Here is a 568,711-nt window from a genome sequence, read left to right as displayed (position 1 = left end):
TTTCATTATAATATCAAGTTCTGCTCTATAAGCAATAATTCATTTTTACCAAGGAAGTAATTGAATATGTTTAGTTCTCGCTTAATTATACTATTAAATATAAACAAACAAAAAATCTAAATCGAATACATTATTGCAAATGCTATAAATCTTAATGATAATTAAACTGTTGAAATTAGAAATATCTTGATTTTCTGACACAACATTCTAACAATAATAAAAAGTCTTTAAAAGTCAATTGAATTTTTAATTAATTTGGAATAATGTTTAAAAATGAATTCATGATGATTTTCACTATAATATCAAGTTCTGCAATGATTATAAATCTATCTATCTATGACTATAAATCTTACAAGATAATTAAACTGTTAGAATCAGAAATATCTTGATTTTCTGACACAGACAAAGAAAAATTTGAATAACCAAAGATTTTAAGACTGGGAGGGGGTTACATCCTGCAGGATACTAAAGCCTAAGACTTTTAAATAATGCAAGCCAAATAAAAGACAAGAAAAGACGATCGTAATACCTATTTGTATGAAAAAAGCCTGCGGGGCTATATTTTGAAGAATTCCAGTTAAAACAGCATTCCTGAAGCATTTGTTTTTAACTTTTTTTCAAATGTGGTCAAAATGTTATGAAAGCCATGCAAATTTCGGCTTTAAAGATGCTCACAGACATTGATGCCTAAATAAAAAACTGGACATACTACATATGGGTTCGGTTAAATAGGGCTAATACTAGGGATTAATTAAACGGGTCATTGGATCAATTATTTATGGGTGTAACGTAATTAGTGCGGACAATTTTCCCTCACAGAAGCTGAATGTTCGAATTTTGTGGAACAGCAGCGTTGCCGCCCACGTTACCACCTACGCAGAAAAGGAAAATCCTTTTCCGAGCACACACACAATGTCCTGCTCTTCCTGCCCTTTGTGGCAGCTCCAAAAGGAATTTAATTTAATTTCTTTTTTTTTAGGATATGACGTGCAGATCCTGACTAACCTAATTGTTACACTTTCCTCCATCCAGGCACAATGGCTAATTGTAAGATTTTTGCCGCCATTTGCTATTAAATACCTTTTTTTTTCTCCTTCATTCTTTGACAGTTACTTAAAATCTCTGCAACGCCCGACAATTTGTGTGTGTGTGTGTGTGCTTGCAGGATATGAAATGTGCACCCAAATGAAGTATGAAGGCAATGGTGAAGGAAAGAAGAAACCGTGGGAAACCTGCCTGTCTGGTGTGTGTGGCAGTCAGGAACCAGATCGACTACAACAACAACAACAACAAGTAGAATGACGCTAAAGGCACTCAAGCAATGCAGCAACAAGGTGCAGAACAAAGGCCAAACGGAAAACCGATCGAACAAATCGATCGCTCGTCGTCGAGCCATCGTTCTGCCTCTTCTCGGTTGGCTCGGTCAGGATTATGGCAGCCAGGCGCGCGAGTGGCGGGCAGGCGATCTAATTTAGCGTCGAAACGAAGCGCAGCCAAGCGAAGCGTGCAAGCATAAAAACATATACACATACCTACATACATACATATATACATATATACAATACTATACATAATGACATGTTCATATACATATGTATGTATAAGTAGTAGAGGGAAACCAAAGTGCACTTAAGGGATGAAAAGTTACAGAGCCACAAGTGTTGGCAGGTTACTTGCGCAGGCGCGCCTTCATTCCACCATCTATGTACACTGTTAAAAAAAAGTGCATAGTACAGAACGAATATTTTCATAGTCAATTGAATGTTCTACTATTTCTTATCTAAATCAAATATAAAATATGTTTACAAAACAAACTGTGTTTGTTATTTAAGTGTGTCATGTTCAATTTAATGTTGGACCACATTTAATTTTAATTTTCTTTTTACTTAATTTATTTATTTTTCATCGACAAACAATGCAGTCGACGTATATAAAAAAAAATCAATACAATGGAGAACTTGAATAAAACTATTTCTTTAAAAGCCTATAAAAATTACAAAAATATCTAATAACGAATCCGACACGGTGGGGGGGAATTTTATTTGCCAAACGGCCAGCTATGTCCCGATTCACAGCAGAGAGTAGTCAGGTACGTTATTAGACCTATCAAAAAAGAAGTGAAGATGAAAATATATAGCAATAATATGCGTTCTCTTCAAATAACAAATAGTTAAATTTATTTCTAAAATTTCCATATTTTTCTCAACTTTAATTTGAAGTTATTTTGTAGTCGATTTAAATATTCTAAATAAATATATAATATAATATAATAAATATATATTTTAATGACTAGAATTCTCAAGTCGGTTTTCAGCTTTCAGTTGTGTGGTATAAATACAAAGTGTAATCCCTTGAAATACATACTTGTATATAGTCGTTAGGTATGTGTGAAGTAAGTGTATTCAAGCAGTTTTTCTTCACTTTTTAATATTAATATTGATCTAAGCTGTATAATAAGCATAAAAAAAGTCCAAATTAATTATTTGATAAGAATTAATAATCAAAAGAATTTGAAAATTACTTAAAACCGATAAAATGTGTGTTGGCGCCCATAAGCGCATTTAATTAATTAATTTGAATTTAAACAAATAACAAACTGCCAATTATTGTAACTCTAGTATTAATACCATTGTGAATTATACATTTTCCATACTGAATTAATCAATGAATGAATTGTTATCTGTTATCGACTAGAAATTAGATATAAGAAGAAGCTTCAGAATGTACATTCTAATTTGGGCGTGCAACGCGGTACAGTCAAATAAATGGAGAATCAAAATAGGATCCAAATACAGCGGAGCAGCTTTCAAAAATTCTAATAATAATTTAACAGCTAGCTGAAGATTTGGGCCGAAAGAGTTGTATATAAAATATGCATTATGAAAATGTCGTCGTTATTGAAATCTACTGTACTAGACAAAAAAAATAGAAGAAATATTTTATAAAAAATAAACCTTTCGCGTGAATCAAACCCACGTCCACATAATCATTTTTGATTTAATATCATCACACTTTAAATTTAATATTTTAATATTCAACTTCAAATTGAAGTGTAAAAATAGTTAGATCTACGTGTAAATATTTAAATTTACTTCTGTTTTTCTTTGAGTGTAGGTATGTGTTTATGTGTGTGTGTGTGTGTGTGTGTGTGTGTGTGTCGAGCACCTTACCACAAGAGCTGAAGAGCAGCCTCATCCTCTTTGGAAATATAGTGAAAGGTTTCGTATTTCATGGAACGCAACAGAATGCTCAGATTCGAGTGCATTGTGCAACTGAGATTCGATACGAGACCGAATCGAGTCGAGACGAGCCGATCCGATCCTTTTGTCAGGATAAGCAGAGTGCGTCCCTTGGCTGTTCAGCTACTCGTATCTTTGCATTGTTGTTGCTATTGTTGTTGCTGCCATCGGGAATGCGTGTAAAACTGAAATTTTATCAATTAAATATCGTTACACACGCACACACATCCGTATCGATCGAGTTCAGAGCCGCAGGCGGATAGATTAGGAGACTCTCTTCAATCGTACAGTACAAATTCTTTGTGTAAATAGAGCATGTAGTAATCGCAGAAATTAGAAAGAATTTTCATGGACCTTACATTTGGATAAATATTGAGGAATAGTCAGTTATTAAACCAGACAAGATATGGAACGTTTTAAAAAGATTATCAAATAATTCTTAAAATATGGAAAGCTGCTCCAAAGGGGGGAAAACAGGCTCCAAAGTTTGTTGTATATATTTTAATGATATGGTGAACCAATTTTGCGTTTTGAAAAGTATAGCACAAAAGTTTAGCGTTGTTGAAAAAAATATAAATAAAATAATAATTTCGCTTTCTTCTTGAAACTTCATCCTTATAATTAAGATTACGAGCATATTAGTTAGGTCAGTTGTGTTGAGCGCAACAAGTGATTCGATACTGTGATACAAATGATGTTAAAAAAATATTAAAATTGGTTAAAATAAAATGACTAAAAAATCTCTAGCTAAGCTTCAGAGTCAGATTTAAGATTTGTTTTTATAATAAGCCCAGAGAAACGATAAAGCTAACTTTTACTTTATTCGCCTAATACTTATAGGCATTCGCGTTATTTTATATAATTTGTTATATTAATTTTATATTAATTTGTTGCGAAAGATAAACACACTGCTATTAAACTGCTATTAATTTATTTGTTAATTATTTTACTATGCATCTAGCAGTAAATATATATTTAACAGATATATTAAAAATCGGCTAACCGGATGGATACATAAAATTCTAAAGAAATAACTACAAATTTTCATTAAAAATATATTAAATTTAATTAAAGATACACATTCGGTTAGTGGTTATAAAAATCTCTTAACGACGAAGAAACTTATTTGGGAAAGTAAATTTGAAACTCACAGAATTTTGAATATTAATTTGTTGCGAAAGATAAACACGAAACCTTTGCTGTTAATTTAGTTATTAATTCTAGCAGTAAATATATATTTAACAGATATATTAAAAATCGGCTAACCGGTTGGATGCATAAAATTCTAAAAATAACTGGAAATTTTCATTAAAAATTCCTTACCCATTCGACACCGGACATAAAACCCTTAACCTTAGACGCTTAACAAGTTAAGGGCAGGAATTTCTCTTGTGCATTGTTTGTTCTAAAGGATTTCCACTGTGTTTTTTCCATTATGCTCTTAAGTAGATGCCTGGAGCGAGCAAACGAGGCACACACGCACACGCACATTCAGTTTTGTTAGCGCAGCTTGGAAAATGTGCGCCACATCCGCTTGCAACGGCGCGGCAACTTCAACTTCAACAACGCATCGGCATCTCTACAGAGTGCGGAGCGCGTTTCTTGGAAATCGTTAAAAAAAAGAGGCACCACAACAACAACAACAACAAAAAAAGCAATTTTCATGCTGCAACGGCAACTGCAACTGCGACTGAGCCTGTGTCTGAGGTTGAAGATTGAAGCATTTGGAAGCGTGGAAATAGCGCTAGAATGTTTAAGATATAAAGATGGCCAGTCTGAATGACAGAGCACGGAAGCGGGAGAGCATGTGCCTATGCCTCATCAAATAGCTACGCACTCGCACTTAAAAGAAAATGCTGTGTAATTAATTACAGCTGTGTGCTGGCATTGGAGCCACGGGCACGCCAAATGGCAGGTTGTACAACAGCCTGAGTCTGAATCTGAGTCTGGGACTGGCTCTGGCCCTGGCCCTGAGCCTGAGCCTGGGAACTTGGAACGGCTGCAACTCTGTGCGAATGGGAAGGTAATAAGAATCGCTCGACAAAAGGAAGTGATCCTTCGAGCCTCGCAGAGTGTGCACACACATGCTTGACTTACTGCCGAGCGGACGAAGTGACAAAGGCATGCCACTCCTTTGATGTAAAATGATCGTAAAAAGTATTTCACAGGCTTTGCGTAACATTTATCTCACATCTCGGAATATCTTTGTTGGGTGAAAGAAACTATGCTCTGTTGAGTGTTTTTTTTTTTTTTTTTTTTTTTTTTGTATCATAAAAGACAATTCACACTTGATTGAAATCTGAAGTAAATTCCAATTTGTACAGTTCACACTAAACTCCTATATACATATATACCTATATATGCTATAATAAATGGCAGTAAAAAGTAGTAAAGATGAAAAAAATGCATTTATTAAACAAACATTTTTGAAGTTCAATTTATTCACTTACCTTTAAACATTATGAATTTAAAGGTAAAGATTCTTAATGTTAAGAGGACAGGTAGCTTATTTATTTATACAAAATGGATAAATATAAAAACTTAAACAACAATTCATGACTTTTTATTTATTTATTCATATCAACAAACATTGACTGTCGACATAATTATAAAATGCGTCTTATAAGCTATAAAAGCATAAGGGGAAGAAATCGAATCATATTAAAATAATATTAAACCTAAATTAGATTTTATTTATATGCAGGTACTAATGTTTCCGCAACTATTTACAATTTCTTACTTGATTTTATATTATAATGTCTTATCATTTATTGTAAGTAGTTTGCAATTTCAGACAAATTCTTCACAGGTTAAATAAATAAATAAATAATAGGTGTGAACAATTTTTTAATGTCAATATGTATATACATATATATTTTATATATATGTATATCTATTTTCATATTTCCATATTTTAATTTTATTTTATTTTATATTTTAATTTCATATTTTATTACATATATATTTAAAAAAATCAAAAAATCAGCTCGTTCTCAACATAAACAAACTTCAGCGTCAAAACAAATACTAAAAGGTTTGACAAACTATAAAAAAAACTTAGCATTTAGTTAATTCAAAAATATTAATGGCTGTGTTAAACTAAAATAATAATGCATACTTAAATTTTCTTATCTATGGTGTGTTATTGATTAGATTAGAGCGCACTTAATACCCTGATTATCCGTCATTATTCTTAATGAGCTTTTTGATTCCTGCAGATATAAAGGATAACAACTTCTGACAAATCTTTACAGGAACGTTATATTAAACTTTTTGAATATTTGTATATCAACAAAACGAAAATTGTTAAATAGGTAGAATTTTCCGTTTGATAAGAGATTTAGCCAAACGTTTAAAGAACTGCCTTTATACGTAATTATAAATTTTAATGAATAGAGAATTTTTTTTTCGAAAAACTAAGAAGCCATCACACCTTCTAAAAGAAACACCTGCTACTAACATAAAAACTGTATATAAATATCTTCAATTTTGTAATTTAATTGATCAAATCTAGGACTCATAGATATACAAGAATTTTTGTACATAGTATTACCATAGAGTCGTAGGCCTCAGTAGCTAGTACTCTTACCCCTTCAGTATATTATTGAATAATATACTATATTTAACCTAAATAAAAATTTAAAAAAAGATTTAAATGCTTATTAAAAATAAGTAATAATCTGTAGTATCTGCATTTATTGCTTACGATAGCTGAATTGGGTTTTCGGAACTTACAATCATTTTTGAAAACATATCAATTATTTCATGCTCTCCTGATAAATGGCTTCTAGTTTTTAAGTCTTAAGCTGCCATTCAAGTAAGCTTAGCCTGCAAATATACTTATGTACATATGTATGTTCGCTATCCATTATCCAAACTGAAATGAGGAAGCATTCAAACTAAATACGCGTATTATTACAATATTGGCAAGACGTCTTGACGCAGTCAAACGGATCAGTTACATGCTCGTCTGTTTGCCCAACAACTCTGCCCGGAATCCCCCGCCCACAACCGCCTCTGCCGCACATTAGCTATTAACTTTCCAGCTCGGCTCATAACTGTTAAATTGATTGAGGCATATATTGCCAGTACTCACTTATAAAGCATATACATACTTGTAGTATGTATGTGTATGTACAAACAATATAGGCATGTATATCTTGCAGATTATATAACTTCCTAAAGCAACAAACAGTGCAAACATCAAGTTGAGCTTAGCTGGGGCCCAAAGAAAAAGTGTTACCAGCACGCTACCGACGATGCCTAGACAACGACTAACGATGCGGCACCCAGACAACAACAACAACTGCAGCAGCAGCAGCAACAACAACAATCACCACCAGCACCGCCAGCACCTCGATGATGCCGACACCGACACCCACTGCCTTACATTCATAATCTATTTTGCCACAGCCAAATACATTTAAGCCGTCGATGTTGCTGCCGCAAACGCCACCAACAGCAACAACAACAACAGGCACAGCAACAACCACAGTCACAACAACAACAAAGTCGATCACATTGCAGGAGAAAAAGAGAGAGAGAGAGAAAAAGGGGGAGAGAGACAGTATCCGGAATCGTTATGCCAAAAACGGCTCGCAAAATGTGAACAGGCACAAAATTGGCAAGCGGGACAGCCAACAGATAAATACTGCCAGCCAAGAAAGAAGGCAAGAATCAGGTTTGCAATGCGGTAATGGTAATGCACGCGCGCGCGCGCTCTTCTCCTTCAACCACTGCACCACTCCACCATTCCGCCACTCGACCACACCACGAACCGCCACCGAAACCTGCAGCCAACCTGCCGCTTTAAGCCACGGCGATGGGTTGAGGAAAGCAGCGATTTTGAAATCACACTCAAAACCGTGATGATGATTTACGAATTAGTTTCAAACTTAAAGCAGTCCGCTTCTTGAAGCGATCGTAAGAGGAATATTTTTTATTATTATAACATATACATGTATTGTACATATGTACATTGGAATTTGCAAAAATATTAGATTATTTAAATCTGTGCGAGTGGTTCAAAAGTTAGAGATCTAGTGAATTTATTGCCAGTGAATGTTCATGTCCATATAGTCTATTTAAGTATGTACTATCTTCGAAAAGCTGTGCTAACTTCTTCTCTAAAAAAAAATACACTCTTCTCCTTCAACCACTGCACCACTCCACCATTCCGCCACTCGACCACACCACGAACCGCCACCGAAACCTGCAGCCAACCTGTCGCTTTAAGCCACGGCGATGGGTTGAGGAAAACAGCGATTTTGAAATCACACTCAAAACCGTGATGGTGATTTACCAATCAGTGTCTTTTTTTACACGGTTGTTTCTGGAAGGGTAGATTGTTTAAAATCAGATAAGAATTTGCAAAAATATTAGATTATTTAAATCTGTGCGAGTGGTTCAAAAGTAAGAGATCTAGTGAATTCATTGCCAGCAAATGTTCATATCCAGATAATCTATTTAAGTATACATACATATATCTTCAAAAAGCTGTTCTAACTTCTCTAAAAAAGAGTACAATTAAGTTTCTGTGAATATCAAAGTAGGTAACAATCCAAATAGCACCTGCAATATTTCCGAGATTCATAGATTGCTATTTTTGGATGATCTCTGTTCCCCACTACTTTGTCAAACCCCGCATTTGGTTCTCGAGATTGAGTTTTGAACGTGAACCTAAAACCCAATACATACATATATCATTTTAGTTTTTAATTGGAGCTGCTTCCGTTTCTCTTTTTTATGAATGTTCCAATTAAGCATTCACAACCCACATACTGATATAATAGAGCCATTTAAGGATACGGAGTAACAATTTCTCCGTCTTAATAAAAACGTTATCAGTGCAGACTTCTGTGTGTAAACTTATATCCTCCATTTTTTAAATTATTTATCGATATTTATGGTTATACTTGTTGCAATAAAAATGATGTATCGGCAATAATAACTTGAAAAATTTTGATATAAAACGGAGCCCAGTATGCTCCCTAGAAGAACTCCACTAATAAAATACAGAATTAAGGATTAATCTTCTTCATGGACGTGGAACTGGTCATGGCTAAGACATAATCTAATTTTTGGAATTTTTAGAGTACAGCTGCTTGTTTGATACCTAAAAAGGCAGCTACGTAGTACTCTTTGTATTCAAAAGCTCTCATATGGTTTTAAAAATACGGTGGCATTGCTCAGGCGTTACATGTCCCCACACAATTAAAACTGATGTTTTGATATAATGTTATGGTCCTGCAAGATTGTAAACAAGTTAAAAGGAATATATCGAACGATTCCACATTTGAGACGTTTTGAATAAACATTTGTATATAAGCAACAACAGTTGCCAGAATGCCGCTATTGATGTTTTTTTAAGTTGATCAGTAATTTGGCGGATTCCTAAAAAGATTGATTCTATTTATTTGATCAACTTAATAAAAATAATCGAAATAAACCGATAATAAGTACACTTACCTTTTACCATAATTTGAGTAAAAACTGTAGAAACTAAAAATTTAAAATTTCCCACAGTGCAGATAGCCCCACATGCGGTTTATCATTAATGTAAATGAACTAGTTCCGGATGCAACGGCAAACGCGCTGCTATCGGCAATAGTACCATATCGTCTAGTACTCACTGCTAAGTGGTGCAAAATAGAATTTGGGATTTTGTCGAATTAGTTACTCATAAGCAAATTGCTTTTACGGTTTAGCAAAGCACGCTGAAAAACTCCTTCTTGAGGTTGCAAAATGGCGGACAATCGGGTGTGTAAATTTTTTATACCGTACCGGTCGGCAGATTTATTGAAAGCACGCGGCAAACAATATTGCGTGCGAAAGCTTTATAAGCAAAATGAAATTCCGGAGCGTCTTCTCGGTAGGTTTTGCTTCTTTTTTTTTTTTTTTTGCACCCTGTACAATTAGTTTGTTCTATTCTCAGTATGTCGAAAGAAAATGCTCGCGGGTGATATTTTCTACATATTCGAGCATTTCGACACCTACTACTCGGTGATTGAGTCAAAAGATGCTGATGCCGTCACCGTACAGAACCTCATGCGCTCGTTTGATTTGCTGTACCTAACGGTAAATAAATTGACGGCTCAACTGGCGCCGTTGCTGGCCCCAAATGCTCAGCCGTTGTCGGTGCCGAACCGCACGCGTTACTGGAATCTAACCAAAATGTCGCTATATCTGCTGATCAATGCGGTGAAGCGCATCAATGCGTTAAGTGTGGATAAAACTAGTAATTTTAATGTGATGCTAAAGCAGAATCCCGATTGGATTCCAAGACTAAGCAAATTCTTTCTGCAGCTCTACATTATCATAAAGTATCCACTGGAGAAGCTCTGGACTCCGTCCGTAGTCGATGCGAATTTTGTTAAGTAAGTTGTGTAATTATTATTTATATTACATTATTATAAATGATTTATTGATTGCAGCATGATCTGTGACATCTGCTATTGCACGCTGGAGGTTAACCCTGCGAGCACTCAAAATCTCCATATTTTCGACTCAATATTTAAAATACTTGGCGCTGCTATCAGAAAATTCAACCATGCCTTGATCTTTTGCGCACGCATTCTGCCAATCCTACGCACCAACAGGTCCACTTCAATCGTAGTGGCCAAAGGAATGCAACTGATTCATGAGGACTACGATCTCTCCCCCGTTGTGACCACACTTATGGATCACATTATGCAGACCAAATCGCGGGAATCAGCTCATTCGGCAATCATGCATAACTATGCCGCTTTCATAACAGAATTGGTCGGAAATTCTCCCGGTCTAATGATAATGTACTTCTCACAGTTGAGCGATGAACTGCTCCAAAGTCTCGGGTATCGCAACAAGTACGAGCAGATCTTTAGTGGCGAGTTCAGTGAAGTTTTCACCGATTCTGAGCTTAAATTGTCGAATCTGAAGTCCACTATTCGGGATCGAATACAGAAATGTGAGTGGCAAGTGGAAAATAATGTTTAATACCATGTAATAATCATTTATTTGTAGTGTCTAACTTGAAGCACGTCAACGAGGATAAGTACGAAACTTTGGTGCAAAAGGTGCTGCTCAAGCAGGTGAGCAATACCTGTGTTGATCCAAAATTCGTGCTGCCCAGAGTTGACTTTGTAGTTTCTGCCGAGATTATCAGGTATGTACATCTGAGTCTGTTATGTATTTGTTATTGGCTGTGAAAAGTAATTGCCTATGTAGAATTTGTCCGTCTCTCTGTTCCTGGGAATTATTCCAGTAAGTATACTAGATACCAGAACGAACTACTCTCCATTAGGGTGTAATTAGGTTTGTAGAATAGGTGGGCATGGCCCGTGTTTTTGTTTTATAATCTGAATTCGTGAGTGGTCGTGACAAAACACGAAAAGAAATTTAATTTCGAAAAAACTGCCAAGACTAGAGACAACATTTTATGCGATTTATGCAACACGAAACGTGTTGGTATTAACAGATAATTAGTCTGGGATATGCAATATTTTTAGGTCCTGGAAATTAAATGTGCAACTGTATTTATAGGAAATCAGACTTTCTGAATTCAAACAACTAAGGCGGAATCCACAGTGGAATGTGATTTCCAAAAACGATCGAGTTATTCGATTATAAACGTTTAGATAGTGTCCAACGTTTGTGCAATCATTAATTGATTGATTAAACAGTTTTGATTGTCTAATTTGTCATTTAGATGGTATTTAAAATTTGGAAACTCCTTTAACTTATAACTTTAATTCTCTTTCTGTTTTTAGTAAACTATTAAAACTCGAAGACCAATACCTTTACATTCTCATACTCTTTAAAAACTTAATTCATCTCACTCGTACCTGCGGTAATGTTGTAAGTAGAGTTAAGTTTGATATTGTTTTGTTCGACTATTGCTAGCTGTCTGATCTTTTAGCCCAAACCAGAGCCAAAGCAACTGAACATCATTCAGTTCCTCATAGAAAGCATCGACTTCAAGTTTGTGGTCTCCAACGCGATGCCAAAATTGCTCCAAACGTTGGCAGCTGAGGACAAGGAGGACATCTACGAGGAATTGGATCTATTCAGCAGCGGCTATAATTACGGGATGCGCGGTCTTGAGTTGGCAATGACGAGCTTATTGCCCTTGGTCGGGTCTTCCAGCGAATTGAAGCGCCGTGTCATTTGTCACGCCTATCGGAGGGTGTTCTTCAATTCAGAGCCAGCTGGGCGAGAACGTGCCATTAAAGTGGTGCGGATCTTGTGCAAATTGTTAGCGGAAGTGGAATTCGGACACTACAGAACCATGGAATTGCTTATGGCAGAGTGGATACGCACTGGGTCCATTGATGCGTACATTGTGCAAATCCTCTTCGAGCGATGGGCATTGCTAATCAAGGGTACGACGCCCAACGAATCACGTTTGGCGTTGCAACTGATCATTATGGCCTCGAGGGCCGAACGTCGCATTGCCACATATAATCGGGGCTTTATTGAGAACATAGCGATCAAAGAGCGTACGCTTGAAGATCCGTTCTTGATCTACCAATGCATCCAGCTGCTCGTAATGGGCAGCGATTGTACTAATGGAAAACTTCAGAAATCCTACACAGTCCAAGATAAGTTTGTGGAGTACATAACCACCTCTTTTCTGAGCAACTTTTCGTATCAAGAGATGCGGGATTTCGACTATCTTGCAGTGGGTGTGATAGAGTTTTACAAACTGGTATGTATAAAATCAGAATCATTGGCGGCGCAGGTATTTCTGGAGGTGATCAATTGCATCAATGAGAGCTGGTTGGAGCAATCCCTGGAGGACCCGGAGGCGTCCATTTATCAGCTCTCTCGTTTCATGTTCTGCGTGGGCTATATGGCCACCAAGGAGCTGATCTTTCTCGAGCTGGAGGAGCCAGAGGATACCCAAAAAAAGAAACCTGTGTTTGTAACCTCAAAGCGCAAAAAGCGAATTGATAATAACATCGCTGCAGAAATTTTGGCCATATGTGAGAGTGTCATTCTGACCGAGCACAGTACGCTTATGTCCAAAATTCAACCTATTATGCAGGAGCTAACCAAGCGTCGCCCCGAGCAAAGGAATCAGAAATTGGAGAAGGCGGCATTGAAGGCCCTCGCACGTCTAATGTCGCTCTCGTCGATATACTGCGTGGCGAACGTATGCTTTCTCAACAACCTGCTGCTAATGTCCAAGAACATTATTATCAGGATTTATACGCCCTGGCTCCCTAATCAGAGTCTTACATTCCGTTTTTCGGCCCTTACCGAACGCTGGACGCCTTACATATATTTATATTATTATTACGATAGCGTCTCGAAACATTTTAACAGTCTCAGGTTGACTGAGGCGACGCATCACGTTGTAAGCGCGTTGGTTCTCGAGAATTGTCAGATTGCCGATTTGGCATTATGCATCGCCCATGAGGACGAGCAGATCAAAAATAGAACAGTGCGATTCTTCAATGAGATTGCCACCAAGACAGATATTTTGTACAATTTACTGCCAGACATTATTATCAAGTTGTGCGACGCCAACCTGTATATGGAGCGGGAAAACTTTCGGACTATTCTGCGTTTCATGATCGGCCTCATCGATAACCATGTCGACATCGAGCTACTGGTGGAGACATTGTGTCTGCGTTTCTCGTTCTCGAGTGAAGAGAACCAATGGTGCAACATTTCCTACTGCCTTAGTCTGCTCAGATATAGTGAGGTCTCAATAAAGCTGCTCATCGACAACGAACAGCACTTCGATGACAAGCTGATCGTGGATGAGGTCTATCTTCACTTCACGTCGATCATCAGAAACACCGGCAGGTACGCCAGACCCAAGCTAAAGGCTTTGCTCGCCAAGTTCGAGACGGATCTGGCCAAGTCCTGGAAACTGAGCAAGTCGTGGAAAGTAGCGGAGATTCAGCACAGCAAGGCAGCGGCAAACACGGAAGTTTTGCAGACCAAAGCGAAGGCAAGCACGGAAGTTCCGCAGAAGTCCCAAAAAAATGGATCATCCAAATCCAAGAAGTTAAAGCGTAACAAAAGCAAAATGAAATCAGCCAACGCGCAAAGAAAAAACAAATCGAACGGGCGCAACTAATACTAATACAAGTTTTAAACGTTATTTTTAAAATCTCGTTAAACTTTCCGTTTAAGTTTTGGAATTGATTTTTAATTTTGAAACATTTATTTTTAAAATATTATATGTATTAGTATTAAAGTCACTGCAATTAGAATCCTTTCCCTAATGCATGAGTTCTTTAAATAGTACACCGATATGTCCATATCGCTTAAATGACCAAGGATTTGTCAAATGAAACTTTTATTTTTTTTAAATAATAAAGAAGTATATACAAGTAAATATTGTCGGAGGGATCGCCATTTAAAAATTCTATTGACTATTATGGATCCAAAAGGACAAACGACTTTCAACGTCAGTTTTGTGGGGAATGTTCTCCGATCAGTCCACTATACTATTTAAGTTATTGCTGGAGGATCACTCCTTAAGTTTAATTACAAAAATTATATAATGTAATACCCTGTAGGCAGGCAGAAGGAAGCATCTTCCACCCCATAAAGTGTATATATTCTTAATCAACATGACAAGACGAATCGATAAACCCTGCTCACCTGTTCGTACGTTCGTCTCGATGACTCTTATAATATTCAGGACATGAGCTTATTATATTTATTTGATTCTTCTACCATGGGTACTGTGGATTTTGATAATGTTCTAACCAACTTTCCGAGGTTTAACCGATTTGGAGACCAGACCAGATTGATTTCTGGCATCATATACAAATCAAAATGATCAAATTCTTAACAATCTAATATATAAAATACACCTAATTCTGTTTTTAAACGGTTTTGATTTAACACGGTTTGAAAATTGAAAATTTTATATATGGTTACACGACTTTATTTCATTTAGTACGATTTATTTTGCATATGATCAATGTCTGTTTTTTACACGACTTTTTGAGGAACCAATCTACCGTGCAAAAACAGAATTAGGTGTACATGTTTCAATAAAAACAAATAATTAAAATACAATATTACCTTCTCCGGTAGACCAGACAAGAAACTGTGCCCGTCCAACAAAACATGAAAAATATCGATGGATCGACGATGCATCGCAAGCAAAAGAATTTCGCAAACTTGGATGCATCGTGCTAAAAACATCGTCGATGCTCGATACATCGATGTTTACTACATAGTGATGTAAATCTGAAATGAACATCGATGTTTTACATCGGAAACGAAAATCGCCATAACAAACATCGCGATGTATCGAAAAACTTAACATCGATACGTCGAATTTCCATAAAAATTTGTAATATAAAGCAAGAGATGAAAGCCAATAACGGGCGGAGTCAACTTTCCTGTGCATATTACATATATACGCACGAAACTATAATGCCCTTTGGTTAGGGGGTATAAAAAGAAGCTAGGAGCTATCTTTCCTGGGTTGGACAGTTATTAAATTTTACGATAACTTTGAAATTTCAATCAGTCTTCGTGCGTGAGAAAAACATTGTGGGATTCCTGCTAGCTCGTTAAGGATATGCCAGGCCCTGAATTTACGATTGAAATGAGAATAATAACTCGCTTTGGTTTGGTTTCTTAGCAGTTCTTTAGCACTTTTTTACAAGCTATATCACAGTTTTATTAATTTTGTGTATTTGCCGGGATTTCCCTGTTTAGGAATGTTCGTAACATCGATATTTTTATAAAAATCGATCAAAACATCGACAGTGACATCGAGTTAAAATCGAAAACAATCGCTTACGTAAAAATCGATACATCGCGATGTATCGATGCATATTTACATCACTGCTACTAACAGCCACACTGGTTGAATAACAAACTGCGATTTCGGGGACATCACAGCCACACTGATTGAATCACAAGCTGTGATTTTGTGCGCATCACTGCTGGACCACCATCACACAGAGCCAGTCAGCAAGTCGATGCGTCGAAGAAGAGCGAGCCAATGCAGTCCACAATCGGCGCATGCGCGACCGCAGCAACGCCATAAATAGTCAGAAGGTGGTTTCAAGCACGCAAACCTCCATTGGAGCTACAACTGTGACTGGGACTGAGACTGAGACTACTGTGCCACTGGTCCACATTCGCATACGGAAATGTGCTGAATTGACGACGTGCCAAAGCCAAACCATCAGATACGCGCCGGTCCCGCTCACACGCGCTCAACTTGGCGACAGGTGGGTTCAGGTTCAGTCAGCCAGATATTGGACAGACAGACGGACATACTTACATACATTCAATTTATTTCTCACCGTTTGTCGGTATCAGCGTCCAGTACCCGACCTGCCGCTTCCTTGCCTTATTATTTTTCTGTGTTTTTTTTTTCGATTTTTTTCTTCGCATATACTCGTATTTTGCGGTTCTCGGGCGCGCTTACAACTTTCACCTTTCACGTAATCATTTGGCGCACTACCAGAGATGCAAGAGTCTCGGCTCGACCTGCGCAACAATCTTGCCAATTGGTTTATTGTTGCGCTATTCCATTGCATTTCCAGTTAGGAACTCAATTTTTGTATCCCAGTCTGTTTATGGTCGCATCTAGCGGTACATTGACCGAACATTTTCCTATGCTTCTTCTTCGGTCGGCAATTACACGTTAGTTGCTGCTCAATTGTCTGATGTCTGCTGTGTGTCACAAAGAAAAAAACTGTGCATTCTATTGGGAATCAAATATTAATAATAGCCCTGTTTCTGTTTCCGCTAATGCGAAATTTTTAAATTTTAAAAATAATGTGGGTGCAGTTTTGAAGGTTTTTCAAAAGTTACTTAAACGCATAATCAGAATAAACTTAATTCTGTTTTTACACAGTAGATTGGTTCCAGAAACAACCGTGTAAAGAAGACATGATTGGTTACTTAGCTCTAAATATATGTATATGAAATTTTTAATTTTCAAACTGTGTTAATCAATATCCGTCTCTTTTTTTTTAGACGGCTCTGATTTAAAACGGTTTGAAAATTTTAAATGTTATATATTCAAAACAACATATGATATACATATACATATATTTTTTTACACGACTTTTTCTGGAACCAATCTACCGTGTAAAAACAGAATTAGGTGTATATAATTCAATTCAAGGTATGTTATGAGTTCTTATGTTTAACATAACTGGCGAAATAATACATCGTAATAGAAGCTTAATCATAATCCATATAAATATAAATAAAATATATAAATATCGTAGATAATACCTGTGCAAAAATCACCTAAAACTCTCAAAATACTCGCAAAAACTTGCACAATAATGTGAGGTGTAGATTAGACTTTGAGTTTATTCAAGTTTCGTTAGCTTTTTCAAACATAAGTTTTAAGTATTTTGGGGTTAAGTAAGTAGGTCGGGTGGAGGGGGTGTCGATCCCGTATAATAGAACATTACCTCCAAAATATCGGAATCATTAGCATTCTTATAGACAAATTGTCTAAGGTCGCTTAAATAGGTGCAACACCATTGCTTATTCTTAACACTAAATAGAGTGTCGTACGTGAATTGAAGCATCGACAATAAGTTCCCGAATGTCAAAACAAAATAATCCAAAGCGAACTCTCGCGTACAAATCACATCAGCATTGAATATAAAGCTGGATAGGGAGAGTTGGGGCAACATGAGGATGAGAAATTCAAGCTGTTAAAATATACTTGATATTACTATTTGAGATATATATATATGTATGAGTAAGAGTGGAAACTTACGTCCTGAGAGATAAGCTTCAATTTGGTGTCACGCAGGAGTGGATCGAAATGTAGATACTGCGAGAGAATGACAAAGGCTCTAGCTTTCAGAGATTTCTTCTGCCGATTTATATGGTCGTTAATAATGCCAATCAGATACATATTCACCACGGGCTCACACACAATGCCGATTTGCTTTTGCATTATAAGCTCAAACTTATAATAGATGGGGACTTTCGTATAAATTATGCACAGGAACATGTAACTTCCTTCCATAACAGCAACAAATATTCCAAAATATAGCAAATTAGAGGCCCTCAGCCAAATGGGTACAATTTGGTCGTGCAGAGCTTTCCAACGCGTTGGAAATGTCAGGATCTGTACCAATCGCTTGACATTTCGTCCACTTCTCCGCTTGTGTTCCGAAAGCTCTGTATACTCCGTAAAGTATGTGTTGACCATTCTAATCCAGGTTATAAGCAGCAGTTGATAGATTAAGTAGCTGAAGTAAAGAAGTTCCATGGTCAAAGGCCCTATAAGGAGTGACGGATTTCGAATAATTGTAAAAAACTCCATTATTAGGTTACGAAAATTGTACCAGGTCAGACATATTTTGGTCATGAATGTGAGCAATATGTACGTATCGATCCTGTAGTCTATCAAACGTCCCAAAGTCTCCGACAAATCTCTCAGAATGTCAAGCACTTCGTTTACAATCCCTATAATGTGGTGGGAGAATTCATTAGACAGGAACATCCGGTGTATCTGATAGGCATTGTAGCAGTGAAGGACATCACTGATCCACAGTATAATGCCAAAAATATCGTCTTTGAACAATACAAGATTTGTCATCACACACCACACTACTGGATTGTTGAGCACATTATCCATGAAGAATACGAATAACTTAATAAAATTGATGGGTAAACGCCACAAAATGTTCGGGCGGTAGAATTCCAGTCTTCGAGTTTTCCAATTGAACGTAAAATGTCCAAAAATGCAAATTCGACAGATGACATAAATTAGTAACGCACTGGAAACAAAGAAAACTTTAAATACTAGCCGTTGGAGGGATATTTTTCCCATGTCGAGTGCTCTGAGTGGCAACAACAACTGAACTATTATTGGCCCAACACTTATGCCTACATTACTGGGGTATTACGGGCTTAATGGCAGCTAATCATAACAACAGAACTATAATGGATACGGAATAGGCTTTCTCAATAGAGAATATACATAACAATTATAATTAATCTGTTTATTAATTTTATAAAGCGTCGAATACAAAAATATTATGATATAAATAGCAGAAAATTTGTCATAAAATTGCATCATAAATAAGAAAATTACGCAAATCAATTATATGACCTAACTCGATCGTTTTTTATACCCAAAAGGGATAAGAGTATATTAGGTTTGTAGAAGGGACTATAAAGGTTTTCCTGGCATGTTGTACAAATTCTTGTGATAAATACACAAATATTAATTATGTGAAATCAATTAGTGAAATCATTAATAAAAGTTACGCATTTTAGTGAATTTCATCCGTAAAGTCAAGCCTTTTATTTGGTTTCATAATTTTACTTATATATTTTCCGAATTAGTATAAAGATTTCAAATAAGTTGACCATAACGGACTTATAGTATTTTAAATGACATTTCGAAGGACCCTGCTTAAACTTTGTTTATTCGGTAAATTTATAATATGTATTTATATTATTATACAAATGAAATTTTAGATACTTGGTGAATTTGGATAACTTGGTGCTTTGCCGAAACACTGAAAAATAAATCGGATCGATATAAAAGCTGTAATCTTGTATGGAGTATAAGAGAGAGGCAAAAGCTCTGGGTATTGTGGATTTCTATTATAGCAGCCACTTCCACAAAGGCAACAGTTTTTGGGGTTTACTATTTAAAACAAAAATTTTAGTTCTCCCACAACCATAAGATGCGTATCTATCGTCAAGTGCCATCGATTAAACTTCGATAAGTCGCGACAAAACATCGATGCATCGACTTATTTATTTTTCGGTATTTATGTGAAATTTATATTTAGTTTTAGCCCTTAAATCTCCAACAAGATTCCGTTTAGCTTTTACATTCCTTTTAAAATTAATGTTTCGATATTTTTGCCTACACATCGATGATCGTCGATGCATCGCGTTCAAAAAGTCATCGGAAATAATCGATTATTATCAAAACATAGACGATGTCAAAAAAATCGATTTTTTTACAACTACTGCGTATGGATAGAACTAGACTAGACTAGACCCTAGCCGTTCAAAAGTTGTCGATGTGCATACTGATCATATTTTGGAGAATTCCTAAGAATATAAAATTATGTAGTATTCACACACATAAGCAGAAAGCTAACTTAAAACTGATATAAGACTAACCATATTTTTTGGATAGTTTCTAAGAATATAATATTATGTAGTATCCCCACTTGGTTGACCAATATTTAAAATAAATTGCAGGCAATAGATATTGTTGCAAAAAAGTTTATAGAATTGATTATTATAGTATTTTTTAAGTAACTAAAATTTAGGGAACTATTTAACATCTTTCTCTGGTCATGTAGGTCAGCTACTATGCTGAAGTTTCTGATATGAGAATTCCCTTGGCCAGCAGTCTAACGTTTTTGTACAGTATCGGCCAAAACTTCGAAAATCCCTAACGCAGTTTCTGAATATAAAAAAAATGCATTTGTGTATGTTTTGAAACATTGGCTGACAACCTTATCTATCCCATTATGCAGTCATCAAAAAACTTGTCCTCACATCCTTTCTCACATTCCGTTGATTTAGAAGCTTTGCTCACATCGCTGCCTTACGAGTATGCTCGTACAATAAATTTTCTGAAATGTCTTTCATGCGGATATAGTGCAAGGAGGCAAGAGGAGGAGGGGCCTGGGTGGCGAAAATTAACTTTGCATGGAATTTAATTTACGTCCATGACGATGAGAACCAAGGGGCGAAGGACGACAACAACAACAACGACGACGACGACGACGATGATTTCCTGTCAAAGGAGCGCTCTGTTACTTCCGTCATTTCCGCCATCTAAAGGCTTTTCGTATTCCGTTTCAGCGGCGACTGACGGTGCCGCATAGAAGCCAGCTACGTTGCTAAGCCGTTCTAGCATTCTCCGCCCCTTCCCGGCCCCTGCGCCATCGATAACAGTTACTAGCCGAGGCAACGTCTTTTGTGCCATGTAGCTTGCCGCTGGCTCTGACGCTCCAAAGTCGTCTCCGCCTGTCTGCCCGCCACGCTTCCTGCAGGATGCGACATCGTCATCTGCCTTGGACCGGTAACCGACACTGACTGCTGCTGATGCTCCACTTGTGTGTACATTTCGTCGTTGTCGGTGCCTCCTACGGTTGTTTACCTACTCGTACTGTATCGAGCCAGCGAGCAAAGGCTCAATGGCACTACATCCTTACAACACATCAGTGTCAGTAGTCCCGAGTCCTGCGTCCGAGCGAGGCATCTGCCGTGCTCACGTTTGTGAATTGCAAATGCCAGGAGCCAGCAGCCAGCAGTCAGGTTGCCAAGCTGCTCAGCTGCCAAAGAGCTCTGCCCGACTGGCACATTCAGCTCAGCCTTTTCTACTCCCACTGGAAATGCTGCAGCTTCCGTTTCCGGGATATAATGTTCATATTTCGAGGACATTTGCAGGAAATAAAGTACGTCGCCCTCAAATTTTCCTGTGTGCCATCACAACCCCATAGCACCACACTCTGTCACAGCACAGTGGTTTCCCAGCGAATCACACCAAAACTAATGCAAAAATGCAAATTCTGAGAGTGTGTTTATACATATATATGCTCTCATATATATACTTATACATATATATCTGTATATATTGAATTAGAAACCAAAACAACTTGTTGATAACGTTAGCGGAACTTCCAAGAAAGCATTTCATTGCTACAGTCGTTTTATTTTAATCTTACATTCATGCCGTTGCCAAGTCCCAGCTCTTTATTTCTTGTTTCAGCTCATTTTATTCTGATATTTAAGAAATTTCTTTCAAACGAAGATTGATGATCAGTTTATTCCAATTCGCAATTATTTTGCAGATAAACTTTGCGCTTCTCTATGGAATTAAATTCATTTTCCATAAATTATGCAGAATACTTGTTCGATTCTAGACAACTTGTAATTCATTTAGATCTATACAGATAAACATAAAATATTAATATTTTATTTATCTTTTGAAAATAAACAATGAAGTGGGCAGGAAACTGGCAGGAAAACACAGAATAGAAAAGCTTTATAAACATAAAAAGCCAGATCAAAAAACTTAAAACAACTTTCCTAATTTTTTTTAACATTTTACAATCTACTTTTTAGTTTTTTTTCTGTTCACCTTTATTTGAAATCTGCCCTAGGTTGGCAATTTTATGATAACTATGACAATTTTTAATGATGCTTCTGTCATGATGATTGCGACGCGAAACACTTTATAAATAAATAGCTATATCAAAAAACTTAAAACAACTGTCTAAATTTTTTTAAACTATTTTACAATGTACTCACTTTTTAGAGAGTTCAATTTTATATAGTCTGTAAATACATAGTTTTCGTATATGTAGAAATTTATGAGTAATGGCATAATTGAAAAAAATTACATAATTAAGAAATAGATGAAAATAAAAATACTGTGCGGACATCCGATTGTTATTTAAACTTAATAAAAACAGAACCAAAAAATATAATTTATTATAAACAATAATATAAGAATTATATAAAACATTTCAAGTGTTTTTTAAATGCTCTTAAGTTGGTTGTTATTGTTAATTTAAATTAAACCGAACGCAAGCTAAAATTATTTTCCGCACTCTCTACAATAAAGTTCAAGTTTTGCTCTAATCTGGAAAGGCAATAAGGAATTTCTTGTTATGTCGTATCTTTAGCTGTTATTTATTTTCATGATATCGGCCTCTTTCTAGAGACGTGCAAAAAAAACAAAATACGATCATCCCGACCTGCACCATCTGATCATCTGTTTTAACATTATATATGTTAATGATAAGTCCATCTTTTTGGTAAAAGTAGAGGGAATGAATTGATGTCTTTGGAAGTGGTTTATCATTATATTATAATAATAAATATATGTACTTAGTGTTACGTTATTCGAGTTCAGTTTGGAGAGCATCTTATTCGTCAGCATCCGGAATTTGATTTGGAAATGCTCGCCGCAGAGAATTTTGCCACCTTCTTAAGTGGCACAAGTCTATTTGTTTTGAATGTTAAACAGTGCTAAAGAAGGTGTTCCAAAGTTTCAATCAGTTCTGGTTCCTTGAATACTCTTTATCTGTCATCTGTTAAAATATATAGTGAAATAGTTGGGGTTTTTTTCACTCATGTTTCGGATGATCTTGCACGGCTAGATTTCGAACAGGCATTATGATTCCAGCTACTTAAAAACGCTTTTAAAAAGATCGTTACCCTTAATATTAGAGATGTGCACGATTTTCTCGACGAGATTTTAAAGCTTTCCAACTGGGCAGAAAAAGATTAATGGACTCTATTACAGTTGGTAGCTTGAGAGCATCTTCGCCTGACTTTCTTAAGACAAATATTTCCGCTTATCAATCATTTGTATTTGTTTCATAATTTTTGTTGATAGTTTTCTGCGAAAATTGCGAATTGTTTTTAAAAATAAGTAAGTCTATTAGATGTAACACAAATTTTATAAAATAGGTTAAGTAGGTTAATCAAACCGTCTTAAATTTGTTTAAAGCAAATTGTATGTTTCTTGTGACTCGTGCATTAATTTATAAGAATTTTTTTCTTGTCGCACTAGGAAATAATAATAATAAATAAATAAGCCGTAAGTATACAATTACATAATCGTCTAAATGGAGTGACGCAATTATTGAAAATGTAAATTAATTCAATTTGCAGACGTCTAAAAAAAATGAGTTAAGATTCCCACTTATCTGCTCCCTAGGCTTCGTAGCAGTTAGAAAGGGTTTGATTCCAATCGTGAACCACTGTGGCTGGCTGGCGCTCTGAATATATATTGTGATTTGCGTCTAAGCGCGTGGGATAACATGGCAGGTATGTCGACCCACTGGCAATACGGCCGCCCCTTCATCCCCTCCCATGGCTAAAGAGCTTCTGCCATGCACTCACTTCCTCTTTGGAAGCAACTTTGGTCGCTGGGTGCGCTGCCTTGCTATTTATGACGCTGCTGGCTGTCAGTCAGAGTTCCTGCCAACGCTCCTGCCCTCCGCCCCTCGGCCGTGTTGCTCTTCCGTTCTTCCGCAGCAGCCTGGCAGGCTGGCAGGCAAGCAGGCAGGCAGGATGCCTGACTGCAGTACGTTTGAATTTTGTCGCACTTCCTGTGAGGAAGAGAGCAGGGCGTTGGATGTTCCATTTTGTGTTTGCCTGCCAGGCTTTACACACCCACACACACACACACCCGCACACATACATACACCCACACGAACTCACACAAACACCCACATAGTGAGCACGTTTCGTGGCTCTTCCGCTTTACTCTGTCATCAGCAACGTAATTTCCGCAATAGTCTTTGTGTCTGGGTGGTGCGACTAGCGCAGGACCTGCTGCTGGGCAAAGGATTAAAAGGGCCAGCAGCTGAATTGAGCAGTGCCTTAAACGCCTCTCTTTATAAATAAGTATGTATACATCCTTCATTTAGTTATTTTAATTTCAAAAGGTAAAACAAAAAGCAATCTATCTAATCACAAATTCGACTCATTTGGGGAACATTAAAAACGAATAAAAACAAATATCGAAAATTTCAGCTGCTTATATTTATTCTCCTTCTCTTTCAGTGAAGTTAGTTGGACTGTTCAGTTACATAGCAAATAATTTGCATACACATTGGTCGTATTTTGTACGTTTTAAAAAGTAAAAAAAGTAATTATTTTTGGAAAAGAAAATTTTACTTGAATATAAAATTCTTAGTAGTTTTAATTGAAATAATACAATTATGACATATGTATGTATTTGTAAAAGATTCGACTGATTATCGTGCAAATTCTTTTCCTGTCTGACCGTAGCTTAACTGTTTTCATAGTTGAGTTGCAGCTGAACTTTGTTTAAGGTTAGATGATCTTTTTTAATATGAACTTTTTAAACTCCTTCTATAAATAAAGGAACACAAGTTCATTAAAAAACTTAATAATTTTTAAATAAACAATATAATGAAAACACTTTTATATTATGAAAAGGGAGAAAGATAACAAATAAATGAATTTCTAAAAAAATGCAAAATTATAATTCTACACATTTTAAATATTTTAAAATAAAAAGAATCAAAATGAATATAAATAATCCATTTCCAAGAATAAACAAAATACAAAAAAATACAAAGAATACATTTTTTTTCTTTTTTGCATGAAAATACTTTTATATTATTTAGTAAATAAAAAAGGGGAAAGATAACAAATAAAAGAATTTCTAAAAATGCAATTCTACACATTCAAAATATTTTAAAATAAAAAGAATCAAAATGAATATAAATAATCCATTTACGAGAAAAAAAAGAAACTTTAATATTATTCAGCTTAAAAGTTATTCCTCAACCTTTGTATATACCCCAACTTTTCTTTGACTAGAATACATTTTTTTCCTTTTTTGCATGAAAATAATTTTATATTATTTAGTAAATGAAAAAGGAGAAAAATAACAAAAATAAACATTTCTAAAATAATTTAAAAATACAATTCTACACATTCAAAGTATTTTTAAATAAAAAGAATGAATATAAATAATCCTCAATATCATTCAGCTTAAAAGATATTCCTCAATCTTCCTTTTTTTCATTAGAATGCATTTTTTACATTTACATTTATATATATATATATTTTTTTTTTACATCCATGGTTAAAATTTGTGATTAACGACTGATGAAAAACCATAAATTTTAACCAGTAGAACATTCTTAATATGCATTTGATTCCCATATCTTTAGAAATACACTCTAGTTATTATTTTAACCACCGATTTACTTGTATTACGATTTTGCCGCCTATTGCTGACAGACTTATTATTTAAGTTCAATTTCAATCTTAATGATTATTAAATAAGTTCTTCGAGACCTTAAAAGAATATATATGCTCTCTCTGAATAATTCGGTTGCCGAACAAAGTTCACAGAGCTAGTAAAGCAATGGTAGTGAGAATATCAAATTGCTTGAAGAAATGGAAGCCAAAGCCAGAAGAGCTGTAACTTGTTGAAACAAGTGCCCGGAGGTATCAACGATCGGCGCTGACTTTGTTGACCAAACGACCGAACTGACCGACCGGCTGCAGTTCTGGCAGTTCATCAAATTCTCATGTGACCAAAAGGTTCAATTCGTTTCAATTCGAAACTTGATATGCGGGTCACATATTAATGACTTCTTTCTTTTACATAACACACTCGATTCGATGAACTGGCAACGGCGACGCCGTCAGTGCCAGTGGCAGTGGCAGTGCCTTTGCCACAACTGCCCCCCTTCCCCTTCCCCTTCGCCGCTCTCCACAGCTTACTGCGAAGACATAAGGTTTCATCAGAGTGGTGCACCCACTCCACGAAATGACACTTGTTGTTGTTATCGTATTCTAGGGTTTGGCGCGTCGCGGATATTCCCATTCCAAAGTGCTTGATTCCTGCCTCTTGGCCGACCCTTTTCAATGCGCAGGCGCATGGACAGGCAGCCAGGGCGACGGTCGGCACGGCTGCGCACGTGATGGAACGTCAGTCGTCGTCGTCTTCGTTTGCCGGACAATGGAAGTGAGCGCGCGTTGGCGGTAGCGTTCTGGAAGCTAAGACTGCAGTTGCCAGCAATTGCCAGCAGCTGCCTCGCCCCTGATTTTGTCAGTGCCTTCTTCATTTCTATAACCTCCTCCGCCCCCCCCCCCCCCCCCCCCACCCCCTTCCCATTTTGTGTAATCTTCTTGGTATGCATTTGTATGCAGAGTGGCGGATGCGCCGAGCAGAGTGTTTATTTCTTCATTTGACGCAAATGATGTTCAACATAAGCGAGGAATGCACTAAACCGCTAACCAAGCAGCGCTTCTGACCGCAACCGAAGCTGAAAAGAGAGCCACCACCACCACCACAGCAAAAGCAACAACAACAAAACCAACAAGTGCTCACACTGCAACAAAAAAAGTTGACTAAATCAATCAGCAACTTAAATGAAAACTTACAATATCCGTCAATGTCATAGTTTTTGTTTATAAAGCCCACTCATTAAATATTAACTTAAAGCTATGCGAAATATATATAAATATATTAATTATAAATAAATGAAAAAAAAACAACAAATTTTAGGTTCTTTTTTAATACTTATATCTCTTCTAGTTCATCTGTACATGTTTTCAATAAGTTAAATGTGATTAAGAAATTTAATATTAATTTAATAAATTGAGGTTAGAAATTATTGGTATTAAATTATTTAATTGACATTTTTCGTTTTAATTTTCTATTTTAACAGCTATAAAATACAATAGATGTATTTACCACAGTTCCTCTGCCGCGCACCTAATTCAAAATCAAAATTCGTATTATAATCCACTGAAATAGATTTCTATCGAATCATAAATTAATAAAGGATTAATTTAGACCTTAAATTTTCAATTTATTTGTTTGTAAATTGTGATTATTATTAATTTTTATTGAAGGATTTCGAATGGCCAATATTTTTATACATCTGATAAAAACCGATTGTCCCTAAAAAGGAAGTTTTAAAAATGCAATTAATTTATAAATTACTATAAATTACTGTCATTTTCTCAGCATTATTAAAAAGAAAATGGACAGATTTGTATTCAGCAAGGTGGTGAAATTTCCATACGTGGTTTCTGGATTTTTATCAGCAACTTTTTGCAGCCAATGACCTTTAAAACCCCGATATTTAAGAAAGCAGTCCAGCCCTAATTTTTGCATCCCTAAAAAAATTGATTTAAAGTATAACTTATTAAAAAATTAATAACAAAAGCATTTTGAGTCCAAATTGAATTTTGTTGCAGATCATTGTGAAGATTTAGAAAACATCCACCTTAGAAGTAATTAAATGAATAATATATGCAAAAAGTATGTTTGTTATTTAATTGTTAAAACTGAAGGGCCTTTAAAAAATAATCTATCGTGAAATTTTAAATCATAAGTCGCTGTACCCTATTTTTATTAAAGAAATTATGATTATGAAAAAATTTGAATACAAAGTGATGTAAAATCTATATTCTTTGATAAAACTATTAATAGTACAGTAGCTACATTGCTGGAGTTACAAATTTAAATTCGATTTCTCCAATCAATTGACTAATTTGTGTCGAACTCATCACCTGTTCGGTTAGAAAGCATTTCTTCAGTGACATTTTTGTCAGTGCATGTTTTTGTAGCTCGGCGTTATTTGAAACCCGGATTTAAAGAAACATTAAAAAGAAACAACACAAAAAACTTTTCCCGATCACAATAACGAGAAGAGCTAAGCTACAAAAAATATAAAACAACAACTACAACAACAAATGGAGTGGCGACAGCAGCGACGACAGGCCAAGTGGAGGACACATTCTGAATACAAATTCATAAATTAAACCACAAACGAATTCCCTATGTACGAATGCACTTGTCCAAAGGTTGGGTTCACCTTATACTTAGTATATCGAGGCTCATCATCATCATCATCCCCAACGTCATCATCGTGTATGCAAAACAGAATTCTTGATGGGCCCAGGAATTTTTTGAAAGGCCGCGCCAACTTATTATTTATGGATATTGAGGTCCGGAATAATTAGAAATGCACAACAACGGAACTGATATAACGATAATAAATTGGAATTAACAAGAAGACATATTTTTAATGTTCTTAGTGCTTAAGTGTTTTAAAAAAATGCTTCAAGTCTTAGAAAAGTGAATAAATTTTAATGCACTTTTGAGAATGATGTGTGGAAAGGAATGGGAGCTGTCTTTTGGAAATAGGGATTGTTTAGATTATTAATTATAAAATAAATAAACTATTTAGCAGCTGCAAAAATTTGGGCACAACAAACTTTAAGTTCATCGAAGTTAATGAGACGTGTGTTCAATCCTTTTGATTTAGATTCCCTTTATACAATTGTATATTTTAAGAGCAGAACCTCTTGGTTGGTTACAATAAAGCCGAGCCGATAGATGTGTCACCCTGTTTCTGTATTTCTGAGTAATTCCCGACAATTTTCCTTAGTTGGAGTTATTTCTTTGATTTCTCATATAAACAAAGCAACTAAACTTAAATTGGTTCAATTGTGATTTCTACTATTGGGCTCCGATTTTATTGGAACATAAGAATAAGGCGAGCGAATAAAACAAAAACTAACCCTTTTCAATGTACTAGATTTTGACTTCAGATAAGGCGAACCCCAAAGTTCTTGAGAAATCAGTTCCTAATCTAATCCTATTTGTAGATTTTTATGTAAATAAAAAGAATATCAAAAGTACAAGTAAATTTGGAAGATACATTTTCAATGTAGTTAGGTTTATCATTGGCTTGGATTTACAAACACAAACAACTAAACTTTAACTAACAGACGATTTCGTAAGAAGCAGAAAAGCGTTAATTTTTTAAAGAAGTCGATTCGCCATGACATCTCCCTCTCTTTGCGTCTTTTATACACTTTGGAGCTTTCTAGTCGCACTTTTTATACCCTATACATTAAGGGTATACCCCTTTACTTACAGTGTATGTATTTTTTATCTGGATGACAAGTCGAGTTTTAGCCATGTACGTCCGTCCGTTCGATTCTGTGTATGAACGCAAGGATCTCAGAAATTCGAAGACCTAGAATAACCAAACTTCAAATTCTCCTAAGTCCGAGACACAAATAGACAGAGTTGAGCTCCTAGCATTTCTTTCTTGTTCTTCATTAATAAGTAGTATGTTCTTAACAAAGTTGAACAGTTTGAATTCTTGCCATGGCTGCATTAGTTCTCATTGTCATTTCCGACTCAATTACAACTTGCATAACTAGTTCAACTATCTAACCAGCCTACCAGTTCCACATAGCTTCTTCGATTGGCCTATGTTATATGTCAAGGATTGATTTTGGTTACAGCTTGGTTGCTGCCATTAATTTTATAAACACGGTTTTTCAAATTGGCAGCATTTTAAGTCAATAACTTTTCATAAATCCAATTTCTCAATATTTTATCCTTCAAATGTGGAGTTCTATATAAAATCGTATTTTTTCAAGGCTTCAATACATTTTTCAACATTTTTTATTTTATAAATGATAATTTTTAATGAATTTATATTGCAAATAACTATAACAAACAATATTTAGTTAAACATCCTATAAATGTCTAATGCTGCAAAAGTTTTACATACATATAGTGTTCAGTTTTGTTGTGTTTTTTAACATCTCTAACTTAACTGAGCACGTGGTCTATTACTCTAAAATGTTATACAATCACTTCGAGTTGGCTAAATAATGTTGTTTTTGTCATGTTATAAGAAGCTTATAAAATACTACTACATATATGTACTTATTAACACATAACTTAATAAATATTTACACAAGTTCTACATAAAACTCATTTTAAAATCCTCATACAAATTAAAAACTCTCGTGTAAAAGTAGCCTAACCAAGAAGCACGCATATCACCATTCCGTCAGTGTCAATAACTGAAATGTGTTGCCCAGTTAGTTCTTGCACATGGCTTTATATGTCATATCAGAGCAGCAGCAGACGATCGCAGAGCGTTGCTGCGTGCAGGAACCCCAAATCTCAGAGACCCGTATGGCTGGTTTGCAGCTGTTCAATGGAGATGGATAGTTGCTCCAGACGTTGCATCAGCTGAAGCATGTTTTCCTGTGCTTTGGTGGCGTTTAACTCAGTGCCATGCTCCTCCTCATCGGCAGCGGCTAGTTCGAAATGCAATTTGGCAAGGCTTTCCTGTTGCTCGCGTATTTTCGTCATTTGATCCATCGTACAGCCAGAACCTGCAGCCCAAGTGTGGAAATAGTTAAGCTACTAATCTGCAGTGTAAGTTGCGGATACGTACCGAAAGCCTTCAGCTTGCCCGAATGAAAATCATCGAGTAATCCTAACAGTGCGCGTTCCATGTGCTTCACGTCGGGCACTTCAGAGACAAAGGAATGATGTTTAATCGGACGATCGTCGAATTTGTCGCTGTGGATGCTGGCGTTTTGCATGGGCGGCTTGCGTGGGGTGTTATTGTTCGTGTTTGTGTTGTTGTTGTTGTTAGTTTTTGTGCTGTTGTTGTTATTGTTGTTGTTGTGGTGGCTGTCTTGCTCGTCCTTGCTGGGATGAGGGGCCAGCCATTCACTGCTCACAAGTGTTATGCTATTTAAACTGTGCTCACTGTTTTGATCATCTAATTTGTTTTAAATCAGAATGACAACGTGAAAATCAAAAACATGAAAATAAAAGTAAACAAATAAATTAAACAAATCATAAAATAATTAATTAATATAAATGATAAGGACATCTAATTATAAATATGCGAATGAATGTATAGCGCACGTGGCGTGTTCAGTTCTAAGGATTCTCACAAGTAAATGAAACACACACAGACAATCGCCCATATCGTCACCGCCTTGTCGGTCGAATGACATATCATTTCCATTATTGAAATTATAACAGCCTATTTGTGTATGTGCAAGTGTGCGTTGACTGAGAAAAACGTAATGTGCTGGCCATATGGCTAAATGACTAAAAGTGCGTCAGACGGCGTGCTCGAAGGACATGGGGTGGCGCGAAGTCTTACAATTAGTGCATATGATATGGACATTAAAATAGGTGACAAACAATACACACATAACCACAATAACCAAACAATTAATTTAGCAAAAAGTGCGTATGTATTCGAACTTGCATTTTCTTTTACTTTTTTTTTTTTTTTTTGCAGCCAACACCAAAAGCGCCCACAGCGACTGCAATAAAAGCGACAACTATTTTTTAACTATTGAGCATATATATGCTTACCTTTGAGAAGCTTTCGCGGTCTTGTTTTGAACTCGAAACGCTCATCCCCGGCGCCGCTGCCACTAACGCCACCCGCTTGTGGGCGCGGTCGTCGTTCATTTACATACGTCACTTTGGCTGCATTTGGCGGCTGTCCCTTTTCTGATATGGTGCGCTCAATAGAGCAGGAAGCTGAATTACGGCTTCGTGTAGTTTCTCCGCTGGATACGCCCTTTATCTGCAAGAAAATGGTAAGCTTCGAATAACTATCGCATGGCATTGGATAAATATTTACATTGATCTTTGGCACCGCAACTGGAGATGGTGAGGCAGAGGCGGGGGTTTGAGCTGATTTGGGCGCACTTTGTGCTTCTTCCTCGGTTTCCACATCGTTTGGCACTAGTTTCTGGCGTTCTACCACTTCATCATTGGGCTCCATGCTGTATTATTTATAGCAAGTTGACTAACCAAATAGTTTTAAGCAATTTTACTATGCTTTGTTTTTATTTTCACTGATTTGGATTAGTGTTGATAAACGATAGTCGGAACAAGAAGAAGCAAAGACTCAAACGAACTGAACGACAGCTGAAGAACTAGTTGCTTCTGCAAATAAGAGTGTGACCCTATCCGCTGCTCAAATTTTTGTGAACGGCGGCAAATTCAAATCAAAAGCACTGTTATCAAATGTCAACGGCATTGCCCTATTGGCTATTGTTTAATGCAATCATGTTTGTCGAATAAATAAAACGTAAGCCTTTATTTATTTGTGCTTTATAGTGTGTACATTATAGCACATGGAACTAAATCTAGATTACAAACAATTTGCTTATGCCTTCTTTTTAGCGAAACCCATTGTGTAGATCATGTGCACAATGCTGACTAGGCCAATTCCGCAAAGGCCAACAGTTATGCCAAATAGAGCCTTGTCCACTGGACCACCTTTGAGAAAAACGGGCAGATCATTCGCAGCCTGTAATTACATTTTCATTACCGAATGAAATCTTACTATATTAAATTGTAAATCTACTCAACCTGAAACGTTTTCATATTTTTTGCCAGTCCTTCGGGTAGTGCCATTGTACTTAATGGTTGTTATGTAATTCGCTAAAATTGAAAAATCTCATCATATTATGGTTTATATTGCTTAAGCAAATAATAATAAGCTAAAATACTTTACTACTTTTCAAAATGAAATATTATTTTTTGTTCGTGACTTCTAAACGCACCTTTAAACTTTTCAAGTTACAAAATCAACTGCACCCTTTTCAGATTTGTTGCAATTGAAATCAGTTAAAAATAGTTTGTTACATATGTTTTTGACAAAGGCTTTTGCCACTTTTGAGAATTGCAGCTGTGCAGCATTCGTAAGAGTTGCCATTTAATGCAACGACAAACAGCAGATCAATTCACTTTCGACTACAAACATTTTAGTTAACTAAATTGCCATAAAATAAATTGTTTGTTTTTCCATTACATTTTCCATTCCAGCACAGACCGCCGGAATAATTCCTATCGAACAAGGGTTGAACGAACGAACACGTCATGTGGGAGCGAACAGTTCGACAAGCGTTTTGTTTTCGCGTACCCGATTTATACGTTCCGTTGTTCGCACGATTTTGTCGTTTTGTAAATTTTTTAGCAGGCGCCCAACAAAATTAGGCAGTTGCAAAAGTTTCCCGCGCTTTTTATTCTACCAGCTTTGGTTTTGCGCCCGTTGTGACTCCACTGTCAAATAACAAGGGTTGTCAACATGCTGGCATGCACAATTTAGCATGTTTATTGCAATTAAAAATTCTATAAATGAAACACACTGTGTGTCTATCCAAGTTGTCTTCCGTAAATAACCGTTGCTTCCGTTTTGGTATCAAATATTCATTATTTTTTATAATTTACGATTACTTAAAGATGTGATGGCAGCTCTGCCGCCACCGGTTTTCGTGTGTGTGCACACTCGCAACAGCTATATTGCTCCTATCGTTATCTCGCTTCCACACTAGTGCTCGTGCCTTGTCCTCGAAAGCGTGTTCGAGTTTCGCCAACTTTCTGCTGCATTTTGTGCGCCTGCTCGTGATTACAATAATTCTACAATTCGGTGAGTTGTGCAATTTGCCGTTGGGTGTACAAACTTATTTAACAACGAACGAATCGCATTGCCCACTGCTCAGTGTGAACGCACGAAAGTGATTTCGGGCAAGAGCGCGGTACTTTGAGATTTTGCCTCGCTTTTTATTTTACAAATTCCCCGTAGGCAATATTGTGTTTTTTTGTGTTTGTGGGTCTTTAGAATATGACACAGCGCATTGTTTTATACATTTTGAAGAAAAAGCTGTCTTAAGCTCTCGCCAAAACAACAAAATATCCGCAAATGGCTCGAATTTGGATCGTTCATCCCTCCACGCGGCCGTCTCCATCGGCGACTTGTTTTTTGAAAATACAAAATCGCCCTGCTAAAGCCTTCGACATTTTCGGCGCCCAGCACAAGAGCTTCAATTAACTTTTGGTTTTACGAAACTTGAACAAAGTTAAATCTGTCAAGTTCACCTCTGAGTGCTTTTATATTTCTCGTGGAAGCATTCGAAAAGTTCAAGCTACATAAATAGTTTTTTACTTGTAAGTTCTAAACGTGTTGTTGGCCCTATTAAGCACAACGCGTTCCACAATTACAATTTAAACATAATATGAGATCTTAAAAAAGGAGTCACTCCTACAGTGAATAGGAAATTTCATTAATACTTAATTATAATTAATTGTTATTAAGATTCTGCGGCGATCTTGTTGCTAAGATACTCTCAGTCTAAAAATGAGACACGCCTTTATAAAATACATCACTGTTTCCGATTTCCCGCAACAACGTTGTAGTCTCTTAATCATTTCAGAGGAGCTTGTTAGCATCTATATGTGTATGAAAAAATTTCATTGCGCTATTCAAAAGCACCTCATTGCACAATTATGCAAGTATGTACTATGTACCTACAAAGATATTTACTTGTACGAGTATACACATACATACATTCATCATCTTTGTGCGTGTGTGCGTCTTAAAAGCGCTCTCAATGCTTTCGTGCTTCGCAGATGGAAACTTTTACCAGAATCATGTACTTATGGATTTGTTAACCTTTTCCAAATGTTTGGAAGCACACAGATAGAAGATGGTATAGGATTGCCTAAAAAATTCGTAATTTGAAGACAAATTTGAATTTAAAGACTTTAAATTAAAATTAAGTTTCCAAGTTCGTAATATTTTAAATTTTTAATTCTTAAAAAAAATGGTAACCAGAACCTTTCACATAGGAATCAAACTTCTTCCGAATATTTTTCAAAATTTTTCAAATCAATTATCGAGTTTCATAAAGATCACTCCAATAATCAGTCATTGACACCAATTAAGACACAGATATTTAAAAAAAATACTATTATGCATTTAAGTTAGGCGTTTCCCATGAGAGGGGCAGATGAGGGGTATGTTTTTTTATGAAATCATTAACAATTTGTTTTTAAAATTAAATTCTATTGGTTCTAAAAGTAGCTTCCATTAAACGTTTCGTTTGACAAGCTTGAAAAAGCACAACGTTTTTAGTTTAATCGTAAATATTGGTGCTGTAAATGGGTCCGGTTCATTGTTTCATATAAAAAACGGAGTAGCACTGTTTTTTGAATTTAAATTGCAAACTTTTATTTATTAAATTAATATTAAACCAGATATTGCTATGATCCGTAAGAAGGGTAGAGGTAGGATATAGCTTCTAATTAATTGTTTATTTCTTCATATATGTATGATGATGCCCCGCCCCATTTCAACACCAGCTTTTCCTGCTTGAAGCAGCTTTCAGCATGAGAAGCGCAGAGGAGGCCTTCAACCTAAAGTAAAATATTTAATATAGAGTGTGTTGTTTTTAAGTCCAAGAGATGGCGCAGTTTATATATTAATTTTAGTACCTATTGCAGGCGTGGCATCTATGTATAATAAATTTATTAAAACACGTATGTACATATTATGTTGTGTTAAAATTGTGAACCAATTTCTAAAGAATTTCCTGATATTTACGGCTAAAAAAAAGAAACGAATATTTCTTCTTTTAAATGTACACTTATCTTTAAATTAATGATATTTTCGCTATTTAAAAGACAACACGAAGCTAAAACAATTGATTTTGAAAAAGTCCAATAGCTTTGGCAAACTATGCGATGAAAAAAGTGCGATTCATTTCAGCCTATTCTCCCCCTATACATGAATTCTTACCCGAGTTCCAAGCTTTAAATGCGCTTATTTGAACTGTTCTTATTAGCTTTTGTGGGCGACAACAAAGTCTTTATGCGCTTAAAGCTTAACAAAACTCTAATATGTATTTAAATGCCAAAAACAAACACAATTTCTTCTTTTCTGGCTACTAAATTTATATATATTTGTTAAATTAATATAGTGCTCGATTCAATAAAAATTCCATTTCACTACTAAAATGTGGAATGAAATCTGCTCCTTTTTTCGCTATCCTATTTTTCGTAGTGGAACAGAAAAAGATGGCACAGCTTTGACTGACTGACTGCCTTTTTTGTGGCCATGGAGACACACAGAATGGCGACGTTGGCTACTCCTTTTCGCAAAACAAAATGGATTGCTCTTTAACTAAAACAGTTAACAGGCGGGCAGCAATTAGAGCAGCGCGCTGTTAAAGTATTGCCTGGCATGTACACTAAAGCTATTGCCTACAATAGTAAGATGGTTATCTCGCTTGCACACGCTGGTACTGCTTAGACACACGAATACAAATATAAGGCACAGGCACTTTTACGGTCACAGTCGGCTGCCAGACAGCAACAACAATGGTGGCTATGGTGAACCGACAATCTGAGTGCACAAAGTCGTCGAAATACTGCCTCAATGTTATGGGCTCCTATTCAAAAATTCACAAACCGCTTATAACGCATTCACACTATTCACTCACTCACTCGCACGTTCGCTCATACGGTGAATTTTGTTTGTTCACAAAAGACGTTTTCGCTCACTCGCAATCACAATAGCAACCAAAATACAACCAAGTGGTGGTTCACAATTCTGGTTGTTTGAGTATGACGGATAATATTCACAGTATTCACTCACATTATTCATTACTTTGTTGCTGGCGTCGACTTGAGTTTTAAGATTTGAGTTTTAAAGGCTTTTTTAATTCGACTTTTTGCTTCTCAGCTGAAAACAATATACAAGAAAGTTTCGGAAATACATGTTACACGACTTTCTAATAACAATTAAAGAATCAAGGTCGTTTAATAATTGTTTCTTTTGAAACAAATTTATTCAAATTTGATTGTGCCTAACCTATTCAAACTAGAAAGGGTTCACTCTATGTACATATGTATGTATGCCCATATTAAATGATAAAAAGCTTCGTTGGCCAAGTCTGTGGCAATATATTAAATACCGTTCAGATGTTTGCAACAAGTATAGGAATCTGAACATTTAATAAAACTTTATAAAAACGGAGTGCTGTTTGCAGTAAAAACACGCTTGGCAGAAAATTGCGAATTCGTTGACGCATTCAACTGTTGATAATAAATCGGAGTTCAACATGAATTTATTTTAAACCAATTTTAATTGGTTGTCTGTATTGAAGAGTTAGAGTGTTGAAAGGCTTTATCCACTTGCTCAATAATAGTAATAGCAATTAGGACATTTTAAAATTTTGTATGGAAGAACTGATTTATTTTACATAACGTTAGAAAATGCAACTTAATGGAACAATTCCGATACAGTTTTTATAATATCAGTTAATACTTAGTAACTATTTATATTCGAAGGGAAAGAGACCAGTAAGTCTTCTCAACTGGTCTCCGTTGCTTAATAGTTGTGGTTTGACTTCCAATAGTTTCTATTCCATCTATTTTTCAGGACCTTTTAATTTATTCTGCTGTGGATTTACTTTTTTTTGCAATTATATTTCTTCTTTTGCAACATTTGTACCTAATTTTTGCTGCGAATCGGGATATAGATATGTATGTATGTACGAGTATAGGTAGCCGGAGAGCACAAATAAGATGGATAGATAAGATGTAGATATATATACATACAAGTATATGTGATCTGTTTTCTCTCTTTGCCCTATAAGTTTTCTTTCCTGTTTTTCTTTACATCAGTCATGTTTGTCGATACGAATTCATAAATAAATAAGTAAAAATTAACAAAATAAACGTTATAAGAATGGGTCGATATTTCCTAGTAGTAATCATTGCAAAATCATATCGTACGTGCGTATGGAAGGTATTACATATTGATCTGTAGTTTTTGGCAATCTGAACTTGTTCTGCCTCCTTGATTCAATTAGTTTTGTAAACAAAAAAGTGTTTGTTGAACTGTTCCGCGAATTTTTTTTACGGTAACAGTGACGCAGCAATGGCCAGCAGGTGACTCGAGATTCGAGCGCTCACTAGCGGCGGCCGAGCGAAGTGTCAGTTTGTTTGTGTGTGCGTTTTACCTTGGCAATGAAATATGTATGTACACATGCAAACAAGCAAACAAATATATATATGTATGTACACACATATATACTTATGCACACATATGTATGTATATGTTTTGTATGCTTGTAAAAAGCTTGGGGCAGCGGCCAAAAGTTCAATTACCTTTTGTCAGCGTGTGTGCGCGAGTGTGTGTGTTTGTGAGAGAGACTGAAGAGCGAAGACCTTTGCTTCTATACCAGAAATGCTAATTAATCCTATTGGAGACTCAAATGTTTGGCCGCGTTTACAGAACCTGTTGTTGCTCCTGCTGTTACGGCTATTGTTGTTGTCATACTCAAACTGCTTTAGAGGCGGACACGAAATAAATTATGGAATATGGTTAAAAAATAATATTTTTCAAAACCACCACGTAAAAGAGAGATCTAAAATTGAATACAATTTTATTAAAACGATTTTTATATGCATCCGCCATTTTACGGAATGTTTAAAGAGTTGTGCACAGAATTTTATGGTATAATTTGCTCGCCTTATTATTGTGTTTGTTGTGCTTTCACGTGTTTTTTCGTGACATTTTGCAGCAACACGAGTTTTGATGCCGCGGCTAAGCCCCATCTTCAGGCTGCTGTCGCTGCTGCTGCTCGTTCCGCCATCATGATCACGAGCTTTGCTCACTGTTGCTCATCTTGCTGAAACGTGCTCTCGCATGTTTGTTCGCGCTGTCAAATGTGTTTCAAAGTCAATGCTAAACGTGTGTGTAAACATGTGTGCGAGCGAACAAATTGTGCCCTTATGTATTGGCGTTCTGTACATACATACATATATAGCAATTTACATACCTACGAGTATATGTATGTACTTATGTATGTATTTATGTCTATTTGTGTTTGTGCGTTTCAATTCAATTGTGGTCATGTGTTTTATCATCTAAGTATGTAGCGGCCGGGCGCTGTTGCTCCCGTCATCGTCGTCATTTAGAAGCGTTCTCGGCCAGCGCGTATATGAGCAAACAGTAAATGGGGCGGGCGCTTCAGCCAAAGCAGCGACGTCGTCGTTGTCGTCGTCATCGTCATCGTTGTCGGTATCATCATCGGCCTTAAGCAGCGGAACCAACAGGCAGCGTATGCCCTACCAATTTGCTGTTCGCCTATTCGAAAATTTCACTAAAAATTGTTTGCACTCTCTCGTCTGTTGCGAAATGAAAGTATCCTGGTGGCCATTAGATGCGTACGAAGCCAGCGAAGCCGCTCCACTTACTGACAGAGAGCTTTAACCGACAGAGAATGATGTAGAGCATTCTTTTGGTTTGCTCACGTATTATAAACATTGGGTTTTTTTGCAAAAGGGCTTGGACATTTAATACCCCATGTATGTACAAGTATGTGTGCAGAATCTCTGACTTTACAAAAAAAGATTTGGCAATGAACTTTTTGCAGCGAAACTTGACAGAGCACAGGGTGTAGCTAAGGGAAGCACATTTTTCAAATATTTATATACATCTGTATATATAATGTAAGTTTATAATTAAACGCGTTATACATGGCGTATGTGTTATATGCTATATACACGGCGAATGAGTAATGTGGCCGCAAATTCTATAAGATGTGTTGTACACATAATCTATTCATACAAGTTCAATCTTATGATCATGAGCTACTAATTATAAACGTGGGTATAAACCTTTTTATTATATGTACTGTAAATGGTGTGTATGTAAGAGTATGTATGGATGTTTGGAAGTTATAACATTTTTGGTGATAATAACGATACAATTTCTGTTTATTTAAATGTTTGCTAAATTTAAAAGACACTATAGTATGGAGGTTTTAAAATTATTCTATGTTGAATAACTATAAATATAATATCTTCATAAAATTATTACATAGTACTTATAAGTTACAACATCATCGATTCAGCCCCTTAATATGTTTAATAAGTCATGGTTTAAAGGTAACAAATTAATTTTAAAGTACTTATGTGTCTTAAATTTAAATGCTCGCATTTATTATGGTAAGAAGTTAAATACATACATATGTAGGTAGTGGATATAAAACCTAAGATCAATGTCCTTAAATGAGCCCCGTTTTGATTGCACTTCAGAGCATTCAAAATTTAATCAATAGACTTGTCTCAAAATCAATGGACTATGGTCGTGTTAAGTGCCAAATCCCACAAATCGGCAGCCCATCCCCAAGTTGTGGCTCGTCGCTGTTGGTGCTGCTGGTGCTGGTGCTGCTGCTGCTGATACGAGCAATTCCCCCATACAATATAATGGTATGAGAGTACAAGCAGTCAATTGGGCGCGCACAGCAAAGCGTTTGGAATAGCAGCGCCAAAATCTGCGTGCCGGGTAATCTAGTCAAGACTTCCCCATGTCGGCGTGTGTGCGCGCGCCGGTCTTGTGACTAAACCGCGCGCGTGGCCCCAACTTGTGGGCAGCCTTGAGAAGGTCTTTACACGTTTGCCCCTCAAATGTTTATGCTTCGATATACGTTTGTGTGTGTGTGACTGTGCATTGAAGGGCCCCCTGAAAATGTTCCCCATTTGCGTCAGCATTTAAATAGCCTAAGTTCGTGTTCCCCATGAAGTATTCAGATAGTGGTATATATTGTTGTTGAGTGTGTGTCTGTGAAGTGCACTCTGTTGCTGCTATAATTTCTGTTAGCCCGCGCCGCTAGTAGCCATCTTTTTCGATTTTTTGCTCAATCACAACAACAAATCCGCACTCACACACCTTGGTTGGCAAACAAACAAACAAATAAACACCATTTTCAATAATTTTGAAAGAGCGGGAGAGGGAGTGGGATAGTCTGCATAGCCATGTCTGTTGATATCGCTGTCTCTGTCGCTTTGGCAAACTCGACTTCTGTTTTCCTGGTGTAATTAAGCAAACGAAATATAATAATAATAAATTATAATTTTAGAAGGCGTCACCATTGGTAAGGGCACAAAAAAAAAAACTACCGAATGAGACTCTTCAACTCCAACATCTCGTTCGCTATTATTACTTTCATTATTTTATTTATGACAACCCAGACAGACAGACAGACATACGAGTACTGCAGACTCTTGCAAATTTGTGGCCAACAGAAGAGTGTTTCTCTCTCTTACATGGCGTACTATTATGCCATTATTTCGTTTGTATGTTTAAAATATAAACGAACAGGCTTCAAGAAATGCAATTGCCATAATTTTTGTGCGATTAAAAATGTAGCATGTTAATGTTACAGTTAACAGTTATTTGTGTATGTGTGTATGTTGCTGTTATTGTTCAGCATCTAAGCGGGCCCAAATGCCGCTCTAATAGCGAGCAAGCGAGCAGGTAGGGGGTTTGCCAAACTGTGGCTTCACTTTCAAGCATGTGCTTGTCAAACGTTTTGCTATTTCTATGAAAACTTGGTAGCTGCTGCCTCGATTCTAATGATTTTCTATGAGAGCCTGCCGTTGCCGCATCCACCGCAACTGTTGCTGTTAGAGTGGTTGGGGGTACACCTTGAGTGTTTATACCCTGTACTCAAAGGGTAAAAGAGTATATTAGGTTTGTGTAAATGTACGTAACACACAGAAAAAGGAGGTGACAGGAACTTTTAAACAAAACAGCTAGAGATATAAAACTTGATGTAAATGTAAAGTTGTGTCCAATTAGCTTTTTTGTTGTCTTTTTATTACAATCAATTGACCATATTATATAGCCGAAAAGTTAATTTAGCTGAACGACTGAACTAGAGAGAATTGCAGGAATTGCATATGCATGGTTATTCAGTTAGACTGCAGACTCTTCTCAATTGTAGAAGAGTGTTAAACTCTTTAACACCGAGAGCTTTTAAATCAGCTAGGGATGCCAAACTTGGACAAAATTTTGACACAAATTAAAGGTCTGCACCACAGAATTGGGCACAGAGTATGCAAGAGTCGAGCTTGTATGACTTTAAGCTACCACTCGTGTTCTTTTCGAAAAGCTGCGCGCATGTTTTCGTCTCTGCTGATAAAATGTTCTTCGAATGCAACTTTTGTCGTCTGCGCACGTTTAAAATGAATACGAACGTTTTCCGCGGAGTTTGCGTCATGCGATGTTAATTCAACAGGCGAGCAGCAACAATAGCGGCGGCTCTGACGTCACGTAACGGCCATACTGTGAGTGATTTTGTACAAAAGTCTCTCTGCATATGTAGGTGTGTGCGAGTGAGTGAGCGGGACCTGCTTGCAATAGCAGTAGAGATGGACATGGACCGTGCTTTTGTTCGCTGTCCATTCTGATCGTGTTTATTTGAAAAGGCAAGAAAAAGCACAAACGAGAATACATAAAAACGCTTGAATATACACGTAATATGAACAAAAAATTTTTGAAATTCTCTGAAAAAATCTTCCAATTCTCTGCATACGTATGTATGTATATCTCTCATCAAGGATAGAAATTATCTACTTGTATCTATTTTTTATTTTTTACTTTTTAAAAAAAAACCCTGAATGAATTGTAAAGGTGCAATTAAAATTCTCGCATTAATCATAGTAATAGGAACCTATATATTTGTATTTATAATATTGCACTATATATGTATGGGTCGAAATAGCTGCCCATGCCCATCTCTAAATAGCTGCTAAAAGGTCGTCAAACTGGGGAACGCGTTCGTTTGCCTCTGTGCCGTTTACACTTTATGTGAATCTGTGTGTGTATGTGTGGGTGCATTTGTTTGGTGGTGTGTCGAGTGAGCTCGCTTGACTTCATGTTTCTTTTTGTTGTGAGAGGCCAATGCACTCAAGCGAAAGTACGTTGGCCTCCCACGGCCTGATTTGCGGTTCTCTTTCTTGGTTGCTGGCGCCATGTTGTTATTTGTACCAGATTGAGAGCGGAATTAATATGCAATTGTTCGAAACGCTTAAATTGTCAACAAATATCTATACACTGAAATATCAAATATCATGACTGAATAACATACATACATATGTACAACATGCACGGGTAGTGATTTTAATTTTTAAAAGAAATATCTACCCCCAATGTGTCAATATTTATTGCATGTAAACCGTGCAACACTATACAACCAACTTCAAACCGAGATACATCATCAGATAAAAAACGGTAAAAAGTAAATAAACACCTCTAACGTGCAAATATTTTCCGAAATATAAACATAATGCTAAAACAGGCAAATAGAGCATTAAAACAAAATAAATAGGAAAATGTCCAATCAAACACATTACTGATATACTTAATATGTAAAGTGCCAAATTTTGGCCAATCAAATAAATGAAAAATATTTTCCTATCCGTAACAGTAATACCGCCCACTAATTTATAAATAAAGAAAAAGAACTAGTTTGAAATTTTATATACATACATACATATGTACTCGTATATCCCTTTTGAAAAAGTTCTACCTATTTCAAAGCTCCGTTTCATGAACATAGCAAAAGTTGTTCAATGCCCATAATACCTATTTATTTACATATATTTATTATATTTTATCTGTCACCGTGTTAATTATTATTAAATCAACCACTTAGCTTTAGGCATACATTTTTAAAAATATTTTTTAGCACGCTAATTATAATTTTAAATAATACTCATAAAAGGCAAAGTAAATCTTGTTTGTACATACTTATATCTATTTTTCGCTAGTGGTGAATTATATAAACCAAAATAAAAAGAAAACAAGAATGGGGTTTGGAAATAAAGATACACTTTTAGGCATACTTGATACAATTTAGTTACCAAAAGCTCAACAAAGTTTCCCATTGCGCTTGTTTTGTTGCCTAGTGTTAACAGCTGATTGGCTGTTTATATTCTTGCCATTTCGTTCTCTCCTCGATAGTGCATTAACTACAAATAGACTTATACAGCTATGCCCTTGTCTGCTTCGGCCCACAGTGCCAGCGCCCGTCTTAACACCTTCCCCCTTCACCAACACGATGGTCCCAGCCACAGATTGTGTTGCTCTCTTCCGCTTGACTTACATTACAAGCGCTTTAGCCGCGCAATTATAGTTGCAATTTCTTCTATGTGCTTGTACTAGCAGCCTGCAATAAACTGCATAATGCATATGTATGTAATTACATTTGTAGATGTATGTATGTATGTACATATATCCGTATGTATGAGTGTAATTGCGCCTAGACACTGACATATGTATGTGTGTATGTATGTACGTACACACATAAGAGCACGGTGCTCCTCCATCGAGTTTATTTGGAAAATTGCAGCACTAGCTGCTGCACACATTTGAAAAGTGCATCTCCATTGAGTGGGGCCTGCACATCACTGCACTCCCCCCTACCAACACCATTCATACATATGTATGTAGTTAGGCCCACCAGCCTGCTCTATGCAGGCGCCCATTGAATGCAGTCGAGCCTAGTTTGACGGCTTGGAAAACTCTTGTGCTGCTGATAATGTTAGATGATGGCAGAGACGTCGACGTCTACACTAACGTCACCTACGGTGCGCCGCCTTCATAGAGAAATACAGCTGTGCAGACATTGTGAAAATCCTGTATAGACTACAGTTTTCCCCAAAATAGAAAAACCAACAGCAATAGATGATGAAGTAGGGGCAGAGGTCTAGGCCCCACTATTATTACCAGCTGTGTGTGTTGATTGCACAGGTAAGCGCTCTACCAACAACAAAGCTTCGCTTATGCAACTCAGCTCCAATCTCAGCGTTCACACACACACACACACACAAGCGCATGCATTGAGATATACACATACACACACGCACACGTTCCCATGAAAAATGGTTGAAAAAAGTTTTAAAAAAACGTTGTATGATTTTTCTTCGTCAATATTTTGTAACAGAGCCGCAGCATTTGCCAGCAGCTCGAGTTTTGTAACACACACTCACACCAATGCAAACACACCGGCAACGACAATGTCGTTTCTTTTTGCATTGGCTTCCCCAACAGCCCCCCTTTCCGGTGCATCCACATATTACGCTGTTGCTGCACTCGTCGTTGTTCATCGTTGTTTTTTGTTTCAGTTGCTCCAACGCCTAGCAATTGGGGAACGAGTGCATTCGATGTTGTGCGTTTGTGTGTGTATGTGCACTGCTGCTTTTTTTATTTAGTTGTTGTCCGACGAGAGAGAGAGAGAGCAGATTGCATACAGTGCAATTGATCTTGTGGGCCGTTAACAGTGAGGCAAGTACATGTGCACAGTTAATAAATAATAGATACCACGGTAGAGATTTGTATTAGGAATGCAACTTACCTTTTCTCTCATCAAAGAGGCTTTGTTTATATAAATAAAATAAACATTTATAAAATTTGTAATTTATATTTTGCAATGGACATTTAAAACAACCTAATAACGTTGACTTTTTATTCTAGCAAAAAACGTTGTATAAAATAAATTTAATAAAATTCTTTATGTTAATATAATTTTTTAAAAATTAACTTTTAAGTAATTCTTAGCTTCTTCTCTGTTAAGTTTTTCTTTTTTTATATCGGTAGATCTATTGACGCCTCTGACCACACTTGGCTGTAAGACGGGGCACAGCTACCCGAAAGGCAAATAATATTCGCCCACCGGGTTGGAGGCGTTAATTAGATATTATTGTAATTTGATTAGAATTATCCTTCTTAGGCTTTTCTAGCTTATAAGATGCTTTTTATAATTTTTATATATTTTCCTCCTATGTCGACAGTCATATGTTTGTTGACATAAATATATAAATATATTCAATACATGTACAAGGTGTGCTAAAAATATATTCAATCATTCATAATATTCAATTTATCATTTGCTACAATATAAATTGAATAAAACTTTATCATAAATTATACTTCAAGTTTATGTCATTTTTGGTTCACTGTACGTTTGGTAAAACTTGTGCGCTGCAGTTAAAAAGAGATAGAGCTATATTAAGAATGCACTTCATTCTAACAAGTGCATTTGACCCCGCATGATGAGCATGTGCTCCCCTCCAAAGCTACACCGCAATATATGTGTATGTACATTAGCTGGTATTGGTTGAAACGCACAAAAACACACACACACAAACACACAGAGACGCTAGCCTATAGAGATTTATTAAGGCATTGACTGCAAATCTCAGCCACTGCGGGAGCAACAACCCCAAATCGCCTGGAGCACCTGCTCTACCCCTCCAATCCAGGCACCGCGAACCAACGCACACAGATACAAGCCTGAGCTTGTATCATACAATCATAAGCTAACTTGCGTATACCCTGTACCCGAAGGCTATAAAGAGTATTTAAGGTTTATTCAAATGTATGTAATAGACAGAAGTAATAATTTTCGACTCCATAAAGTACATATTCTCAATCGGCATGACATATCCAACGGTTAGCCTGTACGTCCGTCAACAATGATAATCGCATGGATTTTTGAAACTTTATATTTCCCCACTGTTTTATAATCCCTAAAAAAAGGACTTACACATAAATTGCCATAAATTGTACTTCTGCTATGCTAAATCAATGTATCTTACTTAGCAATGGAAGTGCTTTTTGGATAAAGAGTATTTCACTGTCGGCCTTACTCGGCCGCATCATTCTCTCTTGTTGTTGTTGAATGTTTCAGGGTTTCACATTTTGTTTTCGCAAAATGCAACGCTGTCTACCAAATCTGCGCTCCTTTTCCCAATGTAACACAATTTCAAATTGTGCAATTGCATCAAGCAATCTCCAATTGCCCCCGGGGCTTGCGGCATTACGTTGCCGGGCCCGTGCACCATTTACAACACTAAGGGCACCAGATAAGTAAAATTGCGTCAAATGTTCCAAGTGTTCCGTAGATATTGATGAGAAAATGTGGGTGGAGAAGAATCTGTAATTTGGCGGGGGGCGGCGTGGGCGCAGAGTGTATATTACATCGAAAAAAAAAACCCTGTAAGACCAAAAACAATTCCCGGTCCATGCTCAGTTGGGGGGTGTACAAAGCTTTTTTTCGGTGGTGGTGGTGGTGGTGGTGGTGGCATCTGTAATTTGGCAAGGGCGGAGTGGAGTATGTTACAGTAAAAAACACTGAAAGTCAAGCTGTAACCCCGGAAACAAATTCCGGTCCATGCCAAGTTGGGTGGGTGTACAAAGCATTTTTTCTCTCGTTTTTTACGCCAGGCGGAGGGGCTGACTCTGATTGCTTTTTTTACGGCCACACCACAGTTGCCCGTTTTGTCGAACTGCGTGCACAAAAGTAACAACATGTACTGAATGCGTCCAGGGTCTCAGAATTTAACAGAGCGACGAATTTACATTACACACTCATTACTTACTTGCCTCTTTCTGTCGTCAGTGAGTATGACTGTTTGCGCGTCTGTGTCTGTGTGCGCGCGCGAGTGCTGTGGTAGATGTGTGTGTGTGTGTTTGTTTTTGTATTGCGTTACTTATTCCCCCACTCCCCAACCTCTACCAGACTAACAGATAATAATGGCTCCATTTGCCGCCGCTGACAGACATATTCTCTTTTTTTTCTTTCTTTCCTTACTGTATTGTTGTTGTTGTTTTTTGCCTGGGTTGTGCTCTCATCGGCATTATCATTTAGGCCCCCCGATGCCATCGGCCAGATGCGCTTTCTCAATGTGAGCTTTGCCGGCCTCCCCAAACACACATACACACACACACAAAGAAACAAACACAAGCACACATACTGCAAAAATTGCAAATGCATTTTTGTATCGCCAGAGTCAGTTGTTCGCCAGCTCTCGACGACAGTGGATGCCATGTCGAGGGGACTTAGGCGTTTGTAATCACGAAATGCCAAAACGCTTCGAGAATTTGTTTGATGGCTAATTCGAATAAAAAATATTCCATTAAAGCTAACATTTTATTAATTAAAAAAAAAAATGTTAAATGTCAACCAAAGCGAGTTTAAATGGAATATAACAAACAGTAAACAAATAAAAAATATTCTGGGCCATTAAGTTATTAATACATACAGCTGTCGATAGCTTAACAACAAGTATTTATTTTTTGTGTTTGTTGCTTTTATCATAACCACCAGTTTACTTTCAGATAATGGCAATACCCTTTCATATACATACAAATCTGCAATTTCATTTATTGCATATATTTTTTTTCGTATTTGTATAAATTTTGTTGTTTTTATCCTTTTCGATTTGCGCGGTGTTTCCGAAGTTTCAACTTAATTTTTGCAACAAATATCATTTTAACACATATTGAAGAATTGACAATTTAAAAAAAAACATACATATGTAACATTCAAAATATTATCAGAGCCCCTCCACGTTTTCGATTTTGATCAAATTTGTCGAAATCACATGGACTTACTTTTCCGACTCGCACAAAATAAAAGATTTCCTCGCTTTAATTTCCGTACCACTGCTGAAGGACTTTTTTGTTGCACATGAGAGCTGAAATTAAATTTGGGAAATGCGAACAGTTGTGTACATCATTTCCATGCCCCTCTTTCTTTCAACTCTTCAAACAATTTTCTTTTACATTTTGGGCACATTTATTCAAATTTCAATAAATCTGGAATACTTTGTTATTAACAAACGCAAATAAGATATGCATAAACGTTAGGTATTTGCACGGATTTGTGCTGATATGTACTATATGTTATATGATCGCTGCGAGTTCCGCAAGGGATCTCGTTCGTAACTTAAGCTAAGTGTGGGGATGCATTGGTAGCATTCCCCGATATGTATCGTTTTCGTCTCAGGCCTAGGATAGACGAATTTAATTACACTAGATTTCTGCTATAGATATATTAAATTTTTAAGTTTGTAAATTGAGGCACAGGCATACATTTCTTATATATGTATACTATACTCGTATGTGTGTGCCCTGTGTGCGATTTCAAGTCGCTTTGATATGTTTGGTTAGTTGATATTACGTTACCTATTTAGGCAACCGTTGACTTAACTACATTTTATCACAGTTTGCAGAAAAAGAAAACAAAGCAAGATAGTGAACTGGGTTAGAACTCATTCGCTTTTGGCGTGCCTGTGGCGCAGGCATCCTTAAAATTGGTGGCATTGACGGGCGCAAAGTAGTCCTCGTGCAGAAATCTGATGATGTTCTCGATGGGACAGAGATCGGCTTTATTGCCACGACTATCGCGTGTGACGCGTAAACTTTTCCCTCCCTCACAAAAATCAATCTGTTGTGTGACATCCTTGCCGTTGTAGACAACTCGAAAATAGTAATCCGTATGCGCCTCACTCTCACTGCTATAGACTTCAAAGGCCAATCGGGAGGCATATGGTATGGTATAGCCCGCATGAATACCCAAGGCAGCCGTCAAGTATTGCATAGTGGTATCATGTCCAGAATAAAGGACAAATTTGGTGCGATCCCCGGAGATCATTTTCAGAATATAGCTGACAATGTGACGAATCAATCCATATGCCTTGAGGAGTCCAGTTCGCTTGTAGAACGCATGATCTGCCGTACGCTGCGACAGCACATCCACAAAGGACATGAGGGTCTCCACATGCGGAGCCTCTACGCAGCCCTCAATGGGTCCTGGATGCTCAGAGGCCGCATTTCCATCTCCCTCACTGGAATCTGCGACGTCAGCCACTGCGCCTGCTCCAGCCCCACCTCCAACATCCATCAAATTAGCCACCGTATCGTCCTGATCGATATTGATGACATCGACCAGTTCCTGAGCCTTGTGTGTGCTTGCTGCCTGAGCATCATTACCGCGTATCTTCTGCTTTCGACAGGGCAGGGCGGCATCATGGCAGATAACCGTCAGCATGGCATCCAGCACCTCAAACGGATTCGTAATACCGTTGGGTGTATGCTGCAGCAAAGTACCACCGATCCACTGCATGACACCCAGCACATCCGGACGCTTCTTCAGCTCCCGATCACCCATGTCCGCCAAGCCCTTTCGCAGCAGCATCGACTGAGCACAACTGCAGTCGCTAAAGCAGAAGGCCATGCTGTGCGACTCACGCACATTCACAGACAGCCATTTGTCGGGGGGCAAGAAGGAGAACAGCAGGGCCAGTGCCGATTGGAAGGTGCGCCGATATCGGGTCGTATATACCACTACCTCGTCCGAATTGAGGAGTGTGTGCGGTGTGGATTCCTGCGCGCTGCCCCCCAGCTTATTGGGATTGGATTTCAACAGCAAACCCAATGGGTGGGCATAGATTTGATGCATTATATCGCCCACATGCAGAAGCTGAGAGATGCCCCTTAAAGGCGAGCGTAGGTGAATGAATCTGCAGTTGGAGAAAATTGAATAGAACTCACTTGTAAGTCAATTGCCCCAATAGACAAGCGCGCTCCGTAGCTGGCAGCAATGGAAAGCCATGAAATGGACCCACTTTGTTCCAATACATATGATTCGAGCCCGAAGCCGAGCTGCTCGAGTTGTAAAGAAAACTGCGATATCTGCAAAAGTAAGCCAGAGTTAAGGTAAGGACATGGACATGGACAATATTCAGCCAATAGTAAGATCTTTAAGTTTCTTAAAGTGATTTTAAATTTAAGCTTCGTTACTGAAAGTTAAGGGAACAAGGGAGACGTAGACACAACCGTTCGAGATCGGTTTTTATGGGAAGGGAAAAACAGATCGATGGTTCTTTTCTAATCATATTGTGTAAAATACGAAAAGAATTGAACACTTTTTGTATATTTTAATGAAAAAATCCACCCTTAACAGACCAGAACCCGGAGGTTACTACCCTCTCCTTAGGATCCACTCTAGCCAGCTCATTTGAAAAAATTAGAGAAAATTAAGAGTTAATTTTAAAATAGAATATTTACATGGCATAGCAAAAAACTTCAACTCCAATTGGGTACCAACTAGATAGCAAGATATTTTCTGCTAAAATTCAGTCCAGATTAGTCTTAACTCTCCAGTATTAAAACTAACGATTATTTTAATGAAACGCGCGGTAAACTCCCTGGGATGTTACATAGCTACGCTTCGGCGCTCACCTGTTGACCAGATTATCGCTAGCCACGCCACAGTGTACACCATTTGTGCGGACATGAGACATTGGTCCACGATCTCCGTGCCGAATAACCAGCAGGACGCCCTGAAGCTTCCAACCCTCTAGTATGCCACCATCTTCGATGCGCGTCAGCAGCGGCCCGCAACGCTCCCGATATTTCATGAAGCGGTGTGCTGCTTCAGAGCTTGCACCTCCAGAGCTGCCGCTGCCGGAGCTGATAGTGCCTGAGTGCCCATAGCCGCTGCCCAAGGAGCCGCTATTCTCACTATTGCCCATATAGCGGTACATGCCTGCAATAAGGACGTAATTTTAGATAATACCATTCTAATTTCCTTCATAAGCGTTTGTTGCTTACCAGCTATGAGCAGAAATATCCATATGCTGAGAAACATATAGCAGTAGAAGGTTCGGTGCTGCGTTGTTAAACGCGTCAGCTCCTTGAGCAGCAGCATGCTCACCACTTTCTGTGACGTAGTGGTGGCCGTGGCCTGACATATGTGGCTGATAGTCAGAGGTTTCTATTTATATTTGGGGCGCACTCAACGCTCCACGCGCCGGCACACTAGAGGGTCTGTTTTCTAATTGGTGAGCCTTTAGATAAACAATTGCTGTGGTCCGCACTGGTTACTGGTTACATCTATGGCGATGACAATGATGACGACGCTCCACTTTGGTTGGCGTCAGTTGTGTACATGACAGCTGCTGAAAACGCCACCCCCACTCCCTCCATATATGTATGCCCAACGTGTACGTGGAGCATGTCGAATTGCCGAGCATGCGCAGATCGAGCAGCGGAAGCTCCAATAGTCAGCTGTTGCCAGGGGTGGTGCCCAAAAAGGGGGACTTATAGACCTAAGCTTGGGAGGGCTGCCCATTTACATTATTATCCTCCATTAGCCACCTCTACGACTGCCAATTTACTTTTGCAACGTTTTTAGATAGTCGAATATCTTTAAGAACCTTCTAATTCAATGAAATTCAAGCTTAATACATCTGTTATGATAAACAAGGCGAAAGGATTAAACGCAGTTCCAAAGAATTGAATACTTTAGCTTTCAATTCTGTCCTGCCTTTGAATACTGCTTAACTGTTTGAAATAATTTGTTTTTTGTGGCTAAAACTAGAGTTACAACCGCTGTTGCTTCCCAATCTAAGCAGGCTTTTGCTCATAAATCCTCCTTCATTAATCATCATTAAATTTCTAGTTATGGTTTGTCCAATCTTCCCAAATGTATAGCAATTTTCCATTTTTATTTTGAAAGTGAATTACCAATCTATTAATTAATATTAAGTTTACTTTTTTTAGGTTTCCTAATTTGGTTCTTAAATCGACTAATAGGCATTTATTTATTTAGGTCAACAAACATTGACTCTCGACATAGAATGTTTTTTGAAAATCATAGCACTAGAAATTACTTCGAAGTGCAATTAAGGCTTTTGTTTTTCAAGTTCCCAAAGCTACAAAAAAGTCTATAAACCACGTATTTTAAATAATATTCAAACATCAATTTAGTTGCACAGCAAAGCATTTTAGTCTTTAATAACAAATCTGAATATTCCCAATACATGTGTTTAATTTATGCATTATGTTATGAGGATATTTAAAAGCGGGGCTTCAAGCGCTTTTAAATTAATATATATTGTGTAGTACTCGTATATGACAGATCAGAGATCATTGTTTAGATCGGTGGGACTCTGACCGTTCGTTCTAATCCTGAGCGGCCGCCAGCACCATGATGGTAAAACGCATATCATTAGGATCACGGGCCATAAATTCCTTGCAAACTTTGGCAGCATCGTGTATAAAAGTCTCTTCAGAGGTTTTGCCATGTTGGATGGGGAACGACTTGCGCCCATCCAATTCGTAAAGTAGGCCGTCTTTGTTGACGAACGCGATGAAATGATGAATAGTCTTCATGTGATCGTCGGCATTAGTTTGACCCTCCTGAGCCAGTTCCTGATGTCCGGCCGTAAAGTCTTCATCCTTCTCCAATGCTTCGCCACGTTCCTCGGGCGACAGGGTTTGGGCTTTCTTTAGAAAATTCTTAAGCACGCCGTTGGCTATATCAACACTGTGAATTAGTAAAGTAGATATTATAGTTTACAAAAATTCAGATGATGCTAGCCACCCACTCTTTGTTATTAGCCACGCTATGTATGAGGGCCACAGTTCCACAAGCATTGTGGGTTATTTGACGCATATAGAAAAGATCGGCCGGGTGCTTCTCCGTCTCAGCCGTCATTTTGATGCGCTCATGCTCCTCCAAGCGGTGTTTCTCGTACTACAAAAGTTAGACTTGCTTAAATAGCAGCAATATAAAGTATGTATAATAATAACGCACGGTATCGGTGATTGGGAAGAGTAAAATCAAAGCCTTCGCGGGTCGCGGAATCCATTCGAGCATTTCGTCATCTAGTCCTATGACGTCACTCAGAGACCAGGCAGGCGACACGCCTAGCTTATGTATATACTTGGTTAATACCTGGAATGAGAAAAAAATGGCGACCTTTATTAAATTCCAACGGGACAGAGGAAATTCGCCTAGCAAAAAAATATTGAAAAATGGCGAAAGCTTTTTCATGTAAAATTTGTTGTCCAACAAATTATACTTACCTCGGGGTTTGATTCCAACGGTATCCAGGTCGACATTTTGGGTAAATAGTAGTTAATAAATTTATACGAAAATTGTTTGCTCCTTTGTCTGGCTTTCCGCTATGAAATGAACCGGCACTTTTTTGACAGGCAAATATGCTTTTTAAGTGTTGAATAATTTTTGAATCCACGGCCACCTGAGATTTTTGCCAATGCTTATGTGCACACACTATTCAGATAGCACGTTTGTTTTGATGTTAAATTATGAAAAAAACACCACAGAAGTCGGGAAGTCTAAACTTAAATACTTCCTTGACGCCAGTTTACTGTAAGTAATTAAAAATTATATGCACAACAAAAAATCGATATTCAATATTCGTTTTAGTTCGGGACAGTCAGTCACCCAGAGCTCAATCAAATGATGACTCCAACTTGGCCGTTTGCAGAACACGACTAGAAACCCTTGTCAAAAATCTGCAGGATAATTATGCCAAGTGGCAGCTTGCCCAGCAACGTGGCTCAACACTTTGCTATGCCATAGAAGCAAAGAAGACACGTTGCTTGGAAGCAACTGCCAGTGATACGAGTTCTTACCCAGATGAGTTGAAAATGCCTTGCGATAAATTAGCTGTAATAGCGTCCATTTTTGTGGATATTGCCAATAATACCAGAGAGACATTGCGACAACTGCGCGCGCTGCAAAAGTTACCCGGAACCTCCGCAGAAGTCATATTTTATCGATCTTGGCGGCTGCGACAGTTTGTGGCATTTGCCCAGGAGCTGTTGCAACGCTACGATTTGGAGACGGCCGTCAAACAGCAAGTGATGGGTTAGTATTAGAATAACTGATTGAAACTGATTAAGAACATGGCTCACTATTATCCTAGAAAACATACCCCATTGCACTCAAAGAAGCGAACTAATTGCATTCACAACTGCTTGGGAATTCCCTGAACATGTTAATGACTACGTAAAGCTTGGTTTTCTGCTACTTGCAGAGGAGGTAAAGACTAAGTAATAGACTGACTAAATATATAATTCAATAACCCATTTATTTAAGAATGCATTTGTTTTATTTTTCCAAGTATAATATAGATAACATATTCAACTACATGTATTCAACTTTTTGTTAATTCATTTGAGTGTGCATTTATTTTAAATGCTTGGCGTAAAAAATACGTGTACCTTTCAGCTTATACTTGGCGTAAAAAATACGTGCACCTTTCAGCTTATGCTTCTAATTCTAATTATATTAAATATACAAAATGGAATGGGAACCCAATAATTAATTAGGTATGGTAAAACTACATAAGAAGTTTAGTAGATATAAGCGAATATCTTAAGTGGTAAGTGAGATTCTCCGGATGCCTGTGCGAGGTTTTGAATATAACAACCAGGCGACTGTACCGATAACAATGGCCGTACAGTAAAATACTGTCCATATCAAACTATTCTTTTTCTGAAATTCATATCCAATTAGAAACGGAAAGATGTAAGCCAGAAACCATTTACCTTCTCTGAGGCACCGCTCGCTGTAATATCCTCTAGCTTACGCAAGTCCTTGGACAGCTCGTCGGTTATTAATTGCACACTGTTAATTGCCTCCAGAGCGAAGCGACTGGCATAGCGCTTATCGCCCACAAGCACATCTTCTGGCGGCATCACTTCCAATTTGTAATTGGTAGCTGCTAGTGAAGAGCGCATGGACATAAGGTGATTGGCTGCTTTTCGTATAATTTCATTATTATAGGTAGCTGCGTCGGGCAATTTGCAAATGTATTCATAGCTTGGGTCTTGGTTGGGCATTTTATTGAACTTTGTGATCAGATCCTGACGCTGCTTATGATGCTTAAAACCAAAAATCTCAAGGTCTGCTTCCGTAAGAGAGGCCAAATCTCGAAAGCTGATGTCCTCGGCCACCAGTTTCTCAACACAATCGATTGAATCATTCTGGTTGGATGTGGATAGCAAGGCTGTGAGCATTTGACGCTCCCTGCGGCTGTCCCGTTTCATCTTCTCCTGTATCCAAGGACGCCGCCCGCAGCCCAAAAAAGCCCTGTCAAGCTCCTGTTGCTGCGTGTGGGTTTGAAACTCATTCTTGGCATTAAACTTTACCGCTGAGGGCACACTCATGCTAGTGATAAGTGCCACATTATCAGACGACATTTTGGAGATTCTTAGCTTTATTCCTTTCCTTAATGGTGTAATTGGCAATTTTTAAACACAATACAAGTACAACTTTCGCTCGCTAAGAATGGCTCCTGTACAACACTGCAGCCAGTGTGTGCATATTAGCGAATAAGAGAAAAACATTTGACCAACGCTTAAAGCATTACCAACGAATGCAGCTTTTTAACAAGCCGTGTTTTATTATAGATTGTGTGACATTATTTTTAAACAAACATGTAGGTATATAAAGCATGACCCTAATCATCTTTTTTATTGGGCGCTTGCCTGTAAATTGGTGTACTGGTTGTGGCCGCCTCCTGCAGCTTTTTCATAAATAACGCCTTCTTCTCTTGGTCAGCAGTGAGAGATGCACCCGGTACTGATGCTTTGATGCGTTCTATTTTCTCCTGACTAGGCTCTGTCAGCAGCATGAGGCCATAGCCAGCGCCACCCAACGAGAGTAGCCAGAGAACTGATTTTATGTACGGATTGGCAAACATTTAGATTAGGGCGGGGGCGGCGAAATGCCAAAGATCTATTCGCTTCTCTTAACTGCAGTGCTGCTCCAATAGTTGGCGTCTGCCTGACGTGCTTTGCTATCGCCAACTAGCTCGCCGATCTTGTAGTAGTAATCGAGCACAAACGGATAGTTCTCGTTGATGTACTGACGAAACTCTGCCACAGAAAATAAGAGAAAAACTACTGTAGACAAACTGATGGCTTCAACTTATATAAATGGAAGTGCCCATGTGTTCGTTATTTTGTTGCTATTGTTGTTCGCTTACCTCTATTTGTGTTCATGCGATAATAAACACCGTATGATGCTGCAAATCCAATAGCCTCCAATACAAATAGTGTTTTGGCGCTTCCTTTAACGAATCTCCAAATACTAGGTGCTTTCGGCGTTTTCGGCAACATTACAACTTAAATAAAAACAGACGCAACTAAACTATTTTGCCTACGCAGTGCAAATTCAGGTGCTGCCACTTCACAAAATCAAAATAGAGTGGCTACACTATCAAAACAGCTGGTTGCCGGTGCACTTGTAATGTTGGTGTGTGTGTGTGCTCATTGTTTGCAGTGCACTGATAAGAAGCGACGCAATTAGCAAAAAGGCGCATTACAAATATTTGTGAAAATTTCAATTAAATTAATAACTGCCTATGCATAGCCTAAAACTAGCTCAACATGAGCGGCAATATACATGGCCTTAGTTGGTTTCCAAATGTCCCCGATAAATTTGTGTCTTGGGGCCAGGAGATAAATCTGTACGAGATTCGCACAAAAGACGATGGGCTGCAAAAAAGTAAGCTTACTCTACATATACTATATAAATATCAATATTATTCACTGACTATCCTTGTAGGTCGCTTGCCCTACATACCGGCTAACTATCTGTCCAATGAGTCGCGCTATCAATATGCTCGCGTTGTCGCCGCCTCCTATCACAGCGACCAAGCGATTATAGCCGTGGGCTTGGCAGATGGGAAAATAGGCATTTGCAATTTTCGTGATACCTATGATTGCAGCTGGGAGTACAGTGAGTTCAGTCACAATCTATAGTTTGGATAGATATGTATATATCCCTTTTTTTTAGCCCCCCGGCAACAACGTTTGTGCACCTGCCTGGCCTGGAATGAGCTGGACGCGAATATATTGGCCATAGGTCATGACCGTCATCGTACCGATTCATGTATTACCATCTGGGATATTGATCGTGGCGTTCCCAAAGATACGGCAAATTTCTTTGGACTGACAGAGTCTGCAAACTCGTTGTGCTGGGACAAAAATCATCGCACGCTAATAGCGGGCATGAGTCAAAAGATGATAAAGCTTTTCGACTTGAGGCGTAAGTGAAACTGAATTAGTTATGTGCTAAAAATTAAATATTTCGTATAATTTTAACCGTAGAAAGTACAGCCACTTGCCAATCCATACAAACTAAGACGGTGCAAGGCTTGTCTGTGGCACCCAATGGCAATTATTTGTGCAGCTATGTAGACTCTACGATAATTGTGTGGGATTTGCGCGCCATCGATCGTCCGCTTCGGCAAATACAATCGTCACGAAACCATTTGCAGATCAGTTGGTGTCCCACACGTACTAGTTTGCTCTCCTCACTGCAAAGGGAGTTGCAGTATATAACTCTGTATGACATACGTAGTGTTGACATGGATACAAGTCGGGAGGTGTATCATGTGAAGAAACAGATTAGTCCATTTCCTGCAAAATACCAGACCGCCGCAAAGTGTTCATCTGTTAATTGGCTCTCGTGGCATTCACGAGATTTCGAGCGTGCCCTAATTGTGGCCGATGCTGTCAATATTCTTGACTTCCGCCTGCCCGCCACTTTGCACACGGCAAAGAATAATCGTCGCAAGCTGCCACTGCTAATGCAGCGACCCCTTTATGCTCCGGCCTCCCCATCATCCACACAACCAACGAGCAGTTGTAGCACAAATAGCTCGCTAGACTTTAGTTCGGTGGGTTCGGCACTCTCTTTTGACTTTATACAGCCGGAGCTGTTCGAGGAAGATTTGGTAAATGAAACGCGGGAGCGTGCCCTGCAGGATTATGGTATGAAACCAGACTGTAAGCGTTTTGGCGAGCTTCACCTAACTCCCTACTTGCGCAACGTGTGGAGCACTTTGTGCAATGTTTACCATGAAGATCGTCTCACTGGTTTGAAGACGACTCTTGGGATTAATATTGCTCAGACCTCGGAGGCGCTGATGGCCAGTCCACGAATTGAGTCTCAGGTGCTGCAATGGCCAGATGGTATCAACAATTCAAATAAACTCATTTGCTATCGGTAGGTCGTAGGCACAATCGCTATTTGCTTAACTAATTGCTGACTTTGCAGGAGTGAACAACGCGATTTGGCGCTACAATTATGTGGATGGTCAACTGAGCCCGAGCTAGAACGATTTGTTGATGAATTATACGGGCACAAGGAGTTTAGTCGCGCGGCTATGATATGTGTGTTCCATTTAAAGATATTCTATGCCTGTAATATTCTCTCTACGGCTGCGGATAGCATGCGGGATCCCAGCATGTATCGTATCACGGCCATTGCTTTATCTAGCTTTAATGCGGATCGCTGCAGTTCCACTTGGCGAAATCAACGCTCAAGTGCTAACATGCAGATAAAGGATCCACATTTACGTGCCATATTCTCCTTCCTAACAATGGAGAAGGACAATTTTGAGGCAGTTCTGGTATGATATTACGACATTAAATAAATAAGTAATTCTTTCCAATTTAATTGCTTATTGCAGAACGAGGAAGCCGTTTCGTTGGCAGATCGGATGGCCTTTGCTTGCAAATATCTCTCAGAAACTAAACTGGAAGAATATGTCAAACTACAGATACATAAAGCCATTGAAACTGGCGATCTTAATGGGATACTGTTAACAGGTGAATCATTGGGAGGCATTAAAATACTGCAGGCATATATGGATGCTAGTTTTGATGTGCAAACCGTCGCACTGGTGGCCATTAATTTCTTCACACACGACCATTTTATGGATCATCGCATACAATACTGGATATCAAGGTATAGCTTTGCACTATAATTTTTTAAGCCATACATTATATCATTATTTTTTGATCGGCAGTTACTTGGATTGCCTTAACAGCTGGGGGCTGTGGGAGAAGCGTGCCGAGCTGGACATTAAAATTGAAAATATACGCACATCAGCGCGCAGTTCTCGGTCCGTTTATCTCGCCTGCAATTTTTGCGGTAAATCCGTATCCAATGCGCTGCTGGATGAGCCCCGCCCACGCAGTACATCAACGAGTACTAACAAGCTGTCGTCTTGCCCCAGCTGTCGCAAACCCCTGCCACGTTGTTCCCTTTGCCTTATGCACATGGGCACAATGGTAAATATCAACACCGGCGAAAACCCAGCAGAAGTTCAAGCTTGGCCATCAAAGCCGTTTTCTAAGTGGTTCGCCTGGTGCCAGACGTGCAGGCACGGCGGTCATACGGAGCATATTATGCAGTGGTTTAAGTAATGCTGCAGTCTTTTGTTCAATTTCGTTTTACTTATCGCTTTGATTTTACAGACAGAACACAGAATGTCCTGTATCATCGTGCAGCTGTCGGTGCTTTGATGTGGATGGAATCAAGCCAAACACAGTACGCGACATTTCCTAGTTTCTTCACCATGCTATACACCTTAAGCTAAATCCTCCATTTAGTTTTAGGTGCGCCTTCAAACTGAAAGTGTTCATTGTACTTAGATTTGCGCATGACCGTAGCGCTCACTTTTATGGCATGCAGTTACTTGCTGTTTAATTGCATTTTATATTTACTTAGAACAAAAATATAGCAGAAGTCGCTGAATTTTGGCTTATATAGGAGTAAGTTTGTTTAAATTTGAAAATAACGCATTAATATGTCAAGAAAGCTATAATGCGCGTTGCTCTACACTGGCAATACATTATGAATGTCAAATAAGAAGAAGACGGTTTTCGATTGTTAACTTTACCTACGCTTCGCACGTTTTTAATTAGTCCCCGCAACATAAGCAACAAATTAGACATGACGGGAATTTATTGTTAAAACAGTGCTTCCAAACATAAGACACTTAAGTACACTATATAAAAAATAACTTCACAAATTAGACATTAGTTTGCAATCGGGTAAGTTCCGCAACGGCGTCGCTTTTACTTATCAAATGTCATTGTAACTCAAGTGTGCGTGTGAAGGCATTTAGTAAAAGATTTGCTTAGTTGGGGTAAAACAAACGCCTCCTTTATGGACTTTTCATCTTACTGCCACTGCCTGACCTTTTTACCTTTCATAAATACCTTCTATTCTCTCCCATTCCGCTCTGTTCTTTTTTAGCTTTGCTATTTTTCTGTTATAAAACTGGTTTAGAAGCTGATAACGTGCCTTGCAGCATTAATTAACAATGCAAATGTTGTTGTTTGTTCTCTTAAATGTGCGGACCTTGTTCAGAGCTTTGCCAAAAATACTCTACTGTTAATTTGTATTTGTAAGTGATATATCGCTTTTGATGTACATTTGAATGCTTATGAGATTTATCCAAATATTCTAGTGGACTTAAATACTTTGGCATGACGTAGTATTTGTTGTTGATTTGTTTTTTATTTAGCAACAGGCAACGGTGATACGCTTCTATGTATGTATGTACATTCACACATACATACATCTATGCGAATTTTGAAACATTGCCAAAAATTCGTTTCATTTTAGACATTTTCACCGCGTGACCCTTTTGCGAACGTACAAATGGCAGGGTATATAAATGTTTATTTGTAGGGCACTATTTTCATTGTTACTCCATAAATGAATCTATCAATAGAAACTCATCTGTAAATCAATTAAAAGGGCGCCCTTTACCCTCCATCTGGTTTTGCCTGTAAGGCCCACCGAGACGCTTCTGGAAAATAATGAATGATCCCCAAATGTGCCTCAAGTGGCGTACAGTGAGCCAATACAGTTTGCTTACTAATTTGCTTACATTCTACAATAGAAACAAAAGTTCAAAGCTTCATTACGGAATAAAACATTTACGGAAGAAAAATAAAAGCATAATCTCCTTTCGTCAATGAAGTTTCAAAACAATTCGGTAATCTTCAATTAGATCTGTGTTCCAATGAATTCAATTAGCAATAAAATGTCACTATGGATCTTTGGTGTCGAAAACCACTATCTGTTGTATTTCGAACCCGAATTTAGAAAAATTTTTCCTAATAAAATAAACATGGAGTTGATTTAAAATAATATAGTGTATGTAAACTTGATAGGTTAACTGTAGTTATGTACGTATGTATGTACATATGCGCAGAGAGTAAAAGTTACACGAATGCAATAATAGTAATAAGATGTAAAACATACATATGTACGTATGTATGTTGTGTATATATGTATGTATGCACATATATAAATATACATATATACATATTGGTTTCTGATTTCTAAAGCACAACTGCATATGTTTGCATCCTTTTCAAGCTCAAGCACAACTTTAACATCAACCGAACAGTTATTATGTCATTTAACTAAATTTAGCGTTTGTCACACACACACATAAATACATACGCTTTGTTGCTCGGCAGGCGCTCTCTATATTGTGTCGTTTCGTCATCACATTTAGCTTGCATGCTGCGTAAAACGCTGAGCTTTCAATTATATTTATGTTTCATTGTATGTTTATGCCAATTGATAATGAATTATTCGCTTATGCCATTAGCTGTCCAATTGAGCTCGAAGTGACTGCAAACGTTTTTTCGAAAAAAGCCGGCAAAGTAAACAACATTAAAACACAACGGTTTTTTGTATTGTACGTGTGTGTATATGAGTTTGCATGGGAATAAAAGAGAGAGAAAGAGAGCTCCAAACAGCTGACGGCGCTCAATTATATGGCAGCGAACGAATATTTAAATTTCTAAGCAGTTAACGTTGAAATGTAGACGCGACGGCAACGCGAAAATCGAGTTTCCGCTAATTGTTTATTTTTTGCTTGCCAGCTACGAAATGTTTCGAACGAATTTGCAGTGTCAATGATTGCTCAAATAAAGCGTTTCATTGAGTATAAGCGTTTATGTTTATGTTCAAAAAAAAACAATACTAGACATACGAAACTTTTCATAAAAGTTGAACTTAATCGTCTAATACGCGAAATATTAAATAAGAAGCAATACAATTAAAACCGTTCATGATCAAGGTCAGGCACGTAGTCCACTTCGTAAACAACGATCAAAGGCTCAAAATTAATTAGTGGAGCTATTTTTGAAACGTTTGCAAATATCTGCATATACACACACATGCATACATACTATATTCATAGGTATATTATCATTTTTAAACAAAAATTTGCGATAAGACGTACATAAATATTTCGCATGTGCCAGCGAGTGAACTTAAAATCAAACTTGCAGTTTAGGAAGCGTTCAAATAATGCGAAACCGGTCCATTTCCAGAATCGAAGCGCATAAACTTGTTTAACTTGTCTAAGATTTCATTGTCATCAAAACAAAAAAAAATACTTGGACGATTTGTGATTTATTACTATTATTATCATAAGCCAACTTAAATTTTCTACTCCAGTACGTTCTTTGAATAATTAACGAAGTTAGTGTTAATTGATTTTCACTGTTTTCGGCTAGTTACATACATCCATATATTTATACATACATGTGTAATATAAACAGGTACATAAATTTATACATACATGCATACATACTTATATGTATGATGCACTTTTCCATTTGCATTACGTGATCCGTGGGACTGCAGCTAATTTAGCTTTTTATTGCCTTTGTGTTTTTAGATGTTTCCATAACACTGTGCAACACATTGCGACAACATGTTACAATATTTCTTTATTGGCATACAAAAAAAGGCGAATAACAAATTGAAAATAGCGTAGAGGTTAATCTTGTTGGGATGAACCAGTATGGGGGCTAGCCAGTTGGGAGTCATAAAGGCTTACCGCTAGACTCCTTACGGGTATGCCTGGGTCCTCGCTAGAGCTAAGCGCGTGACAGTAAAAGCCGTCACGTTCACGCACGTCAAATTTTTAGGCACACTCACGAAGCAACACCCACAAATTGTTGTAAATGTTTTATTATTACAATTATAATCATTGTAGATTCTAAATTTATATAAAGTTTTCTTTGTCTTGTCAGTAAAAGTGACATTTAATTAAATTATTTTTAACCTTTTTTGTATGTATAGTTTGTAATCAGTACATATTTGAATGTGATTTTTGAGATGATATTTATGTAATTGTAGTCGAGGGGTATTAAAAATAATTTGCCATACTAAAGGATGTAGTAACTTAACATTTTTGGGGTTTTGTGAGTTCTGGTTCTGAATGTATTTTTTGGAGGCCTTTTTTCATATCAGTTTTCCGTCTTTGTCTTCAGATTTGGTAAAATTTTGTGTATTCGTGAATTTTCATGAGTTGAACATCACGGAAATCTTTGTAGTCGTCACAGAAATCACGCACGGAAAAATCAAAGCTCAGCTCTAGTCTCCACTACCACAGTTTGAAACGATTAGAAACAAAAGTACTCAGTAATATATTTGTATGTATATACAAAAGTAGCTGGAAATTTGTATTAAAATCTGGTAGTTGGACCCGCAGCTATGGTAAACCACTGAAATAGTACACCAGTTTAAGGATTGCTCGACTTACAGAGTAAGAGATAAATATTCTTATTCTATTCTTCATTAAAGCTATTCATGGAACTTTAAACTTGATATTCCGTTGAGCGAAGTATTCTTGGAAAAATCAGCTGAATAAACAAAACACTGGGCATAGGTTGCGAGATCAGTCCCTGAAAAATATGTCATTCGTTGAGCTTCTCAAAATCTAAAGTAAAAGTTGAAAACTTTAGAACATTTCCATTGTGTGTTTCCAAATTTCAAGTTTATATGTCGTTTTTATTTTGCCCATAAATTTCAAAATAGAGTTGTGTTTGTTCAGGTAATTGATTGAATGTGCTTGGCAATTTGTTGCCCGGTGTTGGCGTAACGTCACATGTCTATTTTCTGCAATTCTTACCTATTTCTGTTGACGCTGCCCAAACATGAAGTCATTCATTATACATTTTTGTGCCAGTCTGCCAAGTTTCTTTTTTTCTGGCTGCTATTTTCTTAACACATTCTCATAATAATTTGTGTAAAAACAAATAAACAATGTGTGTATGAATGTACTTCAATATTATAGAGAGAGAGAGAGAAGATGCACAGAGCTATTTGAAATTTGAATTTACTGCTGATAAGAGATTATATAACATTGTAAGCCCCCATTCAAGCTTTAACACTGCACGCTTGAATAGGCGATTCACTGATGACTGAGTGACTGAAAACTTGGTTTGGTATTAGCGATAGGAGGGGCTGTAAATATATAATGCATATATAGGGCTACAATGAGCAATCGAGCATATACACGTACCTGACCCGCGTTTTCTATTGATCCAGTTTGTGAAATAAACAATGACATGAAATAGGCGCAGGCTTACATAATTAGGGTAGGGGGCAACGGATGGAGCGGGTCTAGAAGAATGCCCAAAAGTGCTTCAATTTTTTATAGTAGTTGTGGGTTTATTTCTGTGACTCACGCACATTGCAAGCGACCTTTAAATGTACAGACATATGGATTAGTGCTAAACATGTTTTATTTTCTTGCAGTTGTTGACCTAAAGCCGCAGCACTAAATTTAACAAAACCTAAAGCTATACACACAACAACAACCAGCCACGTCAACAAAATAAATCTAACAACAGAACAACAACAATATGTTGCGCAACACAGCTTTTGGTTCGACACCCACCTATAAATTATTGCTCGGATTGGGTCTCTGCTCTCTGGGCGGCGCGATGTTATTTGCCTATTTTAAGCAGCGCAACGATGAGGATAACGAGGGCTCAAAGAAACAACAAAAACAGAACACAACAGCCGCACAACAACAGCAGCAGCAGGAACAACAACAACCACAGAAGGAGATTTGTCTCAAAATTGTTGTAGAGAACGACCATGTGCCCCTAATAATTGGACGAGGAGGGGCTAATATCAAACTTATTGAAGAAAAGACCGGAGCCAAGATAAGATTACGGTAAACGTTTTGGCATTAAATGCTAAATCATCTTGATAACACAAATATTTATACACATTTTTATACATATATAGCGATAAAGACAGCGGTCACAAATTCTGTGACATTAACGGTGTGCCGGATGCGGTTAAGGCGGCACGAGTGCTGCTCATCAAAGAAATCGAACGCGCACCTGTGGTCAAGGTGGAGCTGCAAGTGCCTCATCGTTTGGCCCATAAGTTAAATGGACGTGGCGCTGAAATTATACAGGATATATGCCGAAATTCCCTGGCCAAGGTCAGCATCGATCTGAATGGACGCAATAACAAGGCCAAGATCACAATTGTCGGCAATCAGAAGCAGGTGAGTGGTTAAAAATTAAAAGTAAACATATGTACGAGTAAGTTTTGTGGACCATATTTTAATGTTTACTTTAAACAGTGAAAATATTTTGTGTCGACTGCATCCCAAAATATTTTTTGTTTAAAATAAAAGAAAACAATTTTTTATAATAAATCAAAGTTAAGCAGCCATCTATTATCAACACTAATCCCAATTAATATTATATATATTTTCAGGTAAACATTGCGCGAAAATTGCTGGATGATCAAATAGAAGAAGATGAAGATTTGCGTCGAGCCGTCGAGGAAGTGGAACAGAAACGAGAGCCACGCCGCTCGCCCACCAACTCGAGCATGTATTCATCGCAGAATTCGCTGAGTTCGCTGCAGCCACGGGATAAAATGCTGGCCGCACGCGTCGATGATAAACCAATGGAGGTTTATGTGTCAGCGGTGGCATCGCCCACCAAATTCTGGGTACAACTGGTGGGACCACAGTCGAAGAAACTGGACGATATGGTGCAGGAGATGACGAACTACTATAGCAGTGCCGAGAATCGTGCCAAGCATGTGCTCACAGCGCCCTATGTAGGTCAGATTGTTGCCGCCGTTTTCAAGTTCGATGAGAAATGGTATCGTGCTGAGGTTGTCGATATAATGCCCAATCAGTTCAACCCCCAGGAGCAGGTTATTGATTTATATTTCGTGGATTATGGAGATAGCGAGTACATTGCGCCAGCAGATATCTGCGAGCTACGCACAGATTTTCTAACACTTAGGTGAGTGGATCCCCAGTTTTGGATAATTAAGCTTCTTTATTGATACTGTTTCTATATAGATTCCAGGCTGTTGAATGCTTTTTGGCTAATGTGAAGTCGCCACTGATAGATGACCCTCTGAGATGGCCAAAGAATTCGATAACCAAGTTTGAGGAGTTAACAGAGGGTATGTAGAAAATGGAGAATGGATATAAAAGATGTCAGGGTAGTAGTTTTTCTGAATTTTAAATCAGCCCTGTTCCCCCATTTCCAAATTCAACCATTTATTTAGAATTAAAAATTAAATTATTAATTTTCTACTCTTCCCATAGTGGCGCATTGGCGCAAGTTAATATCGCGCGTGGTGACTTATAAGGAACGTCCGAGATTAAACCCTGAACAAGCAGCGAGCTCAGCTGCACGTGACGGTACACCCATACCTGGTGTTGAGCTGTTCGATCCCACTGATGGCGGAGAAGTTAATTTGGGACATTTGATGATTACACAGGGCTTGGCCTTACCTTTGGATGATTCGTACCCGGTGCGTTCTCGTTCCAATACACCATCGAATCAAAGTGATTCGACCATTGAGGAGTTGAGCGTAACCACGCCCACAACACCGATTTCGCCAATGTCGGTGTCTATTATAAATGATATGGACAGTGTTTCGGCTGCCGAGGATGCGCACTTTGAACAGCAATTGCAGCATTTACAGAAGAAACTCCAACTTAATGGCAATGACATAAACACAAACACAGCGAACACAATCAATCCGGTCAAGCTAAGTACCGATGACTATCAGAACAGCAATCTGGACAATATAGCAGCGGCTGCCTCCACCACAAATGGAGATGTGGGTCGTTAGATACGCGCTGTGATCATCTCCAGATTGCCCTTTGTTATAATATAACATATTTGTTAATTTTCCTTCAAAATGCACGCAACATTTGCGCTTTGACTGAGCGGACTGTGCGGCAGCTATCACTGGACGTGTAAATAAAGCGTAGGGAATAAGGATTTATTATTAGACATTCAATTCAAAAAATTGAATCATTTATAGCTGCTCGTGACTGTTTTCACATATCCTGACATTGAACGTGAACAAACGCAGATTTAAGCACAACTCTTAGCTTTTGCTATAAGATATATTATGCCATGTTACTTATTGTTAGTAATAGATTGACATATGAATGTATAAATCATGCAAAATACAAAAACATCAAATTTCAAATGTTTTTCAATGTTATCTTAAAGGCAAACAATTCTTGGGTAAAAGGCAATACAAATAGACACCAAAGAGAGAGGACAATTAGTGAAAACTTAAATCTACGATCAAGATTCAGTCTTAAGATTATAATCGGATTCATATCAATATGTCGTTTGTTGTGTTTATTGATATCGGTGGTAGGTAAATCGCTCTTAGTTGACTGCGCAGGCGCGCAATATCCATATCGTCACGCTCCATTTCGCGTACAAGCTGGGAAAATTGCACTAAGCCCTCGCGATTGCCTGGAAATCCATGACTCTTGATTACCTCCAACTGCAGTTGCATGACCAACGGGAAGACGTGCTGCATCATCAGTATCATTTCCTTGCCGGCCGACGCCTTGGCCTCGGACAATCTTTTACAATTCTCCGGCTGATTCACCGTTCGTATTATGTCCATTAGTATTTGTTTGGCGCTCTCATTGTTGAAATTGGCAAGATACGACATTTTTAACAAAAATTGTTTACTACACCGCCCAGAACTATTCACTACGAAACGCAGACAGTTTACCTCAATGACAGTTGTTACGACACTTTCCCACACTATTTTTAACAGCTGACAGGTATTAAAAAACATTGCATTTACTTTTCCAAAAATTGTTCAAACTAATTAGTTATCACATTTTCTCGAAATTTTGACACTCTAATTGCTTTTACAAATTAGCCAATTTAAATAAAAATTAATGACTCGTTAATGTGACAAAAGATTACACGACGCTTACCAGCACTGGCAGTAATGTCACGTCGGAGAAACATCAGCGAAATCGACGACAAAGCCACAAATACTAAAAGATAGCTTATTTTGCGCAAACTTTTACATAGAACAAGTGCATAATATGCGATTGCATATATTTATTGTGTATTTTTAATAAATCCGACAAAATTGTCAATGTAAATTCTAGAGTTTTAACAAGAAGATAAACAAAACCGTCGCTGTCGCAGTGTAGCCCCGATGTGCAGAAAGAAGAAGTGAAAAAGTGCGTGTAAAAGGCAACGAAAAAGTCAAAATACAAAAGAAAGAAGCGGAACAAGCAGAATAACAACACACATACACAACAACAATACCTATCTAACACACACATAAACTTCGTAAAGGCAAGAGGAGCACCCGCAGAAGTAACAGCAGCAACAGCGCAGTCCGCAATTGTGCCACACACACAAAAAATCATCAAGAACATTGTCGTCGAAAAGAGCAAGAAAGCAGAACCAACCAGTAATTACGCATTTGTGCCGTACTTTCCTAGGAATATCACAATCATCACCATAGTCGAGTGCCGCCATCATTCATAATGAATCGCACCGACGGTCTGGTGAGGCGTGCTGTGAAGACTCGCGAGAATGGAGCTGAGGGCGCATCAGGCTTGAACGCTAACACATTGGATGACAATCAGGACTCACTCGATAACAAGGATCAGGAGGACAACCTAGACGATGGAGACTCAAAAGAGACACGACTTACGCTCATGGAGGAGGTGTTGCTGTTGGGCCTAAAGGACAAAGAGGTTCGTCACAAACACACATCTACATCTGATAAATATTGTCTGATAAATGCGGTGCTATCTATGCTAGAACTGTTTTCTAATTGGAATTGGAACGCCTTTTAGCTCTAATTGCCATCATCACCTTTTCGCCTTAGTTTTTTTTCTTGCCAACTACAACTCTCCTCGACATTTTCGATGACGACAAGCCACACTTGAAGCCATCTGTCTACTTTCTTATTGTTGTTGTGCTGTTGTGCAAATGTATGTGTGTGTGTAAAATTTAAAATGTTAATGGGCAGCGCAGCCTCCGCCGGCGCCGCTGTCAACGTTTTTGTTTTTACCATCTCTCTTCTTCATCTTCGCTTTAGGCCCATAACCAGCCATGAAGTTGTATTAACTTATTGCATTGTGGTTGTTGGTGATTGCCTAGAAGTGCATTGACGCTTGCTGCGCCCTAAAAACGCCACTTGGCTGCCAACAACAATAAAATAAAATGCACATTTTTGTATTGTGTAATAAGTTTTAATATCTTTTCGCTGCTCCCTCTCTGTTGTTTTATTCGAATTTACAACTTTGTTTTTGTCTACATAAACAAAGTCTTTATAAAACATTGACCATTTGTATTTGTATGGTAGTAGATCCATTTTACATTTCAATAGCTGTCATAAAATAAAGAAAAAAGTATTTCTTCAACATTTATTGCACTTTAGATGTCACACAATTGTTGATTTTGCTTTGGAACAAATTTGACTTAAAACGTGACAATTTGTTTTAAGCTAAGAAAGTGGGCCGTGATGCGGAATTTCAACACTTTGTAAAGAAAATGGCACAAAGACAAATTCAGACATGTACTTATATATAAATATATGATATTTTTTATATATTGTTCAGCATATTCGCGTAATTTAAACCTAAACTTCTAATATATTTAGAAAAAAATTGAAACAGTTAAATACTTTGAAAACTATTGAACAGCTATATATAATTTGCAGATCTTCCGAGTTGTCTTGAATGTTACAACATTCCACATTTTAATTCGAAATTGATAAAGATATTAAGACCGATTTATGTAAAGACATGCAAATGCCTAAGATGTTTTGGTCAGTTTCTGTTTGAGCATATATGAGAAAACACCCTAATTCCGATTTGTCTTTTCAATAACTAGACTAACATACGAGTACTTTGGAGCTATTTATTAATTACAACTCTGCACCAAGTCAACACTTATTGTTCTAAGCAATCTAAGCATTAACCATCTAATAGAATATGAAGTTCATTGGCACTGAGCAGGCATAGGACTTGAGCTTGGACATATCCATTTTTTCTTATTAGCAATTTCGTTTATTCGTCAAACAAAACAAGTTTCCGGCACTATATACATAAGTGCCTCTTCATTGCTCAGTTGGTCGTTCGACTGTAGAGCTGATTTGCATATTTTTGTAATATTATCGTACATTTTCGCATCGAAGCTCAGATCGTTTTACGGCGACTAGATTCGTTTCTGCACACTCGTATGTTTCAGTAACGATATTTCATTTTGCTCTGTGCTTTATCTTTCTTTCTCATTGTGATGTTCACAAAATGTTTAACTACAATACCATTTGTTTTCATGGTCTCTGTATAAATACATATTATCAGCTCGTGATGTACTTACGAAAATGTTACGAACTGTTAAGTAGCAGGTCTATTTGTTTTTAGTTTGTCTCGCTCTCTTCTGAAACGTGTCGTAGCATTGGTTCACTTTTTGCATCATACACTTGGCGACGGGTCTTATCGCAAACATTTTAATTAAGTAAATTATTTGAGGAAGTTGTAGAAGCTCGTCGGGCCCTCCTCTCTTTGCCCCGATCGTCATTGTTGAGGTCCGGCGTACTCTTATCAGACAAAACGTCATTAATTTTATTTTCGTATGCGTACTCAGTATATAGAAAAGAAATTCAACAATGGTAGCCATACACTATTATACATTTGAGTACCTGATAAGTACTTTTCCCAAATACAGACAAAATGGTCAGCGATTATAAGTACTTCCAGTTTGTGATTCACTTGTGGACACTTTTAATGGAAGTGTATAAAATACGACCTATAAACACGCTTCCAATTGATAAGCTTATGCGTCTGTAATCGGCTAGGTTTTTTTTTATTGGGTTGGCTTACAAGCCAACATACTTATAATTTTTTCTTAAACAAATGCATCTGTTTAATGTTTGAACAATTGGCGTGGATTAAAAAAGACTGAGCCTTGCATTCAACGCAAGCTGCAATAAGTTCATTCTGCAGGGCGAACATGTGCAAGTTTCATTTCTCGAAACGGGGTCAAAAAAAAAAAACAATTCAGGCTAAAATAATAAACATGGCGATTAAGCTGATGTTTATGTTTATTGGCATTCTTGAGACTGCTTTTTTAGATCAAAGGCTAGTAACTGCTTTTTTAGATCAAAGGCTAGTAACTGATATTAAGCGTACAAACCAAAAGATAAATGCGAAAATTTTCCAAGGTGAAGATCAAAACAGATACATACAGAGATAATAAAACAGTTCTCGCACTTCTAACGAAAGCTTGAGCCAAAAAAATTTGTTGTTTGTCTAATCATCTGTATCTCTTTCATCTTAAATAATCTACAAGCATATTTCTGAGAACATTTAATCGCTGGGCTGTCAACTATTGTATATAGTACTTACATACATATGTATGTATGTACATACGAATGAAGAATGACAATTTTTTATCTTTCTTTCTAACTTTTTAAGTCTTCCCATTTATTATGCATTTTACCCCAACCAAAAAATCATGCTTCTTGTAAGTGATTAGGACTTGATATGAATAAATTGCGCATCGACCATTTTTAAAAATTGATTTAATAGTGTTTTGTTAAATACTCCGGATAATATATTTCCCCTTTACATATGCTGTCATCGTACTTTCCAAACGCTGTGTGGTAACACCGCAGAAATTCTGTGGATAGCAATCAGCTGTTTGCAAAATATGTTACAAATCTAAATCTTTGTATGTAAATTTATGAACAGTTGTTTGGTGTTGCCACCCCCAACTGGAAAAAGAAGTATGTACATATATTTGAACTACCGCCAAGTCTCCGTCTATAAAATTACAAAATTAGCGCAAATATCTATATAATTATTACCCTCAATGTATTTTAAGTATAGACCATTGTCGCATTAACTTTCAACGTTTTGGTTTAATAAATAAACTTTAATTTAACAACATGCTCTATAACTTCTCTCAATATGTATATTCCTAAACATCTTTAAAGGAGAAACACTTTTTATTTTAAATACATCAAATTTTGTTAGCCTTTAATTGTTTCTTCTATATACTAACCACTTTTAAGACCTGTAGTACATTTTTGAAGTCGCGGAGATGCAAGACCAACCTTATTTTGTTAGCCACGAAGCAAATATTATTAATAAATTTTTGTATATTGAAACAAGCCAGCGGTCTCCTTCAATAAACCTAGCCCCGGGCCGGCGAGGATTACGCGGCACACAACACAAGAGTTGAAAGATTTCAGTTTGTTTTTTGTTCATCTGTTTCCCACAAAGCCAATTTTGTACATCTTTTGTATCTGTAACTTATTATTATTATGTTTACTTTTTAGGGTTACACATCGTTCTGGAATGATTGCATATCAAGCGGCTTGCGTGGTTGCATACTTATCGAGCTGGGCATACGTGGGCGCGTCATGATTGAGAAAACGGGCATGCGACGACGTGGTTTGTGTACAAGGTGAGTTGAAATTGCATACATTGCCTTTATCTAGAGTATCCAGAAATGATTTATTTGTTGAAACGTATTCTGGCAGGAAACTTATTTTAAAATCAGACCAGCAAACCGGCGATGTTTTGCTTGATGAGGCACTGAAACACATTAAGGAAACCGATCCGCCAGAGACGGTCCAAAGTTGGATTGAGTATTTGAGTGGTAGGCTACAAATTGGATATTGTAGTGCATATGCTTGAATGGTGATTTTTGCAGGCGAGACTTGGAATCCACTGAAGCTGCGCTACCAGCTGAAGAATGTGCGTGAGCGACTGGCCAAGAACTTGGTGGAGAAGGGTGTGCTGACAACAGAAAAACAAAACTTTCTGCTATTCGACATGACGACACATCCGCTGAGCGATAATGTTGTCAAGTGCCGTTTGGTCAAGAAGGTAAGTGTCGACAAATCCTACAGAATGAGTTCCTTCCAATCAAGCCCGTTTGTTCATTTTGCAGATACAAGATGCCGTTTTGTCAAAATGGGTGAACGATCCACAACGTATGGATAAACGTATGCTGGCATTGATCTTCCTGGCGCACGCAAGCGATGTCATTGAGAATGCATTTGCGCCGCTCAACGATGATGACTACGAGGTGGCCATGAAACGTGTTCGAGAACTGCTCGATCTGGACTTTGAAACAGAGGCGGCTAAGCCGAATGCGAATGAAATTCTTTGGGCCGTGTTTATGGCGTTCACGAAATAAGCAAAACTTACGCCCACACAAATAAACATATACACAAAAACACACACACAGACACACACACATAGAACACATACCTACAAACATTGCTGCTTGTTTTTCAAATGTGTAAGCAATTTGTGAGCAACCAATGAACGAGAGAGTGAAAAAAATGAAAATATCGGCAACCATTGCCGTGAAACTTTAGAAGCGCAAAATGATTTCCTTCAGTTTAAATTGAAATGCAAATGCGGCAAGTGTTTAAAGAATAAGTTGAAGAAACAAAAAAAAAAGCAAATTGTTTATAGAACTTTTTAAATGCTGCCTGCAATGCCAGCAGCAGTGTTTTCATGTGGAAACCTTTCGCGTTATTATATTTTTCTTTTGCAATTCCTTTTTAAATAAAAACAAACTCTAGTTAATAGTCTAAATGTACACAAACAATTGCCGTGTTATTCCATAAGTTGGATGTTCTAACCGTATTTAAAAGTTATGAAAGAGTATTTTCAGCAATTCAACAAATTCGGCAAGCGAATTCGTCTTTGGGAATTAAATCAAAAATTCCACAAATACACAAACAATGAAAAAGCAAAAAAGAAAACCTGTATAGTTAATTTGTAAACAACAATTCTTGCAATTTGCCGAAGCGGTTGTTTTTTACATAATTATAAAACTAAAACTAAATGTAATAAGCAAACCAACTTCGATGTATGTAAGCCTCCTGCCCACAAAAGATTGTAACACAATAATAATGGGCGGATGGGCTCTCGTCAGGCTGATTCTGTACTGCGTGCAATGTCAATGTCGTTATCTCTATATAATTTCGATGAAATGAAAGTAAAAAGAAAACAAATTGAATTAACACAACCGGCAATTAACATAATTAAATATTCCAAGTGTTCCTTTGTGATCTAAATATATACATATATTCAAAATTGTCTATCAGAGCCATTATTTATTTCTAATTTGTTTTACAAAAAGCATGCACCAACACACACACACACACACATACAGAGAGAGACATCTAAAGTAAAATAATTTTCTATTGTTATACATATTTCGGGAACATTGACAAATTTTTCTATTATACAATTTTGTGTATGTAAATGTAAATTGTGCACGTCATATAACTCTAGATATTTAATGGCATAATAATATATATAAATAAATATATATATATATATATATACCGATAAATCTGTATGAAAATAAAAGATTGCAAAAAATGTTGGAAAAAAATGTTTGCAATTAAAACATACGTTAATATTAATTGTCACGATTATCTGATTAAATATAAATAAAAAAATATTCAAACGTGTAAGCAAGTGAGTTGTTTTAGATTTTTTCAAAAGTTAAACCTCCGAGATTTCGAATCGAAATAGGAACGGAACCTCTATATTTAGGGAATATAAAACAAAATTCAGTGAATTGAATATCATATCGGGCGGATCTAGTATCTCAAAGGATTGATACTTAGATATGCTTTTGTTAATTTTAATCAAGTAGCAGAATATATTTCTTTTAATTGTGCCCTTCTGTTTGTTTTAAATATGAACTTCCCAGAGTTCCTAGAGTATATAACTATAGTTGCAGAGATATATAAACTGTAGGCCCCCGCTCTTAATTTTATTATTTTTCGATTCATATTCGAAAATTGGTGAACATTGGAATGCAATGTTGAATGAAGTTTTTCCGTGTTTCTTAGATTTTATTAGATATGATTCTATGATGGTATCTTACCAGAAGTTGAACTTTATTGGAAAAATTGTCAAATGTAAAGGCTGTAAAAATTTTTATTTTTGATAACCTATATTTGTTATTTTCGTGAGTAAGTTTTTACAAATTTATTTCATCCGTTCTTGAAGTCTGCAAATTAAGTGAAGAAAAAAGCGATCATGATGCACATTTATCTGACAAATATAAAGATTTGTAATCTTTCCGTCGTCACATCTTTCCCAATACGTCCTTCGCTTTTTACGGCTTCGATTACGTCCTTGATTGAGAGCCCACTGTCGTCCACCTTTGGTCGCCTGTACAAAGGATGTCCATCGCCCACTGTTGGTGTTTCTTGGATCAGATGTGGATGCGCTTTCGCGCATTTGCCACGACTTCCGTTCTTGTTTCGTTTTGATGGCTCTAGACGTATATGCCGTTTCGCAAAGATCTTGCAAACGTTATTCGCGTTCATTGGCATTTTTTTGAATTCGATTTTTGTCGAATGAAACACTGACAGAGTAAAAAGTGACTATCAAACATATTAAAGTAGCAGAAATAAGCCAGAAAACGATGGTTGATTGCGTCAACGAATAGTCATGAAACTTCACAAGCTTACCCACGGGACTATTTTGAATATTGCCACAAAATTTTATCAACATCGGTTGAGCAGTTTCGGAGTTTATATGGAAGTTATACTTCCATTTTTATATATATAGATATTCATTTAAATTTGTAATATTTCGTTTTATTTTTAATAAATGTTGCACACAATTAAGACATACATATACGATTGAAGTAATTCTCACACAAGAAACAAATATGCGTATTAGTGTAGATAAACAATAATCTTTTGAATTAAACAAATAAAGTAATGGGGGAAATCTGAACACAGTGTAAATAATCGACATATGCTCATATCCTTTAATTAAGGAAGTATCCCAAAAACAAATGGTAAATACAAATGTGTTACTCAGTATTGCCCGATTTATTACATCCTTCTTATTTTTCGACTATAGGCCAATAAATCAGATATCGTAAGCCTTATGTAATTACAGTAAAGAATTAATCCTATGCTGCTTCTCCTGCTACGGTTGCTGTAATCATCCAATGGCTTGCTTTCTCAACAAAGTGTAAGTGGGGAGTTTTCAACTAAAGGAATTGCGCGTCAGATGATTCTATTTTTAATTAGATTAAAAATATCTATTCACGGAATTCAATTCTCTAATAAGTGTGCCATTGGCAATAATCGATTTCAAGCACGAATCAAACATATACGATAAATATAATTTTCTAAATGGGCTGACAAAAATATTGAAAGAAAAGACATGCAAAAATTGTTTAAACTTTAGTTAAAAATAATGGAAGATTGATGCGCGTGAAATGATGTCAGCACTCCTATCGTTTTACACACATAATTGAATATTGTTTGTTGATTTTTTTTGTCTGTTGTATGCTATAAATATATGTGTATTGTTGGTTTTTAATTTTGTTTTCCAAGCACCAGCGTTTGCTCATTTAACCATGCGATGCCGCATACTTGACAGACGACGCATGCGCGCTCGGTTCTGTGAATAGCTGCTGGCCCAAATGTCCGGTGATCGCTGCTGTTGAGCTGCGCTTGAGGACGCTGGAAGCTTATATGTATAGCCTACGTGCTAACTTAACAGATCTTTAATTTCCTTGTGCATGTGACACAGGAAATCAACATAGCTGGCCGAGCCGTCTGTGCCGCGATCCTCAATAAGGAAGTGACGGTATACGCTCTCCAGTTTATCATTTTGACGCACGCAGGTAATCTGTAATTAATTTGAATAGTATAATCAAGCATTTAAAGCATACAAAATGTCCATTCACTTACCCTCATGTAGCGCGTACGTTCCGCCATTATAGTGTTGATGATGCCGTTGATGCGGCGAGCCAGCGGAGTGTCTGCAGTTATGGCGAATCGCTCCGCATTCACCTGCTGCGTGCACTGCACACCAAAGAGTGGTTGAACAAAGGATGATGACAATGACTGTCCCAGCCAGATGAACAGATATACGCCGTTCTCCAATATGTATGCGCCATCCTCCATCATCTTTTCGTGCGTGCAGCGCACTGGTGTTGGCAATTCGGTCTCATCCGGTTCCACAGTGTGTATTGGAATGAAGCGTGGATATAGATAGTTGACCGACATATTTAGATCCATCGAGAGTACAAACTGAATGACATATGAGCGATCGTCTAAGGTCATATCAGAGCCACCGGAAACAGCATCGTTCTTCAGCAAACAGGATGAATAGAGCGGCAGCAGTTTCAGACACTCCGGCAGAATGAGTTGACCCGCAGATGTGGGGGATGTGCAATGCTTGCGATAACAGGCTAATATCTGTGCCGCGCGATGTATCAGATTGTCCTTCACCTGCTTGGGCGTGAGCTCCATCAGCTTGAAGCAGGCTTGTTTGGCAAAGAAGAGCATCATGGCGTCCAGATCGCAGCTCTTGAAGACATCCGCAATAGTAACAGTCACACGTAGAGCCAAATTTAGAATGCGCAGACGTCGCTGACCGCTGCAGGATGTGTAGAGCAATGCAACCTGTAAGTAGACGTTCTCCTCAGGCGGCAGCTTGTCATCGTGTTTGATTTCAATGCAGATAGACTTGGTGGCATCTTTACAGAAAAAAAACAGAGTGAGTGAGATTTTCAAATGAAGGAACCGTTGTGTCGCTTACCAACACTGGCCAGCTCCACATCGGTGGTATTGGACATGTAGAAGTGGCCAAAGAACTCAGTGGGGCGTATGCCTGCCGAGGTGCGAACACGCATGACGGCATCGAAGGCAATGGGACGTGAAACGTTCTTAATGATGTCCTCAATCAAGCGCTTGCCATCAATGTCGGCCTGCAAAAGAAAGTGAATTTCGGTTAGGGGTGCTCTCCTGTTTACGCTTTTTGAGCTTACCTGGAAATAAGTATATTTGTAGACTTCGCCGCCAGTTAGGCGTGGCACCTGACCAATAGTCGCAATATCTATGTAGGCATTGTTGAAGACAAACAAATCCACAGAGCAGCCTTGCTGCACACACTCCTGGCCCAGCTGATTGTACGCCGTGGTCTGAGGAGTCAGTACCGTTTTCTCCTTATCCGTGCCCAGTAGTTTGCGATCGTCGCGATTCTTTAGCTTGCCCGGTGCCTCTGCAATGGGCAGCGTAGAGTTGAATACCAACAGCTTGCCAGCTGCATTGGAGGCTTTCAGAGCTTCCAGACCCGCCTGTATGGCCGGATACAATATGGTCTCCGTCTCCTTAGTATCAACAAACATGCGTGGTATTTCCTCCATCAGAGCATCAATAACAGCAGCCGATTCTTCAGGATGACAAAGGAAACCATCGAGCAGTGGCATAAACATTTCTTGCACATCCCCAACAACCATCATCTGAGGCTGTGCCAGACTGCTCTTAATATTGTAGAAGTGGACGGTGCTGTTATAGGTGATGAAACCGACGCGTACGCTCGACTTATCCTGACCCTGATCCACCGGCAGATGCTTGAGTATGTGCTTGATTTGCGAACACAGAAGATGTACGAGCCCAGACTTTACGGTGTTATACGATACGTCTATGATAAATATGAAAGCAGGCACCTCGGGTGGTGTGTTGTTCTGAGGGTAAGAGAATCGAAAAGTTAGGGCACATTTTCAAGATATAACGCTAAAAACGAATGGGGAGAAGAATATGGAATATTTTAAATTCAATACTTTTTGTAAAGCTCCTTATTTTGAGGCTAAGTGTGCCATTAAATATAATGACCCTTATTATCAATGAAAAGTAAATAAATATTTTGCTACAATAGCTGTTTTTGGACCGATTATATCAAACCAGAATCTTTTCCACCCATTTTGTTACTACTCTAAAAGAAATGACAATCTTGAATTGGCATTACTTACGCGACAATAATCCTTGGTGGCCAGAAATTCGTATGTGCCCAGCAGCAATTCAGGCCTCTCATGTTTATCCACACGCTGTCCGGTGTGATCCAAATGCTGATAATAGTCGGGATGTACTGTGGACAGAAGTAGATTCATTAGTGGCCTAATGAAAGTGTAGAGCACACTTTAAACTTACCATCTGAGGTCACCTTGCACATGAGACACTGGAAGCGACGGCCGGCGTCCACAAATTGCATATTGGGCGACATGTAGGCTTTGCAGCGATTGCAACGAATGGGTCCGATATCGCCAAAATTGACAATAGGCGGATCCATTTCACCCTCGCCAATGCGTGCGAGCGGCGAAATATTGAGCGTGAATGGAAGCGCTGTGGTTTTCAGTAGGTCGCCTGTGTTGGGGATGCAGTAGAGCGAAGACCGCATGAAACGCGGCGACGAGTTGCCCTGATCGTGCACCACAAACTTGGTGGTGACCAGCGGTGGCAACAGACCAGGTTGATTTGTCACAAACGGACCACCGGCCACACGTTGATTTTCTATCATAACCTGAATGGGGTTGGGCATTTGGTCCGGATCGAGACGAGGACGCTGCTGTGGTGCCTGTTGGTATCCGGGCATAGGTGGTTGCTGCAAGATAGCGCTATTAGAGAGGATAGGCTAGAAAATCTAGAGCTACGTGTACTTACACCGTATCCTGGTTGTGGTGGTCCCATTTGGCCGGGATACCCACCTGTTGGTTGTGGCGGATAGCCCTGCGCCGGTGGCTGTCCTGGCTGCGGTGGATAGCCGCTTGCTGCTGCTGGCGGTTGTCCAGGTATTGGAGGTGGTCCCGCGCCGAATTGGGAAGGTGGCCCCGGGGGCTGCTGTCCTGGTAGTGGTGGCTGGCCAGGCAATGGCGGTTGTCCGACCAGTGGTGGCACACCGGAGAATTGTCCTGGAAAACCACCTGCATAACTAGGGGGCTGCGCGCCATACGGCTGTAGTCCTGGTTGTGGCATTGGCGGCATGCCACCTTGCGGATATTGTGGACGTTGTCCGAACTGCGGTGGTCCTGCTGCTGCTGGAGCTACTGTTGGTGGTGCACTAGATTGTGGTGGCAAAGCTTGAGCTGGACGCGCAACCGGAGTTTGTGGCGCCTGTGAGCCGTAAGGAGCTGGTGCCGCTCCCTGTGGTACTCCTGCCGATACTGGAATTTGTCCGGGCATAAAAACTGCTGGCGGTGGTGCAGCTGCAGCTGGCGGTATTGGCGCACCGGGCTTCGGAGGCATGTGTGGCAATCCCGAAACATTGGCGCTGTTTAGGGTCATTTGATTCGGACCACCCTGCACGCTTTGTGGGGTGGCGGTTCGCGACGGCGCCTGCTGCATGTTGGCTGCCGAAGTGGGTGGGTACAGCTGTGGCGGCGGTGCACCGGTTGCATTAGCCAATCCATTTGTGGGTCCTGCACCATAGGGAATGTTGTTGTTTATGGGCAGCGTGCTTGGCAAACTTGTTGGCACTGCACCCGCTGGTGGTCCATTGAGCTGTGCCGCTGCTGGTGGTGGAGCATTTGCATTAAATTGATTGTACGGAGTGGCGGCAGGGGCCAGCGGCGACTTCAAAGGATTCGCGCCCATGCTCAAGCCACCCATCGACGTGGCCAACTGCAATGCAGATAGATAGATGTGTTTAATTGAAACACCATTCAATTATGTTCTTATCATTAAATGAGAGGGGAAACAAACTACTGTTGGGAAACTGTTGACCTCGTTCGAGCATCTTGAATAGAAAGGCTTATCAGAACATCGCTGACCTTAGACAAGGCAGCGAAGTCTAAGACGTGGTGGGTGCAACACAATGAATTGTGTTTATGGAAAATAACTGACATTTATTTAACACGATTCACTCCGAGTTTAGAGAAAACATGCAGCTGCTTACCTGCTGTTGATAATTGCCGTTTAGGTAGGCTTGCGAAGTGGGGGGAGCCGAAGCTAAAGAATTCGGAGGCGCTGCTGACGATGGCACACCATATTGTTGTTGTTGTTGTTGTGGCTGTTGCTGCGGCGGCAACTGCTGCGCTGGCGCTGTTTGCTGCTGCTGTTGTTGTTGCAGCGGCGGCGGCGGCTGCTGTTGGGGCCAGCCCGTTACTCCCCCGCTCACACCAGTAGGCGGAGGTGGAGCATATTGCTGCTGTTGTTGTTGCGGCGGCAGTGGTGGCTGCTGAAATTGCGCTGGTGGCGCTCCATACATGTTTGGATTCATTACTTTACGTATTGGCTTGCGGTAGTTTCAGAAATGAGCACATAAAAGCCACACAGACTTGGCTTGGCACTGCACACGACAACTTTCACACTCAAATTGTTGAAGCTCAAAGTTCGTTTTGGACGCGTTTTGTGTCGAACAGCGAAGTTATTCGGCCGTGTTTGAGGCGCACGGAGTATTGAATGGCTTTTAAAGTGCAATTGGATGCAACTTTCGGTGCCTGGCGCACGGAATTCACGTAATTTTCGAAGAAATTTAAGCAAACAAACTTCCACGTCAGCCCCCCAAATTCGATTTTTTTGCTTCTCATTTGCCAACTCGCTGGTGAGTTGCCAGCTGGTTTCACAAAGTTGCCACATGTCGAAAAGAGCGCTAGTACTCGATACAAGTGGGGCGATACCGCATGCAGTGCTACCACTAATCACAGAAATTTAAAACAACCGATCGTTTAATTACAAAATGCATTTACTTTCACATTTTTGTACTTATTTTTTGTGTTTCTGTTGTGGTTTGTTTACATGAATTCTTCAGGAGTTACGTGCCGAAATTTCGCCACTCTTTCAGATAGTTCTTCAAGGGTGGGCCGTTTAGAGGGATCATGCGGCGGAAAGTCGTTGCCATCGATGAGGACATGGTGTCGCAAACAATTGGCAAAATTCAGACCCGTATAACGTTCGATCTCTTCGACGTCGCTTAGGAATTCATGCAGCTGTGAGCCGGCAAGACTTCTTCTATTCGGTATAATGAAGCCCTCCATGTAAGGAGAGCAATCAGGCGCAGGCGGATCCATTACTAGCACCTTGAAGTAGTGCGAAGGCACTGGCACAGGAATCCAATCAATAATCTCGTAATCCAGCGACCAGTCCTTTTGATTGCTGCAGTTGGGCAAATAAAGCGGTCCAGTGTACGCATATACCGAATGGTTCTTTATAGCCATATGGATTATGTACATTTCCAGCTCGTACCAGATGTTACTTGTAAATACTCTACCCATGTTTGCTTTGTTGCTTGAAAGTACACGGATGTCGGTGAAACGGTGAAGAAAATCTTCACCGGATGTTGGTCTTACGAGCTTCTGCACATTATTACGATGAAGGTGCTCGCACATCCAAATTGTCGCCTTAGTACCTAATTGCTGTGACATTACATATTCCTTGTGAGCGCTGACGTTCTCAGTGCCCGGCAACCCGAACTTAATCAGTTCCAGCATATTCGGTGGCTTTGGAGGTCGTTCCTCCTTCATTAAAAATATACAGCTAAATATGTCGTAAAGGGGTGCAACTAGAACTTCACGAAGCTTGTCCTTTAGGCGGGACTGGCGATTCCACAGTCGCGATTCGTGATCGGTTTTGAATGTCGAGAGCTACGGAGGAGTAGATAATAAACTGTATGCAAAATGAAACTTCGGTTAAACTTACAACGGGGTAAAGTTTGTGGCGGTGGTGATACACATTGGGATCGGTTTGAATGAGGTAAAATAGATTACGTATTGAGCATTCGTGTTGAAAGTAGGCGCCACAGACAAACCCCGTAACACCTGCCAAGACATAGAGCGCGTAATGGTGAGCTTGGGAGTCATTGGGGTGCATTGTGGCATGGATACTTTATACTCTATTACTTTTAATTTTGATAAATACCTTCCACAGCACTGGCGGTTTTATAGTGAACAAAATCATACGATATTCCCAAATTAAGCTTAAAAAATATACAATTTTAGATAGCCTACTCGATAATTGAAACCTAACTACTGAGCGTTTATGCTAAAACTTCTACGAGTATAAACCCTTCCGTTTTTTGTGCGAATTGGCGCTATACTATATTTTCTTTCGAGCTTGTATAATTCTTATATTATTATATACATATATATTTTATATTATTATTATATTATTCTTATACATTAGGGCTACAGCTAAAAGAAAATTTGTATCACACCTTAAGCAAATTTTACTCCACGAAAATGTTTGAATTCGTAAACAAATTCTAATTTTTTAATATTAATATTACGTTATTATTATGTTTTAACATACATATCGTACTGACATATAAGAAAGAAGTTCAGCTTGATCGGATCTTTTAATTTGAAAGTAAAGCAACTACAAGCATACTTTAGTTTATTTATTAAGACATCAATTTAAAAATCTATCCAAAATTTTGAAATACTTGCGAGGATCGTGGAAAGTTACTACCAAAAATTCGGCTTCTTCGGAGTCCATTAAAAAATTGCAGACCCGCGTAGTGCTCGATTTCGCGTATGTCGCATAGGTAATCTCGCAAATTAATGTTGTCCGGAATGCGCGCATTGGGCAGTACATATGCCTCCATATAGGGTTTTCCCTGTGGGAGCTTTGACTCAACTATGAGCACCTTAAAGAAATGTGTCGGCACAGCCACCATATTCGAGCCGATCATTTCGTACTCAATGCTCCAATTGCCATTAGATCGTGCCTTTGGCTTATAAATGGGTCCTGTAAAAACGTATACTGAGCCATAACGTAATGTTAGATTTCGTACATATATCTCCAGTTTATTCCAGGCAGCTCTATTAAAACCTCTGCCTATTTGCGGCGCTATGTTTGTCAAGTAGAAGGTCTCATCGCAATGGGTGCGATGATTGCCTGCCGCAGCCAGATGGCCACGATCAAAGCCAGAGTTTCGATAGTCAGCAAGGGCAGCGCGAAAGTTCGACGGCACACTCAAATCGGGTCGGTAGCTAATACGAGATCGACTCCGAACACGACCCCGGCCTCTATCAGTTATGGCTGCCGAACCTAATGCGTCGGCTCGCAAATGTTCGCAAACCCAGTGTGCCACACGATTGCGCCGATCGTAGGAGAGCACAAAGTCGCTGTACAGGTGTATGTCGTCCAGCCCTGGATAGCCATATTTCATTATATCTTCCAAGCGTACTCTTTGAGCGCTTAAAGCTTTATCTTGTGGTATCTTAAAGAACTGAAACTACACGAGCAGGTAAAATATTAAAGCAAACGCAATGGAACTTTCCGAAGACCGTCTTACCACCTTAAAGATCTTTGAGCTCACATAGTAGGCATAGGGATCGTGTTGGACCAGCTTTTGCAGCTGCCTGGTTGCATGATCATGCTGGAAGTATGCACCTGCCAAAAAGCAGGTGACGGCGGTACCCAGCACTACGATAAGTGCCTGCCAGCGACTGTTCATTGGGGTGTGCTCACATGGTTACTCAAGGACCTCTAGTAGGGCTTGCCCAAAGAAATTATAAGAAATAACTAACAATTTCTAGGTCTTGTTTTGTAGTGGTTTATCTTGTCAAGGCCTACATTGTTTTAAAAATTTATGGTTCCTACAACAGGTCTTAGAAGTGCTTGACTAATTGATTTAATCTGTATTTAAATGGTGCTGTAACAAGAGTTTACTTTTTTAGAAGAAATATATAACTGGTGGAATAAATCTGATATATTTTAATTGTCCCATTTAAAAGACACATGGGAGTTGTGTATAGTAAGCGATATCTCCCAGATAGCCGTCACGAATCTTCTTGCAGCCCTTCACACTATATTTTCGATATTTTCAACAATTGTTTCCCATAATTGGACATCTATTTGGCCGATTATGTTGGCTTTAAGAGTTTTAATTTTTTCCTAGTGGCTATAATACCCCTTGCTCACACCTTGACACATACCCCCATAGAAATACAAACCCATTGTGTTAATTCGCAAAAACGTGACGGCATATCTTTTTGGAAGCTCCCCAAAAAGAGGAAATTACACGACCGTCCAACTTTGTGAGCAATAGCTCTATTGTTTCGTGACTTTTGAGTATTGTAGCTGAATATGAATTATGCAATTAAATTAAACGATTTCTGTTTATACCCTGTACCCGTAGGGTAAAAAGGGTATATTAGGTTTGTGCAAAGTATGTAACATGCAAAAGGAAGCATCTCAGACCCCATAAAGTATATATATTCTTGATCAGCATGCCGAGAGAAATCGACCTAGACATGTCTGTCCGTCCGTCCGTCTGTCCGTCTGGATGAACGTCTGGATGTCGGAAACCGCTGAGCGCACATTAACTAAACTTGGTACATAGACACTCCTAGTCCCTAGGCTACACGAGTTTATTTTATTTTTTTGGGTTTCCCTCCCCAACCCCCTACAGAATTTTGCCAATTTTGCCTATCGAGATTTGTAAGCCTACAGAAACCAAACTTTGCACACGTAATCTATTCATATATTTACTTTCGTTTTGAATTTCATCCAAATCGGTTAATTCTAAGAAAAGTTATTAGCGAAACAATTTCACTCCGCTACTACACCCACAAGCTGCAGCATTAAGTTCGCTCTTCTTCTTCCTCTTTTTGCTTCTGCTAGAGGAATTTAGCTCCGTGTTTACCTGGGTTCAGGGTATTTCACTGTCGCGCATGCTCGACTTTATCGTTGTCTCGGCGGTGGGGCGTTCAAACAATCATCATCGATCACAGACCTCGATATCTGACAGTTTTCAACAAACTAGCCTTCAAAAAGAGTTCTTTTCAACCTTACACATCTACTATCTACAAGTATGATCTATAGTATACAAAAGTAGAAAGAATTGCTAATTTCAAATAATATTAACATGTTACTGAAAATTTTTAAAATGCAATTACAATGGGCAACTACAAATTCCTTCCCAGGTGATCGCTTTGTGTGCTCACAAAGTTGCGTGCAAGGCCGTCGAAAAACTGCAGTCCGGTTGCGTTCTCGATATCGCGTATATCACTGAGGAATACGCTAAGATCGGGTATATTTGGCATGGGAGAGTTCGGTACTACATAGGCCTCGGCGTATGGTGCACTGGTTCCCTCTTTTGGATCGATTATGATGATCTTAAAGAAGTGCGTAGGCACTGCTACCATTGTAGCATTTGTAGCCTGAAACTTCAAATACCAGCTATTGGTGCCCAATTCTGTGGGCATATATATAGATCCGGTGTAGACATAAGCTGTGCGATGGCATTTTGCCAGCTCATTCACATAGCCCAGTAGATTTTCCCAGATTCTCAGATTTAAGCCCTCATTTTTAAAGGGTTTTATGTTCAAGAGGAAGAAAACCCGAGATGCTTCGGATTGATCAACATTTCCTTTGGCTGTTTGTCTAAGACTTGCATGAGCAATTTCACAAACTATTGGCGCTGATACGCTTTCTGCGATGCTTGGTCTGGCCACTACTAGCTCCTCCTCGGATGCTATTGAATCCTTGCTGCTATCCACACGCTCGCATATCCAGTTTATGGCAGAGTTTCGACGATCGAAAGACATGACATAGTCTCGATGAACCCGTATGTCGTTCATGCTTGGAAACCCATATTTTAAAATGTTGCTCAATATATTGGATTCTTCGCTTTCGTTTTCTTCTTCAGGACTGTCACGCGTATGAGCACCGAAGATGCCTAACTGTAAAAGGTGGCATGTGTTAGATCGTTTCTTATATTATCTCTTGAGCTGTCTTACCAGTCCATAAAGTTTCCTTCGTATATAGTAGGCGTGTGCATTTTTGCGCTCTAATTTTTTGATATTACGCACCACATCGTGGTGCTGGTAATAGGCACCCAAAGCAAAGAAACACCCGGCTGTAGCTATGAAGACAGCCACTATACCTGGAAGGGACATTTTGCCATAATTATTCAATTCCCAGGACCCCAGAAGCTTTTATGTTTAGGTGTAAATGAACTATATTGTTGAAGTTTGTGTGTATTTTGACATTAAAATGGTTGCTAACATAAAGTCTTACTAATTTGGACAGTAATTTTAAAAAAGACACAAAGGAGCGAAATTGTTTCGCTAATAACTTTTCTTAGCATTACCCAATTTAGATAAAACATTAGAGAATAAAATAAAAAATTTGTGTGCAAATTTTGGTTAATGGAGCTTCTCAAATGTGGACGGTATTGACGAAATTGTGTAGCGTGGGAAGGGGGGGGGGAGGGGGGGGGAATTCCAAAAAATAAAACAAACTCGTCCTTTCTCGGACCTAGGAGAATCTGGACCCCAAGTTTGGTTATTCTAGCTTTTGTAGTTTCTGAGATCCTTGCGTTCATCCAGACAGACGGACGGACAGACGGATCGATTTCTCTCGTCACGCTGATTCAGAATATATATAATATACAATAATAATAATAATACGAATATATTGTATTGAATAAATTGTATTTGCAGATTTAATGCTTTCCATTCTAAATTCTGCAATATGCAGTTTTGCTTTCGCCTCGACTATTTTTACCCCGTCGAATAGTTAGATTAAATAATTAATATATAACAATAGATATTGCTTGAGTCATGATTTTTCAATCGGAATACTGATTTTAATATTTAGATAAATATTTAAAAACAGGGAGAATTGGTAAATGCGTGATAAGAGTAGAATGGTTGAGTGTTCTATGTCCTAGCGCAGGTAAAATACACAGAAAGTGAAGGATGGTCTCAGCTTACCATAAATGTATACAAGGGCTTACACAGGGGGGGGGGGGGGGGGGGGGGGGCTGGCCCTACCAAAAATTTTGCCATATAAAGTCGAGCACACGTTCATTATTATGACGCACTACTATATTTCGCCTTAAAATGGAACTGAGTTGGATTTGTTGAAGTTTTTTCATTGATTTCATTGATTTTTAAATGCATCGTGCATTATTTAATCAAAATTTCAATTTTTTGGCCCCCCCTTTGGTAAAAGCTGCGTACGCACTTGAATGTACATATATTTTATTGTATCCTAGCACTACACTATCATTTATTACTGCATCGCACTTTAATGAAAAGCTTGACTGAAAGTTTTAAATGGTAACAACCCATCAATAGACAAAATCATGAACAATTCATATTTGAAGAGTTTGTATTTGTTATTTAAGCCAACTCCAAACCGATTGTTAACACTAAAAGTTTTGTGGTAGCGTCTTTATCGTTCAATTGCGACTTTTTAAACACTCAAAGTCCAGTACAGGCAAGGGTTAAATCTACGACCAACACTTCAGTGCACTTCCCAGCTGCATTAAGTCAATAAAAAGTTCTAGTCATCGTGTTGGAACGTCGATGCTGCGAATGGGAGCAAGTTAACCATGTTATAAGCGTCACTGCCACGGCTGACTAAACTGAAAACGGCGTTAAGATTTATTCGTTAAATCCCGTCGCACTTTGTTATGCTTAAAAATGTTAGTTGCAGATTTACAGTTTTCGGTTTTGCTCAAAAGTTTTGTTTTCAACCATTAAGTGCGGTTACCTCCTAATGTTGGTATTAGGAGGGATGGGGTCTCGTGTAAAGCTGGCTGATGGTTGAGAATGCGCTTCGTATGGATGCTGTGGGCTTGCTGCTCGCAAGTTAAGTAAGGTAGAGTCCATAAATAAGGAGATTTGGTATCAGATTAATGTTTTTTTTTTTTTGGTAGATCCAAGCTATTGATGTAGAGGGTTTTAAAATAACTGATTTAATTCTTAGACAAGAGAGAGTGCTAGAGTTGAGCCAGCGCGACAGTGAAACACAGAAGAAGAAACAGAAGCCCAAGAAAATCGGTTCTGTTTAGTTCATAATACAATATGAAATACCATAATACGGACAACAACTCTTGACATTTTGTAATAACTTCCTAACGATCTCAAAAGTGCAGCAACATAAAATCACTAAAAAAGGTGCTTAAATTTCCATAGGAAATCAAAACTGATTAGCGAAAATGAAAATTCCTGACATTTTAATTAAATATTTCTTTTATAGCAAGCAACGTTTCAGCATTATATTTCACAACTTATTGCATCTCCTTTATTTAATTATCCAATAATAGCGGATTCTGATTGTGGACGATTTTTCACTTAAGTAAAGATTTATCGAGAACTTTTACCTCTAATTTCTCTCTTAATGGTTAGCTCTATGGTAGTTAAAATATAGAAAGTTTTATTAGAAAGTGATAGTAGTGTATTGAAGACTCGATCCAAAAAATAGATCGTTCCTAATTTAAACCTAGACTTGCAGTCAAGTAGCAAGCATTCTTATACTTTATTCCCAACTGTTTGTAAAATTGCAGAAGCAAATGAAAATTTTGGTTAAAATAAAAGCCTACAAAATTTACGGTTGTTGTTGAACGCTTTGGTTTGCAATAACTTTTGAGAAAAATTAATATGGACATAAGAGTCCACACGGTTAAAAAAATAGTATTCTTGTTCTTCAAAAATCTGCAGAGCTTTAGTAATAATTTTTAATTTGTACAAAACAATTTTACTACATCTTTAATCGAGATTTTCTAGCAAAATAGTGATGTATGAGTTGGATATTCTGAAATGCATTTAAATAAAAAAATAGTTTTCTGTCATACCTGCAGATTTTAAATGAATTGTAATTCCGATGACAGATGTTCCCTTAACAACCCCGGGACTTGTTAATCCCTAGTTCACAAAAGCTATATGAAGACTGAATTTGGAATTTCAATTCATTTTCTTCTTCATATCTTCAACGACCATAAGATACGAACTAAAATCAGAGCATCAAGCATATTTCATTGCCTGCCAAACAAAACTTCAGAGCTGCAAACCTTTTTGTTTGAAATATAATTTATGGCCAAGTGCGCTTTAAGGACAAACGACTTTGGACCGCCTGCTGCTGCTCCAGTTCGAACCAACCAGGGGGAACACTGCCTTTAGCCATCGTCCTGCTCCCAACCCGCCAAGTAGTTGGCGTTACACAAAAACGCAGAGAAAAAAGTTTGCGACACTCGAGCTGACGGCAAAAGTTAAAATGTGCAAGAGTGCAGTAAATTTTTGGAAGAAACAAATATTTTAATTTGGAGGCTAAAAGCTGACACTGGAAATCGGTCTTAAATGCCAAAATACAGAGCTCGAAATTCATTGGAAAAAGAGCCTTGGGGTCTGCCAATTAATTTGTGCTGCCTAATTGGTGGTCTCACTTCATTAGGACGTATGTGTGTGTGTGTGTGTGTGTGAATTGATTAAGGCCTGCTTGTCGCTGGCAGGCATCAAACGTGGCTAAAATCCCACCAACCGAGTGCCTATTGTGGTGGTCGGCGCTGCCTTACGTTGCTCAAGGGTTTTTGCGGATTTTCTAATCAACGTTAAATGCCGAAGCTCACAAATTTGCATAATTGAGACGTCACCGTGTGGCCAGGATTCAGGTAGCAAGCCCGTGACTTGAGTGTTCTTCAAAGTTCGGCAAAGTGAGGCGCCCTCAGCAACGAAGTTATCCTTTTTTTGGGACGCCATCGCAAGACCGTTTTGTTGGTTGAGCGATTGACTTGCCAAGTGGCTGAAATTTGTCGCTTCATTTGGTATCTCATAAATAAATAATTTATGTAGTTGAATAATTAAATGAGCTTCAAATCGGATTAGAACCAAGCTATTAGTTGCTGTAATATTGAGTAGGTGGTGGTGGGTTCGCTCCATTCATACAACGTCTATTTAAAATTGGTCTCCCACCTACTTATCTTAAATTGTTTTGTGTTATGCCAACAACTGCAAAGCACAAATCAACTTTAAGCTTTTCGCTCTTTCCGCTTCTGATAAATTTCTTATGAAACTTTTTGGCACATCTAAATTATTTATACCAACGAGTAGTTGTTGTTGTAAACGAAACTTACCAAGTTCAACTAAAGAAGCAAGGCTTTGTCGTCACTTCTGGTGTTTGTCGTAGCTATGGCAGTATCAGCGATAGTATGGGCTAAAACGACGAGAAGAAAACTCGTCGGAGTGCTTGCTTTTGTTTTATGGATTTGTTTGCTCAAAGTAAAGTTCTTATTTATTTGTATATTGTTGGAAATTCATCTGAAAATGTCCCTTTTCATTTGAAAGGTAAATGTTCAGAAAAGAATATGAATATTTCGTTTTAATTGAAATCCATTTCCGTTTTGTTCGTTTATAATAACAATGACGTTTTAAATGCAACTTGTTCATTATATATGTACAAATAACCTTATTTAAAAGTAAATCTAGAAAATAAATATATTTTAAAAATGGTTACAACTTTTAAGTTATTGGAAATGTATCTCGAGAGTGTAAGTAAACATGAAAGTGAAATTTTTACAAAAACATCATGATTTTGCTTTAACGAAAAACCATTTAAGTTGTGATTAATTTTATGTACTTAGTATGTTTTAAAATAAGGTTAAAACTAACCACGTTCAGTAAACAATTAAATATTAATCACTCATCACTCACACTTGCATACAGGCAGATTCACAACAATTGTAGTGTTCGTTTTGCCTTGATAATTGCTTTTAACCAATTAGCGCCTTTGCATTGAGTGCTACCACCACCGCATCATTTGGCGATTTCCCGTTCTTTATCGCTGCGAGTGAGAGCGCAAGAGAACTAGAAAGAGAGAGTGTAGACGTAACGGCGCCAGTAACACCGCTATCTGCAGCGCTTCACACAGCACAGTTCAGCTCAGCTCAGCTGATGTGGGTTCGCCGTCTTTTTTGCTAATTGCGATCGCAGCTCGTTCGTCAGTTGTGCACGTACCATCGAGCGGTTCGGATTCCATATTCGAATTGGCGTATACGAGTATACGAGTCGTAGAGTTGTAGAGTTGTACGCGCGTTTCTATTCGAACAGAGACAGGTTTGGGGCAACGGACGCGCTTACGCATTTAATGTTTCGAGTGTTTGGCTGAAAATCATCATCATCTAGTATGCGCTCACAGCTGGCCCGGGTCATCGTTAGAGTTGTTGGTGTCGTCGCCGTAGTTGTTATTGTTTCTCTCTGCGCCAATGTTGTGGGTATGTCAGATACAAATAGGCATGCCTGACCGGCACTATATAATTTCACACATCATCTCACTCTGTAGGGGCGGAGGCTGCTGCTGCTTCTACTGCGCCGCCTGCTGTGGAGGAGGAAGTTCAGACTCCACGCGATCAATGCGGTCACACATTGACGCGCTCCAAGGGGCTTGATGTGTCTTTTTGGAAGAAGTTCTTCAAACATTGGATACCCTTTACGGGCAGTGCACGCGTGAAAATGCAATTCTTTCTCTTCAAACGCGATTTCCCCGATTGTGGTCGCGAGCTGGTCACGGACGATGATGAAAAGTTGGAGCAGTCCGGTTTCGATGCACGTCATCCCACTAGGTAAGCGAGTGTTGTGATTTCCTTGATTGGAACCCCCAAGCTAATTACTTGAGATAAGAGCTATTTGTGTTGCAAAAAATGCATTGGCAAGCGAGTTGATAGTGGGAAATTTTCAAAACTAATTACATATGCAAACAGTATTATGAGAATTCGTAATCGGTGAAAGCTGAATTAGTATGTCTATTAACTAGTTAGAAGTATTGTAAAAAAGATTTATTTGCCTAGATCGCGAGAAGCAATTCTGATTTACAATTTCTAGTTAAGTTTAAAAGCTACAAAAATATACCAAAAAATAAGAGAAACTACAATTTATTCGAAACTATTAGTTGTTGTTTTCTTAAAAGATTTATGTTTTTATAGATTTTTGGAACAAAACATCTTGAAATAGATTATTTGTTTTTTTGAGAAATTAAAACTTCTACCAGTTTTGCTTAAAATTTTTAATGCGAAATGGAAGTTAAAGTTATAGTCGTGCAGGCCAGATATATTTGTTGAGTAAAAAGACTTTAATGTTACATCAATGAAGTAGGAATTAAGAATATGTACTATAATTAATATAGTTTTATGCTTAAATCAAAAGGGCGGGGCAAACTTGGAAACTTTAAAAGGTTACTCAGAGAAAATGTATTTAGTTTCATCAATTATGCATTACCCAAGCGATTGACGATCGGTACCTATTCTACATTCTCCTTCAGTTAAAACTAGGCCTTATGTTAGGAAAATCGCTAATATCATATTTAGTTTAAAAACGTAAGCAGCTTTTCCTTTCATTTATTGCGCTTGTTTCGTTTTTTTGTAAATACATATGTTATTTAAACCATTATATTTAGGATTTGTTGTGACTTTCTTTCTTTTAATTATAAAGATTTCTAATAAGCATCATTGCTTAAAAAAGTTTATTTCTGTTTCTAAAATATATGAAACCTCTTGCTCAATAAATTCCACTTTAATTTTGCAAATATTAGCATGCATGTGTCATTCTTCTTCATATAGATCATACAGTTATCGCCCAATAAATAAATATATACACAAATTTTGTAATTACAAAACTGAGGGAGCAAAGACAACCAGCATTACATAAGGTCTTAAAAGTTGTAAGTCTGTTTTTGCATTTCTTTATCAGCTTACTTGAAGTTGCAAAAAGATGAATGGAACTGTGCGAGAACTGGTTTCAGTTTAATTTTATTCATGTATTTCGCATCTTATTGGCAGTTCATCAATGACTCACAGTCTCCGAAACAAAGCTGGCCAAGCAAAAGTAAAAGAAATCGTGTGCGGATTCAATGTCGATCCAAAAATTGCGCATAAATGAATTAAAGCCAAAGATAAGATAATGAGCATAAGTCGTAGGCAATGGAAGAAAATAGAGCTTAAGCCAGATATAGTAAACAAGCACGATTCATTCATTGTTGTTAACAACAAACAGCTGTGCGGTCTGCAAATCGACGTATCGTTTACCTCACGAAAGTTGTTTGCATTTTTCTTTTGCAGAATAATCATACATGGCTGGATGAGTCAGAGCAAGGGGTCGCTCAATCGAGACGTTAAGAATGCATATCTTAGCCTAACCAGACCACAGAATCGAAGCACGGAAGCAGCACAAGAAGCCCCCAACACAGAAAGCCCCCCAACTGTTGAGTACAGCGACTTCAATGTGATCGTCTGTGATTGGAGCATGATATCATCGAATGTCAACTACTTCGGAGTGGCAGATATGGTGGAGGATCTGGGTTTTTTGCTTTCCGAGTTCGTGCGTCATTTGCACATGCGTGCGGGTCTGCATTACGACGACGTCTACTTGATTGGCCACTCGTTGGGGGCGCAGATCGCGGGTAGCGCGGGCAAACAGATTTATCCCTATCGTTTTAATACGATCTATGCACTGGACCCGGCGGGACCCAAGTTTCGTGAGCAGAGAGATGATTTTCGCTTGGATGCAAGCGATGCCCACTATGTGGAGTCCATACAGACCAGCACGAACTTGGGCTTTGAAGAGCCCGTCGGTCACGCCACCTTCTATCCAAACTATGGCAAAGATCAGAAGAAGTGCTACATGTATGGTTGCTCCCATAAGCGCGCCCACGATTACTTCGCAGAGACCATAACCAGCTCGAAGGGTTTCTGGGGCACACGTTGTGAGCGGCAATCGGAGCATGTGTGGATCTTGCTCGAGAACGAGGGAGAGTTTCGCATGGGCGGCGAACCGTCAGTGCCCAAGAATGGCACGTTCTATGTGAAGACGCATGCGAAACCTCCATATGCCATGGGAAGAAGGAGGCGTGTGCAGAAGGAGCCACCAAATGGGCAGTACGAAGAGCAAACCACCGAGGCGTAGCCAAGAAGGAAGGAAGCTTACTGTAGAATTGTAAATTAGTAGAATAAAGTGGGAAGTAACAAGACAAGGCCTTTATTGAAGTATGCTTGCAAAACATTCTATGCATATTTTAAATTCAAAACATCTGAAAACCGCAAGTGCTGGACATTAAAATCTGCTATTTGTTAATATGATCTGAGCAATAGTGTGGATAATACTTTTTAAATAATGCTATAAAGTTGGGAGCAATGATGTCCATATTAGTGGCTGATTAAAAAGTGGCTGATTATTAAAGCATTATTACTGCTACCACTGCATCTTTTATTTAAAATACTGTAATACTCTAGTACGGCCAATAAAATATTTCAGTTTCATAAAAGTCTTTTCTAAATTCAAATACAGCTGCTACTACGATCGTAATAATGGCTCGTAAGGAACCCAGTGTTGTAGAAACTTTAATCGTTCAATCGTTTTCAGTTTTATGAGCTTGTTAGTTCTTTTGATGTCCAGAGATCAAGAGGGATGTGTGCTGCAATTCTCTACCTTGCCAGCTTAAGTTGTTCTTTTTTATAATCAAGAGCCTTAAGCGTAGCTTCGCTTACCCATTTTGTGTAAATCGACCAGCAGGTAGCACTACAATGTTTTGGACTGGAATCCTAAGATGCAATAACAGCTACTACTCTAACTTCTTTTAATTTTTAATATATTACTTTTACTTCTAGTATTATTTATACCAAAACATTTTGTATAATTGCTTTTTTATTTATATATAAATATTTTTTTCGTATTTTTTTTTTAGAATTTCAATATTTTAAAAATTAGTTCCGCACAAATCTACATATCTACATAAAGCTTTAGCCCACAGATAAAGTGAATAGAATTTAATATTTTTTGTCTTTAACTTTTAACTTATTTTCACTTCTTCAGACTCTGACCTTACAGAAACTAAACTAAATCCAAGTTATTATCTACAACATTTTGAAAAGTTTTGCAATCGTTTTTATTCTCATTACTGTAATAATAAGACTTTCAGTTCGAGAGCTGCTTGAGTGAGGATCCGATGATACCAAATAAGCTCATTTTTTAGGCAGAGCAAGGAAAATCTGTAAGAAAACTTGGTGGGAAAATGTCAAAAATTTAGTAAGTAATGCAAATGGATGAAATAGCCAGAAACCGATACGGAAATTGGATAGTCTTCATTAATTTGCTAATCAAATTGAAGAGAGTATTGTAGTAAAAGTATTTTTCCAAATTTTAGTGATAATTTTTAAATTCCCCACTAACATCTCCTTCTTTATTTAAGAAACGAACGAATTGTACATTTGAAAATCGAAGTAATTAAATTAAATATATGCCTATCCATCAAATTGGCTTTGCTTTAGTTGTAATTTTACTTCAACAACAGTGATAGTTCCAAAATTCAGAAGCAGTTGAACCATTCGCAATAAAACACAGAAATATTAAAATTTTTAAAAGTCTGACAAAATGGAACAATTTTGGCGCGCTTTCTGCTGTACCATTGTTGAGTGGGCTCAGCTCTTTAATACTCTGTCCACATAATATAGTTGTAGTGTTATACATATATTTTTGATTTTATTAATTTTATTTAATAAAATTAATTTAAATAGATTAGTTTTTCTTGTTGTTTTGTTTTTTTTTGTGATTCTCTCATGCTGAGAGTTATATTATTTCAGCTAAGAATTGTTTTCTAAAACTAAGGCAATACTTTTGGGGCTGCCTCAACCATTTGCAGCGTAATACAAAGCCAATGGAGAAATGTTTTCTGTGGACAGCCGAATTGGCTAAATTATATGAGGAACTGTCAATATTATTGCCAAAATTAAAGTAGTTCTGGAAAGTTCCCCGTCTCAGATTGTCAATTCAAAACCGTTGAGCATATATATATAACTCTGTAAGTAAAAAGCTCACTCATGTAAGAAATTCTATTCCAACTTGTAGCGTTAAAAAAAAAATTAAAGCTGCACAACGTTGTAAATTTTAGAGGAAACTTTCAGAGTGGAAGCTTAAGGCTCACAGTTTAAATCCAATATTACTAACTGATTTGTGCTGCTGTAAAGAAATAATCCAAGCCACACACTTGAGCTTAGCAGCCAATCTATTAGTGAGCTTATGTCAGCTACTTTATATCCTCAGATTTGATAAAACCGACAAAATAGACAAGCACGAGTGTGTCAGTTGGCAAATTAAATGAGCTTCAAACCAATTCGATTCTATGCCGAGTACTGGCAATTTTCCAATGTCTGCTCAAGCGGTTAAAGTAAAACACATTTGTATTTTCTCATTGACTGCCATTCTGTTCACTAATTGGAAAATTATCTCAACTTGACAGTCGAGAAATGCCGAAACGAAATTAAATTTAAGCAAACCACATATGAGGAATGTGCAGGCTCTAGATTTTGGCGACGCTTTAAACTTGAAAATTGCCCACAAAATCTCAGGTGAAAATGCTTAGCAGTTCTCGCTGGAAAATTTATGCAAAATGTTTACCTTTTTGATTTATGCATGCGACGGCGACCCTTTTCAACTTCAAAATAGTTTCGACTATTCGATTATGTAAACGGCAATTCAGCAGTCGAGTGAATGGCGCAAATCGTTGGCAGCCTAAAAGTGTGCTACATGTCAATTGAACACACACACACAGCTAAACACACAATACCCATCCATACATACATACATATGTACATATATGCAGACGTACGAGTATGTATATGAAAATGGGGCGCAGAGCATTTGATTATTTAAATTTTATGCTCATTGCAAATAAATAATTTATAAGATGTGAGACGCAACACCAGCAGACTGTGAGTAACTGCATGGGTGTGTGAGCGTGTGTGTGTGTGTGTGTGTGTGTGAGTGTGTGGCATTTTAATTAAAGTTTACACATAATCAATTCTGTAAATGTATCCCAAGTGGTAGTTGCAAACATGCAAGCAAACACTGCTTATTTAATGACCATTATTACAGAAACCACAAGCCATTGCAACAAGCCCCATCTACTAAACACCACCTACCACCTACCGCCTACCACCCCCCCTAGCCTCTAACCTCACCCCTTCGGCCATACCGTGCCGGCCAACTACTGAATTGTAACACTTCACATCACTTGACTTCACTTGAGTTGCTTCTAAATGCAATTTACACTTGCCACACACTTTCAACACACACTTTCGAACAACGCCATTGCGTTAAAACTTGAAGACCAATTTGTCGCACAAAATGTTGGTGTAAAAACCTTGGAGAACCATAACTCACTTTATGTTCAGATTGCTCGCAGCCAACTGGAAAGCCATACAGCTGCCCTCTCCCCTCTCCTCCCCTCCTAGCCAGTCACCCTCTGTGACCGCTTCTGTTCTCAGTTCAGTGAGAAAAGGGCCAAAAATTAAAATAAAATCAAGTTCTTGAAGGAAAAAGGTTGCACCACACACACATACATAGTACACACTAACATATCTCCTATATATATATATATATAGCCTCTATATGCATGAGTGCTTGTCTGTGTTGTCGCAAATGAGTCTCCATAGCTACGTTTGGCAGCATCTATACGATCTGCCAGTGGAATATTTTAAGACAACGACAATGACTTACATCAGAGAGCTACGACAAAGGATGCCTTCCTTCGTCTCTTTGGCACAATGAAACTAGAGAAACGGACATTTGTAAAAATGCTCAAAGCACTTGCCGGGCATAGCATAAAAAGCTCACATGTACATAAGTACACTGAGAGAAAATGCGCTGCTTTGAATTTACTTCACATCTTTCGCCGTCAATGGCAAGAAAATCAGGCGAATGACCAAAAAATGTGCAATTACTTATAAAAACATGCTCGTGCATGCCAGCCAACAGAGAACTGGAAGAACAGCAGTCCTTCCTGAAGCAACCCTGAGTTCTTAGCACCACCGGAACCTTAATATAATTAAGCTTATTCGAAATCTTTTAAATGAGAAAGATGTTGTTAAATTGAAACTTAGTAACAAACTTCCCTCTTTCCTTGGTTCGACTAAAAGCAGTCTATTGATTTTATAATATATATAAATATTTATATAGACTTCTGCTTATTAATCTTCCTTCGTTAGCCAATCGGAGGACTGTCCTTGGAGTTGTATTTCTCCAAAAACTGATTGCCGGTAGTGTTGATTCTCCTTTCCTATTAGGTCGTCTTAATTTCTAAGTTCTTTCCAGAATGACAAGAAATTGTCTTCCTTTTTTCCTTAGTAGGTGTACAACTGATTATGCATCGCACAATCCTTTTCGGGTTTTATGCTCATCCTTTAAGTATTTTCACCTTTTTTCAACTGAACTGTCTTTTCCTTTAATAAGACCCTCTCTTGTCAGCCATTTGCGGACCAGGATCGGCTGTGAGACGGGGCATAGCTTGCCGGACTGGCTAAAAAATCTTCCCCCACCGGGTCTGAGATTCCAATTTTTTCTAAGATTTCCAATTTTCAATTAGCTTCAATATAGAGGAAGAGAAAAATTCCATTGTGCGCCACTGAAAATCTTCTCTTTTACATTGAATACTTCAGGACGCTTCTCGTTTCTCAAAACATCCTTGGTTTATCGGTTTTGCATCTATATATTTATAATTCTAGTTTATTAGACAAGTGCTTGCTTTTCGGGTATGCTTTAATAGATGCTCTTACTGGTCTATTGCTTCGCCGTAAGCTTTTATGAATCTCTTTCTGCCCATCTCTTATCATTCATTGTCAAAAATAAGAAAAACGACAGAAAGTTATAAAAATTTTGGAAAGTAATACCAGAAACATACTAATACGTATGATTTGTTGAATGGCACATCTCAATTACGAAGCGCTCAAGCAAAAATTCCACGATCATGATGAATTAAAGTTATATAGTCCGATTGAAAGTGGATGCGACTGCAGAAGACTCGACTGCTTTTCCACAGTTGATCGTTTTCTGACCGTCGCGGCTTTGTTACTAATATTATGATAATGCCGGGATCAAATTGTACGAATCTGTTCAAAATTTAAGCTTAATCGGTGGAGTACTTTTCAAATTTCCCAGTGACAAATATATAGCATATAAGTATAACGAACATTACTTAAATAAATATTGCTAAATTCAACAGGCATTAAGGTTTGTTATTTTTTACAGTGTATGCTCACCGCACTTTAGTATTGCAGATATTTGTTAGCTGCTCGTATTTCTACGTACGTACATACATACTTATGTATATATATATATATATATATCCTATCTATCCTATTTGTAAAATTTTATAGCATTTTTATGGCACACAAGTTTTGTGCTGAGCTGCTTTCGCTTTTGTTGGGCTAACGTATCCTGTTTTTCTTCCTTTTTTGAGTGTCAAATGCGTCCCATCCGTTGCTTTAAAATATTTAAATATAATATGCTGTGTGCGAGTGTGTGCGTATGTGTGTGTTGAACTGTGTAATGTGGCGCTTTGAAGCACCCTTTGGGGCAGCTTTTAGGGCAGCGAGTGGCTAGGAAAAAGCATTGTGGTCAGATTTGGTATTACGGGTAGCAAAATACTCTCTTTGAAATCAAAAGGTAACATATTTGAAAATGTTTTCGACAACCTTATCCGTTTTTCTTTTTCAGCTATCACCTTTCAATTTTGCTCTTCACTTTAATATTTGATGTTGGAAAATATTTAAACAAAAGGGGAGAGCAGCGGAATGTGACAATATTTAATGTATATTCCCCATTTACTTACTTGTGTCAGTCTTTTGACGAGGGTGAGATTTTATGAGCGCAATCAAAAGATTCTTTTACGTCGACGGAATTCAGGCTGATAGATAAAATCTCAAAAATGTTATATTCTCGTTGCAATTTTTTCCAGTTGAAACAAATTCTTTTCACAATTATTTTTATTTATATAATGTTCCTTAAATTTGACTACCGTTTTGTATACCTTACCTATGTTTCGATGTCACTTTGCTTACAAGGACAGCCTCAAGCAGAAATTTAAATTAATACAAAAATATTAGTTCAATTTTTTCCAGTTGAAACAAATTCTATTGACAATTATTTTTGTTTATATAATGTTCCTTAAATTTGAATACCGTTTACTTACTATTTTTACCTATTTTTCGATGTGACTTTGCTTACAAGGACAGCCTCAAGTAGAAATTTTGATACATTTTTTAATTTAATACTCACATGTTAATTCAATTTTGTCCAGTTGAAACAAATTCTTTTGACAATTATTTTTATTTATGTAATATTCCTTAAATTTGAATACATTTTCATAATTTTATTACCTAACCTATTTTTCGATGTCACTTTGCTTACAAAGACAGTCTCAAGCAGAAATTGCGATAAATTTTTGAATTTAATACTCAAATATTAATTTAGAAAAAATATCTATGCCTAAGACATAAAGAAATTCCTAGGGCTGTGCATAAGTATAACTATGTACTTACCTACATATTGCCTCCTCATATACAAGTATGCATACCCATATGTCTCAAGTGTTCCGCTTTCAGAGCTTTATGGTGTGATTTTATGTGCAAACTTAAATTATACAATTCAAGAATCATGAATATTTTTAAGGATGATGTTTTTGTTGCTGCTGTTTCTGCTTGCGTCGAAAGGGACAATGAGTTGCTAAATGCTTTGAATATTCTTCTGGCCATTTGCTTGCACTGCATGCATAATGTAGAATGCGAGTGTGGTTGTTTCATATACTTTTCTTGGATTGTGGCTTCACATGCAAGCATACATATGAGCTGTGAGTGTAGTATATACACTTGAGTGTGTGCTGACAGGTTGAGTATGTCATGTGGTAAGCTCGAGAGACTTGAAAAATTTGTTTCGGCCTGTCACATAAGCCGGAAGATTTTGGTTTTGTGTGCAAATGGATGGGGTGGGTGGATGATGCATGTTAAATTTATTGTATCGGTAGAGTCTGAAACATTTGACTGTGGAATGTAATACTTGGACAAATTAAAAGTCATGTGTAAACGCATGTAGACTTATATGAGTGAATGAATGAATATTCTACGTTTTATTAAGTGTCTGTCAACATCAAATATTATTGCCTACTTTTCAGGGCTTAAAACTAATGAACTGTGTGCGAGGAAACATTTTAAAGTCTAAGTGCTAATATGTAAGTCCTATTTGTCAGTTTAATTAATAGATAAGAAGACTTTGTTATCTGAATTCAATACCGTTAAGTAATAGCTACTCATTGACTAATAAAAATAAAATAAAATTTGAATAGATTTTATTTTTAGGGACGGTAATCATTATAAGTGTTACAAACTAATGAATATTTTTATTTTTTTAATTGAACTACCCAGAAAATAATGATTAATTTTGAGTTATAATTCACAACTCAATGGATTTACAAGTAAAAAAAATAGAAGACATAAAATCATGAGTTTTATTTTTTGCTTAAAAATAAACTCATGTTGTAATTTTACCTTTTTCGTGTGGAATAAGCGGAAAATTGATAAATTCTTAGTCATTAAGCCAAGATAAACATACATTATTTGCAGTCCGTGATTATTTTCTTGTTTATTTATTTACTAAAACAAATAAACATATTTATTTATAAAATAAGCTTCCAGCTCACACAATTGACAAGTGCAATGCCTTTTTAACTATTCACATTCATTTTGGTTGAAAAACAGGCAAATCATAGAACAAACAAACAATAAGCTTAAAGCAGCCAAATGCAGTCGATGGCCTTAATCTGACTTTATAGGTTGAAATTGAAATCCTCTTGGGGCATTTAAGCGCCCAGCAGCACAATAATAATGAGTTTGCTTTGGTTGAAGGGGTTGCTTGCGGGTGTTTCATGTGAGTGCATTAGAAGAAGATTTGTGGTTTTATCTCGATTAATTGCCTGCAGAGACAATTTAACATGAAATATGTACGAGTATGTATGAAAATATCAAGTTTCAGGCAAGAGAATAATAAGTAATTACAATGATTGGTATTGGATTTCAAAATTACTCAGGAATAAATCGATTTAGATATTAAATTTTCTGAATTAATGAAGCTGTACACGATTGCGTTGGATTAATACTAAAATTAATAAAAAATTCTTTCAATGATTGCTTTTTATTTTGGAGCTTTAGATATTTGTTAGCTGAATTAATTTATCAATATAAAAATAGCATTATATAGCAACAGGTAATTAAGAAGAACATGGAATATACAAATAAATTTAAAAAGCAGTTAATTTTCCAGCAAAATAAATAACTTAACAAAAAAATCCTTCTGAACTATTCATTTAAAGTAGTATAAGCCACATTTAAAGATGATCTTCAACAACAAATATATTTGTAATGATATATTGGATTGCATGCTATTGAAATAACTTTCGTGTTTAGTTAATAAAATGAGAAATCTCCGGAATTTAGCCAGATTTGAAACAGAGTACCTGTTTTTAATTGTTGAAAATGGTTAACATATTATGTATTTATTATATATATATATATATATATATATATATATATATATATATATATATATATATATATATATATATATATATATATATATATATATATATATATATATATATATATATATATATATATATATATAATTCAAATGCCCGAATTACAGTCCAATGGTTAAGTTTTACTTCCATTTATTTTTTAAGTACAAAGCAAATTAAATAAAGAAAAACACTTTGTTAAAATAAAGTCAACCATAAAGCGGCAACTGCTGCTGTTGCACACAAATGGCTTTGGTGCCCCGGAGACCCCAAAGTTTTTTCCCACCATTTTTATGCTTTTAAATGTGCATACATATGTGGCGATGGTGCACTTAAAATGGCGTAGACTAAAAGCTGAGGGCGCCAGCGGACGCAGGGAAGGACGATAGTTACAAACAAACAAACGAACGAGCGAAGAACGAACTCAAATATAAACGCACATGAACGCACACAGACAAACAAAGGGATAGTGGCAGTGAAGGTGCAAAGGCAAGCGGGTGGCGAGGAAATATAGTAGAGTATGGAGTAATGGGAGTCAGCTGCCTTAATTCAATTATGTGTGGCACAGAATGCTGAGCACAGGACAGAGCATGCAGGAACGAGCTATTAGTGCAACCGACCAGTCGGAGTAATGCATAGACGCACATGTGTGTGTAAGTGTGGGTGAGTCAGTGTGTGCGTGGGCCAGACAGTCTGTGTGCGGGTGCTAACGAAACAAACAACAATATAACATCTATTGTTGCTATAGCATGCCATCTGATTTTACTCTCTAGTTATTTTTTTCTCGCGTGCGCTTTTGAACAAATTAAAAGGGAGGCTGCCGCTGCTGCCGTGCCCCTTCCTTGCACCATTATCATCATTATCATCATCATTATCATCATTATCATTATCATTGTCGCCACTCTCTGCTTTGCCTTATGGAGCCGCAAATGCTGTGGGCATGACCTGCCACAGCAACTAGTAAAGCTAGCTATGTGTCTGTGTGTATTTATGTAAATGTGTGTGTGTGTGTGTGTGCTTCTGTGAAAACTATTTGCAAATGCAAGCGTTGCAAAGTTCTGCTTCTTCTTTTTGTCCTGTTGCTGTTGTTTGGAGCCGTGCAGAAATTACAAGCAAGGCCCAAAGCAAACAAGAGTGTTGAAAACAAACACATGCGACCCCTACGATGGACAGCACTCGGGGTATAGAGATGAGGGCGTGAACGTATGTATATGCTAAAATGCGAATCCTAAATACAAAAACAGCACGAATGTAAAGAAAAATGAATATAATAAAGAAAATCATAGCAATTAATGAGCTATCAGCTTGCAAGGAGTGCCAGAAAAAGAAAGAAATAAGTAAAGAAAGCATAAATTAGTAATCTTTCGTATAGCAGATAGAAGCTTTGGTCACACTAGCGAATCAGAGTTGGATTTGCAAAAGTTTTTCTTGTGATTATATGCATTAATTATTTAAATTATTTATAAATTTTCATTTTTGAAACTGCTATATTACTTATTGTTGCAGCCTAGTTGCCTTTCCCATGCCATGATCTCTCACTGTTGTAACGGAAAATACTCTCTCGTATGCAATGCAATGCGGGTTGCTAAAGACGCAGACGCGACGGATTAGTCTTAAGTGTAAGATCGAGTGAAAAAGACGTTTAAAACAACAACGCAACCCTCATTCGTATTTTATTTGTGACACCCTTTTCTTTCAATATTATTAATACCAATAAGAGTTGCGTAAAATGTTATTTTTTCCTACAAGAAACTTTTTTGGAATTAGGTTTTTTTATGTTTTCTCTTAATAACAAAACAATGTGTGCATTTTGTTGAACAAATCTTACTTAATACTTATTTCTTAATTGACGAGTATATATTTTTTGAGATTAGCTTATTTAGTTTTGGATTTTGGTAACAATGACCAAAAACCAACCAAAAAAAAAACAAGAGTTGATGATGATCACAGTTTAAATTTTGTAAAATCTGATCAAAATGAAAAACATAATGCTGTTCTTACAGTTCTGCAAAAATGCATCTGTTCAAATGATATTGACCATAAGCAGCATATGCATATATAATATATTTATATTGTTATTTTAACAGTTAAAGCCATGTTAATAAAAACAGCCTATTTTAAGTAATTTTTTAGTATACTGTTTGAAGAACTTCGTTTTTATGTTTTTGTTTACACAAATCTTTTTTAAATACTAACAAAAATAAAACCTAATGTGTCTTTATTATTGCTATAATATAAAAATTGTAATTAAAATAAAAATAATGTGATTCTAGTTACAACAACTATCGGTAATAACAAGAAAATGAGACTCTCCAGTCCTTTGAATGTCGTTATGGCTGTAAATACCCTTTTGATGAAAGCGAAAAACACACTTTATTTGTATTTCAACTAAGCAGACGGTCAACTGGGCATGACTCTTACTCCTCGGACCACTTAGTTGACCAACAAAATGATTTCCGCAACGCCCTTATTGCGTGACTATTTGCCCATCACCAGGCAGGTCAAACAGATTTTAAAAAAAATGTGCAACTTAAGCAGAAGATGCAGCCAAAGGCGAGACTGGGCACGTTCAGGAGCTTCTGGCAGGAGCAGCGGCAAGAACAACAACACTAGTAACAACAAAAGCAGTAACTGATGTGGCGGAATGTAAAACCTGCTGCAAACATTTGCACGACCACTGCCAAGGATCCCTGAACAGGCATGTTGTGGGTCCGGCAGTGAGGCAGAAAGAAAAAAAGGAAAACAAATCACAAATTGAAAAAGCAGATAAGTAGCAGCTGCTCTGCAGCGACACCCTGGACAACCCGGCCAACAGGAGCAGGAGCAGGAGCAGGAGCATGAGTCTAGGCTTGTGGATGGAGCCACCGAAACACAAACACGCGCAAAAGTCAAAGGCAACGAGCAGAACGTGAGGAAATTAAAAGGAAAGGAAAGGAAAGGAAAGGGGAAGAAAAATGCAGAGGAAAAAAAGTTGCAGCCATGATGGTTAATAAAAAATAAAAAAAAATCAAAGTAGTTAGTTGCCTAGGAAAAGCATTTCCATGCCAGTGAAATTGTCTGTTGCTCGCCGCACATCCTGCTCCCCCCCAACAACGATGTTAAGCCTGCAAGTTATGCATTCTTAATTTAATCGCTAAAATTGACTCTGGTATATACCCGAGAACTTGTGAGGCTTAGCGAACTCAACGGTCTGCAGCAATTTCTCCATTTTCCCCCATCTGCTCCCCCTCCTGCATTCCAGTACCCCAGCATTTCCATACGGACTGGGCTGGGCTGAGAGCACTTTGGCGAAACTTTCGAACAGAGATTAGGCATATATCATACGATTATATGGCATAGTTTGCATTATCCAATGGCTTGGAAATTTTTTATACAAACAGCCATTAAGTTGCAAACAATTGGCTAGAAGAGGCTGCATTGCTTTGTTGTACATACGCACAAGCAGATGTATATATATGGAAGTATATATATACACGGCTATATACAGTATGCCTATTATGCAGTAGCTGGCAAAAGTTTAGTGCCTCTGTGGTGCAGCAGAGTTAGTGAATGGATTATTAGCCTGCATTCAATATTGGTTATTGCGAATCCAAAAGTGAATGATGCATTAAAAGTTTCAAAATGAAAAGAAAGTTGCTGCTCTGGGAACTCAACCTTGTTTGTTACCTTACTGCTTTGGGCTATAAATCGTCCATCTGTGGCCAAGCACTTCTTTAGAAGTTGATAATAACGTCTTTACTCTTCTGTTACAACTAGGAGGACTCTACCATTACGATGGTCTGGATGAATTGCTGACTACGTTTTGCAAATCCCTTTTTAGATTACGATGATCTTACCCTTACTAGCAACACATCTTTCCTTCTTGTTAAAAAGGCTTTACTTTTCCTTGAACGAAAATGATTAAAGTATTGTTTATATAGGACATATTTATATAAATATTGTAAGCATTTTTCATCTCTTCAATATTCAATTATTACTGAATAGAAGAGAATAGATAATAGAAGAATAAGCATGCTGTCTTTTGTAATACAATTTGGTGACCCCGTGCTAATTGGTCTTCTCTTAGCAGAAGACTAATTAAGTTGTCGATTTTTTTAATTCGAAAAGAGTGCAGTTAAGCCATTAAATATTTAATTAATATCTATTAAATGTGGTAACGCTGTAGCTTAGTAGCTTGTTTTATTTAATCAGTATCTAGTTTATTTTTATCCGATTTTCATCACGCGTCTAAATCCTTGCCAAAGTTTTAATTAATTTCTTGCCTATTTAGACTTATATTACACACTTCCCTTCGGGTGTGATTTGTGCGTTTGTCTGCTTGTGCATAACTTTGCAGAAGTCCTCAAACACTTGGTCGCAGCTGTTGATTTTGCTCGTTGACAAGTTTTAATTTATAATGCAACCACGGAGCCACTTTTGGGCACCGCCAGTGGAAGCATGTTCCGTAAAACGTCACGCGTGTTGTGTCACTGACTGCTCATGGCATTTGGTGTGTGTCCTTTGATGCCTGTGTTTGCTCTCACGAGATTTACAACGTGACGGCGCAAAAGAAAAAGGTGCAAGCTGACCCGCACACACATACACATACGCATTCATATCTGAACACCTGCCCGGAGGGGTAGAAGTCGCTGTGGAGAAGCTACTGTGTCTTGGGATTGCGCGCGCCTTCACTTTTGTCGGCAGCCACGTGCCAAGGGCACTGATTTATATGTTTTCCATTTGTGTTTTATTAGCGGCAGTATCTGGGGTGCGGCTCCAGCAGCCAAGGCAACCACGTGCATGGAATTAATGAGGCACACACACACACTCACACACACATATAAGCCTACGCATACTGGCAGTCAATCCAGCACAGCAGCCAATCTTCCAGCCCCGAGTCGAAACTATTCATTTTAAAACGCGCGGAGCTGACTGCACAAATTAAAATGGCATGAAATAATCATAAATTGTGCATTGGCGCATAAAAATTTCAGAGCTTTAAACCGCAAAGTAAAGGCAACCAGAGGCGGAAGTGTCGATGGTGGAGGGTTACAGAGGAGGAGAAGTGGAGTTGGTGTCAGGAAACTCTATTTGAAAGCAAGCGGCTAGACTGGTAAACAGTCAGAGCAGCTGAGGCCGCAAATTTAGCCGGAAGTTGCAGCTACACTGCGAAAAAAAAATGTTAAGCTTTTACTCAGATAAAATGGTAACAAGAGAATATGAGAGATTAATTTGGGGTAAAATAATTGGATATTTGTGCCCATAAAAAAAGTCCTATCTAAATTAAGCAAAATAAATTTGTGTACAGATTTGTTATTAGATCTATTAGATTTTTAAAATATACATAAAACGCATAATAAATCAATGAATTAGTGTGTATATATGTGACAGCCTGGCCACAGATTTGTACATATTTCAACTGCCAACTCTTTAATAAGATATTGAAGGAGTCAATTAAATGGATATTTCAAATTAGTCAAATTAATTGTGCCTTTAAACAAATGCTTATCTAAATTAAGCAAAACAAATTTGTGTACAGATTTGTTATTAGATCTATTAGATTTGTGAGAGTATATGTGACAGTCTGGCCACAGATTTTTACGCATTTCAACTGCCAACTCTTTAATTAGATATTGAAAGACGAATGGAATAAATCCTTACTATTTACTGAATAAGCGGCAAACAAAATCAAAGGCAATTTGTGCTCTTTAAAACAAAGAAAAACTTTGATAAGATTATAAGAAAATTGACTTAAAGATTATAAATTGATTTTAAAACTATTTAGTGTAAATCTTTGGTCAATTACAGCACGAAATTGCCGTTTTTGTCAGTGTATGTGGACGGAAATGGCCGCGCATTGGATTCATCGTTGACTGCCATAGCTCTGCGGTGTTTTGATACTGCATCTGAAACCGGGTTTCATTTGCGTTTCCTATATGTACGTTCATATATATGCATGTTGTGGCTATATGTCTTTATCAGCATCCAAACAGCCAAGCGCAGTCAACAAATGGCGCCCTCTTTTCATTTGAAATTGCTGCCGGTTTTAACGTTGAGCAGCTGCTGTTATCATTCAATTGCTGATGCTGATGCGGGCGGCCATTTCAATGTAAAGTGCACGCGGACTGCTCCCAAAGCGTCGCCGGCCAAGTGTTTTCGGGGTGTTCTTGGTTAGATTTAATTGCTCGGGTGCCAAGTTGGTTTCAACTAGACACTTGAGACTGGGCATGATGTTTGCTGCAGGCTAACTTTTCAGCGTTGTGGTGAGTCCACATTCGACATTGATATGGGCATATGTATAGTATATGAATTAATTTAGTGTAGTGAAAGGTTTACTTTCTTAATATGTAAAAGGTGTATTATCTTAATAAACGTGTTTTGGTAGCATCTACAAAAAAGTTAAAAGTTTATGAAATATTTTGCAACTTCGAAACACTACTTTCATATAAATAATTAAGAAGAGCATATGTATATGAACAATAATTTCTGATTTGCATGCTTGATAGACATGCTATTAACAATTTTAACGTTTAATAATAATAATGTGACATACGATTTAAATGAGAATGTTAAACTTATTTTCTGCGTATTATCTACAATTTAAAAATTATTTTGCAACCGAATGGACAATCTATTTTATATTCATAATTAAATATTAAAACAACTATTAAAATCCAAAATATTTTTTTTATTACTTTTATAATGTTTTCAAAGAAATGTTTGCTGTGTTTTAATTAATGTAAAATTATCTAGAAAATTCATAAGATTAGCCCCTCTTCATTGTTTTTGAGAAATCAATATAACCTTTATATTATTTCCTATTATTTTTGTAAAAAAATGTATCTATGATATATCTTATACACAATTCTTAAGGTTCCTTTTCTTACAAATCGACTATTGTATTTGAAAAATACTTCTCATGTACACAATAATACTGTAAATAATAATATTTAGAAGCAAGACCGCTTCATTTAATTCATTTTCTTTTCTGATTTGATTTTATAAAGTCTGATGAAAGGCTTAGTATTAAGTAACAAAACGAGAAAATTTATCAAGAATTTTCAATTGGGGAAGTTCCCAGAAAATAAAATTTCATTTTCAGAAAAGTACTAATATATTTAAAAGCATTAAAATAAAAAGGCAATTTAAAACATATATAGACCACTGCACACAGGACAACACACATACGCCGTGTAGTACAGTACCGAGAAGTGAACACGTCTCGACCTGCGCACATTGTCACCTAGCCGCTGGGCGTGATGCCGCCAACTGGAGTTGGCCATATCAAAGCTAGTGCCTGCAATTTGTGTGCATATCCCCATCCAGACATGGCCCGAACAACACCCACAGGCATTTGTTCAAATGTAGGCGGTAGGCAGCAGACGGGAGGCAGCACGCAGGCGTTTGTGGTTCGGCCGCAGTGCATGGTATCTGATTGCATTGTGTGTGGATTGAAAAGCGTTTAAAACGTTTTTGAACCCAACTACGTGATTTGAATTTGTCGTGAGCCACAGTTGTTGGCCACCGAACTGGTCCGAGGGCTATGTCCATTCTTCCAAACAGCTTCACATACACCATGCATACAAAATTGGTTTAATTCAATAAAATTTTCAACAAAGTTGTTTAGTCAGAGGGCGCGACTGTGTGTGTATGTGCACTGGTTTGTTATGGCTGTTCAAGTTATGAGTCAGCAGCATTTGGATTTTGCGTTTTTTCCGCATTTTTCCTTCCCCCAGCAGTTTAATTTGTTTTCCACTTGCCCGGAGGGCCTTTCAGTTTGTTGTTCAAAAGTCTGGAAAGTAATTCTATTAAAAATTGTGTTGGTCGAAGAAGAAAAAAAAACACCCGGTTGATAACATTTGAAGCAAATTTCTGAATTGAAAACAAATCAAATATGATATTCCATTAAACTGATGGATGTGTGCAGAGTTTTATGCATGCATGCGATGCGATGCGATGCAAGACAGGACGAATGATTAATGTGAATTGCTCTAAGAGAGCTTCGAAGTATTCGCAATTTCCATTTTACTCAATTTAATTAAGAGATTCTGAGGACTTGGACTGAGGAGGTTTTTTCTCTCGTCAATTTCTCGTTTAGTCAATATAAGAAAATATTTGAGAAAAAGTATGAGAAAACTGTAGTGCTTTGGCCATTAGTGTAGACAGATTCTCTGTTTCAACTAGAATTAAATTGCTCGTTTTAGCGGAAAATTAATTTTCAAAAATAGTACAAAATAATTAAATAAAGAGTAGACTAAGTGGACTTATTAGTGTAGTAACTAATTACGATAATTATTTATGATTTTAGGAATATTTAAGAGTTTTTGTAAGTCTAAATAATTTAACCTTGGCCAAGAAGATTTAAAATTTAAAGAATTGAGTACATTTTCCTGCCAGAGCAGCTTTTTTCTGATGACATATATATTGCCACTGTCAACATTTTTGTATTTGATAACATGGCTGTTATTGTGGCTGTAATTAAACAGAAATGTTAATTACGACGAAAGCTGTTATATCCATTGTGAATGGTATTGCGAATGAACAGCTGTTCGACGACTGGAAGCGTAATTCAAAGTGCACGCCTATTTGAATGCCTATCAGTTTAACATTTAGGTGCATTTTAAGGAATTTTCACAATTTTTGTCCCGGTTTATCGGTCAATGGTGTTGCAAATAGACAAACAAACACTCATGCACATGCAATTTTACGAGCCAGCTAGCCAGAAAATGACACAACACATTGTCTTTTAATTCGAATCCCAAATTGGGTACCCCAGTGGAGCTGAATACAAAAGTTTGTCCCAAATGTTTCACATTTTACCAAATCGCAACGAAATGCCAAATTAAAGAGAACCTTTGTGTGCACCTGCCTTCATGTTGTTCTTAATAAGAGAAAAACAAACACAGTTGAAATGGAAGAGCTTACAAAGCGCATCAAAAAACGTACATATGTACTTATAAACAAACAAACATACATATAAACTTGCATTGGAACAGTTGTACAGCAGGATGTTATGTTGTATGTAGTCTTTGTAAGAAGCAACTGAGCTATTTTGGTAAGAGCGTGTGTGTGTGTGTGTGTGTGTGTGTGTGTGTGCTTGTACAGCCATGTGCATTTAATTGCATCCCAATAGAGTGTAATGCCGAAGAGTAGCAAGAAAAGAAAATGAAAAGATTGCCTTTGTCCTTGTTTCTCCTTCCTCGGTAGTTGATGAAGAGCAAGTCAAGGCATGGCTATAAACGAGTACGTATATGTATGTAGGTTTGTAAATATGTAAGCAAGTATTTACCTTGCCTTTTTAAAAACTATTCGCCATGCAATAATAAATATTTACATATGATTTTTGCTTTGATGATTTTATTTTCAATTTGTTCTGCAACTAGTAAACTTCTTCGATGAGTTTTCTGAGAATAAATATTTGCATCAATTATAACTTTGTGAAAACTAAATAGTCAATGAATGAGATTGCTTCCTTTGAATGGTAGTTTGCGTTGCTCAACACAAGGTATTCCAAGGTATTGAAGTAGGTTAAATAATACAATAATTATGCACATACTATGATTTAATACAACGTTTTGCTTTTATCAACCAACTTGGGCTTAGCTTAGGCACTAAAATTCGATTTCAATATTTTAAAAATTTGTTTTGAATATTTGAATAGACATAATACTTTTTGCCATTGATTAACTGTAAAAAAAAAACTTTAGACATCACAGAAATAGCTCGTTGCTAAATGGTTATTTCAATTAGTTAATGAGTTCATGAGTTCATTTATCGTCGATGTATCGCGCTCAGAAACATCGGAAAAAATCGAGCTCTCTTTATCCAAACATCGATAGACATTGCTATATCGATTCACCTATCCATACTGATTAAGAATGTATGTAAGTATAGTATATAGTTTATGGGGGTCGGAGATGCTTCCTTCTTCCTGTTACATACCTAATATACCCTTTTTGTCCTTCGGATACAGGGTATAAAAAGTGGTACGCGCTCACTTCATCTTTGTGAAAATTCCATAATAAATAAGTCCATTGCCAACTTAAATAATTCACTTAAGAGCGCGAGTCAAGAACTTGATGCATGCCAAGCGCATCCATACAACGCATAAAACTATCAACAAATTTCAGTAGAATTAAAATATTTATGCAACGTACGTGAGTCTCATGTTTATGTTCCATCAGTTGCACGTTTTTCGCTTTGCAGTATATGTGTGTGTGAGTGTGTGTGTGTGTGGCATTCATTTTTGCAGCATTTGCGTGCATGAGAAATTATGGCAGTCAGCTTAGGGTCAGGACAATACGCACACTAACAAACACACACTTAAGGAGGAGACAGCTGCAGATGCAAGAACACGTTTCATAAATGTGTTATAATTGTGCAAATCTCGTTTATTATTTTAATAAATGTCAACATTTTCTCAACCGACGCAAAGCGCAATTTAAGAAGCATTTACCATGTGGCGTACAGTGCGTATGATTAATGCAAAAAGTCTGCTCTCTTTCAAATGGAAATGAAAATGCTTAAAATGTCGACATGGCAGAAACTTTCCCTCAATTCGAAAATATTTCTGTGGTATCCCACTCAAATTTTTCGACACTAGTGCCTGACTGCCAAATGCAATGACATGATTTATGGTTTTTTAAGAAATGGATATGGGCTGGCGCGTGTAGTGGAAAATGAGTGAGTGTGGAGGGCTAAACGCAGAAAGAATGTTTATGGGCTATCATTTATTTAACTTATGCAGTTTAAGCAGCCCCAAGCGATTTATATGACTGCCAATATTGAATTATATGGTTTTGATGAAGTGTTAGCTTCAAAAATAATAACAAAATGACACTAGAGTGAACAGATTTGTGATGGTACTGGCTTTAAGCCTGTTCTGAACTGAAAAGTTATTAGCAAGCACTAGTATCGATTCATTTTATTATTATCTGTATTATAATTATCATATTTTCTGGCAGTTAAGACCTAACGTTGCTTAGATTCTTGATTTTAAGAAATATAACAAGCAATGAAATGCAAGTCAATTTGTAATGAAAAAGTCTATGGGATAGCAAATTCCGAGCGGAAAATGAATTGCATTTGAGCTTGAAAATGGCAAACTCTATTCAATCGTGTTAATTTTTCAAAAAGTAATAGAAACCGCAACATGCAAGCATATACTGAAATGTGAAAAAAACTTGGATTCACCACAAGCAATACACTATTGCTCGGAAATCAACATTAAAATAATGAACATTATGGTGAACGATTCGTTTGAATGAGAAATAGTTGCACAGATATACTAAATATTCGCGTTCAGCAGGACAAAAAATCCGTCCTTACTCACCCTATGTTTAGTATTTTTATTTTATTTATTTATATTCATTGACTGAAAAATTATATGAATAATATAAAAAAAAGCCTCATAACCTAGGAAAGCCTAAGTAGGAGAAATCTAATCGAATTCCAATAACATCTAATAAACGCCACCGCCCCGGTGGGGGAATATTATTAGCCTTTCGGCTTGCTTTGCTCCGACAGAGAGAAGCTTAAGAATTAATTAAAAGTTTATTATAAAAAAAAAAAAAGAAAATATGGGCAATACCCCAAATTAGACTTCTACCTTTAAAAAAGTATTAGATTTAGTTTTTTTACGAAAGATTTTTTCATTTACTAGCTAGAAAAACACTTTACTACAAAATTTCTTGCATACCATTGTCAGAACGATGATTCGCCTTGAAGACGTTGTAATGCCTCAAAACTCATCCAAAAGACTAAAAACCAAGGTCCACAACGCAGCCAATAGGGTACAAACCCTTTATACATGGCCAATACACCTTCATCTCTGACTAGTTGCTGAAAGCAGATCAAACTGTTCTTGTAGCGTTGTCCACGGCCATGTTCATCAATCGGCTGATTCATCATGCGCGACTTAACCACATCGGCCGGTGAACTAAGGGCAGAGCAAGCAAAGCCTGCAATCATCGATCCCAGAAACTGGATGAGCAAATTGTCCTCACTTTGCAGTAGTTTCATCATTTGTTGTTTGCTGATATCATAGCAAGCAATGCCCCCTAATTGAGTTAATCGTAAGTTTGTGCTTTATTAATGCTGTGGAGTGCTCACCTGCAGAGTAGAGACTGACGCGTATAACGTTTGGCGTAAAGCCTCGCCACAAGCTGCGAATGCCACCCGTGGAGTGAATGAACTTAGCCGACTGAATGATATTGATGGCGCGCGGTGGCAGGCCCAGTAAACGTCTTCTGCTCTCCATTTGCATCTGGAGCTTTATTAGGTCGAGGGGATTACTGCCGACCGTGGAGATAGCGCCGCTGATTAGGCCTGCGACCATGCCACGCATAAATGACAATTCATGTTTGCCTTCTGCATTGACGGTGGAGAATTTCATGCGCAGGTAATCATAGGAGCACAGCTTTACGCCCGCAATGAAAAAATGCCTCACAACAACGGCCGAGAATCCGCCGTAGAGCTTCAGGAAACCCTCCTCTCTAATTACTCCCATTGCCGTGCCGAAGAGACCGCGATATTTACCCACTTTGGCTAGAGGGTTGCTGTGCTCCCCCTGAATCTGTAGACGTGTCTTAGTCACATCCAGTGGATAGACGAAACAATCTGCGCATACGGAGGCTGCAAACGACGTAAACCACATATTTAGGAGTCGTTCCTTGGTGTATACCAATGGGTATGCAGCCCCTTTGAGGCGGCGAAGCTTAGGCCGCTTATCCATTTAAGAAATCCTTGAATATTGGCAGAAAAACATCAAATTTTGGCAAATATCAATCGATTGCTAAAAGGACTCATATAATATAAAATATTGTGTCAGTGATGAAAATAATTTGAGTTCACATGCAAAGTTAAAACAAATGATACTCTTAAAATTTTAAAAAATATTCTTTTATTGTCCAAATAAATAGCTATTGATAGACTTGCTTAACTAGAAAAAGAAGAGCATTAAGTGTGACTTTCCTATACTCAACATTTGTTCTTTAAGATAAGGTGATCGAGCTGTCTTATCTATATCTTAATTGCCGAAATATGTTTTAGTGGAACAGTCATTTAGAAATTGTTTGGAACTTGCTTAACTAGAAAAAGAAGAGCATTAAGTGTGAGTTTCTTATACTCAACATTTGCAATATGCAGTTCTTTAAGATAAGGTGATCGAGCTGTTTAATCTGTATCTATATTGCTGAAATTTGTTTCAGTGGAACAAACATTTAGAAATTGTTTGGAACTTGCTTAACTAGAAAAAGAAGTGTGAGTATACTCAACATTTGTTCTTGAAGATAAGGTGATCGAGCTGTCTTATCTGTATCTTAATTGCCGAAATATGTTTCAGTGGAACAAACATTTAGATATTGTTTGGAATTTTGCAAAATTCCTTGGCAAAACCGTCTATTTTTAAGTTCTTTATGTTTTGTTAATTTTTCATTTATTTATTTGTTTTTGTGCTTGGTTTGAAGAAATGGCATAAATAAAAATTATTTAAAAAAAATGGATTAAGAATAAGAATAAATTTAAAATTGGAACAAATACTATATAGAACATATTTGCTGTTCTTTTATTTGTTAAGCTTTAAGTTTATCTTGTTCATAAACTTTTTTTAAAATAAGATTTCTGGGCTTGCAAAGTTAATTTTGATTTGTGTAGTTAACTTACTAACAGAGATTTTACTCATGAAGATCTTGTTTGTGGTCCTAAATCTGTACATTTTAAATCAACTGCAAATTTTAAATCAACTATGACAATTTAAAGGTGACAAAATGCAACCAAAGCTTATTATTATTCCTACTATTTGCCAAAACTTGCTTTTAGCTTTGCATATTTGCTTGCGCTAATAAAAGCATATTTTTTCTACACCTTTACACAGACACACACACTTACACACAATGACACCAATACCGACACCGACATAGGAACGTTTGGCGTCACAATTTGAATTGAAAAGCTCAGCGATTGACGGGAAAGCGAACTTTTCGGTAACTTTATTGCATCAGTTCGCAGAGCCAATAAAACCAGCAAGTCATTTGCCCTCAGACGCTGCCTAGCCACCATATGCATATCCGCTTCGACTTTGAACTCGCTTACTCGATTGAGCAGACAAAGAACCACTCAGCCAGCAGTGCGTTTCGGCCCCGCAATCCCCTTTCTACCAACCTAATAGCCACTTGCACGGTCTCAGGCAGTCGGCACACCTTTGGCGGTGGCTCTTCGCCCTGTTATACAATTACGGCTATGGCGAAAAAAAAAAGAAAAAGCAGAGAAAGAGTAGTCGGCTATGAGATGCAGTTCCATCAGTAGTTAGCGCCGGCAATTTCGGATGGAGAGGGCGTTACAGGGAGCGGCTGGAGTGTAAAGCTAGGTTGCTGCTCCTAATCCACTTTGGTGGCGTCCTTCGCTTCTTCGTGCGTTCGTTTGAACCGTAAACATTTTAGCTTTTATGACCAAAGGGGCCAAAATATGGCAACTTACACATATGCACACACACACACACACACACACCCCATATACGCACACACGGTGAAAATGCAATTTTCAAAAAGTCGACTCTGCGAACATGAAAATTTGTTGTAGTTTTTAGGCTCTGTCGTTTTAAGCCTGCGCCGTAGTTGGCGCTCAAAAACCGCTTCAAATATTTTCTATACGCAAATGCATATACATACTATATACATATGTATGTATATGTGTGTGTGTGTAAGTGTATGTTTGCATGTATACACATACATACATATTTGTGTATGTTGTTGTGAATGTGTGTCTGTTTTCACATGCCATCGGCAGCCTTTTTGAGAGTTTTTTGAAAACATGTGCAGTATTTTGCAAACCCTTTTAAGCTAGCGATAAAAACCTTTACTTGTCCAAAACGATTTTCGAATTTTATGCCACAAATGTTTTTTCCGTTTGCTCAGCAACTGCAAAAGTGCAGCCTTTTGTATTTTACTAGGAAGCTATATGTGTGTGTAGATTTGTGGTTATTGGTTCGTTTCACTACGTAGGAGCTACAGCATTTTTGTGTTACAGAGAAAGAAGACTTGAATTGGAGCCATTTATATTTCTGAATTCTCAACATCACTTATTTGTAGTGGCTGTCTGAACAATTCAGAAGATTACCACTTATAAATTTAGAATATGAGATATTGTGCAAGGATAAAAATTAAATTCGTAAAAAATATAAAATAGAGGAACTTATTAGTTAGTAGCTTGCCTAATATAAAAGAAATTAACGACAGATCATAGGAAAATTTCATTATGGCCACAAACTACAAGTAAACTGCCGATGTAATTGTTTTATATTATGGAAATTTATATTATCAGAAATTTCACAATTTAAATCCACAAGTTTATTATTTCATTTTTTAGAAATGCCACAATTTAATTCTAGATTTGCCAGCGCTTAGGTGCAGAAATTTGACCATTTTTATTCCGGAATATTTTTATTTAATTTTTCAGAAATTGCACAATTTATTTTTACAATATTATTATTTAATTTTTCGGAAATTGCACAATTTAATTCTCGATTTGCCAGCGCCTAGGTACTAGGTATAAGAATCGCAGATGAAGGCGGCCACTATATTTGAATTTAATTTATCAGAAATTTGACTATTTAATTCCAGAATATCATTATTTATTTTTTTAGAAATTTAACAATTTAATTTTTGATGTGCCAGCGTTTAGGTATGAAAATCGCATAGGATGGCGTCCACATTATTTTAGTTTAATTTATCAGAAATTTCACAACTTAAATCCACAAATTAATTTTTTAATTTTTCAGAAATTTCACAATTTAATTTTTGATTTGCCAGCGCTTAGGTACTTGGTATGAGAACTTATTTATTTATTTTAATTTATCAGAAATTTCACAATTTAAATTCTATAAATTTGTCAGAGATGTTTTCATATCTAACTAAAAATTCAAAAAATAATCTTAAGGGAATTGAAAACTGAATATAGAATGTTGAGTACAATGTATTCTTAGCTAAGGAGAGAACTAGTGAGTATTGATAAAAATTAAAACGTGCATGTACAACCAATTTCAGCAATTGGAAAATATAAATTTAAAATAATAAAGTCCGGAAAGCTAGGCCCAAACTCCTACATAGCTTTGCTGAGATATTTAACTGGAAATGGCTGAAAAGTGCAAAATCACTGGCCTTGTGTCCGGCAGCTACTCACCTACATCTATATTAATCATGATTAATATTATATTTGCTTCGCTTGTCAGCTTTTATGTCACTTTAGGTATAGTACGGTTTGACAAGCACTCTTGCTGTTGCTGTCTATTAATTTTTATTGACATCTCTGTGATGTCAAAGTCGAATTAGCGTTGAAATTGAATTGAAATCAGTATCAATAGCAGCTAATTGAGTTTAAAAGCATGCCTTTCAAGTTGCAATGCATGGACACAATTTAATTTGTAAATTCCTCCTAAAGTAATAAAAATTGTCTGGGCTCATTAGACTTATGACAGAGGCCATTACTGCGTTATTTGAGGTAACGAAGCAAAAAATGCAATGATTCAATTGCTGCGAATTTTTAATCAGAGCTCATGCGTGAACCTGTGCAATCAGGCATACGTAGCAGCAGATGCTGTGGTCAGACATTGAAAAAAAGAGATGCAACAGAATATGCCACTGGCAAAGGCATATAGTATATGTAAGTATATATAGCATGTATGTAGATGTGTGTATGTATATACTATAAAGCAAACCAAACCAATTTTGCGAAATTAATTAAATGGGCATCAAGCAGAACACACAGCATTAATCAAATATGTGGGCATTGGTTTTACGAATTGAGCAGCTAGTCGAAAATGTAAAATACTTTAAAGCTTAAAGCAATCGCCTGCAAATAAACTGCTAGCCGATAATCAGGACAGCGTGTATAAATCAGTTGTGTGAGCACAAAACAGCAGCCATACCGTCCACCCACTTTGATATTTCGTCCTCGACCTCATATACATATAGTACATGTACATACTGGCTAGAGTAATGGCTGAGTGTCTATCTGTATAATCTCTGCATATGGCATGCAACATCAGGCTCGTTCGTCGATTTACATTTGCAGAGCTGATTAAGGATTCACACTTGCCGCACAGTCACTCACACTTATCGACATTCATGTGACATGCTCATAAATAATTTATGCTTCAATGTCCCGTCATCAAAATTTGCAAGTTTATCGACTGAGTGCTTGGTTTGCCAACTTACATATAATTTGTGAAATGATTTTCCTCGCCTCCGCCTCCGCCTCCGCCACCCCAACTCCCAGCCGAAAGTCTAGTTTCGCATCAATTGGCAATTAATGCCTCAATCAGACTGTAACCTTGCACCTAAGTGAGCAAAAAGTGCCCTCTGCGAGCTCATTAATAACCGCAGCACACCCCACAAACACGACCTCATACATCACTCATACGTCAAGTTGGCTAATCTATCCATCACAGGCCTTTCGGCGCCGTAAGTACGTGTACATACGTACAGGCCCACTAAGGTTGAGTCCCCAGCACGTCTTGTGTTTGACAACGTATCACTTTTGAGGGTGTAAAATGTCTAATCTACGTCTGTTTGTTGGGTGCAACCGACAGCACCCCGTGTCAGGGGGGTTGTGTGATGATATCAATCATCATATTAAGTTGGTATTTAAAAGGGCCTAGTATTTTTATGCTGGAGCATGCGATTAAGCTTAATGGCCCTAAATGTATATAAAGGGTGTGTGAAAGGAGTCAACATTAAAGAAAATGTCTGCGCTGGCTTCACAAACTCTGTCTTTAGTCTTCAGCCAGGCATTGTAAAGAGTTGGCTTATCTATATACTCATATAGACTCAAGCTATCTATGCTTGGAATAGAGAACATAAATGCTGCCTCATTTCATGTCTGCGCTGGCTTCACAAACACTGTCTTTAGTCTTCAGCCAGGCATTGTAAAGTGTATGTGGGCTTATCTATATACTCGTATAGACTCAAGCTATCTGTGTTTGGAATGGAGAACATTAGTTATTTTATTTTATTTATTTTGTTTCAAATTAGTTCATTAATTACAATTAAATACTACAGTCCTAGCTTGGCACGAAAAAAAAACCAAATGTATTCCTACACTTATTGTATTATTTTGTAAAATACAGTTTTGCTAAATACATTTTGAAAACAATAGAAATTGCTGAATAGGAATACTGTTTCAATTTTCGTAAACGGAAACGGCAAAAAATGTTAGTTTCTATTCTATTCAACAATCAATTAATCACATCAAAGCACTGTTGAAAACCGAGCATTATTAGCCTTTTGTTTTAATTATCTTTTGTATGAAATGCGCTCATTATTCTGTATTTAGTTCAGTGATTTTCAAATATAACCCTCATACTATACAAATTACTTGTGTTTGCTGTTTTATTTAAGGCATTTAATTTTAGCCAAAGGTATATTTTATTTATGGCTATCAACTTGTAACTTTCTGCACTAATTTGATTAAAAAGCATTTAAAGTGTGAAACGAGTTGAAGTTTCAAGCGAAGGGAGATTTTTTGTACCTGAGCATAAAAATTCAAAATACATGGCAGCTGGCCACTTTGCCGGCTTCAAAGTTTGTTGGCATAAAGTTTTTTGCTTCGCCCTTATTGCGACGAAGAGACACTTATTATCTGTGTGTTGTGCGCTACAATTGGGAGCACTATTGATATGTACTTGCAAATGGAAAGATATCCAAAGGAAAGCAGCAATCAAACTTATTAGAATGTACTTCATCCAAAATCGAAATTTGTTCATTCTAAATGGTAGCGCGAGTTTGAAAGATATGTATATATTTTTTTGCTGCTTAATTATGACATTGATTGAGTAATTTTCTGCATTAAGGGATCCTTTTTCTATAAGTTGCTCCGATCCCTATTCGCAATAACTTAGCCAGATGTTTTACGGCTTCAAAAAATATACTTAACAGTTTCACTGTTCAATTTTTTAATTGATAAAGAATTCTGCATATTTCGAGTTACACTAATCTTCGTTTTTTATTAAATATTAGCAACTTATGATCATGAATTAACCTAAGCTATATATTTATTGTTGTGTATCAGGCCGCGTATATTTCCAGAATGTGTTACAATTCAAAATGTGTAGCTAAAGGGCACAAGATCAATGTGACCAGGTGACACTTTTACAATAATACTTAACAAGGTATCGAATACCTAACATGCCTCTCCTTAGCTTTGTCATAACACTCAATAAAATATATACATTTGCATTGATACATGTTTAACATTATGAGATATTTAACAATTAACAAAACAATTATTCATGGAGTTCAATAGAGATTTCATCATAAATTCAGGTCTAAATTCAACTTAATACATTTCATTTTGTTTTCTTAATTGCAAATATTTGATTCATAAGTTTCATTTTCTATTTTTAATTTTTAAGTGGAAGGCTTAACAACCTTTCCCTCTATACGTGGTCTTAGCTGTCTTCTGGTTGGTGTTGGTTCAGAAGGAATTACAGTGTCATTTTGACTTTTAGATTCACTTGAACAATCACTTTCGATTTGATTATCTCGTTTTTCTGTTGCAATGTGTTTGCTTTCTTGATTTCTAATTTGATTTAAATGTCGTTTTATTTCACGATTGTTATGAGTTAAGATACAACAATAAGATCGAGGTCCCAATTGTTGGCTAACTGTTGCTTGAGTCCAACTTGCCTTGTTAGGATTTTTATAGTCCCTGACCATAACCTTTTGACCTTCTTTAAATCTTATGTCGCGATTACCTCTGTAACTCATGACACTATCCTCCTGCTTTTTGCTTATTTGATCATGTACAATTGGAGGTTTTAAAAACGAAAATCTGGTCTTTAGTTGTCTACCAAAGAAAAGTTTGGCTGGCGATTCGCCGGTCGTGCAATGAATCGTGTTTCTGTAATCTATTAAAAATCTATTCAGGATTATGTCAAAACTAGAATTGCTGTTAACTTTAATGCTTGCATTTATTGATTTTTTTACAGTCTTTACAAAGTTTTCAGCTTGGCCATTTGTCGCTGGATGACCAGGAGCTGTCAAAACATGCTTTATGCCATTGTTGGCCATGAAAATGCGAAATTCCTCTGAAGTAAATTGTCTACCATTATCAGACACTAATACATCAACTAGACCATATCTACAAAATAATTCTCTTAAGGTTTTTATTGTAAACGATGACGTAATTTCCTTTGTTTTAAAAACTTCTACCCATTTAGAGAAAGAATCTACACATATCAATAAATAAAAATTATTTATTGGTCCTGCAAAATCTACGTGTATTCTACTCCATACCTGACCATTTGATTTCCACGGTATCAAAGTAGACTTTTCTGGACTTGGTTGTGATTCCTGACATGCGATACATTCTCTTATTAAATTTTCAATTTCTAAATCCATATTTGGCCACCATACGTATGAGCGTGCTAACATTTTTGTTTTCACCATTCCTAAATGAGATTTGTGGAACTCTTGTAAAACTTGATTCCTAAGTTTTGTTGGAACTATTACACGATGACCCCATAAGATACAATCGTACTCAACTGTTAGCTCATTTGCTTTATTTATGAAATTTGAGAATTCAGCCTTGTTTAATTTTTGTAGCGATCCAATTTTAATGGCTTCGCACACCTTTGAAAGGATTGAATCATGCCTTGTTTCACGAGCAATACTCTTGAAATTCAATTTAAACGGTATATCAGATTGAATGAAGTTAATATAATTGTATTCCTCATCTTCGTTTGATTTGTATAACTGAGGCATCCTTGAAAGTCCGTCAGCCTCGTTTAATGAACCCTTTATGTGTTCAACTGTGTACTGAAATCCTGACAATATTAAAGCCCACCTCTGCAAACGTGCAGACGCCATAAGTGGCAATCCTTTTTTATCTCCAAATATTCCCAAGAGGGGCTTATGATCAGTTCTCAAGATGAACTTGATCCCTAGAAGGTATTGTTTCAACTTCATTACACTATATACAATCGCGAGAGCTTCCTTATCCAGTGTGCTATAATTAATTTCACTTTTTGATAAGGCTCTGGAAACAAATGCTATCGGTTTAAGACCATCAGCAAATCTATGTGCTAGTACGCCAGATACGGCATTACTACTGGCATCAGTCGTTAAGACAATAGGCAAGTTTGCGTCATAATGCACTAAGACTTGTTCTGAAGTTATCTCACTTTTAATTCTCTCATATGCTTTGTTACATTCAACTGTCCAAACAAATTTTGAATCTTTCTGCAAAAGTACATATAATGGACTCATTATCTGTGCGAAGTTTTTAACAAACTTTGAATAATAATTCACCATTCCAATGAATGCTCGTAATTCAGATACATTTTTAGGTGTGGGTGCTAGTAAAACGCTGGAAACTCTATCAACATTTTTGCTTAATCCGTACCTGTCTATTGAGAACCCTAAGTAACGAATTTTAGATTTGAAAAATTCACATTTGTTTGCATTTAAAGTTAGTCCGGCTGATTTCAGCTTGCTAAGAACTGTTTTTAAATTTGAAATGTGTTCTTGAAGATTGCTTCCTGTTACTGTAATGTCGTCCTGATAAACTACGACTCCTTTTATTCCTTGGAATAAACATTCCATTGTCTTTTGGAATATTGCTGCTGCTGTTTTTATACCAAAAGGTAATCGTTTGACTTTTAAAAGTCCAATATGTGTGCTCCATGTGCACAACAACTGAGATTGCTCATCTAGGTGCAACTGGTTATAAGCATTGCTTAAATCAAGTTTAGTGTATAATACGCCTCCTTGAAGTGCTGCAAAAATATCATCAATTCGTGGTAACGGATATCGTACATCGACTAATGATCTATTTACGGAAACTTTGTAGTCTCCACAAATTCTTATATCACCATCTGGCTTAAGAATCGGAACCAATGGGGTTCCCCAATCAGAACTATCAACTTGTTCTAAAACTCCTAACTCAATCAAAGCGCGTAATTTTTGTTCAACGCGGTCTTTCCATGCTAATGGTAGCGGCCTAGGCTTGAAAAATATTGGCTTGGTGTTTTCCGCTATTTGTAACATAATTTTGCTCCCATTAAAAGAACCTAATTCGGGTCTAAACACATCTGCAAATTCACTTTTTATTTGTTTTGTAAGTACAGAGAGTTGTTCACTTTCGCTAACATTGTTAACTTGAACTAATTCAAAATTAAACGATCTCAAAAATGTTCTACCAAGTAAAGCTGGACTCATTGTTTTCGCAACTACTATAACCATTTCTTTTCTTATGCCTCGATATTCAATTGTTGCATCGTACTCACCGACAATTTCAATAAGACGACCATTGTAGTCCATGTACGGAACATTACATTCTCTGAGCGGCTTCTTCATCACTGCCTTCTCATAAACTGAATATGGAATAATTGTACAAGATGCTCCAGTATCGCAAGTGACGTTCATGTTACAACCATCAATTGTAACCGGTAACACGTAAACCTCACCAGAAGAAGTTGGTGCCACGCTAAATACAGAAAAATTAAATTCATTTAGCTTAGTATCTAACATAGGATCTTCAGATTGTAAATTCGATACGCAATTTATTCGTTTTGAATTACATACGCTCGCCAAATGACCCTTCTTCCCACAAGTGTGACAATTTAGATGTTTGTACTTGCACTCTTCAGATCGATGATTTTTCCAACCACAGTGCACACAGAATTTCTGCTGCTTTTTGCCTCTGCCTGCGTCGCCGTCACTACCGTCGCTGCTACTGCTTTTGAAGTTCATCCCATGTGATCTTCCGTTGCCCTTGAAACTTCCAGTGTCATAACTGCCGTTGTTTCTATTGTTGCAGTTTCGCTTTTTTCTTTGATTTGCGCTGCTTCTGTTCACGTAACTGATGTTCTCTCCTGTCCTCTTTGCAAAATCTTTGGTCTCCATTATCATTGCCTTTCTTAGTGCGTCAGAAAGAGATAGACGTTCATCTTCTTCGCACATGCGTTCAAATATTGCATTAGGAAGACTCATCACAAATTGGTTAAGTACGAATGCTTCCAAATAGACACCAAATTTACAGCTACATGCCAACTGTTTTAAACGGGCATACCATTCTGCAATTGTCTCATTTTCGCCTTTGACTGCCATATGAAACTTTTTTCGTTCTCGAAAAACAAGTGTAGGTGGTGTGTAGTGCGTTGAAAGTATTTCGCAAATTTCCTTGTATGACTTTGATACAGGTGAATCTGGACTGCATAAACTGTGTAATACACCATACGGGCCTGTTCCAATTGATTTCAACAACGTTGATTTTTTTGCATTTTCTTCACTCACACTTTGCTCGCACATGTGTATTTCAAATTTTTCTTTCCAAATTGCAAACGTTTCACTGTTTGGCACAAACTCGGGTATGCTTATCATGTGATAAAATTGTGGAGTTATAGGTGCTGCTGTAGTCATGCTGGTCATTTATTTGTTCTTCTTTAACTTTTATTTTCTTAACCTTTATTTTCCTAACTTTTATTTTCCTCGTCGCCAATTCTGTTGTGTATCAGGCCGCGTATATTTCCAGAATGTGTTACAATTCAAAATGTGTAGCTAAAGGGCACAAGATCAATGTGACCAGGTGACACTTTTACAATAATACTTAACAAGGTATCGAATACCTAACATTTATAATAAAATAATAGATTAAAAAGGAGACTCGTTTAGTCTTGTGTCAGGCAGATTACTACTAAGTACTCGTATTTTAATTTCTGAGTGCAGTTTTCCAATTTTAAAGATACTGGCGTTAACCTCTATTTCAGAATTTTTAATATTGTACAAAAGATTCTTAAGATTAAGGCAAGTTTTGTTTATGGATAGCTTTAAACTATTACCACACTACAAAAATAATTTCAAATGCTTTAAAAATGTCTCCCATCCAAAATGTTTAGGAATTTAAATACATTTTTGTTTGGGACACTGTTAATAAAAGGAATTTTCTTCTTATTTATTGTTGTAGTCGTACAATATATTAAAAGTAACAAAATGAGAGCAGCTTATGCATGGGATTAGACCAACAAAAAATGTTTTTCTGCTCTAAAATGGAAATTTAAATTTGTTTAATTATGTTTAAAAACTCTAAATTTGTGTAGCAACTTGTTTGTATCCGGAAACATTAAGATAAAAAGCATTTTAAATTGTATTTGTATTATAAGCCACTTATATTAAACAGATGCAAATAATGAGCCCTTGCTGAGCAAGATTCGTTTTTGAATATATAGACACTGATAGCAAAACGGTTTCTGAATATAAAAGGTGAATTTTGTATATAGTATATCTAAAATAGCAAAAGGAATTGTACAGCATATTCAAAAGGGTGCACACTCCCAGCAAAGGGCGCAACCTGTTCAATTGCTGAGAAAAAAAAAAACTTGCGAAAAGTTACAAAGAAAGTTGCCGCCAACACAATTTGCAAGTGCCCGGCAAAGTTTTTAATATGATACATAATTTCAAGCAGTTGGCTATCTGCATAACTTCTTTTCTTTGCAAACACCTCGTCCTTTAACTAAACATGAGAGTTTATATAAAAATAGATGGCTGTGTTCTCACAAAAATGTCAGGCTTACATTGTTTGTTGTTTTTACAAAAAAGTTGTTGATTTCATTTCTGGACCTGGGGTGCCTCAAAATTCCCAGTAAGTGCCTTGCCCATGGCCAAAAAACCGGCGCCCATACCTCACACTCAACCGCGTAAACCCGGTCCCATTGGCCGTGACACGCAGGCCAATAATGACAAGTTTCTAAAGGATGTTTTTGCAGCCACCAACAAGTTCCGTGCCATGCACGGCTGTCCAGCACTAAAGATCAATGAGGGCCTCAACAAATACGCTCAAGAGTGGGCAAATGTATGGACATAATATTCCTATAATACCATTACGATTCACTATTAATCTTCTTCACAGAACCTACGCGATAGGAACGCCATGGAGCATCGTCCAAATCCCAAGTATGGGGAAAACATTTTTCTTTCGGGTGGCATGGATGTGACGGGGGATTTGCCGGTGGAAATGTGGTATCGAGAAATTCATAGCTACAACTTTGAAAAGGGCGAGTTCTCGCCAACTTCAGGACATTTCACACAACTGATTTGGAAGTCATGCAAGGAAATGGGTTCGGGAGTGGCGCGCAAGTTCGTAGCTATGCTTCATATATGTAGAAATGATTTCGACTCTTAATTCTTACAGAGACGACAGAACATGGGTGGTTTGCAATTATGATCCTCCCGGCAACGTTGTGGGACTTTTCAAACAGAATGTGCCCAAAAAGTTGAAATGAAACTGCCGCCCATAATACAAGTAAACTAACTTTTAAGCAGTTTATTCAATAATTAAAGAAGCATTAGATAGCCGGTCCAGAAATCATAATAAACATTGTATTACTTTTGGGGGAAAACTATGGCCATCTTTTGAATTCACGCGGCTCCTATGAAGGAGCGTCTACGTTGGCAAGGCGCCTTCATGTATTCATAGCAGCGTGCTCTCGGCAGCTTGGCCTCCAGTTCCACCAACTTCTTGTATAGTGACTTGGCGTGTCGATGTCGTTTCTTTTCATCTTCAGATTCCGAATCCGATAGCATTAGCTTACGAGGCAATACATTATTCTTATAGAGGCCGCGTACGTTGCCGGGTGGATTGAAGTAACAAACAATCCATATACGCTTCTCACTGTGTAGGAATAGGGTTATAATTACTGGCGATGGAAAATCGGTCACTTACTTGGAGGCAACGCCAACGCCCAGGTATTGTGTTGCCCACCAAACCAGTTGGGTGAAATGACCGGTGTATAGATCGAAGCCGGGCTTCAGGAAGTTGTATTCATATTTTTCTTGATACCATAACTTGATCATGCGCGGCACACAAAACATGGCCTTGTGTGCGCACATAATGTTCTGGCCATAAATGGGTTTAGGACTTGTCTCCAACAAGTTTTTCTGAGCCAGATACTAAGGAATATTTTATATTGAAGTGGTACATAGATACATAGATTTGTTGAAATAAATTAATAACTTATTACATTCAATTTAAACTTTTCTGTATATATTTTAGTAATTTAGTGAGTCGTTTCGTTACGTCCTGATCACAATAAATTCAACTGAACGTAAAATAAAAAGCTATAATTGGTGTAGTTGTTGAAATAAAATTTAAATTGAAAGCTTTAAACAATTGATCATGGAAAATATGTGAACCTAAAACTATGGTAGTAGTGTGGAGGAATTAAAAACGAATAAATCATACATACTTGTATATAGAGAAGTATTAGGCATTGGGATATACTTCACTTCGGAGGTGAGGTAATAATAAACTTAATGCAAAAAATGTGCGTGGTGAATGTAATTCCTTCCCACAAATAAGTTGCATTCACTAAAGTATTCATTTCACTTAATATGCTACCATTTCACTGACTACTCACATCGGCCCAAGCCTGCGCCTGCTCCATCAGCTTTTCCTGCAGCTGCAAAGGACACGCGCAATGCATGCGCCGATATTTGTTGATCTCTTGGAGTACGGTGCTTTTTATAATATCGGGTGAAAATTGATCCGGTTCTGGCGGGCGCTTCTTTTTTAATTCTGACTGCGAGGGAATACATTTAATGCAGCTGACCAGCGATTTTTTTTCGCTTGCCATTTGCACAATAATTGCTTGTGATTTATTTAAATTTATTTATTATTTGGGAACGACGTCGACAAAATTTGGATGGCATGCTCGAAAAAATATAAGAATTATGCCAGCCATATGGCATATGGCTGGCTATGCTTAAAGCTGAAATCGTTGGCCGGTCCTTAACGTCCACCACATCCTGGTGCCGTCGACACAAATTTAATTTGACACATTTTTGCGACAATTCCCCGTCACACGTCATTAATTTTGAATTTTCGCCATAAATATAAAGTGCGGCTGCAGCCGATGCCGTAGGCGTGTCGCACATTTTGACTGACATGTGGCACAGGGTCAGGAGTGTTGCCCCCGAAGTCTCGACGGGCTGTGCGGCCAAAAGGTGTTGCAAAATATGGCCACTGGCGGTTGCCTCTCATTCTCTCGCGTCTGGCTTGTTGCGTTATTCTTGCTTTTATTTTTATTTATTTTTATTCTCGTGCGCGTTGAAATTAAAAACAGCAAATTTGCCATGAAAATTCATAGTCTACTTTTGAGCGTTGCGGGAAAAAATGGGAAATATGTGCGCCTACGGTGATTGTCGTTTCTGGTTATGATCACAATTGCTGCTGTTGCCGTTGTTATTGCTGTTATTGTTGATGTTGTTGCTGCTGGTTCTCTTCCTCTTCTAAAAAAAAAGGTAAAGCTTTATCGTTTCGCATGTTGACTTACTTTCTGGTGAGGCCTGCAGCTTTTTCGTGGCAGGTTGCCAACTTTGACGTGCTGCCAACGCAACGACACCTCCTACATATACATATCTATGAAATACATATAGATGTATGTGTTACTTGGTGGTTTGTTGGTGTGAAGCCAACAGCAACAATCACCGGTTTCGTGCAAACCAAATTTTATTGGATTAAAGACATTTTCCTGTTGCGTTTTAAAGATTTGTTTGCGGCAATTTTTTATTGCTTACCTATACGTTTATAATTTAAGTGATGTTAGAAACTTTAGAAAGACGTTCGCATCGAATTGTCATATGTAGAACAAACCTCAATCTTTAATGTTTATTTAAGGTTTAACTTGACTTTAGCATTTTATTAAATTTTTTACAAGCCATTTCTTTCTATTTCTCACACAAAAAATGCAACAATGTGTGCAACAGATATCTGTAATAAGAATGGGATGGATTTTAATATAATAGTATTATAGTACAAATATTCAAACTCTTAAAGCAGCACCTCCTCTTCCTTGGTTTAAATTCTTGCAAACGTAAGAAGAAGTTCAGGACAGAGCTCAAGAAAAAAAATATGATTGCTTATTCTTAACACGATATTTGTTTTTCTAAGTTAGTAAATATTAGTGATGTTTCCTTGGCTTGCTTATGAGAAACAAGTAGCAAAGCTCTAAGTTCAGGTTACGAATGTAAAATAAATGATAGTACTTCTATAATTAAAGGTACTCTTACTTCATAAAAAGCATTTGAAAACCAAAGACCACAAAGGGGGTTTACATACTTATAAGGGTATATAAATGACAACTTTTTATGAAATCGTTTGAGCGACATATAAGCGCTCTATTTAATTTGGAAAATTGTTACTTTAGATAGCATTTCGAAATAATTATTTTATCCAAAGAGAACTTTAAATAAATAAAAGATGAACTGCAATTAATGCAGATTTTCATAAAAAAATAGCTACGAGCTTTATATTTAATTTTGGTAGCTGTTACGAGTATTTGAACAATTTAAGTGTGTCCTTGCCTTTTGCCTTTGGCAGGCATATTGACACTGATTACCCAATGCTATGGAGACGGTTGCCATTTCTTTGTGCCACACTACACCTTGTTTAACAGTTTATTTCATCGGAGCTCCAAAAGCCAAATTGGGAGTTCAATTTAAATAACATTAACGAGACACGCTCGTCAAAGCATCTGCCCATCAGTCTGTCTGACTGCTAGCCGGCATGCATCTGTATCCTGTTTCAACGAGTTTTACAAAGTAATTAAGCGCCTTGCCTCGGCTGAGCAGGGGCAACATCAGAATCAGCAGCAGCAGCATCATCAAAGGCAGGAGCATCAACAAAATCAGCTGAATCGGCAACAGCCGTCAACGAGGTCACAACGCTAGATTGCAATGCCGACGGGCAAGGTAGGATTTACGGAATGACAGACGATGCTGCACCTGCACCTGCACTTGCAACTTGCAATGCAAATGCGTAAAAATGTGCTGCAAAGTCAGCCAACAGCAACAGCAACAACAAGGCAACAAACCGACTGACAACAACTGAGCTCTGGTGGTGCTTTCGATTGCGTGTGAATGGCGAACGTCGTTATGCATTGTAATTTACGCTTAATTTATCTGAAAACGTGAAAATGTGTGTTGCATTTTATTTCGTTTTTTTTTTCTTGCATCACCAACAATAACAGCAGCAGCTAAAACAACAACAGCACAAAAGGGGAAAACAGCTACTTACGGTAAAGTCTCATTTATTTTAATGCGTTGCTGCTGACGAAGTGCGAATGGCAACGCGGATTGTGAACACACACGTGGGGCTATACGGAAAGTTTAAACAATCGACCATAAAGTTGAAGGATTTAAGGACATTTTACGCACATTTATCGAAAATCGTTTAAATTATGCTGGATTGAGAGCAATGTTTTTGAAAACATATTCCTTGAAAAGATAGCTTAGAATAATAATGTGGGGTCTCGCATAAGGTTGGAATTGCTCAAAGAATGCAAATTAAACAGGCAGTTCTGCTTGTGTTCTCTATATCCCAATATTGTTTGCTTTATTTGAGTAAAATTTAACATAAATGGAGCTTTCTTTTATTTAAAAACAAAGCGAAATCAAGCTCACTTGTTCTTGAATTGCAACCTGAAAGACATGCTCTTTTCCAAATATCAGGAACTTACGCACTTGAACTTTTTAATCGTTTTTTTAGACACATAAGACGTTGCTGGTATTCTCACACTATTTTAAAAAATAATAAAGGTGTTGATAATTGATTGAGTTAATTTGTTTTTTCATAAAAATAATAGAACAATTGAATATGAAGAGTACGCAAAAACCCTTATAACTATTTTCAATTTGGAATCAACGATAGAAATCTACTAAATTATCCGTTTGTGTTTGCATTGTCAAATATTTGATAGCATTTATAGAATAATAGAAGGAACACTTCTCGTCGAATAAATTTCTGTTTATTTCATTTTCTACTTAATATTTTTTAGTATTTTGCGTATTTCATTTCTTGAATCGGGTATAAATTAATCTAAAATTGTTAATGGCGTCGAAAATTTACTAAAATTCCTATTTTTTTTTTGGGACTTTTGCTGTAAAATTGAGAGAAAAGTGTGAGAGCAAATTATATATTTGCTAGTTAGTATAATATATCAATTACGTGTCAAATTATTTACAAAATGGTTTTACAAATTTATTTTCTATATACATATGTAGAGAGAGAGAGAAATAAGATCGTCACTCAGAAACATCAACATCTTGATAGCAAAAACCTTTCTTGAAATAACAAGTTTCGAGTTAAATAATAACGAACTTCACAAAAAATTAAAACTATATATTACGACAACTTATCCAATAACAGAATTTCAGGATAAATGCTATTGTTTTTTCTCTGTCTACAAATAAATAGCTTATAACGAATCAGGGACATTTATGACAAAGCAGTAATCTTCCTAATATTACGAAAACTTATGCAACAAGAGACTAATTTAAGGATCAAGGCTATTGCTTTTTCTCTGTCTACAAATAAGTAGCTTATTACGAATCAGGGCCATCTATGACAAAGCAGTAATCTTCGTAATATGTATGTAATATGTACAGGAACATATTGAACATAAGCATTGTTTTTCAAAATAAGTTTCAGAAATATAGGCGCTTGTGAATATTGAAACTTTTTGAATTACCCGCGCACTGCGCATGTGTACTCGCATGTACGTTTTTATATGGACTTGTGCTATAATTTAAGGTGACGTGTACAGCAGCTGCACTTTCAACTGCAGGTCGAGCCGTTGAATGTCGAAAACAAAACCAAAAACACCGTAAAACATCGGCAATAACAATGCCAATTTTAACGCACGCTTACAACGCAGCTGACAATATGAATGCAATACAAAAAACAATGAAAGGAGAACAACAAAAAAGAACATGTATGGAGGGCCCAGCAGGACAACAGCACAACAAGAACAATGGCAACAGCAGTAGCAGCAACAACGTACATCGAAAATTACGTGTATTTATTGGGCTTACGGGGCGTATTAATAATATTCGCTCGTGGCCCCAATTGTGAACTCGTGGGCGTGCTGCGCAAATAAATTAAATTTCAATTCCAACATTTGCTTTAAAAAATTCGAGTTTTCCAGCGAAACTGATACAACGATTTCGTAATACAATGTTTTACCTTGTTTCCACCTCCATTCGCTCTATTTTTGTCTATTTTCTGTAATCGTGTGACATTTTTTCCTGTTCTCACGATAAGTGCGTTATTTGTTTCATGCTGCCCATCTGTAAACATGCAAATGTGCTGGAATGTTTTTATCGCGCCTGCATTCCGCCCATTTTCCAATATTCATATCTGTGTGCGTGTGTGTAAATTTTTGGCAATGCAGCGATATGTTTTGTGGACTATGGCCAAATTGCATTAAACTTGGTTATGCAACTGTTATGTCCAAATTATCTGATTGAAATGTTGTGATAGTTTCTTTATTGGCATGTGGGCCAAATGGGTCAAAGAGTGGTACGAAAAGGGAACTAAACGAGCTTACATATTCATCGAGTTTAAATAGAACGAATTCGTATTCGTGTGGTACGAAAAGGGAACTAACTACTTTATCGAGTTTAAATAAAAAGAGTTCGTATGGCCCATTCAAAGAGTTTGAGTAGCACGATTGGTTTATGCTTCCCGTTTTTCGAATCTATTTATTTATTTAATTTTTCATTCATAGGAAAGTCTATTGGCCGCCTGTTCAATCCAATTGCGCAGTACAGCAACATCGGCGAAAACTACATGAGTTGAGCAAAGTTCGCGACCCCAAGAGACGACACCAACAAGCTGACCATTATGTACCAGCGGGCCTCCAGAGTCGCCACTGCATGCGGTTGCTCCTTCCTCGCCAGCGCAAATCATATTATCTGTGATTAAATCGCTAAACTTTTGCTGGCAGCGCTGCTTGTTAACGATCTGTAGATCAACGCTTTGTAAAATTGCTGGTGAAATCCCAGCGGCATTCTTACCCCAACCAGTAACGCGAACATTGGCATTATCTGGCGGAGTTACTGTAGCGAGTTGAATCGGTCTGGCTGTAGCACTGAATGTTAAGTGGTTCAATAGGCGTATTACCGCAATATCATATGAATAATTTGATTTATCATATAGCTCGTGCTTTATAACGCTATGAATGCCGTACATCCTTCCACCAATTCTGTTATTTGAGGAACCAACGCGCACTTTGAAGAACATTGGAGTTATATTCAAGTATTCTACACAATGGGCCGCGGTCACAATGATGTTGCTTCTGTAGATGGAGCCACCGCAAAAGTGAATTCCTATGATTCCTAGAAGAGAGAGCTGTAGAGAGACCTGCCAGGGTGCTTCCTCAATCGTCGAATCAATGCCGCCTATAATGCGGCTTATATTCGTGTTTTTTGGCAAATGATGAGCGTCCGATAGGATAACAGCCAGGAGCAGTAGAAAGCCCTTTGAGACCAACATGTCGCTATTTTTAGGAGCACTTTAAAGACCTCTAGTAGTAGGCTCTGCTGCTTTTATAAGAAAAGTTTCCGCTTCGCCACGGTTAGCTTTCTTATCTTTGAAAAGAATGTGCATGGTACATAACATTAATAACTTGTTGTTGTCTTTCAATAATTATAAGTATGATAAAACTTTTTGCTTAAGTGGGTGTTGCAAAGTATATTTACAAAGTTTTGTTTGCACATTTTTGAGTTAATTTTGCTACTGATTCGCAAGCTATGTATATAATTTCAACACCTATATACTACTAGCAGCTTACTGTTACTGTTTCCACATTGTAACACAATTTGGAATGGATTGGAAAATGTTGCACTACTTACGTCACAAATGAAGCCATAAGACAAACCATTCAAGTGGTTTTCTTAGCTTATGATGCCGAGTTTGACAAGAAATGGTAAAAAAAAAAGAATTAAAATAAGCTTTATTTCCAAATATTGTGTTTTTGAGTTTCTAAATACATATGTTTTTGCAATAAAATATATCTTTATGATATCTAATTAAATAATTTTAATTTTCATTTTAAGAAACAATAAGATCTTCTTTAAACTTATTTGTAAACTATTTTTAATTTTAAAAAGCATGGACGGATTGGAAAATCAATAAACTATTACATTACTTTCTACTGCTATATTAGTAGAATATTAATATTTATTAGAAACTTTCATTGCCAAGAACATTTAATATTCATTTCATTTCATTTATTCACTAAAATTGGCATCATAAATTGGTGAGTAGCTATAATTAGTTAATAATAAAGAGTACAGGTTATAAAACCTTATCAACTTAAATATATATAAAGTGTGTTTTTACGGTTTAACAGTTTAATATTTAAAAAAAGCGGGGAAAAAATTAAATCAAAAACTCATGAGTAGTTTACTTATGGAACATTTAATTTATAGTATTATGTTCTGGCAAACTGAGAGCAGCAACAGCCTCTTCAATCCATGGCCTCAGAGCAACGACATTGGTATAGACACTTACGGATGAGCAGAACTTTAGTCCGAAGGAGACGACTCCAACAAGCTCACCATTAACCACCAATGGGCCACCAGAGTCGCCTTGACATGAGGTTTCTCCCTCCCGACCAGCACAGATCATATTATCTGTGATTAAATAGCCGAACTTCTCTCTGCAAACGTCATTGCTCACGATGCGGACGTCCACGTTTTGCAAAGTTATTGGCAAGGAATCATTTTCGGTGATACCCCAACCCGTTACGTTTGCAAGTTCATCGCTTTCTGGTTCTTCCTCAGCGATTTGAATCGGCCTGACTTTGTCGTTGAATGTTATGTGATCGACTAAGCTCAATACTGCTATATCGTTGGAGTATGCTGGACTATTGAATTGTTCGTGTGCAATAATTTCTTGGACACTGTATACTCGTCCACCCCTCTCTTTATTTGCGGAACCAACTCGCACTCTTACCGAATCTGCACTCACTTTGGCAACACAATGGGCTGCGGTCAGAATGATGTTGCTGTTGTAGATGACACCCCCGCAAAAATGTTGGCCTCTGTACTGCAGGGAGACTTGCCAGGGGGCCTTCTTAATCGATGTATTACTGCCACCTATGATGCGATGTGGCAAGTGGTAAGCCACCAACACGGTGGCAGTTGAGAGCAGAAAAATGCAATTGTGGAGAAACATGTCGCTCTGGAGTCCAACTGAACTAAGCAATTGACTCTAGTTTCGCTGTTTTTAAACAAAATTACTAAGCTTTTCTTTACTATCTCTAAAATTTGTAAAACCAATATACACTTTACTTATTCCAAGCTAATTATAAACGAGCACTACGATAAGAAAAATACGTCAATGGTTGTCTATTATTTTGCAGGAGTTTATGGTTTAGGATTTATGTTTCCGATAAGTATAATTTTTTTCTTAACTTTTTACTTTTGAAATTCTTAAACTAATTGAATAGCAGATATGAATATGTAAACTGAACATCTAAATGACTTGATTTATTAATAATTACATAAATTATTTGAATTTAATTGAATAGTCTAACTGAAAAGGTTATTATTTTTACTCACAAATTGTTATTACTTTAATTACCGATTAGACTAAGCTAAAATGTTTCGATTAAGGCTACATAATATACCATTAGCAATAGAAAATATAATTAAAGCACATAATCAGTCCTTGATGTTATCAAGATCATCCAAAAATAATACTGAATCTATGAATATTTTAAAGAAGCATAAACTTGTTTATGTACAATAAAAAAAAAAATAAAAATGTGTATTTAAGTAAAAACTAAGTTACACATTTTTATTTTGAAGAATAAAGAAAATGGTATCTCTTTCGAATAAACCAATAATAGTTTTATTGATTTTCGTTCTTCTTTGAAATTATTAAAATAATCTACCTATAGACATTGCACGCCGATATCGACGAACAAAAATAAATACATTGAATATATGACCATGTATCAGTATTTAAGCATCACTTGTAAATTTACATATTTACGCGTTTCGCAATTAAAAACTGATCATTATGTATCTACCAAGTAAGAGTACATAAGTTCAAGTTTGAAACTTTCCACAATTTATGATTAGTTCATTCTATATTATATACTTGTATATAGAAGTCAGTTTTATTAGCATAACTGCTTCAAGTTTAAGACAAATGAAATGTTATTAATGGGAAGTTTAAGTTGAACTATTTCATTAGCAATAACAATTATATGTTCTTGATTAAATTTGAGAAATTCTATCAAAATAATACAACGAACTTATTTAATGAACTCTCTTGGTACATATAAAGAAACCGAGGTTGGGGTGTCTGTACTTTTCATTAGCTTTGCAGAATTGACAACCCGCCTGTAATAGCTTAGGTTGTATGGCCGACGTTTTAGTTTAAAATATCAGCTCATAAATCCACCTCTCACTAAATACAAAAATATTTCCTTAGCTCAGCGCATTTAAAATGATTGAAACACAAACCAAAAGCTTAATTGCTTTTGAGTGATAACTGTGGAGAATTTTCCTATAAAAGCAGCGGAACTTAGCTAAGAACTTCAGAGTGTTACTCAAAATATTGACATGTTTACCATTAAGGGCTTTCTACTGCTCTCGGCTGTTGTCCTGTTGGACGCTCATCATTTGCCGACTAACTTGCATGTAGATAATCGCATAATAGGCGGCAATGATACGACGATTGAGGCGGCACCGTGGCAGATCTCCCTGCAGAAACAAGGCTGGCATATCTGCGGTGGTTCCATCTACAGCAAGAACATCATTGTGACCGCGGCTCATTGTGTTCAAGGAGAAAGTCCAGATGTGTTGACAGTGCGCGTTGGTGCCACAAACAACAAAAACGATGGAAAGGTTATCAGGGTTCGAAACTATATTGAACACGAGCAGCATAATCAACCAAAATTTGCAAACGATATTGCGGTAATACGCCTAGTGGACGATATAATCTTCAGTGCCTCAGCTCAACCCATTGAACTGGCCAGAAAAGCGCCGGCAGATGATGCCAGTGCTCGCGTTACTGGTTGGGGATTTACTAATGGCGGCATACTGCCAGACATTTTGCAGAGCGTGGATGTGAGGATCGTGAGCAAGCAGAGCTGCCAGCAAATTTTTGGTGGTCAAGTCACAGGTACTATGATTTGTGCTGGAAGGCCAGGAGAAACCGTGTGCAGTGGCGACTCTGGTGGCCCACTGGTGGTGAACGGTGAGCTTGTTGGCGTCGTCTCTTGGGCTGCCGGGGATTGTTCAACTGTGGGTGTTTTCGCCGATGTTGCTGACCTGCGGAATTGGATTGAAGAGAAGGCTAACAGTCTAAGCTAACTTGGAATTGGATATTGAATGAATCTATGACTTAACCAAACACTTAACAAACAAAAAAAAAAAAACAAAGCAGAAAAAAGAAAAAAAAAACGATGTACCCACACTTTTTACAGCAACTTTCAATTAAATAAACTTTCAAACAAATAATTCCAATCAATCATTTTATTTATGGCACCTTTAATTAGTGATGTAAATATGCGTCGATACATCCATGTATCGATTTTTACGTTAGCGATTATTTTCGATTTTAGCTCGATGTTTCTAGATGCGATGTTATAAAAACATCGATTTTAAAGTCGAAATATACTGATGTTTACGATTCTTAAAAATGCTTGCACAACGTATGCCCTTTGCAGACTTCGAATTAACTGAAAACTACTTTTTACCAAGCAGTATCTTTTTATACCCTGTACCCGTAGGGTAAACAGGGTATATTAGGTTTGTGCAAAGTATGTAACATACAGAAGGAAGCATCTCCGACCCCATAAAGTAAGTAAGAGAAATCGATCTATACATGTCCGTCCGTCTGTCCGTCCGTCTGGATGAACGCGAGGATCTCAGAAACTATAAAAGCTAGAATAACCAAAGTTGGCATCCAGATTCTCCTAGGTCCGAGTAAGGACGAGTTTATTTTTTTTTTTTTTAATTTTCCCCCCCTTCCCCCGCTACAGAATTTCGTCAATAGCGTCCACATTTCAAATGCTACCTAAAATTTTATTCAATTCGGTCAATTCTAAGAAAAGTTATTAGCGAAACAAATTCCCGCCAGTACAACCCCACCAAACTGCAGCAACAAGTTCGCTCTTCTTCTTCCTCTTTTTGTTGCTGCTATGGGCGCATATAACTCAGTGACGGAAGTTTACCTGGGTCCAGGGTATTACACTGTCGGGCTTGCTCGACTGTAGCGTTCTCCCTTGTTGTACTTGGGACTTCTGTGCCAGCCGAATGACTTCTTTCAGCGGCATGATGCATTTTAAATGAACGGCGTAACCGCATATTGCCAGAGCAGCTATCCAAATTGATATTCTTAAACAATTTTAATACCGATGAATGGTATGTTAACATTTAAGAACACTTTGTTATTATTCAACTTATTAAATATATGACATGTTTTTATACTCTGTACATGAAATGTACAAGAGTATATTAGGTTTGCGGGAGCTGAAAAATGTAACAGGCAGAAGGAGGCGTGGCAGACCCCACAAAGTATATATATTCTTGATCAGCATGACGAGACGAGTCGATCTAGCCCTGTCTGTCTGTCTGTCCGTCTGTCCGTCCGTATGAACACCTGGATCTCAGAGACTATAAGAGATAGAGACACCAAATTTTGCACGAAGATGCGTTATGTGTGTATTCTATACGAGTTTGTTTTATTTTTTTGATTTTCCCCCCCACTTCCCCCCTATGGGGGTTTTCCCGATTTTCCATTCGTATAATCGCCTATATCTCGGAGACTATAAGACCTAGGAACACCAAATGCCTTATGTGAATACGCAGAAAATGTATATTTTGGAATTCCCCTCCCTCCCCCCTCTACCAAGCAAATCGTAACTCCCGTAATTCTTGGAATTTCGAACTAAAATTTTGGAAATACCCCCAGTTAGTTATTATGTGTCCGTATGCCAAATTTCATTATGATAGACCGATTTAACAAGAAGTTATAGCCATAAATAAATTTGCTGATGCAGCGCTGCTGCAGCGCTGCTCAAGCGCTGCCCGCGGCTGTTGTTGATGTTGCTGTTTGGTTGACTGCGAAAATGCTTACACAGACACGAATTGATGCGCATAGGCATACATACACTCACACAGACGCAATTGCTATGTAAATGTGCAATTATACACCCTTTACGTGAGTTCGAATACCGAGAGAGGTAAAATCGATCAAATTTTTTTTTTATTTTCTTAATTTTTTTTATTTTCTATAATTATTGTAAACATATGTACAGAGTATTTCAAAGTCGGGACACCCGACTTTAGCTTTTTTACTTGTTGAATTAAAATGTTATGATTAATGTTAATTACATTACATAGGCAACTAGTTTCTTTTTATTCCCAGGTGTAGGTATAGGGTATTTGAGACTCGTAAATTAAAAGTTCAGCCCGATTGACATTACCCTTTTCTCCCTTGTTTTAAATTGAAGATTTTTAGTAAAAATCGATGCATAGTTGTAAGTTTTTTGATACATCTCTGCATCGATGTTTGTCATGGTGATTTTCGTTTCCGATGTATAACATCGATGTTCACTTCGGACTTACATCACTACCTTTAATGCATCGATTTGATGAAAGCTCAGTTTATGGTTGCTTTTACTTTGTCGCTACCTTAGCACCTGAAGAAGTTATATAATTACGATGTATCTCTCACTTGCTGTGAAATTGTTGGCCACTTAGCCTAATTATGTTGCCAATGCTGTGACTCTTTTGTCAGACAAGTAGGCCATAAATATTGTCAATTGACCTCACGTTTAGTTGCGAAACGAAAGCCGTTACGTACACAGTGCCGTGCATAATCATTGCATAAATCTTCATCTGCACAAAATTGAGGAGAGGACGAAGGCGGAAGGAGGAAATGACAGCAACCAAAGGAATAGAAGGACGAAAGCGGAAGAGAAGTGTGTGTGTGCGATCGCATTACGCCCACAAAAGCGACGGCATTATTTAAAATCACAAAACCCTTCAAATTGCATTTTAATAGAATTTATTGCAGCGAACGATTCGTTTGTGCGAAAATAAATTTCCACAACAGATCAGCGAGCGACAAGAGCGGCGCTGCTGGAAAGGATAACAGGCGTAGCAGTGGCAGTCGGGGGCCGGGGGTCGGGGCAAATAATTGCGCGCGACTGCAACACTTGACTTTCATGTTGAAGCAATATAATGCCATTCTGAAGGAGTTATGTTGATATGCAAAAGAGGATGCCCCGCGTACTGCCAAACAGCGGGCGGTCGCTCGGTGGATGGGGCAGCAACTGTTGGTCGACACAAGCAAGCAGAAGATAACAATGCTTGGGTTGCTTGGCTGGCTCAGTGCAGCGAAGCGTATCAATTCCGCTATTTCACAATTCAAAGTACAAATCCGTTGCCAGAACGAGCAACAGCCAAGCTGGATATGAAGGAAAAGCCATGTAGAAAAGCAAAGCTGGAGCAGAGAGCAGAGAAAGCAGCAGCAGCAGTTCAACTGCCAGCTCTAACTGGCTATGGAAACGTTGGCCATGAAGATGCTGCAGTTCTCGCAAAAATTATTACTTGGCTACGGTCCAAAATGTTTAAATTACAATTTGCAAAATATATTTACCGCTGCCTCTTGCCGCCGCCTGTCCCTTCCCCAACTGGGAAACATTCCCAAAGCCCAGGAAGCCATTTAGCGGCGTTACTTCTTCCAGGACGTAATAATTTGCATCAGAATCAACACTGAAAGGGTTGTAGGAGGTCTAATAAGCTTGGCTCTCCCTATTTTGTTTGCATGGTTGGCGGGCTAATGTGGCGTACGCGTTATAATTACAGCACTTTCCCTGAGGCGAAAGCGTTTAGTAAAAATCCTTAAGGGTTTGTTTTTATTTGTTGGCATACACAATCAAATAAAAGTGAAATATATTGAAAATTTAAATCAAGTAGTAAGCCTTTAACCTATGCGAACCAAGACTAAGACTTCTTACTAATACTTAGGCGAATCAAGACTAAGACTTCTTCTACTACTACTAATACTTAGATGTATGCTATTTCAAATGCCTAAAAGTAGCAGCTGAATTCTGGACTCATTATTTCAATTTCAATTTATTAACATTTCTTAAAAACATTATGAATTTACAAGTGAGGTAAATATATTTTAATGTTGAGAGTATAGACAGCTAAGCCTTTTATTTTCTACTTAATTAAACAAAATGGAGAAATAAAAAATGTTAACAACAATCGGCAGTGTAAAGCGGAAAAAATATACAAAAAAACCCCATAAACTACTCATTATTAAGATTCAGAAATTTCTCTTTTAGTAATGGAAAAAAAATTCAAGAAAATTCGAATTAAAACTCCTTTAATCTACTACAAATTTTGTTTCATAAATATGTTTTGTGGTCTCTTTGGGTAATTTTGTTGGCTTTTGCATGCGTGGATTATCTTTTAATAGCATTTCAATTCATTTTTTCCAAAAATTATCTACGAATTTGAATAATTCTGCAGAAAACTTTACAAAATAGCTAATGTAAGCAGGAAACTTCTTAAAGCATTTTGAATAAAATATAATTTTAAAAATGTTAAGAATTATTACATTCGATATGGAAAGTATTTTACATGTCTCTTAAAATTATGTAGTTATTAAGTTATAAACTTTAAGGATTTTTAACTGATTAATTACATTTTTTTGATTTTAATTATAATGAAAACGTTTTTATAATGCAAGTTCAAACAAGATACTTATTTTCCAGCATATTTCCTAACTATTTAGCTATGGCCGCATTGAAAAGAATTATTATGTAAGTACTATATGTATTATGTAAGCAATTTGTAAAATTTGATAAATTTGTGTTTAAAATCAACGCAGACTTAACTGTACTGAGCAGATATATTTTTAAATAAAAACTTTCCTACAGCTTTTTAGCTTATTTTTCGTTGAATGACGTGCAGCTAAACAACTCATTTCTTTTGGGGCTGGCGCTAAAAGAAAATTACATTTTAAATTTTACGAGTTAAAGTTTGTTTTACCCTCGACATTTTTTTCGAACTTTGCAAATTCAATTTATGTAAATTATGTGTTTCTCTCTAACTTGATGTTTTAAAGGCAAGTTTTTTAAGCCGATAGCTCTAATTGGCTCATCAACTTTTTTACACCAAATGTGTTAGAGAACGTAACTTTAAATAGGTTAGAACTAAGCGTCGAATAAATATTTAACAAATAAAATCAACGGTTTGTTTTCTGGTCAAATTTTGCACAGCGTGTAAAACAATTTTCGTGCCACAAAACTACCATAACGTACTGCACTTGTTTTTTTTGTTGTTTTATAACAATTAAACAATTGAATACCGTCATGTGCAACCAAAACACAGAAACCGCAAAGTTATTCTCCAACCAAAGCGCGAAATTGCATATAATTAATGCCAAATTAAATTCTGTGTTAAATGTAGAAACAAAATAGTGGAAGACCCATCAGCAGCAATGAACGGAGCGTGTAAGTGGGGAAGTGGAGCGACAACCTGCAGTTAGTGGATACAAAAAAGGACCAGGAAGGAACCGCGCACAATTTAGCACAATTGTGTGGTCACTCGCTTGCCTTTTTTTTCTTTTGCTATACCGGTGTACTCGTAGGATGAAAGGGTAGACTAGAACGCTCTGAATGTATGTTAAAGGAGAAATATAGTAGAAAGAGAATTGGTAGAGCTTATACTAATATGTCGGGACAATTCGATATACATAGTCACCAAGAAATTTCGAACCAAAGCAAGAAATTCTCTCTACTCTTCTCATATACTCGTAGTAAATGTATGTATAATCTTACATCTTGCTTAGAATAATAATTTCTCTATTGGTTAGAGCTCTAACCATCGTTTGTTGATTTTTCCAAGTTCAAAAATGTGGTTTCTGTAAAGTTATAAAGTAAATAGTATAAGTTACTTTGAAGGTTCATTGAATAAATAACTGTAAATGATATTATCAATTTAGGAAAACAATTTCTGAATTTAATAAAGGATTTAATATATGAGATATGTTTTACAGATTATACTATATACGGGTATGTAGAAAAAAGACGTCAGCTTCTTAAAACATATTTCTTATGTGTTTGTCTTATGTTGAATTTCTTCGCTACTTAGTTCATAATATGTAATGCTTCTATATAAGTGCGGGTATACATATGTAACACCATGTCAGAGTCCACAAAATATATTGCTTTATTAGCAGTCCTTTTATAATTTTTGAATTATTGCTAATTTGATCTCAAGCTCGGATTCTTTTAGAAACTATTTACCTATGTGCCATATCTTATTATACTTGCTCAATTGTTATATCGTTTAATCTAAGTCAGTTGCTTATTGAGAGAGTATAGTATTATTGAAGGACTGAATTCAGGATATATGGGTATATAGTTTGTATTAGGCCTAAGCATTTAAAAAAAAATTTTGTGTGCGTTTGTTTTATGTGGTATTTCTTTGCTGCTCAGTCCATAATCTGTGGTGCTCTAACGATGGAGGCTAACGATGTTTGCTGTGGCTGAGTACGGGGTCTGGGCCATGGTGGGCCATTCTGCTGATGCTGTTTTGGCCGCTAACATTTTCGCTGACCCAACAGGCTGCAATGTGCCAACAGATGCTGAGGAGCGGGAGGAGGAGGAGAAAGTTGAATGCACGCGCATATTTTAATTAATGCAATCGGTTTACTTGGCGAGTTTTTGTGTTTGTGATTTAAAGAGACAGCGTCACCGACACCCATTTAAAAATTCATTAAGAGTTTTAATTAAAAATTTCGTGTACCCACAAAGTGCCAAGAATGCAGGCGATAGTGTGCGCGTTCCTTTCTCTTACAAAAGACGCGGCTGACAACAAATCGTTGGTGGGCAGATCTCCTATCTCCCCCGTCTACTGACTAGAGAAATTACTGCAGCAACAGGAAAATATCCTTTTAGTATGGCAGAGGCCAAAGTTTATTCAGCTGACATTGCTTTTAAAAGAGGGGGCAAGGGTTCATAACTCGCCAAAAATAAAAAAAGAGAGAGAAAAAATACGACAACGACGACAGCTTCCATATGGTTCGTGTGTGCCGGCACTTTACATGCATGACTACGTGTCCTTTTAATATCCTGTACGCCGCTTCAAAACTTCCGCTGGCACATAAATAAAATAAAAATAAGCAAAATGTGTGTGTGTATGTGGTTGGCACAACTAACATGTCTGGGGCTTTTTGTTTTTTGTTTTGTTTTTGTTTTGCTGACCAAAGCTTTCTTTTATTTAGAGAAGCCTAAGCCTAAATAGTGGAAGCAGATTCGGAATTTAATGCTTTCTGCCGAGGGCAACATTTCGGGCGTGTAACATGCTAGAGGCCTAAGCGGAACTTGACGGCAAGTACATTTTCATGTTGAATCAATAAAGAATAGAATAAAAGGCAAAAGTTATACTGCCCACCGCACATTAAATATTGAACAAAAAATTAGAAGTTTTGGAAAATGTGAATAAAAATGAAACTATTAACAATATTCTTAGTTATTTTATTGTTTCACATACTACTTTTTTAGGGCTATTCCCTAAAAAATAATACATTAATAGGTATATTCTAGATAAGCACCGCTAGTCTGTTTGTTCCAAGATGCTTTTTATTTATCGTCTCTGGTTTTATTTTAAAAGTTTTAAAAGTAGTTTTTCGCTATGAAATGTGGTTACGAGTTCTTAGCTGGAGCTGGAATTGGAATTTGGACTCAGAATCAAATGTGGGCTTTTGTAAATATATAACTTTGTATGTAGGGGAATGGTAATGAGTTTATGCGACTAATGTATTCTTCCGCTCACAATAATAATAGGTTTTAACAATTTGGCCAAATTTATTCATACTATATTTTCACAAATTTGACCGTTTTTGCAACGTTTTTTTCTTCAAGGTCGAAACTTTTATGTTACTTCAGCTTTCCAGGCCACTTTTCTCATTATGTACATTGGTTACATAGAATTTGAAGCTCTATAAAATAGTCATCTGTTCCCTTAAGGTTTCTTTTTTTTAACAAATTAATCACATTTTGCCTGTACTTCTCAAAAGATGCACATCACCTGTTTAGAGCACAACCTCCTTTATTCCTCATTATAAGCACCTATTTTCAGCCACCTCAAAAAAATCTTATTGGCACAAATTTATAAACTTTTACCGGGTCGAAAATACTCCATTTTGCCTTTGCTTTATGTAAATTATTGTTTTGTTTCAGCTTACATTTTCTTTTAAATTTGTTAACTTTTAATTGTATTTGATGTTTAGCATCTTACCCTATTTGGATTAAAAGATTTTACACCCTGCATGCTACAGTCTAGTAAGACCGATAGTTAAATACTCTATACTCAATCAAATTTCCGCTGTCGAATTAAGGGCGCCCATAGAAGAAGAGCGAACTTGATGCTACAGTTTCTGGGGGGTAGCCCTTTAAAATGGAAATAGTTTCGATAATAACTTAAATTGAAGTATTCTATCCAAATTTCGAAAGCTACCTAACCTAACCTACATAACAAACCTAAATGCGTGTATATAATTGTCTATTTTTGTTTCAAATTTCATCCAAATCGGTCAATTCTACGAGATGTTGATGTATGTGAAACATTTATGTAGCGGCAACTTTTGGGAGGTGCCTATAATGGAGTACAAATTCTGCGAACCAAGAGAAGCATCTGCTTAATTATAATGTACAAATTGGTATCGCTTACTAAGCACAAATATTGTTTTTTTTTTTTTTTTGTGGCTAACAAGTGCGATATGTTTGGCCAACTAGTCGCCCGCATAATTCAATTACAACGCCATATGCATGTATGTATGCGCCAACACTCGAGTGTTTGCCAAAATTAATTTGTTTGTGTAACACTATAAACTTTCACACACACACACACAAACACACACGCACACATACTCGGCTACAGGTGCATGAGCATGCACAAGGGGTTATGGGTGAGGAGCAGGAAGGTGTTCAAACAAATTGCGTACGTGTACAGTGAAGTCCTCGGGTAATTGTAATGCGAACAAATGAACAAATAAACGAACAAGCAGCAACACGAATACTCGCATCCAAACAGCAACAAAAACAACAGCAGCAATTACAGCAACAACAATGGCAGCATCCAATACCAGTACTACAGGTTATGGTGGCAGAAGTCGAGCAAACTTCTATGGCTGCAAAGCAAATGGTAAAAGGACATATTGTCGAAAGCTGACGCGAGCACCTTTATACCAACATATGTACATTTGTATACGAGCACTCGTACAAGTATATGTAAAGGGCATGTCCCAATGGTATTACGTGGGTGCCATGCTGCCAGTTAGAATTGGACAGTCCGGCATTGCTGGTCACAAGGAGCGCAAATTTTTCATTTTAATTTTAAGCACAAACAGGAAAAGTTTCCAACAATTTGAATTTATGCGACGACAACACCTGCTAAGCGGCCAACCAATGTGCGAATGGGTGGCGGGGGATATGCCAGGAATTGGTGGTTAGATAGCTGCTTAGGTTATTGAAATGCTGGTATTACGAACAATTAATTTACAATGAGCTTAGTAGTTGGTTCCACTTCTTTGCTTAAAATATAGATTGTTGTCCCTTCATAAAATGTTCTGAGAAATTTTATTTTTTCTCTTTCAAAATAAAGAAGCGATAGTTAAGAGTTGTAGTAAGTAGTATAAAATCTTGTCACTATTTGGAATAATAAATAGTAAATAAATAGTAATAAGTGTAATATACATATATCACATTTGTTTTATTTTATTTCTATGAGAACAGCCTGTATTCCAAAAACCTTACATTAGAAAGATCCAAGCAAATAACATTGATGAAGAAGAGCAAATAATTTCTTGCTGGTCTGTATAGCTGACGAGATATCGATGATATTGGCTATATTGAAAACATTGATGGTTTATTTGAATCCTACGCTTCTCGCCCTTTATTGCAGATACCAAAATCAGGAGCTGTATTAAAGTACGAGAACATGCTGTATAAAAGAAAATTATAGTGAATAGATCATTTGCTTAATTTCTGTTTGAGGTTCTACAGTCTTTCCTATTCATTAGATGCAAAAAGTGAAATCGTCTCCCTATCTATGCAGTTGTACTTATGTATTTATAAGATATATTGCGAGAGCATTTCAAGATATAAAAAAAACTTTATTTGCAAAACAGTTTGGATTTCTCCCTCATAGGTCTTTAAACATTAAAGTCTTTAATTTTTTTTAAATATTTGTATTGTATTTTATGATGATCCTTCCTAAGAAATTTGTCGATCACATGTAAAATGCCCAACTCGGTGAATTTATTTGAGAACTCTAAAATCTTGCTTACTCCTTAATAAGATCCTGGTGCATTAACACAAACGATTGTTTTTCCACAGCAGCATTTCTAATAAAATGGCTCCAAGAGATATGAAAGTATTGAGAAGCATAAGCCAACTTTTGCTTAAACTTGATTATCTTTTTATTTTTTTTAAAGCAAATATGAAATTTATTTGCACTAAATCCCTTGCCTAGTCAGCTGCCAGTCCTAGGAATTTAGTATTTTGACCCAAATTTCAGTGTTTCGCAATTGAATGTGCATTTTTAATGAACAATTAATTCGTGCATAGCAATGCATGCTGTATCTAATACTTGTATATGTATCTCTAGGGGCAACAACAGCTAATTCGTATTAAAGGGTATTATTTTTGTTGTTGCTACTCCTACAGCTGCTGTTGATGTTGTGGCCATGCCTTTCAACTGCCAATACAATACAACAATACATATTTCGAAGCATTTTTCATTAGTGCAATTTTCGTTAATTACAGCCAGCGTATGCTGTCCATAAAGTGTCCATTTCAATTTCACAAACATTGCCCGAAATTGAAAACCGTTTGAACAAGGGTGCTGGTGCTGGTGCCGGATGAGGATGATAGAGGAGGATATGTGTAGGGTATAGAGTGGGGCAGTTGGTCAGTTACCATAGCACGCGCCACGCCTGTCAATCGATGCAGCTGTTGTACGATTCGCTTTTTTTTTGCTGCTTTTTTTGTTGGTCCGGTTTGCCGGCTTTGGGTGAGGAGGAGACATTGCCAATGGTTGACCTATAAATCATCTAATGGCGAACATTTGGTTTGGTTTGGTTTGGTTTTGTTGTCTGCTCGTACACCCGTACATGTGTCAATATTTGTGCGGAATGCGGCCGCAGTCTCAACGACACAAACACTCTGCAATATCACACATACACATTCAAATACAAATACAGATACATTTGCAGTCATGATTCCATTTTCATTTTCACTTTTCTGATATGTGATTTAACTAATATTAGTGCAATATCTGTTGTGCGTTATCAGAAATACATTAAAATCGATAGAAACATTATTTAAATGCTTTACTACAGCTTACATAAATATAAAACAAAATAAAATACTTACTTAATATTTAACGGAGCATTAGTTTTTATGGTCTTTAACCCCCAAAACGTAGAGTTTAATGAGTATAATATTAAGAACATAATCAGGAACATAATTATTAAATTGTATATATTTGTAAAAAGTAAATAAAATTAAAAAATAATAAAAAAATAACAATACAAAATTATATATTATGTAGCATTATTTGGGGTAAAGAAATCTTTACATGGTCGGTACCTCTTTGACGATTTACATATGTAATTCCTTGCCTTTCAATACAAATTTAATAATAATATTAGAATATTATGGAAAAATTGAAGATATTTATGTCGATGTCAATTTCTCGGATACAACTGTTGAATACAACTGCTAATGCTGCAGATGATTGTCGTTGTCTTCATCCCCTTTCTCTACTCTGTTGTCAGGTTTCTGCTTATTGTTTAGCAACGTTTTGTCGATAAATAAATAACTGAATAGAAAATAGTGGAGAGTAGTATTCCAAAACGCTTTGTATTTAGTTTGTTTGGGCTTTTTACAATAAATGTTGGTAATTATGCTTGGTAGAGGGAATAAATGACGCATTGCAATCCATGCGAATGAAATATCATATCAGTTGCCATTGCAAAAATATATTATACCAACAAAAAAAACTAGATATGACTGTGTATAAGAGAATTACCTTGCTAGTGCTTAGTGGCAGGCCACTGTTTAGAAGTCTTCAAACTGCTTTCCATGCATAGCATTGCTACTTTTTCGCAATGGGTTTCTATTTAGATCCTCTTAAAACGATCATATTGGTTCTCCTGGATATCGAATAAAAGTATGTGAAGGAAGTAAAATGTTCCAGCAATTTTGTAATTCTTCTAAATCTATTCTAAAGTTCTCATTCAAAGTTTCCATATCTCTTAGTACACCTATCAAAATTTCACCCACATAACACTTTTGCTTTCAGCTAGTACACCCGAGATTCGAATGGATTACAAATTGTTTGGCTATTGCGAAAACGTGAGCACGTCTGATGGGGAATATTGGTTAGTGGATTGGTTCTATTATTGTAGTTGTTGTTGTTGTCTTTTCGCTGTGTGTTGGCTGCAGAAATTGCAGAGCTGGCATTGTATGCGAACGTGAAAGACAAGCTTTTAGTTGTTTAAATTTAAGTCCAGTGCTCAAATAGAGCAAAAGGGAGCAAAAGAATGGAGAGGAAAACAATTTTAGGTGCAGCTCAAAGCGTAGAATGGCAAGCGTTTAGACAAAAAGCTGTCCAATCTGCTGACGCTGACGCTAACGTCGACGGCGATGTTGACGCTTTCGCTGCTCGACTTTAGTTTTGTGTATCGCATTTTCTAGAATTCTTTGTCGAATTTCCTATTGAATATTCGAGCTATTTCCGTTTGGTAAACTCTTCAGTGCTTTACTTAATTTCCGTTTTCCGTTGCCTGCAACATACATTTTATATAAGTGTCTGTATAGTACTATACTTGTATGTGTGTAATATTTTCAATTTTCAGTTCTAGGCAACTGGACATCTACTTTTTGCCACTTCATTTGCCATGAAATTGAATTTCATTTCTTAGGGCTTTGACATTTGACTTCTTTTCTATTCTGCCACTCTCTGACAACGTTACAAATATATAGTACGAGTAGTATGTAACAGTCTCCCAACTTACATATTTGTCATGTGTCTGTGACGTGTGAGGAAAAATTGGAAAGTGCAGTCAATTGAAAAATTGTTGTGAAAAATAATTTGTTTGTGCAAATTGCCACTGACAGGCATAGAAAGTTCAATTAAATGTGGCCTTAGCACCAAAACAATTATTTAAAGTAAAACGGAATGTAATTTAAGTTTGTGCAACAAAAACAAAAACGAAAACAAAAGCAACAACAAATATGACCAACGGCTAACCTGTGTGGCAAAATAAATTCGCTGAGCAAAATAAAGAAGAAAACCGCATGAGGCGTAGAAAATAAGGCAAAATCTAAGGGCGCTTAAACCACAAACGGCTGCGCCGAGGCAAGTCCCAAAATAGCCATAAATTTCAGCGTTTTTAACAAGAAACAGGCCAAACGAAAGCAAAATAAAAAATAACAAAAAACAACAACGTAAAAAGAAATGAAAACCAAACGAAAGAGCAGCTGCAAAAAAAAAACGAGACAACGCCAAAGAGGCTGCAAAACAACTTAGCCAAGTTACGCCTGAGGAATTGTGCTTAATTTACTTTTTCCTTCCTGCTCCTATACTCAATGCTACCGTTGTCGTTGGTCTCGCTGTGGTTGTTGGGGTTTTTTTTGCTGCTGCTGAATCGTATCTTGCCATCCTTCGTACTAATGACACTTTAAGAATTCATTTAACCTGAATGTACAAATAGGAATCATGCATAAAGAAAATTTTATGCAATTAATTTGATAAATTTCCTGCAACAAAAACATTGCGCATACGCACCGTGTGCGTATGGCTTAGCAATAAACAGTTTATAAAGGATAAGCAGCTAATGTTATAGAATAGAGATGCTAAACACTTTGAAGCTGTTAGGCCTGGAATTTGGAAAATAGCAAAAATTCTTATCAATTAAATAAAAGTAAATATAAGATGGAAGTAAAATTTTTATTAAAGAACTATGTCTAATAAGTTGCCTGAACTACTGTAGTAGCTTACAGGCGGCAGTATACGCTATAAAGAAGTCAAAGGCAGAAAACCAAAAGCTACCAACTATGAGAGACCGTATTGACATACACAACTCCAATGAAAGAAATGCAGATTAACAACCGGACTACTCACTAGGCAGTCGCTCAAGCCTAGTAACTGGACATTACAACAGACAGCTGCAGTAAATGAAAGGAACCTCAGTTAGTGCTGCTCAGAGCTCATAACAAACAGGCTGGAAGGGGTCCCCAAAATTCCAAATGTGCTGTTTTCAAAGCACAGCTAGATATTGAGCTCCAAAATGATTTCCACTAGGATCAGCTTGAGTCTATGTAGTAAAAAGTATGCTATATAAGCTCTTACCCAAAGGGTAGAAGGAACTCAAAGTTCCTTTTGAGCACTTATTATAAGTTTTTTTTACCGAATGCCTTTGAATTTATTTTGTCAAATATTGTATATATGTATCTATTTAGCGCTCAGTGTCAATTGGATGGATATCATTATTCAATTTCTTTAAAATATCAGAAGTAAGTCCTAAAAACTATAAGCTCTCCAGAGTGCTGAAAATGAAAGGTGTTGTTAAAAAAAATTCCTAAAAGTCCAGCTTGTCAGTTGAAGTAAAAACAGTTTTCTTTTCCAATTAAAAATTAGTTTCAATTTTGTATTTCTTTCGCGTCTGTTCGTTTCGCCAATTACACAGACAATGACAAACTTAAATTCTAGCCGGTCATATTTTAACTTCAATTTAACAAATTAATAATGGCAAACAAAAGAAAGATTAATTTTAAATTTTCATCAAATTCTTACAAGGCTTGATTTGATACATTTTTATAAATCAAATAGTTATTTACTTTTCAGAAATTAATTGACTATGAAAAGTATAAAAATACGTAAAATAAAAGTATTATTGTTTGACACTTTTTTTATTGAGCTTTATGCGACCATTCTGTTGTTTTTTTTTCGCAGAGATAATAAACCTTGGTTTTGTGTCCTCTAACACATTCAGCTTTCCTCGACCATAAAGCGAAAATATATTGTTTTTAATATGTGTGAGCAGTGCAGCGTGGCTCTTGTGGGTTGGGAGTGCGGACGAGTGCCTGCATTTTGCACATTAAACTAATGTGGCTAAAGCGCGTACATTAAGTGGCAGCATCAGTGTTGCCTTCTGGGAACGTTGCAACGTAACGCCATCCAGGAGCCCTGCAACGGCATTGCCTTTGTGTTTTGCGGGCACATTAAAACAAATTCAGACACAGACACAGCCACAACCACAGCCAAAGGCGAAAACACACATACATAGGAAGCAAGTAAGCTACTCGTCATAAACACGCACGTAGCAGCCAGACAGACACACATACATACTCACAAACTGGGAGCAAGCGAGTGCTTGGTAGGAGTGTCAGGACGCGGAAGATGGAGGGGAGGAGGTGAGAGCGCTAGCATTAAGCACGTCGGCAACATAAATATTTTAATTTTGCTAAAAATTTTGCTGAAAAGTCGCCTTTTTGCATTATCAAGACATACATACACCCACACACACACACCCACACACACACTGCTCGTACTTAAAATGTACAAGCGGAAATTGCACGCACACTCGCACACACATACACACTCACGTTCATGTTGATGCGCAGCATAAACTAAACAAAATGGCGTCGACGAAAGGATGCGAAATGCTGCCAGCGGCACGAGCTTGTAACCATTGTTGTTGTTGTTGTTGTTGGCGATGCTTGTAATGATAAGCGCAGTTACTGTTTTACTTTAATAGGCAAAATTATGTGCGCTTACCACACGCACCCATTCACATACATAACCGACACCCCAGTGGCGTGCTGAACTAGCGCTGAAGTCCTTCAGTAGTTCCAACTAGGGTAGTATTGTTGTCAGGGTTTAGCTCGTCAATGCGATGCATGCTACTACTATGTTCTAGATAGAGACAAGGCTATGGAAAAAGCGCTATGTTCTTTAAGGCTCTATTATATTCTAACATATTTCTGTGACAAGAATTCTGTCAGTCAGATTCGGAAAAAGAGAAATCGACAGAAAAGCTTTCGCATAAAACTTGTTATTCAGAAAGAGCAACGTAGGAAACTGCATAAATAAATAAAATAAATTAATAAATATTCAAAAACTGACCTTGATAGAGGTTTTTAAAATACCATTTCCGGCTTTCTGACGTTCCTTAACGGCTGAGAATTTCATAACTTCACAATCTCTTATTAACTTGTTAACTTGTTACATTATGATTGAATAAAAAACTTCATTTGTTTTTAACGTTGAATTAGTTGACCTTAAAATATAAATCGTTTTGAGAAACAAAATATTCTCCTTCATATATTTTCTGTATGTTTATATATGTAAATATATAATAAACAAATATATTAAATAAAGAACGTTGCATTTGTGGAAGGTACGTAAGAACATTTTCCCTATAACTTATGATTCAAATATAGTATCCACTATCGTTAATATCGAATAATCTCAATAGCTATCGTTTTGAAGCTAAATTAAAATAACCAGAGAAGTGCACAGTGTTTGCCTCTTTGGTAATCATTTCATTTAATTTCGAAAACTACTAGATTATTTGGGTCGTTCAAGACAACAAGATTTCTTTTAGACAAATGCCCACTAAAAGGACCTCAGCTATTCATACGTATATAAGAGTTTAGTCTTCCGTTTATTATATTACTATTGCTATAGAAAATAGAAAAGTGAATTAATCTTAAATAAACTTCCATGGTAACTACATGAAATGCATGGGGTTCGAATGAGATGGCTTCGTAGAATCAGGAGAGGTCTGCTCCACAGTATCCGTAGCTGTCTCTATGAGCAAGAATGCAACGATTGCTGAAACATGCTAGCGAACTAACCAGTTCAAGGATGTCATTTACTTATTTCTGCACTGCAGGGACAATACTTGTAGAGCGGAGGGGGTGCATGCAAAGACTTTGACTGAAACACGGCTCAAAAGCATAAATTATTGCGGTTAACATCCACAGTCAGTGGTTGCCATGTTGGCGGCCACGCGTTGTCGACGTTGGTGCTGATGTTGGTCACCCCCCTTACCACTTGCCACTTGCCACTTACCCCTTGCCCTGCAGAGTGTCTGACAAGCGAAATTAAGGCGAAATTAAAATAGTGCCGGCCTAATGTGTCAGTGTATATTATTGTTGTTGGCATTGCTGTTGTTGCTGCTGTTGTTTCTACAACATAATAAGACAAATAAATATGAGCAGGAAAGGCAGACATTTACAATTTGTGTTGTGCACTCTGGCTATATGGGGAACTACTGAAAAAGTGGAACATTGCGAAGATTTATGTTGCAGAGTTTCTAAACTTTCGAGTCATAAATTATGGCGTTTTATAAGCATTTTATGTGTGTTACATGCCTATGTTAGGACTACATATTAATAATATGCCGATTAAAAGTTAAATTAGTTCAATTAGTTGAGTTAGATAGCCAGTATACTCTGTTTAAAAAGTTTCTATACTTCAAGCGATATTGGTTTAATAATAGATAATAATAGATTAATAGTAATAAGTGGATAAAGATTTCCCTGGAGATAATTATAAAGAACAGATTTTATACTGTTGAAAGAAAGTTCTGTTGAAAATAATTGAGAAAGATCGTTATAATTTCACCACATAAGCAAGTTGAATGGAAAATAAAGCCTTGTTGGTCTACAAGGAACTGACAAAATTCAATCGACCTAAGAGGGCAGAGGCGTCTAAATCACTAAAATCCAGCTTGTGGAGAAAAACTACTTCAAGAATATATAATACAAGTGAATGGTAACAGTCAGTTATGGGATGCAATAAATGTTATAATATTTTATACTAAATTGCATTATTTTTAAGCAGGGCCGACATCTAAAATAAAATCTATATTTATTTTATGAAATGCAGCAGCACACTATGCCATTATATGATAAATATATGTGTGCTGAGGCATACACACACATACACGCAAACAGACACACACAGACACACACGAACATTTGCACACACACACTTAGAAACGAATTATCCCTCGAGGCGGACCACTAAATGACGTGGTCGGAATTGTTGGCTATTTGTAAAATGCTTGCTTGGCTTATTTAGAGCGCTTGCGTGTTGTTCTTGTTGTTGAACTTGCCGCTCATCTAGCTGTTGTTGTTGTTGTTATGCTTGGGGTGCAATTTGGTAAATAAACAAAAGGAAAAGCAAACAAATGCACGTTTGTACATTCGTAAAGAAGCAAACATGGGCAATAAATGAGCGGATAAATGTGTTACTAATTACATAATTGCAGGCAATCAGTCAACGCAATAGGTTGTGTGTGTGTGTGTGTCTGTGTGGGTATGAGAGTGTGTCTGTGTGTGTGTGTGTGTGGGTTTTAACATTTCATATTCAAAATTGTAGCAAGTCCAAAATAAATATGCCACACCAAATGTGCAATTAAAATATATGTATATAGTATGACGGCACTCGAAAATTAAATGTATACCTTCTACCCCATGGCGTATACTTAATACAATGTTCGCCCATTCTGAGCTCAGTGAATTTTTGTTAGGAGTAAGAAAGTTAATATGCCGGCCAGAATTGTTTGCTCTTGCAAATCTTAGCAACTAAATTATTCGGTATTTATGTTAGAAATGTGAAGAAAATAAATACAAATGCCTATGTATACAGTGTTAAACAAATTTGGTAAGCAATTTATTAAAAAAATTGTGAAATCTTCTGTCTGTAAATAAAATAGTTGAGGCTTAATACTAGACAATTAAAAGTATAATCTTTTTTAAAGCTGAACATCGCGAACAAAAACTGATCTAATTGCTTTATTTTCCTTTTGTTTCTATTTTTCAAATAGTTTAAAAATATGACGAATAACATAAGCTCTGGGGTCGAAGGCTTCAAGAGAAGCGTAGAAGAATATTTGAGTCAATTTTATAAACATAGTACACCTAATTCTGTTTTTAAATGATATTTTTTACACGGTTTTGATTTAACACGGGTTGAAAAATTTTAATATATGGTTGCACGACTTTATTATTATTAAAACATATAATCAATGTATTTTTTTACACGATTTTTTTACATGACTTTTTCTGGAACCAATCTACCATAGAAATATAGAATTAGGTGTATATATATTTTTTGAACATAGAGCTCTTAACATTTGAATTATTCAAACCATTTGTTTTCCCTGTATGTACTTACTTTTATATCATCAGTAAAATAAATAATTATAGGACTTTAATACAAAAGGAACACATACTCATTCAATTTTTTATTAAGTACTGTAATTGGGAAAATATGACATGCGAAAATTTGACTCTGTCTAGTTTATAGACTTCTCCTTTATCTGCTTTTCGCTTGCATGCTCATTTGGTGGTCCTGAAAATATTGACATGTGTGTTTGTAAATATGTTATAAATGCAATAAATTCGTTGGTTATTTAATGGACACAATTTAATGTTCTAATATGCTAATTTATGGCGGCATTTGGGCCATTAGGCGTCTTTTATTATAACATTATTTTTATGCGGATAACTTTTTTGCGTTTGGCCTTAGAAAGTGGGTCAATTGTTTAATTTGTTTGCAATATAAAATGATATATTTGTTTGCATACATGAAATATGTATTGCTTTAAAGCCAATTATCAAGTGTAATGCACTTATTATCAGTTATTTTTGATATGAGTAGTTCAATATATTCCGAATTTTTTTTACAAACGATGCAAAAATAATAAATTAGATTGAAAATGGAAGTAAATAGAATTTTAAAATAATGAAAAGAATAAATGCATATAAGCAAGAAAGTTATAAGTTGTTATCCATCCTGCTTGCCAACTAATCTTTGAAAGGCAAGAATTTGAATCTTATAATCATTACCTTAGCTTTTTATTATTATTAAAATTCACATTCGCGAGAAATTGTGTTAAATTCTGTAGTCTTTTAAGTCATGCTATTATGATTATAACTAAGTTGAGAGCATAATGCTGGCAACTTAGTAAATGAATAGCTACAATATGATTATTTTAAAGCGACATATTTACTTAAATTATTTTCAATTAATTTTTCAAATTACTAAATCTTGGCTGAATACTCTCTCCCCATTACATTAAGTGTAGTTTAATTTAGTTTGATTCACATTCGCAATAGTTTTATTCCAAATGGTGTTTTGCTTTCAAGTTCATTAGTTTGCGCATAAATTTGCAAATTTGGGCGAACATGTGTAAAGTGAATTTTATTATTTACGCTGCAATAAAAACTAATTACGCTGCGAATTAAATAATGAATGGAAATGTGTAATACCGTTTTGCATTATGCATGGCTAACATTTTAATGGTCCATTAGAAATACATACATACATATATGGAGGAACAAATGCACAAACGATGTCGCAATCAAAACAATGCAAAATAATTGCATTTAACAAAATGTGGAATAAAAGCGAACAAATTGTTGAAAATATAGGTTGTATTTGTAGGATTTATTACGATTTCAATGAAAGAGCGAGTAAACGATTGATGGCGAAGGGGTACGGGGAAAAGGAAGGAGTGTGGGGGAAATAAAATCAATTTTCAATTTGCCATCACTTGCCGAGAGTCTTGTCGAGACGTCTAGCAGCATTGAAAAATGTTTAGATTGAATACAAAATATTTTTATATATATGTTACATATGTATGTACATACTTATGTACTTGTATATATGTACATGTATAGGTATGCATATGGAACAGAGAGTGGCAAAAGGCAAGGGGTGCGTGCCACTTGAAGTGTGTGTCATGTGTGATAGCTGAAAGGCGTTCTGGTTGCTGGGCAGGATGCAGGATGCAGGACGAGGCAGTGCATGGTTAGGGGCAACAGCCCGAGCAGACAGGCTGTCAATCTAGTCGAGTGTTTGGTGTTTGTAATGCTGTCAATACAGCCATGTCATGTGCCAGAAGTGTCAATAAACCTGCAAGTCAAGTGTGACAAAATAACATACATATTCCACGACATGGCAGCCGAAAACAAAAAAATTATAGTCTCTGGAGGGTTAAAAGTCCTTTGACTCCCACACACACACACACACACACGCACAGCCATACAGCAATTAGGCGCCCAAATGCGCTAATTAGCAACGCATAATTCATTTGAAAAAGCAAACAAATCTCAGCTTTCAAAAAAACAACAAAACACAAAGGAAAGGTTGAGTATAACCCCCGGGGGACTGACCCCAGCACCAGCTGACCCCGTTTTGTGTTTGTTTGAAATAAATGCCACACTGTGTATCGCTTGTTACTTTGCTTACATTTGATATATTTTTTCTGACATTGGCCAGCGGCTAAATTGTTTTAATATGCCACGTTTAATGGCATTTCTGCTGTTTCTACTGTTTTTTAACATCTGATCTTTTTCATCCTTGGTTTCCGTATTGCTTGGGTTATTTACCTGCCACAGGCATCGTTGCATATTTATGATAGAGCCAATGTTAATTTAATGAAGCATAATTCACGTGCTTGCCAAAGCGGCAACATAAATAATGGGTGCTTCAAAAAAAGTCACAAACTTTCAACGCCTACCAGCAAATGAAGAAAACTGTTGCATAACGCGAAAATATTTAAATGGCTTCTGGCTGAATTCATTTGAACTTGATTTTTTAATTGCTAAAATAACTTGAAAGCTTGTTGTTGTTTAATTGCTGGTCATCACACATTTTTAGAAATAAAATATAATATATTAATAATGCTTTAACGCACCCAAAAGCTTTAACTTTAGAACGTACTTTACACACGCATGTAAGAGATTATTATTAGAGTTTTTTGTCAACAATTGCGAATAATTAAGGGAATATAATACCATCAACATAAGCAGCTGCACTTTAAGAAGATAAAAGAAAGAATAAAGCGAGGATGTAATATTATCATAAAACGACACAAAAGAGTTTTATCAGGTGGGATTGACTGATTTTTTTACCCAAAACATTAGTTCATTTAAATAGGACAATATACTTTAAAGTTCATTTAGAAACACCCTATATGAAGTATTTGATTACCTTTTAAATGCAAATTATAATTAAGAGTGGCATAATTTGTGTCTTTATTCACATTTATGCCGCTGAGTGACTGTAAAAATTCAATTAATTAGAGCTGTTGGCGGTCCAAACCGCAGCCAATGTGACACAAAGTGTTCTCTATACACACACTCATATATTTGTTTATAAACATGTGTGTGTGTGAGTGTGCAGCATACAATTATTTGGTACAAATAAATTGTAAATGTAGCAAGCGTGATGTCACAGCAAATGGTGTGACATGGCGTATGCGTAATGCGTACTGCGGTTGTAAATAATCAAACAAACCTTGAATCGCACTTAAAATTCTTGACACTTGTGACACGATTTTTGTTCTCAGCAATTGCGTTTTGTAATGCGTGTCTAATTTGTTGCTGTTGTTTCAGTTGTAATGTGGAAATTGGCACATTTGCTGCATTTGCCTTCTGCGGCTTTCTAAATAAGTTGCCATCACTTTGCCAGACTGCAGTTGCCGCATTCGGGGCGTGGGCTGGGTTCGTGGTTGGTGGTTCGCGGTTGGTGGTTGGCTCTACACCTTGTTGGCCACTTTGTGCCATTTCTATGGCTGCCTGCAACTGGCACACGCGACTTTTTTTTTCTCTGAGCTGGAAAACTTTTGATTATTTCTCTGGCAATTTTTGCCTTTTACTTTTGCAGCTACCCATTATACAAGTATGCGCAATATTTATATACAAGTACGAGTATGTGTGTGCACTTGTTTGTATCTATTAACGCTGCGCTACTTTATCTGGGTAATGAGGTTAAAACAATATGACACGTTCAGGCTCAGTTCCATACCACTCTATCCCTCTAGCCCACTCTACTGAATGTAGTTTGCGGGCTGCGCATAAATTAAATTATGACTGGTACGTGCAGTTGGCGCAAATGTTTAATGAAAATACGCAGACCCGATCGTAAATCATTGTCAGCGTGCAACTCGTAGTTGCCATCTATGAGATACTTTTTAAAGCAAATTTTCGCATGAAATGCTAGCATAAATATTTAAATAAATCCATTGAGCAAATAAAATCGCTTGTAAATATTTATTGTCTGCAATCACGCACACACAAACACACGCAGACAATCGACACATGCACACACACGCAGGCGCTCACATTTGTTTTTCTTGTGTAATAAATGCCGGCAAGAAGCGCATAAAAAAGTCAAAATGCTTCAAATATAAGATAAACAAACCGGCAAAAAGGCATAAGCTGAGCCGCACATATACATATATGCATGCACATACACGCAGCCACCAACACACTCACATTTCTTCTCATAAGCCATGAGCTGTGGATGCTGGTTTATCCCAAACTCACCAAATTTCCCAAAACATTTGCGAGAGCGCAGTGTTGAGTTTGTTGTAATGCTGCGAGAGAAAACTTCCTGTTTAGTCCTTGAGAAGAGCAATTTATGGGATTACGGGATTTATGCCAATTCTGAAGCCAAGTCTATGTCAAGCAAGCATCATATTTTATGTTCAATGGCTTGTTTCATTGACTAACTTTTTCGTTAACAAAATAAATGCTATTTAAAGAAACTAAGTAATTAAAAACATTAATTAGAAAAATGATCTGATAAGTTCAAATTCCAGATCGAAATACTAATTAAGCAACCATTATTCATTTATGTATTTGTGTTTTATTTTTTTATTTCTTGTGTCAGTATTTATTTATTTCGTGTTCACTATTTGAATAGAAAGAATCCAATAAAAAGTAAAAACATATAAATTGTGGGTTAAATAATTGCCATACATTTGTTTGCAACATTAGCTTGTAATAGATTATTGGGTTATAAAATGCGTGGCTTTGCTAAGTTTTTTTTTTATCGAATGGGGGGATTTGGTTTCAGCTGTGAATGCCATGAAAAAATGTAAATGTAAATATATTAAAATTATTTAATTATAAATCAAGTAGGTTCCTTTGTGTGTATTATTGTGTGGATGAAGATTATTGTCATAAAGCTCATTTCGTTATTCGCTGAATGCGATTTGGGTTGAACTATTAGAAGGTGAGTCCAATAGATATTTTTTTGAAGTGATTTGCAGTGTGATTAAAATCGGGCTAGTACATTTTTTTTAAATACCCAAAATATTATCACACTTCAGCAGCTTAGAGTATTGTTGTGTATATTATACATGCGGTTGTTGTTGTTGCATTGTCGTTATATTAATAATTAGTGTTAGTTACAGGTGTTTGATGAAACCATTTATTTAAATTATTTTGTGTTTTAAACTTGGAAGGTAAATTTGTGAACTATCTACTATCTATTTTAATTCAATATTTTGGTTAATTTGAGGGTCAAATATTTGGATTTTATTGTAATTAGTTTTAAATTGTATTGTGAACACAATTCATATTTAATATTTGAAAACTGAAAACTACTTAGATATAACAATAAATGACATAATTTTACGCTGAGTGGCTCGCTATATATCGCCTTATCATGTATTAAGGTAAGCGAATATCTCAACTATTGTATAATTACACATTTTTCTGGAAAGCTGGAGCTAAATAAAGTGTTGTTTGTCAATTTTAAAAGAACTGTGTACTTTTATACTAAGTTGTTGTAGCTTTGGTCGACTCGAACACTGTTTCATGTCTAGGTCTGTTTTGTACCTTACTCACTAAGTATTTGAACGCCGGCAGAATAAAGTTTCAAACAGCTGAAAACATAAATTTTCTATTTGACAGGCTCGGGAAGGTAAACTTTTTCAAAATTATAGCATTTAAGAATCACAAGTTATTTATCATTCAAAAGATATGCGGAGCTCTTGGGAAAACCAGTTGACTACTTAACATTCCATTTCTTTGACATTTTCCGACAAACGTGAGCATTCAGCCAACTTAGTGGTAAATAAGTGACAAATAATTGGATTACAATTGCGCAAGGGCTGCGCCAACTAGACGAACAATTATGAGCTATGCCACTTAATGTTATAATTTGCTTCCTGTCTGTGCCGCTTACTCCTTTCCGTGCACGGCATAAACTTAATCTATTTTAAGAGCCATCTACAATTTACGAGTCTTTGCAACCTGAAGGCATTTGCTGTCGATTTGCGACATTCCTTCACTTTGCGAAGACAGATTTAAGAAGTAAGCTGCTTAAAGTTATGGAGCCAAAGAACACAAAATGCCTTCGAGTCAAAATGCGAGACGTGAAATTTATGAGAAATCGTTAAAACAAAAGATTAAAAGTGCGCATGGCAACATCGATTATACAATAGTAAGAAAAGGGAGCACACGCACAACAAACTCTCTCTGTATGTGTGTGTGTGTGTGTGTGTGTGTGTGTGTGTGTGTGTGTGTGTGTGTGTGTGTGTGTTTGGTGCAAATGTGCTTGCTTGTGTGTGTTTCGGTTTTCAGTACGTATACGCACCGTTGCACGTGAGCGTAAAAACAAACTGCATTAAAATGTTGCATACCATTGGGGGCCCAAATTGCTGCTGCTGCTGCTGCTGAGGAATAACAGCAACAACAACTGAACAACAATAACAACAAAATGCTGACTATAACAGAAATTTGCACCAAAAAATAAATGAAAATAAATTGTGTTTTCTTGCTGTCGGTGCGACTGCTGCACTTAATAATTATAATTTATGCAAGAGTCAACAATTGTTGTGGCAGAGTCAACAAGGAGGGGGCCCTAAAGAGGGGCGTATGGGTTCGGGCCTACGCAACAATTCAAAAGTGCTGGCAAAATTGTGCCACACAAAAGGTGAGTAGAATTTACTGCTTCCAGACGCTGATGCTGATGCTGACGCGTTGCAGGTGAAGATGGAAGGAAGGGAGGGCGGATGAAGGCTGAGTATGGAATCAGGATGGATGATGGTGAATGGTGGGCGAACATTTGGGGTGACATAAAGTTTTGTCGAAGTAATTTGCATAGTTTGTTTTTTTAATTACACCAAAGTAGTTGAAAGTACAAAGTGTGTGGCAGCTGCCGCATGCACTTGGCTTCAATTGCCAACCAAAAATGTTGAAGGCAGACCACGTTACAAGGTGTGGGTCGGTGGGACGTGGGACACAGGGCGTGGCAATAGCATCTCACTGATGTGCTTTTGCGTCGCTGTGCGCTGCGACGATGTTGCTGTTGTTGATTGGCCTTGCTTAGTGATTAATTTGCATGGGCACAGTAAAGCTTCTTTACAAATCTGCTATTTACAATATTCTATTTTATTAAGCTGATTTACATTTTTCTGTGCACAAAATCTGCTGAATCTGAAATTGTTTAGGAAATCTAAATTTTGATTTGATTTTTTTTCTTTTTAAATCGTACCAATTGTCTTTTTATTGATTTGGTAGCCCATCGAATTGATCTAAAAATCAAATTTCCACTTAGAAATATATATATTTAGGTATTAAAAAAATTGTGTTATTGGGTTGGCCTCCACTGCAGATGTAGTATTTGCTGCAGTCGCTAGGATCAGGCAGCACCACAGGATGATTGGGATCATCGTATATGGGACAATGATTAAGTCCAAAGGATACATCGGTATATGCTGGCTAGTTAAGAAGAATAGCAATATGATGATGCTTACTATTCCCAACTGTGCCTGGACATAGTTAGTAGCCACCAGGAATAGGCAGATGTACATCAGAGAACGCATCTCAACTGTTTTTACGAATTGCTTGGTATCTGAACTCTATGTGAAGAGCACACTGAATACTTCCTAGTATTGCAAACGCCTTTTATATAATACCTTATCTGCTTAAAGGTGTATTGACATATCCATACTTTTTTATTTTTTTTGCTTAACGCATAGCTTTGGCCCTTAATGAAAACAATCAATAATGCTATATTAATGGTGTGGATGGTGGTTGGCATATTAAAGCCTTGCGTATGGAATCATTGTTGCGAATCAGCTTTTATGTACACTTTTGTGTAGATAATTAATTACAAGTTTGAATAAATAAATAAAGCACAATTTATGAAATCACGGCTTGTTTCTTTTAAATAAATTTTTTTAAACAGCACAATTATAAATAATATAGTTTGGACTAAAGTCTTTATTGCGAGTTCCAAGAAGAAATTGTAATTCTTATATGGAAGGATATAATAATAATAATAAGAATAAATAATATATTCTGATTGGATTAGACAGTCCTAGGGAGTTCGAAGAATGCTAAAGCAAGTTCTTATTTTCGAGACAAATTTGACAAAGCTGCTAATGCTTTTTTTTTGGCGTAAAAGAAAATGCTTTCAAATGAACAAAATTTAAATACCTTTTTATACCGATTTTCTTTAGAAATGTGCAGACTTTTTGTGCAAATGTTGTTGTCTGTCTGAGCCCAAGTTTCTAAGCCAACCCCTCGTTTAGTGAAATGCCATTTTATTCCCGCGCAATCGGAATGCGAATCTATCGTTATAGAGTGCCGCACCTGTTTGTATAGTATATCACCAGAGTCTGCGAACACATCACACGCTAGTCATTATCTGCAAGAGTAGAGACATCGTCATCATCGTCACAATCATTATCATTATCAGCATCGTCAACATGTTGATATGTGGTTGCCAAGATGGCAGAATCGCGACCCAAGCGTATTAACATGTTGTAGTTGCTGCTGCTGCTGCTGCTGTTGTTGTTGTTGTTGTTGCAGTTCATTTTGGCGGGCAAATGTGTGGCAGTGGGGCTTTCAATCAAACCCCAAAACAAGCCACCAAACACACACACATACACGCAGAACAAGGTGTGTATATGTGGGGCGGGCATCAAATTGATGTGCTTCAATAAATTGGCAACGCAGTCAACGATATGTGCGTGGCTCTGTATGTGTGTTTGTGTGTGTCTGTCAATCCTTTGGATTACAATGCCTGCCAACTGCCATTAGAAAGCAAAGCCACAGGTCAGAGGTTGGAGGTTGGAGGTCGGAGGTTGGAGGCGTTGGTGGTTACGGGGAATGTTTTGATGGCATCGCGCTGGAAGCTCAAAGCCAATTGACACATGTTGCAGTTAATGCTTTGTTGGCAGTGCCTGTGAAATGACTGCCACCACCGTTGTCACAGCTGCCACTTAACCTCCTCCTCTTGCCCCTCCCCCTTCGGCTCTGTTACAGCCACTGCCATGACCTGTGGTGGTGCGCAGTTCTCGAAGACTGCTGTTTGCAGTACAAAGTGATTTGCCATTTTGAGTCGGTCCTTGTCTTTGATCGTTTGCCACCGCCTGTTTACATTTTAATTAACTTATATTAGCCTAATGAAATTTCAGTTCCTTCCCAAACTTCTACTGTATCGCTCGCTACGCTTATTAGCCATGCCCCAAATGGAGGGTGTGGGTGGAGATGAAAGTCTCTTAAGCCTCACCATTACCTCTTACTTACTTACACACACACACACACACCCATGCCGCCATGTGTGTAAGTTTCTGTTAAGTTCTGCTTAAGTACTTGATTATTGTTTTTCGCTTGAGTGGGGCGAGCTTACACCTAATTCTCGGGTTTTAGACATTTCTAAGACAATTCTCCAACGTTGTCCATAAAGAGAGGTGCTTTGATAAGTCTGTATGTGTGTGAGGTGTACGTGCGATAAGCTTCTTAGCATTGAGCCGCTTTCAAAATGAAGTCAATAGAGGTATTAACACCTGACAAATAGTGGCGACGCATGTAATAGAAAATGAAGCTGACAATTTGTGATGTGGTGTCAAGTAATTATTGCACGTTGGAGTTTAAATTATTTAATGTTCCTGGCAAAGTTAAACCAAGTTGTTCTGCTTCGAGTTTTTATCTTCTTGTCAACCTAATCTTAATCACAAAGTTTGCAGCTTATTTTTATCAGAGCTTGTGGGTCCAGCGCAGCTAATAAATTATTGATTTTTCACAAGAAAGGAAAACGAATCGGGTGAAAAAAATGACTCAAAAAACCAACATTGATTATTAACTACTATTATGGACTATTATGAAAAATGCAGCCATTGAGCACAAAACAAAAAGACAATTGAAAGTAGTAGATTGTCATTAAATAGCAAGCCTCAAAGTTTGATAAAAACTTCTATCAATAGACACTTATCTTACATTTTATTAATCACATTACTATGCAATGTTATGCAATTTAATTAAGGTTTTTCCCGCAATTTGCAATAAATTTTTATAAAACTCAAACAACAAATTGTTCAACTTACCCAAAAACATTTACAATATCATTATTTTAACATAATATATATGTGCTGTGCTTTTAGGTTTAGTGAGCACCTAAATTTCTCAACTCTACGTTGTCAAACCGTGCTGTATAATTAATTAAAATGTCATCAAGTGCTGCCACAATTTTGTTCTTCGCATCTCACTCTCAACGGCTTCATCCTTGCTGAAGCAGTCGCTTGGAATTGTTTCGCTCAGCTAGAACAAAATGTGGCAACTCATTTTTATAATTTGGGCAAAAGTGCTGCTACATAAAACCCATTAACAAGACTGCTGCAGAACTTTTGTTGAGCACACTCTACCAAATTTGTTGTTGGCAAATTTGTTTTGACATTAAAAATAGAGAGCTAAACAAATTCTTAACAACTTATTTAAATCAGAAGCAGCAAACATGCACAAAACAGAAAGAAAAACTGCAGTAATTCAATTTTAAATTTTGCGTTTGTGGGATATACTTACTTTTAGAAGCCATGTGACTACAACAGAAACAGAAACCACAACAATAATAGTGCCAGCATAAATGAAGAGCTAGAAGCATGCTGGTGAGTGAGATTAATGATTCGTCATTTTTAAATAAATAATTAAATTAAATTTTAACGACCGCAAAAGAAAACCTAATGGACTCCAGCACGCATTCACACATACACTCCTACACCCACACACACAAGCACACACAAACACACAATATTGTCCAGCATATAGCCGGATAAAGTTGTCTGTCATTCACGTAATTTTCAGCGTTTTCTCTGTTCCGGCCGCTTCTCCTTCTCCTGCTTTTACTGCGGCTGTCAAATATTTGATTTGCTGCGCAGGACTCAAGGGCAGTGGGGTTTCCGGTTCTTCTTCATTCAGCTGTCTAAGATGCAGACAGACGGCTTCTTCCTTGAAGGTCGTTTGCCACTTGATGCCCATTTTTCATGCTTCGTTCGCATCCCTCAAACCTCTTGTCTCTTGTTCTCTTCTAGTTATTAGCTTTTTGTGAAAATTTCGCCGCTTGATTTACGATTTAAGAATATCACTTGACATTTCGTATTGCAGCACTTCAATTTGGTTTGGCAGCTGAGTGCCGAACAGGCTGCATTATGGGTCGATAGCTTCAAGTGTTTGCGCCTAATTTGGCAATTATTTTTTATCATTTAAGCCAAGCACATTAAAGTGCTAGGACTGTTGTGCTCATGCTCTTTTGTATGAAGGCCAGGGAATTGGAATGCAGTAATTAATCATGTTTGAGTCCTCAGTTTCTATATGTCATCAAGTTTTACTTCAAAATAATGTTTATTTTTTAATAGACATTCCAATATTAAATTACTATTCTGATAAAGTTGCATCTTCAAACTGAAAAAAACCGAAGTATATTTTAAGGTAAATTGATAATATGTTTCAGGTCGCTTAGTCTCTTTGGTTTAAACTTTAAAGAGAGGCCTGTCGTGATTTCATATAACTCTTTTGAAATTTTGATGGGTTCGCTTTCCATCATTTCAATGGTTGGCCAAGTCAGCATTAGTGTTGTGTTCTTCGAGAATTTGGACCGTCTTCTTTTGCCCTTTCAAATTGTTTTTCTTTGCTCCGCTCTGTTGCTTGTGACTAACTAGAAACGAACCAACCAGACCAACTACTTTATTCCTCTCTTAAATATATACACAACTAATTATGCATTGAGAAATCCTTTTCGGATTCCATGCTGTCTTTTTCACCTGTTCTCAACCGAACTCTCTCTTTAAAGGAATTTATATTTATTAGTTAGGCTTTTTTTTTTTAATCTGGTAATTGAGCTTCATCGTATAACCTACGTCGACAATATATTAAATGAAATGAGAAACCATATTGTTGTATATAGTTAACTGTGCCTTAAAGGCTATATATGTGCATAACATAATAATCAGTCGGTAACTATCCACTTTACACTCTTTCGTTGTTATCTCAGTTAGCTTCAATACGATATTACTTCATCTTTTATGGCAAGTTTCCTGAAATAATTGAATCACATAGCTGAACCAATTTTGTGCTCTTTTTCATCGTTTTTTTGTTGCTGGCAAGTTAAAGTGATTGGTATTTAAAATTAGCATGTGTGCCATGTGAGCTATTTGCTTGTTAATTTGCCGCTGTGGTCGCTAAGGAATTTTTTCAATCCAATCAACTTGGCTTAATAAAATGGGTCACACTTGTGTGTGTGTGTTTTTTTTTCTTTCTATCATGTCGTGTCCATCCTTTGATAGTTACACACAATTGCAATGCGGTTTCAGCAAAAGGTAAAAAAAAGCAAAAAAACGACTGGCTTTTGACGACACAATTTGTATTCATTGCCACTTTAATATTTAGCGATGCGTAAGTTGCCCGCACTTCATGTGAGTGCCCGTGGCTATATATTTTCGTTGCTGCTGTGGTTTTGCTTTGAAGAGCAGATTTTTTGCCCAGCTGTTTCCCAGATTTTTTACCATTGCAACGTAAAGTGCAAAAATTTGCATTGGTTATGCCATAACATTATTTTCAAGTGGACAAAACCACAGTATATGTATTTTTGCAGCTAGCATTTTAAAAATTCAATTACACATGCATGGGAAAATCGGCTACGTACTTACTCTTATTATTGAAAAATTGTACACCAAATAAAAATTATTCGGAGCCTTAATTATATACTCTACTATATCTTAGGCTTTATTGAATTTATTGGAGATTTGTATGCAATGTAAATACTTAGTATTATTAATTATATACTCTACTATATCTTAAGCTTTGTTGAGTTTATTGGAGATTTGTATGCAATGTAAATACTTAGTATTATTAATTATATACTCTACTATATCTTAAGCTTTGTTGAGTTTATTGGAGATTTGTATGCAATGTAAATACTTAGTATTATTAATTATATACTCTACTATATCTTAAGCTTTGTTGAGTTTATTGGAGATTTGTATGCAATGTAAATACTTAGTATTATTAATTATATACTCTACTATATCTTAGGCTTTATTGAATTTATTGGAGATTTGTATGCAATGTAAATACTTAGTATTATTAATTATATACTCTACTATATCTTAAGCTTTGTTGAGTTTATTGTAGATTTGTATGCAAAGTAAATACTTAGTATTATTAATTATATACTCTACTATATCTTAGGCTTTGTTGAATTTATTGGAGATTTGTATGCAAAGTAAATACTTAGTACTATTAATTATATATAGTCTACTATGTTTTAGGCTTTATTGAATTTATTGGAGATTTGTATGCAATGTAAATACTTAGTATTATTAATTATATACTCTACTATATCTTAAGCTTTGTTGAGTTTATTGGAGATTTGTATGCAATGTAAATACTTAGTATTATTAATTATATACTCTACTATATCTTAAGCTTTGTTGAGTTTATTGTAGATTTGTATGCAAAGTAAATACTTAGTATTATTATTATTAATTATATACTCTACTATATCTTAGGCTTTGTTGAATTTATTGGAGATTTGTATGCAAAGTAAATACTTAGTATTATTAATTATATATAGTCTACTATGTTTTAGGCTTTATTGAATTTATTGGAGATTTGTATGCAAAGTAAATACTAAGTAACGGCGTGCTTGGCTTATTATTATTATTATTTCCCGTGACGTAGCGACGAGCTTTTTATGGCAATCATTGAATTGGGTAATAACGTACTTACGGTTCATGCTCTCACACAGCCAAGACCTGAACTGATAGCTGAGCGGAGTGAGCGGAACAAAAGAGCACTGAACGAAGGCACGTACACGTACATAGGTGCGTTCCTCGAAAGCTCTCCTCAGCAGTTAAGCTCTGCTGTTCGATCAAGCATGCTTGCTTTTTTGCAGCGCGCTGAGCTGCTGATTAATGGGCAGCAATAGAAAATCCTGCGCTGCGAGGGACTTTTAAATGAAATTGCGCTAAAACCAATTTAGTGGAATAACAAAAAAATGAATATTACAATTCGAACAAAGCAAATAAAATTTAGGAGGGGAAAAATTGAAAACCAATAAAAGAAAAGCGAAGAGTGAATGCTAAAATGTAACCTTTGGTAACACACTGCCTGTCATTTATGGTAACACTAATGGATGTTGTGCCAAATATTCGATACAACTTAACGATACGGTTCCCTCTCTACATAAACCGACTTTACAGTGGTCGCAGCTTGGATTAAAATATCAAAAGATAAAGCTGTGAAGTAATGTACGAGTATGCTTAAATTATTAAACAACTCGAACAACAAATACAAGAAACAATATAAAATAGATCCAATTATAGAATTATGGGTCATGCCAGCCACTGTACTGATAATGCCCAAGAAAAGTATCTGTCATGCTCACAGCGAGTCTTTCCCACTGCAGCTATGTATTTGCTTTAAAAATTTAATTAATAATTTTTACTTGCCTGTATGCATAAATAAAGAGCTGATACAAACAGTTTCGCAAAAATAAAGTTTACTGTGCTATACAGTAACAGTAAGCTAAAAAGTCAGTTTGTATTAAGTTCACTCTCATGGCTTAATCACTTTAAAGTACATGGTTGAAGGGCTTTTGTTGATATCACAGCATAATTACGCCATAAAGCTTTGACGAAACAAAAGTTCACTTTTTACCTTTTTGTTTGCGCTTCCACTTTGCGCTGTCCTTTGACGCCCACAGCTTTCCGTCCCTATGTGCAACTCATTAAAAATGTTAAAAAGCAAGCCAAAAGCGAACGGGTAGGTGGAACAGTAAAAGAGTCATTGCAGTAACAAGCAACAACAACAACTGCGAATACGAATCCCCCAAAGCGAGTCAAGGTGAGTGCGAAGCACATCCCGAAATGTCCAAAGTTCCTTTCTCTTGCTTTCTTTGAGGCGAGTGGAGAGGGGCACGTCCCCCTTCTGTACCGTTCCGTCCCTTTGCCAATAAGTGTCAGTAGAAGCCAAAAGCCTAGGCCAGAGAAGACCATTGAGTTGAATGCATTTTCTTTTTCCATTGTTTATTTGCACAACGCGCTTTCATTTCATTGTGTGAGTGTGCTGACGTGTGTGCGTGTGTGAGTGTGTTAGTGTGGGAAGCGAAGGGTACAAGAAAATGCAATAAGTCATAAGTATTGGTGACAGGGTGAAATGTGGGCTAGTGTTAAAAAGTTGCGTATAAATGGGTTACGAGTGCAAGGCTACGTGGCTCTCCATTCCACGACTGTTGCCGCAAATGTAATGGAAAGTCATAAAAACGATTTATGTACGAGTATGAAGTACTTAAGTCACACGAAAGTGGCTGGTTGTGAGCCTTAAAGGTTCTCAATGTTGCGCTGGGTTAAGTAAAGTTTAATGAACGGCAGTTGTTGGCTTTTGCCATTGCCATTGCCTTTGACATAACGTATACGCCACATACAACAACTAATTGGCATTGTCCTGGCATTCCTTGTATGCCTTTCCTACTATCGATTTAATTGATTGAGAGACCTGAATTAGTTACACAGCCATTCAAGTGGCCGGTCTCATATGCTCATAGCACGCTGTCTGCCAATTTCTGAGGGCATCAAGACTGATTAGCCATTTATTTTCACACACACATATGGACACCCACATACTCGTATACTCCCATGCGCTATGTAGGCTTCAATTATTCGTTAAAAGGATTACAGATATGCCTATCCTTGTGTGTAACTCAATGCTGCTACTTACTTATGACCCCGTAGCTTTGTACTCCGAGCTTAAGAGCAGGAATTTTGCTTCCACATTGCCGTAAGTTATTTCAGACTTGGCTTTACCATGGGAATTTGGCTAAAGTTTTAAGCACTGATTAGTTAGCTTTGTTGCCTTTTGCTCCTTTCTGTCTGTATTACGTTAGCTCATCTACTTGTTGGCACTTTTAATTTCAACTCCGAAAACTTTCACGTCATGCGACTTAATGTGCTGAGCTGCAAGTAATTGTTTTCTCAGGTTCTCGTTTGCTTGTTGTACATTTATTAGACTACTTGTAACTAAAGTTAGACAAATGGTATAACAATAAATCAGCAGTCCTCGCTGAGAGTTTGTCAATTTGCTACTTTGAAGTAAGCAGCGAACCTACGCAAGATTTAATGAAAACAATATACTTGTACAACGTTGACTTCCTGCTCAGCTCTTATGGAATTTAAAAGACAACTTGCTGGGTTTTAAAAAGATATTTCTTGCAGATCGATTTTGATGCTGTTGTACCCATAGTATTTTTAGCTTAGAAAACATTATCATATGTAGAAATCAAAAGCATTTATCTAACGATGTCGGTGATTAGTATGTGGGAAAAATATTATGAGTTCGTGACCCTTGAAGAATCATTGAATCTTTGGAATAAGTGTCAAAATGAATTCTTTGAATAAAGCGCAAAATAACAGAACAATTTTGTGTCTTTATGTCTCATTTAATTGATGCATTTACAATACTTCTTATATTAGTCTATAAAGATTGCAGAAAATTAATAAAAGTAATAAAAGAAACGATGAATAGCTAAAAGCACAATTTCAGAACAGACCTACTTATCACAGAGCCCAATTAATGTCTTTATTGTCTGTCATCCAATGGCTACTCACCGTGTCTTTTTATGAATGCTGTTCAAATATGGATTAATCAGTCAGTACAGTTACATATAAGTGAGAAGTCAGTTGTATAAGAATTGTAAATAAGTTGAATGAACTGCCTTCAAACTGGTGGCGAAGCACTTGAAATTTTATATATTGAAATGAATGACGATTGAATTTATAAAATGCCTCCCCGGAGGCTGAAATTTTATGCTATTGTGGCTATCAATATTTATCCAAACATGAATTATTTAATTAATATTATCTTTTGCTCTCTTTCTAGCACACACGGCTTATAATCCCGTGAAGTAAAGCGGAATGTTATGAAAGTACTGAGGGCTGTGCGTATATCAAGAGAGAATGTTGCAGTCGATATAGGCCGACATACAATAGTACTTTCATTTGGTTCATTTACTTTAATTCAACAACTAATTGAAAAAAATTGCTGCATTTATAGGTTGAGCCTTTTGGAAATAAATATTGAATACAACATTTAATTACTCTGTGTTGTTTGTAATTCGAAAAGCCACGATTTGCAACGGTAATCAAATAAACAAACGTGCAACTAACATTTCGTTTGTTGTTACTGATGTTGTTATTATTGTCTGTGACACTAAATTCCCATCACATACCACCACACTCCCATCTAATCAGACCTCGACAGGCCTCTCTAATGAAGTGCAGCCGCCAATTAGGCAGTGTATTGTGTGCCGCAATCGCTGACCACCCCTTGGGCGTTGATTAAGAGCCAAATTAGAGGCGACAGTATAATGCAACCTTATGCTTAACAAGCCCCAAACAAACAACGCTAGCCACAGAAGCCACTAACAAGCAAACACGATTCCGATTTTATGTTATTGTCCTGCCGTCAAACTTTAAAGCCACACCCACAGTTTGAGTGCACTCCGTGCATTTATTGATGAAGCGCTCAAAAATAAAAATATCAATTAAAAGTGCATAAAAAGAACCATTTGCACACAACGTAAAAAATTTATTGATAAATTGAAAGGAATTAAGTTGAAATGTTGAAAATAATGTGCAAATAGCGACGGCAGCAGACAGAAACCGAATGTCTGACAGTTTGGCAGCTGTTCGCGTTTCTGGCATGAGAGGCGCAGCTCAACTCCAATTGACGGCCTGGACTCATAGCAGTGCTTACCATAGGTAGGGTAGGCAGGTAAGGTAAACCCATTACGGGGCCGGACTCCACAAATGATGACATCAACGTCGACATCAACGCCAACTGCCTATGGCATTGCTCCATGTCAAATTAATTGAAATGCATTGGAAGTAATGCAATCAACACACTCGACCGCAATGGGTGGCCCTCAAAATGTACAAATTGCCGGTGGATGGGATGGACTCGCACAGTAAAGCCGCCTGTATGCCTAGAACTCAACATCCGTCGGCTCCAGATCCATTTTCAACAGGCTATGAATTTGTTCGCGTTGAAAGTACGCTGCAAGAGAGGCCCAAATTTAGCGAACATGTGCAGAATTGGGAAAAGGCGTTTCCAATACTCATAAGCATTGACTTTAGTGGTTAGCTATCCTTACAACTTTATGACGTCAGCATTCAGTGACGATTCTGAATTGACTGTAGAAATGTGTTTACGCGGCAGCGATGTTAGCTGCGACTGTTAACTGTGAGCCATGGCTGTTAGCCGCGACTGACGCTTACAGCTGTTAGCTAACAGAGCGCTGCCCGCGTCGGCAGTGTCTCTCTCCTTAGTAAATTAGCCATAAGTATCACTCAAAAGTGTAATTAAGTTCTAAGAACAAAGGGAATAATAGCAGACGAATGGCAAGAGAACGAAAAGTGAATTTGCGTGATTACTTGGCCGCCATTTTAAGAAACTTCCACAACACAAAGCAATCTATGGATCAATTTTACTTTGTAACAGTGTTGCTTTAGAGGCGATGCAAGTATTTTTACATTAAAACTAAGAAGTTCAATGGCTATATCAAATATTCATCTGGCTAACAGCTAAGTATATTTGATTAATCCCATTTCTGTATGCTTAAACTATGTTTTACCAAAATATACTGCAAATAATAGAAGAATAGAGTAATTAGAAGTTCAATGGCTATATCAAATGTTTATCTGACTAATGGCTATATGTCTGCTTCAACGTTTACTACCAAAATATATTTCCATTTCGCAATCTAGTGAGTCTCCGACTCACCACATATTAGTTGACTATCAATAAAGTTCGAACTACAGTGAAAACTCTCTTGGTCGGCCAATTTTTGTCCGCCCAAGGGGAGTGTCCGCTTAAGGGGATACTTAAATACTATATACACCGATCGAAAAAGTGTCCGCCAAAGAGAGTAAAAGAGGTGTCCATTAAGGGCGTTTTCACTGTAATGCAATGGCTATATTGAATGTTGGGCTAACATATATGTATGCACATGATTAGTTTACGTAAAATATCTACTTGTAGATTATGAGTTTTCTAGTACCTTAGTCGTAAAAGACATTGAATACGCAAATATACTTAAATGTAGTATATCTGTTACTAAAAAAAAGCCATTATTCAGCTGTTTTCAAATCAGGGAAGCTGCTTTAGCTATTGAAGAATATTACAACTCATGGTTAAGCCATCTAGCTTATAACAGTAAATAAATTATCCTCGTTAATGATTTTAGAGTAAATGTCATTTAACTCCGATTACTATTGGTGTATCCATGGTGGATCCGGGTCACCTCATGTTTAAGTTAGTTCTCTTAATATTTTTAACTCATTTATGCTTTAAAAACCACCCTCTGAGCATAAATCAATCAACGTTAGACAACCATCATTGGAGCAGCCATTAAGTGCCATCAAGTGAGAATAAAGATTGCTATTACTGCCATAGTGTGCTCAGCTTCGAGTACTTACCCATGACTATGCCACCGATTAACACTAGTAATGCAATCAATTTTCTGCCCAAATTGCAGCCTGTCTTTTCGGTTCGAGTCCTTTCCATATGCTGCGCACAATTCGGACACAATGGGCGGAACTTTTGTCGCAAGGCATCCACTGGAAAGTCTGGTCTATCGAACTGCATATTAGTAAACTGATGGTCCGACACATCCACGCACTTGGCATTGAGCTGAACAGGAACACGCACATTGTTCAGCTCTGAGCGTTCCACCTCATTAAAGGCGTCAAGGAGATCGTGGGGCAGGTTGGCGGGGGCACGCACGCATTGAACGCAGAATCGATGCTTATATCTACGAGTCGGATGGAAGTCGAAATAGTTGAGACTTATGCACACTTCGGTGGTCGTGTACGGCTCGATAACGCCACAATTTGGTGTGACATTGTAGTGCCGTTGCTGGTTGGCTTTGACCTTGAATACCAGCCTGAACTCGGTGGGATTCAGCATGGTGAGCAGACGTCTTTGGCTGCGATCGTATGGCATATAGAACTTCAGGATTTTGGGACTAACAATAAGCAGGTTGTCTTTGCTTTGCTCCATTTCACAAAACAAGTTTATTTTTTTTGACAGTTTTTAATTTGGGTTTATTTTTTTAAGTGCTTAATTTTGAATTTTTGAAAACTATCCAAACAAACAAACAATGTATGTCCGAATTTTTAGTATTCCTGACAACATTTGCATATGTTGCCAAAATTTTCGGGCCAAACTAACAACACATGTGCCATCAAAGTTGAATTGAAGGCATGAAGGCATTCTATTCATTGTCCTAGTTGCCCAACTCTAGTGCATTTCCATGTTCCATTGCCCATGTTGCACGTCCGCATTCATGTCCATGCATGTCCATGTTTCTGTCGATGTTGCTGCTATTGTTGCTTTTGCTTTTGGTTCTGTTGCTTCCGTTTCTATTGCTGCGTGACTTGCCATCAAACCGCCGACCAAAGCTGGCATCGAGCGGTATTACGCCGGAAACTAGAGCGACACTGCAAATGTTGTTCCAATTTTGAAGAATGGCAATAGTTCGCAGCATATTGCATACGAGCACTTGGCGGCCAGGAATGACTGGCCTCCGCACTAAATGCATCTACTTTCCGAAATATGCCATTGCCATAGCCGCAGCTGTCAAATGTTGCGTGCTTTCGAATTGAATGCATGACTGAATGACTGAATGACAGGGGAATGCGGCCAGACCTTGGAAATGGTCTATAAATAATAGAGATACACGTGTATTGCGATGTGTATAGTGTGTGTATGGGGATTTTTCTGTGCAATTATAGCTCCGAACATGAAATATATGTTTGGTTTCCGCAGATATTTGACCATAATTCTAGTTTTATAACCAATATGCTGTGGGAAAGTGCTGCAGCTTGCGTAGACCGAGCGCGTAATAATAGCAGAATTTCAGATACCAGAATGAAACCAGAAACGCGGACTAACACGGCAGGAGCAAAATTGGTGGGTGTAGGCGCACAACAAATTCAATACTCATTTGCTCCTTAATATTGTTTAAATGTTTCCAGATTTGGATATATGTATATATGATATCTAGCTGATTAAAATATTTCTAGCTGATTACAATATTTCTGATTTGGAGAGTGGAATAAAGTGGCAGTATTGGATCTTAAGAACAATTCTCGGGACATAATTGTGCACAGGAGTTAAGAATTTTAAGGTGAGAAATATTTGTGTTATTTGCAATAACATATAATTGTCTCTTAAATAAAAACTATATTGCAGATTCCATAAATTATAGAGTGTTAAGGTTGGAGCTTCCAGTCGCGGAAGTCGCCATCATGTTGTTTTATTCCAGTGCTTCATCTTTATATTAATTTTCTTGAGATGGCAACTCTGTTTGCCAATTGCCTACTGCGTTCAACACAAATGCTGTCAAAATAAAAAACGCATTTCTATAAAATAATAATAAACGAAATGGATCGATGCATCGATGTTTTAAAAAATTAACTTTCCATAGAAAAAAATGCGATTATTAGGGGGAGAAAATCAACAGCGATGTTTGAAATAAATGTTTATATATTAAGAGAGACTGTCATAGTATTATACTTAATGTTGTTTATCAAAAAAGTACTCTTAATATTGAGTTTTGATGACTTGTATGGCTTACTTAAAAAAACTGATTATATACATACAGTTTTAAAAACAACGACGCTTGCAGCTGCACCTTTTAAGCATATTAAGTGTAACATAATATGTATACGAAAAAAAGAAGATCAAATACAAACTAAAACGTATATTACAAAATACACATTTTAATGAAAACATCAAATAATTTATAATACAAATATACCTTCTTCGGTTAACTATATACAAATAAAGAAATGTGACCGCCCAACAAAACATGAATAATGTTGATGTTTGGATAAACATCGATGGATCAACGATGTATCGTTAACAAAAAACTATCGGAAAACATCGATGCATCGTAGTAACAACATCGTCGAGGCTCGATATATCGATGCTTTTTTACATCCCTAGTTTGTTTCTCTTATTTCTTAATTCTTTTTATCTTCATCGCAATTAAAACGAACAAAACTGTTCTTAGAGTGAAGAAAAATTAGAGTGTTTCTTCTTTTATTTCTCATATCTATTATGTGTATTTGTATTATATTGTGTAACAACCATGAACCAAATATAAGTATACCAAAGAGAAGGGAGCAATGTGACCAATGCTTATCAAAATAATTGCCACCTTTGCTTTGGCACTAATGTTATTGCAACCATTAGGCCCCCTCGTTAATGCGAATTTTCAGCCACATTTGAAATAGGAAGTTCTTGTGTGGGTATCTGATGTCATATTATGTTCTCATGCCAGTGTAAAGCTTGATATAAGCAAATAATTAATGGTTGCAGACTTGTATACTATTTACAACATGGTGAGCATTTTAAAAGATTGTAGCGGAAATAGAAGCGAAATCTAAAGACTGCTGATGTTACAGTCTTAGAACTTGTGGCCAATTCTGCATTTAAATCAGGGCGTTTGTGCTTCATCTTCGTGGCTAGCAAACTTTATAATAACAGTTTGTGAAAACAATCCACGCAACATCAGTTTTTACGCATTATTTTCCATATTCGTAACTTTTTAATGAGCTCACAGACAACGACAGCACGTCAACTCTGATTTGTAAATAAAAACTGTTATTTGCGATGCAACTTTTTTCACACGTGCCAGTGAATGGCTTTCGCTTTAATTATGTAATGCGGTTTTTAAGAGAAAGGGAGGAGAGCAGCTTGAAAATCTATAACATCAAACCAGAAATATTATTCTTGAGCTCATTGTGTAGGTGATTTCGCACTCTGTACAAAGTTATAATGTCTTGTAATGACCGAAGAAAATATGTTCTAAATAAGTTCAGTTTTGACGAATAGATATTCTAAAATATCAGGCTACATCAAATGTTTCATTTCAATAGCCATAAAATTACAAGATATACAAAATCTGGTCAGGTGGAAAGTGTTGGGGCTTTGCAGACATGATTATCGATAGTTTGGTATGAATCATGAACTTAACACCAATTTAATAGATTTGAGACAGATGTATAAAAACAGATAAGCTCATTTATTTGTTTTAGGGATCAGTTGCATTAAAAGGAATTATGGTTCCGATGGGGAAAGACAAGGAGGTGGCAGTAGAATTATATATTTTTGAAGTGGTTAATAAGAAAAATCTAACCAGTTAGTATTAGATTTTATATAAAAGCTGTTGTTTATTCTTATATTGAACCGTAAACCTTTGATCTATTTATTTTTGTAAATATATGTTCATTTATGTGTTGTGAACTATTGGATAGTTTAATGGATGTATTGCCGCACGTTCTCTCTCCCTTCTTATCATCAACCATTCATGATCATATGAACAAACTCGACATAGTTTATTTGACCTTTGGCATCTACGCGTTGTGACAGCAATTCATCCAGTTCCTTGAAACTCAGCTGTTCCCCACCACAGGTTGTTAGCAAGCGACGCAGATGAGCTGCCGACATCTTTCCATTGCCAGCATCATCGAAGAGTCGCAAGCTTGCAATCAAATCCTCGGCAGCATGGGTGCAAGGCATTCGCAGGATGTCCTCGTAGATGTCCAGAAACTTGTCAAAAGTTATGCGTCCTGTTGGACCCAGCTGCTCGATATATTTGCGCACCACTGCCTCACTGGGATTTGTGCCGAGCACTCGCAGACAATTCCCCACCTGGGTCACGGCTATTTTGTTGTCGCCGTAGTTGTCGTGGAGTCGGAAGATGCTCCGTATTTCCTTGAGCTTTTTTGCTGTGTAGTTGGCCATGTTGCTGATTGATATATTGCTTGGCTGATTGATGGATTATTGCATGTAGTGGCAGCTCTATGTGTGGAAAATGCGTGGCTCAATGGAAACACATTTCGCATGCAGTTTGTGGGGCACACGAAACCGGATCCAATTGTGCTAGGTATATTGGATGGATACAAATATTGTTAATTTTGACATGTTGACAACTAAAACTTGTCTGTGAGTTAAGTAGAATCTCTGCTTTATAATAAAATAAGCTTGGCCAGCTGCGACTGCCAATTGTATTTGAAATCAGCCATAACAGAATTTGTCACCTATCGGAAAGTGGACATCGAATACGTAAAGTTCTTAAGCCTTTAAAAGCAATGGAAGCGGGAAATGAAAAACGTGAATAGTTGCTGAAACTGTTTACCGTGCAATAACAGCCACAAGCTTATAAGTTTATTGTGCTTATGATTGCAGTTGCTTTAAGGTGGGGTCACTATAAGATTACCCAACACCATTGGTACGTACGCGGAATTCATTCACAGCTATTTGTATTATGGAACAAATCTATTAAGACAACATTGTCATCAACTAATTAATCTGGCTAACATCGATGCCAAAAAGTGGAAGACTTGTGTGAAATTAAAGTTTTGCTCAGAACTCAATTAATAGAACTGTGCAGACAGCGTTTAAAGAAACGTGCTTGTATTTAAAGTCCGGATCAAAAAAGCTGTATCTGTTTAAACACTTTTATTCAACATCCATTTTGTATTTCTGTCAGTCATTTAGTCGGCTTTGCAGGCATTTGCTGAATATCCTCATAGATGGCTAGGAATTTATCGAATGGTACGCGCGGACCCAGATCATCTGTGTGCTGACGTATTACGGCATCATTGGGCGGCACTCCAAGCACCTTTAGGCAATTGTACACTTGGGCCACGGCAATTTTTCCATCGCCCTGATAGTCGTGCAGCCTGAAGACGTGCCGTATATCCCTGGCCTTTTCCGACTTGTAGGTGGACATGTTGTAGTTCGCATCTACTGGCAGCGAGGACAGTGCGGAGCTCAGTGAAAAATCATATCGCATTTAGTAATTTTTAAATAAATTACAAAAACGTAATTCTATTAATTTGGATAAGTTGATAACTGAAGGTTTTCCGCACTCTATGCTTACTACGATTTGATGTGGTAGTAGAAAATCATCATCATCAGATTCTTAGATAATTTAATCCTGCATGAAGGGATGCCAAAGCTTATCGCAAGGTAAGCTCCTTTTCTTGTGTTGCTCACAGCTTCGGAAGAATCCACTTTAATGTAAATGTGTAGGTGTTCCTGGGTTAGCAAAGAAGCTTTCAAGGTATTATTATATATCTGGTTGGGTAGGTTGGAGCGAGCAATGGGTTATCGATCTAGACGTTAAAGTTTAGAAATTCCATAGTGCTGCTTAATAGTCTATAAACAGTTCCTAAGCTAATGAGTTCTCAAGGCGTCTTTGAAAGCAAAGGACTCTTAGGGAATACTATTTAGTCATTTGGTCAGTGGTTATTAGTTTAGAAATCTGTTCTAAACTTAACCATCATGCAGCTTGCTTTAAGTATGGAGTATTTTGATTCATTTATTCATTCATTATTTTGTTATTTTATTGTTGATTTCCTTGATTTGTTCACTGTTCAGTTTGTAAATCAGCTTACAAGTTGCTTCAAACTAACTTTAATCAGTACTATTTTAGCAGTTCAACTATCGGCATTTTCACACTCACAGCCACAGATGGAGTCGTCCTTCCTACGTTGCTTAAAACTACTGCCAATCAATGAAGTTTGCTTGTGCTTTCTCCCACTCTCCCCCACAATTCTCCTAAAACTTCAAATGTCTAGTGGAGCGCTGACGTGCTCGTTGATGCTGATGCCTGCAAGTCTTCTGTGCCACATGATGCGTTCCTCATAGGTGTGTTCTCTGGCATATTCAACAGCATTTGCTTCAATTTTCTACTGCGCTTCCGTGCGCTTTTCATGCAATTTCCAGTTTATGGAATCATCACGAACGGATGGCTTTGGTCGAACACCTAGACTACTCGTTGTTTGCAGTTGGTCATCAAGTCAACTTATTAAGCGCATATGCTTCCTGAAGCTTACTTAGTTATCGATGCTTTAATGCTCAAATTCAATTTATGTCGCACACACACACACATGCAATCACACACACACACACACACACGCTGTGCGCATACGAATAAATAATGTGCATTCGTTAAATTTATGAAATATGTATTTAATTGAATGACAAATAGCTTTTCATTTGTTGCCTTTGCAGCTGAAAATTTATAAGTATGCACATTGAATTTTCCAGTTGCTGGCAACAGGAAGCCAAAAAACTCATTTGTTTCGCGACTGTTTTCAATGCTCGCAATCAATATGCGCCAGTCAGTCTTCATTTATTGTAAATGGATTTCAGCTCTATATGTATTGATTCCCATTGCAGATAATTTGCAGCCAAGCCACGTTAATGAAAGCCCAAATACATGTCTCTGAACAAAAAGCAAAGCACTTTGGGGTAGATTAATGCTTTTTATTATTTTTCCAGCTTTTTGTTTAAATGTTCATTTAATTGAGGCTGAGATTTGGTCGAAAGGTTCTTTTTGTACATTTCACTTAACAGATAGCCCTGCAGCATCCCATATGTGTGGGAATCGGTTGTCTTTAAATTGTATTACATTGCTTGCAGCTAAGTTGTAATTTTTTAATAATTTAGCCAGTAAGTATACTTTTTTAACGAATGACCCCCATTTAATAGTAATTACCAGATGTTGATATTGATATTAAAAATGGGGCAAAACATTTCTTTTTACAGCTGTCTATTACAAAACTCTGCTTCTTTTTGTTCCTCTTAACTGTCTTTAAATTGCCTGTAACTAAATCTAAACTTTCCAACAATTTGCTTCGCATACTCGTCTATTGGTGCGGCTATTTCTTTTCTTAGTCGCACGGATCTTGAATGACTACAATAAAGTAATCATCCGAGGGCGCGACTATGATCTCGCTCTTGAGCGTACGCATGCGTATCAATACAAATTCATTGGCCGCATCCAAGTCCAACACCACCTGACGTGCTTTCTCCGCCAGGGTCTGCATGAGGGCCGCATAATGTACAGTTGTGGTATACTCCATGGTTGTCTTAATGGGTATGCCATCATTGTCGACCACAATGATGCCCTGCACGTTCTTGAAGGCTGAAAAGCGCTTCAACATTTCCTCCACCTCGGCAGACATCCTCAATCCGTTTGCTTCTTGTTATTGTTAGATGTATGTCTGTCTATATGTACTATGTTTCGTGTATTTGTGTGTTAATGTGTATTTATTTTGTATCCTATGCTCCCACTTGTGTTCTGTAGCTCGACTGGTGTTAGAATGTAGGAAAATGTTCACATTTTTGACATTTGCTTCAATGCTTTCCACACCCCACAATAAAATGGTTCTCAAAAATTGGGATGATGATGGACTGTTATTAATTAATTATGAAAAATAATAATCAATTATTATTAATTGATTACTTAGCATCTAAAGAAATGGGCAACATTGAATTAATCTAGTCCACTAGATGCAAAAATATTGTAGGGCCTTTTTCAAAAATTCTTTGAGAAACAATGCAGTCGATGTAAAAGAAAAAAGAAAACAAAAAAATCAATAGAGAACTTAAGCTAAATAAAATTAAAGAAATAAAAAAGCCTATGGCAAAAATATCTAACAACCAATCCAAACTCCCATGAGAATTTAATTAAAAAATATATTTGCCTAAAGAAGTACATAATGCAAAATAATCTCACGTGTCCTCGTAGAACACAGCAGCTTTTTAAATAGATTCTTCGTACAACATCTATTGTCTATAATGACCTGATTGGTTTGCACTTAAATATGTTTTAAAATACAGTATTAAAATTAATTGAGATCGGTTGTAAAAACATGAAAGCTTAACTTAAATCATGTATCTATAAATTATGGCAATGCATTGGGTATTCTGTTCGCTTTCTAACTACATTTTATCTAATTTTTGTGAGAACAATAATAGCCAGTTACTACCAAAGGGTAACTATCTGATTAAAGTATATTTTTTAAGTGTTGCTTTGAATATACAAGTATTTCGTTGGTAAACTTTTCAAACACCGAGGCAAGCAATTCATAAATATGTTTTGAAAGTCGCGTGTCGATTTAGCATTTTTGCACAGCCTTGACCAATTCCTCGCATTTGCTGGCCGTTGCGCAACGTAAGATTATAAATCATAGCATACTTTTTGGCAGTTCTGTAAAACTTTATTTTGGCTGTCAGAGAAGTCCGCCAACAAATGCTGATTGCTATAGAAATCGAATATTCTTAGACATTTTGCAGCTAAATTAAAATATTGCGATTGCGGCAATCATTATTTTTGGTTATTTTTTTTAAAAGCCCTTAAAATTTTATGTAATTTCGAGTTGATAAACTGATAAAAGTTTTATGACATTACCAAGCCACAAAATGAGTTGCGTTTGCTTCTGTTGTTCTTGTTGTTGTAGTTGCAAGTCGTAAATAAGCATAAAGTTTATAACAAAGCCGGATGCATGCTTGGCTGGCTGCCTGACTGGCTGGCTGGCTTGGACGATGCTGGAAAGTTGCTTTTGTGCGAAAAGTACGGAAAATTAATTGAATGTTGTTGACGCTTGTTCCAGCTGCAATTCTTAACGGACAATCGGGCAACTAGACAGCCAGACATTTGGGCAGTCATTTACTCGTTTCTGGTTTTATTCGAATTGCAGATGAAATGTTTGCATCAAGTTTGCAGCGGAAATTATGGCATTCTTCCGGTCGAATTGCTGACTGGCTGGCTAGCGGACTGGCTGGCCGAAACCCAAAACCCACAGCCATCAGTCTGTTGTTAAAAAGTGTAAAATTGTGCACTTTTGAAATTAATTAAAAGTCATAAAACTCATAATGAAATTACCAGCAGACGGGAGCTAAAGGACAGATGGCAGCTGACAGGACACGGACATGCCACACATATGCAAATTGCAGCTTGGAGAACACTCGCAATGCTGCAGCAGCCACAAAGGACTTTCGGGTAAATTAAATTGGACAGGTCGCCAGACCATGAAAGCGACTTAAGGTGGCTCATGCTCCTGTCATTTATATACAAGTATGTGGCGTAATTAAATCAATGCCCATTTTTAACGTCTCGGTATTGAATTTATGTTGCTGCCAAATGGGGCACGAAAATCGCATCTAACACTCCTCGATTTGTGCAAGCGCACATTTTCATGAAGATAAATGGCAGAGGCAACACAACTGGGCGTATTTTTATTGCATATTTGTTGTACAAATATTTAGTTTTGCTCGCTTGCCATCTATATGCGATATTCGCACTGTTGTTTGAGTTTGATAAATGTTTCGGTGGCCGAGAGTGGAAAAAAATATATTCGGTTTGGTAAATGGGTTGAGTTTTTCGTGTATTTCTGCGAGTTTTGTTTTCATACAAATATGAAAATATTTACAAATGTATTTTACAATTCATGCAACATGTAAACATCTGTTTCTTCTGCAGTGCAAGTAAAAAATAATAGTTTACAAATATGCGTTTACTGTGTATCTTATAAGCGCATAAGCGTACAATATCGACCATAACATTTTATCTTGCTTTCCTTTTGCAATTTTGAGTTAAAACTTGCAATGCAAATATTTGTTAGCTTACCAATTAATTTTTGAGCAAGCAAAAGTTGCTTTTCTACAAAAAATCCGAAAAATATTATATATAAATTATAAATATTATATCCCACTTTATCATGAACCGGTACGAAAACCGAACACCTAATTGTCCTAAAATGTCATTGAACATTTCAAACAATTAGGACATCGTTGCACAGATCTACCTGAATTGGTCTAATGTAAATAAAAACGAGTAGAATATTAATGTTTAAAAAAGTTCCCACGCTTTTCCCCGCTACAACCATTCAATTAAACAAAACTTTGTTGTATCGATCATTCATAGAGCAGATGATGTAGTTTATCAATTTTGATGAATCCTCAGATTATGAAGAGGCATAAGTTATCGTAATGAATCAAAAATATTTTCATACTCAGAGTAATTTTCGATCGATCGATTCTAAAAATAATGATTTAATATAAATATAAATAATTTCCATCACCTCCACAAATGTGAATGAATAATATGAATAAAGTAAATTTCTGCCTATTTCACAATAGTTGGTGAGATGTTTTGAATCATAAATGAATTAATAATAAATGTATAATTTGTTTATAAATCAACCTATTACTTCTCCCTTATGCAAAAAGATAGTGCTAGAAGGCATTTTACTAAATCTGAAAATAATTATGAATGAATATGAGTTTCGCTTCTCTTTCTATATTTCCTATGCTGCTCATGACTCTGCTCTAAATTCATTTATAGATTCGAAGTGCACTGATAAAATATTAATATAAATTCTTTCCAAATATATTCGTTGCAATTTTTTATTTGAAAACGATAATTTATCATAACAATAATTACCGCACATTCCATGCTTTGCCAAATAACTTTAATAGCAACATATATTTGATAAAATGCTACAAAAACAATTAGTTTGCAAATAAAATATTACACACATATTATGCTACACAGAATGTTAATTTTTTATTCATTAATCATTTGTTGGCATTTATTTCAACTTTAAAGAATTTATTGATTTTTTCTATTCCCCAGCTTTTGGTCGAAAAGAAACTTCTGATGAATTAAAAATAAGTTATAATTATGCCGCTGGTCAATTTCTGATATCAAATTAACCATTAAACTATGTATATTTGTTGAAATCATGCGTTGCAAAATATTTGCTGCTAATTGCAATTCAATTGATTTTTCCGTTGTTGCTGTTACTTTGCGAATTAATTAATAAATCATTTAATCAATGCCCACACTATTATTGCCTTTATTATTCTCTTCCGGCCATTGCATGCAGATATTTATCAATTTTGCATTGAGCTGAAGGTGTTAATTTAATGAATCATTTGATGCAGAAAATTTGTTGATAAGTCCTTCATGTTGCTAATTTTAATTTAAGTTTAAATTTAAGACGAATAGCCAGCATTTGAGCTGATTAGAAGACACATTTGCAAGCCACGTGCACGAACATAAAACATAAATGAATTATCGAGCTTGCAACTGAAATGTTAATGAAAATCTGATTTCGTACGCAATTAGCGCCTACACACATACAAGCATGTGTGCACGCGCACACACACACACACACATGCAGACGTGCTATTCCCCTATGTGTTGTGTTGTTTGTGTGTGTGTGTGCGTGTTACAAATTACAAACCGAATGCGTGCTATAAACTCATTTGTTTATGCATGTGGCAGCTTTGATAATTTAATTCGGCCACAATTTAAATTATGATTGAGCAGCTCTATGCAAATTCGTGCTACATTTTTAATTGAATTATAATGAACAGCCACATTACTTAAGTGGAGCTGAAGTCTTTGAATTTAAAATTAATCTAGTTAACACACTCGGGGTAGTTAGCAGCCTATACACAGAGAAGAAATGCCTAACAACTAACATGGGAAAGGCAATAAAAATAATGTAGAAATTCAAATTATGCATGATAAAAACAAACAATATATAAAAGGCAGGAAGAGTTCAAGTAATAGAGCAAAAATAAATAATAATAATAAACTGATGATCAGAGTAGTATATCAATACAGTCATGTGAAAAATAATAAGGATGCATCAATCTCAAATGGATATATACAAGAAAGCCTGTCACCCCGCTGCAAGGGTCTCGTACTGCCAGAGACCCACTCAACACTATCGAGCAAAACCTTAAAGAAGTGCAATTTTTGAGCATATTCAATGAGGTGACTGGCGATCCAGATTTAATCTATTAATGTGGATGGATTGGACAATCTCAAAGAAGTTTTCCAGCATGCATCACAACAAGCAGCAGGAGGATTACAAATCTTATTATGAAACAATAGACTTTGCTCACATGCACGCGCATAGACACAATCTTGATGTAAACGTATGATTTTGGAGAATTGTAATGAATTCCCAAATATCCACTAAGGTTGTGGATACCAAACAGCCGATGACTGACCTTTTTCTTTAGATAATACACACTCGAATTACATCATATGCCTATACTAAGTAGAAACTATCTTATAAGCATTTAAAGTTTGACAATCATTCGTATTTAAATTTAATTTCACATTCATTTAACACAATCTCTCTCTTCAATAGCTGAGTGTTCCGCTATTCTTATTCCTGCATTCCTACATGTATGTACTATGTGTTGAATATATTTTATTTCATTTAAATCATTTAATTTACTTATTTTTTTAAATTAGTTTAAAAAAGTACCCTTTTTTTGGTAGGAGTGGTTGCAGGCCAGCGGAATGTTTTAATTAAATCTAGACAGATAGTTTTCAAACACTCATTACCTTGAACTATTTAAAAACTACGGAACGAGAAGGCGAACGGATGGAACCTGAGGTGCTGGCAGTTTTCTAAAAGTTTCTGGCCAAGGAACGTTAGCTTTTCAATACCCAAGTTCCTGTGAATGATGCAAAATCTCTATATTACAGCGCCTGGCTGTCTCCACAGTTGGATGCCACATATCCAGGCTGATTTCAGTATCGCTTTTCAAACTTGGTGTTGAGGGAAGGATTAATTTTCAGAACTTGTAACAAATAATCTGCAATAATTTGTGTCAGTGTAGTTTTAAATGCAACACGAAAGTGTCAAGTTGCCAAAATTTGACTTAAAGGCGCTTGAATTGTCTGTGTGCTATGTTCAAAAAGTAATTTGTCAAGTCAATATATAGTATATACATACTCGCACATATATGTACTTTACGATGAAACGCTCTTGGGCGACATGTTCATATTTGAATGTCTGCTGTCAGTTTATATTTGTACTTTCACATTTTTGTTGGTGCGGTACGTTTGAATTTTCGCAGAATTCCAATTCATAACAAAATTGCCTACGGAGCCGATTTTAAATTAAATTTTCTAACGAAGGCGTTTTGCTAAGCAGCCGCAAGGCTTGATAAATATCTGCGATATATATTGTGTATGCGTGCTTGAGTCTCGGCTTTCGCACACACACATCACCTTTTGTTGTTGTGCCGACATCTTAAGGTTGATAAGCCAGGGAATATATGTATGCATATTTATTTAGCTAAAAGGGAAATTGAACCAGCCAAGTGGGTGTAATTAATTAGGCTTGAGGCATCAGTTGTTGTAATTTTAAAAATGCTGCTTCTCTAAGGAAACGAGCTAAGTCATTTTCATTGATATACTTGTTATGATATTTGGGGTAAGTTTGTTTGTTGAAAGGTTAAAGTGTAATCTATGCCACCTGTTATACTTTTCTAGGACATTAGGGATAATGGACATTTTTATCAACCACTCCATATCAGGCTGTCACGCCTACGGAATCAATTGTCACACTCAGGCAAAGCAATGCTTTATATATTCTGCAAAGTATTGTAAAACATAAGCAAATAAAAACTGAAACTGCCATCATATTTAACTCGAAAGTATACACAAATAACAATCAAATAAAGAGCAAGAAATAAATATTGAGATATAAATAAAGGAAGTGGGGCAAAAAGTGGCTCGAATCACCTTTTTCAATCAACTAAAAAGTGTTTGCCTCCATCTATCTCTCTCTCTCTCTCACTCCTCCCGACTCTCAACCGACTCAATAAGCCGACATTTTATTTGCATTTTTCGTCACTTACTCGCTTTTTCTGCTCCTGTCTGTTGTCCTTTCTTCTGCTGCTTCCCCGCTGACTGGCTGCCCAAATCCCACAGCAACCTCTCCCCCCACCCTCCACGTCATTTCTTTCATCATACTGCGAGTTTTTCGCATTACGGTCTCAACGGCTGGAGCCGAGCTTCGCCGGCACCGGCAAATTCATCATCATCTCAGCACGCGTCTGTCAACCGCTCTAAGGATACAATAAATGTCTTTCGCGGTCGCCATGCACAGCCTGTCGAGTGCTGTGTCCTGTACACTGTACACTGTACACTGCCATACTTCATAGACCCGACGAGAGTCGTCGTTGATGGCGAAGAGTCGCAAAGACACCCTGTAGCTGCGGCAGTTTGAGTGAAATACTCTGTCGGATTAATATGCAGTAACGTTTTTCAATTCGTTTTCAGTTATTTTTGTTTTGTCGCTTCTGTCGCCATTTGTGTTGGCTTTTTTTTTGCCCTCTCTGCTTTGCTTTTGGTTTATTCATTTGCCTTCAGTCGCTGGCTGCGGAGGTTCAGGTGCACTTTGCGATAACAAATTAAACAACTTTATGCGCGCATCGTTGAATAAAATTCGCTGAATTTGTTTATACAGCGCCTAGCGTTGGGTGGGGCTAGGAGTATGAAAATATGATTGCTTTTCCTTGCGCTCCATCACGGAGCACCAGACTCACTTGTAAATTCAGATGCAAGCAATCAGTTGCATTTATGTGGATGGTCTTTAAGCTACCAAACAACTAACGATTTAGTCATGGTTGCATAAAAGGCCTCTTTCCGGTTTCCAATTCAATCGCATTGGTCGGAATCGATTGCGACAAACTTTCCAATTTCAATAAATTTAATCGGGTGATTCGAAAATGAAGGATTTGTTTATGCTTTTAGGTGGGATTTGCTTATAAATACTGTTTACTCTATTGATATTATAAGCATCTCTGTGTTTGTTATTGAATATAGAAGACTATTTTAAGGTAACTTGTAACTTACTTTGAATTCGAACTGAGAGCCGTCGCTGACACCATGTTTTCGTATTTGGTCGGCACTTAACTTTCTTTTGACCTATCATCTGACCATCATTGCTAGACGTATTCCAACATCCAACTTGTAACCTACCTTTAACAATTTATTCCTCAAACAGCATTGTTCAAGACTGTTAAAATGTGATCTAAAAGTTTGAAGAACTAAGTGCATCTGCTTGGGTGAAAAATGATAGGTAATAATTAAATAAATATTTAAAATACTTAAATATTTGTTAGATAGTCGTGGCACCCATCAATCAATATTGAACTTCTATAGTGCTTTATTTTGCATACGCTGTGTTTATTGAAGTATTCCCTAAGTAAAGCAGATCTTCTTTCAATTAAGCTAAGATTTGTTCTTAGCAGATAGCCAAGATACTCAGCTTCAAACTCGTTTCACAATCAAGTATACTGAGCAATCGACGTTATTTTCCCTCATACTTAAATTTTGAAAACATTCGTTTCAGGATCGTGAAACTTTTTACACTATAAATTTCACAAAAACCTAAAAAAAAAAATTGAAAAAATTGAGTGAACACTCTTATGCGGTACTTAAAAGAAAGTCCGTTACCATCCGATCATACATACATTCTTCTGACCTAAAATTAGCCTTCAATTAGTATTTTTTTTTTTTTTAATAAATTTCAGTCGTTATATCCACAAAATGGAAGCCAGCCTCGTGTTAGCCATGGTCATAGTGGTTTTCTGCCATTGGATAGGACTGACATACTTATCGAGCAACGATGCCAGTCTGGCCTCCACTATCTTCATAATAATTGCCATGATGGGAATGCACAAAATAATGCTGAAACGTGGCGGTTCCGATACCTTTAGGAACAAGGTGTTTGAGGCTACAGGCTATTGTGTCGTCATGGATGTAGTTCTTTCATTCGTGTGGGAGGTTGGCGTGAAAACCATGCAGTTCTTGGTGGGGGTACTCTTCGATATGTTACGTGCAACACTGAGTGCGAAATTCCATTGGCTTCCAGACATGGTGCAGCCCACGGTAACCCCATTGGCGTTATTGGCAATTGAAGTTTTTGCGTTCCTTAAGTGTTTCGAAATCAATGATATGCAACAATTCTTTGGCTGCGAGGATGATCGTCTCTCGGAGAGTATGCTGTCCCTACTGGCCGAGCAGGAACGACGTTTCTGGCGCCGCGAGCATCGCCGTATGATGACCAAAAGATAAATCCTCAAATAGTCTTATTCAAAATGGGTAAACCAATTCTACAAGAGTTATCAATTTAAAGTGCTGAACGAACAAGTCTCCTTGCAGTTTTTACTTTAGGGAGGCTTTCCTGGGGCGAATTGTTTCAAAAAGAAGAAATTTATGTTGAAATTTAATGAGCAAATAAATGCAATTTCTTTCTCTGGACAGTATTTGTTTACCTGTTAAGTCAGTGACTAATAAATTGAGTAATTATTTCTGGGCCACACAACTTTTGGGCTCAGATCGAAGGAGAAATGCTTCGAAAATACATGTTCCACAATAATCTGCTAAATGTTTGGCCAAAGAGATAGATATTTATTAAAGTAGCAAATCTTAGTCAATGTTATAGATTCCCATTGCTAAAGCCCCATTTAGACGATCACTTCTTAAACATTTGCTAAATCTTTTCTACCTCTAGTATTGATTGTTAAGCCGTAGTAGCTAACAGAAATTTCTACAAATTGTGCAAATTTCTTGCAGCTTTAAATGACACATGCTGCTCGATTGCTTGCGATAAACTCTGCAATAATTTATTACAATCCCTCAACTCAACGGTGGCGGTGATGGCGACAAAAAAAAAACAGAAAAGAAAAGAAACGTAGAACATAAAATATACATGCGAGTTTGTTGGAAAAACACACATATGTATATTTAAGTATATACCATGTATAGACGATACAATATTTTAAAATTGCATCCCAAAGGATAAAACATTGCAATAAAAAGTGCGCTGCAAATAGGAGTGCGAGGACGCAGGCAGACATTGACACATGAAGCGAGCGAGTGTGCAACAAAAATTCAAATAAATAAGATATAAAAGTGAAACAAATATACAAATGCCATTCAGCGAATGCCTTGGTCTGAGCCCGAGTTGGAATCGAAGTCGGAGTCGCCGTCACAGTCGCAGTCTGGATCTGGGTCTGTTCCAGCCGGCTGGCAACAATTTATGCATGGCGATATTTACGAGTGCTTTCCAACTCGATAAGTGTATTTATTTGAGTGTTGCGCTGCAATATTTATAGGGCAGCGGCGCCAATTGCCGATACATCTTGGTCGCCATTTCACAAACATATATAAATATATGTCTGTATATATACATAGCGCGATGCAGCGAAAAGGTCGCCACCGACGTCCTCACGGCGTATGTTGAATATTTGTGGCAACTTCTGTTTGTGTGCTGGATTGTTGCTTTGTTTGCTTTTCATACAAAACACGCTGACTTGGCCTCTTATACTACGTATGCTCTCGACGAGCTGGCGACACGCCTCTCCTTCTTGCAATTAAACCAACAGCGACAGCAACAATAATAGCAACAACAACAGCAACAGGAAAAGCAATAACAGGGTGAACTAATCTCGAGCTGGTGCCTCGTAAATTCCGGCGGGCATTCCTGTGGGGCATTGCAGCGGGTTGGCGCTCGAATTGAAACTATTCACGAAATCTCCAACGTTTGCGGAATGACAAAGCTGGCTTTCTAATTTCTATTCTGTTTGTTCGTTTTGCGGTACTCGCTCTCAGCCACGAAAGTGTTGGCATGGAGCGGGGAGACGAAAAGCGTTAGTTGGCTTATCGCATTGCTGGCGCTCAAGTACCGGCGGAGATGTTGAGATGTTAAGCTTAATTTGCATATTAATTGAATGTCAAAGGACATGAAGCACATTGCTGCTCCGTGCCATGTCATACAAATTGACTTTCCACTAGAGCCCAGAAACGAAGTGCTGAGCAATAAATGAAGATGGCGAGTATTGATGTCGAAGGACACTTGCAAGCCAATGCTCACGTATGCATAATTCTTTACTAATTTTTTCTTTAATCGCTTCTTTCTACTATTTTCTGTATCAAAATAATTGCGTGAATCTTATATCGTGTCCTCAATCTAATAGCAGAAAGCTGTTATACTTTTGTTATGTTTAATCCTAAACGTATATATGGATGTCTGTAAATTAATTCCCTATATATTTGTCTCTTCAGCAAAAAAAAGAACATTACAACAGCTTCATTAGATTTTAATCTAATCTAGACGTACGAAAGCGGTAGACTCAAAAAGCCATTTTCTGGTTGGCAATGCGATTAAAAATCTTGTATGATTATTTTCTGCTTATTGCTTACTTCTAATCCGTCCCCATAAAGTACTTATATTCTTAATCAGCATTAAAGAGAAATTTTAGAGCATTAGACAGAAATCGATTTAGACTTGTTTCTTGGTATATAGTTCCTAGTCTATATTATTTTACTTTTTTGATTTAATTTCTCTTTATTAAAACAGTTTTGCTCAACATGTAAGCATTTTATTTAGTTTCTCAACTCAGACTAATAATATTTCTTCAGCCCTAAGCCTAGCTGTTTTATGTTTTTTAATGTTTATAAAATGTGTTTTTTTTTTTTTGTTGTCCCCAATCATAATTGTGGATATTAATTTGAAATACTATTCTCAAGCAACCGAGATATCTACCGTTAGGGCTCAGAATTGTTAAAATAAATTCTTTAAAATAGCATTGCATACTTTCAGGCTTTCTCATTATTGCATGTCTTGTTTTTGCAAAATTAAATGGCCGTCTTCTTCGTCGTGAGAAATTGCATTCTACATTCTTGTAGTGGGTGAGTCTATTTTTGTATTTAAATGACTTTTGAAGGCTGAAATCGGTGCTGACATGTCAATAAAAATAAATGGTTTCACAGAATCTCATATGCTGAATAGTTTCCTTTCAGCTTGAGTACTGATTTCAAAAATAAATGATCAAATCTTTTAAAGAAAACTATCCTCTTTGGAAAATTGTTTGCCAAATAATTATGCATGTATATATATAACTGATTTTTTGTTAAACAAACAACTATAAGAGTCAAATTAACAACCAAAATATCATAAAAATGAGTCAATTATACCAGTTGGGTTTCACTTGTGTTTCAGTGTAAAATTTCTTAATCTGACTTCTTTGTTCATGTTTCACGTGTGTATTGTGAACTCACAAATCCAATTTTGTTAGCTTCGAAAATACAGTGCATTGAATTCGATTATTGTCTGCTTCATTATACCTTTGATCCTGCTGCAATGAATTCAGTATACCTGCCTCGTTGGGACCCGAGTCTATTGCCTTGATAGCCATAAATCAACATGAGCTGCTTTGCTCCGCTCTTGATGTCTGGTAAACATTTTCTAGTTTTCAAAAAGGCAAAAACCAAAATGTCGTAACCCGCTTATTGCCCACTTCAAAGCCACACGGCAACCACAAAACTTTACTAGACACACCACTCACACACATCCTGCAGTCACACACACACACACACACACACAAACAAGTATAGACAGTTGCCATGACGAGCACTGACATTTTGCGTCAATTACAGTTGCGTTTCACTTTTGTTTCAGCATCACACACACACACGCACACATATTCGATCGACTTACCTGAACATAAGCAGCCTACTGTTCGCATACATATGTATACGGGTATACGTATATGTTCTTTCGTACTCAAGTACACACACACACACACACACGGAAACATCATGTCCAGCAGCAGCGGCATGATGCAACGGAAATAATCAGAAGATAGCGCATATGCAGTTGTTCAGCTCGTTTCTTTCTAGTCCTGCCTTGCCTTCGACATATGCGGCTGCCATTTTCCACTTTCTCGCTTTGTAAGCTAAGCTGGAGGTAAAATAAAAGTGTTATGTCTACGTGCGTCGCATGTCCTGTCCGGCAAATTGTTCATTCGTTTTGTTCTTTCATGTGCGTGTCCATTAGAGAAGGAATAGTGACACAAGTGCGGCGATTAAGCCAAAGAATACAAATTCTCTCATTTATGTTTTTGTTTTTCTCTGAATATTGTCATCGAAAGAAAGATTCGGTTTCTATCGTTTGGATGCAAGAAAAAAAAAATCTAGAGCCTTTTTGGTGAGTACGATGCTGAGATGAAAGCATCTCTAAAAATGTTCAAGGCTATTCTTAAGTTTGAAGAATACTTGTATAATATGTAAATTAGAGTTACCAATATTGTGCTTAACAATAGCAGCTTTACGATATAATTGTCCAATTTCTATAAATATTATAAGGGCATAGTAAGATGTTTAATAGTTTAAAAAAAAAAGAATTTGCAACTAATAGTTATAATTATAATAAATGGTCATCTTTTCGATATAAAAATATAAGTTTAAGTTTTCCAACTAAAACGATATTATCTCTTCGGGTTTCTCATAGATTTTTTTCAATAAATGTCTCTTTCTTTTACTTTTGTCTTTACATTTTGTTGCACAAGAGAGACAACCGGCGGTTCTTACTGGCTAAGATATTAAATGTTTGCTTTAACTCTATATCTAAAGCGCGGTGTATTTGTAAAACTTAAACTAATGGCCATAAATAATAAATGGCAAATCATTTTTAAAAATTTACAGACTACTTTGACATTTGTTTATTTGTGAAGTACAGTGAGAACTCTCTTGCCGGACACTCACCGTCGACCAAGGGGAGTATCCGGTTAAGAGGAAACATTGAATTTTACCATTATTTGCTTACTCTATTTGTTGTTCTAGTTAGGCGATTAAAATAAATTGACTTTACAAGAAATTAAAAATCTTCAATTCACGGAATACTTTTGTCATTTGTTTATTTGCGATTAGCCCGACTAACAGAATAAGTTCAACTCACGATCTTACGCACATCTCCCGTTTTTTAGCTCACACTATCTTTCTGAGCAACTTTTGCCGCTTGGGCTGGCTTTGCATATTTGAACAATTTGCAATTTCGGACTTGGCTACTTATCCGTGCTCCAAAGCAGACACATATTCACACACACACACGCACACACTCGAGTGTTGGGCTGATTTATGTGCGTGTGTGTGTCTGTTTATACGTTCATCAGTCAGTTGGTTAGTCGTTGTCGTTCATGAAAGTTGCACATAACCATTTGCCTTTGGGCAATATACACACTTGGTTACATACAACTACAAAGCTCCAGTATTGTATTGTTAAATGCTATTTGTAGTATGTATCGTAGCTTTCTAGCGAATTCTCTTTATGCTAGCACTTGCAAAGCTCTCGCTCTCTGATTGCATAATGCAGGACACACATTGTGCAATCAAAATTTGTTTGGCCGGCACAATAACTAAGAACTTTTCTCATTTTGAATTTACATACGAGTCAGGGAATATGCTTTCAAGATACAAGTACTAGTAGTAGTTGTAGTTGGAACATAGTTTTCACAAATTGCCAAAGAAGGGCTCAAATGCTCAGCAAAGCTTCTGTGCATGTTTCTGAATGTAATTTATGTGTAAATTTGAACGACATGACCTCCATGGGCTGATGCTAGCTAATCAAACAAGAGAAAGTAATTATGGTGCACTTTACAGCCATTATTTGGTTGGCTACGCGACACAAATGTCGATGCTGGCATTCAATTTTCCAGCCAGAATACAAAATACTCGTACAGGGCAGATCCAATACTCGTAGCCTGTCTGAAATTCTTAATGCGCTTGCTAATTTTCACGCCTGCGGTTGCAAATGCCAAGCTGCCTGACTTCCCAACGTAATATGCGTCTCTGAAATCTTAAGTCAAAATGTCAAAGTTGGGAACGCATTTGAATGCCAGCAGCTGCTACAAAACTTTTGGCTAACACACACACACACACACAAACACACACACACAGTTGCACACATGCCCGTATATAATCCAAAAGCCCAGCCAGACATCTCTGAGCCGTTTTGCAATTTCGGGCATATGCATTGCAACTTGAAGGCTGTAGTATGTCGAGCGTACACGGCAGCGGTGGCTGGAAGATGAGACAGCAGCTGTGGCTTCTAAGGCAGCAGCTTGCATTTCACTTAACAGCCTCAAAAGATATGTAAATTTGTTTGTAGGTTGCTCCGTCCGACTGTCTGTCCGTCTGCCCGTCTGTCTGTCTGTCTGTCTCTTCGTGTTGACGGAATGTCTTGCCTTGTTTGCTCAGTTCGCTTAGTTTGTTGCAGGAAATTAGCACACAAATTACAATATTTACAGTAACAACAAGAGCGTCAAATGAGCTTCACACCCCCTTGCCACCTTAAAACAAACCCAATATGAAAATGTGTGAAAGTTAATTTTCTGCAATGCACACAAATGATTATTAAAGCAATTAAACAACTAATTGTAGCTGCAAGTTGTACTCATACCCGTATGTCTATCTAAAAATTATCTACATTTGTGATGGACTCTCTCTTTATATGATGTTTAGAAAAATGAGATTTGAATAATGATCAGCTTAAATCAGAGAAAATGCTCTCAATGGTATTTATGTATATTCATGAACTCTTAATACCCTAATATCTAGCAAAAAAAACGATGCAGTTCAGTGAGCAAAATACAGATTCTAACATAGCCATGTTCTATCAATAGTAGCCCCATTTCTCACTATTGCTATTAATTTACATTTGTAAAAAAAATGAACAAATATGTACATAAGGTATTATTAACAATAACTTTTCTAATAAGCTGAATTATTTAGACTTATGTTACAGCCTCATTACATAAATTGGAATTAAGATCTAATAAGTACAATCTACAATCTCAGGCGATAGTTTAAAAAACGTATTTAAATATTAGCAAGAGTATAAATTCCCATAAAGTCTACTGGGTCTGGCACAGCTCAACGAGCTAGCAGGAATTCCATAATGTGAGATTCTTCCAGAGTAGGCTCTGATTCGAATTACGGCGCTACCATCATCGCAGATGAATAATAAAAGGTTAGACTACAAATAATATCAGTCTTTAATTCTGTAAGTGTGGTGACTTTTATTAAATGTATAAAAAAAAAATGTATAAAAGCAACACAATAATTAAAATACATACATTTAAAAAAAAAATTAAAAATGTAGCTCAGTCGGCTTACACAGATATAGTGTCTTTTCTAAATTAAAATCCCTCTTCCCTCAATCATAAATTCATATTCAAAGGTTACAGCTATTACGTTCAAATCTGATTTTACTATAAATATAAAAATATTTTGGTATCGCTTCGTTGCCAATTTCAAACAAATTTCGAATAAATTCATTTTCATTTGCTGAGCTGCACATGAGGCTTCACTGATATGTATAAATTTATATTTTGAATGATTTGTATCCAATCAATATCAAAGCCGAGCAAGATTCCACTCTAAAAGAGTCTGATCCTTTATTTACAACAGTAAAATATTGGGTGGCAGAGTTTAAACAAGGCCGGACAACCATTAAAGAAACATGAAAAACGAAAGACCAAGAAAAACAATTAGCTGAAAGGGGGCAGTCGACTGCAGAGGCGAAGACAGTTCCGTCAGCAGGCAAGGCCATGACGTCAGTGTTATTGGATGCATGTGGAATAATTTTGATTGATTATCTTGAAAAAGGAAAAACAAACAAAAGTATTATGCGAAATAATTGCAGCTTTCTGCGAACAACATAGCACCGTTTCATCAATATACTTGTATGCTGTTAAAAAATATTTATTTGACATAATTTCAATCAAGACCTTAGACTTTTTAATCCCTTAAGTGCATATATAATCTCTTTAAAATTTGAACAAAACAACTCAGTCAAAATCAAAGCTCTAATAATTAACAAAAGACACACTAATAAAGTGAATAGGGCGATTGCAGCATTTACTAAAAGTAAGCAATTAAAACATTTATAACTTCTTATAAACTGTGAAATCTACAAGCACAATTTGTGCCACTTAGTTGCAACTAAATGTTATGCTAAGAAAACTTGCATTCTTACAAACAAATAGCTTTTACAGGTATTTTACGCTCAAACGCCTTGCCAGTTGCTGCTTTTCCCCAGTTTTCCGATTTTCCGCATGCAGTCGAGCGCACATAAGTCACAGCCAAGTGACCTTTTACTGAACTTAAATATGCAGCGATTTGTGAAAATAAATTAAATAAATGAAACCTTCGTCGAAATGTGCTTATTGTGCAGTTCATGGTTTTTATACTAATAGGGTTACTTTTACATCAAAAAAAAGGGGGAAAACAAATTTTGCATTGCATGCTAAAATTTCAACAACTGTTTTCGTTTCTATTTTCATTTTTACGGGTATTTTATTTTAATTCAAGCCAACAAAGCGTCAAATTTGCGGTTTTTGTTATCAACAGGAAAACCAAATTACCGTCATTTGTTTAAAGCCCAGACAATGGAAATCCGAAAGTACTTTATACACACAATTAGAAATTAGATGGAAAGCCATTGAAACGAAATAAAATAAATGATCATTTTTTGGGCGTTGTTCTATTTTTCAGTCCAAAGTTTTGTTTTCCAACAACTCCAACCACAAATTCCAACGAGTTATTGACAACATTAAATGACAACAGGCAATTAAATCAAATGTATCCGTAATTGGGGCTTTGTGTGCTTAAAAAAGTGCCCCAAACTTTCATCTGTCAACACGAATTGTTTTTTATAACCTGAGCCATAGTTAAGGTTTGGGTTGTAAAACAATTACTTTAACATGTTATGATTGATTTGCCTTATTTGTGTGCAATTTATATAAGAGTTCGTAATAAACAAAAAATTGAGAAAAATACAAGTAAGCGCAATATCCAACTATAAAATATTCTAAGTATATAACGAAGTATATTCTCTCTATACAAACGTTCGGATGACTATATTCTACTTGTATGTACCAAAGTTCCTCTAATTGCTTATCCCACTTTTTATTTGTCTTCTCTAAAAAACTATGAATTTTAAAAATCATCCAAATAATGTATGTATTTTATGAACTTTTTTTTCACACACCTATATATACTATATTAAGCCGCAATTGCTTGGAACTTGTATCAGTTCAGGATTTTGCTTAACTCCATCAAACAGAAAATTTTAAACGATGTTAAAAAACTATGTCTTCTAATTATTCCTCAATATGTGACAATTTGTCGACAGAGTCGAAATAATACCTTTTTGGAATTGAACTGACAATAAGGCAAATCCACTTTCAAGCTCAATCGACGCTTTGCTTTTAATATCGCAGAATCTGCACACCAACCAGAAATGTTATTTATATATAAGTATGTTTATTTAAAGTTTAAAATGAGCACAAGAAACCCAAAAATATATATAAATAAAATTTACATGATAAAATTATATGTAAAATTGAAAGACATAGAATAAATAAATGTAACATTAAATTATAAATATATTGGGAATTCTTCATCTCAATATATCAAGTATACGTTAGTTTTGCATTATTTTCCAAGCCTTTTCGTGATTTTTTAAAGCTGATTTTCAGCCAAAAAGCAAGTAAAATATCTAAAGCATTTGAACGCAGCATTGTCACTGAGGTGCCACTCTAAAAAGGATATCACTCTAAAAAGGATATCACTCTAAAAAGGATGTCACTCTGCAGTGACCTGTGCTGCTCCTATTCTCGAAAACAAACCATTTAGAGTGTTTGATGATAACTTTTTAGTTGTATTGAATTAGCAGTTTTCTTATGCTTTCATTTAATCGAGCATATTTTCTTTGTGTATTTCTTTGCAAGTCAAACAACATTTGGGAAAGTTAAATTGAAAAATCAATTTATTGTGCAAACGCCTCGCTTATCACCGACTTTTTGGTTTATTCTAATAGCAATCAAATGTGCACATATGTACACACACACATACTTACATATATATGTATATACATACTTGTAAACATGACTGACTGAATTTTCATGCCAGCGGCCAGCTGAACATATTTAATTTAGTACAAAAGCCATGCTTTGCTTGTATCCTTGCAACTTTAGGAGCCAAACACATGCCTTCATTCGCATATGCAATCCCTACTCTTCAAAAACTTACACATTGTACCGGGCATGCATACGTATATGAGAGACAAAGGGCAGACTTTATGTTCCGACATTTCTGGCTTGTTGTTTGCTTTTGCCTCGACATGAAGCCATCCAGGCTACTTGCCTCCCAGTGAGCTGATGAACTGTAAATGAACTTCTTTGTGTTTGAATTCAATTTAGTTATATTGCAAATATTCGCTTGGGGTACATTCCCAATAAAGTTCCAAAGCCAGAGCTTTATTAATGTTTCTTTGCATGTACCAGAGTTTGTAGTTTTTAGTGCTGTGATTGCACTTTTTAAATAACAATGGCCACTGCAACTGTGGCTCAATAATCACTAAGCTATAGGAGAACCACAATGACTGTATGATAGCGTTCAAATCATTCAAAATAACTAGCAAAGGAAAGGAAATTTGTGGTACTAACATGACCTAAACATAATTAATACAACTATACAATTGTGTTTGAGGCTTTATATACACCATCCAAACCAATAATAATTCTACATTTAAAATGCATGTTAAAATATTGACTGAAAAAATGAAAAACTAGTTATCTGGTACGGGCGAGAATACGCTTCAATTTCTTGCATAAGCTTTAACAATTATACCGAGTCGATTTATGAATCATTTCTCCTCATACAATAACTAATTAATAATATTTTAATGGTTTTCTTCAATCAAGCTCTGCGATTAATTTCTATTTAAAAGTATATAAGATATGCCACTCCTAATATTAGCGGAATATCAACTTCAAGAACTTCTCAGCAGTTTTAGCCATTTTTTAAAGTTTTAAAAAAGAAAATAAGTCCTAGGGCGCTGAAATTGTCAAATATAATGTAAGTATATAATTTGAAAGAGCAATTGGATGAATAAAGAAGTAAAATATAATGAAAAAGCTTTGAAATTTATTCCACTCCGAAGTATTTTCCTAACATAAGAAAGTGTATCTGTCAGTTACTAATAGCAAGTAATTCATACTATATATAGATACAACTTAATCTTAATTTGACACAGTATAATGGAGATTATTAATATTTCCACACTATGTCAAAAGTCGAAACAGCTACAAGCTTTTGTTTGTCTTCAACATAGATATCTCGTTAAATACTTGTATTTGCAAATAAACCCCTATATTCCTACTTAAGTTCGAGGGCTTTTCTGTACTTCTTGTGCCAAATGAAGTGTCTACATTTCTGTTGTAGTTAAGGAATTTAACCCCTCGCTTGTCTCTACTTAAAGGTTATTTTCCTTTTTTTAAAACGATTACAGTATCAAGCCCATATGTTTATTCACTTGACTATCTAGAACTCGACCTAACATTAATTTGAACCCTTTTAAGGTAGATAGTGCATATACTTTAATACCTGTTCTTATTCAGAAACACACAATGGGGCGGAATATCTTGTTCCAACCACACCTATTCAACTGTGAATAAAAAGTTAAACAATAGGCTGCAAGTACATTTGTTTGCTTATTAAGACCCTCACTCTTCAAAGACAATACGAAGTGCCTTAGCCTCAACAATGAACGCAAAAGTACAAGTTTTCACTTTTCAATCGAGGCACCCAACCTAATTGAGTGGCATGCTTATCATTAAAATTCTATTGGGTACATGCCCGAAACTCAATGGCAAATGACACATACATTATATACTTGTATGTAGTATATGCTTATACTTAATTATGTACATACTCGTATTTGACAAGCATGATAATAAATGAATCGGCGAACTAAGCTGTCAAGTGAGCGTCAAATGAGGCTCAATTAATTGACTGACTTTATTAGGCCTATTATGGGTTAGTTAATAGTGAAAACTGATTGGGCGAAATGTGTGCAAATTCAAATTCCGGCCAAGCAGTGCGTTTGCGATAAAGAACTGGGCAGCAGTATCATCTGCACCAACATCAGCGTTAACTTCGCTCCTTATTTACATTTCCATTAAGTCAACAAAGGCAGTGAGCGCAAACAAAAGACGAAGTGCCACCACAAAAAACCACAAAAAAAAAAAAAAACAAAAAAAAAGCAAAGAACTGTGACAAAGTAAACACGAATTTGCAATTTGGTTTAACTTTCAACACTCGACCAACACCAGCCCCAAGCACCAACACCAATGCGCTGCACAAATTGCTAATTCGGTAAAAAAAAAAACTTCAAGTTGACATAAGAAATTTGTGTGAATACATTTTTTATGCGAGAGTCGGAACACGGCGCACGGAACAGATAGAATCTGAATCCGGAGCAGGGGGACACGCGCCGCTTACAAGTGCAATATAAACAGAAAAGCGCCACTCAAGTGGGTCAATTTCAGCTGGCTTTTCATGAAAGCCGCTCCAAATCTTTGTCAACACCTCACTCAACGTTCGCATCATGCCCTATAGTAAGGCGTATCGGTTAATATCTTATTGCGATCAACTTTTCATTCATTACATAAACCGTTTACTTCTGCTTGACTAAACGTCTGTTTTTTTTTAGTAATTATTGAAGCTGTAGTCGAAATATCCAAAATATAGTAGCTATAGAAATTTTACAAAATATAAATAATAACATTTCTTTTTGTTATTATTATTATACTCTGTACATAAAAATGTACAAGAGTATATTAGGTTTGCGGGAGCTGAAAATGTAACAGGCAGAAGGAGGCATGGCAGACCCCACAAAGTATATATATTCTTGATCAGCATGACGAGACGAGTCGATCTAGCCCTGTCTGTCTGTCCGTCTGTCCGTATGAACACCTGGATCTCAGAAACTATAAGAGGTAGAGACACCAAACTTTGCACAAAGATGCGTTATGTGTGTATTCTATACGAGTTTGTTTTATTTTTTTTTGATTTTCTTCCCCACTTCCCCCTATGGGGGCTTTCCCGATTTTCCATTCGTAGAATCGCTTATATCTCGGAGACTATAAGACCTAGGAACACCAAATTTTAGTCCAATATGCCTTATGGGAATACGCAGAAAATGTGTATTTTGGAATTTCCCTCCTTTCCCCCTCTGCCATGCAAATAGCAAATCTAACTCCCGTAATTCTTGGAATTTCGAACTAAAATTTAGCAAATACCCCCAATTAGTAATTATATGTCCGTATGCCAAGTTTCACTATGATAGACCGACTTAACAAGAAGTTATAGCCATAAATATATTTGCTGCTGCAGCGCTGCTCAAGCGCTGCCCGCAGCTGTTGTTGATGCTGGTGCTTTAGTTGACTGCAAACATGCTTACACAGACACGAATAGACGCGCATAAACATACATACACTCACATAGACGCAATTGCTATGTAAATGTGTAATTATACACCCTTTACGTGAGTTCGAATACCAAGAGAAGTAAAATCGATCTAATTTAATTTTTTATTCTCTTAATTTTTTAATTTCTATAATTATTCTAAACATATGTACAGAGTATTTCAAAGTCGGGTCACCCGGCCGTAGCTTTTTTACTTGTTATCTAATTAATTCGTTTTTTTAATTAATTTTACTCATAATTTTGGCGAATTTTTAATAAATTCATGCATTTATATCTTAGCTACATATTCCCAAGTATTATAGTAAAAACATTTTTAAATATCAATAAAAAAAACTCAACACAAAACAAAATTAGTCTTGCATCTCAGTACTCTCTAAATATTTCTGCGAATATTCATCTTTAGCTCACGAGTAGTAAGTATATATAGGACCTTTTGGAAATTTTACTCATCCAAACGCCTATATTTCTACCACAATTAAAGGTAGCTTCTTAACTGTTTAACTAGGTTTTTGAACTTTTGGAAATCAATAAAGTTACTGAGGGTATTTACCCGTCGACCGAACATTCACGATTTACTGCAGTGAATCAAAGCGTTTATTATCTCCGTTTCTTATCAGTCGCCACAGTCTGTAAATATTTATAAGACACTTGTATCAAGTGGCGGTAAATAAAAATTAAAGGTTGACAGCAACATCGCCTATCGGCTGTTAAATTCCTTATCATCGCCATTGCGAAGCAATTACACTTTACTATGTATGTTCTGTTGAGTAATTAATATTATTAGTCATTAGTCTGTAGTTTGCTTTATGTTCCAAAGAATGTGCAGCGATTTGTCTGGCTTCTGTTTTGGAGCTGTGCATTTTTGGCTTATCAATCAAAGTCTCTCACTGAATGTACTTGTATTTTGTAAATTCATAATGCCCGATACCACAAGCAAGCGTTATTTGAGCAACATTGCAGATGCAAGAAAAATATGAAAGCACTAAATTAGAGCTGTCAGTGCAAGCTTAAGTGCACTCGGAGAAAATACTGTATTTTCTTTTTTCTTATTAATTTATGCATGGTCTTTATTTAATTTAAGAAATATTGGAACTCTACAAGTAGTTTTGCCAATGTCCAGCCTAGTAACATCTTATCAATGCGCATAGGCTTGTCTCACTGAAGAATGCAGAAAAATGCTTTCAATATCGAATATCAAATCATTCCCCAAGCTGATCTACAATACCCGCCAACATTAGAGACTAGTGTCTATGTGGGGCTGGCATTTAACTGATAAGATATATTTTTTATTGCAAAAGTATTTAGATTTATTCATGGACTAATCATCTGATAAAATATTAAATTGAAATAAAATATTTTAGAAAAGTATGCTGCTATAGATTTTCCCATATCTTTTCCTCTCTTTATCTTTATCATTCTTATAGACACAAAGTTTCTATTCATGCTTACAAAGTATAGCATTTTTTTGAAAAAGAAAAAGATTCATTTTAAATAATTTTCATTTTTTTTTTAAATAGTTTCAATCTTGTGCTGTTTTCTTCCAGCGAATGCTTGGTTGTCAGCATACAAAGCGTTTGACATTAGTTAAGATTCAATGCTTGCTTGACCGTTTTCTTTTAGCTTTTGTTTTAGTTTTGGTTTGGTTTTGTTGGTGCCGCTAAAAACGTGTCAAACGGCCAATATAGTATAGAGGAGAATAGTTAGAGCTCTTTTGGCCAGCACAATGTCCAAGTGCAGCCATACAAGAGCTGTGCCGTCGTCATCATCCACATCATTAACAATGGGTGCTAAATAGCTTGAATAGCTTGGCGCTTGTTGGCGCCAGCACTGGATACAAAGTTCACAATGTGGACTGAAAATGAATGTTTAGAAGAGCCGAAGGAAATGAAAGAAATACAAAAAATAAAGAGAAACGTTTTAAATGCCGTGCAAGGTCTTGTTGTCTTTTTGGTTCAAATGCTGATTTGATTTTTGCCACGTACTCGCCTGCTCAACAAAATTGAATTCTATATTGCACATTACTCGTGTTGGGGGAGTCTTACATAAGCCGTTGCGTACCTGGTTTTTTTGTATATATATATAAGTGGGAAACAACCAAGAATATATCACGCCACCACGTAGTACCACTCAGGTTTCATGATTCACTCCAGTTTCTTTGGGGAGCACTGATAAAGCGACGACCAAACGGCGTCTGTATCATTATTATTGCTACTTAGTTATGTATGACATAGCCCTCCACACCACGAGCATTTTTTATTTTTAAGATATGGCAAATTGTAGACTGACCTGGTTGTGTCTACGTGATCGACTCCACACCCAGTCGATCGTCCAATTGTTGACCACACTACTAATTATGTTATGCGTCAATATTAATTAGATTTCGGTTTTTGTGGCACTTATACCAAAGGCACTGGCAAAAAGGAAGTGATTAATTCTCACTAAATATCTAATGTTTGCAATTTATTTATAACATTATCTTATATGACGAACATTGACGAATAAAAATCGGTGCATGTGAAACGTGAAAAAATTTGAACACTGAAAGTTGGCAAATGCATTTAGTATAAAAAATATAGCGGCAGAACTATATTGTTATTATTGTTGTTATCGATACGAAGTAGTTATTTTTGAAAAACCAATGGCTCATAGATAAGTTGCTTTTATTTCACAACTGTTTGTGCAATATTTTATAGAAACGGGAATCCCAGTAAATGTATAAATTGCATAGAAGAAAAAAACACATATTGCTAATTCCTTTAGTTATAAACGATATAAATATTCAACTCACACTTAAGGTGTTCAAAAGTCCTTTTAGAAGCGGCTGTTTGCAATCGAAAGCGTTAACTAAAAGAAGTACAAGCGTGAAATTAGTTGTACAAGTCACAGTAGAGATAGATATCTTCGATCATTTTAAAAACTAGGACACCGTAATATTAATTTAAAATATTTAATATTTCTTGTGGCATTTACAAGGCGTATCTTAAAGTAAATAGTACATTTTTAAAATAAAAGAACACCATTTATATTGATTGATTTTTTTTTTTTAAATTATGTCCTTCTGACCTTTTTACATGAGTAAGAAGTATTTCGAAAATGTGCCAAATGTGCCAAATCAAGCACACAGGTACATCAACATAAAACATAGATTAACCGTTAGGCCAGGTGTAACAAATTAGAATCGTAGAAACAATTTTGTGTTTACTTTTACTTTGAAAAATCCTCACTACTTTACATCCTGATTAGATTCCCTTTCCTTTTTTTTCCAAATTACAAAATTGATAAAATTTAATCTTAAATATTACTATTATTAAACTTGAGACTTAAATTGTCTTTTTAAACAGCAACCAGTATTTAAAAAAAATATATAATTTTTTTTTTAGTTCAAGATTGACGTTAAATATCAAAAAAGTATTATCAGCTGCAATTGCTATTTTATTTTATTTTATTTTTTCAAGCTAAAATATTATATTTCAATTTAAATTTATTCACTTTACATTTGAGGTAAAGATATCTCAATTTTAAGAGTAGAGGCAACTTAACCTTTTCTACTTATTGAACAAAATGGAGAAATAAAACAATTCCATGAAAGTATTGTGACTTAATCCGAACTTAAACACAAAATATATATTTTTGATTTCCAATTCATTTATTTATTCGTTTCCATGAGCGCAAAGGTTCAAAACTGACCTGACATTTTCGTATTATTATGTGTTTTAAATTTTTAGAGACCCTAGCGATATGGCAAAACATATTTTAGTTGTATTTATTACAAAAATGTGAAACAAAAGAATGAAAAAATCCGAAAACGCTCTTTCTAAATTCAATAACATTTTCTATTTCTCTTTTAACTAAAGCGATTCGGCTTTGTTGCTCCCGTGGAAGCTCTTGGGCAAAAGTTTGCGCACAAACTGAGACGAGCAAACTTATTTACTTCTAAATTACGTGTCCTCAAAGTTTGCAGCAACATTATAAATTGTAGATGCACGTATTGCTTTCTATCTTAGATGAAATGTCGTCTGCCGACATCGACATCAACATCTACGCTAACACCTACACTAATACCAATACCAATACCAACACCAACACCAACTAGGACCAGCAACGACTGCGCCATAAACAGGCGCATATCCTTGCTCGCTCATCAGCGAGAACGTAATTACATTTTCCCGACTCATGACAGTTTTGCATACCAAAGGTGATGGCGTCGCTGACGCCTGTGCTACACCTATTATGATTATTAACGAGGCACTGTTGGCAAGTCAACGAGCGGCATTGTCAGCGCCTTCTGCCTGAGATACAAACGCACGTGCAACGCTTGTTGCCACAACAATACTACGGGTATGCTTTGCTATGCCGTGGACGGCTGATGTCATTTCCTGCGTAGTGCGATTATCACTATAGTAGTATTAGTACTGTGTACTCCGGAATAAGAGGTATTTATGGCTCATTATTCTGATATTGTGCAAAACCATACCATTTATAACTTTTGCTTCATGTTTTCAAATATTTTTCCTTTATATATATATTTACAAGCAAATATATATATATACAAGAAGGAGGAGTGGTGAGGACGTAGTTGGCCCTCCAGGCATTAAAAAACATGCCACTTTACGAAGATTCTAGGACTTGCATCCTTTTCAATCAGAGTGTTTTTATCTTAGAATATTGGGAGAAGTACAACTGATAGAGTTGTTTGTGATCATATTTTTATTTTTATCAGCAATCGGAACCATTAAAATGATGTGTCAATTGCAAAGATGATAAGGAATTTTGTAGGGAATTTGTTTCAACTTGGGTTGCATTATTGGAATTTTAGTAATTTTAGTTTTTTTCTGCAAATATAATACGTAGCCTATATCACTCGGGGATAGTGTAGCTTCCCAACAGTGAAAGAATTCTTTAAATCGGTCCAGTAGTTTCGCAGCTTATTCAATCCAAGCAAACAAATAATCAAATCTTTCCTCTCTATAACACTTATTAGTATAAATGACTCCAATACTTTGTGGTTATGACGTGCTGTTCTAAGACTCAAAACTAAATTCAAAAGCCTTCGCATTATAGAAACTATTTTAAGTATTTCCTCTAGCTCTTAGGGTACATTTGACCTGATTATATTCCAAAAAAAAAAGTCGTACATAGCCCTCGACTCTCTCTGTATTACTATTGAAGTAAAAATTTGATCTTTATCGTACAAAAGCGTTTCTTGTCGTCTCATTATGTTTTTCAGCTGAGAGCACTATGAACACGGCACGTGACGAAGTCAACAATGCCAAGCCCTACGGATTACTGATAAAACAAATTAGTCAGCTTCAGTGAAAAACAATGATATAGAAATGTGGGCTTTTGCTTATCAGTATCGGGGTGATCGCATAAATATGCGAGCGGCCGACTGCTGTGCAGTTCAGTCTTTAAACTATATCCAGTGAATAACAAGTGTTCGTCGGGTGTTACAAATTTTAAAAAAAAAATGAGTGATGTAAGAAAGAAAATAATTAAAAAATTTAATTCGTATTGTGCACATTCTTTGTTTCTCACTAACAAGAGTATTGCTCGCGGCAATTGCTCGTAAAATAACTCACAGCCAAGAATTTTTCAAAACTACAAGTATTTAATAGAAAGTGTGTGCTGAAAAGAAAAAATGCAACGAATATTACTTTGCAGAAACGATTGCTCTTTAGTCGACGTTAAAACTGTTTAATGCCTAATTGGCAATGTTTTAGTGGCATTTTTATTAAGCACACAAGCACAAAGCGTAACAAATAATTAAGCATTGAATTTTGCTTTTTTTTATAATTTTTATTTTTTTTTATTTTAACAAATTAAATCTAGTATCTGATACTAAACTTAATATTAGAATAACGAGTACTAGCTACTCGGACCTTCGACTCTTTTAATAATTTAAAATCAATGTCTTTTTTGTAAGACTTCAATTTCCAGAGACAAGTTCGCACGGGAGGTGCTTGACGCTCACAATGCATATCGCAAGGATCACGGCGCTCCTCCATTACGATTGAATCAGGAAGTATCAAAAATCGCCACCCAATGGGCAGAGGTAAGTCAGAAATCGTCACATTACAGCCCCATTTAAGTAGTAACCACTATTACTATTAAATTCTAGCATTTGTTGAGTAACAACACAATGCAACATCGACCAAACAACCGTTATGGTGAAAACATTTATTGGGCCTCGGGTGGTAACCTCACCGGTACCGATGCTGTTCGATCCTGGTACAACGAAATCAATCAGTATAGCTGGCGTCGTCCTTCGTTTCAAACGAAGACGGGCCATTTCACTCAAGTGGTTTGGAAGGCTTCCAGAGAACTAGGCGTTGGTTTTGCCAGGCGGTGAGTAACACTTTAAATGCGCCCAAAGGAGTTCTAAACGTATCTTTTGTTGCAGTGGAAACACCATTTATGTGGTTTGCAACTATGACCCACCGGGCAACTATGCAAATATGTTTCAACAAAATGTGGCACCCAGAGCTGGTTAGGAAGTAACTCCCGCCTATGTAGATTTAAGTTCCAGTGCTAAGACCAAAAATGACAAACACCACCCAAAGAAGCCAACACACATGTGATATTCCATTCCATTTACATTTAATATTTTAATGTTGTTAATTGAAAACTAAATGTTGTCGCTACAACCGACAAACATATTGAGACCATTTAGTTTATGAATGAGAGAAAACATGTTTTATTTATACAGATATTCATTATATTAATGGAAGAAATTTTTCTGTTATAAAAGATCCGTTTAAAAAATTGTTAAATATGAAGGAAACGCTTCGTGTATTTCTAATGCACATCTTTATAAATATTATCCTTGACCATACCAGAAATTTTGCGGGTCGGCCTTGTCTATCATAAACGAATAGGGTCAATTTTAAATTTGTTAAATAAACCAAATATATGCACGCAAACGAATATTATATACCGTTTTTTTACAATAATAATTTAAAGTAATATTAATCCTATTAATTTAAGAATGTTGCTTTATAGATATTCATGTTTGAATTACAACTTAGATACATGCTTCTTCGATGAGCGACTTCTGATTCTTTTAATGGCTTTATCCTTTATCCCTGCTTCAAGGATGGACTCTTGACTCCTGACCACCAACTTCTGCTTCGGCTTACGACTTGCTAACGATTTCTAACTGACTATTTACTACAGCTAAGTACATTTACCAATGAATACTTTACACAATTAAGTACTGAGTGTTGCCTTTCTGTCCAGCCTACTTTAAAAGGTGTTTTAGATAGTTTTCCCTATTTATGAACATTTCTTTGTCTCCTCCATACAATATATGCGCTTGATCTAATAACGAATGCAAGAAAGCTGGGAATAGAGCCACTATTCTACATAACAAAATTAAATCTGTTAAAATTTCCCCAATTTAAGACCTTTAAGGTATTTTCAATACATTTTTTGTCATTTTATTTTGTGTACGGCCAACCAATATATTTCGACTTTTAAATACGCCTTTCTAACTAATTAGAGCTTAGATTTTATCAGCACCTTAAAAACTGTTATTATGTGTATACAACACGAAAATGAAAGAGTTGAGAGCAGTGGCAACTACAAGATATGACTAAACTGATATCAATTAAGTTAATGCTACTGCTAAAAGACGATATATATAGTATATATAAAGCACATGCGATTATGATTATGTGTGTCTGATAACGTTAGACAAGCTGTATTGCGTGACACATTCATTATTCACTTTTCACAACCATTCATCAGGTTGTTAGTCAAATGTAGAGAGTGTGGAACACCGTTCATTCAATGGCCTGTAGAGTGAAGATATATCTGTTTATCCTGTTAGGCGCCCTGCCTTTGGTGAGTAGGTCTTTAGAGTATTTCAAAAGTTATACCATTGAGTGGTTAAATGTTTTAGGTGTCTCCACAAATACATACCCTGTCCGATTTCAAGCCAGAAACTCTAAAAATGCATAACAAATATCGAGAAATACACCATGTGCCACCGCTAACAACTTCTCATTATCTGACAAAGATTGCGCAAGCCTGGGCCCGAGTAAGTATTTGGACAAATATACTTAAATAGTTAAAAAGAAATCAGCGCTTCCTTTAGGTAATTGGCACAAAAAATACTCTCCTACATCCGGTTTACAAACGCTCCTATAGATTTAATCTGGCCAAAACGGCACTACCATTGAACCCGCTGGCCACAATAGAGGCATGGTATAGGGAACGCTCACTCTACAACTATGCCAAGGGAGTCTTTTCGTACAGATATCATCATTTCACGAAAATGGTTTGGCGCTCTTCCAAATATATTGGAATAGGCCTGACACGCAAGTCAGTATTCTCGATTGAATTACCAATTTAGTTGTGGCTTAGAAGCTTTCATCTTTATTGCAGAGGTGACCTTATTTTTATTGTTGTTGCATATGAGCCGGGCGGCAATATCGATGGTGAGTACCGAAAGAATGTGTTTAGTCCACACGAAACGTATGTCGTAAAAGATGTGAGAGCTAGTCCCCATAATGAAACCATATTGGAAAAGGAGCATCAACTTAATATGAATGAGACGTTGGCTTTATTAAAGGATTTTGCGGACGTGCGTCAATTACTTTATGCTTAAAGTAGAATTAAAATACGTCTGATATGACATCTAAAATATTTTGTATTCTAAACACTAGTTGTGCAATTTTTTACTTCAGCTGCGACAATATGCGAAATAAATAGCTTGCACTAAAAATCCTGAGATCCTAAAAAAAAGCTTAACATTATGCATTTGTAATATTAAGTGAACTCATTACTTAAACAAATATGCTGTTGGCTTAAAATTAATAGTTTTTAGATAGTTATAGATAGTTATTTTGGAAATTTTCATACAGGATCTGCAAGGGCTAAGTTCTACTTACTAGAGATGAGCGCGATTAATTCAAACTTACCTGTAAGTAGGGGTGTTCGATAAATTAGAAGATGCACGATAAAAGTGCAGCCATTTATTGAACTCCTGCTTGCGCTCACGCCCATCCCTAATTCCATAATCCTTGCTTTTTGATTCCCATTACCATTTTCATTAATTCGAATCTAGCTGGGATAAATCAGGTTTTAAGTCTAGTTGCTCTTGAAAAGTGCTTGAGATTATTGTTTAGGAATAGAATAGTTTAATAAGTAGTTCTCTCTGGCGTGAGTCATTCCTCGATGGTGCAAAGTGTGTGTCGCGTGCGTGAGCGTGACCGAATACTGTGATTTGTGCAGCTCTCCATATTAGCCTTCACCTGCACCTGCACATGTCCCGCTGATCCATTCTCTTGGCGCACCTTGGCCTGTCGATGCTTCGGTGGATGCACATAGACATTGGCCACGCGCAGCTTACGATATAGCGATATATATTTGCCAGCCGTTGTCGTTCTAGGAACTATATACTGCTCACAGAAGCTGGTCTTGCTGCGGGCCGCCTCGCTGAGCTGTGCGTGGCCCAGCGCCTGCAGAAAGGCCAGCACAAAGGTGTAACAATTGTGACTGACCTCCTCGTATCGGGCAATGGACCAATGCGTTGTCTGGGCGCAAATCTATTTGTGCAAAATGGGGTCTTAGCGCTTTGCATGCATTTCGGAGCGAGAGCTTTATTGGAGGTGGCACTTACCTGCTGCAATACCTCGTCCCAGTAGTCGTGCCAGGGCTCGGGCACATCGCCGACCAGCAGCGATTGCCACCACTCGGCCGGATTATCTTCACGTCGATGGCGCTGGAGTCCGTCCCGATCGAATTCAACGATGTCGCCTGCGGATGTGGTCACAGCGATATGCAAATCGGTGGCGTTGTTGTAATCGCTGCGGAAATACACGCCATGAAAAAATAAAACACAACAGAAGCTGCACTCTCTCTCTGCATATATAGAAACAGGCGCTTCACAATTGGGGGCGGATTTGTTAATATTTGACCAGAATTTGTCGAGTCTGCTTTAAAGCGCAGTGAGCGGTCAAAAAATGCAAAATGTATTCCCACCAATCCAACCCAACCCAAACCATTACTCACTTGAGAAAGTCGCCGGTCGAGGGTCGTAGAACAATCGCGCACGGATACTGTGTGGCTCGTACGAAAGGGTAAGGCAGTCGAAATGGCAGCAGCCTTGTGTCCACTCTGGCGGTTGTTTTGGTTCTTGTTGCTGTTGTTGTTTCTGTTGTAGCTTTGTCTGGACCGGTACTGCTACTGGTACCGGTGCCGGTGCCGGGGCCGGTGTCGGTGCCCGTCCCTGTGTCTGTGTCGGCATCAAGTTGCGCATTGCATTGGGGACAAGTGTGCGGCAAAGTGAAGCAGAAAACTTTTACGTTGCAGTGATGAAAGCACAGGATGCCCGGATCTGAGGTAATTGTGGCTGTGAGCCCGGTCGCCAACATGGCTGCCACTTGCACTGGCCACAGGTCGGTTGGGTCGTTAGCCTTCCACCCGTATTATAATTGATACACTTTGTTTATTGTACACGTCCTCCTCGTTCTCGGACTGCTTGAGGCTTAGGCTGTCTGGAATGAAACGTGGAATTCTGGTAAATAAGCCCGCAAGCATATGGGTAAGACTCCTTAAATGGCTAGCTGTACACTGTCAAATTTCTGTGGTCGCCATTGTGATGGGATTCAAGTACGTTCGAGCTTTGACTTTAAAAAGTCCAACTGTCGTCGACATATTGGGGCTTAACAATTGGTAGAGCCAATTAGGAGAGTCCATTGCTTAATGCAGGCTAGATGGTACTTTTAATTACAGATTTAATGAACAACTAAGAAGTTCAGCTAAACTTCTCACATTGTAACAATATAACGCTGGAGGGTAAAGAGGTGCAAAGAGGTTTGTGAAGAGTATACCAGTCGGAAGCATCTCTAACCCCATAAGGTATATAAGTATTTTTAATTATTATGACGAGAGAAATAGATCTAAACTAAGATCTACTACTCCCGCAAACTGCAAGAGTGGGTTCGCCCTTCTTCTTCTTTTTTTTTTTGTCTGCGGCGGAAGTTTGTTTAAGTACAGGGTTGGCCTTGTTCAACTGTAGCCTTATCTCTTGTTTATATATACTTGTGTGTGGGAATTAGCAGTTCCAATCTCCTATAAAAGAGACGTTAAAGACAATTCTGATTCATTTAAATCATGTCTCCATGCCGCTACCAAGAGACTGCAGATAATCCATTTATAACTACTTACTATCTAGCTATCCTCTGAAAATTCCTCCTCCCGAAAAATTGCTGGCCTTTTTTAAAACGAAGACTGGGTAAGAATCAAAATCAACTACCTGACTATTCACTTTTCTGTGTATTTTAATTACGCCTAAAATCAATTTCTGCAATATCCTGACGATCTCATCTTTTAAAACTATTAATTTTTGATGTTAACGAATGAATACTTTAAAAATGTCACTCAGTTTCGAATTAGGAACAGGTTCTAAATCAGAAAGAGATTAAAACCTCAGTCTGTTTCGAATTACAAATTAGATTAGATTAGATTAGTACATATGTATAAGTATATCGGATTTGATGAATTGTTAAAAGCCTTTTCTTAGCATTTTGTTTATTGTCTTAAAATGAGACGGTGACATGAACTAAGAGTACATTGAAAACCAGTAATCAAAAATTAAGGGAAAGTTCATCAGTAGATGCTGAAAATACTGGCAGAACAAGAAAATAATTTCGATCCACAATAATTTTAGATTTCCATAGCATGGTATGTAAGGCATAGATTATGTCAAAATTTTACATTTTCAAAATTCGTTTTGTTCAACAGCCTTAAAATAATAAACAAGTGTACCAATCACTAAAATATTTACGTCTAATATAATACATCAAGTTGCAAATTAATCACTAAATAGCATTAATTTAAATATTTTCATTTGGCAATCGATTCCCCCGACACATTAACATGTCAATCTGTTGCCCGAGTGGCAATTGAAAAATGGAATGCCTTAATCAAATAAAAGCAAACCAAATCCATTAAAAATAAGCCGAATCCCCAGAGAGATAGAAGGAGAGAGAGAGAGAGGGACAGAGAAGGCGCGAAAGAGTGCGTGGCATGGGCAGCAGAAAATCATATGATTTAAGCTCGTCAGCAAAAAAGAAAAAACGAAAAACGGAAAGACAAAAATGTGGAAAGCCGGTAAACCAAAGCAGGCCAACACAAAACGTAAACAAACCGGCAAAATGAAAATGCCAAACAGGCTGATGGAAGGCGCATGCTCACCAGAGCGACAAAAACGACACCGTCGGCACTTTTTGGCCATTTTCAGGCGAATTGCCCAAAACAAAAGTGCAGACGAGCAGAGGAAAAGCGAGAGCGCCAGAGAGAGCGGAAAACTCTGTTGCAATGGCGTGTTGAAAATGTGTCTTTGAATTTCCCTCGTGTGGGGAAAACTAACGCGTTAATAATGCCTTCGGCTGCGCTCGTCGGCCAGTTGCAGCAGTTGATGGCGAGCTGTGCGAGCAGACGGTCGTGTTGAATTGAACAGCTGGCCGAACACTGAACATAAGTTGTCCATTATCCTGGCCAAGTGCATTGAGCAGCTAAAGAAGCCAGTTAGTTGCTATCAGTGTTTCAGAAACGCAGTCGTGTGAACATAATTCAAGTGCAATGCAGCTTAAAAAATTAAAGCTAAACATACAAAAATAGTTCATATCCGAGATTTTTTCAAAACACACACTCGGTCGCTTAGTGACGTGAACAGTTTCTATTTGGTGTGCTTGCGGTTGTGTTGTCCTTTCAACGCCTTGTGTTTTAGTTTGTGCGGTTTTGGCCACTTCAAGTGGTAAGTGGCAAGTGTTTGGTGCGCGCGCTGCCACACACACACACATAACATACGTTATACAAATACTCGAATATATTCACACCCCTAGCTTAAATAACTCGACGGGTTTTTTCTTGTTTGCCTTGGTTTGTTTTCGTTTGGCTGCCCTGTGGCTTTCCACAATCAACAGTGAGGACGTTGCGTGGCAACGCCACTTGCCGTTGGCATTCTGCTAATCGATGACGTTGAAAAGGATAACACAAGGATAATGACCTAAACTATTCGGTATGTCTACACACACTCATATAGTCTAAGCAAATATTTACACTCTGACAACCGATAAAACTCAACTTAATTTAACACCATATGTGAGCCTTGAATACCACATTGAATATCCTGGCAGCACAGCACACCCTACACCCACATTTTGTCTGTGTCTGACAAAATGTGCTTAGCTGATAAGTGTGGTTAACGACATTCATTTCAAAAAACCAAAACAAACAGACCAGCAAACAGACCCTTGAACCAACATTTTAAGATATTTTGGTGGTCCCCCTTCCCTCTACTACTTCAGGCCAGCTTTTGGTTTTTGAAACCGTTGTCAGAACTTGTTTGTGACATGTTGTTGTGCATTTTTGAAGCCAAAGATTTCAAAAGTTACCAGCCACAAAAAGCAGCGGCAACAACAACAAGGACACAAGTCAACAAACCAAATTGAAGAAATTGCCAAAAATTAGTTGGCCAACTGCCGGGATGACTGGCATTTTAAGGCGGGTGTGGCAATGCGACAATTAGTGGGTGTGGTTGTCTCGGACTATACTCTAACTCTCCTCGTTATTTCGCCACTTATGCAAAATTAAAATATTCCTCTGTCTCGCACAAAAACACATAAATTTATGCTGAATATTGTTGACTTGTTTTTGTCGAAGGTAGAAACTTAAGTGGAATTATTGTTTACCGTGCTCTTAAGAACTTTAAATGAAGTCTGCATAACAATTATGAAATTAATTAAAGTGCAGTGTGCTATAAAGTGTTTGGGAAAAGAAGGTTCATAAGCATGTCAGAGTTGGACGTTTGTTAATCATTTTAGTCAACTGTCGAAAAAACTTAGAGTAATGCTATACCTTTTCGCTAGACTGTGCTTAAAGAATAAATAATAGTGTGCGGAAAGGGTTTGAATATTGCTAAGAGTACAAGTACTGGGTATTAGTAGAATAAAAATTCTAGGCGGATTACACTTTTTTGTACTTCATAATATCTAGGACATATCATACTTGGAATTTTGTATGAATCTTTATGAAAAAGAAGATCTGCCAAGCACTTTTGCAGCAGTTTTGTGGTTATCGATATACTCGGCTATTTCAATGTATCCAGATCTCTTATCAATAATAAAAAGTAACAATATTTATTATAATAACAAAAATGCTTGGGGAATGGTTTTCAAGTGAAGATATACAGATAAAAAATAAGTATGTGCAACATATTATCAATTTAAATTAATTAATATGGAGCTGAAGCAAAAGGGTGGCAAAAATAGTATATTTTAAAATAAAAGAAATGAAAGCTTTGGAGTGAATTGAACCTACTTCAGCTCTATTACATATAATCGCCATTTACAACAAGTTCTTAATACAAATCGATCTATCAACTATTTGAATACCTCCAAAAATGAACTTCAATTTATGATTTTATATTTGATTCAAGTTCATTCTAACTTAGCTACCTATTGACTCAGTTTTTCCTTAGTTTTGAAACAAAATGACTTCTTTTTTCGAGTGTACATAATCTTACGTATAATACCTAAAAGTACATATGAATGTAGTCGTAATAGAACCCTTCGATATTAATCCCGTAGAATAATGCCTCTAGAAACAAGTTAGTCTACGAAAGCATGAACACTGAAAGGCACCAATAATGTTTGCTTTAGTCTATAAATTCGTAACAATACTTCATTAAATAATGAATGAAACACTAAAACATTGTGATATATTGAGCCATTTAGCACTAATTTGTTCAATTTTAAATGATTTTATATTTTGATCAAAGGAATTCTTTAAGAAATAAACTGTATGTTGCAGAACGTAGTTATATTCAAAGACTTATGTCAAGTCAGCAGAAATAATAATAAATATCTAATAGAAGCAATACTGCAACTTTTAAATTAATTATTAAGGGACATTTAATTTAACTCACGATTTATGTATATATATATAAATAGTTTTACTTTGCCGTTGAATGATTAAATTGGAATATTCCATTTGGAATATTATGTATAGATTAAAGCTTCAAACCTTATTACAATTCTGGTAGTCAATAAGGAAACTGGTTACCCCAGATGAGATCCCTAATTGGCAACCTTAATATTAGCAAATATTTCTAATTTGCAGTCAAATTATTCTACTATTCAAAAGAATAGCAAATGATGAATTACTCTGATTAAATTGTGTTCAAAATTGTCACGAAAACAGTGCCAAATGCTTTATAATAGCCGTCATAGAAATTATAAAAAATGCACACGGCATTAAGAAGACGAAAAGGATACCCTTGTTCTCAATGTCGCCCATCAAGCAGCACTCAGATATGAGAGGATTTGAGTGTCCTTAGAATAACAAATGTTCACCATTTACTTGACTTTTTGCCATGACAATGACTTATTGGCAGTTTAGATCAGACTGTTGGAAAATGAAATGACAGCAACATCATTTGTTAAAAATATTTGTCTTTCACTTTGCGATGACTTTTGGAAATCAGGTAACGACCACTAAACAATAAAACGACGCAATCCACTATCTATTAAGAAAAAGGTAGCTGATGCTCATATGAGAAAAAGCAGCAGTCATTGTATTTAATTTATTTAACAAATTGCATTTTCAAAAAACTTGTTTATTTGTTTTTCGTATTTAGTTTCTTGTACTAACAATATTTACATAAAACTGCATAGAAAAGCAAAAAGTTCAATTTATTTTCTTTTCCTTTGGTTTTTTTTTGGGTTTTTTTTGGTTAAATTCAAACCGAGCAGAAGAGAAATAAACAACAAGAGAATAATACTGAAAAATGAATTTGTGAAATTTCATTTAAAGTATCACTTGACTTTTTTTGTCGAGTGCTCGTCAACGATTGCGACAGCAAGGAGTAAACAACTGGAGGAAGACAAACGAAATAAAGGATATGACAGCGGCAGAAGAAAAGGCAAAAGTAAAGGAAAAGGCAAAGGAAGGCCCCAACAGCCTTCAAAGATGGAACTGCAGACGTAGTGTGCAAAAAAAGTACGTTATAACAAATACAACTGCGAGCACAGAATCCAAACAAACTTTATCTCTATCTCGTTTGTGAGTTAAATCAAACACATGCACAGATACACACACACGCACACACAAACACACATTCACCCGCACACCCACACACACATTTCGAAAACATGTGCTCGCATACCAATGGGCTATGGGTAAGGCAGGTCCAGGGAAGGGCAGAGCGATAAAGAAACGGAATTACAACTTGCGTCTCGTGTTGCTGCCAAGGACGTTGGTCCTGCCAAAGGAATTGTTTGCGAATGTAAACAGCAGGAAGTTCGTGTTCTTGCTGCTGTTGTTGTTCACTACGCGAAAAGGACAACACGTCGAGCATTTAAAATGCAAATAAAAATAAAAATTGAGTGCAGCGCTGAGTTTTCAAGCACTTGAATTTGATGTTAATGAGCGAAGGTGGCGAAGGACACGCGCCATAAGTGACACAGTAAAAAAAATTGTGTGCTCTTTCCTTTTTTATGAACAACTTATAAATAAATTATTTGCATGCACACACATGCAAAAAATACGCTTGAGTAAAAGGACAAATGAAACATTCAGACTGTACAAATAATAAAGAAAAAGTAAAAAATAATTGTGATAGGGCGCTCACATGACTACGAAATGCCCTTTCTATGACTAAAAGGACATACATTTCTCTATTTTAAGCTAAAGAACACTTTTTGAGAATACTATAAACTATGAATTAAGCTTTAAAGGCAGACTTACTATATATTCGAGCGCACAAGAAAATTGTCAGAAATATAAATATTACAATTTTAAAAAATAATTTTTGACTGTAAGAACAAAAAACAGAAAACGAAACTCTGCAGCGTTTGGTGAATTCTCATCCTTTAAAACATTAAAAATATTATAAGCTTTCAACCAAGCTAGATTATATCGGACATAATGGCCACTTGCTAGATCAGTCCTAAATATTGTTGAGAAATTGTGCTTCTTATGTAATAAGAAAAGGCTTTTCTTTAGATACGCTTTCACGCAACTTTCTCCGTTAGTAAAAAAAAACATGCCAGATAAAAACCTAATCGCTAAATTTTTTAATTTAAATTTTTGTCTAAATCTGTAGAAAGGATAATGTTCTTGAACCAATTTGTTCTCAAACATCCATTTTTATGCACTTAACAAAATCCTCAAACCAACGACGAAATAGATTAAAAATTCTTTTTAGCAAATTCTTGATAAAATACATCCCTTTTAAGTTAAAGACATTCATAATGACGGAGGGACAGTCATACAAACAGGCGGTCAAAGAGCTTAACACAATTATCTGAACACTCATAGCTTAGTTAAGGAATACAATACGAGTGTTACATACATCTGCGCTATTCCTCAACACCCGTTTTCGCATTATGTATGGCGTCAAAAAAAAAGGTGAAGCAACACATGACGTAAATCTGGCACGCCCATTGACACATTACACATTCGCAAACACACATCCACACTTTCAAAAAAATGAAATTGCAATTGAAGCAGCAAAAGCTGATGGGAAACAGGAAAAGGAGCCGCATCAGCGACAGGAGTCAGTGTCGACCATTTTGGCGCTTATTTAATGGCATCAGAATGCAAACAAAAATTGCTCAAATTTTATTATCTTCCGCTTTACCAGCTGCAGGTGTGGTATTGTTATTATATATATGTGTGTGTCTGCGTTGTCTGTTTGTTGAAGCCCACGCAGGACGCATAAATTACAAGGAAAAAGAAAATATGAAGAAAACTGCGCACAGTGAATTAATAACAAGAGGCAGCGGCAACATTCAAAATGAAATGAGCCAGGCTGACACCAACAACAACAACAATGAGCAACAGCCCCAAAGCTAAGCTCAATTCAGAAGTGTCGCATACACTAGTCGTCAAAAGTATGCTGATAAATATGCCAGAAAACAGATAAATATTGCTTCACACCTCATTTATATATTAACTAAAACAAGTGTTTTCCGAAAGGGAGTCATTAAGTGAAAAAATTCTACATAAGTCGAAGGTGAAGAGTGAAAAAAGCCTTGAGATGAGAGCGACTGCTAAAGATATGAGTAGCTTCAAAAAACCTTGCACAGTTTCCTGCTGAACTTTCGGCGTGAAGAAATGGCTCACTTTTCTCTTGAATAATATCATAGCGATACACTAGAAAATATAGGAATGGCTTTGCAGTTATGCTGAAAAGGATAAAAAGGATATAAATCAAGGCCTTAACTAAACGCTCACCTCTTCCACAGAAGCCCACCCTAGTCCTAAAAGCCCGATTAAGTTCAGTCCATTGAATTTATCAATAGTTTGCTCTAAGTTATCACTCGAAAATGAGAAAAAAAAAAAGTTCTCGATTAACTTTAATAACTTTAATAACAAAACTTCTAACAAGCATCTTATAAAAAAGTTCATGTTCGTTGTTTTTTGCAAATATTTTGTTACATATGCAGTAAAGAACCTTCTGGATGTGACATATAGGAGCCCCATTGAGTTGTCAGAAAACATATGCAAAGTGGTGTTTGTTGAGTGGCTCTCTTGCCATGGCTATGACCCGACTCTGCACGCCTGTAGGTATACTACAGATTCTGCAGTCGCCGGCATCGTCGTCACGCAGACAATGGGAAGCCGCCGACCCGGCGACAGCTTCATAAAGCCAAGTGTGTGCGCTTTGAAGTTTCCGCTTCCTTCGTCAACGACAAGCCGCTCCTGTTTTATTGTTGTTGGTGGTGCCGCCGCCACCATTGCGCCACAACATAAAACATTCGCATTTCAACTTTGTCGCGCATTTACGCACACACAAACACACACACACACACAGGCCTACCCTCAGACAGTTTCAAACGCGGCGCAAAATTCTTTAACACAATACCCAGATACCCGTACGTATATGCGACCATCCCCGTCGCCATACAGCCTTATTTATTGTTGACATTCACGCTGTTGTCCCGACTGTTGCCTAATTCACATGAATTCAAATTTAAGGCGCATACCTCAGTGCCCTCCACTGCCCCAAATAACTAATTTAGTTTGGGTTTCGTTGACATTTACGCATAAAACGAAAAAGGTGGGCTTCTGGCAGTTGGAGACAGATATTAGACATACTTTGTTGGTCACTCAAATTGCTACAAAAAACGCAATAAAATGTGCTTTAAGGCATGGATGGAAGAGAAAATAATACGCTGTATACGTAAAAGCATTCATACTACTGCTATATATAGCACTACAAAAATGAGGTCATTAGTCATGCATAATTATAAAAAGCTATACATAGAACAAATCTTAATCATTAAAATTAATTAAAAATGCCTACGCGTGGCAAATTTATTTTTGTTCAATTTATGATGCTGATTTATGATATGATTATTTAAAAACCATATTAATTGAAGGCTAAATAATCTGTTTTATCAACATGAAACCAAGTAATTTTCTAATTCCACCTCCAATCTGGCTATTAGACTACCAAATTGATATAAAAAAAATGACAAATTTTACAAGCTCGTTCGATTATCTAATGGCATAAAACAAATACAAATTTAGCTTTGAACTTGGCGCGAAATCAAAGAAAACTCAAAACTTAGATAAGATAGTCATGGACTGTTCGTTATACAATTAACCATATTTTATTACGAGCTCTTCTGATTTATCACACCATTAATAAATGTTACCTGCAGTCTATTTGCAATTATATAAACTTTACTTTGAGCATTGCGCGCGAACAAACGAAACGCAATCTTTAGATAAGATACGAGTAGTTGTGAGAGGTTCCGTGCCTCAAAATGTCATAAATTAATCATATAATTAATACAGGAAGTGGCCATAACTGAGAATTTATTGTTTAAATACATTGAATACGGACCTTATGGCTTACGTTGTTCTGCACAAAACTAATTAATTAAAATTAATTATTTTAAGCTTTCTTGATGAGTAACAAAAGTTGATCGCAAACATATTATAGCAATTATATTTTTATTTATATTATATAAATTATAGAAAGAAATGATAACAACCTTTCAATACTTTTGAAGTGGCGTGGGAGTTGATCAACTAAATAATACCTACCTACCTACTTAAGGTTAGGCACTTGATGCTTGACTTGAGCAAATAAAATATATGATTTATTTTTTATAACATGGCTACCAATTACACAGTAAATACCAGCCTGTTATCAGTAATGTAATGGCTTAAGTACTTGCCGCTACTTTTAATTGAAAGTGCTTTGATAATCGCGCCTATTAATAGCTTAACAGGCGGAACAGCTCATTAAAAAGCCAAAGTTAAGTTCATATTCATAAGCTTTTGTAATAAGTAAAAAAACAGTTGTAACAAGACAGAAAGAATGAAAGATAAGATAATACATTGGGAACCCAACACACTTTCTAAGTGGAACAAGACTTTATAAAATAATTAATTTGATTTATTTGATAATACCTTTCTGCTATTGATTGATATGATTTATTACCAAGCACTAGCTGTTTGACTTGACAAATAAAATGTATGATTTATATGCAGCTATTGGGCTGTTATCAGCAATTTGTTTGCTCAAGTACCGGCTCCCTTTTTTAATATAAAGTCTTTTGATAAGCGCGTCCATTACGAACCTTATCAGTTGAACACATTAAGATGCCTAGTTATGGGATTTCATGCAGAGAATATCGTTCGCCTCTCAACCACGCCGCCACCTCCACATTATGTTGAAAAATCTCAACACGGGTGAGCAAATTTCCTTGACGCTTGGCTTGACTAAGCTCGTGGTGTGGCTCGAGCGCTTTATTCTCTTTGCACATGCTACACACCAACACCCACAGATATACAAATACAAGCTGTCTAATATGCAAATACCAGCAGCTCACCTGCGTTCAACTTTCTACAAACCCGAGTAAGACGAGACCCAATGCAGAGCCAACAAGGGTAATGCTGTAGCAGGGCTTCTTGGCATACACACACACACACACACACACATACACACACACACTCGTATACAAACAAGTACATACCACACACAGTCTATGCCAAGCGCGTCATCCCTAGTGTAACTTTTCTCTCATTTCGCTGAGTTCTTAATTAAATTATGAATTATGCACAGTTAGTTAAATGTACGGGCACTTTTTTCACTGTTTTTTTTTCTTTTTCAACACCAAGATACATAGGTATGCAGGCCTTTGACGACCATCGTCGCAAGCTTACATTGGAGACGGATTTGTTCCACACACACACATGAAAACACACACAAACTCACACACAGTCGCACACTCAAACATGCCCCCACTAACCAACAAAGACAATGTTTTTTCTCTAGATTTTTTTGACTTATTTTTTATGTCGCTGTCGTAAATGGCATTACTAACCCAAATACTTATTATTGACAAGTATGTATGTGTACACATACGCACACACATTCTAATGTATGTAGCGGGTGGAATGTGTGTGTGTGTGTGTGCGTGTAGGGGCATAAATAAGTCGCTTATTTATTGTTGTCGCTTTCACGACCTTAAATGGGCACAAAGTGAAAGTGTTGTGCCTTTTCTTTCTCCAACAACATATCGAATTTCCCGCATTAAAGTAAAATAAAATAAGCTTCAAATATTTGCACATAAAATGACAGTCATAAAAATGCATGAAGCTGCTCGCTGCTTATTTATGGCGAGCACTGTAGACAGCCAATATAGTCGTAAAAACAAAAGTAGATTTGGGCATTTAGTTATATTATATACATACATACATACATACATATATTACATAAGTATGTGGCTATGCATGTAAGCCCCTGCGGAATATTGTAATGAAAAAAGAAGCAGCAAAATGCTGTGTGATTCATTATTTTAATTAAAAGTTCAAGAAAAATTACAGCAAAAGTTTTTATTATTTCTCATTCTTTAAAATATATATGGGATTTAGTTAAAGTTGGTTAGTTAAAGAACTGTTGAGTAAGAAAAAAATGCAAGAAAAAGTGGCAATAAATTTGAATTTAATACGTTTATACCCATTTATTTATACCCGTTTATTTTTAAACATACATAATTGCAGAGTATGTTGAAAAGGTGTACTCGTTTATAATGTATTTACAATTGAACTAATTTTGTATAAAATAATATTTTAACTACGTACTTTGGTGCAGGTATTTTTAATTCAGGAGCGCGGCAATGTTGCGTATGAGTAATATTATAGTACAATGTATCAATTATAATCTTTAAGGTACTGATATCTCTTCTTAAAAAAGATGATAAATTTCAGGGAGAATTACAATATAATTAATGAATACAATGGACTTCTACATCAAAACTTTATAAATACAATGCACTAATACTACATACATAATACATTAAATTGTAAAAGTTTATTTGAAATGATTTTTAACAAATGGAAAATGTGTAATTTTTAAAAACACAAGCACCTATTGTATATCAAACTTACATTTGTTCCTATTTGAATGAGAATTAAATAACGTTGTAATATATACTTATCTGGAATAATAGCTCTCAAGCGAAAACTGACTACCGAATCGAATTAACAAATAATCTTATATAACCCTTTCTTTCTCTCAGCTTCAAACAATCACAATTATCTTGGGCAACTGTCAGCAGTGTTTGACGATCCAGTCATTGTGTGATGTCGAAGTCAAATTAAATATGTATAACAATTCTGAAGCCAGGCTCTGCGCACTTTAACCGCAATGTTCGCCATAGAGGCATAGACTGCCAACTGCGGTCAACGGTGCCTATCAAGTTTTCACGTTTCTCTGGCCATGTGGCTGGTTGCGAGTGGGGTTGCACGAAGCTCCAGCTGCTGTTGTCACAGGTCTGGCCACATGTCAAAGCCAAGCAGAGCTTCTCTTTGGCTAACAGTTGACAACACTGTTGGCGGTTTTATGGTGTTCTCTTTGGGCTCTGCACTTGCTGCTGCAGTTTAAACCACTTTTGTTGTTGCTGGCAATGTCTGGCGTTTAATTAACTTGCCACGGCTCGTAACTTTTGCTGCCATGCAACTGCTTGAAACATGTAACAAATTTTATTTTTATGCGCACATAGTCTCGCAACTGCAACATAGTTTAAACGCTTGAGTGTGCCGAACGTTTTTATCTGCAATTTTTACGCTAATTTAATTGGCTTCACGTGCGGCTGTTACTGTTGCCGCTGCCACGGAGTCGCTGCTGCCACCGAACAATTTTTGCCGCCTCGCGAATGTTTAATGAGGCAAAATATTGTCATTAGGGCGGGGCCAGAAGCCAACGGACCGAGCTAATTGACATCAATTTCGAATATTGATTTTATTCGTGTGGCCGACGTGTGTAAATTGGGTGTCTCTTTAGTTTTTAATTAAAATCGTTATGAGCTAATATTGTTGACAAGCTAAACATGCAAATTAATTAATCGAATTACCTAAATACATACAATTATTCAAATATAAGTATTTTACATTTGAATGAAGCATTAGTAGCTTTAAGCCGCTGCACATAATCTCATTTGCATTCAGCTGCACTTAAATTAACTTAATTTAATAGTCATGTATACTCGCACTTCCACCTCCACAAACACATAAACCTACAACTTTGGAGCCTGAGCGGTTGCTTAACTTTAACAATTTTAATTACAATTGTAGCTAAAAAACAGTGGCACAGGCATACACATATTGTTATATACGAGAATCGCCCATGTACCAAACGCCCACAAACAGACAAACTGGCAGAGAACACAGTCACACTCATAGACAGACAGACACAAGTGCAATAATAAACAGAGCTGCACAAACAACAATAACAAGAAAACGGAAAAAATAAGACAAAAACCCACATTGCGGAAGCACAAAATTTCATTTAAAGCGATAAAAACTTTTATTGCCACTAAAACGACAGAAAAAACGTAAATGGCAGCGCCTTCGAGTATGCAACAAAATTTTTAGCTGCAGTTCAGCTGCCTGTGCCCACAGATAGATGCCTAGCATAGAGCTGACTACGCTTTGTTGTGAGTGTGTGTGTGTGTGTGTGAGTGTGTAAAGTCCAAGTGCTGCACTTAACCCTAGAAGTGCATCGTTTTGCCAACGCTGAATGGGTGAGCTTTATTCCTTCAATTGACTAGCAAAGGCATTACACAAATATATATCTCTAAAGTTGGCTGAACCCATAACTATGTGCGTTTCGAATTGCTTAAAACGTGCTACTATGCTGGTTGAATTTGTTGTAACTATTTAAATAAAATGGCACTTTAATTGATGTGTGCAAAGTATGCCTATAAAATGTTAATGTTTCACTGATGAATGGGGGGTTAAATGATGGGCAGCATTGATGCGAATTAAATATTTCACTAATTAAAAATGTAAACTAAACAAAATCACGACATCATAAAAACAAAATGAAATTGATTGCATTTTGTTGTATTTGTAATACCACAATAACATGTAGTTTTTAGAGAAAATTTGTTGCATTCAAAATATAATTTCCTTTAAACTAACATCATTAGCAAATCTAATTAAAAAACTAAACATAATACAACTTTGTTAAATTCTTTTATTATATTTTAGCCTTTATCAGACATACTACTGCATTAATTTATAATATACATTTCAAGTCAGCAATACTATTATATTAAACAACACAAAGTTAGGAACCTTCATTTAATAAATAAAAAGCAATAGGTTCAATATTATTTTCTATTAGTTTCAAAATCTTGAGTATTTCCTCATTAGTTTTTATGAAATATTTTGTGACATGAGCAGCCATAGCTAAAAATGTAATCGCATTATGGCAATTTGTTTAAATAATGATGGTGCCATACACTGCAAAGGCAAACATTGCCTTCAGCAAGCAATAACCAAAAATGTAATCGAAACGACAAGCTACAGCAACGAGTTAAAGGAAATAATGAAAAATATGAATGCTGTTAGTCGCATCGACTAACGCTGCACAATCAGGGTTAAGCGATTTTGTGTGTCATGCACACACAAACATACACACGCACACACACACACATACTTGTATAAACTTCGACCCCATAATCGTAACAGCAGAAGCAGCAGCAGCAACAGCAGGCAAAATATTGCCGCCTTCTCCAAACATTTTTGTGGCTTTTGTATAATCAATGTATCCATGCCAATGTTGTTCTTGTGCCTATCGCATATTCCTAGAGTCAAACCTCCCCCCGCTTAGCTGGCCCTTTCACCCCAAACTGTAGCCCTGGCTTGGTGTTCTGCTCTGTTTCACTTTTTATGTTGTTTATGTTACAATTCTGTTGCTTTTATTGCGTCTGCGGCGTGATTTTGTTTGCTCACATTCCACTTAGCTACTTACCAAGCAACCAGCAAAGTAGTCAGGCTATGGCCTTCTCATATTTTACGAATGGTATGTGCGAGTGTTCGGCTTGGTGCATGCAATAATACTATATAGCATACATTTCGAGGCTGCACCCTTTCCATTATGGCCATGCCTATTGATTTTTGTTAAGTAAAAGTCGACTCAATTTTTCTTATTTTGGTTTTTGCTTTTGGGGAGCAAGTCAAAAAGAAATCGTTATGCTATGTCAATGATAAACGAGTAAACTCATGCTACCAACTGTAAGTATTTTGCTTATCTTGCAATGTAGTTTCTGACTAGTTGATAAGTACTTAGTTGATGATGATGCTATGACTTCGCTAAACCTTCGTTAAATATAAGATGGCAGTCATGTATTATTTTATCTTTCTGGCATCATTTGTTGCAAAAACATTTGCGCTTGCGATTACCATGAATTGTGATACTATTGGTTCACAACAAAATATAATGGATATAGAAAGTGTACTTTAACAATTCTGTAATATACTATACATTGCTTATGATGGAAACAGAATCAGTTCTTATTGCTTGAAGCAGATAACATTTTCATTCTTTGCAAGTTGGAACCAGTTTCGGCGGCCAAAGTATTGTACCCACAATATTAAAGGGCAAAATATTCAATTAATATACTTCAAGGCTCATTTGAGCAAAAGAAGTAAAGTGGATAGAAAACCAAGACAATAAAGTTAATACTTGTCTTCTTGTTATAAAAAAAAATAAGTTCAGTATCAAATCAATGCTTAGCTTTAAGTAAAAACCTTATACAATCTTAAATAATAAATTATAAAGTTAAAATGGGGAAAATATATAATATCGTAAACAAGAAGTTTTATTAAAGTCCTAGCATTCATTATTTTTATGCATCCACAAATGCAGACTAAGCACGTAATTTATTAAGTGAGCTAAAGCAAACTATAAATATCGAGAAACACACGTATTTGTTTTATCCGTGATCAACGTTGAGTATAAATTGCAAAATAAATATTGTTAAATAACTCTTGCGCATAGAGTGCATTAATAACTACATATTTGATTGCCGAACGATATGAAATTGTTTACACAGCTGAAAGCCAAAGCCAACTCGACAGAATGAAATACACGGGTGAACAGGAAATAATAATGCCAACTAATCAATGGCAATTTTCGAAACACTTTCAAAACACATTTAAAATACAGCAAAATGAAAGCAGAAAGAAAAGAAAGTCCAATGTCGAAAAGGAAACGGAAAAAACACACACACACACACGCGTGGCCAGCGAGGTCAGCAACTAAACCCGAGTCATAGACGCATTGAGGCACAGGCTAAAGCTCCGTCTTAAGGGCGACAACGTGGCGTATACGAAATCTTGTTTCGTGCCGAGTAACTGAACGATGCGCGCGTGGAAACACTTAATCTTCGTGCCACAGATGCAACGGCAACTCAGGATATGACGGCAATATATCTCCAACCCACTCTCCTCCGTTTGTGTGTGTTTGTGCAACGGATATGCTGCCTTGTAGTCACCGAGCTATGCCCCCAGTATATAGAAGGTACAAGCTGCAACAGACGCTGTCTGGAATTTTAGGCAACAGCAACAGCAGCGACGGCAGCATCGAAACAAACAAAATGCTACGAAGACTGTAGTTGAAGTCGGCAGTAAATTGCAAACTTGCTCCCAGGCCAAAATAAATATATCAACGCTCCTTGCCTAACGTTTGTGCAACACCAAAATGCGGGTGAATTAAATTATGCATGAAATATTTTAATAAGACATATTTTTGTAGCACACACACCCACGAGGTCGCAAAGCAACGATTATGTCGACAACGTAAAAAGCTGTGGTAATAAAATATAAACAAAGTGAAAATCGCTGTAAGTTTCTTTTGCTGAATTCCGTATACACTTTAGAAAAGTTCAGCTGAAATGTTCTCTGTTGTTGAAGGAACGGTGTTTTATGGTCTGTTCTTATGTACGTGGGTTTTGAAAAAGTAAAAGTAAATTCACATATTGATATTGTTGTCTAGGCTATGTTATAGATCATTTTATTTTACCATTTTAATGGAAACTTAACAGCATTTAAAGAATTTAATTAAAAGCATAAATCATTAATAATCCAAAGCAAAAATCAATCAAACATGGGGCTTTTTTAAGCTGATATTTTAAAAAATGTAATCAACTTCACCGCAAATAAAAACTTCTAATTAATAGCTAATTTTTATTTTATCTGGACACTAACAAATAAAGTTAAATAATAAATAATAATATAAAGAGTACAAGTATGTACATTTTAGCAAAGAAGCAACGAAGTCTGGTACATTGGTTTTTAAAATTTGTAGTACACAATCCATTATAACAATTTTCAATGCACTCATAAATGGGAAAACTAATAAATTAGTTATATACTTTCATTCAAGACAAAAAGAAAATTAGTATGGACTACTATGAATGGTTTTTCATGTAATACAAAACAATTACATAGAGCGCCTTTTTTAGGCAGATAATTTAAAAACTTCTACGATAATCGAAATTTATAATCAATGTAAAGAATATTTTGGTTACACAAGTAAAATATAAAATTATACTCTGACTTATTTGTGTACGACTTATTTTTTTCTTACGAGTACAGATCACAAAAAATTCTACAAAATTGTTTTAAAAATCAAGTTCTAGCTAAATAAGATAATAAATAAATAATAAATAAAATGCTCCATCATCGAACAATTGGAAATATTTTTCTCATTAACCGGTTTTTCAAACTGCATGTTTGATAAGTTTTCTTTGTAGAAACACAACTAAAGATAAGCACACATTCCTATAGACCTGAATACACAAATACCTTTAAGCGAAAGGTATCTACAATTCGGAAATGTAACAATTTGCGTGCAATGCCAGGGCAGATGAAATAAGTACAAAATTGCCAGCACATTGCTTTTACATACAACATTGGGAGGCCAATAAAAATGGACGACGCACATCAAAAGGAAAAAGTTGTAGAAGAGGGAGCCAATGTGGATGGCAGTCAATCCAATGTGGCGTATTAGTTATGAAAACCATTTCGTAAACGGGCAGTCGAAATCGCAGTCGAGCAACGAGCAATGGAAGCCGGCAAATGTGCACAATACGTCAAAGTCAGAAATTGATTTAAGTCAATTAATTTTAACGAGCTATAACAATAACAGAGAAATAGCAACAACATCCAATGGTGTGCCATTGACAGACATTTCCCAATACAACCCAAGCGGGCAACCATACGCCCGACCGCCTCCCACCCATCAGTCTTGGCCAAATGGCCTTAGTCGTCACGCGCCCGTGCCAGCAACTGAGCTGTTTGCGTAGTCTACTTTTTTGGGGTGTAGGGGCATTAAGCGAAACCGGAAGTGCTTGCTAGTTGTCTTGCTTGGCTGCACGTGTGCATTGGGAGGGGGCAGCGGTAAGACGCCATAGTAGCTTTCCTTATCTTTAATTGTATTTGTGTATTGTGGATATGGCATGTTCTGCATTTGACGCACACTAGTGTGTTTACTCAAATGTCTATGGGAGACAAGTTAATTATTTTTAGTAGTTTTGTGTGTTCGTGTGTGTCTCTCCCTTCTTCTCTGTGTCTGTGTGCGTTGTAATTTGGAGCGCGTGAAAATCGATTTCTAAAAATACAAAGCTCACACACACACACAGACACACACATGCCCGCGTAGGAGGCACGTACATGCCACGTTTCATTATGTGTGCGCACGCATATTTTTGCTTGCATACTTCAAGGCGTCATTTCAACTTGGCTCACAAAAGACCAAACACACAGGCGCACACGCGCACACATAATTACACGGCTGCAGCCTTTTCCGTTTTTAGAATTTGTTAAATATTTACACAATGTTTGTCAGAATTAATTAACAACACTTAAAGTGCTTTGCTAACCAGGCTAAGCGGCGGTGTATGCCGAAAAAGGGGAGGAAAAGGCGTTGGCAAGGTAATGCAATTTGCATGCGACCCACTTAGTTGGCTTAGCAAATTTGGTTAGTCAGTTTTGTGAACGCTTCACATAAATTCTGAAAATATTGCTAAAAGCTCTGCCCAAGAAAATGTGGAAAATAAAAACAAAAAGGCACATTTCATTCAACTTTCATGAACACCCATAAGTTGGTCGCATTAAAAATTTAATTGATGATGAAAATAGCACAAAAACCATTCGCTCCAAAAGAGCACCAATTTTATATCAAAAATGTACTCGCAAATAGCCAGCAAATTTTATTGAATCAAGGTAGAATTTATGTGTAGTATTTACCTAAATGAATGCAACAATTTTGCAATACATTTTGATGTCGGACAAGCTCGGACAGCATGACAAATGTTGATTAAATCACGAAATGAAATGAAAACAATTCAAATATTAGTGCGTATATGATTTCATCCCATTGTATTGGCCACAAATCTATTTAATCTAATAATGCACACTCTCTATTATTGTGCTTTCCAAAGTCATAAAGTCGGCACAAAAGCAAGTCAACTAATTACGATATAACAAATATTATTTGTTTATTATGCGCATTGAATATTAAGTCATATTTTGTGCTGCTTTTCAAATCATGGCAAACAGCAATGCTGCCATAATATGCTTAGATTTTAAGACTTCCACTCCTGTTTCTGATGCAATATGCCACAAAACTTCACCAGAAATGTCATTTAAATCCTGTAGCCTGTTATGGCCGGCACAGTCATAGCATGTTAATGATACTTCTAGCTGATCATCACAAAGTGGCAACAACAGCGAATGACAACAATACCAAGAACAAGGAGACCCTCGTATATATATAGACATATAGTACGTACATATGTGCAAACGCTTTTATGGCGCTTTGTGCAAAACTCGGAATTTGGCCATTTCCCTGCAGGTGCAAGCAATTTGACGGCCGCGACGAAATGTGTAGAAAACTCAAGAGAGTACAGGAAAGGAAAGGGGAGCGAAAAAGATTTTTTGGCATGGCCCTTATACTGCTGCATTTTGCGGTTGCTGCTGAAATTTTCGGCTGCATTGGCCGTTAAGCAGGCACTACACAAACAGCACTCGACAATGTCACACACACACACATACAATTTCAACAAGATGAGATGACGACGAGGATGACGACGATGACGACGCCATCGTTACAAAATGGCGTAGCCAGGCACCATGCCCTGCAAATGCCGCTTGAGTTGTTCGTGCGCTTTTTATGCTTCTTGTTTACAAGCTAAATTCATTCCTGTTCGCACAGTCAGCCTCAGTCGTCATCAAACCTGATGATGATATCTCAGGATCCCAGCAGTCGAGAGCTTCCCAGCTCGACCCGCTCATTTCACAATTCAGCTGGTTGTGTCTTGTGTTTTGCCTTGGCTTGCCTTGGCTTGCTCGTTATTGTTATTGCTGCTCTTGTTGTTGTTGTTGTTGCTATTGTTGTTGCCATGAAGGGGCCACAATGCAGTTGCGGATGTACATGGAGAGGATGATGATGTATTGCTTTACATTGGCTGCCAGCTCATTCAAGTTGACGTTGACGACACTGTCATTCCTATTTTGAGTTCCTCCAGCTAATATTCTCTTCTTGCATGTTTTGTGGCCATATCGTTAACACATCACTATATCATGGCTCCCGTTACTGCTAATACCCATACTGCTGTTGAGGCACGTGCCAAAATATCTTTCAATTGATACTAGCGTGCGAGTTCGCGTCCTCAAAATTCTGCAATGCCCAATGCACTGAACGCGCTTTTCACACATAAATTGCTCTGTCGCACGTGATTTGCGCAATGACGCCGTTGAGAATGCAAGAAGTACCTCAATTTCCAATGCCATATATCTCTTACAGCTCACACACACATCCACAGTTGAAGTTCTTTAAGAGCAATTTGCAATAATAATTATCAATCAGTTTTCATTCATTTACAACTATAGCAACTATATGTACAGAGCTTTGATTGATCAATGCAATGAAAGGAAAAAGTCAGCCATTTCAATCTCTTGTCATGGTCATTATGATTTTTCCTTTTTCTATAAATGAAGCTCATTTTCGAATACTTAACATTACTTATAAGCTACTACTTCAAGCTATAACATTCTATGTATACAATTTTTAGATAAGTTCAAGAAAAAAAGACCAAGCCTTAGCTAGTCTTCATATTCTTAAAAAAGTCCAGCAACAAACATATTTCACGAAACATTTTAATGAATTGACAATTGAATAATCAACGAATTAATGTAAAGGAAAACGTATCTGATATAACGTATAACGTATCTATAAGTTAACTGCACACTTAAGAACCGCAAAGAAATTGAAAACTCTCAACCTTCTTCATTCTGCAAAAGTTAAGAACGACCATGTCCGGTCGTTAGTTATTGGTTCTTCTTCTTTTGAAGATTCTCCGATTCTGTGCCGTAAGTCATCAAAAATTCCTTCCAAACATTGCTGAAAACTTGTAAAATAATATAAAACTTGTCCAACTTATTACATATGTATATTGATTGACTGTGATCACTAACTAAATCTCTTGAATACCAAGTCAACAGTATATTTTTTTCTTGTAAATTTTCTAAAGGGATGCTCAACTGTATCCTTGAGGCAGCAGCAGCAGCGGCAACTGACAAGTTATAGCTGGATAGCAACAATAACAATTCCAACATTATGACTGGCACTGTCCATATTGTTGCAGTCATTTCGGCATTACACATACGTTCCGTTGTCCAACTTATATTGCAACATTTGCCATTGTTTGTGTCTCGTTTGATGTTCATCTCTACACCATTCAGTCTGTCCCCTTTCTCATTTCTCTCTCTCAGACAACAACGAGACAAATGTTTCTAGTTTAACCACGTGCTGTTGTAGTTGCTATTGCTGTTGTTCTTCGCAGGAAAAGTTAATTCGGATTTATGTTGATGATGCTCTGACTTGTCCACCACCACGCATTTGTTCCATCTGAAAGCTAGTCGAGCTTCCACACTCTAGTTCTCCTTCTTAATGCGCCCTTGCCAGCCGGCTTAACGCTTGGTTTGTTGGTTGTCATGGACTTTTGCTTTTGCTTTTGGCTTTAATTGACGTGCAATTCCGCGATGGTTTCAATTTTGAAGTTGACATTGCGCGTTATTTTTGGCTCTGCGCTCAGAGCTCGCCCCAGTCCTGCAGCAGTTAGTTTTAAATGTTCGTTGACAAATATTAAACATTTCCTCACACACTCTATGCCCATTCATTCAAACAAAGTTGATAACTTTCTGTAGCTTATGGCATGTGTCTGGGACTGGGATTTCTAAGTTTTGCGGGGCTGTCACACGTTTTAGTGGTCAAACATACATGTATGTACGTTCTTATGTCCATATGTGGAAAAGTTAGCGCTTTTACTGACACATGTGAGGCGAAATAAAATAAGTAATGACCGACTATGGCGCAGTTTTGAAAAGTTGGTGATTAACTTGGAAAAATTTAAGTATTTTATTTTATGTTTCATGTAATATATGTGAATCGAATTAAACAGACGCCCAATTTAAGAACATTTAAAGCTACATTTTTGTAACGAACGACCCATAAAGTTTGCTCACTCAAGTGGCAGAAAAAGTTGCGAATAACTTTGTTGAGCAAAATTCCGAGTATTTTGTTGGGTCGAGCTAGTCTGGGAGTAGAGCTCGCTGTCAAAGTAAAACAAATATTAGATTTGTAACAACAGAACGAATCGAATGGTTGAACATCTCTAAGACAAATCTAATGACAGTTCACTAGAAAAGCAACCACAACGGCTATCCGATATGCCTGAGGGTCAATGTCGAGACTGTGTCTGAATGCGTGTGATTGGTAAAGAAATATGCTCACACTAAGGACAATTTATGTTTTTCTAAGATAGCTGCACACAATCAGAAAAGAAGGGCACTCAGCGAACGAGATACTTGGTATAATTACACAAATCGATTTTGAGAGATGAGTATAGAAATGATTTTCTCTGGAAATGCGTTTTATATAGGAATCACAAAAGTGTAAGAAAAACAATATGGGAACGCAAAAAAATTAAATAAACGTGAAAGGGACAAATAAATCAACTCGATGTGTTGTGCAACACTTCCGAATTTTCTGGAAAAACAGAAAGCGTGAAATTTTCTCAGAAGTCATTAAGTATATTCGTTGAGAGATCTATTTTTATACTCCAATCCCCAAACAATGAAAGCATTTCAGATAAACAAAATGTGGCTTAATATGCCTTTTATATTTTTCTGCATATTCGAAGTACTTTGTGTGATGTTTAAGTAAACAAAGAGGAACCTTAAACTCACGTAGTTATGGTCCAACGATCCGTTTTGGCTGACTACTGTCACCTAAAAAAAACTGTACCTTTTCAATAAGGTCCCAATTAAAAATCTTGTATGAGTCCAAGATGAAAATATGCACCGGAAGTGTATGCCATTGCTGCAAAATCGCTTTTAAATTAGTGTTAAAAATCAGCAATGCGTACTAGGGACATCAAAAAAGATCTAAGAATGCCAAAAGTTTGCGATGTAATGTTTTCACAAACGCCAAAATACTTGAAGCGTCTTGACTATCACACAAATGAGCTAGCGAGGCGGCTAGTCCTGCGAGCAAGGAAGAGTAGATTGAAAAGGAGGATCCAGAGAATCTGCCCACAAGAGTCCTGCAATATACTTATTTGTATGTACTCTTTTGATTTGTTTTTGTTTTCTCATATAGAAAATATATATAAAGCTGCCAGATAGGCAGTAGGATACGAATTTGATAATAATAAAATCTTATATTTATTAGAGAAACTTATAAATAGTCCAAATTCTGCCACAAATGGGCATTAGTTACTTCGTTCGATATTCAAATAAAGAACAGCATACTTTTAGCTGTCGCTTTATATTTGTTTCTTCCACTGCATTCAAATGCGATGCAGTAATTTCGCATTTCTCTTTTGATAGAAAAAACAAAATACACAAACATTTTAGGTTGTAAGCTGTTTTCTCATTTAAATTGCTAAACGAACTAAAAAATTATTACACTATAAGTATCTACTTTACCATTTCTGCGTACGACTGAGCTGCACAGTCTGTCACAAATGTTTGCCTTTATTAAAAACTTACGGCAGCTTGCCCAATAGCCTGGCATTGTCAGAAGACAAAAAAAAAAAAAAAAACTCTAGGAAATAACTGAAGAATTTTATCTTTTACATTATTCATATTCCTCTTATTAAAAACAAAAGACAAAAGACTGCAAATGTTATTTGTAATTTCTCGTTGTCTTCTTTTATTGCAGTACATCGAAAAGGTCTAACAAAATTGCAGCAGCAGCATCAGAAGAGGAATATCGGGCACTCGGAGAGCAGGAAGTGAGACACAAATAACAAAACGAAGTGGAAAAACTAATAATATGTCCAGAGTCTGTGTCCAGGAGGAGGACAGTACGCGGCAGTGAAATGCAATGCGGCAGCATTGCTCAAGTGGGGAGCAAATAGCCAAGACAATGCAGCAGACTAAGACGGGAAGGGCAGGGAAGTAAGCAATTCCGCGCTAACAATGAAAACTAATAAAGCACTTAAGCGGATTTTTTTACAAGAGCAACAATTGCAACGGCGTTACGCAGAGAAGCAGCCACTAAACGTGCAGATAAAACTATCGAGCGGCAGCACCAGAAGCAACAGCAGCAACAGCATCAGCAGCGAAGCATGCAACGATGACGCTGCTGTGTTCATAATGCGAAAAGGACATTGCAATTGTTCGAAAGGATAAACAAGCATCATCAATCAAAAGCGCCAACAGCAGCCAAGTCCAGTGAATAAACAAGGCGTGCGAAAAGAGAAGCAACATAGTATACACAAGGGCTGCAGTAGATAACGTGGCGTGGTCAGTGCGGCCATACAGGGCGTATGATTAACACTTGTGCCACTTGAAGACCCCGTAATTTGCTAGAGCAAAAGAGCAAGTCAAGCAACATGGCCACCAGAAGGCGCACTGAAAGGCTGGGCGAGCTGTCAGCCATTGCCAACGCATGTGCAATTGATGAATATATCAACACAGCAACTGCGACGTCGCAACTGTTGGCAACAGCGTCGCTGCTAACGGGCACAACAACAGCAACAGCTACAACAACTACAACAACTACAGAAACTGCAACAACGACCACGAAGCCATTAACGAATATGCAACGAAACCACCTGCAAAAAATGCAACTGTTGCCAATAATGGCACCAGCAACAACAACAACAACAAAAACAACTACTACAAAAATCCACAACAGTAACAGCAACAACACAACAGCAGCAGAAAAACCATCGATAAGAGCAACAGCAAATTGTGCAAAGTCAGCAGCAGCAACTAACACAAAAACTAAAATGACGATCACAGAAAAAACAAAAATTGCGGCATGCAACACACCTGCCAGGACATTAAGAACAAGGGTTGGGTCGGTTGCCTGGCAGTTGATCCCTCAACTAAAACTTCTGTTGCCCGCACTTTGTCTTTGTGTGCTTTTTGGCAGCGGTCAGGCGGGCTTTGCTTGCCTCAGCAATCCCTGTGTTTTTGGCGTTTGCATCGATGGCTTAAATAGGTGAGTCAAAGACACACGTATAGTATGTGTTAAAAAAAAAGGCTGCTAGTCTTACCACATATGTGTATATGTGTGCGGGTGCTTTTTTCTTCTGCATTTATTATCGCCAATAAACCCGTCCACAGCATTCGAGTGGCAATAAACTTGCTCACTTCAACGCCAACACCATCGTTGCCGCAGGATTGCAGCATTGCAGCACTCTAGGCAGCTGCAATGGCGATGGACGCAGCTCCTGCCAATGGCAGACATGCAAAGCGACACACACGCACACACACACACACACACACACACATACACATGTGCATTAAGCTGCACTTCAGTGCATACTATTGGCCACACTTTGGATTGCAAATTAATTCTCTGGTCCGCTCATGCATGCATAAAGATTCCCAATGAGGCTAAGTTGCGGTTGCATTCAATTGCACACTTGAAACCATTTTCATTAGCACACATCGGACCTGCGATAAGTCGTTGCTTTGAAAGTGTAGTATATAGCTTTTTTTTTCCAAATGGTAACAATTGCATTCACTTTTGGTTTCTTTTTGCAGCAATATTCAACATTTGGTAGAGAAAATGTCGCAGTTTTTAGCAGATTTGTGCAATGGATTTGAGCATTTTATTTATTCACTTTTCTAATTTAAAAATCAGGAGCTGTTTAAACAATGTGTTGTGTTGTTTTTAACTAAAATTAATTAAATGAATCGAACGAACAAATACTGAAGACTAATAATGGATGAAGAATCTTTGAAATGCAACTCATATAACACAAAATATGAATTCTGCTAATAACTAAAAAATCTTTTAAGTCAACTAAGAGCATTCTAAGAGACTTCTAAGATTATAGTCTTATACTCAGTTCATAATTATAATAAGAAAATATACTAGTATGTGTTTTATTTAATTATATTAAAATATTTTTCAAGTCAATATAAGCACACACATATGCGTATATTTATTTGTTCATTCAATTGATATAATTTATTTTTATGAACACTGCTGGCTTCATTAATTGTTAATATCAAGTGCTGAAGAAGGAAGAAAGCGTGCATTATGTTCACATTGTAAAATAATTATGGTTGCTGAAATGGTAACGAAAACTTTGCATAACCATTACTGCATATTCCAGAAGGGTATACAGATATTCAAAAATGTATTCTCTTACTTTTTTAAATAGCGAATAGAAGGCATAATAGATAGCAAGACTTCCCTTGTCCCAAGACCTGTCACTTAAACTCTTTTTTACCAAAATAAAAAGATGTTCATTTTGAATCTAAAATTATCATAAAGAAAATTATAACAAGAACTTAAAAAAGAAAAGAAAATCTGCTAAAGGGTGAATTTGACCCAAAAAAAAACTTCACAAATAAGTGGAAAATTCCCGGATTTACTCAAAATCGTGAAATTCCTTTTTCAGACTAAAAAGTTAATATTTCGTTCAATTCCATTGACATGCTTTTGCATTTTAATATTATCCAGCTTAGGCATATTAGAGAACAATAAGAATGTCAATTTATACAAATTATCAACTTTTATCCCCACTAGGTTGTCAAATTACTTGTGGTCATAAAACTACTTGCATTCGCAGATATGTGGGTCGTAAAATAGTTTAAGCCAACATTAAAAAGACCGACCAATAAAATATCAATAGAAGTGCTGCAGTTATCAAGTCTCCCCTCCTCTTCAATAAGCTGTTCGGGCGAACGACGCAAAACTATTCAGTTAATCCTTTTCAATCTCATATAATCGTGTTAAATTTAATTGCAGCTATAAATTTTTCTAGGAAACGCATAAAGTTCTTTCCGGCCACAGCCAACTTGAGATGTGGCTGCCAACAGCCAGCGAGCTCCGACCCTCTCCATCATCCGCCATCTCGCCATACAAGTACATACGCGTACAGACACCAAAAGCGCTTTAGAGCGCGCAAAGAAACATTTCAACCTTCTGCTCCGCTCGCATTTGACTTAAGCTTTGCGTGGAGTTATCGTAAAAAATATCGTAACCACTTTTTATTCGGGATAAAAAACGAGAGGAAAAGGGCGGCAAATGGTCTCAGGCGTTGTGGGAACCGCGTATAGAAATAAAATGGCAGTTACTTAGTTATATAAATGGCGTCAAGTAGAAAGATGGGATAGGATGTGGCTGCTACTTTCTGGTTCCTGCCATGATCTCGGTGTCGTCCTGACTTGTTTGTGCAATTGGTCTCGAGGATGAAATATATATTTATCTTTCATTTAAGCCACAAATTTAACATTCGCTCCATGGACTTATGCGACTGCAACTGCAATTGCTTTGAGTCCATGTGTGTTGGTGCCTTTTCTAACAGCAACTTATAGTGTGTGCTGAGCAGTGCTTTCAGCAAAAGCGCTTACCAAGGGGCTTGTCGGGTGGCAGCATGCTAGAGCTGCCTCTTAAGTTGCTGGAAGCTTTTGGTGGCAACTGACACACTCTGAACACCAATGGGGCATTAAATAAAATAGGAAAAAACATATTGGACACACAATTGAGTGTGGGATTATTTAAGTTCTTTTGTGGTCAACTGATGACAAAATGAATTTAATAAACTAGCTCATTCAAATTAGACATTTTACATTTTAAATAAATAAAATACCTTTAATAATATTTAGTTCATAAAAAAGGCGAAGTGGCATTAACTGTACTCGTGCACCGATTTTAAGATATCTTTATAGGCAAACATGATTTTAAAATCTGTACCGGTGGAGTAAGCTGGATAGAAATTGTATATTAGCTTGTTCAAAGTAAAAGCAAAGGGAAACATCTCCGTCCCCACAAAGGAAAATATTACGAAACGAATCGATGTAGCGATGTCCGTCTGTACGTCTGTCTGTCTGTATGAACGCCTCGATTTCGGATGCGGTTGAGCCCACATTGACCAAACTTGGTACGCAAATTCTTTTAAGAAAAAGGCAACTTCATAACTCAACTATATAATTGTCTATTTTGATTTAAAATTTTATACAAATTGGTGAATTCTAAGAAAAGTATTTAGGGAAACATTTTTACTCCAGTACTATGTAACATTGGGTTCGCTTTTCCTATTGTTTGTTTGATTACAAGGCATTTCACTGTCGTGCCTTTTCAACAGTATTTAAAGTTCTAGAATACAAGTTTCCTGAGCAAAGCTACATTTTAGATTATCATAAGTACCAAAGAGTTTTATTGTTTTGATTACCTTAATTTAAAGATTTAAAATCAGTTGTTCTTGCCGGCAACTGATACGCGCGCCAAATTCGAATACATTTTCTGCTCAGCTCATGACTACATTTATTTTGGTTTTAATGCCAACCGACTGCTCCTGACATGCACACAAATCAAGAGACCTTTGAGATTTGCATAAGCAAACTGTCTCTTCCCCACTCTACCCCGCTGGATCGCATGAATCCGCTGGGCTTTAATAACAATGGCTGCCATGCCCAAAATCCACTCGTTAGTCATTCCATTCTGGCATTTGTTGCCACTTTAGATATTCGATACAGTACAGAACATAAAAATGGCAACAGCAACTGCATTCGCAACGTCATTCACATCTAATCCAATCCATTAGAACACACAGAGCACTCCACACTGCAAAAGTTCTTTAATTAAGCCATGTACCTATCAACTACCTTGTGAACTTATCCAACAAGTTTCGCGTCTATTCCTATTGCCAGGGACGAGTAGCCAGGTAGCCGTGTTGAGCCACAGCCGGATAGACTGAGCTGAGTCAGCCTGCCAGCTAGCCAGGCAGGCAGCAGAAAAGCAGACAGCTACGGAAGATTCCCCTGACACTTTTGCATTTTTCGTTTCAATTTCAATTCGCTTTAATATAAAAACCAATCCCAAATGGCTACCAAATATTTATTTCCACTAGTCAAGTGTAATGTTACGTTAGCCAAGTTTATGGGGCTCACAATGCACTTGAATACAATGTACGTGTACATGTGTTTGTCTGGATGGGTCGGTGTGTGTGTGTGTGTTTGTGTGTGTGTGCGTGTTTGTGTGCCACACTTCAATTACTACAAACTACTCTGGCTGCGAGTACATGCACTACAGTTGTTGTACTATTTTCCAAACTATTTTTATCTAAAGCATTTTTATTTTTATTCTTCTCTTCTCTTTGCTGGCGTTGTTCAACGTTTGATGCATCATTGACACAATGGTGGGCATAACTAAACGATACGAAACCAAAAACCCATCCATGGTCTACGCCCACGTGTCACGCTGTGCCCGCGATAACAACAACAACAACAACAACAAACAAACAAACAACAACAAATAGCTCGTACTCGTGCTACTGCATTGACGGCTATACAGGGATACAGTGCCAAACGAATTGGGACGAATGCTGGTCGAGCCCGTGTCAAAATGGTGGCACATGTGTGGATGGTGTGGCCTACTACAATTGTACGTGTCCGGAAGGATTTGCCGGTAAGTTTTCATGCCCAGTAGAATGTGGCGGAATGCCAGCTGAACACCTTTTCTCAAACTAGCTTACTGACTTACAATAACTTGGAACTGAAACTTTGTATTTGTTTATGAAAACATTGACTTTGTCAGCAATATTTGAAAGCCCCAATGTTCTTAAAAGCCTATCAGCAGAGTGTTTTTATTTAAAACTGTCAATCGGAAACAATAATTAAATTTGTTAAGTAAACTTGACGATTGATTATTTCATTTATGAATAGGTTGTACCTGGGGATAAACTTAAATGTCAGCTTCTCAGAGTGAAATTAGTTTTACCCTTTAAATGTAGTTTCTTTTATTAAAAATATAAATGAGCAGTGCTTGTTTGCTGTATCAGCTGTTATATTTAGAATCAAATAACAGGGCTAGGGCCTGACACACACAATCGGTATGCTGGTACACTGCCAATTCAGAATCGCCCAGACAGAACCTAAACTCACTCTATTCCTCCTAAGGTGTGGAGACTCACAATAATAGAATGTCTAATAGGCCACATAAAGTAGTTTCCCAAGCTGGGCATTACAACCGAAAATAGATGCAGGAAATGCAAGGACCTGGAAACGATAGAAACACTAGAACACATTTTCTGTCACTTTCTCAAACAGCAGCAAATCTTCCTCCAATACACTGCGGGCGTTTTCCAAAAACACAGAAAGATGATAATGGATTTGATCTTCAATTGTACAGTGGCACTAGGATATCTAAAGCAGAATTCTTCAATCTAATTATCTGGTGCGCTTTTTTTAATCTTTATTCTTTATTTAAGATCTGTCCTAAGGAGGACAATTATTAAATTATATGGTAGCATTGGATTTGTTTAATCATGCGAACTGAAGCACAAAATGAAACCCAAACCATTTTCGAATTGTTCTTCGTTTTATAAACATTTTTCGTTTTCATAAGAAATCAGTTATGAAATATTCCACAAAAGCATCGTTTCTGCTCAAAATGCGTTTCAACAATTTAAAAATAGTTATCTTTTTAAAGTTCTCTTATCCTTGATTCGTACGGACACAAGTCAGTGTGGATTTGAAACTGTTGCTCTTCTGTTGCAAGCTTCCTTAATGGTTGTCGGGATTTTAAAAGGCACGATCGCATTTTACTTCTTTTTTTTGAGGCTAGATTTTTGTATGCCAAGACAGCTCAAGAATTTCAAAAGCTTAGTTCACTTTTGATAGGAACAGGATGAGTACGAGAAGTATATTTCGCATATATAATAAAATCCTACTAGGTATTCCTGCACATGTCTGGCTATTTTTAGACAAACACTCACTCACACAAACACACAAATACACACACACACACACACATGCAGCTCAGACAAAATGACAAAAACGAGTTGCACACCTCGCTGAACATTGGCGTGTTGCCCCACGAGTCGAGTGCTACGTGCAAAATGTGTTTTTATTAAGCCAAAAAACTCAAGCCACTCCACATGGTTGGCCAACAACAACAAAAGTAGCAGAGGATGTGGATGTGGAAGTTGAAGTGGAAGCAGCACAAGAAGAAGTGCAAACAAATAGACGTGGCGCAATATACGAGAAGATTGTGGCTCAGCAGCGCGGCAAATGTATTTGTAAAATTTGTGGCAAGCCAAGGAAAAAAATAATGTACAATGCTCTTTTATTCCACACTTTTTCTCGCATTTCTATTCTTCTTGTTAACGCATCAGAAGAAATATATACACGAGTATACTATGTACATATGTATGTATGTATGTAGAAAAAAGGAAAGATTTGCAGGTGGCAGCAGCAGGCGCGTGCAAAATGTCTGGGCGTTAGAGGCACATTGAAACAGGACCCGTCTAATGAAAAACAAAACTATTTTGCAAATTGCAATTCAAATCATAACATAATTTATAAATTATTTTGAATCGATTTCATCATCTCGAAAAATATGGTTTTTAAAAATTCAAATCGACATTCGGTGTGCAATTTCTAAGTAAATTTGTAATACGCTGACAATTGTTTTATTCTTATGGAACTGATTTTATCGTTATGGAAACTTATTTGTTCCCAGTATTTGGAAATACGCTTACCTTAAAATATCTGATATTTGCTTTAAAAATTGTTCAGATAGTACCAAGACTTTTACTTTCCGTTTTTAATAATTGATTTATGGAAACTTCTAATTTAAATTGTAATGCCAATACATCGAGATATTGGTTAAGATCTAACTTATACAAACAAACTGCCATGATTACGAAATTAAGTTGACTCTTTAATTTAAAAATTCTAGAATAGAATTAAGCTACTTTTAAACTACCTAAAAGATTATCACAGTATTCTATGGGAAATATTATGTTATTCATAATATTAAAAAAAACTTCCTGTTTAGAGGATATTCTTCACAATTAATTCACATAGAATTTATATTCTTGCCATACGCCGCTAACCTTTTTTTGCGCATTTACGTCAATTTCAATGCCTAAGCTACCTATTACTTTCATAAATTCATAATTCGCATGAAACCACTGTGGGTTGAGGTGCACTGTGCCAGAAAACCAACTTTAATGTTGTCTATTGTGGTAGTCAATGTTTGTGCTTAACTTTCTAGTCGCTACGTGTGTCTCAGCTGTGCGCTGTATGTGTGCAAAGTCCGGAAGTCTAACCATGAATGTATCTAATGTTCATCCTTTTGCTCGTGTAACGGACGCAAAGCGTTACGTACACATAAACACATTTACTTAGTACGTGTGAAGCACTTAGTGTCTTCAGCTTTCTTTTTATTCTCTCTGCTCTTACAACACTTTGGGTGTAAGTGTGTCCTGGCATGTGTGTGTGTGTTTGTTTGCTGCCTGTTGTTTGTTGCACAGCTGACTTTATAAAACTTACTGAAATTTATAGCATTTGTATAGGTGCTACTACATACATATATGGCATGAACAGCAGACTACAAGCAAATACAAATTTGCAACAATTTCGCCAACACTTGTTGTGGGAAAGTCTGGTGAGGAGGGCGAGCGCAGAGAAAACTATGTGACCTATTCAGACTGAAAAGTGAGCTAAAGAGATTGTGAAATGAGCTAAAACCGCTTCGATTATTTATATAAAAAACATTTGATTTAGTGAATAGTGCAAGGGAGAATTATTTTTAGAAAATAGTTCAGCTTATCAGATATATTAGATTTTATAGAAAATGCATAAGAAAATGAATTGGTGTGTGTTAAATGGAGAAAGTATCATTAATCAATCACTTTGCAGCTCAACTTGCTATATGAAAAGGTTTTCTCTCTAAGTGATTTGCGTATTAAGTGTATCAATAAAAATACTTCTGTTAACAACAATTAAGCAATTAAGATGCAAATATTCGATTTGTTCTTTAAAGCTGTTTCTTAAATCAAGAAAAGAAATCATATCAGGAGATTTAATTGTAATTAAATTAATTAATTAATAATTAAACAATTCATATATTTGAATTGAAACCGCGTAATAGCATAATTTAGCTGTACCGGTGCCAGTGCCAGTTTATTGGTAGCAGTAGTATGTTTTATTCATGTCTCCGTTTTAAAATGAAAATCGAGTTCGCAAAGGGGCAGTTACTCAGACCACTCTTTAAAAATATAGTCAATACTAAGCTAATAAAGTCCAATAAAGTATAGTCCGCTTATCGACTAACTAAGTGTTCAGAATATCACTAAAACAGCGAGGAAACCAAACATATTTCCAAGTCAAAAAATCGATCTTGCCCTTAAAATGCTATTCGATGTTTTACGCTATCATTAAGTCTTTTAAGTTATTCTGGCCCTTCCGTGTAAGCTTCAAGTAATCTTTCAATTACAAAAAGTCTTAGGGCAAAAAGAAAGAGGCACTATGCTACCAATTTCTATAGAAAAATGTTCTCTTTTCCGTGTAAATATGGACATTATATTACTTCAACATAACATATGCATTGTAATTCCCAGCAATTACATTTCATTTCATCCTCTAAAATTCATCATAAATCTCCTGCACGCCACATCACGCATACGCCACGTGTGTCGCTGTTGTCATTATTTTGCATATTCCAAATAAAGAACAATTGAATTTATTTAGTATAAATGAAACGCGGAATACAAATCATAAACAATACAAATGAAATCAAGCCGAAAATAGAATAAAATACAAAAAAATTATGCACACTGTTCACGGCGACGATGCCGAGATTTTTTGCATTGTATTTAAAAAATGCCCGGCAGGCCTCTTTTGCCATGCAAATGAATTTGAATGAAATGCATTGCAAAAATATTTGCACAACAAAAATATGTTTTTCGCCACAAAAGCATTAAACCAAAAAAATATTTATATAAAAAATATAAATATTTATTTTTTTCTTGTATTTGCCAAAAGCGCGTAACGGAAACGGCGGAAATGATGCAATAAACTATGCAGAAGTTTGCGCTAACAAAAAATGAAAGAACTAAAATGAAAATCAAAATAAAATGCTGTTTGTGAATGGCCCTCGAAGAGCGAGGTGAAATGCAAAAACAAAGCGAAAGTAACGGATGCCACGTGATAGGAACGCAAAGCGAGCCGGACGGTCAGAAATGGCGGGAAGGGAGGGATCTACACTAGCATTTAACCGCTCATTGAGTTTTGGAGCGTTTTCACCTTGTAACCTGAAAAGAATATTTTCACATTCTGCCAGCTCCGCTGCTGCCATATAAAAGAAATTGGAAATGAAAATGGCAGCGCCGGAAGAAGCCGGCAACATTCTAATTAATTTTATGAGCCGGCATGTCGGTTTTGTTTTTTGTGCTTGCCCAAAATTGTTTGCGGCCCTTTTTCCCCTTTTTTTGTACACTACATATATACGAGTATATGAGTTGGCGATGCCAAAAAGTAGACTATGATTTTGTGCTACTTACCAAGTTATTTGTTTTTATCACATCAAAGGTGGCCAGCCAGCTAGGCAGCCCACATTTATGGGTGAGGTTTTTAGTGTCTGCGCTTTTTCCCTTTTTTAATAGAAGCTCCGCAATTGGTGCTTTTCACTGTTTGCTGTTAATCAGGCTAATTAATGCGGCGCGTTTGTTGGCGTGTCGTTTCGCAGCTGTTTTGAAACTGAAAGGAGAAAATAGATCGGGTTAACTACTAAGCACGTTAAGATATAAAGATCTACCGAGGGTTTTCAATGGTTATGCCACAAAGAGAACAATAACTAAAACGGGGTCATCAAGCTAAGGGACCTACTTAAAATTTCTTTCAAGAATGACAAGATTTACAGATTCAGCGTGGTTTTTCAATCGGTATGTCACAATGAGGGCAAAAACTATAAAGGGGTCATCAATTGTTAAAGCGTTACTTTAAAGATGGCACACTAAGGAACTCAAACGAGATCCCAATCTGGAGCTAAGGGATCTTCCTAAAATTTCTTTCAAGAACGGCAAGAAATACAGATCCAGCGAGGTTTTTCAATGGTTACAAAGATGTCGAAAACTAAACTCAAAAAAACTTTAAGCCAATATGTACAAATAAGCAAAAGCAAACGTTGAGTTTCAAAATAAACTGGAAGAACATAAAAAAAACTTTGAAATTTTGTTTATGGTGCAAGCAATGCAGTATCGCCTTTACTCTCTTCTTAAATAGTTTCTATAGAATGGTTATTTTTTAAGCACACTGACTAGATGCTTACTCTAAAATTATGCTTGTGGCTTCAGTTATATTTTTAACAAACCTACCATACTGATTATTTTCTAAGCAGACTGACTAGAAACGTAATCCCTGTTTTCTTTATAATTCATTACTTGACTACTAAATAAATTAAAAGTGTTGTACTTGTATAAAAGGAATTGCATGTGCATGCACAAGTCTATTTCTAATTGCTCGACACTAACTAACATAATCTACATCAACATTGGGCTTAACCTTGCTCCCATTGACACACAAATACGGGCAAAGAAAGGCAGAACAATAAAATTGTTCCACACACGCACATGAGAGAGCGAGTCACACAGAACCAGCACAAAATGAGGTAAAAATCACATGCAGTGTGCTTCCATTTCTCAGTGTCACTCCGAGAATCTGTGAGTGGATGGGTGTACGAGTACGTTTTAGATTCCTTTATGCAATCATTTTAGCTGCAACCGGCACAACATTGCTGCCAGCGAAATGGGGAAAGTGAGGAGGCCAGGCTGGGTATAAAAACAATGCGCCATTGCCGTTGCCGCTGCCGTTGCTGCCGCTGCTTCTGCTGCAAATTGCGACCAACACCGACAACGGTCTATTCACCAACGCAAATGCTGCAAATCAACAATAAAATGGAAATGCATTCAAATTGCAGCAATGCAGTTTTTCAACACCTTTTCTTCTGCTCCTTTCACGAATATGCGCTTAACTTTGTTGCGCATAATATATATTTTATCGTAATTTTTCTAGCACCTTATTCAGCACGTGAGAAGGTTACGTACATAGGTACATGTGGATGGGATGATAAGTGAGCGGCTATATATCTCAACGACAACTGCCAAATAAAATCTAGTCTACCTACTGAACAACGTTTCGGAAATAATCAGCAAATGCATAATATTTAACGATTAGAAATGTTAGACAACTACAATAATTTAAGCAATATCTTACATTAAAGACTTAAAAAATTGTATGTGTACTCCTTTCAAAACTAATTTCTATAGTTGCATTAAATGTGCCTCAATCGAACTACAAATAGAAGGTCCCTTTAGCAAACAACAGTCGTAAAAAAAGAGCCAGAAAATGTACGATTTTAAGTATTTTAACCAGCACAGCTGTTAGATTGATGTTTGATGGTCAATATATTTATTAAATTGTTATTTTTTGGGATCTTTAAACTACCGTGTGAGTGGAAATAAAAGCAGATTATGTTGGCAAGTAAAATACGTTCTATTTTCGAAACGATTACTTTTTAATCCACCCATGCACACACCGATTTTGGTAGCTGTGGGTGAGCTGCTCATATTTACCTTCATCAGCATGCAACTGGAGTGTTCTAGTAGATATATATACATATATGTTAAGCATATATATAAGTGTGTGCGTGGATGTGCATAAATTTCCTTTCCCTAGAAAATTGTGCGCGCATTTTCACGAATTCATGCACATTCTCATTCAATCAAACACACATTTTTTCTGCAGCTGTTCTTTCATTCATGCCTTCATTTACGTTTTGCTTTTGCTTTCTCGCCTTGATTTTTATTCTGTATTTGTTGTTTTTTGCTTTTTTCCTGTGCTTCTTTTATTTTAATTCTGGCGCAGATTTTTGTCTTTATAGCATGTTTGGCAATCGCCGCCTTTGTGCAATTTCGCGCCACTACTTTCACAAACATCCGCCCAAACTATTTCCACCATTCCTTTTTTAATCATAATCATAGTAAGCATTCAGGCGTCCTTCACGGGCTTTTGTGTTTGCCAATGCACGTGCACCTAGAGAGAGGAAGCCCTAAAATAGTAAAAAGGAAATACCCGCCAGTTCTAAATGGCGTCGCTGGCATTTCTATGCCAACCGTGTGAACGATTTTTAAAATCATTCAATAGCCACCATGCCTTGATTTATTCGATTGCGCATACTCGTTCATATGCCTTTCATGAATAGAAAAATCGAAATTCATGCAACTCTTTGTGGCCTGTGCTGATTTACATAAATTATTTATTTCAATTACTCGATTGCCATGACATTTGCGTGTGAGCAATATTAAAATACTATGCTATTGACCATTGTACACCAACATGTTCGTGTCGGTGGGCCTTCGTAGCTAATCAATTGCATTTTGGATTTCTCGTTTAGTTCACTTGTTACTGTTTTGTATTGCCACTCGATAAATTATAGATGGGCGTATTGATTTTTATTGTGAAATGGTAGGTTTGTTCATCCTTTCATTGCTGCATGGAGAATAAATTTCAATTTATGGCAGATGCGTGTGTTGGCATTTGGAATAGAAAATCCAATGGATTGCAATAAAATTTGATTGTAAGATAGACATGTCTACTTATTTAGCAACTTTTCAGTTGATTACTCCGAGTTAAGTTGTCCCAAAGTAATCCCCAAAGCAATTAAATCTTTAAGTATGTTTCCGCATCTTACATGAAAACTTGAAGGTAAATGGAGAAAACAATTTTTATGCACATCTCAGTCAACTAAAGCTCAAGCCAATTTAATGATTTTGGCTACGGAGTTCAATTACGTTGGCAGTCAGGCTGTGCCAATATTATAGCGACATATTCGTCTTAAAATTGCCGTTTCATAGATGATCAGATCAAATTTCAAGAAATAAATCTACTGTCACAAAAAGCGCGATCATTTATGGAATATTATTTACAGAAGGTTAGGTACATTGTTCAGTTTTATTTATACTTTCAATAATTTAATTATTTAAATTAAGAAATTAACGTAATAAAGATCATGAAGGGTTTTTGTTTAAGTTCAGAAAATTTGGTAAATTAAAAAACTGCTTCAAATCTATTAACATTGCCAAATTTCATAAATCCTTATCAATTTGTATATAGAATTAAAACACATCAAGACAGAAGACTTATGAATTTGATAATTTTCAATATTTTACACATTAGAAAGAACTAGTAGGAAGTCAACTATAGTGCAAATTTAAAGCCCAATGCCAAAATGGTTATAAACACGTCATTAATATTACAGACAATAATGAGAATGGAAAATAAAAGAACTAGGTTTGTTGATACAACTTTTGGAATAATACATATTAATGAATCTGGCTTGCTCGACCCAATGACCTAATGTGTTTTTTCTACTTAACTACTATATTTTTGATTCCATATCATAAATGAATTACATCATGTGCTTTACATTTATGTTGTTTACTTTTTACTTTGCTTGAATTTAAAAACAATACAATGCATACACTATTCTGTAAAGAGCAGAATTGTGAAAAATTATGCCAGACCCATTTAAATTTTCTTTTCATCATATTTGCTTTCAGTTTGTAATTTTCCTTTGGTTTTGTTATGTAAAGTTTTTATTATTATTAAATTAAGATGAAATGAAGACTGTTTAAATTTCTTCTATTTAAATATATTGTGCTTTTTTAACGTTAAATTGTAAAAGATAAAGAATTTTTTTTTAATGATAATTATTTATTGTTTTTGTATATTTAGGACTTTTTACGATTACGGGTATGGCAGGTCTGGTTAGTAATATTTACTGAAATTCAGTTACGCTAATCAGAAATTACTCTACTGTCTGTTTGCCTAATTCTGACCCTGACTCTATATTCTGAAAAGATTACTACATAGGCAAGAATATATATATTAAAGAATATAATCAAGACATATTTAAAAACTAAATATAACTAGCTTCTGGGTTCGCGGTTCCCTGAAAACCTCATCAGCCCATGGCAAAGCATTCTCCGCTGCATGTCATGCCGGATTCCAAGCCTAGCGTTTTCAACAAATTTGCTTTGGCATATTTTGTAATTAAGCTAAATACCTTTATGTGCAGGTAACTTTGTGCATACCAGTGCAGCATTCCATTTAACAGTCGAACAAAAGTGCCTCAACTTCATTAATTAATTACCCGCTATGCCCAAACCCAAACTACACACAAAGCCGTGCAGCAGCGTCCTTGCAGCTCTCCAATTACAGACCAATGAGAGAGGTAGGAGAGGGGGGAAGGGCACCGCCCTGTGTGTGTGCACACACAGCACTAGCACTCGAATGCGATTTTCGCACTCATAAATTTGCCCATTGAACTTCTACACAATACTTTCTAATTTAACGCAACGTTGCAAGCTTAGCTAAAAATTTTCCACGGCATGCAATGAAAATGAAGAAAAAAATCGAAAATTGGATTGAGGCTGACTTTGAATGGCGTGATGGGGCAGAAAATGCAATAGGAAATGCCTAGGAAATGCAGTACCAAATGCAATTAATTAAAAGTGCTAATACGTACTACATGTCTGGGTGGCTCGACTTACCGAAGTTCGATAGCGAAATCAACAGCCAACAACCACCAGCAATGGTTTAAATTGTGAATTAAACCGACAACGATTGCGCAGCTCATATAGCCGAAAAGGACACATTTAGCATTTTAGTACGCTAATAGCTTTCATACACTATTCGTTTTTGGAGCCTAAATATTGGTCTATGTGCATCTTTATGATCACAAACTTTTAACATAATCGTGGTCATGTCGATCTTTCAAGATAGATATTCCAATTCAATGCTTATTCCATTTAAATACATACTCCCACAACTGACAGCAATATCGATTTTGAATATCTTATTGCTCTTTAATAAAATTTCTCAAAGTAAGACCTGATGTTAAGAAAACAAAACTGAACTATTCCAATCGTTAAAAACAATGTTGAGTAGAAGATGCAGACGAATTAAGATAATTAACGAAGTGCATCAAAAAAAAAAAAAATTTACCTTTCACAGGCTGCTAGATGCCAGTTTATTTAATCTAGTTCTTATACTTTCTGAGATCCTACCATTCATATGGACAGAAAGACAAACAGTCTTGTCATCTGATCACGAATATATAAACTTTGGGGGTTCTGTTACGCCTTCTTCTGCACAAAACTAGTAAAACCTTAATACTCTTTGATTACAATGTATAAAAAATCATATCAAAAATCAAAATCATTGTCAAGACAGTGCTGTACCAAAAAGTTTTTAAAATGGCGTTCTATCATTATACAAAAAAAAAACATTCACTAAAGATTAACTTTGTATTAAAAATACGCAATGAAAATCAAATTAAATACTTAATAATTTGAGAAAAAAAAATACGTGCATTTTTCATTGCAATAAATAAATCAAGTTTTAGCAACAGGATGCCAGGATGTCAGTTGAACAAAAACGCCTTGCATATGAGTTTGCTGACGTCAGCTACTTGCTCACACAAGCAAAACTAAAATTGACAAAAATTTGCCAATCCTTTCACCTTTTCGGATGCTTTGCTCTTAACCACTCTCAGATATTAGATATCTGTGTACACAGCAAAACACATTCAAGTGGCAGATCACAACTAAGATATGTCCAGACTCAACTAGATTGACTTTTCTGAGTATTTGGAGCAGCAGATTTAAAATGAGCAGTTGAAAGTATTCAGAGAGAGAAAGCATTTATTGTAGTTATAGAATAATCACACTGATAATTGAAACATATTTCAATTTTCGGCAACACAAAATTAGCCAAGAACTTTTCATTTTTTCTGACCGAAAACGTAACTTAAGCAAATTATTTTTTAATTGAAATGCCTATAAATTGCATTTCTTAGAGTGAAATGAAATTTCCGGCACAAAAGCAAAGACTCACATTCAATATAATGCAGTTGCGCACTTATTCTCTTATTCATTCGCTCATTCATTCATTCGTGCATGTGCTCCTTTCAGAAGTTTATGCATTTATGTGCACATGCCATTGCTCACATCGCAGCATGCCGAGAGCGAACTTAAAATGTAAACGAAATGTGGAATATTTTCACCTCATGCACTTTTATAAACGATGGCATCTCCCTCTGTCTCCTGGTCGTAGCCTTTCATTATTTTCCCCCGCTCCTGTGTAGCGTAGCAACGCTCGGCGTTGTAACAACTTGAAAAGCAGAAGCCAGCACAATGAGCTTGCAACATGAGCTCAAGGGAATGCAACATGAAAATAAAAATCACAAAACATAGTGCAGATAAAATTCAAATTTTCAATTTCTGCATCGAGTACTACCATGGCCAGGTTTATTGTGACCGGAGAAGCCAAAACAAATGTTCGTACCTTGTTGTACAAATGTTTACAGTTGAGTGGCGACACAAGCAACAACAAAAACAACAAAAACACGTACAAAAGCAAAACTTATAACATGCATGGCAATTTGAATTTATGTACAAGTGTAAACAAGCTTAAAAACCTAAAATTAAAGTTGCGACATTCCGGTTCTTGCATACCCTGTACTCTCCTCTCTCTCCCAACCAGTCCTTCAACTACAATTTGTTGTATAAATGTTTTTTATGGCAGCTTAATAATATGATATTATGGTAGACTGATCTAGCACCGATTATTCCTATGACTGCTATATGAGACACTGAGTCAAATGCTATTTAGCTACACAATATTCTGAGCCATCATACAAAACTCATAAATACTTAACTTTCTTAAGATATTTTCCTAAGCCAAGCGATTATCAGAGATTTATCTAAGAGTGATTTTTGCACCAATCTGTGGTAGCTATATAAAAAATTGAGGCTATATACGATTTGTAATAAGCATGATCTGTGTATTATTCAGATGCTTTTTTATCATTTAATGGTCAATTTTCCTGAGGAGCTATGAATATATTTCGTTATAGATTTGTAATTTATTTGTAATTAAAATAACAATTAAAGATTGTGGGAACACCCCTTCTACCTCGCCAAACTTGCAATTCAGAACTTCATTTAACAAATATCCCATTTTTTAAATACCTGATGGAAATTGTTATATGTATTTGAGAATAACATTTAAAGTTAATTATAATTTCATTTCATTAAATTCCATGCTTATCTGCATGTAGCAAGCACAGTCTCTCATAGCGAGTGTTCACCGTATTGATGTGAATAGAATTATTTAATGGTCAACCTTCTTAAAGAATTTCATTAAAGGTGAGTGCTCATCTACTTATGTGTGTGTGTGTGTGTGTCTACATATTTTACGCATGTTATGGTATGTTAAGCATACGACACGTTGCACGACCGCCTTAAGTCTAACCACAATATACGAATTGTAGACACGCACACAGTGGAAGAGGGGAGGGAAGGGGAGGAAGAGAGACACACCACAGGCAGTACAAGAAATTTACCAAAGGTACATAAAATGTCATATTACGCTCCAGTTCATGCGCAAATACAGGAAGTGGTCAAGCAGTAATTCTCAAACACATGCACACACACACACACATTCACACATAGACACAATTGCTAACCCACATTCAATGCAGACCGATGGAGGCCCCATTTGCGGCTAGCCCTCAATGACTGCCCGACCAACCAACCTCCTCATACTTATTGACCACTGGACGGTCTCGCACATAGAAAAGCCCCCTTCCCTGGCCAGGCATGCATTGCGTTGGCGGCGCTGGCGATGGCGAGTTCTTCATTGTTTTGTTCTGTTTGTGGTTGCGAGCGGTATGTGCCCGCTTTTGAACATTTTACCATGAGGCTTTTTTTTCCAATATTCCCCCCCCCACTCCTCCCCCTCCTCGCTCCTCTGAACGACGCGCACAATCACGCACACCCTTCCGCACCTTTTTGTTATGTGTGAAGTCGTTAAAGTGAAAATCGATTTTCATTTTATTGCCGCATGTATGCGTGTATGTGGCTGGCCAAAGCTGTGCGGCCCGATGTGCTATGTAGAGTGGTAGAGGAGGGTAAGGGAGGGGAGGGGAGGGGAGCATGGAAAATGGTCAATTCGTGCACAACGTATTCTTTTTTCTCTGCCACCGTTCGTTCGTCAACGAATTTCCACTCTCTCTGATATGATGCGTGCACTGCAATCTACGCCATGTTTTATGAATGAATTTTTCCGAATTGGACGCACATTTTCATTTTTTCCCCTTCCCCTTCCTCTATCCCTCTCTCCATCTCTCACTCCCTAACTCTGTCTTTTTATGCTTAATGGACGGCAGGCATTGCTTGGTTGCGGGATTTTGCTATTTTTTTAGCTTTTGTGGCTATTGTTTTTGGACACCCAGGTTTGATTTGCAGCTGAATTTACAGCGCAATTTTCGCTTTTCTGTCCTTTGTTTAATTGTACGACTGCATCGTTCTCTTATTTACCGACTGTCTATATTTCAAATGTATCATTAATCAAAATTATAAAAAGCGCCGCTATCTGTGTTCATTTAAAAAATTGATAAGCAACGCGCAATGTTTTGAACAGACATGCAAAAATATTGATAAATGTTCATGTTATGATGGGGAATGGCGAGTGAAGAGCCACTGACGTGATTATATATTGTGTCACTGTGCAGAACCATGTCAGCTTTTGAAAAGATTAAACCGACTGGACATAATGTCATTTGAGTATTCAATATTTTTACAATGAAAATTGTTACAAAATATTGTTAGTGTGGGAAATGTCATGTACTAAGTATTTAAATATATGCAAGTATAAGGATGGCACTTATGTTGAAGACTCAAGACGTGTTTAAATCAAATGAAGAGTGAAAAAGTGTGGCCCACATTTGAGATACATCGTTTTAAATTTAATGTTTAAGTTAGTTCTTTCCTGTGAAATGTAAATGCTAAATTGTATCTTCGTTCCTTGCATTCTAATTCACAAATGCTCGTCTTGCTCTAAAGTCGATAGCTTTTCGGACTAGGGCTCTTACAAGATATTTACGATTTATTCTTTCCTTCTTTTCTTAAGAAAATTCCATAATTTATCATCGGAAGTTATGCTTCATAAATGAATATATTTGAACAAAAAATTCACACTTTTGTGCCATTTCTTAAAACCAAAAGTTTACTGATTTCAATGATTATTGATACTGTTTTAGATACTTGCTGGTTAGGTCTTTCACAATATCTTTAAAATAAAGCATGCAACTTATTTCTTATGCCGACAGCTTTATATATGTTTAATGGCTTAATGATAAAGAGAAAACTTTTTAAAATATTTTGAATTATAAAAAAAATATACAAATGGAGCTTTTGGAAAATGTTGATACCAACTGTCTTCAACCAAAAATTTAAATTTGTCAATTTTTGATTCCAGTTACGAAGTAATTTAGTGATTTCATTTGTGTGACAGGTTTCTTATAGTTTAAATAAATATATGTAGCATACATAGATTTAAAGATTTAAAGAATAAATCGAACTAGGGCAGAATTTACTGTACCGACTTTTCAATATAAATGAAGCACAATTCACAACTCACAAAAATGCGATGCTGTATTAGCTTAGCATCGCTTTAATGTTTCTCTGGATAGCTCATTGCAATGACAAATTATCTGTCACTTTTTGTTCCATATAGGGCAATGAATTGAAATAAGCCATTACCACCACCTCCCAGAAACGAATATCCATTAACTTTAATAGCAAACGCGTATATGCCTGCAAAATAAAATCGAATAGCTGGCTGGCACTTTCTACTGACTAACAGAAAACCATCAAGCAACCAAGAACAACCCATCAAATAAGGACTGCACATAAACAAATTGAAATGCAACGCACTGTGGTCATATTGATTGTTGCCGATGGCGTTGCCTCAACAAAATAATGAAAATCCATTACTCAAAGCATATACAGACAGCCAGACATGCATACACGTTTTTATCTGAGCTGTGGCAATGAATAATACACACATTCATTCATATATGTACATATGTACATATATGTGTACATCAGCCGCAAAGTATGCAACGACATTTACACGCACCTTTTGATGACTCTTGCGTGTAAGAGAAAGACTTTATCGGAAATCGTATAACCAGTTTTATTTGTGGTCATACATGCCCTACACACACACACACACACACACACACACACATACACACACACACAAAGGGACAGTATAAATGTGTATGCCTGTCATAAAAGCAAACAAATGACGTCAGCTGACTGCGCCATGCCGCTCTGTTTACGCTCGTCATTTCGGCTTTGTATCATTTTTGGATGCCTCCTCTGAACCGCTCTGCATTGCCACTAGGCTCTGCAGCAGCCACTGCTGTTCTTTGTGTTGATTTAGTGCTTATGCAAATTTAATATATGTTCGTCTCTCCTCTATAAATATGCAAAAAGAGGCTGCCATGCACTCACAACCAGTAGTGCCCAGCAATTTCTGAACCACACACACACACACTCACACACATACATACATACACACCTTCATTTGCATAGACACACATTATTGTTGCATTAAAAACAACAACAGCGACAGGAGCAAAATTGTTGCTGTTTTTTTGCTTTGCTCATATTCATCTTGTACCAACATTTATGACCCGCTGGCTGTATCTATTTTTATGTTTAGCACTGTATTTTTGCGTTATTTATGACTACAAGTGATAAATTGTTTATTTCACTCAACATGGTACAGTTACCTATACTATATACAGCTTATACGATATATGTGATATGATACTTGGCACCTGAACCCGTTATGGCCTTTTAGCAGCATGTTTTTGGCAGGCAAACAAATATCAATTTAAGATTTTATGCACTGTCGCAGAAGCATTTTTTATTATGTATATACCAAGGTAATGTGAATACATAGTTTTTTTTAAAACAATTTTCTTACTCTTCTTTTAAATTTTTTTGAAGTTTTAAATTTTGTATAATTATTTTACAAAGTCGGGTGCCCCGATACATCTACGGATTGGCAATTGATAAACGAATTTAAAATGATGGGTATAAATTCTTAAATTAGGAATATCTTAACAAACTTTCACTAAGAGTCTTTGCAGTAGTTATTGATTCATTTGCATACCTAATAAATCAAGGCATCATACAAACGTATTGATGCATTGAAATATGAATCAGAGCTCAAGTACTACACAAATATCTAGTCAACATATTGAAAATAATAATCTCTAAACAACAAAAATATTCTCAGCTTGAAAAAATAAATAAATATTTAACTTATTTTTAAATTGTTTCTGCATAGAAGCCGAATAACTTTTGGCAATAAACGATAATAAATAAACAATAGAAATAGTCGTACCAAAGCATGTACAAGTTTTTCCTATTAATTTGCCAAGTGAAAGAATTTCACATAGAGCATTGGTTACTCTGCCCCTTCCACCGCATCCTAAAATGAATTGGAGCAGCTTTTTGACACTTTTGTTTCGACACTTTGAAGTGCTTTCAACTTTGTTTGTTTTGTTTTGTTGTGCCAAGTTTTGCGTTGCCAACAGGCACCCCAAGACAGACATACAGACAGACAGAGAGCAAGGCGGACACATCAGAGAGATATGCCAGAGAAAGTAAAACATTGTCTAAAAACAAAAAACAACAGTAGCGGCACTAGCAACTTTAGGCAACAATTTTCGTTAACTTATTTCTAAAGAAAACTAAAACATGTATGCAGGAAATAAATTTAAAAGTTCAACTTGCGTGCCATACAAAATATTTCGCTGGCAATAAATTCAGCGGGTATGCAACACAACCAAGACCCACCAAAGTAAAGACTACAAAAATCACTCATACGCACCATGGAAAACGAAAAATATAGCATACAGTGCAGCGCCTGCAGCACTACGACGCCGCCCGGGCTTAGAGATGAGCGATAATCGTTTGTGATCGTGAGAAGCAATAAAATGGGCGCCAATTTTAAAACAAAATACGATATGAAGAAAAAAACGTAGATATTCTTATATAAAATGTAATCCTATAAATATGACACGATTGCTTGGCACCTTTTCTGTGCCCATGATAGTTGAATATCGGAAATTCCTTCTGAAATCAGCCCATAAGGTCATCATATTGTTAATCCAGACAACTTTAATTTTTACTTTTCTTTTAAGGCAGTACAAGTACTCGTTTGCAAAAGCTTCTTGCATTTCTACATCTTCGTTTAAGCACATTTTATTCGATGGCTTAATATATGTCTCCTTCACCAGAGTTTCTTCGACAGCTTGTTTATTCACTAGAACTTGAACATCTTCGTCCCTCCCCATATAAATACCAGCTGCTATAAAACAGCCTTTCGTTTTTCAAAGGGATGACGCCGAAGAGAAGACATCCCATTATGTAAATGAAGAAGAAAAAAACAATTGAGTACATGAAAATAAGAACATTGAAAATTGCAGTTTGCAGTTGTTTATACTCTGTACATGAAATGTACAAGAGTATATTAGGTTTGCGGGAGCTGAAAAATGTAACAGGCAGAAGGAGGCGTGGCAGACCCCACAAAGTATATATATTATTGATCAGCGTGACAAGACGAGTCGATCTAGCCCTGTCTGTCTGTCTGTCCGTCTGTCCGTCTGTCCGTCCGTATGAACACCTGGATCTCAGAGACTATAAGAGATAGAGACACCAAATTTTCCACAAAGATGCGTTATGTGTGTATTCTATACGAGTTTGTTTTATTTTTTTGATTTTCCCCCCCACTTCCCCCCTATGGGGGTTTTCCCGATTTTCCATTCGTATAATCGCCTATATCTCGGAGACTATAAGACCTAGGTACACCAAATTTTAGTCCAAGATGCCTTGTGTGAATACGCAGAAAATGTATATTTTGGAATTTCCCTCCCTCCCCCCTCTCCACCGCAAATGCGATTTTCTCTAACTCCCGTAATTCTTGGAATTTCGAACTAAAATTTTGCAAATACCCCCAGTTAGTTATTATGTGTCCGTATGCCAAATTTCATTATGATAGACCGATTTACCAAGAAGTTATAGCCATAAATATATTTGCTGCAGCAGCGCTGCTGCAGCGCTGCTCAAACGCTGCCCGCGGCTGTTGTTGATGTTGCTGTTTGGTTGACTGCGAAAATGCTTACACAGACACGAATTGATGCGCATAGGCATACATACACTCACACAGACGCAATTGCTATGTAAATGTGCAATTATACACCCTTTACGTGAGTTCGAATACCGAGAGAGGTAAAATCGATCCAATTTTTTTTTATTTATTTTTTTTTTATTTTCTATAATTATTGTAAACATATGTACAGAGTATTTCAAAGTCGGGACACCCGACTTTAGCTTTTTTACTTGTTTTTTTTTTACCAATAAACATACGAGTGTGTCTAAAACTATTTTCGCACGTAATAGAAATGTTTTTTAAAATAAAATTAAAATTGAATGTCTCATGATTATAAAACACAACTTATTTGTATACAAGTATTGTGCTCACTCAAATGAATTTTTAAAGAACTTTTAGATCATTTATATAAGAAATAATTTTTAGTTAAATGTTTGGGGAAATATTAAAATAAAATTTATAAGTGAATGTCTGTGAATGATTATAAAGCACAACTTAAATGATTTTCTAAAGAACTTTGAGATCATTTATTTGAAAAATAATTTTTATAAAAAGTGTCTTCCAACCTACACGTGCGTCTAACTTCAAATATCTTGCATTTTGGAAATGTTTCGAAATCATTTAGATCGATATAGTCTTACTCGAAAATGGGAGCGGAATGTGATCCGTTTTACTTTGCAAATTAAAATCAAAGAGATATTAATGTACTCATACTATAGCTATTGAAATTACCATTACCAGAGAGAGCAACGTAATTAAATTGTTAATATATTTTGAATGTGTTTCGAGCACGATGGCACAAATGGTATTTGAAGCATGGGAAACAACAATTTACTTTCCTTTTTTTTAATCACGCACATACCTTAGCCAGAGAGACGACAGACAGTAGTCACGCCAGTCAATGTGGCAAGCAGGCGCTGCCTGTGGCAACCACTGGCAGGCAGGCAGGCAGGCAGGCAGGCACTAGTGTCAACAACAACAACAACAAGGATGACGCTGGTACCATCGTCAGCAGTAATGTCTGTAGTTCGGCCGCTGGCAAGTCGCTGCAGTTGTTGAGCAGAAAATTGAAAAGTATTTTCAGTCGATGCTGCTGTTTTTGTTGCTTTTGTTACTGTTGTGGCCCGCACACATACACACATACGAGTACACACACTTACTTCACTTACTTCACTTGTCGTTTCTCACAACAGATTTCAGTTGGCAGCAATTGTTGCTGCTGATTTCCTTTTGACTTTCTACCCGCTCTTCCTCCTTTACACTTTTCATTGCCGCATCAACAATTTGGCATGTGTTTGTTTTACATTGTAAGTACATACACATATGTAAGTGTGTGTGTGTGTGTTTGCGTGTCTCTTCCTTCTGTGCATATTCATTGAATTGTTTATATTGCCTGCACCCAAATCAGCACTTGTACGTAGGTCCTGTCTACCAACTTCTGGTCTGTTTTGTTTTGTTTTGTTCATTTTTGTCTTGTTTTGTTTGTCATCGATGCGCCTCCATTGAAAAAGTTGAGTGCTCTTTTCTGTCTTTCTTTTGTTTTTGCTTTATATAATGAAAAGTCATTCAATTGCACTTAAATTGTGTGCATTTGTTTTGTGTGTGTTACTGTATAGGAAGGGGGCGAGAGCTGAGAAGGACAAAGATGTTTGCCAAGTAGAAAAATTTATTGCAATACTTGTAAGTAAGAATCTTCGAGTAAAACTAAATAAATCCCTCACCTGCTCGGATTGAGCAATAATGGATATATATTGGAATATACACATGCATACATGTAGGAAAAAAAATGATTGTGTGCTACTTATAATAGTAGAGGCTTCATGTGAAACCTTTTAGTATTATTAACAAAATTATATGAACCGTAACTATTTCTTTCTGAATGGGGAAGATGTAGGAACTACTTGATTAAATGTTAGTTAAAATGGATAGTCAATGCGTCTTAAGCTCAGTTTTAGGATGCGATGCTTAACACAAACCTTGCAATGTTCATAAAATAACTAACTTTTTGACTTATGTATCACTTGCTGTTATATAGTATTGTATGTCTCTTAGAGTGGAACAATCGTCCTTAAGTTTTAATTAATGCCGCTTGATTGTCACTAAAGCGGTTGTTGCCTGCATAATTTTGGCTGTTGGGTGAGCTTCAGGTAACGCGTCCTTTCGTTGGTTGCATCGGCCAATGCAAGCATTAACAGTAAACAAAATTTACATATTCTGCTCTATTGCCTATCATACTGGAAGATTCCATAACATATATTAGACTAATTACAAATTACAAAAATGTACAATTCAAGTATAGCGTACTTAGTTGTCGCCTTTGCTCAACTGTAAATTTCTATCTTGTTTATAAATGGGATTACATGGGTGAATTAACTCGCATTGCATATAATCACAAAAACAAACAACATTTAAAATAAGTACATCAACATAAAATAACACAATAGCACAATAGTACTTATCTTTATGCATTAATAAGCATTTACTTACCGATTATATATTTTTTTTCAATTCAGCGTCTCTTTAAAGCGAATGCTTGTTGCTGGAAAATGAAACAAATCAAATCGAAATGTTCAATTATAAAACCACAAACTGAACCGCAAATAGCAAAATGTCATAAATATTACAAATTACAAAGTCAAATGTAAATAAATAGAAACAAAATAGGCAACTTTAAGCTGAAAGTGTGGCAATTAAGAAGAGCATAAATAAAAAGTTTTATTTATGTCCAATTTACACGCCACACAAAAACAGAACAAAACAAGAGAAAACGCTACAGTCGAGCGAGCCCGACAGTGAAATACCCTGTACCCAGATAAACTTCCGACACTGAGGTATATGTGCCTCTAGTAGAAGCAGAGGAAAGAAGAAGAGCGAACTTGATGCTGCAGCTTGTGGGCGTAGTACCGGTTTGAAATTGTTTCGCTAGTAACTTTTCGTAGAATTAACCGATTTTGATTTGATTTGAAACAAAAGTAGAGTATTGTGTATGAATTATGTGTGTAAAGTTTGGTTAAGGTAGCTTTCGAAATGTGGAGGGTTTTGAAGAAATTCTGTAGCGGGGGAAAATTAAAAAAAATAAAATAAACTCGTCCTTTCTCGGACTGGGAGAATCTGGATGCCAACTTTGGTTATTCCAGCTTTTATAGTTTCTGAGATCCTTGCGTTCATCCAGACGGACGGACGGACAGACGGACGGACGGACATGTCTAAATCGATTTCTCTCGTTATTCTGTTTCAGAATATATATACTTTATGAGGTCGGAGATGCTTCCTTCTGCATGTTACATACTTTGCACAAACCTAATATACCCTTTTTACCCTACGGGTACAGGGTATAAAAAAAGGCCACAATGAAGGGGGAGGGGGAGAAAATGCTATAACCTTAACCTGAAACATGAATTTTTAATTAAAAGGCATACACACCCTTAGTCCGTTGGTCACCCACACACACACACACAGGCACACACACAGGCACACACACATGCATACAGACAGGGTCAGAGAATTGTGCATATTGCAACGAACACAATGTCACTGGAAGGACGACAATGACGAGCGACTGACTATGAAACTTTAGCTTTGGCGATGCTATCAATTAACGTCACTTTCCATATTCTTCTTGCCATTTCATGCAAATATCAACACATCCCTCCTCCCGCTCCTGCTGTTCAGGATCGAATTGCGAGCAGAATGTCGACGAATGCATGTCAAATCCATGTCAAAATGGCGGACTGTGCCGGGACCGAAACAATGGCTACACATGCACCTGCCAGGCAGGCTATCTGGGGGATCATTGCGAGGTCGATGTTGCTGTCTGTGACACGGGTAAGTTTCCGCTACAGCGCTACAGAGCAGCAATAAAGTGTAAATGGATAAAAACTTGTGCGTACTCGTACTTTTTAATGAAAACTTTTCTCAACTTTTATGCTCTCCTCCCCTCCCCACCCCACCCCACCTCTCCGCAACTGTTGGACTACTTTTTGGCTTATCGCAGGCACCGGTGCACGTTGCCAGCATGGCGGCGAATGCATTGAGGGTCCGGGACTAGAATTCACCTGCGAGTGTCCGGCCGGGTGGCATGGTCGCATCTGTCAGGAGGAGATTAACGAATGCGCTTCGTCGCCTTGCCAAAATGGGGGCGTGTGCGTTGACAAATTGGCCGCGTACGCGTGTGCTTGTCCCATGGGCTATACGGGCACCAATTGTGAGGAGGAGATACTCATCTGTTCGGATAATCCCTGCCAGAACAATGCACTCTGTCTCATGGAGGAGACTGTGCCCACTTGCTATTGTGTTCCCGACTATCATGGCGAGAAATGTGAATATCAGTACGATGAGTGCCAGTTGGGGCCGCGCTGCATGAACGGGGGCGTGTGTATCGATGGCGTTGACACCTTTTCGTGTTCATGTCCTCCCCTGCTAACGGGCATGTTGTGCGAGTGTCTGATGGTAGGCGAGGAATCGCTGGACTGCAATTATACAGCCCCTTCGACGCTGAGTCCGCCTACAGTGCGGCCTGTGACACCACCAGAGACAACGCCATTACCCACTCCCGCCCCAGCGCCTCCAATTACAACAACTGCGACAGCTGATGTATCTGTTGTTTCCTCCTCGTCGTCCTCCTCGTCGTCATCGGCCTCAGACGAATCAGTGGAGGTCAAGCCAACGCCTGCACCACCAGAGAGCGAAAGTCACAGTCTTTCTGACGAGCACACTACCGTGGTGCCACAACCAGCGCCCTTGACCACCACCACAGCACCTCTGCCTGAGAGCAGCGCGTCAGGCTCGGTGGAGGAAAGTGCAAGTCACGCCTCTGGAACTACCGAGCCCCCAGTTATATATCCCATTGATGGCGGCGCCTCAACGTCCTCCGCCGAAAGTTCCGTGGAAGTTGTCACATCCGACGAATACACGCCTGTGCCGCGCTTTGAAGTGAGTGCCAGTGGCAGTGGCAGCGGCAGCGGCAGCGATGAAGCAACTACAACCGCTCGGCCCTTGCCACCACCGCCACCACCCAGCATAACCATCTCGGTCGACTATACGCCTACTTCTAGTTCATCGAGCGCTGAATCCGGCGAACCGCCCGCAGCAGTCTTCACCACACCATCTCCCACGTTCATACATCGCGTAACCACCATCGAGACCAGCATCACCTTAGATTTTTCGACGCCTACACTCGCACCGCCAATTGCGATGACTACAATGAAGACGGCGCTGCCCATACCCACGTTTGCAGTACCGCCAGCTACTGAGCCACCGTTAGATATTGATGAAACCACCACCACCACAAAGCATCTGTGGACCGAAGTGCCCACCACAGCGGCTCCCTTCTTCACAGAGTTCCCATCGGAAGTGCTTATCACTACACATCGAACCAGCGCTGGTCGCTTTACTACGCTACAACCACCGGTAACTACCACATCGCCACTAGACTACGAACCGCCTCTGGTCGAGCTGAGCACCGCACGTACGCCACTTGTGGTTGTCACTATACTGGATGCCAACGACACCATGCCCTCTCTCATGACAACCACAACTGTCCCTGGAACGATGCATCCATATCATCATCACCACCATCATCATCACCACGAGACGACACACTTGCCCATTCCTGTTGAGGGTGAAGCAACAACAGTAACGCCCCCAGTTGACGCAACCGAACTGCCGCACCACCATCACCATCATCATCATGTGCCCAGCAGCATTGCACCGCCCGAAACCACTCCCATGCCCATTGAGATGACAACCCCGCAGCCTCTGTTGACAGAAGACTTAATTGGCGTCCAACAGCCAGTGCCTGTAACCACAGTGGAGCCATTGGCTGCGGAAACCACTACCGTGCCGCCATATCAGCCCGCTGCAACACTAGTGCCAACGCAAGCGCCCACGGAGCTGTCCGCCACAGCTCCAACACCGGCAATAACTTCGGCGCCCAGCCTTCCACCTACTCTGCCGCCCACAATAACGCCGGCCACAGCACCACCAACACTACCACCCACTGTGCCGCCCACGCCACCCTCAACGCAGTCAGCACAAACTCTGCCACCGCCCACAGTCCCTGTATATAAGCCACCTGCGCCGCCGGCAACAAAGGCGCCAACTACAGAAAGCAGTGAGGAAACCGAGGGCGCCAACACTGTGGCCACTGGCGTTGGTGCCGGTGCGGGCTCTGGCGGCGGAGTCGAGGAGAAAACTGCCGATGTTGATTGCATAAAACTGGGCTGCTACAATGGCGGTACATGTGTGACTACTTCAGAGGGATCAAGGGTAAGTAACCAATCCATTTCTAAATTTCTAAAAATTTGAAAACCATTTCTAAGTCCACATTAAATTGGACAAATATTTTGGCACAAATTATTTTCAAGAATTTAAATTATTTATCATTAAATGCTCCTATGCGATGTGAAATTGACATACGAACAGTATGTTTTTAATATTATTGGATCACATTTTAATAAAGCGGGAAAGGAAATCACTCTGTAAATACATTTTTGAAAGAAGTACATATATGTTATTTCGCCGAACCTTCAAATCATCACTGTTGGATACAGGATTACAGTTGCTCGATAGTAATTTTGCAGTGTGACTAGTCAGTAACTAATCCTAAGTGTTTTAGGGATGACTACTATTGATGAGTAGTATTAGACTTTGGTCAGAGGATGAAAAAAGTTATATTGAATATACCTTTATTATATATTGATATATTTCCCCCTAAACTGAATGCTCTTTTGGCACACATTTAATTTAATACTTTTAAAAAATATTTAAATTACGAAAGTATGTTCAGACAGCTATTAAGGGAATTAATTAATTAATTTAATTCAAACCCTCTTCTGCAACAAGCAGTTTTATGTTTATAAGCTACGCCATAAAATGTTAAATGGTTCAGTGTAGTTAAATACCGAAATTTGACAAAAGTTGACTTTAGAAAACTATGTTTCTTTACAATTAAATTTTATTTCAACATAAAGCTTATATATGAACTTTCCTAAGCAATTGGATACACATTAAAGCAATTATTTAAGTTGCATTTTATAGAATTTATTAAAGTTTAATTGCCTTGCGGAAGTTGCAAACAGAGTCATAGTTTCCACATTTTGGGGCAATTTTAAAATTGCTTTAGCAATAGTAACCAATATCCTTTCCCCTCTCCCACTCCATGAGGAGCACCATTTCGAACAGTAGGTCAAACCCCTTGTGCACAATCGATAAAATCAACACCTGCTCCCATTCATTTTGTTTGTTCGATGCAATAACGTCCAGAAAGTTCAGGACGATAGCGGTAACTTCACAATTTTCAACCCCATTGAGTTCCTAATTGGTCATAACTCCCACAGCGCAATAACGGCCTCAGTCCGCCCGTTCTTTCGTCCGTTAATAACTGATTAAATGTGCCAGAAAACGTCAATTGCCTTGGCAATGTGCTAGCTATAACACCAACAGAAAAACTATAACAATTATAAATTGCCAAGCAACGCAAACCACAAGTACTTGTATAGCAGCAATGATAAAAACCACAGGAATTCACAAGATTTTCGGTAGAAAAATGTTCACATTATAACACAATACGAATATCAGAATGTTTTAAATATAAATGTGAAATAAGCTAAAGTAAACTCTAATTATGAAATAGTTTTCAATATTAAATGCAAAGGAATTTACAATAATAATACTAAGAACAAAGGGACAGTCGAGTCACACACATATAGATACAAATAAAAGTGGCAGTGTGTGTGGCAACCTCATATGCGCATTCATATTTGACTATAAAAGCAGAGCCTGAATAGCACTCCAAAATCCCACGCAAGGTACAATAATGCCAGCACGCACAGACACACACACACACACACACACACACATGCATTTATGCACTATATGCCTTTATCAGTTTCTCTGTCTGTGGGCTTGTGTGTTTTCTGTTTGTGTGTATCGGTGTAGTGCAGGCTAAAGTTGTAAGCTCCTTTGTAGGCAAAACCCACAGATGCGCCACAACCACATAGACACACAAATCGAGACTGAAACTTACTGTAAAATGCGAAATGCAAATTTAAAGCAAACTACAATGCTGGCCAAAATGTTTGTTACACTTGGCTGAATTTGTGCCAGCAATATTTTACGAAAAACAAGCAGAAACTTTAACTTTAAATAACTACAAATAAAACACAATACACAACATAACACAACACGGTCATTTGCTACAGAAAATTAAATAAATAAAATATTCTTTCTCTTCTTTCTTAGTTAAATAGGTTTGCAATAAAGTTTTTATTTATTTGTGATTTAATTATAGAGTGTTATGTTTTTGGGAATATTAAACAAGTAAAAAAGCTAAAGTCGGGTGTCCCGACTTTGAAATACTCTGTACATATGCTTACAATAATTATAGAAATTAAAAAAGTAAGAATTCCAAGAATTAAAGGAGTTACGATTTGCTGGGGAGAGGGGGGAGGAAGGGAAATTCCAAAATATACATTTTCTGCGTATTCACATAAGGCATCTGGGACTAAAATTTGGTGTTCCTAGGTCTCATAGTCTCCGAGATATAGGCGATTATACGAATGGAAAATCGGGAAAACCCCCGGGGGGGGGGGGATAATCAAAAAAAATAAAACAAACTCGTATAGCGTACATACATAAGGCATCTTTGTGGAAAATTTGTTGTCTCTATCTGATGTAGTCTCTGAAATCCAGGTGTTCATACGGACGGACAGGCGGACAGACAGACAGACAGGGCTAGATCGACTCGTCTTGGCACGCTCATCAATACTTTGTGGGGTCTGCCACGCCTCCTTCTGCCTGTTACATTTTTCAGCTCCCGCAAACCTAATATACTTCTGTACATTTCATCTACAGAGTATAAAAATGTACGGGTTCCGCACAAGTTGAATTAAATGGTGGCAAGCAAAGTCTTGTGGTTTTATTTACTTCATACTTTCACAAACAAAATATATATGTATATATAGGTAGCAAAAATAATTGCACTAATAAGGTTAACAATTTACTATATTTAGAGCATTAAATATATATTTTCAGAACTAAATAAAACAAGCTTACTACAAGATTTTTATTTATTTGTGACTTAATTATAGGATGTTATGTTTTTGGGAATATTAAAAAATTTACGGGTTCCCACAAGTTGAATTAAATGGTGGCAAGCAAAGTCTTGTGGTTTTAATTAGTTCATACATTGGCAAACAAAATATGTATGTATATATAGGTAGCAAAAATAATTGCACTAATAAGATTAAAAATTTACTATATTTCGAGCATTAAATATATATCGTCGGAACTTTTCAAGTACGTTAATATCTTTCCAGCGCTTTTTCAATGCCTTCATTAGAAATCGAAATCATACATCTCTTGCCATTTAATAAACACAAAATTAATTTACGACGCCAACTTTGTCCGAAAACTGTCGCACAGCAGTGTGAATGACCCAAGTCAGCAATTAGTGACCTAAGTACGTTTGTATGCCCTTCCATTAGCAGCCACAGGGCTCAATCTTTGCAATTTACCCAATGATTGCACAACAGCTCCAATCTAATCAAAACTTGTTGCGAAAGCAGACTACAGACATAAATCTTTGCAAAAATTACCTAATGGCTTACTCTGTCCTTTTTAATAGTAAAGCTTAGCATCTTCTGAGTTATGAGTGCAACGAAATCATGTTGTTGCTTTTGCCAAAAGTCGTTTATTACGTAACAACCAATCATCAGTTTTACAAACTACCGCTTGCAGCTTTGTATGCCAGCCAACTCCATTCGTTCAACTATGTATTTATTCATGGAAATACTTGCGGTAATTTCACAAAAGTTTTTCACATTCGAGTTTTAGGCTGAATTTTGTGCCAAATGCGCACACACAATGGCGTGGCTGCCACGAAATGGCAAACTAAGTACCATTATGGCTAACACATACAAGCTCGTACACACACACAGCCACATAAAAGCGAAGCTTGTGCGCGCACACAATTTAAAATGATTATTAACTGGAAAATCAGCAATTACAAGCAAACTTTTACGTGGCGCATAGCATTGTGAGCATATTCATACAAGTAAAGGACCGGGTTGGATTGGATAGAGATGGGGATGGTGATGGGTTGGGTCTGTTTGTTTTCCAGTCAGCTTGGTTGTTATTGTTGTTGTTGAAAACTTTGATGTGTGCTGATATTTGGGTGTACTGCCTTAATGAGCTGAAACATTCGGCATTTAAATTTCATTTCACAGCATATTTTCCACGAAGCCTACATAATTGATGATTGGGAGCGAATCATTTATAAAATTTAAATTTAATTTAGTTGAGCAAACAGAACTGTATTTTTGACAAGCACTGCCTTTCTAAGAAATGTGCTCTGATTACAAAATTCATTTAAATTCAAATGGCGACAAAGCGTTTCTTTAATACTACAAACAATTACAGGTTTTTATTAGAAATCAATTATGCTTGCCTAACTAAAATGTTAGATGCCAGACAAGTACCATGTTCCATGTTCGTTTAAACTTTTCTAATACATTTAAAGCTTCTAGTTTCTTCTTTTATTTTGTCCTTTACATCATTATCTATTCCTGTTGATCTGGAAGATTATGTAATTGCATTTCCAGCAAAGCTTTGGAAGATCTTGAAAGAAAATTTAAATCAAATACTTGTTAGCCGAACACATTGTTGTTCTTTTCCCTTTTTTGTCTCGTTTTATTTGCCATAGTTGTAAAGTTTTTAGTCTAAAGCTGTTTCGAACAGAAATAAAAACAATTATCATTTTTTTAAGACAGGACTATTAGATGTATTTTTTAATGGTGTTACCTCTAACTCAAAGGACCCTACAATCATTTCATTCATTTCCATAATTAGTCTGTATTATGTTATTTTTAGATCATATCTTCTTTATCGACTAATTCTTATAACAATTATATATAACATTAGTTGCGTTTCAGCTAATAACCGCCACTAAACTTTTAATAAATAAAGTTCGCTAATAAGAGTTATTTTCCTTTCAAAAACGTAACTATTTTGGCTTTAAGTATATTTTACTGACAATTTTCTAAAATATTTTTTGCAAATTGATTGAGCTGTTAAATATTTTTAGAAGCACGCTAAATTCTTAAGTGTTTAGCTGTAAAGTAAAGTTGAATACCATTCCAAATTAGCAGCATCTAGTGCAATCGAAGTTTTTTACAGCTAAGACGTGTAAACAGCTTAGATGTTCGTGACTCGGCCAACGAAGCCATTTCACAAATGCTGAACACTCCCTCGGGTCAGTATGTGGAACAGGGAACTGTTGCTTATATATTGATGGCCATTAAGCAATTTCCGTTTGGAAGTTCACACAAAGAAATTGAGAATGATAGCTACAATTATATCTACTAACTAATCTGAAGTGTCAAGTGTTTTAAGAAAAGTTACTGAGCAAAGATGAATTCTTCATGCAATTCATGCACTTTTAATAGTGTGACTCGATTATTATCTCTGGGAAATTCTTGAGTACTCTGAATGAAATATGCATTAAAAATTGATTTCATGTGTGGGACTTATGCTTAAAATAATGTTTACTTCATTTTGTAATCATTTGTAATAATTTTTCTTTCTGTAAGCCACTTTGTCACTTTCCATTATTTTTTATTAGCTAGTTATCTTATCACCAATCTCAGACATGCAAGTATTTTGTCATTTGTATTACATATATACAAATATGTCATGAATGTAATGTTTCATCAAAAACTATTAAAAACTATCATGAATTCTATGCCAAAATTGAATGTTCTGCCACAAAAAGCACCTTGGCGAATTCAATTTCACAGCTAATTTGCAATATAAATCAAATTTTTAAGGCAAATTGTTTGCACAAGCGGCCGTAACTTTCCCGGAATAAACTTTCTGTTCATAAAAATAACTATAGTTAAATGGGTACAGTAAATTATTTAGCTACAATAAGAACGAGTGGCTCAACAAAGATGTGAGTTGTTGAACGCCTGTGTCAGGGATTATATTAAGAGATATATTAAACAATAAATATTATCGTGATATAATTAGCTTTAACTCTAAACCAGAAATTGGATTTTGTAATCTTTTAAAAACTTTTTATATCTTATATGCATTATTAAAATGTGTATATATATACTTTATAAATGCTTTCCTCTTTGCAATATCGACTAAAATCATTAATTTATAATGTTCTCTTTTAGCTATTATAACTTTCATCTATTTTACCATGCATACTAATCAGTTAATAAGGCAAGAAGCCGCCCTGAAGCAACATTTACATCAAGTTAGCAAAGCAAGAATAGCAATTTTTTTACGGTAGAGTAAAGCTGCAGCATTCGGAGTGCGCATCAACGACACACAAAGTGCACATATGGGCACACAAAATGGCGTCTGTGGCGCTAAAAGCAGTAGTAGCAATGGTGCTTAAGCACACACACCCACACACATACACACCCACATATATGAGCAATCGCAGCTGTGTGTGTGTGTTGTGTGTGTGTGTGAGCATGATGCCAACAACGTTAACAAGAAAAAATTAAATTTTCATAACAAATTTACCGCTCGAGTGACACATCACCGCAGGATGACTTTGTTAGTGACAACCACACACACACACACACACACACTCTTACACGCACACAAATATGTACGCCCACTAACTGAACCACTCACACACTTACATACAAACCGCTTTGTGGGTCTCTGTGCAAAGCTGCAGACGCCTGCATCACATTTTCGTATGCGTGTCTATGTGTAAAAATGAAGACAGGTGCGTGGGCGTGGACGTGGGCGAGGTGTGGGCTTTGGAGGTGTGCGTGTAAGCTGGTTATGTGTTTGTGAAGAGAAATTATTGCACAGAGGATATGCCACTTTATTGTTGACAAGTAATTTAACTAACAGTGTGCAGCAAGAAACACAAATGCATACATCCAAGTAACAGTATGCGTGTATATAGAAGAGCATTGCAGGAATGCAAACAAGGTTAAGGAAAAGAACTGCTTAATTGTCAGACAGGGTATATATCCGGACACACTGGCCTGATTCCAGTTTAAGTTTGACAGATCAAAATGTAACAAACCTAATTCTTCTATAAAATTTTATATACTCACAATATTTCCAATGTGAGCAATTCAAAAGCGCAAGCATGCGTATATTAAAAAAAATATATATTGAAAAATTGGGCAATACAATAATTTGTATTTGTGATAAATATTTTAATGTAAAAATGAAACTTTAGCAACATCGATGTAACTATCGAAGAACTTTTATTCTAATTAACTTTAATTTCGATGTGAATACTAATAACTAAGATGAACAACAAAGATGAACAGACGCTCTACAAATTACTCTTTTGCGAATCTACAAAAATACTTACGAACTTTCAAGTATTTTTTTAATAATTTTAATTTCCTTTAATATTTATAAACAAGCTACGAAATTATGTCATGATTGCAATAATTTGAATTGTGTATTGCCTAGAGATACATATAAAATGGTCTAAATTCTATTAGCATTTATAAATTTGTCCTATCTAAGTTAATAAATGGAGCTTTAAATACATATTTGAAAAAAAAGAATACCTACTTGTATATGAACAAATTTTAAAGATGCTTCTTCTTCTCATTTCAAATCATTTAATCATTTTCAAAGATCTAGTAATGATAATAATCATTCTCTAAGATCTAGTAATGATAATCCTAGTACTGATAATGGTTAATAGTTCCATGAGCTATATATTCATAAGAGTAGGTTTTCTTTTCTCAAGTACTACATTTCTAATTCTTCAGTCTTCATTGATTTGAATGAGTAAACTTTCAATATCTTTAAAATTTTTGATAAATAAACCCCTTTTGAAATGTTGTCTTTTAAGCTAAATAGAGACCGATGTAGATTTGAGCCATTAAGTCATTTAAAATGCCATGCAGTGCTTTAATATATAAAATCTGTTTTCATATGCCAGCCGTTTTTTTTTTTTTTTTTTTTTTTTTGTTAATTTTGACCTTTCATTTTGTACGCTGCGCTCTATTCATTTCTGCGGCATTCTGTTGAATAAACTCACGCAGTTATGGCGGAAAAGTGAACGAGAAGAAGAAAATGGCAGGGAGGTATGGAGGAAGAGAAAGTGAGACTGGCACAAACACTTACATATGTCAGCTGTCATTTTAGTTGCTGCTATCCTCGCCCATGCTGCACAGAGGCGCAACAATGTCAACGTGGGAATGAAGCCCAGACCACGTTTCGTGGATTTATACGTACTATGAGAAAGGCTGCCGGTTGGGCAAAATGTCTAGTTGCCGCCACAGAGAGCTGTTGCTGCTCTTCCTGCTGCTACGCTCCTGCTGCCACTGCCTCAACGCAAAGTGGCACTCGCACTCGGCGAAAGTCACTCGTAAAGTGGCATTTAGCACAATTCAAGAGCTCCACTGAGTTGAAGCTCAAAATGTTTGCCACCAATGCAGACGCTTCGCTTCGCTTTTCCTAGCATCACATTCATCGCCACCACTGACGACGCCACTAATGAAAACTTTGTTGAGCCCTTTTAGGCGCCCACATGTCTGCCGTAATATGTCCTGAGTGTACATGTATATACTACATATGTATGTGAATTTTTGTACATATGTATGTTTGTGTGTATGTGTGTGTGTGTGTGTGTGTGTGCGACACTCCCGTGCTCAGCTGAGCTCAACCGCTGTGAGTGCCGCTCGTATTTTAGCAGAAGCGCACTTCAGCTTTTCAACAATTTCCCTGTTGACATTAAAGGCGCGTTACAATTAATTTTTGGGCAAACGTTTGGGCAACCCACACACACACACACACACACACACACACGCACGTATGTATTGCCGAAAAGCGCCAAAGAAATCTTGTCTAATGTCAGCAAGCAGATGAGCACTACAAATGGATAACATTTGAGTAGGGATTTGGTCATGGCACTTTTGCAAATGCGAGTAATGATAAAGTGGTTTTGAAGCAGGGTATTAAAATAGATGTTTAGCTAGTTTGTTAAGCTTATGAAAGCAAATTGAAAATATCGCATATGGTATGTAATGGATAGAGGAATATGTTTAGGATAATAAAGGTACAAGCAATTTATTTTACATAATTTATTCATTCATCATATAAACGCTGTAAGAAAATTGTACAGCTTATAATTAATTTATGTTATCTTTTGAACCTCATTGTATTTATAAGCTTTGTCCACCCCCCAAGCACTGAAGCACTGACCAATAATCTGTCATTTTGCTTTTATATTTTAGTAGATAACCGTTTCAATAGAATTTCCATTTTAATTTTAGCTCATGACTGTTAATAAATGGTGTTGACTTCCACACTGATGGCAATTTTCAAACCACAATTGAGCCCTTTTCACTAATTTTTGGATCATTTACGGCTTAGACCTGTCAGCAAACCAGTCAGTCAGTCAGCACTGCTTTGAGTATTGCCCCTTTATAATCCTTTTGTTGTCGTATATTTAACGATATATAAGAATTGCCTACCCTTGTTTGATTCATGTTGATTCTAATGTATCGACATTGTAATAAATCGCAATTAACATGTCGTTATTATCGCACTTACAAGTATGACACATTTATCGTCACACTCTTATCATCGAAATCAATCTTTAGCCTTTTTCCAATCAATCTTTATTCCCAAAGTACACAAAAACTGCTTCTATTATATTCTATTCTATTCTATTTTAGTTCGTATCGTATGTGTAATTATATGCTTGACAGCATGTGTCTGTCCCCTAATTGCTGCCTGCCTTGTTCTGTTGTATGCCGGTGCTTACGTAAATCCTGCTGCCGCAAAATATTCCACCTCCATTACGAAGCGTGTAGCATTTAATAAAAAATGCACATTCCCAGTACTCATTTTTTACATGTAGCATCAACCTATCAACTTTTAAGACCTATCCATGTGGAGCCCGCACCTCGCCACACCTTCAAATAACTAAAAAATTAATGGGCTGGCTGCCAGAGCGGGGGCACAGCGGAAATGTTGGAAGTAAAACACAGCTAAAGGATTGAGCTGAGCAGAGCAGAACAAAGGAGTATTGAGTTGGGGGCAGGGAAAGTGTAACTTGTAATGCGAAAGCAACAACAACCGGCAACAACGACGAGCAACAATTTCCGCCGTTGTTGGCTTAAGCTAAGAAAAACAAGAAAATCAGTGCGTGTAGAAGAACAAGGGACGCAGGAGTAGAGACTGAGGCATCTTCATTATCTGCATCTAGGTTGTTGAGACACGCGCTGCTTACAACGAGCGGGCAGGAACAGCTTGTTCCACACACACACACACACACATTAAAAGTGCATGCTGTCAGCATTTGATGCGCAACGATATTCTGCTATTTTTTCAGCTTTTTTGATACGCTGCATAAATAAAAACTTTTCCATAGCATACTTTTTGGCAGCGAGGGCGGCAAACACAGCGCATGCATAAAAACATATCAAGTGCGTTATGCGAAAACTTTTCATATATATGTCTGTATGCATAACTTTCGCCTTAAAACGAAAAGAAATCCACGCGTTTTCATAACAATTATTTGAAGTGCAACATTTTTTGCGCATGTGCTTGTTAGCTAAATGAAGAGTTTCTACTTATTTTTTCCGCTGCAGCCATAAAAATATGTAGCATTGCATACACGTATGCATGTACGCACATGTGTGTATTTGTGTGTGTGTGTGTGTGTAAGTGTGTGGGGGTGCTTAATTTAGTTGTCTGCGTCGAGGGCTCTGGTGGGTTTAGTGGCAAAGTTTCCACATTTTTTACTCGTTGCTTAGCAGGAAACATTTTAATTAACGCTTTTGACCTTCCGGCATTTAAGTTGCGCATAAAGATTACAAGTATGAGTGCAACAAAATCATTTATTAAAAATGGTTTAAACAGGAAATACACTAATAAAGCGAACAAACTTTAGCCAGATTTAAAGTTAAGAACCCAACTGATACACAATATAAAGCTGAAGAATTGCAAATTAGCTAAAAAGAGTATTTACCTTGAGGAAAGACTTTTCGCAGAGATGGTTCCAATTTAAGATACGCTGACCACATATTGAAACAAATAAAAATATATGTGTCTTTTTTTCGCAGACTTTTTTTTTTGAATGAGACATCACCTCTCATTATGTTTTCAAACACAATTATCACCAAGTTTTGCAGGAACTTTTCAAATAGAAGAAACTTTCTTTAATTCGGCCAAATTCTCATTTGAGTTTGATTTTTCAATACGTTTATTTTGCGCTTCAGGACTTCTAAGCAGTCTTTCCAAATATAGTAGAGCTATCTGCTTTACGTTACTAATATCCGACTTATATGCAGAGCTTTTATACTTCATTTAATCTATTTCCAAATATTGATTTATCCATTTATTAAATCGTTCAAATCCATACCTTCGCATATGAATGAAGAAGTACTTATTTATACTATATATTATGCACATCGACAAACACACGCATTTTCTTGGGTTGTAAATATTGGAAACAATTTTAATTTCTTTTTGGCCCATACTTTGCGCAAAAGCCAAAGACAGGACGTACTTCCTGCGCACTCTACACAACCTGTTCCGCCTGCAGCTTCTCTCGCCAAATTCCAATAAATTGAAAAGCAATATGAATTAACTTTTTGGCTCGCTCTGTTGCCACTGACTGCAATTTGCCCGCACGTCTTCAGCGTCGTACGCTTCTCGTTTTAATAATTTATGCCCTGCCAAGGGACATTTAAAGTGCAACAGTGGCAGCTACAAAGGCGACAGCGAAAAATGAAAGTGCAACAAGCGACGGGTCAAGAACTTCAAGCAATAGAAACGCGAATGCTAGCCAATGTAGAACAATGTGAAAAGTTTTATTGCCAGCTTGCAGCAGCAATTGAAAAAAAAAAAGTATGTGCTGTTGCCCCAACGAGAGAATAGAGGGTGTGTATATAGTGCTAATCGAAAAAATAAAAAAAACTTAATGATTATGGCAAATATTTGACTTTTACTTTACTTTTAATCATAATTTGGCAATGTTTGAATAAAAAAAAATTACAATAGGGTGGGTTTATTTAAAGTATTACGTGGCTATCTGGGAAGTGTTTTAAAGTACAGCTTAAAGGAAAAATTATAATAACTTTTTATTAGAACTATATAACAATTAAACTACAGCTGTCCAACTAATGTCCACTGATAACTTTAATTGCCATGCAGTCTTCAAATGTAAATCATTATAGCCCTTTTTTAAAACACCTTTGATAACACATCTTTTGGTGACCCCGAAGTAAGCTTGTTACTAAAAAATTCATTTTGTTGTACTGCAATAATCCTACTGACCCTCAAAGATGGCATTCATAAAACTAAAAATTCTGGGACTGTGCACTTATTTCTGTTCGTCCTCTATCGTTATCTCGGGGAAAATCTCTGACCACTTATAGCTTTAAGTCCGGGTATAGTTTGCCGAACTTGCAATTACATTTTCCCCTCCGTGTTAAAGATTTTGCTCTCTATCGGTTTGCTCCTTAAGTAATCTAATTAGTACTTAATAAGAGTTACGTTTTCTCCTCTACTTACTATTTTGTTTAGTTTTTAAGATCTATAACGTTTCTGACCACATTTGGCGGTGGATCGGACCAAATAGCAAATAAAATTCGGAGGTGTTAATTGACATTATTGTACCATTCTTTTTGAGTGCGTCTTGTCTTTTAAGTTGATTCAATAAAATAAAATTAAAATAAATAAAAATATATTTTATTATGCATTAAAGTCTTGGAAGTCCCGCCAACTTGCCATATTTTGGGGTAAACTTAGAGAGCTTACTATGCAAAACTTGTGCGCACTCTTCAAGTGCTTCTTGGTGCACAAAATTGCAATTATAATATGCAAAATAAATGTGCATAATTATTTTAAAGAGTTGGCTCTTTTGGCCCGAAAAGTTTTCTTTTACTAATGATTAATAACATTTTTTGCAACACCTCTTTTGCATTTTTGCAGTGCGTTTGCCGCTTTGATCGTCAGGGTGCACTTTGTGAGCTGCCCATAGTCATCAAGAATGCAGCCTTCTCCGGCGATTCGTATGTATCGCACCGCATTTACAAGGACATACCGCAGCATGAGGCATTGGACGCAGTGCTGCCCATGCACATACAGCTGAAGGTTCGAACACGTGCCACCAATGGCTTAATTATGTTAGCTGCCGCCCAGGGAACCAAGGGTGGTCACTACATGGCGTTGTTCCTGCAGAAAGGACTCATGCAGTTCCAGTTTTCGTGCGGTTTGCAAACCATGTTACTGAGTGAATTGGAAACGCCCGTCAATACGGGCCACGAAATCACAATTCGTGCTGAGTAAGTGCAAATCAAATAATATCAAAATATCTAAAAATAAGCAATATATTCCATTTCTGTGTGACAGATTTTGAACCAAAAAACATGTCAATATTTTCTCTTATCAAATAATTGCGTAAAAGTCTTTCTTTGAAAGCAATGCAGTTTTTTTAAGTATTATTGAATTGCTTGCTCCTATAGCAGTTATGGAATATGTAAGTCAGCTCTGGAGTATAAATATAAATAAACCAAAAAACTTGGACAGGTTATAAGGAGAATTCATCTATCATCTAGCCTTCTAGCAATTCATTTTTCTTATCTTTAATTAACGCAATGTTTCAATAAACTTGAGCTATCAAGTAATATAATAATTCCTTACATAAAATTTGATGTTTGGAACATCTGGAGTTTACGAATTCAAGACATTCATACAGAGACAGAGACAGAGAAACAAACTGACTATTTAAGCTCATATCTGTGTGTACATTGTGAGAAAACTAATACTCGCACACCCATTTGGACACAGGAACCTGAAAATGGCAAAGGGCGGGGCAATAATGTGAGCTCATGATAGCTTGGCCATGGGTCGTGCCATCGTCCAGCATTTAATGGACTAATTAACTTTTCAAACTGTGCCTGGCATACAGTGGTTTACCATTCCAGGCATATTGGTCACTAGGTTAATGCGGCGGCGAATGCGACCAGCAACCACTAAAAGTTGCCTGCCGTTTGCATGCCGCAAATTATAATGCTTCAAGTGTAGAATAAATTGTGTTGCGTTCTCTTTTTCCACATTTCCTTGTCGCGCATCGCACATCCTGCGCTGCTTCCATTTCCTGCGCCAATGGCATCGCCAGCAACGTGCCCGGCATTCTTGCTCGCCTTGGCTTTCATGCGTAATTAGTTGCTGTAGTTGGTTTTTGGTTGAAATTTAATTTGCCGCATTCGCCGTACCCTGAAACCGGAAGCGTGCAGCGAACGCCATGCCAAGCAACTATGGACGCAGCTGGCACAGAAGCTCTTAGTATCCAGTTTTTGTTTTATTACAGGCCACAATGAAAATGCTGTTCGCAGAGCTCATTCGTAATTAATCGTTTAGCTAACAATTAAATTTTATCGCTTGGGCCACAGCAAAAACAACTTCGGCAACACAATGGGAATCAGTCAAGATGGAGAACTGTTTAAAAGTTGTTCGACTTGGAAACCGTGTTTGGGCAGAGCTTGCCAAATGCGATAATAACTAAAACATATAAAATCGTTAGATCCTTCATAAGTAGTTTTAACCATTAATACATCGCTATTGCAATTATAATCTTAAACAATTGTGCTTTTACGAATACTTTCTGTACCTAAATGATAAGAACTTTTGCAAATATTTTCCATACTTTTATGATTAATAGCATTGGTGAAATAGTTTGCAGAGATAGTGAATACATCATTATATAGCGATATGTTTAAAATATAGTTTTCAGCTTCGAGTCCAAATAAATAATTCACAGACGTTGCCTTTTTTACCACAAATAGCCAACGGCTTCAGTGCCTCCCACTTTCCGATAAATAGTCTTAACAATTATCGGATAACCTTAGCCGGGTCTACTGTGTGATTTGCCGAAATTCTCTCAAAAAAATCAACGCCCTTTGATATTTGTCTGTTGAAAGAAGATGACGAGTCCTCCATCTGACAATAGAATTATTAATTTTGGTGTTGATCTAATATTTGATTATGTTAATATGTGTATAGGTATGAAAGTATCAATAGAGTGCTTTAAGTTATTTGACCGAAGAACTTCTACTGAAATATACAAAGCACACTAAGCTTATATCAGTACATCCTTATTTACATCTTTAAGAGATATGTAACCACATTTTTACCATCTCTAATCCAACATATAACATTAATAGTCACTTTACAGCACTTTGAAAGCTATTGCTAATAATTTCCCACGGGTACACTTATTTAGACTGGGTGTTAATTCATGATATATTCAAACATATCATAATTTATTAAATTTTGCACAAGCACATTTACAGATAAGGTATTATCCACACCAAATAGATGTTATCATCCATCCGTGTTTTGCCTTTAGCTACGTGGACTAGTTAGTTAAAAGTCAGTGACAGTAGCGTTTTTTCTGAAATAATTTAATTCTGGTTTATTATTTACTAATTCGTTTCCGTTTGTTTAAATTTGTTCTTCAAAATGTCAAAAATACTAACAAAACACTTGCTTACGTAAATTTGCAATACTTGATTAAAACCAGGTCCTGCATCTTTGTAACTCGATATTATAACAGTTCCCATCTTAAATCAGTTAACTATCTAATCAGTTTTTTTTTTGGGCAATTTATCGTTAAATATTAAAATCTAATAAAATGCAACATGTACATTATATTTCTATATCTATTTACCACGTTTAGTGGCACTTGCATCAATACTTTCCAAAATAGAAGCGTTCATACAGTCAAACAGACAACTCAGTAATAACGTTTCCTATCAATATTTTGCATCCGAATTATTTTTAAGGAATTTATCGTTAAACATTAAAATCCAATAAGCTACAATATGCATATTATATTTCTATTTCTAAATACCACGTTTGGGAAGGCTCTAGCATCAATACTTTCCAAAATATAAGCATTCATACAATCAAACAGACAACTCAGTAATAACGTTTTCCTATCAATATTTTGCATCCGAATTACTTTTAATGAATAACGTATGGGGATTTTGTGTCTTATATAAGATAATTCCAATATTTGCAATGCATAATATTTTAAAATGAAATTCCGATATTTTAACAAAGAAAAGCCCACATAACTTTTTTGAGCATCCATTAACGTTTATGTTGAAAGCTATGCTAGCCGCAACAGTCCCAATTCATGTCTCAGCTACAAGTGGCAACCATTTTATTTATTTACAAATTCTCACTTTACAATTCATGCGAGTGCAATTACTTAAAACTTGCCATGAATTTTGATGAAGAGCGCATATGGAAAATGACCAAATAATCATTTCATAAAATAAATAAGCAAAGGAATTCCCACAAGCGAGACGGAACACGACTTCCACATAAGCGGTGCATTAAGAAATAAATATATCAACGATATTATTTGGGTTCCGGCTGCAAGCGACGCCTTCCAGCACTCACACACATACACACTTATTCGAAATGGGACAAACAAGAACAAAAATCAGGAACTAGAACACAAATTCTCTGGGAAAAATGTTGCCAGACTGCTGAGCAAATACTCCATACATAGCATATAGGCTACCTATATAAATAATTTAGAATGTTTGGATGTGTGAGTGTGTGAGAGGGCGGTGGAAATAAAATTTCTCGTTTTTACGACTATCGAATCGACCACAAATTTACTTTTTAGCACATCGTAGTTGGTAGGCCAGTGGCCGGCAAAAGGCGGCCGGCATCTCTGAACAGCCTAAAGCCGGCGGCAGCCTGGAACTGGATTTACGAGCAACAAATTTATGGTCCTTTGCTATTTTTATTTGCGTTTCGTGTTTAATGGTCGTGCCCAGGCACCAAATGCCCTTGGGTCATTGGGCCTCAAATGCTGCTGTTGGCCTGGCCCTGACAATGAGGGTGTCAGTTAGTCGATGGGTCGGTTGGTTGGCGGGTCAGTTTGTCGCCGAACTAGTTCCAGCAGCAATTATGAATGTCCTGCGGCTTTAGCACGCACACATGGTAAGCGGAAATGACGCCAGCTTGACCACAACGTGGTTTTTGTTTTGCTAACACCCGATTGCCAACAACTTGGCTCCCTAATGAGCCTAATGCCCAACACAATTGACATTTTACTTAAGGATTTACGTCGAAGCCTGCACTTGGCCTACTCGGCCAGCCGCGTCGAATGGTGTTTCAGACAATTAGTGTAATTAGAAAGCAATAACAATTACCGTTAGTCGCGCGTAATTGCGGCTTTTGGTCAAAGCTTTTTCTCGACTTGTGTCCTCCAATTGTGCGCTATTCCCCATTCGCCGTTCGCCATTCGAACCAAAGAAGCAGCCAACAACGCCTTTGTTTAATGTTTGCCTTCTTCTCATTCTCGTCACAGCGCGTCCGTTGAGCGCGTAAATTGGGGTTTTTGCTTTTAATTATTTTGAATTTGAGTAATGGAAAATCAAATTGAATGCTTTAATCGCGAAGTCATTAAAGTGGCTTCTGTCTTCTTCTGAACGATCGGGTGGCCAGGCTTAGCCAACTTTGCGGCCGCATAATCAATTAAGCGTATCGTAACTAATAGAAACGGCTCTTTTATGACTTTTAACTAAGAGTTAACCAAAAACGAAATTGCCTGTTTAATTAGCTTAAGCATTTGTAAGCCAAGTTGTTAGTAATAGGCGTATGCTCCCGCTTGGAAGTGAAGACTTTTCAGAAAGAATACAGTTTAATAAAATATAAAATATGAGAACAAAAAGCTTCTACCTTCAAACTCTTTCTGTACATTTTAACCCAAAGATGAGGGAAACTGTTAACTGACTAAGCAACTTATGTAAACTCGCATTAGCATTCAAAGCTCATACAAATATTAAGAATTTTTTGTTAAAACCGACACTAAAAAGTGCCAATAGAGCGGCGAACTTGAAAATTAAAAAAACGTGATAAAAAATGGTTTTAGTTTTTATTCACACCACAAGACTTTATATTATTTGATTACTTTTTATACTACCCTGTACCTGAAGCGTGAAAAGTATGTAATAGGGAAAAGAAAGCATGACTAGACTAATCGATATAGCCATGTTCGTCTGTCCAAATTTGTGAAGTGGACTCTTCTATTATCCAGGCTACACGAGTTTTTCTTAACATAGCATCTATTGCTTTCTACATTTTAATGTTATGCTAACAACTCTTCTTCCATTATTTAAAAAAAAAACAATCTTTTTGAGTAAATCAAACTATATTCCAGTTTTTGTATACCCTGGAATATGTATACATTTGGTTTAGAAATATTTTGTTTATTGGAATTGGGATAAAAACTTATATTGATTCATTTTCATGTCATTTGTTCTTCGTTGCACCAATAATGGCACAATCCTCTCGCACACTTGGGCATCAAGTGCCCCTGAAAAAATGTCCGTTTTCTTTTTCAAATTGTAGCCCGCACATTGCTGATGCATAATCTGAAAACATCAGTAACACTGAAGCATAAAATCAGGGTAATAAAAGGCTGGAGATAAACAAGCAGACCTCACAATTTAACAACTTGAACTAAGCCCAAAACTTTTATCATTTCCCGTTCAACCTTTTATGCCAAGTATCAAGGGCTCTCTGTTAACATGCAGCACATGGTGGCTGCCACAACAAGATGACCACTTGGCGCATTAGCCAAAATCTATAAAATAACAATAAAAACATTTGTGTTCAATGCCCGCATTTATTGCATTTCCCTTTCCGTTCGATGTGGAGCTGTATTAAAATATACGCACATTTAAATGTAATCAATGCGTTGAATATGAAAGCAAATCCCTCCCCTTAGCCCGACCCCGACCACTTAGCCACTCCGACAAAGACATCTTGAATATCGAAAACTGACAAGCAAAAACAAATCAGTTTGGGCTAAGCCAGAGGAAAAAGAGAAGAGAACAAAAGGGTCTTAACAAAAAGCAGTCAGGTGACATTTACCCTGCGTAGCAATAAAATTCAATGCTGACAATGGAAATGCCTTGCAGGGAGTGGAAATTACGGGCACGCGCTGAAAAGCAGGCAACAAAAAATGTCAGGCCCGAAAAATTTGACAGTCGATTGACATTAAAGCCAATTGTTGGGGCATGGGCGGCAGATTTTCTCTAAAAGGTCAGCGGGCAGCAGGGGGGCAAAATCGAAAAGAAAGACTTTCAATGCGAATCTGTTCACTTTCGCAAAGGACACGGACACGGGCACGGCCAGAGCCGAACCCAAGCACGGACACGCATCCTGTGTGCTTTTGTGCGGGTGTCATAAATATTTGCACGCCGGCATGTCGAATATTTTTAAAAGCCATCGCAATGCTGAGGAAATGTTTTACGTAAGGTCGCCGCTGCGTGCATCATATTAAATATTTTATGTGACACAGAATTACAATTACAACAACTACCATAACGATAACAACACACAATAAGAACAACAACCTCTTTAAACCACTTCAATTCTCGCACATCTTTTTTCCTGTACTTCCCAGATTGGACTTCAGCCGCAATTACACACACTGCAATGCCTCGCTGCTAGTCAACGACACATTGGCCATGTCCGGAGATCAGCCCACATGGCTGAAACTACTGCCGACCCGCCTCCACACACCGGAGGTCATACTGAACACATGGCTGCATTTGGGAGGAGCGCCCCAGGCACCGATTGGCCTGATTATCGAGCTGCCGCCCGCACAGAGTGGCACAGGATTCACGGGCTGTCTGCATTCGCTGCGCATTAATGGACAGGCGCGCGAAATATTCGGGTGAGTGTCTCGCTCTTTTTTTTTTATTCCAATTTTGTTGGTTGCTTTCATTTTTTATTCATCGCTGTGGCAATGCTTTGATAGTTAGTCGTACTAGCCTTTGCGTACACTTTGGGCGCTGTGGTCTACTTCATCACAAGTTTGCTGTCGAGCATTATGGACTAATGAAGAGCCCTGAGCACCAAAGTTGTGCGGTAGAAGGGGGAGGGGCTGGGGGCACCTGAAGCAACGCTTCTTAAGAAACCTCTTCAGTGTTTCTACAGCGTATGAGCGTCTAGCTTGAAGTAGATGAAAAAATTCTCGAATAATGACAAAACAAAGTCGCAGGTAGAGACAAAAAGTTGTTGGAAACAACGCGACCGCCGAGGCTCAGCAAAAAAAATACAAAAGATATTAAAGTTTTCTACAAACTTTTGATAAACTCTCACCCACGCAGACTCAAGAAACTTTGTGTGCAAATCAGATAAAATTTTATATACGCGTATAGAACAATATTGTCGGATTGTTCTACACTTAATTCAGTTATGAATATATTCGTTTACAACAACAGAAATAACGTTATCAGAGCATTTGATAAAACTATTTAAAAATATTTGCTGCCAAGACGTTTTAGGATAGATTTTGTATTGCTTTTAAAACAGTTATCGGTACTATTGAGAGGAAATATAGATTTATATATTAACGACTAATCAGCAAACAAAAGTTTTCCTTTAATTTATTTGTGAAACTAAGAAGGTTGGAAAAGGACAACAAACTTGCATTTAAGGTTTATTGGACTTGTAAATATTAAATTTTAAAAGATAAAAAAAAATTAATTTAAAAAAAAACATGTATATAAGTACTTTTCTGTCTCAAACTATTAGCGCAGTCTGAAATTGCGTACAGCCAGTAATTCCATTAGAATGTCGGTACTAGCAATCTAAATGGTTTCCCGAAACGATTTTTCTTTTGAGTAAAAGCTCCAATAATTAAGAAAATTATTTCCTCTAAACGTTTTCAAACCCAGGTTAAAAAATCACCATCATTAAGTCAAGCTCAGCAATGAAAAAATTTAGGTTGATTTATTACCAAGCTAGTACTGATAAAATGAGGAAACTACTTATAACGTAAGACTAGAGCTGTTAATAGTGGCATGTTTTAATATTTTGAGGGAATTAATTGAATTACATGTCAAAAGGTCAATTTAATTTAGTAACATAAACATACATGTCTTTAAATTAGTTTATTTGAGATGATTTGAAGATACAGCGGAATCATTGGAAGTGGCTGAAGAACAAAGAAATCGCATTCGAAATGCACTAAAGTCTTAAACTTTGGGTTTCATATGTAATGTTCAGTAATATTAGATATCACATATAAACAACTAAATTCAACAAAAGTCCAAAGCTTTTAATCTTTGAAAAGGCATTGCTGTGGTGGTAAAAAAAATAATAACCTATACTATCGAGAATGGCAAACTAACAATAAAAATAGCGGTAAGGCTCTACTTCGAAACCAATTTTTACGATTTTCGTGCAGCTATTTGCAATTCAAGAACTGAATATAAGAAGAAATTAAGTTTTTATCCAGCCAAATCTTATCGCATATATTGTAATGTTCAGTAATATTCGAAATCACATATAAACATCTAAATTCAACACAAGTCCAAAGCATTTACTTTAATCTTTGAAAAGGCATTGCTGTGCTAGTCACAAATAATTTCCTATGCTATCGAGAACGGCAAACTAACAACAAAAATAGCTGTAAGGCTCTACTTTGGACCCAATTATTATGCTTTTAGTGGAGCCATTCCTAATTCCAGAACTGTGTATAAAAAGAAGTGAAGTTTGTTTCAAGTCAAATCTTAAACGCTTATATTTATAGTTCTAATTGGAGTCCCAAATTTTGTTGGAAAATCTTAGCTGCTGCTCAAAAGATTACATTATTTAAGGAATAACAGCACTTTTAGTTTTTATTTAATTTTTAAATGTTAATTTTATACTTTAGCAGCACTCTAATAGAAGTCGCATAACACTTTTATCTAAGATTATGTGACAGTAGATCTAAAACCACTGGCCCATCACATGTCTAAAAACCACTTGCTGGTGTTGGCGTCCACATCTTTGGGTGCCGCAATAACAATAAAATTTTATTAAAAGCCCTGCAACTGACAAAATGGGCAACGTTAAAAGGACATTATGTGTTTTAAAAATTTGACCAAGTTTGCACTAAAAACGAGCGTCCAGGGAGCCACTGACAGAGTTCCGCAAAATGCAGCAAGCTTAATGAAAAGGGCGGGCGCTTTTAGCGCAACGGGCACGACTCGGTGAGTGGGAGTGGAGAGGAGTGAAGTGGAGTGGGGGACAGCAGCTGGGGAATGCGGAAGCCATTCGTCAACACATAAAAGCGAGAGCAGCCAAACAGATGGGCGAACAGGAACAGACGTACAAGCGAACCGACGTCCAAACGTACGGAGGACGGATGTAAGGAAGAAAATGGCGCGCTGACAGCTGTGGGCTGTTTGACAAATGTCGACGTGCCAAGTGGGACCGGGCCAGGGAGGGAGGCCAGGAGGCCAGGGTTTCATATACAAGCTATTTATGCGCGGCGCCCATAATATTGACATACGAATTAGCAGCAAACAGTTTCGGCGACTGAACTGCAGTTGACTGAATAAATTGGCGCGGTCATCAGCAACACACCAAGCGGTCACTAAAATGACAACACATTGCACATGTGTGGCCCTTCATCTCTCATCTCTCACTCACCCTCACTCTCTCTCTCTCTCTGTCTTTTTTACACTCTCTCAGGGATGCACTGGACGGCTTTGGCATTACAGAATGCGGTTCGCTGGCCTGCCTGTCCAGTCCGTGTCGCAATGGCGCAGCTTGCATCAAAATCGAAACGAACGAGGTGGACGAGAACGGGGAGAAGGCGGAGAAATGGAAATGCAAATGCCCGACAGGCTACATGGGACCCACCTGCGAGATATCTGTGTGCGAGGACAATCCCTGCCAGTATGGCGGCACTTGTGTACAGTTCCCCGGCAGCGGATATCTCTGCCTTTGTCCATTGGGCAAGCATGGCCACTACTGTGAGCACAGTAAGTACAAAAGGTTTATTGTTTATTTGAAAAAAAAAAAAAAACACTACACCTCCCGCGATAGCAGGGTGCTCAAAAATTTCAGTAAAAGAATGAAAATGCAAATAAAACAAAATATTCGTAATGGAATTTTCAAATTAATTCACATCCGCATGGAAAAATATTGAAAAGTACGCGATAGGAGGCGGTCTAAAATTGCAGTATAAAAATGAAAATGCAAATGAAACCAAATATTTATAATCGAACTAATAAATCCAAATAAATAAAATTAAAAAAACCCTGAATGGAAAAATATAGAAAATTGAAAGTTTGAAATAATGCACGGCTACCTTATTAGATGTATTTTTTGGAACCAAATTAAATGAGGATTTAAATATTTTTCGTACATAATTCGTACCTATGGAAAAGTGTGTTGATATCTTTATTTAAAAGTTATTCAGAATTTATTGCATCGAAAAACAACACTCTTTTAGGCATACCTCACCTTTTAACTACCTCACCAAACAGAAATAGATTTAAACATAAAGCAGACTACAAATTAACTAGATCTTGATATATATAAATGTTTTTAATATACTTGTAGTTTCAAATGTTCTCTAAATCGTAGATCGAGAAATTACAGTAATCATAAATATGATTTTATAAATTATTATAGACTTATTCATAATAAAGAATATTTTTTATTATAATAATGAACTGAACTTAAAAATGAACATAAATACATAGGTTTAAAGATGGAGAAGACTACAAATTAACTAGATCTTGTTTTAAATTATAGTTTCAACTGCTCCCTAAATCGTATATTGAGAAATTATAGTAGTCATGAATATAGATTTATAAATGTCTAAATATTCATTAAAAAGAATAAACTGTGTTACAATAAGGGCAATATTATTTTAAATCAAATTTGATAAACTTAGAAAAGTCGCATAAATATTTTTTTCAAATTAATTAATTAAACTAAAGACTTTTTAATAAGATAAAAAAGATATATGCCACGTGTAATAAGAGAAAACACTTCATGTTAAAATTGCGTAGGCTGAAAAGGGATACATGTATTTGGTTTCTTATGTTATTTATTCCATAGAAGCGAAGTGTATCTCTTTCACATATAAATTGAAGTCTATTTATGCGGTTGTTTATTTGTTTGCTTATCTCTGTGTTTGTCGGTTTATTTATCTCTTTGTCTGTCTGTTTGTTGGTCTGGTTTTTTTGTTTGTCTATTTGTTTCATTGGTTTGTTGTGTAGTTTGTCTGTCTGTTTATCGTTTATAGACTACTGAGCGGGGATTAAATTTTGATATTTAAAGTTAAAATTTGGATTTGCAAGAGTGAACAAATTGTGGCCAACATTTGTAACAACTTTTGTAGATGTTAGTTGTTGCCAAATACAAAGATATTATCACATTTACCCAAAGTTTAATTACATAAAATTTAAATAGATTTAAGTGCAAATTTTGGACACATTGTGGGGCAAAAATACTGAGTATTGATGACCAAACGTTAAAAAGTGTTTTTGCTTTGTGAAAGCAGATTTGGCCATGCCAAATTTTTAGGGTCCAACTATTAGCAGAGCGGGGCTCTTACCATTAAGGACATGTCTACAAACAAACTATAAAACATAGCAAAAAAGCAGCAGCAGCAGTTTTCTCTTGTATTAAAGATTTGAACACAGATTAAGCCATCTTCTATTAGGCGGTATCCATAAAAAGTGGATCTGAAAAACTTGCCAATGAAACAGAAGGGCAAACAAATATGCAAAGAGCTGGACTAAAAGACAAACCGACTAATTAAAAAACACTCTTGAACTATTGTGACTTTTTTCCAATATTAATTTCGTCAGTGAATCAATCGAACTGCAACTAACATTTCCATTCTAATAGATCTCGAGGTTGCCTTGCCCTCCTTCTCGGGCAGCGTGAATGGCCTGTCCTCGTTTGTGTCCTATACGGTGCCCATTCCCTTGGAGTACTCGTTGGAGCTAAGCTTTAAGATACTGCCACAGACTATGTCGCAGATTTCGCTGCTTGCCTTCCTCGGTCAGTCTGGTTTCCATGATGAGAAGAGCGATCATTTGGCGGTTAGCTTCATACAGGGCTACATCATGCTGACGTGGAACTTGGGCGCTGGACCTCGACGAATTTTCACACAGAAACCCATCGATTTCCGATTGGATGCACCTCGTGTACCCTACGAGATCAAAGTGGGTCGCATCGGACGTCAGGCATGGCTCTCTGTGGATGGTAAATTCAATATAACGGGTCGCTCGCCGGGCAGCGTCAGTCGCATGGATGTGCTGCCCATTCTCTATCTGGGTGGCCATGAGATTGCCAACTTCAACACTCTTCCGCACGACTTGCCGTTACATTCGGGCTTCCAGGGTTGCATCTACGATGTACACCTGAAGGCGGGCCAGGTAACGGTGCCGCTGCAGGAGACGCGCGGCGTTCGAGGTCGTGGTGTTGGTCAGTGTGGAACACGTGAGTGTCACCGACATGCCTGCCAACATGAAGGTGCCTGTCTGCAACATGGCGCCACCTTTACGTAAGTAGAGTAGAGTGGAGTAGAGATACTCTCTGTTGTGCTAATCCATCTAAATAATCCCCGGAACAACAGTTGCATTTGCCAAGAGGGCTGGTACGGACCATTGTGTGCACAGCCAACAAATCCCTGCGACTCATTCAACAACAAATGCTCCGAGGACTCGACTTGCGTGCCCTTGGTTAATGGCTACGAATGTGACTGTCCTGTGGGACGTACTGGCAAGAATTGTGAGGAAGGTAAGTCTGCAGTGCTTTTATTAATCTTCCATGAATCCACCTCTTAATAATTTATTTATGTAGAAATACGCTCACTCAGTGATGTCTCACTGACGGGTCGACGTTCGTATCTGGCCGTACGCTGGCCTTATCTGTACGATGCCTCGGACAAGCTGGGAGCCAAGCGCTCTCAAATGGTCAGCTATCGCAACTTCACCAAGAAACTAATGCCACCGAAGCCCATTTCCACGCCAAGCACACACTTCGTGATGAAGCTGCTCAACGAGGTGGAGAAACAGCGTAGCTTCTCGCCCGTGCCTCTCATGGGCTCCAAGTCCTTCGAGGAGCATCATCGTGTGCAATTCTTCTTTATTGAGTTTCAGCTACGTCCGCTCTCAGAGCGCGGCCTGTTGCTCTACTTTGGCACACTGAACAACAATCAGGACAAGAAGATTGGTTTTGTGTCCTTGTCGCTGCAGGGCGGTGTCGTGGAGTTCCGCATCTCTGGGCCGAGTAATCATGTGACGGTGGTGAGAAGTGTCCGCATGCTCGCCATCGGGGAGTGGCACAAGATCAAGATGGCACAGCGTGGTCGCTGGTTGACGCTGTGGGTGGAGGGCAGCGCCTCTTCGGCTTTGGCACCATCCGCTGAGGTGCTTGTCGAGCCGGATTCGTTGCTCTACATTGGCGGCCTCAAGGATCTGTCCAAGCTGCCGCACAATGCCATCTCTGGTTTTCCCATACCATTCCGCGGTTGTGTGCGCGGCCTAGTGGTTAGCGGCACGCGCATTGTACTCAACGAAACTAACATCGTGGGTAAGTAATCTGGAGTACTTCCAAGTCTACAAGTCCTTCACCTCTCCATAAACCTAGAAGGGATTGATATTCGCTAGCTTGTGTAGTAAACACAATATCATTTGGTGAATCTATTTAAACGAGGTGGAATCTGTTCTCTTTCAAATGCCACTCTGGTTTGCTTAGTTCAAGAATTAGTTCTAATTCTCAAAGCATTACACATAAATATTTCCATTACTGGTTGTTAGCCTTCATCGATTTCCATAAACTACATGCATAGAAGCAATATTGTTTGCAATATTCCACCTCTAATATGTATCTAGCAGTGCCTTTCTAATTGCAGCAATCTACAAAAAGTTATAAACCTTCCAAAACTACCAAACCTATTGTGTGGGGTATACAAAAAATTAGTCACTGATATATAGTCATCTTCTCTTTGACTTTGTATTTAAAATGTAATGCTCTCCCTTTTTATTACCCCCTCAGAGTCTCGTAACATACGCGACTGTGATGGTACAGCCTGTGGAGGCGACTCCTGTGAATCGGGCGGCCATTGCTGGCTGGATGAGAAGCTGCAGCCACACTGCATCTGTCCGGAGTATGCCAAAGGCGATCGCTGCGAATATTCGGAGACTTGCAAGCTAATACCGTGCAAAAATAATGGACGCTGTCTGCGCAGTGGACGCTGCTCTTGTCCCAATGGCTGGGGTGGCTTCTACTGTGAAATTGGTGAGTAAATATTTTTGGGATGGGTCGCTGACCCAGAGCGGCTTTCAATGGCGATTTCCAGATATGCTGGAGTCGCGCTTGATACGTTAATTGAATGTATAGAGCAAGAGCTCTTAATTATGAGTTATGAGTGTTTTGACTGCTGCTTTCGTTCCGTGACTCCAACTGACAGACACTTGCTGACTCAACTAATGGCAGGCCACAATTTTGAGCAATTCGTCAGTGAATTAGTCAAGCCGCAAATCACTTTAGTTACGGTTCAATAAGCGTAACACAAACAATAATAATAATAACAACAACAACAACAGATCATAAAAAACAGAACATTTCACTTGAATACCTTTAAAACAAGTTTTAGAAGCCACATGCTTCCCCCCAGCTTAAAACCCAAAGTTAATTGTGTCAAAAAAAAAAAAAAAAACGAACTTGAGTAAAAGTTATTTTTATACAGAAGCTACTAGATTCACAAAAACATACGTACAAAATCCGATATGAGATTGTGTTTTAGGTAGAAATTGCTTTTTATAGTTTTTTTTCGTTTCATATTTTTTGTGACCCGCAAACAAGTTTTCAATTTCACAGGCAAACAACGCCATACATCTGGCAGAGCAACAAAATATACAGAGAGCACATAATTATTATTATAATTAGAGAAATACATGCACATACATACACAAAAGCTAAAAGCAAACCATTAACAACATCAAGCGTATGGTTCAGTGCACAGCGGGGTCAGGAAGTTGAATTGGCAAAAAAAAAAAATTAACAAACTCATCAGAAAATTGTTGTTTTATTGCGATTTTTTTGAGCATTGGTCTATATGAGTTGTGGAAGTCACTAGAAAGTAGGGAAACTAATTTTTCGGCAATTTTATATTTGAAAACTACTGAATCAGAAGGTGTGAAAAGCTAATCTAGAAATGTGCAAAACAGTTCTTTCCAGAAATATCCAGTACGAACATATTACATACAAATGCATTATAAATAAGTAAAAAATAGTTCATATTAGTTTAACAAACCGTAGTTTTATGCAGTTTATATAACTAGTTTAATTCCTAAGTCTGAACAATTTTAAACGTTATAATATTATGCTTTCAATACGTTTGAAGCTCAAATTATTTACTAAATTGTCAGTCAAACTACTATATTAAAAGCATTGTTTCTACTTTCATACTTTCTTAAAAGATGAAACCGATAAAGTTCAATATATGTATGTATATTCTGTATATGTCTAATTATATTCTGTATCTAACAGTTCAACATTACATAAATTAATCAAAAACGTTTTTAGGGTCATATTTTAAATTTATTGATAAATACCTTTACGGTATAACCTTTTAAGAAACCCAATTGTTTTGACATTTCTTGAAGAATTTTAAAATTGCATTAACCCTATCAATGAATAAATTCATATGCCTAGATATTCATATGTTTAGATATCTATTCCGCCAATTTTGTGGCCTCTGATTTTTTAAGTCCTTCAGATACCCTCGTTCTGAAATGTTAAACGTTAAATGTTACCTTAAGAGCTCACATTTCTTTCATTCTGTTAATATTATTATATTATTATACTATAGTATAGTACTATATAAAAAATATTCAAATATAAACGACTTAAGGTCAATACGACTAGAATAAACTTTTTTATACCCATTATTTCTATGGAAGTTAATTTAGCTTTTCAGTCTTCACGAAAATGGTTTACAAGCTACGTAGAAAAGAACATTATATTTATAAAGTATACTTATAAAGATCGCGATCTACATTATATTTAAAAAGTTTGCTCAAACATAATACGCTTGATTTATTGATTATTCTTCAAAGAATTTGAAAATTTAGCCTGTCATTGGACAGACAGACAGAAATCTCCAGTTACCTGTTAGCGAAGAAAATTAACATGAAAATCATAAACAGAGAACAAGTTAGAGAAAACAAACAAGAAAAATTGTGGCATATAGGAGTTAAAACAATTAAGCTGAAGTGAGCCGAACAGAAAGAAACTGAAAACCCAGGAAAAAACAAGAGAGAACGCTACAGTCGAGCAAGCCCGACAGTGTAATACCCTGTACCCAGGTAAACTTCCGTCACTGAGTTATATGCGCCCATAGCAGCAGCAAAAAGAGGAAGAAGAAGAGCGAACTCGTTGCTGCAGTTTGTGGGGGTTGTACTGTAGAGAATTTGTTTCGCTAATAACTTTTCACAGAACTGACCGAATTCGATTAAATTTTAAACAACAATAGACAATTATATATAAATTATGTGTGCAAAGTTTGGTTGAGGTAGCATTTGAAATGTGGACGCTATTGACGAAATTCTGTAGCGGGGGAAGGGGGGGAAAATTAAAAAAAAAAAAATAAACTCGTCCTTACTCGGACCTAGGAGAATCTGGATGCCAACTTTGGTTATTCTAGCTTTTACAGTTTCTGAGATCCTCGCGTTCATCCAGACGGACAGACGGACAGACGGACGGACAGACGGACGGACATGTCTAGATCGATTTCTCTCGTCATGCTGATTCAGAATATATATACTTTATGGGGGCGGAGATGCTTCCTTCTGTATGTTACATACTTTGCACAAACCTAATATACCCTTTTTACCCTACGGGTACAGGGTATAAAAAAACACAAACACCGGCATAGAGCCAGAAGCAAGATAAAGAAGACAGATTAGGCGAACTGAGAGACAAACGAGCTCATGGCTGAAATCGTTTGGTAGTTGGTAGTCAGACATGAAACAAATGGCTTTAATGAGAGTGCGCTCGCACCTAACGCGATCATCACGATCATAATTGCGAAGATGATGATCACGATGATGATGATAATGGTGGTGCAGACACATCGATGATTACAATTATGAACAATGCATGCAAACGATGCCGTAATATAATAATTACACATGTCTTACATACGAGTACAATATGTTTAATGCACGCAACACTTTGCTCCACTCTCTTTCAAAACTATAGCGCTGAGCAAGCCCACAACGCCCAGCTTCCGTGGCAATAGTTATTTGATCTTGCCACCACCGCGCATACCAATGAAAGACAAGAGACGTGGCCCATCGCTTTATATGCGACCACGCGAAGCCATTCAAATCTCATTGAATTTCTCGACAATTGAGCCGGACGGACTGCTGCTTTGGAGCGAGCACGATCGTGTGAAATTCTTGGGGCTCGGCCTGGAGAATGGCCATCTGAAGCTGGCCAGCAATCTGTTGGGCAGTATTAACGATACGGTCCAAGCCCCGGCCAGTGGTTTCATTGCGGATGGGGCCTGGCATTGGACCAAGGTATTGCTCGATCGCACGCGCTTGGAACTGCAGCTGGATGGCGAGGTTATATTCACGGAGAAGTTGCCGGAGGGTGCAACAACAATAACAACAACAAGCACATCATCATTAGCGGCATCAAGGCGTGCGAGCAAAGAACCAACAATTAGCTATGAGGATATATTCTATTTAGGTAAGTTAAGACCAGCGGTTAAAAACATTTACATTTACATACTTGTATTATATAGGTTATGTATAGCGTTCACTTACCGAGAAATATTGCTGCTTGTTGCACCAACTTTTAATTATGCATGTGTGTGTGCCTGCTTGGAGCCACTTTTTGCATCTTGCTGGGCTTAATTTTTGCACTCGATGCCGGTTGTGTCACAAATTGAACGCAATTTTAATTTTAATTCAACAAAACGAGACTTAATTGCGACTAAAATATTTCACCAACACCTTTGCACTTTTGTTGTTGCTACTTGCTGGCTTTGTTTGCTTGCCCTTTTCGTGCTGCAACAAACAACACACACATGAGCTTACACACACGACTTGCCAAATTTTTATTAATTTGGCAACACAGACACACAAAAACCCAAGTTAAAACTTGTTTCAAACTCGCCAGACGAACAAACACTGTTGGCCGCCGCGATTGTTGTTTTTTTTTTCCTTTCGTTGCCCACAAAAGCTAGAACAGCTGTTTCTGCACACCTGTTGCACAGCCAAGCGCCCGAGTTGGCAGTGCCAGTTGCCGGCATGGTGTGTGCATCCGCTAAACTAACGTTACAAAAATATTGAAACTCTGCTAATAGGAATATTTCTTTTCTAAATACAGGCGGCTTTCCCAATCTGGATTCGGTTAGCAGACGCACGCAGGGCCGCTTCTATGAGCCGTTCAAGGGTTGTCTGCAGGACATACAGTTTGGCGCGGAGCCCAAGGCCATTATAAGCGATTTCTCTCCGTATCAGGGCGAAAATATAGGCTCGTGTGATCTGCACGGAGATGAGCCAATTGTTGTATAAATCGATCGATGTTGAAGAATCTAAAACAAATAAATAAAAATGTAACCTATTATAGAATATTGCAGAGAAACATGTGAATTGAATTGCATATTGTGAATGGAGTCTTTGAGTTAATCTAAATACTACAAATTAAAAAAATAAAACGTAAAATAAAACTGAGCAAATTGAAAATAAAAGCGGCATACCTAGTCTAAGTTAAATGTTAAGCAAGTTTATATAAAAACCCAAAATTCATACAGTTTGAGACAAGGCCATGAAACAAAAGGAACGTAATTTTGTAAATTTTATAAAAATAACAAAACTGAAACCAAAAAAAGAAAACAAAGTTTAGATTACAAGTTTGAAAGGGGCAAGTGGAAGAAAAGTGGCAAGAAATACTAAACTTTTGAACAAAATATTAGTATAGGTACTAAATTTAGCAAATATTTCTCTTACGTAAGTGATATTTAAAACAAAAGACGAAGAATGATTAAGCGAATGATCCCAAAGGATATGATATACTATGATTACAACTAAAATGCATAACAAATCTAGCTATGCGTGCCATGACAAGAGTAATTCTTTATTTCTGAATATATTATATTTATTTTCACGTTACTTAATGCTTTTGTTATGTAATTGTTTTAAAACATAAGTCTTTTGAATAGATACACTACTTTTGCTTCAGATTGACCGAAACATGAACGAAGTTCCATCTGAAACGGAATAGAACGCTTCATTTGGAGTCTACAAGTGGAAATGGAACAGAAAACCTTCCTTAGCCAATAAAGAGAAGAATTAATAATAAGGTTATGTTACTTTTCCAGATTTAAATGTTTCAAGTTTATCGAAAGCAAAAGTCTTCTGTCCATTCCATTGTTGTCCATTTTGTTGAAACTATTAAGTATATTATGCTATAAGCCTACATATACTCAGATATATATGTATCTATTTATCTTAAAATCCATTTATGTGTTCTGAACTATCTTCAAAACTGCCCTGCAACGATTTCTGCCATTTTGATTTGTTCAACTCGATACTCAAATTTAGTTATAGACACTTTTTTCGTATCTCTATAGCTTTTAGTCTAATCCGCTCTTCTGATTAAAGCCATTTAGTTGCCTTGTAGAAAGTTAGTTAACGAGCTAAAATGAAACAATTCGAAATTCTAAAACATTTTCTTATCTTTTCACAAAAATTACTTCGCCTTTTCCAACCAAATTATCTGCACATGCCAGCTTAACTTCAAAACATAATATGAAAATAATATTGTAATTCAACAACAATTATTCTTATATACAACCGTAGCAAAGAAAAAATATATGTATCTATAATAAATATATATATATATATAGTGTACTTTATGATACAATAAAAAAGTAATAAAATAAAAACAAAACCATCAAGTGTACGCAAACATTGGAAAAATGACAAACATTTTATTATTACCAAAATACAAATGTAATCCAGTAAGAGTTAAGAATTTATTTAATGATTAACCAGGTATTATTTCAATAAAAAACTAGAAAAAGTTAAATAAACAACACATGGCCTGAAACATTATTCCTTGCGCTATTATTCTTATTCAATCATCTTTGAAGACTTTGAAATCAGTCTTCGTGCTCTTAATTTGCTTCAGGGTTCAATAACTCTTGGACTGTGTTCAGAAAGAGACTGAATTTTATATAGATCTTTAGTAGTTTGTAACTATCTCTTCACTTACCAATAGAATCGAAAACCTTATGAACATTCTGGCACGTTTTGGCAGATGTTTCCATAAAAACAATCCCCTTCTCATCGGCATATTGCTTGGCTTCATGGTAAGTTATAAAGCAATTTCCTGGTATGTCGGCATTATTTCCAACAAGTCGAATTACCATTTCTGGCATCTTTTACGGAAAGTATAAAGTAAATATAATTATTGCGGCATCTGTGAAGTCAATATCTTCGAAATAAATAGGCAACGTCTTTAACTTTTGCTTTATATTAACTAAAAAGTATTAACATTTCTGACATGTTTGTATTTCGATTTTATTAATACATTTTTTAAATAAAAAGATACAGAATATATATACAAGTAGGCCTGGTAACTCTCATTTGCTTTAATTATTGGAAATTGGAATTCAATTGTTTTTAAATATTGAAGCAGACTATGAAAAGTTCTTTGATATCGAAATCAGCACAGCAGATCCAAAAATGATGGAGTCGTGGAACCACAATGGAGCAACTAAGCTTGTCACAGGATCAAGGTCAAGGAACCATCTTAATCAAGTCACATTAAAAAGAATTTGTATTTGCAGATGTATGGTTGGTAATTAAATTAAATAAATATGTATTTTCAGTGATTATGGCAGAAATACAAATAGCACTTTTGAATCAAATGCACGCGATTGGAAACAGAAAGATAATGGCTAATTGAAGGAATATTGTTTAATTCAAGGATTGGAATGATTCTAAAATAGCGCAGAGTTAAAAATCGCGTTAAAGTATATTGCTATAGCTGTGAGCATTGCGAGTATAGTTTAACATAAACTATAAAAAAGAAATACTATTGACTGACTTATTTTTATTTCATAAAATTATCATAATTAAATTCTACAAATACTATCAGAAATTTCAAAACTATACAAGTATAAACGAAATTACTGAAATAACTCTTTTAATAACGCTTTCATATTTTGTTCCCACTCGCACTTTAAAGTCCCTTTACCAGAAGCTAGTCCAGTTTCTAGTCTATTATTCAGTAATGTATTATAGATCTATGTATACACTTGGATAAATTCTTTTTAGTAGCTACCACTAAGCTTTGTAAATTGTCCTTCTAAAATTCTTTAGGAAATTATTTTTAAAAAATTCTGTAAACAATTATCTGAATTACCTCTAATTTGAGTTTCTCTACCCAAGCCATTGCACAGATTGAGCTTTTCGATAATACATATCCAGCAGGTACTGATATCTATGTAGTTAGATATTTATGAAGAATCCTTTATTTAACATAATTTTATTATCTTACCGCTCCTGTCCAGCTGTATCCCATATTCGAATTTTAACTACAGCATCATCCAAGTTTAATGTTTTCGACTGGAATGACACACCCATAGTACTCTCTGCGTAATCGGGAAATATGCCAATACAATATTGTGATATCAATGCTGACTTTACTACGCCGGTCGCACCCAACACCACTATATTAAAGGTTAATGCTGGCTTCAAAGAGCTATCCTCTTGAATAGAACTGGAACGATATCGACTCATTTTGTTTACTGGTAACTGTACTTCTCAGTAGAGACATTCTCTAGGAAATGAAGCAAGTCAAAAAACTGAGTAATACTTGTATTATAAGTTGCCCATTAAATATGATTAATATGATTTAAATATGAATGGAGATATCTACACTCAAAACAATGACTGGAAGGCTTAAATATAGAGCTGGATTGTAATCATAATAGTTTCAGAAAGAGCTCCTACCAAATTCGTTGCATATTTTTAGAAACAATTATAACTATAGGGAGTTCTAGATACTTTCTTCACACGCACATTTGTGTAATGTCTAATTTATAGACAACTTCATTTTTAGAAAGAAGTAAGAATTACTACGGAAATATTTAAAACCAGATAGCACTTTTACTTTTCTACTTCTACGTAATGTTACACTTTTACCTTTTACCCCATTTTGCATAAGTGTTTTCTTCTATAGTACTTTAATTCATACAAGCATATTAATATATCTAGAAATACCTTATTCTAAGTGTATTTATAAGTACTTTTGAAGTATGAATCAAATGCAAACATTGCCCTTCACTATTCATAATTATATAGGGGTGCTTAAACCAAGAAGTGATGAAATACTATATAAAATGACTAAATCTGTTTTAAATTAAAAAACTTACAGATATCCTTTATCCTGAGTTTAAAGCGTGCTCGATTTTCTTCTTCTTTGTTTTGCTGCTACTATCCTAACTATAACTTTAAATATTAAGCCAATATATAATATGAAAACATAATATCCATTTTATATATACTTATAATAAGGGTAAAAAGCCAGACAAATAAAAAATAAAGTGCAATATAAAAAACACAACAAACAAAAAAACCAAAACTTGGGGTCAGTGTCGCACACAAGACAAATAGTTTCTAAGCTCTTCTAATCTACAAATTCTAATCAAAACTTATATTCAGCGCTACTAATGAATGCGTGTAAGTGGGTATAAATAAATGGAATTACTACATCTAATGTTATAATCATGTTCAAACAAGACGAATTAAATTTGAACCATATGTGTACATCATTATCATGATGGTGTTGATAGAAAGTTTGACACATTTATGAAAATTTGTTAGCTGTGCTGGAAAAATAAATATGGATTTTTATTGATTAGCTAGGATGATGAATTCGACAATGGAAGATATAGATTTGGCTTTGATACACTTATTAAAATTTAATAAAGTAGCTGCATTTTTTTTTACAAAACATCAATGCATAATTCTATTTTCTTTCAGTATTAATAAGCTTTTAATATGTCAACAACCATATAAAGGGAAAATATATTCCTCCTATCATACTTCCGACAGATTATGAATATGCTCTAACAGACTTTCACATCTATAATTCAATTCCGAATATTAATGAGAATAATAGTTTATTTCACATCAGTGCACATATAATTGAAATACCAAGAGATCCAAGAAATTTCTGACTATATATTAGATCTATGTAGACAACTTAATTATATATCCAGCTTTATTGAGGTTACGATTTAGAGCAAAACCAACATCTCTAAGAAAATAAAAAGCCCTTCCAAATTATCAAAATAATCTTTTGTCGCAAAATAATATTAATAATTAAATTTGTCATAGTGTTCGAAAATAATAACACTTGGGGAAATTATTAAAGCTTTGACGTACCCGATTATTCTTCACAAAACCAATATAAGTTCATTCTTATACATAGTTCCTTTACACTGTGGTTTTAGATCAAATACAAATACAATTCACTTTCTCTAAAAAAACATTTTTTTTTAAATTAAAAAAACAAAGAAGAATGAACTATACTCGTATGTAACTCAATAAGTTTTCAAAGTCTTCAGAGCAACTGTATTGTATATTCGATTAGGCAACTACCAACGAATGACCTGTGAGTTGTCCGGTTGTACGACGGCATTGCTTTTTTGTTTCTTCTTTGTAGAGCGCTCTTCGAAAGACTACTATGTCGTAGCTTTCTTCACCCTCTCCACCCATAAGGTATCTAAGTCAGAAGAAGTTTATTATTATTTAGGTTATAGTAATTGTTGTTGACTATACTAGCTCAAGATTTATAGAGCTTATCGGTTATATTGAAATTAGATCCGTTCACTTAATCTAGGAGATTTAGGAATTCATCAACCTACTATTTGGGATTCAATTAAAATATTTACAAAACACAAACTTTGTTCTTTTCATTTTTATCTTTATTAGTAAATCATATTTATTTATTTTATAAGTATCAGTATTACACAGAAATTGGTATCTAAAATTAATTTAATAGTTTTTTGTTTGCAGCAAAAACCAAAAATTAAAAAGAGTAAATAATAAAATAAAGTATTTATTTCTTCTATAATAAAACGCAACAGTCACAGTTTTCTTTTCCTTTGGCACACATTTCATCGAATGGAAGTACATCGTCTAAGTCCACGTCAAATGTGGGTATGTTATTTCCCAATTTTGACGCTGACATTAATTTAATGGAAGTTTGATTGTAAATATAATTCATGAATGTCACCAATTAATGCTTACTAACCGATATTAATGAAAACTTCCGAGACATTTATGTTCTTCATGGCAGATGTCTCACTAAATAGTAAATTGTGTTTCGCAGCATACTCTTGGGCTACTTTGGAATCGACTTCTCGACTAATTAAATCCAACTTATTACCCACAAGCGCAATGACCAGTTCCTGGAATACCTATATAAGAGAACGGGTTCTTCAAACGGCATTACGAAAATCAAAAGATATATCTTTACGCACACATCTACGCAATTCCTTGACCCAATTCTTTGCCCGCTCAAAGGACTCTGAATCGGTTATATCGTAAACAAGCACAGCTGCCGCGGCGTCCTTATAATACATAGATTGCAAACTTTGGAAGCTATTGTGTTTGGATATTAATATTAAGCTGATCTTGAATATATCTACTTACCGCTCATCGCCAGCTAAATCCCATATATCAAGCTTTATAAGCTTCCCATTCGTTAAAATGCTTTGTTTGAGAAATGCAGCACCAATAGTGCTTTCTAGATTCTCTTTGAATGTTCCCCGAACGTAGCGCAACAAAAGCGATGTTTTCCCCACAGAGATGGATCCAAGGATCACTATTTTAAAATGTGCAATCATTTTTTTCTGCGATACGTGTTCGTGGGAGGATACTCGCACATATTTGGCGTCCATCCTATAGCAAATGGCGCTACTTACTGAATCAAATACTTAATAAAGCTCCCTTCGAATTGCGGTTTTACAGATTGCTGATTTAAACAAAGACCCTATATTTTAAAAACATGAAACTAGAACGAAATGGATTTGGTTTAACAAGGAACAGTCGACGATTATTCTCACTGTTCCAGTTCCATCATTTATGTTAAGTGTAAGAGAAATGAAGGAATATGCAATGAAACAGGGAGAATGAAACATCTCCGATCCCATTAAAAATATATATTTTTAATCAGCATGGCGAGACCTTTGTGAGAACAAAGAAATGTACCCCCAATTTTGTTTTTACACGGTCTTTTTTCACACGGTTTAAAAAATTAAAAACTTTATATATGGTTAAAATAATATATGATCTATGTCCTCTCTTACACAACTTTTTCTGGAACCAATATACCGTATAAAAACAGATTCAAAGTTCTCCCTCCTCAACCCCCCCTTGGGAATTTTCAATCAAAACCTTTACGGATTGACAGATACATCTAAATCGAGTGCTGATCAAGTATACAAATGCTTTGTGGGGTCTACCACACCTCCTTCTACTTATTATAATCTTGTAGCTTTCAGGTACAGATTATAAAAAAGCGTACAAAAAACGTCTTTTCCCCCAATAGTCCAACCTTATCCCCACAAATTTCGAGCTTTAAGAAAAAGACTGTTAAGATAGCATACCATTTTAGCCTTTCGGTACAGTATATAAAAATTAAGACTGACACTTCATTACCTTTAAACAAATAGTTATTATTCAAACAAACGAAATGCTTTTCACGCAGTAATAGGTAAGCCGACAAGTTACGAAAATATGGATATTTCAGGGTACACAACATCAATTCTAAAATATTTCAAAACAATAAAAAATAATATTTCCAGCATCAAATAAAAACATGATAAAGACTAACCGTTTGAAAACATAATTAAAGCATTCAAGAATCCACCAGTTATTGAAAAAATAACTTGTTTAGACACCAGATTTTGAACAATCTCATGATATTCGTTTTATATATATATATATAGATGTATATATACGATTTTATTATAAATTTTAGATTTAAATACATACATACAACATAAAAGATTGGAAAAAATACACTCACAGCTGTAGGGTGCTGAACTCCTCAAAATTAAATTTATGTGTGAATTTATGAATTCATTTAAACAAATTGGTTGTTTGTTTTTGTTGTTGCTGTTGCAATATGTAAAGTATTTCAAGGTTTATTGTGTTTACGGCTTCACGTCTTAATTGCATACTTTTTTAAGGTTACAATCATTTTATTAATTTTTTTTCCTTTTTTTCTTGTTTCTTTTAAGATAGTAGCATTAAATCTTTGATTGCTGCTAAATTGTGAAAAATAGGTGTAAATTTAGAACAAACTAAAAATTGAAAATCAGGAGTGATTTCATTTGTTGTTTACATATATATATATAATTTATATAATTTGCAACTATCACACGTGTCCATCTTGACTTTAGAATGGTCGCGACGAGCCCAGCCAGCCAGCCAGTCAGACAGACAGACACACACATTGCCATAGACCGACAACGATGACGAGTGGATCTCCAGATGCTGATCGAGGGAGTTGGCGTGCAATTGCTGAGAACAACTGCAACTGGAATTTCTTTGTTATTTGTTTATGTTTTTTTGTTTTCATGCTTCATTGAAATTTGCATAAAATGTAAATTTTATCAACTTTCTTTCTTTGTTTTCTTATTTTTACAATTTCAAACATTTCTACGACACGATGAGCTTTGAAAACAATCTGCGCTACCTTCTTACGTTTTATTTAACTTTATTGTTGTTGTTGTTTGTTATAATTATCAAAAATTCTTAAAGTTTGCGTTCCTTTTGTTAGTTGAATCTGCAACAGTACGTGTCTGCACGTAGCTTGAGTTTTGGAATTGCAAACAGAGGCAAATTGGAAAGGGAAGAGATAGAGAGTGTGGGTGTGGAGAGTGATATTTTCCAATTGATTTCATAGAACTATTTATAGGGGGTTATGTGTTTCTGGTTTATTTAACTAACTTTCTTTTGCCTTTTACGGTTTGTTGTTCTTTTTAACTTTAATTTATAATTAATATTATGTTTATGTTCTGGTTTCTCATCATCACCAAAATTAAATTGCTTGCTCGCATGAGCCGGCGCTTTAGTTTTTTTTTTTAATTTTAAATAATTTTTTTATTTATAATTATCAGCAGAAACTTTTCAAATCTCTCGTTGGAAATTTCATTTTCTGCAAGAAATAAAAGGGCGATTAAAACGCATCTATGTTGAAAACTATATATATATATACCCTCACCTACAAAGGGACATCACTTGCAGCAGTTGTTCGTCTGTCGGTTTGTTTCGTTCTCATTCAGCCTTCTGCCAGCGCCTGCTCCTTGATTGTTAGCGCCATCGTTCTTAGGTAGTTTCTTAGCTGCAAGTTTCAAAATAATAAATATACTTTAGTTGCCATTAATAGTTTGAATGTTAGTTAGACTCACCGATTGCCAAGAATATATCATTTACATTCATGCCCGTCTTCGCGGACGTTTCCATGAAGAGCAAACCATTCTCCTCGGCATATTGCTTCGCTTCATCGAACTCCACAACTCGAATGTTCGACAGATCCGCCTTATTGCCAGCGAGCGCAATGACAATGTTCGGTGAGGCCTGAAAATTATAAATAATACAATATTTAAAACATGATCAATGGGATAGTTTATGTACTAAAGCATTACTATACATTGGGAAATGTCATAATCATAATAATTCAGAAAAAATAAATAAAACAAGGTAGGTGCCAAAGAAACTTATAGAAAGTTCCTTTAGGAGGCTTGAATAAAATAATAAGATGATACAAATGCCAAGACTGAATGCATCAACAAAATAAAACAAACTCGTAATGCGTACACACATGGGACATATGTGTACAAAATTTTGTGTCCCTATCTCTAATAGTCTCTGAGATCTAGGTGTTCATACGGACAGACAGGCATGCTGATCAAGAATATAAATACTTTGTGGGGTCTGGCAAGCCTCCTTCTGCCTCGATCCATATAATTAGGTAGTGATATGCTTCACTAGAGTGCCGGAAGCAAAGAATGAGAGCAATGCACGCGAATTATTGAATATTCAATGTGTATACGTATTAAAAAACATACATATATGTTTATACATACAAGTATATATACATACATAAGTTTTTGCTTATAAGTCAGCAATAATTGTGTAAATTGTTTAATGAATACGTATACATATATATTCTGCACGCTTTTGCGATTACATTGACCTTGGGCATGGCACGCACACTCACAAACACAATCGCACACATACATCAGAGTGTCTTTGTCTCCGCACACACACCCAAAGACTCAGAAATACAAAAATGAATGCACTCAGTGATGCAGTTAAGAGATGATATGGGAATCCATTCCGCAGACCGCATACTCACTTGTTTATGCAGTTCCTTGACCCAAGTTTTTGCACGCTGAAAACTGTCTTGATTTTGTATGTCATAGACAACGATAGCGGCCTGCGCACCTCTATAATACATGGGGGCTAAGCTGTGATACCTGCAAGGCCAAAAAGAATGTAAAGTTAATAAAAATTGCATTTCTTCGACAATGTTTGGAGAACTTACCGCTCTTGACCGGCTGTATCCCAGATCTCAAACTTGACCACCGTATCCTCTATGCAAATGGTTTGTGTTAGAAAGGCTGCACCTATCGTACTCTCCTGATACTCATGGAATTGTCCCTTAACGAAGCGCAACACCAACGACGATTTTCCCACCGCCGACTCCCCAAGCAGCACCAATTTGAATTGGCAACTTTTATTCTGGGACGTACCATTCGGGCGTTGTGCAGCCCCCGATGCGCCACCGCTGCGTGGTGTTGTTGCCATATTGTTTATTTGTTTTGTTGTTGGTCGTGTTGTTGTTGTTGTTGCTGTTGCTGTTGCTGCTGTGTCGTCGCTCTGTCGTTGTACTTAAAGTTTACGAGAATTTATGAGAATATTCCTGGGGTGTTGTCCAACACTTTGTAATATTTGTGATTCTATATGTGTGTGTTTGTGTTTATGATATTGCGGACGGTCGTTATAAGAAAGATTTCTCTGTGTAATCTGTAAGGGAGAATGAAATAAAAACATTGAATGAGTTACTTATTGATACAATTTTGCTTGCGATTATCGTTCAGTGGCCTTATCCATTTATATAGTACAACTTTATTGACTTTATATCGCACCCAACAAAATAAAGTTGTTGAATTTTATTGCCACACAATCATTCAGTAAAGGCCTTTTGCGCATCGACAAACAAATAGGGGAGTAATACGTATGGGGTAGGGCGCCACTTCTCTCGGAATGCATAGCTAAAGATAAACTGAAAGTGAATTTGCTACGCCCCACAATTAACATTTGCATTGAATTCGAAAAGGTTGATAAGCTAAAAAGCGTCAACAAAGCTACCGGGTACACAGAAAAATAAATATTAATAGATGAGATAAATAACCGGCAAAAAAGACAATTCTCCCAATCCTTTCATATTATAGAACATACATACACAGGCGAGCTCTTGTAAGAGCTCCACTCCAAATTATCTGAATTCATTATTTGATTACGTACTGTTAATAAAATAATTTAAATATCAGATATATTTACACAAGCCGTTGGGAGTGTGGAAAATATCCGCTAAACATTATAGATTAAATCTGAATCAAGCTACGTAATCAGTCCGCAAGCTCTTCGGATATTGTTTTCAACATGGACAATTGAGGGTAAATTCTGAATACATTTAATTCAAACGTCGCTTTCAATTTGTACAATTCAGCTGCTTCCTTTTCTGCTCATCGACCTTCTGCTATCAGTAGATGTCCAATGCTTATCTTATACTGATAAGAACACAGATCTTAATCTAATCGCTCAAATATAACAAAAAGTGCACACAATGAGAGACCAGTTTCCAGCAAATCTTTTCAATTAGGCCATACAAAAGTTCAATGTCAAGTTTTTTTTTTTTGTCTCGGAACTCTCTCATGTCGGCGACAAACATTTTCATACACACATTCATGTAAACAGACTCACGCACACATTTATGGTTAATTGCGAAAGCAAATGTCACAAAGTGCAATAACAAAAACAAAACTAGTGAACAACTATAAATATTTCTAGCACGCGCAACAGGGGACGAAACCTTAGCAATGTTTAGGCGCAATTATTGTGGAAAGGTTTGTGAATGGATTTGGCGGACCACAAACAAAATGCTTAGACACACATACATATAACTAAACAAGACGAGGGCAGAAGTACGCGCTGATAGAATAATGATGATAATTGAAAATGAAGTTATGAAAACATTTTGTTATACTAGATATATGTACAGTGAAAACTCCTTTAATGGACACTCTCTTCGGGGGAAACTTTTTCTAAAACATGCGATCGGTGTATAAAGTATTTAAGTATCCCCTTGGGCGGACAAAAATTTGCCCACCGTGAGTGTACAGCGAAGTGAGTTTTCACTGTATATACAAATTGGAAATTCATTCAAAGATCTCAAACAAATCGATCCGGTATCAAAACATTGCAATCATAACATTTCTGACTTCCTAATATTTGTATAGATTATTATCATAATATATAGCTCTAGCCTCTAAAATAGTTTCTAGAATTTTTTGCAAACCTAATATTTCCAAAACTTGAAATAACGAAAATGGAATCTAAATTGCCTGGGAAATTAATCGCGTTGAAGAATGATAAAATAGAGTGCGAGCGGCCGATTTATACTTCGAATAATTGATAATTACTATGTTTAAAAGAAGTAATTCGTAGGCAATTCTTTGTACTTTCGCATTACATCCAAGAACGATAAACATATATTAACTTTTCTGCTATTTCATGAAAGACAATAAGACCTTTTTTATAATATGTACACCATCTTTACATTTGCAAGCACAAGATCTCAAGATAAAATCATCCTTTGTCATCATGTTGCCTAGTGTTATCGGTCTATCTTATCTTAAATTAAATATACACATGTACATGCTTATTGTGTGATGTCTGACTATAAGTATTTTTTATAGATAATAATATTGTAGATAAATTATTTGGAGGTGGGCAATTTAGTGCCCGAAATCAACTACTGAATATCAAGGGTACATACATATATACCCGGGTGGATACCCGCTATCGAGCATAGCAATTTCTATATATGTATATATACTCGTACATATGTATATGTATGAATATTAAATTTGTAGATAGACCGGCTGGGTGTCCACACGCATGACGCCTCATATATTCACGAAAGATAACGCCAACTAGTCATATCAAAAAGCTGTAGCATGATTCATAAAAGACATTGGCATAGTATTGCTGAGAGATTGTCTAGAACTGCAGTATTGCAGGAATGATTATTATTAGACAAATTTCAAATCACAAATTGGAAATGATTAAAAAAAAACACGCGAACGTTATTTTTTAAGATTGCTCGTAGAATTCCAAAAGGGAACAATTAATTAACGAAACAATGCTAATTGTTAGATAGAGAGAGAGAGAGAGAGAGAGGGATAGCGCAATTGAGAGCCAGTGAGAAACACATAGAAGCTACGTCAACATACTATTAAAACGAGTTTAAGCGGATCTTCAACGAGCTATACAAAGGTTGTAATAAAAATCAATGGAAAATGAATCGTGCACACGTCCAGAGATATTGATGCTGGAATAGGAAATGTGGAGAAAGTTAGAGATAATAACAAACTGTGGCGCTGCACGTTTTTTCTCGTATGTTTGTATGATTGTCATTATTAAATTAAGCGCCCGCTTAATGGTTGCTGCACTTGCCTTCCCATACAAAAATGTAAAACTATGCAGGCGACGTCGTGCCCAGCACAAAGAGAGACTAAAAATCTCGAACTCATCAAAAATGAAACATGTACATATAATGAAACGAGTAGAAGGTTAAAGTAACGCCAACTCGACTCTTGCATACCCTGTAACCGCCTCTATATCTGCCTCAGTCCTTCCAACTAAAATAAACTTATCAAACTAGGACAGCTCACCGATTTTTATTTATATTACGGCGAAGCATTATCAAAAGTTCTTCAATACTAAATTTTCTTTTATATGATTTTTACAAATCCTCTCCTTAAAAGTTCTCGTCTCGTCCTTCTGCCTGCTACATACATTTGCCATTAACATTTTAAAGTACATAAACGCTTTCACCCATTAAAAATTATTAAAAATATTGAAATTATGTCGTCGCGTCGCCGCTTGGAACACAAACAAATATTTGCGTTTCTATTGTTTTTTCGCAGACCCGTTTGGCGCTTTGGAACAAAGTGCAGCAGTGAGCGGGTAAGTTAGTGAGAGTGAGTAAATGAGTTGTCAAGCACGGAGACAAACAGCGACACACAGACAAACACACTGGAGCACACACACCCACAGCACGTCTGGCTTATTTCGTCTCTCTTTGCAGTTGCTCTAGTGCGATAAAAATTTCACTTCAATTGTTTTTGTTATTCGCAATTGTGATGTGACGTAGTTGCAGTATATCGCTTTTTTCGTATTGTAACAGCCGAAGGCAGACATTTTGCAAACATTTATTTAACCAGACATTTTCGCAGGCCCTTAACGCATATACACAGCGCACATCCAAATTAAATTAATACAAAAATCACATGATTTCAAATGACGTCGCTTTTTTTGGAGTACAAGTTTTCTTTTCTCGATTTTAAGCACATTTCGTTAACTGCACAATTCATAATCGTCATGGCGAGTAACAACACAATTATATTTGTAAACCCGTTATTTGACAGCTGGCAAAACGGCAAGGAACACACGCGGTTAGGTCCAACAACAAAGACGAAACGCAAATTGAATAACTTGACTGCGCTTTCAATTGTCTGACACACACACATACGCACACAAATCCATACACATATGTATGCTTAATGTAGGTGAGCAATTAAATAAAAATTATACCTACAAACGTATAAAACTATGACGGCGGGTCCGATCCGTGCACGGAAAATTCAATAAAATATAAAACAACGTTCGCCTAGGCAGGAAATTACCGTACTAGAATGTTGAACAGCTGACGATGCGTCATTCAAACAGCGAGTGGGCAGACGGCGGGACATACGAACAAGTGTTAAAAACTGGAGAGTAAAACAAAGCAGAGCGCAATGGACAACATGGGCCATATGTATAGATATGAGAGTTATTTCTCAACTCAAGTTAATAAGTAAAAACAACAAAGACTTGATTTCTTGTTTTTAACTACAACACACATACATACATAAAGGTGCCTTCTCTAGGTGCCAGCCCCACTATCAATGAGTTACTTGAGTTCGTTAACAATTAAACTAGATTAGATGGAGCTATTTTTACTACCGCGACTGTGCTTATTTTCCACTCAACTTCAGCGTTAAGTCAACAAGTGCAATAGCGAGCACTTCTGCGTGTTATTCTCATAAAAATGGCGTACGTACTAATGAATTGGCAAAACAATCAATGATTTGGAATGCGACATTTTAAAAAATTTGAGGCTTAGCCATTCTTTCAACACGTCGACAGATCTTGTCGATATAAAATAGGAGAGACAATAAAATGAGTAATAACAGAGATGTTTACCCATTCAGAAAAGGAGACTTGCTGATGACGATGCTTTTTGTTTACTTTTGTGGCGAATTCCAAGATTTGCGCTCGTATTCTCGCTAAAAGGAAGTAACCCGCGCTTTATTAAAGATAAGGGTGCCGCTCTACGGCAAGTAGTGGTACGAAGTGGTACGATAAGAAAGGAATATGCATATGTATGTAGATAGATATATGAATAAATATGTACGTATGTCAATACAAATACAAAGCTATAAGGTTTGCATATGCCAGCCAGATATTTAATAGCGGCGCAAAAACAATTCTCAAGCTACGACGCAAAATGGCTCGAAGAACAAAGAATTGTTTATATGCATTTAAGACAATCATATCCAAAACAGAATGACATGCAGCAAATATGCGAATGGATTATTTATCAAAATGCTGCAAATGCTGTATTATTTTTGGTTATCACAATAAAAAAAAGTGTGTACATTTTAACGCTAGGTTAGCGCAATACCAGACCACTGTGCGATGGAGTAAAACACTGATAGACAGTATTGCTGATTCGCTTTAACACACGAGCACATTTCAAACGCACCCAAATTCCTCACTATCTATCGCACTCGTTCATACTACTTGCTATTTGTGCCTGTGTGTGTGTGTATGTTGGAGTAAATTGGCTCTCTTGGACGACTGCGACGCTGCTGCTGCGCTATGGATGACGATAGTAGTATGGAGGGCAGAAAAATTTTACACAACTTTCTTAATTAATGCAATAGCAACGCAAATTTCCCAAACACCCCGTACACATTACGCACTTTGAATGGGCTGCAACGATCTGAGCACCTTATCAGCCAAACTGTTGCCACTTTGTTGTTGTTTGCCGTAAAAACACTGATTTTCGACTTTTTTCGCGTTGCCAGCAAACGCACGCAGAGAGAGACAGACAACGAATGATGACTCTGCCTCCGCCTCCGAGAGTCAACAGCGCTGCAGTCTTGTTTTTATAAATTGCACGGAAACGCAATATTGCGTTTGTCTTTAATGGCAAAATCTAAGACGTTTTTCTTTAAATATCCCTTTTCGCAGCGTAAATCGAATTTTGCACTTGTTTTACAGCCTTGCTCTGCAGGACCCACTTACACTTTTTTATTCACGCAAACACAGATTAGGGATGTACAAAATATACATAAATGTTATCGATTCTCGATAACACAGTCACCGTATTGACAAATGCACTGCCAGACTTTAAGAAAAAAAACGAAAAAATGCCACTCGAAATTTCATTTTAAATTTGAATTCAAATCAATTTCCCATTCATAAATCTATCTGAAATAATATCTCATTTATTTAAAGAAATTTTAAGTCACTACTCACACACATACAAAATATTGAGTCATAATGGCGAATACTGGCCATTATATAGATCGGAATCCGACTTTGCGCGCTGCTGGCGTCTCAACAAACTTGGATGACTTTAAAACCCAAGATTGCCTCACAATCAGCCACATTGAAGAAAAGGCAGAGCATCTGATCCAAGCAGAATGCAGGCGCAAAAGAAGAGAGAACGCTCCGCTGCTAATGAAGCTTTCACCAATAATGCCAAACAACAATATGGAGGAAATATTTTCAGGTTCACTGACTAAATCGCGTTTTCTCGCGTTCAAGGAGAAGTTTACAGAGGACATGTACTTAAAAAAGTCCAAGGTGGGCCGTGTTAAGCCAGCCTTTTCGAAGCCTAACGACGTGAATAATGTTAACTACACATTTGGGCATCCACCGGGCCCATCAGAGCCGTTATATACCACAATTTTGCCCCAAAAATCGGCTGAACAGGTAAACCGCGAGTACGGCGAATTCCATGAACAGCATTTAATCAGTCACAACCATTATTGGCCAGCAGAGCAGATCAATCGCAAGTAAAAACTTTGATCTCTTATATTGGTTCCCTCTACATTGTAAAGTCTGTTCTTTTTTAGATACACAAAGCCTTTCAATCGTATGGGTACATTCGGAAAACTGGGTTGCACTGGAGACAACGGTCTAAAGACAAAGCGATGCATGCAACAATGTGACCATTGGATAATTGTGAGCAAACCTCAAATGGACTACATAGATCGCTCGCATAGTCGCATGGGCAAGAAACTCAAAAGCTATCCGTACGATATTCCACCTGGTATCACCCACGGCACTGCCAGTGTTCCTTCCGTCTGCGATTGCAAAATGCTGATTGAAAATATCGATCCTTGCGTTAACAATAAGAAACTTATCGATGCTCTGGGTCATTTAAATAAGTGGCGCCACAAGTTGCAGGAGTGCCCTGATTTTGAAATGTTCGATTTGATTTCGGTGCTCGAGCGGGACGACAAGGACCGTACCGGATATCTTCCGCTGAAAAGAATTTTCAATATTATGCGCAAAATGCATCTGCGGATTGACGATGAGAAGATGCGCATCGCTATGTCAAATTTCAAGCTAATATTGGACGAGGGCTGTGCCACAGAGCGGATCAACTATCGAGAGTTTTGTCGCCTCTTGTCGCTCCAGGAACCGCTGCCAACACTTGGCAATATTTACACAATTCCCATTAATTTTTACAACAAGGATACTACCTATCGTTTGCTCTGCTCCGATCTCAAAAGGAAGCCCAACGAGAGCCCCCGGAAGCTAAAACCGGTTAAGGATGAGAAGCATGACGATGACCATACACGAGCCAAACACCTTATAGCGCCAAACATCGCTACCTTATTGGGCCTCGGGCTGAGTGATTTCGAAAAGTTGCGGGAGAGAGAGCAATTAGAACGTATTTTTAAGGAAATTGTTGACAAAGACGGCTTTGAAACTATCTGGGAGGATCTAAAGAGGCAGCATTATGATCAGAATGAACTTTTTTCTGTTCAGCAATTTCGCGAAACCATGAAAACCAAACAGCTTTTCGCTTCGCCGACTTTGCCAAAATAGAAAATTCATATTTTTTTGTTTACACAGTTACGTTTATGTTTAATTAAAGATGTTAAAAGTAAATGTACAGAAATAGATAAATTTTAGATGGGTGGGTTATTTTCTGACGGGCTGACAAAGAAGAGGGTGTAAATGAAAGAACTAAAGAATATTGAGAGTGAGTTGAAAAGTTATTTGAGGATTGATGGCGATTGCTTTAAACGTTTAGGAACTTCACATAGATTTCTCCCACTAATGATAGACTGATACATACGACTTTAATAATTATAATCTACCCGTTTCCCAAATGTATGGATCTTTAATACTAGATGAATCATTTCTGTCTTTCAAAAAGCCAGATATAGTCGGCTCTCTTGGAAGAGCTTATAGCTTATCTTCAAAACATGAACTTAATTTGTATTCTTAGATAGAGTCTCGTATTGGCGACAGGTTGAATGATCAACGATATTCATAACATGTCTGATTGGATTCATTCACGAACTACATTATTAATTGTTTTTTCAAAGCACAATATAACTGAACTTGGAGCTCGACAAAAGCTTTTCGTATTCAGATATTTAAGCTTTTAAACAAAAAATAATTACACACGACTGACCTCAGCTAATCTGAAGCATCACCTTTAAGTGGTTCGTCGTTATCATGTATGTATATGATTAGATAATTTTAAAATACTATATATAGCAATAAACATTAATTGCTGACGTTTCTTGTAGTTTTTTTTCGCATAGTAATACTATTGAGGTCTGCACTCTAAAAATAGATGAGCATTTCTTGATCCATTTTTGTTTACCAATATAGAAGCTAGATTTAAGCTCTTAGATTTTCATTTCATTTTCATTTTATTGAAATTAAATTCAGACAATAGAAGGAATATGCTTCTTAACTGAAAACCATCAACTCATATAGCTATAGACAAAGAAACGTTTGTTTTACCACCATATATATTATATTTTATTTAACAAATTCATACAGCTATTCCATAAACTCAACATGGACTACTCCAATGCACCTCTATTCTGGAGCCAAGGCACTATGGCCTCCATGTGCCGGCGATATCTTTGATTAGTAAATACAGATTTCTTGAAGCTGTTTTCCTCACCTTCTTCAAAGAAACTATCGAACGAAGCGTTCTCATTAGGATCGAGCAGCACCACGCCCATAATGTTGACCACTGAAAAGAATCCTGTGGGCAATACGGTTCAATTAAGTCCTTATACTGGCTAGTCTTAAAATGTCTACTAACCCCAACTGCCGTATTTAACGAGCGCTTGATGTATGCCTTTGAGCGTTGGTAGGTTCCGCTTGTAGTTCAACAATTTCAGATGCTCTATCAACGCAGCGTGATAGAACTGAATGAAATACTCGAATTTCGATAGCTTAATATCCAAATTCGTTGATGTAAGCAAAAAGTAGAAAAGATCCTGGGCAACGGTGCCATATTTTGGTATTTGCAAGTCCACGAAGTAAGTCTCCTGTATGTCACCGCTCTCATTGTATTGAAACATGATGTTATTGGACCAACAATCGCCATGGTTCAAGGTATTGAACTCATTCGGATCCGGCTCGCTCATTTTACTTATTACATCCACCATTTTCTGGGATATTTGTTGCTATGGAACGATCAAAAGTTTTATAAATGTGTGTGTATGTAATATCTTTAAGCGGTGCTTACGAAATCTTCAACATAGCTCTCGAGTCCCTTATATTCCTTAATGTGTTTCAAAAACGACTTCATATTATTGCCATTCATATCGACCAATACTTCACGATTGTCGTCATTGAAGAATCCTTTCCTGTACTTCTCTTCATAGGGTCCTTTTGCATCCACACGTACTGCCGCGGCTGCATGCCATTGGGCCAACTTTCGTAGCACACATTTCGTATGCACAGTATCCAGACCATCAAGCCTATTGGCGTTCTTAAAACCCTTGGGCCGCAAGTCCTCCAATAAAACGTAGTCCTCTCCCGCGGGAATTTCATAGGTGCTGGCCCCAAACTTCACAGATAGTCCCACATCTTTATATAATTGCTCCAACTCGGGCACTACATGCGTATACATCCCTTGCTCTATATCAAAAATGTTTGTCTTCTTCATCATTTCCCGATACCGTTCCGATTGATGTGGGATTTTCAGCATATAAGCTTTGATAAGATTTGATTTATCTGTGATATATAAAAATGCAATGGTAGATATCACATAGGGCTTTGAAAATTCGCTATTAACCTTCAGTTTCCACATCCAGTTCGACACGCAACATTATTGTGGCATAGTTATCGCCGGGAGGGACGCCTGCACTGGCCCGTAATGCTTTGGTGCTCGTATAACCCTTCACCTGCTGCTTCAGTAAGTCCTCAAATATTTCTGCCCTCAACCAGGTTGGTAATTTTGTATCCTGATCTGCCATTTTAGCGCAACTGTCTAAACTGTTTGGCCCTCAGAATCTAACTAAATCAAACGGCCACTGATTGTACCGACAACAGCCCCAACCAATGCCTCTTAATGATGATATGCAAGTAGGAGAGTACAGAGATCTAGTATATAGTATTTGTATATGTTTATATTCGACTGATAAATGCTAGTCGGTTTGTCGCGTGCGCTTCCATCTTTGCTTAGACAAGAAAGCTTTATTCAGCCTATCACAGTTGTTAATTTAAGTCCCATTATAGATAGCAATGGGTGTATACGTAATAGATTTATAAAATGAGTCGGCACTATTTTTACACAGTAAAAACTTTGAAGAGTGTATAGTCTAGAATAAATTATCATTTAAATATGCACATCAATCAAACAGACTGTTGTGAGTCCAGACAGTGCTCCTACATCTACTTGTATATTTGAAAGTACATACGAGTATATAATAAATAGGTATATTTTCCTGTACTTTCAGAAAATACAAAAATTTTATATTATTTATTTATTTATTATTTTCTCAATTGAATGTGGTTATACAACTAAAATACATATACTTCGAGATTTGTAAATCGCATATATTTTTCTATTTGAAGTCTTTTCAAAAATAGTGTTGATTCTAAAACTTAAAATTCATTAAAACCTAAACCCAAACATTAAAACGACCCACACATTATTTAGGCATTTGACGAATTCCAATGAAAACTTCTTCGTTTGTCACATTTACAGAAAATACTGTTTCATCAGTTGAATTTCCTTAAAAAATTATTAAATCAATATGGTTGGAAATTTAACAATTCGAAAATGAAATGAATCCAAGTAGCATATAACTGAAGAATATTAATACAAAATCCAATGCAATTATTTTAAATGCTAACTGCCAGAGTAGCACTTACTGTAAATATGAGTGTGTACACACTTGCAAGTTTGAGATTATATAGCGCATTTCCTTCGGTATGCTCGAAATGAGAAACACTGTAATTTCTAGTGCGTTACTAGCGAGCGCAGTTGGACACACTCTATTGCAAGTCGAATAAATATTAAAAAAAAATTATTAACAAAATATGGTATAAAAATAGAGCTGCCATTGTGTATGTGTGTTAAACATTTTATTAAACAAATACAAAATATTTTTTCCAATTTTATTGGGAAGAGCTTAGCCAGCTAAAGTGACAGTGTAGTGGATGAGACGTGAAACGTCACAGTGAAAATTCAATTAGAATTTGAAAGCTCTAACTATGATTAAATAATGCAAACGAAATTCTTGATGAATTCGAAATCTAGTTGCCAAGTGTAACAAAATAGTCAACAATAAACAATTAGCGCGTCCTGTTACGGATCGCACACACACACACATACACACAAACATAATCGTACACATACAACCATACCGCCGTCGCTGTCAAAGCCGCTGCCACCCTGCGTCTGCTCTACTCGCACACACACGTCCGCACAGGCTCTCGAAGCGACTTCGCAGCGGCTGCGGTGCGCCTTTCGTCATCCAGTCAGCCGTTTTGTTGGTTGATTGTGTCGTCGTTTTTGCAGCTGCAACGCAAAAACTAAAAAGGAGCACAAATTTAGAAATCAGCTTCTGGTTAACTGGAGTGTGCCGCTCGCGCAGAGGTAAGTAATTCATAAAGATCAATAATTATGACAATTGCATTGTTGGTTTTATTATTTTATTTTTATTTTTGAATACATAGCTATTCTTTTTTCGGTTTTAGTCTTTGAAGCTGAGATTTCTTTTTTCGCAAGCCCGAAGTCTTTGATTATGAGGTAATTTTTTGTTATTATTATTTTTTTAATTACACACGTTACACACATAACAAGGCGGGTCCTTGCCAGTATTGTCCTTGCAAGCAGGTGGCATAAGAGGCGCGCCCTGCAGTTTAGATGCACAAGCAGATGTGTATATAATATGTACATACATATATGTATATGTATGTGCATATGTATATAAATTGTGTGCGTGTGTGTTTGCGGCTATATGTTTGTGAATGCTAAGAATCTAATTTATTTCATCGCCTTACAGATGGACCAAGTAAAGCTGAGGCAGCACATATTATCGTCAAGTCAATGCAGCTTTAAATCTCTGGGCCCTAATCGACGAAGCAGGAGCAGTAGCGGGCGGAACAACTAGTTGGTAGCATGTTTAATCCATTAAAAAAGATACTCACGTACATACAGAAGAATGCCAGCAGAGACAACATGTTTCGCAACACATCAAGCACCAATAACAGCATTTTGGCCAACGACGAAGGCGTAGGTGGGAAGACGAACCGAGGCAGCGATGTCGAAGAGCAAGAGGAGAACGAGAGTGGTGTCACATACCAGGCTGGTGCCAACGACCTGCCCGGAACTGCTGGGCAAATCGATCAAAATGCTCAAGACAATGATGCTGACGCCGAAGATCCAGAAGAATTCATAGCGGAGGATGAGGAATTTCAATACGATATTGAGAGTCAAATCAAAACCTCCATTATCGATGCGACCAAAGTGAAGCCCCAAACGTCGCCAAACGCGCAGCTCGATGACGAGCTCGCCGACTTTGCCGAAGCACCCCACGAACTCAATGGCGTTGGCGACGATGAGGAGGATGAAGACGACGAGGGTGCGGCCGATGGTGACGGCGATGATGATGACGAAGAAGTGGAAGTGGACGAGCAATATCTCGAGCTAGATAATTTTCCGAATAATGAGATCATTGTACTTGCTGATACGGATCTCAATTCATCGCTTGCGTCAGACAATGTGTCCGAAGATCCCCTGGCCATAGATGATTTCACACAGCCGCTGGTTCGTGATTCTGACAATGTGTTGGACTCATCGTCGGTGACAACTAACGAAGAGGTGGATACCAGCGGCGACCTAACGTGGTTGAAACTGCCGCCCGATGGCGATGAGCAGGAGACCTCCACCAGCTTACAGGCAACGGCGCATCATTCGCATGGCCCTGAATTAAGCGTCACACCCACACATGTTAAGACCAAAGAGGATGAGTTGCGCAGCGATGGTGGTTCCGATTCTGGCTTGGGCAGCGAAACCTCAACACTGCAAATGACGCTTACAAGCCGAAGCGACAGCGCGAAAGCCGCGCCCACACATGAAGGAGTCCCTACAGGGACGTCGTTGGGGACAATCCCAAACAGCAGCGATGCCACAGACTTACCAGTGGCTTCCACCTCCCAGGCCAGCAGCGACCCAAAGCGGCCGTTGCGCTCCAATCTAAAGCGACGACTCGAGGATGCCGATGGCATGGATCTGGTACCAGATATGAGCACCACCTCAGCCGCATCCACGACGAAGCGTCAGAAGCGATCCATCAATTTTGACTCTGTCCAAGTGTACTATTTCCCACGCCAGCAGGGATTTGGTTGTGTGCCCACAGTCGGCGGCTGCACGCTGGGCATGGGCGCCAGACATATTGCCTTTAAGACCATGACGCTGGCGGAGCATGCGGCGGAACTGAGGCGAGCGCACCGCAATCAAAATCCAGACATGCAGCCACGTGGCTCCTCCAGCGACGACACCGAGGAGTCTGAAGAGGATTACTTGAGTGAGGGAAGTGGCTCGGATGCGGATGGTGACTCCAATGGCTTCCTACAGCCGGTGACGCCCAAACAGCGGCGAGCGTTGCTCAAGGCAGCGGGAGTCCGCAAAATCGATGCAAGCGAAAAGATCGAATGCCGCGACATTCGCAATTCCCGCGAAGTGTGTGGCTGTTCGTGTCGCGAGTTCTGTGATCCCGAGACATGTGCCTGCAGTCAGGCGGGCATCAAGTGCCAGGTGGATCGAGCCATGTTTCCGTGCGGTTGCACGCGTGAGGCATGCGGCAACACTGTCGGACGCGTCGAATTCAATCCGACGCGTGTCCGCACCCATTATATACACACGGTCATGCGTCTGGATATGGAACAGCGTCAGGGACAAAATCCAAGCAACACCCTAAACTACAGCAGCAGTGGGAACAGCGGCGTATCAGCTGCCGTTTCCCATTGCTACTTTATGCAAACTCAGTCGAACTATAGTTCCGGCTATGCCTCTCCAGCCTACACGCCCGATGGCAGCGTCAGTTACTATCAGCAGCAAACACCAACATCAGCGTCGGCGGCGCAGCAGCAGCAGGAACAACAATCCAGCTATAGCTCGCATCCGGATCTGCACACTCCTCAGTATGCAATAGATAGTCTGGATCCGAATCTGTTTGCCAGCGGCACTAATGCCACGCCCTCATACGGCGAACTACTGGCGCCCACGTATCACAGCCTAAGCTATGGTGGAGCTACAAGTACTAATGCCTCGCAGGTGAGTGATCCAAAGAGCGCTGCACTTGATTAGCCACATTTGCGAATAGTTTTGCTCAGGAACTCGTCAAATATATTGCAATCAATATTTTCAATAATCTGGAAGTTGGATATTGCGCCTCCCGAAGTCAAGGAATTATGTAATTATCCAAATCTTCATTGAAATCTTTTCTTTCCCACTAGCAAAATGAGAATCATTAAGCCACTAGGTTTAGCTTTGTTTTTAAACAAGACAAAACAGTCTTATATAAGAGTCCCTGCATCAGAAAAAAAAAACACACAAACTCGTCCTTTCTCGGACATAGGATAATCTGGATACAAAGTTTGGTTATTTTAGCTCTTGTACTTTCTGAGATCCTTGCGTTCATATAGACGGACATGGCTATATAGACTCGTCTTGTCACCCTGATCAAAAATATATATTCTTTGTGGACTCTGCCACGCCTTCTTCTGTGTGTTACATACTTTCGCACAAAACTAGTATACCCTTTCACCCTTTGGGTACAGGGCATAAATGTTGTGGTCGCCCTCCTCTGCTATTCTCATACCAAGTACCTAAGCGCTGGAAAATCGAGAATTAAATTGTGAAATTTCTAAAAAATTAAATAATAATATTGTGGATTTAAATTGTGAAATTTCTGATAAATTAAATAAAAATATTGTGGTTGCCCTCCTCTGCTATTCTCATACCAAGTACCTAAGCGCTGGAAAATCGAGAATTAAATTGTTAAATTTCTAAAAAATTTAAGCGTACCTCGTGAATTAAATTGTGAATTTTCTGATGAATTAAATTATAATATTATGGATTTAAATTGTGAAATTTCTGATAAATTAAATAAAATTATTGTGGTCGCCCTCCTCTGCTTACCTAAGCGCTGGCAAATCGAGAATTAAATGGTGAATTGTCTGATGAATTGAAACAGGCCCTGGCTTTTACATATTTAAATAAACTTGTCGTTTTCCCGTTTTAGTCTTATTAATACTAGTACCCTTTAACAAATACTTTACGATCGATCCAATAGATTAGACTTTGTGTTGAAAAATCAATAAGCCCAACAAGTGCTGAGGAACGAGTAGCATGCAGAAGGCAACGCACACCTGCCATGAATAAAAAATGTATGAATATCATTAAAGAAATAGGTGTTTCACCTCGCGCTCTAAATGATTATTTGTTTAGCTTTCCAGAAAGCAGTAGTTTGAGAGTGGCAAACACATTTACAAACAGATTCTCTCAACCAAACTAAAGCCTTTACATCTTTTACAGCTGTCGCCCTACAATGCCTATCACCAACATCAGACCAGCAGCAGCGCCAGCGTGAGCGGCTCATATTCGCCTTCAGGAGTGAGAGCAGCTGGAACCGCTTTACCACCCAGTACGTACAGCTCCTGTGCAGTGCCATCGGCGCCACCATTTGGTATTGCCACAACCACTGCGTCCGCCATTCAATATCACCATGCGATCGTACTCGAAACCACCGCCTCAATGACCTCGACCACAACGTTCCTTGCGGCTGCGCCCACTGGCACGGCAACATGTGCCTTCAGTGGCGCTCGCCAAGCGGCTGGAGGCGGCAACGGCAGTGCCTCTGAATTTATCAGCCTAAGCTCACCTATTGCCAGTTCCTCGCGCCTCTCACAAATCAACGATCTGCTGCAGCACAATCGCAACACCACCGCCGCACTCGTGGCCGTCTCCGAATCCCCCGGCAGCTCGCTGGGTTATGCCGCCGGCGGACGCAACGCAGGAAGCGCTGTTACCGATCAGAGACAGCATAGCGGGGCGGGCAATACGAACACGGTCATGGACTCAATAGACACGCCCCCCATCGAGGATGCACAACGCAGTTGTATGGCCTTTGACGAACTACCGCCCCCCATGCTGAATCCCACGCCCATTGTGGCCGTGCTGGAGCCCAATGCTGGCAAACTGCCAGAGTCTGCAACTGGGATGGGCGCGAAATCGACCGCTCAGATGCCACTCCAGCAGCCACCGTCAACGCCACAGCCGCGACAACCATTAGACGTCAGTCTCAATGGGGGTTGCGCCACCGATTAGGCCCAAAAGGAACCGAAACGAAATTCCTTGGTTTTTTCACACAACAAGACTTACTTATGCATAAGTGGCGTCGAGGTGCGCGTTGGCGTTGTAATCAAAAAAAAAAAAAAAAAACAAAAACAAAACAAATCTAGGAATGTCTGTTTGACAACAGAAAGCAGCAGCTACTTTGTGTTAATTCTCCCCCCAATCCTGTACTCCTATCAAGAATTCAATATTCTTGTTTTGTAAAAATCATTTTTATTGTTAAATTATAATTAGTTTTAGAGAAGAAAAAAGATGTAATTTAGCTAATGATTCACTGTTTTTCTATTATATACAACGTGGATCATCCATATGTTTTCGCTCTTATGTAATCTCTAATGCTCTATTGATTTGTAAAGAGAAAACACTTTGAATACTTCCAATGCACAAGCATATATGTACAAGTGGTCCATAAACATCACGTTCTACAATGTTTTAAATGAAAAGCAAATAGTCTATTCTAAATTGAATTTGGAAAGTTTTCACAAACCCGCTAATATTAAAAATTGGTCGAACTTTATGAACTTCTCAATAACTAGATAGTCTCACCGAAATCTTTGTGTGTAATTCCAAAATTGTTTCCATTTCTGCGCTATCTAACGAATTTACGCCTTCGCACTCTATTTGTTTTCCCATTCAAAAAAGTTGAACTGTTAAGACGAAAACCTTAATGTTATTTATCTTTTAATTGCCTTACTTTTTGTTAAAATGTTTTAAATACACTATTTAGTTAAGATATATAATTTTATTAGCAATGTTACTTTCCACTTTTTTTTACATTTAATTTCTTGTATTTAGTTAACATGCTTTATTTAAAACTTATCCGCCTAACTTCTACTTTAACTCGATAAGTATTTCTAGACTTTGTTGTTAGGCTGTTGCGGAGCTAAATTTCGGGCCGCACCAGCATTTGTGAGTATTCATTTGATTAAGTTTAAAAATTGACTTGAAACATACATGCACTATGCATATGTATGTATTCATTTGTAGCCTTAATGGAACAACAACAGCAACAAAAACAGTAACAGAATCAACAACATAAAGTAGGACATGAATTAGTAATATGTGTAATGCAACAGAGCAATTGCAATTATTTAAATAAACATTGAATACAAAATATAAAGCAACTCGGTGTTCAATTGATTTGTCATTCAGGCTAAGTCGGTTCGGGAAAGCGTAATGGAAAGAGTCTGTGAATGTCGTTAATAAGGTAAGTCATTTTATTTAACATTAATTCATTTTCATATTTTTTAATCATATTAACTATTGTAGATTAAAAATCAAACAAAAATGCCACGAAACAGCATTTTTTAAAACTTGAAACTGAATCCTAATTCTTTTAAAAGGTACTTTATGAAGACTTGCCATCAATCAGTCCGTCCAATCACACAAATTCAGATTCTAGAATTTAAAGAATTTCATGTGACGAATAGAGAGAAATCCTCTGAAATCTCACTAATATTCGTAGAGAAATAAGAACCAATCTTTCAGCATGTGCGGAATTTCGTTAGATTTGGAAATAATAGCAGCATTCGAAAAAAGCTACATATAGCTTAGAAGATTTTTAATAACGCTTTCGTGATTTAATTCGGGCATTGATTGAGAGTCCGGAAACTCCACTGTTTTCTAAATTCGAATAACAACTTTTGTGGATTAGAATAACAACATGGTTTTATTTGAAAGTGATTTGTTTATTTGTTGAACCCAATGACGTCATCGAAAGTAACACCAATTTGTCGCCGTATCTCATCCTCAATTCCAATCAATTCCAGACTGGCCGCATGCGTATATTTTGGACTCTCCAGCATCCGCTTCTCAATGCATTGGCGCACCTCCTCAGCCTCGTAGCGCAGCCCACAAGAGTTTGTATGATGAAAATCAAATTTAGAAGTTGTAGGTAAGGGCCACGACTCGGTCGATCCATTTGGCCTCGTCAACTGCGTACAGCACCAGTAATTGGAAAGCTAATGGGGAAGTGAAATTGTAATACACACTCAATAGAGTTCAGTGAACTGCTGATAAGCAATGAACAAATCGATAGGTTGCAACGATAGATAAGCAAGGGCTCACCTTAATTTCCCCTTTACTACCCACAATTCTCGCATCGTTCTCCAAGCTCTCAAGGCCCGATACACGCGCGATTAGGCGCCTATTATTGCCATAATCTAGAGTGAACTCAGATTGTACATCGACGCCATCGCCATTTAATGTGCCGCTGGCCTTGATTTTAATCGGCGCAGTGCCATAGATGAACTGACCCAATTGCAGGGCATACAGCCCTATGTCGAGGGTTATGGAGCCGCCCAAAGCGCGACTGCTTATGCGTTCCACACCAGTGGCACGAAATCCATGCTGCACCTTTATCAGAGCCACCTCGCCAATGCTGTCGCTCAGCAGCAGCTCACGCAATCGCTCGTAGCTGGGAAAGAAACGGGACCACATACCTGATCCACAACAGTATTTTTTATAACCGATCTTAAACTCAATTTATAATTTAACATAATATATACTATATAGAAAAAAAACTTGTACAAAGTTTAAAGTCTGCAGCTATTCTATTCCTCCAGAAATAGACTTACACACAGAATAGATCTACAACTTGCATAAAACTTACGGCGATATGAAACTATTTTATACATCCGTTCAGACCTCTATAGTTGTATTTGATTTCAAAATTATGGGGCATCCACAGGAAAATATTTTTTAACCAACTATACTCAGACTGAATTCAGAGAATCTTCCTTTAAATACTTCTGAAAGCAAGCATTGTATGAAGTATGCCTTAAATTTCTCCTGAAAATTAGGGAAATATTTCTTGTCATTACATCTATAACCCTGAGGTGGTCTTATTTACGCCACACAGTGGGGCCTTAGGCCGAAACAGCTTGCGAAAATCAAAATTTTCATGAACGCTTTGGGAGTAATGAATAAACGTGTCTAATAGTTTTTTTTCCAAAGATTACGAAAATCTTACTCTCAAAAAAATCGGAATTATAGTTTAGGACATATGTGCACTCAAAGTCGACCCTTTTTTAAGCTCGCAACAATTAATTCAATTTGATGCAAATACTTCATCTTTCAGGTATAATATTAGCTAAGTTATGAAACGAATCATTGATGTTTTGATTTGTATTGCTAGATGAATTAATTTTATGCATTATTTAATAAAAACTATGTCTTTCGTATTTGTAGTTATCTAGAAAACGTTATTTTTTAAACTACCTATTTTTAGGGTGTTTTTCAACTTTGATGGAAAATAAAAAAAAAGTACCCAAAAGTACCTCGCCCATATTTTCAAAATATGTTCCCTAAATATTCTTTTACCTAACGCAATAAAACTTTCATCCGCCCGGATCCGCCGGTGTGCACCAGAGCAAAAAGAGTGCCGCAACTTCGGAAAAAAATCAGCGAAAAAGGCGCTGCCGCGGGTATAAGAAGAAGAATGCATTGCAGGTAGATTCGCAGTAACGGCTATTAGGAACATTGTATTTAGCATTATGGATACAAAAATATACCTAAGCGGTCCTATTTGATCCACATTTAATATTGTGCAACCAAAATTATGCATAACATTTATTACAGGTAGTGTAATTTACAATATCAGGTGAAGGTCTTGCAATCTTTTTGACCCTTTCATGAATTGTAATTTCTTTGCTTTAAAGCATTTGAACAGGCAAAAAGAGGTTTTAGTTTATTATCTTAGGTATGCGTTTAGAAATGGTATATATTGCCAATATTTTTGGTGCAGCGTAATAGTCGAATTTTGACTTAAAAAGCAATCAGTTGTGTCTAACTAGCAGTGAATAGTATTTTTCAATATAATTTACGTTTAAATACCTTAAAAGTGATTTTTCTTTAACATGGCTGTGCAAAATGCAACATTATTTGATCTATTTAGGAATTCCAATGATGAGAAGGAATTTGAAGAAGCTGTTCTGGAAGAGCTGTATGATGCTCTGGAAAGTGCAGATCAGCAAAAAATGTTGAGAAATAAGCTTAAATTAATTTATTCTAAAATCAAACAGAAATGGATAAGCGTAGGATATAGCAAGCAGAAATTTGATTTAAAATATGAAATCTGGCTATCAACGACTACGTACTTGGATACATCAATGGACGATGTACCCTCTACATCAACTGGACGAGCCAGAGGAAGACCAACGAAATCCATTGAAGAATGCTCGGATTTTACAAGAAAAAGAAAGCTTGTCGATGTCACAGAAGCCATAGCTACGGATCACTTGTCGGAGGCGCTGTCCATGAAATACACCAAGGATCAGGAAAAAATAAAATCGCAAGTCACAAAAGCGGTTGCTGACGCAAGCCCAGTGCGACTTAAAAGGATCAAGGAAAGCATTCCTACTCCGCCAAACTTACTGCCAAAGCAGTTCAGTGCCGATGAGGCTTTGGCATTGTTTATGGATTTGGGATTGTCAAAGGAAAAATATTTAATATTGCGACATTCCCTAATTCGGCATAATGTTGATGTTCTTCCTGGGTACAAACAAATAGGATCGGCTAAGAAAGAGGCAGTACCTCAGCCCACAATAGTGACGGAACAGTCAGTGCAAGTAACACTTCATGACCAATTGGAGAAATGTCAGAGGAAGCCCAAGAGTCGAGGAACAAGGACTATAAAAAATTCAGATATTTGAACACATGCAAGACGTCACGAATAAGGCAAAACGAGGATCTCTTCAATATGTTGTCAGCCTCTTCAGATCCACTGGTTTCATCCCTTAGACATGTGAGGTCTCACAAAGAATTAGTTAGTAATTATTCTTCGGACATGGTGAAATTATTAGATATTCCTTCGAATGTAGACGACTATTTTAAAGAAAACATATTAATGTAAATAATTGCAGCTGTCAGTACTTTATAATAAAAATTAATGTAATCATAAAATATTAACAAAATATTTTATTTTAATTTTTTTTTATGTAAAAAAAATTTTCAATATTTTTAAATTAATTTCAATTTTTAATTTGTTAAAAACTAAAAATATAACATAACTGAAAATAATTGTATCATTAAATGTTTTTTATTAGTTTGATTAGGCAAATATTGCACTGGCAACAAAATCCAACTTTGAGCACACATTGCGCAGCTCCTACAAATCACAGCACAATGCGCTATGACTTGTTTAGAAGCTTAAGAATTTTTCTTTCAAACAAAATTTGAATGACGAAAATTGCTTCAGCCGTTCAGAAGATATGATTTTTGCAACGAAAAAAGTCCGAAGGCCCCACTGTGCGCCATAACGCATGCATATAAAAAGCACGGATGAATACTCCGTCTCCAGTGTAAAGTCCCGGATTTTTTATTCAAGAAACTAAAACATCCGTTTCTTAAGCAAATTTCATATCAATTTTATGTCCCAAGTCTCAAAAAGAACAAGGTTTTTCTTTTCTGATTCGCCCTCTTCTTAGTGTTATAATGATATATTAGCTAAGTTAAAGGAAAAAAAATATACCCATAAATGTAATTTCTACTCAAAACTGTACTAAGCTGGTTTTGTGGTGAAATTCACAAATTTGATAAATTATGACAACTTTTCTAAAGAGTTAAAAATCGAAAAATATTTAATACAAAATATAGAAAAATATTTCTACAAATAGGAAATCCGCTTAAAGTGCTTGACTTAAAAAAGTCTAGTTCAAAAATAATGAAACACTAGCTTTTTGAGGGAAACTTTTAAAAACGCATGAATTTTTTGTTGGTTTTTGAAATTAAGATTATTTATCAATTTCGATTCCGCAAGAATTGATAGAATTCGCAAACGAAACCGGAGTAATAACTAAGGAAAAAGTGATTTTAAATAACATACAAATGCAAGGTCGACCTCCGGGCCAAAGTACACTTTTTAAAAAACAGATATACGGAACTATTTCAGATCAAGCTCAATTCGTTTAGCTCACCTTCCATGAGAAACACTCCCTTGCGCTCGGCCAGCGCATAAAGTTCCTGAGCCTGCTTGAGACTCAGGCAGAGTGGCTTCTCACACAGCACATGTTTGCCGCGTTCCAGCATCAGACGCACCACAGTATGGTGATAGGGATTGAGGGTCCCCACATATACCACATCCACTGTCCGATCGAGGGAGAGCGCATCGAAGCCATCGTAGTGACGCGGAATCTGATGGCGCTGCGCAAACTCCCGGGCCCTCTGGCCATCCACATCGGCCACAGCCACCACCGAATGCTTGGAATTCTCAATGGTGTCCAATGCCGAGACGAAATCGTGTGTTATCCGTCCGGCTGCGGCGATTCCCCAGCTTAAATTCATCTTGACAGTTTCGGTTTGAAGTCGCGAATGAAACTATTTTTTTTTTAATATGAAACTAAGGCTCGACAGATTCGCTATCAACTAATAACATCTGCAATTATTGCAGTTTTTATTATTATTTTCTAATTCGCTGAACTGCAATCAGTAATTTAGCTCGCTGATTAGCAACAACACCTTGTCAAGCTCAAATCAAAGGCTTTCAGAGTGAGGAAATGAAAGTGCAAAATCGAACTTCCTGAGAGTATGCAACAAAATTCTGAGAATCTTAACCCGGAAATGTTCTGACGAATATTTAAAATTGAACTATTCAGTATGTAAAGCTGAGTTCAAATGTGTCTGTTTTCGGAAACTGTTTAAGAGCTATCGCGTTAAAACCTTATAGCGAAGCTTCCTTTTCACAAAACGGATATTATTAACAGATATATATGTATATGATTTTAATAGAGTTTTTATACTCAAATATGCCCTTTGGGTTTATCACTAAATCGGCATAATTAAGGATTGTTTAGTTCTGGTTCAGTTACGAGATCTTTTACGAATTGAAATCGAAGCACTACCTTTCGATTAATGTGTTCTTCCATTTTGTGACAGCTCATAAGTCGTTTAGTATTTCCAAGAACCGCACATGTTCCCAGAAATTCAGGCTCTGTCGGAAAGCGAAGAAATTACAGACCATCTCTTTTGCAACTATGTATACTGGAGACTGGAGTAAGAGGATTCGCGTTCGCCAAGAGATTCAAGATGAAGGAAGTGGAGCACTCAAAAATTGAGGCACAAAGAAAATATACAGTTGTTGATGTTGTTGATGTGCGTTTTCCTTTCTTTCTGATGAGTGTATCTTAATACCAGCTATTAAAAGTTATTCTATTGATATAGGCATATCCGTAAACTTCTATATTTAAAATTGTACTCAATTATTGTTCTTTTTAACGCTTACATTTATACATAGCTATTTACAAACATTTTTAGTGTGACATTTGTGTACGAACTATAGATTTAAAACACAATTTGAAGGAATATGAGCCAATTGTTAGAGCTATGATATATTAATTTTCTAGATCTAGCCTGCTATCAACATTATCCTCATGTCGCTTTAAACCATCAAAGAATTGCCGCGTATTTGTAGCAGCAAGAGGATTGCAATTGAAGGGATCATCGGGATCATCGTACTTCTCAACCTTGGCATCGGCATTGCTGACAATGCGTGTCCACTCTTGCAGATCATTTGTAGGATTACTGGGATTAGCTTCGCGATGCAGCGGTTTAAGCATGAAATGCGAATCTTGCAGATGCCTCAGGAAACGCACTAAAAGCGAAAATAAAGCACTTCGTAAGAGTGAAATATACTAAAATGAAATTCAACTCACCGTGTATTTCCTGAAAACCTAGCAGTTCTAAATGTTCACTCCACCAGTTGCATATGAGCGATAAATAATGCTTGGTGGTTTCTTCGGAGTCACGAAAGAGGCAGGTTAGATAGTACTCGCGGAAGATGAGCGTCAGCAGGTGTACGGCTATTTGTGAGATCTCACTCACTTGTGATGTGTCTGCGGGCATTGAACATAATTATTTAGAGCTAAAGTTATGGGCCATACATGTACATACTGTGTTCCCTATCGCAGAGCATCCACTGATGTAGCATTTGAAAGACGAGTGTGACAACGCTGAGGCAAAGCTTCACATAACATTCACAACGACGTTCCGGATTGGAACCGCCATCCGTAGGCATTTTGTTGATAAGCGTGGTTGTTCCGTTGCTTGAATTGCTCAGCGTTGTGGCCGACTGCATGCTGGTGCCATTTGTTAAGGTGTTTTCCTCCACATCGTTCTCTTCGTCGTCATCATCAGCAACGGACGGCAGCATTTCCAGAATAAATGCTGGTGGATTTGTGAAGCACTGGTAAACGAAACGTACATGATACTGGCATATAACCAGTAGCAGATTAAAATGTGCCAACTCCAGTTTAACTTCACTGAAGAAAGCAAGCTCCAGCAGACCCGCATAGACCTGAAGCAGACAAGAGTCTGGCCCAAAGCGATAGAGCGAGCGCACGCGATCCGATAGGAAACATTCCTTCGGACTATTCACACACATTCGGCTCATGAGTTGAGACTGGCGTGTGCAGGCCAACAAGCTGGCACTGAGCTCACGAAAGATCCACGGAGTGGGGCGTGTAAAGGCCAGCTGTTTGAGCAGATCAAAAAGCAGCTCCAGTTGTGGAATTTCTGTTGGAACTTCCTCTTCATTAACATAAACAAGCAGACTATGCAGGAGTGCGCCTGCAGCCTCCAACAAGCCAAAATGCTCGCACAATTCATCCGAATAGCCCAACTTGGCAATGGCATCGTTAGCTATTTGCAGCAGCCAATATTCCCCATGTTTATGATGAAGGAGCGCGTGTGCCAGTTTACGCTGTTGCTGACAAATCAAAGCCAAGGTGGCTATGTACCGTCGCAGACTGATGGCGCGTTCCTGGCTAAACAGCGCACTGGGCTGTGCCAATGATTGTCGCTGGGGCGCACTCTCATCCGACTGCAGGGCGTAGTTGTGGTAAGGATAGACCACACAGTTGTGCGGAAACTCCAAACTATGCACATGAGACCAGAATTCCAGAAACACTTTGCAAACCGACTGAATTATGCGCGAGGTGATGTCTTCAATATCGCCACACTGCGATTGTAATTGCGCATAGCTTAAAAGCAGGTGCTCCAGCTCCAATTGAAAGAGCTGTTTCTTGCCCTTAGCGTCGTCTTTAGTGAGTTCAAAAACGCTGCCATTTGCAGACGATGTGATGTTTTTGTTGTTACTGAAACAACCGATGCTGAGGTTTCGCATTCGCATTAAATTGCGCCGGGAAATGGCATCAATGATCAGCACAGATGTGTTCTCCTCCACACACATACTCATCTCAAACTGTTTCGTTTGTGTGGTGTGCCGCAGCTTCAACTTGGAGTACTCCACATCTCTGAGCTTAAGTTCTGTTTCCTTGGCTGTTATCTGCTTGAAGACCTCCGCTACCTTCGTTTTGCACTCAGCCTTCGCACTTTCGGCTATCTTGAGCTTCTCCATTTTGCTTGCCTCGAGCTGATGTCGCAAATGTCGCAGTTCATCGCGCAGCAAACTGGCCTAAATGTTGAATTATTAAATATACATTTTTTGTTATAAACATTTTTACGCTCACCTCGCCATCCTTGCTCTCAATGCGGTCCTTGGTGTCGAACAAGTCTTTCTGAAGCTTTACATTCTCCTGCTTGAGCGCCTCCACACGCTCCATGAGGAATTTCATTTGTCGCTCCTGCGCTAATTGACGGCGCGCTACTGTGGACTGGCTGGGAGCTGCTGTAGACTGCGTTAGCACTTGCATACTCATTACACTGATGGACTGCGCAGGTTCTGCTTTGTTGGTACTTGGAATCGCCACAGGCGGAGGAGGCGGCTCCTCGGGCAGTTTAACTTCAACTTTCTTTTCCACCACAGCAAGCAACTCAAAGTCATCATCGTCATCGAACATGATGTCCATGTCATTCTTGAGGGGTTTACTTGCCGGCACCGCAAACATTTGCTGTGTGCTCGTCGTGCCTTGGCCTTTAGGCGCGAAATCGCTGAAAGTCATGTCGATCTCCGAAAAAATGCCATCTGCCTGATTCGGGCGTCCTGCACCCGCTCCGGCAGCTGCCTCGGCTTTTTGTGTGGCCAGCAAGATGACATCATCGTCGTCATCGTCCCAGAAGTTAAAGTCATCGCCATTTGCATGGACAGGACTCGCGTGTTGTTTGGACGCACACTTGTTGCTGCTGCCATGGTTGTTGTTATTGCTGCTGCTGCTCGCATGCGTTGGCTCCGGGCGACCACGACTTATACTTAGATCTAGTTTTGGTTTCTTGGCGCGCGCAAAGTCCTTCATGGGCTGAAAACGTTTAGCCATGATTTATTCTAACGTACTTCCAGCAACATACCCAACTTTTTCAACAGGCGGGCGATTGAAACCGGCAACATATTTAATAGAGCCGGAAATGATTCGATTAATAGTCGATTAGGTTTTGTCTTTTCTTGGAGGCCAACAATCGATATATCTATTTAGTAAATTGTTTTATTTCAAATCTAAATGAATGAAGTGGAATAAAGTGAGACTATAATTTATTTCTTATATAAATCGGAAAAATTCGTGCATTTGGTAATTTATTTAGTGTGATTGTGTATTTTACTAAATGATATTCGACTTGATGTGCAAAATGGCGAAGACACTCGACTTTATTGAAATACATATTTAACTTCTTTTTCGATCACAAAAGTTTAAGAAGAAGAAATGTAGAAAAATTGCAATAAAAATGTGTCTTCACCTGTTGGAAAACAAGTCTAATTTATTTTTATTTAGCTTCTAAAATATATACATGTATTCAAGTTTAAAATAATTATAATTTGGTTTAAAACAAAATACTTTTTTTTCGGATTTAATACATTATTGTTTGTAAAGACTGCATAGATCAGCCCTAAACCAAAAACAGACTTGAATATGGCTCTCTCAGAATAACATTTGGAAATTTATGAAGGCCTAATTCCATAGCAATGCATTGGCAGCACTGCACAACCGCCGATAACGATGACGTAAACAGTAAACAGCAATATTCATTGTAGGAGCGCTGCTGGCAGATCGAATGAGTGGCAACACAAGTTTAGTTGAAAAAAGAATGTCGGTATGAACGCGTCGTGTTGCATGGGGAGCGCTGAAATTTAAACATTTCCCAAACGCGTGAAAATTAGTACAGAACGCCATAATCACAGGCCTGTTGCGATATTCTGTTGTTTATGGTAATTACATGTATTTTGGCTTTTAATCGCATCTACGTCACAAACACTGCATCCAACAAGTGTGTCGTCGGTGTGTTTGTGCGGCTAAAACAACGAAAACAAGCGGCGTTACCACCCAAAAAGCCGCAGCCGTTCATTCTTTGCTTGTGTTAGTGTGCAAACGACAACTACAAACAAACGAAAAAAAAAAAACAAATCATATGTATGGCAAAAAGTGTTTAAAGATTTATTCAAAATTGTGATATTAATTAAATAAATTACGAATGGTGACTCAGTCAGTCGGGCAGTGAACGCAACGCTATCCATTAATTTACATACAAACAAAATTTGTTCTCACAAACACATTAACACGCACACACAGGCAGATGCCGGACAGCATTCTCACAGATACAGTTTTTTTTCGGCATTTACGTTGCGTGCGCCTTTGACAGAAAATTAATTTCATATACCATTCAATTGTTTTACAAGTGCCTGCCCGAGACACAGTGTTCGTTTTAATTGCCTACACATTTGTTTCTTGCAGCTTGGCGAACGTCTATAAAAATTTGCATTTGCCCAACAATACAAGCGAACAGGCAGTTGCATTCTTGCATTTGTGTAAGTAATTCATTTAAATAAATGATCGTTGCTGCTTTTTATTTTTGCAATATCAATTAAATAGCGGTGGCTGCTGCCGCTGTTATTATTATCCCTCCATACGGAAGCCATAAAAGTTGCATTGAAATGTGTGTTAGAGTAAATAAAATGAAATGCCGATAAATATTTATTTGGTCGCTTAACTGGCAACAGCAGAAATAACACAATATGTAAGGAATAACAACAAACCCCCGAACGCATGTGTGTGCATGCCTTGGCATGTGTGTATGCGTGTTAGTGTTGTCGTTTGCATGTTAATGCATGCAACTCTTGCGCCTCTCCCTCTTTGCGCGCACTTTCCTTCTGAAACTACCACCAGCACCAAAGACAACACAAACAACAACAGCAACAACGATGACAACCATCAGCATTTGTATTAAGATTTGTTCTTGTCGTTCGTTTTCGTTTTGCTGTTCTCTGCTGCTGCTGCTGCATGGGCGAGTTCATTAACATTTTAGACATAGCACTCCAAATGAGTATTGTTGGGTGTTGGTGAGAGGGGAGGCAAGCCAGGGTGACGCACAGTGGTAACAAGTTCTAATTCTAGCCAGAAGAAAATTTAAATAAAATTAGAGGTCATTTGGGAGGTCATTCGATATAGAAAAGCTTAAATTCTAAAGGCAATATTAATCATATTTTGGACGGCGCATTCAAGCTAAGCTGACTGTCAGAAATAAACTGTTAAATTAATTTAACTTTTGTAAACAACAACATTGCCATTCGTATTATAATTGGGGGGTAACAATAAATAATACTTGGTTCGCTTGGTAGTTAAGTAGTTTGTGGTTGCATTTTCTTTTAATTTAAATAATTATTTCATTTCATACAAAAATAAATTGGGAATACAATTCATTTAGTTAAATATATATAAAAACTCATTAAGAAAATATAAATGTCTTTTTACCAAATATTGGTATAAATTAGAAAACATCTAGCTGAAGACCTTGACATTCATGGCTACACGCATGTTACCTTATTTATTTTAACTTTAAGTAAACTGTATATAATAATAATAGAAATCACTTAACAACTCAAATCATATATTTCATTTCATCATGCAGCCATTTTCAAATCTCTTCAGAAATTGCAATTAAAATGTCTGAAAAATATTCAATCTGATTTCGTATAATCAACATTTGTTGAGCCACATTTTGTTTGCGGGGCCACTGTAAGACGCCAGCAATAATTCAACAACATTTGGTCTCTTGTCTTGTAATGTTTCTTGGATTTCTTTTTCTGTAAAATTGTAGACGCGTGGGCAGCTATTTGCCTCGTCATTGCTGGCTTTGCCAATATTCAAGCTTGGCTGCCCCTAAGCAGCAGAATTTGTTGCCTATTGAACACAACAAAAACAAAATTTATAACAACAACAGCAGTAACTATTATGCCGCTACACACCCGCCCACAAGCAAATCCTCGATGTCTTGTTCTTCGTTCAAATCTCAGCGCAACTTGTTTAACAAGTTTTGTGAGTTTGAGTTTAAGCTTAGCTCTGACTGTGTTTATGCGGCTGTTGCTGTTGCTTCTTGCCACATACATACATAAAAATACATAAGTATCTATGCATGTAGTATATAAATAGCATCAAGTTTCAATATGCCGCCACCAACAGCAACAACAACTATTGCATTACATACAGACTGGCTACAATTTTCTTGTGCTACTTCAATCTGTGCTTGGCACTTTTGTTGATTTTCCTGCAGCTATGTATGTATGTACGTGATGTGTCTCTGTTCGAAGCCTGCTGGCCCGGATTGGGCTGCCTTTTGTTTACCAAACGTTTCAGTGTTTTGCATTACCTGCCCCTGGGTCCTCTACTCATTGCCCTCTGTCTCCGGCCCAAAGTGCGACCTGCAGCCGCCTTTTTATCTTTTTATGACAACGGCAGCCTCGACTCGACAACTTTGACTGGATAGTCGGGGTAATAGGCGTTTCCTGCCTCTCCAGTTACTTGTACAATAAATACCCACATGCTCAGATACACCTATATTGAATTGGTACCTATGTATATATGTATGTATGTTAACGTATGTGCCATTTCTTTCAAGTCGCACATTTCACGCCGGTACGGCCAAAACGCGTTGCGGCTCATAAATTTTCAAAATGCTATTAACTTGCAATTTGTGTGGCAGGGCAAGAAGTGTTTTCAGTTTGTGTCCGTGTGTGTGTGTGTGCCTTTAATATTAACTGAACTGATAATGGATAGCTCAACATTCCGTAATATTACCTAACAATATAAATTAATTTTAAAATTTCACTCCCCAAAATGTTTGATTAATGAGTGTTGATTGTTTCTTTTCTCATTCTTGTGTTATTTTTCAGCTTCTTTAATTCTGTACATAAGCGAAAAGATTGATTGAACTGGAACAATAAAAATTTGAATAAAATGCTGAAATTTATACGCGGCAAAGGTCAACAGCCTTCGGCAGAACGACAGCGTTTACAAAAGGAACTATTTGGCTATCGCAAGGTAAGTTGACAGTCTGGCAACGCTCACTCAACACCCCACCCACATTTCCGGCAAATGCGCGGCGGGTGCGCCGCACTGATTGCTGTCAACGCCGACGATGCGCAAAGTGACAAATGCTTTGACAGTTGGTTTGATGCTTCCCTTCTCTGCTTCTTCTCTTTATTTATTCATTTTATTTATGGCGCATGCGCAACGGCTGAGCGCCCTTTCTGTCATTGTTGGTGTGGCTGCTGTTTATGACAAACGCGATGCCGACGCTGACGCTTCACAGCCTAATAATTCTGTGCCCGTTTTTCACACTCGGCGCCCCAAAATAGAAAATTGTTTATCATTCAGATTTACAGTTTTTAGCTTCGAATGCCACACACAATTTGACGCTTTTCAATTAAATTATTGAATTTGTTGTCCATGTTAAGGCGTAACAGCAGGCAGCCTTTTAATTGAATTGAAGTGGAAATGGAAAAGTCAAATAAATACATGCCAGTCATAGTTTTCAAGACAAAACAAGAAAGGAATGCTAAAGTCGAGCAGGCTCAACTCTTAAATACCCTGTACCACCCCACAAAAAAGTAATTAAATTAATTAATTAATTTAATTAAATTAATTAACTAAATTAATTTAATTAATTAACCAAATATTAACTAATTAAATATAAAATATTCCATTCATGCATACATACATTTACAATTACATCAGAATCGTGTCTATGCGTGTGTGTGTACTTGTACATATGTATGTATGTGTGCATTGAGCCTGGTTATATAGCTATAACTTTCTTTCCGATCATTCTATCATAATGAGACTTGGTATACGGTTATATAATTACTAACCTAATGTGACTACCAAATTTTCAAAATTCCAAGAATTACGGGAGTTATAGAAAATCGTTAATAGGGGGGGAGTGGGGGGTTGGATCAGAAAAAATGAACAAACTCGTCCTTTCTCGGTCTCAGGAGAATCTGTATACCAAGTTTGGTTATTCTAGCTCTTATACTTTCGGAGATCCTTGCGTTCATACAGACAGACAGACGGACAGACAGACGGACAGACGGACATGGCTATATCGACTCGGCTTGTCATGCTGATCAAGAATATATATACTTTGTGGGGTCTACCAAGCCTCCTTCTGTGTGTTCCATGTGCACTCGCACTAAACTAATATACCCTTGTACCCTTTGGGTACAGGGTATAAATATGTACATATACGTCTATATGTACATTTGTGTACGCACAATCATCTATGAGTCAAAACAGATATGAGTCAAGTGGGCCGTAATCAAGCTACATGAGTATATGGAGGTTTAATAACATTAAAATTCCCTGCACCTAATCTTATTTTTTTTGTGAGTTTAGCTTAGACTTTGTTATCACTTTATACTGCTAATTGTATAACGAATTGGAATCATAAACATTTAGATCAAAAAAAAAAAAAAAAAAAAAAAAAAAAAAAACAAATTGTAATTTGAAAGTAAATAAACTTTGATTGACAAATAATTGTTCTTCCAATGGATGTGATTAATTGGTTATTTTGCTTATACTTTGATTTTTCTGATACATTCATCTATGTATTAGGATGTGTGGGAATTATTCTTTTTAATAACATTTTCTAATGAAATATGGTTCATTTAGCTCGGAGTTCTAAGTACATTAGGTGGCTAAGTCAATGGAGAATATTTTCATTCTCTCTTATTTCAAAAGTGAACTCTTTTCTGCTAATCTAAATCTATCTTTTCAATGAAAAATACTAAAATCTATTCTCAGAAAGAACTACTAAAAGAATATAATTTTGCTTAAGTCTAAAGTATAGTTTTATCGGGGCTCTACAATACTTAAAAAAATGATACTTTAAATCGGACTTCTACAATGGATTATTAGTGTTTCTTTGTGAAATAATCTCTTCTACGAATTCCATATTATTATAAAGTTTCCATTTTAATCTCGATTCGCATGAAGTTGGTTATTAAATTCTACGAAACTGTTTCCCAAGAAAGATATGCTGAAGATGCTAAAGAATGAAAATACAAATATAGCTTCTTTATATTTTGCATTCACTTTTAAGGCTTATTTGTTAATGCTTAGTGTCATGAAATAAAGCAATACATTTTATAAGAAGTTCCTTAAGAAAGATAATTATATATATAATTATATTATATAACTGCACCAAATAAATAGGTTATTGTTGCCAAAGAGAAATACCTTTTCAATGGGCCAGTCCACTAACTAACTTGTTATTTGTTTGCATTACTGATGTCCATACTTGCTAAAGCTTATCGGGCGACACAACAAATAAAACACAATACGATTGCGAACATATCTAGCAATTGTACTTACATACATACATATGTACATATGTATATGTACAAGCCAACTAGTCTGTATTCTTAAATATCGATTTCAATGTGTACGCCATGTCTGGTAGTGGATAGGACTTATGGCTTATCAACTGTAACAACAATTTCTTAGATAACGAACAGTGATAGCAATTATGCGTCATGCCCACTAGGCGTGGTTCGGCCAACTTTATGGAGCATTCACTCTGTAAACGCTCGCTCGACTTCTTCTTCATCTGCGGCTATTTATAAAATGACGCCACACATGCCGCTCATCGACTCTTTGGACATTTCGCTATCTAACATTTCATGTTGGCAAGTCGTAAATTATGTGGGCGCCGTTCTGTTTCAGTCGGCTCTACTCTATACTATTTTGCTCTGGTCTGCTCAGCTCAGCTCTTCACTGACCAGCTGGTCAGTGTGCAAAAAAAGAAAACAAACAGAAAATTAGCGCTTTTTGTGGCTTTAGCATAGAAATCATAATAACAAACGCTTTGTGTTGGGTGTGGCTATTAAACTAATCAAACGACGCCCCCCCGCCTTTCTCCCTTTCGCCACACTCATTGGCAATTTGCGTGCGTTGGATCGTTCAGTTCTTGGGGTCTATGCCAGCCACACGCTTCCTTTTTGCATTTACTGGCATTTCAATTGGATGAATGAATCATCGGAAGCTACTTATAAACAGTGGATATCGCTTAAGAGAAATGGCGAACAATTTATTAACGACATTAATTTTAATACCTTCTATAATTTGTATAGGAAATAGGGTTTACTTTCATTTTATGAGGGTTTGAGTGGCATTTCGGCACCCTACAAACATAGTCAAGCTACTTACTTAATTGGAAGGTATAGGCAAATGCGACGTATTTTTCCCAGAAAGGTTTTCAACTTTGCCTAATCTGGGAAATTCTGAAACAGCTGCATTTTTGCTTACAGACCTTCCGAAACGCACTTGTTCGACACCAGCTTATAAGTTTACGAATAAAGAGCGAACAAGGCAGTTGATATCATATTTGTATGACTTAGAAAAGTTAGTTAGAAAATATCCATATTTTTCTAGTCACAATCCCCTTCTTACCCCAAATGGTAAAAGGGTGTACTAGTTTAATGCAAATGTATATAACAAAAGAAAGGAGGCGTGGCAGGCCGTCTAAGTTATTGTGTAACTCCGAAACAGCATATATTTCCTTTTAAGGGTTAGGAAATTGGTATTCCTCAATTGCCAAAATTTTTATTTATTTAACATAAGGTTTTTGAAATAGTAGGGTCTTTAATTTCAAGCTCATGTGTCTATTTTTTTTTTTGGAAATACCTTCAAGGTGCTATTTCTATTCCAGCACTTACTGTACTGTTTTTACGATTGTAAATACATATTTCTTTATATACTTACTATATTTACATACATATATACATATGTACATAGGTATCTTTGCGGTTAAGTTCCAGGTATGCAGGCTTTATTTACATGTTCTAGTACTTATTCATGAGTACATACATATGTATGTATGTACATACATACGTGTATATGTATCTATGAATGTCCCACGGTTTATAAGATTTGCTGCCTCAGCTTTTGACATTAACTTGCAAATTCTCGCAAGATGTTGCACAGCTAAGCGGCTTCTTTCGCATTCTTTTTTCCTGTTGAATGGGAATGGCGTAAAAGAGGTGGTGCCGAAAAAAAACAACAACAATAACAAAAACGCAAAAAGAAGAGTTCGGCCAATGCACGTGCCGCTCAATGACGACGGCCAGCGTCTGCGCCGACGCCCACAGCGCCGTCGCCGTCGGCGTTGATGTCGACAACGACGCTTCAACCCAATGACATCATCTGCATGTGCGTCACCTTGAGGCGTTGTTGTTGTTGCTGCTGCTGCTTTCGTTTTAGTTGCTGTGTAACGGCATTTTCATGGCAGTATAAACATATACACATACATACACAAACGTGCATACAGAAATAATAATAAATGCAATGCAACTGCTGGTCAGTTAAGGTCATTTGAATCGTCAGCTGATAAGACGGTATGGGCTTTGAGATTTCCTTCACCGCACTTCCACTCTTTCCCATTGCCTTATCATCATCTTCCGTAGTTCCTCCGATTTCATGTTTATGTGTGTCACTGGGTTTTGTATTTGTTTGGCAACATTTTGCAACATTCTTTTTTTTTATTCCAATCTGAAGTCTGGCTTCTTTATTTGATACGTTTGACATAAATGCGACGATATCGACAAGTTATACGTTTTCTGACGACGATTGGGTTCGGAAAAGCGGTTTGAATGACGCGACACAAATACAAAAACTTGAAAGAAAAAACCATAAACGTAAACAGAAACTGAAAATGTACGGCCAAGCGATATCAATGACTGAAAATTGAAGCCGTTTGCGTAATAGGCGGCAGACGGCAGTAGTGGCAGCCAAAGTTGTACAAAATAATGGCAATATGCAAGTTGCTACATCGATTTATACACTGCCACTCTGCTAAATAGCAACGAAGTGCTTAAATTGAAAACAAAATAAAAATCTGTGCTTATTAGCAAAGAGAATTGAGAATTTCAAAAATTGATTGTTTAAAACAATTGAGAATTTAGCGACACAGAAAATAGTTTGTTAATGTAAAAGAACGGTTTGATTTCCTGATTTTTTTTGCTACAATTTTTTTTTTTAAATAATGAAAACATAAACTAATACACCCTTTTATATTTGAATACAGCAAGGTATAGAAATAAAATCCATATCCTTCAACTCGAAGGCAGATCTTTTGCGTTGAAGAAAGCATTTGTTTATTAAAATATAAGGCGTAAAATTTACGACTCTATTTCCTTTTATTACCTAATAAATATTCTGTATTTTAACCAATTAAATATTTAATTATACTTGTGAAAAGAAGCTGTTGCCGGCTAATTATATAATTACAGAATAAGCATCGTACTTATAAATAGTCGTCTGAAAACAAAAAGTACAATTGTTTCACAGCATTCGATATTTAAATTATCGTATGCATTAATGTAGCTTAAGTTCAATTCTTAACGACTTCAATTAATCAAATATATATATCTCTATAAGAAAACCTGTTACTAAGAACTGACAGCTACTTATTATTGGAATAATAATACGGTAAAATAACAAATCAAAAATTTTACCAAAAATAGATCCCTGGTATCAGAAGTACGCTAATTATTCGAACGTCAAAAATTTTCAATTTTTTTGTTCCTCTTCATGTTTCTAATTCGTAAACTGTGGTTACTAGAATGTATTGAAAGAGACTGCAAAGACTAAGAATATTGAGAAACTCGCATTATCAGTTAAATATAAATTTTTGCAGTTAAATACATTAAGTTCCCAGTAAAACTTTGTCAGAGTCATACCTCAAAGACATTCTTGAAATAACTACGTATATCAATGGCTTCTATAACTTTTTCATTAAGTCCCCGATTGCTTGCCTTAGAGTATAACAAAAATAGATCGATTTACATCGATTTAGTTCAAGTCTAAGACAATTGTGGGAAAATTGTTGCATCGATTGAAACTATTACAGAGACTCTAATGAGACTGCAGTGGATTGCTTGAATTAGAAAGTGTTCGACTTATCTAGATTGCACTGTATTTCCAAAAATAAATACAAGTTAGTCATTCACCCAAGAACTACGTATACTCCATTGGAAATTCGAAGAGTAATAGATCGTAATTGCATTCAATAATGTTCTGCCCCGATTCATTGGTCTTCTGGGTATGAATGTAATTATTATACGAGAACTTGTTCATTCATAATGTCTTGACGTTGCTTTGGCCACGCCCTACCTCCATGGATTCTATATATATATACACATATGTATGCACTTGTCTGCCTCTTTATCAATTAGTGCTGCAATTTTGCCTTCATTCTTAATTCCTGGCAATTTTCTTAATTGAATCATTTGCATATGCCATGCCATGGTACTTGTCTTCTTGTGTATTCATATCTATATCTATGAGTATGTATGCAAGGTTGTTGCTTCGTTTTTTAAGCGTGTATCATAATCGAACAAAAATAATTTATGAGCCAAGGCGTAGTCAGTGTTAACAAAGCAACCAAAAGATAGTCACAGGTCGTCGGCGCAACGCAGTCAGTCCCAGTGCTCTGATAAGATTAGCCTTCCTGCCTGTGGTTGTCGGGGTTTGTTTTATGTACTACGTGCGCGCCCCAAAGGGAATACACAATGAAGCAATGTTTTGTTGTTGTTGTTATTGTTTGGTGGTGGTGGTGGTGTAGCTGATAAGTCTCTGATAAGATTCCAGAGAGCCTATACAATACTATATGTATATAATATATGTAGATATCTAGGCATATGTGGGCATGTGTATGCGAAAGGCTGCACCTGTAATTGCCTCCAACGGTTCCATGTTTCGAATGTGTCGCAACAAAGAACTAACCTGTATTGTGTACTCTTGTACATATCTTTGTGGCAACTGTTTGCTTAGAATTCTAGGTACTGCTGGCTAGAACCACTGAAAAGTCTTTTATAGGGCAGCAACTATATTGTAACATAAGACCTTCAATAGCACAAAGTTTTCAATCTAACATGGACTTATGATACTAACTTACAAAAATTGATTGTATAGAACGACAGGTATTATCTAGACCATCTAGAAGGTCAACTTGTAATACGTTCTGATGATATAATGACTGGCGTCGGACGCTTTGAACTGAACATGGAAAGCTGGACTGGGTTGGTCTTTGTATTTATTTTGATTTGTTTGTCATTTGTATTTATGAGTGTATTTATGACATACTGCTGTTATATTTGTGATTTTTCTTAATAGCACAGCCATGGAAAGGCAAAGTGTATTAAGTAAAGCAACCGCCCATAGTCTTATCTAAATGACTCATCTATCAAACCACAAAACGTTGTACAACTGACCCAAATTCTGATGAACAGTCAATGCGATTTGTAATAGATTAAGGGCTTGTACTCAAAAGCAATTCACACCGAATGGACTGCTAATGCACTTATATGGCTAACTAAATACGCTGGAAAACAAGACACAAAGCAAATTTAGAAGAAAAAAAATGGATCTTAAATGCTTTGTACGCAAGCTTTAAAACAGTCATAGCTGTTTAGGAAGAACTTAAAAGTAATATCAGTTAATAGCTTCTAAGTATACTGCTCCAAATGTAGGCCTTTAATATCAAAATTCAGAAATTTAATCATTCACAAAACCAAAAGGGGGTACAAGGTCGAACAAATTAGTAAGAAAATTGGAAATTAGCAGAGATTACAATCGCCTGTTTATTAAAATATTATTGATAACAACTAAGTTATACTACTTTAAAACTTTAAAACGCTATTGAAATTCATATACAAAGTTATTTTTTTTGCTAATCTTTATTTAAAATGATTGTTAATTAATTTATTAAATTGTATTTTTATTTATGCCTGGCCAGCTTCAACGTTTATGTGCAAATTTGTGATTAAGAGATTTAGATTTGAAAATTGCTGTGTAATATTATTGCGAATTTATTGTTAAATTTTTTATACATTTTGTGACAAAAAACTTGATATTTGATCAATAAAGTAGCAGGATTTACCACAGCTTCTTCATTGTGTTACATACTTCGACATGAATTGTGTATAACACACTTATATTTCTGGCTGGAGGGTATTAGAAACTAAACACTAATCAAAATTCAAAACATGCAAATCAGACGCGCCGAAAGAACAATGCACAGAAATAAAAGTTTGGAAAAATCCCTATTATGTTGTTGTTGCTGCTGCTGCTGTTTTACCTGATGATGATCATCATCCACATCATCATCATCATTATCAGCTTCATTGTGGCAGCTCACAGTTCAAAGCGTTCAAAAGAGCAGCAACAACAACAGCAACAATAAAGACAAAGCTGCCCTGCTGCTCCCTACAGCTCGAGTTCATCATACAAAAGAGCTTTTCAACTTGTTGGTCACGCTTCAAACCGGCACCAGCAACAACAACAACTTCTGGCACGGCACCTAAGCAGGCACTTCACCGACCGCTTGGCCACAAGTTGTGCTGCGTGTAGCAACATTAACGGCCGCACGACGCAGCTTTTGGCCAAGTCAAGCACACATTACCAACTTCATTTTGTTTGAAAAATGTACTGCGAGCATTTTTAGTGGAGCCCCGAATTGGTTGTTGTTGTTGTTGTTGCTGTTGTTGTTACCTGTTGGCCACTTCATCACCCAGTCCCATGATTCCATTTGATGTAGTGGTGGAGAGCAGTCATAGCTGTGCCTGTGCCCCTGATTTATGCTGTTGATGATGCCATTCCATCACAAATATACACACACACACACACACATATATATATATATGTACATATACTGATATATAGTACATACATATACTATATGTATCTGCTGTATGTGTGTAAGTTTGTTTGCACACATACACTGGGCGCGCGTACATAATTTAATATCTTTTGTCATTTCTTCTATTTGTTTGTAGTGGCCTGTTTTTATTGTTTTCTGCAGCTGAACTTTTTTCTCTCCAATTTTTTTTTTATATATCTTCTTTACATACACACTTACCATATGCCATTTGTTTATGTCCGTTGTAAATTAAACTCACTTTACAGTTGTAACTTATTTAGAGAGACTACACTGTAAACAAAGTTTTCAGATCTTAGTTAGTTTGTTTGGCAAGCAATGCTTGTTTGCAAGGTACTTTATCATTCTGATGCGGCGTAAAAGTTCTTGATCTTGATATTATAATTATAATGTTGGAAAAACAAAAGCTTAAACAAATCTAAGCAATTTAATGTGAGAAATATTAAAGATGCCTTTGGAGCGCTTCTTTAAACGTTCTTCATAAATGCATAAATACATAAATGCAACAACTTTGAAAACCAAATTAAACTTGTAATTAAATTAAATTTCAACTGATTGAAATTTAAATGAATATATAATGACTAGCGTAATAACTTAAATGTAATCTGGTATTTAATAAATAAATAAACACAGACAAAGCAATCCTACAAGTATGCAAGTAGTAGGGATTTATAAATAAACTAAATGACTTCATTTGTTTTATAATAATATTATATTCACTATACTCAAGACGTTATGAAATGCTTATGGACTATACACTATATTATTCATTTCATATTATTGTTAGCGCTCTATACTTATTCAAGTTGAAGTCAGGAAAACCCCAAAACAATTCAGGAAAACCGCTAAATAATTCTGACGTGCAATTCGTTTATCAGAATTCAGTATATGTGTAATCTAATAATCTTATCTATGGTAAGGCGAACGATTGGGCGCCATTGGATCAAAAAGATTTTAACCTATTGAATTAATATTGAATGGGAACGAACCAGTTTATCAAGTTTATTAACTCTAGGTATTGTATACATATGTATATGGACAAACAGATGACCATATAAAAACCCCGATTGACATGGGTATATCTAGAGCTTACACTTGTTTCCCTTTAAGTCTTTTGTTAAAAAGGCAAGTCGCCTTACATCACTAGACTACACCTAATATTTCAGATTTAATGAAACTGTTATCAGATGGTACGAATTACAAATCAAACACGAGCTTATAAAGTCTCCATAATATCGTTTTTATAGATATATGAACTGTTCCTTGGAGTATAAGTTTAATAAATAAGTATATCCGAAGCATTACACCTAAGTCTGTTTTTACACGGTTTGAATATTAAATATTTTATACACCTAATTCTGTTTTTACGCGTTAGATTGGTTCCAGAAATAAGTTTGTAAAAAAAAGCATCGATCATATACAAAAAGAGGTGATTGCTTCTATATCTCTTAAGAAATATATATGCAATTTTTATACCTTGTACCCAAAGGCTACAATTAATTAAATTAATTTAATTTCTTTTTTGTGGGGTGGTACAGGGTATTTAAGAGTTGAGCCTGCTCGACTTTAGCATTCCTTTCTTGCTAATTTTCAAACCGTGTTATATCAAAATCGTTGAAAAATAGGTGCATATGGTTGCAAGACTTTATTCCATTTAGCACGATTCAAAATAACATATCAATGTGTTTTTACACGGTTTTTTTTTGTACACGATTTTTTCTGGAACCACTCTACCGTGTAAAAACAGATTTAGGTGTAGTTTCTCTAAAATCATAACGAAATTGTCACCTTCTATTAAAACGCATTTCAAGCACCATCATCTTTAATTTATTTAGCTCCCTTTAAAGTAACCTTTAATACCTTTGAATATATATTTGTTTTCATATAATCTTTCTAATACCGAAATCAACCATTAATTATAATTACAAATTTTCAATTAACAATCATTTGAAATCTGAAAACATCTCCTACATCGCCAATTCGACACGTTGTTCCCATTATTCCTGACGCATGCTGTTCGTTCGTTTTTCGGATGACAGACTGTAAGAAAAAGTATATGAAGTTTTTCTTGGGCTAACCTCAGAGGTAGCCAAAGGTATGTTGATGATGTTAGCTGAGAGAGTAGGCAGCCAATGAGCTGTGAAATGCATTTCTTGCCGCAGCAGACACCACACCCAACAAACAATTGCAGCTTGATTAGTTGTAATTATAAGCCCCATCAGGGGGTGGGGTGTTGGGGGGAGTTACAAACATAATAATCATAAGTATAAAGCGCAAGCAGAGCTAATTTGTTGTAAGCCAACCAAGTGCGCTCAATTAAGCAGCAACCGTGAAGAGTATCTCGCTGAGCCAAGCAGAAAAGCAGAAATGATAACTTGAGCTCAGAATCGGAGGGACAGACAAACCACCAATAAAGACTTTAGGCCACTTCCGGTTTGTGGCAATGCTGGTGGCACATGAACCCAATTGAAGCAGAAGAAAGAAGCGACAACAAAGCTTTGGCAGAGAAGAGGAGCTTTGAACCTTTTTAGATACGAGTATGCTGGTTAGCTGGTTCGCCTGGTATGGTCGTTCACTTGGATCGCTTGGTTGGTTCTGCCACATCTTGAATTGGGTCGAATAGCAAAGTTCTTCACGGTTTGCGATTGTAGCTGTTTCTGCTCACTGTACTCGTATATATTTTCGTTACCTACCTCTACCATTTTCTTCTTTCTGTTTACCACTACACAATTCTTTTATAGTTTGGATTGTTGTTGTTGGCCCCTTAGGCAAATTTCGTCATTGTAGCGTAAACGACTGAACTGAAGAAAGTCTTTAAAGCACGACGTATAAAGCTGCTACGAATATAGCGCATAATAGAGGATTTTTCGTGTTGGAAAAAAAAAAACAATAAACAAACAAACAAAAAAAAATACAAAAGCCAAGCTTGAAATGTCGTTTTCGGGCTTTTGAGACTCGGTTGCGCCGTTGCGCGAATCAGTTAAGCGATGCTTTTTTACACGGAAGGTTTTCACAAGAGTTCACGTCTAGAGCAAAAAGTCAGCCGTGGCGGTGGCGCAGCGACTCTGCAAGACAATGCCATCGAGGGACAACGGCAGCAATTTATCAAGGTAGAGGCTAAAGGGCCGCTGACTTGAGATCTCAATAGCAGCCGTTGACAATGTGTGAAAGCACAGGAAGAAGCACTCGGAACACTCCCACTTACGAGTACCGACCCACCTATCTATAAACAACAATCTAATCTTGTGTTCGAACAGCAAGGAAGGAAGGAAGGAAGGAATGACTGCAGCAGCACTATCTACTGCCATGCCGCACGTAGGCGTCCTAACTGGTTCGGTTTTACTTCAGACAAGCTCCAGCTGCCTTTAACGACAGCTGGTTCTGCAATCGTTCGACTCTTTATTGTCTGGCTCTTTAAATGGGCACAGATTTCGCCTCTATTTAAAATGACGAATACTTGACAAACGGATTAACTGACTGACTGACATGCCAATTAGTTGAAAGGCAGGTCACGATAAGAAACTTACTTTTGCTCGGAACTAGTTTCCTCAAATGTGGGTTGATATTTACTTTATTTAATTCTTTCAAAATCGTGGAAACTGAATCTGAAATCAGATCAATTATGTACCCTTAACAACTTGTATTTATCCGAGAGCTAAGCTACGATTCTTTGAGTTGAGCCTACGTAGATCATATAAGTTATATTTAATTCAAAATAAATTGAGTTGAAGCTTTAGTTTTCACAGCTCTCGTAAAGATCAAGAATCAAAGATCAGGTTGGAAAACAGGTTTTTCAAATAATTGTTAGCAGTTATTTAGTTATATTTTAAAGGGATACATGATTATCTTTTAAAATCCCAATTTTCTCACCTATTTCTTAACCTTAGCGCATTACCTATCGCTAAGAAAGTCTGCTAAACTCCCCTCCACCTCTTTCTATATCTTCCAGACTGCCCAACATGGTTTTCCACACAAACCGTCGGCATTGGCTTACGATCCTGTCTCGCGGCTCATGGCCATTGGCACACAAACAGGCGCCATTAAGGTGTTCGGCCAGCCCGGTGTAGAGTTCTATGGTCAGCACACATTGGTTAACAATTCGGCAGCTGAGCTCAATGTACAATTGTTGGAATGGGTCTATGGAACGGGTCGTGTCCTCTCACTGACCGCAGCCAATCAGCTAATACTGTGGGAGCCGGCCGGCACCACTCTGGTGCCCATCAAGACGCTGCCTTTCGATGGCAAACTGAAGAAGGTGTCCTCTTTGTGTTGTTCACTAAACAAGGATTTGGTGTGGATTGGTACCGAGGGTGGCAACATCTATCAATTTGATTTGAAGTCGTTCAGTGTGCGCGAGCCCGTGATTTATCACGATGTGGTGCTGGAACAGGTGCCACCCTCCTACAAACTGAATCCGGGGGCCATTGAGTCGATACGTCAGCTGCCAAATGCTCTAAACAAGCTGTTGATTGCCTACAATAGGGGACTGTGTGTGCTGTGGGACTTGGAGACGTCCGCAGTGGAACGTGCCTTCATTGCTCCCGGACATGGACAGAGCGTGGGTCTGTATGTGAACTCCACCGGTTCCGAGTTCAATTGGTATCATGCGGACGGCTCGTACGCCACTTGGAGCATTACAAGCGGTGAGCCGCCTAAGAACGTTAATTATGTGCCCTATGGGCCGGATCCGTGCAAGAGTATAAATCGTCTCTACCAAGGAAAGAGGGGGTAAGTAAATAGCTAACTAGCTTTAAAAATTCACTGAAGAGTGTCCATTTCAATGTGGTGCTTCCATTTGTTTAACTGGGAGAAGAGAATGAACGACGGTATAATGAGCGACTTTCTTCTTTTAGCAACAATGATGTCATCGTTTTCTCCGGCGGCATGCCGCGCTCCGCTTATGGTGACCACAACTGCGTCTCGGTGCATGGCAGCGATGGCAAAAAGGTGTGTCTGGACTTCACATCCAAGGTGATTGACTTCTTTGTCACCTACAAGAAGGAGAACAGCGAGGCCGTGCAAGTTCTCATAGTGTTGCTGGAGGAGGAACTGTGCGCATACGATCTCACCGATCCCCAAGTGTCTGCCATCAAGGCACCCTATCTACATTCTGTGCATGCCTCAGCCGTAACGTGCAACTATCTGGCCTCTCAGGTCAGCCAGTCGGTGTATGAACGAATTTTGCGTGCTGGCGACGAGCAGGACATCGAGTACAGTAGCATAGATTGGCCCATAATGGGAGGCGTATTGCCTGAGGAACCAGCACTGTCGGATGAGTCGGAGGAGGCGGTCAAGGAATACGAGATTCTCTTGACCGGCCATGAGGATGGTTCGGTTAAGTTCTGGGACTGCACCGGAGTGGTGCTTAAGCCCATTTACAACTTCAAGACAGCCAGCGTATTTGGGCACGAGAATCAGGATGACTTTCCAGCCGACACCAGCGCCGAGCAGGTGGACGAAAGCGAGCCACCATTCCGTAAGGCGGGTCTCTTTGATCCCTATTCCGATGACCCGCGTTTGGCCGTAAAAAAGATTGCTCTATGCCCCGAAACTGGACAGCTAATTGTGGGTGGCACCGCTGGCCAGATCGTTATTGCCGATTTCGAGGGCGATGCAGTGGAGCGTAATGCTTTGAAATTTAGTTCCATGAACTTGGTGAGCGATCGCGATGGCTTCGTATGGAAGGGGCATGATCAGTTGAATGTGCGCGCCCAGCTGCTTGAGGAAGATGCCCAGCCGGTGGGCGAGCATGGTGTGAACATTACTGGTGTCCTGCAGGTGCTACCACCAGCCAGCATCACCTGCCTGGCCCTGCAGGCCCACTGGGGTGTGGTGTCGGGCGGCACAGCTCACGGCCTGGTGCTGTTCGATTTCAAAAACTTTGTGCCGGTATTTCATCGGTGTACCCTCAATCCGAATGACCTGACGGGTGCTGGCGAGCAGCTATCGCGACGCAAATCGTTTAAGAAATCACTGCGCGAATCGTTCCGCAAGCTGCGCAAGGGACGCTCCACACGCAACAATCCAAGCAATCAGGTGCCCACTACGGTAAGTACGATTCATACTTGGAATAGAAAACAAATTGCCTTACTATGTATGTTTGTTGTAGCTCGAGGCACGACCTGTGGAGCGACAAATCGAGGCACGTTCCACAGACGATGGCATGGGCTCCATGGTGCGTTGTCTGCTGTTTGCCAAGACCTACATAACCAATGGTATGTTCAATTAGGCTTGTTAAGTCTCAAATGTCTTTAATAGACTCTTTATCGTTTCAGTCAATATAACATCGCCGACGCTGTGGTCGGCCACCAATGCCAGCACCGTGTCCGTATTTCTATTGCATTTGCCACCAACACAGACAGCCGCAACAGCCCAGCCTTCGGTAAGTGGCAGTTCCACGCCACAGCTGCCACGTCGCATATCCGCACAGCTGGCCAAGGAGATTCAGCTGAAGCATCGTGCGCCAGTTGTTGGCATTTCCATATTCGATCAGACTGGCAGTCCTGTCGATCAGTTTGGCAGCGGCGTCAATGGCGTGCCACCACATCGTCTCCTGATCGCCTCGGAGGAACAGTTCAAGGTGTTCTCGCTACCACAACTGAAGCCCATCAATAAGTACAAGCTGACGGCGAATGAGGGCGCCCGCATACGACGCATACATTTCGGCTCCTTCAGCTGCCGTGTGCCGCACGAGCTGCTGCAAAGCCTACAAGGCAGCAGTCCGACAAAGTCGACGCGTTCACATGACGCTGGCGATGCCAATACAAGCCTAGCCTCGGCAGCAGGGGCCGGTGAGTTGTATCGGGAAATGGCGTTGATTTGTCTCACCAACATGGGCGACATAATGGTGCTGTCTGTGCCCGAGTTGAAGCGACAACTCAATGTGGCAGCCGTGCGACGCGAGGATATCAAGTAAGTGTTTCAAAAGAGATCCAAAATCTAAAATTAGCAATCTAATGCTCAATATGTTTGCAGCGGCATTTCATCTTTGTGCTTTACCAATGCCGGTGAAGCTCTCTACATGATGTCCTCATCGGAATTGCAACGCCTTGCTCTAGCCACCTCAAAGGTGGTGCAACCTATGGGCGGTGTTGAGGTCGAACCCCTTCAGAATGAAGAGTTGGAGGCGACGCTGCAGTCTAACGAAGATGAGGACAGCGATAAGGAGGGCGAAACGAATGAAGGGGCAGCCAGTACTGGTGCCGCCGTATCAGAAGCCCCGGTGCCGAAAGAGCGTGCCAAAACGCTAGAGCTCACCATAGATAGCAATGGACCGATTTTAACAAACGGCATTGGCAGTGGCAATTCGCCAAATAGGGCCAATGAGACCATTACCAGCTCAATAGGTGACATAACCGTGGATTCGGTGCGCGATCATTTAAATACCACTACAACAACGTTGTGTTCCACGACTACAGAGGAGACTGTGGGTAGGTAGTCGGTTAGCTTGTTGTTGCTTTTGTCAATTGTTGTCCAGACACATTCGCATCTTCGTCATTATCATCTATTGTGTTGTGCCCTCAACTTCAACTTGGAGTGATTGATTCATTGAAAGTGTTTGTCAAACTATTTTGCCCATACGTGTTAATTATATTGTTTGTTTATTTGGCCAAGAGTTTATTTTTGACATTTACTTTTTCACTTTTTTTAGGTTAGCGGCTCAAGCTAAAAATGTTAATTTAATTTTACATTAAACTTAAGGTCGTTTGCACAGTTGAGCGATCACCCACGCACACACACAGTTTTTGCATGCCTGATGTAATGCGTTTGCCAAAAGCCCCGAAAGCAACATTAAATTTAAATTTATATTTATGTTATTACTTGCAATTTCTTATACACCACAATAGGTCGTCTGTCGGTGCTCAGCACACAAACCAATCAAACACACACCAGCGTCAATATGAAGGACATACCTGACTTTAATATACCCAATTTGATGGATCTGGCGCCAAAGAGGTGGGTGCTTATATACACACATACATATTTACATTAGTTCTTTGTTTCAATTTGATTTATTTAATTTTATTTGCAGCAATACCACCGAAACCAGCACCAGTTCTGTGGTCATCAAATCCGTCATAACGAGCATCTCACACGAAAAGACAAACGGCGAAAGTGAACCCGTAACGACCAAGACGACAACGCATGAGGAGAGCCAATTTTAAAGAAACAAAACTAAAACATATCACCACACAAACCGATTTTAGTTTATGCACCTATATATGTAGATATATATAAAAATCATTTACTATTACTATTGGCATGCAAATTTGTGTGGCGCGCACTAAAAAAAATAATCAAAAATATCAATTCAATCTAATTGCATGTCACTGTTCTGTTCTTCGCTAAATTGCAATTTATAATATGTTTAAGTTTTCGTTTTAAGTAACACACAGATACACACACATACATATTTAGTTGAATGTAAACTTCTTCGTGTACCCATACATATGTATTTATGTAATTTTGTTTGCATTATTGACAAAAAATCGCTAAACATTTTGTATTTTCCACCCAACCACCACCACAACCCCATTAGAGAGTACAACAATATACAAAAGCATTTGCCTTACATATACTTATATATAAAGAATTTTTACAACGGTTTTTATACAAGTATTAAACAAGCAGATCATATAAAATATACAAACATATTTTTTACACAGGTATTAACATACCGTATACTTATATTTTTTATATACGACAATCGCGCGTTTTTCCGACCAGCTAAATTCGTTTTTGGCAACGTTTATTTTTGTAAACTGTTAAAACATTGTTAATTGTTTAAGATACAATAAATGAAATGAGGATCTGTGTTTTTGTAAACATTTCTTTTTTTGCACCGTTACTTTGAAAAGATCCGCGTGGTTGCCATCTCAGTGGCAGTAATTGCCTTGCCGTCTGGCAGCACTTTCACGCTCTCCCTCTCTTTCTGTCACTGCCTGTGAAGGTATGGCAACACACTCTTGCTGGCAAGTGATTTAAGATGAAAAACTCGTTGAGTTAAGTTTCAATATTCAACTCGAAAAAAAAGAATTTATTTTTTAACAGACACAGTATGGCCGCAGAAGAAAACAAACAAGAGACCGAGGCGAAGCTGCCGCTGGCAAAGATGTCTTCTGTTAAATCAAAGCTTAAAATCAACTATTGTTGCATTACCAAGGAGTGTAAGTTTCTTAAAAATAATTTTGTAATTTTGGTACCCACAAAATCTTGGTGCAGATTACAGCGAATATACAAATTTAGTTGACTCACTTCACATTTCACCGCGTGTGATAACACATAAGCAAGTATTCAGAAAAAACTGTACCTTCGCCTTGAACTTAAATATACGAAACAGCGGCCTGGTGCGTGTGACATTCTAATATTGAATCGTTTCCTGCCATTATAAAGTACATATTGCAGTATCCACGCTTGATTAAACTGTCTACAGATAGTCCGGAAGACACAACCATAAACGTACCAAATCTGGAGATAAATCGTTTTCTTGGCACCGATCAGACACTGGAAGTGAAGATTGCGATACACAGTAAATCGTCCAAAGAGATCAATCGACGCCGTCATATACTTATTGAGTGCTTCCACCCAAATATTATATTTCAAGTGCCAATTATTGGTAAAGTACCCTTACAAACATTAAACCCCTATTAAGCTCAAAATGTCGCAGTGCTGAAGAACCTAGAGGAGCCATCTATATGCGAAAACTTTGTTTTCCCGGCCTGCGTACCTGTGGCTCCGAACAAAAGCTACTTTGAAATGATCATATTTAATCCCACAAAAGATCCTGTGAAATTGATCTTTAGAAAGTAAGAGGCAAGCATTTAGGTCAGATCATCTAAGTTGTTGTTTATATCGACAGCACCTTTCGTGGACTCACGATGAACACTCAGAGCAATACAATATTGCCCGCCTATGACTTTATGAAGGTTCTGTTAACATTGGAGCCGCGAAAACTCCATGTCTATAAGGGATTTTTCAATGTTAAATTTGGACTATGTAAGATAAGCAGAGAATTCATAAAAGCCACGAAATTAATAGCATTAAATTGATAGCTCCTCCGAAATCGGTGGTTTTTGAATTCACGCCTAAATCAATGGGCGTTAATGTTAGCGCCGGCTACATACGATTCGGCCAACAGAAGTTCATGCAGAGGGAGGACCGAACCGTCACGATATGCAATGAGAGCTCCCATCTCATTAATTTAGCATGGACTTTTCAAACTGACGCCACTGTGAAGTTCAATACAGCTGCCGAAGAGCTGCCTAAGAAACCGTCTGAGGATGCTGTCAGCATGCACAGCATCCTATTGTTTGAGTTCGACGAGGACGCAGTCTCGCATAATGCCATAAGTGAAATGGCGGCTGCGAAACATTTCATCGTCGAGGCACCTACAACAATCGGTGCAGGTAGTGCTTATGAAGTTGTTATAGGATTTCAGCCGCTAGAAGACCCAGAAGTACCGTTTTCAGATGAAACGGATCCGCCCTATTTTCAGCGTTCGAAGGTGTCCTTTTGTTTCACGGATGCCGAGGAGTGCATCGAAACGCATTATATAACGATTGCCGGCGAGATTCTTGGAATCGAAGTTGAGGTATTCCCGAAAATTATTGACTTCCGAAAGATCTATTTGGGCGAAGAGCATTGCGCGCAAATAAAAATACTGAACTCAGATGGCAAGTGCTCTTGATTCCGCAGGTATATAATTCTTCCATTACGTATGCCTTTATCCCGTAGCTATGCATGCGACGGTGCGATTCAAAGACTATCAGGACGTCGCCCAAGGCGGTGTGCACATCACGCCCACGGACGGATTTACCTTGGAGCCGTGCACACGTGGTATTTTCCATTTGTCTTTTTACTCCGTAACCCCCACCCGTTTTTCCATAACACTGCGCTTCAAGGTCAACAACGGACCGCACTACAAGGTGTTCATCAGGTACGGTAAACATGGAATTCCAAAGACCCACTCCTCATCTGAAATCACCCAGAGGCATAGGCCAATATGTGCAGCTCCGCACATTCCCCCAACTCGTCGAGTTTGGCAGTATTCCCATTGCAGTGCCCCAGAAACGATATATGCTGCTAATGAATCCACTGGCCGTGCCTATCACGCTGCAAGTCCATGCCACCGAGGATGGGGAGGAGCAGCCGCTCGTTCTGAACATTCGCGATTCAACAGAAATGCTGCCAATTACCATTAGAGATCCCATAAAACATTTACAAATGGTGCACGAGGATTTGCGTAAACAGGACGTAGATCCTTTAAACGATATCGAACTTGTCGATGATTTGCCCGAAATTAATTCCCTGCAATCATTTCAGCACAATGAGTCGGTTTATAGCTTGGAGTTTGAGGAAGATGTGATGGGTAATTGATTAAAGATTCTCTCTATTCATTGCATAACATCGTGTGCTTTGCAGAACCCGTGCCTGCCTTGGCTGGCCAGCTGCTGAGCAATCTGAAGAAGCAAAAGATATTCGAAAAGTCTGAGACGGACAAACGAGTTATACAGGAGGCTCTGCAAGGCCTGCTCAACGCCAAGTACTTCTCCCAATTCACCAAGCACAATAATTTCATCTTCATGGACTGGAACTCCATACCAAGCGATCCGCAAGAGGTCTACTGTGACAATGAGATCATTTATCTAAGACCCAATACGGGTCGCAGCATTACCATATTGATTATACCGAACAAAGTCGGTTATTTCCATCGATCCCTGACTGTGCGAATTTGTCCTGCAGTGTCGAAAAGCGACGATAATTCCAGTGAGGAGCTATCCAAAATGTTCATCAAATCCGAGTTCTTGTGCTCCAAACTGTGGTTTGAATACAACTGCTGTACCCCGGACATTGAATGGGTTAACTCTGTAGATCTGCGAAATCAAATCATCTATGCGGGTGAAGATTACGATTTTGATATGACCTTTACTAATACATCACATGTCGGTGGATTTCTGCACTTTGATGTTGTTGTAAGTGGATGTATTCGAGTCTTGATGGGGTTTATTTAATTCATTTACCTCAGCCCGCTGAGATGAGTTTTCGCGATGGCACCTGGAAATTTTATTTACCCACCGATTCGCAGACCACTGCCAAATGCTCGGTTACTTTTCGCTCTCTGGGCGCCACAAAGCTGTCGGGACTTATAAGTATGGTTGGCTCCTCGCGTCCCTTCACATTTCACCTCTTCGCCAATGTTCTACCCACCGAAATAAGGATTACGCCCACATTTGTGCATCAACGTTTACAGGTCTTGGAAGTGCACAAAGTCCACTTCTACATAGATAACCATACGCCGACAAATACAAAGCTTTCAATGCGATTGGTAAGACAGAGAAAATCATACTATACTGCTTATCAGCCTCAATACAATTCGTACTACCTCAGAAAGATAGTACCGATCAGTATATAACCTTGAGTGGCAATATATTGGCCGCTACAGGGCAAAGCATGTACACTACCCTAGTCTCGGTGTTTTCCGACCCGGATCTATATCAGAACATTTTGTACATTGATCTGCAATTCGATCATGTGATGGTAATTCAGCTATGATGGAAAACCAGAGTTCCAATAATTAGTTGATCGTTTCAGGAAATTCCCATCACCTTTCTCGTTGAAGGGGTGCCCTTGTACTTCGAGCCGAACATAAGAGAGGGCTTTGATGCCGGCCTGCTGATAACCGACCCAGTGGAGCTTTTCCAGGAGAATGTCTACCGCTATCGTTTCCCGGTGAAGGTCATCAACAAGGGTAGACGGTCGTATCGTCTCGTCATTACACGCTTGAAGACCTATAGCGCTTCAAACAGAACCACTGCCTGCGCAACACAATCCCTAACAGCACGCTTCGACATGGTACCCAAGCATCTGTTAATGCCACCCGAGGGCATCGACTATCTGGAGATACTGGTCAGTGGTATGGAGCCGGGGGTCTTCTATGGAGATTTTAGACTGGAGGTCACTGATCTTAAGTATCCCAATCGCAAACATGTGATACGTGTCACAACAAAGGCCACTTTCGTGGACTGCCAGTTGTCCTGGAGTCGCCGTCAGGTAGTCTTCAACTACCAGCGCTGCAATCCTTTGAAGGAGCGATCCTATATTGAGACACCGGAGCTCATCAACGCCCACAATGTGCTCATTGATGAGGTCCATCTGCAAGCGTCGGGACCCTTTCGAATCAAAGAGCTCTTTGAGCATGACTATGAGAAGCACATAAAAATCCGTCTAAACCCATTGGAGCGCAAAGAGATTTTTATTGTCCTGAACCGTGCCCATCTGAAGCAATTCTATTGTAAGCAAATCGAAGGACATGTCAATGTGATTGCTGCCGGGAAACTGCAAAAGTCACTCAAAGTTAAGATCAATATTTTGATGCCGGAGATGCGGATATTACAGCCGGAGGTGGTGCTGTTTGCTCAGCTTCGTTCCTTCGACACCTTTGTGGATATTATGAATCTGGGCTGCCTACCCGGCGACTTCAAATGGCAGCGTTTGGATGTGAGCGAGCAGTATATTGGGGACTTGGACGATCCTGCCGACTGTGTAGCCGAACTGCTATCCGAAATTTTACGCATGCTCGAATACAATTTCAGCTGTGACGACGAACCCAACATGACGTTACGCTACCAGCAGTGTCGGTGTCAGTTCCATCAGGAAACTGAAACCAGCAATCTGGTGCTGGATATCATTGATGAGATCATTAACGATCTGGATCTGGCTCATCGCCGTCTCCTCATACACATGGAAGACGTGACGCCAACCTTGGACAACAGCGAACTGCATAGCTCCACAAGTTTTGTTGAGCGCACCATCTACGATATACTGGACAAGCTGAATCTGGAGTCCAGTCAGCAGCTATCGCCGCCCTCCTCGGAATATTGCTTTGCCGAACGCTCCATATTCTTTTATGAGAAGTGCGGTGTCTTGGAGGCGGACCAGTCGCTCCAATGCCTGCTTCATCTGCCCTACATACGTCGAGCCCATGAGATCAAGGCCATTTTTCAGTTGAATGTTGTGGGCGGCATTAGTCAGTGCCTCTCCGTAACGCTCGTCAATTTGACGCGACAGATTCGTTTCCACAAAGACAATATATACCTCAATGTCAGGGTGAGTTCCGCAAGCCTAGTATGGATTACATTTTTTAATGGTGAGTAATGCCAGTCAATTGCCCGCAGCCCTGGTACGAGACCTTCAACACCACAATACGTTTGACCAACGTAACCCGATATCCATTGCATTTGCTCATTGCTGAGCTCAATCGCGGACCGGCGGAGAAGCGGCTGATCGATGGCTTTGCCAAGCTCGTGGACGGCGATACACTATACATGGAGCCCATGGGCAACGGCAAAATAAATGTTTTGGGCATTCTCGGCTTCAGCGAGAACTTCAATCGCAACTTCGGCGTGATCATCAATACCACCGCCTCGACCTTCTTCCGATTGCGGGGTCAGGGCGTGTTGCCCATTTTGAGCATGAACACAGATCTGCCTAGAATGGAACAGGATCAGCAGGAGATCATGGAGGAATATCGTTTGCTACGTAACATATACAACTACGAGATATTCAAGAGCATCACAGAGTTCGATGAGGAACCGAAGGTGTCCATTGGTGAAGAGGAGGACGGTCTGGACGAAGATAAAATAAGCAGCGATTTCAGTGAGATTTCACTATCCGATGACGAGATGTCCAGTGAGCGACAGCACTGGCACGATCTGCATTTCTTCAAAATGGTGCAGAGCTATGTGATGGTTATTAACAACCAGGAGCTCCCCAATGCCGTCGTACTCAAGCAAATGCTCGAGACAGAGCGCTATTTGCAACGCCTGCGCAGACAACCGGAACTCTATGCTATCCATAAAAAGGTCTATCTGGAGTATGAGAAAGCGTTCAAGGTGGTCAGCTATAAGCTGCCAACGAGTGTCAAGCACTTCACCGTACAGCCCATACCCTGCCAACAACATGGCTATATCCTGAACTTGGGCAAGTTGCGCTTAAACTCCCTGCGCCGCTTCGAATTTCGTCTGCACTTCTTCGGGCCGGGAAAACTAATTGCCGCCGCACGTACAGCTGTCAAGATACCGGGGTTGTATGTCGATTTTTTGGTGGACAACCAGTAAGTCAGTTCCATTCTCTATTCCTTGAACAGTTGCTTCAGGCCATTACTTTCAGTGATGATCTGAAATTCACGTATTGGGCCGAAAAGTGCTATGCCCCCGAGTTCTTTAACAAGAAATATCGCAACATGCTCGAACGTTTGATGGATGCCGAGAAGGATCCAAGGTTGCAGCACGCCCATTCCTTCGATATTGATGATTTCAAGAAGCATCAGCGCGACATTACGGACACAGATCGTCGATTAATAGATGAGTATTACAACAGCCTCAATCTTTCGGTCTATCCAGACCACAAGCATCACTTTATGTTGGCCAAGATATATACGAGCCACCATTCCAACTTTTCGGGCATTGACTTGCGTGTTGTTGGACTTTACAAGCCCGAATCAAAATACTACGAGGTGGGGCAGTTACTGGAAGATTTCATTTATATAGATGTAAGTCTTACAATGTAATGTAATTCATTAGTGATAACATCTCCATTTCAATTTCAGTTGCATTTGGGGCCAACATTGCCAATTCTGCTACGCGGAGTTATGGCCAACGAATGAGATGCTATGATGTCTCTTACTATTTTTTTTTTAAATGTAACTTTTAAGGCTGAACAATAAAAAGAAGCATTTCTTTTAAAAAAGTTGGAATTAATTTTCTGAAACCAGGAGGGGTTTATTATTTTCCCGAATTTACATTTTATTGTTTGTAAACTTGCACTAAATTTTAAGATTGCAAAATCTCAAATATATAATATTTAAAGTTCTCAAACTGTTCGTTGTTTTCTTCAGAGAATGTATTTTTTAACACTCTCTCTTTATTCTGAATTTTCTCTCTTTTTGGAAATCTCTTGATCTCTACATTTAAAGTATTCTTTAATACTGTCTCATTATTCCGAATATTCTCTCTTTTTGGAAATCTCTTGATTTCTACATTTAAAGTTTTCTTTAATACTCTCTCTTCATTCTGAATATTCTCTCTTTTTGGGAATCTCTGATCTCTACATTTAAAGATTTCAACATTTTTAGAAATATCAAATATTCTACGTAACGGTTTGGTTTTTCATACTTTGATTGAAAGCGTTTCATAAAGTACGTTTTCGATTCTCTTGAACTGGATCTGAGCACCAAAGCTGTTAACTCAATCATCGGGAACTTTGGAATAAAACTTTCCGATATTAGGGGAAGTCTCGGTTACTGTCATTGAAGAGTTTTAACTGGAAACCCCAATTAATGTCCATTAAACAGTACGCATGTTTGAGTTTCAAATAAAATGTTTTGGAAATATTTAAAAAAGCATTTCTCTTGAAATATAAATATTAATAAATAATAGTATATATAAATATTATAAGTGAATGAAATGTTTTGAGTTTTGAAATAAAAAGTTTCAAAAAGTTGTTGTTTTATTTGTTCCAGAATTTGTATCTGAAAGACAATTATTCTTTACAATTTAAATGTGTTTATTATTATTATTATTGTAACTAAAATTGATATAGTAATATTTTAAAGTTGTGGATTAAAACCATTCGAAAATGCTTAAAGCTTTTTAATAAAATTTGAATACAACTTATATATGTAATGGCTACATAAATCTTTGAAATAGGAAATTTTGGAATTATTTCTTAAATATCTTCCAGATATTTTGAATTCTTTTAAATATATTTAAGGAGTTCTTCAACTTATTAAGTTTTGAATAAAAGGTTTTAGAATTAATTTATAAAACTGTTAGAATACTTCGTGGGTTTTTTATTAAAATATTATTTAATTTTATGTGCAAAAATAGGTTTACAATGAACAGGTGACCTCATCAGCAATACATATTGAGTTGTCTGAAGAAGTAGTGGAAAATGAGCAACACAATAAAGGAGCTCGTCACTGGTAGTCCTGCCGCCTTAATCCAGCCCAGTATATTATAGTCGTCGGGATAGTATTCGAAGGGTTCAGTGGGCATCTCGCCACAATTGGAAATAACCACGGGCTCTATGGGGAAGTCGTCAGTGTCCGTTTTGACCTGTAAGGAGGGGGGAATTGGAATGGTTTCGAACTGGCTTACACATGACCTACGTCTTCGATGGCATAGATAGTGTCCATGCCGTCCAATACTTTGCCAAATACTGTATGCTTTCCATTCAGCCAGGCAGCCGCCACGGTAGTCACATAAAACTGGCAGCCATTGGTGTTGGGTCCACGATTTGCCATACCCAGATAGCCGGGACGATTGTGCTCGACATTGAGCCCCTCATCCGGAAAGAAATCACCATAGATGCTCGTCGAACCGGTGCCATCTCCATTGACTATGTCTCCACCTTGCACCAGAAAGCGATCCACAATCCGATGGAACTTGGAGCCCACATAACTGGTTCCGTTGATGCCGCGCAAGCAGATGTGTCGAAAGTTGGCAGCAGCTTTGGGGGCCAGTTTGCCGAAAAGGCCAAAGGTGATCCGACCCAGTGGCTGCCTATTCTGCTTAACATCCATATATATTTTTGAGGTTACGGTGAAGCTGAGCGCCTCGATGGTGGCCAATTGGCCAACGCCGACCAGAAATATTATGCCAATGAACTTCATAGCTCGCTACCACTGCTCCAAAAGTGTTTGTGCAACGCCGCCGTATGATGAAATACTAGCAACTGAATCGGCATTTCAAAACGCTGCCCAGAAGAGGACAGCAAGCCACGGAATAGGGTGTTAGAGAAGCCATACAACATTTAGGTTAAGTGCAATAAACTAAAGCGCGACTGCCCTCCTAAACTTAAAATCGATTTTTAATTTTCCTCCGCCTATTTGTTTTTGTTTTCCCTTCTCTGCTTCTGTTTTGTGTCAGCAATTTCCATTTCCGCCAAAGGTGGATAGAGATTGGAACACATATAGTATGGTACGGAACCAATTAATATTATAGACTAGGCCATCAAAAATATTGAAACAAATGAATGGTAGCCATTTAGCACAAGACTTGTGAAATACGGAGTTTTAAACAAAATTTTCAAAAATGATTTTTTAAATTTGAATTAAAAAAATTTTTTTTTAAATGAACAGTTGGATTTTGATTAACCGTAAGCTCATTATGCATAATCGAAATTCCCGGTTAAAATAGAACATTCAACACATGTATTATTATTATACTTATGTGATATCTTAATTTATTTCGGAAAATTTTTAATTAGAAAATTTGTTCAGGTAGTATAGATTTCAAATTGATTTCATCATTTTTGATTACATTTTTCTAAAATATAATATAATACAACATTAAAAAAAAGAAACTTATCTTGGATCCCATAGAACATGCTATATGTATTTACATCTAAAATAAATCTGGAATCGTGCATAGATTTTCTTATAGTTTTGTATTTATTTTATTATAATTTTTATTTATTTTATAATTTAGATATTTAATTATTTTTTTATATACATATATATTTGATTATTTTTTGCTTTTTATTATTTATTCTTATTTAGCTTTTCAACTTTATTTGTAAGCTAAATCGTGTTACGTTGAGTTTTTGAACCGTTTTCATACCATATTTTGTCACTGTGGGTTAACATGTTAACACGATTTTTGTACTCCCTACAGAAACGTTTAAAAAATTTCACAGCTACATAAAATAATTTAAATAAATAAAAAAATAAATATTTCTCTCCTCCAAATGCTTAGAAAAGTTATCATATGTCGTGCCAAGCTTCGCCTTCTTCTTTAGATGTATAAAAAGGGTATTTGATTAACGGGCATGCTTGACTATTCATTCCCGCTTGTGTTGCATAAATAATTAATAATCATAATTAATAATAATTATACCCATAGGTACTACGACCAGAACCAGCCGTAACAGACTTCACAAAGCATATTTCTATAAATATACACACATATAAGGTGACGCGAGTTAAAAAACCCATATCTCTCCGCCTGTCTTTTAAAATTCAAGAATCTCCAAAAATCTACCAATTAAACGTTTTCTATTTCGAATCAGTATACAAGTATAACTTCCGGAACATACATATTATGGAGAAACTGCTGTAGAATCAATAAAATATTATAAATTGAAAGCAAAGCTTAATCTAATATAGCGCCGAGTCAAATCCTAATATTTTGGAAATAAGTAATACCATTTTAAACAAATCTGAGTCAAGGATATCAATAATTTTATGATATCAAAATACTTAGTTTTATGCATTTTTTAAAAAACAATGCCACTATAAATTGACCCACAAATTCAGATTATTGAGCAAATTAATATCATTATTGATTTTCGTCAAATCATTTCCATCAAATGTTATAACTAAAACAGTAGTACAGTATCCCAAATGATTTTAGGGAAACTTCAAGCAATAATTATATCCTGGTGAGACATTAATCATTAACTTTCACAAAATGCATTAATTTTTGAGGGATCTGAAAATTATAGGCTCCTGTTTACTTCTTTTTTTCCCAAAGACGGAACGTATTAATAGGCTCCCTATCAAGGCCTATTGCATACTACATACTATATATCAGAAAACTCAAGGACAACTTTGAAAAGTAGTTCGCACACATATTAAACGGCATAGTTTTAGTTTATTGTTTACATTCACAGTAATGACTTGGTCTTTATTAATAATACATCATAATATAAGTATAATTAGGTGTGAATTGTTACACGTATAAAAATTTGAACTTAACTATAATGGTACATATGCTTCTATATATGTACGTATAAGTATGTATGTACTTGTATTTATAATTATATTAAGCGATAACCTAATGCTGGCTCAAATAAATCAGGGAGTAAATGTCCAATAATCCATTAAAGAGCAATAATTAACGCTATAATTCCGACTATACATCTTTATGATCTTTATGTTTGTATTAAATGCGGAACATAAGAGGATAGTCTTGAAAATAGAAAAGTAAACGATAGCCGGCATCTCTTACAAGCTAAGCTTCTATATGTATATGTATGTCGCTATAATATGCTATTCGATAGATATATATGTACATACCAGGAGGCAACTGGCTACAGTCTTGATTGGGCAGGTGGCCATAACATGTAGTTATCCTTCAATTACAATGCATGCCATATCGCAGAAGGGAGTTGAGTGTGTTTTCTTGCTTGTATTTTTGAGATCTACGATTTCGAATCTTCCGCAGAAGATTCGGGCATGTCCTACATGCGGTTCTTTTGCGGATGCACATACTTGCAGGACTTGCCCATGTGGCAATGTCCTCGCATGAATTGCTTGCAAATGCCATTGCCTCCCCCGCCACCGCGATTGGAGCCAGAGCCTGCTGAGCGCCAATTGCCGCCGGAATTTTCCTGGAAATTGTTTCCACCACTGCGCCAATTGCCACCACCACCGCCTTTGATGTTATTCCGATTATTGTTGCGCGGTCCACCGCCGTTAGGCATGGGACCGGGACCCATGCCATTATTCATGGGTCCGTTCATCATCATGGGTGGAAAATTCATGTTATTAAAGCCCTGCGGAGGTCCAGGCGGACCAAAGGGTCCAGGATTGTTGAACTGATTTCCCATAAAGGGGCCACCGCCGACACCGACACCTCCAGCCATTACATTAACATCCATGCCTGGTCCAGGTCCTGGTCCCGGTCCATTCATCATAGGTCCGGGAGGCATCTGATTATGCCAAATTGGTGGCGGTCCTGCCCCCGGTTGTGGCAAATTAACCGGCATTGGTTGGTTGGGCGGCATGTTGGCGCCATTCGGCATAAAGTTGTTGCCGAACGGCTGGAATGGACCAGGACTCATCATATTGGGTGACATGCCAGGCATCATCATGCTATTCATATTATCTGGGAAGCCCACATCCACGCTATTTGGTGCAAATCCCTTTGGCTCCGGCCAGGGCGAAGTGCTGAAATCGTTGACTGCATCCGGATTCCCGGTGAGATCGTCAATGGGTATGAGCGGTATGTCGTGAGCAAAATGCGGCTCCAGCTCCGCCTCTGCCGGGCTGTCGGGTATCATGTCTGGTGTGAAGTAGAGAGCCCGTAACGTGGTCGCCTCGCGTTCCGCCTGCACCTGACGCTGTGTGGACAAATTGCCATTAGGATGATTGGGCACATTGTCCACCTCGATGAGTGGTCGCCATTCCATTTGCGGCTCCATAATGTCATCGAAACCGCGACGTGCAATGGTCAGAGCGTCGCGTTCACTGTAACGTTCCTTGTTCTGCATCTCCACGAATGTCTGCTTGGTTACATTGATGCGCTCCGAGCGATCGACCTCGAAGTAACGTATCTGCGTTAACTTATCTTCTGGCTGCCAGGTTAGCTTCTTCTTCGGACCCTTGCGCCGGTGCAGCATGAGCACGCCCGGTGGCCCGTCGGGTCCACAGCCGGGACCAGGCTTCCTGGGTTCCTCGGGCGTAGTATCCTCGACATCTTCGGGGCTTTTGCTGCCCTCTTCGGCTCTATCGCCGCCACCTGCCTTCTCCTTCAGCACCTTCTGCTCGATATCCTCCTTCACCCTCTTCAGTGGTATGTCATCATCATCCACATCGGCGGCATCTTTGCTGGGCGAAGACGTTCTATGTTCATCATTTTCCTTGCTGCTGTCATCCAGTTTCTCTTCTGATTTTGACTCGTCCAATGTGTCCTGATAGAATTTCAATGGCGCCAATGGTGTGTCCTTCTCTGTAGGCGATGTCGCCGTCAGAGGACGCTTCCGCTTCACTACCTTCTTCGGTTCGATCGATGCGGTAAGTGCATCCGAAAACAGATTCGTCTCGACCAAGGTTTGTACTGTAGGCGAGAAAGAAGAGGAGAAACAAAAATACATAAATGAGTAATGCAAATAATTAGGAATTCGGTTCTTTTTTTTTTTCTTTCTTTCAGAAAACATTGTTGGAGATTTGCTTTTATTGTGGCTGTTGAACACTGCATGAGATTCTGAGAAGAGAGATATGTACATACATATATATATTCGAAAGATTCAGCATCGTCCCGCATAAAACGTGCGCAGCTCAACCAACAGACATGACGGTGCGATCGTTCAATGAACCAGAAACATCCAGAACGCTGTTCGAGCTTATTTATAAGATAAACAAATAAAACGCGCCCATGTTCTCAGACTTTGGTAGCGACATATTAAAACACCCAAAATGTAGGCGCCTACTCTTGTTTTTCCCCTATAGCTAGTATTACTTATTCAGCTCGAATGCTCCCCTGTTCAGACAAGCAAATGCCATTTGATTTATGTGTATAGAGGATATACAAAAAATGTGTACTCTTCGTTTGATTTTTGTTCATAGATAACACACAAAAAATATATAATCGTTCAGTCATTGAAGTTTCGGAAAACAAACAGACTATTTGTCTAGAGGATTTGAAGCAGTTCATGAACTTGCAAATAAATTTATAGATTCACATAAATTGAAACGGAATATCTTTCAAATTCATGAACGAGTAGCTTACTAAATAAAAGGTACATATAAGATTCAAATATAAACATTTTAGATTTGTGTAGATTAGGTTCAACTGTTTAAAAACCATCAAAAAACACAACTATTCACATAGTCGGAATTTTTACGAGTTCGTTTGGATGTCATATTTCAGAGCTACGTTTTTGATGTAGAAACATCTTTTAGATTCACATGTGTTGAAGAATAAAATTAAATGTGTATTGTCACGGATAAATAAATTTTGCGTTTTCATATGTAGATCTACTTTTGACACAACTCTATAACTTGATTATGGATCTTCGGAAGCCATGAACTGCCTCATTGTCCGAACAGGGTTTTAAATTGATTTGAAACCTTCTTGAGGTGATATATCACATGTAAATAAGGTCAAGCCATATACAACACCTATAGGCCATGTAGGGGCATGTTCAATAAGCGCTACCAAACTTTAAGAACCGCCAGCTCAAAGTTGATCATATTTTGTTTTTATGCATTTATCTTTTTATTTCAATAGAAAATTTGTGTTTTTCTAAAGGAAAATTTGTATTTATTCGTATGTAGACTCATTAGTTGATAACCTACATACATACCTTAAGATCTTAGGGCTATGTTAAGCATATTTGTGTATTTCTTATTGGTTTGTTTCGTTTTTAAAATTTAATACTTAACACCATGTAGACAGGTTGTCGTCTCCCCGAAGCGCATGCGCTCTGCGTTTGCCTCATCTATGGGATGTGTCGTCAACCAAATTGCGTGGGATCGGTGCAGAACATCGACGTAGAGAGCTCCAAAGCCCTTTTAGTTACAGGAACTTGTCGTCCTCGCAGCAATTCAATTACATACACACAAAAGTGTTTAACCATTTGCAACAAAAGCCTAATTCAATGAGTACGACCTCATTTTTATAGCCCCACATTTTAAAAAAATTGCAAGAGAATATTCGACAAATGAACTCATCGTAACTCTTCGAAACCCATTGCCTCCCAAGCGAAAATAAACCCATTCATCAATAAATTGAACACTTTGCGCGTACTCTCTCTTTCTCAACAAATAAAAGCAAATACCAACAATGTCCTGTAAATAGACAGAGAAAACTCAAGATTATTAGGGATTCCCTTCAAAATATACTCACTCTTTTTGGGGGCTATCAATTTAGCAGCACCGGGACGCTCCACATGACCGCTGACATTGTTGATGTCGATCTTGGGTTTCTTCTCGCTGGACGTCTCTCTTGGTGGTGGAGATGGACGCTTTAATGTGGTGGTCAACAACGCGGAAGGCATTGGGGTGGATGATGTGGGTTTCTTAAGGCCCTTGCGGGACGGCGGTGGTGGCGCTTCTTCTGTAAGACCGTGAGAACGGAATTTCGACTGATAGGTTTTCACCGTAGCCGCCTTTTCCGTATCACGACGTATCTCTATTGAAATCGAAGCCTTTCGAGAAGGTATGGAAATCGATTTCGGCTTAGACGCCTCGCTTTCAGCTTCTTTCGACTTTTTATCTGTTGCAACAGTAGCCGCCGCAGTTGGTGGTGGCATCAGTTTGTTGTCTTTTTCCTGATCAGTTTTCTTGGAAAGTGTTGCTGATCTCTCCTTGTCTTTATCACGACTACTACGATCTTTGGATGACGAGCTAGAGGACGATTTGGAAGAGGATTTATGCTTGCTCGATGATGTCGACGACGATGACGAGCTACTACTACCACCTTCTTTACGATCTTTATCTTTGCTAGAACTTGTCCGCGACTTGTCTTTGTCGCGTGATTTGTCCTTGTCTTTGTCACTCGAACTGCGATGAGAGGAAGAGCTCTTCGAAGAGCTTTTAGAGGAAGACGACGACGATTTATGGCTAGATGATGATGACCTGTGACTGGACGATGACTTTCTGTCCTTGTCACGATCTTTCTCAGACCTTTTGCTCTTATCACGTGAGCTTTTGTGTTTTTTATCAGCCTCATCCCCTGCCTTTACATCAGTTGAACAACTATCGTCTAAATTGGATAAATCATTTGTCGTATTTGCATCTGCCCCATCACCACCCGCCTCAGTTGATGGCAAGGAACTGTCATCTTCATTTGAAATACCTTCCGCAGACGCCGCTGCAGATTTGTCAACAGGTTTGAATTTTAAAACTATACTCTCGCCATTGGGTTTGCGAAGTGCAGAGGTAATGGTGTAAGTAACAGGTGCACCACCACTATCTGTGCTGTCTGAAGAACTATTTTCCGCAAATTGGGATTGCTTTCCGCCAGACATCGAGGAACCAGAACCATTGTTTGACGACTCAGATGCCGGCGACGCAGCAGCTGCCACACCTGGTTGTGTCCCCACTGTAGCTGCAATTTGGGAAGCATTTGCCGAAATGCCACTGGGATTTTCCGTAACAATTTTAAGCCACTGTTCGACAAGGCGTTTTGCTAAAATTCGAACTCCTGTAATAACATGATCATAAAACACATATCAGAAAAGGTTTCGACACACATATACGACTTAATAAGGTAAAACAACAACAACGACTCTTACCTTCATTGCCGCCATCTTTGCATAATCCCTTTACAAGGACCGGCGCGGAATTAATTTTTAGCCTGTTAACGTCGACCGGGGAGAGCAACAGCAGTTCCAAGATCTCCTGCACCAGGGGCCAATTCATCGCTCGAATGGCATCATTAAGCCAGGTATAAACGAGGGACCACCCACCAACAGCCATAAAATCTCCTAATAATTCCGTTTTTGTCGACTTTAGTATTTGAACGTAGACGCATTTCGATACCAGCTTCTTCGAATACTTTGCCATCAGACTAGAAAATAAATTGTTGAAGCATGCATTTTACAATAGATGGCGCCACTCAATTAACAGAGTCTAACTTACCCAGCAATACGTTTTACTTCTGATGAACTCAAAATTCCACCATTATTATCTAAGAGCACCCGCAGGCACTTTAGTAATTGCAATGGCACTATTCGAGGCTGTGAATCAAGGAAATTATAATATTGAGGGAATTGATCGTCGTTAGTTTTATTCAAACAACTCACCATTTTCTGTTAAATAAAATTAAAAAGATACGGCAGCGCCGCTGATGAACTTTACAACAGTTGTCTCTTTCGCGCACGCGTTTTCGAGGTCGTGCGTGTATGGGTTACAGAAAAAAATGTGTACCTATATGTAGATGTATATTTATGGGTTGATTGCAATGTCCGCAGATTACGTAACAATGGCCACCCTCAGTCCATTCAACTATTATTTTCTGTTTATGTTTAACAAATCCAATCTAAAATCAAAATAAAAACACATTCTAAGTCCGCAATAAATTGACCTCATGTTTCCGACCACTCAATTCACTTTCAATCAGCGACGCAATATTAATAGCTGCAGTTTGACCTCAAAAATGCGTTCCAACTCGCAATACGTTGGCCTAATAGCAGCCCTGCACAAGAGATGACAACTCGTTTAAAGTTATATATTTCTCGAAAAAACAATACTTTTGAATAAATTCGCTACGGAAATACGTTTCTCAAGATCGTAATTAAATTTTTACATACTTTTCAGAACGTAGTTTTTCCAAATATGTACATTTAAAGTCAAGTTTTGCTGGAATTTACTCCAAGTTGGCAGCACCATGACGTGACTCAGCCACGTCGACGCCTTTGCGACGCCATATTGATTTTTCACAAAATTTCACAATGCGTAGTTTACGAGTTTATTATAATTCGGCAGCAGAAAAGTACATGCTTTGGCAATAAAATACCCGTGAATTCCACTTAAAACCTTCTGCAATAGCAAATAACCATTCGAAGAAGTTTTATGCAGTTTTTATGCACGACACGGCCACGCCCCCAAACGTGGCATCGCCTTTTTTCGTCGACGACGACACAAAATGGGGAAAAATTAAACCTTCGCTCCCACTAGGAAATATATGCAAGAAATTGTTCGACGAAGACTACTAGTTTTATTGGGTTTAACGATTTGAAAGCTTTTATTGCGTCGCTTCTTTGGAAAGTGAAGTGAAGCCGTGCTCAACAAAAAGGACGTCCAGACTCACCCAATAATAAAGACCGAATGAATCGACGCTGTTAAATCGATAATACAGTTAACGCATCATATACATAAATTAAGTTGCCACCAGGGTGAACAATATTGAAAAATGGCAGCTCATAAGTGTTGGAAAGTGTGTATTTTCGCAATATGTGGCAGGTCCTATCAGCTGTCATAACAAACGTGCACGGGGCTAAATTTGTTGTTTTATTATTGTAAAAGCATAAATTCACAATAAATTCGTCAAAATGAGCGACAGTGAGGCAGAAGAAACTCACAAGAATAGCACCGAGCCTGTAGACAATGCATGGTCGCTTAAAATACCGACATTCAAGCGAGACGACAATCCACATGGCCTGGTCGAGGAGAGTTCCTTTGCCACGCTGTTTCCCAAGTACCGGGAAAAATATCTCAAGGAGGTATGGCCACTGGTGCAACAATGTGTGGCGGAACACGATTTAAAAGCAGAGCTGGACCTGGTAGAAGGCAGCATGGTGGTAAAGACTACGCGCAAGACCTGGGATCCGTACATCGTCATTAAAGCCCGTGACATGATCAAGCTAATGGCACGCAGTGTGCCCTTTGAGCAGGCAAAGCGCGTATTACAAGATGAAATTGGTTGCGACATTATTAAAATAGGGAACCTGGTACACAAAAAAGAAAAATTCGTCAAACGCAGGCAACGTTTGATCGGACCAAATGGCGCCACTCTTAAATCAATCGAGCTGCTTACTGACTGCTATGTTCTGGTGCAGGGCAACACAGTAGCCGCTCTAGGTCCTTACAAAGGTCTGCAGCAAGTGCGCGATATTGTGTTGGAAACCATGAACAATGTACATCCCATCTATAATATTAAGGCACTTATGATTAAGCGCGAACTGATGAAAGATCCGAAACTGGCCAGTGAAGATTGGTCGCGTTTCCTGCCCAAGTTCACAAACAAGAACATCAGCAAACGTAAGCAGCCCAAGGTCAAGAAGCCCAAGAAGGAATACACGCCATTCCCGCCAGCGCAACCAGAAAGCAAGATTGACAAACAACTTGCCTCTGGTGAATATTTCCTCAACAAGGAGCAAAAGCAGGCCAAGAAGCAGCAGGAGCATAACGCCAAGCAAGCTGAGGCTGCCAAGAAACAAGATGAGCGTCGTAACAAGGACTTCGTGCCCCCCACTGAGGAGGCACCAAACCGCAAGCGCAATGCTGAAGATGCCAACACACGAGTGGATGTGAAGGCTCTGAAAGCAAAGCTGGTCAAGGCGAATAAAAGTGTGAAAAGTTAATATGTAGGTGACTGTTCCGATATATCAGCTCTTAGCTATTAAGAATGTTTTAAATTTAAAATAAAACGCGTAATTAAAACTATGACAGCTTGATATTTTTATGTTGGTAATGCTAACCGTTCATTTCGAAGAGGGCTTGCTCTCGCTCTCTGGCAACTTCGCATGCGCACATAAGCAAACAAGTTGCCGTTGCTAGAGATGGCGCTTTTTGTGTGAAGATCTTACCTGTGAATATAATTTAAAGGTGTTAGAAAGAATCCCACACACCCAGTTAAAGCTGCCATATATTTAAATTAAGAATCCGCTTTGGTTAGGCGATGGCTGCAAATAGTATATGCGTTATGAATTACTGTTTCATGATCGTGAATAAACATTTCGTCACGCACTCATCTCTACTTGGCTTAGCTCTGCAGGCTAACTGCTAGCCGGCCAAGTTAGTACGTACAGTAGTTATTTTGGTCTGGCCTGAAATGTACTAAACGCGGCCATTGCGGATAACGCTCGCGTGCGTTTTTACAATAATAACAACAACAACAGCAGCAGTTCGTTGCGGCTATTATTATTTTTTCAGTTATTTTCTATATTGCTGTGGCTGCGTCGGAATTTTCGCTATTGCAACAACAACAGCAACGGTAATACAAACGGCGACAATTTCAAAGCTTCGATTTTGTTAAAAAGTGTTTTAAAGTGTTGAAAGCGCATTGTTTGTGGCCAATATAAAATAATAGAATTAGAAAGAAAAGAGAACAGCCCAACAAAATCGTGAACGGGAACGAGAGTTCGAAAGCCCGCATACAAAACTAAAAATAAAAGAAAAAAGACAGGTAAAGGTAAAAAGAAGTTGTAACTCGCCGCTTGGATGATTGTCAAATGTGAAAGAGAGAAATTAGACAGTGCAAACACAATTACAGTTAGTTTTTATGTTTATGTTTGAATTAAAATAATAAAAGGCAGCGAAAATGTTTTGGAGTGAAGTGAAGATTAAATTGCCTTCTAACGCCAACCGAGTGCATGTTGTTTGAAAACCAGTTAACAAACGCCAAAAAGGCTAATTAGAAAAGAATTCACCAAGTGAGAGGAAGACGATAGTGTGATGAGCTATGTTGGAGATAATCTGCCAATATATGTAATTGTTACCGAGATTCTTGTCTCTCGACGTGCATGTGTGTGAGTGATTTACGTAAAGGGAAGAGATATGCATATGTAAATACATTCGTATGTTTGTATATTGAGATATCTATGTATGAAAAGCGGTTAATTAGAATACAACAGCTAAAAGATAGCAATTGTATGGATGTATATATGTACATACATACATATGTATGTATGCGAGTATGCGTAAGTTTAGTTGAATTAGTGAATGAACAAAAGCATTGAAAATCAATACGAAAAACCTGCCGCCGCTCCCACTTTATGCGAGCGCACATTCACACACACTCACGTGCACATACATACACTCATGCATTAAGTACCTGTGCATACCAGTGTGTACATACAAACATAGGCGTTTGTGTATGTGTTGTGTGTAAAAAACTCATAAAAATATCAACAAAGCAAGAGAAAAACAGGTGGAAAAGAAAGCTTAAAAAATGCGGTCGGTCAAAAAGTAAAGTTGCAGCAGACGCAGCGGGGACAAATCAGAGTTACCTTTAAAAAAAAACCGCACAGCAACAGGCACATACTGACACTCACACAATCACTCACATCCATACATATGTATCTGGGCAGCTGCGCACGTCAGAGTTAGACTCACAGCTACATGTGTATGTATGTATGTACATGTGAACCTGTGGCTCAGGTTGCTGGCACGCATGCGCGCAAAAGAGACAGCTATTGTACACAGTTCGCGGACTCGGTACCTTTCCTTCGACCCCTCCACAACTGTAACTGAGCTCCAAGTCTAACTTTGTGCTCAAGAGCTGGTTTTCACAACAACAACAATAGCAACTATGACAACAACAACAACAACGAAAGCGACAAAGAAAAACAAAAACGTTTGTTGTTTTGACTTGAACTCAAAAATATTTCGGCAACAACAAAAAATATGCTAGCAATGTTTATCTTAATTTGTACATGGGTATTTACATACAAATATAAATATGTATGTATGTTTGTATGTAGTCGTTGCGTGTTAGGCCTGCTGCTTAAATAAGCAGATACCATTGTGCTCATTTGAAATGTGTTTTTGAAAAATTAATACCCATCTGAACGGCGAGCTGATAAAAAAAAAAGCGGCAAACGAGGCGTCAAGACTAATGACTATAGCTTTTCCACATGCCAGCTATGTACATACGTACTTGTTTATCTCATTTTAATTAATTATATTTGCAAGTAAGCGTGTGAGCGACCGGCCTTTTAACTTTATCGCTGTTGACCATTTACAGTTTGGAATTTGCGCAAGATTTACGAAGCAACCAAAAAAAATATTTGTGGTGCCAGTCGCCTTGGAGCTTCATTTACTTAGGTATGTACTTGCATACATACATACATAAGTGTGATAAATTATTTCCATACCCTTCACTTAAAAGTGTAGGGGTATATAGCTTTTGAGGTGTAAGTTTGTAACACTCAGAAGGCAGCATCGTCGACCTTATCTATAAGGCACAGATATAAATTTTTTCTCATTAATTAATGCAATTTGTATTCTGCAATTATTTTTATGATAATATTTATTATGTTGCGCAAATTTAAAAGCACATACTTATCTCGGTAATAATTGTACTGATAACAATTTTCACAATGTTTTAACGAAGAAGATTGAAAGCAAAAGCGATTGAAACAGAGTGTTTATGAAAAATGTAACGGTTGCCTAACTACACAATTATAGTTCGAACATAAAACTTTCACTGTATGGACACATATTTAATGAACTTTTAATAATTTTAAGACACACTTTATATTTTGCATTCAAAAATTTAGGAGTTGTTATCAAATCCAAATGAGAATGAATTGCAATTGCTTAGCTCAGAAAGAGCAACAGCCCGGTATATCATGAAGCTGCCATAAAAACGATATGATTGAGGAAGCGGTTTTGCGTCAAAAAATTGATTATTTACTTTGTGCTCAAATTCTGTTTTTGTTTACATATGTATATAAAATAGTGGATTGAAATTGATGTCTCATGCTGTTGCAACATCCATGAGTCGCGAAATGAGTAAAAAATGCCTTCTAATGATATGTACATAAATATATTGATAATATGTACCTACACAATATGCGAATACTTGTATATGAATGTACTTCATGGCTCACAAAAATGAATGAATAAACTTTTTATAAGACACTGTGAAGAGTATATACATATCTATGTACGTCGCTTCGGTTCCGAGGAAGATAGCTTCTTTGCTCGTTATCATTGTCATTGAAGCCGCCGTCCCCCCACCCTCACTCCTTTTAAAAAACATGAATACGCAAATGTGTGCGACGCTGAAAAATCTGTAAAATACCTGGCCGATGATGCAATTTCGATTTCGCATAATAATAACAGGCAACGCCAAAAAGACAACAGTGGCGAGGCAAAAATGTATAACAAGCTGCCAAGTCAGCCAGCATTTGCTGTTAACATTTAAATTATGAAAGCTATGCGCGAGCGTTTGGTATGCGGCGCTGACGTTTGCGCCGACGCCGGCTTCGGCATCGACGGCACCGTCTAAGCCGTCAGCAAAAAAGTAGTTGCTGTCACTTAAACCGAGGGAGCGGCTGTGCTTGCTTGCCTCCGTCTTTTGTATGTGTGTGTTCAAGTGCTGTGTGTGCAAGTGTGTGTGTGTGTGTGTGTGAATGTGTGTTTGTATGTGCAGGTGTGTTCATTTGCAAAGCTGTTGATCGAAGCCAGCAGCAAGCGGGCCCCACATAGACAATCAGGTACCTACACTATGCCTCATAAGTAATTGTACATTTTGAATGGCATATCGATTTAGAATTTGATGGATGGTGATTGACATGCTAAGCTTTTGATTAGATGTTTGTATATGTCAGCTCAATAAATACAATATTGATACATACTTAATTTGTTGGATTTACATATAGCGCCTTAGCTAACTGACAGAATGATTAGTAATTTTGACAGGACTAAGCGGACAAGTTTTATTTATACTATATAAAAGAGATGGCGGATTCACTTGCTCTTTATAATTGAAGGAGGAATTTAGAGGAAATAAACCTAGGGATTAGAAGGGTCTACATACCAAGTTATTCAATGCTCAGCCGTTAATTCAGACAGACGTTCTAATAGGGCGCGAACGATTTTACAGACTCGGAGATGCTTTCTTGTTTCTACTTCAAATTTGTCCACAAACGTAATACACGCTTTTTATCATTTTTATCAATTTCTGTGATTAAATATTTGCCATTCTATATGACTTTGAAGATTATATTTAATATTTTTAAAACAAGCAAGAAAATAAACTTAATTTTTCAATAATAAATTATCAATGTGCACAATTTTTAGGTTTTATTAGATCAAAAATTTGTATATTGGGGGAATTTAAGAACCTTTACCAATGAAAATCAAATAATGTAACAGCTCTCTCTCTCACTCTCTTAATTCTCAAATCGTTTTTAAAAATATGTTTTGAGTTTTAGTACATTTTTTAATGTTAATTAGGTGTGCTACTTTTTCCACCTACTGTGCTTATTGTGTACAAGTTAGGAACTGCTAAATTGACTGTTGGGGCTGCCTGGCGGTTTGCGGCGAGAAACGTGCCCAACATTTTGGAATTCCAAGACTGCTGCGCATAAAATGTTAAAGTTTGAGAATAATTGCGATTGTGGTTGGGTTTTAGTTTCAGTTTTGGAATGTATACATATGTACATATGTACAAGTATGTGTGTGTTTGCAACAGCGTCGTGAGTCAGCGCAATATCTGAGAAATAAGAAAAAAGAATCACAATACTAAGGCGCAGTTTCCGTTTTGCATTTGCAGTGCCGATTGCGTGCAGGCCAGAGTTCGTAGTCAAAGCAATCAAACAACAACAATATGGTCAATCATCATTCGAATGGAGGTGGAAGCGCGGGCAACAGCAGCGGCAGCCTGCGTGGGGCCCATGGTGGCGGCGGCGGTGGCGGCGATTACTCCGGCGATGATCGCAGCGGCGGGGAGGAACGTGAGCGCTTGGAAAGCGATCTGCACGACAAGCCCACCTACTTGCTGGAGCACTTGGCCACGTTTACAGTAAATAAGGAGTCGGGCATTGTTTATCCAGCGGACGGCATGCGACGACTCTTGCAGTTGGAGAAAACAACGGGCATTTGGTCGCAAAAGATGCAGCTGTGCCTCGACTATCAGTGGGTGCTCATCATGGACTATGAGACTGGGGTATGTATAGATTATTTATTTATTCGAAATTTCTAAAATACTACTGCAAATATTATTTTCTAAAAATGAGAAAATTTATGAGCAAAACATACATAATCTGGGCTGATCACGTTTCCGAATTCAAAGATATTTTTGGAAATCGATAGATTTGGCAGCTTTTTCGATTTTTATAATGTAAATATATACATCTAACGAACTCAAATCAAATTCCCATATCTTAGATTTGTCTGATATAATGATAACGAATCGAATTTGTGAAAATTCTCTCATTTTCTGTAATTTGTTCGATCAATTTGATTGAGTTTGGAATTATCAATACAGTTTTTTAAAGTTTTTTTAATGGGTTGTTCAAATACTCATATAAATCAGGGAGAAGAAGGTTTAACGCCTCCACAAATGAATATAAGCATATAGTATAATGATTTTATTTACTTTTTAGAAAGCTTTGTTCAAAAATAAGCGTTCGGTTTTTTAAATATATAGTAGAATTGGCCTTTGAAAAATATATTTCTACATTTGAAAATATTATTTAAAACAGTAAATCTTTTTCTAATATGAAAGACTTGGTTCTTGAATATGATTAGAGTAAGGCCTACAAATATTTCTAAGAAAGATCTAAGAAAAATCAATTAACTTTCGTTTAAATGGACAATATCTCTAAAATAGGGAAAACTTTATTGCCCTTATTGGTTATATAAATAGCGAACAAGTTGAAAAGTGTAAGATATTAATTAATAAGTATTGGGGTTGGTTTTGAATTTCCCCTCCCAAACTTTGCAATATAGGCTCCTTGCCCCCCTTAGCTTATCCCTAATTCCCTTAAACTAAGTTTAATGTTTTTTTTTTTCAATTCTTTCCAGAACATAATTGAGCGTTTCCCAGCCTCGCTGATACAGGAGCCCACCGCCTTCACCTCCAATGACGCCATGGAGCTGTACAACAACATTCTTGTGTTTATTGTCTCCGGCGGAGGTGGTTCGCGCTCAGAGATGCACATATTTCAGGTGAGGCACTGATTAGCATTTGAATCTTTCATAGTTTCTCACGACTTACGCTTTCTACTTGCAGTCACAAAGCGTGTCCGCCGTGCATTTGGTGGAGGATTTGAAGCAGCTGCGCAGCGGCAAGCTGATCACACAGCAGCGTGGTGCCACGCCCACACAGCATGGCGGTGCCTCCGGCTCGGGCGCCATTATGAGCAAGACCTCGTCGTCGTCGTCTCACAGTCGCATGGAGCAGCATCATCATCAGCAGCAGCATCGCGAGCATCGGGAGCACAGGGAGCATAGAGAGCACCATCACATGCACCAGCGTAGCAGTGTCGATCAGTATGGAATGCGCGGAGCTGGCGGAGTGTCCGAAGTGGACATGGGCCACAATGGCGAAACGGATTCGGAGCATGGTGGGGTGAATGATCGGGACGAGACCAGTTCCACTTCTAGCGAGAAATATGAACGGGATGTGGCCGTGCTGAATCATTGCTTCGACGATATTGAGAAGTTTATTGCTCGTCTGCAGCATGCGGCGGCTGCTTCTCGGGAATTGGAGCGCCGGCGACGCAATCGCAAGTCGAAAAAACGCGATCCCGGCGAGGGTTTGTTAACGCTGCGCACGCGCCCGCCTCATGAGAAGGAGTTTGTGGACATATTCGCCAAATTTAAGCTCTCTTTCAATTTGCTGGCCAAGTTGAAAGCGCACATTCATGATCCGAATGCGCCAGAGCTGGTGCATTTTCTTTTCACGCCGCTGGCTCTCATCGTGGAGGCCTCCAGTGACACATATTACGAATCGCAACTGCCTTCACGCGTTGTCAACCCTCTGCTCACGCGGGAGGCCATTAATTTGCTGATCAACTGCGTGACCAGCAAGGAGACCGAGCTTTGGCGTTCTTTGGGCGATGCTTGGGTCATACCGCGCGATCAGTGGAAGGAGGATGTCGGCTCATATCATCCAGTATTTCTTGATGGCTGGTCGCCAGATTACTTAGTCATTGATGAGTTGGAAACATCGACAACGCCGTCCGCGCATGTGGGCAACAAACGGCGACTCGATGTGCAAGCGGTGCAAAGTCATGGTCTGGGCGCTGGTCTGGCCATGAATGGACGGGCTGCGATTGGAGGTGTTGGCAGTGGCTATGACGATTACGACACCAATGGCATCTCTCTCAGTGAGAAATATACTATACACCATGGACACGATCGTGCAGGTGCGGTCAGTGCTTCCGATTTCAATGCACGCAGCGAGCTCTCATTTGACTCCATCGATCGGGGAGGAGCAGCGGGTCCCGCACCTGGAGCGGGTCCCACTCTCAGCGCCATTACAGCGGGTCTGCAAAATCTGCACACACGCGAGTCTCGCAATGTGGGTGGAGGAGGCTATGCCGCTGCATCATCGGAGCTGGCAGGTGCAAGTGGACGTGGCGTGGGAAATGCGAATACCAGCGATGATCAGTTGCTGGAATCTTGGCTCGAGGATCTTCAAGCCTCGGGCGCTAAAATCGTACTGGTCACCTACCCGCGCACCGCAAACAATGACAAGGAGCTAAGTGTAATGCGCGGCGAGTATTTGGAGGTAAGTCAATGAGAATGAACCCTTAGTTGTCCTTTTCCTTAACTGTTTCCGTTTGAAATGCACAGATCTTGGATGATACGCGCAAGTGGTGGAAGGCGCGAAATATGCGTGGACAGGTGGCGCATGTGCCCCACACAATTGTTACGCCGTACAACTACGGCGATAGTGAGGGCGGCGGCGCTGGTGCCAGCAGCCAATTCTATGGTCAGCAGCAATCCAGTAAATCCAGGCACATGGCGGGCGGCAATGGGGTAAGATTACATTTCAGCTTGTAGAACTTTCTTGACTTAAACATTCTTGTACGGGTGTTAAGACATGGGGGTCATCAAAATATTATAAGCAGTCCCCGGTGTCTCAGCACAATTAAGATAAAGATTAGCAATCCTAAGAGTTACGTGTTATAATATGAAATCTGTTTCCATTTTCAGGACCCCGTCAGCCTAGATCAACGCTCGCCAGACGCAACGGATATGATGCGCAGCAAACATCTTGGCAAGAAGGGCGAGTTTCGTTATTTTTAAGTTGCAGCTTAACTTATGTTCTTATAAATATACATACTTGCATGCATATTTTAGTTGACAATATAATTTTATATATATATATATATATATATATATATATATATTCATATGTACCCCAAATGGTACGCATATAGAACATATATATATAACAAATATATATGTATATGTCCCTAACATTTTGCAACAATAGTCGTTGGCAAACGAACCGTCCCCCAAATTTTGTAGTTGTATTTTGTATGCAATCTTAATACTAAGACTAACTTTAAGTTGTATCTAATCAGAGGATTCCCAGAAAGAGAAAAACAACAACAAAATATTGCAATTATTAAATCAAAGATATTGGAATTCAAACGATGGCCTTATACAGTCTAAACTGTCGGATTCGAATGCAGTTCTATCGACTGCTTTTTATTATATATTTTTTATAAAATGTCTAATCTAGACAATTAGTCCAATATGTAAAACGTTCGGGACAGATAGTTCTCCCTCTATCTACCCAATGTTCAATTAAGAGCCGAAGAATTTGGAAGAACGCTTAGTAATTAGCAGAGTAACGGCAGAAAAGCAATAAATAATAAAATTAAACATTGACATTAGTAAAATTCTTAAAGAAACTAAAAACAAGCCCAATAACCGATGTTCATATTCGATTGTTTAAAAAATATTTTGCAATAAAGATTTGTTAATTCTAGCTATAAATGTAATCTGTGAAAAGCAGAGATTATTTCCAATAACTATGCGGCATTATTTATTTGTAAGACTTTATTCGAGAAACTTGACTAAGTTAACGGGTGCACGGAGAAAATATGTAGCTATTAGAAGAAAAGGAAACAATTATACTACGGATACTTTTACTAAATGCAACGATCAAAATTTAAAAGAAAATTAACTCTACTGCTCTTGGCTCTCATGGCTGTAGTTAGTTAGACCTGCTTCCGTTTTTTCAATGCAAATATATTAGATATGGCTTAAGATCGTGGTACTTCAAAAAAAGTTATAATAAAATTCACCTAAAATCGAAAACGGAAACAGGACTTAATAGCCATTGACAAGTGTTTCGTAGATTCAAAAGATGATCTGTTAGATTTGCAAACTTCGAATAAATGAGAGAGTAAAATTTAGCACAACATTGATTTAACATCGAAAACGGGTATCAGGATTTGATTTCGTGAATAGTTTCAAAAGATGATCGCTTAGTTTTCAAAACACTGGAATACCATCTTCAGCATTAATGGCTTGAGAGGCTGTCTAAAGATCTAAAGAAACATTTTTAGGAACAATTTCTTACTTTGTAATAATTTAGAAATATTTGAAAATATTGAGTATTTTTTCTAAATACCTGCCATTTTCAAAGAGCAGAATAATAATTTTGATCGTTGCTTCAAGTTCCCTCTTAAGGGGGAGTGATGAACACATTTAGATGATTGACAGTTTCTCGACACGTGCCAAAAGCGGAGAATCCGAGTGATACTCAATATTCCTCACAGAGAAGTCGCCCACATCGTTGGTGAAGCACTTGAGCGACGAAATGGAGAAGGGGCGTAAGGGGAAGTTATAGTAGGTGAAATATAGGCCATTAACCGCGATAATGAAAGCACGATCGCCAATGCCGAAAGCAATTTTGAAAAGTTTTCCGCGCACAAAGGGAAACTCCCCCTCGGTTTCCTCATCGTCGCTGGCAAAGCTGCAAAGACAACTCGGTGTTCATTAGACACTTTTGGATAGGTATGGAATGGGTTAACGCACCTATTATCCTCCCTCTGGTAGCTGCGCGATACAGTTGTCTTATTGAAGTCCACATGGAACTTGAACACCATGCGTCCGGTATCGTTGCATTGGAAGCAAATCGAGAACTCTGTGGTTGGAGGTCCTTTGGCAATGCACTCCATTGCCACCACAGTGCCGGTCTCATACCGCCGCGGCACATCACTCTGGAAAGCAACACGTTCGGCACACATGAGACTGCGCGGAAAGACCAATGGGAAGAGCATGCGATGGTGAAATTGTGTTATCTTCTCAAAATCTCCATAGGCGCGCACAAAATTGATTTGCTTGGGGAACTTGACGAACTCGAAGGAGCCGTAGAGCTGATCATTCACATAGATCTCAAAGCAGCGCTGCAGCACGGCCACCCGAAAGCTAAAGCTTTGACCTGGAGGGGGAATAATCTCATACATATATACTCATACTTGGGAAGAATTCAGGGTCTACCCACCGGGCACCAAAGGATTCTTGGGTCCATCGCATTTCCAGTTCTTAGAGATCTCCTCCTGCTGCCAGCCCTCGCCCGGCTGAAACATGCTGCGTATGATCTGACCTTCTCGGAAGTTGGCTTCGATTTTGAGAAACACCGTCTCACTCTCATTTTGGGCATTTATGTTGTCCGTGAGATCCAGCGAGATTCTAAGATGGACATTTTATTTCATTTCAGCTTACGTTTCTAAAAACTGCGGATATAGCTAGCTTTGCAAATAATTTGCACACAAATTTGTCGAATATCGTAATAATGCCATGATTATAATGTTATTTAATTTGAACCATTAAAAAATCATTAAAAAATCTTTTCTAAATAATAGTTTTCTTTTAAAGAGCACTTCCTTTAACATTTCAATGCCTATTTGCTTACAAATTTGTAGCCAGTCAGAAGGTCGCTTGATTTAAGAAAATAAAATAAATACAAACTCTTTTCTAAATCATAGTTTCGTTCTTCAAAAAAAAAAAACTACTTTAACATTTCCTTTTCAAAGCCTATTTTTGTACAAATTATTTGTCAGTCAGAAAATCGCTTAATTAAAAAAAATCTTTTCTTAATATAGTTTTCTTTTACAAAAAAACTCCTTTAACATATTCTTTTCAAAGCCTATTTCTGGGTTAATTTAAAATATAAAATAAATAAAAATACTTTCCTAAAACATAGTTTTCTTCTACAAAAACGTATTAAATATGTCCTTTTGAAAGCCTATTTGTGTACAAACTATTTGCCAACCAAAAAAAAACGCTTCATTAAAAAAAAATTCTTTTCTAAAATATAGTTTTTTATACAAAGCGCTTTAAATTTCATTTGGAAACCCTATTTGTTTACAAATTTGTAGCCAGTCAGAAGGTCGCTTGGTTTAATAAAAAATTTTTTTTTTTTTAGTTTTCTTCAAAAAAAAAAACTCCTTTAACATTTCCTTTTCAAAGCCTATTTTTGTACAAATTATTTGTCAGTCAGAAAATCGCTTAATTAAAAAAAGGAAATAAAAAATCTTTTCTTAATATAGTTTTCTTTTACAAAAAAACTCCTTTAACATATTCTTTTCAAAGCCTATTTCTGGGTTAATTTAAAATATAAAATAAATAAAAATGCTTTCTTAAAACATAGTTTTCTTCTAAAAAAACTTATTAAATATATCCTTTTGAAAGCCTATTTGTGTACAAACTATTTGCCAACCAAAAAATCGCTTCATTAAAAAAAAAATTCTTTTCTAAAATATAGTTTTTTATACAAAGCGCTTTAAATTTCATTTTGAAACCCTATTTGTTTACAAATTTGTAGCCAGTCAGAAGGTCGCTTGGTTTTTTAAAAAAAAATTTTTTTTTTTTTTTAGTTTTCTTCAAAAAAAAAACTCCTTTAACATTTCCTTTTAAAAGCTTATTTATGTACAAATTATTTGCCAGTCGGAAAGTGGCTTAATTTAAAATTTAAAAAAAAATAAATAAAAATTCCTTTAACATTTCCTTTTCAAAGCCTATTTGTGTACAATTTATTTGCTGGTCAGAAAGTCGCATAGTTAAAAAAAAATTAATAAATAAAGCTTCCTTTCTAAAATATAGATTTCTTCTACAAAAAAGAACTCCTTTAACATTTCATTTTCAAAGCCATTTTGTGTAAAATTTATTTACCAGTCAGAAGAGCGCTTCAGTCTAACTAAAAGCGATATATTTGATTGCCTAGTTAGGAACCAATTCACATTGTGGAATTCCTGCTAGTTCGTTAAACTAAGCCAAACCCAAAAAAGTGATATTTGTTTGTTATTAACAAATATTGTTGTTTGTACTTTCTGTTCTTAGACAAAATAACACTTGTTTTGCATTTAAAAAAGCGTCAACTATTATTTTCAAACTGCCGAATTGCGGACATTTTGGCTTCCAGTTATAAACCACTTTCAACTGGATTTAATTAAATGAAAGAACTCAATAAAGTTTAGAAGCACATGGAACTATTAATTGCAGATACATTTTTGTCTTTTTTTCACATTTACATTTGAATAAACTTCAATTAATAATTATGTTAACACTAAACAAAAGCATGGCACTCTTAAGTCTAATTTCTCTTAGATGTGACGTCCACCTTGAAATTAATTTCACTTGAACTCGATAAACTTCTAAAACAACCATGAAAATCAAATCCCAGAGAGTTTTCCAAATAGAAAACAATTTTTTTGAAAGAAATATATAATTAAACATAACATGCTTGAGAAAATGCAAAAGCTGACCATTATAGCTTTAGAAACTATAGTAACTTCTAAAATTTCTAAATTTTTGAAAAAAAATTAGAAAATTGTATTAAAATATTTGTTAAGGGGATTTCAGAAGAGATTTTTTATTGCAGATATTTCTCATTTCTATCTCCGCTACACAACATTATTATGAGAAAATTCCGAGAATTATTATATTATATATTATATTTATTGCTGTTAAAGCTGAACTATGTTTTGTAGTTATTCTTATCGTTTGTCATTTTTTCTTTACACTTATCTCACACATTCGAAACTAATTTGTTTATTGTTGTGATAAAAAACTATAGCCTACTTATTGGGGTGAGGCTTCACGCGTCCGCTCACGATGAGCACATGTCCGAATGGTACTTCAGTGAGCACTTTTGCCTTCCAGATGTTCATTGCGCCTCAACCGTGCTAATGCAACTGAATTTAGAGAATTTACGAATCGCCTGCCAAACGTTTAGGCTGAACGTCATCGCCTCTGTTGGCGCTGACGGTGACGGTGACGGCAACGGCGACGCAAACCATTTTTGTTTTATGCGATGTTATGCTAATAGATTTGCCATTCATTGCTTTCTACATTTGTTATGATTATGTAAAGGGCATGTAATGAAGAATTACTAGCGTCGAATCGAAGTCGCTGTCTCCGTCTCCGTCTGAGCCACAATCGCAGTCGCAGCCACATGCAAACTTGACATGGGTAAGGTTACCAAATACCGACGAAACGAAGGCCCCCAAAGACCCATCACGATGACGACGTAGACGTAGACGACGACTGCCTGCCTGCCTGCCTGCACTGTTCGACTTTGACGAACCTTGCGCGTTTATTTATTTGATTCAATCCTTGCCTTTGTAACCCATAACTGTCATCCTGAAGTTCTTTTCACGGTTGTTGGCGCCCGTCTCTGTCCGCCTCTGCATGACTTGTTGTTGCAACCCTACCTTCCTTAGAGCTTTTCATTACCTTCATTGTTTCAACATTTGTTGCTAACACGGTCGCTGTTGTTGTTGCGTGTCTGCGATGAAAAGAACAAAATATAAAAACAAAACACAACAACAACAACGACAAAAATTGATTCCCTGTCTAAAGTTTTTGCATTTGCAAGCGCCTACGATGCCACGCCCACGCGCCATCTCACTATGAATCGTACAAGTACCAAGCGACAATGTTATTATTGTACTTGTGTTTATTATTATTGTTGTTATTATTTTTGCTGTTGTAGAGCACGCTGGCTTTCTCATGCTCAGGCCACTTATTGGAGCAGCCTTCCCTTAGGCAGGCAATTCATTTCTTTTGACATTTCTTGGCACATGCGCTGCCGTTTAAAAGTTCTGTGCTTGCGGGGGAGGGGGGAAGGAATCCTACCCCTCCCCAACAATGACATCGGACGTCTCTGACCTCCCCGCTGTCTGTCGTTTGCAGCTGATAAGCAGCCGGCTATATAGCTTCGCATTACAATTTGTAATTACGTTTTTAAAACAACTTCACCTTGGTACACTTATCCGGTACGTCGCCACACATAACTCGAAACTGCCACGCCCCCCTCGCCCCTGCACGCATTTCAATGCTAAATGCGCATTTCTCAGCAATTAAATTTGATTATGCATATGGCACAGACTCTCCATAACGACAGCAACTTTATTTTGTTGAGCAGTAACTCTACTTATAACGAAGCGCATGGAGTGTCTCTCCTCCACTTTTGTAAACATGGAGAAAAGAAGGAATTTTGTATATGTATGTATATTTCATTGTTCATGTAAATAATCATTGATACCCTTTGCGTAAAGTTGTTTGCCTGTAAGATCTAATCCACAACAACCTTCTTCAATATTCAGTTAGGATCCAATATCTTTATAAGCAAAAATGCTTTCATAAAAAGGAAACTTTTAGAAAACATCATTTAAATGAGAGCTACGTACTATATATGACAATATAATGATCTGATTTCGTTGGTTTCGACAGACAAAATAGTCTTTCGAATCAGTAGGGAAAAATCCCGGATTCACAGCATATTGTATTCTTTTCTAACTTTTTTAGGATAGTCTACTGAAAACATATATTCTAGGAAACGTTTTCTCCACAGTACCTTAGAAGAAATGCTTCAACAAATTTGCAGAGTCCTTAGTGTTCAGCCAGAGGAAAACAGCAACGCATTAAGCTCAACTTATTTGGAAACCCAAATATCTTATAATTTTACATTATTAATACAAAATTGTATATGCAACGAACTGTCGTAGCTTATACTAGTAGTTTATCTTTTGGTGACCCTGACATCGCTCTAGTTCGGCGGCAATAGCAAAAGATGGATGGCCTACTTGAATGGTTATCAGCTATTACTTTTAAGCGATAAAACATAGTTCGTACTAAAGGCTACATTGGAGCTGTTGTTGAAATATGAAAACCTTAGACAATAAGTGTCCATTGGTATCTGCTGTCTACTAATTCCTCTATAGAAGCCTTTAACAATTATTCTATTGTTTAACTAAACAGTGCCTTCAAAATTGAGAATCAGAAACTTTTCGTAGGCGTATTATCGTATTGGAGAAGTTCAACTGTCGTCCGCACAATATTGGCGCCAATTAATTAATTTTGTCTTTATGTCTAAGCATTAATATATTGCAGGCAGGCATGCCATTGATTTTGGCATCAGGGTTATATATATAACTACTTGTATATAAATCGTTCATTGCTGCATTACAGAAGTCAATGAACCTGTGCGACCTTGTCTAGATGGAGACAGGCACAGAATTGGCTCATCATTTGTGATATTGGTATAAATATTTTGAGAGTTTTGTAAGGTAAACACAACTAATGAAGTAATCGTGTTGATTTCAACTTTAATTTCCGGTTGTCATTTTAGCTGATAAGTCGAGCAACCTTCTCCATACATACGAGTATGCCTACGTTGCACAAATATGAGTATTGTTGTATATGAAATTTTCCCCCACATATCTTGGAAGCAACAGACAAGTATATACGCGTTGTTGGGAAACATAAGTCGATGGTATACTCGTATATATGTCTGTATATATGTATGTGCGCCACGTCAGACCGTACCTGGAAGTACTTATAGACGAGCCCCAACATGCTCTTTCTTATCGCCAAAGTCGAGCATGTCGAATCATTTCACAGCAAGTGCCAAGCAAATAATGAAAATAAACGAAAAGCGAAAAATCCAATAGCGACGACACGTCTACAAAAAATCAGATTTCTACACTCGACGTCGTGTCTTTCAAAACCTTCTATCTGAGTTAATGCCGGCCGATCGTGCCATCGTGGGTTTGCCTGGCCGGGTCTCTAATATGTTTATGGGCGCTCTATAAAAATGTGATAGAGGCATAAACTGCCTGTGCCCGATAAAAAGGAAAGATTGTTAGTGCTTTAAGATTCGGTAGCTAGCTCGCTTCTATTATTATTATGATGGGGCATGCAATCAAATTTACGGCCAGATTGGAGCCACAGTGCATATCAGTGTCATTATCAACACCGATTGCTGAGAAACTTGAATGAAAGAGCCCGTATTATGCGATATGTGATTGGTTTAAGTGAGTACTTATCGCATAGACATATTTATCAATTGGACTGTTGGTTGTGTGGTGGTCGGTTTAAAGGCACCAGATTGCGAAAATTATTTGGAAGTACTTGTCGCTTTGCCTCCCTCTGATGACGTCTACAAAAATGACTTCACATTAGTCGTAAATGCATTCGCAACGCACGATTTGTAACGCCTCGCCAAAAAAAGCACTTCAAGACCCACCTGCTAGACCGGCGCCGCTAAGGCCCCTAGGGAGCCAGCCACCTGAGCTACGAAAAAAACACGTGGCGTTATTTTAAGCATGAAAATAACTTAAGCCAAACGAACAAACTTTTTGCAATACAAAATTTACAGTTTGCATTCCCTTGGCTCAAGTAATTCGCTGCCTAAACTGATCCGAAATTTGTATCTGTAGCTTTATCAATGGATGGTCACGAATTTCAAATTGAACTTCACGCGTGAGAACTCGACTTTGCACTGCACATTTTGGAAAACTTCAGAGTATTAAGTCAAAGATTCATCTCAAAGATTCTCGAACATATTCAAACAGTCAGTACATCTCCGCTTGCGTTCGAGGATCGAGGACAGACACTATGCACTTGTCGCGTATCGGAACGTAACTGAATCGTTGGATATTTTTTCGATGAAGTTTAAAACGTCAACGTCGCTTGGCACGCCACGAAGCTCTGACGATCGGCGGCAGTAATTTACGATCGACAATGTTCGTTAATATCAATATCAAACAGTCAGCACCTATGTACAATATATGGCCAGGTAAGAGGAGCACATGCATGTGTATGTGCCAGCAGGAGCAAGTGTGTCTGTGTGTGTGTGTGTGTGTGTTTGTGTCTGCATGTATGTATGCGTGTGCTTGTGAGACACAAATGTAAAAAGAAAACAAATAAATATGAAATATTGAACACACGAATGTGGAGCAAAAGTGGGTAATATTTTTATAGATAACAACCACAAAAGGCCCACACACACAAACACACTCACACACACACACAGACATATCAACACCCGCAATCACACATACACACTAACACTTGTGTGCGTTCGTGCGTGCTGCCTTTGTATTGGCCATCAAATTGTTGCGCCTCGTTTGTTTGTTGTTTTTGCTGTTGTAGTTTCTGCAACTGCGCTGCTCGTTAAAAAGAAAATTAAATGGAAACATCGCGCCGTGGAAGAAACTGAAAGACATTTTCTGACATCACATGTTTTTTTATATATCAAAAATAAAGTTGCAACAAAGTTTAAAGTTCAAGGTAAGTTTTTAAGGATGTTCCAGCAACTGAATTCGATTTGCAATAAATATTGTGAATAAACTGCTTACAAACATAGCAACGGCCTCACTTTTTTCATAGATATAAATAATTATGGAAATTCTATTATCAGAATGCCCGCTCTTGCTGCAGATTAACATTTTTATTTATTTGCTTATTTATTTATGTCAACAAACATATGACTGTCGACATAGGAGCAGGCTAGAAAAGCGTAAGAAGGAGAAATCTAATCAAATTACAATAATATCTGATTAATGTCTCCGATCCGGTGCGAGAACATACTTTTTATAAACTCAAAAATTAATTTATAAATAGTTTATTAATTTCGGATTTTTAAATAAGCAATTCTTATCAGACTAATCAAATAAATATTTTAATCTATTACAAATCCAATTCAGTTGCAGGAATTACTCTTTCATAAACAAGAAATAATACTTACATATTAGGTTGATTTTAAATTCATCGTTTCATCAGAATAATACATCTAGATTAAAGGTAGCAGGCAATCCTGATAGCTTTTTCAACTTCGATTTTGATTTAGTTTATCAAAAATATATCTTTAATTCTTAAAAAAAAAAGGCCCAGAGTAGCTAACTCGGAGTCTTTTTATTTTAGTATTTTGCAATTATTTCATACTTATACTTTTTTAATAATATGATTTCGCAATATAATGGTGGGAAAAAGAATGTATTTTAATATATTTTAAATTGTTATTAAACGATATATCTACTCGTGACTAATAGAGTAAGAAACAAAATTAGCCTGAGCTAATTAAACAGCATGAGTTAATTATTAAGAATTCGCTCAGAAAATTGTGTTCTTTTCACCGTTCACACTGGCAATTAAAAGCGAATTTTCTTATCAAATGAGACAAGCTTAGAGTTCGCCGATAATGAAGAATAACAATCGTGAACATTGCATCATTGCATTATTTATTACCCTCTTTTCAATTCGAATACAATTACGCTTTTAACTAAACAAAATTATAGTATATTTGACATGTTCTTGTTAATTATTGAACTCCTGCGCGGGACCAAATATTTAAAACGGCTACAAAACTAGAATATGAGTCGTTTTAAAGAAAATGCGCATTTAATTTAATAAAATAAAAAGGGAATGCTAGAAATGTAAATAGTAGGAGAGGCACAGAGGAGGGACGCCAAATTATTTATCCAATTACTTGTTACTAATCGCATAATTAAAATTTAATAAAATAGCAAAAGAAAGCGCTGCTCTGGGCAATTATTTGCTTGTAAAATACAGTCACACTTTTATTATATGGCCGAGTGATGTTCGGCAAAGGTTTTCCTAATTGTTATAAATTATGCGAATAACTGTATTTATCGCACATTTTGTGGTCACACTGAAGGATTAATGTGGAGCAGCTGCAGACAGCTGATCGAAGAAAATAAAATCAAATATTTAACAGAAATAAGGAATATCAACTATAATATCAGTTGTTCTAATATTTCGAAAATCACATTCACTTTTCTCTGAATTTCATCCACTGTGCGTCGTCAGAGTGGCATAGTTTTTTCTTTTCATATATTTTTCTATTTCAATTTGTCTCAATAATTTGTATGGAGTTTCTGCCATTGTTGTTGCTGTTGTTGTCGTTGTCGTCGTGTCTGCATCGTTTGTTTGCCTGTGCCGTTGTTGTTATCAGCAGGCACAGCGACAGGTACACTTGTATTTGTATAGCAGGTGTGTGTATGCTCATGTGTGTGCGTGTGTGTGTGCGTGTGTGTGTGCGTGTGTGTGTGCGTTGCGCTGGCTAACAAATGTTAAAAATAATAGCTAGAAATAAAACAATTTGAGCTCAAAAGTGTTGCTGCTGTTCTCTATTTGCTTGACATACGTCAACCGATCGTTCGCTCGGGTTGAGTTTTTAGACCACGACGCTGACGACACGACACGTTCGCCCATATGCCAGAGTACAGTCAGGGGGTGCCCTCCACCCTTCTCCCTCTCTCTCACACTCTCACTCTACACAGGCACATAAAAGTGACTGCCATTATCAACGAAATGCATTGACAAGTTATGTACCTTCCTTGTGTGTGGAGAAAATAGTCATAGTACTTATTCTTTAATGTTTGCACAAGTGTCATTAATTGATTTATTACCAACATTGATTGCTCGGGAACAGTTTTGGTCGTCAGTAAGATTGTCAGATGGCCCCTATTATGAGTAAAGAGGCGCTTAAGTTGATATAAATAATAATAACTACTATTTAAATAAATATAAAAATAATCCTTTCAACCCCGATATTGTCATCATATGCTTTTTGAAGTGATAAAAGCTGAGTACATACTAATAGTGTACTATTTTAGAGTTTAGAGTTTACTAAGATTAGAAAAGAAATTTGCTTAAAATATGTAAATACATAATCTTTATTGCAATAAGTCTTAACTAAGCACCAGACATTGTCTTAGACACAAAATTCAAAGAAAACAAAAAAAGTATACATATATATTCATTATAAAATAATTTAGAAGGACATGATAAAAAGTGAATAATATAAAATATTGTAAATAATATTAAAATAGTAAACGAAACAGTTTTTTTTTTGTTTTTCTTAAAGTCAAAACTTAGTCCCAGGCATACTTATAAGTATTTCAAAAACCAATTAAAGCCAAAAAGTCTTAATCAACCACCAGATCTTTTTCTATACAGAATGTTAAGGATATCTTAAAAAAGGTACAAAAACTAAAATGGTAATAATTAAAATTTACTTTTTATTTAAAACATGTTTGTGTTCGGTTTTCAATCAATAATTTCATTTTGAAGGCAATTGTTGGCATATAACATTCTGCTCAGTTAAAAGGGAATTAGTAAAGGCAGATAAATTGGAAAACCTCACTTAATTACCTTTAGCTTGAATAAGTAAATCCAATTTCTTTTACGAGGTATTGAATTCTGCAAATGCGTTAAGAATAGCTTAAATTGGAGACAGTTGTGATAAATGCGGTAAGTGCGAGTAAATAAGTTAATTCAATTTGTTTTGCTTAAAATATTTAAATATTTTGCAAAAAATTAACCAAATCAACCAGTATACGCCCCCTTATCTAAAATTTTATTTCATAATGATATTCTATTTAAATCGGACATTTTGTGAAACTTGTTCGCAAATTGAAAAGTCGAGATCTCTTAGGTTAGATGATGAATTTAAACTGCATTAGAATCGAAAACTAAAATTAAAACTTTGCTGTCCATCCATATTGATCTTTAAGCTTTAGAATAAAACTAAAAATTTCTTTTCTTTTTTTTGCAAGCTGCTACAAAGCTTATGTGAAATTTTAATTATCCTTAAGTTTGGAGTTGAATTGATTTATTTATTGATAATTTTATAACGCAAGCAAAGTTCTGAAAACTGTTTAAGCATGAAAAGTATCATACAACTTATAAAGCTGTGGATTTCAGAAAGAGAAAACATTCCATAGCACTTATAATTAAAAATGTTATTAAATAAAATGGTCTTAAGTGTTTCCAGTTTTCTTGGACTTTAATTTTAATTTGACTTTCCATAATAAGATTATTTGGTAATTTCTGAAAGCTATATTTATATATCTTGGAATAAATATCACTCCTATAATGTAAGTCAATTGAAAAACTCCAACTCCGAAGGGGTAAAAGGGGTTCCAAAGTTTCTTGGGATCTAATTTGGCAGCTTTGTAATTGAATTCGTTCTTAAACACTTTCTATGCCCTTCACGGATTACTTTTATGCCTGTGTCCTTTGGATAGATTTAATTCAATCAGTCTAGATATAGACACGCTCCCAATTCCGTAACATACAACATATACGAGTATGTATATTACATTTCTGCCATATTGTATTTATAGAACTGACTAATGACCAACTAATTACTTATATGGCTGCAAATGTTCCCTAACTATAATACAACCATCAGCTACAATTGAGTAATGTGTTTGCGCTGTTTAAGTGTTTGTCATCGTCGATGTCGCCGCCATCAGAACTCCTTGAGATATCGGGTACATGCTCGAGCAAACACTTAATAAATTGATTGGCATTGCTTTCTATGTACACATACCTTGTAGTAGGTATGTATGTGGCTGCAGCAGCACTAGAATGTTGCATGTGGGTGGGCTGCGAGAAATGGGTCGCAGCCATCTAACCGAAGATGATAACGAAACAATATCTTTGGATTGATAGCTAGATATTGTCATTGAACCTAAAATATGGGAACCAAGTCATGCGGCGTGTACCTTTTGCCAGTTTTCTTTCATTATGCGTTTTATTATTTGTTCTTCTTCGATTTTTGTTTAAAGAAGGAAAAAAGCGTACCCCATAATTTTGCCGTTTGCTTGTGTGTATGTGTGTGTGTGTGTGTGTGTACTTTTTCACCCGAATATTTATTCAGCTTGAAAACTGAACTGTTTTTAGCCGAGACATGGCAGCCAGCTCGAATTCCATATAAACAGAGCAAACAAATTCAACGTCAATGCTGTCGCCGATGATCGGAAACTTTTGACTTGTTGCTAGCTTCCAATACATTTTGCATAACCAATTTGTATAGATCGTCATCCTCATCCTCGTCCTCCACCCCATCGTTGTTCCGTTCAGAGTTCTGTTGAACGCCACCAGCATTGACGCTGCCCTTCTCAGTATTTTGTTGGATTATTGCATTCAATTCATTTTTGTAGTCCTCTATAGCGTGCTTCAATAGCTTCTCTACAGGCGAGAATGTGGATCGGGAACGTAGCCTCGCTTTCGCAATTTCTAGAGACTATTAGTCGGAGTCAACCAAAAATGTTTAGTATTGACAATCATTTTTTACCTTTAATGTGTTTGTATTACGCATCAGTGCTTCCTCATAGGACAATACTTTTGTGGGCTGAATGTGCGTTAATTTTTCGGCCAATTTTTCCGTTTGACGCTCCCATTTTATCTCTTCAGCTTCACTGTAAAATACATTTATTCAAAGACACCATTTTAAAGAGACGTTACATTTTGGCGCGGGTTGGCAGTGCATAAAACTTAAGGCGACATCTGTCGTCAAAAAGTAGAACTTTTGAAGTTTTCAACCACACTCGCGTACCAAATAAATGTCAGCTAACTATTATTAAATAAATAACCAATTATATGTAATGATTGTTCACTTGAGCCACAAATTCATTGTTCGTGCTGTGAGTTTTAAGTGTTTTGCTTGCACTTACACCTTCTCCAGCTTTTTATCAATTTCCGCCTCCAGCGCCAAGTATTTGTCGTTTATCTCTTTTATTAAATCCATGCTTTTGGTTTTTTAAAGAGCCACTTGTAATATTGTCGGGGCACACGCTTCTAATGACGCCAAACAAAAATGTAAACGGTTGCTAAGTAACGACAAAATTAAATAAAAATAGGCCTTAAAATACCAAATGCCATTTTAGAAAGTGCGCCATGGGAACAGTTTTTGTTTCAAAAGTTATAGTCATGCAGGAGATTTCGCCCATTTTCCAAGTATTGCCATAAAAGTTTCCCATACTTATTTATATATGTACAAAGAAAAAGAACATTTGCATTTCTTCCACCATCTAGTCGCTGTTTAATACTTTTTCAAACAATCCGTATCTATCTACACTTATCAAGCCTCTTACATAGCTAAGGGAGCGGGCGGACATCGCCTCATCTCTACTTGTCCAGCAGGAAGTTCGTAATGTGCGGCGCCACTCGCTCCGGCGTGACTAGATGTAGATGATGCGTTCCAAGCACTTCCAGATAGACGACAGAGGCTGCATGCTGCTTGAGCGTTGCTATCACATCAGCGTAGACTTCGGGATTCTCGAAATTCATGCCCGGAATGCCTCGAATATTTAGCACCTTGCAGCGGATTTGCCGTGCATATGCCAAGGTTTGCTCTGCCGTGAACATGCCCAGCAAACTGACCTTTAGCCGCAGATCTCGCGCGAATAGATACCCTTTCTGGTTAGGTCTCATGCCTCGCTTCATAAGTACTTTCACAGAATCCTCATCCACAGAGCCATCGTATGCGTCCAGCACAAGTTTGATCATTTCATCATAGGAGTAGCAGGGCTGTTTGCTCTCCGGCAGCGTCTCGTAGTCTAGGAATTTGTCCAGTGCCTTGCCAGTGCCCTCGGCCATGCGTTTCACGCCTCGTACCGTGGGTCCAGCAATGTCTATATTAATCAGCTTGGCCACCTCATCCGGAAAGCTGGCGGCATACATGAAAGTGAGCGCACCGCCCAGCGAATGACCCAACAGTGTCACATTCTTCCAGTTATACTTTCGAACAATGCGTCGGATCAAGCAGATGCCGTCCCAGAAGATGAAGTATTGCATGCCCTGCGGATAATGCGAGGACTTGCCATGTCCCGGCAGATCTATGGCCAGCACAGAGAACTCCGCCGGCAACAATGGACATAGCTTGTCAAAGCTGCCACAGTTATCCTGCCAGCCATGCAGCGCCAAAATGGGTTGCTTGTTGCGAGCGCCCCACCATTTCCCTGTAATTGGGATTCAAAATGGAAAATTAAAAATTGTTTTTAAAAATTATTTTTAACATATTTTTTTAGTGGTAAATATATACATATAACTAGAGCTTAGAAAGTCACAGAAAGCTTTTGGCAATATAGATCAGAAAGTATTGTTAAATAGAAAAAAGGGCAGCAAAATAAATTTGTTCGCGTGGCATTCATAATTTGTACCTCCCACACAGTCGCTAATTGGGAGAAAACAAACAAACATATGGAAATTGTCATTATCGGCATGAATTGGCAGATTTAATTTAAAGGAACCCTTGGAACTGTGTTCGATATATCAGATAATAAATGACGAAAACTGATTAGTTGTTTAACCGTTCAAAGGCAAAATCACGATATACATATATGTGTTATCAGCACACTAAATCGCGCGTTTTTCTCCCAGACGGCGTGCTTAGGTATTGCGTATTTCTATTCTAATTAACATTGATAAGACAACAAGTTATGGCGACAATATCACGCATGACTCAGCGTGACACGACACTTACCAGCTATGGTGCCCCAAGGAACGTCAATTTCAAATTCCGCCCAGTTATCCTCACCCAGCAGGCTTGGGACGACACCATCTAAGAATTAGAGGAAAATAGATCATGAAATAATCGATGAAATAACGGTCGGCAGAAGAAAAAAAAGACAGCAACAAAACAGGTTTTTGCAAACCAAACAGCTGCCCCTTGACCAAAATATCAAGCTTTCGAAATCGTGTGTTTGACTGGTGAGAGTAAACTTTGGACCTTGCATTACCCATGCCCCAGTCTCTGGGGTTCAAGAACTCCGTTTTATTATCCAAAATTTTGCAATGTTGTTACTTACTTGTTTTGGCGGCCGATGTTGCTGCCGTGCCATTAAGGGTTGCTGTTGTTGTAGCAGTTGCAACGCGTGTCTGAGCCATTTTAAGCGTGTCTAAATGCGGGAATGCGACGCGCGCTGCAGCTTAATACAAAGGCTAGCTAAAACTAAGTTACATTAAACTTTTGCAATATACATTTATACCTACACATGTATATATGTATATGCATATATAGCGACGCTTGCGTTAAATCACCCGAAATTGCAAAACAGCTGGGCTTATCGATAACTCGCTAGTAGACTGGCCACCCGCCTAAAATTATTGTAGCGAGATGGTAACGCTTCCAAACACAGCTGTGTATACTCCAGCTACAGCTTACAATTTTGTTTTGTGTTGAGATTTAGAGAAAAAACAGCCCAAATGTAAGTAAATTGACCAAATTCATTGCTTTTATGCTTTATCACAACCACTTCTTATTAGGACGGACTACTGGAAATCGAATGAACGCAAGTACTGCGACTTTTGCAAGTGCTGGCTTAGTGACAACAAAGCGGTAAGTCAGCTACTCCTATTTCTCGCTAATAATACATAATCTACTACTATTTCTGTGAATCTGCAGAGTATTGCCTTCCATGAGAGCGGCAAGCGACACAAGCTCAATGTGGCAAAACGGATCACAGACATCAGCCGCAGTAGCGAGAAGGCAGAGCGTGAGCGCCAGAAGATGGACAGCGAGATCCGCAAAATGGAGGAGGCGGCTATGCGGTCTTATGCTCAGGATATACACTCTCGTGGCGATATGACTGCTCGATCCATTAATACGGTCATCAGCGCCACAACTTCTACAGCTAGGGATGGAGCACACACGTCACAAAGCTCACTCAGACCCCGCCAAGTGGATCCCATGCGTCTGGAAGGTGATTCTGACGAAGACGAAGACAATCGGAGGGTTAGTGTAGGGAAAGTTACAGCGGAAGTTGTTCCCGACGCCTCACTGTGGGTTGAAGGCAAGTCTGACGAGGGCCATACATATTACTGGAATGTAAAAACTAATGAATCGGTGTGGGAGGCACCCAAAGAGGGCTACTTGTCCTATGAGGAATACGAGCGCATCAATCAGTTGGCAGTCACGCAACAAGAGCTTTCACAACAAGAAGAATCCCTGCGGTTTCGTGCAAATGCTGATGAGGAAGTAGCACGCTTCAATCGTGAACGCATGAAGGCGATTAGAAAACCAGAAATGGTCAAGGAGAAGAAGCAAAAAGAGGAGCAAAGGCAGGAATTTAAAACAGAAGAAGAGGCTTCTACCAAACAAATTGGACAGTGGCAAGTGGTCGAACACAAGTAAGAGCTGACGCCTCACTATAAATTTGCAGTGTCATAATACATCTAAAATTTATTTGCAGACCTCCCCCAGAGCCTATTGACTGGGAACTGCCCAACATAGAATATGAATATACTGCGCCTGTGGTTTCAGATGTGCCGGTTGAACCGCCCGTAAAACGTTTTAAAGAGAAGACGATAGCCGGGCTGGACGAAGAAGCAGCCTCCAGTGTGCCAGCGACATTTAAGAAACGCAAATTTGCCAACAAAGGCAATTCGCGCAGGCGGTTAGATGAATAAATAAGTGCAGTTGTAAATAAATACATACATAGTTTTGTAGAATTATGTTAAAATTGATTTTAATTGTTGAATTGTAATGAAATTGCGGAAATTTTCTAGCAAATGCAATGCTTTCCGGCCATGGAGGGTAAGTAGGAATATTCAATGATAAATACAATTTTTAAATCAATATGGAGTTGCCAAGTCGGCGAAATTCAGCAATGAAGCATCCAGCCTCCTACTCGATAGCTGCGATAGCTTTATCGGGCTTTTCAGTGTAAATCGAATATTAGTCGAGTGTTAGCCAAACATGACGCTATCGATAGGACCGTACACGAATGAGTCGCATCGCTCAAAGTCGTATCGTGAGCTTCGTCGTGAGAGGTTGTGTTGTGTCGCGTCGCAGTTTGTTATTGTTATTAAAAGAGAATTAATTAATTAAGAGTATAAATTAATTAATGAAGAATTAATTCTGTTTGTAACAACAAAAAAGGGCAATCGTGGGCAGAGTGAAGCACAGTGCAGCAGCGTCTCGTCAGTGTTCTATTTGTGCAAAATAGAACAGCAGGAGCAGCAACAACAACAACAAAATAATAGCCACAAAAAATCACAGCAACAAAGGAAAATTGTTTGTTGGTTGATAAATTATAACACACACACACACGCTCACATATTGACACATAACATAAGTTTGCACGAACGCAAGCAAGAGTAGAAGTGCGCGGTAGCGGTGGCGGCGGCGTTTGTTGTGTTTTCATTTTACCTGAGAGCGAGTGAGTGAGCCGTGTGTGTGTGCTGCTGCGTGTGTGTGTGTGCGTGTGTTGTGCCCTCTGTGTTTGTTTGTGTTCGTGTGTGCCAGTAAGCTGGTCTGGTCTGGTGGCGACTCGGGCTGAAGAAGAAAGGTCAAGCGTTGCGTAAAGGGGCCATAACAAAACAGCAAAGCAAGCAAGCCAAGTGAAATTGTTGTGAATATAATTACCGCGACGGTTTGTGCGATTGCAAAAAAAAAGGCAGGCAACAATATAACACATAAATCGGGCCGCTTGTTACGTCAGTTATACAAAATATTTACGGCTGTGCTTGTGTGCGCTTAAATTTGGCAAAATTCAGTTCGTTTACGTATACAACAGTCCGTCCAACGCAACGGATTCATATCGAACTGCCGTAGCGCCCTACGCCCCGTACGCCGCCGAGCAGCAACGACATCAGGATCTGCCCTCGGACACCGAACAGCTCGAGAACGACGCCGATCCCGACCCCGACGCCGATCTGAGCGAGCAAAGCAGCAGCAGCGGCTCTTCCATACCTGCCGCTGCACTGATCGCCAGCAATAGCATCTACAACAACTACAGCAGCAGCAACAACAACAACAACAGAAATTGTAGCAGCAAGGCGAAATCAACAGCCAGTATAGCGGAAGCAGGAAGAAAAGCAAACAGCAACAGCAGCAACAACAACAACAAACTCAACTACAATATGGCGGTGGTGCGCAAAAAACAGGATGACAAATACCTGCTCGCTTTGCGTGAATTGGTAACCAGCGGCGCGAACAATCGCAATCGCCAATGCTTCGACTGTGGCCAGAAGGGACCAACCTATGTCAACATGACCATCGGTTCCTTTGTCTGCACACGCTGTTCGGGTGTTCTGTAAGTACATTTCTACATTTCTACATACCTATATACTTATGTACATGTGTACATAATTCGAATTTCTTTTCCCAAAAATTACCCGAACATACAGTAGTCAGTCGATAAAGTGCAATTGTATTTCATACCTTTTAGGAACAACTCCATGAAATAGTACGTAGGGGAACCGTAAATTTTAGGGCTTGTAAAAAAGCAATGATTTTAAAACAATCATAAATAATTGTTAATTTTTGGCGACCTTTCTAATTTACTTTCTATCTATGCTCGTTGCAAAAAAATAATCATAAATATTGACAGCAATCGATGTAAGTTGGGAACCGACTGAAAAGGTTTCTTAAATATATAGGCAAATATATGATGAATGAAAAGGTCTTTTAAATATATAGTAAAATATATACCCTCATCCTTATAACAGTTGTCAAAAATTAGAAATACGAGGATGAAAACACATTCTTAGCAATTCTGTGAAAACCCGATTATTTTTTACCTTCTTAAAGCATATAAAAGACTACTATAAGTTAATAGATAGCACTGTCTTACCATAAGTCGGTCGCAGATACATATCTTCAAATGGCTTCTAAACTCATGCCGTTTATTGCCAAATACATTTTTCCAAAAAAGTTATATTCATACGAAAACGGAAAGCATTTGGTCGTAAATAAATACGACCTTTACTATAAAATCTGTTACATAAAAGTGAGAGAAAAAATCTCTTTTTGTTAAGCTTAAGAAATAGTTCTTGACCCACTTCAGACGCGATAACCCCGTTAACCAAATGTTTCTATGAGTTTCTGTGAAAACCTGCCAAGCTTCCATATTCTCAGCAGTGTTGATTATACTTATGATGTTTATAATAATACTAATGATTGTTACATTTTCTTTACTTATTATTATACAAGTACTTAGACAAAGAGATTGTGAATTTGGTCTTGAACTTGAATGGAAAAGGAAATAAAAACTTACTTTAAGCAAGAGGAAGCAGAGCTTGCATTTCCACTCTAAAATATTTCCATAGCAATATTTTGCGATAAGAAGAAGGTTCCATAACTGAAATGCTTGACTGTATTTGAATTAAAAGCTGCACAGTCATGTCAGTCACCGAGGGAAGGGCAATTAAATTTATCAGTCTTTGCCGGGATGGTTGAGTTTTTTGCACAATTACCAATGACCGATCGTTGAAAGTGTCGCTGACCGATAATTTGTATGCAACGACCGACCTGTAGAGGTCCCAAAGATTGCCGTCTTTGTGTTTGATCGATCAACACAATTGCTTCGACATATTCTGTGAAAGCGAAAGCCAACCACAACCAAACATAGAGACGAACACGTATGTGCTTGTACGAGTGTTTCATGCAATTTCGCTTTCCTTTTCCGTTGCGCGCACTTTTTGATATTCAAATTGTGGTACCAACTTTCGATTGGCGACAACACATCCAACTTTGGGGGCATCCAAATTATTTACATTTCTATTTTTGCAGTCAAGTTGACGCAGCGGCATGAAGTTTCATGTTCACGTATAAATGTGTATATTTTCGCAGATTTTCAAAGTCATGGTCGCAAGCGATTTGCAACTCTCTTTCTCTCTCTCTTGTTTGGTTTTAACAAGTTCCTTGGCATTCTGGCCAACAAAAATGCACTTTGTTTTATGCCGCCATACTGTGGGAATATTTTAAATTTGGCGCTTAAATAAAAGATTTTACAAAATTATAGGCAAGCATAATTGTAATAATAATCGTTTCAGTCCCCAGAATTGAACTTGAGAAGCGGGAATCTATTTACAACCTTTATACAAATTTTGCCCCAATTGAGGGACCAATTTTCTATAAAAAAAATTGTCCTCTTGTTAATCTTCGTTGTTTTAGATAAAAAACATGTACATGTATAAATAAAGTTAAAGTTGACAAATAGACGACCTTTTAGTTACTATTAAGATGGCGAACCGGAATTTTTAATTCTAGCCATTTTTCACATTTAGTCGAAAGTATCAGTAAAATATCGTTTCAAGGAAGTGCTCATCAACATTTAATTTCAAATGGAAGGCCAAAGCTTTGATAACATATTCCCTCGACTTATTGTTTCAAAAGCACTTTAAAAAAGTAATGTAACAAAAGAATGATAAGCTTCTTCAGGTTTTGAGCAAAAATACATACACTCATTCCATTGTGCGTCACTTTGATGAGCCGCTATTGCATCCTCTTCGATTTTGCAATGACATTGGCGCATCTGAAGTTTTATTGTCAAGCTGCTGTCGCCAAATATATATATATATACAAGCATACGTATGGTATATAAATATCGAGGACAGCTGCCTTGCATTCTTTAGCTGCTGTTGCTGCCGCCTCGACAATCAATGGCCAAGGCAATTGGCACATACTTTTAATTGCTCTGGTCCACACAATGCCAAGTTTTAGCTGACAGCCTTTAAATAGTTTGCACACTTTTGTGCCCAATTGGAACTATAAGAGGGGCATCCGTTTATCGTCATCAGCATCAACAGCATTTGCAATGAACAATTCAAAATCCAACTACCAGCACCAACCAGTACGAGCACTAACCAGTATTTACATTGGAATTTATGCACTTCCGGATGTTACTCATATTACATGATTGCTTTCAATCTGAAAACTTCCGTCTACCGGCAACGAGTTCCACACTTTAGCAATCCACTAATGGTGCCACACATTATGCTTAGATATTGTCTGAGTGTCGTCTATATATGCATATGTATGTGTGTGTGTGTTTGTGTGTATGTGTATCTGTGTGGTAACACAACTCGTTCCCATCAACAATCATCAGCTCAGCATGCGGGTGGAGCTTTAGCTTATACCTAAAAACGCTGGAATTGTCTTTGGAGCAACAATCATTCAGGGATAATAGGAATCAATTAGGGTTAATGGGAATGCATATTTTTTTTAATGAAATACAAAGGAAGCTTAAGAGCGGAAATAGTGGGTCACCATTATATAAAAAGGTTGATTTTTCTGTTATGGAAAAGTAATATTATATTAAACAGTACAAATACTACGGTATTCACGTCAAGTGATTAATAATTGTCATCTTCAATGTTAAAATAATTAGTATTAGTGCAAAGTTTAATCAAATTTCATATACCCAGATCATTTTTAATAGTTATTGGCCGAAATTAATTTGCTCAACTTGCTGAAAGAAATAAGACAAAACATCTAGCAGTCTATTTGAGTCCATTAGTTAAGCAGTCGAGAACACCATATATTTTTTTCTTTTCTTCTCTCTCTTAAAAGCCACGTTACTCCAAGGGCGAAGTCTTATTTTTAAATTTGCTTCCAAGTTTTCAATGGTAAATGACTCCAATCTTTTTTCCGGGCTATTCTTTTTCTTGTCATTCTAAAAACGACTGAACCATCTTATCCTCTGGGCTTTGACTTATTTCATTAAAAGAAATTTCACTTTGCAGTTGTATCGAATTCGGTAATCTACGGCTTAAGTTCTTACTGGGCCCTATTTTTTCCTAAGTTTATAATTTTTTTTGAAGAACCCTTTTTGCAACGACTTTTTTATACTGCCCATGAAATTTTATAATTTCCCTGCCATGCCAAATTAATTTTATACTTTAATCAAAAGAAACGTGAGATTAGTTAGCGACAGTATACAAATCTAGTTATTCAGACATTGGAGAAGAAATGAAGTACGTCGATGTCATCTATGTTTTAATTTCAATGCTTGGCATTTCGATTGGACAACAGCATCGTAAGTGACTTTTGTAGAAGGCTGACAAAACATCTAATTTTTCAATGGTTTTAGGACGTTGCCTAGAGCCGCCATTCCAGCAAGGATCTTGTGGTTCAAAAATCTATTTATGGTCTTATGATTCAGCGACTAATGACTGCAAATCGTGGGTCTATACAGGCTGTGGTGGCAATTTCAATCGGTTTGGGACAGAGATTAATTGTTTATATACTTGCCTAATTAAGAGTTAATACATATTTATTTGCAAATATAAATGCTACAAAAATATGTCGAACTATCTATAATCGATTTTGGGTAGTATTCCAAAGTCCCATTCGTTTAAATAAAGTGAATCAATAATTTAATACCGTTTATGAACTTCAAATATTTGCCTGCTGCGCAGAATTATCCGGTACTCCAAGAGTATAATATAGTTTTGCGGCGTATATAACAGGCAGAAGGAAATATAGTATATCCGACTGAATGTTCGTTTGTCTGAATGAATGCCTGGATTGCAAAACGACAGAACCCCAAAACCTGGGATGTAGACTCTTCAAGGTCTTGGACAACATAAGTTTATTCAATTTTTCTTTTCTTTTTTCCTCCCTTTTGCCGTAACAGAATTTGTTCAATATTGCCCAAAATTCCGAAGCTACATAAACTAAACTAAACTACATAATATAAAAATTAATAAATCTCTTTAGTAAATCTATACTTTTTGGCTTAAATTTATTTCGGTGTCTTTTAGATTACACAATTTTCGAAACAATTTTTATTACAATGCTACCTTTATTGCAGTAATAGGTTCGCTATTCGATTTGCTTCACTACCAAGTACCCCTAATTCTGTTTTTACACGGTAGATTGGTTCCTTATATCTCAAGAAATATTTGTGCAATTTTTAATTTTCAAACCGTTTTATATCTAAGTCATGTAAAAAAAGACCGTTTAAAAACAGAATTAGGTGTATTTCAAAGTCGGGTTTGCTTCGCTTTAATACTATTATCTTATTTGTATTACTGGGTGCTCTGTATCGTTAAGACTTAAAAGACTTTTCTTTATATCTTATCTGATATGACATACAGTCGTAGGGTTTTCTATTTATTTGTCCATTGCAATTTCTGAAATATTTTATTTCTCTTGCCATATTAATTTCTATTGATTCAAGCAATTAGGCAATCAATACTCGCCACACTAAAACTTGTGTCACAAGGCACACACAAAGTCGTGGTATTCGTTCATATATGTGTGGAAGTAATTGTATTTGAGTATTCGAGACACTCGGCGACTTTCATTTGCATTGGCCCGAACAGGAAAAGAAATGGACTGCAATATGTTGTGCGAATAAGTAGTTAGTTGCCAGAGGGGGTCTGTCATACTATACTCGTATGCAGAGGTTGGCTTGGTTGTTGGCTCTGATGACTCATTGGATGCCAAAGAAGTGCCCCTTATGCATAAAATTCCAACTCCGACTCCGACTTCAATTGTGTGTGTTTTATGTGCTTCGTTTCTCTGCCCCTCTCTCGCTGTCTGTGTTTGTTGTGACAGAAACGAACAAACAACAACAACAAGAGAAGCAGAACATGCAAATGTAAATGAAAAGCCGCATAAATGCCTGGACTTTTTGGCATGACGACGACAACAATAACAACAACAAAAACAACATTAGCAGAAACAGCAACGAGGCAACGAACTTCATGGCAATAACTGCGGAACAGCAGGCAAACAAAAAGAACTCAAAGTCCGATACGAAATTGTGGCTGGCATGCATGAAAGGCTCTGCTATATGTATGCACATACATATGTACGAGTATGTCCTACAATGCTGGCCAAGTAACTAGGAACGACTGAAATATCAAAACCTTCAAAACAAATAATTAGCACATAAAAGAATATAAAAGTATTTAAGAAGACAAATGTTGGGGTACATCGAATACAAGAAACCAACAAGAATATAGAATTATAGAGCATAGTTCTCTCATAGAACAAACTTCTTGGAACACACTTTCCAGTGTGACCAAAAACTTAAACTTAACGAAAGAGCCAAGTATTTTACATATTTACAGATCAGGCGCCCTATGTAGGTATAAATTGCACAAATTATTGTAGTCGTATCAAATTCTAATACAACCAAATGTCAAAATTAGAAAATAGGTAGACTTGTAGTTGTCTCTTTTACTTACCTACAGCTTTTCAGGTTTGGCTTTATCTTCTCAAAGCTATGTATATACAAGTACATTGTCCAAAATATAATACTCTTTGGTGGCAATTCTTAAATAGAAGACAATCAAATAACAATTGAGCATCCTAAGAATAGCACCTCTATTCTTAAAGGTTCAGAAAATGCACCGATTTTCCAAGTTATTGCTCTTCCAAAAACAATACAAAAGCACACGTTTCTTGAGCTTGTGGCAATTCTTAAAAAGAAGACAATCAAATAACAATCAAACATCTTAAAGGTTCAGAAAATGAACCGATTTTCCAAGTTATTGGTCTTCCAAAATCAATACATTTGTGAAGTTTTGTGACTTTTAAGGCGACTAAACCAATTTAGTTTTAGTTTTTCTTTGATATATGTATATGTAAGGATGAGTTTATATTTATAATGTTTAATCAAATACCAAATTAGAGTTATAATAATGAACTGAATGAATATAACAGGAAGCGGTACAAAAATCAACTTAAAAATGTTAGGCAACTTTATATTGAGCTTCAGCCGACGTCTTGCTTCTGCAGAGTTTTCACCGAGAGTGTTTTAATGCTGCCACCGGGTCGTAACCCAGGGTTGCCAGTTGTCCTATGTATTGCCACCTGACACATATATCTATTATATTGAAAAGGATCTGTGCTTTCAATGCATTCCCAGCTCCATAGAAAATGGCGCGCAGTTCTAAATGTCTCTTTTTGGGCATTTAAACAAGTTAAATTGTAAAGGGTGAGGGTATCCCTTATTTTGAATATTATTCTAATTAAAAAGCTGTACTCTCTAAATATTTTAAATACGACCTAAACTTGACGGCAGTTTATCGATAAACTGCGACGTAGAATGCAGCACTTTATTTTTAAGTTAGAAATCAGAATGCTTATCTATCTTATCTAAAAGCTATTTTATGAATTACTATTTTGAATTAAAAATATTTGAAATTGAAAATATAATGAGATTGTCCAGTTAAAGCAACATTACATAAAGAAACTCTTCAAGTTTTGCATTTGAATAACAATTTATTGCTCCGTTCCTACAAACTTGGCTTCCCTATATACACACACATACATATGAATGTACATAAATTTGGATGTATCTATGTATGACTGTGTGTGTGCAAGTTAAAGCAACTCTGCTGCAACAACTGACATTAAGTCAGCTTCAAACAACGTTGAGCGCGCAGGCGTGCAGACCGGCCGGTTCGTTTTGGTTAACTTAACTTTAACAACAACAAAAAGTTAAAAAACAAAATGATAAAAAAACCTGTCAAACAACTTTTGCGCATATTTTTGGGCCAACTTGGCATTGTTGCTGTTGTTGTTGTGGCTGTTGTTGCGGTTACTGTTGTTGCCGTTGCTGTTGCTGCCACGACTGTGTGGCAATTGCAGACAAATTGTTGCACCTCAATCAGCCAGCAGTCGTCGGCCCAGGTAGACAACTACAACTACAAATACACACACACACACACACACACACACATATATATATATATATATATATATATATATTACTCCTATATATGCATATGGATGAATAAGCTCTGTCCCATTCAAAGTTCAAAACATTTTCTGTATTGTTTCTCATACCCGTGCTCATACTTGTAGAAGTCAAGAAACTTGTTGATTAGATAAGGCGCAATTATATTACTAGCATGTCCACAAATATATTCACATATTCGTCATACCTACTACATGTTTATTTATAAATAAAATAATGCCCTCTCTGAGCTACTTTCTCAGGCGTCTTGTCATCGACATCTTTATGCGTCACTCGACAAGGCCAACGATGTCAAAATGCCCAACTGTGGTGGCGTCTAACTGCGAGTCGGTCCAAATAAGAGGCGTATTCTGACTCTTGTTGGGTGAAATGAATGTCTGTGCTTGGGACATTCTTTTTTCATTTTCCAGATATATACTTATACACAGAGAGAGAGAGCGAAAAGTGGAATTGCTAGTGACGTCTTCTGGTTCCTATTGGTGTCACTCAGAGGGGGGGAAATGGAGCTTGAAATAGATAAGCCTGAATTCAGGCTCATCCAATCAACCTGTTTGCATGCATGAGCTGTACAATTTAGGGTGAATGTCCCCTATTGGTGTTGAACACCTAAATGCAAATATTTATACGATCGCCCAAACAATAAAGTTCATGGGGGAGGGTGAATGAAATTTGGTTTAAACGACGCTTTTCTGGGTTGAAAAATGTTTTCTATGCCTTCCCATGAAAGTATATTTCTAAAAATAAAACCATTCTATGTAATTGATAAAAGGTTTCAACAGAATTTCTGGTTTTTCTATTTTTTATCGGTCATTGTACAACAGTAATCCTTAATTCAATATATCTTCTGAATATTTAAAACATTCTATCTGAAGAAAATTAAGTAATTTCCTATTTTATTAAATTAGAATTGTTTTTTGTATTTAACACAAATTTAAATAAATAAATAAATCTTCGTTTAAAATAAGAAAGCTTTTAGTTTTGAATTCACATGGGAGTTTTGAAAATAAATTTTATTGCACACAAATGAGCTTTGTGGAAACGATAAGGAAACCACGTTGTGTTTTCTAAGCTTCTTAGAAAATACAAATGAAATCTTTTCTATGTCGTATTTTAATGGGGTTTAGAAAACCATTTATCTGGAACTTATCAAAATGTATGTGTATTATTTATATTTGTTGAAAACAATTACGTAAAGCGGAGTTTGGTAACAAAGTTTGCGCTCATTCTATTTTTAAAGCAAGTGCCTCAATTAAAATTCTAAAATTCTCACAATTTCTTCAAAGAGGTTTTAAAAAGAAAACCTATATTTGTTAAAACATGTTTCAAATAAAAGAAAAATACGATTTAATGTTTTCATTTATTAAAAAATCATAAGAAATTGAATATGTCTAGTACTTTTTAAAAAACGTGCTCAGCTGTTTAAAAAACATTCGTTGTGGCTTTCGAAAGCTAGCTGTCCAGAGGCATTGTCTTTTCCATGTTTTCTTGTTGGAAAACCATTAGTGGCTGAACTTGGCTTACAGAAACAGCAGCAGGGCCTGTCTGATACTTTGTAATCTTACAACTTTTTGTATTCAATTGGCTTTTTTGCCACCATGTTGGTGTTTAAGATTAAGTTCAGCATGCATTGTGGCACAGCCATAGAAATGTTTTGTTTATCGAACAGAGCGTGATTATGAAATAACATAAATATACAGACAAACTTGTACTCTGGCTATATGCACGTATATATCAGCCACACTTTCACCAGTTGGTGTCAGCTGCTGTCCATGTCTGCCCTGTTTTTGTTTTCGTTGTTTTTCTTCTGCCACTTTTTTCTCTTTCCCTATCAAACATACACACACAAAAAAAGCAAAACAAAGGAAAAGCAAAAGCCAAAAAAAACAAAAAACTACCAAAACAGCGACGCATAATACTCGTAGCAATTAAATAGTCTTGTACATGTCGCCATATAAATAAAGTTTGATAAATACATATAGGTAGACATTTATGTATACCTATATGTACATATCTATATCTATAGGTGGGTGTATACACTGATCAAAAAATTGCACAATATTTTCGTATTCAATTCATTGTTCTAACATGCTGTATTTACATAAATCGAATAACTTCTTAAATTTTTACTAAATAATACATATTAAATAAGCTCTTTAAATATGACTTCTTAAAAATAAATACACAGTACTGATGTTTTGGCAAAATAAATATATTTTCTTAAAGATATTTGACTTTTTTTTCGAAAAAAATCACTTGTGCCGAGAGATAAGACATATTTGTATTCGTATGGTAAAAAGGATATACATATTTGGTTTGTGGAAGTTATGTAGAGGATAGATCTGTAAAAGTGATATTACATTGAGGAATTTTATAGTCGCTTGGTTGGTCAAATAAATAAAGATAGTTAGTTAATAAGTTTTCACTGAACAAAGCAAGAGCAGAACTTGCGCATACCGATTAAATTTCAAGAAAAAGTTGAATTGTTTTTGCATAGAAAATAATTACTTGCCTTTAAATGATTACACAAAATACAGACTTGGCCAATTTTATGTCTCTCTTTATTTTGAATAGTCTCATTATATTTATTCCAAATTGAAAAACTGTCGGAAAATGTGCAACTGCTGTTTAGTTGGAATATTTATTTACATTTTCAAATCGCAAAAGCTTTTCATAAACAAAAAACATTAGTTGCAAATGCGCGCATTTCAAATGCAATTGCGGCAGATTGGAAATTATAAATAAATAAATAAAAAACACAAATCAGCTAATTAACATTTAGGAAATGTGAAGCGTACATTATTCAGCAATATAGATGTACTTATATACGAGTACAACAAACAACGGCAGCTCCGGCAAAGCAAGGCAAGGCAAGGGTTTATATGCGGATGAGAACGAGAACATCGTTGAGGGGGGAGGAGGGGAGCGCGTTTCGGGGGGCAGGCGTGTTCAGTTGAGACGTCGAGGTTGCTGCTGAATAATAATAATATAAATGCGCAGTTCAGCTTTGCGGGCTCATTCGATTTGGTGTCGTTGTAAACGTTGCTGTTGCTATTGCCATTGCCTTGAAAAAAAGATTTCTATTAATAATGCAAAAACAAAAAGTCAGCAACAAAAGCAAATTCAGCTGAGAGAATGCAATTCGAATGCGGAAACATGTGCCAAAAGCGTTCCAACAAGGCTAACAAAAACTGTAAGTAGAGCGATGGAGCGAAATAGAACGAGAGCAATAAATAATTTTAATAAATGTCCCTGACAACGGACATACCCAGCAGGACTTTGTGGCAACGAAAAATCGTTTTTCTGTGAATATTTAGAAGGACGGAAGGCCCATCACTCACTTGCTTCTTTATAATGAATGGCATTAATTTTGATTAATTAAAATTTAAAAGAATCCCTTATATTATATAGAAATATTCAGAAGTCGACACTTTAAAAGCTTTTTAATAGAAATCTTTTTGTTTTCTTGATAAAGCATAGCAACATTATTAGGAGAACGTTTTTTCAATTCTAGAAGAAACCAGAACTATCCACTTTTGTTTTTTCTATTTACCTATACATTTATTTTAAGCAAAGAACTGCGGTATTCCTGCTTGAGAAGAGCATCTGTTACTTTGTCACTCTGACAATAAATTATTCATGTCACTGTCAAGCATGCTTGTCGAACGCGAATGTGTATACAAATTTTTCTGTTGACCAATTTGATCACTGGGCTTGCTTTAAATGTTGCTTGTTCCACACATTTGGCAAAAACAGATCGCACAACAAGCCAAATGCTTAACTTATTTCGATAAGGTGGATGCGAATTTCATTTTGTAAAATGCTTGTCCGAAACATTGATGAAAACTGCTTTGCAGATGAGCTTGCAAACATCTCGCCTGATAAGAAAGGTATTGGTATGCCGCTGGTCTTCTTCAGCCTTTTTCCAAGCACGTATGAGCAGTGCTGTCATAATTTTTAGAGCAAAAACAGCTAGATTGCCAAAAAAATAAAGGTAAAAAGAGCTAAATCCAAGGCAAAATAAGCTAAAAAAACAAAGCCGGCTTTAAAAAAACACTATTTTCTTGGTTAAATTTAAGGAAATATCTGTTTTTATGTTTTCATAATAATAATTAATTCATAATTTATAATAATAATATGAGATTCTTGTAAAAATAATAATAGAAAATTCACATTAAAATCAAGCTAAAAATTCTGCAGTTGTTCAGTTTCAGTTCAGTTTTGTTACGATTAAGTCCGTATCTTAAATTGAAAATTAAATAATATAATTATGAATATGGTTTATTTTGCTTACAAAAAAACATAACTTACGCTTAAAATGTAGTTAAGCGTATTTAAATTCATCCCATTTCTTAATTTGGATTTAATTAAATTCACCTGTCTGGAGACCCCACTTCGCGAACTCTTTGTTTTTACACTTTAGATATATCTTAACGCAGCGAAGAAGAAAAAAACGGCTTTTGCTTGAGCCTGGCGGTGATTTTGATAGATTTTATTATCGAAAGTCGTTTATCATTGTTTATATTCATGATTTTAAGTGTTAACAAAGATAAGGAAAAAAATATATGGTGAAAAATAAAGAAAAGCTAGAAAAAGCCTAAATAATTTTTTTTTTTTTAAGCTAGAATTCCCGCAATCCGCTATTTTCGAATTTTTCCCGCATTGGCATTTTTTTTAAATGCCTCTTTTTTAAAGCTAGATCTAGCGGGAAAAAAGCTAAAATGACAGCACTGCGTATAAGGATCAAGCGAGTAAACCTTGCTAGCGAACTCTGGAGATCAAAAGAAGTTTATATGGTGGTTGGAGTACTTACGGGCCACTATTTACAGAAAGACTTGTTAATCCATCGATTTCTGCAAAACCTGCAGATTAATTAATTTAAATGAAATGAAATTAAAGTATAATTCAAAAATAGTCAAGTTCAACGTATTTGACGTAACAAGAATACCCGTACTACTAACAGTCGTCCCATGTCCCCGCCACTGCTCTAAAATGTATGCTCGGGAGGCTCAATAACAACGAGCCAATAAAAAATACATATGTTCAAAGCGAAGGGCCCTTCTCATGCACCGTCGTGACGCGTCGTCCCTGTTCTAAAAAGTGCTTGTCTTTCAACCACTTTTGAATGTAAAAGGACCAATGTTAGCAGCACTACTGGGTATGCATATTGTACAGATATTTATGTACATATGTATGTATGTATGTATGTCATATATGTACTAATTGTATGTATGTATATGCCTGTGTGTGTGAGTCCCATTGCGATTTCAAGAGCAGTCACAGCAGTCATCACAGCTGGCAAACAGAGAAGCTCCCCAACAGAGTCCAATTAAAAATGCTGCGCACAGCAGCCCAAGATGAAATGAGAGGGAAAAAAAGAAAGATGAGCATAATATCCGTACTATGATGATGACGACGATGCGATGGAGGAGGAGGAGGAGGAGGAACTAGTTCAACTGTAAAGGCATTTGGGAATGCGTTTGCTGCTGCTGGTGCTGGGCCCTGCGTCAAATGCCAAACGATGCTGACGCTGACGCTGACGCCGACGCGCTCGTCTCTAAAGTGGAGCAGAAGCGGCAACAACAAAAATAAGAGCAACAGAAGCTGCAGCGCCCACGCAGTCAGCCTACGTAGCTGATGAGATTTATAATGGCGTTGTGAGTTACAAACGCATTCACAAACACACACACACACACACATAGACATACATACATATGACGCTGAAGAGCAATAAAATATGCCACTTGAAATGTACACTGTGTGTGTGTGCGTGTGTGTATGTGAGTGTGTGCATGCAAGTATGTAATTGTAAACGTCAATGGCATGAAGATGCTGGCGACAGCAGCAGAAATGAGTTTGTGATAGGCAGCAGCAGCTCAAAAATTGGGCTGGAAATGGGCCAACAACTGACAGACATAAAAACGCGGCACATGACCCTTAACCCACTAAAATACACTTCAAATCGCTACCAGTGGCGGTGCACAACAATTACAATACAAATTGAAATTTCAAAAAAAAAAAAAAAAAAAAACGATGATTGTTACACTTCATAAAATTCCCACAGATAGGAATTCAATTGACACATTTTTCTGGATGAGAGTCATGGGAGTTGAACTGCGAAACATGTGTGAGAGTTTGTGAAAAACATTATCAAAAGCCGTTTGGAAAAAGCAATTGGCTTTTAATAATAGTGATAATAATAATAATATTATTAGGTGAACAAATATTACGACAAATTGAAAGCCTATTATTGATTCTTGTAATGGAAAATATTTGCACATACTTGTATAATAATTAATCATTAAACTAAACGTAATAAGGATTCTTGATAGCTGTGCTAAGCCAATCTCCTGAATGTGAACATCAAATGTGTTCTACACAGATAGTTGTAGAAAAGTATTAAAGTATGAATTTTTTCTAAATTTAAAGCTTATTAATTCATTCTAAATTTATTTTAAAAATTCCTCAAATATTGATATGAACAAGTATTTTCTGCAAAGCTTTTTAATTTATTCTAAATTTATTTAAAAAAACGTTTAAATATTGATAGGAAATAGTATTTTCTATAAAGCTTATTCATTTAATTTAAATTAAATTAATTTTACAAACGTGTTAAATGCACAAATATTTTCATGGAAAATATGAATATGAATATGTGTGTCCCTAACTTTAAAAGGTATTATTCCTGTAAGCAAGGCTAAGTCTTTATTTAAAAAACAGTGAAAAGTTTTCTCGAACATAAAAAAGTATAAAAAATATGAAATATTTATGCAGCTTAGAAATATATAATTCTTTATTTTTGTTTCACAAAACAAATTCTGCATCTAAGTCAAAAATTTATATAAAAATGTGTCACGAAAAGGATTGTAAAACAAGCAATGTTTTGCAAAAAGTTGCGTGTTGCGTTAGTTGCCACTAATGGGTTAATTGGCTTGTAAAATCTGCGGCATATGTTCTTCAGACACACAAACGCACTATATATACATATATGTATATGCATTATGCATATGTATGTATGTACATCGGCCTTGGCCATTTGAAAACGACTTACTGGCATGCAACGAAGCATGCAGCAGCGAAAGCAGCAAGGTGTGCGATATAAGCCAAAGATATATATCCACACACACATGCAGACATACTTGCATATCTTAAAATATTCATAGGAAACTCTAGTGGTTACCACAAGACCAACAGCAACAGCAACAGCAACTAAAGCGGCCAAAGGAAAGCGCCCGTTAAACGTTGCAAAATGCGACGAATATCGTGGTCTGCACCCCAAGAACCCCTGAACTTTTGCACTCATGCACATATATGTACGTGTATGTATATATGCGTGTACATGTACTATCTATCTGTATGTGCGTTCGTTTATAGCCAGCTCTGTCAACAAGCCAACAACCCACATGCCCTCTGGCCGCCTTCTGCGCTCTTTAATTTATTTTGTGCGACAAATACTGACAGAGCCATCAACGCTTTACCAACGACTATGCGGCAAAAAATGCTCCCCACAAACATACATATAACTTATATTTATGTACATACTTATACCACATTCTATACATATGCAGATAAAGCATTTCCTCTTGACTTGCGCGGCATTTTGGCGACACTTTTGGCGCCTACACTTGGCCATAAACAAACTCATTAAAAGGGCAAGCGTGGGTTTATTTTTAGCGCTTAGCTGTCACATTCAATTAAAGTGCAACTTATTGCAGACAATTAGCCAATTAACTATATAGAAACACTCATACAGACATGTATGTTTGTATATGTGCTTGAACATCAATTTTAGTGCAGCTCTTACAATTTAATTTTGTTTATTTCCTGAGGCATTACATAAAATTGAAAGCCAAGGAATTTCACAAATGTTGCTGAGAGCTCGAAATGTCAAGTCATATCGTATGCCATATGTATTTTGTTTTAATTACTGGATAAGAGTAGGTCAGCATTTCTGTCACACAGCCGAGCCCACTCGATAAGTCTGTGGCTTGCGAAAACAGAAATTGCGAACCCAACATTTTTTTTTTTTTTTTTTGGTATAATCGCGCGCATATTAAAAAGCTCTAAATTTGCAAAATAATAAATGGCTTCCCAGACAAATACAAACTTACAGTTACTATACTTGGCGGCAAAACAAAATAAACATGTAGCCAGCCGGGCATGTTTATGATATTACGCATTAAAGGCACACAGACCCAGAATCGAATTGATGAAATAATGCAGATAATGTGCTAAGAAAGCATTTTACATATGGAAACACTTTATGATTGAGTTGGTTTTCAACAAACACTACGAGTATACAATTTGTGTGGGCGGAAATACTTTTAGGTTCTTCTTGTGGATGCTTTGTAAGCTGTACATACATTTACACACATAACATACTACTATTTATATACATTAGACTGATCCAGTTTTCTGCGGAATCTTCCACTCATAAAGGCCGTTGTATCGTAATTCGAATTATGCATATGACCAGCATAGAGTAATAATAAGAAATCTGCAAACAAGCAAAAGTAAAAAAATGGTACGTCTTGGTAATACATTGTTATTATTTTAATTCGAACATTATTTATAATACAATAGTATTGGATGGATATACAGATATGCCTAGTCACAAGAGAACGGCAAAGATAAGTTGAAAATGAATTTTGAACATAAGCGTAATCAAATATCTATAGTGAATGGCTTTTGAATGACAAGCTTACGCAGAAAATAACTGTAAATAAGTAAAACATAATAAGTTATATTTCACCATAGTAATAGTTTGAGTTTGTTTTTTTATTCCTAAAAAGTTAAACATTTTTTGGAAAATATACCTAGTGTGTATTTCGTCCTGCAGGGGCCTTTTTTGTTTGGCAAGCATTAAACTAGATTATTGGTTGGCTTGGAAAAGTTGCTAAGTTCCCAATTTTTAGGTTATTGTAAAAATAATAATCGTTTCATTCTTAATACAATTTTCAAATAAGACTATTATATGATATTTTGTAAGCCTATAATTTATTTTATATTTTCTAATAGATTCCTTATTAACAGCCCTATAAAAGGATCTAATTATTGATGTTATTTACAATATTTCCTTATAGTTTTACTTAGAGCAGTAACATCAGTAAAATTTCTTTCGATAGTGTAAAGAAACCATTTATTTTTATTGTTATTATATATTATTACATATTACAAAGCTAAAATGTTGCTATCGAAGGCTTTTTTTAAGATTACAGTTAGGATTAAATGAAAACTCAGAGGTAACTAAGTTATAAATCTAGATTTCTACAATATAAAAGTATAGTACTATTAAATGAATTATCACAATTAATACATAACAGATACTCTTAACTTATGTTCCAATAAAGCAGAAAACCAATGTTTACTGAAAACTTCTTTGAAATGACTGAACAGATGGTTGTTAAAATTTCCATTTATTTGATAATAAAATTCAAATATTAATAATTCATTTCAATGAAAAAGCATGATTGATTGATTTGTTTACTTGAAAATCAGAAATTTGTGCGTTTATTTGCTTCAAACGTTTTCTAGTGTAGTCTTCGGCATTGTCAATTCAAATTAGAGAATGTTTTATAATCCCTTTCAATTCTTGACGCCTACTCGAAATACAAATATGATGATCTTTTTATTAGCTCCTTAATGTCGCATGTATTCGATTTGTCACGAACATTTATCGCAAATTTGAAACCCATACTCGTGCATTATGAACTTATTAGCTGACGCACTTACATATAAGTATAAGTAATAAGTATCATGTTTGTACTTCGTACTTACATACATATATATATATACGAGTATACATATGCTACTATATTTTCATGCGACGTAGTATTTTGTTTATCTTGCGAGTGCTGCCTTGAAATATAATTTGCATGAGAGTGTGTGACCATGAAATGCCCTGCAAACGAATAAGTACGTATGTACACCACATACTATAGTATATCAAAAGTTTGCTTAGAGGGCAATCTAATGATGTCAAATAGGCGGCATGAAGAACTTTAATTGTGGGGTGCACTCCAAGCCGAATGTGTTGAGAGTACCCTTGACATTCATTTCCATTTGCTGGGTAGCGCATTCAAAAGTGTCAAATTTGCCATTCAATTTAACTTTTAGCATACAAATTAACTCTGTACATATGCACAACACTTTGTTTGTCAACAAACAGCATTTGTTATTATTAAGGCAAAGCAAAGCAAAGTCTCATATGACAGAGAGGGAAGTTCCCAAAACAGCCTCACTTGAGTAGCAGCCATGGCTTATTTTTCAAAATTTTCGTTGAGAAAATTACACACATGCTCGTCGCAAGGTTGTTGTTGTCGTCTAGTGCCATTTGCATATAGCCTGTACATATAATCATCATTATCATCGTCATCATCATCATTACAGACATTACATATTTTGCATAGATCGCGATATAAACGCAATTTTGATTCATTTGCAAGGCAAATGTTTGCACACATCGTTGAAAATTTACTTTGGAAACGGGCTCAATTTTCAGACTACGCCACTATCATCATCGTTATAGCTGCTGGTACCATCTGGAAGATTATTACGTCCCTCAGTCGTCCCAGTGTCTGTCTCTGTCCGTCTCGCCTTGTGTGCCACTTGACTGCGGTTTCATGCCCATCCATAAATTGAAATTGAAACCTGGCATTATTTTTAGCTCAAGTTTTTGAGACTGAGATTGTGTGCGCGAAGGTGTAATGCAATTTTCTAACTGACACAATTTGACTTTCATTGTAATATCTTAAAGGTTGAACTGCTATTGTGTGTTAGTTTGGCTGCCCCAGTGATATGGATATCCCCAATGCTAATCGGGTATTTCCACAAGCTGACATTCACATCCGAATTTAAAACTTGTTTACATTTTTGCGCAGTCGGCGATACTGAGTCTGTTTCCTGGAATGACCAAATTATATTTGCAGATAGTGCAGAGGAATTTGTTTTATGAAACGAGTTCTAAGCTCAGCATGATTTGGAACTGCGACAAGTGGTCCATATAGTATAGCTGAATATTCCAGGAATTTGAATTCAGTCGCTTGATAAGACTTAAGTGCATATTATTGTTATTTGACAAGTTAAAGCGTTCCTTTTAGGATAAGCTATCAAAAAACTTGTAAAATGTAATCCCCTACCATTTTGAAGAGCGGAATATAACAACGATTTCCCAATATTCAAAGCAAATCAATATTTGAGGATTCATTTCGATTACTTTTTTTTTAAAAAACTTAGCTCTGTGGATCAGTAACGAATATTTGTGAAAGCAAAACATTAAATTTTTTTTTACTATCGCAACATAAATGTTACCGAACGAAGTCGCAACATGCTGCGGTCACTGATTCGCAACATTCTACCGTTCCTGGCTCGCTACATGTTGCCATTCCTGACTCGCAGCATGTTGCTAGTCCCCAAACTTAGGTTTGGCTCTTGTACTTGTATTTGCATTTTCCAAAAATTAATTACAATTTTGGATTGCTTTTCTGATATCGTATATCGTTTTGTACAATTTAAACACTTTTTGCAAACATTATCATCATCATGAAATGAGAAATGAAAGCAAACGCTGGAAACGCATAAATTAAGTCACTCGGATTTATAAATATTGCCTATAAATAAATGCAAAATGAATAGAATATATATTTGTAAAATCAATTAAAATGTTATTTTAAAAGTAATTATTAAAAATAAAACTAGCAATGGCTTCTGATTGGAATTACATTAAATAAAACAGGAACAGAAAGATTTGGAACTGTATTCCTGTTCACCATAGTGACTGAAAGATCTACCATCTAGGTATGGTCCAAATAAGCACTTATTTTCGAAAATTATGCAAAAATTACTCGGTAATAGCAACACTGTCGCAACATAAATGTTGCCGCTTCAAAGTCGCAGCATGCTGCCATCACTGATTCGCAACATTCTACCGTTCCTGACTCGCAGCATGTTGCTTTTAATTGATATTGCCAGTCCAGAAACTAGGGTTTGGCTCTTGGCTCTTGTACTTGCATTTTCCAAAAATTAATTACCATTTAAAATTAAAGTTTTCAATTACGAAACCATCCCACCATTTGCTCAATGTGTAGTAAACATGTGCATAAGCAAAGTTTCTGCCAAATTTTCCAATTAGTTTGATGCCATTTGCTGCATCTGCATCTGCTAGCGGATGAGGGGATGATATAGCACAGCCTTGGGACAACTAAGTTGGACGCCAACTTTGGGGACACGTACACACATAAATAACTGTGTCACTTACAATTTGCTTGCCAACTAAGTTGCAGATTATTTGTTGTTGTCGCCTTTGTTGCTTGTGCGACCTGGCGCCCAGGTGCTGCATTGTAATGTCAGCACTGAGTGTGACTCATGGCTCATTGTTAAAGCTGGCACTGAATCATCGTAAGACAGCAATTTCCCAGCCCACCACAACAGCATGGAACAGCTTCGGGAACCAACCAACCCTGAGATGTTATTGAACTTGGAAGGGCATATTCATTTCTTTCATCACCAAATCAAGCAATCGAGCAAAGAGAGAAATCATGCAGTTGACAACAGATCCAACCAACCAATCAACTATATAGTACATATGTATATCATTTACGTTTTGCGTGATGTGCGACACTTTTCTGAACTTCTTTTGTTTTCTTAATTGATAAGAAAAACAAACCAGTGAGTTGACCAGAGCAGCAGACAAGGCATAAATTAAGTTCTTTAATTTATTTAAATTGCTTATTAAAGACGTGCCAACAACGACCGACCGCATGATGCGTGCCTCACTGCACTTTTTGCTGTCAGACAATTGATAGCTAGTCAAGAAACCAATTGGGAATTCGGTCGTAATTGTTAAGCGTGCTCTAGTTTTTTAAAATTTTGTTTTGTTTTTGTTTTTTAGCGGAGGCGCCGACCTATCTTCAGTTCTCAACAGTTACGCCAATTTACCGCCTACATTGAACTTGATTTTCGTGGAACTGTCCGCAACAACAATAGCCATTCGCTTAGCTTCCTAGCCATAACAACGCCCCTTGACTTCCACTTATCGCTAACAAATTGCTGTCTACATAGAATCAATTTATTAAAACGCATTTTCAATATTGTATTCTGTGCCAATTGATGCGAATTTCTGTCGCATCAGTTTAGTTTCGATCAGAGCTTGGAGCAGCTCGCATTGCCTTGAATTGAAAATTATAAGTACCGGATTTTTTTTCCTATTAAAATGGGCCTTTGTCCTGCTGAGGAGCCAAAGTAAGTTATTTATTATTTTACAAAGTCTGCAATAAGCAGAGACGGGGAAAATAAATAATGTTTTAAATTTGAAGAATTATTGCAGAATTTATTGCCTACTATTTAACGGCTCTGCTGTTCTTAGACGTCTCGTCTACATTTTGAAAATAGGGATAATCAAGTATTAGTTTTTAGATGCAAAGTATATAAAGAACTGCTAGCCATATAAGTAGGGATAGATTAGTAAGCGGGGAAATTTTTTCACCATTGTCACAGCGAATAAAGTTTCAGAGAATTCTCTGCTAGTTTTAGAGAATAATTGTAAAATTAATTGCCTTCTACTCAAAGACTCTGCAGTTCTTAGATGTCTCTTCTACATTTTGAAAATATGGATAATCAAGTATTTGAAATAAAACGCAAAGTAAGTAAGTAATTGCTAGCCATATAACTAGAGATATCAGATTAAAAAGCGGGGAAATTCTGTCAACATTTTCCAGCAAATAAAGTTCGAGCTGAATTCTCTGCTAGTTTTGGAGAATAAGAATTTATTCAAGGACTCTGCTGCTCCTACTTCTTAAAAATATGGAAAATCAAGTATTAGTATTAAGATGCGAAGTTGCTAAATAATTGCTAACCATATAACTGGAGATATCAGATTAGAAAGCGGGAAAATTCTGTCAACATTTTCAAGTGAATAAAGTTCAAGGTGAATTCTCTCTGCTGGTTTTGTTTCTTCATCCTCACTACCCCAGTTGAGAAACTTTTATTCTTTCTTTAACAAGAGTTGGCGTTTCTCGAGTGAAAAGTTCAAAAGTGCATTTAAGCCATTAGCGGCACATTCGATGCTGACAAAGTTATTACACTCTGCTTTATGTCTTTAATTAAATTGAAATTAGGGGGACTTGGGTGCAGGGTCTTTGCCTCTGAAACTGACTAATTGTTGTCTGCTGAACAGAACACACACATAGGAATACTTGTAAACATAATTGTTGTTGAGTGCGAATGCTCTTTCATACTTTTGGAATTCTTCAGAAGATGCATGAGTCAGATGAAATTTATGATGTGCTTATAAGAATAGTAAATGCGTGGGCGTATTTTGTATTCCCAGAGATATTTGTGTGGGTGTTTCTTAAACAAATTTGAAATTTCTCTTCATAACGGAAAGGTAATAATTGTTGAAGTTGAAAGCTACAATTGTGATTAGAAATACCCCTCGGTGTTTAACAAAGAGACACCATAAGCATTGTCTGATATCAGAAGATACCAATGTAATATTTTATTGCTTCACCTTATAGTCACGTATGCCATGTTTTTTGCAATCTTATCTGTAGAATGGCACACTGAATACTACGCTATATTTTTGTTTATTCAATTTGTTAACCGAGTCTTATTTGTTGGAATTTCTTGAGCATTATTTTGTCAGTTTGAAATGTAGACAAAGGCATTACCTCTGCTTATAAATTGATTAGGCGCTGTTTTAACTGGGTAAGAATTGGAAAGCATTTCAGTGATAAAAGCTAGTAATAGAACTGATTTTGCATTTCTTTTGTGTTGCACTTATAGAGGTATTGAACTTATTTGGACTGAGAATTTAAGTAATGCTTTTTATGAATGTTTTTTGGAATTTGTTTAATGTTAGTAAAGATCCCGTAGGAACTTTTTTTATTTGTTTTTATTTATTTATGTCAACAAACATTGATTGTCAATATAGCAGGAAAATATATCAAAATTACAAAAAGCATCTTATAAGCTAGAAAAGCCTAAGAAGGAGAAATCTAATAAAATTACAATAATATCTAATTAACGCCTCCGACCCCGTGGGGGAATATTATTTGCCCTTCCGCTAGTAGTGGCTAACATTTTTGAACTTCCCGCTTGATTTACCTTCGATCCGTTTAAAAGTTCTAAGCTACTATCTGATATTATACATTAAAATTGTAAATTATATACAAAAGATTTGTTCTTGTCCGTTTGCTTATAAGAGCATTGTTCTTAAGAAACATTGTTAGGTGGCGAAGAAAGGTTTGATTCTTAATAATATATTTGTCCAACTAATTAATAGACTTTCTTTCAACAATACATACATACAATAACAATTGATATTAGAAAGATATCAAAAGGTTTTTGTATTTATTTTTATTTATTTATATAATGCTAACTTAAGATTAAAATCTTAAAACTAATAGAAGAGAATTATGCTAGCAATGGCTACTAGGGCCTCCAGCTAACTTTGTATGTACATTTTACAGTGTTAAAGAAAAAAGTAGGAATACATATGTATGGGGATTGGGTTTAGATTTTGTGGTAAATGTTTGTGGCTTTTAAATATTTAAATATGAGTTTGGAGTTATGTTAATGTTTGGGAAAATAGATAATATATATGGTAGAAGTGTGGGGCTTGAGCTGAGGATATGTGCAATGTTTATTAGCGCGTTATTGCAGAAAGGGCAGTGTTTTTATAGAGTTTGGTCCATGAAATGTGTGTGTGTTAATGCGGTATGTCCAAGGCGAATTCTATTAAGTTTTATTTGTTCTGTTCTTGATAGGAAGTTTTGCGGATTGTTATTGTACAGGTCAAGGAAAGATAAATTGTCGGCGTTGCTTTGCTGGTACCAATAGGATGTTTGATTGAATCGAGACGCTTGTTTAAGAGTAAAATAATTTTTTAGAGTTAGGGTTATGTCGGAGGAATTGTAGTTGGGGGTGTAAATAGGTTTTTGTATATTCTTTAGATATACATACATATTTTTGTAGCGTAAATTTCCCAACTCAGTTAACTCAGCAAGCGCGCCTCGCTCTGTAAATTAATCGAACAATGAAAAGCGTAATGTGGTAGGTCGAGTTGCAAAAAATTTATACTATAGCATAGTGCTTACTTATTTTGCAGTTGCAAAATTAGTTGCTTACAAAATAGTACTTTTGGCCTCATGTGTTGTATTCACTTTTGTTTTCTTCCATTTATCTTTGTGAGTGCTTTTTTGCCATTACTTATTATTCAACAAGTTTAACATTTCTTTGTTTCTATTTTTTGCGCTATGTGCACAAAATGCGCACAAAAAACAAGTTTTGCACTTTGTGGCAGCAAACAAAACACAAATAAATAAATACTATAAGACAGAATAAATGGCTAGTCAACAAAGGCGAATCCTAAATACTCTTTTAAAGTCAAGAAAAACTTTGACATTATAAATTAATTTGCGTTTTTTGTGCAATTGTGGACTTTTCTTAAATTGAGCAATTGTTTATTTTTTAATATTAAATATATTTTAGTGGTAGTAACGTACATTCAATAAAGGAAATAAAATATATAAGAATAAATTTATGTATTTCTAGAAATAAACACAACGAAATGAAGAAAGAAATATATTCGTTATCCATTAAATCAACCAATACAGTAGGAAGTTAATGAGAGAACGCTTTTGGATATTTTTAAAATTCAGATAAACTTTAGAATATATTTTGTTTGTTGGCTCATTATTATGGGTTGTAAGCCGACATTAGCTACTCTTCCTAATCCCATAAGATGTTGAACAAAAGAAAATCGTCCGATACAGGAATAATGTCTATTACAAAGGTTTCGAAATATTTCTACTGAACGTTTAAAGATAGTCAGAATAAAACCGTGCGTTCGAGATACTTTTTGCAACTACATGCTAATAAGATAATTAAAGACGATTCAAGCCAATAAGAAGATTTATAGAACAAACATATTTGAAGCTAAAATAATGAATAATTTTGTTGCATGAGAAGAGAAGAGATTTTGAACCTAATAAGAACTATGTTAAATAAAATGTACAATATACATTTAAATGACGTTTGCAACATAATAAATCCTAATACAGAGATTTTGAAATAGTCAATCCGATATTTTTAGATAAGACATTCATTATCAAGTTGAATATATAATATTATCAATAACAGTCCAATGTGACGGAAGCATCAACATCGATTATAGTCTTAATTAAAATTTGTTCAATTCTCAATGCTACATACATTCTTAATTACAAGTAAGACACTAATTACTAAACATTAAAGGCAATATTAACGATTTCAAAGCATATTTTTGAACGAAATTCGCTGCAATAATCTGCCTAATGCCGTCATGTTTCGCAAATGTTATGACGAAATCATCGTACCCCTGCGCGCAGGGTACGTTAGCTAAGCGAAGCTTTATGTATACTTATATATATATATATATATGTATGTGTCGTTGTATGTGAGTATGAATGCGGCTTTTGTTAGCATAGTATTTGTTTTAATTTTGTATCGACTTGTGCCTAGTACGAGAGTTCGCATTCGCCAGCTGTTTGGCGACTGACTGCGCTTTTTGTTGTATTTGCTTTCAGATACGAAAAGATTTTTGACGCAGATACTTACTTAGAAGTACTTACGAGTATATATTAATTTATCAGGGTGTACTACAAGAGTATATTTTGAGTATCATATTATTAGAAATACTTACGAGTATATATTCATTTATCAGGGTGTACCCGAAGATTATATTTTGAGTATCATATTATTAGAAATACTTACGAGTATATTCATTCATATGTATATATATATATATTAATTTATCAGGGTGTACCCCAAGAGTATATTTTGAGTATCATATTATTATAACTACTTACGAGTATATATTCATTTATCAGGGAGTACTAGAAGAGTATATTTTGAGTATCATTTGTGCCGCCCCAAAATAGGTTTGCATGTGAGTTGAACCGCGAGTGAGGTACTGAGTGAGTGAATGAGTAACTGAGTGAATCAATGTGTGAATGTGGGACTGAATACATGCGAACAAAATCACATTTCTACACACACACATACATACATACATACATAGGTATGTACCAGAGTCCACTTAGTACACTTGGCTCGGGGCACTGCCTGCTAGTCGCTTTGTCTCGTCTCTCTGGCAAGCTCGTTAGCAATTTTCAATTGTACTTTGGCAAAGCTCATTGCATATGTAGGTACACATATGTACATATGTATATCACGTACATGCACCTATGTATGTACTTGTATGCATGCTGGGTCTGGGCTGGTTTTGGGCTGGTCTGGGTTGGATTGGGTTGGGTCTGGGTCCGTATTGCAAGTTTGCAAATGCTTTGACACACTTTTAAGCCGCATGTAAACAAGCATTGTATTTGTTTCTCGGCACGATGTACGATGCAATCCACACACACACACACACACATGTGTGTACAAAGGTGTGCGAAATAAATAAATGGCTCTGACAATGCAAATACTGCAATGTAAAACAGGGTACTCGGTTCATTGATACACATCATAATATTTTCTATGGAATATCTCCAAAAAATTGAAGAGCTGCTTACCTTGATCCATGATCATGAGATCACTGATCAGCTGCATTCGATTAAAAAAGATCATTTATCAAAGTGGCATTCAAAGAAACTGCTCATTGGCTCTAGTTTGCTGCGAAACGTATGAGTAATGTTAATTATTATCAAGTAAATAAAAAATGTCACTATTATATTGCTTTTAGCGGAGAAGACAAAATTGTTTATAGAGAAAAGGAAAAAGTAATATCTAGTATTACAAAATTATTGTTTGTAGGAGTTTGATGGAAAAGTTTTATATTAAAAAGGTAACAATTAAGTATAAAATTTGCTTAATTATAGAATAGTTTTTAAGACCAAATCAGTGAAATATTGAAGAGTCTCTCACGATAAAGACACGCATGAGAATCTTTTTTGGATACGACTCGACTGACATTCATTTGAACAGACATCTCAAGGCACACTGGATGTTGCCGGCCAATCGCTTACAGTCGTTGAACTATTACTGGATCCGAGCCACCTACTATACAATCCACAAAAATGTATTTACAAAAATAGTTCAAACCCCCCGGAAGCCTTGTTTTCTTTCTTTATATTTTGAAAATTTCTAGAGGATACAAACAAAATATTCTGAAAATAAAATATAGAGCATTTTTTACGTCTTTTCAATTAAGGTTTATATTCCATTATGTTTGATCCAACAAAGCTTACACAAAGTTAGTGTTTTGTTTATGTTAGCTCAGCTGAAAGCAGTTATGTAGTAGTTTTAAAACGCTAACAAAACATACTAAAACTAATATTGATGTTAAATATTTGAGTATCAAATAGTAGATCTAATATTTGTTTTAAAAAAATAGTGTAGGCAAAGCTTTAGAAGGTCTTGGATAAAGGTAAATTAAAACCGGAAACTTTGAAATTTAACTTTGGAATTTTTAAATAATTAAGTAAAGAGCTACAAATTAATTTTTTTTAATGCATTAAATAATAATAATAATAAAGTCTCATTAAGGAGCAGCTTTTGGCTGTTTATTTCAAATCAGTTGGTTGATTTTCGGTTCGTTTTCTAACTTTTGTAACTCCTGTAAATTCTTTCTTATTATTATATTTAAAAAAATTGTACTCAGGTTCAGTTTTCTGTCGTATATAGTCGAACTCTTGGCAAAATGGACCAATTATGGAACTTGTAACGATCCTCTCTTGGCATTTTCCTTTATATATTTCCATTTCTGGGCTATGTTTTGCTTAAAGGGTCATTCAAATTTTTCGTTTTGCATTTAATGTTTTGTTTTGTGAACATTCGCAGAAATATTAAACCATTGAATCATTTTTATTTTCTTTGTTTTTCACTTCAACATTTTAATTTCTTCTTTCGCAAAAGACACCTTTTATTTTGAAGCTTTTTTGCACTCGAATTTAACCAAAAATTCAAATGCTCATCAGCATTGTAGAGTTATTTTGCAGAGCTTGTTGTGGCGCTTCGAGTATGGTTGAAAATTTGCATATGTGCCTTTTCAAATTAGCATATGTTGTACACATCTGCAATGCTCACTCAACTATATATATATATATATAGTATATAACTTTGTTTGTTTATTTGCCTACCTACATTACATTTTAATTAACATTTAAATGCTAATATTAAGACACAAAAGCGCGTCACTCACTGATGAATTGAAAGCCATAAACATGTCATTGTCTTCGTCTCTCGAGTGCGGTGATTGGCCCAAAAAGCATTTACCAAGCCAGCGTTTGCCAGCAATAGAGTTAAATGTTAGTTAAGTGCAACTTTCACTTTCTACTTGCCTGAGTTTGTTAAACACAGCCAGCGTCAAAGCCGACAACTTTGTCTTTGAGTGTGTGTTGTGTGAGTGTGTGTATGCCTGAGAATACCAAATATATGTACAAACACACATACATACATATGAACAAGTATGTTGGGCACAGCCGCTTACTGAGTTTTCGTAGCCACTCTTGTTGTTGTCGCTTCTGGCTGCGAGCGACCAAGTCTCGTTTCAAAAATAGTTTTGCCATGGCCATCAGCCGCATATGTGACGAGGATTGCACTTAGATGCGGCTTCTGCTGCTTCTTCTTCTTTTTATTCCACTGCAGCATACAAAGTGGGTGTGGATGTGTGTGCGTGTGTGTGTGTACAGTGCCAGCCCATTTGATTAGATACACCCGCCTAATAATCAAATATATGTGCTTCAATTAATAAGTAGTTCAAACAAAAATAGTTGATTTCATTATGCAGCTGGAAATGTATTTTAGCGATTTTAATATTTATTTTAAAATAGCTTTTAAATAGCATTTCAATAAGCAATAAACATCGCTGCGTTGCTCTTTCCCAAATATTTCATTGAAAGAGAAACATAACAATATTTGTTTGTAATAATAATATTTTAAATATTTTATTTTACTTGTACAATGCAATGTGACCTTCATTAATTAAATAAATACACGTGTTAATTGTATTAAGCAAAGTTTCCATTGCTTTAAAAGCAGCATTTTATCAAACTTCAAAGTATTGGCTTTTCATTTTGTTAAACGATTAATTCAAAATCAAAGGTTTTTAAATATATCTATATTCGCATCTTCTTTTTCAGTCACACACAGCTAGGACTGATTTGCTAATATTAATAATAATATTTTTGAGCCATTATAAAAGAATTTTTGTTTTATATTAATCGATGAAAACCATTTGTGGCTACACAGTAAATTTTAAGATATAGCTACTTATTTCCCTAGATATCCGTTGCTACTAACTTCGCCAACTAGCCACAGCAAGGTTAATTTCCATTTTAAGGCAATAACAAAGCATTTTTAAGTAAATGGTCCTTAATTTCACAAATTTGCATGGTCAGATTGTAAGCCTTTCTGTGAAAAAATTACCGCAGACTAAACTCGATTAGCATTTTTTACCCATTTGGGTCGAATTATACAGCTTCTTTGGGCCTAGTTATATGACTTCAGAGCGCCCAGCTGGATGATAATTTTAAGGCAACACAAACAAAGCATTTTAAAGTAAATGGTCCTGAATTTTACAAATTTTCCTGGTAAACCTTTCTTTGAAAAAATTACAGCAAACCTAACTCGATCAGCAATTTGTACCCATTTGGGTCGAATTGTACAGCTTCATTGAACCTAGTTATCTGACTTCAGAGCGCCCAGCTAGATGATAATTTTAAGGCAACACAAATAAACCATTTTAAAGTAAATGGTCCTTAATTTTACAAATTTGCATGGTCAGATTGTAAACCTTTCTGTGAAAAAATTACCGCAGACTAAACTCGATTAGCATTTTTTACCCATTTGGGTCGAATTATACAGCTTCTTTGGGCCTAGTTATATGACTTCAGAGCGCCCAGCTGGATGATAATGCCTGTATTTATGGTTGGGGGACGAATATTAGTTGTACTTGCGGATATTTAGCTTAGAATTACTTGGCTGTTTTGTGTAATATACCTATTTAAGTGACTAGGGCTGTGCCTATATGTATGCTTGTAATTTTGTTTGCGTGTGTAGTTAGCAGCTGCCTTAGTGGTGCTACAAACTTGGCTAAGCATCATTCATTGCCGACATAACTAACTGCAAAAGTGCTTGCCTGCTTGCCTGCATGGCTGCCTGGCAGCCTGGCTGCTTGCTTACAAACAGACTCGCATACTACATACCTCTACTTACAGCAACTATAAGGCGGCATGGTTAACTGGCTGTTTTGTTGTTGTAGTAGTGGTAGTAGTGGTGGTGTTAGCCTGGTCGGGCCAATCTTGAAACTGGCCCAACTGCTGCAACTTGTCCAATGCGTTCATCCGCAGTCAGCAGTGTTTGGCATCAAATTGCCGCTTGCTTGACTGAATTCACAGTAAATGTTGTTGTTGTTGTGGCCGTTGCTCCATTTTGTTGTTTAGTGCCTGTTTCCGTTCAAGTTTTCTTCTTTTACAGCTCATTTAACTGATGGCGGAAGTGCCTCAAAAATGTTGTTGCTGTGGCAAAGAAAGAAAAGTGTTAAACAGCTGGCAAGTTGAAAAGCGCATTTTTTATTCCATGTACATAAGCTGAACTTTATAAAGCAATCTATCTACGACTTCACATAAGGCAATTGCAACAACAACAACAACAACAACAAATGTATAGACTGCAGCTGCCACATCTTGTGGGAAACTGTAATTGAATCAATTCGCCATTATGCTGCCCCACAGCCTTTGTGGCAATATTCAATCAAAGCGAGCAGCGCAATGAATTCTACTGAGACCGTGAACCCGGATCTCTGGCCAAGCCCTCTTGTCCATCAAGGGAGCGTATGCATTGGAATTTGATAGCAAAGCTGTTAGCTCTTTAGAAATACCTTTAAAGGCAATACCCTCAAAACTGAATGGGTTTATTAATGTTTCTATGTACTATACAGGGGGGAAAATGAACTGGGCTCAAAAAGAGGCTCTACTTCCCAAGCTTCAACTATCAACAGAAGAATGCGAAGTTGTACATTTATGGTTGCAAAGGCTTTTACATTACATTTTATTTAGTCATTTTATTAAATTACTAAGTTATTGTGTTTATTATATTTCATTTATGCTGTACATAAAATGATTTGCTAATATATATATATTTTTTTTAATGAAATAAGATTATCGAGTGCTGATATTATTCAATAAGTGAGAAATAAATTAGGAATTCAACGTTAAAGGAAATGACAGAAGAACGAATTTTATTTTAGTTTTAAATTTCATTTGATTTGTAAATTGCCAATCATGCTTTTGATTATTTGACTAAAGATTATAATCTAATGATTAGATTCTAATCAATTAACTGAAGCATTTGAATTCCAATGCTAAAATAAATTATAAACGAACCACGTTTTGGTTGCAATGTACTAACATATTCTCAATGAACATATGGTTGCAATATCATGTATAATAAATTAGATTTAAGATTAAGATTGATACAGAAGGCTGAGGAGCAATTGTTAAAGGGAATCGGGAGCGTGTAAAACCGAAAATAAAGTAAATAGTCTACTCGTATATGAAAGAAACTCTCTGTTTTACAAACAAGACATTCATGATATCAGATCAATAAGAGTTATTATACAAAACATATACTTAAAATAAAGTTAACTAATTTTGAATGTTTTTTTTTTGCTCCCCATTGTTAAACATAATGACCAAAAATTATTCAATATTTTATTCGATGAAAAGCGGTTTGCTTAGTTTAGAAGACTCTGTATGTATATTCTGTATATTTTATGTTACTATGTGATAGAAAAACTATGAAAAGGACAGATGATGGAAGATTTAAAAGAAAAAGCAGGCTGGAGTAGAATGAGAAACGGAGATTGGAATGCATGGAGAGCAGACAAAAGACCGATTCTATACGTTTCTGGTGCTTTCTAACCCGCGAACAGAACAGAATTCCAGCACAGGATGTACAAAGAAAGTGTAAGGAAGTTGGCCATCAATTAATTCTTTCCAGCAATAATTAACAAATACATATCTCTGACCATAGTAGTTGAAAGGCAAAGATTGAAATTCGATTTGGCACCAAAAAGTACTACAATCGTCTTTGGCAATCGTCTGCATGACTAATAGAGACCTATTTCTATGAAAACATACACTTGGAACAAACCAAGACTTCAGGCAGAATAATGTAATAAACAAAAAAAGAAGATAGAATTAGTTTCACGTCATCTGCATAAATAGGTTTACGAGCGACAACTTGTCTCTCAAATGCTGTAAATTTATTTCGCTTGTGTAGATGTTCGTAAAAAATGCATTAACTTTTGAATGGTGGCTGAAAATGCTTAAATATTTGATTGAAAATGCTCGGCAAATTGTGTGTTCTACATACATAATTGATTTCTATATACTCGTGAATACTATATAGTATATGTATATGTACATTTGACAAATGCCATTAGTAGTTGGCATCAAAGCATGTCAGTGACATATAAACACATTTATCAGCTATCATATAATGCCCTATAAATCGGCTCACACTGACACCCAGACATAAAGTCGGGCAATAACAACAGCAACAATTGGCTTGGCTGCCAACATGCCAAGGGCGTTAAATATCAAATATTGTGCGAATTTCATTTTGTTGCTAGCGACTGGCCTTGCTCGAATTTTTGATTTTCTTCTTCGTGTTTGGTTCGAGTGCTGGCAATTAGAGCAGCCGTGGAAGCCGGCAAAGGAAAAACCAAGTACTAGTGAGATACGCGGAAAGAGAAAACATTGAAATGAAAGCCGAAAATAGCAAAACTACAAACGCTGAAAATTATTCCAGCAAATTTGCCTAAGCAGCTGCCTTTGTTGTTGTTGTTGTTGTTGCCGCTGCAGCTAATTTCAGTTTTTCATGAATTTCCAAACTAAATGAGCACAGCAACAACATCAGCATTGTATAGTCGTACCTACAAACACACAAATACAGTATACTCGTGTAGCTATATAGTAAGTATGTATAAAGAAACTGGACGTTTCACATGAACGCTTCAGTGCCTCAAACCAGCCCCAAGCACCAAAACCAGCAGAGTGGATAGCGAAGCTTCAAACGTGCTGGCAAAAATGATTTACTGGCCAATACTTACGAGCATTATGGCCAACGGGTGGTGGGGGGTTCGGGGAGTGCATCCAAGATCGCTTTACGACTAGTGTAGGTGTGGGCTGTGGTATTTGATATTTTATTTCAGCTTGAAGTGGAGCTTTTTTTCAAAAAGCAGGCAATAGGATTGACCAGAACGTAAATACCATTTACCATTTATTAAATTAGCGCATCTAATTGACTCTAATAGTCGGAGCAGACGACTTGAATACATAAATCTAATTTGTCACTTAATGGGAAATATACACACACACACACACATACATACACAGAGAGACAGACGGACAGACAGACAGAGTGCACCTAAGTACTACTTGTATGTGCTTATATAATTTGTCATTATCAACTATTAATGCGCTTATAATTCAATTAGTTGGTGCGCTCCGGTAATGTGCTGGGCAGACAGCATTCAGCACGGAAAACTTCAACATCGGAATTCCCATTCAATAACAATAATCACACAATTCCAATTTACATCCATCTATTGTGCCTGGCTCGGGTTCGTCGTTCTTACTAACATATTGGCATATAATGTGAGCCAAGGCCTCTGGTTTTGAAACCGTTCGGTTAGGTGTTTCGTAACTAAAATCATTTAACTGCTTCAGTTCTCTATTAACGTTTAAGGTTGATTTTTAATGAGTATTCCAGACCCATTCCCAATGGGATGTCAATTGTGTCGGTTTTGAGTTCCACTTTAACAATAAAATATTGTTTTGAAATCGGTTCGGTTCGGTGCGGTTAAGTTATTTGCAGTTCTCTATAACTGTTGAAGGTTGCTTTTTAAAGAGAATTTCAGAGCCATTTTCAATTGAGATCTATTATGACTGTTTTTGGTTCCTTGTTCTCAATGAAATAGTTTTTAAAAAACCGGTTCGCTTAAGTTATTTGCAGTTCTCTATAACCGTTTAAGGTTTTTTTTTCAAATGAGTATTCCATACCCATTCCCAATTGAGATCCATTGTGCCTGCTTTTGGTTCCTTGTTTTCAATGAATTATTATTTAAAAAATCTCTGCGGTTAAGTTATTTGCAGGCCTTTATAACCGTTTAAGGTTGTTTTTAAATGAATATTCCAGACCCATTCCCAATTGTTTCTCAATTGTGTCTGTTTTGAGTTCCACTTTGAAAATAAAATATTGTTTTGAAATCGGTTAAGTTATTTGCAGTTCTCTTTAACTGTTGAAGGTTGCTTTTTAAGGAGTATTTTAGACCCGCTTTCAATTGTGCCTGCTTTGGGTTTTTCTATTTGTGAACCAAAGGCTCTTGTTTTGTAACTGGTTCGGTTCGATTAGTTGATTCTGATCTGCATTCATTTATATTCTTCAGCCCTCTATAAACGTTTTAGGTTGCTTTTTACAGAAAACTCCATTTAAACATACATCTATTGTGACGATTTTGAAGTCTTCTATTATGTTAACCAAACCTGCTAGGGACAGGTTCGATTAGTTGGATGGCATCTACACCTATTTAGTGTTCCAACTGTCCAAGCGCGATACAGATTTCGAATTGTGTCTGGTTTCGGGTTTTCGTTTTAGATAAAATATTGCCAAGGTTCCTCTTTTATGAGAGTTTCCGAGTCCTATTTTCTAGATTGATTATGCCTTCGTTGGGGTCGCCATTTAAGCTTAAATATTGAATCTTAACTTGTTCCTTATTGCAGTTCAGACTGTAGCTCCGTGTCACTAATAGGCGTGGAGGTCTATTAATATATTTTCGCGCTTAAAATGCAGATATATTTTGCGTGCTCATGGACATGGATTTAATTTGATCACACTTTTTGTTTGGGTTCGAGTCAGTGGCTGGCACATAAATTAAAGTTCTTCTTCTATGCTTGTAGTCATTAAATTGTAGTTCTAATTCCATTTGAAATTTCACCCAATTGCCAAAATTATGCCACCGGCACTGGTTGGCTGGCTTGCACCCACCATTAGATTGCTCATCCAAATTATTAATCGCAAGTTCATTGCTCACCAATATTGGAAGCACGTTAGCTAGCAGCGGATTGGATTTGGCAAATTTCAGCAAACCGCAAACCCTTAATAAAATAGAGTGAATAGTCTTCTTTACAATAAAATCACTCTATTGGTGCCAAACCAATTGATAGCTTTTAAGTTAAGTTGAACTAAATGTTAGCAGAAAATTGTAAAAGTCCAACCACACTGCACAGTTGTCTAACCACCTCTCTCTTTTTTGCATTTTCTTGCAGTCGCGGCCTCACGCCTCCACATCGTGTCAAATCCATTTCGATGGCCACATTCACACAGGACGAGATCGACTTTCTCAAAACGCATGGCAACGAGTTGTGTGCCAAGACCTGGCTGGGACTGTGGGATCCCAAGCGTGCCGCACATCAACAGGATCAGCGCGAACTCATGATCGATAAGTATGAGCGTAAACGCTATTATCTGGAGCCAGCTAGTCCTCTCAAATCGCTGCCCAATGCCGTCAACCTGAAGTCGGCTTCAGCAAGCACAGCCACGGCAAATGGCCAGCAGAATGGCTATCACAATGGCAGCAACAGCAATGGCTATGCCAGCATTCATCTGACGCCGCCTGCCGCACAGCGAACCTCGGCCAATGGCCTCCACAAGGGCACCAGCAACGGCACCAGTTCGTCCACGGCCATTAGCCGGCCGCAACACCATCATCTCCAGCAGAACAACCATCAGCATCACAATGGCCATCACGATGCCGCATTCAATATTTCCAACGGCCTAAACGGTCTGACTAGCCTCAACAGTGCTGGTTCCACATCGACGGGCGCCCTTTCGGATACGAGCAGCTGTGCCAGCAATGGATTTGCTGGCGAGACGGACTTTGTTGCCGATTTCGGGACAGCCAATATATTTGATGCGACATCGGCACGTTCCACCGGCTCGCCGGCGGTGTCCTCGGCTTCATCGGTCAGCTCCACCAATGGGTATGCCAAGGTGCAACCCATACGAGCGGCTCATCTACTCCAACAACAACAACAACAGCAGCAACAACAACAACAACAACAACAACACCAACAAATGATGAATGGCAATGGCACGGAAAACTTTGCGGACTTTGAACATGCGCCCATTTACAATGCAGCTGGTAGGTTGGTGGCAACAGGGCGCAACGTGCAATATAGACTTGTTGTAGTTGCTGCCTCTTAATTATAAGTTTTTATTAGGGTCGAGAATGAAGCTATTCGCAAGAGTGGAAAGGCTAATGGTCGGGGCGGGGTGGGCAGGAGGAGGAGGGTCACCTCAAAGCCCAGTCAAGTTATAATGCACGTTCTGTTCTGCGCGACTAATTAAAACAAAGCATGCATGCCAGCATTTGCAATATATTTCTCAAACACTCTTGCACATTTCCCTGAACTTGCATTGATTTTCAAAGACGGTTGAACAGGTTTGCAGTTTTTTGTTAAATGAAGGCCAACATGATGAAATTCAAGAAGAAGAAAAGTCACTGTTAATTATGAAGGAAACGTGTTTTGCAAAATTACTTCAAATATCCGTACTTCTAGAGCTGACAGATGATATTGAAACGCTTCTCAACTAGAGCTTGGGTACACCTTTTCAACCAAGCTAAGTTTTTTATAGAAAATTCGATTTAACTTTATCTTAAAGTATCTGCATTAATGTCTTAGTAAAAATACAATTTTAAATAATATCGTTTATATATATGTTGTCACAATTAGCAACTAATTTACAACAGAACCCCTTTATCAGCACTTTTCCACCATTTATCCAAAGCTTTTCAGTTTCTCCCAAGTTTCTCACTGCTAATTGGCGCACAACAATTGTCTAAGCAAATGAATATGGTTTTCTAAATAACGCAAACTTGCCAATCACAAATTGTTAATAATCCAAGGTTATTTAATTTTTTAAAAACAAAATGTGAGTTTCCATTTATATGATTAAATATATCCAAACCCAATGCCAGTACAATAATTTCATAACTTCAAATTAACAAATTGTAAGTAGTCATTAATTAATAATTGGGGTCAGCCACGCCTTCTTCTCTCTGTTACATACATTCGCATTTGTGATTTAAAAAATAATTAATTATTTAGTTAATTAAAAATTAATTAATTAAAAATGTTCGCCTTTACTCACTGATTAAGGATATATATAAATTTTGTCCTTAATCCTTACGAAACAGACAAAATTTCAGCTTGAGTTTTATTTTTGATCAAAAAAATAAAACTCAAAGAATAATCATTATTTTAGAAGGTTTATTTTTTGCTCATCAATAATGATTATTGGTTAATTTTTAAAGTAAAACTCAAAATTAAATCGTTAAAAAAAAAAAAAAAAAAATAATCATCATTTGCGGTCCCTGTTAATTATTTATGTTCTGACCACGATATGATTAGGATAAAGAAAATAATAATAATGTCTTTCTTACCGATGTTTTGATATTTCTACAGAAAAGTACAAATTGCTTTGAAAGAATGCTTGTTTCTTTCGAGAAAATATAACCAAATTTTGAGGCCCTTAGTGCATACTTAAAAGTTAAATAAAACATACAAATTTTTCTTCTTTTGTGAAAAAGTTTCCACCATGGTTCAATTGTTATATCAAAGAGCGTTGTAAATATTTTCTGGTTGCTTCATTGAACTTTGTTTTAATCTAGTTAGAAATACATTACAATCTAATTCCTCTGTTTATTAATGATTATTTTTCAAATGAGTTTTTATATCTGTTTAGAAAGAGGTCCCGCATAGCTTCATTCTCTGCCCTTCTAAGCTGCAAAGTGTTTAAGTTAAATTAATATTTTATTTGCAAACATTTACACTTAAGTACTTTTGCCTTTTTGGAACTTTGACAACTAAATTGAAAATCAAGCCCAGAACTGAAATGCATACCACACCTAAGGTCAATTGTTTCTAATAATGTTCAATAATGGTTTTTCTGCTGCCAAGTTTCTTTCTTTGCATTTCTCAGCCGGCATACAAATTGAAAAAAAAAAGACACAGAAATGCAATTAAAATTCAATGCACACGTTTTATTTTATTTTATTTTTTGATTGACTCCCTCCCTTGCTATGCGATTGCTTTTTTGATTTTCACTGCACTTAACTTTTATTTAAGCGCTGCGATGGCATTAAGTATGCATTGTATGTATGTGCGAGTATGTATGTTTGTGTGTCTCGTCTATTTTGCTTTCCTTTCAATATTTACCAACAACTTTTTTCTTTATTTTCCTAACTTTTTTCCTCTCTCTCTCTTCGTGCGCGCGCTTTGAAAATTAAACAACAACAACCACTACCACTACCAATTACTATTTTGTGCGCCTTAGCAATGAATTATAAACTTAATAGTGTAAGCAATTTGCAAAATGGCCAAATCAATGCCAATGGCAACAACAACAACAACAGAGGCAACAGCAGACATAGTTTTTACAGCTTTAGCGAAAGCACGCCAAATTTCAATGATCCATTCGATCAGATCTATCTGGGCGGTGGGGCGCAACAATTTGCAACCAGATTTGAAAGTGATTTTGTGGCACAGCCACGCCCACAACAACAACAACAACAACAACAATCAACAAACTGCTGGCCACAGCCATTTGATTTTAATGACAACACCAGTTGGTCATCTATGCCTGAAGCTTGGAGCGTTTGGCCAACGACAGCAGAAGCAACAGCAGCAACAGCACCAGCAGCAACCACAGCCAGCAACTGCACTTGCAACTGTGCCAAGCAGCAGCAGCAACAACAACAACAACAGCCTTATAGCTTGCTCAGCAATGCACAATCCAGCTCCTCCATAGGCTCCAGTTGCAGTTATCGCTACGCCAACAACTTTGTCGAAGAAGCTGCCAAGCCACCAATTGCTGCCACAGCAACAGAAGCCGCAGCGGCAACAGCAGCAACAACAACAACAGTACTCGCAACATTGTCGCCTTTAAATCCATTTCTGCCTTATTTATTAAATGAGCAGAACAGCAACAACAACAACAGCACCAACATTGTAAAGGCCGCAGAAACTGCTGAAGTCTTCAATTCATTCTCAAATGATTGCCTCGTTTCCCAAGACGGCAGCGAAACTGAAACCGATACGACAGCAACAACAGCAACAACAACGACAATAAACACAGTTTGGAGTTACAATAATTTAAATGCAAATAATCATGATTTCTTTACGTGGAGTAAGTTTGTTTCGTTTCGTTACGTTTTATTTCGTTTTTGGGTTCCTTCCCTAAATCCGTTGATTGTTTGTTTCCTTCGCCATTTAGTTTCTGTGCTCGTTTGCCATTACTTGTATTTTGCGTTGTTGTTTTATTGCCTTGATTTCGTATATAAGTATAGCCGATATACCGATTCCAACGTTGTTTGCTGCCTCTAACTATAGTTGCCAACTTTTCAATTTACTGCTCCCAATTATGACTGTTATAGGATTTACTAATTATATTCGTATTTATTTCTTTAACAGGCGCGCCCCTGCAGAATGGCCACAAGTCGAACGGTAGCAACAACAACAATAATAATAATAATAACAACAACAACAACAACAGCCCAAAGGGGATTAGTGCGCCCAGCGAGGATCGCTATGCAGCGCTCAAGGATCTGGATGAGCAGCTGCGCGAAATCAAGGCCAGCGAAGCTGCCGCAGCAGTGGAGGCAGCCACACCCCACACTGTCAATTGCGCAGATTTCTTATTTGGCACTGGTAAGCTAAACAATTGGGTCACAAACGAATGCTATATAGCTATCGAATCATAAACAATAGTTAGTTTAGTTATCTTGCCTATCTTTGAAGAAAATATGAGCAACATTCAAACACTGTTATTAAATATATGCTAGATAGTCAAACAGCATATGTTCTATTTGTGTCTTCTGTTTGCTTTACAGCTTTCTCTATAATGAAGTTCTCAGATCTGTTTTTAGATTGGTTCCAGAAAAAACCGTGTAAAAAAGACATTGATCATATGCTAAAATAGGTGCTTGGTTCCTCATCTCTAATACAAGGTGCAATTCAAAAGTTCCAGGACTTTTATTAAAAAACGAAAACTATTTTTTTTTTTTTGAAAAATTTATTGGTCGCCTTCAAAATAGTCTCCTTCCGCCTGAATACAACGTTTTGCACGTTCAAGAAGGAGATCGAACGACTTTTTTAGGTCATTTGTCGGTATAGCGTTGAGGATGGCGGTCGCCGCCTGTTGGATGGCATCAACGTCAGCATAGCGGTTTCCTTTCATGGCCAAATGTAGTTTTCCGAAAAGGTAGAAGTCGCACGGTGCCATATCAGGTGAATACGGCGAGTGGTTAATGGTTAAAATGTGATTTTTGGTCAAATAATCGGTCACAATCGGTTGATTTTTGAGCAATTTTTGGTCGTCAGTCAATTTGTGCGGAACAAACCGTGCACACACCTTTCGTAAGCCCAAATGTTCGGTCAAAATGCGATAAATCGATGTTTTGGAGATGTTCAATTCCATTTCCATCGATTTCAATGATGATTTCGGCTGATTTTTGATGAATTCACGCACTGTTTTGATGGCATTTTTGGTGATCACGAATTTTGATTGGCCCACATGTTGATCGTCATTTATGTCCTCACGACCACTTTGAAAACGTTGAAACCACTCGTGCACTCTGCTACGGGATAGGCAATCATCGCCATAAACTTGTTTCATCAATTTCGGTAAAAGTTTTACCAATTTTAAAACAAAATTTAATGTTGGCTCTTTTTTTCGAAGCTCATTTTCCGACCGATAACACAAACATACTGACACTTAAAACGCAATAACTTCAACTTCACTTCCAATCGATGAAATGTCATAATCAATGAAATGTCAATGTCAAAATAAAAAAAACTCACTGGACAATCGATAAAGATAGCAGATTCTAACGCACCAGTCGACATATAGATAGCGCCACCAGGGGGCGCTAGCTTCAAAAAGTCCTGTTTACTTTGAATTGCACCTTGTATAATATATATGAACTTTTTAATTTTCAAACCGAGTTTTATCAAACTCGTGTAAAAAAAGACCGTGTAACAACAGAGTTAGCTGTATTGGAATATGACAAAAACATCGGCTCGCTAAATCCTAGCTATAACATAGAATGACTTGAAACAGTAGTAAGCCACCTTTCATCGATTCAATAACTTTTTGTGGCATCTGCTGACAAAAAAGACATGGAGAAAAGGCAATAGAAAAAGGCTTACAATACTAAACAAGACATCTGCCTAGATACAGAGAGAAAAGTTATGTTTGGAAAATGATTCTTTAATTTTTTATAAATATAATCTCCTTCTAAGTGAATAACTTGGGAGAAGCAGTATTAAGGTAGTAATAGGTTTAAAGTAAAGAAATTTAAGACTACAATCTTTAATTAATGTGATACATCATTAACATTGGCCCGTTCTCTGATATTTATTTTGCTTCTAGAAATTACTTATAATCATTAATAAGATTTTAAAAACACAAAATTAATTTAAAAATCTCAATTGCTGCCTTAATAAGTCTGTCTATTTTTACGAAATATCCATTAAGAGTTCTGTATGAAAGCGATCTAAATGATTTCTGAATTTTGGAATCATTTTTAATCAGTGATGAAGAATTGAATATCTTTGAATCTTCCATTATCTTATTATCTTTGAATATATCCATGATGTAGGGAAATATGACTGCCACAATATAAGTATGTTTATCTATAAATCACTAAGTCTTCACAATTATATCCTTCAACAATATAAAGAATCTCAAGAAACCCAACATAGCTATACCTATATCTATGAATGCTTAACTATTCTCTTTTGTGTACGAACATTATTAATATTTTCTGTTGCATCACTCATTGCATAAATTTCAGGAATTATTCCATCAAACTCCAATAAATCCATCTATTTTAAATAAATGATTTAGAGAAGCGGTTTATTATTATTGGGTGGTACCGCAATCCCTTTAAAAAATAACCAAATTCTTTTGCTGGAAAGTGAAAAGCGAATTCGGAAATCATGCGTTTATATACGAAAATTTCAATTAAACTCAATTAGATAACCGTGGTAAAAAATATAAAAAATATTATTATAATAAAATAATAATAAAAAGAATAATTTTATATTAATTTAAAGTGCAATACAGTAAGAAACAGAATTCTATGATAAGAGCAAGACAACCAACCAACAAATCAAGCAAATCTTTAACATATTCTTTGTAGAGCTGAAAAGCAAATCCCCATAAAAATTGTATAGTAGTTAGACCCTTGCATGTTTTTAAGTCTTAAATGAAAATTGTTTGTTTTTATGACTAGTGCATTACTTTATAAGAATTTTTCTTGTCGCACTAGAAAATAATAATAATAAATAAAGGTAAATTTCGTCCAAAAAGCAGGCCCAACTCTAGTACTGTCCATACTTACTGGTTAGGGATATTCGCTGATATTTGCAAGCAACAGCTTATTCTTAGCAAAATACCTTCAATAGATTTTAGCGCAATGTCACACTAATTTCGTCAACTACTATAAATAACTGTAAATTCAGTAAGGACATTCAAAATACATCATCCTTCAAACACAGTTATTAGTTGATTATGAAGCGCGGTAATGGCTTTCTGCCTTGCAAGGCTATTTAAACTTGTAATCAATTTGGCGAAATGTGCTCAACCTTGTGACCTTTTTTTTGTTGCAGTGCACAACAACAACAACAACAACAACAACGGCAGCATCAGCAGCAACGGCAGCAGCAATGCCAACCCATTCAAGAGCCAACAACTACAACTGCAACAGCAACAACAACAACAACAGCAGCAGCTGCTGCTGAATGGGAACGGCGCCGGCCCAATTGTGAATCCATTCCAGCAGCAGAATCTCTACGGGCAATTGACACTCATACCAAATGGCTTTGGAGGCAACAGCAACAGCAGCAGTCAACCTCAAGCGGCGCAGCTGCTTCAGCCCGCAGTGGCGGTGGCAGCGGTGGCAGCAGCGCCGACCCAGCAGGCGTCCTTTTACAATTTCAATGGCAGCTCTGTTGGCACCGGCCCCTACGCCTTGCCCCAAGCATTGCCGAATGGCTGTGGCTTTGGGAGCATCATGCAGCCGACGCCCGTCATGGCCATTGGTGGTGGCGTCTCAGCCTACAATAATCCCTTTGCGGTACGTGCCACTGAATGAGATGATGACGATAATGTTATTTGAATTGTACAGTACACGGTCTATATATTTATTTCTCACTCGTCTTTGTTTTTATTGCCATTCGCAGGCCAGCGGCGGCGCCATGAACACCAATAATCCATTTTTATGAGATTGGAGCAAATCGAACAACAATAACAATAACAACGAGGCATTGAACCAGCCACTTGCAACTTGGCTGAAACGTTGAACAACCACAAACACAACAACAACAACAACAAAAGAAATGAAAGAAAGAAAGCAGTTGAACAAAACAAAACGCAAAACAAAACAAAGTTTAGTCCATTTTATGAACAATTTAATTACAAATATTTGTATTTACTTGTTGCCTTTAGCATCTATAGAAACTTTTTCACTATCAAAACAAAAACAAAAATGAAAATGAAAGAAAACAAAACAAAAAACAAAAGAAAGAAAGAAAGAAATTATTCAACATGCAAAAATTTACAACGCAGCCAATGTCGTCTGTCTTTTGTCATTGTCGCATTAGCTTAACTTAAATACTATTTATAAAGCATACTAACCTAAGATTGAGCGATCAAGCGAGCTAGGCCTGTAAGTCGATTTATGTAAACATACTATACATATACATATATATACTATATATACATCTAAATATGCATCTTAAAATTTAATGTAAACTCTAGCCCCCACCCCCTCATCAGTTTAGTCAACAGTTTTGCCTTGCTATACAAATACAAGTATATATGTATTCTTTAATTATAGATTTTATTTTCGTGTTTCTCTCTTATTTCTTATCGAAATTGTTTGTCCCTTCTTTTTGTTTCGTTTCGCGTATTTTTTATAAATTTTTGCGCGTTTGTTTTTAGGGTACGAAGAAGCTCTGTCAGTTATTGATTGTGTGGCCTTAATAAGATTATGATACTATAAATTATGAACTAATACTACATATAACATGCAAAAACATGCAACTAAATATGTATATATAACAAATATATATATGCTTTTGTACCTAAATTAAATGCAGCTTGTTTTTACTTTTGTTTTAATGAAAGGGGGAGGGACATCTTTGCTCAATACAAGAAACAAACTAAAAGCTTGTTAAGTTGTACAAATTAAAAAGTACTTTTGCCTCAGCAAACATTAGCTGGGCACTTATTTTGTAAGTCTACATATATCAAACTATACGAGTATTCACATCAAAACTATCAAATTTGTACATTTTCTAGAGCAAAACTTTTAAAATGTCCGAACCGAGCCCGTAACTCATTATGGTTGACGGTATAAAAATGTTCAAGACTGTCTAATAATGGTTGGAGATGTTGATCCAAGAAACAAATCTTATTAAAGCTGTCTTTCAAACTTTTTAAAAATTATTGAAGACGTGGCAGCTGGTGGGTGATCAAGGCGAGCACGTGGGAAGACCTAAATGGATTGATCAATCAATCAACAACACCAGAAACACTAATATTTTTTGATGGTTGATTGCCAAGAGTCGTAATAACGGTTGTTGAGAGTTTGATGTTTAAAATGCGTTAAAGATGATGGTTAACAATAAAGAGATCATGAAGGACATTGTCTTAAATAAGATTGAAGAATGGTTGATAGAGTGGCTTGAAATAAAAGCAGTCATACATAGCGTTGAAAAAAGCTTGATAGACTGGCGTTGAAAATAGCTTAACTATTATTCAGGCCAACTGTTTAATACTAATACATCTAATTCTGTTTTTACACCGTAGATTGGTTTCTGAAAAATCCTGAAAAAGAATAAGGTGTCATCAGAAATTTTATATAAGGAAGAAGCATTGTTAACTTCTAAAGAAAATAACTAGAAATAAATTGAAGAGAGCCAGCCAGTCATGTCATGGAATTTATTTCAATATAATACGAGAAATATGCCGAAACGTAACGAGAACTCCTTGAAGCTTGCAAATAAGATCTTGAGTAAAACTTAGCGTACGAACAAAATACAATTCTCATCGTTTCATACTTGTCTTTCCCCACATGTTTTCTCTATAAATCGATTTTAGAGAGCTCGGTTCGAAGCGAATTCGGCTGCTAACGATTTGTAAGACCAGCGACAAGCTAACACTTGGATGTGAATACTCTAGTTATCATTGCTCCTCCACTTTATTCTATCTATGTACATATGTACTTGTACATATTCCAAATTGAAATTAATCGTACACAAGTCCAATGAGAGAGGTAGAGAAATTTTTTCAATACTTGAGCTAAAATATATTAAAGAAAAGCCTTATGTCTATATTAAAAATTCAACGTACTATAACAATAAAACAAAGAAAGCTAACGACACCCATGTAGTTTGAATTAAACGGCGAGCGGAGGGCATCGAACGATATAATCATCCATTTATCCATACCTTCACCTGCAACTCGACATTCAAATAATAAAATGGAGACAAATGTGCACACGAAAATGTTTAATTTATTTAATGTATTTTTATTCATTTCCGTTTCGGTATAATTTCTAGTTTGTTCTTCTTCTTTAGTACTAGTTGGTTGTTTGTTTTTGTTTCGTTTTTCTTTTCATTAGCAATTATAAATTATTTACGTTTTTATATTGTATGTAATGTATATTTAAAAATTCGCATATGAAATAAGTCGAAAGTTATTAAAACACTATTGGTTTCTCCCATCCTCCATTCCGATCTAATTGCCTTCCCTATACGTTTAACAAAACTCTGCTGATTTTTCTTTTCTGTTTTTTGTTTTTTTGTTTCTTTAATGATACGCTCACGTTTCGTCTAAAGCTAACAAAAAACAAACGAATGAAATAAAACTAAAATAAAAATAAAAACTTATATGGTACGTGTATGCTGTAATATTCAGAAACAAAATTAAAGCTGGAATCGCGGCGTACTACATACATACATACAAGTACGTATAGTATATGTTTAATATAAGAAGTGCTTAGGTTAGCATTGCAATTGCGTCAACTGTACAGTATGGCTTATATAATCCTTTAATGTTTACTTCTTCTCTTTTTCTCCCGTCACGTTTTCGCGTATGATGATTATGTTTATAACTAGTCGCCTAGAACAGCTGATTTAGATATTTTGTATCATATATTTTACTTTAATTGTAGTTCTTTCTTTTAAATGTAAATTGTTGTAACAAAGAGATGACTATGTGAGTATTGAAGACCAAGAACGGTGTCAATTTTTGCTAAATGAGGCAGTTGGAAATGAAAATTGTTTCTTCAAATGAAATTCAAATGTTTGCAGAGCTTACAATTTTCAAAATTTACTTTAAATTTCAATAAACCCTCCAAATAGAGTCGACATAATAGTTGTAGATGTTATTTAGTTATCTTCTACCACGATTTTCACAACCTTTTGTCCTACAGTTTTTCTGGCTTGTCAACTATTTTTGTAGACCCTGCAGGAAGTGTAAGTAGTAGAACTTATTAAATAGAAGCCGGCTTATCAAAATGCACCAAAATTCTTAATCTGAACAGAGCTCAGACTAATGAGAACATAAAAGTTCTTCAACGAGTTCAATCGAAATTATAAAAAGACAAATATATTCCAAATTACTTTCTCTCTATAGATTAAATAGCTCTCCAAATATAGTAAAATGTTTGTAAGAAACAACTTTACGACTGCTCCCATCTTTTTGTTTTTTATACTTCTTCAAAGACTGAACATTTTTTCATGTGATATATGGCTTATGCGTTTGCTTTTCTTTTGGGTGGTTTATCGGGTAAGCGGTTCTTTAATTTGTCGGGGCTACACACGCACACACAAATCATTGTGTCCACTTACATATTTACATAGATAAAAGCATATAGTTTTGCAGGTATATGATAGGTAGGTATATGTACTTATATTTTGTGATGCTTTGTAACTCTTGTGGACTCGTTTTCTTTGAATATAAATTGCAAGTAGTAAATAGTTAATACATATATGTATGTAATTCCAAAATACACTCATGTAGTTTACACATCTATATATATTTATATATATATATATATCTATGAATGATGCTCATGTAACTTTCTTAGCTTTGTCGCTGGATACATGTTTGTTTTCCCATTTTCTCTTTGTTTTCTCTGTATTACAATTGTTGTTTAAAAGCATTTGTATTCTTTTGTTTACTTGACTGTGTGTGTACTTTCCTACAATCTTTAATACTCTTTATTTATGTGCAATACATGTATGTATGTTTGTTTGTTTGTTTGTATATATGTATGTTAGGTTGATGTGGACATCTAGAAATGATTGAATTGAATTGTGAACTATTCATTAGAGATTTCTTAGAGATTTCTTGTTTACAAAAATAGGCATAGTGTAAACGTAAAAGTACAAACATAGCCAATGCCTAATTAAGCTTTAAATATATATATAATTTAATTTATTTAATTTTATAAAAGTACAAAAAGTCTGTTACTACTCTGGCTGACGACTAACTGCTTGTCTGCTTTTCTGTCCCTTATATCCTTTGTTATACAAGGTTTGCTTCTTTTTTATTTTCTTAGTTTTGTTCTTTGCCGTCTGTGTTGACAATGTAACGCATTAGAAAACCAGCCGATTTATATATATACACACACACATCGTTATCAAATGTTATTATGTATTGCAAAAAATGCGAAAGCATAAGAGTGACAAAAGTATTATTGAACTACACAATTTTTTCATTTACGAGCACACTTGCTCTTTTCCTTACTTGCATTGAGTTTTCTTGCATTATACTTGTAATGTACTGCCTTGGTATATCATTGAATTAATGTATGGTTTTGCCTTTCGTATATATATTGTATGTATATATATATATATATATGCATATGTTTCGAGAATAAGCCCTATTTAGATGAGTAGGTTACGCAACGATCGATGGCAGCAGCTGTCGCAGCAGCTTACGTGCCATTGGCCTTCGGCAATGGTCGCACCAAATACAGCTTCTCGCCCTGCTTGTTCGTATAGATGGGGGCTCTTTGGTAATGATCGACCAGCTGGTCTAGAGAATGGAATTTACGCTGGCCAATGCAGTACATGTTCTGCTCCACATGCACTCGGAAATGCTTGTTGCGGCCGGGAGCCTTTAGAGAAACCGAATAGTCACCCATCTGGAAGATAGGAATGGGGGGAATAACATGAAAATAATTCCAACAATTGAATATACTTTTAAATCTCACTCACATTAGTCTCACTGTCTCTGATGAGGAAGTCGCCATCGTGTCCATGTCCGTTGAGCACGGTATCGCATTGGCTGCGTGTTATGGCGCCATAGTACCAGGATTTGCCCGCCAAATTGGGACGCTCAATGGGCTGTGAGGGCTGCGATGGTTTGTTGCCCTCATTTCGTCGCTCCATGGAATCACCGCCGCCGGCACCACCGTTGCTGCCGCCATTCCCATTGCCGGCTGCTCCGCCACTAGTGTTGCGATAGGGTGTGGCCAAATAGTCATTCAACTCTTGTAGATAATTGCGTGGAACTAAACCGACTTGGCCCTGGTTGTTGCGTGCTTTGAACCAGTCTGGATCAGAGGCAGGACGATCGACAATCTCCAGACGATCCCCCTTCTCGAACGAGAGCTCTTGATCGTTGTTCGAAGTGAAGCTATAGAGCGCCACCTATTGAAGGATACAACTTTTCAATTGGAACCCATGTGTGTAATCAAATTTCGTCCAGAACTCACCACAATGTCAAGCACATTCTCGGCCATGGCGTAAGTGTGGATCTCACCATCATTATCACAATCTTCGGTTGTGTAGTTGCTTGGAAACCAGCCCACCGAATTGCCGCTCTGACCACGCCACCAGCCATCATTCGACTTCTCCAGTATAAGTATGCGTGTGCCCTTCGTTAAGGAGAGCTCATCGGGCTGTTGCGCCTGGTAGTTATATTTGACGATGGCTGTGCCAATGGCCTCGGCCGGATCGGGTGGCAAGCGACGCGACATGGTTGGACTTTCGATTTGGCGAGACGGTGAACAATTTGGAAGCGTCTTTGAACCAGATCCCTTTTTCACTTTTTTCTTGATGCTAAACGACAAAAAACGGAAACACAGAGAGAGGGTTAGAACAAATCCGCTTCAATAAATTAGAATGTGTTGATAGCCAACTACTTGTAAATTAGTAATTGGCAGAGGCTTGTTTCGCGGCCAGTTAGCTTGAAAGAGGACTTTGCCGCTACTTCTGTCATTTGTTTAATAGAGTGTGTATTAAAGATAAGGCTTTACGGGTATTTCAAAGTATTGTCTAGGGTTTGGTGTTTAGAAACAAATCACTAAACAAATAATATTGATTATTACACACATACACAAAATAATACAAAGAAAGCACAAATGAATTTTTTACAATAGCCGAAAGCAGTTCAAAAATATAGAATTACGAAAATCAAAGCAAACTCGATACAAGGAAAATATTGATTTATAGATTTTTTTTGTGTATTCTTTTGGAGGGGGGGTCTTGCTTATTATTTCTGCTGAAATCAGAACAAAAAGAACACTTAAATTAAATTGAATGTGGGGCATTTGCAACGCACCTGTCGAAGAGCGACGGCTTCTCCTTTTTCACATAATTACTGGGCACATAGCCGGACTGATTGCGACTATTCTGTACGCGCCACCAATGCTTCGAATCATCGAGCAGCAAATAGCGCTCGTTCTTACGCAAATCCAGCTCCTGAGCCCCCTGGGCCGCATAATCGTATTTGGCTACCACGTAGCAAACGTCTTCTTGAGATTTGCCTGAAATCACGCAGAGAATATATTGTTAGGTGAAGTTTTAAACATTTTAAAATCTATCTAGCCCCTGTACATCTTTTCTCAATGGGTGCAAAAAAATATCTGGAAGTTATTTATTTAACTAAAAGGAAATGGCCCTAGACAATGTTAATGTACTATATGTACACATAATTCTGTTTTTACACGGTTTTGATAAGACACGGTTTGCAAAATAAAAATTTTATATAGGGTTACAAGACATTATTCCATTTAGCACGGTTTAAACACGACTTTTTCTGGAACCAATCTACCGTGTAAAAACAGAATTAGGTGTATTTGTAAAATCCAGAGAGTAATTACTGTTGTCTTAATAAAAATGGCCAATTCTTTACAAAAATCCCTTTTAATAGCATTAATTTGTTAAAATAACAGCCTGTAGATTAAAAGACTGAAGGATGGCACTATCTAGAGCTGTCTTTCTGGCTGCACTAGTGGGCTATATGCCATAGTTCAATTGTTCCAATGACTAAATAATTGTATTAGTTAAGATATACACATTAAGAATCTATGTTATTTTTTGTACCATTTAGGAACTATCCATAATAGGGGAAATTTCAAATAAAATACCATTACGTATGTTTCCAAAATAGTCTTACAAACCCAAAGTGCAGGAACTTTTTTTTGGTAAAATTATCTTATAAATCAGCTACTCATTAGACCTAAATCTATGGTAAGGTATTCTCCAATTTTTACATTATTTACATTAAGAAGCGATCAAATTTTTATGAAATCTCTTGTAACTATAGATAGATGATTTAAGTGTCTAGTCTACAATGAAGATTCTACAGAATTATGATTTCAGTTTTTTAATTAATATATTTACTTAAATACAAATCTATTGACTGCTTAATATCCATATTATGTTTTGTTATAAATTTTTAATAATCTTTTAGTAAAAGCTCTGCATATAAAATAAAATCATATCTCTGCTGTTCTCTGTTCACTCTTCTAATATCAAGCAAGCTTTTATGTATGTTGTATATATCTTGTCGGTTTTGATATGAATATTAAATGATCTTAAAAGTAGGAAAGCTTTAGTAAAATTACATGTTGTTCAGATATAAATTCTATATGGCAGATGTTTGGTAAAACTTTGAACTTCTCATAAGTTTCAGTATTTAACGACCTTTTCTACATTTGCTCAAGAGGTCTAGAGGATGTTGATAGATGCGCATCCGACTCGGAAATTTGGTTGTAAAACTGCGCCTTGATTGTTTTCTGAACTCTTCTGTGCGCTTCCCTGTCCTATTCCCGTCCAATTTCTAGACCATTTACATTAAATTATAGCAGATCTGATTACAACCTCTCGAGAGTGTTGACTAATCCACCTTACTAATAGGGAAATCGACTTATAACTCTTACTAATTCAACCTTTATTATCTATTATTAAGACAACATTGTTAGGGAGAACAGGCATTGGAAAAGTTCTTAGAATTTGTCAAAGTTGAATATAGTGAAGAATTTTATAGCGATCTTACCGTGCTTCATGTTGCCCGCCATTGATTGTGTATGTCCAGCGTTGCCAGCGGCGCTGCAACTGGAATTGCCGCTGCTGCTGCCGTTGCTGTAGTCGATCGGCGGGCAGCCGCTGCTCGGTGACTGACCAAAGGTCACACTTTTGTGCTGTGCACTGCAGCTGGATGCCGTCGACAGTGTGCGATGATGCTGCAGCGCCTGCTGCGACAGCGATGTGTGACGTTGATGATGAGCTGGAGAGCCAGGTGCTGTCTTCTGCTGCTGTTGTTGTTGTTGTTGCTGCTGACGATAGAACGCCTGCTGATGCTGCGGCGGTTGTGGCGGATACTGCTGCGAATGCTGTTGTTGTTGCTGTTGTTTCTGCGAACTGCTTGAGGAATCGGGGAAATTGCGCGCAAATTGCTGTGGATATTCCAACATTCCACGTGTGGCTGCTCAAGGGCTTGGCTTGAGTGGCTGCCTTGTTCCGATCCTGACTCTCTTTATATATATGTATATGTATGTGTGTGAGGTCTTCCAGCAACGGCTAAGTCAATAAATTTACAAGTTGTGTTGTTGTTGTTGTTGATGTGTTTGTTTCTGTTGCTCAATAGTTGGCAGCAACAATGACAAACAACAACAGCAACAATTAGTCTCAAAGTGTCAAAAGTGTTGTTCAGTGAAGCGAGCTTAGTTAATTGAGGCAGTGCTTGTTGTAGTGTGTGTGTTGTTGTTGCAATTCTTCTGCTCGCTACAGTTACAGTTGTTGCTGTTCTTAGTCTGTTGCACTCTCAGTCTCAGTCTGCTGCAAGTTGATTTTTGGCATTGTTGTTGTTGTTGTTGTTGTTCTTGTGTGCGCCAATGCATATTGGCTCTACATTATTGACATTGGACGACATCGGCAGCAGCAAAGTAAGTATTCAAAATGCAGCGCAAACAAAGGCATAAAGTGAACCCAAAAAAGAAAAAACGAGAACAAACAAGAGCGAAAAAGAGAGTGTGAGAGAGTGAGAAAAATATTGAAATTAAAGAGTTTACTGAAGAAGCCATTTGGTAAAAAGCATTCACAATATCATTTAGCATTATAAAAAAAATCAAATGGAGCAACAATTCTTAAATAAATCAACTTACTATAAAAATGGTATATGTATGTATGATGTATGAGTGGATGGATGGATGGGTGGATGATGATGATGATGATGAATGATATGCCTAGCATCAGTCAGCGGAACAAAGATCAGCAGACGAGGGCCGTATTAAGTGTAGATTATAGTTGAACGACAGATGTCCACAAAAAACTCAAACTTGGTATCACATTTCAGCCTGCCTCTTTAGTTTTTGAAATCGAAATTCTCGGAACAACTGTTGCAAGTTTTTGTTTTCTTAATTATGTAATCGGGTCGTTTTTCAGTTAATCTCTACTATTACATGCTATAGTTAGTATTATTACTAAGGCGAACCATTTAGACTCTAAAACTGAGAGTAACTTTAGCAATGATTATAGCCATTTAAAAGCACTTGCTGCATCCCTTTTTGTATTCCCAAAATTTTATTTTAATAATTGTTCAACATGCGGTTCATGTACTTAAATTTTACTTTTCCAATATTATATAAAGTTATAGAATATATTTTTAAAATTAATGCTACATCTGTAAGATTTAAAAAGTTTTCTACAAGTTCAGTTCCCTAATAACATTGTTACTGTTTCAGAACGAGTCGGAGAAAAGAGGTTCGAACGCAAATAACCAATAACCTAATAATAGTTCAACATAGAATGGGTACTTGACGTGAAAGCACAATAATCCTTTTTGGATTTTTATTAAGTGCTATTTTAACGCTTAATATAAAGTCTTTCAAATGACAGCTTTAAGTACCACACTCTCCATCAAATAAACTCAAACAAAATATGACAGCAATCCAACTAGCTTAGTAGCATTTGATGAATCCATATAGCGTTTTGATAGCATATTTTTATAGTGGCACTCAGATGGTAGAACATGTTATATACTTGTAGTACATACTCGAAAATGATCAAATTGATAAGACAAATCCGAATCGTAGTGTATGTCCGTCTGTCTGTTTCAATCACTACTCGTTAACTTGTTTAGCTCGGTGTGTAATCAAAGAATTGCTTTTGAATAAATGAATTATGTTTTTTTATATAAAACTACCATGAATCAAACACTATATTATTATTATTATTGAAATGTAATTCAAATCAACTCAATATTATTGGCTAGAAAAACCACAAAAAGACCGCAAAGAAAGAAGGCAGCTGGTCGAGATTTTGGAAAGTCCGCACAAATCGCTTTGAATCGATACAAGTGGATGTCTTCCACTAAGAATGAAGCACGTGTACAGTCACAAGTATATAGACTGCTTAGCTTTTCCGATTCGTGAAAATCTTAATTGAAAGACAGGTGTCTGTTAGCTGCTGACACTGACATTAACAATAAGTGAAAATTGTAAGAATATCACTAACAAACACAATACTGATTTGAAAATAATTTAAATAGCGTCTGGTTATTTATTATTACTAATATACTTTCGGTATTTATAGTAGAAATTATTTATGGCGTAAATTAAAAACAGAATTGTGTATTTTACATTTCTGGCAGATGACAAACTTGGCCTCAATAATCCCAAGAGTAATTGAATGTGCAGATCGATTAAGCACATCAGCTTATGAGCAGTGGTTGCAACTCAGTTTGGTGACCCCGACATAAAAATATAATTGCTCTTCAGGTGACTGTACTGCTTTAAGTGAATTTACAGATGCACAGCTCTAATTCAGACAGGGATATCTTTACTTTTAAAATTTGAAATAACTACAGAAACTATAAACGAATTAGCTAAATCTTTTAATTAATCAAGTCGTCTTAGTGACCCCTCAGTTTGGTGACCCCCACGTAATTATATAAGTTTCTTTCTGCTTATTTCTCGTACAAACCACAAAGACATGCAAATGTTGCAAAATAAAAGGGGAAGTTGTTTGCCAATTACAAGACTTGCCGCATTATGTGAATGCCAGTGCAGGTAATTAGACAACTAAAAGAGACAGACAGACAGACAGGCAGGCAGGCGGGCAACAAAAACAGCAACAACACTATAGCTGCTGCACAGCTGCTGCAATTAAAAATGTGTGACGGAAAAGCAAGTGAAAGTTGGGGCCCAACACGCCCCTCTAACTGCTCTGGGAGATGGGAGATGCTGCCCAAAGGGGCGAGGAAGTGAACGGCTGTGAGTGCGACGAGCCAGCGAGCCGCATAATTGAATTCAATAAAACAAAATGTTAACAATTTTAGGTTGCACGAACATCTGAGAGACGCCAAGTTGCATTCATAAGCATATAAACACACACACACATATATATACATATATAGTATATACATGCATTGAATTCTAAAAATAGCAACACAAGTCACAAAAGTCACACAAACAGAGGCAGTCACATTGCTGGAAAGGTTGATAAATTGAGAGTGTTATTGACAGGGCCTGTGTGTGAGTTGTGGTTGTGATTGTTGTTGTTGTAGTAGTTGTTGCTGTTGCTCTACAATCCAATTGCATTTTTATTGGTTCGCCAGCCCCTTTAAATAAACAAGAATGGAGAATGAAGTCATTCCCGAATAAACAATTTCCAAGTAACTCTCTTGTATTTATGTCGATTCGCGTTCAAAGAAAAAGTTTTTCGGCCCACAAATAAGTAGTACATGCCAACAACGACAACAACTAACCAGAATACAAGCCAAATGCTGGAAGTGAGTCACGAACAGGAATCGGCATTGGTCACAAAAAGATTTATCAATGTGAAGAATAAAAAAACATGAAACCACATTAACTCCAACACGTTGAAGTTTCTATACACTTTCCAACATTTTGTTGTTTTAAGGTTTCACAAAAAAAGTAGTTATCGCAATATCTATTCGTTCCTTATCGCAACTAGCCCTAGAAGAACTAGGAATTCCATTGTGAGAGCAAAAATAACTAAATACAGTAATAGAAACTTAAACTTTCCCATAGACTTGGCAGATTTGAAATATTAGAATGATATATTTTGGCAGCTATGGAGGAAGAATTGAGATATAATACATTATAAAAAAATATTTTTGATAAGATCATATATTATGTGTGCCGCATAAAGTCCACAATGTTGGGAAAGTTGGCTATTAGTATCAGACCTATTTTGAATGAATGAATTTTTATCTATTCGGAATAAAGACAGTCAATTGTTCTACCTATAATAGGAATATGGGCTATTTAATACAATATTTTGTATATACAATATTGTTTTCAATATTCTACCTGAAGGAGCAAAAATGCTCTCATAACAAGCATTTTCATTTAACAAATTATAGTCAATACAGTATTTGTAATATTGTATTGTTTTACTAGTATATCGGTTTAGTTAACAAATACTTATCTACACATTTTATTTTATTTTATTTATTGCAATTCATCAAAGAGATAAGCATTCCAGGTAGTTATAAATGTGAACCATGTGTCACAAAGGCGATTTACTTTTCTATAAATATTAAATAGAACATTCCATTTTAGCACTGCAATTATAGTGCGCTTAAATGGAATTGAAAGCGAAAAAATGTATCACATTTTCTATCCCGAATGCAAAAAGAAGAAATAGCAAAAAATATTGAATATTCTTGCAAATGTAAAAGTACTACTTGAAGTACAAATGTTTTAATCCCCTCCAAATCAAACAAAACTTAAGAAGTGAATTATTTTCTGTAAGAATTCGATTCGGTTCGTTGCAGTGAAAACAAACAACTGTGCCAAATGTTCCTTAAATAATTTTAAAGTATACGTGATTGACAAGCATTCACATAAAGCTATATAGCCCTTTGAAAGTGTATAGAATTAAATACCCGCATACCCTCTAACAGCGTAACATTATGGAATGAAATTGATGGCGACAACGACGAAACGCCTCAAAAGTAGGCCGCCAGCGTTCGAGACAGATAAAGAGACTGTCAGACAAAGGAGCTGGAGTGTTAACAATCAGCTTCATTCAGTATTCGTGTGCTTTACATCACACATTTGGGCGATTTGTTAATAAGCCAAGAGCACAGTTCATTGGCCACGTCCATTTAAGTCCACATTAACATCAACATCAGAGACTCCATTCCAAATCAAAGTCAAAGTCATACGCCATAGGCAGAGTATTATCTATAATTATAGCTGGTGAGTCAGCTTCAAAGTCGTTTGAAGACAAATCTAATATCGCCAGAGGGCGTCGACTCCGACAGAAAACTTTGAGAATTACCTTACGCGTGATATTCGTTGTTTTCACTTTTCAGCACACCTTCTCAGACATCTGCGATGTGTGTGCGTTAGTTTGCGATATTTGACTCTATTAGCAAGTTGAAGGTCATCCAAATGCCAAACACGAGACATAACATAAGTAACTGCGTTTCTTTCACTTAATTAAAGAGACGGAAACAAACGATTTCCAAGGCAAAACCTATGAGTTGCAAACGCTTATTGGATGCTTTTGTTGTTGTTTCTTAGGTAAAATAACAAAATTGAAGCTTTTAGTAATTTCCCTGGTGCGTTATATATACATACTATTTACATATGTATGTGCCAAGCAAAATGTTGTCATCGGCATGTGTGTGCAAAAGCCCCAACTCTGAAGAGTCATCGCGATAAGAGTTTGTGGTTCGTTTAGTATACGGAGGAATAGCAAACATTTAGATTAAAAGTTACCTAAATAGCATTCACAGTATAGGTTGTAATCAGAGAAGAATGTTGGGTGTTTAGGAACAACTTGAAGTAGTAGATATAAGGATTATTAGCAATTAGTTTGGTATTTGCATTTGTTTAATAAAATTAGTTCTAAACAATTCAAAAGTTGTGGAGCTAAGATAACAACATATTCTCTAAGCAGGGAGAAGTGATTACTCCTCAGGGAAGTCTGCACTGAAACAGTTTAAGAAGAACTTTTGACCATTCTTTATAGAAGGTTACTGTACAATTCTACTATTTATGTTTAATCTCTATTTTTTATGTAACAGATGCAGTTCGTTATGTTATTGCATTTGTTTTGTTTGTTTTTATTTTCTAATGGTCTATTTTTTCTTGGGGTCCTTAAAGAAATTGTTAATTTTTGAGATAAGCAGAGAACATATTTTGTAAATAAGGTAATTCTTAAATTTTAGTTAGAAATTTTGTATCACTTCTCAGAGAACATTCAAGGAAAATACACATTAACAATACAACATATAGTAGTTTAATTATTTAGGTATTAGGAGGAGCACAAGTAGCCTTGATGAAACAAAAAACCTAAGCAAATTTAAAAGAGCGAATGTTTTTCCACAGCCCTAAAAAATTGACCAATTCTGTGTAGAATTCCCGGAAAACACCAACCAAAGCAATGAAGAATTCAAGCCTAAACTGCATATTCAGCTAAATACATTTTAGGATACCCGGAATAAGAAGGCCCGTTGTAGAATAATCATAGAGTAATCATCCTGACCAATAGTTCTAAAAGTACATTCTGGCAATATTTTTGTTATATTTCGTAATCAACTTATAATTGGTTTATCTTTCCAATCTTTGTAACTTTTACTCCCATTTCCTTAGCGGCAACTAGTTTATAAATTGTCAGTTATTTAGTTCAGCTTGGCCGGCCTTACTATTAGATGGCATGCATTATTAAATAAGGTCAGTAAATAAACTTTTTGAAGCAATTTATTGCGAGCGAGTGCCCTATTCTCGATACGAAATAGTTTTCCCATTCATAGTTGAAGTTCTTGCAATGAATGCATAAAACTGTCTATAATTCAAGAAGTCCGCAAGCACATTTCTATAGAGGTAAGTGGAGCACTTTGAGAGCCACAAACTGGAGAACTTGTTTGTTAAAGAAACTGCTGAAGAAGAAGAGAAACAACAACAACAACAACATAAAATGGTCATATTACAGCCATGAACGTGTGTGTCATGTCACAGTGCATAAAAACCAATTGTAAAAACGTAAAATGAACTCAAAAGCAGATGTCTGTAAAGAAGTAATGCTGTGTGGCCCAACTATAAATATATACTTGTATGTACATATACATTTATGCATATATACATACTTATTTATCTATACATACAGATGGTCTATGTTGGCGAGAGCATGACAAGTCATCTGCGTTTGTTTTATGTATTTGTTTTGCCGAAGTGAAAGCTGGCTTTTGATAATAAAAGAACTATGCAAATAGATTTGACTTGTTTGTCGAGCATAGCGGTAGAATTAGAATTTTGCATTGAAAAGGCAAATCCAGATACGCAGATACTTATACAAATATACAGATGTAGTATATAGTATGTGGGCTATAAAGCGAATGATATGACAGACGTCTAACAGCGGCAAGCGCAAAGGTAAACACAATTACAGTCGGGTACGAAATAACATATACAACGAGCCACACATATCTTGAGCCGATATATTTTAGACCATAAATACAAATTGATCATTAATGTGAAGCTTTGCAAACAATTTTAAAATAAGTTGTTAAAGTACAGTTTCAAAGTTAAATTCTCGCACTTTAAAATTTAACTGAGCTCGTCTTATCAACGATATCGTTATGACCCAAAGTTTAAAAGACTTACAGTGCCGACTGATTTCAATCGAAGGCAGGAACATTGATACACGATACTACAATAATCAGGTATTCTGAACGACAAGTTTCCTGTTTTAGGACTGTTAGTACAACCATACCTTCAGTTATTGAACCTTGCGTTTCTTTCGAGTTTAAACTAAAAACTTTTAGTTTTTAATACAAACTGTGACACATTTTGATTAGAATCGGACATTGATTATCTTTGCTATGCATTTTTCCTTATCTCTACACTTTAAACCAACTAATAAATATATACATACTTCTACAAATTATGGCTTTGCTCGACAACTCTAAATTGCTTGTATGGACATAGGTTCTTATCTATTAATTTTGTTAATCACATTTCTAAAGAATATTAATGTCAGAATATACAAATTATTGAAAATTTAATCATTTCTAAGAAAGTTCATTTAAAATACGGAGAACTTTTACTCAAAATATAAAATAGGTTCTTGAATTTTAGATGCAAATGCCGATATATATTTTTGTTAGAAATATAGCACAATTTTGTCATACTTCTTTCCTTCAGAAACGCTTGTAGAAAACAGTTCAGTTGGAAGACAGTCTTCCCGAGACGTATTAAAACATGTCATCCTCTTTATCCTTCATTTGTATGATCGCAAGTCTTTACATTTAGTTACCGCCCACAAATGTTTTTTAAAAATTAAAACTAGTTGTTCATGCAAAACGAATACATTGAATTATTGTTGTATTATTGATTCAAACAACAAATACTTAACAAAATTGAAACAACTTTACAAAGAGAAATTTGTAAATACAAAACGCGAATGTAAATTCACTTGATCAGGAGTTTGAATTAATTATCAATTTGTAATTATTATTTTGCGCTTGGCTGTATGGTTGTAGCAAGTCGTGGGTGAGTTTAGTTATGGCCATTGAACCAACACATTTCTTACATACTCTCTTCCCCGATTTGTACGTGAATTATTCACACACTGTGGCGATTTATATTTTCTCTTGTTATTGCTATGTTGTTGTAGTTGTTCGTTTGTTTACATAAGCACAAGACATTGCCAAGGCACCGAACAGCGACGAGTGAGTGAGTGAGCGTTGTTGCTGCTATTGTTGTTGTTGTTGTTGTTGGCATTGGCCACCAATGCTTTGACAATTTTCAGCGCCAAGGCTTTTTCTATGTTTTGTCTGGCTTTCGTCAAAGAGAAATGGGAAAAGTTACACGTTTAGATTGCGCCAAAGAGGCGGGCGCAACATTTCGAAGACGCATACATACATACACAAACACATACATACATACATACATACGCACATACAAATTTATGAAGCAGAAAGTTAGGACGGGGGGTCCGTTTACGGCGGAAGCAGACGGTTCCGTTCCGTTCCGTTCAATAAACTTATGAGACGCAGCAAGCGTATTAAGTCAGAACCGCGTTAAGACAAGGGGTAATGAAATATATGCCCACAAGTCTTAAGTGCCTACAAATTATTTTAAATAAAAATGTAAAAAGTGTAGCAGAACAACGAAGAATTTACGTTTGATATGGACGGAAGATAATGTTGCCTGCAGTTATGACAACAAGTATGAGTCACATTGTGAAGGCTTTCCTAGAAGTCCAATTGCTGTGAATTGACGGCAGATTCGTGAGTAGTCTTGAAAAACCAATAAACAGACACATCATAAGCCACAAAAAAAAAAACCATTTCTGATAGGTTTTTGTTTAAAAGCTGAGCTGCAAAGTGATCCTAATTGAAAAGTCTATTGGTTTTGCTTTAGAAAATGCATTTGAAATCACGCTCTAAGGGTTTAGAATCATTTATTTAGTGCAAAAAACCGCATGAGACTTAAAGAAGTCACCTTTCGTAATGTACTTGTATGTGAATACTAAGCAGGGTATTGGAAAATTCCAACTCCAAGTGGCTTCGAAATTGGATTAACTTCCAACTCGATTTGGGAGCTCTAAGAAAGAATACAAGACAAACTGCTTTCATCGATTTGTGCAACTTGTTTTAGGGCCTGATTTATTTTATAGTATAAAACAATCACCATTTTGGAAGGCTTACAGAATATATCGATGTATTATAGAAATTTCTGAAGGTAAAGGCCACTCAAAACGAGTAATAAGATCGTGCTATATTTAATTTTCCTTGCGCCATTATTAAGTTGGTACCAAAATATACACAAAGCTGTTGGTAATCAATGAACTGCAATTTGCAACAGAAATAGCAAACAACAAGCGATTTTAAATTTGTTTGTTATTTTTGTAGCTTGCATTTGTTGTTGCTGTTGCTGCAATGATAGACAGTTTGCCATGCAAACAAACAAATGTATGTACATACATAAATACATATTTGCAGCGCATATACACGAATTGCTGGCAGGACGCCTGCAGGATGCTAACGAGCGCAGCAGGAACTTAATGCATACGCACACTTCGCACACATATAAGTCACAGTCGTGTTGATTTAGAATTTTTGCGCAGCTGTTGTTGTTGTTGTTTTCATTGTTTTGTTGCCGAGCAGATTTTGTGACAAGGTGGCACACGCCCGCCCCGTGCCCAATTGGGCGCTCAATGTATGCGCGTGTGTGTTTGTGAATTCTGCTGGTTTGCCGGCCATTTTTTTGAAGTTCTTCAGGAACAGACAGACACACACACATACATACATGCATATATATAAACAAACACATGTCTGGATGTGTGTGGGGTGGTTATTTGCTTAAATGGTGAAAATATTATGTACTTGCGAAGGGCAAAAAAAATGAACTCGAGATGCCATACAAATGACGACAACATTGACAAAATGTTTGTTCTGAGGAACTGACACTTATAGCCGTGGGGCAGTCACGACCATGGTTACCGAAAACTGTCCCGGACCCCACCCCACAACAACACTAGAAGAAAAAACAACAACAAGACAAACGTGGCAAATTCTCTTTGAACAAAATAATTATGATAATAAAAACGGCATAGGAATAAAATGCAAGGCAAGGAAAACCACGCGTTGCATAAAACAAAAAGGAGTTGCGCTCTCTTGCCACAAAGAGAGCGACTGAGGGAGTGTGAAAGAGAGCTCGTAGTCAGTGGTGCGATGGGTGGGGGACGTGGGCCACTGTTTAGGGGTGACTCTGAGTAAATAGTTGCACAACTAAAAGGTTTGCTGATGCAACCAAATATTCTCATGTTTGATTGCTAAATAAAAGTGTTTCTACCAACACGGATAACAAAGCATTTAAATATGCACTAAACAAAAGGCAGACTCTCTAATCCCCACCCCCTTCTTCCAGGATAACGCGCAAGTGAGAGCGAGCAGGCGCGCAGAGCGTAGGGATAGGCAATTTTTTTATTCCGTAGCAATTTTTTAAATTCTCCAACTTAACTAATTTTTTGGCAATGTTGCTGCTTAAGATGATTATGAAGTTGGGTTATATGAGTTGTAAGTAGAGAACGTAACAAAAGTGAAACATAACATAACGAGAGCGACATAACACAGAGGAGGATAGGGAGAAATTGAGAGAGAGCGCCGAGCGCCCGAGAGCGACACAAAACAGGAGCAAAAAGGAGTAGCCTTATATTTTGTGTGTACCTACCGGAGACAACGTTTTGATGAAAACTGCGACGATGACGACTGCGACGACGGCAACTCCTAACAGCAGCCAACGGCCCTTAGTGTAGCAATCATGTAAAATGCACTTTTCACAATTTTCTTTCGTTTGCAACAACAATACACGCACACACGAACGCGCTAGCACTTGATTGGGTGGTGTTTTTTAGTGTGTGTGTGTTTTGGAAAAGTGTATTGCACTTTACACACGATAATTTATAATACTTTATGCTCAATATTGAGCTGCTGGGCAATCGATGCGAACGCAGACAATACTCAATACATATGCTGCCTATGTATGTATATGTATGTACGTGTTTTCGTATATGAGTGTGTCTCCAAAAAAAACCGTCGTTTTTCTTATGTTTTAACACAAGCTCTACCAGCAGCTAATCTAACGCTGGATAACACTTTATGGCATTTTCTATGCCTTTTCACTGAAATTTCTCCGCCTCTTTTTGGGCTGGTTAACAGGCGGATACTAAATTGACAATTGCGCACGTTTTCGATATATTTTTGCTCAATATTACCGCTGCAACGTGAGGCTGTTGCTTTTGGCTAGACAATTAAACACTTTTTTCACTATATTTCGCGTTCGAAACACCCAATTTTTAATAATTAACGCGGAGCAGACAGCCGTCTGCATATCAGTTTCTATACATCTGCCGCATACTTATCGCATTGCTGCTATCGGGCGCGAGGGCTGTAACGTACTGTTATCGGTATCGTGCGAATGTGCAGCCGAACAGCTGGAAATGAAAAACTATCGAGTACTGGGGACTCACGCGTGTTATTGGGAATGATTTTTGTTTTGGTCAGAGTGTGGGACCTGCAATTAACTGAAATTTATTTGAAAAGAAAAATAAATAAAAACAATGTTAAAAACCGTGCGGAACGTCGCGGCGATCCCACAACTGACGCGTCAGTATACAGCAAAGGCCAAACGCAGCGTTTTGTTACAGGACACAAAAAAAATCAAAGGCAAGTTTCGAACGATTTTTCAAACTATAATTTTATATAAACTCTTTTACAATACAGACTATGAACCCAAGTTGTCGAAGAAAGCGGGACATCGCGTGTATGTGTGGGGCTTTCAAGAAACCGGTGCACTGGGACTGCAGACCGATGTCAAAAAGGCCAAGGAACGGTACACGGAAATGGTTCATCATCCGACCAGACTTCAGTTCTCAGATAACACAGATATAAGCGATGTGGCCACGGGGTATGGCTTTACAGCGTACGCAGTGCAACGTTCAGACGGCGAGACGCTGTTCGGCTGTGGTCTGAACACAGATTCTCAGCTGGGCTTTCAAGTGAAAGGCAATCCCAAAGATCCCGCCAATCTGGATGTCATCATATATCCTACAGCCATACGTTTGCCGCGTGAGAATGGCGAAACTGACGACGATATGCAGGTTCTCAGCATGTCAGCTGGACGGGCACATCTCGTTGTAGTCACCCGTAATGGCACGGTCTTTACTTTAGGCAACAATTCCTATGGTCAGTGCGGCCGATCGATTATCGATGAGGAGCGCTACAGTGGCAGTGCGCTGGTACACAGAATTTCACAGGCGGACATTTGCGGCGAGGACGATGAAATTGTGAGCGTCGAATGCGGTCAGGACCATACCATGTTCCTAACGAAGCTGGGACGCGTCTATACCTGTGGCTGGGGCGCTGATGGCCAGACGGGTCAGGGCAACTATCACACAGCGGGAAAAATAACCCGCATAGCTGGCGATATAGAAAAGGAGCGCATTGTGCATTTGGCATGCGCTTCGGATTGTGTTTTGGCCTTAAATGAGGGTGGCGATGTCTTTGGTTGGGGAAATTCGGAGTATGGACAGCTGGATGATTCGGAAAACGCCCAAACCCAAATAAATACGCCACGTGCTTTGACGCTGACAAAAGGCATTGGGAAAATCAAGAGTGTGGCAGCCGGTGGATCCTTTTGCATGGCTCTAAATACTGAAGGATTAGTTTATACCTGGGGCTATGGGATTCTTGGCTTTGGTCCGTTTGTGGAGCAGACATCAAAGCCACAGCATCTGCTGCCACCCCTTTTCGGACGCAACGACTTCAGCAATGCCACGACAGTTGTTTCCATTGGGTGTGGCGTCTTCCATATGGGCGCTGTAAACTCCGATGGTGATCTATTTATGTGGGGCAAGAATCGATTCGGGCATCTGGGATTAGGACATAAAAAGGACCAGTTCTTCCCCTTCAAGACGGCTATTAATGGGAAGGCGATTAAAGTATCTTACGGTGTGGATCACACAGTGGCCCTCTGCAGGCCATACATATAGTTTATAATCCATTGATAATACGAATGTTTGTTCTCCATAATAATTAATAAATGTTGCACTTGTTTTAAGATCACAAATTCGCGTTAAATACATTTAATTTTTTTAAAGAACATTTAGATTAAATTATGGGTTCCATTTGTCTTTGATAGTTTGGTTTTGTGATTTGTTTATATGTAAATAGATTTGTAATTTTGATCTATACATATTTTTGTTCTTACATATGTATTTTGGATAGTTTATTAAAGAGCGTATATATAAAATATGTATGTACTTGGAATAGAATGCATTTTGTCCATGTATGTATGTCTGGTTGTTTGTTAAAGGGAGAGGATTTACCAGTAATCTTTTAATCTTATTGCTATACAGAAAGTTTGCTGTAGGGCTCTGTTAGGCTGCACAATGATTTATTAACTGCATCTTTAAAACATTTCTCCTTTTGCACATTCTACGCACGTATGTATTTGTCACAATTTCTTCATCGCATTGATTTGCTTTCTAGGTACAATATTTTCATCTCTTACTAGGATTTATGTTTTAATGTTTTGTTTTCGGTTTGGCCAATGATTTACACAAAAAATTGATGTACAGAATATTTGATAAGTAAACAAATTACGTTGTCAGCTTAGGATATGCTACATGAACTCGATTTATAGCAATTATTGCTGCTCTGGCTGGCTACAGACTACAAAATGAGGAGGAGTGCAGCTTACAGATAATGATTTTCATTTAGATATATCAAATACAAGTTCCTTCATTTGTATTTCGCTGTTTATATAATAAATACGTTTAAAACATTTTTGCGGCAAGCACTAACGGAATAACTTAGGCTGCCTGGGCCTCGTAGGCCGCCACCTCAGCGATATTGGCAATATCATACTCGATGACACCCTTGCCCATGAACTCGGCGAACTTTCCAGAGTCGGGCAGTGGCTCAGCTGAGCGCTTGGCAACTGTAAAAGACAAAGAAAACAATTAAAACCTTATTGGGAAATACTCGTAGAATACTTTGCTTACCTCCCGAAACGAAGCGCTCCATCATGTAGACTTTCATGTCGTAGCATTCGTTGGCAATGCGCTCCGAGATGAGGGACAGATCGGTGATCCTTGGCGTAATAACACGCATATTGCGACGCACGCGTTCCGTATCGATGTTGTAATAGCCTGAGCCCATTTTCTGCACCAAATCCACAATGCTGCTGGGCGGCAAAGTCGTATCCCGATCCAGAGGCATGATAAAGCAACGATTGTTCGTGGTATCAATAATGGCCGACTGATTCTCCTTGAAGTCGTGCATAAAGCGACCACGTCGTCCGTCCTTGAAGTCGGGCACATCGATTTTGGCATAGCTATCATCATCGCTGCTATCCAGCTCGATTTCTTCGCGGAAGTAATTATCATCGACTATGGATTCGAATGGCATGTTTCCGGAGTTACTGCTGCCCGTCAACTGGGGCAGAAGTGAGCGCCAGTTTAGAGAGAAGGCATCATCGTTGCGGGCATAGAAACGCGGCATTTCGGTCGAGTCCTCGGCATAGGGAATGTCGCATAATGCATGATAATGCATGCCGGAATGGGCCGGCGTGTACATCCTGTACAGCGTCCAGCCACCCAAAACGCCCATCATCATCACAATGATGGCAATGAGGAACAGCAAAAACGACTTCACGCAATGGTATTGCGGACGGTTGAAGACCATAGACTCTGTATCGGCATCGCTGTAAGCAATCTTTGGCTGCAAAAGTAAAGGTGTAAGAAGGTACAAAGGTAAAAAACGTTCAACTCAATCGTGTACATATACAATGTGTATACATTTATATTCATATGTATGTATGTATGTATATAGAATGTACACATCGGTAAACAACAGTTATTGGACTCGTAAATATTATGACTAATTGATAAGACCTCGTTGTGTTCAAAAGCGTTTCCAAAACAGTGCCATTTCGATAATTTGCTAGATAAAGGGGCTGTTGGAAGGGAGTTTTCAGTTCTAGTTGTAAGCCATTTGGCTGCTGGCACAAGATTTAAATTAATGATAATTAACTGAACTTTAAAAGCTGATCTAGAAAGCTGCGTTTAAGCACGCAATGGGCGTAAGATATACATATGAACGTATACTATACCATGAAATGCGATTTAGCTGACATACTGTATTTACAGAGGCATACATATGTACGTTATATACGCATACATAGACTACCTTAAATGCATGCATGTATGTATGTATGTATTTAAATTTTTTATCGCTGTGTGCAAAGTGCAGAAAATTTTCCAAGCTTTGATGAAATGCGCATTTCAAGTGCTGGCTTGACAAAAATACTTTCCTCATGCGACATATAGAAATATGAATACAAATCAATAAAACTCAAAAGAGATACAAAGGGCCCATATAAAAGAAAAGCCACACAGGTGCAATTAATAAAATCAAAAAGATAAAAACCAAGCCACTTGCGAGTATGTACCACATACACATATACACTTGAGGTTCAAGGCCAAACAGGCATGAACACATACACGTCTTGGAATCAACAGGACCACATTTGGCTACACTAACGAAGCAATAAAGGAAAATTGCTTTGGGAGGGGGTGGAAAAACCAAACAAGTGAATGAAAATACGTAATGGGGGCATGTCGCTTTGCAACACAAGGGCAGGGGGCAGGGCAAGTGGTAGGGGTTGGGCAGCCTTTGCGTCAATTGTCAATGCAAAAGGTTCGTGCGCGCCCCGTATTAGCACAAGAGCAAAGGAAAGAGTGCAAGGACATTGGGAATTCCAGCATTGAAAAATCAATAAATATGCAATGCTGTCGTGCACAGAGACGTTCACACATACATACCCATACGTGTGTGTGCGTGTACAAACGAAAACGAAACTCGCGCTTGGGCGCTCTGAAGGCAAGGCTCAAGGGAAAGTGACAAGGCTAACAAGGACAAACACGATTGCGCAAAATGAAAACAATTGTGCAAAATTTTTCTACAGTCTCACATTTCCTGCTTTAGTCCCAACTTACACTGATTAGCGAGCCATGATGCATCATGGCTTCATCGTTCAGGTGCAAAGGCAGCTTGTCTAGGTCCTTTTTTTCACCTGTCAGTTTGCCTAAGATCGTCATTGTTGTGTGGATTGCGTTTTACTTTTTGCTTGTTTACTGTTCGACGGTAAATTTTGTTTGAAATTTTTTCGATGTTTGAATAATTTTAATAGCCACAATATTTGATTATTTGCCCGAAACGCCCGAATTCGATGATATATTTAGTTTTCACAACTTTTCACAAATGTTTTGCCTGCGCAGCAAGAACTGCTGAGTACAAGTACGGTAACTATTAAAGCAGCACAGTGGCAGACGTTATCGAGTACAAATGCCCTTTCGATACCTGCGGCCAATGTCTACACGCCACTTATTTTTTTTGTGTTTCAGCTTTTTATTTTCAAATGCTGGAAGATTTATACTGTACTAGTAACTAGACCCTTATATCTACATGTGTGTATTCCACAGCTACTATTTATGACTATGTTGGTTGGAGAGGAACGCCAAGTGGCCCTTGGGACACTTGTTGGCATAGTGGCCCTTGTGGCCGCATTTGTAGCAGGTGATCTCCTCCAGCGGTGTGGGTACCTTAATGTAAGGCGGCGGTCCCTGGTGATTGGGCGCACCATCATCGTTGCCCTCGCCGCCCTGCTCCATATTGTTGCGATGCTCCAGATTACCAACATACTGTTTGCACGAGTTGGCTTTGTGGCCCACTTCGCCGCAGCAATGGCAGGTGGGCTGTTTCTTGTGGTCCTTGCTCAGTTCGGCCAGGGGTGGCAGTTCGAAGCGCGGATGCATGTGCTTGCAATTGGGCCCCTCCGGGCAAAAGCCGGCCAGATAGTTCATGCAGAGCACACGTCGCAAATGCTGATGCCGGCAGTTGGGACCATGACGACAGAAGCCACGTTTGTACCAGGGACAGTCCTTCACCTTGCTCTGCGGATCGATGTGCAGGAAGGGGCACTCCTTGTTGTGGCAGGCATTGAAGCGCGAGTAAAAGTAACACTCCGGCATTTTGGTCATATCGTACTCGTGCAGGAACTCGCACTGGTCGCCCTTCTTGCAGAGGCCACGCAACCAGTGCTTGCAGACGATGGTGCGATCGCCGCGAATGTGTCGGAACGGGCAGGCACTGCCCTTGTCGCACTCCGTGCCGTTCTTTGTGATGAAATTGCACACGGCGGCGATTGATTTGTCCATGCCATAGAACGGCAGGGGAATGGCGCCAACCTGTTCGATGAGGTCGCGCTCCGCCTTGAACTGCAGGTGGTTCACATTGGCCAGCAGGATGTCCATGATGCGAAATGTCAGACAGCCTACCTTCACAAAACACGTAGTGAAATCGCACAAAAATTTTGCGCGTGCAACAAACAAAACGCAAGCTCAATGTGACCGTTCACTTCGACGCTCATCAAATCAGCACCGTTACACGTTTGCCAACACTAGTCGCTGCATTTGTTTACAATGCAACGTAAACGCGTCAGGCTAAGGTTAAGTGGTTACAGTTACTTTTATTAATTGGGCTTAAGCGTGGAATTGAGCGCGTGTGAAGAATGAGCAGTAGACGCATCGACTGAATCCCGGCTCCGTCTCCCTCGCCATCATGCTGCCCCTCAACGATTCCAAGTCGCGGGTGCTGCTACGTCTGCCATTCGCCAAGCTGGCTGTGACTGCTCTGATTCTGCCACTGGGTGCCTTCTTTTTTTGTGTCATCTGGTCGCTGACGTTTGATTTTGTGCGCTCCACATTCACGCACTGTGACGTCTCCAACTACTTGCCCTCGGTTTCGGCCGCAATTGGAAACTATGAGCCACAGAAGACTGTTTGGCGGTTGGCCATCTTTCTGCATCTACCGCTGCGTCTGTCAGTGGCGAAAATGTATCTAGGATATTACAGGGATCACATCAAACGCAACCGCCGTATGTTTGGCATCTTGGCCTGCACTTTAAACATTATCGAGAATTTCGCACTCTTCTGCCTCTCGCTATGGACATCGGCTGACAACTACGAGATACACCGGAACTCGTTTGTTGTGTTCATAGCCTGCAGTGAGTGCTACATGCTGATCTCGTATCTGTTAAATAGGAATGCGCGCAAGATGAATTTGATGCCGCGTGAGGAGAAGTCGTTGCGATTCAAGCGAAACCTGTTCTTCATCAATGTGATCGCATTTGGATTGGCCGGTTACTGCTTTGTGCGGCACAATAATCGTTGCGAAACGGGCGGTAAATCTATTCATAATAATCTCTTCTAAAGCTGGGAGTTAATTTTTGGTAACTTTGCTTCACAGTCTACACCTTCTTCGCGCTTTTTGAGTATATTGTGGTGCTGACTAATATGGGCTTCCACATGACAGCTTATTGGGACTTTTATGGCCTAAACGTAGTACTGGATGCCAAGGATGGGATCTATTTATCGCATTTGTAGTTAGCAACACGAGCAATCCTTCCTTCATTTGTATATATGTACGCGGTATTAGCTTAAGCTCAAAGTTTACTTAATTTTAAACCAAATAGTAGCATTTTTTATTTGCAATAGAATAGTTGGCTATGAGCACACATTTTCAAATATTGTATTAAATACTTTTCTTATCAAATTCGAGATGGTGGGCGTTTCTGGAAATAAAGTTAAATTGCTGCCGACAGATACAAAGGATGAAACATTGGCTTCACCCTCGCTGTTTCGCATATCAGTCGCGCATCTGCTATTGATTGGTTTTTCCATACCACACATCGCATTGGCATACTTCCTCATCATGACTCTGCTGACGGACTTTGAGAATTCAAACTACACACATTGCAATGTCATCAATGTGATACCGTCCATATCGGCAGTGGCCAAGTCCCAACAAACGAGCTTGCGGGTGGCTACATGGTTGCATTTTCCCTTTCGTTTGCTGGCAATCAGACTCTATTGTAGCTATTTCCGGAGGAAGCTGGCGCGTCCAGTGCGCAGCATAGGCTACCTGGCTGTATGGTTTCTCATTTTAGAGACCTTGGGCAGTCTTGTGTTATCGCAAACGGCTCAGATTGGAGGGGAAGAGCCTGTGCATTTGCTAGCTGCTGGCCTGATTTGGATATCAGGTTGCCTTTTTATGGCCACAACGTTTGTATGTTACAAATACTACCATCGTGACATGATGGAACCCATGGAGGAACTGTCGTTTAAAGTCAAAACCAGACTAGTTTACACTTACTTCTGCAGCACACTGATAATGTGGTTCTGGTATTTCGTACACAATGCAGTTTGCTTGCCATTTGGTTTGTATATGAGTAGCAAAAAATTATAATCCATTTATATACAGCTCCTCTTTCTTTTCGGCAGCTTATTCCGTTTTCTCGTTGTGCGAATACGTTACCATCTGGACTATGATGAGCTACACCTGGACCTGTTACTTTGATTTCTACCATGTTTACCTTATGTATAGCCCCAAGATGGGTTATTTTATGAGCGAAATATAGACAAGCTTTGTAAATGGTACAACAAAATATATATTTAAACTTAAGTCTCATAAATGCGCACCAAATCATCCAAAGTTATGGGATAATCCGTGACTGGGCAGGAGCCATGCTCCTTCAAATACGTCACAATGCATTTCCAACAGTAAACGTAGCCGGATACCGCGCAGGCTGTGGGCGTCTGTATTCTAAGCAGGCACACGGGGCATTCGCCCTGCTTGGGCAGAGTCTTCTTCACTTCATCCGGCAACTGACGCTCCGGCATGGGCTCCGGATTCTGTAGCGTACCACCCACTTTCCGTCGTTGATCGTTGGAGTACCACCATTGTACGAACTGCAGGAAGAAGGCAAGCACTTCCAGCATTTTTAGAAATATGTACGTCCATTTGTCCTCTGTGGGAGGCTCACGGGGATAGCGCAGGGTGAGACGCAATGCACGAAAAATGGGCGAATGGCTGGCAGAATATTTAATCAGGTATAGAAACGTATGCACCGCTCGTGACGCGTTGTAAATGTGAAATAATTTGATTAGGTGGGACTCCCATGAAAAAGTTTCCTCGTGATGCGCACTGCGAGCCTTCAGTTTCCGCTCAATGTACGGCAAAAGTGTCAAAAGGGTAGCCGATTTGAATTGCTGTGGGCGTGTCAGGGGTTCCCCTGTCTTCGTGTCCGTTCTCTGCAGGCCATAGAAGCTCTCCCCAAATGAGGATGCACGTTTGCGCAGATACAGGTACTGAAGTACCCAAGTGACTACCGGCGAAAATTCCTCACGAAAATGCAATTGGCCCCAGAGCTTAAAGTCCAAACGTAGACCAAAGTAATCAAATACTTTGCTCAGTGCTGGGTATATTAAGTTGTCTAGGGTTTCCGCTGCAGATATTTCAAATATCGAGGGCACATTTTGGAGATTTTGACGCACGTTGGCTGCCTCGGCCATGTCCTTTCGCTCTATTTTTTACAAATTCAGCATCAAAGTAATCCACCCACACAACAACAAATCCAACTCTAACTGTTATCTGCGAAGCAACAGCTGAGGGAGAGCTGCCAACTCGCTGTTATTCCTAGTTCTGTCTGGTAGTGCAGTAAGAAAATTATTTTACTGTTACTACAACTTATTTCATTCATTACAATTTTATCAACCTATTTATTAGTTTTCTGCGTTTTGTTCAGTTCTTGAATAGTATTGAAAAGCTTCGTTGGAACGCTAACTATAATTAAAAATTGTGAATAATCAACCTACTCTTTTTTACAAAAAAAGAAGAGTTTTTAAATAAATCTAATAAAATAATATTAGCTAAGCAGAAAAGATAGTGAATAAAAATAAAATATAATAATAAAACTAAATAAAGAAAAAGTCAGCAGTTTAATTGAACTTAAGCTTATTCGAATGAAGCATTACAATCGCGTTGGCAGCGCTTATTTATGTTGTACCTGTAAGGACGCCACCGCGGCGTATTAAGAAACGTTTGTTATTATCTAAAAGCAATGAAAACCTCGGGTGGTGGGGCTTCGGAGGAGTCTAGCAAGTCATCCCTGAGTAAAGTGAGCAAGAAAGCCTCGAATAAATCTCGCTCCAAATCCACCAAACTAGACACTGGCAGACAAAGTTCAGCTGCCGGTGTTGCAATTGCTAGTCTGCCTGCCACGCCCACACATGTTAATGTGGTGACAACGCCCACCACGCCGACCACCAGTCTGGGCGCCTACAATCTGTTTGATGCATCCTTTGCCGTAGTCGGTGGTCACAATGTAGAGCCATCCAGTAATTCCAGCAGAGTGGTGAGAAAAATACAAACAAAATTGAATTGTTTTTGAATTCATACGTTTGGCAGAGTCATCACAAGAGCTATGCCGGCTTTGACCCGCGCAGCATAAAGATCTTTTGGGAGCAGCATGATCAAACGGATGTGGAGCTGCCACAGGAAGTGTGCGCACGTCTAGCAGAGGACGCCTCCTACAAAGTGTGGGAGCTCATAAATGTGTGTAAATAAGTACAGATGTTGTTGGTTTATTGCATGCTTATTGATTGTTGTCTGAAATTGTAGAATGTTAAAATATCATCGCGACATTCGGGTGGCATTGTTACCTATGATCTGGTCAATGAAGTGTTAAAGGATGCGGATGTTCCACCCATGCTGGGCGCCATGGATAGTGATTGGGATCGCATTGACTACGATGGCAGCTATTTCTTTTACTCGGACAAAATTTTCGACCTACGCGAGGAGTTTCAAAAGGATGTGTTACTCTCTATGCCCGATAGTGCGGACTTTCACTGCTTTTGTCCAGTAGAGGACAAAAACGCAGATCAACTAAAACAGTTTCTGCAGAGTCTAGTAAGTGGTAAGAATTATATACATAGATAAGATTAAGCCGTCTCCGATTAATATTTGTCTATTCTGCAATTTAGCGTCTATCTTTGGCGATGTCAAGGCTCAGGCAACGGCCATTGCGTCCGCCTTCCAAACACCGCTAATGGGCGCCTGCTATCGTGTGATTGTCGGCAAAATAATGCAACTGCTGGCCTTTAGACAACAGGATGGCGTGAGTCAACGCTGTTGGCGACTCTTACGTGCATGCAACTACAATCCACATGCCAACCAAATTGGTTGTCGTCAAGAATACTTTCATTTGGCAGAGGTGCTCATCAGTCAGCTTATGGCGCCCTATGAGACCATAAAAGTTCCGGAATTTAAACCTCAGTGCACACAGGAGGCCGCCAATCCGACAGCGCTGACAAACGTTAAAATGGAAATTGAGGATGAGCTTAAGATAGAATCCGATCTCACCAACGAAGCACAAGCTGAACAACAGTATTCGAATCAGGGCATGCCGATTGATCCTCAACAACAGCAGCAACCACAGCAAGCGCCCTCCACATCGGAAGCGAACTTTGCTGGCGCCGGCCCCTCATCTCAGGAGGAGCAAACCATTTACAAACTGCAGCTGGACGATGATAGCGATGAGGTCGAGCAGCAGGAGCAGGACACGCAGCAGCTTTCCCCGTTCTTTGCTAGCCCAGTGGGTAACGCTTATGTGGATGAGTTATGCGAAACCATTGGCCACTTGGCCTCGCAGAGTGGATATCTGCAGTCCGAGTGTTTGTTCCTCATAAAGCGACGTTTGGCGCGCTTCTTTGAGGGTCGCGAGGTGTGCAGCGAAAGAGGTATGCATCAATGGCGGTGACCCTTCTATCGAATAAATTTCCTTTAAACATAAAATTTATACTATCTTCTTTAGATTACAAGTATATTAGCCGAGCGGTCCGTGGTCTGCTTGCCCTGGGCGAGTACGCTTTTCGTGAATTTATACCCTATATATACAAGCTGAATGTGGCCGATATACCTGAGAGTCTGTGGCAGGATTTTGCGCCCGCTGCCATCTTTCTGAATGGTCGCGATGATATTTATTTGTATGAATGGCTGGAGTATGGCTTGGGAGCAGACAAGCTGCAGCCATTCCTGGTCCACTATGCCCGTAAATTTTACACCCATGTGTTCAATTGGCGTCTTAAAAAATACATTTTTAATTCATTGCAGGGACCTACGAAAAACAGGTAACGAAACGCTATTTGCTAGCGAAACCGGCCGCTTATAAAATATATGCCAAGCCAGGCGTAAGACGTCTGGAGTGGAGCACATTGGCGGCCGCCATGTGCCATGGTGATGATCCTAGCAAGGCTATCAAACCGAAGCCCACATTGCGCGAAGCTTTTCCTGAGCTGTCGACACCAAATCTTCAACTCAACTGTGCTGGCACCATACGCTTTAAGTTCGCCGGCTGTCGGCCCGTGTTGTTGAAACCAAAGGGTGTTGCTGCCACACATTTCATGGACTCGCCCTCTACGAACGGTGGCAGCGACATCGTTCACAGCGACATACTCATCGCCAGGCGTAAGCTTTTCAAGCCGCTCACCAATGTGAAGCGAGTAGTGCCCATTAGTGGGTATCACTACTTGCGTATATAAGACGCAAACACTTAATAAAGCATTTTTTTAAAACAGTTGACAATTATATTGTAAGTTTCTGAAAAGGCTTAATAATTGTGTAAAGTTCAAGACATTTAACGTGTCGCTCAAATTAACTTAAGTTTTATTAACAAATCTATAACATTACGACTAGAAGGCCTCTTCTTGGGGCGGAGGAATGCCCGCCTCTTTCATTTCCTCCATGATTCGTTTGTTTATAATATTCTTTATATTTGCATTCACATTTGGCAAGAGGCCACCAGTTCGAGCTGCATGCTCGATTCGCTGTACAACACTTATCTCACGCCTCGAAGATATGAAATTAGTCACCATTGAATGGGACAAGTCGCCAACACGGCCAATGCGTCCGCATCGATGGATGTAGTCCGAGACATGCAGTGGAAAATCAAAATTGACAACATGCCGTGCTCGCGTCGTATCTAAGCCACGACTACCCACGTCTGTGGTGGACAGTACATCGCATTCGCCTCGCTGGAATTGCTCGAAACGACCCAAGCGTATCTTCATAAGCATATCTCCATTAAGATTGAGGCAATTGATGCCACTGTTGTTCAAAAATATGGACACATAATCGCTGGTGGCCGATTTGTTGCTAAATATAATAAGAGGACGGTGCTTGTCGCACTCTCGTTTGGCGAGGCTCAGCAAATTTGCTGGTCGATCTGCTTTGGCCATGCGTAAAAATTTCTGTTTCACATGCGGCATCAAATGATGCAAGTGTGGACTAACCACATCGCGTATCGTCTCCACATCGATGATGCGCTCTAGAATCTCGCGTGTGTTTGTTGGCATGGTGGCCGAGGCAAGCAACAGTTGTGTGCCCACTGTGTGTGCATCTTGTACGTGGTTTTTGTGGAACTGCAATTGTATTCCAAAATAATAATTATAATCATTTTACAAGCTCGCAAACTTACCGGGAATCTTCGCAAGAAATAGCACAACTTATCCGTAAAAGAGTCATCTAGCAGCGTATCCGCCTCGTCCAAAACGACATGCCGCACCTGCTCCATGCGATAGATGCCCGTGGTTACCAGTTTGCTGACAGCGCCCAGTGTGGCTACCAGTATGTCGATATCCTCAAACTCTGGGGTAAGCATCAGCTGCTTGGTGTTGCCACCCAGCAGCGCTTTAACCTTAATATCTGTGTCCTTGCACAGCTTCTCGGCTACGTTTGCAATTTGCGTAGCCAGCTCACGACCTGGCGTTAGTATAAGTACCCGTGGTGTATTGAAACGTCTTTCGACCGTGTCCGAACGACGTTGCAACAGTTTTTCCACAACGGGCAGCAGGTAGGCCAGCGTCTTGCCACAGCCCGTCTCCGCCGCTATCAGCGCGTGAAAGCTGTCATAAACAATGGGAATGGCCTTGGTTTGTATGCCCGTCAGCTGCTGGATGCCCAGTTCGTTTCGTAGATTGTCAAGCAGCTGTTGGTGGAATTCTAGCCGGCTGGTGCTCACAAAATCGTCCAATCCCTGCATCTCTTGCGTCAGCTGCTCTTGCGTCACAGTCGCATTAAGTATAAAGTGATCGCCCTTAGACTTATGGTGCAGCCAACCTTTGGAGCAGAGCTCCAAAGTTCCAAATTTTGCATCTGCTCGCTCATGTTGCAACAGATTGAATTGTGTGCGCCGGCAGGTGATGAGAGGCAGTTGTTTAGGATTACGTTCCTCACGTGCTTTTGCTTTGGAGGGTACTGTTTTTGGTTTGGCAGCTGTAACGGCGCTGGTGAATTGCCGACGCAGCAAGGGGGTAAGTTTATGCAGCATCCTCAGGAAGACTTTCAACTACTTGTAGTTCTCCTTGTTTCTTGTTGATGTCTGTCCACCAACATTCGGTTACATTGCCGGCTAGGGCTGCCAACCTAGCTGCTTCATCAAAGCTGACATGTGATGGTTGCGAATATCGATTAATCTGAATATCGATATGCGTAGCGTTATACAGCAGTTAGCTTATGAATTCGAATTGTTTAAAAATCAACATATTGTATTAAATAAATGCTTGTATTCAATTTAGTGTTTTCAACAAAAGCTTCAAAAGCTTAATTTAATATAAATATTAGATCAGTTCGACGAGATAAGCAAATGTGTCTTACAATATGGCTCTCCTGACAAATGCAATTATTTCTTACTAGCACACTTGGCTTGCAATATACATTATTAAATGTGTTTATAAAGGAATCAAATTTCAATTCTAATTTGCATTATTGCTAATTGCAGTATTGCTAATTGTTTAATTGGATACTTCGGACTTATAATAAAGTATTAAAATCGCACAAAATTTTAATTAAACGTGTGCTGCGTTTACAAACAAATGATTCCTTATTTTTTTGCTTTTGGATAAAGGGGTTTTAGCTCTTTTCTACATTTCAAATTTTCAGCCAATTGCCAAAAAACTTTGGAAGATGTAAGAAGATGTAGAAATTTCATAAGCTGTAAAGTTCTATTAGTTAAATATTATCCGTATTATTTTAAGCTTTCAACCGTTAGTTCTTTTTCTTGACAGTTTCCGCATATTGAAATTTTCAAAACGTGGCTTCGTAAACCATTTTTAAATGACTTCGCCATCTTGTTGATCCTTTTAGTGAGGGTTTCTCCTTGTTTTGTCATAAAAGTCTGTGCAGCCTGCTTATGCGAATATGCAGAATTTTAACACTTTAATCATTGGAATTGCAAATTTTGCGGCCGACTTGAAGAAGATGTGCATACATATGTCAAAAGCAAGCGCAAGCACATGTTAACATGGCCCATAACACAGACACACTCATATGTATGAAGAGGCATGCTTGACTGTCATCAAAAAGGTAGCGGCAGCACAGCTGGTATTTAGCATATTTTAGGCGGCCCAAAACTACAACGGAAAAAAGAAACATAAATTAAAATTCCGTCTAACCCCAAAAAGAACAAAACGAACAAATAATTTGGGTCGAAATCGCTTTTATATCGCTGACATGCCCCCGACATTTGTTAGCACTGAAAACATTATTCGTTGAGTTCAAAAAAGGGAACGTTGAGATGCCCTCAACGAAATGGAGCTTTTATTGCACGTAAATAAAGTCATAAAGTCATCATTAATGCCTGACAAGAACGATGACAATGAGCCGGCGGAACCAACGGAACGACAAAGTTTTGTGGCAGTGGCTGTGGTGGTGGTGCTGGTGGTGCTGGCAATGGCAGTGCCAGTGGCAGAGCAGAGCGATAAAAACCCCAGCAAATGTGCACAAATTACTTAAAACATATTAAAAAGAGTGTGTGTGGAATCTACCTTTTTACATTTTGTTCAAAACGTTGCAGAAATTAAAAGCTCTCCACAAACTTAGCACACACACACACAGGCTTCAAGTGACGCTGCTCGTTGTCATAGCAACCAAAACAACAACAAGAACAACAACAACAACAACAACAATCAGTGCTGTTACATCTACAATAACATTATTCATCGCCCCGTAGTGTCCTGTCCGTTGGCTGCCACGTTTTTATACTCGCACTATACTCGTATATGCGCATCAAAACGGAGCGAAACTTTAATGCAATTTTATGTGCATTTTTGTCACTGCAATATGAGTAATTTTTAATGTTATTGCTAGGTGCAAGGAATGGTTGTGCGACGCATAAATATGTAAGCAACAATGCTGTACATGAAAAAATTACAGCTCTCGATGTTACACTTGAAAAAACACGAAGTAGCGGCATCTGTCATGGGCGTGAATAGTTGAATGACATCTGAACATATAGTACATACACATTCGTACATTCAGAGAAAAATATATCTATATCTATGACTATATATGCATATATAACTTCTGCGTTTGTTGTATCTGGTATAAAATAGGGCTGGACTATTTAAAGGCATATAGTGTGTTAGTAGAATACGTAACTGTATTATCAATAATGGAAAATATAAATCCTATATTATATATATCCTATATGTAGCCTACACTGTGTCTTACAAGTAAAGTTTTCTACATTGTCAGCTTTCATTAAAAAGTATTTTGTACTAATTTCGCATTTAGTGTTTAAATAATGTTAAATGTTAATGACAATGTTTTGTCACTATTTGCGGCCAACCAGAGATGCAAGTTCATTATCAGAGTATATAACATTTTACTGCCATTTGTTCCCCATATTTATGTGCAAAGATTTATTTATTTTAATATTTATATACAGCTTAAAAGTTATTGAAAAAACAATATATCTTTACAATAATAAATATAGATAAAATATATAAAATATAATAAATGAAAACAGAAATAGTTATATAAGCTCATTTTACGTCTTATCGCCCCAACCCACTTATATTTAACCCATGTTTCTACTTCATCTTAAGATCAATTTTTTTTATAATTTTAAAAGTAAATTTATCTGTTTTTTGTATTGTAATGTGAAATGACGAGTTTGTTTTTTTAATTTTTCAACAAAAATGGTGCTCGTTCAGGCTTTCTTTTTAAAAATAAACCAACTTCCCTTTTTATGCATTTTAAACATTTTTTTTTATGGTTTTGTTGATTTAAGAAGAATTTAAAACACCACCTCTGCCGATTTCTACTCTATTAAGAAACGCATTCTGTCATATTTATATAGGTATACTATATATAAAATAATAATTAATTTTTTTTTTCATCGATTCATCGAGAACACATCGATCCTTTTTGTCAACTTCAGAGGAAAGTTTCTAAAATTTCAAATAAATATAACTACACAATATGCACTTTAAAGCTAAGAATAGTTTTTGGTGCTAGCTAGGCTCTTTTTAAAGATAGATCTATATTTCGTCGATTGAAACTCATACTGTTTCATAAAATAATCCTTAGTGGTAAAAAGTTCAACTATGTTAAGTAAAGATATCCATTTATTTATTAGTGGAATAAAATAATTAGTGGGATAAATTGCATATAACAACAAAAAGTATTGCGTATTTTTGTTGTAATTAGAAGCGCGTTGTTGGTATTCCTATTGATTTCTATTTGTAATACATATGTGAAATATATATGAAATATTTTCCACTCTGCTTAATATATGGATATTTGTGTAAGCGTGGTAGCATTTACAGCCTGGCCAACATGATGATGATCCTGCATGGCAAATCCATTGCTCTTAATTGACACGCCGCTCCGAATCTAAACTGATTAGCCGTTGCCTTTGTGCATAAATTTGCAGCTGATGTTGAAATATCGTGCATACTACTTAGTATGGCAAAAACAACATAGCGGCGAAAAATGGCCAAATTCTGCTGGCCAAATTGTTTGCGCCTTCCACCAATATGTCATTTTTCGTCTGGGTGTAGGCTTTGAATTTTCGACATTTGCGGTTTGCAGCGAGTAATCGAATAAATCACTCTTGGCCGCTGTTTGCGACCGTACATACATGTTCCTTTAATGCCTTAATTAAGCAATTAGGCAAACGCCAGTGTTGTAGAGTTTTCCAAATGCAATGCAGCTCTGCTGCTGATTTACATGAGAAGTTTCTGTTGTTTTGCATACTGCCAGCAGCAATCGCCCGTCCGTCCGTCCGTCCCTCTGTCTATCTGTTGATTTTATTGAAATTTTGTGCATGGAATATTTTTGAATTTCGCAAATGCTGTGCTCTGTGTGCGATCGTGTATGCGAATATACTATATCTGTGCGTTTGCATGCGTGTCAGTGTTAATGCCTAAATTTGATAAAGCATTTCTGGCCCGGCTTTCATCCAGCCAGGCCAACAGCAACGGCAACTGCATGGCCGATGTCAACACTATATACAAGTACATAGCAACGACAGCAACATCACTTGACGACATTCACAGAGCTTCGTTCGTAGTTGTTGTAATTGGTGTTGTTGTTCTTGATGTTGTTGTTGTTGTTGTTGCTGGTAGCTTCAACCGCAGTGTGTGAAATGCATTTAAAATTTTCTGTTGCATACTTGTCAGCGTCAAATTGCATTACGTTGAGTGTCGGTCGCTTTTGTGCATACATCGTTCCATGCATATGCATGCCTGCGGGTGAATGTGCGTGTGTGGGCGTTTGTATATGTGTGTGTGTGTGTTTGGGTGCTCCGCATGCTCTACAATTCTTAAAGGTCCAATCTTATCGTTGTGATTGCAAACCTATTTGCTTACAATAGGTTCAAAACCGACAGACTACTTCCTTATAAAAGACAATCCCATACATATCACAATGTAAGTACGAGTATGCATACATATATATAGTCTGCGTGTGGTATTAGTTTAGTGTTTAAGCATTTATGTGCTTAATATATTAATTAAACTTGAAGCCCGTACAAGCAGCCAGCTTGTTGGGTCAAAATTTAAATTAAATTTTAATCTGTTGCTCATATATAAACAGCTTTTTCCGTTCCCCCTCTCTATCTCTCTCTTTTTCATTCCCCTTTTGTCTATGTGGTTGTGAGCTTTAGCCACACTATCATCATTATTGTTGTTGCTCTGCCTTTTATTTCTATATATGTATGCATGTGTGCATACTTACAAACAATATGCGTATTATGAGCTTAAAATCTGACGCATAAACTGCAAAACTTTGCTTTAAGTCTCATGTGACTTTAAAGTGTTGAGATTGTTATTTAAATGTTTACATCGTTCGGTATCTCGCATAGGGCTTAGCACTGCTTTGTTGTTGACTTGTCCAACTAAACTATTGATTACGTTATTTGCTTATCAAAAACTCTTTACAGACTTAATTGAAAAAAGAGTGGGTTTCTCGCAAAGGGCTTAGCACGGCTTTGTTGTTTAATTGTCCAGCTAAACTATTTATTACGTTATTTGCTTATCAAAAACTCTTTATAGACTTATTTGCAAACAAAAAAGTTGAAAACTGCTGCAATAAAAGAAAAGTTTTTATAAATTTCGATGTAAAAAATTGTTCAGAAATAAATAAATATTTAATTGCTTTGATTAAATTCACAGTTTGTTGCATCGCATTTCGATCAGAATAAATGCGTTTTGATTTTTTCATTATTTCTATATACGAATATACAATATACGTATACTATTGTGTATAAAGGTATTAAATGCTATCAGAGGTGTTTTAATTATACATTTTTTGTAAATAGAAAAAACATGATATCTATATTGCTTTCATTAGCAAATAGGAATACAGAGTAATTTATCGAGTTGAAAAGTGTAAAAGGCATGTGTACGAAAAAAATGAAACGCACTGTTGTCAAAATGTTTTATTCTGATTTTAAATGATAGTTCAAAAAAAAGATAATATAAGATTTAAACTTTAGATTGAAAATAGTTGTACGTTTTCAAACTTTCATATATTTGTGCATTAATGCTAGATATTTTCTTAAATGCATGCAAGTTTTCGTTTTTTTTATAACCAAATATTCGATTCGGCTAAGCTCAAGACCATTTGGGCGATTTATTTATCTGATTACTAAAATTTCATTATTTTTGGCGTACTATTAAAGATGTGACTCTATTCCTAAACTGATATGATGCTCAGTAATGGAGACTATATTTGAAACGAACAAAAAATTAATAAACGTATTTTAAGAGATTCTACGTTATTATTATTATTTATTGTCTCATTGGTCAGAAAACACGACTTTTTTAAACTACAGTGGCAAATGAGTAACTTGCCAAATTTTATAATTTTTGGTAAGCTAATCAACATTTTCTTTTCTTGTACTCTTCCAGGACATTTTCTTTTCTATTTGAAGTGTATCACTATTGCTCCTTTATTAGATTTCTTTTTATTTTTTCTTAGAACATGTGATTGGAAGTCTATGAAGTCTTTTGACAATATTTGTAAAGCAACAAAACGATCAACTTTTAAACGCTAGCACACTAATGTGGTGCGCTTAAACAGGGGATTTATTTCACATCACATTTCTTATAGAGTTATTTAACGTAAAAATAAAAATTACTTGTGATTTGTGTTGCTTGCAAAATATTTCAACAATAAAAGTAGAAATAATTTTATAAACTAGGAAATGTATTTTGATAATCACATACATTTTAATTGGAAAATATATAACACTGCATACTATTTTATTGAAAATATAAAACAAAATCAAATTAATTATAAAATAAATTGTCATGTTTAACTTGGGGACAAATAAAATAAAAAGGTGCCTTAATCAATATACTAGTATACTAGTTGATAAAAGAAAGGACCTGTTAAATATATTATTTGTTCGACAAAAGCAAAGACATTTAACAAATATGTTTAGGAGCATCTAATTGGCATATTTCCATTATAATTTATGATAGTTCCACATGGGTTTAAACTATTTCTATAGTGCTTTAAACTTAAAATGAAGAATGTTATTAACAATAAATAAATGGTATATTTGCAAAATTAAATATAAATGGCTCAAAAAACTGAAAAGTTATGAGTATGGCGTAGCGCACTTCAGGCTGCCCACAGACCGAGTCTTACACACAAACACACACACATACACTGTATTGAGCGGAGCAGGATTGGTGGGAGGATAATAATACGCGACAAAGTTTTGTGGATGAATGAACAACGTCGATAGCTCGACTGCTTTATTTATATATAAATTCTTATCCTAGTTCTTATGCTATCGCCTACATACTATCATCGATTCCTTATCTTCTACCATGTGTGCGTACTTTATCAGGTAGCTCATGTTAGCCAGCCGCAGCATGCTCATCCAGCGCGGTGGCGAGCCTGAGCTAATGATTTGTGTACTTACACATCCTTATCTATTAAGCTGGCGCCTGCCAGCTACGAAAATGTTGGTGTTATGTTCGGCATCTAAGGCCGAACTCATTATTATCTGTATAAGAGAGCATGTCTGTTTATCGAGGTTTTATCTATAACAATATGATAATGTACCATTCGTGGTCTAGACAGAGCAAATCTAGCTTATCAATTAATTTACATTTACTTAGGATCTCGTTAGAATTGAACATGCTCCCCACCTTGAAAGGACTCCCTTTCAACTAGTATTGTTTCTTAAGGTTAATTTTAATTATACACGATTACATATATTTTCTTAGTTTTTAGGATAAACGTGGTAAGGCAAATGTTACGGGTAGAAATTGGGTAGAAAGTTGGCACATCTTTTTAAAGATGATAACGATCGCCACGATGAGACAAAATCCGACAATCCAGGAGGTGATGCTGATACCGTAAAGTGCCATTTGATGCGTATCGAGATGAATCGGGAAATCGAAGATTGTTTTGATCCTTGGGATATCGCGTACCTTATATGTTTTTGATTTCACCCTCTACCTGCATATGGCTTATTTCAGGCAAATGGCTGGACAGATTTACTGTTGGTAGACGGAAGTTAACATCCGTAGTAGTATCCTCGTATGCCCACAAGTTGGCTTCTTCAGTTTGTAGGAAGCATCCTGTATTAAGTTGAAGGATCCCTTGACCAAATATGGTGAGGCTTGTGATATTTTCCTTGCAATGCATTTCCGCTGTTATTTTATTTGGCAGTGAAAATATCCAGGAGTTAGCCTTGTGAAGTTGAGCCCAATAATTTCGCGGGTTCATCACGTTTACCTGGCAGGTAGGCGGTAGCGTTTTTGTTTTTTGTAAAAGTAATATGTCGCAATTTGTAGCAGCGTTAACGTTGTATATTGGGTGGATTTGCGGACATAATAGCAGCCTTTCCATCTTTTGGCAGTAATTCAGATTTCCTTCTGTTAGTCCATAGAAACTGGCTGAGTTGTCATCGACGAGTATTTGAGTAAATTCGGGCTGAATACTGACGAATTTTCCATCGTGTAATGTGGGATATGGATAGATTACATAAGCTCTCATTTTATTGTGATTTATTAATGGGATTCTTATGTTAAATAACAGTGAGGTACTTGTAGCCCTCGTCGTTATTTTTGCAATTTTACCCAGCTCGACGGGATCCGTATCTGGTAATTGGACGCCCTCAGGCATATTTAGAGCCATGACTTGAATCTGCTGCTCAAATTGCTTCAACGGCATCAAGCTCCCCAGAAAATTCCCCTTAGTGTTCCAGACTACTGCGATGATGTCCCGCTGCAACTCTTCGAAGGCATCCATTCCAATTGAAAAGCTTTCTAATGCGGAAAGAATGTTATCGTTGTCTAGTTTCTTATTTATAGCACTTGACAACGTATACATCGTGTTGTTAATAACTTTGAAATTGTCCCAAATGACTTCATTCTGTTTCCGCATAATGGTTATTGTAGAATCCTGCACTGATGACTGGTTACGAATTAGGTCCCGGAGATACTCCTCGTTGTCTCTGCTCTGGTTGATTTTGTTGAGCAATACGTCCGCATGGTCTTCATCCATTAATCCAAATACGGCGTGGAAAACGTTGCCCATGAAACTGAGCGGCGCTCGAGGTTGTCGTTCTTTCTTGCTCCTCTGATTTTGAACAATAATGTCATTATTTTGTTCTAGCCTATTGAATTTGTTTTCTAACAGCTTCATCGTTGAGTCTAGAGTTGTGTCTTTTTGAATCTTCTCCTTAAGATGTAGTAATACGGACCAAGATGCTTCTATTCGATGCTTAAATGCCCAATACTCATCCAGATTTGCGTGAATAATTATATTCCATGATGTCCGCGTTAATCCCACGTCGCCAACGTTCTCAAAAAATATCCCTGCCTTATTTTCTAAATATTCTATTTTTTGACTCTTAACATTGTTAAATATCGACAAAAATGTTAAAATATATAAAATTACATTCTTATTTTTTAACTTTACAGGCTTGGGTTTATACTGTTCATTTTCATAACTATTTTGTATTTTATTTGGGTTACTTGTTTGTATTGCGGTTGTAACTACCGCAGTTGACGAGTTATCCTCGTCTTCGGCAGGAAAAGGACAAACATTGTGCACCGACCTCAGCGATATTCCATTGCTTGTCCTTACTTCTACCATTCTACAAAGGCCATCTTTACCTACAATGGTCTTTGTGACCCTGCCCCTCTTCCAATGCATTTGGGCCAGATTTTCTTCCTTTAATAATACAAGGGTTCCCGGTTTTAAATTTGGCATTACTTTATCCCACTTGTAACGCTTTTGCAATTCGGACAGATATTCTAACGACCACCTTTTCCAAAACTGTTCTTTGTTTTCTTGAACTGCCTTCCAGTGGTCTCGCAACCCTTTATAACTTTTACTGTCTACTGAGTCTACTATTGTAGAAAAAGACTCTCCCAATATAAAATGCCCTGGGGTTAGAACCTGAAGATCATTTGGATCTTCTGACAGCGGAGTTAATGGTCTTGAATTTAGTATCGCTTCTATTTCTATCATTAGTGTGGTCATTTCGTCAAAGGTCATTATTCCTTCTATAGAACGCGTAAAATGTTTTTTAACGGACTTCACGCATGCTTCCCAGAGTCCCCCAATGTGGGGAGATTTAGCAGGAATATTTACCCATTCAATTTGCCGCTCCACACAAAACTTGTCTATTGTATCTATCTGAATTTGGTCTTTGAATAATTTATATATTTCATTCAGACTATTTGCTGCGCCTATAAAATTCGTTCCATTATCGCAGTAAATTTTTTGTGGACAGCTCCTTCTACCTACAAATCTTTTCAGAGCCCCTATGAAGGCTGCAGAAGTCATATCTGACACAACTTCTAAATGCACTGCCTTCGTAGCAAAACAAACAAATACACACACATAGGCTTTGTCAACTCGTTTTCCTCTGATTTTATGATGAATGGCTATGGGCCCGAGAAAATCTATTCCAATATTCAAAAACGGACGTGTTCGAATTACTCGATCTTCGGGCAGGTTTCCCATAAACTGATGTATCTGTCTTGGGTGTGCCTTAAAACAGCGGATACAATTTTTTGTAATTTTGCTGACTATTTGCTTCCCTCTCAAGGGCCAAAACCGCTGCCTGATTATTGCAAGTAACCCTTGAGGTCCTATGTGCAAATGTTTTTTATGAAGTTTAGTTCCTAGGAGCTCCACCCATTTATCTGCATACGGCAAAAGAACTGGATGCTTGGCTTCAAAACACAACTGCGAATTTTGAATTCGTCCCCCTACTCTTATTATCCCTTTGTTATCTACGAATGGAGCCAAGGACTTGATATTTGACTTTCCTGGCAACTCCTTTTTATTCTGCAGAAGAGATAACTCCTTTGGAAAGTGGTTTTTCTGCACAATTTTAATTATTAGTGTTAGCGCTTCCTTTTTATAGCTTATCCATGTTTTTACTTCTGTTTTTCTGCACTTCTCTGTAAACATTATTATCCTTGCCAGCACATTTTGTAAAAAATCAAAGTTGTTTTTGTGGTTGATCTCATGAAATATGGATCCTGTTTTAACAAGTAACGCATTATATGTAATTTTTTTTATTTCCGGGATTTCCTTTAATGTAACTGAATTATGTCGAACCTGGTGATTATTACTTTTTAAAAATAATGGCCCTTGAAACCACAGCTGGTTTCCTATTAACTCCGATGGGTATTTACCTCTAGCCACGATGTCCGCTGGATTCTGCTCTGACTCAACAAACTGCCAACATGCAATTTTTGTTTCTGTTTGAATAAAGTTAACTCTATTTGCCACAAATGTTTTTAATGACGCTGGGTCAAGTTTTAACCAGCTAAGCACAATCTGTGAATCGCTGTAGTAGAAAATTTTGCTGAATTTGATTTTCAAACTATCTCTAACCTTTTTCGTTAACTCAACTAAAAGTACTGCGGCGCATAATTCAAGCCTTGGTATTGTTAAAAGTTTAATTGGCGCTACTCTGGATTTGGACGCGGCTATGTTAATTCTAATTTTATTGTTACAATCTATTGATTTAATATAGATTACTGCACCATATGCTTTCTCAGATGCATCACCGAAACCATGCAACTCTATTGTTTTGGCGTTGTTTCCAATTAACATTCTGGGTATTTTCATTTCATTTAGTATTGGGAGTTCTTTTTTTATTTTTTCCCATGCCTTTACACTTTCTTCTGAAGGCGCTTGGTCCCAGTCTAACTTGGATTTCCATAGATCTTGCATCAGAATTTTCGTTGTCACTGTCACTGGACTTATTAAACCTAAGGGATCAAATATTTTCGAAATGTCTGACAGAATGCTGCGTTTGGTTACCTTACTATCACATTCCCAGTTGCATTTAATCGAGAAGTCATCCGTTTCTGGTAACCAGGCAACTCCTAATGCTTTAATGGGATTAGCTTGCTCTATATTAAATTCTACTTTCATCCCTCTATCTGCTACTGACATTGATTTTAAAAGGTCTACGCTATTTGAACACCATTTCCTTAAATGAAATCCATCTTTTTTAAGAGTGCCAGTTATTTGTTTTTGTACTTCTTTTAGTTCTTTTATTGTATTTGCCCCAGTCATTAAATCGTCCATGTAGAAGTCATTTTCAATTGCTTCAGCCGCCTTAGCCCATTTATTTTTTATTTTTTCTGCGGATTTTTTCAAACATTTTACTGCTAAATATGGCGCAGCTTTTGTTCCATACGTTACTGTTTGCAAAGCGTATGTATTTAAAGGCATTCCCTGTTCCCATCTCCAATATATAAGCTGATACTTTTGATCCTCTGGCTTAATCCAAATTTGTCTATACATTTTTTCTATGTCTGCTGTAATGACATAAGTGTGTTTTCGGAACCGAAGTAATATGTTAAACAAATCTTCCTGCAGTCTTGGACCTGCATGCAATACGTCGTTTAATGCTATACCATTAGACGTTTTGCATGATGCATCAAACACGACTCTCAGCTTGGTAGTAGTGCTTTCCGGCCGTAAAATAGCGTGATGAGGGAGATAATATTTTGATTCCAACTTTTCCGCATTTGCAATTATCTTCATATGCCCTAATTCGATATATTCTTTTATGAAATTTGTGTATTGTTCCTTTAGGCTTGGGTCTTTATTGAATTTTCTTTCTAATGCCGAAAAACGTCTTTTTGCTTGAGATTCAGAATATCCTAAGTTTTTCGGTGTATTTTTAAATGGCAGAGCAACAATATATCGTCCATCCGCTCCTCTTGACACATTTTGTTCAAATTCCTGTTCACATTCTACCTCCTCCTTTGATAATGTAATGTTTTCTGTCATTTTTTCTTCAATTTCCCAAAACCTTTTAAGTTGATGTTCAATTCCAACTCCAGAATAGGTCACTACTCGACCTTCTTTTGAAGGACTCTCTAACTCTATTTTACCGTAAGCAGCCCAACCAAAAAGCGTTTCTCGTAAACGCAATCTTCCTTCGTTCAATTGAATCTTTCCGGATTTTTCCGTTTCATGCACCAGATCTATACCGAGAAGCATATCAATACCTTGTGGAATGTTGAACTGTGGATCCGCTAACTCTATGTGATGTTGAATATTTCCAATTTCAAACCTTTTCTTTGGCATATTAGATACAATTTTTTTACTAATTAATACCTCAATTTCGGTGTTGAATTCTGTGGTTTTCGATCTAATCTGAACACTCATACCTTCGTTTATTTGAGAAAAGTTATCTGAAAACCCTTCAATTGTTTCCTGTACCTTTTCTGCCTTTAATTTTAATTTTCGCTTAAACTCTGTAGTGATGAAATTTACTTCTGAGCCACTGTCTAATAATACTCTACAGTTTTGCCATTTGCCTTCTCCATCTAATACTTCAACGACTGCTGTTGATAGCAAAACACATTTTTTCTCCTTTTTGAAACATTTTGAGCTAGTCACTACTGAATTGTCTATGTGTAAAAGCATATGATGTGGACCGCTGCATGTGCGACAAACCCAATTACAGGTAGCAAAGGAATGTCCCATCTGCAAGCATTTTCCACAAATTTGGTTCTTTTTTATTATTTGCCATCTTTCTCTTATTGTTAGTTTTTTAAATTTCTGACACTTATATACGGGGTGACTATAATTGCATTCCAAAACACAAGTCTTTTTTTCTATTTTGTGATATAAACTTGGCTTTTCATTTTTATTCTTCTGCGCATTGCTGTTACCATCCATTTGGCAAGCTTCTAATGCAGAACATTCATGCTCTAAGAATTTTAACAGGGGGTCAATTTTTTGAACAGTTTTAGGGTTTTCCAGGGATTTTTCATATCTAGTTCTAAGATTTTCGTTCATTTTTTTACTAGTAATGTGTTAAAAAGGTTTTGTAGGATGAGTTCTTCAGACAACTTCATTGCTTTTATAGCCTGAATATTTTTGTTAATTATGCATAAAAATTGCTTTACGCTGCTTACGGACTCACTAACCGAGGGAGCTTCAATTATGTTGTTCAAATAAATAGCCAATGTTGCTCTAGGGTTGGTAAACTTGCTATCTAACAGGGACCATGCTAAATCAAAATTGTTCTCTGTTGACGGCAAATTTTCTATTGTTGCTGCAGCATCGCCCTTTACTTTGGTTTTCAAGGCACACATTTTTTGTGTGTTCGAAATGTTTGCTGAGCCAATCAACTGCATAAAAAGTTCCTTGAACGTATTCCACTCTGTATAGCTTCCATAAAAACACGGTATTTCAATTTTTGGCAAGTCGAAGTTCATATTTTCCTTTTTTAATTCCGGATTCATATCCAATTCGTAATATTGGTCTGTTAACCTCTCAAACTTTTCTTCTAACTCTCCTATACCCCATTCATTTGAATATTGATAATAAAGATCATCTGCACGGGTTTTAGCTGTTTTGATTTCACTTAAATCTTTTCCATCATATCTTTTTAAGGACATCTTAAAACATTTTAATGCATGTTCTATCTTTCTAACAGCCGTACTTTTTGTATTATCTGGGCCTACTAATGACTGCGATTCTAGCAAATCAGCATTCCTATTTATCTGTTTATTCATTTGCCCCAATAATGAGTAAGTAACTGTAAAAAGTTCACTTACCTTTTCTCCAAATTTTTCTTTAAAATATGGTGATTTCAATATTGTCGCTGAAGGATTTTGCAGTCCGATTTTATTTGCCTCGAACTGGATCCTCAGCTCTTCTACCTTGCGGTTCCACTGGTCCAGCTGCTGACCCGATCCATCCCACTTTGCCGCTGCATTGTAAATGGCCTCCAAAACTCTTCCAATGCCCTCTTGCTCTTTTATTATTTGGGCTTCGTTTGCCATATTGATTTTTAGTGCAGTACTTTTAAATTTCCGCACAATATTTAATAATTTTATATTGGTATAAATGATTTTATTATTATTTTTATATATATATTTGGTTGCTGTTGGTACGGGTGCTGGGTGTTTAAGTCCACTATTTACTTTTTAGGGACACACGGCAGCACAACACAACACAACACTTTTTAATTTTTTGGCTGAAATTCGCACGGGTGCTGGGCTTATAAGTCCTTCTTTTGATTTTTAAGGACAATATAAATACACACCGCACAACACAACACAACACTTTTTAATTTTCTTTGAGAGCTGGATGTTTTAGTCCACTATTTTAATTTTTAGGGACACAACGCAGCACAACACAACATAACACTTTTTAATTTTCTTTGAGAGCTGGATGTTTTAGTCCACTATTTTTATTTCTAGGGACACAACGCAGCACTTCTTACACTTGTGTCCTTTTTATTTTTTAAGGACAATATATTAACACAGCACAACACAACACTATTTAACTCGCGTGTACTTTTCGAGGGGTCACCAATGTATTGAGCGGAGCAGGATTGGTGGGAGGATAATAATACGCGACAAAGTTTTGTGGATGAATGAACAACGTCGATAGCTCGACTGCTTTATTTATATATAAATTCTTATCCTAGTTCTTATGCTATCGCCTACATACTATCATCGATTCCTTATCTTCTACCATGTGTGCGTACTTTATCAGGTAGCTCATGTTAGCCAGCCGCAGCATGCTCATCCAGCGCGGTGGCGAGCCTGAGCTAATGATTTGTGTACTTACACATCCTTATCTATTAAGCTGGCGCCTGCCAGCTACGAAAATGTTGGTGTTATGTTCGGCATCTAAGGCCGAACTCATTATTATCTGTATAAGAGAGCATGTCTGTTTATCGAGGTTTTATCTATAACAATATGATAATGTACCATTCGTGGTCTAGACAGAGCAAATCTAGCTTATCAATTAATTTACATTTACTTAGGATCTCGTTAGAATTGAACATACACGCACAAATGGCCGCACACATACATACGTGAAGCTTTTGCTTGCTCTTCTTAATTAACATTTAAATGACTTCCAACGCGTTCGTTCGGACGCGTGTCAGTGACGACTTTCTGCTCCTGCATGCCAAAGTGCCCGGTTACATTCAGGCTTTTCTTTATCGCTTCTTTTTTTATTTAATAATTGCAATTAAATGCTGCTGCGTGATGCATTTAAGTGCATGGGTAATTGAATTAAACACTTTTAAACACACATGCAAGCGCAGTGCCTGGGAATGCTTTATAGAATAAATCCGGCTCAGGCGACGCCTGATTTCGTTTGTGCCAGTGTGTGGGTGGGTGTGTGTGTGTTTGGGGGGTGGCTTCAAGGATTGACAGCTTAATAAATTAAAATGCATTAAGTGCCTGGCGTAGATTTGCGGCAGCTATAAATCTTTCACTTCAGTCACACGCCCAGGCAGCATTCAAAGGAAGCTGATGCTGTAGTTGCATGGCTGGAGGGACTTAAATATTATATTGTAATTCAAATATTTATGGCCATCAACGTAAATAAAAATGTCTACTAAGCACGTTGATATTTCTGGCGCACAGCTGCGTTTCGTGCGTCCATTCCACTGCACAGGTGTGTGCTTCTGAATGCGTGTGTGTGGTTTAGTGTGTGTATATCAGGCAGCCTTTTGTGATATATGTGAAGCAGCTGTGGCGTCGAAAGGCGATGGCAAAGGCGCGCAAGGTGCTTGTCATTGTTGCCTTTTTAAGCTTATAAAGTAACAAATTCGCACGCACACATCCTGCAGCACACACACATACATACATATATTCAATGATACACAACCAATGACACAGACAGCTAAGCTGCTCAAGGAAATCGTGAGAATTGAGGGTCGTGAAACAGAATTTACAGACGAATGCCTTGTAAGACTCACACACACACACACACACACACACACACACACACACACACACACACACAAACACATAATGCATATCTACATTGATTTTTGTACACTAACATATTCACAAGTACAGTAGACATTGACAAAATATAAATAAGTCATTAAAGCTGATTGTTCTTTTGAACGTCACGATCATGTAACCAACATGAAGGGTCCTTCTTTTGCGAGCTATTTACTTGTATTTATTTACTCGCAAATATAAAAAAAAAATGATTTTAATTAGGCCTCAAATATCGCCTATTACGAGTGTCCCCTTAGTTTAAACTTTTGACTCGCTACGCTGCTCAAATAAATAACATATTTCGATCGCCACATTTGTGTCAGGATTACTTTTTTTTTCATATGTTTATCATTGCGAAGTCCTATACATTTTGTCGAGTTTTTTGGGGATTTAGAAGTCAAAATTTGTTGACAAATAAACAGTTTTTTTTATAAAATATTCAATATCACTCAAATGTATGTAAAGCTTTTAAAGTGACGCAGCAAGTTATAATCTAATAAATGTATGATGTTAATATAAAAAGCTAAAACATTGCTACAATTATGTATTCCCATAAAAATCAAATCCAATAAATTGAAGAAACAGTTGCCTTTTTGTGGAACATTAATGAATCCGATAGTATTGAAATGATTCGAAATTTTCTGATTTCTTGAGCAGCAATAATAATGAAGCGAAAATTGTCTTTCCATTTGTGCAAATAGGAATTTTGTAACTACTACTTCCGACATCTTAATATAACAATCTGTTTGAAAGTTTTAACACCTTGTTTAATTTTACCAAGTTGCTTAAAAGTTCTGATACTTTCTTGAAATTCATCACATTGTGTGTTGTAAGTTGGCAGCGGTTTGAACAGCGAACGTATTCAAAGCTTTAGTTTTCTACATGTTAAGAGATTGAATATTCTTTGAAGGTTTTGTATACTAATTTAAACGAAGCTAAACCTTTTCTAAATAAAACGTTCCAACTCCAAAGTTGGAATACCACTTAAATTCATATACACGAAAAAAATTGATAAATATTTTAAAACTATTAAGCTTGATTGAAAATAAAAATATTAGGGTATGCTGGTTATCTCATTATAAGGTTATCTTATTATAAGGTAATGTTTTTTTTTTAAACAATTATATATCAATTGTTGCACATTTTTTAAACTTTTAGTATTAATAAAATTTTTTTGGGATTCACTGTATTCAAGCTCAGAGAGCTTACAGTTTGGCTCCAAAGAGGCAGCGAAGTCAAAAACATGCAAAACAGCTTGACATTCAAAGGCATGTAAATTTGTCAACTTGCTTGGGTTTGTGTGTGCCTGTGTGGAAGTGTGCGCGCACAGTTGATAGTAAGCACTGATACTAAAATAAATTTTAAGTTATTTCGACTTGTTGAAGTGTAATAGAGCTGCTTGCCAAAAGGGATTTAAAACCCACACTCACACACACACATACATACCCGTCGCTTGAACGAAAAACGGCGCGTAATAAATAAACATCCAAAATTTATATGTATACTCGTATACGCACAGCCGCATTACGAGAGCGAGTGCACGGTTGAAGGAATCGTAATCAGACCGAAGATTTCTTGCTTGCTGCTTGCTTTTCGAAACTAAATTCATAAATAAATATAGCATTGCCTACTTTTGTGCGTGGGCAGCGCTGGCCAAGCTCATTTTGAATATGCATTAGTATGTGCCCTATAAACATGTACGAGTATGTGTGTCTCTCTCTCTCTCTCTCTCTGTATGTGTGTGTGTGTGTCGTATTATTGCTGAGCTGCGCTTCAATAAATTGTCTGTTATCATTTCCATTTTCCCATATTGACAACGGTTGTCGAATGGGCTGCTATATGGTGGCACGGAGGCGTATGAGCAATGTGCCAAGAATGGTTAGCCGGGTGGAGGAGGGGTGAAGGCGTGCGCTCCGCCTAAGAAGAAAAACTGCCTTAGCTGTTTGATTGACTTGCCTTTCCCTTGAAGCCGGCGATGAGGTTCAGCCTAATTTGCCGGAAATAAATGTGCAACGATGTGTGCGAGACTTACGAGGAAGCCAAAATGTACGTATGTATGTATGTAATGCTCCAATTGTGCGTGTGGCGGTGTGTATGTGTGTGTGTGTCTACATTAGTCATATTCTATATTTTGATCAATTTCACATCTCAGGTATTATCAATTACTATCTACGGTGATTTGGAATAAGATTTGAACAAGATTTAATTTTAAATTGTAGATATGGAGTTGGTCTTTTGATATTTTTTTCATAAAGTTTGTTTTCTAAGAAATAAATAAATGCAATTAATTTCATTAACTGGTGAACTAATTTATATTTATTTAAAAAAAAATATGAAAAATCTTCATTACAAATTTTTAAAAATTTTGTTGTTGAGAACAGAGCAAGCAAACACGTTTCCAATATAATTATGATTTTTGAATTAATAAATCATAATAATAAAATGAACAAATACAATGAAAATAATAACACAGTTCAATTAATATTTATACATATTTCTTTTAGATAAATCAAAAAGCATGAATACAATGGTGCCTCTGATGAAACTCTTAATAAATTAATTAAAAGAGGGATTTCGAAAAACACGCAACTTTTTTAATGATGCATAAAAACTGAATAATACAAGTACATTTATCAGTTAGATCTGATTTAAGCTTTGAGTTAAGAGATAGCCACAAACTACCAAAATATTCACTAAGAATACAGTATCTTTATAGAAAAGCGTTTCTTATACGACTATTTTAACAATGGATTGGTTCTGGTTCGTTTTATGAAAAAGTTATTGACACTATTTAGTACTGTTTAATATATTTTTCATGACATATTAATTCCTCATAAGTAATGTTGTAATTCCAAAAGAAAAAACAATGTTCAGTTTCAGTTTTTTAAGCCATTAAGTTGAACAACTCTGAACTCCCTTTATTTGTTAATCGAATAGTCAAAGCTCACTTTATCATCGCAATTGCCAACCAATAATATTGCATGTATTTATCAAAATATATTAGGCATCTAGTGTTATGTGTACGTGTGGGTTGACGATATTTTCCTGAATCTGTGCCAGCTTAGGCGCATAACAGACGTCAACTTAGCGAACGGACGTTGTCGCGCTTATTATTAAAGACGGTCAAGTTTAAAGACCATTGATGTAAGAGAAACAGACAGGAAATTTGAAACTTGTCAGTGGGAAATAAGTTGAAAGCAGAGACGAATGACAAAAGCATGACCAAGGTGAATGAATCGAAAGCTGGGTGAGCTAGCTGGTTGAGAACTCATACAGCATTGCCAGAATCCCCTTGCATATGTCCGATGCGTTCTATCTGAAATACTTGGGAATAAAATGTGTCTGTGTTATTTTCAAAAGCCCAAACGATGCTGATGGTTGTTGCTACATCATAAAAGCACAGCCAGGATGGCATTTCAGTGACTGGCTGCAAGATGCGAGCATTTGCAATGGGGCTAAGCACAAATGCATATACACTCCCACACAAAGCTGCATTCGAGTGCATGCCAAAGTAAACTGCAGCACTTAAAGCCTCGGCAGCGAGTGCACAAAAATGTGTTGCCAATAAGTTTAATGGACATTGTTGTCATTTGCTTAAAAGCGTCCGGATGACAGTATTGATATCAGGAAAAATAAAACGGAATCTGAGCTGCTGCTTTTGCAATGCGATGACGCTTCAAGGTGAGAAATGAAATGAATATGTGAAATGAATTGCTTAAATGTTGCATTTAAATTTATTGAGGTATAGGATATGATACAAAGGCGAAAAGAAAGGTAATCAGTCGAGGTAAATTTTGTGTAAAATTTTATTTATTTCCTAATATAGTTTAATAATTAATAGACGATGCGATGGACTTTATGCAATTTTCCTGTAATTTTCTCAGTTCTTTCAGATAGTCGTGCTGCTCTAAGTATGTTTTTATTTAAATCTATACTAATATTATAAAGAGGAAAGATTTGACTGTTTGTTTGTTTGTTTAAATTGAAAAGGCTCCAAATCTACTGGACTGATTTAATGGATTCTTTCATGGAAGCTACACTATCGACGGTGAACATGGGCTATATTATATTTTCAAAAAAGAATGGAATCCTTACTAAAACGCCAATACTTGTAATATAACCAAATGTGTAAAAAAATTACCTTACCTTAGTTCATAATCATCCTCGAAACATTGTCACTTTAAATATTTAGGCAATATTATTCAAAAGCCCCCAGCCAAATGAAAAATTACAAATCGATCGACACCGTGATTAATATTGAAGACATTTAAACTCACTAAACCCTTCTGGACTGCCGCCACATGAATTGACGGTAAAATTCGGAATTGCAATTATGCTTTTGAGAAATTAAAACTTTCCAAGCATGTGCAATGGGACGAGGCTGCTTATTAATAATAAATAATAATAATCTTACTAAAATCTCTATTTATTACAATTTAAAAAAAAGAGATGAAAAAAATTCACTTAAAAATAATGAAATTTAAAAAAACAACGCCATTTGACTAAAATTGAAAACAAATTAATAGAAAATGAATTATTAAGTTTCTTGTACTATATATTTTTCTGCCGTCCATTTTTTTTTTTAAATAGGAGACAAATTGGAGCATTCTGACACAAAATTTTGTCGAGTCTATATATATATTTAAGTATTCATTTTTATCGATGCTACGACTGTTAAGTTATTTTCAGGTTCCAGATGGGAAGCAAAAAACAAGTCCAATAGTGTTTAAAAATTGCGTTTCTTTTCAAATGTGAACTATAGTTATACCTATATAGTTCATGTCATCCTTTTTATTTAACTAGAATGACCGCGTGATATTCAATTTTTGCAATAATGTTTTATCGCTGCTCTTTTAACCGCCCACTATAAACACACAGCTAAAGTTGCCTAAAAATATTGAAAAACATTAAAGAACTGACTCTACTCTTATAATGTGCTTTGTTTAATGAAGTCCATTGCTTTACAGCTGACTTCAGTAAAACATGCACCACAAATAAAAACCCAGCTTTTGAAACCTTATACAAGAACTGAAATCTGATTGCTGCTCGTTGGAGCTATTTTAATATTCAAATTAATTTGTATTATTAAATGGGAAATCGTAAAACTGAAACAATTAAAATACCGAGCTGAGAAAGCTAAACTATTGGCTGGTTTCCCATTTAAAATAGTGCCTGCTATTGCCCAAGGCAGGCCCATAACTTTTGACAGATCTGAAGACGATATCTTCTTGATTATAAACCTACTCAACAACAAGAAGACGAAGACGTTTACTTGAATCAACTTTTCCTTAGAAACTTCACCCCCAACACTTTTTAAACATTTCTTGAATTATGTATAAATTTTATTAATTGTCCGTTAAATATTTTTTAACAGTGAAAATATTAAATGAACCAAATATCCTAAGCTTCATGAACTCATTATCCATAATGATTTTCAGCATTTTTCTCAGCAAGAATTTTTTATATTTTAAATGGAGTTCATTATTTTTTCTTGCACCACTTCAGCTCGTAAATTGGCAAGTTATTGTTGTCGTTTTTGTTGTTTTAATGCACGCCTCATGGCATCCATTATTCATAACATTGATATACACTTTGCCATATCGCATCAATTGTTCATCGCTGCTTGACAATCAATCAGCGCCGCAGGCTCTTTGCATAATTAAAAAATATAAAAGCTATGCTGGTGGGTTGGCAATATTTTCGGAACGACGGGAGGGGGGAGACTTACATTTAGGATGAGAGAAATGAAATCGCATCACTTTTTGAGGAATTCACAAATTAGAAAGGCAATGAATGCTGTTGCTGTTGCTGTTGCTATTGGTGGCGCTGATGATGACGTAACGTTGTAAGCAACACTTCAACACGTGGCACGGCTTACGTTTGGAAAAACTGTCGACGCGACGCCCGAAAACGGATGGCCACTGAAGCATTACAGACTTTTACGCGGTTGCTTGCTGGCTGTCGCTGTCGCTGTCTCTATCGCTGCTGCTGTTGTTTATGTTGTTGTTGTTGTTGAAAGGGAAATTCAATTAAGTTGATGAAATGACAATTGACAGGAGAGCACGGCGGCGACACCAACGAACGCTTCTGCTCTTGGCCATGCCAATGAAAGCGTATTTTATAAATCGAAGCATCTCGTATTTACCTGCCAAGTTGAAATTGATTTGAATTGTCTGATGTTGGTTGCTGGTTGGTTGGCTGGTTGCTGCTTGTTGTTTTTTATTGCTGTTGTTGTTGTTGGTGTTTTTCGTTGGCGTCAGCAATGACACTTATTTGGTTATTATTTATTTTTGTGCATTCTCCCACAACTCCCACACCCACCTGCCATGGTCCAGATGTGCGTGTTAGCCGGCGATGTCTGTGTGGCTGTCAATTAAATTAAAGTGTGTGGTTTATGGCTACACAAGAGTAGAAATCAAATTCCAGCTTAAATCAATACAAAAAGCTAACTAAATTATGCTGCACATTGTTGGCCACATTGGCATTCCACATTGTGCATTCAAAGGCGCGCACACGTAATTATTTTGCTCGATTTAATTCACATTGCCATTCATTGCAATTCAATTTATATTCAAATTGTCAGATGAAAGGGGATGGACATAGGTAGGCGTGTAGGCGTGCACAAAAATATGCTTTTAATTGCTGACTGCTCAGTTGTACACTCAAAAATAAGTAGAGGACAGGCAAACGTTTGTGGCAGAATTTCAATTACATTTCTGAGCTGCATACAGAGGATAATAATAGTTATATGCTATGTCTCTTAATAACTCTGAGCCCATCGGCTTTAAGTATAATTAATGCTAAGTCCTCCTGTTTGGATGAGCTGGCCTTGAGGGCTGGAGATTTTCCTTTTACTCCTTTTACTCTACTTAATTAGCTGTTAAGTAGAATTACTTTTCCTTCTCTACTTACTATTTTTTTAGCCTGTTAGATCTGTAATGTCTCTGACCACATACTATATGGCTGTGACGCGGGGCATAGCTGGCCATTAATAGACGTTATTGTATAGTTTTTTCATAGGCTTTCTTATCTCTTAAGTTGAAATTATAACGTTGTATTATTAAATATCTTTATTTTATTTTATAATATTATATTATAAATCATAGTTTTTGTATTTGTATCGACAGCACTATTTGTTGATTTACTAAATAAATAAATAAAATTATTTTCCTGTTGTTGCCAGCTTCTGCCAACTTCTGTTGGGGTTATTGCATTGGTTGTGGCATATGCTTACCAAATTATCCAGGCGATTATTAATAAATTAATGCATTACTGCAAGCGTTAATAATTCACGTCTATGCCGGTTTTTCCTGTATTTATGACCTTGGCTAATACAAACATAGTTAACATAGTTCGCCAATCCTGTGGGCTTCTGTTAACGTAATTTTCAGGTAATTGCTATTTGCTGGTTATTTCAAGCGTTAAAAGTTTATTTTCTTTGCATTGAATTTTCTTGTGACTATGCTTATATATTATACTACCAACTGTTAAGATATTGAGATTCTGATAGATCCGTCTTCTGCTGCATTTGAATGTTAAGTTTGTTGTCTCTAATGGTCCAATAGAACCCAAGTCAGTTAGGCATATTTCTTCTGCCTGTCACATATTTTTGAATAATTTTTACTCAGCTAAATAGCAACCCCTTTTCTCTAAGTGTACATACATTTTGTGGTGCAAATTGAATTTAGATAAATTGGCCAATGATTGCAGCAATACTTGGCCATATCGCACATGCCAATTATGTGCAAATTCTATGTGTGTATGGGGGGCATTACACCAATTAGTCTTAGGTTACGTATGGGTGGGGAGAGGTGGACCCGGCAACAACAATAGATCAAGAGAATAAAACGCAATTGAACAATGAATGGAATGAAAGGAAAATGAGATGAAAAATAAACAAGACTCGCAAAAAACATGCTGACCAATTAAAAAATGTTGCCTCTTAAAATGTGCGCAGCGAGGCAATTGCTGTTTATTTGGCAACGACGGCGCTTTTGGCCAGACAATGGTCGGCCGCTCAACAAGTCTAAAAGTTGGCAACTCTTTGTGTCGAGCATCGCGCTCGCTCGCGTCGAAATCGCAAGTAATTAGTGCACTTTCAACTTTTCCTGCTGTGGTCAAGTTTGTTGTTGTTTCTCTTTGGGGCGACGCTGAGTGCCCAACTGCGCTTTCTTGCTGGCAGTTTTCCTTTTTCCCCTTGTTGTCCCCAACAAACACACCAAGCAGCAAAAAGAAGGAAAGAAAATACTTTGCCTTTCAATTATTTTATGCAAATAAGCAAGCAAACGGCACGAAGCACGAAGCGTTGAGCGCAGATTATGCCAGCTTGACGAAATTCATTTTTTTTTTCGTTTTGTATTCTTACGTTTCTTAAAAAGAACTGTGGTCAACATTTCCAAAATAGCTGTCAATCCCAATGAGCTCGTCAAGTGATCCCAGCTATGCCAGTGTGGGAATGAATTATTGAACAGATTACGCGTCTTAATTGTCACTGAGGGCCGGAGCAGGCATAAAAAAAAAAATGCTTCTATGAATCTAATTTTGGTTGAAGTCCTCGGTGGCACATTATTTACCATTTTTGCTCATAGTTCAGTAAATAAGTAGTAAGGATATACGAGTACCAATCGAATGTACTTCGTAAGAATCTTCAATATTTAAAAAACAAATGGTACTCCTATGACTTACCATATATTCCTTCATATTATTGATAAAATTCATTGATTTCATTTCATACAACAGCCTTTTGTTTTATAAATAAATGCGTTATTAGACAAGGCATTTGATATATAATATAAATGATTTATATTGGAGTTGGGTGCGAAATCAATCTGTTGCAAAACATTTATTTAGAAAGCGTATACTTGTATTAATTTATTTAATTATCAATCAAAAGTTTTCACCAAACATGCAACAAACATCCTTTGATAATATTTTAATATAATGTTATTTATTAATAATGAATTTCATATAAGTTGTTGAACGATCGGATATACTCCAACTACACTGGCTGCCAGGGATTTTTTCAGCAATAAGCCTAATAATTGGTGGGGGTATAATTTTATATTCACTGTTTAGGATGGCAGTTGACTTATGATTAACGAGTGCTGACTGCAATCTTCCTTCTCTTAATTTGTCATTCTTCTTGATGCACCTTGGCATTGCCAGGGCTCTGCCTATCTTCCATTCTAAAAAAATCCTTTAAACTTATTTCAAGAGCTGTTAGTTAACATATAGAGCTCCTATTTGTATTAAAGTTTTAATTGATAATTATATTGCATATTGGCTATCCAGTCTTGCATACTCCTCTGAACACTATCAGACACACATTTATAAAACTGAATTGTAGAGAGAGTAGACAATATCATCACTGAACATCCAAAGAAAGAGTCTAGTTAATAAGCTCTGAACAAGACAGCAGCTTTTGCGCGGAAACTACAATAAACAAGAATTTTCTTCAATTATCCATTACAACTTACAGCTCAATTTTATGATAATTTCCAAGTTTTGTTTTAAGTTGTTTTCCAGTTAGAATATCCATTCAGACCACTGTGAAACGTTTGCTTCATTTAAACAGTTGTAAGTGGCGAGCAGACGAGCTTGCTGGAAGGTATGAGTGGTTTGTCTCGTTGGCAATTGTAAAATCCGCGCGGCTTTAACAGAAATATCCATGAGCGGGCGCACAATTCACTTACAAAATGAATTGTTTGTTGCTGGCGGCTCGTTTGCTTCTCCGCTACTCTTATGATTGTTGTTGTTGCTGTTGTTGCTGTTGTACTGTTAACGCTGCGCATCTTTAGAGCGCGTATTTGCCGCTTTGCTTTGTGTCGTTTGGCCATCATCAACTTAAGTTGGTCAAATGGGTTTGTATTTTTTGAATGGGAGGCAAAACGAAAACGGAAACTTGCCGCATAAAAAGAAACCCTGCTTAATGTTTGGGTTATTGCTGCCCTTCTACTTGTTGTTGTTGTTATTGTTGTTGCTGTACTGGAATGCAGCTCTCAAGGAGCTTATGCACGCCTCACAGGCTTAATTAAGCGCTCATTACATTTTATTTATATTATTTTCGTATTGTATTTGTCCCTCATTTTTGTCGCCACCCTTTGTTGTTGTTGTTTAAATAAAATGTTTCGTTGGCCATCACTGCGTATGCGTAATAATTGAGTTTTTTGATCTGCGTAGCGTGAAAATCGACAGCACTGCAACAATGTGTACAAAAAGCTTAAACGCTTAACCTGCCCGAACACAAACTGGAAAATGGCAACCTTGTGAATCAAAACAACAAAACGAAAAGAAAAGAAAAAAACAAAATAATACGCACACATAAATTTATAATTACAATTAAACTAAAATGTTGCACACCCTTGGGTTCAATTTGCACAAGCATGGCAGAGCTTTGTCCTTCACACACGCATGCACTCACATGTTAAATGTGCGCTAATTAATTAACACGCTTTGCACTTTGACCCCCAACCCAAACCCGTACGATAGGTGCATAAGCAATGCTCACAAACAATTTCAGATTATTTAAGAATGCAGCGCAAGAAGCAATTAAATATTTAAAGCTGTGCATTTGAGACCATTTAACGTTTCACAAAATGAAGAGGGCGGAGTAATATTAAAGTACTTTTTTCACATTCAATAGAGCTGGGCATGAATAACCCAGAAAGCAAAAGCAGGACGTGTTATTGACATTTTTAAAAACTATAAACTACTTCGAAAAGCTGATAAATAAGAGTTAATAGTAGATTTCAATAAATAAATCAAATAGAACAAGGATTTGTAACTCTTATACATAAGTTCTACTATTATATATGTTTGTCATTAATTCTGTGTTGTTCTATGAAGGAAGACATTTATTTTCATTTTGTTTTTGCATTATACGTTCTGCTCTTCATTCATCTAAAGGCCAAAAAGTAGTTTTTTCTTACATAAATAAATAAATATTGCTCTTTACTTAGTTTCACTTTGATTTGTAAAAAAAATCGTTTGTTTTTTCGAAAATGTGAAGATATTTGTTTTGAAATAATTCATTTCATTTCATTTATTCACAAAAATTGGCCCATAAATTGGTGTGTATCTATAATTAGTTTATAATAAAGAGTACATAAATTCTCATCAACTTAATTATATATAAAGTTTGTTTTCACAGTTTACGAGTGAACGGAAATTTTCTAATATGTAACAAAAGCGGGGGAAAAATTTAATCAAAAACCCATGAATAGGTTTAAAATAATGTATTTGTTTTTTGCTCTTTTAATTTACTTCGACAGCTAAAAAATTTAATATTTCATTTGTGATACGTAAGCCTTAGGATACATAAATTCTGATGAATTGAAATAGATTTAATATTTCCACATTAGCCTTAAATGTTTTCACTGCACCATCACATAAATCTGTCAAATGTGTTTATATACTTATGTACATTCATTTCACATCAGCTCTTATTTAATTCGAATTGAATTGCATAGCCAAGCTGCCACTTAAGACAAATCCGTGCAGAACGACGTAATACTTATATTCCTTTCTATATGCAGTTTTAATTATCAAGGAGATGAAATTTTAAGTCTCGCTGTCAAAGTCAAGTGAAGTTTGACCTTCTGCAGGTGCTGGAACTGCACACACAACTGGGCGTATGGTGTTGTTGCCTTACACACACACACACACACACACCTGCACTTGTGTGTACACATACATACATATACGTGTATGCATGCATGTATGAGGTATAACAAGAAAAGCGTAAGAGCAAAAATAATTGAGATGTCAGCAGAAATTCAAGTGGACTTTTATTGACTGTTTTGCTGGCGTGCTGGCTCACTGCCTGCCTGCCTGGCTGCCTGCCTGCCTGGATGAGCGTAAGACCAAAGGCAAGGTCTCGTGTGGCCAACATGCAATGGCACCCACACACTCACACACATACACACACACAGACACAGACACATGCGCCCTCAAGTCTTGGCACAACAAATGGCGTGCATTTCTCTTTTGTTTTGTGCATTGCCCTTTAGATTGACGTTTATCGTTTAGTAGGTGAAAAATTGTTGCAGAAAAAAAATCAATAGCCTGTAATGTTTGCGGTGGGAAATTGTTTGCTAAGTTGTGTAACTTTAATAGTACAATATACATAGTCAGGCATAGTTTGTTACTTCGGATTATTACGTTTTTACGACGCACACAATTGCTGAGATTGAAAACGTGTAAATGGTTATACTTGTATGAAGCAGATAAAAAACAATTGAAGCGATTTAACTTTACTATTATAACTAGTATACCCTATCACCCTTTGGGTACAGGGTATAAAAATAGCATGTCAATAATACTGATAAGTCGTTGTAAAGTTTTAATAAATTCTGTACAGCCACCTGACTTCCAGAGAGGCATCAGATATCTAAAGCATCACCAAGGTCGGTTCATTGTTTTCTGGGTATCGTAAAATTGTGGTCTCTTTGGCAAAAGAAAAAGTTTAAAGTCCAAAAAATAAATTACAATCTCCTTACTGCAGGACGCTATGCAAGTGAAGGGATTACAAAGACACACAAGTTCTAAAATAATAGCTGTAATGAAGCGAATGCCAACTAATGGTAGGTTAACGTATAGGAGAGGCTCTAGGAGAAGAAGCTTTGAAAACTGTAGAAATCGCCAAAGCAACTAAAGCTGTTAAGCACTAGCTCACGTGCTTTTCAAATAATATACACATCATTCAGGATCAGTAATATTATCTGAAAAATACTGAGGACCTTGTAACTGAACCTCTTTTCATAACATAATTCTTAAGTCGAGGCGTTAATTCCTATATTACATTGGAAATTAAATATTGGTTTGTGTTAACTCGAAATTTTTTTGCTTACCAAATGTTTTATCAGTGACAATCCAAAATTTAGTATCCCCTTAAAATAATAATAAATAATATTATAGAATGTATGAAGAAAGCAAAATACTGTCATCTAATATTAAAGAATGTTTTATATTTTAGCAGTTTTCTTTATTTGAAAATGTTCTTTTGCAGCCTATATGGGCCTTTACTTAGCCAATCAAGTAAATTAGTTCAGCTCTATTATTGAAAATAAGAAAAGGCTACTAATATTTTCAAAGCTCTAACTAAATAAGAGTAAATAAGAGCTGTCATTAACTAAATTGTTATATTTTAGCCTGCTTTCCTTTATTTGCAGTATAGTTGAGTTAAAATGCATGGTTCCCTGCACCTGTCTCTATCTTTTATTTAGTAGACTAAGAAATATTAACAAAAATCAGTGCCTTTCGCATTACAGCTGCCGGCTGAGCATATAAAGTTAACTAAAATTAATGTAACCGCGTTGCCTTTTTGTGGTTGATATGGCCATGTAAATAGGAATAAGAATTCGCCCCAAACACGTATACATTTTATGCTAATAACATGACCAAAGTCGCGTGTGTGGCGGCAACAACAATGAACATGCGAGCATATGAGGCCTCAATAAGCGACACACACTCCCATACACGAGTACAAACTGACTATCATAACCTCTGGCCTGCCGTAACAGAAACCCTGTGCCATTTTACCTGTCGCCGTCGATGACATTGACTGAGGCAGCACTAAAGATGCTGCCCCTGCTGCTCCTGCTGCTTCTGCTGTTGCTGCTGCTGCTGCTGATGATGCTGATGCTTCTGGCTCTACTGCTGGCTTTACTGTTTGGCGCTGCTGCTATGGCTGCTACGGCCATATCCCAAAGTGTCCTTAAGCGTCGTTGAGTGGCATTTTGGCGTTGAAGAGATTGTGTTGCGGTTAAATTGCGTCAAACATATTTGACATTTTATTACAGGAGCGCGCGTCGTATTCTGCCCAATATATACTTGTAGTATGTATTCATACATATATAAATGTGGGCATACACTCGTATAAAGGGAATGTCCTGGGTCCTGGCATAATGACTGCAAGTGTTTTTCATTAACTGCTACTTATGAATATTAAATTAAAAGTATGCTCTGTGCTGCGTTGCTAAAATCAAGTATTCCTCGCATGCATTGCAGTTACAACAAAAAAAAACCTACAAAAAAAAACGGAGGAAGGAAGAGAGGAAGAGGCAAGCCTAAAAATTGTTGCTTCACTTTTTATACACTTTTTTGTGCCATAAAGGTTGTCCGCTTGACAACGAACGGCGGACAAAAAACAATATAAAAGTCAAGATATTTAATAAGCAAATTTGTGCACACGCGCGCGCATTTTGGTCGAGCACAAATTGAATTTTCGCAATTTTTGGGCGACAGCTCAGAAATAAAGCTATTTAAATGTTTCTTGTTATTCTTGTTATGCTCGCAAATGATAATAAAGTCGAGCGTATTTCTAACGACTTAGACGCACTTTTAATTTGCATTTCCAGCTTGAGTTGAAATCTTAAATTGAATTTTAAATTGAAATTAAAACCACTCTACAAAATAAATGCTTACATAACAATAACAAGAACAAGAACAACAGCTACAAGTTACTAGGACTATGTACTTACAAACAGTCCGCAGACATGAACGTGCATGTGTGCGCAGGCAATTGCACGTCGGGGATATCTGCTCTGAGCTGCGTTCGTGCAAGGCAACATGAAATTAAAGAGGCCACTCGAGTGCTGCTGCAAATTGTAGTGTGCGTTGGCCAAGAGGGAGGTGGCGACAGGAGGCAGTCGCCAAAGTGGTGGCAGCAGGCAACAGTGAGAGATTATTATGTAACACAACTGGATTTAATTGTGTAAGTGCTCGCCCGTCCGCCCGTCCGCCCGCCTCTCAGTCTCTCAGCCACTCGGTCTGTTTTCGCGCAATAAATGGCCCATGGTTTGCGTAATTAATAAGCTGCAAAAAGTTGACAAACAATTGGTGGCAGCACATCAAATGTTCTTGCAGCTGCAACACTCATAAAATAAGCCAACCGTCATACTATACATACTCGTTCCCTTTGCTTAAATAAATGTACAGTGAAAGCTCAATTACCAAAATAAATAAGTGACGACATTTGTTGGCATTGCAAATTATATTCTCAGAAAAATGAAGAAATGTAATTCAAGCGCTGCTTAATTACTCTTTGCTATCATTGTTAGACAGACGATGATTTCTAATTAGAACAGCAAATGTTTCAGACGAAGTCAATTCTGTATAGAAATATTGTTTTCGAAAATTAATTCGCTTTCTATTTATTAGAGGAAATCTATTTTTTTCTTTAATTATCATTAAAAATTAAAGCAATAAATTTTTATTTGTCTACAGTTTTTATTAAAAAGTAAAACAAGTTCCTTTCCACGAAATTTCGCTGTAAATTCCGATTATTTAAAATTATGTTGAAACGTGTTGATATCAGTTAACAATTGAGCTGAAGAGAGGAAAGCAGGCAGTCTAAGGACAACTGCTTGTTGATATATATTAAAATATATATATGTAAGTCTGTAAAATGTCCTTGTAAATCATTTTTACGTCAACTGTCCGAATTGCAAATTATTTGACAACAAGAACAACTCTATGATTTTTCGTCAACTGTGACTGAAATTGAAAACGAGAACTGGGCCGATTATTTGTATAAAAAATGTTGGCAGCTCACAAATGTAATCGAAAGAGGCAGCAAACAATTGTTGAAATATAAACAATGGACGGCAGTCAATGAATTCGCAAAACCACTGCAATGATAAATTTTTTTTTGGGCTGGATTGTGAACAATTTTTATTCATCTATTTGTTAGGCTAAGAAGCTGGTTGGAGAAAAACACTTAGTGAGTTTAGTCTTGTTATTAAGAGGTGATGGGACTTCATTCAATAAGTGACCACTTAAATTTGTAGGCCTTGAATTAAGTAAAATATACAAGATATTTGTGTATGGAGCATTGCTACATTTCTGATATGGGAGTTGGTAAAACATATGTCACAAGACGTAAAAGTTATAAATAAATTTGATCTCATCAAGCCAATTGCCATGCAGGCAAAGTTTTTGTCAAGTTTTTGCCAAGTTTCTGCTTTCTTATATCTACATATTAGATAACTTGAATGCCTTAACTTGCTTAATGTGGCTTAACAAGTTAAGTATTTTACTGCTTGCTATATATTGGATTATATTATTCGTAGAAGTATTATTAATATGTATACAATATAAAACAGTTCGTCAGTTTTTAAGGGTATAATATATTTTATATAAACTCTATAATAAATACTTTCTTTCGTTGGTTTAGTTATTACTTTTTTTTTTATTATACCAAATCTTAATTAATAAATCGATTTGGTTGTAAGCAATGCTTCGCCTTGCTTCTGCTGACCTTATTGTTGATTCTTAAACACTCTAGCTTTCTTTCAGTAAAGCAGAAGCGCTAGCCGCGAATTACTCCAAAAGAATTTAGAAGTGGAAAAGAATTGCATCAATTCTGCGCAGACTCTGGTATATATAATTTATTTTTTTAAAAGGGCAATCTTAAAAAGGAAAGCATCGTTCACTAAGAGAGTTTTTACTGTGATCACAAGCCCACACAAACGCACACACAATTACACATAAAACAGCTTAAAGACACACACACCCTTACATATACATATGTACAAGTATGTATAAGAGCGGGCCAATATGCAGTGCTTGACGCGCAGAAACTTTTTTGGTTACTTGAAAATTCAATTTTACGCAATATGCGCAAATCATGATTAAAATCTTGTGCGTGCTTTTTTCATTGCATACTTTGCGGTTGGCATTTTGGGAACTTTTACTTTGGCAGGCAAAGCGCTAAATTTCTTCATCATCGTCGACTCGGTGGCTCGTTGTTTTTGGCACTGGTGGCGCGAGTGCGGAGTGCTGCCGTGCCGGTGTGAGCATCATAAATACGCGGACGTTGGAGTGTTTTGTTGCCTGTAGGTAGTGGAGGGGCATTGAAAAAGTTATTTGCCTACAAGTACCTACTTTTGCTCGGTTGCCAGCGGAAAAACTATGAAAATGTGTTTTCAAATTGCGAAACAATTTGTTGACCGTAATTGAACTTGGTCGTCAACGCCATTACCAACGCCATCAACATCGTCAACGTTATCGTCCTCGTCCTAGCTGGTGGTGGTGGGGGTGATGGCGGCAGCAGCGGCGGCTGCACATAAAACAAACTTTCGAAATGCTTGGCGGCCGCACTGAAAAGTTTTTGTGTGTCCACGGCCTGCGGCACATCCGGCATTGGTAAGAACTGCGGTGACGCTTTTCTCTTGATTTGTGCGTCTGAGCTAGCGCTGAGCTAATTTAAATGCTTCCTCCTGCCAATACCGCCCACTGCTTGCCAAATTTGTCCAACCAAACAATACTATATAAATGTGTAAATTTCTCAATAAAAGTTGCACTCAGCGATGCATATACAGTGAAACCTATTTAGTACAAATTGTATTCGTAAATCTTATAGCAATTATTAATAACCTAAGTGCTACAACATTTAGGCTATATTTAATACTTACTGCCTCTGAGATGTTCTTACTAAACAAATTAAATTCAGCAAAACTATAAGAACCATTTAATTAGCGCTTTATTGTGCTGAGTGGAATGCAGTCATCAGCTTTTGAAAACCTTGCATCTACAAACAATACTTACATTTGTATAAACAAGTAAATTTGTTCCGTGTTTTAATTAACAAAAACGTTTCGAATTGAACAAAATTTTAAATCATATGTCCCACTCTGTACAGGTTTCACTTTTCATGAAAATCTCCGTGTAATTGCTGGGCACGACATGCATATTTCAAAGCTTGTAAGTAGAGCTGCGTACCGACCGGAAATTCCGTGTGCACTCAGCTAAAGTGAAACTACATACAATAAGGAGTTGACGCAACTATATAGTAAATCCGACTAGAATTTGGTTGCAAAACTGCTGCATAGTTTTGGGTTTACAATCACACACTCACTCACTCATACACACACACACACCAGCAGCACGCGCAGAAAGAAAGTTTTTCAATAATTTATGCTTCAAGTGACAGCAACAATGCCAAAATGCCAATAAATGCAATGCCAGCATGGTCGGTAGCATACTTCAAGGCGCCCACACACGCTGGCACAAATTGCAGTTGCCCGAACTTTCACTGCATTTGTGTGTGCAGCTAGCTAGAAAACTGATGCTTTGAATGCTGATGGCAAACGCCAACTACAACTGATTGTCGCTATAAAGAACAAGCTAAATACTTTTTTGGTAAAAGTATGGTACAAAAAATATATGTAACAGTTATTGGCCACTTTAACTTGATATATGTATGAATAATTTATTTGGGTTTTCCAATTGAAAATGCTATCTATTTTGAGTACCTGGATACTAAGTTTGATTATTCTAGCTCTTATTTTTTCAGAGATATTTGCGTTCATTTAGACGGACAGACGAACATGGCTATATCCACTCGTCATGTTATACTTACCAAGAATATGTATACTTGTATGGCTATCTATCATTCTAATAATATAATATATATTAGCCCTATATCATCTATCTATCATTTATCTATCATCTATCTATCATCTATCTATCATCTATCCGTCATCTATCTATAATATATCTTTCATATATCTATCACATATCTACAATCTATCTATCACCTATCAGTCATCTATCTATCATCTATCTATCATCTATCTATCATCTATCCGTCATCTATCTATAATATATCTTTCATATATCTATCACATATCTACAATCTATCTATCACCTATCAGTCATCTATCTATCATCTATCTATTATTTATCTATCATCTATCTATCACCTATCAGTCATCTATCTATCATCTATCTATCATCTATCTATCATCTATCCGTCATCTATCTATAATATATCTTTCATATATCTATCACCTATCAGTCATCTATCTATCATCTATCTATCATCTATCTATTATTTATCTATCATCTATCTATCATCTATCTATCATCTATCTATCATCTATCTATCATCTATCTATCATCTATCTATCATCTATCTATCATCTAGCTATCATCTATCTATCATCTATCTATCATCTATCTATCATCTATCTATCATCTATCTATCATCTATCTATCATCTATCTATCATCTATCTATCATCTATCTATCATCTATCTATCATCTATCTATCATCTATCTATCATCTATCTATCATCTATCTATCATCTATCTATCATCTATCATCTATCTATCATCTATCTATCATCTATCTATCATCTATCTATCATCTATCTATCATCTATCTATCATCTATCTATCATCTATCTATCTATCATCTATCTATCATCTATCTATCATCTATCTATCATCTATCTATCATCTATCTATCATCTATCTATCATCTATCTATCATCTATCTATCATCTATCTATCATCTATCTATCATCTATCTATAATCTATCTATCATCTATCTATCATCTATCTATCATCTATCTATCATCTATCTATCATATATCTATCATCTATCTATCATCTATCTATCATCTATCTATCATCTATCTACCATCAATCTATCATCTATCTACCATCTATATATCTATCATCTATCTATCATGTATCTATCATCTATCTATCGTCTATCTATCATCTAGCTATCATCTATCTATCATCTATCTATCATCTATCTATCATCTATCTATCATCTATCTATTATCTATCTATCATCTATCTATTATCTATCTATCATCTATCTATCATCTATCTATTATATCTATCATCTATCTATCATCTATCTATCATCTATCTATCATCTATCTATCATCTATCTATGATCTATCTATCATCTATCTATCATCTATCTATCATCTAGCTATCATCTATCTATCATCTATCTATCATCTATCTATCATCTATCTATCATCTATCTATCATCTATCTATCATCTATCTATCATTTATCTATCATCTATCTATCATCTATCTATCATCTATCTATCATCTATCTATCATCTATCTATCATCTATCTATTATTTATCTATCATCTATCTATCATCTATCTATCATCTATCAGTCATCTATCTATCATCTATCTATCATCTATCTATTATTTATCTATCATCTATCTATCATCTATCTATCATCTATCTATCATCTATCTATCATCTATCTATCATCTATCTATCATCTATCTATCATCTATCTATCATCTATCTATCATCTATCTATCGTCTATCTATCATCTAGCTATCATCTATCTATCATCTATCTATCATCTATCTATCATCTATCTATCATCTATCTATTATCTATCTATCATCTATCTATTATCTATCTATCATCTATCTATTATTTATCTATCATCTATCTATCATCTATCTATCATCTATCTATCATCTATCTATCATCTATCTATGATCTATCTATCATCTATCTATCATCTATCTATCATCTAGCTATCATCTATCTATCATCTATCTATCATCTATCTATCATCTATCTATCATCTATCTATCATCTATCTATCATTTATCTATCATCTATCTATCATCTATCTATCATCTATCTATCATCTATCTGTCATCTATCTATCATCTATCTATCATCTATCTATCATCTATCTATCATCTATCTATCATCTATCTATCATCTATCTACCATCAATCTATCATCTATCTACCATCTATATATCTATCATCTATCTATCATGTATCTATCATACATCTATTACATATGTTTCACGTCCATTATATAGTTTTTCCACTATATGAACTACTTTGCTGACTAATGCTCGTTACTGTTGCTTTTGTTGTTGCTGTCGTTGTTGGCAGTCCACATTGTCACTTGCCGTGCAGCGATGCTTGCGAGCGTAATTAGCCGCAAAGTATGCTATTTGCTATACAATTGCCAATGCCATTGCCAATGGCTTTATTGAGACATTTGTGCAAAGTTGTTGAGCACTTATGTGAGTGCTTGTATATGCAAGTGTGCATGTGTGTGTACTATGTGTGTATATGTGTTTGTGCACTATGCATGTGTATGGCAGTCAAGCGGTAATAGCGAGGGCTTTGAGGCTTGCCAATCGACACTCGACCATTGAATGCAACAAAAGCTTTCACATGGCAGGAGCTGATAGGCAGCTGAGTGTGTTTGCAATATATATACATATATATATGCACTTGTATATATGCAACTGTGTCAATGTGTGTGTGTAAAATACCACAATTTCAATTTCAAAGTATCCTTTTAGTCAAAAGGAAATGACATTTATGCGCTTTGTTGTGGTTTGTTCATGCATAAAACATTTTTAGTTTTTATTTTTATTTTGTATCGTTGTGCTTCGGCCAGCGCCTCTTACAAACGCATAAATATATATATTTATAGGTATATACATATATAGAAACAAACCAAAACTTGTGCAATTGTTGTGACTGCGACAGTTTATGGCGTTCAGTGTTGACGCACTTTCAGTTGCTGATACAATTGTGGTTGTTGCTTTTTTACCAAAACCATCTGCAATATATGTTCGTTTATTTGTAAGTATGTACATGCACAAGAACAACAAAACGGCATAAGGTGCTGCAGCTTAAAACTATAATACTCTCTCGCATATATATATAATAAAAAATAAACTGAAAAGGAATGTAAAACAAGTAAAAAAGCTAAAGTCGGGTGTCCCGACTTTGAAATACTCTGTACATATGTTTACAATAATTATAGAAAATAAAAAAAATTAAGAAAAAAAAAAAATAAAATTTGATCGATTTTACCTCTCTCGGTATTCGAACTCACGTAAAGGGTGTATAATTGCACATTTACATAGCAATTGCGTCTGTGTGAGTGTATGTATGCCTATGCGCATCAATTCGTGTCTGTGTAAGCATTTTCGCAGTCAACCAAACAGCAACATCAACAACAGCCGCGGGCAGCGCTTGAGCAGCGCTGCAGCAGCGCTGCATCAGCAAATATATTTATGGCTATAACTTCTTGTTAAATCGGTCTATCATAATGAAATTTGGCATACGGACACATAATAACTAACTGGGGGTATTTCCAAAATTTTAGTTCGAAATTCCAAGAATTACGGGAGTTACGATTTGCGGGGTAGAGGGGGGAGGGAGGGGAATTCCAAAATATACATTTTCTGCGTATTCACATAAGGCATCTGGGACTAAAATTTGGTGTTCCTAGGTCTTATAGTCTCCGAGATATAGGCGATTATACGAATGGAAAATCGGGAAAACCCCCATAGGGGGGAAGTGGGGGGGAAAATCAAAAAAATAAAACAAACTCGTATAGAATACACACATAACGCATCTTCGTGCAAAATTTGGTGTCTCTATCTCTTATAGTCTCTGAGATCCAGGTGTTCATACGGACGGACAGACGGACAGACGGACAGACGGACAGACGGACAGACGGACAGACAGACAGACAGGGCTAGATCGACTCGTCTCGTCATGCTGATCAAGAATATATATACTTTGTGGGGTCTGCCACGCCTCCTTCTGCCTGTTACATTTTTCAGCTCCCGCAAACCTAATATACTCTTGTACATTTCATGTACAGAGTATAAAAATGCAGTTGAAAGGAATTAAAAATACAATGAAAATGTAAAAGTGAAGAGAGTGTGAGGGGATGGGGAACTGCGCGCAATTCAATTGTTTGTTTGCGAAGCATACAAAACCGCAAAACGTGAATGCGGAGAAGTATTTTTATTTTTTTATTTTCTTGTTCCCCAGTTCATAGTTGCTGTGGCACGTTAATGCCCAACGCTGACCCTAGTATTCATCATTTATTTGTTTGCAAACATAGTTTGTTCGTTCCAGCTAATTAACATAATTGGTAAATCGTAACTGAAAAACCATACATATGAATATTTCTATTCATGATAAGGAAAGGTATAAAATAGGCGTATAATAAAATATTCCGTTTGCTTGTAATTGCAAAAGAAAAACTATAAACCTTTAAATTTTATTATTCATATAAAAGCTAATAATAAGACACCACAGGAAGTCAGATTAGTAGCTTTAATAAAACTAAGCTGCAGTGACAATATGTACAAGTATTGTTGCGGAGATAGGCGGCTAGCTGGCAAGAACCTATGTAAAATCAGTAACTATATAACTTGAGTAATATTGAGAGAAAGAGTCAACATAAGATCGCTAAGTATGAGACTGCAAATTTACAGGATATTTAAGAAAGAGAATGCATAAGAGTTTGTTCAAAAAAGTGACTGCAAGAGGCAGCAATAATTGTGAGAGGTCCAACCCATAATGTAGCATAAGCAGGCTGAGTATGAAGAAAAAACGAGTTCATTTAAAAACCTAACTGGAATGAAAAAATATATGTTGATTTAAAAACGTACTTATTTACCAACTATGTAAAAAAGGGATTCTGTTCACAGTTCAAACACTTTGTAAAAGTAAATAATTGTAGATTCAGAAGCGTTCAATACACACTATTTCATATTTTAATACAAAAAAAAACGAATGCTTCATTTAAGTCACAAAGGAGCGCATTGACGCAAGCCTTTATATCAATTTTAATGCATAAAGTCCGCTTTTTCTTCTTATTCTTGAAGAGCGTAGAATATGGCACGACTAGGTGTTTCTACCGCCGTTCCTGCTTTGGCCCAGTCTTGGAGATATGTATATGTATCCAACAAAATGGATCCTTTATTAAACATACATGTTCAGAATGATTTCATCAAACTGCAATGTATTTCATGACTACATTTTAATTATCCACTGACGTGTGAAGACTCAGCTGCCCTTTTGTTACTTTGATAAATAATATATATTTTAAATGTAGTTTTGGCAATTATTTGCAGCTCTTTTATGGGATATTTTAAAGAAATTGTTATGCTTACTAACAAAAGCACTACATCGAATAAAAGGACCAAGGCAGAAAAGCAAAATGAAAGTTGATTCAATTATTTGGTTGCTTCATTTACATGTTTTAAACACGAAAATTTAAGTAAAATTTAAACACTAAAAATATGAAATGAAGCGACCACTAAAATAGGCAAATGAGAGAAAAGTCATTGAATAGATAAACGATGCTGGTGGAGGAGGGGGAGTGGGAGGGGGCGGTGCTCATATCAATTGCAAACAATAAGTGACAAAAATCAATGCACAACTTCAGGCGCTGACGTCGTCGTTGCTGTCAGGCAACACTGCAAATGCGCTTCCTGTTTCCTCAGTGCGCTCAACATGCACAGTTAGAACGGGAAGAGTACCAAGGAGGGCGGTGAGGGGAGAGGGGTGGCGGTGTCTGAGTTCGAATTGTATTGAAGCGTTTGACTGCTTCGAATGTGGCGCCCAGGCATTTGTTGAATATCAACAGGAAATGCAGTGAATAAACACGTTGCCAGCTATTGTGTGTATAGTGTGTGTGTGTGTGTGTGTGTGAGTGTGTGTGTAAACTGACTGCATTGTAGCTTTATTTGCAATAGCAGCAGCATTGAGCGGCAACAGAAATGGTTTTGTTGCCAACGGCCGGCCATACCTGGCCATACTTGTAGAGCAAATATTCTACGTAATGCAAAATGTACGTGTATTTTGTCGCAGGTATTGCGATAAAATTTATGTAATTGCATTTATTAAAATGGCACAGCAATGATTTTAAAATCAAATTTGCTACGAGAAGTGGCAGTATTATAATGCATCTCGTAGGTGCACACAAATAACACAAATAACACAGATACACACACACACACTCACGTACACACGCACATACAAACATCAACAGCGAGCAGTTCAAACATGAAATCAAAGCGCAATCCTGAAATTGCGTCCGCGGAGCTCGCGTAAAGGCACGCAGTCAGTCATGCAGTCAGTCAGTCATTCATGCAATCATTTATACAGGTCTGCCGGTTGGTCGTTCAGTCAGTCAGTCAATCAATCAATCATATGAATGGTTTTTTGTTAACGTTTCGTGTTCGGTTCCAATCAATTTGTTTGGCATTTTTTGACTGACGTTATATGAATAGGCCCAGTTTCAGGAAGCCTCCTTCCTTTGCCATTTCGACTGCAATTCGTCAGACTGTTTTATTTGTTTGTTAAATTTTTATCGATTTTTGCATTCATTTTTTTTGAAAACAACTTAAATGCATGTTGCATTTTACGTAATACTCTTGCAAGTTGGGAATGTTTTGATTTTCTCAAAAATAAGGCGAAGATATGAAATGAAATGTTAATTTCTCACAACTTATTGATAATATTCTTTGTTATTACTTACCGAAATTTATTTAATTTTTTAATAAATAAATAAATTAACTTACTGAAATTTGATAAGCTTTTCATCTCTAGCTTGTATTTATCAGCTTTATAAGTACTCTTAATATAGTTTGTTTTAAGATCGTTAAATAAATTATTTATAATAAATATATATTAACCATGACATCATCATCTGTATAATATTTATTGTATAATAATTATTTTAAAATATATTTATTGCAATCAATGTCGACACAATTGGCGCTTGTTTTTTAACGATTATAAATTAATATTTAAGAAAAATTTTGTGTAAATATCGAAGCCATTTTCAAATCATAACATAAATAACAACTCAATTAAGTTATTTTTGATAAGCCTTTCCGCTCTAGCTTTTATTTATCAGCTTTATAAGTATTTTCAAATTAGTTTGTTTTGAGATAGTTAAAAAAATGATTTATAATATATATAAACTATCCAATATTTGCTCGCCTTTAATTCGTTGAAGTCATTATCTGTTTAATAATTATGTTTAAATATATTTATTGTAATCAATACCCACACAATTGGCGTTTGTTTTTTACGAATGTAAATTAATAGACTATATATCTATTTTTCGACTCATAACATCAAAAACAACACAGTTAAGTTGTTTTTGAGCTCGGTATGAGCCAATATCTCATCAGTTCTCGACTGGGAACTGATCGAATTTCAGATCATAGCTCACACAATTTCAAACCGATTCACAGATTTGAAATAGTTTACTGATTGATATGAAAAACATATAATAATTTTAAAAACTTTCTTCATCCATTCAAAATATTACTGTTATAATATAAATATAAATTGTACATATGTTTTTAGCTAAGTAAGTCTTGGGATTTATAATAAACCTAAATCTTTTGAAAAATATTAAGAAAATGTGAAAGCTTTGTCAACAAGCGATAATACTTGTACCCCTGTATATGATTTGAAAGCGTATCTAAGTTGCGACGTGTCAATTAAAAATAAAACAAAATATCAAAAATTGAATTAACTATATTCTACATTTCCCAATGTAACATTGTTTGTGTGAGTGTTATGTGAGCTTCATAGAATGGGTTAAGATTCATTGTTAAAAGCTACAAATGATGCACATATGGAAATTTTCTGTGTAATAATTTTGATCATTGTTGTTTCAATTCTCTAATTGACTGAATTATTACCAAAATTTAGAAGCTATTAAAACAATTCGAATGAAATGAAAACGAAACAAAATGCGTTGAGAAGGGTAAATTGTTTCTTTTCAACGCCATTGACGACATCGGGCGTTCTGTTGGCGCTGCAATTGAGCGCGTGAGGGTGGCACTGGGTTGGTTGTTGCTGGTCCTGCGCCTTGTCCTGTAGCCTGCAAACTTGTAGGTTCACATCCATCCGATGCAATTCTAGGTGGCACAATGCACTCATTTTTTGCGCCGGATTCGACATCTGGCATTGATGGATCAGGCTCAGCGACTGGAAAACGTGTTGTGCGTTCGCGACGCGTTTGAGCAGCAGTGTGGCACGTGGCCCGTGCTGGTATGGACAGTGCAGATGCCACTCTTCGTGGATAGGTTGGAAGTGGCGCAGATGACGTGCCTTGTCGTGTTGGTACTATAAAAAGCTTTTTGGCAGCAGCGTTACAATCTTGCTGACGACCTCTAACCTCACGAGCCGTGGCTGGCTGCCTTTGAGTTCTGGCAACTTGCAGATTGCTTCCATGCAAGGACTTGGCACGTGCAGATTGCGAAACCTGTGCCGGATTGCGCCCAGATGCCAGCGAACCAGACTGTTGGGATGGAGAGCGACAACAAGTGCGAACTCCACAATGCGCGATCAAGTCGGCGCGAGTAGCCCATTCCTAGAGGGAAATATATTGTAGAGAGTGGCGTGATGTCAATAAAGAGTGAGGGAAAATAGTTAATTGAAATGTAGAGAAAGAAATACGGAAATAGAGAAGCGGACATATCTAGATCGGTTTTTATCGTTATGGATGATATAAAATTGAATTGTATACAGAAAAGTAACCAATCGTTAACGGATATTAGCGGAAACTAAGGCTAAAAGCAAAGATTAGTTAGCTAAAGAGAAACATTTAAACAGATATAAGCATGGATAAAATGAATTGATTTTGAGTAAGAAAATTAACTAACCCAGCCACATGAGTGACAAATGAACGGAGGCGACTTTAGCTTAGCCAGTGCGTTGATTCTAGCAATTTTATTTGCACCGCTGGCATTCTTATTGGTTTGCTTAGACGCCTGCTCTATTTTCTTTGGCATCTCTTGAGGCATTGGCTGCACCAAACAAGAGGCTACCCGCTCCTTACAGCCTACAACTACTCCATTCTTGGTAGCCGTTTGTGGGAGTGGAGGTGGCGGCAACAGTTCAGGATCTGCAGCGGCCAGTTCCTCATTAACACGTTTCAAATCAGTTGCCTGTTCTGGAGGCTCAATCCAGTGATTATTGCGATACCATTCTGTGATGGTGGCGCGCATTGAGTTCTGATTAAGCACGAACTGACGCGTCAGGCAATAGAAGATTTTAATTTTGTAGCAGCAACGCGCACAGATACGCGTCGGTAAATTAGGCATAGTGTGAAATTGCTGAAAGCATTAAAGGAAATGTGGAGTGATGTTATGGTATTAATTGTTCTCCAAACTCTACTTACAAATTGCAGCGAAGTGCGCTGAAATAAACTGCGGTAGTTGTTTATCGATGGATCAAAATCAAAATTCTGCTCCTCGTCCAAATCGACGAATGTGTTGTCATCAATACGACCACAACAGCGACAGCATAACTGCAAATCTTCCAAATTGGAAATATTCGTGGCGAGCGTCAGAGGTGTCTGTTCCTTGGAATAAGTCGCTTGTTCGAACATGGCTTCAAAAACGGACAAATCAATTTCCAGAGTTCTGGTCTTTGAACGGTCCATGCTGTGAAGAGTAATATAGAAGAGGTCAACAATATAAACATCTACATATCGTCTACATCTAGAATATGAGGAGCTAAAGATCAAACCTCAGTAATCTGAAGAATTTTTGTGGTATGGACAGAAGGCATTTCATCACCTTTTTCATCTGTAAAGCAGGAGAGAAAGCTTCGATTTTTTGTGACGTCTAATTAAGCAGTTATTAGAATAAAATAATACTTGTGGCTATATTAATCTATTATTGTTAATCTACACAAAATTCGACAACATGTGACCATTCCATGTACTTATTTTACTTTTCATCTCGTTTCCAAATATAGTAACCTGTTTCTGTCAAGCGGTAAAAAATAAATCTAACATAGAAAAATATGAATGTTATCTTATCTTTTACCAAGTAAGAAGAGTGGGCTTGTAAGTGGCAGAAGAAAGCCTCTTCGTTCCTAAAAAGAAAATAAAACAGCCGAGTCCACACAGTTTCAACTTGGTATGTAGACTCTTCTATTTCTATTTCAATTTCTGGGCAACATCAGTGGAGCAGTTATCTGTTATTCTACTTATATGTTATTCTATATTTAAATTCTTTTTTTTTTAGTCCCAGGCACATTTAGTTGCGATCAATTTATTTAAACCAATACTACCTTAAGTTGCAGCACCGGGTCGCTATTTTTCGGAAGTTTTTAGGGAAGCCTTGCTCACTTTAATATTTTTTTTTTTGACGAATTATATTTTTCTAGATAACATTTTAAAACTTCCTTTTTTAAACTGTGCTTTCCGAACTAGTTTTTTAAGGGAACTGTTTGGTTCTCACTTTAAAAACTCCATATTAATTTTTTGAAATACCAAATGTTGCCTGAATGAGAAAGTAAGACTCTTTCAATTACTTATATTGGAAGAAATTTTACTGTTGCTTTTTCCTAAAATGTTTAAATACTCTACTAATTTTTGGAAATACCCAATGTTTCCCGAATGAGAAAGTAAGACTGATTCCATCCCTTATATCAAAAGAAATTTAGCTGTTCCTTTTTTCTAAAAGGTTAGACATGGTGAGTCAAACATTTAATTTCCTCATTTAATATTAAATGCTTTTCAACTAAATTAAATATTTGCAGCTGTCGGTTTTTATTAGTGTTGCCTGTGGCAACATTAACTTTGTTTTGCACTTGCAACACATTCGTTTCCATCAATCAATAAATTAATGCAGTTTTTTTTTTTGAAATAAACTGAACTGTAAGTGTAAAAACGTATTTTAATGAAATATTTCGATGTGGTTTGTTTATTTGAGCGGTGCTTAGGGCGGTGCCGTCCTGTCGATTGTAAGTGAAAAGCGTACAACTCTACGTTAATTGATGGTTGGAACATAGCGTGAAGCGTAAACTTTTTGCAACTTGGCCGCAGGCGTCAACTTGTGCAGCAGCACGAACAGCAACAACAACAACAACAAAAGCAGCGGAGGAACAGCAAACATTGATGAGTATTTCAGTCCGAAATGGCCAAAAAAGACAAAAGGCATTGGTTGAATGAATAGCTGGCTATAAGCGTTATATATTTCTCGCTTTCCACTATTCGACTCGCCCTGCCACTTTTCACTTGCCACTTGCCACTACCCACTTGTCCTGTCCATTCTCGTTAGCTCATTGTGCGCAAAATGCGAAACTTTTTAATTGACTTTTTCAATTACAGTTTAATTTTGTTGTAAGAAATGTTGGCAGTTGCAGGAATTGAAGTTTTGCGTTCAACTGCTCCGCAGGAAATGGAAAGCATCCAGCATGGCGCTGGCTAATCTATCATTGTCCACTGCTTACACATATACCATAACATTAAAGTGTGGGAGTGTGTGTGTGTGTGGGAGCGAGTGGGAGTGTGTGTGTGTGCGTGTTTGCAATTTGCAAAACTTCACAAACACGCATAGTCGTCAGCAGTATCATGAATGGCAGCAACGCAATATGAAAACTTGAGAGCGGTCTGAGAGCGGTTTACATGAAGCTAAATTCTAAATTTATTTGCAACAAATTGCGTTGCCATTTCTGTTGCTCTTGAAAGAGCAGAGTGAGTGGCTGGTTTTGAATTGCCTTTCAAATACACTGAAGTTTTGCAAGGCATAAATAAGAGAGTTTCGCAAAACTTGGCAACAACTTGCAATTGGAAGTTTTTTTATTTCCAATGCCAAAAATAAAATAAAACACTAGACAAAAGTGAAAAAGTTTTTGTGACAACTTAGCCAACAACCTTATTTCCTTAGTTCATTCTAGCTAATAGAGCGTAAATCCTTACAACGACACGTGACCTCTAAGCTCTTGAGTTTAGAGAAACTGTTGCCTGTTGTCTGAGGAAGTCGGCTCCAAATTATCATAACCTGGCCGTCACCTTTTTTTGCAAGCCAGAAATCACGAAATTCCCAACCAATTTTCAAGAGCCGACCATTGAATAATTCAGTTAGATGGGCCAAAGATGCATGACGCTGTTGGCTAACAAAAAATAACAATGCCGCATGTTCGGCACAAAAAAGCAAAAAACAAATACGTTATATTTATCTGGCAGAGAAAGGCCAACAGCACAGCAGAAAAACAAAGGCAATCCCCATCCTCTGCTCCACCTAAAGGATATGCGCAGCAGCATCAAACAACAAAAGCCGAAAATGAATGAGGCGTACGATGGGCAGAAGGTCAAACGGGCAGGGGCAGAGCCCGTAAAATCGGTCCGTTGCAAAGTCGCAGCTTATGCTGCAGCAGCAGCAGCAGCAGCAGCAGCAGCAGCAGCGAGTCCTGTGCGCGAATTAATCCCCAATGTACACTTTTGCTCACTCACCTGCGCTTTCCCATATAATTTTTCTTCTTGCACAAAGCGTGCACAATCTCCTTGGCATTTGTATTTGTGCCAGAGAGTCGCTTGATTGTGGGCCACGTGCCATGAGCTTTGCGCACCGAGCACGGATTTTAATTGAATAACTACATTTTTATGTGCGGGAGCATATGAAGGATTTGTGGCCTGTCAAATGTACACGAGTACCCGCAACAGCGTTAGCTGGCTCCCTCTCTCCCTCTCATGCACTTCTATTCTCTATGCATCGTCATTATGTGGAGGGGCTTCTATCAAGGGTTATATGAACTGACATCCATAAGATAGGGATATGTGGTTAGGCCACAAGGCGAGCTTTCAATTTGAGAAATGAGCTTATACATGAATGTTGACAACATTTCTGTTGTGGGAGTTAAGTACCTTTCATTACACGCTTGCTGTGCGAGAAAGGATTGTTGTGCATCAAGAAATAAATAGCACACAAAGCCGAAACATATGCAATGAAAACACTGACATATAATAAGGATAACAAGTACTATTTCAGGCTATGTATTTACAGTGGAAATCGCTTTTCATTACAGACATGCTATAGTAAAAAGAAAAATTTAGAAATAAATACAAATTAATACAAAATGATGGCCTTCAGTAATGAAATATAATAAGAGAAACAAGCAACTTATGAGAAAATGGAAAACGCTTTTTATAAAAGACTAGTAATTCTAGAATTAAATTGTTACAATACATACTGGCTTAGAAGAAATTGAACTGTTTTCCCATGTGTTGTTATTTCCAAGAATTTCAATTGCTTAACAAAGATGTTGAGTTGTGCATTCATATTGATTTGTGAGGCAAACTCTTACATTTTCTTCACGTTAAGTTGTTAGTTTACAAACTAAATTATTGTAGTAAATATTTCTCTTAAGCTTGAGACTGAAATAAAAGCTTTTTAATTAAATGGAAAGAGAAATTTCTTTAAATTGTGTAACCTTTTAACCTTTAAGAAATAACGAAATTGTTTTAAATTTAAAGAATAAAATTGAATGAAGTTGAATTAATCTTTATTGTAAACAGATAACCCCTTTCTTCATTTTCTACAGCCATGCAATGATTTAAAACAATTTCTCTCTAATGTTACTGTAGCTTCAATGTTTACTGTCCTTACGGGTTTTAAACGGCTTTATGATTCCATTAGAATTGAAATCAAAACATAACCAATTTATCCGCAAATTCTTTGCTCCTTTGACCATAAACTAAAGCTGGGAAAAACAGGAAAATTATTTTCCAATCTTACTGCTGGGATCATGATCTAAAATGGCTTTACTAGGTATTTTAATATTGATTCTAGGCAAGCAATGCACGAACTAAGAATTTGAAGATTGTAAGCACGACATAATTTTTTCCTGTAGGCCTAATGAAGCGTAAAAGTTTTCTTTATAACTCTGTGAAAGTATAGATTAATCGACTGCAACAATGGCGGATCTTTTCATTTTCTGATAACTGTTTAGTTTCTTACTCTGTTATTTTCCTCATAACCTACGAGCATGTAGTGCCATCTATGCCTCAATTTTGCCGACTCAACCACAAATTTCTTCATCCACCCGTTTGCTACCCTTTACTTACCTGACTAGTTTTCTCTATTGGTCTTAGATTATTGAATTCTATACGAAATCCGTATGTAATTGCAAGCACAAAATTCTTGACCTATGAAAATAAAATAGTATTTTTATGTATGTTTGTGACAACTTTGTGTTGTTGCTTGCTTTTGAAAATAAGTGTTTTAAACAATCTGTTTCTATTGAGCTTACATTCAATGTCTACTGAGGATGGGCGCTGAAATTTTTCAAAGCAAACCCTGTTCGCCCCAAAACTCATTTACATACTCGTATTGAGATCATTGGTGGTGGTGGTTTCTATGCATCAGATTACGTATACGCCCTGGCGAGTGAAGCCACTCAAATGTATGCAAAAGGTTGTCCCACAATTTTTTGTTATTTGCTAGCTATTGCTATTGTTATTGTTGCATGTTTTAGCTGTTTTTTTTTCATCCATTGTGGCCTTTGTTTTTTTTTTTTTGTGCTCTGTCACACTTATCACACTTATGCGCCATGCTGTGTGGTTGTTGGTTGCCGTCTCCTGTCTTCCATCTCAGTGACATTTCTCTGGCGAGGGTCTGTGACAGGCGCAAGAATGCAGAAAAAAAACCGAAAGGAAAATACAAATGGAAATTGATCTGAGCTCGTGCGCCTTGTTGCCTTTCGTCTGCCCTTTTTCCCCATTGTAATCACCACTGTGAAATCTTTGACATATTTATTATGTAAATATTGTGTAGGTAACAAATCCTGTTAGCTTGATTGCCTGATTTCAGTTGCACATGACGAAGATTTGCTTTTGTAATTGAGGTTTGCCAGCATAATGGCGCGGTTGTGGTTATGTGCATGTACATGTGTGTGTGTGAGTTTATGGCAAAGTCTAGTTAAGCCTTTCATTTGCTCTCTGCACGCTGAGCAGTTTCTGTCTTCGTGTGTGCATTTAATGTTACTTTCAGGATTTTATGTACACCACTGGGTTTTACTTTTATGCGGCAGTGGCGCATAAATCTTGAAGTCAACTTCTCTAGCATTTTCTAGATGCTGCCAAGTTCAAATTGACGCCATTAATTAGTCGTTGCAAATTGACATTTAAAGTAATGTGACCATGTCCCAGACGCTATTAACGAAGTCTGTCCGGCCACTTGGATGCCGCTTGGTCAACATTTCCCGTAAGCTCTTGCTGCTAATTTTCGTTCATTGCCAGCGTAAAGATAATTAGTTACTTAGCAACCGTCATTCCTCCACGCCAGCTCGCCTGCTCGCCAGCTCGCCTGTCAGTATGCCAAAGTTTTGAGCACTTTAACCTGTGCGCTTATCTACTAGCCATTTACCATAATGAGCAGGCAAAAGTCGGGGCAGCAGGTAGCAGGAAGCACTAGCAGACCATACTTGCATTGCATTCATTTATTTTGGTGTCTCTGTTGGCTCTAATAGATTGTTTGCTGCATCATTACGCATACGTTGTGTGTACATATATTCGAACAGCACGGCGACTTTGTGTAGAAAATGTTTGCTTAGGGCGAAATGATAATGAAAATAACAAATAGTGCATTGTCTGGCCTACTTATAAATTTTTGACAATGATAGTAAATTGATAAGTAGAATTTTCATCGCTGAAATTACACTTACACACAAACTTATAGAGTTAATGAGGATTATTAGTTATAATAACAACTGTTGCAAGATGCCAAACATTTAAAAGTGAAATATATATTTACAATTTGGAATTCTCTTTAAAAATATGAAAAACTGTTTGGTTTATTGTATTCAAATTAAAAATTCGTAATCATCGAATTTAATTTATTCCCACCTACGGGCTTAATAAGTATAGCTATAGTTTGTTTGCAATTTTCTTTAGTTCGACGCTTTAGATTTACCATAAAACAAAAATTGTGAAAATTTGGTATGTAGCTGGCAATAAGTCAATACAAATTAGCAATTAAGAAAGGCCTTTATGAATTACAAAAGTATGTTTCTAATTTTTTAGCGAATCGAGGTAGTTTTTTGGACATTCTAAATTGTTTTGATTCACATTCGATTATTAAATAAGAGTTTACGAAGAACAAAAATTTGTTTAAATGCTGTCCAAATAATTGAATAATATAATAAAGGCTTTCTAAGCTTACAGTTGTGCGTTAATGAATATAAATTGTACGTTATTTTTTAACATAGGCATTAATAGCACTTAGAATGCAAGAAATTTCTCAACTACTGTAGTCGAAAACAAAGTATCATTGAAGAAAGACAGACAATTTGAAGGCTTAGCTAATGGGAGCCACTTAAAGTGATTGCTTTTCTGAGTAAATTAGTGCTGATATAAATATTGAGTCAAAGAGGCAAAATGTAATATTTAACCTCTACAAAAATGTAATTTATTGTTAAATGCTGAAGAGCTCAAAAATTAAACTGGCTTTTAAATGAGGGATTGTCAATAAGACGGGCAATGCAAATAAATGCCCAACTCTGTCACCATTTAATTACTAAAGTGGTAGTAATATTTTGTTAATTCCTGTTATTTATAAGTGTTATTAGTTAACTGCTTTACGGATTCGATTTAGCAACTTCCGTGAACTAAACTAGCACTACAGGCAAGAAACTGAAGTGCTTTCTAACAATTACAAAAAAATGAAAAAAGATAGATAATCTTTAAAAAAGGATATCTGTTAAGACCCCGCTTTCTCATAGTTACTATAAGTGAATGATATTTTCGTTTAAAAATAACAAAATAATAATTTTTTGCAGTCCATTGCACTAACAGACCAGTTGAGAAATATTAATTAAAGGTATTAACTGCTATATTAAGTGCACTATTTTTGCTTTAAAAAGGTTAGTCATAATAATAACAGATTTATGTTTGCTTATGGAAGGAAACAAACAGAACCCTCTTAGTTCTATGTTTGCCAAATTTCTATATAAATATTCATGCTATCAGAAAATGCAATTGTCAAAGGACTCTTTAGCATTACACTGAGCATCCCTTGATGAGCTTTACAACGCATACGAGTATGCTTTAATTTTGAAGCATTTGCTTTAACAGTTAAATCAACAGCACTCGTAATTTAAGTACATTAATTTATTGTTATTATAATCCTACCCATATAATTATTATCCACTAATACCTATTTGAGCGGGCTGCAGTGTTTGTATATGCTCACGACTAATCCTTTTTGCGCCAAGCATTTTGTAGCCTGGCGTGAAGAATTTTTTTATGTTGTCACGTTTCGCAAATCGCTGTTACATTTTTCGTGCACGCACGCACTCACAGAACAGCACAGCACGCACATACATACATACATATTAAATGAATATGTATGTACATACATACATATATACACTATACATCACTGTCTGCTTGGCTGTGAAATGTGCGGTGCTGAGCTTCAAATGAAGCGTTGCTGTTGCCGTTGCCGCATTGCCATGGCCGCCAGCAAATCCGTGTCCTTGCCGCTATTTTATTTCGCCTTGCTTTTAGCTAGCGTGCATGCGATTGTATATATATATATATGTGTGTGTGTGTGTGTGTGTGTATTTGTGTGCTCATCAAGCTTATGCTGCGGCAGAAGCAGCAGCAGCAGCAGCAGAGCAGAGCAGAAAGCAGTGGCAGCAATGAGACGCGGTTCGTAGTGGCCACTATAATTCTATTATGGCTGTAAAGCAATTTTATTTCTTGCCATTGCCTTTCCTCGCTCGTTTAGCGTACATTTTCATATTTGCCGTCCCTTGTCCCCCCACCACCCTCTATTTTCATTCTTACGCTTTGCCACAATGTGCGAGTGAGTGCGTGGGCTCGACGCAGGGGGTAAGGGGGCACCTGGGGGGGGGGGGGGGGATGGCAGTAACCAGGCAAGGCGTTGGCTGTCATCATCAAATTACGCTACGCTTTTGTTATGCGCGCTGCCCATTTTTGTGCCCCGTCTGTCTGGCTTTTGTTTTTATGCTAAGAGACAAAGCGCTAAAGAGCTGGACTTAATGCATGACAGGAAGGAAGAATGGCAGTAGATGATGATGATGAAGAAGAAGAACACGAACCAGAACAAGAACGAGAACAAGAACGAGAAGAAAACAGGCCATGGGCAGAATAAAGCTTAAATTAAATTGCATAAAAGCGAAATGTGATAAGCTTAGCCGCGACACAAACCAGTTTCTACACAAACCAGCTGATAACGCTCAACAAAACGCCGCAAATGAGCGCGATCTTCATTCGCTCGCTCGCTCTCTCAAACGCTGCTGTCAGCATACAGAGCGTATGCGTAATTTTTCGAGCCGATCGTAACGCTTCTTTAAATTACCCATTCGGTTCGCCGAGACAGTCTTTGCTCGAACGTGCGCACGCTTAGAAAACCCAACGGCAATTACGCTTCAAAATTTCAACCGCAACTACAACTAAAATTTTGCCTCTCCGTCCGCTCCATTGTGCATATGCTAATTCGGTTTGAATGGCTACAAATTTAGCAAGCAAATGCTGTAAATTGTTTCGCACAAGCAACTACAACAACACGAGCAAAAACCACAATAAAGCTGACAGTGAAAATGCCTAACACGCTGGACGAGCTGGACGATCGCGATTTGCAGGTCAATAGTTTGCAAAATGAATTGCATGCGCTCAAGGAATTGCTGCAGGCTAGGGATAACGAGCTAATCAAATTGCGTCGCGAAATACATAAACTAAAGGTAAATACAGTAAAAATAAACTGTGTCTCTATATTGCCGGCAATTGCGCATACGAAACTGCGGATTTTCGAAGCTCGTTCTGGTGTTTATGGCAGTGTGTGTGAATAGTAGTGGAGTTTTAAAAAGCAAATAATTGTCCTATCAACATACTATGCGAAATTTTGCCATTGAAATGAAACTTTTAAATATTTTATTTAATATTTATATTATTTCTATAAATGGCTAAAAAGTTCGCTCGAATTGAATCTCTGTTATTAAGTATGCTTGAATTGATTTTCTTTCTACAAAGTGCCTTTAACGAAATTAAATGGTGTGATGACAAATAATTTAAAGCAAGTTGTGTTTTCACTAACTTTGGATATTAAATGATATTGAATCAATTTTTAAACTCTTGTTCGTCCGTCTCTTTTGTTTAAGCCAATATAATGTTTGCTTCAATTGAAAAACAAATTTGTTTTAACGAATATACGATAATAGTTTACTGCAGAGTGTCCATTTTAGTCATTTTCTGAATCATAAATTTATTGTAAATAAAGGAAAATATTTGACCAATATAGAAATAGAAACAATTTTGTTTTAAGAATCCGAATTATAATTATTATAATTATATAATTATATTTTTCTAATGGTTGAGTTTCAGCGAAATTCTATCAAAAAATGAATGAATTATTTGAATCAGAAACTCTAAAGCATATTTGCGGCTAAAACAGCGTTTCACAATTGTTTCAATGTTTTTTTTTTTATTTAATAAAATTAATAAAATGTTCAAATAGAAAGTTGTTTTGAGATTTCGAATCCTATTATATTTTTCAAATAGTTGCGTTTCAGCAAAATTTGATTGGAAAATGAATGAATTATTTGAATCAGAAACTCTGAAGCATATTTGCGGCTAAGCAGCGTTTCACAACTGTTTCAATGTTTTTTTATTTAATAAAATTAATAAAATGTTCCAATAGAATGTTGCTTTGAGATTTCGAATTCTATTATATTTTTCCAATTGTTGTGTTTCAGCAAAATTCGATTGGAAAATGAATGAATTATTTGAATCAGAAACTCTAAAGCATATGGTTGAGTTTCAGAGAAATTCAATGTTTCAATGTTTTTTTTTATTTAATAAAATTAGTAAAATGTTCAAATAGAAAGTTGTATTGAGATTTCGAATCCTATTATATTTTTCAAATAGTTGTGTTTCAGCAAAATTTGATTGGAAAATGAATGAATTATTTGAATCAGAAACTCTAAAGCATATTTTCGGCTAAAACAGCGTTTCACAATTGTTTCAATGTTTTTTTTTATTTAATAAAATTAATAAAATGTTCAAATAGAAAGTTGTTTTGAGATTTCGAATCCTATTATATTTTTCAAATAGTTGTGTTTCAGCAAAATTCGATTGGAAAATGAATGAATTATTTGAATCAGAAACTCTAAAGCATATGGTTGAGTTTCAGAGAAATTCAATGTTTCAATGTTTTTTTTTTATTTAATAAAATTAGTAAAATGTTCAAATAGAAAGTTGTATTGAGATTTCGAATCCTATTATATTTTTCAAATAGTTGTGTTTCAGCAAAATTTGATTGGAAAATGAATGAATTATTTGAATCAGAAACTCTAAAGCATATTTTCGGCTAAAACAGCGTTTCACAATTGTTTCAATGTTTTTTTTTTTATTTAATAAAATTAATAAAATGTTCAAATAGAAAGTTGTTTTGAGATTTCGAATCCTATTATATTTTTCAAATAGTTGTGTTTCAGCAACATTCGATTGGAAAATGAATGAATTATTTGAATCAGAAACTCTAAAGCATATTTGCGGCTAAACAGCGTTTCACAACTGTTTCAATGTTTTTTTATTTAATAAAATTAATAAAATGTTCCAATAGAATGTTGCTTTGAGATTTCGAATTCTACTTGTATTATATTTTTCCAATTGTTGTGTGCCAACAAAATTCCATTGGAAAGTAAATGTTATGTGAATTAATGTTTTATCAACAACAACAAATAATCAAATATGTAATGACAGGGCAATGATATGGTTATCATAAATCTGAAACGAATTGGATTTGATTTAAGAATGATTACTACTGCTGATTAGATGAGCCGTATAATATTTGCCATAAAAAGTTCATTGATTGGCGTTTAGATAGCAGAAAAGGGGAGTACGTCATTATACTATATGCTATTTCCAATTAAATGTAGCTTGTGATTATCGTATAAACTTGATAAGCGCAGTTAAAGATATAGCGATGCTGCCTTGAATCGCGCTCGAAACCGTCTAGAGCCGCGTGTGCTGTGACAGACAATTATGTGCTTTGATTTGCCATTAGCACGCTCTGGCATGAAAATCATTTTGATCCGACACTTACTGGTCTGGCTGGCTGGTCCCATTTGCCGCTCGTGTCTAGCCGGTGCGGCAGATGTGCGATATATATTGTCTCGTTTGTTTGTTTATTGTTGTAGTTTTGCGTGCGCGGCTAATCTTGAAAGCCGTAACAACAACAACAATAATAACAACAAAGAGGACGCGAATAAAGTGTGAGGCATTCGGATCTGTAGCTGTTTGAAATTCGTTTTGCGATGTGTGGTGTATCTCACAGATACGTAGATACGTGTACATCTCATATCATATGCAGTCGGCTGCTGTTCTTATCTGCTGTTTTAGGCAAATGTTAAATTTTATGCGAGGCTGTTGATATTTCATGGAAAAGCATGAAAGTAAGTAATAAAAGTGATAGATGGTATGATATCTGCACATACTTGCCAGACTAGGTCGCACGATATCAAAGTTTATGTTTTATTTATATTCTTTGTAGTGTTAAATAGATGGCGAAATTTTTGTAAAAATACAAGTATAGCATGTGAGATTTCCAAGAAAAGTTCAGATATTGTGGCATGCCCATATATGTAAGCTTAGTGCTGTTTTTGTTCTACTTTTTGCGTTCTTGTCACTGATTTAAGGCGCTAACTTAAACGTTTGCTCAACTGCTTTATAATTATGTACTTGAACATCACTTTTTGCTGCTGCTGCTGCTGCTGCTGCTATTACTGTTGTTGTTGTTGCTGTTGCTGTTGACTTCGCTGCTGTATTTAAATTGTAAGGCAGAGCTTATTTTTATTGTGCCAACCGATTAGCACTTCTTAATGACTTTTGTAGCTCGCTTGTCGTTGTGCACGCTTCTTGTTCGCCAGCTGGAGATTTTAGAGCTACGGCATTGCCAAAAGAGCAATAGATTAAGGCGATTATGTGTGTAGATGCGAGTTTGCGTAGTTAAAATGCATTTAACCCCATATGGCCTCAATCATTTCCTGTTGGGTGCCTATAAAAATGCTGCTGATAAATTGATTTATGACACATAAAATATTTCTATCTTCTCTTCTCTTCTCTTCTCTTAAAAAATGCAATTTAAAATTGCTAGGCGAAAGGAAAAATGAATAAATTTATGTAAATATACATAATTAATAAGCCCAGCCATTTTCATTTCCATCTACATTTACAATTATTTTATTATGCTGCTGTAAATTGTTATGAGATTCAACTTGTTAGATAGCCGGCAACGAAATCGAGCAAAACAAGATTGTAAAACAATTGTGACTTTTTAAATCAATATTTAATCATTTTTATGGTGCTGCAAAATTTTACAAAATTATTTATTTAAAATGAGAAATGGCAATTGCCAACTTTGCGCAGCGACAACTTATTTACCCTAACAAATTTTTTATTTTTTGCAAGTTCTTGGTTTTGTTCAGGCTGCGATGTGTTTATAAATATTGTTCTTTTTAAAACGTATATTGTTACTGTGCTATAGACTTAGTTATAGTTGGGGGTTTTTTGATTTTAGACCCGACTAGAGTTATTGAATGTGGATTGCCTAGTTTTTTAATCACCAACTTCAATTCGAGTATACAATTAATTAGCAAAGATGGGACATAAAAATGTTTTCATTTCAGACTTTTACAAATATATTTGTTCTCTATTGATATTTTCAAGTTGTGTACTTTATCTTGAAATTAATGGTTTTATTTCTATACATAGTTTCTTAATAAAGATTCTAAAGGTTTTGAAAATGAGGGTTAATATAAATTAATATAAATTATATCTTAATAATAAACAATTTTTTCAAACTTTTTAAGGGCGTTTTTAAATCAAACAGTTTATATTTGTAATTTATGGCAAGAGTGTTACTTTCATCCAAGTGTTACCAACGCTTGGCTATATTTAAGATGCCCTCTGCAAGAAGTTAACAATGTAGGGTAGCCTCGTTTTTAAATTGCTTTGACATATTTATTGAAAATATGCCTCTGCACGTATTTATGAATTTATTTCAATTATGTAGATATGCATTTGTTTTGTTGTGCTACAAAAATGCATTATTTTATTTATTTAGTGCCGACTTGTAGTTGACAAAATTATTGTACAAGTAGTTTTTGCTTAACACCCAACAAATTAAATAAATTGCAGTCACGCACTAATTACTTACATTTTACATATATGTATGTATTTTTTTGTTTTACAAAAATGTTGTTCAGCAATTAAGGCAATTACTCAGCCATAATGGGTTAATTGTTAATCAGCGGTTAATCAATTCGCTGCTGCTCATGATCAAAATTATCGCTTTTATTATTATTATTTTTATATATATGCAAATATCTGCACATCCAAAGAGAGTAAACTGAGATAATTCACCGCAAAATGTGTGTGTGTGTCTGTGTGCGATTGTCTATTTTTATACCCTATACCCGAAGTGTGAAAGGGTATACTAGAAAGTTTAGGCGCCAAATTTATGTCACATGCAGCAGTAGACGGGATAGAACCAGAATGTTATAGGCACATACTATATGATTTGCATAACTTAACGAATCAATATAAGCATGTCCAACTGGCCGTCCATCCATCTATGCGTTTGTTAGTCCAGATGAACACTGAGAACTTAGCAGCTATGGGTAAGAAAAATAGTATGTAGACTTGCAGAGCAAGTTAATTACAAAGCATATATACTAGTTTTATTATTATATACAGGTGCCAAAAATCAATGTTAGTAGTAAGTAGTATAACTGAGATATCTTAAATAAATTTGTTATTTTGATAGTGCCCCATAATATTATATAAGGAGTTTCATCAAAATCGCTTCGGAGCAAAAATCAATCTTATTACTACAATATTGCCTCTTATACTACAAGTATAATGGCTCCGTAACTAAATTAGGCATTTCTGAGTGTTCTATAGCACCTCTGAAGTGAGATCAAACAGCGGCTCATTATTTCAAAAACATACACGTATACAAGTATATCATCGGTGTAATAATCAATCTAAGTATGATCAGCTTTTTTGTTTGTTGCGATATTGTGACCAAAATTGAAATTCATGAATTTAAAATCTCAAATTTTATTGTTTGAGCGACTGTAGCTGGTACACAGTGTCGGGTTGGCATAACATTAACGTTCTACTCGCTCTTTTTTCCGACTATTCATAGCTGAGCATCGCTAATTGCTCGATCATTTTTTCTTTAAATTTAATTTCGTGTGTCTGCGCTTTTTATCAGTTTGTCTGAGTTCGTCTATAAACATACATACATACATATATGCATAGACAATGTGTATAGTTGTATATTCGTGTGTACCTATCTATGTACGACTATACTCATAGCATGTCTATCTGTTTGCTCGGTGTAAATAGTTCCGTTCCGGCGCATGCGAGGCTTTCAAGTGCAAAAAAGAACGGCACAGAAAGCCGACCCGAGCCGAGAGATAATAAAATGTTTTCCTTTTTTATTTTTGAAAATGCTAATTTCTATGTAAATAATATGTCACAGAAATAACAATTGCCAGAGTGCCTGCTTGAGGCGTTGGGCAGCGCTCAAAAGGAACACATAACATAAAAACAAAAAATAAATATGTAAGTCGCGACACTTCATGGACGGCGTGCCCAACTTGACATTTGTTTTATCTTGTTTGTGCTTGCGAGTTTGGGAATTGGGTTGTTGGCATATTTTTGCATGGCATTTGCACAAAGCATAAGTGGAACAACACAGGCATATCAACAATTGTAGTACAAGTAGTGTGCACGATATTATTGCAAAGAATTTTTAGTTTGCCCTCAAAGTTCAGCCCTACCCCCTTTTTTGCATTTGGTTGGGTCCACCACAACCCCATCTGTGGAATGGAAAATAAATGCCAAATGAAATAGATGCGTGATTATTAATTCTGACATGGGTGTGTGTGGGGTGTGTGTTGCCTCTGGGGGTCAAGTGTGTTCTAATTTAATTGTGTATCAATTTTGCAAGGAAATTGCTGTGCAAATCACATGCCACACTCTCAATGGATGCTTAATTGTTTAACTGATGCTATTTGATTGATTTCGTTTCTGCTGATTTTGTTTCTGCTGAAATATCTTTTCGAGACTAGTCAGCATGGAAAGATTGTAGCGTGATAATTAAAGCTACAACAAAAGTCTTGTTTATGTTAAGCTATTGATTGTCGAGGGTGAAATAGTAAATAATAAGTAATAAAATAAATAAACCTTTTATCTTTACTTTAAAAATTACGACTACTAACAAATGTATAAGAATTATATAATAATTATAAAGGTTCCAGAGTTATAAAAATTTTGGTAAATTATAATGTTGTTGTTACTCATAAGATAAATGAATATTTGTGTTGTTTACGTTAGTTGTTAATTCTTGTTAATTCTTGTTAATTCTACAACTTTGCAAGAAATCTGTTCAAAATGTATATCAGAAAACATGCCTCTTAACGTATAGAACATAAATAAAGTATTGAGAAAAGTTGTTAAGCAAATAGTTTCATTGAATAATGTATTTTCGATTGATTGGTATCAAGATTAAAAAAATCGAATGATATATATAGGTATCTAACAGGTTATAGTAGATCAAGGGGAAGTATTTGTGTATGTGAGTTATAAGATAGGATTCAAAAAAGGTATTACTTGGCTTTACAGCTAAATAGGTTTGGAAGATAAGGTTAGTTGCTTTCCTTTCCAGCTGGCTTTTTTCAATTATAATATTTTTTGTTAATGTACGAGTATTCAGAAATATTATATTTATTGCACATATTTATTTACTTTGCAAATTACATAAGTAAATATTACATTAAGGGACAGTTTTCTGAACAGAAGAGTAGGCTTTTTCTCGCTATTGTTTGCTTTTATTCCTTCTAATATATACGTTTTAATTATACTGTTATTTCAATAATTTAAATTAAACTTCTCGCTAAACACAAATAAAACTTAAACTAGGAATTTAGTCTTATTTATGGTTTTATTTGCGGATCGAATTATTAAAAGCATTTTATTTTAAACGCTTCAATTTTATTTTTATGAGGTTCACTGAGCAAAACAACTAACTAATTTAAGGTACAAATTAGATTTATAGGTTTTAGGATCTGCCATGAAAAGAATAGAAGAAAGCAATTAATAAAGCCATCAAAATCAATTTAGTGCTACCTATTGCGAGTGTAAGCTAGCGATAGAATCGGTATATTATAGGCATACTATATGCCCGCTAGAAGTTTGCGTGATAAGCCCAGAAACAGTGCTCCCCATATCGAGTCAAGCTGGTGTCACCCATTTCCAATTTAAACAAGTTTTGCACAGAATGAAAAGCAGTCTGCATTTTCTCTACACTTTCCTTTGATATCAATGTCCAATATCTTCAATTGATTTTTGCAGAGCGTTTTGCAGCAAACGGCTGGCTCGCACCACAATCATAGCCGTAACCACAATGAGTTGAAGCCAAACAAAAAGCAACATCAGCAACCCGAACAATGTGCGGAAGTGACGAGCAGCGGGGAGTCCGGGTGCGGAGTGTGCGGCGCCAACAGCAAGGAAAACCAGCCGCTGACAACAATTGATGAGCGGCCCAAGCCACTGCCGGCAACTGTTATTAAGAAGCAGGGTGTCTCGGCCGAGAGCAGCGTGCAGTCTAAGCAGCAGACGCACAGTGAGCCCATTCCCAAATATGAAAAGGATTACAGGTAAGTCACATGTCAAGGCTTTGAAAGGATTGTATGTAAACGTTGAACCTTGTGATCCACAGTGCGAAGCAGCAAATCAAAGACGCCATCATGGACAATGACTTTTTGAAGAATATCGATGCCTCACAGGTGCGCCAGCTAGTCGACTCGATGTATCCGCTGAGCATTGGCAAGGGCGAGTTTGTGATTCGAGAGGGCGAGGTGGGCGCCCATTTGTATGTGTCCGCCTCGGGCGAGTTCGAGGTCGTCCAGCAGGGCAAGGTGTTGCACAAAATGGGGCCAGGCAAGGCCTTCGGCGAACTCGCCATTCTCTACAACTGTACACGCACCGCCTCCATACGTGTGGTGAGCGACGCACGTGTCTGGGTCCTGGATAGACGGGTCTATCAGCAGATTATGACGCGCAGTGGCCTGCAGCGTTTGGAGAACAGCGTGCATTTTTTAAAGTCTGTGCCCCTCTTGCGCAATCTGAGCGAGGAGTTGATTACCAAAATCGCCGATGTCCTGGAGCTGGAATTCTATGCCGCCGGCACTTATATCATACGACAGGGCGCGGCCGGAGACACATTCTTTCTGATCTCGCAGGGCAATGTGCGTGTGACACAGAAGCTGACACCAGCAGCCCTGGAGGAGACGGAGCTGCGAACACTGGAGCGCGGAGACTATTTTGGCGAGCAAGCACTGATCAATGAGGATCGACGCACAGCGAACATTATTGCATTGCCGCCGGGGGTAGAGTGCCTGACGCTGGATCGTGAGTCATTTAAAAGATTGATTGGAGACTTGTGTGAGTTCAAGGAGAAGGACTATGGCGATGAGAGCCGCATACTGGCCATGAAGCAGGCAGAGAAGACTGCGCAATCGGAACTATTTGGTGCGCATGTGCAGCAGCATTTTCCGAACTTGAAACTAACCGATCTAGAAGTGGTGAGCACTCTGGGTGTGGGCGGCTTTGGACGCGTTGAATTGGTAAAGGCATATCACGAGAATCGCGTGGACACTTTTGCGCTAAAGTGCCTGAAGAAGCGACACATTGTGGACACCAAGCAGGAGGATCACATCTTCAGCGAGCGCACAATTATGCTTAGCTGTGATTCCCCCTTCATTTGTCGGCTGTATCGCACTTTTCGCGATGAGAAGTACGTCTACATGCTGCTGGAGGCTTGCATGGGTGGCGAAATCTGGACGATGCTGCGCGATCACGGATCCTTCGATGACAATTCGGCGCAGTTTATTGCGGGCTGCGTGCTCCAGGCCTTCGAGTATTTACACTCTCGTGGCATTATCTATAGGGACTTGAAGCCGGAGAATCTGATGCTGGACGAGCGCGGCTATGTTAAATTGGTGGACTTTGGCTTCTCCAAATATATTGGCAATAGTGCGAAGACTTGGACCTTCTGCGGCACTCCAGAGTATGTGGCACCAGAAATTATCCTAAACAAAGGACACGATCGTGCCGTGGACTATTGGGCATTGGGCGTGCTGGTGCATGAGCTGCTGAATGGAACGTAAGTGCTTGGATTTAATATATCTAGTAGCGTTAACTATTTTCAACATTTTCAGTCCTCCTTTCGGTGCACCGGATCCCATGCAGACCTACAATATAATTCTCAAGGGCATAGACATGATCACATTTCCCAAACACATCTCGCGCTGGGCTGTGCATCTCATCAAGCGATTGTGTCGGGATGTGCCCTCAGAACGTTTGGGCTATCAGGCGGGTGGAATTCAAGACATCAAAAAGCATAAGTGAGTTGGCGGTCCCACAATTTTCATAGATCATCCAATATACATACTTCTTTCTCCCTTTCAGATGGTTCCTGGGTTTTGATTGGGATGGACTGGCCAGTCAGTTGCTGATACCACCCTTTGTGCGACCCATTGCTCATCCCACGGATGTTCGGTACTTTGACAAGTTCCCCTGCGATCCCAATGAGCCGCCAGACGAGCAATCCGGCTGGGATGCCGACTTTTAGGATATGTTTATTAAGTAGTTCAGTCTAGTCTGCATTTTATTTGTATTGAGCGTTTAGTGCAAAAAAGGTTTACATATTATCAAATTTTCTATTATTTATTTATTTAACTGGCTGGCACACAACCTTCAAATGCTATTTATATTGTGTAAGAAATTTTTTAGGACTGTGCTTTGTTTGGGCTTCCTTCTCGAGCAGAACCAAGTGCTTAGTTTAGAAATATGGGAATGAGCTATAACAAATTAAATAAATGGATATTTTAAATTTGTTAAATAACTGAAGCTGTGAAGTCGCTGAATCGAAGCTAACATCACATGACCACATGACCCACCTCAATAGATTATTGCTTTCCTTTATTCATAATTTCTTTTATTATTGGTATACATACATATACTTAGTATGCCATTTTCTCTGTCATTTGAGGATGCGGACTCGGTAGATTTTGTCACTGTATTTCAAAATTTTGTGCCAGAACGATCTATACATAGTTACAAAATTCTGCAGAATACGCAATTGCTTTTACAATCTTAAGCATATCGGTGTTTTTTTTTTTTTTTAAATTTAAGTTCTCTGCTCTCGATTGTGTTGTTAAGTCGTTAATCAATTAAAATCCGGCTTAATCCGGCCTAATTCTGCTTGAATACAAATGTGAAATACATTTTTGTAAAGCTTTTGATTTAATTTGATGTTTTCAATGCATCTCCCCAAATGTTGTTTTGCTTGATATAAATGCTTTCCTTCTGCGGTTTGAAAACAAATGTGTAGGGAACGCACACCTGAAAGCTGCTTAGTAACAGGGTTGTATTTTTAGTTCTTTAATGATATCGAAAGTGAAACAATATGCTATCGATTGTCTGGACTGCCAACCTGTTCAGCTGTCGCTAAATATTTGGCCACCCACTACCGTAATCCGTTTCAATTCTTCCATTAGCCCGTCAAGCAATTCTTTTTTTTTTTTAATTATTAAAGTTTAGTCTATTAAACGTTAGATTTTTTTAAAACGCCAACTTCCAATTTATTATGAAGCTGTTACAATCTGATAATCCGAAAATGCTGTGCGCGCAGCAAGAATATAGGTCATTTTCTCGTACCTTGGCAGAAGTGGTTCGTAGACCTCGCAGCCAGGTGTCGGACTGGCCACCAACTTGAGCGTATTGGGCAGCGCCTGCCGGAAAAACTCGGTATAGCTTAGCTTGGGACGCCGGCCTTTTGGCATCTTGCAACGGCGGCAGCTGCAATTGGCTTCACGATACTCGTAGAATGCATATCGTGCTCTGTAAGCAGCGCCCAAGAGCGCCATCTCAGCATTGGATGTCTCGTAGACAGAGGCATTGAAAACATCGGCGACAATTTGCAGTATATGACGATTTTTCGATGCGCCACCGATAACTATGATTTTGGTATCAGAGTCAAAATGGAAACCCATTTCGGAGGCAATAATGCGATGGTGCATCATTTGACCTTCGACCACAGCACGCGCCTCCCAGGCTGGCTCCTCGAATTGCTTCAAGCCCAACCGTGACTGCTTCGATGACGGATCGGTGTCTTTATTCCACTTCAATATCCCTTTTGCCAGTGGAATGATTTCCCTGTCATGAAAATGCACCGCAATGTTTCCGTAGTTGCCCATTGGAGTGGTTTCCAACATATGATTGAAAGTATTCCAGCTTCCATTGGCTACTTCTTGACAGACGGTCTGGCGCACCAGCGAGCCATTCCGGAAGCAAAGCAAACCCATGTACTCATCCACAATTGTGGGATGACAGAGTACATGGCCCTCTTCCAGCTTGGGCGCATGCTTCAGATGCATAATTATGGTATCGCTAGTGCCTAGCGACAATATAAGACTGTTCTTCTCCAGCAGCATGCCGGCCAGGGAAGAGGGATTGTCGCCAGTACAGCTGAGGACCATGCAATCGGGCCTGAAGTTCCAACGCTCCACAAAATACTTGGCCACGCGACCTTGCAGCCGATTGGGTGCGATGGGTTTCATCAAGCGTCGCGCCAGATCAGGCGCACAGGCATCCAAACATTCACTGGACCACTTCTTCTTACGTATATCTAGCAGATTCATTCCGGAGCCATCGGAAAAGTCGATGGCGGCCACAGTGCCCAGCAGGACAGATGTGAGAAAGCTGCTCACAAGTGATATGCGAACCGTGTTTTCATATTTTTCCGGTTGGGTCTGATAGATCTTTCTGATTTGTGGGCCTGTAAAGCGTGCATAGCACTTGGAGCCGGTAATGGCAGACATTTCAAGAGCACCACCAATTGTTCGTTCCATTTCCGAGCACTGTTGTCCTGTGGACCCATCCATCCACATGGGCGACTGCAGTACACTGAAGGCGTACTCATTGAGTTGCTCGTGCAGCTTGAATAGACAATTGAGGCCGCACAGGCGCTTGAAACCATCTTCTGACCAAAAGACCGAGCCATGTTGTTGCGCCGAGCCACTAATGGCGGCTACACTGTGCAAATCGGCGCCTTGCGAATGGAGCGTACTGAAGACAACATGCAGTGCCTTTACCCACATAGTGGGATTTACCAGATACTCGTCTGGATTGTCGCCCTGCTTGGCACCACCTGTGGTCCCATACTCCGGAAAATCAACGTCAAAATGTACTTGGGTTGAAAATATGATCTCCAGCTTCGAGTTCAGGATTACAGCCTTCAGTTTTTGGCTGCCCAGATCGAGGCCAAGGTAGGTGTTTTCGCTATATTTCTGTGTGGGTCTGTTGCACATGATGAAATAGGTGATGAAATAGTTAGGTCCATGAAGAATTTTAAATACTGATCAGTCACGTACAATTTGGAAAATGTTTTAAAATATTTTTTTGAAAATTTAAAAGTGTCATGGGCAGAGTAGTTAATTTTTGTTGATACTCGTATACAATGATAAATATTTAGAGATCTACTTCTTATGTTTATAAAAGAATCAAAACCGCTGTTTGTAGGATTGTGAACGCCACAACCTATCCCGTATTGGTTTGTTGTTTATCTCCTATTTTTTACTTTAAGGTCTTATTTCCATGTTGACGATTGATATTTCTACTTATATCTGCAAGTAGTTCTTAAAAGCTATAAAATGTGCTCAATTATGTAATGCCCTTCCAGATAACTGTGACTTTTTGACACTAATTTTTGGAAATATCGAATCTTACAGATAGTAAGCTATGTAACTATGTATTTAAGGTATTTCAGTATATTTTCAGTATATATATTGTTACTGTTCTACCTGCTGGGAATTGGAGAAAAGCTAACTAATTAAATTTATTGTGCAGGGGCGCAACACTATTTAGCTCTATTTAGCTTAATTTTTATGTTGACTGAAGGTTGCTTATTAAAAAATTAATAAGCAATTAAACAGTAGAAAAGTAGAAAATAAAAAGAGTTCGAAATATATGTTCTAAATCAGTTTATTCAAGAATTATATTATATTTATAATTCAAATGTTGGTCTGCACTGTTCCCAGACCTCCCACATATTATTCCCCATTCTAGCTTAATAAAACAAGAGAGAACGCTACAGTCGAGCAAGCCCGACAGTGTAATACCCTGTACCCAGGTAAACTTCCGTCACTGAGTTATATGCGCCCATAGCAGCAGCAAAAAGAGGAAGAAGAAGAGCGAACTTGTTGCTGCAGTTTGTGAGGGTTGTACTGGCGAGAATTTGTTTCGCTAATAACTTTTCTTAGAATTGACCGAATTGAATAAAATTTTCCACAACAGTAGACAATTATATATAAATTATGTGTGCAAAGTTTGGTTTAGGTAGCATTTGAAATGTGGACGCTATTGACGAAATTCTGCAGCGGGGGAAGGGGGGGAAAATTAAAAAAAAAAAAATAAACTCGTCCTTACTCGGATCTAGGAGAATCTGGATGCCAACTTTGGTTATTCTAGCTTTTATAGTTTCTGAGATCCTCGCGTTCATCCAGACGGACAGACGGACGGACAGACGGACGGACAGACGGACAGACGGACGGACATGTCTAGATCGATTTCTCTCGTCATGCTGATCAAGAATATATATACTTTATGGGGTCGGAGATGCTTCCTTCTGTATGTTACATACTTTGCACAAACCTAATATACCCTTTTTACCCTACGGGTACAGGGTATAATCAGCTAAAAAGTGAAAAATGCAAACCTATTGCGCGTGATTGGAGTGCCTTTGCTCAGTAATCTTGAATTGCAAGAGCACCACTAAATAGGTAGCCATGAACGATATGTTTGAAGTGAGCAGCTCACGATTAATATTTGCATAACCATCCAGATTCATGATGGGTGGATTCTTTGCTATGGCCACCAAAAACATTTCCACCTCCTTCTGTGTGGCATTGTCCACAGCCGTGAGATTAATGTTGAGCAGTTTCGTTTGAAAATCCAAGCCGACCTTGCGCGAAGCATAGTGCGCCTCATTGCAAATAATGTAGAGCAGTCCCATGCAGTAGAACACGATGACAAAGAGACCCACTTCCTTGTAGGTGGCGCCATGATCGATGATCTCACTGATCGAGCCATAGGTAGCAATGATGGTGGTGAAGAAGATGACGAGACAATACATGCCATACATATTCGAATAGGCGCGTCCCAGCTGCTGCATCATGTGACTCAAGTCGACCCAGAGGTGTCGGTATTCGGTTAGTTTGTGCGCCGGCTTACTTCCCTGAATTGTGGTCTCCAGAGCATCAGCAAGGGCGCGACTGGCCGTGCCAAAGGCATTACAATTGATGTACCACAGGCTGCAGAAACAATTGAGCATTGCAATGATGGGATAGTAGGCAAAGGTGTACCACAACTTGAAGTCCGGCTGCAGAAAGTACTGCGACAAGTTGATGGCGATGCTGAGTAGCCAGGAGAATATGCACAGGTTATAGGTCAGCACATAGAGATTGGGAAACACAATGGGCGAACCGGTGGTCTTGAAGAATTTGTATTGATAGTTCGTCCACATGTTCTTGAAAATAGCCACTTGGGGTCCATGTCGCCAGCTAGCGATGGGCAGCAGAAAATTTGTGAACAGCAAGCTAATGAAAATGACATTGTAGATGGCCTCATCGAAACGCTTGTCGGGACTGTTGATGAACTTTTTTACACGCTCGCGGAGCACCAACACCACAATGGTGGTCTGACACGTATAGATGGAGACCGCCCAGAGGACCTGCTTCGACAGCCAGGAGTAGCCAGTGCGTGGCATGTTGTCTATCGGCGGATTGCGATGTATGGGCATGACGCCCATGATTTGAAAGAGCACCAACAGACTTTTGGTTGTGTGATAGAAGGAGTCGTGTTTATCCAACTCGTTGGGATCATCAACTGCTTCCGCTTTGCGCACATAAACATCGTCCAGGTTGTGAATCGGTTCGCCGGCGAGCAACTGCATTTTGTTACGAAAGCGCAGCTCATCCTCGAGAAATTGACGTTGATTGGGATTCAGCATGGGCGGAACCTTCGAGGGTGGTGTCAGACCGCGAGTGGCAGCCCAGAATGCCATGATTGCGGAACAATACTGAAATGCTTTGCCATGCCTGCCTGCGCCTTTCTTATATACAATCGTCTAGCCCTTGGCGTTAACTTCTTGCTATTGACTTTTGATTGAAAAGTAAACAAAAGTGAGTTGCAAAGAAACGCCCGCCCAGTTCTTATTTGTATTGTGACCATTAAATATGTCCAGTCTGCCTACGAAGCGTCGCACAAAAGCAAACATTCCAGGCACCCATCACCATCATCGCCGTACCATAAAAGACCCGAGCAGCGTGTGGCCTCAGGTCTCCTGTTGTGGTCATTTTCCTGTGAAAGGCGACAAAACATTTTGCTGACAACCAGAACGTTCACGACGGCCATGACGATGACTTGGTCAAATGGCTGACCACTCACTGCTTGCTCCTGACTGCTGACTCCTGACTGCTGCTGCTGACTCCTGACTCCTGACTGCTGAGGTTAGCCAACGTTGCTGGTTTGAATGTACGCGTGTATGTAGGTTAGGCCTTATTTGTGTGAGTGTCTGTGTGGGTCTGCTTTGTTGGATGGGTTGAAGGTACATAAAATGCGCTTAATTGGCCGGAAATGAAAGTTTAACGATGTGTAAATGCTTACGAATGCCGATAGAGGCTCGCACTAATGACCAATAAAAATGTCCTAACACCCAAAATGTATAACCAACTTCTTCTCTTTACGATTATGTGCGTGTATGTGTGTTTATATTCTCAGGGTCGAGTCGGCTCTCTCTGTGACCGACTTTTGATCTATTTCTGCCTCAAATACGAGTATTAAGGACTAAAAAGTCAAGAGGCGCTTTAGGCCTTTAAAGTGGTGGTAAGTTCGAATGCCAAACAAAATGGTTAGACTGTTGGCGACAGCAATGTGTGCCAAACATTCTATGTACAGTGCCATATCGATAGTAAGGATAACTCAGTACTTCGGACATCCATTTAATTTGCTTTGTATAACCACTTTTTCATTGTGTTTACGAGGGCTGTCCGGAGTGTTTCTAACCTGACAGTGGTGCAACAGTTTTAAGCATTTAAATTTTTTCAACATAGTATCCGTCTAACTCAATACACTTCTCTCAGCGATGGTTCCACCCCTTCAATCCATCCGGAATTTAGTCGCCGTCCAGAATCTCAAAATAATTTGATGAATGTTTCTGTCCCCCAAGCGTAACTTGTATCTTATGGAATAAAAATGAGTCACTAAGAGCTAGGTCTAGAGAGTGAGGATGGTGCTGGAGCAGTTCAAAGCGTAACTTTTGAATATTTCCATGGCAACTGCTAATATATGAGATGGCGCTTTATAATGGTGAATCCATGTTTTATCAACAGCGGTGAGTCGGAGCCAAATATCCAAATCTAAATGAAACGAAGTATGTAGGTTGCAAGTAAGTGTTTTAAATCATATATTTCTCATTTTATTTAAATATTGAGCTAAGCTATAAATAGCAGAAAACGTTCTCATATAGTAAGAAAAGAGTTTGGAAAATTAATTTCAGAATTTTGTCAACATTTCGAAAAGGCTAAATAGACCAAACATTTTATTTATTTCAATGACAAACAAAGCTGTCAATGTAAAAAGTCCATACAATAGAGAGCTTTAACTAAGTACAACTAAAGAATAAAAAAGCCTTTAGGAATTAGAAGAATGTCTAATATCGAATCCGACACGGTGGGAGAATTTTATTTACTCCCAGCTATGCGCCGATTCACGGGGGAGTGTAGCCAGAGAGGGTTTTAGACCTAATAACATAAAAAGGGATACTAAGAAATGCTAATAAAAAGTAAATAAAAAGTAAGATTATTTTGAAATAATAAATTAAAATAAAAATACTTAATAAAAAAAAAATTTAATTAAGTCTAAAAAGTGGATAATCACTGACTCGGTGGGGGTATATTTATTGGCCAGTCCGACAAGCTATGCCCTTACTTTATTTAATATTTAATATGTGATTATTTACATTTGTTTTCATTCATTGACTCTATGAAACATTATTAGCGAAACAATTGCATTCCAGTACTATGCCCACAAACTGCAGGAGCGGGTTCCCTTTTCTTTTTTTTTTCTTCTTCTTTTTGCTTCAACTATGGGCTCATATGTATATAACTCAGTTTGTTTGTGTGCAGGGAGTTTCACTGTCCAGCTTCCTCTCTTATTTTTAATGAAATTGTAGCAATGTCAATATTTAATTCAATATTTTCCGGCCTCAATTTCCAAAGGCCATTTTTTTCTTAGTCTATAGTAAAAGTGTAGTTGGTACGATAAGAATTGAGGACTGTTGAACTTTTGGCAATGAAGAACAAAGCGCAATATACTTACCTTTATATTAAAGGGCTCAGTCATCCAGAATGGTCTCCCCTGTGTATAGTTAGTGTTCAAACACGGACACACACACACACACACACACACACACACACACACACACAGCGAATCAAAGCCAGTTATGAGCACATGGCCACATTTGAAAAGTTCTTAAATGCCAGTACTCGCTCTTTGGCCAACTTGGGGCTGGCTGCTCGGTATGGCGCCTGTTATCGTCCAGTGGCATCCACTTGAACGACATGGCCAACTGTTGCCCATTCAACTGGTTCTTTGCAGTTGCATCAGCCGGCTGGCCCACCCACCTACCCCACCTGCCCTTCTGCCCTTCTGCCCTTGTGCCTAGTTGCCTTCCATTATAGCCGCCATATATACAATGTACGAGTATAGTTTTTGTTGTTGGCCATACTCACACATCTCCATTGTAGTTGGAAAACTCCCTGCTCGTTTAATGTGAAAACTTTCAAGACAAACGACTCACATCCGCTGCGCATGCAGCGAAGCAAAATAAATAAAGTGTTTAACTTGTTGTTGTTGCTGTTGTTGTTGTTGTTAGTCTGCTTTATATGCATAGCAAACACTCTGTGTGACATAATTGTACGGAAGTCAGGACGAGTGGTTGGCAAATACAGAGACCAAAGGGGCTGCAACTGAATCTGAATCTCAAGCTGCTGAGCAGAGCCAAGTGATAAGCAAATTTTAAGCAGTTGTGAAGCTTTAAATAAAATTTACTTTAGTTGTAAGCAACATGCATTTGGCATTATTGTAGTTGTGGTTGCTATTATTATTGTAGTTGTGGTGCTGGATGTGGCGGTGGCGGTGGCGGTGCTGCTGGATTTGTGTCAGCAACTGCAGCATCTTGGCAGTTACTTGTACGTGCCTGCGCTGACTTGGCTTGGTGTCACCTCAAAGAACATTTTCCATAGCCTTGGGCTGTCAATGCGCTGTTCCACGGCAAGTTGTGAACAAGTGACGTGCATTTCGATTCGAGTGGGACTCGCATAGCGCCACAAACAAGAAATGACGTATCTAATGCGAGTGTCTGGGATGTATTTCAAGAGTTCTCAAATATTTCGATTTAATGGCGAAAGTCTACACTTAAATACTATATAGCAACGCTCTTAGATAGAATGGACATAAAAAAGACTTTAATGGTCCTACATGAATTTCCTTTAATTTCTTAAAAATGCTTAAAGGAAAAGTTTTTAATAGAAATCAAATGACAATCAATTAAATTCGTTTTTTATTTGAAAACAACATGCAGCTACAAGGCGAATATTAAACTAATATTTTGTACAAAGCAATAAAAGTCATTTTTTATTCAACTAACTAAAGGCCTCAACAACTGTTTTCCGAATTTTTAGAGAATTCAAAATCTTGGTGTTATACATACATAAACAAGCTTTAATGTGTGCTATGAACAGCAGAAATAAGGATTCAAGCTATGCTCAGCTTCTAGGCTTACCAGGAGGACGTAGTTTTCTTTTTGCAATTCCCCATTTTTATTTACTTTCAGAATGGCTGATCTTATAATAAACGTTACATGACAATATATACTTGTAACATAATTATTGTAACACCGGGTAAAATTAGAAATAAGCATCAGGCGATGCTTTTCACTTATCTATAACTATTCTTTTATTCTTAGTTCTAATAGAACGTTTGGTCGAAGCACTACATTGTACTTCCTTTTGTATATGTATTTATATTTTATATTTCAGGCACTTGTAATACATCGTCTGATCAGTGCAAAAAAGAGTAGTAGCTTTTAACCACCTTGAGATTGCTGCAAATCAAATCTGGGCCATCGAGCTCTGCAAGCTAAGCAGATACTACAGGTTCCCTACAACGGATTTTTGTCGGAGCATTCATGATGATGAAGAGGAGAAAACGGTGACCCACTTTTTCTACGCCTACCCGGCCCTATCCAGAAGCATACACTGGATTCCAGCAGTCAGCTTCCTTCCGTCTATATTATATCTACAACAATAATAACTAATTTTAAAAGCGGCAGACTTAGAGACTTAGAATTAAGATCAGTATACTCCTATAATTTACCACTTGATTTCATCAAATAATTCCCTTGTTATATCATCAGTCTGACAAGGCCTTTGCAGTTCCTACTCATAAATAAATAAATAAATAAATAAACAAATAAAACAGTATATTAATCTAATTTCTGTACCATTTAAGAATAGTAAACGTTGAATTAGTTGCAGAAAGGATTGCTCGCCTAAACGTTAGATTCAATAATAGATGTATGTACTCATCATACATACTTGCATTTAAATAATATATAATTTATAAATATTAAAAAACTTGTAAGTTATTAAGCTTAATTTTTTCCGCTTTACACTGTCGATTGTTGTTAACCATTTTTATTTCTCCTTTTTGTTTAGTAAAGTAGAAAAGGCTAAGCTGCTTGTACTCTTAACATTAAGAAGTCCTTACCTCTTACTTGTTAATTCATAATGTTTTTAATAAATGTGAATAAATTGAAATTGAATATTTGTCATTTAAGCCATGTTATCGATTTTGTAATTTATTTCTAATTAAAAGATTTAATACCCTTCTGTTTTACTTCTTATTGTGTTATTTGTTATCCTTGCATCAGCGCCATGCGCAGAGCTTTAGCGCAGTGTGGAATATATAGTAGTATTTAATTTAATTTCGAATTATCTCAATGAGCCGATCACATCGAGTGCAAACTTTACGAGTTTCTATACAATCGTATCTACATTTCATTTGGCATTGCAACGACCGCTACTGATTTAGACATGTAGGTACTTTATGTCCTGTGCATGGTTCACTATATGCTGCTAAATGGAATTGTGTCGCTTGCCACGCCCCGTTTGCTAATGTGCCTTTATGGCACGGGCCCATTCATTTCCCGCATGTAATTATTGCGTTGTTCACACACGATGGTTGCCCGAATTCAAAATGTATAAATTTTAATTTAATTTTCTTTGGTCATATATATTGCAACAACACGCAAAACACAAACACACACACTCAGACACACAGTGCCACATGCATATATGCATGAGTGTATTGCACATTAGAAGTCATACATACATATAATGTAATTAAATATTAATCATACGCACTGTGCGACCAGCATACATATGTACGTACATATTGAATTGCCCCTGCTGGTGCCATATTGACAAATTAGCAAATTCCACATACATAAATTGACTAATTAGAGCCAAAAAGCGTACGTAATGTGTATTGGTAGTTCGAACAACAACCAACAACCAACAACAATAAGAGCAACATCAGCCGCACACAGCCAACCAACGTTGGCCAACAATTTGTATGCTGTGCGTTGCGTGGCAAAAATGTACTGCAATAATTTAGTAATATGTTCACAATTTTCACAATACACAATATAATGGGATGTGTGTGTGTGTTCGAGCACTTAAAGCTGCTGCAATTCGTATCGACAACTTGCCTCCGTTTCCCTTCACACACCACCTCCCTGGCCATAGCTGGCGGCTCAGTTGCTAAGTTGGGGCATATCCGCACAGCAAAGCTTTTAAGTTCAAATTAAAATTTAATTTCCAATGAAAATTCACTGCTTTAATGAGGCAGCACTGCAATTAAAACGTGCCACATTTCGCATTCCACTTCTTTCGCAAAATAATCCACACTTGAATGCGTTCTTACAGCTTTTAATTTTTGGCATTATTGCTTGCTTGCTTCGACCAGTAAATCTTCAAATTTAATTAAAAAATCGTTTTTGCATAATTTTTTTCACATTGATTTTTGCCTTGTGCAGTACATAAGTGAAAAGTGAGAAGTGAGTTTGAAAGAAAGTTCCAAAAATATAATTGGCAAATGTTTGTTCTTTTCATTATTTGGATTGTTTTATATACAGATTCCATGCTTCCATGTCAAAAAAGTAGATGTATATATACACATTATGACTCATAAATGATGTATATAAATAGTTTTTTAAATTTAAAAATAATTTCTAATACCGAGTGCAGAATATAGGAAAGATTTTAGTTGCCTATCCAGCAATGTAGTTGTCTTCCAATTCTTATCCAGATTTTAATAAAAACTTAAATACAAAAAAGGAAAAAAACCATCCAAATATTAAACCAATTATTTAAGAAGAAGAATGAATGCATTGTTTATCTTTTTAATACAAATATATACGATTAAATAGCGAATTAAACAAACATTAGGCTTTAATAAAATGATAATGTCATTTTTACATTTAAACTTATTTTGCGTGATTTGTTTCTTTTGATCAATAATAATTTAATTACTCGTAGAGGTACCTCTTTTGTATTGTAGTCCATATGCTACAGAAATAGAAGTGACCAGTAAACGAATCCAAATCGAGCATTGCTCCGAGAATTCTTTTTGACGGGCATGGAAAGGATATGATTTCAAAATAGTTTTTGTATCAAAGACTTGATTATTTTTAAAGTATGTGCAATTAGATTGCATATTGAACATTTTGTAGTTATAACTGATGGATTTCCATTAGTAGAGGGTCGCGCTTCGATGACACTGGTTGACAAAATATAGAAAATAGAGTAAGTAGAAAATGCTTTCCAAAAAAGATAAATTGGGGTCAATGTCCAGAGAAATAAACTAAACATAATCTTAAGACAAAGTAAAGGGTATATGCGAATATTTGTTGCCGGCGAATCTCGTTTGCTTTTGATTGTCATTTATTTAGATAACATAAATATTTCTAAATCTATGTGTATTCTAGTTTATAATAAAATAACTCTGTATTTATTTTCACTAAACTATAAATTTAAAATGTAACTGTTACTATAGTTCAAAATATGTTTATATATTTAGGTTAGGCCGGGCTTAAAACTAATAGATCTAATGTGAAAATCAATTATGATGCATATTTTCAGATAACTTTACCCTTAATTTCCTTCTTTTTATAATTTTCATATATTTTCCTCCAATGTCAGTCAATGTTTGTTGACAAAAATAAAGTCAATTATACTATATCTATTCAGTTTTTATATAGTTTGCTTCACAAATTATTAAGAACCTTAATTATAAAGGATACTTTCAGATCAGCAATCATTATAACTGAACGCTAACATGTGTATTTGGCTTCAATATTGCTTTAAATACTCTTGGAATGCGTGCTTTTTGTCGCATTGATTTAAAGGTAACTTTTCCTCAAACGCACCTCCATCAGGGCAGTATCGAGCAGGCAGTTGGAATTGGCAATGCAATTGGTTCGCTGGCTGTCTATTAATATTTGCCAATTCTCAATGCTATGGCCATGTGATGCCGATGGCCATGGGACATGGGACATTGGCGCATTGTTGCAATTATAGTTGGACTTGCCGTTGGTGCTCGATCGAGGAGGAGGAGAGGGGAGGCTGTTCCGTAACGGCAGCATTGACAGTTTAATCAGCCGCATAGATAAGCAGTTACATTTGAATAAAGCGTAGGGGTTGGGGATGGGGGACTGTGGCTGTCAGTAACTGTCATTTGAGCTGTTGCCTGCTCGTCGTCGCCGTTGGCCATTTGTAGGATTGCTGTGCCTGGGTGGCTGCTTTAACGGAATTTATTGACATTGTTGTGCAATCTTCTTAGTCGTCTTAGTTCGTTGACTGGTTTGTAATTGAAAAGTACATAAGTGCCAGTGCATCAATTAGTAAAGCAAACTTTGTCAGCTCAGTCATTCGGTAAGAACAGAAATGCAAGCGCTTTTACTTTTTGCATTTTATTGGTCGACTGTCGTCCGTTTATAGAGTTTTTATCTGCCAGCAAACAGAGTTGCCAGGCACACAGGCACAATTAGCCATGCCCATGAGCTTGCCTCTCCCTCTACACTTCTCTGCATATTGTAGTCGGTGCTGTTTGTGTCTTAAAATTTTTCGCTATGCAAATTCGAGCGCATTAAAAGATTTTCTCTGCATTCTCTTCTTCACTGCACTGTGATGGTGGGATGCGTGGGATGGGTGGGATGGGGTGGTGTGTATGTGTTTCTGTGCCTCCCCTTCCAGCTATCAGCTACGCCCGGCCATTTGCCATTCTCTACTGCTCAGCATAGTTGCTATCTTTATTTTAGTATTGCCAGCGCAGAGCTGCTAAACGAGTAGTAGTCGAGTTGTCTAGGATACTTTTTTTATTGACTTTGCGCTTTCATGAGCGTTTAACTTTTAATTTTATGCCGTGCTTTTGTGTACGTTGCCAAAAAGCGAGAAAAAAAAACAGAAAAAGACAAAAATGTAAAAATGTTTGAGCGGTAGGTGCTGGAGGGGGGGGGGGGGGGGTGGATGCGGGGTGCAGGCAGGTGCTGAAATCGCTCAACTTTCATGGAAAAGTTGAAACAACCTCGAGCGCTTTAAAGGCGCTGTTCTAACACCTTTTTGTAACCTTGTTTCCTGGCGTGAAATTATTTTCACACTACGTTGGCAGCAGGCAAAGTGGAAGGAAAAGCTGCCAAACGAAGAAAAAGAGGAAAAGGCGGAGTAGCAGCAGTAGAAGCAACAGCAACGAGTGCTTAGAATACTTTTTGCCAGCGGCAATTTGTCTCTGTCCCCCCTCTGTCTATCTGCCTGTCGGTCGGTCTGTCTGTCTGTCTGCCTGTCTGTCTGCCTGTCTCTCTGTCACTGAGCTCCCCGACCACTGTTCACTAGTAAAGTGCTACATAAATATGCTTGTGAGCCTGACATAAAGCAGCTTATGCGCATTTTGAGCTGAGCTTTTGTGTGCCAACATGGCGTATACTCGACACGAACTTTCTGCTGCTGCTGCTCCTCCTCCTCCTCCTCCATCCTGCTTCCTGCACAACATTTGTGTTTTTAATCAGCAGAAATTTGAATATACAATATTTATGATTATTTTTTATTTGCCCCTCATATTTCCCATTTCCTCCATTCAATGCCGGCAGAGTCTTGGAAATAGGTTTTCTTAAGCTGCACAAAATGCAGTAAATGACTTTCGCTTCACTTCATTTTCTTTCGCCATCTTTTTTTTGTTGCAGCTCGGTTTTCTTCAACACAATACAGTACTCGTATATGGGGTAGTGCACAGGAGCTGTCTTTGTATTAGTATATAGGTGTGTACGTGAGTGTGTAGAGGAAACTCAGCTTTTTGAAGTTCCACCTTTTTATTTTCTATTTCCTATTTGTGCTGTAGAAAAGTAGTAAATCTTTAAAAACACATTATGTGGCATAAGTCTGTGGTAAACCAAGATATTTAATTTCTGCTTGCATTGCCACAGATTAAGAGGTTAATTGGCAGGCTCAGGCAAGAGACAAGAATATGTTTTACTTTTAATGTCATTCAAATAATATTCAGCTGCAGTTCTATGGCAGATCAAGTCTACAAAAATAATAAATAATAATAACGTATTAACACTACGAATGCCGGACGACTTAGTATAGTAGTAATATAGTAAAGTGATAGTAGATTTTATTTCTTGTTTAGCAAAGGAATCGAGTAAATGGTAGAATAATACCAATAATGGAAGCTTGTCAAGGTATCGACACAAAAGTCCATTAGGGTTCCTAATAAGACATGGAATTATATCTTTTATAAGTGCTGTGAGCTCCCATCGGCCTCTATACGACAAGAAAGTTAGCATGTTTTTACGCCTAATATTTCATTAATTAAAAATATATTATAAAATCAAAATATTCTTATTCGTTCTAAGTGAAATCTTTATTTGTTAAGTGTAACAATCAAATTTAAATAAATTTGGCTGTGATTCAGGACATAGTGGCCTAAAAAATGCAAATCAATATCCCCAAGTCGTTTCTTAACTTTATTTAAACATGTAAGTTAACATTTTTACTTATTTTATATATTTTTCTATGTGTTCGCAGTCTTTTTTATAGTAAATAAATAAGTACTCGTACATAGAGTTTTCATCAAATTTCATAACATATTTTGAATGTATTCGAATAATTCTCTTTGTGTATTTCCCAATACAATACAATATTTCAAATACAACAGGTTTCTTCTTAAAATAAACAGCAAAGTAGCAGTAAATTTACATTAAAGCTCCTTCATTGCAAACACTGATGGATTTCTAAAAAAATTCCAAACATTTTGCCTAAAAAATGTGTCTGTTTATTTTTTAAAAATTACCTTACGTAAGTCAATGGAACAGCGTTGAGCTTCTCATTTGATAAATAAAGATGTTTTCTTTTTTTAACTTGAAAGACTTGTCTTGTGAAAATACTTTTGCGATTTATTGTATGCGAGGGTTATGTGTGGAACATAGATACACACACACACAAGTATATATGTGACCACACATACATATATGCACACACACACACACATGCTGCAAAAGGTACTTCCTGTACTTTCAGCTGCTGCTCTCTTTCGTTGAAATGGGCAACTAATTCGTGTGCTTTATGCGGGTAATATGATTTTACTGCCACTTCCTGCAAAACGACGAGGGCGAGGATGGGGACGAGGATGTGAATGGCGACCAGCAATGTGCCAGGTTGCCTTTTAGCCCTTGCCCTTGCCGCTCTTTGGTTTAGCTCATTCATTCAATTTTTTCTACTTTTGCAACTCTTGCTGTCTTCATTTTTCAAAGGCCGTGGCATACACATATGTATATACATAAGTATGTATGTGTGATTGTATGTGTGTGTGTGAATGTTTTCAACTTCAAGCAATTTGTGCTTGGCGTGATTTACTTGGCAATCCCCCAGCGTGCTGTTGCTTACAAGCTCTCTGCCCCGCCCACTCTGTCTTGTCTCCCTTAAAGCCGCAGCGGCATAAATTCAACGCCGCTTTAAGCAAAGCTGTGTCTGTGTATCCATTTACAAGAACTTGGTCGAGATTTTATGTGCACGCGTCATTGGGGATGAGGAGCGTGGAGACACAGAAAGTGGGAGCTCTTAAAATGCAGCGAGAATGGGAATAACAAGAGCACAGAGCACACAAAGCTCTACTGCATGCAAATCAATTGATCATTTGGTTTGCTATGCAGCGCAAAAATCTTGTGCGAAAATACAGAAGCTGCCGTTTGCAGTATCACACATCACTCAACACGTCCACTCAGAGAAAATTTTTGATGTTGAAAATATGAAAAAATTGTTATTTTCAATTGGGAGGCTTCATAGGTTAGTAATATCGCGAAGGAACAAGGATTAGATTGTGAATTTGAAATTATAATTTAAATTATTTAGAATAAGAATTAGAATAGAACCATCGCTAGAGCTATGAGCGCCCAACTCATAAAATTTCGTACTTAGTTCAATCAATTAAGATCAATAAGATAATAAATAAATAAGATATTAACAGTTTTTAGTTTAATTTAAAAATAATTGAAATCTAAATACAGATTATAATATAAATAATATGCAGCACCTACCCACAAAAATATATATTTTTTTATACTTCTCGCATCGATAAAGGCCTAAATAATTTGCATTTTGTTTTTATTTTTATTGTTAAGTTCTAATTAGATGCCAGAATTTTATCCAAGTCCAATTCAGTTTTATGTGAAAATTACAGATATACATACTCATATTATTTGAATACTTGGGAAGTACACTTTTAAATAATATTCATCTTCAGTTCTACTGCAAAAATTATAAATATAATAATAACACGACAGATTGACAATTTTAGATATGAGACCACAGAGTTTTTTTTCCTTCAGTGGCTTGGTAAATCCCTCCATAACTTTGACACGAATATTTCAAATTTTAAAATGACAAAATCAATTCAATTAGTTTAATTAGTTTAGAAGCTTAGCCTGAAGGATTACCATTGACATATAATATATTTTCATTGAAGGATAATTCGACAAACACAGCCAAAATACAGCATCACTTCAATTCAATTTTGTTTCAATTCGCATTTAATGTTGCTTTCTTGTTGTTACTTGGTATGTTGTGTTGATTTTGGCGATGACTAGCTTATGACTATCTTATATTAAGTATATCTCGGCAGTCAAGGTATGCTTTTGTGAGTTGAACTGCAATTAATATGTACAAGTAGTATGAACGTAAAACAAAGTTCTTTATTTAAAACAATTTGCGTTACTTTTACAAAGTGTAATATAAATTGATAGGCCTCTTATATATGAGAACCAGGATTTACTGCGAAAAGCTTTTAACAATTAGTTACAAGTATAACAAGCTTGCGAACTTGCCATTAACAATCTATTATATCAATTTCAGGCGTAACTAGGTTCCAGCTCACTTTAAAGTTCTTCCAAAATGTTGAAAAGGCTTGCCATTTAAGCAGTGGCTAAAAGTTTTTTTCTTAAAGTGCAGGACTCCGTGGGACTCGAAGGCAACGCTATGGTGAACAGCAAGTGCCGCGTGTGCCCGCAGTTTCTGCCATTTGTGTTGTTTTTGTTGCTAAGTGATGCTGATGATGATGCTGTTTCTGCTCTTCCTCTTTTTCTGCTCTTGCTCCTCCCGTCGTTGACGATTTTGCGAGTGGTTTTGGTTGCATTTCATATGCGTTGCTTTTGTCGCTGCTGTTCTGTTCATAATCATTTGAATGTGCAGCTCAACAGCTGTCGTTTATCACAAATTTACTGGCGCTGGCGCTTTTGGCTGCTGCAAATGGCCTGCAGTTTGTGAAAAGCCACTGGAGCTGGATCACATGTGTGCTTTTGGGAATTTGCGAATTTGCGCTTAAGTGGCTTAACATAAAAACTGTAGCATACATTTGTGCGCGATTTGGCAAACAACATTCAAACAACCCTTGACACCTATCCAGTTGCGCTCGCTTACACTCATTTGCGTTCGCTTACTCAAGTTAGTTTTCGCTTTTGCATGGTAGCTCTCAATATTGCGCATAATTGGTTGCTATGGTCCCTAAAACCATCGACATTAGCACGCGCTGCCCGCAGGCTGAGATTCCAAGTGTGCTGGAGTGCGAAAGCGTAAGGGGATCGGGCGGTAGCTGCGTGTGTAATAAATTAGCGCGCAATGAACTCTTGCAACAATAACATCATAAATCATATTTTTCTACTGACCAGCAGTGCACGCCCTCGCGACCCTCATGCGCCCGCTTGCCAACTTTTGTGTAACTTTCGCTTTTGGCATTTTGCAAATGTCTAATGAACATTTGACGAAGGAGCAACTCACGCACGCAACGCCACTTGGTAGTCGGGCAGTCACGCCTGCAGAATTGGACAGAATTGGTCAACACTTTCGCTTTGACGCATACACAAAGCTAATCAGTGGAAGCTTACCAGTACATCATCGGTACAGAATACCATTTCTATACACTGAATCGCAGACGTATTTGGATATGCTTGTTATGCTTATTACGAGAATGTGCTTGATTGTTAGAGCTCTATAGAAGTATTCACAATAATTAGACGATAAAAATAGCAACTAATAGACATAATTGGTAGCGTCAATGATAAGTAAATTCTTTCTGTATTATTGCTTTTTCCCCCCAGATATTTCATTATCTTTATTTACCGCTTACACAAATGTACAAAAGAAAAATTCTCTATGTCTCGAACGCATCTTCATTTTTTCTTAAATTGTTATACACATCCTTTTCGAATGAATCGATGAGAGGGGAGTAGCTCCTTATTAATCGATATTGTAATCCCGTTTCAAAAGTATTCTCAATAAGAGTACGACAAAAGTAGCAGCAAATAAACCTAATAAGTAACGACAATGATAAGCGAATTCTTTCTGTGTTAAGGGTTTTTTTCCCAGATAGTTCATTATCTTTATTTGTTCCTTACATATGTACAATAGAAATTCTCTATGTTTTGATGCCAATTTAACTTTTTTCTTAATTGTTACACCCACACTTATCGAATGAATCGATGCGATGGGAGTAGCCACTTATTAATTGATATTGTATTCCCAATTCAAATTGGGTAGCGTCGAAGCTCCAAAACATAAAAATTTGATCAAATGTAATATTTCATTCAAGCTTCGACTTTTTGGAAAAATTTGTGATGAATAAAGTAAGTGAGGAATTTTTTATTGTTATCTGTAACGAACTCTAGTTGTAAGTATCAAGGGAGTATAATTAAGTGCAATCTAAATAAGCAAAGACGTATGTGAGTTATAC

General features: G+C 37.2%; 63 protein-coding genes, 1 long non-coding RNA gene and 1 pseudogene across 86 annotated transcripts; 26 read left to right on the top strand and 39 right to left on the bottom strand.

The window, feature by feature from the left end:
- Positions 1-9,983: 9,983 nt before the first annotated feature.
- On the top strand, positions 9,984-14,307 carry LOC115631264 (condensin complex subunit 1). The gene is made up of 6 exons (XM_030527975.1): positions 9,984-10,110; positions 10,174-10,615; positions 10,673-11,184; positions 11,241-11,382; positions 11,987-12,074; positions 12,136-14,307. The coding sequence occupies exons 1-6, from the start codon at positions 9,984-9,986 to the stop codon at positions 14,305-14,307; spliced, it is 3,483 nt and encodes a 1,160-aa protein (XP_030383835.1).
- Positions 14,308-30,135: 15,828 nt separating this feature from the next.
- LOC115631573 (coiled-coil domain-containing protein 28B) lies at positions 30,136-32,383 on the bottom strand. Of its 2 annotated transcripts, none has more exons than XM_030528365.1 (4): positions 32,159-32,383; positions 31,885-32,101; positions 30,941-31,273; positions 30,136-30,878 (listed from the first exon to the last, which is right to left on the bottom strand). In XM_030528365.1, exons 1-4 carry the CDS (start codon positions 32,300-32,302, stop codon positions 30,664-30,666), a joined length of 909 nt encoding a protein of 302 aa, XP_030384225.1. In that variant the 5' UTR covers positions 32,303-32,383; the 3' UTR covers positions 30,136-30,663. The 2 variants fall into 2 exon arrangements, with proteins under 2 accessions (XP_030384225.1, XP_030384226.1); XM_030528366.1 differs by having other exon boundaries at positions 30,941-31,018.
- A 218-nt stretch (positions 32,384-32,601) lies between these two features.
- Positions 32,602-33,167, bottom strand: LOC115631803 (cytochrome c oxidase subunit 7A1, mitochondrial). Its single transcript, XM_030528642.1, has 3 exons — positions 33,090-33,167; positions 32,896-32,967; positions 32,602-32,833 (listed from the first exon to the last, which is right to left on the bottom strand). The coding sequence occupies exons 2-3, from the start codon at positions 32,938-32,940 to the stop codon at positions 32,690-32,692; spliced, it is 189 nt and encodes a 62-aa protein (XP_030384502.1). The 5' UTR covers positions 32,941-32,967; positions 33,090-33,167; the 3' UTR covers positions 32,602-32,689.
- Positions 33,168-48,719: 15,552 nt separating this feature from the next.
- Positions 48,720-51,852, bottom strand: LOC115631636 (2-phosphoxylose phosphatase 1). The gene is made up of 4 exons (XM_030528445.1): positions 51,563-51,852; positions 51,191-51,497; positions 50,501-50,641; positions 48,720-50,442 (listed from the first exon to the last, which is right to left on the bottom strand). The coding sequence occupies exons 1-4, from the start codon at positions 51,657-51,659 to the stop codon at positions 49,212-49,214; spliced, it is 1,776 nt and encodes a 591-aa protein (XP_030384305.1). The 5' UTR covers positions 51,660-51,852; the 3' UTR covers positions 48,720-49,211.
- Positions 51,853-52,715: 863 nt separating this feature from the next.
- On the bottom strand, positions 52,716-53,953 carry LOC115631587 (ubiquitin carboxyl-terminal hydrolase). Its single transcript, XM_030528387.1, has 4 exons — positions 53,822-53,953; positions 53,550-53,690; positions 53,341-53,489; positions 52,716-53,279 (listed from the first exon to the last, which is right to left on the bottom strand). Exons 1-4 carry the CDS (start codon positions 53,855-53,857, stop codon positions 52,916-52,918), a joined length of 690 nt encoding a protein of 229 aa, XP_030384247.1. The 5' UTR covers positions 53,858-53,953; the 3' UTR covers positions 52,716-52,915.
- Positions 53,954-54,032: 79 nt separating this feature from the next.
- LOC115631580 lies at positions 54,033-54,917 on the top strand. Of its 2 annotated transcripts, none has more exons than XM_030528376.1 (3): positions 54,033-54,128; positions 54,186-54,629; positions 54,688-54,917. In XM_030528376.1, exons 1-3 carry the CDS (start codon positions 54,065-54,067, stop codon positions 54,816-54,818), a joined length of 639 nt encoding a protein of 212 aa, XP_030384236.1. In that variant the 5' UTR covers positions 54,033-54,064; the 3' UTR covers positions 54,819-54,917. The 2 variants fall into 2 exon arrangements, with proteins under 2 accessions (XP_030384236.1, XP_030384237.1); XM_030528377.1 differs by having other exon boundaries at positions 54,716-54,733.
- Positions 54,918-54,966: 49 nt separating this feature from the next.
- LOC115631579 lies at positions 54,967-56,048 on the bottom strand. The gene is made up of 2 exons (XM_030528375.1): positions 55,313-56,048; positions 54,967-55,259 (listed from the first exon to the last, which is right to left on the bottom strand). The coding sequence occupies exons 1-2, from the start codon at positions 55,964-55,966 to the stop codon at positions 55,140-55,142; spliced, it is 774 nt and encodes a 257-aa protein (XP_030384235.1). The 5' UTR covers positions 55,967-56,048; the 3' UTR covers positions 54,967-55,139.
- Positions 56,049-56,143: 95 nt separating this feature from the next.
- On the bottom strand, positions 56,144-56,508 carry LOC115631738. The gene has a single exon (XM_030528577.1). The coding sequence runs from the start codon at positions 56,467-56,469 to the stop codon at positions 56,227-56,229; it is 243 nt and encodes an 80-aa protein (XP_030384437.1). The 5' UTR covers positions 56,470-56,508; the 3' UTR covers positions 56,144-56,226.
- Positions 56,474-56,940, bottom strand: LOC115631737 (protein CEBPZOS). Its single transcript, XM_030528575.1, has 2 exons — positions 56,755-56,940; positions 56,474-56,644 (listed from the first exon to the last, which is right to left on the bottom strand). The coding sequence occupies exons 1-2, from the start codon at positions 56,885-56,887 to the stop codon at positions 56,505-56,507; spliced, it is 273 nt and encodes a 90-aa protein (XP_030384435.1). The 5' UTR covers positions 56,888-56,940; the 3' UTR covers positions 56,474-56,504.
- Positions 56,941-57,078: 138 nt separating this feature from the next.
- LOC115631459 (GATOR complex protein MIOS) lies at positions 57,079-60,334 on the top strand. Its single transcript, XM_030528207.1, has 8 exons — positions 57,079-57,275; positions 57,336-57,509; positions 57,567-57,818; positions 57,881-58,781; positions 58,833-59,187; positions 59,248-59,525; positions 59,587-59,982; positions 60,038-60,334. Exons 1-8 carry the CDS (start codon positions 57,158-57,160, stop codon positions 60,126-60,128), a joined length of 2,565 nt encoding a protein of 854 aa, XP_030384067.1. The 5' UTR covers positions 57,079-57,157; the 3' UTR covers positions 60,129-60,334.
- A 160-nt stretch (positions 60,335-60,494) lies between these two features.
- LOC115630995 (tudor and KH domain-containing protein homolog) lies at positions 60,495-67,874 on the top strand. 4 transcript variants are annotated; one of them, XM_030527586.1, is made up of 6 exons: positions 60,495-60,616; positions 65,142-65,565; positions 65,640-65,907; positions 66,123-66,664; positions 66,724-66,830; positions 66,976-67,874. In XM_030527586.1, the coding sequence occupies exons 2-6, from the start codon at positions 65,249-65,251 to the stop codon at positions 67,506-67,508; spliced, it is 1,767 nt and encodes a 588-aa protein (XP_030383446.1). In that variant the 5' UTR covers positions 60,495-60,616; positions 65,142-65,248; the 3' UTR covers positions 67,509-67,874. The 4 variants fall into 4 exon arrangements, with proteins under 4 accessions (XP_030383446.1, XP_030383448.1, XP_030383447.1 ...); XM_030527588.1 differs by lacking the exon at positions 60,495-60,616 and adding an exon at positions 62,511-62,667; XM_030527587.1 differs by lacking the exon at positions 60,495-60,616 and adding an exon at positions 62,658-62,790.
- Positions 67,868-68,373, bottom strand: LOC115630997 (protein C10). The gene has a single exon (XM_030527590.1). The coding sequence runs from the start codon at positions 68,355-68,357 to the stop codon at positions 68,007-68,009; it is 351 nt and encodes a 116-aa protein (XP_030383450.1). The 5' UTR covers positions 68,358-68,373; the 3' UTR covers positions 67,868-68,006.
- Positions 68,374-68,643: 270 nt separating this feature from the next.
- Positions 68,644-74,067, top strand: LOC115631043 (Golgi phosphoprotein 3 homolog sauron). Its single transcript, XM_030527674.1, has 5 exons — positions 68,644-69,411; positions 73,008-73,135; positions 73,212-73,330; positions 73,385-73,560; positions 73,625-74,067. Exons 1-5 carry the CDS (start codon positions 69,199-69,201, stop codon positions 73,871-73,873), a joined length of 885 nt encoding a protein of 294 aa, XP_030383534.1. The 5' UTR covers positions 68,644-69,198; the 3' UTR covers positions 73,874-74,067.
- Positions 74,068-76,531: 2,464 nt separating this feature from the next.
- On the bottom strand, positions 76,532-82,032 carry LOC115632006 (protein transport protein Sec24C). The gene is made up of 8 exons (XM_030528934.1): positions 81,409-82,032; positions 80,178-81,134; positions 79,668-80,118; positions 79,490-79,605; positions 78,506-79,204; positions 78,277-78,445; positions 77,424-78,214; positions 76,532-77,361 (listed from the first exon to the last, which is right to left on the bottom strand). The coding sequence occupies exons 1-8, from the start codon at positions 81,730-81,732 to the stop codon at positions 77,221-77,223; spliced, it is 3,648 nt and encodes a 1,215-aa protein (XP_030384794.1). The 5' UTR covers positions 81,733-82,032; the 3' UTR covers positions 76,532-77,220.
- Positions 82,033-82,179: 147 nt separating this feature from the next.
- Positions 82,180-83,774, bottom strand: LOC115631263 (endonuclease G, mitochondrial). The gene is made up of 4 exons (XM_030527974.1): positions 83,769-83,774; positions 83,370-83,427; positions 83,151-83,269; positions 82,180-83,095 (listed from the first exon to the last, which is right to left on the bottom strand). The coding sequence occupies exons 1-4, from the start codon at positions 83,772-83,774 to the stop codon at positions 82,247-82,249; spliced, it is 1,032 nt and encodes a 343-aa protein (XP_030383834.1). The 3' UTR covers positions 82,180-82,246.
- Positions 83,775-83,826: 52 nt separating this feature from the next.
- Positions 83,827-85,008, bottom strand: LOC115632008 (endonuclease G, mitochondrial). 2 transcript variants are annotated; one of them, XM_030528938.1, is made up of 2 exons: positions 84,751-85,008; positions 83,827-84,687 (listed from the first exon to the last, which is right to left on the bottom strand). In XM_030528938.1, exons 1-2 carry the CDS (start codon positions 84,907-84,909, stop codon positions 83,872-83,874), a joined length of 975 nt encoding a protein of 324 aa, XP_030384798.1. In that variant the 5' UTR covers positions 84,910-85,008; the 3' UTR covers positions 83,827-83,871. The 2 variants fall into 2 exon arrangements, with proteins under 2 accessions (XP_030384798.1, XP_030384797.1); XM_030528937.1 differs by having other exon boundaries at positions 84,748-85,007.
- A 1,290-nt stretch (positions 85,009-86,298) lies between these two features.
- LOC115632009 (endonuclease G, mitochondrial) lies at positions 86,299-87,415 on the bottom strand. The gene is made up of 2 exons (XM_030528939.1): positions 87,197-87,415; positions 86,299-87,139 (listed from the first exon to the last, which is right to left on the bottom strand). Exons 1-2 carry the CDS (start codon positions 87,353-87,355, stop codon positions 86,363-86,365), a joined length of 936 nt encoding a protein of 311 aa, XP_030384799.1. The 5' UTR covers positions 87,356-87,415; the 3' UTR covers positions 86,299-86,362.
- Positions 87,416-92,202: 4,787 nt separating this feature from the next.
- Positions 92,203-95,425, top strand: LOC115632007 (phospholipase A1 2). Its single transcript, XM_030528936.1, has 3 exons — positions 92,203-92,454; positions 92,523-92,802; positions 94,294-95,425. The coding sequence occupies exons 1-3, from the start codon at positions 92,367-92,369 to the stop codon at positions 95,135-95,137; spliced, it is 1,212 nt and encodes a 403-aa protein (XP_030384796.1). The 5' UTR covers positions 92,203-92,366; the 3' UTR covers positions 95,138-95,425.
- A 19,828-nt stretch (positions 95,426-115,253) lies between these two features.
- On the bottom strand, positions 115,254-116,365 carry LOC115631262 (mitochondrial uncoupling protein 4C-like). The gene is made up of 2 exons (XM_030527973.1): positions 115,662-116,365; positions 115,254-115,609 (listed from the first exon to the last, which is right to left on the bottom strand). The coding sequence occupies exons 1-2, from the start codon at positions 116,281-116,283 to the stop codon at positions 115,254-115,256; spliced, it is 978 nt and encodes a 325-aa protein (XP_030383833.1). The 5' UTR covers positions 116,284-116,365.
- A 6,575-nt stretch (positions 116,366-122,940) lies between these two features.
- On the bottom strand, positions 122,941-126,973 carry LOC115631259. The gene is made up of 2 exons (XM_030527970.1): positions 126,124-126,973; positions 122,941-126,029 (listed from the first exon to the last, which is right to left on the bottom strand). Exons 1-2 carry the CDS (start codon positions 126,971-126,973, stop codon positions 125,965-125,967), a joined length of 915 nt encoding a protein of 304 aa, XP_030383830.1. The 3' UTR covers positions 122,941-125,964.
- A 1,158-nt stretch (positions 126,974-128,131) lies between these two features.
- On the top strand, positions 128,132-128,912 carry LOC115631755 (Golgi-associated plant pathogenesis-related protein 1). Its single transcript, XM_030528592.1, has 3 exons — positions 128,132-128,393; positions 128,451-128,677; positions 128,733-128,912. The coding sequence occupies exons 1-3, from the start codon at positions 128,199-128,201 to the stop codon at positions 128,821-128,823; spliced, it is 513 nt and encodes a 170-aa protein (XP_030384452.1). The 5' UTR covers positions 128,132-128,198; the 3' UTR covers positions 128,824-128,912.
- On the bottom strand, positions 128,850-130,196 carry LOC115631754 (Golgi-associated plant pathogenesis-related protein 1). The gene is made up of 3 exons (XM_030528591.1): positions 129,958-130,196; positions 129,264-129,490; positions 128,850-129,212 (listed from the first exon to the last, which is right to left on the bottom strand). Exons 1-3 carry the CDS (start codon positions 130,171-130,173, stop codon positions 128,960-128,962), a joined length of 696 nt encoding a protein of 231 aa, XP_030384451.1. The 5' UTR covers positions 130,174-130,196; the 3' UTR covers positions 128,850-128,959.
- Positions 130,197-135,018: 4,822 nt separating this feature from the next.
- On the bottom strand, positions 135,019-135,875 carry LOC115631285 (trypsin iota-like). Its single transcript, XM_030527998.1, has one exon. It carries the CDS (start codon positions 135,870-135,872, stop codon positions 135,096-135,098), a length of 777 nt encoding a protein of 258 aa, XP_030383858.1. The 5' UTR covers positions 135,873-135,875; the 3' UTR covers positions 135,019-135,095.
- A 905-nt stretch (positions 135,876-136,780) lies between these two features.
- Positions 136,781-137,566, bottom strand: LOC115632051 (trypsin delta/gamma-like protein CG30031). Its single transcript, XM_030529024.1, has one exon. It carries the CDS (start codon positions 137,556-137,558, stop codon positions 136,800-136,802), a length of 759 nt encoding a protein of 252 aa, XP_030384884.1. The 5' UTR covers positions 137,559-137,566; the 3' UTR covers positions 136,781-136,799.
- Positions 137,567-138,938: 1,372 nt separating this feature from the next.
- Positions 138,939-139,759, top strand: LOC115631074 (trypsin alpha-like). Its single transcript, XM_030527720.1, has one exon. The coding sequence runs from the start codon at positions 138,956-138,958 to the stop codon at positions 139,706-139,708; it is 753 nt and encodes a 250-aa protein (XP_030383580.1). The 5' UTR covers positions 138,939-138,955; the 3' UTR covers positions 139,709-139,759.
- A 36,329-nt stretch (positions 139,760-176,088) lies between these two features.
- Positions 176,089-178,650, bottom strand: LOC115631864 (vesicle-associated membrane protein-associated protein A). The gene is made up of 2 exons (XM_030528713.1): positions 177,999-178,650; positions 176,089-176,577 (listed from the first exon to the last, which is right to left on the bottom strand). Exons 1-2 carry the CDS (start codon positions 178,579-178,581, stop codon positions 176,507-176,509), a joined length of 654 nt encoding a protein of 217 aa, XP_030384573.1. The 5' UTR covers positions 178,582-178,650; the 3' UTR covers positions 176,089-176,506.
- A 3,085-nt stretch (positions 178,651-181,735) lies between these two features.
- On the bottom strand, positions 181,736-182,529 carry LOC115631839 (myosin-2 essential light chain). The gene has a single exon (XM_030528681.1). It carries the CDS (start codon positions 182,332-182,334, stop codon positions 181,888-181,890), a length of 447 nt encoding a protein of 148 aa, XP_030384541.1. The 5' UTR covers positions 182,335-182,529; the 3' UTR covers positions 181,736-181,887.
- Positions 182,530-184,845: 2,316 nt separating this feature from the next.
- Positions 184,846-185,712, bottom strand: LOC115631847 (dynein light chain roadblock-type 1). The gene has a single exon (XM_030528691.1). It carries the CDS (start codon positions 185,565-185,567, stop codon positions 185,274-185,276), a length of 294 nt encoding a protein of 97 aa, XP_030384551.1. The 5' UTR covers positions 185,568-185,712; the 3' UTR covers positions 184,846-185,273.
- Positions 185,713-193,595: 7,883 nt separating this feature from the next.
- LOC115631791 lies at positions 193,596-194,475 on the top strand. Of its 2 annotated transcripts, none has more exons than XM_030528627.1 (2): positions 193,596-194,311; positions 194,372-194,470. In XM_030528627.1, exon 1 carries the CDS (start codon positions 193,757-193,759, stop codon positions 194,282-194,284), a length of 528 nt encoding a protein of 175 aa, XP_030384487.1. In that variant the 5' UTR covers positions 193,596-193,756; the 3' UTR covers positions 194,285-194,311; positions 194,372-194,470. The 2 variants fall into 2 exon arrangements, with proteins under 2 accessions (XP_030384487.1, XP_030384486.1); XM_030528626.1 differs by having other exon boundaries at positions 193,637-193,640; positions 193,741-194,475.
- Positions 194,476-212,753: 18,278 nt separating this feature from the next.
- Positions 212,754-213,985, top strand: LOC115631808 (Golgi-associated plant pathogenesis-related protein 1-like). The gene is made up of 4 exons (XM_030528645.1): positions 212,754-212,801; positions 213,249-213,377; positions 213,444-213,670; positions 213,726-213,985. The coding sequence occupies exons 1-4, from the start codon at positions 212,793-212,795 to the stop codon at positions 213,814-213,816; spliced, it is 456 nt and encodes a 151-aa protein (XP_030384505.1). The 5' UTR covers positions 212,754-212,792; the 3' UTR covers positions 213,817-213,985.
- Positions 213,986-215,099: 1,114 nt separating this feature from the next.
- LOC115631216 (Golgi-associated plant pathogenesis-related protein 1-like) lies at positions 215,100-216,010 on the top strand. Its single transcript, XM_030527921.1, has 4 exons — positions 215,100-215,167; positions 215,226-215,363; positions 215,421-215,647; positions 215,711-216,010. The coding sequence occupies exons 1-4, from the start codon at positions 215,114-215,116 to the stop codon at positions 215,931-215,933; spliced, it is 642 nt and encodes a 213-aa protein (XP_030383781.1). The 5' UTR covers positions 215,100-215,113; the 3' UTR covers positions 215,934-216,010.
- A 31-nt stretch (positions 216,011-216,041) lies between these two features.
- On the bottom strand, positions 216,042-302,970 carry LOC115631214 (MKRN2 opposite strand protein). 2 transcript variants are annotated; one of them, XM_030527919.1, is made up of 6 exons: positions 302,629-302,970; positions 268,490-268,541; positions 252,469-252,664; positions 217,340-217,824; positions 216,948-217,134; positions 216,042-216,873 (listed from the first exon to the last, which is right to left on the bottom strand). In XM_030527919.1, exons 4-6 carry the CDS (start codon positions 217,699-217,701, stop codon positions 216,493-216,495), a joined length of 930 nt encoding a protein of 309 aa, XP_030383779.1. In that variant the 5' UTR covers positions 217,702-217,824; positions 252,469-252,664; positions 268,490-268,541; positions 302,629-302,970; the 3' UTR covers positions 216,042-216,492. The 2 variants fall into 2 exon arrangements, with proteins under 2 accessions (XP_030383779.1, XP_030383780.1); XM_030527920.1 differs by lacking the exon at positions 268,490-268,541.
- Positions 219,765-304,693, top strand: LOC115631213 (protein eyes shut). The gene is made up of 14 exons (XM_030527918.1): positions 219,765-220,352; positions 241,872-243,161; positions 247,438-247,586; positions 269,675-269,827; positions 269,997-272,269; positions 284,948-285,300; positions 291,453-291,725; positions 294,515-294,807; positions 296,690-297,350; positions 297,423-297,586; positions 297,650-298,381; positions 298,847-299,089; positions 302,057-302,551; positions 303,194-304,693. Exons 2-14 carry the CDS (start codon positions 242,548-242,550, stop codon positions 303,379-303,381), a joined length of 6,591 nt encoding a protein of 2,196 aa, XP_030383778.1. The 5' UTR covers positions 219,765-220,352; positions 241,872-242,547; the 3' UTR covers positions 303,382-304,693.
- A 4,438-nt stretch (positions 304,694-309,131) lies between these two features.
- On the bottom strand, positions 309,132-309,785 carry LOC115631258 (annotated as a pseudogene).
- A 1,806-nt stretch (positions 309,786-311,591) lies between these two features.
- LOC115631062 (ras-related protein Rab-5B-like) lies at positions 311,592-319,514 on the bottom strand. Its single transcript, XM_030527701.1, has 6 exons — positions 319,212-319,514; positions 313,442-313,923; positions 313,253-313,373; positions 312,303-312,471; positions 312,116-312,235; positions 311,592-312,049 (listed from the first exon to the last, which is right to left on the bottom strand). Exons 2-5 carry the CDS (start codon positions 313,702-313,704, stop codon positions 312,129-312,131), a joined length of 660 nt encoding a protein of 219 aa, XP_030383561.1. The 5' UTR covers positions 313,705-313,923; positions 319,212-319,514; the 3' UTR covers positions 311,592-312,049; positions 312,116-312,128.
- A 251-nt stretch (positions 319,515-319,765) lies between these two features.
- On the top strand, positions 319,766-321,417 carry LOC115631644. Its single transcript, XM_030528455.1, has 2 exons — positions 319,766-320,312; positions 320,373-321,417. The coding sequence occupies exons 1-2, from the start codon at positions 319,795-319,797 to the stop codon at positions 321,352-321,354; spliced, it is 1,500 nt and encodes a 499-aa protein (XP_030384315.1). The 5' UTR covers positions 319,766-319,794; the 3' UTR covers positions 321,355-321,417.
- Positions 321,418-322,277: 860 nt separating this feature from the next.
- On the bottom strand, positions 322,278-323,852 carry LOC115631500. Its single transcript, XM_030528260.1, has 4 exons — positions 323,579-323,852; positions 323,027-323,517; positions 322,598-322,964; positions 322,278-322,537 (listed from the first exon to the last, which is right to left on the bottom strand). Exons 1-4 carry the CDS (start codon positions 323,757-323,759, stop codon positions 322,350-322,352), a joined length of 1,227 nt encoding a protein of 408 aa, XP_030384120.1. The 5' UTR covers positions 323,760-323,852; the 3' UTR covers positions 322,278-322,349.
- A 961-nt stretch (positions 323,853-324,813) lies between these two features.
- On the top strand, positions 324,814-330,906 carry LOC115631725. Of its 3 annotated transcripts, XM_030528562.1 has the most exons (5): positions 324,814-325,387; positions 325,489-325,540; positions 325,797-325,907; positions 325,966-328,069; positions 329,333-330,906. In XM_030528562.1, the coding sequence occupies exons 4-5, from the start codon at positions 325,973-325,975 to the stop codon at positions 330,122-330,124; spliced, it is 2,889 nt and encodes a 962-aa protein (XP_030384422.1). In that variant the 5' UTR covers positions 324,814-325,387; positions 325,489-325,540; positions 325,797-325,907; positions 325,966-325,972; the 3' UTR covers positions 330,125-330,906. The 3 variants fall into 3 exon arrangements, with proteins under 3 accessions (XP_030384422.1, XP_030384420.1, XP_030384421.1); XM_030528560.1 differs by having other exon boundaries at positions 325,797-328,069; XM_030528561.1 differs by having other exon boundaries at positions 325,468-325,540; positions 325,797-328,069.
- Positions 330,907-331,801: 895 nt separating this feature from the next.
- LOC115631256 (trans-1,2-dihydrobenzene-1,2-diol dehydrogenase) lies at positions 331,802-337,014 on the bottom strand. Its single transcript, XM_030527969.1, has 4 exons — positions 336,991-337,014; positions 336,067-336,466; positions 332,219-332,592; positions 331,802-332,112 (listed from the first exon to the last, which is right to left on the bottom strand). Exons 1-4 carry the CDS (start codon positions 337,012-337,014, stop codon positions 331,840-331,842), a joined length of 1,071 nt encoding a protein of 356 aa, XP_030383829.1. The 3' UTR covers positions 331,802-331,839.
- Positions 337,015-337,376: 362 nt separating this feature from the next.
- LOC115631460 (ATR-interacting protein mus304) lies at positions 337,377-340,370 on the bottom strand. Its single transcript, XM_030528208.1, has 4 exons — positions 339,616-340,370; positions 338,039-339,560; positions 337,801-337,980; positions 337,377-337,739 (listed from the first exon to the last, which is right to left on the bottom strand). The coding sequence occupies exons 1-4, from the start codon at positions 340,357-340,359 to the stop codon at positions 337,480-337,482; spliced, it is 2,706 nt and encodes a 901-aa protein (XP_030384068.1). The 5' UTR covers positions 340,360-340,370; the 3' UTR covers positions 337,377-337,479.
- A 752-nt stretch (positions 340,371-341,122) lies between these two features.
- LOC115631578 (protein lethal(2) giant larvae) lies at positions 341,123-361,849 on the top strand. 3 transcript variants are annotated; one of them, XM_030528372.1, is made up of 10 exons: positions 341,126-341,243; positions 341,767-341,840; positions 344,202-344,349; positions 356,973-357,751; positions 357,877-359,071; positions 359,133-359,238; positions 359,299-359,935; positions 359,999-360,453; positions 360,871-360,979; positions 361,056-361,849. In XM_030528372.1, the coding sequence occupies exons 3-10, from the start codon at positions 344,266-344,268 to the stop codon at positions 361,186-361,188; spliced, it is 3,498 nt and encodes a 1,165-aa protein (XP_030384232.1). In that variant the 5' UTR covers positions 341,126-341,243; positions 341,767-341,840; positions 344,202-344,265; the 3' UTR covers positions 361,189-361,849. The 3 variants fall into 3 exon arrangements, with proteins under 3 accessions (XP_030384233.1, XP_030384232.1, XP_030384234.1); XM_030528373.1 differs by lacking the exon at positions 341,767-341,840 and having other exon boundaries at positions 341,123-341,243; XM_030528374.1 differs by lacking the exons at positions 360,871-360,979; positions 361,056-361,849 and adding an exon at positions 360,675-360,855.
- A 209-nt stretch (positions 361,850-362,058) lies between these two features.
- LOC115631593 lies at positions 362,059-368,764 on the top strand. The gene is made up of 15 exons (XM_030528394.1): positions 362,059-362,190; positions 362,246-362,370; positions 362,429-362,639; positions 362,691-362,829; positions 362,883-363,019; positions 363,076-363,696; positions 363,758-363,959; positions 364,012-364,391; positions 364,445-364,995; positions 365,049-365,348; positions 365,411-365,560; positions 365,615-367,129; positions 367,198-368,135; positions 368,192-368,573; positions 368,631-368,764. The coding sequence occupies exons 1-15, from the start codon at positions 362,082-362,084 to the stop codon at positions 368,685-368,687; spliced, it is 5,817 nt and encodes a 1,938-aa protein (XP_030384254.1). The 5' UTR covers positions 362,059-362,081; the 3' UTR covers positions 368,688-368,764.
- Positions 368,765-369,714: 950 nt separating this feature from the next.
- LOC115631855 (peptidyl-prolyl cis-trans isomerase, rhodopsin-specific isozyme) lies at positions 369,715-370,724 on the bottom strand. The gene is made up of 2 exons (XM_030528701.1): positions 370,191-370,724; positions 369,715-370,137 (listed from the first exon to the last, which is right to left on the bottom strand). Exons 1-2 carry the CDS (start codon positions 370,692-370,694, stop codon positions 369,934-369,936), a joined length of 708 nt encoding a protein of 235 aa, XP_030384561.1. The 5' UTR covers positions 370,695-370,724; the 3' UTR covers positions 369,715-369,933.
- A 2,098-nt stretch (positions 370,725-372,822) lies between these two features.
- Positions 372,823-378,825, bottom strand: LOC115632029 (serine/threonine-protein phosphatase 1 regulatory subunit 10). Its single transcript, XM_030528975.1, has 5 exons — positions 378,554-378,825; positions 378,390-378,487; positions 378,044-378,318; positions 376,654-377,952; positions 372,823-374,862 (listed from the first exon to the last, which is right to left on the bottom strand). The coding sequence occupies exons 1-5, from the start codon at positions 378,554-378,556 to the stop codon at positions 373,265-373,267; spliced, it is 3,273 nt and encodes a 1,090-aa protein (XP_030384835.1). The 5' UTR covers positions 378,557-378,825; the 3' UTR covers positions 372,823-373,264.
- Positions 378,826-379,491: 666 nt separating this feature from the next.
- Positions 379,492-380,915, top strand: LOC115632030 (KRR1 small subunit processome component homolog). Its single transcript, XM_030528976.1, has one exon. It carries the CDS (start codon positions 379,802-379,804, stop codon positions 380,831-380,833), a length of 1,032 nt encoding a protein of 343 aa, XP_030384836.1. The 5' UTR covers positions 379,492-379,801; the 3' UTR covers positions 380,834-380,915.
- Positions 380,916-381,342: 427 nt separating this feature from the next.
- LOC115631179 (epidermal growth factor receptor kinase substrate 8-like protein 2) lies at positions 381,343-389,298 on the top strand. Of its 3 annotated transcripts, none has more exons than XM_030527869.1 (6): positions 381,343-381,465; positions 385,756-386,148; positions 387,009-387,152; positions 387,217-388,719; positions 388,785-388,970; positions 389,148-389,298. In XM_030527869.1, exons 2-6 carry the CDS (start codon positions 385,810-385,812, stop codon positions 389,238-389,240), a joined length of 2,265 nt encoding a protein of 754 aa, XP_030383729.1. In that variant the 5' UTR covers positions 381,343-381,465; positions 385,756-385,809; the 3' UTR covers positions 389,241-389,298. The 3 variants fall into 3 exon arrangements, with proteins under 3 accessions (XP_030383729.1, XP_030383730.1, XP_030383728.1); XM_030527870.1 differs by having other exon boundaries at positions 381,358-381,663; XM_030527868.1 differs by having other exon boundaries at positions 381,367-381,657.
- A 1,326-nt stretch (positions 389,299-390,624) lies between these two features.
- Positions 390,625-394,123, bottom strand: LOC115631898. The gene is made up of 4 exons (XM_030528747.1): positions 394,035-394,123; positions 391,456-391,643; positions 390,987-391,392; positions 390,625-390,924 (listed from the first exon to the last, which is right to left on the bottom strand). The coding sequence occupies exons 1-4, from the start codon at positions 394,121-394,123 to the stop codon at positions 390,657-390,659; spliced, it is 951 nt and encodes a 316-aa protein (XP_030384607.1). The 3' UTR covers positions 390,625-390,656.
- An 8,687-nt stretch (positions 394,124-402,810) lies between these two features.
- On the bottom strand, positions 402,811-403,817 carry LOC115631873. 2 transcript variants are annotated; one of them, XM_030528721.1, is made up of 3 exons: positions 403,724-403,817; positions 403,345-403,468; positions 402,811-403,293 (listed from the first exon to the last, which is right to left on the bottom strand). In XM_030528721.1, exons 1-3 carry the CDS (start codon positions 403,795-403,797, stop codon positions 403,006-403,008), a joined length of 486 nt encoding a protein of 161 aa, XP_030384581.1. In that variant the 5' UTR covers positions 403,798-403,817; the 3' UTR covers positions 402,811-403,005. The 2 variants fall into 2 exon arrangements, with proteins under 2 accessions (XP_030384581.1, XP_030384582.1); XM_030528722.1 differs by having other exon boundaries at positions 403,179-403,286.
- Positions 403,818-404,061: 244 nt separating this feature from the next.
- Positions 404,062-406,038, bottom strand: LOC115631961 (probable serine hydrolase). The gene is made up of 3 exons (XM_030528826.1): positions 405,860-406,038; positions 405,535-405,612; positions 404,062-405,010 (listed from the first exon to the last, which is right to left on the bottom strand). Exons 1-3 carry the CDS (start codon positions 405,936-405,938, stop codon positions 404,178-404,180), a joined length of 990 nt encoding a protein of 329 aa, XP_030384686.1. The 5' UTR covers positions 405,939-406,038; the 3' UTR covers positions 404,062-404,177.
- Positions 406,039-406,181: 143 nt separating this feature from the next.
- LOC115631960 (WW domain-binding protein 4) lies at positions 406,182-407,522 on the top strand. The gene is made up of 4 exons (XM_030528825.1): positions 406,182-406,258; positions 406,317-406,389; positions 406,456-407,180; positions 407,243-407,522. Coding segments are annotated over exons 1-4 (1,017 nt in total). The 5' UTR covers positions 406,182-406,256; the 3' UTR covers positions 407,460-407,522.
- A 945-nt stretch (positions 407,523-408,467) lies between these two features.
- On the top strand, positions 408,468-452,692 carry LOC115631959 (arf-GAP domain and FG repeat-containing protein 1). Of its 4 annotated transcripts, none has more exons than XM_030528822.1 (6): positions 408,468-409,087; positions 443,800-444,674; positions 446,870-447,721; positions 448,006-448,242; positions 451,207-451,673; positions 451,780-452,692. In XM_030528822.1, exons 1-6 carry the CDS (start codon positions 408,915-408,917, stop codon positions 451,819-451,821), a joined length of 2,646 nt encoding a protein of 881 aa, XP_030384682.1. In that variant the 5' UTR covers positions 408,468-408,914; the 3' UTR covers positions 451,822-452,692. The 4 variants fall into 4 exon arrangements, with proteins under 4 accessions (XP_030384682.1, XP_030384684.1, XP_030384683.1 ...); XM_030528823.1 differs by lacking the exon at positions 408,468-409,087 and adding an exon at positions 419,529-419,681; XM_030528821.1 differs by lacking the exon at positions 408,468-409,087 and adding an exon at positions 429,623-429,727.
- Positions 412,689-413,080, top strand: LOC115631962. The gene is made up of 2 exons (XR_003996254.1): positions 412,689-412,813; positions 412,868-413,080. It is a non-coding gene; the product is annotated as an uncharacterized LOC115631962 (long non-coding RNA).
- Positions 452,693-455,623: 2,931 nt separating the features above from the next.
- LOC115631557 (cytoplasmic protein NCK1) lies at positions 455,624-471,708 on the bottom strand. 4 transcript variants are annotated; one of them, XM_030528344.1, is made up of 6 exons: positions 471,054-471,708; positions 459,896-460,746; positions 458,177-458,381; positions 457,329-457,674; positions 456,829-457,263; positions 455,624-456,755 (listed from the first exon to the last, which is right to left on the bottom strand). In XM_030528344.1, exons 2-6 carry the CDS (start codon positions 460,311-460,313, stop codon positions 456,546-456,548), a joined length of 1,614 nt encoding a protein of 537 aa, XP_030384204.1. In that variant the 5' UTR covers positions 460,314-460,746; positions 471,054-471,708; the 3' UTR covers positions 455,624-456,545. The 4 variants fall into 4 exon arrangements, with proteins under 4 accessions (XP_030384204.1, XP_030384205.1, XP_030384208.1 ...); XM_030528345.1 differs by having other exon boundaries at positions 459,896-460,419; XM_030528348.1 differs by lacking the exons at positions 458,177-458,381; positions 459,896-460,746 and having other exon boundaries at positions 471,054-471,705.
- A 179-nt stretch (positions 471,709-471,887) lies between these two features.
- On the top strand, positions 471,888-473,450 carry LOC115631054 (RCC1-like G exchanging factor-like protein). The gene is made up of 2 exons (XM_030527690.1): positions 471,888-472,048; positions 472,106-473,450. Exons 1-2 carry the CDS (start codon positions 471,943-471,945, stop codon positions 473,371-473,373), a joined length of 1,374 nt encoding a protein of 457 aa, XP_030383550.1. The 5' UTR covers positions 471,888-471,942; the 3' UTR covers positions 473,374-473,450.
- Positions 473,451-473,791: 341 nt separating this feature from the next.
- On the bottom strand, positions 473,792-476,626 carry LOC115631055 (integral membrane protein 2B). The gene is made up of 3 exons (XM_030527691.1): positions 476,383-476,626; positions 474,388-475,105; positions 473,792-474,323 (listed from the first exon to the last, which is right to left on the bottom strand). The coding sequence occupies exons 1-3, from the start codon at positions 476,482-476,484 to the stop codon at positions 474,196-474,198; spliced, it is 948 nt and encodes a 315-aa protein (XP_030383551.1). The 5' UTR covers positions 476,485-476,626; the 3' UTR covers positions 473,792-474,195.
- A 174-nt stretch (positions 476,627-476,800) lies between these two features.
- Positions 476,801-477,713, bottom strand: LOC115631056 (cleavage and polyadenylation specificity factor subunit 4). The gene has a single exon (XM_030527692.1). It carries the CDS (start codon positions 477,697-477,699, stop codon positions 476,872-476,874), a length of 828 nt encoding a protein of 275 aa, XP_030383552.1. The 5' UTR covers positions 477,700-477,713; the 3' UTR covers positions 476,801-476,871.
- Positions 477,714-477,891: 178 nt separating this feature from the next.
- LOC115631160 (post-GPI attachment to proteins factor 2) lies at positions 477,892-478,971 on the top strand. The gene is made up of 2 exons (XM_030527836.1): positions 477,892-478,628; positions 478,694-478,971. The coding sequence occupies exons 1-2, from the start codon at positions 478,007-478,009 to the stop codon at positions 478,828-478,830; spliced, it is 759 nt and encodes a 252-aa protein (XP_030383696.1). The 5' UTR covers positions 477,892-478,006; the 3' UTR covers positions 478,831-478,971.
- LOC115631159 (post-GPI attachment to proteins factor 2) lies at positions 478,870-479,908 on the top strand. The gene is made up of 2 exons (XM_030527835.1): positions 478,870-479,663; positions 479,728-479,908. The coding sequence occupies exons 1-2, from the start codon at positions 479,006-479,008 to the stop codon at positions 479,862-479,864; spliced, it is 795 nt and encodes a 264-aa protein (XP_030383695.1). The 5' UTR covers positions 478,870-479,005; the 3' UTR covers positions 479,865-479,908.
- On the bottom strand, positions 479,871-480,855 carry LOC115631158 (peroxisome assembly protein 12). Its single transcript, XM_030527834.1, has one exon. It carries the CDS (start codon positions 480,796-480,798, stop codon positions 479,905-479,907), a length of 894 nt encoding a protein of 297 aa, XP_030383694.1. The 5' UTR covers positions 480,799-480,855; the 3' UTR covers positions 479,871-479,904.
- A 454-nt stretch (positions 480,856-481,309) lies between these two features.
- LOC115631539 lies at positions 481,310-483,840 on the top strand. 2 transcript variants are annotated; one of them, XM_030528312.1, is made up of 6 exons: positions 481,310-481,637; positions 481,694-481,840; positions 481,907-482,201; positions 482,269-483,024; positions 483,099-483,335; positions 483,398-483,840. In XM_030528312.1, the coding sequence occupies exons 1-6, from the start codon at positions 481,347-481,349 to the stop codon at positions 483,823-483,825; spliced, it is 2,154 nt and encodes a 717-aa protein (XP_030384172.1). In that variant the 5' UTR covers positions 481,310-481,346; the 3' UTR covers positions 483,826-483,840. The 2 variants fall into 2 exon arrangements, with proteins under 2 accessions (XP_030384172.1, XP_030384171.1); XM_030528311.1 differs by having other exon boundaries at positions 481,310-481,640.
- Positions 483,841-483,919: 79 nt separating this feature from the next.
- LOC115631532 (probable ATP-dependent RNA helicase DDX28) lies at positions 483,920-485,676 on the bottom strand. The gene is made up of 2 exons (XM_030528305.1): positions 484,761-485,676; positions 483,920-484,704 (listed from the first exon to the last, which is right to left on the bottom strand). The coding sequence occupies exons 1-2, from the start codon at positions 485,610-485,612 to the stop codon at positions 483,976-483,978; spliced, it is 1,581 nt and encodes a 526-aa protein (XP_030384165.1). The 5' UTR covers positions 485,613-485,676; the 3' UTR covers positions 483,920-483,975.
- A 42,260-nt stretch (positions 485,677-527,936) lies between these two features.
- Positions 527,937-534,377, bottom strand: LOC115631845. Its single transcript, XM_030528688.1, has 4 exons — positions 534,281-534,377; positions 529,604-529,868; positions 529,086-529,538; positions 527,937-528,793 (listed from the first exon to the last, which is right to left on the bottom strand). The coding sequence occupies exons 2-4, from the start codon at positions 529,865-529,867 to the stop codon at positions 528,200-528,202; spliced, it is 1,311 nt and encodes a 436-aa protein (XP_030384548.1). The 5' UTR covers position 529,868; positions 534,281-534,377; the 3' UTR covers positions 527,937-528,199.
- Positions 534,378-538,615: 4,238 nt separating this feature from the next.
- LOC115631450 (cGMP-dependent protein kinase, isozyme 1) lies at positions 538,616-548,988 on the top strand. The gene is made up of 5 exons (XM_030528195.1): positions 538,616-538,920; positions 546,602-546,906; positions 546,969-548,414; positions 548,470-548,655; positions 548,720-548,988. Exons 1-5 carry the CDS (start codon positions 538,780-538,782, stop codon positions 548,880-548,882), a joined length of 2,241 nt encoding a protein of 746 aa, XP_030384055.1. The 5' UTR covers positions 538,616-538,779; the 3' UTR covers positions 548,883-548,988.
- An 876-nt stretch (positions 548,989-549,864) lies between these two features.
- On the bottom strand, positions 549,865-551,737 carry LOC115631717 (xylulose kinase). Its single transcript, XM_030528551.1, has one exon. It carries the CDS (start codon positions 551,620-551,622, stop codon positions 549,898-549,900), a length of 1,725 nt encoding a protein of 574 aa, XP_030384411.1. The 5' UTR covers positions 551,623-551,737; the 3' UTR covers positions 549,865-549,897.
- A 1,440-nt stretch (positions 551,738-553,177) lies between these two features.
- On the bottom strand, positions 553,178-554,375 carry LOC115631503 (gustatory and odorant receptor 21a). Its single transcript, XM_030528263.1, is given in 2 exon segments — positions 553,178-553,219; positions 553,221-554,375. Coding segments are annotated over 2 exon segments (1,197 nt in total).
- Between the last annotated feature and the right edge of the window lie 14,336 nt (positions 554,376-568,711).

The sequence above is a fragment of the Scaptodrosophila lebanonensis genome, unplaced genomic scaffold (assembly GCF_003285725.1).
Source record: "Scaptodrosophila lebanonensis strain 11010-0011.00,11010-0021.00 unplaced genomic scaffold, SlebRS2 tig00001412-arrow-pilon, whole genome shotgun sequence".
NCBI classification, from domain to species: Eukaryota; Metazoa; Arthropoda; class Insecta; order Diptera; family Drosophilidae; genus Scaptodrosophila; species Scaptodrosophila lebanonensis.
This window is presented reverse-complemented; position numbering and strand designations above follow the sequence as displayed.

What these genes read in the sequence shown, in the direction of transcription:
- LOC115631043 (XM_030527674.1), top strand. Translation starts at nt 69,199, where the DNA reads ATGAATCGCACCGACGGTCTGGTGAGGCGTGCTGTGAAGACTCGCGAG. An exon ending in CGACGTGGTTTGTGTACAAG is followed by an intron (nt 73,136 to 73,211) that starts GTGAGTTGAAAT and finishes GTATTCTGGCAG; the next exon opens with GAAACTTATTTTAAAATCAG. An exon ending in TTGGATTGAGTATTTGAGTG is followed by an intron (nt 73,331 to 73,384) that starts GTAGGCTACAAA and finishes TGATTTTTGCAG; the next exon opens with GCGAGACTTGGAATCCACTG.
- LOC115631587 (XM_030528387.1), bottom strand. Translation starts at nt 53,857, where the DNA reads ATGTCGACCTGGATACCGTTGGAATCAAACCCCGAG. An exon ending in CGTTGGAATCAAACCCCGAG is followed by an intron (nt 53,691 to 53,821) that starts GTAAGTATAATT and finishes TTCTCATTCCAG; the next exon opens with GTATTAACCAAGTATATACA. An exon ending in TCTTCCCAATCACCGATACC is followed by an intron (nt 53,490 to 53,549) that starts GTGCGTTATTAT and finishes TAACTTTTGTAG; the next exon opens with TACGAGAAACACCGCTTGGA.
- LOC115631839 (XM_030528681.1), bottom strand. Translation starts at nt 182,334, where the DNA reads ATGGCCAACTACACAGCAAAAAAGCTCAAGGAAATACGGAGCATCTTC.
- LOC115631808 (XM_030528645.1), top strand. An exon ending in TCGCCACCCAATGGGCAGAG is followed by an intron (nt 213,378 to 213,443) that starts GTAAGTCAGAAA and finishes ATTAAATTCTAG; the next exon opens with CATTTGTTGAGTAACAACAC. An exon ending in GGCGTTGGTTTTGCCAGGCG is followed by an intron (nt 213,671 to 213,725) that starts GTGAGTAACACT and finishes CTTTTGTTGCAG; the next exon opens with TGGAAACACCATTTATGTGG.
- LOC115631898 (XM_030528747.1), bottom strand. Translation starts at nt 394,123, where the DNA reads ATGAACATCTGGAAGGCAAAAGTGCTCACTGAAGTACCATTCGGACAT. An exon ending in GTGAAGCCTCACCCCAATAA is followed by an intron (nt 391,644 to 394,034) that starts GTAGGCTATAGT and finishes TGTCCATCTTAG; the next exon opens with AATCTCGCTGGATCTCACGG. An exon ending in CAAGAATCCTTTGGTGCCCG is followed by an intron (nt 391,393 to 391,455) that starts GTGGGTAGACCC and finishes TTCCCCCTCCAG; the next exon opens with GTCAAAGCTTTAGCTTTCGG.
- LOC115630997 (XM_030527590.1), bottom strand. Translation starts at nt 68,357, where the DNA reads ATGTCGTATCTTGCCAATTTCAACAATGAGAGCGCCAAACAAATACTA.
- LOC115631644 (XM_030528455.1), top strand. Translation starts at nt 319,795, where the DNA reads ATGGCGAATACTGGCCATTATATAGATCGGAATCCGACTTTGCGCGCT. An exon ending in GCAGAGCAGATCAATCGCAA is followed by an intron (nt 320,313 to 320,372) that starts GTAAAAACTTTG and finishes GTTCTTTTTTAG; the next exon opens with ATACACAAAGCCTTTCAATC.
- LOC115632009 (XM_030528939.1), bottom strand. Translation starts at nt 87,355, where the DNA reads ATGTCCCTTCCAGGTATAGTGGCTGTCTTCATAGCTACAGCCGGGTGT. An exon ending in GAAGGAAACTTTATGGACTG is followed by an intron (nt 87,140 to 87,196) that starts GTAAGACAGCTC and finishes CACCTTTTACAG; the next exon opens with TTAGGCATCTTCGGTGCTCA.
- LOC115631214 (XM_030527919.1), bottom strand. Translation starts at nt 217,701, where the DNA reads ATGTTGGCGACCGGGCTCACAGCCACAATTACCTCAGATCCGGGCATC. An exon ending in TCGACCGGCGACTTTCTCAA is followed by an intron (nt 217,135 to 217,339) that starts GTGAGTAATGGT and finishes GTATTTCCGCAG; the next exon opens with CGATTACAACAACGCCACCG. An exon ending in GGGACGAGGTATTGCAGCAG is followed by an intron (nt 216,874 to 216,947) that starts GTAAGTGCCACC and finishes TTGCACAAATAG; the next exon opens with ATTTGCGCCCAGACAACGCA.
- LOC115631573 (XM_030528365.1), bottom strand. Translation starts at nt 32,302, where the DNA reads ATGGAGCCCAATGATGAAGTGGTAGAACGCCAGAAACTAGTGCCAAAC. An exon ending in TTGCGGTGCCAAAGATCAAT is followed by an intron (nt 32,102 to 32,158) that starts GTAAATATTTAT and finishes ATTTTCTTGCAG; the next exon opens with ATAAAGGGCGTATCCAGCGG. An exon ending in GGGCAAGCTGAAGGCTTTCG is followed by an intron (nt 30,879 to 30,940) that starts GTACGTATCCGC and finishes CTTGGGCTGCAG; the next exon opens with GTTCTGGCTGTACGATGGAT.
- LOC115631054 (XM_030527690.1), top strand. Translation starts at nt 471,943, where the DNA reads ATGTTAAAAACCGTGCGGAACGTCGCGGCGATCCCACAACTGACGCGT. An exon ending in GGACACAAAAAAAATCAAAG is followed by an intron (nt 472,049 to 472,105) that starts GCAAGTTTCGAA and finishes TTTACAATACAG; the next exon opens with ACTATGAACCCAAGTTGTCG.
- LOC115631873 (XM_030528721.1), bottom strand. Translation starts at nt 403,797, where the DNA reads ATGGATTTAATAAAAGAGATAAACGACAAATACTTGGCGCTGGAGGCG. An exon ending in GATAAAAAGCTGGAGAAGGT is followed by an intron (nt 403,469 to 403,723) that starts GTAAGTGCAAGC and finishes TGTATTTTACAG; the next exon opens with TGAAGCTGAAGAGATAAAAT. An exon ending in GTAATACAAACACATTAAAG is followed by an intron (nt 403,294 to 403,344) that starts GTAAAAAATGAT and finishes TCCGACTAATAG; the next exon opens with TCTCTAGAAATTGCGAAAGC.
- LOC115631580 (XM_030528376.1), top strand. Translation starts at nt 54,065, where the DNA reads ATGAAAAAAACACCACAGAAGTCGGGAAGTCTAAACTTAAATACTTCC. An exon ending in TTCCTTGACGCCAGTTTACT is followed by an intron (nt 54,129 to 54,185) that starts GTAAGTAATTAA and finishes TATTCGTTTTAG; the next exon opens with TTCGGGACAGTCAGTCACCC. An exon ending in CGTCAAACAGCAAGTGATGG is followed by an intron (nt 54,630 to 54,687) that starts GTTAGTATTAGA and finishes CTATTATCCTAG; the next exon opens with AAAACATACCCCATTGCACT.
- LOC115631459 (XM_030528207.1), top strand. Translation starts at nt 57,158, where the DNA reads ATGAGCGGCAATATACATGGCCTTAGTTGGTTTCCAAATGTCCCCGAT. An exon ending in AAAGCTTTTCGACTTGAGGC is followed by an intron (nt 57,819 to 57,880) that starts GTAAGTGAAACT and finishes TTTTAACCGTAG; the next exon opens with AAAGTACAGCCACTTGCCAA. An exon ending in AATAAACTCATTTGCTATCG is followed by an intron (nt 58,782 to 58,832) that starts GTAGGTCGTAGG and finishes CTGACTTTGCAG; the next exon opens with GAGTGAACAACGCGATTTGG.
- LOC115631285 (XM_030527998.1), bottom strand. Translation starts at nt 135,872, where the DNA reads ATGTTGGTCTCAAAGGGCTTTCTACTGCTCCTGGCTGTTATCCTATCG.
- LOC115631855 (XM_030528701.1), bottom strand. Translation starts at nt 370,694, where the DNA reads ATGAAGTTCATTGGCATAATATTTCTGGTCGGCGTTGGCCAATTGGCC. An exon ending in CTATCTATGCCATCGAAGAC is followed by an intron (nt 370,138 to 370,190) that starts GTAGGTCATGTG and finishes CCCTCCTTACAG; the next exon opens with GTCAAAACGGACACTGACGA.
- LOC115631460 (XM_030528208.1), bottom strand. Translation starts at nt 340,359, where the DNA reads ATGGCTAAACGTTTTCAGCCCATGAAGGACTTTGCGCGCGCCAAGAAA. An exon ending in TTGAGAGCAAGGATGGCGAG is followed by an intron (nt 339,561 to 339,615) that starts GTGAGCGTAAAA and finishes TTCAACATTTAG; the next exon opens with GCCAGTTTGCTGCGCGATGA. An exon ending in AGGTTTTCAGGAAATACACG is followed by an intron (nt 337,740 to 337,800) that starts GTGAGTTGAATT and finishes TTTCGCTTTTAG; the next exon opens with TGCGTTTCCTGAGGCATCTG.
- LOC115631791 (XM_030528626.1), top strand. Translation starts at nt 193,757, where the DNA reads ATGGAAGCCAGCCTCGTGTTAGCCATGGTCATAGTGGTTTTCTGCCAT.
- LOC115632007 (XM_030528936.1), top strand. Translation starts at nt 92,367, where the DNA reads ATGCGCTCACAGCTGGCCCGGGTCATCGTTAGAGTTGTTGGTGTCGTC. An exon ending in TCTCTGCGCCAATGTTGTGG is followed by an intron (nt 92,455 to 92,522) that starts GTATGTCAGATA and finishes CTCACTCTGTAG; the next exon opens with GGGCGGAGGCTGCTGCTGCT. An exon ending in GATGCACGTCATCCCACTAG is followed by an intron (nt 92,803 to 94,293) that starts GTAAGCGAGTGT and finishes TTTCTTTTGCAG; the next exon opens with AATAATCATACATGGCTGGA.
- LOC115631216 (XM_030527921.1), top strand. Translation starts at nt 215,114, where the DNA reads ATGGCCTGTAGAGTGAAGATATATCTGTTTATCCTGTTAGGCGCCCTG. An exon ending in TGTTAGGCGCCCTGCCTTTG is followed by an intron (nt 215,168 to 215,225) that starts GTGAGTAGGTCT and finishes TAAATGTTTTAG; the next exon opens with GTGTCTCCACAAATACATAC. An exon ending in TTGCGCAAGCCTGGGCCCGA is followed by an intron (nt 215,364 to 215,420) that starts GTAAGTATTTGG and finishes CGCTTCCTTTAG; the next exon opens with GTAATTGGCACAAAAAATAC.
- LOC115631960 (XM_030528825.1), top strand. An exon ending in GGCTTAGTGACAACAAAGCG is followed by an intron (nt 406,390 to 406,455) that starts GTAAGTCAGCTA and finishes GTGAATCTGCAG; the next exon opens with AGTATTGCCTTCCATGAGAG. An exon ending in TGGCAAGTGGTCGAACACAA is followed by an intron (nt 407,181 to 407,242) that starts GTAAGAGCTGAC and finishes ATTTATTTGCAG; the next exon opens with ACCTCCCCCAGAGCCTATTG.
- LOC115631578 (XM_030528373.1), top strand. Translation starts at nt 344,266, where the DNA reads ATGCTGAAATTTATACGCGGCAAAGGTCAACAGCCTTCGGCAGAACGA. An exon ending in CAAGACCTACATAACCAATG is followed by an intron (nt 359,239 to 359,298) that starts GTATGTTCAATT and finishes TTATCGTTTCAG; the next exon opens with TCAATATAACATCGCCGACG. An exon ending in ATGGATCTGGCGCCAAAGAG is followed by an intron (nt 360,980 to 361,055) that starts GTGGGTGCTTAT and finishes TTTTATTTGCAG; the next exon opens with CAATACCACCGAAACCAGCA.
- LOC115631864 (XM_030528713.1), bottom strand. Translation starts at nt 178,581, where the DNA reads ATGGAGCAAAGCAAAGACAACCTGCTTATTGTTAGTCCCAAAATCCTG. An exon ending in AATCGGTGGCATAGTCATGG is followed by an intron (nt 176,578 to 177,998) that starts GTAAGTACTCGA and finishes CCTCTCTTGCAG; the next exon opens with CGTACTTTCAACGCGAACAA.
- LOC115631755 (XM_030528592.1), top strand. Translation starts at nt 128,199, where the DNA reads ATGGCCAAAAAACCGGCGCCCATACCTCACACTCAACCGCGTAAACCC. An exon ending in ACGCTCAAGAGTGGGCAAAT is followed by an intron (nt 128,394 to 128,450) that starts GTATGGACATAA and finishes TCTTCTTCACAG; the next exon opens with AACCTACGCGATAGGAACGC. An exon ending in GGTTCGGGAGTGGCGCGCAA is followed by an intron (nt 128,678 to 128,732) that starts GTTCGTAGCTAT and finishes TAATTCTTACAG; the next exon opens with AGACGACAGAACATGGGTGG.
- LOC115631738 (XM_030528577.1), bottom strand. Translation starts at nt 56,469, where the DNA reads ATGTTTGCCAATCCGTACATAAAATCAGTTCTCTGGCTACTCTCGTTG.
- LOC115631961 (XM_030528826.1), bottom strand. Translation starts at nt 405,938, where the DNA reads ATGGCTCAGACACGCGTTGCAACTGCTACAACAACAGCAACCCTTAAT. An exon ending in AACATCGGCCGCCAAAACAA is followed by an intron (nt 405,613 to 405,859) that starts GTAAGTAACAAC and finishes TCTAATTCTTAG; the next exon opens with ATGGTGTCGTCCCAAGCCTG. An exon ending in TCCTTGGGGCACCATAGCTG is followed by an intron (nt 405,011 to 405,534) that starts GTAAGTGTCGTG and finishes TCCCAATTACAG; the next exon opens with GGAAATGGTGGGGCGCTCGC.
- LOC115631717 (XM_030528551.1), bottom strand. Translation starts at nt 551,622, where the DNA reads ATGTGCAACAGACCCACACAGAAATATAGCGAAAACACCTACCTTGGC.
- LOC115632030 (XM_030528976.1), top strand. Translation starts at nt 379,802, where the DNA reads ATGAGCGACAGTGAGGCAGAAGAAACTCACAAGAATAGCACCGAGCCT.
- LOC115631158 (XM_030527834.1), bottom strand. Translation starts at nt 480,798, where the DNA reads ATGGCCGAGGCAGCCAACGTGCGTCAAAATCTCCAAAATGTGCCCTCG.
- LOC115631539 (XM_030528311.1), top strand. Translation starts at nt 481,347, where the DNA reads ATGAAAACCTCGGGTGGTGGGGCTTCGGAGGAGTCTAGCAAGTCATCC. An exon ending in CCAGTAATTCCAGCAGAGTG is followed by an intron (nt 481,641 to 481,693) that starts GTGAGAAAAATA and finishes TACGTTTGGCAG; the next exon opens with AGTCATCACAAGAGCTATGC. An exon ending in CGAGGTGTGCAGCGAAAGAG is followed by an intron (nt 483,025 to 483,098) that starts GTATGCATCAAT and finishes TATCTTCTTTAG; the next exon opens with ATTACAAGTATATTAGCCGA.
- LOC115631262 (XM_030527973.1), bottom strand. Translation starts at nt 116,283, where the DNA reads ATGGATAAGCGGCCTAAGCTTCGCCGCCTCAAAGGGGCTGCATACCCA. An exon ending in CGTCAGTCTCTACTCTGCAG is followed by an intron (nt 115,610 to 115,661) that starts GTGAGCACTCCA and finishes TAACTCAATTAG; the next exon opens with GGGGCATTGCTTGCTATGAT.
- LOC115631160 (XM_030527836.1), top strand. Translation starts at nt 478,007, where the DNA reads ATGCTGCCCCTCAACGATTCCAAGTCGCGGGTGCTGCTACGTCTGCCA. An exon ending in TAATCGTTGCGAAACGGGCG is followed by an intron (nt 478,629 to 478,693) that starts GTAAATCTATTC and finishes TTTGCTTCACAG; the next exon opens with TCTACACCTTCTTCGCGCTT.
- LOC115632008 (XM_030528937.1), bottom strand. Translation starts at nt 84,909, where the DNA reads ATGAACAGTCGCTGGCAGGCACTTATCGTAGTGCTGGGTACCGCCGTC. An exon ending in GCTCAAAGATCTTTAAGGTG is followed by an intron (nt 84,688 to 84,747) that starts GTAAGACGGTCT and finishes CTGCTCGTGTAG; the next exon opens with TTTCAGTTCTTTAAGATACC.
- LOC115631725 (XM_030528560.1), top strand. Translation starts at nt 325,913, where the DNA reads ATGTTTAATCCATTAAAAAAGATACTCACGTACATACAGAAGAATGCC. An exon ending in CAAGTACTAATGCCTCGCAG is followed by an intron (nt 328,070 to 329,332) that starts GTGAGTGATCCA and finishes CATCTTTTACAG; the next exon opens with CTGTCGCCCTACAATGCCTA.
- LOC115631450 (XM_030528195.1), top strand. Translation starts at nt 538,780, where the DNA reads ATGCCTAACACGCTGGACGAGCTGGACGATCGCGATTTGCAGGTCAAT. An exon ending in AAATATGAAAAGGATTACAG is followed by an intron (nt 546,907 to 546,968) that starts GTAAGTCACATG and finishes TGTGATCCACAG; the next exon opens with TGCGAAGCAGCAAATCAAAG. An exon ending in CAAGACATCAAAAAGCATAA is followed by an intron (nt 548,656 to 548,719) that starts GTGAGTTGGCGG and finishes TCTCCCTTTCAG; the next exon opens with ATGGTTCCTGGGTTTTGATT.
- LOC115631159 (XM_030527835.1), top strand. Translation starts at nt 479,006, where the DNA reads ATGGTGGGCGTTTCTGGAAATAAAGTTAAATTGCTGCCGACAGATACA. An exon ending in TGCAGTTTGCTTGCCATTTG is followed by an intron (nt 479,664 to 479,727) that starts GTTTGTATATGA and finishes TCTTTTCGGCAG; the next exon opens with CTTATTCCGTTTTCTCGTTG.
- LOC115630995 (XM_030527586.1), top strand. Translation starts at nt 65,249, where the DNA reads ATGTTGCGCAACACAGCTTTTGGTTCGACACCCACCTATAAATTATTG. An exon ending in GGAGCCAAGATAAGATTACG is followed by an intron (nt 65,566 to 65,639) that starts GTAAACGTTTTG and finishes ATACATATATAG; the next exon opens with CGATAAAGACAGCGGTCACA. An exon ending in TTGTCGGCAATCAGAAGCAG is followed by an intron (nt 65,908 to 66,122) that starts GTGAGTGGTTAA and finishes ATATATTTTCAG; the next exon opens with GTAAACATTGCGCGAAAATT.
- LOC115631056 (XM_030527692.1), bottom strand. Translation starts at nt 477,699, where the DNA reads ATGGACATCCTGCTGGCCAATGTGAACCACCTGCAGTTCAAGGCGGAG.
- LOC115631213 (XM_030527918.1), top strand. Translation starts at nt 242,548, where the DNA reads ATGGCCACCAGAAGGCGCACTGAAAGGCTGGGCGAGCTGTCAGCCATT. An exon ending in TGCATCGATGGCTTAAATAG is followed by an intron (nt 243,162 to 247,437) that starts GTGAGTCAAAGA and finishes AACAACAAATAG; the next exon opens with CTCGTACTCGTGCTACTGCA. An exon ending in TGTTGCTGTCTGTGACACGG is followed by an intron (nt 269,828 to 269,996) that starts GTAAGTTTCCGC and finishes GGCTTATCGCAG; the next exon opens with GCACCGGTGCACGTTGCCAG.
- LOC115631803 (XM_030528642.1), bottom strand. Translation starts at nt 32,940, where the DNA reads ATGGCACTACCCGAAGGACTGGCAAAAAATATGAAAACGTTTCAG. An exon ending in AAAATATGAAAACGTTTCAG is followed by an intron (nt 32,834 to 32,895) that starts GTTGAGTAGATT and finishes ATGTAATTACAG; the next exon opens with GCTGCGAATGATCTGCCCGT.
- LOC115631847 (XM_030528691.1), bottom strand. Translation starts at nt 185,567, where the DNA reads ATGTCTGCCGAGGTGGAGGAAATGTTGAAGCGCTTTTCAGCCTTCAAG.
- LOC115631074 (XM_030527720.1), top strand. Translation starts at nt 138,956, where the DNA reads ATGTTTACCATTAAGGGCTTTCTACTGCTCTCGGCTGTTGTCCTGTTG.
- LOC115631593 (XM_030528394.1), top strand. Translation starts at nt 362,082, where the DNA reads ATGGCCGCAGAAGAAAACAAACAAGAGACCGAGGCGAAGCTGCCGCTG. An exon ending in ATATATACCTCAATGTCAGG is followed by an intron (nt 367,130 to 367,197) that starts GTGAGTTCCGCA and finishes AATTGCCCGCAG; the next exon opens with CCCTGGTACGAGACCTTCAA. An exon ending in AAGATTTCATTTATATAGAT is followed by an intron (nt 368,574 to 368,630) that starts GTAAGTCTTACA and finishes TTTCAATTTCAG; the next exon opens with TTGCATTTGGGGCCAACATT.
- LOC115631055 (XM_030527691.1), bottom strand. Translation starts at nt 476,484, where the DNA reads ATGACGATCTTAGGCAAACTGACAGGTGAAAAAAAGGACCTAGACAAG. An exon ending in ATCATGGCTCGCTAATCAGT is followed by an intron (nt 475,106 to 476,382) that starts GTAAGTTGGGAC and finishes TTACTTTTGCAG; the next exon opens with CCAAAGATTGCTTACAGCGA. An exon ending in GGAGCGCTTCGTTTCGGGAG is followed by an intron (nt 474,324 to 474,387) that starts GTAAGCAAAGTA and finishes TGTCTTTTACAG; the next exon opens with TTGCCAAGCGCTCAGCTGAG.
- LOC115631636 (XM_030528445.1), bottom strand. Translation starts at nt 51,659, where the DNA reads ATGCTGCTGCTCAAGGAGCTGACGCGTTTAACAACGCAGCACCGAACC. An exon ending in AGCGATAATCTGGTCAACAG is followed by an intron (nt 50,642 to 51,190) that starts GTGAGCGCCGAA and finishes TTACTTTTGCAG; the next exon opens with ATATCGCAGTTTTCTTTACA. An exon ending in TTGGGGCAATTGACTTACAA is followed by an intron (nt 50,443 to 50,500) that starts GTGAGTTCTATT and finishes CTCGCCTTTAAG; the next exon opens with GGGCATCTCTCAGCTTCTGC.
- LOC115631062 (XM_030527701.1), bottom strand. Translation starts at nt 313,704, where the DNA reads ATGGCAACAACACCACGCAGCGGTGGCGCATCGGGGGCTGCACAACGC. An exon ending in TCAAGGAACTGCATAAACAA is followed by an intron (nt 312,472 to 313,252) that starts GTGAGTATGCGG and finishes TATAATTTTCAG; the next exon opens with GCCTCACCGAACATTGTCAT. An exon ending in TGATATATTCTTGGCAATCG is followed by an intron (nt 312,236 to 312,302) that starts GTGAGTCTAACT and finishes TGAAACTTGCAG; the next exon opens with CTAAGAAACTACCTAAGAAC.
- LOC115631845 (XM_030528688.1), bottom strand. Translation starts at nt 529,867, where the DNA reads ATGGACCGTTCAAAGACCAGAACTCTGGAAATTGATTTGTCCGTTTTT. An exon ending in AGCGCACTTCGCTGCAATTT is followed by an intron (nt 529,539 to 529,603) that starts GTAAGTAGAGTT and finishes TAATGCTTTCAG; the next exon opens with CAATTTCACACTATGCCTAA. An exon ending in TTTGTCACTCATGTGGCTGG is followed by an intron (nt 528,794 to 529,085) that starts GTTAGTTAATTT and finishes ATTTCCCTCTAG; the next exon opens with GAATGGGCTACTCGCGCCGA.
- LOC115631959 (XM_030528822.1), top strand. Translation starts at nt 408,915, where the DNA reads ATGGCGGTGGTGCGCAAAAAACAGGATGACAAATACCTGCTCGCTTTG. An exon ending in GCCCATTTACAATGCAGCTG is followed by an intron (nt 444,675 to 446,869) that starts GTAGGTTGGTGG and finishes TGTGCGCCTTAG; the next exon opens with CAATGAATTATAAACTTAAT. An exon ending in TCATGATTTCTTTACGTGGA is followed by an intron (nt 447,722 to 448,005) that starts GTAAGTTTGTTT and finishes TTTCTTTAACAG; the next exon opens with GCGCGCCCCTGCAGAATGGC.
- LOC115631532 (XM_030528305.1), bottom strand. Translation starts at nt 485,612, where the DNA reads ATGCTGCATAAACTTACCCCCTTGCTGCGTCGGCAATTCACCAGCGCC. An exon ending in ATTTCTTGCGAAGATTCCCG is followed by an intron (nt 484,705 to 484,760) that starts GTAAGTTTGCGA and finishes ATACAATTGCAG; the next exon opens with TTCCACAAAAACCACGTACA.
- LOC115631264 (XM_030527975.1), top strand. Translation starts at nt 9,984, where the DNA reads ATGGCGGACAATCGGGTGTGTAAATTTTTTATACCGTACCGGTCGGCA. An exon ending in GTCGATGCGAATTTTGTTAA is followed by an intron (nt 10,616 to 10,672) that starts GTAAGTTGTGTA and finishes TATTGATTGCAG; the next exon opens with CATGATCTGTGACATCTGCT. An exon ending in CTCGTACCTGCGGTAATGTT is followed by an intron (nt 12,075 to 12,135) that starts GTAAGTAGAGTT and finishes CTGATCTTTTAG; the next exon opens with CCCAAACCAGAGCCAAAGCA.
- LOC115631263 (XM_030527974.1), bottom strand. An exon ending in AACCGCCAGTGCTGTGGAAG is followed by an intron (nt 83,270 to 83,369) that starts GTATTTATCAAA and finishes ATGTCTTGGCAG; the next exon opens with GTGTTACGGGGTTTGTCTGT. An exon ending in GCCACAAACTTTACCCCGTT is followed by an intron (nt 83,096 to 83,150) that starts GTAAGTTTAACC and finishes ACTCCTCCGTAG; the next exon opens with CTCTCGACATTCAAAACCGA.
- LOC115631256 (XM_030527969.1), bottom strand. Translation starts at nt 337,014, where the DNA reads ATGGAAGAACACATTAATCGAAAG. An exon ending in AAGAACACATTAATCGAAAG is followed by an intron (nt 336,467 to 336,990) that starts GTAGTGCTTCGA and finishes AAAAAAAAATAG; the next exon opens with TTTCATTCGCGACTTCAAAC. An exon ending in GGGAGTGTTTCTCATGGAAG is followed by an intron (nt 332,593 to 336,066) that starts GTGAGCTAAACG and finishes GTTGTGGATCAG; the next exon opens with GTATGTGGTCCCGTTTCTTT.
- LOC115631737 (XM_030528575.1), bottom strand. Translation starts at nt 56,887, where the DNA reads ATGTTGCCGAAAACGCCGAAAGCACCTAGTATTTGGAGATTCGTTAAA. An exon ending in TCGCATGAACACAAATAGAG is followed by an intron (nt 56,645 to 56,754) that starts GTAAGCGAACAA and finishes TTTCTGTGGCAG; the next exon opens with AGTTTCGTCAGTACATCAAC.
- LOC115631259 (XM_030527970.1), bottom strand. Translation starts at nt 126,973, where the DNA reads ATGACCAGCATGACTACAGCAGCACCTATAACTCCACAATTTTATCAC. An exon ending in GGGTCATTTGGCGAGCGTAT is followed by an intron (nt 126,030 to 126,123) that starts GTAATTCAAAAC and finishes TTCTGTATTTAG; the next exon opens with CGTGGCACCAACTTCTTCTG.
- LOC115631500 (XM_030528260.1), bottom strand. Translation starts at nt 323,759, where the DNA reads ATGGCAGATCAGGATACAAAATTACCAACCTGGTTGAGGGCAGAAATA. An exon ending in ACTGGATGTGGAAACTGAAG is followed by an intron (nt 323,518 to 323,578) that starts GTTAATAGCGAA and finishes TATATATCACAG; the next exon opens with ATAAATCAAATCTTATCAAA. An exon ending in CGTTAAATACGGCAGTTGGG is followed by an intron (nt 322,538 to 322,597) that starts GTTAGTAGACAT and finishes TATTGCCCACAG; the next exon opens with GATTCTTTTCAGTGGTCAAC.
- LOC115632029 (XM_030528975.1), bottom strand. An exon ending in CAAAGATGGCGGCAATGAAG is followed by an intron (nt 377,953 to 378,043) that starts GTAAGAGTCGTT and finishes ATGTTATTACAG; the next exon opens with GAGTTCGAATTTTAGCAAAA. An exon ending in ATTGATAGCCCCCAAAAAGA is followed by an intron (nt 374,863 to 376,653) that starts GTGAGTATATTT and finishes TCTCGCCTACAG; the next exon opens with TACAAACCTTGGTCGAGACG.
- LOC115632006 (XM_030528934.1), bottom strand. Translation starts at nt 81,732, where the DNA reads ATGAATCCAAACATGTATGGAGCGCCACCAGCGCAATTTCAGCAGCCA. An exon ending in CCACCAAGGATTATTGTCGC is followed by an intron (nt 79,205 to 79,489) that starts GTAAGTAATGCC and finishes TCTTACCCTCAG; the next exon opens with AACAACACACCACCCGAGGT. An exon ending in ACAAATATACTTATTTCCAG is followed by an intron (nt 78,446 to 78,505) that starts GTAAGCTCAAAA and finishes TTTCTTTTGCAG; the next exon opens with GCCGACATTGATGGCAAGCG.
- LOC115631179 (XM_030527869.1), top strand. Translation starts at nt 385,810, where the DNA reads ATGGTCAATCATCATTCGAATGGAGGTGGAAGCGCGGGCAACAGCAGC. An exon ending in TCATGGACTATGAGACTGGG is followed by an intron (nt 386,149 to 387,008) that starts GTATGTATAGAT and finishes AATTCTTTCCAG; the next exon opens with AACATAATTGAGCGTTTCCC. An exon ending in TGCGCGGCGAGTATTTGGAG is followed by an intron (nt 388,720 to 388,784) that starts GTAAGTCAATGA and finishes TGAAATGCACAG; the next exon opens with ATCTTGGATGATACGCGCAA.
- LOC115632051 (XM_030529024.1), bottom strand. Translation starts at nt 137,558, where the DNA reads ATGTTTCTCCACAATTGCATTTTTCTGCTCTCAACTGCCACCGTGTTG.
- LOC115631754 (XM_030528591.1), bottom strand. Translation starts at nt 130,173, where the DNA reads ATGGCAAGCGAAAAAAAATCGCTGGTCAGCTGCATTAAATGTATTCCC. An exon ending in AGGCGCAGGCTTGGGCCGAT is followed by an intron (nt 129,491 to 129,957) that starts GTGAGTAGTCAG and finishes AATATTCCTTAG; the next exon opens with TATCTGGCTCAGAAAAACTT. An exon ending in GGCGTTGGCGTTGCCTCCAA is followed by an intron (nt 129,213 to 129,263) that starts GTAAGTGACCGA and finishes ATTCCTACACAG; the next exon opens with TGAGAAGCGTATATGGATTG.
- LOC115631557 (XM_030528344.1), bottom strand. Translation starts at nt 460,313, where the DNA reads ATGTTGGAATATCCACAGCAATTTGCGCGCAATTTCCCCGATTCCTCA. An exon ending in AAGCCGTCGCTCTTCGACAG is followed by an intron (nt 457,675 to 458,176) that starts GTGCGTTGCAAA and finishes TTTGTCGTTTAG; the next exon opens with CATCAAGAAAAAAGTGAAAA. An exon ending in AGAATGTGCTTGACATTGTG is followed by an intron (nt 457,264 to 457,328) that starts GTGAGTTCTGGA and finishes ATCCTTCAATAG; the next exon opens with GTGGCGCTCTATAGCTTCAC.
- LOC115631579 (XM_030528375.1), bottom strand. Translation starts at nt 55,966, where the DNA reads ATGTCGTCTGATAATGTGGCACTTATCACTAGCATGAGTGTGCCCTCA. An exon ending in CGAGCGGTGCCTCAGAGAAG is followed by an intron (nt 55,260 to 55,312) that starts GTAAATGGTTTC and finishes TATGAATTTCAG; the next exon opens with AAAAAGAATAGTTTGATATG.